The sequence below is a fragment of the Esox lucius genome, chromosome 2 (genome assembly GCF_011004845.1).
Source record: "Esox lucius isolate fEsoLuc1 chromosome 2, fEsoLuc1.pri, whole genome shotgun sequence".
Taxonomy (NCBI): Eukaryota; Metazoa; Chordata; class Actinopteri; order Esociformes; family Esocidae; genus Esox; species Esox lucius.
The window spans coordinates 17,539,838-18,079,095 of NC_047570.1; the positions used below are offsets into that span (position 1 = coordinate 17,539,838).

The 539,258-nt window shown below is 41.0% G+C and overlaps 37 protein-coding genes across 90 annotated transcripts; 21 read left to right on the forward strand and 16 right to left on the reverse strand.

Moving 5' to 3' along the window:
- Positions 1-13,854: 13,854 nt before the first annotated feature.
- On the forward strand, positions 13,855-29,650 carry znf280d (zinc finger protein 280D). 7 transcript variants are annotated; one of them, XR_002195604.3, is made up of 21 exons: positions 13,855-13,977; positions 14,543-14,715; positions 14,916-15,112; positions 15,252-15,351; positions 16,826-17,113; positions 17,224-17,289; positions 17,378-17,487; positions 17,671-17,870; positions 20,534-20,691; positions 21,204-21,304; positions 21,473-21,619; positions 24,259-24,393; positions 25,022-25,248; positions 25,810-25,950; positions 26,040-26,102; positions 26,248-26,366; positions 26,458-26,491; positions 27,382-27,410; positions 27,932-27,974; positions 28,064-28,110; positions 28,213-28,264. XR_002195604.3 is itself a non-coding variant. In XM_010880257.5 (20 exons), exons 2-20 carry the CDS (start codon positions 14,550-14,552, stop codon positions 28,904-28,906), a joined length of 3,036 nt encoding a protein of 1,011 aa, XP_010878559.2. In that variant the 5' UTR covers positions 13,857-13,977; positions 14,543-14,549; the 3' UTR covers positions 28,907-29,650. The 7 variants fall into 7 exon arrangements, 5 of the variants coding, with proteins under 5 accessions (XP_010878599.1, XP_010878559.2, XP_010878588.2 ...); XM_010880257.5 differs by lacking the exon at positions 27,382-27,410 and having other exon boundaries at positions 13,857-13,977; positions 28,213-29,650; XM_010880286.4 differs by lacking the exon at positions 27,382-27,410 and having other exon boundaries at positions 13,858-13,977; positions 16,826-17,101; positions 28,213-29,650.
- Positions 29,651-35,418: 5,768 nt separating this feature from the next.
- Positions 35,419-41,483, forward strand: mns1 (meiosis-specific nuclear structural 1). 2 transcript variants are annotated; one of them, XM_010880245.3, is made up of 10 exons: positions 35,419-35,580; positions 35,889-36,113; positions 36,202-36,329; positions 36,423-36,525; positions 37,489-37,718; positions 37,812-38,028; positions 40,499-40,606; positions 40,701-40,958; positions 41,123-41,248; positions 41,358-41,483. In XM_010880245.3, exons 1-10 carry the CDS (start codon positions 35,578-35,580, stop codon positions 41,466-41,468), a joined length of 1,509 nt encoding a protein of 502 aa, XP_010878547.2. In that variant the 5' UTR covers positions 35,419-35,577; the 3' UTR covers positions 41,469-41,483. The 2 variants fall into 2 exon arrangements, with proteins under 2 accessions (XP_010878547.2, XP_019907686.2); XM_020052127.2 differs by lacking the exon at positions 35,419-35,580 and adding an exon at positions 35,588-35,677.
- A 314-nt stretch (positions 41,484-41,797) lies between these two features.
- tex9 (testis expressed 9) lies at positions 41,798-52,070 on the reverse strand. The gene is made up of 12 exons (XM_010880231.5): positions 51,991-52,070; positions 51,152-51,276; positions 50,904-50,967; positions 50,717-50,790; positions 45,993-46,038; positions 45,729-45,802; positions 45,410-45,576; positions 45,108-45,190; positions 44,857-45,030; positions 42,581-42,715; positions 42,036-42,170; positions 41,798-41,940 (listed from the first exon to the last, which is right to left on the reverse strand). Exons 1-12 carry the CDS (start codon positions 52,012-52,014, stop codon positions 41,863-41,865), a joined length of 1,179 nt encoding a protein of 392 aa, XP_010878533.1. The 5' UTR covers positions 52,015-52,070; the 3' UTR covers positions 41,798-41,862.
- Positions 52,071-54,960: 2,890 nt separating this feature from the next.
- On the forward strand, positions 54,961-100,115 carry rfx7a (regulatory factor X7a). The gene is made up of 10 exons (XM_010880219.4): positions 54,961-55,466; positions 66,773-66,806; positions 79,459-79,541; positions 79,876-79,914; positions 80,060-80,182; positions 81,164-81,280; positions 84,646-84,730; positions 84,937-85,144; positions 86,306-86,604; positions 93,938-100,115. Exons 1-10 carry the CDS (start codon positions 55,333-55,335, stop codon positions 97,199-97,201), a joined length of 4,386 nt encoding a protein of 1,461 aa, XP_010878521.2. The 5' UTR covers positions 54,961-55,332; the 3' UTR covers positions 97,202-100,115.
- A 7,177-nt stretch (positions 100,116-107,292) lies between these two features.
- Positions 107,293-152,752, forward strand: nedd4a (NEDD4 E3 ubiquitin protein ligase a). 7 transcript variants are annotated; one of them, XM_029123701.2, is made up of 30 exons: positions 107,293-107,970; positions 117,552-117,625; positions 118,023-118,101; positions 118,629-118,667; positions 124,922-124,975; positions 127,045-128,337; positions 135,185-135,235; positions 135,661-135,722; positions 136,210-136,309; positions 137,596-137,759; positions 138,403-138,523; positions 141,128-141,286; positions 141,797-141,886; positions 142,102-142,221; positions 142,911-143,099; positions 143,312-143,389; positions 143,487-143,541; positions 143,628-143,686; positions 143,865-143,930; positions 144,491-144,720; positions 145,478-145,599; positions 147,309-147,379; positions 147,506-147,601; positions 147,701-147,774; positions 147,970-148,030; positions 148,128-148,187; positions 148,701-148,808; positions 149,205-149,301; positions 149,820-149,892; positions 150,708-152,752. In XM_029123701.2, the coding sequence occupies exons 1-30, from the start codon at positions 107,920-107,922 to the stop codon at positions 150,808-150,810; spliced, it is 3,999 nt and encodes a 1,332-aa protein (XP_028979534.2). In that variant the 5' UTR covers positions 107,293-107,919; the 3' UTR covers positions 150,811-152,752. The 7 variants fall into 7 exon arrangements, with proteins under 7 accessions (XP_028979534.2, XP_019910447.3, XP_010878510.1 ...); XM_020054888.3 differs by having other exon boundaries at positions 141,803-141,886; XM_010880208.5 differs by lacking the exon at positions 127,045-128,337 and having other exon boundaries at positions 107,314-107,970.
- A 3,757-nt stretch (positions 152,753-156,509) lies between these two features.
- Positions 156,510-197,423, forward strand: prtga (protogenin homolog a (Gallus gallus)). Of its 2 annotated transcripts, XM_010880178.5 has the most exons (19): positions 156,510-156,739; positions 158,552-158,854; positions 171,508-171,652; positions 171,931-172,064; positions 173,077-173,373; positions 173,479-173,638; positions 174,085-174,332; positions 176,797-176,961; positions 177,929-178,234; positions 181,406-181,594; positions 189,300-189,395; positions 189,496-189,682; positions 189,968-190,095; positions 190,835-191,005; positions 191,709-191,885; positions 192,227-192,350; positions 193,236-193,377; positions 193,474-193,587; positions 193,686-197,423. In XM_010880178.5, exons 1-19 carry the CDS (start codon positions 156,673-156,675, stop codon positions 194,097-194,099), a joined length of 3,567 nt encoding a protein of 1,188 aa, XP_010878480.4. In that variant the 5' UTR covers positions 156,510-156,672; the 3' UTR covers positions 194,100-197,423. The 2 variants fall into 2 exon arrangements, with proteins under 2 accessions (XP_010878480.4, XP_019907499.3); XM_020051940.3 differs by lacking the exons at positions 176,797-176,961; positions 177,929-178,234.
- Positions 197,424-200,164: 2,741 nt separating this feature from the next.
- Positions 200,165-205,637, forward strand: pygo1 (pygopus family PHD finger 1). The gene is made up of 3 exons (XM_010880166.4): positions 200,165-200,521; positions 201,812-201,894; positions 202,103-205,637. The coding sequence occupies exons 1-3, from the start codon at positions 200,473-200,475 to the stop codon at positions 203,309-203,311; spliced, it is 1,341 nt and encodes a 446-aa protein (XP_010878468.2). The 5' UTR covers positions 200,165-200,472; the 3' UTR covers positions 203,312-205,637.
- Positions 205,638-210,217: 4,580 nt separating this feature from the next.
- dnaaf4 (dynein axonemal assembly factor 4) lies at positions 210,218-216,095 on the forward strand. 2 transcript variants are annotated; one of them, XM_010880153.4, is made up of 9 exons: positions 210,219-211,633; positions 211,773-211,917; positions 212,079-212,212; positions 212,329-212,545; positions 212,635-212,780; positions 212,965-213,074; positions 213,170-213,323; positions 215,370-215,475; positions 215,866-216,095. In XM_010880153.4, the coding sequence occupies exons 1-9, from the start codon at positions 211,511-211,513 to the stop codon at positions 215,979-215,981; spliced, it is 1,251 nt and encodes a 416-aa protein (XP_010878455.2). In that variant the 5' UTR covers positions 210,219-211,510; the 3' UTR covers positions 215,982-216,095. The 2 variants fall into 2 exon arrangements, with proteins under 2 accessions (XP_019895855.2, XP_010878455.2); XM_020040296.3 differs by lacking the exon at positions 215,866-216,095 and having other exon boundaries at positions 210,218-211,633; positions 213,170-213,186; positions 215,370-215,462.
- Positions 216,096-220,973: 4,878 nt separating this feature from the next.
- Positions 220,974-231,306, forward strand: ccpg1 (cell cycle progression 1). 7 transcript variants are annotated; one of them, XM_010880096.3, is made up of 12 exons: positions 220,974-221,131; positions 222,936-223,038; positions 223,652-223,769; positions 224,046-224,131; positions 224,228-224,435; positions 224,633-224,728; positions 225,847-226,161; positions 226,317-226,349; positions 227,168-227,283; positions 228,039-228,164; positions 228,787-230,147; positions 230,241-231,306. In XM_010880096.3, exons 2-12 carry the CDS (start codon positions 222,979-222,981, stop codon positions 230,431-230,433), a joined length of 2,712 nt encoding a protein of 903 aa, XP_010878398.2. In that variant the 5' UTR covers positions 220,974-221,131; positions 222,936-222,978; the 3' UTR covers positions 230,434-231,306. The 7 variants fall into 7 exon arrangements, with proteins under 7 accessions (XP_010878398.2, XP_010878416.2, XP_010878432.2 ...); XM_010880114.3 differs by lacking the exon at positions 224,633-224,728 and having other exon boundaries at positions 224,228-224,462; XM_010880130.3 differs by lacking the exon at positions 228,039-228,164.
- A 510-nt stretch (positions 231,307-231,816) lies between these two features.
- On the reverse strand, positions 231,817-236,669 carry pigb (phosphatidylinositol glycan anchor biosynthesis, class B). 6 transcript variants are annotated; one of them, XM_010880084.2, is made up of 12 exons: positions 236,585-236,669; positions 235,746-235,875; positions 235,528-235,645; positions 235,309-235,413; positions 235,071-235,201; positions 234,769-234,915; positions 234,619-234,670; positions 234,275-234,486; positions 234,094-234,158; positions 233,177-233,396; positions 232,876-233,056; positions 231,817-232,581 (listed from the first exon to the last, which is right to left on the reverse strand). In XM_010880084.2, exons 2-12 carry the CDS (start codon positions 235,754-235,756, stop codon positions 232,468-232,470), a joined length of 1,356 nt encoding a protein of 451 aa, XP_010878386.1. In that variant the 5' UTR covers positions 235,757-235,875; positions 236,585-236,669; the 3' UTR covers positions 231,817-232,467. The 6 variants fall into 6 exon arrangements, with proteins under 6 accessions (XP_010878386.1, XP_010878368.1, XP_019910543.1 ...); XM_010880066.1 differs by lacking the exon at positions 236,585-236,669 and adding an exon at positions 236,558-236,582; XM_020054984.3 differs by lacking the exon at positions 236,585-236,669 and adding an exon at positions 236,008-236,512 and having other exon boundaries at positions 235,309-235,341.
- LOC109616747 (protein PIGBOS1) lies at positions 236,621-238,720 on the forward strand. Its single transcript, XM_020054990.2, has 2 exons — positions 236,621-236,753; positions 238,355-238,720. The coding sequence occupies exon 2, from the start codon at positions 238,404-238,406 to the stop codon at positions 238,653-238,655; it is 252 nt and encodes an 83-aa protein (XP_019910549.1). The 5' UTR covers positions 236,621-236,753; positions 238,355-238,403; the 3' UTR covers positions 238,656-238,720.
- A 1,944-nt stretch (positions 238,721-240,664) lies between these two features.
- Positions 240,665-255,393, forward strand: rab27a (RAB27A, member RAS oncogene family). 3 transcript variants are annotated; one of them, XM_010880036.3, is made up of 6 exons: positions 240,665-240,875; positions 250,647-250,819; positions 251,625-251,710; positions 251,820-251,923; positions 252,043-252,166; positions 254,247-255,393. In XM_010880036.3, the coding sequence occupies exons 2-6, from the start codon at positions 250,667-250,669 to the stop codon at positions 254,449-254,451; spliced, it is 672 nt and encodes a 223-aa protein (XP_010878338.1). In that variant the 5' UTR covers positions 240,665-240,875; positions 250,647-250,666; the 3' UTR covers positions 254,452-255,393. The 3 variants fall into 3 exon arrangements, with proteins under 3 accessions (XP_010878338.1, XP_019896122.1, XP_010878347.1); XM_020040563.2 differs by lacking the exon at positions 240,665-240,875 and adding an exon at positions 249,881-249,957; XM_010880045.5 differs by lacking the exon at positions 240,665-240,875 and adding an exon at positions 249,996-250,321.
- Positions 255,394-257,250: 1,857 nt separating this feature from the next.
- On the forward strand, positions 257,251-260,062 carry rsl24d1 (ribosomal L24 domain containing 1). Its single transcript, NM_001304204.1, is given in 6 exon segments — positions 257,251-257,403; positions 258,056-258,169; positions 258,267-258,339; positions 258,584-258,647; positions 259,182-259,267; positions 259,743-260,062. Coding segments are annotated over 6 exon segments (489 nt in total). The 5' UTR covers positions 257,251-257,322; the 3' UTR covers positions 259,814-260,062.
- Positions 260,063-261,343: 1,281 nt separating this feature from the next.
- cog4 (component of oligomeric golgi complex 4) lies at positions 261,344-273,588 on the forward strand. Of its 3 annotated transcripts, XM_010880014.4 has the most exons (19): positions 261,352-261,725; positions 263,327-263,409; positions 264,995-265,109; positions 265,833-266,007; positions 266,150-266,343; positions 266,432-266,537; positions 266,639-266,796; positions 266,885-266,943; positions 267,043-267,176; positions 269,236-269,354; positions 269,505-269,671; positions 269,778-269,943; positions 270,104-270,166; positions 270,239-270,352; positions 270,617-270,709; positions 271,043-271,126; positions 271,227-271,328; positions 271,876-272,004; positions 272,754-273,588. In XM_010880014.4, exons 1-19 carry the CDS (start codon positions 261,591-261,593, stop codon positions 272,886-272,888), a joined length of 2,331 nt encoding a protein of 776 aa, XP_010878316.1. In that variant the 5' UTR covers positions 261,352-261,590; the 3' UTR covers positions 272,889-273,588. The 3 variants fall into 3 exon arrangements, with proteins under 3 accessions (XP_019896105.2, XP_010878316.1, XP_019896111.2); XM_020040546.3 differs by lacking the exon at positions 272,754-273,588 and having other exon boundaries at positions 261,344-261,725; positions 271,876-272,738; XM_020040552.3 differs by lacking the exon at positions 272,754-273,588 and having other exon boundaries at positions 261,677-261,744; positions 271,876-272,738.
- A 460-nt stretch (positions 273,589-274,048) lies between these two features.
- On the reverse strand, positions 274,049-284,478 carry gnao1b (guanine nucleotide binding protein (G protein), alpha activating activity polypeptide O, b). Of its 2 annotated transcripts, XM_010880001.5 has the most exons (8): positions 284,023-284,470; positions 283,825-283,867; positions 281,789-281,930; positions 279,480-279,640; positions 277,636-277,764; positions 277,386-277,515; positions 277,147-277,300; positions 274,049-276,982 (listed from the first exon to the last, which is right to left on the reverse strand). In XM_010880001.5, the coding sequence occupies exons 1-8, from the start codon at positions 284,138-284,140 to the stop codon at positions 276,795-276,797; spliced, it is 1,065 nt and encodes a 354-aa protein (XP_010878303.1). In that variant the 5' UTR covers positions 284,141-284,470; the 3' UTR covers positions 274,049-276,794. The 2 variants fall into 2 exon arrangements, with proteins under 2 accessions (XP_010878303.1, XP_019907002.1); XM_020051443.3 differs by having other exon boundaries at positions 277,386-277,764; positions 284,023-284,478.
- A 1,031-nt stretch (positions 284,479-285,509) lies between these two features.
- On the reverse strand, positions 285,510-292,131 carry tradd (tnfrsf1a-associated via death domain). Of its 2 annotated transcripts, XM_010879978.5 has the most exons (7): positions 291,340-292,130; positions 290,480-290,564; positions 289,819-289,906; positions 289,129-289,279; positions 288,494-288,774; positions 286,782-286,929; positions 285,510-286,068 (listed from the first exon to the last, which is right to left on the reverse strand). In XM_010879978.5, exons 3-7 carry the CDS (start codon positions 289,837-289,839, stop codon positions 285,770-285,772), a joined length of 900 nt encoding a protein of 299 aa, XP_010878280.1. In that variant the 5' UTR covers positions 289,840-289,906; positions 290,480-290,564; positions 291,340-292,130; the 3' UTR covers positions 285,510-285,769. The 2 variants fall into 2 exon arrangements, with proteins under 2 accessions (XP_010878280.1, XP_010878289.1); XM_010879987.5 differs by lacking the exon at positions 290,480-290,564 and having other exon boundaries at positions 291,340-292,131.
- A 602-nt stretch (positions 292,132-292,733) lies between these two features.
- On the reverse strand, positions 292,734-299,938 carry ogfod1 (2-oxoglutarate and iron-dependent oxygenase domain containing 1). Of its 2 annotated transcripts, XM_010879965.5 has the most exons (13): positions 299,412-299,936; positions 298,936-299,081; positions 298,781-298,827; positions 298,421-298,521; positions 297,880-297,996; positions 297,386-297,477; positions 297,147-297,275; positions 295,372-295,485; positions 295,209-295,288; positions 294,907-295,130; positions 294,089-294,217; positions 293,351-293,409; positions 292,734-293,260 (listed from the first exon to the last, which is right to left on the reverse strand). In XM_010879965.5, exons 1-13 carry the CDS (start codon positions 299,569-299,571, stop codon positions 293,099-293,101), a joined length of 1,560 nt encoding a protein of 519 aa, XP_010878267.1. In that variant the 5' UTR covers positions 299,572-299,936; the 3' UTR covers positions 292,734-293,098. The 2 variants fall into 2 exon arrangements, with proteins under 2 accessions (XP_010878267.1, XP_019912211.1); XM_020056652.3 differs by lacking the exons at positions 292,734-293,260; positions 293,351-293,409 and adding an exon at positions 293,416-293,741 and having other exon boundaries at positions 299,412-299,938.
- Positions 299,939-302,055: 2,117 nt separating this feature from the next.
- On the reverse strand, positions 302,056-304,598 carry LOC105016251 (cleavage and polyadenylation specificity factor subunit 5). Its single transcript, NM_001304099.1, is given in 7 exon segments — positions 302,056-302,499; positions 302,623-302,737; positions 302,873-302,948; positions 303,051-303,140; positions 303,561-303,624; positions 303,721-303,921; positions 304,336-304,598. Coding segments are annotated over 7 exon segments (693 nt in total). The 5' UTR covers positions 304,461-304,598; the 3' UTR covers positions 302,056-302,477.
- A 4,717-nt stretch (positions 304,599-309,315) lies between these two features.
- LOC105016737 (leukotriene B4 receptor 1-like) lies at positions 309,316-310,188 on the forward strand. Its single transcript, XM_010880762.2, has one exon. It carries the CDS (start codon positions 309,316-309,318, stop codon positions 310,186-310,188), a length of 873 nt encoding a protein of 290 aa, XP_010879064.2.
- A 1,082-nt stretch (positions 310,189-311,270) lies between these two features.
- acd (ACD shelterin complex subunit and telomerase recruitment factor) lies at positions 311,271-316,141 on the reverse strand. Of its 4 annotated transcripts, none has more exons than XM_010879933.4 (14): positions 316,053-316,141; positions 315,439-315,563; positions 315,216-315,340; positions 314,919-315,009; positions 314,728-314,807; positions 314,592-314,636; positions 314,442-314,488; positions 313,499-313,680; positions 313,334-313,412; positions 312,998-313,162; positions 312,664-312,798; positions 312,015-312,538; positions 311,793-311,869; positions 311,271-311,471 (listed from the first exon to the last, which is right to left on the reverse strand). In XM_010879933.4, the coding sequence occupies exons 2-14, from the start codon at positions 315,550-315,552 to the stop codon at positions 311,363-311,365; spliced, it is 1,773 nt and encodes a 590-aa protein (XP_010878235.1). In that variant the 5' UTR covers positions 315,553-315,563; positions 316,053-316,141; the 3' UTR covers positions 311,271-311,362. The 4 variants fall into 4 exon arrangements, with proteins under 4 accessions (XP_010878235.1, XP_019908386.1, XP_034151815.1 ...); XM_020052827.2 differs by lacking the exon at positions 316,053-316,141 and adding an exon at positions 315,882-316,012; XM_034295924.1 differs by lacking the exon at positions 316,053-316,141 and adding an exon at positions 315,877-316,012.
- Positions 316,142-316,862: 721 nt separating this feature from the next.
- LOC105016224 (mucin-5AC) lies at positions 316,863-321,575 on the reverse strand. Of its 2 annotated transcripts, XM_010879913.5 has the most exons (8): positions 321,395-321,575; positions 320,533-320,636; positions 319,799-320,264; positions 319,597-319,692; positions 319,453-319,489; positions 319,303-319,374; positions 317,779-319,233; positions 316,863-317,501 (listed from the first exon to the last, which is right to left on the reverse strand). In XM_010879913.5, the coding sequence occupies exons 1-8, from the start codon at positions 321,491-321,493 to the stop codon at positions 317,161-317,163; spliced, it is 2,670 nt and encodes an 889-aa protein (XP_010878215.2). In that variant the 5' UTR covers positions 321,494-321,575; the 3' UTR covers positions 316,863-317,160. The 2 variants fall into 2 exon arrangements, with proteins under 2 accessions (XP_010878215.2, XP_010878223.2); XM_010879921.4 differs by lacking the exon at positions 319,303-319,374.
- A 585-nt stretch (positions 321,576-322,160) lies between these two features.
- Positions 322,161-335,974, reverse strand: LOC105016215 (transcriptional repressor CTCF-like). The gene is made up of 13 exons (XM_010879900.4): positions 335,745-335,974; positions 334,155-334,438; positions 333,857-334,048; positions 333,413-333,758; positions 333,141-333,311; positions 332,908-333,041; positions 332,682-332,802; positions 332,415-332,564; positions 331,842-332,002; positions 331,449-331,631; positions 325,748-325,880; positions 323,770-323,943; positions 322,161-323,174 (listed from the first exon to the last, which is right to left on the reverse strand). The coding sequence occupies exons 2-13, from the start codon at positions 334,428-334,430 to the stop codon at positions 322,897-322,899; spliced, it is 2,319 nt and encodes a 772-aa protein (XP_010878202.2). The 5' UTR covers positions 334,431-334,438; positions 335,745-335,974; the 3' UTR covers positions 322,161-322,896.
- A 1,932-nt stretch (positions 335,975-337,906) lies between these two features.
- Positions 337,907-350,510, reverse strand: LOC105016727 (rho family-interacting cell polarization regulator 1-like). 7 transcript variants are annotated; one of them, XM_034287609.1, is made up of 19 exons: positions 350,240-350,510; positions 348,907-349,001; positions 348,687-348,758; positions 347,598-347,661; positions 346,423-346,544; positions 346,236-346,314; positions 346,033-346,056; positions 345,859-345,912; positions 344,421-344,570; positions 344,052-344,115; positions 343,867-343,910; positions 343,661-343,786; positions 342,874-343,022; positions 342,584-342,689; positions 339,624-340,259; positions 339,237-339,532; positions 338,874-338,973; positions 338,629-338,767; positions 337,907-338,485 (listed from the first exon to the last, which is right to left on the reverse strand). In XM_034287609.1, the coding sequence occupies exons 5-19, from the start codon at positions 346,512-346,514 to the stop codon at positions 338,466-338,468; spliced, it is 2,079 nt and encodes a 692-aa protein (XP_034143500.1). In that variant the 5' UTR covers positions 346,515-346,544; positions 347,598-347,661; positions 348,687-348,758; positions 348,907-349,001; positions 350,240-350,510; the 3' UTR covers positions 337,907-338,465. The 7 variants fall into 7 exon arrangements, with proteins under 7 accessions (XP_034143500.1, XP_034143501.1, XP_034143480.1 ...); XM_034287610.1 differs by lacking the exon at positions 348,687-348,758; XM_034287589.1 differs by lacking the exon at positions 347,598-347,661.
- Positions 350,511-351,495: 985 nt separating this feature from the next.
- vrk3 (VRK serine/threonine kinase 3) lies at positions 351,496-358,052 on the reverse strand. 3 transcript variants are annotated; one of them, XM_010879880.4, is made up of 15 exons: positions 357,939-358,052; positions 357,111-357,340; positions 356,740-356,883; positions 356,488-356,625; positions 356,268-356,408; positions 355,474-355,529; positions 355,329-355,395; positions 354,698-354,782; positions 353,721-353,823; positions 353,526-353,618; positions 353,155-353,287; positions 352,930-353,050; positions 352,751-352,809; positions 352,258-352,394; positions 351,496-351,924 (listed from the first exon to the last, which is right to left on the reverse strand). In XM_010879880.4, the coding sequence occupies exons 2-15, from the start codon at positions 357,337-357,339 to the stop codon at positions 351,901-351,903; spliced, it is 1,530 nt and encodes a 509-aa protein (XP_010878182.1). In that variant the 5' UTR covers position 357,340; positions 357,939-358,052; the 3' UTR covers positions 351,496-351,900. The 3 variants fall into 3 exon arrangements, with proteins under 3 accessions (XP_010878182.1, XP_019909300.1, XP_019909303.1); XM_020053741.3 differs by lacking the exon at positions 351,496-351,924 and having other exon boundaries at positions 351,931-352,394; positions 356,488-356,622; XM_020053744.3 differs by lacking the exon at positions 351,496-351,924 and having other exon boundaries at positions 351,931-352,394.
- A 1,405-nt stretch (positions 358,053-359,457) lies between these two features.
- Positions 359,458-363,960, reverse strand: LOC105016192 (fibrinogen- and Ig-binding protein). The gene is made up of 3 exons (XM_010879860.4): positions 363,500-363,960; positions 360,260-360,718; positions 359,458-360,106 (listed from the first exon to the last, which is right to left on the reverse strand). The coding sequence occupies exons 1-3, from the start codon at positions 363,738-363,740 to the stop codon at positions 359,652-359,654; spliced, it is 1,155 nt and encodes a 384-aa protein (XP_010878162.1). The 5' UTR covers positions 363,741-363,960; the 3' UTR covers positions 359,458-359,651.
- A 2,787-nt stretch (positions 363,961-366,747) lies between these two features.
- On the reverse strand, positions 366,748-371,387 carry gfod2 (glucose-fructose oxidoreductase domain containing 2). 4 transcript variants are annotated; one of them, XM_010879806.4, is made up of 4 exons: positions 371,252-371,387; positions 371,027-371,160; positions 369,697-370,083; positions 366,748-368,728 (listed from the first exon to the last, which is right to left on the reverse strand). In XM_010879806.4, the coding sequence occupies exons 3-4, from the start codon at positions 369,947-369,949 to the stop codon at positions 367,815-367,817; spliced, it is 1,167 nt and encodes a 388-aa protein (XP_010878108.1). In that variant the 5' UTR covers positions 369,950-370,083; positions 371,027-371,160; positions 371,252-371,387; the 3' UTR covers positions 366,748-367,814. The 4 variants fall into 4 exon arrangements, with proteins under 4 accessions (XP_010878108.1, XP_010878116.1, XP_010878099.1 ...); XM_010879814.4 differs by lacking the exon at positions 371,027-371,160 and having other exon boundaries at positions 371,161-371,387; XM_010879797.4 differs by having other exon boundaries at positions 371,027-371,387.
- Positions 371,388-373,227: 1,840 nt separating this feature from the next.
- On the reverse strand, positions 373,228-388,083 carry cenpt (centromere protein T). The gene is made up of 14 exons (XM_010879833.4): positions 388,005-388,083; positions 386,982-387,085; positions 386,722-386,848; positions 386,475-386,631; positions 386,211-386,304; positions 385,512-385,651; positions 376,412-376,481; positions 376,167-376,318; positions 375,010-376,008; positions 374,447-374,782; positions 374,268-374,367; positions 374,012-374,176; positions 373,665-373,769; positions 373,228-373,557 (listed from the first exon to the last, which is right to left on the reverse strand). Exons 2-14 carry the CDS (start codon positions 387,068-387,070, stop codon positions 373,425-373,427), a joined length of 2,667 nt encoding a protein of 888 aa, XP_010878135.2. The 5' UTR covers positions 387,071-387,085; positions 388,005-388,083; the 3' UTR covers positions 373,228-373,424.
- On the forward strand, positions 387,344-389,405 carry thap11 (THAP domain containing 11). Its single transcript, XM_010879846.2, has one exon. It carries the CDS (start codon positions 387,853-387,855, stop codon positions 388,696-388,698), a length of 846 nt encoding a protein of 281 aa, XP_010878148.1. The 5' UTR covers positions 387,344-387,852; the 3' UTR covers positions 388,699-389,405.
- Positions 389,406-400,208: 10,803 nt separating this feature from the next.
- On the forward strand, positions 400,209-404,851 carry nrn1lb (neuritin 1-like b). Its single transcript, XM_010879786.3, has 3 exons — positions 400,209-400,530; positions 401,720-401,867; positions 402,786-404,851. Exons 1-3 carry the CDS (start codon positions 400,347-400,349, stop codon positions 403,093-403,095), a joined length of 642 nt encoding a protein of 213 aa, XP_010878088.1. The 5' UTR covers positions 400,209-400,346; the 3' UTR covers positions 403,096-404,851.
- A 40-nt stretch (positions 404,852-404,891) lies between these two features.
- On the reverse strand, positions 404,892-410,016 carry dnaaf1 (dynein axonemal assembly factor 1). The gene is made up of 12 exons (XM_034287366.1): positions 409,784-410,016; positions 409,591-409,687; positions 409,406-409,497; positions 407,405-407,626; positions 407,145-407,311; positions 406,860-406,981; positions 406,573-406,739; positions 406,391-406,489; positions 405,714-406,293; positions 405,519-405,642; positions 405,272-405,337; positions 404,892-405,158 (listed from the first exon to the last, which is right to left on the reverse strand). Exons 1-12 carry the CDS (start codon positions 409,899-409,901, stop codon positions 404,892-404,894), a joined length of 2,121 nt encoding a protein of 706 aa, XP_034143257.1. The 5' UTR covers positions 409,902-410,016.
- Positions 410,017-411,367: 1,351 nt separating this feature from the next.
- On the forward strand, positions 411,368-424,679 carry slc38a8b (solute carrier family 38 member 8b). Of its 3 annotated transcripts, XM_034287790.1 has the most exons (13): positions 411,368-411,566; positions 413,763-413,876; positions 414,066-414,152; positions 418,960-419,158; positions 421,232-421,273; positions 421,364-421,388; positions 421,523-421,627; positions 421,749-421,806; positions 422,564-422,678; positions 422,931-423,078; positions 423,571-423,773; positions 423,871-423,922; positions 424,211-424,679. In XM_034287790.1, exons 1-13 carry the CDS (start codon positions 411,459-411,461, stop codon positions 424,311-424,313), a joined length of 1,359 nt encoding a protein of 452 aa, XP_034143681.1. In that variant the 5' UTR covers positions 411,368-411,458; the 3' UTR covers positions 424,314-424,679. The 3 variants fall into 3 exon arrangements, with proteins under 3 accessions (XP_034143681.1, XP_019907738.2, XP_012993699.1); XM_020052179.2 differs by having other exon boundaries at positions 411,370-411,566; positions 421,232-421,388; XM_013138245.3 differs by lacking the exons at positions 411,368-411,566; positions 413,763-413,876; positions 414,066-414,152 and adding an exon at positions 414,180-417,527 and having other exon boundaries at positions 421,232-421,388; positions 424,211-424,676.
- Positions 424,680-432,951: 8,272 nt separating this feature from the next.
- Positions 432,952-439,816, forward strand: cmtr2 (cap methyltransferase 2). Of its 4 annotated transcripts, none has more exons than XM_020040487.3 (4): positions 432,952-433,269; positions 434,125-435,618; positions 437,067-438,148; positions 438,397-439,816. In XM_020040487.3, the coding sequence occupies exons 2-3, from the start codon at positions 434,371-434,373 to the stop codon at positions 438,102-438,104; spliced, it is 2,286 nt and encodes a 761-aa protein (XP_019896046.2). In that variant the 5' UTR covers positions 432,952-433,269; positions 434,125-434,370; the 3' UTR covers positions 438,105-438,148; positions 438,397-439,816. The 4 variants fall into 4 exon arrangements, with proteins under 4 accessions (XP_019896046.2, XP_019896045.2, XP_034143659.1 ...); XM_020040486.3 differs by having other exon boundaries at positions 434,125-434,203; positions 434,354-435,618; positions 437,067-439,816; XM_034287768.1 differs by having other exon boundaries at positions 437,067-439,816.
- A 22,978-nt stretch (positions 439,817-462,794) lies between these two features.
- LOC105016131 (calretinin) lies at positions 462,795-477,100 on the forward strand. The gene is made up of 11 exons (XM_010879748.3): positions 462,795-463,017; positions 470,985-471,061; positions 471,292-471,381; positions 471,568-471,648; positions 473,429-473,485; positions 473,655-473,732; positions 474,019-474,074; positions 474,228-474,267; positions 474,919-474,972; positions 475,928-475,999; positions 476,447-477,100. Exons 1-11 carry the CDS (start codon positions 462,924-462,926, stop codon positions 476,561-476,563), a joined length of 816 nt encoding a protein of 271 aa, XP_010878050.1. The 5' UTR covers positions 462,795-462,923; the 3' UTR covers positions 476,564-477,100.
- A 13,913-nt stretch (positions 477,101-491,013) lies between these two features.
- got2b (glutamic-oxaloacetic transaminase 2b, mitochondrial) lies at positions 491,014-497,229 on the forward strand. The gene is made up of 10 exons (XM_010879735.5): positions 491,014-491,166; positions 492,801-492,957; positions 494,315-494,443; positions 494,545-494,604; positions 494,818-494,979; positions 495,147-495,251; positions 495,413-495,563; positions 495,650-495,815; positions 495,946-496,096; positions 496,193-497,229. The coding sequence occupies exons 1-10, from the start codon at positions 491,084-491,086 to the stop codon at positions 496,313-496,315; spliced, it is 1,287 nt and encodes a 428-aa protein (XP_010878037.1). The 5' UTR covers positions 491,014-491,083; the 3' UTR covers positions 496,316-497,229.
- Positions 497,230-497,325: 96 nt separating this feature from the next.
- slc38a7 (solute carrier family 38 member 7) lies at positions 497,326-505,780 on the forward strand. The gene is made up of 12 exons (XM_010879722.3): positions 497,326-497,644; positions 499,455-499,917; positions 500,072-500,125; positions 500,251-500,395; positions 500,521-500,665; positions 501,025-501,123; positions 502,581-502,638; positions 502,757-502,871; positions 502,978-503,125; positions 503,779-503,978; positions 504,111-504,162; positions 504,249-505,780. Exons 2-12 carry the CDS (start codon positions 499,663-499,665, stop codon positions 504,364-504,366), a joined length of 1,389 nt encoding a protein of 462 aa, XP_010878024.1. The 5' UTR covers positions 497,326-497,644; positions 499,455-499,662; the 3' UTR covers positions 504,367-505,780.
- An 800-nt stretch (positions 505,781-506,580) lies between these two features.
- On the reverse strand, positions 506,581-515,544 carry si:ch211-122f10.4 (lysosomal protective protein). Its single transcript, XM_010879709.4, has 11 exons — positions 515,151-515,544; positions 514,633-514,744; positions 514,358-514,495; positions 513,609-513,767; positions 513,330-513,421; positions 512,571-512,655; positions 512,001-512,150; positions 511,144-511,286; positions 510,848-511,010; positions 510,133-510,222; positions 506,581-507,130 (listed from the first exon to the last, which is right to left on the reverse strand). The coding sequence occupies exons 1-11, from the start codon at positions 515,324-515,326 to the stop codon at positions 507,047-507,049; spliced, it is 1,392 nt and encodes a 463-aa protein (XP_010878011.1). The 5' UTR covers positions 515,327-515,544; the 3' UTR covers positions 506,581-507,046.
- Positions 515,545-521,746: 6,202 nt separating this feature from the next.
- Positions 521,747-531,708, forward strand: LOC105016098 (transcription factor E2F4). The gene is made up of 10 exons (XM_010879697.4): positions 521,747-522,011; positions 522,369-522,777; positions 524,858-524,967; positions 525,069-525,230; positions 525,701-525,809; positions 525,895-526,147; positions 527,543-527,668; positions 528,094-528,141; positions 528,224-528,268; positions 530,328-531,708. The coding sequence occupies exons 2-10, from the start codon at positions 522,640-522,642 to the stop codon at positions 530,441-530,443; spliced, it is 1,107 nt and encodes a 368-aa protein (XP_010877999.1). The 5' UTR covers positions 521,747-522,011; positions 522,369-522,639; the 3' UTR covers positions 530,444-531,708.
- The last annotated feature ends 7,550 nt before the right edge of the window (positions 531,709-539,258 follow it).

Genomic DNA, 539,258 nt, shown 5'->3' on the forward strand with positions numbered 1-539,258 from the left:
TACATATGAGTTCAACCCAGTCAGGTTGTCACAGTCAACACGTTGCGATCATCATAGACCAACGAGATTTGAAGTGTATATACATTTCTAAATGTTTTCGTCTGGGGGGGTGTGCGCAGTGATTAGACACACCCCCTCATTTATACAAAATGCACCCTTAGTCATGTCATCCTGTCGCTGGCCCTGTGCTTAAGATTATTAGTAAAAAGACAAAAAGCCTATTTACACTACAGTCTAGATGAACAAGACTTGTAGCAAGGTTATTTTCAGCTTTAAATTGTTTTATAATGTCAATGAAAAAACAAAGCTGTGCAATATTCGTTTAGAAACATACATTAGGACCCCCAATATTATCTGCTCCTATTGATAAGCTGTTGAAATTAAAGCAGCTGACATGAGAAGGTTGCAGTTAATTGCAAAAACGAATGTTACACCAACACAGCAACAGCAGTTAGTTAGCTAGCTTGTGGTGGAACATATTCAACGTTATGTGGGTTGCACTTGTTAGCAGAAACCCTAACAATATTCAATTTTGTTTAACATTTTGTTTAATTGGCTGGCTCAGCTACATTGTTATCTAACATGCTACCATTAATTACTGACAAACAAAAGAAATGCACCCCTTGTTAATCCACAAAACACATAGCCATGAAATGTAGTTTGGGTCTTTTTGTATTAAAATTGACATGTGAAATAACAGAATTTAATAAAAAAACAAATTGGGGAGTGAAATTTATGATAACTTGAATTAGCAACCAGCCTGAAAACAGTGACCTGAAACTGCAATAATTTCAGATATTCTTACATTTATTTGGTAATCCATATGAGTATAGTTACTTGTTGTTGAAATCAAACTTTTTATTTCAACAAAGTAGAAGAAGCTAGCTTGCCAACAATCTTGCCTTTTTGCCCAAAGCAACAGACACTTTAGCAGGGCAAGGCAATGTGTGCATCTTTTCTGCCTTTGTCAGGACTAAATGTTCCCATTGCATGTGTAAATAGAAAATATGTACATACTATGTACATTTTACTCAAATGTCATCCAGATACATGTTGTAGTGTGACATCATTGAGTTGTTTGGTGGCTACTGTTTTTCACCCAAAAAAAATCACCGAAGTCACAATCCTAAAACCAAGTTATCTGCTCGTCCACAATTGTACTAGTCTGAATAGACCCTAAACCAGTTGTAGAGATGGTTATGTTAAACTAGAAGTCAAAGGTCAAATATATTTTGACCTGAAACTACAGCAAACGTGTTTGATGGTTGACTGCAAATGTAAGTATTACAATTACATATGATTAAAGGGTATAAGTAAGACAACAAATGTATTTTATACCAATATTGTTATTTTATACTGATACATTTGCAAGATAGAGGAATTAAATGAAAGTGTGACAACACACAGAAATCTGAAATTGGTACAGTGCAATACTATTTTACAACCCTAGGGACACAAACCTTAAAACAATCCATATCAGACATGGTCTGCGTAAGTGAGCTTGATTGCCCACATTTCAGTGTTTGGCTTGTTGACTATTGTGGTTTTGAAAAAACATCCCCTTAGTCGCCACCCTCCAGCCATGTTCAGAACTCCTAGGCAGAAAAACCCACACAGACCGAAGGATGCTTCAGTGAGCTTGAATGCTGTCCTGTCAACAATTCTCACAGCAATCATTATGGTGTTTTTGCACAAACAAGTTTCCATTTTTTATTTAAGAGTAATATTCAGATTATTGTTTGATAAGAGGATTTGTTGAGACAGTTCAGCAGCTTGCTGCTAGCTTACCAAATTTTCTGGGAAACAGGATGGCATAAAAATACCAAAAAGTGACTGCAGAGGTCTGGAAAAAGGTATTGTAGGGAGAAAAATAAACATGTACCAGAGTTTAATGGGCATAGGGCATACCAGCTTATATAAGAAATAAGATTGAGAGGTTCTAATGTTTTGGGAAAGTATGGCTACCAATGGAATTGCCTCACTTGTCCTAGTTAATGTAACTGCTAAAGTAATGCTGAAGTGTACAGAGACAAATATTCTGCTCAGATCCAACCTAATGTCTTAAAACAAATTGGAAGGCAATTCATCAGGACAATGACCCCAAACTTACTAATAAAGATACCAATGAGTTTTTCAGGGACAAAAATTGTATTTTTTTTGACTGGCATTGAAATGTTTCCTAATAATTTAAGCTTACTTAAACCAAAGGACAACACTCGTGTCAAAATAGTTAATAACGATGTCCTAATTTTTCATTCAGTAAAAGGCTGAAATAATCATGATGTGTTGTATGGGAACTCTGTTTAAGGGTTAATTAAATCTGTAATTACCTAGCCTATTAATGTGTATGGACCGAAAATTTATGTGGTGGTGAATGGTTTAGTTGGTTGCAAATTCTGCACACGACATCATTACTTAGTTGTGTTATGTTAATACAAAATCAAGCAGTACGGTGGGAAGTATTATAGTTACACTTCTAAACTGCTTGTGTGTAGTTTAATCGATAGTGCATTGTGTGAAGCAGCGTTTAGCTACGTCTGATGGTTTGAGCAGACTCAGCAAACAGTTTTTTGTGGCAAATCTTTATTGAGAACAGCAGATATGTCGGAACTACTTTTTCATATGATCCGCGGAGACAATTTCAAAAAGGATTTTTTAAAAAAAGGATATGGAAAAAATCGGTAGGTTTGTCTACATACTGTACGTCAATTATCAAAACATAATTTGATTAGATTATAATTGGTGAAAAAGTAAGAATGTCGTACCAATTAGGCTGCAGGAATCGCTGTCGATAATGGGCTCAGAAACAAAACTTCAGCCAGGGCCAAAGTCGTCAAGAACAAAAGTTTGGTGTGTGAACAAAAGTATCAATTAAATGTTATACGTCATGCACTGTGTACTGTACCAGACTATTAAGTTTTTTTCCGACATCAAGACATCACTTAACGATTACAGAAAATATCGATTAGTATTAAACATTAGATATCTGTAGCCAGATGAACAGTGAAAAAAAGTATTGTCTACAATCCTTCAACTTCCCATTTTGTCATGCCAATGACAAAATGCCAATTTTCTTGCATTTAATTACCAGGATTTGTCTGCCACTTACAAACTACACTCCAGACTTTTAATGGATTGTTTTTAATATTCAATAAAATTACATAATACATTGAAATATCATGATTGAATAAACCTTCCCCGGAGTTAATATTTGTTGGAAGCAGATTTGGTAATTATTAGAGCAGTGAGACTGCGTCTCATTCTAGTTTCAAGCTTCCTAATCACGGCTACATCAACCACGACCCCTTTTCCGGAGTATTGATGCGCACGGGTGTTCTGTTGTAGGTGGTTGGTGTTGGCATATACTGCTAGGGGTGGGGCTTGGTAGTTGTGAAGTATTAATCAACTTGCCAAGTGTTTATTCTGTATACTAATTTACCTAGTTCTTCTTGATCTAGTTTTGTGAACACTTTTATTCTCTTTCCTTACGATATTTAACTTTTGCCTCGTTCTTTGGTTCTCTCGTGTTTTTGACCTTTTGTTTTAATACATTTGGCTCTCTGCGCGTGAATACTGTGTCTGGAGATTCGTGACAGTCTATTGGGACAGGTCTCTACCAACTGTGGCACATTTGGCGATAAGCTCTATACATGTTTGAAAAATCTATCTTGAATTAATAAAATGTGGATGTGCCAACATTACAACATTTCAAAAATTACACTTTCAATAGGCACAGTCCTTAAAGGAATTAAAATATATATATAATAAACCTACATTAACCTACATTATCAGAGTTGAAAATGACAAAAATGTCCAGTTCTGAAACATTTCTAGTGTCAGGTTTGCGAATAAGTTTGCTAATTAGCAACTTTGGATAATCTTCACATGATACATCTGTGTGGGAACTGAACATACACTCACCTAAAGGATTATTAGGAACACCATACTAATTCTGTGTTTGACCCCCTTTCGCCTTCAGAACTGCCTTAATTCTACGTGGCATTGATTCAACAAGGTGCTGAAAGCATTCTTTAGAAATGTTGGCCCATATTGATAGGATAGCATCTTGCAGTTGATGGAGATTTGTGGGATGCACATCCAGGGCACGAAGCTCCCGTTCCACCACATCCCAAAGATGCTCTATTGGGTTGAGATCTGGTGACTGTGGGGGCCATTTCAGTACAGTGAACTCATTGTCATGTTCAAGAAACCAATTTGAAATGATTCAAGCTTTGTGACATGGTGCATTATCCTGCTGGAAGTAGCCATCAGAGGATGGGTACATGGTGGTCATAAAGGGATGGACATGGTCAGAAACAATGCTCAGGTAGGCCGTGGCATTTAAACAATGCCCAATTGGCACTAAGGGGCCTAAGGTGTGCCAAGAAAACATCCCCCACACCATTACACCACCACCACCAGCCTGCACAGTGGTAACAAGGCATGATGGATCCATGTTCTCATTCTGTTTACGCCAAATTTGAGACTCATCAGACCAGGCAACATTCTTCCAGTCTTCAACTGTCCAATTTTGGTGAGCTTGTGCAAATTGTAGCCTCTTTTTCCTTTTTGTAGTGGAGATGAGTGGTACCTGGTGGGGTCTTCTGCTGTTGTAGCCCATCCACCTCAAGGTTGTGCGTGTTGTGGCTTCACAAATGCTTTGCTGCATACCTCGGTTGTAACGAGTGGTATTTCAGTCAAAGTTGCTCTTCTATCAGCTTGAATCAGTCGGCCCATTCTCCTCTGACCTCTAGCATCAACAAGGCATTTTCGCCCACAGGACTGCCGCATAATGGATGTTTTTCCCTTTTCACACCATTCTTTGTAAACCCTAGAAATGGTTGTGCGTGAAAATCCCAGTAACTGAGCAGATTGTGAAATACTCAGACCGGCCCGTCTGGCACCAACAATCATGCCACGCTCAAAATGTTTCCTAATAATCCTTTAGGTGAGTGTAGGTCATTCTGAACAGTGAAATTCTTGTGACATGGCACTCAACATCTATGCAGCAAGCAAAAATGATAGCAAAAATGTACATAACAATAAAAACTAGCAGCAATTCTAAAGAATGTAGAAATGGGAATATGGACAATATGAACAGATATCTTAAATATTATAAATATAATTGTAGTAGTGACTATAAATGGATACATTAAAATGTGTGCATTGAAAGTACATAGAAAGTGACCAGAGCAGAAACCACACATGATTGGGCATGCACTTATAATAATTCCCACAATTTCTTTCAGAATGTTATTTTTGTGCCAGTGATCTAATAACAACTAATAGCAACTCTACCAACTATTTATTTTTTCTTTAGCCACTGCAAAGCTCCTTTGACATAGTTTTTGAGATCATTGTCCTGCCGAATGGTGGATTTCCTCCTGAATTTTTCTTAGCATTTTTAGGGTTGTTTCCATGTATTTCCATGTATTTTGCTCAGTTCATTCCTCCTAAACTTTAACAAGATGCCCCTACTGCTGAAAACCATCTTCACAGCATGATGCTCCCACCACCATCCTTCACTGTAGAGACTGTGTGTGTTGTGGCATGGGCAGTGTTAGATTTGTGCATCACATAGTGTTTTGAGTTTTGGCCAATTAACTATCTAGGGCATATCTGATCAACAAAACCATTTCCCACATCAAAGCTTGTTCTCTCTCTTTTGGCATGGTTGACTGGTGCAACAAACACTAAACTCTCAACCACTGAACTCGTTCAAAATGATTGTTGGCCTATGTGTGGCTTCTCTCACTCTTCTCAACTCTACTTACTAAGCAGTGAGTTTTGAGAGATAGCCTTTTCTTGGCAGTGCTTGGTTGGTGTGATGCAGCTTTTACTTCCTGATTATTGATCCAACTGTGCTCACTGGGATATCTTAATACTTATATACAGCTATTATGAACCCGTTTCCTAAGCTATGCATTTGTATTACCTAACCTCTGTAGAATGCTCTTTGGACTTCTTCCTGCCAGAAAGAAGCCTTTACTGCGTCAATACTACAAAAAAGCCCAGTTACAAAATGCCCAACAACACCTTGACACGCCTCACAGCTTCTGGCACATTGTAATTTGGAGTGACGAGAGCAAAATAGAGCTTTATGGTCATAACCATAAGTGCTATGTTTGGAGAGGGGTCAACAAGACCTAGAGTCAACAAAATACTATCCCCACTGTGAAACGTAGTGGAGGCTAACTGATGTTTTGGGTGTGTGTGAGCTCTAAAGGCACAGGGAATCTAGTAAAAATTGATGGCAAGATGAATGCAGCATGTTTGCATTCTTCTGCACGAAAGCTACGCATGGGACACTCTTGGACTTTCTAGCACGACAATGACCCTAAGCACAAGGCCAAGTTGACCATCCATTGATTAAAGCAGAACCAGGTGAAGGTTCTGGAGTGGCCATCACCGTCTTCTGACCTTAATATCATCAAGCCACTCTGGGGAGATCTCAAATGTGCGGTTCATGCAAGACGACCAAAGACTTTGCATGACCTGGAGGTATTTTGCCAAGACGAATGGCCAGCTATACCACCTGCAAGAATGTGAATCCCATAAGAATTAAAAGACATGTGTTTTGCCTCCTCACTCATGTTTTCTTTACAAATGATACATACAGCTCTGGGAAAAAATAAGAGACCACTGCACCTTTTTCTTTCCTTTCCAAAAAAGTTGAAAAGGAAAGTTTTTAGTGAGGAACAGAAGTGTTCAATTTGCAGAGGTCTCTTAATTGTAACCCTTCTGTTCATCACTCAAAACCTTCCTTTTTGACTGAAAATTATTTTCTTTTTTTTTGGCGCTGTATATTACCAATTCTCCTAGGGTATGCAAACATTTGAGCACAACAGTACCTCCAGGCTATGTCAGAACTACCTTAGAAGAGAACAGTAGGCTTCAAATTATGGAATGGCCACCACAGTCTCTAGACTTAAACACCATTGAGCTGGTTTGGGATGAACTGGGCAGAAAGGTGAAAGCAAAGCAACCTACAACACATTGTGGAAACTTCTGCAACAGTGTTGGGAAGAACTTTCTGAACATTCAATTGTAGAAAGAATGTGATCAGTGTTTGGCTTTTAATGTCTGCAAAAGGTTGCTACTTTAATCAGTCAGAAATGTAGATCACATTTAGTTAAACAAAATGATTCAACGGTTTATTTTTTGTCTCTAATTGCTTATTTGTATTATGCTTTAAATTCAGAGTACATTTAGACATTAAACTGTGTGAATTTCAATTAAAGCTGGAATGACTGAGGTTCTAAAACGTTTGACCAGTAACTATAAGAAAAGCTTCTACTGAATTACTGAATATGAATTAAATTTGAAGAAACTGTGCAAGTTAAAGACAGAAAACATAGTTGTAGACCCAAACAGCTGTCTGCAACAGATCAAAAGTACGGAAAGGTCACTTCCTTGAGGGTCAGAAGAACATACAGTAAAGTGCTAGCTCTGCATCCGGCCAAGAAATCTGGCACCATGCTTCAACTTGAGAAGTCTTACAAGAAATAGCCATGTTTGATTGATTGGTAAAAACTATAACTTTCAGCACAATAAATACTTCAAACACTACAAAGACAATTAGACCTAATAGTAGCTGAAGTTTGCAGAAAACAATTTTGGATTGGTCAACTTGGAGCCCCATCCTCACCATAATTCAATGTCTGGATCACTTGGACAAGGAAAAAAATGAAGTTCAAAGAAGTCTTGTGGTAAATCCTACAAGACGCTTGGTAGAATTTACCACAGGAAAACTTGAAAATAAATTCCATCAATACACCAAATCAAATTGCTACTATTAGGATTTGCACATTGACTGCTGTTGTACACACTAGACCTACCCTCAAAGGCCTTGTTGTGAAACAAAGTACACAGCTGCTCTGTAGTTTGTTGCTACAAATGTATAGATGTACAGTGGGGAGAACAAGTATTTGAATTGTAATATGATTGGTTCAGTATATGTTAGTGACTATGTGATATGGTTGGTTCAGTATACAGTAGGGAGAACAAGTATTTGATACACTGCCGATTATGCAGGTTTTCCCATTTTTCATGTAGAAGTCAGTCATTCTTATCATAGGTACTCTTCAATGGTGAGTGACGGAATCTAAAACAAAAATCCAGAAAATCATATTGTATGATTTTTAAGTAATTAATTTGCATTTTATTGCATGACAACTTAACATTTGGTTCAGAAACCTTTGTTTGCAATTGCAGAGATCATACGTTTCCTGTAGTTCTTGACCAGGTTTGCACACACTGCAGCAGGGATTTTGGCCCACTCCTCCATGCAGACCTTCTCCAGATCCTTCAGGTTTTGGGGCTGTCGCTGGGCAATACGGACTTTCAGCTCCCTCCAAAGATTTTCTATTGGGTTTAGGTCTGGACCTTGAGATGCTTCTTACAGAGCCACTCCTTAGTTGCCCTGGCTGTGTGTTTCGGGTCATTGTCATGCTGGAAGACCCAGTCACGACCCATCTTCAACGCTCTTCCTGAGGGAAGGATCTTGCGATACATGGCCCCATCCATCCTCCCCTCAATACGATGCAGTCGTCCTGTCCCCTTTGCAGAAAAGCATCCCCAAAGAATGATGTTTCCACCTACATGCTTCACGGTTGGGATGGTGTTCTTTGGGTTGTACTCATCCTTCTTCCTCCAAACACAGCGAGTGGAGTTTAGACCAAAATGCTCTATTTTTGTTTCATCAGACCACATGACCTTCTCCCATTCCTCCTCTGGATCATCCAGATGGTCATTAGTAAACTTCATACGGGCCTGGACATGCGTTGGCTTGAGCAGGGGAACCTTGCGTGCGCTGCAGGATTTTAATCCATGACGGCATAGTGTGTTACTAATGGTTTTCTTTGAGGCTGTGGTCCCAGCTGTCTTCAGGTCATTGACCAGGTCCTGCCATGTAGTTCTGGGCAGATCCCTCACCATCCTCATGATCATTGATGCCCCACGAGGTGAGATCTTGCATGGAGCCCCAGGCCGAGGGAGATTGACCGGCATCTTGAACTTCTTCCATTTTCTAATAATTGCACCAACAGTTGTTGCCTTCTCACCAAGCTGCTTGCCTACTGTCCTGTAGCCCATCCCAGCCTTGTGCAGGTCTACAATTTTATCCCTGATGTCCTTACACAGCTCTCTGGTCTTGGCCATTGTGGAGAGGTTGGAGTCTGTTTGATTGAGTGTGTGGACAGGTGCAGTGTGTGGACAGGTCTTTTATACAGGTAATGAGTTCAAACAGGTGCAGTTAATACAGGTCATGAGTGGAGAACAGGAGGGCTTCTTAAAGAAAAACGAACAGGTCTGTGAGAGACGGAATTCTTACTGGTTGGTAGGTGATCAAATACTTATGTCATGCAATAAAATGCAAATTAAAAATCTAAAAAAAAATAAAAAAATCATATAATGTGATTTTCTGGATTTTTGTTTTAGATTCCGTCACTCACAGTTGAAGTGTACCTATGATAGGAATGACTGACTTCTACATGCTTTGTACTCAAATACTTGTTCTCCCCACTGTATGCTGCATTTTAATGCAGCCCGGTTTCAGAACTTTGTTTTTGCCCTATTGTAATCAGTTCTGGATGCAGATGTTATTGCTACAGTACACAGACCAGTGCAAAGACAACTCTGGATAGTGCAGGCCTACCATAAACCCCATGCACATAATAAATACACTTACAAATTTAGCATCAAAATGTATCATAAAGAGTTATTTTTTGTAATTTAAAGTATTACCTGTATTTCTGAAAAACTTGATCACTGACATTACCTTTTTGGGAGACCAATAGAAAACTATTAAAACAAATACCAAATGACATTACATTTGGGTGGTGATGTAACAGGTATTTTTGACAAGTGCATGTTTCTATTACACTGTTAAGTTGATAAAAATAGCTGGACGTAATGACGTCACCACCAAAACAAATTGTTGCGACAGCCTGATTTGTATGCCCTTGCACCTGTCTATTTCATGTCTACGTTTTAGGAGGTATTTTCCTTCAGTGGAAATGTAGCTATTGATGAGCATTCATTCTTTTTTCCGGCATATTTGGCTCCCGAATAGCTCTTTATTGAAAATACTTAAAGTAACACTCCAATCTCCTTTTCACCTCATTTAACACCTGATTCCTCTTTTTTCTGTAGCTCTTCTTTTGTTCCTCAAGCAAAAGCAGAGGCCAGTGACATCACAAATTCCCATCAGACCTTGAATTCCTTGAAGTTTGAAGATAAGAAACAATTCATGAAGTACAGTGGAAAGGTTATAGGCCACTTGAGAAAATTGGTTAAGGACATTTATCTGAGAAGTGTTTATCTGTTAATAAAAACAATATAACATTGTAGTTAACACAGTGTAACATTTAGACAAGAAAAGTAATATGTCTTGTGTTCTTCTGACAATACATTATTTTGTGTGGCATCTCTTAGAATGCAAATCTGAAGAAAAGTGCAAATCAAGAATGAAATGGAGTATGAAAATGTGTGCATGTATAGCATTATGTACATTCAATTTCACAATTTCCATTTTTATAAGAAAATGGTAATGTGTCTTTGGTTCACAGAAATATGGGAAAATCTGCATAAACAATGGACATAAATTGGGAAATAACCATATGTAATATAAAGAATAAGGCATAACATTTTAAAACAAAGTGCTTTGAAACACCAAAACTCATGGAAACTGATCTGCCACAAAGGAAATTTTACATTGCTGCTGAGTTTTGAAACACATTATCCCAAGAATCTCTGTGGTTTATTGTAATACCACTTAATAACTAGAAAAACAGAAAGTTAGTGTCAGACCCACACCTGGGCCTGGCTCAAGGTCAATCCTCGGCCCGTGAGGGAAGCCCACATAAGGGCCAGACCCATAGGTCTAACTCTAAGGGCTTTGGGTAGAGGATTCAACCTTTGCCCTGGGACAGCAAGTCCCACTGGTTCAGCAGATGCCAAAGAGGTCCGTTGAGCAGATGGACACACTCCGGAAACCACAGCTCCTTTGGCAAGCGTGAAGCCACAAAAAGGATAGATAGACTGGACTCAGAGTGGACTCTGCCCAGCGTGAGCTGGATAAGCTGTAAGTGGGAATCAGTACAGGAGAGTCCATAGTGTTTGGCACATGAACAGATCCACCCCAAGAGGAGCATTCACATGACAGTGCACGTTTCGTTTGTGAGGTGAAGTGATCAATGCAGTCTCTGCTGAATCTCACCCAGATCTGCACAATTACTGAAGGGAGAAGACACCACTCCAAAGAGAAAGGGCCCCACTCAAGAGATCTGTGCCAAGGTTGAGAAACACGTGAGTTAAACTGCAGGCAGTAACAGTTGATGATTGGTCCAAACCCATAATGAGCATGCCATCGCCAGAAAGGAAGAGAGCGTCTCACCATGTCAATCAACACACACCCCCATTATCCTGTTGCTGGTCCTGACCAATCACTCTGAAGCTGAAGGACAAAAAAATAATAACCAAATGGCAAACAAAGCGGTGTGCGCCTCCAATCAAAACCCCCACTGAGCTGCCATCACACAAAGTCCCCAACCCCTTAAGGAGGCGTCTGTGGTTACAAAGTTGCAATGTGATTCTCTGCCCAATGAAGTCCCCTGAAAAAACAGCTGGGGACTAATTCAAAGGGCCAGCGCCCTGATGGAGTAAGGCAACACTCCGAACCCCAGTGTAAGAGAAGTAAACCAGTGTGTGCTGCCACCTGCTGGCACGACTGTACTACAATCCGCCACCTAAAAGCCACCTAAAGCGTGCACTGATGACAAAAGCCAAATCTAGCCAAATCTCCAACCCCCTCCCTGGAGCCACAGAAGCCAACATAAAGCCGACAAAACAAGCCCAGCATAGGAGTCCATGACTTACTATAAACGCTGCAGAATAACAACAGCATGTTCTAAGCTTAACAGGGGATCATCGCAAGGTAGAGCTCACGTAAGCAAAGACAAGGCAAAAAAGGCAGTGGCACCAAGCCCTGATTCCAGTCAGTTATGGACTGCATGACACAACTATAACAATGCAGATGTATGCTGGGTACATGCTTGACCTACCAAATGAGAACAATATATTACACATCCTGCAAAAAAAATGTTTTTTAATAATACAATACACAAGTTAATTTGTACATATAAATGTATTTTTATATAACATATTCGGGATGGCCTACTATGGCCAACGTGTTAAACAGACTTGCATAACTCAATAAGACAAAGTAAGAAAATAAAGAGTGGCCAAGATAGGTTTACATATTAATTACCTTAAACATTTTATTCTCATTTTTATTCAGGAGAAGCTTGCTTTACAAAAGTAACACTGTCAGAAACTGACCATTACGTTTTTAAGCAGTTCAAAAAGGAGCCCTCACAAGTCATACAATTAGCCTATTCAATACATTATTCAACCTGCAGCTTACTGGGCCCTAGACAACCAAATTGCTTTCAGTTAGAAATGAAAATGTATTATGTAATAGCCAGCAACTTGAGCATCAAAATAAATAAAAACGAAGAAATGTTGTAAAATATCCTACTTAGAACCACACAACTAATTGGATACGGGCCTATTCACTTTCCTTTCCATTTGCGCATTCTACGGCACGCACAATACAGGAAACAACAACACAAGAAATACATGATCATTAAATATATCGTAGCAAAAAATATGACTCAGAATTAATAATGTATATATCAAAATGGCTGGTGAAGTAAGTAGCCTGCGTTATCAAATTAGCAATGATTGTAGCTGCATGTAGGGCAACTACTGAGCTAGCTAGTAAGGTAGGCGTGCAATGGCTATTATAGCTATAGTCCAGTCACAAATAATATTATTTTTAATACCGAATTTATGTTAAGCAATAAACAGTCTGTTTACACAGAGAATAATAACTACAAAGATAGCTGCTGGGTGACAACAGTGTAAACGAATTATATCGCTAACGTTTAACCAGAGACATTCATTGCTAACTCGCATCCACGCAGTAATGTTAACCCTCTACACCCCGCCATATCGGCCGTGAACCACCGTTCTATATTACTGCAGCTAACAGACATAATTTTTATTAGACTGTGAAGAATAAATAAACTGTGTTTTAGACAGGAAAATGACGTGTTTGGAACCACATTGAATGTTCATTATAATATTTTTGAGAAACCGACATAAATCGTCAAAAGAATATTCGAGCATTTAGATCGAAATGCTGAGCCATATCTGGCATTAGCCGCGATTGAAACTATTCATTGTTTTAAAAAATCATTTTCACATGAATATGAAACGAGTATTAAAATATGAATATTTAGAGAATGGATATCCTGCTTTCATCCTACTATTTATCGTAGATGCGCCTTTGGCCTTTTCTAAGGAGGTTTTGAGCGTGGTCGTATATTATTAAGTTTAGAAAATTTTTCATCAACAACAATGTGAGTAACAACTGTATTACTTCTATTATTATTCTTTATAGGTCAACGTTGGGGTGGCAAGACTCATCTCAAGGGTGGCAGGTATCGCCCCATGCCACCAATTTGGCCACGCCCCTGCTGTTCACGGCTGTTCGAAAGGGGGAAAATGCAATGTAACATGGGTAATAATGTTACTGATATGGAAACAATATTGCATTAATTTATTATGTAGGTGTTAGTATATCAGTTAGTGTGCAATCGGCTGCTGTAGTTTGTTCTCCAACACGACCAATATTAGACGTGAAATAAATATTTGGTTCAATCAGAGGGAAAAATATCAGAATTGAGCAGCCTTTGTAAATGCTGCTATAGAGGGTCATGTGTTTTTAACTTAAATAACGTTTTTTGAAAGAACAGAATTTAGGAGAAGTTAATCATCTCGCGTAAAACGAATCATCAAGCGCAATCCCCACATTTCCCAGCAGCCACCACGATATTCACAGGCGTTCCATGGAGGAAGGTCTTTCTCGTGTATACTAAGGTGTAATAACCTAATTAAACTTTCAATTGAACGGTAAGCAGACTCTGAACCTGACCAATGATATATTCACAATATTCGAATTGTTTTATAACGTTTTAAAATCCCAACCTTACTAACAATAAATTACAGAAAATGAATTTGGATACAGAGATGGATGTTCGTTGTGTTGTCGCGCCAGACGCCATGATTGGTTGCCCACATAATGGCTATAGCTAGCTAACGTTAACAGTTAGCTAGCTATTGGGCTAATGTAGAAGCAACTGTCGTTGTGGGTAGATGGCAAAGGTGTGCAACCGTTTCATTTCCAAAAGTTATTTTCGACAGAAAGTAAACATGCACACCGACATTAGCTAACTAAATGTTGTCAATAGTTGCGCGAATGCACGGCTGTGAAGCAACATTTCCTAGGTTTTCCTAGCTGCTGCTAGCTAGCTACTTAGGTACTACTACAGTCAATACACTAAAACCACAGATGGCAATAAAATTGTTGCTTGAAATGTCAGCATCATAGTTACGCGTATACCTTTTTACTTGCTACCTAAATAACAACTAACTATTGTTACTAGCGGTCGTTAACCGTTCTTTCATCCATTTTCAGCTTCACAATGTCTGAGCTTTTTATGGAATGTGAGGAAGAGGAGCTGGAGCCATGGCAGAAACAGACACCAGAAGTTAATTTGTTAGATGACGACAATCATGATGATGATGACGATGAACCTATATTTGTTGGGGAGCTCAGTACTCCAAAGGGCACCACTAACACCAGATCAAGTATGTTTGATTTTTGTCTGGATAGTGCTGTAATTCCTAAAGTCTCCCACACAGTTGGATGTTTTTTTTTAGTTTGCAAACAAGAAACATCCATGGGAGTTACCCCTTAAATGCTCTACAAAGTTGGTAAACATGAAACTTTATTGATTGCTTTGATTGAATTAACTTGTCTTATTTATGCATCTGCCCTGTCTTTGTAGCAAACAACCAAAGGAATATCAAGACCACGCCACTTCAAAGTAGTGGAGTTGGAAGATCAGAAGCCTCCAGGGTGACATTGACACAAAATTTCCCACAATCTCATCTCCCTAGGAGTCCAGTTCCCCAGAAAGGGTTGAACAATGTACCTCGAACTTTAACAGCAGTATCTCCACAGCCCATTATTATCAACAACCAGGTAGTTTATTTTGCTATGGCTACATCCCTAATTTTCTTATACATTATAAAGAACACATTGCTGTTAGGGTAAACGTTTTAACCTTCACTGGCAAATGCTGTTGTAGAAATGTAAAATACAGATTGCCTTTTTTCCTTAGGGTTACATCGTGACCTCACCACAGTTATCAGCCAACTCTGCTTTCATCACTACCCTTGGAAAACAGTATCCCCCTGGGACATCTTTCACTGTAGTTCCGGGTAAATATAGAAGTATTAATTCCCTACATCGGAGCATGCAGGCAAAAAGATATAAAGATAATACTTTTTAATTTCTATGCAAATATTTCTGTGGCAATTAATTTAGTTAGTCATGTAGATTTAATGAACACTGCGTGTCAAAAGTATTAAGATCTTCACATTTTTTGTGTTGTTAAGTCTTTTTGAAAGTCTTTTCATTTGTCTACATACTCCATATTGAGGGAATTCTACTAATTCCTCTAAATTAATTAAATAGTAGTTGCCTATGTTTTCAATCCCTTAGTTCAGGCATGCCTGGGTCAGTTCAGGAGTACTTTTTTTGTTTTAGCAGGTTTTCACACAGAGACCAAAAGTCTTCTGGACTTTTAACATAAGGGTTTCACTGTGATGAACAAGAGTTTTAGAGCATAGCCTTCAACAATTAAACATTCTATTGTGTAAAATTCTCAAGGTAATGTGAAATACTTCTACCCCCCCACTCATCACTACAGTCAAATATATTGTTGCTGAATGTGGATTGTAATCAAGTGAGTGATGTACAAGTTGAAGGTTTAGAAGTCAAAGGACGCCTGTTGACCCATGTGTAAATGCGTCTACGGACATTCACCAGAGAAGTACATTTACTTGTTGATTTGTTCTGGTCGCAAATGCGAGTAGAGAAGTGTATCTACATATTTGTATTTAAATTTAAGCCTAATTGAATTACTATTGCTGATCTGAACTAGACCATACAGATGAGCCCTGCATAAACGCATTGACATACACAAGATATTCTATGCATCTATCTACACTCACATCAAGTGAACTAGTGGTTCCTCAACTTCTTTGTTTACTGTACTACCAGCAGTATTTTCCCTGCTCTGAATACCCTGAATTATCCTCTCATGCATTTTATCAGTAAGGCATTGGTCTTAGGAGTCTTCTGAAGTAGCCCTTCTGGATAGGCCAATTACCAGCACTGATCCTAGTACCCCTGGTTGGGAACCACTGAAGTAAGTAATACACTATGAAAATCAGTCATGATTAGCAATAGTGTTAAAAACACTTTATAATAAACACTTAAATATAAACATTAAAGCAATTCTCCTCAAACTATTGCTGATGCAGGGCTCTACTGTACAGTGCTACAATTTCGATTACATATGCGACAAAAAATTTAGGTGCTTACATTTTGTAAAATGATAAAAGCTTTGTTCACATTGAAGGCCTTACTTCTTAAATGTACTTTGTTTGAAACACTACATTCTCAAAATCATTTTAGCTACCTAAGAAATCTTGATAACTTTTTCATATTTATTAACTTTTTGTTTTTACTTTAAAGTCTGGGAGTAGGTTATATATACTGATAACACATTTCCAAATAATCTGGCTTCAAACACTCAAAACAAATTAGTGAACATCGAGGGTCTGAATACAGCCACATCACACATCTATTACTGTTTTCTGTGTTTAATGTATTTTTCTGGTCTTACAGCTGGCCAGCAGCACATTCTGCAGCAGATGACCCCAGCCCCAGGCCAGCAACACATTCTGCAGCAGGTTTCTCCATCAGCTGGTCAGCAACACATTCTGCAGCAGGTTACTCCGGGAAAGCCCATTCCTGGGGTTATCCACAGGCCTCAAGTGCACATGATCAATAACAACGTAGTGACCTTGTCAAATGTGCAGGGCCCCGCTGCATTGTCTTCCCAGCCCAACCGTTCAACTTCTACCAATCTCCAGATTGTGTCCCCAGTCATTCAAACCAAAGGTAATAGCTGGGGTAAGCTGAAAGGTCTTACTTGTTGGCTCCAGAGATATTTGCTGACCCTCTGTGTGGCCTCATGATGATATGAATGCTGCATAAAATAAGAATGTATTCTCTCTCCTTAGACTACGGCAAACGAGGTTTATCTCAAGACCAAAACAGCACAGCTAAAAAAGCTAAACATGACATAGGTAATACATTTATTTTCAGTTGGATTCTCTGTTATTTGTTCTGTCATAGTTTTCTGTTAAATGTTTCATGTTCTTCATCATTTTGCAGGTTCACCACACGCCCAGGAGTTATTAGAAAATGGGACACATTTTTGTAAAAAATGTCCGAAGTGTAAATTTGATTTCTACCAGCAAATTGTTCTGAAAGATCATATGATTGTGAGTTTGCCTCTCATTATGAAATTAACTCCTTTAACTGTGGTTTTTATTTTACATTTGATTTACTCTTCACTGCTGTAAAAGTACATAGATCAACCAGATCTATATATAAAAACGGACATATAATATCGAGTTCTGCAACTTGTACATGATCAGTGTATTTTAATTTACATTACCTTCCAGAAATGCTGTCCTCAGCTGGTGGAGTGTGTCTTCCCAACAACCCCAAAGTCTACTTACCTTTTTGCAAGCAAGCGCATCATGCTTGTCACAGACTTCTACTATGGTAGATTTGAGGGAGAAAAACCAAAATCACAGCAGCAGAAGACCCCAACTACATTCAAGTGTCAGAGCTGTTTGAAAGTACTCAAGAATAACGTCAGGTAACTACACTTTGTATTGGCCATCATTCATGCAGCAGTCTCTGGTTTTTGCTTGGTGTGCAGCTCTGCTGTTTTATTTTCTGTGATGATGTATTGCTGAAAACGGTTATTTGGTCTGTCTACTTGATAATGGATGCATCATCCAGGCTTTGATCAATACATCACCCCACTGAGTATACTACAATGTGAGATACATTTGCCAACTTGGGATATCGCCAAGAACAACTAAAGTTTTCCACAAATGTATTGCAGTTGAAGCAAAAGCTGAAATGTGATACAAACTGAAGATAGCTCTTTAAAAGCCTGGGTAGATCAATCTCCGTTCTTATTACAATGACCTCCAGAATTATTGTCACCCTAGATAAATATATCATTGTTTTTCATCAGCTTGATCTAACACTCAAAATACCATATCAGTCTAAACTTTCAATTGAGTGAAAATTGTTCAAAGAAAAAAAATTGTCTCCAAGTTAAAGGTTTAACATTTTGAAGGTCATCTGAGTCTTTGGCAACTTCTAAGTGGTCATCCATGACATCTTGTTTCACTGGGGTATAAATATGCGGTGATGCACATGATAAAACATAGTCATCATAGTCATCCTTGGAAAGGGCCAAACAACACTCAAATGAAATTAGCCAAGATTGTTGGCCTTAACAAATTAGGCAATGGCTATAATAAGGTAACTTCACACCTGAAAATGTCCATCTCCACTACAATAATGAAATGTAAACTACTGGAGCAGTGAGGTCACCAAGTGTACAAAACTACAATTTGAAGCCCCCTTCATGCTATCAAGTTATTTTGAGGGTTTCTTGGGTTGCCAGACCCCAGGGGTCTCAATTATTAATCGTGCATAGAAACATTTGTACTTGCAAATTGAATTGAGAATGCTTATGCATAAATAGGGATTTTATCAAACAACTTAACTTCATTAAACATTTTCAGTGTTATTAGAATAATTCAGCAAGGGTTTTACGCCTGTCTATATTTTAACAAATTACTCTACATTGAATTATTACCAATGAACTGACTTCAAATTGCATAAAATACCATAGCCTGCATGAATTAACAATGAAAAAAACTATTAAATCAAAACAATGAATTGTTCTTACATTTTCAAGTCACACATTGAAAACGTATTTTCCTAATTAGTCTACATTTCAGAAGCCTTTCCTTTATTCCACCACTTTGCATTGTTCATACATTTACGCAAAGCATAAACCATGAGTATGCGCATTCTTAAGCAAATTGTCAAGCAAGTTCATATTGATAAATAATCTAGCACATGGATCTCACAAAGATTTGTGCATATTAATACTTGTTGAGACCACTGGAGTTTGATAAATGTCCTTGGAACTAGAGTTGGCTCCTGGTTCTATGGTCTCATGGGAATAAAACAAACAGCAGAGGTTGGTTTTAGCCTGAAAAGAGCCATGTTCATGCAGAAAAGAACCTGATACCCAGTGAGGTACAGTGGTTGATCTGGGATGTTTTGTGGCAGTTGTACTTTTAAAAGCATTGGGAAACATTTTAGGATACATGCAAACATGGTCTCCAAGTACCAAGAGATTGTCATCCAAAATGGGGCCGTTGGTGCTTCCATCAGGACAACAATCCAAATCCCCCTAAAATTGTTCACTAACCAAAGGATCAAGCTTTCGCAGTTGCCATCAGTCTTCTGACTGAAATCCCATTGAAAATGTGGGGTGAGCTTTTATGAAGTACACTAGGTAGGACCAGCTGGAGAGTTTGTGTATGAAGGAATGGTATCAAATCCAATTCCTTCTACTTCAAAAAACATTACGGGATGAATTTTCACACAGGTTTGATTCATTTTTGAGTGCAAGATAAAGCTGATGAACAAAAATGTTCACAGCCTTTTGTTCATATTTCCTGAGGATTCCAGTAGTTCTAGAGGCCACTGTATAATCCTCTGGTTTGCAGTGTGCTGTTATGATGCTTTGAAATGCTATTTGTTGATTGATGTCGAACTGCTATATGAAGATCCCTTTTTGCCCATGAAAAGCGATTAACGTTGCTGGGGGAGAGGAGATGTAAAGTGTTTTTGTCCATAATACAGCATTCTTCCCAAAATGAATGATGTTATAAACCCATTCCCCCACTTGGGACCAGCGATGAATAATTGGTGCCAGTTTAGGTGGTCTAAGAAAGACTCCTTTGATTAAATAACTTTGCTTCAGAATGCTGCAAGAAAAGCCTCTGTAAGCTCCTTTTAATGGGCTGACACGTTTGTAATGAACCCAATCTGGCAGCAGAGGTCATAGTTTGTCTGCATTAAATTCCCTGTTAGGGGAGCTGAGGTAGCAGAATGTGCTGACTGAAAAATTGGCCTTGCCTTGTCAGGGCAGTGGTGGCAGGTAGAGGAATTGAAGGTCTTTGCAGTCATGGTGCACCACATTAGGAAAAGCAAAAAGATGTGTGTTATTGGTGATATTAAAATGGCCATTATGCATGCTTAGAATGAAGGTAAAGGAAAATGGGCTCTAAATTCTTTCATTTTCCAGTACCATGGGGATCTGAAGTACAGCTTCAGTTAAAAGTAACAGCACTGTTTATATCTATTTTTGTATTGCTTTTATGTGGTTTCTGATGCTACATCGCTATGGATGTCCTATCCTGCTCCTTGCTTTGACTGCTGTAGGTTCATGAACCATATGAAGCACCACCTCGAGCTGGAGAAACAGAACAGCGAGAGCTGGGAAAGCCACACTACCTGCCAACACTGCTACCGGCAGTACTCCACCCCATTCCAGCTGCAGTGCCACGTGGAGAGTGCACACAGCATGGTTGAATCCTCAAGTAGGCTCACTGGTTGATGGCAACTAACCTGAATGGACCAATTCCTTTTACTATAAAGAGTATTCATTCACATTGTTTACAGTGGGATATGAAATGATTGACTCTTGGTTAAGATGAGCAAAAAATACTTATATAATACTATAAATATATGAAGTACTGGGTTCTATTGTATGTTAAACATTTTGGGGCCAATTACAGTATTTTATACAATTTAAAGATTTTAGCGTTATGATCACATTTTCTTTCAAAGGTAGGCTTAAAAATAGACAACCATGTTTGCAAGAGCTTATCTTGAAAGAATAATGTCAGAGTTTTTAGGCAATAGCTTAGTTTATCAGTGTTTGGAGACATCTGTGGAATGAATTGATTCCAGACATTGCTCATACTTAATTCTGCATTCGATCATTTCAATGAATCCTAATTAAGGGCAACAATTGTAGGCCATACTGTTTCTCCATATTCATAACTACACTGACCTTCTAGATCAGTAACTGTTTCTTGTCTGTTTGTAGCCAATTGCAAGATCTGTGAATTGGCCTTTGAGTCTGAGCAAGTGCTCCTGGAACACATGAAAGATAATCACAAGCCCGGTGAGATGCCCTATGTCTGCCAGGTAAAATATGAATCATATTTTACATCTGTGGTTAAGAGTGATTCACAGTTAGACATGTCCTGTCACTACAATCTGGATATAAACATTTAATAGCAGCAGTCATTTTTCAACTTAATTGAACTGCTCTCCTGAATGGTATTTTTATTATTCATTGTAATACTTTTACAGGTCTGCAACTACAGGTCGTCATTTTTTACTGATGTGGACATACACTTTCGTACCGTGCATGAAAACACAAAGGATCTCCTTTGTCCTTTCTGTCTTAAAGTTTTAAAAAGTGGCCATGTCTACATGCAGCACTATATGAAGCATCAGGTAAGAAGATTCATTACATTGTTCTATTGTGAAGTATAACAGATAACTTTCCAAGATCAAGAAGTATGTTTTTTGTTGTTGATGTGACCCATGTTCTGAATGACAGTGAACACGTTGTAGTGCCATGTCAGTTAACTGCTGGTTCAACTCCTGAAAGGTGACAGGCTGAGGTCTGGATGCTTTTAAGAAAACCTCCAATTAAAGATGCAGTCTGGGACTTTCATGATTAACTTCTTCCGTTTTGCGCTGGATGTGTTGTCTATAAGTATAATCAGTGTGATACCTCAGTTAACCATGACACATTTCTCTACATGTGTGGTGTAGAGTCAGGAGCTTGGACCTCTGCACCTAACTCTGGCACTGAGGTCAACTAAAATCAATCCAATATTCAATCTACTTATCTAGGTACTGTCCACAACTGCTTAAGTAGTGTATTGACTGATGGAAAACATGGGTGCCATTGTTAGTAACCAGGTTAAGCCAAATGAAGCCTAGAAGAAGAGTTAACCCTGCCCTTGGACCTCAATGAGAATGTTTACAGCTGTGACCCACAGTGGTCCTACTCTAAAAAGGATTGGTATGAAGTTAGCTAGCTGGCTAACTAATATGCACAACTACCTGAATGTCTGCAATAGAGTCCTACCTGCATATATTGTACACACAAAACAGGAAGGCTTTTTCATAAAACCTCAAGCAACATTTAGAAACGTCCAGGTTTTATATGATTTAGCCAGTGGTAACCAACAAAGCACCTAATGGAATTGTCTTGCGACAATATACTTTTCCAAGAACAGCTGTTTTCTGCCTACATACAGTGACCAGTTTATTAGATACTCCAGTGATGTTCACAGAATCTCTTCTGTAGACAGTAAGTCGAGGATGTTATGTAGAAGAGAACGGCATCAAGGCTTTCTGTTATTGTTTAAGTGAATGTTAAAATGTGCAAGACTAGTGACATAAAGGCTTTGAGCTTTGTCTGATCATCAGTGCCAGGTGTGCAGGGTCCAACGCAAACTTTTTTTCTCGTTAGGCCAGTTGGTCTGAAATCTACTGGCCCAGACTGTATTTTTACTGGCCCAAACTGAATTATTTATATATATATATATATATATATATATATATATATATATAGTATGTAAATATCATATCAGAATATTGATTTATACCACAGATTTGCATGTGATATGAGACAGGGCTGATACAACCAATTGCTGTTTACATAAATATGATGCAACGCATATTACTTGTTAATAAATGGTTATCAAAATATTACCTACTATAAATATCATTATCATCTTTTCATGAAGATGCTTGCTTATTTGATTTGGCATATAAGCTTGATAATAAAATAATTGATTTATGGTAACATAAATATGGCGCAATACAGTATGTGCACTATTTGGTTGGCCGGCTTCATGTGTGTCACTGCTAGCAATCACTTAGGCAGGCGTAGTTAACACAACACTTACTGTCAACAAGCCATGTTCATATGGTTTCTCTATCCATATTCACAGACTGTCATTTGGCCACAATACACGCGACATGCTGCATGGACTTAAGAGCAGGTTTTCTGTAGTTGTTCATTCCCCTAATAAATGACCCTGCTTTATGCGCTTTCGTCGGGAACGCACATCCCTTGCCATTATCGTTTTCGACCCATGGAACCTGTTCTTTTTTTATATCGCTTTTGCTTTGCCTCATACGATAACATTTGTGTCCTGCTGTAGAATTCACTATGAACTATGATTGGTCAAAACATTTGAGCCATCGAATACCTCTGGTCAAAATGACGACACCGGTACTGTACCACACCGAAGGGGGAGAAGAATGCAACAGATGCATTTTAATGCGAGAACAAATATGGAAGCAGGAAGAGTGACGTTTTAATACGATACTATAAATTTAAATGGGGAAATTGAGCACTGGCCCTAACTCTTTGTCTACTGGCTCGACGTTAGGTCTTACTGGCCCCGGGCCAGCAGGCCATCATTTAATGTTGAACACTGCTGGTGTATCATGTCTAGTATTTCAGAAATGGCTGCCCTTCTAGGCAGTGTCTACGGTTTAGAGAGAATGGTGCTAAAACAAAACTCTGTTCTATGGGTGAAAACAGCTTGTTGATAAGTGAGGTCAAAGGATAAGAGTTGGCCACAAACAGACAAATGCCACAGTAGAGTCCAGAACTGCGTCTTGGAGATGAACAACTTGTGGTTGACCGGCAGACAACCACAGAGTTCCAAACCAATCACCTAAAAAAATTAAATCCCCAACATTTAAATTCAATAGTGAATAAACAACAACTGGTCTGAAATTCTGGTTTGGTTTTCTTGAGTGACCTGTGCAAGCCCCAAACCTTAACCTAATACCGGATCTTGGGGATGAGATGAATGGGCTGTTCACAGCACAATACAATATGCAACGATTGTGTGATACCATTCCTTCAGCATGAACCAACATCTGTGGGAAACATTGCAGATACCTTGTATAGCCCTTGCTCCTAGGTTTCAGGCTTTTCTGCTGGCAAAGCTGTGTCTGACCCAGTACTAAAGGTGTTCTAGAACAAACCTAATGAACTGACCACTGAGTATCTATTCAGATGTTTTTTTAACTTGTGCTCTTTTCTGTTGTCAATTCACCAGAAAAAAGGGATTAATCGTTGTGGTAAATGCCGGCTGAATTTCCTGACCTACAAAGAGAGAGTGGATCATAAGACTCAGCACCATAAGACTTTCCGAAAACCCAAAGCCCTGGAAGGTCTTCCTCCTGGAACAAAGGTTTGTCTTTTTATCCTTTTGTGTAGGACTACATCTTGTTAAATTGGAAGGTGGGATATTATCAAAGTGTATAAATTAAACACAGGACACCAAGTGGAAAAGGCCAAAGCACATAGTTTACAATGGAAGAGGCCAAACTGGCCTGTTCTACCACGTTCAACTACCATACAAGTCACAGCCGAGTATATCAACCATATCATTAGTATACAGAAGGTAAGACGTCTTACTTATACAGACTAGACCTTCCCTGCTACAAGGCTTGTTATTTGTCGTTGATGTTTGTTCCCAGACAACTAATACCAGGAAGCCAGTAGACATTTGACTGTATATCAGCCAAGCCCACTACAGTATATCAACCTCACATGACCATAACTGTCCTAAGGGTCTAATACATGTCTCTGTCGCTAATTGCACATTAGCATTTATATTTCATCTGTATTGTGCATACAGCCCACTTCATGGGTGAGGCCATAAGCAGTTCATCACTTCTAGTCTAAAAATGGAACCTAAGTCTCAGTACCTCTTTACTAATTATCTACAACTCAATATCAGTGGGTACCACAAAATAACCCTAATTTACATGGATTGTAAAGTTGTTATTACAAATATTTATTTTTACATATTTCAGGTGACTATCCGGGCCTCTCTGTCAGGGCCTTCTCCTGCTTCTGCCCGTGCTACTGAGAAATCCAGTGTGAGTGTCATACCAGAGGTCCCAGGCATGACAGCAGCCAGTATAAAAGCTCAGAGCAGTAAATCTCTCACTCAGAGCTCCAGTGGAGGGAAAGGCAAAGTCACAGTCAGCAAGAAGCGACTTAAGCAGCAGAAGAACAACCATGCGCTGAAGAGCCTCAGGTGGGTCTATCAGTTTGTTACTTTCGTCATGATATGGACCAGACATTTTGCTAAAACTGTCACCCTGCTCCTTGGCCAGTATGGGGAAATCTTCACTTTGGGGTAGAAATCTACTCCAAGTGCCCCAGGGAGTTGAAGGGGACATTGCCCTACTTCTGATGGGATGTTAAACGGTTGTCCTGAATTTCTGTGGTGATTGAAGTGGCACTTCATAAGAGTAGTAGTGTAGTATTAACCCTGGTATCCTGGCCACATTTCCAATCTGTCTGGTTCTCATATCATTGTGGTCACTTAATCATCCCCAGCTTTCTAGTGGCTCATTCATTTCCTTCCCCATTCAAATGCTTTACTAATGCTTTACTATAGGTGCTAAATGTATGCAATCAATTACATCGGTCACGCTGCACAAGTTACTTAATGTTGGTTAGGAATTTCACTAATCAAGAAACTTTTATAAATAATCCATGTGAGAATATGCTTTCCTGTAGGTAATAGTACTTATATTACTTCTAATGTAGGGGTTATAATGATTAGCCCAGTTAATTTTCTCTACTTTTTTAGTGTTGGTGAAAGAAGACACACCTGCATTGAGTGCTACACTGAGGTTGATGACTTCTATAGTCACTATCCCATGGTTGCAATTTGTGGCGCATGCAAATATCGGACTAGTTGCAAAACGTCTTTTGGAAACCATATGATAAGGTAAAGCTCCTTGAATATCAGATTTGAAGATAAAGTTATGTATGCACTGTTGAGGTGTTTATTTTTAATATAAACCCTTTTTATGTCAGATTTCATAGTGCCATTTCAAAAGAGAGATTCCGGAAAATGCGGAAAATCCCAGTTGTACTAAGGTATGTGCTCTAAACAAATTTGGTCTCAAATCAAGCCTCGTGGCTATGTTTATAACCTTATTTATTATTGCACCAATTAGGAACTCTACATGTTTATTATTGCATTAGGTTTAGCATTAATGTACCAGTACCTACTGTCTTTCAGGAATTTAACTCTTGTCTGTCTGAACTGTGACTTCCTGGCGGATGCACATGGAAGTGACCTCATGAGCAAGCATTTGATTGACCGACCCCTCCACGTCTGTAAGGTCATACTAGAGAAAGGTATGAGGTTGAGCACTTTTTACACTACGAGATGTTTGAACTGCTTTTGGTTTACATAATTAATTATGCATGGCTGCATGTTACATTGCAGGAGAAGGTGGTGCTGTAGATGACGGCATACGAGGGTGAGTATCTACCCACTCAATGCTGGAGATGGAGATGGGGGGGGGGGGGCACTAGTAAAACTTGAGATTTCCTGACCTATGATTTTTGAAGATATTTCGAAATCATTTAGGTCATTTAGCGGTCTTAAAGTAGTGAGTTCATATATTTACTTTTAGTATTGTTCCCCAGTTGGTATCGATCCCAACAACCGCGGCGTTGTGTGACACAGGACCCTCCCAATCCAAGTGGAAGCTTTGGCATTATTACCAGTAAACAATTCCAGTTGAATGAGTGCCAGAAATATGATTGTGTTTCGAGTATGTTTATTATAAAGCAGTTGGAAAAGAGAGACAAATTCTTATTTTTTTACATTCAACAAAAACATGGACACCTTCATACAACTCCCTTTCCTATGGCTTGTCCTATAGTCAACATGACTGGTTATAATCAGTTACTATGTCATAGTCCTAGGATTCCTCAATGTATTTTATAGGTAAACTTGCTCCCAGCCCCTGGAATCTCTTTTCAAATGGCAAAATGAAACATGACAAAAACCTTTTCTATTAACAGTAAACATTCTCTGTTGTCTATTTAGTCCAAAATGTCATTCCTTTGTGCTCGCCACGAATTTCAATGAAAAATGTAGCCTCCAATTCCATGGCTTTTGGCACTTTTGAGGCAGACTATGGCTGGTGAACCTAATAATCTATTCTGTTCTAACATCAGCTGTTATCAAATTAAGCACCTTGGCAGCTACTAGAGCTATGAATTGTTTTTTAATAAGATTCCACAAATTATGGCCAGATTTTAAAGATGCATATATCTAGACTCAATTACGATTGTTGTAGTGAACATGTCGTAGTCAACCTCACAAAATTCATTCTCATGGATCATTTCTACTCCCTTGCAGCAAGGCTACATGGCTGTACACCCGCCGAGGTGAAATTTCCCACAATGCACCAGGATCACATCTTTTGCCATGGCAATACTTCTGTGAAAATGACGAGAAAAGGGAATAGTGGCAAATCAGTTCCATTACTTGCAAGTAGCTAACTTGACTTCTGTTGATTTCAATTACAAAAAAACTTATCTGAGCTAATTGGATGTGACCTCGTGAGTTTAATGGCAAATTTGTTGGAGTTAAGTAATTGAACTAACTCAATAGCAAGAATTTGCAATTTGTTGCATTCCTCTGAAAGTGAACTAAAAAACAATACAAATGAGATCAAGTATTAGGCTCCTCCTTCTATGGGCTATTTCACCTGAGATAATACACACAATTCAATGCTATTTGATAATTATTCCTGTTTTGTTAAAGTAATTATCTGGACAAGGTTTTTTTTGATTAATTGGAATTTTAATGCTATTGAGTTTCACATGTCATGAAGGTATTTAAAATAATGAAATGTGTCAAGAGGGTTCTACATTTAATGGCTTTGTGTTGTAATTTTATGTTTTAGAAACGAACAAGGAACGTCTGCTCTGATGCTCCCTGATAATCAGGTATACTTTTCTTGTTAATGGTTTACTTATTCTGTCATCTTTTGCATGACTGTGTATACTATTGTTAAATATGCATGTATTTTTAATAGGAAGTTGAAACTGCCAAGATGAGTGGAGCGTTTGACCAACTCCCCAGGTATTTTTATATATACATTTAAAATAAAAAGATTTTTAGACAAAATTATTTTTTCCATTACTGGAGTCATTTAAGTTCTTATAACCTCCCCATTTTCCCCAGATTAAAGGAGGCCTCTGATGTCTTGTGTATTAACCAAGCAGCTGAAAAAGAGGATGGGCTTGAGGTTATGCATGTTGATACCCAGAAGTCAGGAAGATGTGATGTTATTCTACTAGACAATGATGATTCAACTGTTAACCAGCTAGATGAGGCAGAAGTGCAGGGGCTTATGCAGATCTCTGTAGCAGATCAGGGCCAGGCTGTTACACAAGCTACAGAGCCAGAAACACCCATGGAAATTTCAGCTGAGGAGGACCAGTCTTTGCAATCAGAGCTTGTGGATAGAGAGACCATCATAGAAGGCTCAGTGGAGAAGGAGCAGCAGCGAGTAGAGCAGTCCTCACAATCGGGCCCCATGGAAACCTCAGTTAAGGGAGAGTTGAGGGAGGAGCAGCCAGTGACTAGTTCTAGGGCCTGTGAGATAGCTGGAGATGCAGTGTGTTTACGTGAGTCATTAGACAAACCAGCATCTGAGAGTTTGGATGACACTGAAGAGGTCAGCGCTTCCCTACAGCCCCTCCCGCCCATAAAGGTTATTGACCAAGAGGTGACTGATAATGTGGAGGCAAAGGAAAACACTCCGTCCACTCAAAGTCCACCTGAAGGCCCACATCACTCCCCAGACAACAGCTGCATTCCCAATAGTCCTGACACTGAAGGAAATGGGAGCCTTGGAGTCGAGGACAAAATGTAACTGGACCTCTTGCTTTGGCTGTAAAACAGAAAAACTCTTCTCATCTGAAATTAAGAATACTGCATATTACTGAAATGTATTTCTCGTCCCCATATTCTTTACATTGACTTTCCTTGACCAGATTGAGATGAGATGTGCTATATGTTTAAGATTTGGCATTTGAAAAACAAGCATTTCTTTTAACTGCAAGATTTTACTCTCGTCAAATTTGGTTGTAAGCTTTCAATGAAAGTTAAACTAGTACACAGTGTGAAGAATGTTTTTGATGTCTGGATTCTAAAGGATGTGCTTTCTGTTTAAGTCGTTTTATACTACAGTAATATGCACACATTACAGGGAGATGGGTTCAGATAAAGGCAATGCCTTTGTTGGTGTATTTTGGACCAGTTGTATACCCATGGGATTGATTTCTGTAGTGTCAAAAGATTAACAAAAAACTCTGAATGTTAATGCTTTCCTTGATCTATGAACCTGTACTCCCAAGTGTGCAAAATCATGGAAATATCTTCACTATCCTTCCACTAGTAGATAGGTGTTTTATTATTTTGGATATGTCCTCTACTTCCATTGAAGTGTTTGTCTCTTTAAATATATTGTAATCCATAATCACTTTCCCTTTAATCTTCTGTCTGTAGTTGGAGAGCAATACAATGGATTTGAATCATTGTTTCCATTGCAGTCTTGCTAACATGTAAATAAACTTTGGTAATACAGTACAAAATAGCTGATGTGCTGTTGAGACTTGATCCTTGGTATTTATTATGGTTGAGGTAGAAAGTCAGGTGGTGTGAAGCTCTTTACTGTCCAGCATCAATGAAAAGTATTGAGAAACATTAACTTCTCACTTATTTCACTAATAGTTTTCATTTACTATCCAGATCTGTGTTATATTGTCGACTGAGTGTTGAGTTCCTGCTAAAACTCATTGGCTTTTCTGGTTATCATTGTGCCATCTTGTGTATATTTTATTTTCAAAAATAGGAAAAAGAATTATGCAGTACAATACATCAGACAAGTTAAATGTTCATTAATGAAAGAATGTGTACATTTAGACCAGCAGGACTGCATTGACAGGCTGTTAAATTAACTTACATTAAAGGTGCTATGGGACTTTTCCCTCATGTGGAATATGAGTAAATTATAAAAGCATGATGCTTCTGTAATTCTCCCCTCAGCTCTGAGAAACTGCTTGCAAAATTGAAACATTTATAGTGCCTAGAATAATTTTGGGGTAAATTCCATGTAAACTTCAGTAAATTCAGTAAAGGAACCAGATTTCAATATTTCTAAATGGAAAAGCATTGAAAATATTACAAATGTATATCTACTTCCTGAATTGACTGGAATTTAAATGAAAATGTATTGGTTTTTAGGAGGATTTGACAAATCATGTTTACAAAACATCAGGATTAAAGTTAATCTATTATGACTTGTAACCCATTGCATTTAGGGATTCCCATTTAACCTGGCCCTTGAGGGTGCATAAATCTTAAGGAAGTAGGGTGACATAATTTGACGTGTACATCAAACGAACAAGCTCAATATTGGTTTCTATTTTTTTGACAGGTGACAAATGTGTTGCTATTGGCCAGTATGTGTAATACAGAATTAGTAGTGGAGCTACACTGTTAGAGAGTAACTCTATGTAATTATGAGTATAATTATTCTGTTTATCACAGCCTCTGTGACATCAATTCAACAGAAATATAACCTGATGTGTACATCAACAGCTTGAAATAGGTCATATTCACCATTTCCTCCTTGTGAGTGATCAATAGATTGTACTGTACCAGTATTAAAGGACCTTACATAAGGGTACAACACTATAGCAGTATGAGTAGCAAACCAAAGCTAAAACCTAGATGTTTCCTTTGTGAAAACCTCCAGGCTTTGCATGTCACTGTTAGAAATCTTCAATCAGTTTCTTAAAAGAAAACAAACAAGGATCAAAACTGAGAAGTGGGAGAAGAGACCAAATTCTGTCACATTATTTCAGCATCTCCTTTGAAGGCGAGGCATGGCATGTCTAAATACAATACATTTTTGCTGTCACCTCAGCCTAAATCGTTTGAAGAGTTACAGGTGACATCTCGGAGGGTGGCACAAAGGAACAGTTCTTTAAATACATTTCTATTTTTATTTATTTGCTAGTGTTCCAAATGTCAGCTAATGATGTTCAATGGGAACAACTTCATAGAATGGTTGTCAACTATCACTGACAGTGGGTGACAGTTTCAACCAAGGAGCATAAGACTTAGGAAGCTGAAACTCAAAGACGGTCTCCCTTTTTGACTTTGAAGCATATGTAAATCCAGTATATGCAAATAGGCCTGTGAGAGTTTTAGTTTTTTATGGGCCCTCCATCATTGTGAAAAGAATCCAGAAGGGAAAATGTGCTTTTGGATCACCTGAAATCAAGTAACTATAGTCCCATCATTTCTTCAGGCTTCAAGGGGATGTACCAATATAATATACTACTTGCAGACAGTATTCCTGATAATACAGATGTGGATTAATTTATGAAAAGGATAACTGATTACACTTTGCTCATAAGAAATCAAGTAACAATAGCAGTAAGGAATAATAGGGTATGCGAGGCACTGATGAAATTCACCATCACGGATAGACAGAGTTGGGGAATAACGGTTTACAAGTAATACATTACAAAAGAACAGTAACTGTAATCAGTTACGTTACCAACTAAAATATTGTAATCGGATTACAGATACTTTTGAAGAAGAAAAAACATTACTTTTGGATTACTTCAATTGAAAAATAAAAATAAATAATAATAAAAATAATAGGTGGGCGAAATAATTATGACAGGCTGCATGCTTGATTTTTTTAAAAACATACCAAAATAACAATTGAGCACCACAGTTGTGTGTGTGATCATTATGCGCAAAAATGATTGGTAAAAACAGTGTGTATCTATTAGCCAACCTATTTAAAGGTGATTTAGTTATACTTGACGCATCTTTCTCAGCACAATGATAGGCGATAGGCCTACCTCGTGTGATATATATATATAGTTCAAGTGTTATATATTATATAGTTCAAGTTTCAAGGTTTGTTTGTCAAATGCACCGAACAACACAGCCGAGAAGAGTTGCTCTGAAAAACTCAGACAGGAAATGTTTTAGAAGATTAGGCAACTATCTGTTAGATAGCTGTAACATGGGCTGCCTTCAAGATAAAACATTATATGGAATTAATCACGACATTTAAAGAGAAACGGTGTGTTGGGGAGCACTCTGCCAAAGGATGATGATATGCATTTGATGCAACCACCTCAACTCCTTCCATACCAGGTAGGCCTTGTGATTCTGCTTGCTTTGCAACTCAGAATATTGCATCCATTGGTTATCATTGGCTGCTGACAACATGGTTATTGGAAATTCAACACTACTGTTGTTTGCTCCTTGGGGTTTTAAGGTGTTTCTGTAAAAGCACTTTGTGACAACTGCTATTGTAAAAAGGCCTTTATAAATAAATGTGATTGATTGATATTGGATTAATTGGAACGACTGAATATCTGACAGACGTTTAGCGTGTAATGTAGAGATGTAGTTCCATCATATTGAAGTAGAAAGCAATGGTTTAGAAACCTTTTCCAAAGGCGCTGTACAAAACCCATAAGTTAAATTCAAATTCCGTTTTTGACCAGCTATATGTAAACTCTAACACTGACTGATCAACTGTTCAACTGGTTACAGGCTATTCCTATTTGTTTTCTAATGCATCTTAATATGAAACTAATGAGATTACGTTACTGATTTTGAGTAATCTAAAAGTTACGTTACTGATTACAAATGCGGACAGGTATCTGTAACGGATTACAAAGTAACCTACCCAACCCTGCGGATAGATAATATATTATTACCACATCAATAACATTGAATGCTACTTCCCATGTTGCTGTTAGTTTCCAGTGCTCTTTATAAATTGCTGCTAGTTTACAGTGTTATGTATATTATTGCTTTATTTTTTCTGCTATATTTTTTCTTTATATATTTTCCTTAATTCCTACTACGTAGATGTCGGGTGCCATGTCACAAGATTTTCATTGTGCAGGATGACGCTGTTATTCGGTGAATTTGACAAATAAACTTTGAAATTGAAACTGGTGTTCTTTCTCTTGATTTACTAGTTAATAAATTACACACTTTTGTTTTCCTTCCTTGAATTTACCCAGTTTTGACTTTGATAGGGAAAACATCTGCAATATCAATAAAAATGTACACAAACAGGACACACAGGAACTTACTGCATGGGTCTGTGTAAATTGTCACTGCTCCTGTGGTTGGTTTGACAAGGGTTACCTTGCCTTGTTGCACTCTAATGACTCCTTGAGGATGGTTGGTGAATTTGTATTCCAAGCATGCAGGTACTGGAGAGTACCCCTACTTGCACACTGCCCAATCGTTAGCGCTACAAAGAGGCACATAAGGCGTTAATTCCTCGTCTAAACTTACTAATTAAAGAAAACGAATTCAAAAATATAGAATGCAAAAAAAGAAATGTTAAAAAAATACAAAATCATACATAAAATAACATTAAAAATGTTTTACTTCTTTTGATCAACATCTTATTTTAACGTTTTTAATCTTTTTTCTTTTGAATATTTTTTGCACTCTTTTGATATGAGGGGGCGGGATGTGGGGGGAGTCGAATATACTTCTCCTTGATTGGTTGACTCGTTTTTCAGGGTACAAGTACACTTATTGAGCAACAGCCTAATATAGTAGTGGTAAGGCAGACACTGTCGTTCATCTATGTTTAAAATCAGTGTAATGGGTCATCTCACAGATTAGAGTGGTATATTAAGTATCGTGCAAATTAGTATTTGTCAAGAACTGCACATATATCTGGATAAATCTGACAAATTATGAAATTATTATTAGTTTAGTATGAGATCAAGTAGCCTGCTAGGGGCTTGGTCAGGTTAGAACATGCCTCTAGGCATTAGTATTCTGCCAGCAGCAATAACATAGCATCACAATCATATGGTAATGACAAAACCTTCAAAATAAAAGCACCCATTACCTTTGGTTGCAATTTAGTAGATTAGATTCAGCTTTATTGTCATTGAACAGTACGAGTATAGTACAACGAAATGCCATTAGCAACTAACCAGTGGTGCACATAGAAGAAAGTAGGAAATGTAAGTATTCAGTGTATGTTAGAAGTGGAAAATATAGATGAGCAATTAAAGCAAATACAATTAAAGCAAAATGGCAATTCTAAATGGGCAATGAAGGCAAATAGGGGAGGGCAGAAGATTTAAAAATGTATGAGTATTAAGTATATGTATGTGCAAGTGGGAATGAATAGTTATGCGATGAGGCAAATACAAGTACAAATGGCAATTCTGACTGTGCAATCGAGCAAGTTGGACGTGTAAGGTAGTCTGTGCAACTGAAATGTAGGAACAGCAGCAATGAGGTTCCTGAGGTAAGCATGCGCATGCAATATCCCAAAAAAAATCTGGGAAGACAAGCGGTTGACCAAGGTTGAGGTGTTGAGGGTCCAGAAGAGGCCCCTGGAGGACACCCAGGAATTTGGAGCTGGACACACTCCACCTCAATGCCATTGATGAGAACTGGGGCATGACTGCAACCTTTAGACTTCCTGTAATCCACAATAAGCTCCTTGGTCTTCGCAGTTAGGGCCAGGTTGTTGTCAGTGCACCATGCCGCCAGGCACTTAACCTCCTCCCAGTATGCTGACTCTTCATTGTCACTTCAATTTAGTATGTCTGTTTCTAGTAAATGCAAAAATAAATTAATTGAAAAATATATGTAGGTTGAAATATAAATATTTCTTGAGAAAAAAAAAATATAATGTACAGACCAGTTTGTTAACTATAACAAACAAAAAACAAAGACTACATGAAGAGGCACATGACATTCAATATCTATTTACAAAGGTGTGTAGAATCCAAATGTAGCGTTGTTTCATGGGGCAATAGTGTATAGCTTGCAGCACTTATCTACCCACTCCACTACTTTAAATGCCTTCAAAAAATTCACAAATTGCCCCCCAAAAAAAGTAAGATGTGAAGTGGTACTCACTAAGGTTTGTAGAATCCATGTCATATGCAAATTGCCGTAAAACAAAAAAATTGACTAAAAATGCAATTAGCATAGGTCACTTGGTATGTAGTGGTAATTCATTAGTGTCAGTGGAGTGAGTAGGTTAAATTAGGTTGCTAGCAATGTCATCCGCATGACACTATATATGGATTCTACATGCCTCAGGGAGTATTTCCGGAATCCTATAATCCAAATTATAAATGTTCTTATTTTAATTTTAATACACCTGTCTGTACATTGTATGTTTTTATGTTGTCCTAAATGTTTTATATTTATTTCTATTAATTATACTTGCCTTTTGCAACAATTCACTATATTTTTTAATGAATTTAACACATTGCAATGCATTGAAATTATTACTTTTGTTTTGAAGAAAAATGAGCAAGTGCTGCCAGCATAATATCCTGCTAGCAACAGACCAGTAATTAAGCATGCGCGTTTTGGCGCGATGTTACTAAGACAACTGGGGGCAAAACAAAAGGAGTCAAGTTACTCGCAGATGGGCTGTTTTCATAACATTTCTGCATGGTGTAACATACAAAACAACGATTGGATTTGCCACAACTCTATGAAATTATGGTAATTAGTTGGCTGTTACATTTTTTTAGTGGTTTGCAAGGAAATGTTGCTGTCTAGCTAATCGACGATGAGTGATACATTAAATGTACTGTACCTTGTAAGCAAAAGTGATTAGTCTACTGTAACGTTTCTATCTACGCTACATTATAGTTCGTTCGTTAGCGCATTAACTGTTATTTAGCGCATTAACTGTACTAAGCGAAGTATAACTAGCTAGATAGGCGTAACTGTAACGTAGTTTAAATATATTTTTTGACTTATGTCTTTTCTTGCTAATTATATGAATGTCTGGTTTGTGTTTTCTCTAGGCTGCAATGAGCCAGCGACACAACATGACCCACAAACAGCAGCAAAGATTGACAGCGGAATTTCGACGACAGGAAGAGCAACGGCAGGACCAGACAAAATGCATCCGTAAGGAGAGACAGATGCGAGCGGGTATAATGAGTGAGGAGAGAATTGAAAAAATGAGATACCAACGCAAAGTCAACGAAGAGCTTTATGAAAGACAAATTGAGGATGCTCTCATCAAGGTAGTTATGGACGCAAGTATTTAATGTGTCCGTGTAATATTTGTTTGGGAAACAAGCCCTTTAAATAATGATGTGCTTTTTCTAACAGGCAGAGGAGGATAGAATATACAAGGAAAAGCAACTAGAACAAGAGGAGAGAATGGCACAAGAACTAGCCCGCATCAACTTGGAAAAACTTAGAGATGAAAAAATGAGGCAATATATAAAAGAAAATAGGTAGGCCTTTGTCTTCACACAACTGGATTAGTGTTTAAACAAGAATATTTCAATAGTTGTTTCTTGTTGTTAATGTCTCCATTGTCACCTTAGTGCTGAACTTCGTGAGTTAGAGTTAAAGCTCAAGTCTGCATACCTGAACCGGGAGAGGGCAGCACAGATTGCTGAAAAGGAGTCTATGAGATATGAGACAGTGGTGAGTAAATTAATTTTCTCAGGGACATACTGTATCTGAGACTAAACTAATACATTTTCACTTAAGGAGACAATCAGGAGTTTGTGTTATTGTAGCACATTCTAATGAACAATTACTATAATCAAGCCTAATGAGGACAAGGAAAATATATGCCTGCCAGAGGCCTGCCACATCTCACCTTTAATTTTCATATTCAGTACAAGGTATCTGCAAATAATAAATGTTTTTGCTGCTGTTGCGCATGTTTGATAGGGTGAAACTAAGTTATCATATAGCATGCTTTCTGTAAGAAAAGATGAATAGAGAGATATACAAGTGTAAAGCAAATTAAAGATGAAACAATGATGTGTTCTGTTCAGCTGACTTAATCTGCTCATAGTGAGAATACATGCTGATACATGCACACTTTCTTGGTCTGTACAACTACTGTCATACAGACATTTTACAACACTTCTTTCCATATTATGACAGTCATGTTATATGACAATCAACAGTAAATGTATCTACTGAGGCTGGTCAGATAAGCAGATTGTTAGTACACCCCAAACTGGTTTGTTGTCAGCTTGTCAATCACATTAAAAGAGATGGGTTAGTTAACGTCGCTAATATTTCCTATCAGGTCACATCGGTATATATGACATTAGTTAAGGTGGTGTGCTTTGGGTATTTCACCGGTTATAATTTTAATATCACTTGGATATTGTGGGTTACAGTGTGTAAATTAAGCCAGAAAAATTCTGATTTCAGGCCTAAAGGCAACAAAAGTAGAACAATAAGAAAGGGGGTGGTGACTTTCTATATCCACTGTATATCTGACTTGGGAAGGCAGGACCTTCAACATGCTATAATTATTTGGCATGATTGTACAAAAGGTTCAGTAGATGGTGCTATAATAACAAGACACACAAGTCTGCTGAATAAGAGGGGACACTATGGTTATACCTTTTTTTCCTCTGGTATTAGCGGCAGGAGGCAGATATTGCTCGTAAGCTGAAAAGTGAGCATGAGCGGGCCTCCTTGGAGCAGGAGAAGCTGGATCAGAAGCGCTATGAAGAGGTTGTGCGTTACCAGCAAGAGCTGGAGCAACAGCTTGAGGAGAAAGAGCGCAAAAGACAGGATGCTTATGAGGAATTCCTCAAGGAGAAACTCATGGTTGATGAAATTGTCAGGAAAATCTATGAGGAAGATCAAATGTGAGTTTGAATGGTTGCAGACTTCACAAACACAATGTCTCAATTTTCTTAGATCAGCATCTAAATGCATCTAATGTTCATGTTTATTTCCAGGGAGCGGCAGTTGAGAATGGAGAAGATAACAGCCACTCAACGGTACATAGAGGAGTTTAAGAGCCAGCAGGCTGAATGGAGACGGATGGAGCGGGAGAAGATGGAGGCTGAGAACAGACGGATCTTGGAATTTGCCAGTTACCAGCAGCGTAAGGAGGAGGACAGAATGGCAAAAGTCAGAGAACGAGAACAGGCCAAAGAACATCTCCACCAGATGGTAAGAGGGAAATGACTCCTTTACCTTGCTAAACTCTTGGCTATATTCATAGTTAAAGTCCCTATGTAGTCTTTTTTGGTCACTTCATGCCTAAGAAAAAGGAACTCAAATCAATTTTCTTATTAGCATTACCCTGAGATACAGGGGGAGAACAAGTATTTGATACACTGACGATTTTGCAGGTTTTTGCAGTGTCTAATTTTTATCATAGGTACACTTCAACCGAATCTAGAACAAAAATCCAGAAAATCACATTGTATGATTTTTAAATAATTAATTAGCATTTATTGCATGACATAAGTATTGGATACATCAGAAAAGCAGAACTTAATATTTGGTACAGAAACCTTTGTTTGCAATTACAGAGATCATACGTTTCCTGTAGTTCTTGACCAGGTTTGCACACACTGCAGCAGGTATTTTGGCCCACTCATCCATACAGTGGGAAAATCGGCAGTGTATCAAATACTTGTTCTCCCCACTGTATCTTTGGACATTTAAATACTCTGTCTTCTTGTGTGGGTGTTATGAACCTAATTTGATAAATTAATGATAGACACCTAAGATGTTCTGAAGTCCTCCCCTTACTCTAAAGAAAACTAAATTATCTGTTTTTACATTTAAGGAACGAACCAGACACTTAACCACAGCAACTTTAACAACTGTGCTACAGTCATGTGAAAAAATTAGGACACCCTATGAAAATGTTTTTTAACATATTTAGACATATGGATATTTAATGTCAATTTTAACAATACTGAGAGATTCAAGTAATATAACTAAACAAGTAAAACTGAAGGAAATACTTTCTGTAAAATGTAATAAAATAAACATGCAATTTCTGGTGTGGAAAGAATTAGGACACCCCCACATTTTGTCCTACTTAAAATGGCTGAAATCCCACAGGTGTATCACATCAGGTGCACATGATTAGAACATTGTTACTTAGCATTTTGAAAGAGGCTTGCCCTATTTAAACCTCAGACATTCAGTTTGGTGTGCTCCTGACTGTTCATGTGAGAGTGAACACCACGGTGAGATCGAAAGACCTGTCTGAGGCCTTCAGAAAGAAGATTGTTGCAGCTTATGAGTCTGGTAAGGGATTTAAAAAGATCTCAAAAGAGTTTGAAATCAGACATTACACTGTCCAGAAAATATTGTACAAGTTTAGGACATTCAAAACAACTGCCAACATGCCCAGGTCTGACCGTCCAAGCAAGTTCACCCCGAGAGCAGACCGCAAGATGCTAAAAGAAGTCTCCAAAACCCCTATAATGTAATCACGGGACCTACAGCAGGCTCTGGCGACCGTTGATGTGAAAGTGCATGCCACAATCAGAAAGAGACAAGTTTAATCTTCACGGGAGGTGTGCAAGGAGGAAACCTTTACTCTCCAAGAGAAACACCAAGGCCAGACTGAAGTTTGCCAGAGAGTACGTAGACAAAGAACAGGACTTCTGGAATAATGTTCTTTGGACAGATGAGTCTAAAATTGAATTATTTGGACATGAACCAAATAGAGCTTTCCAGGAAAAGAACCTCATACCAACTGTGAAGCATGGAGGTGGAAGTGTCATGGTTTGGGGATGCTTTGCAGCAGGACCTAGCCAGCTCACAGTCATAGAATCCATCATGAATTCTACAGTGTATCAGAGGGTGCTTGAGCAACATGTGAGACCATCTGTAAGAAAATTAAAGCTGAAGTGGAACTGGACCCTGCAACATGACAATGACCCTAAACATACCAGTAAATCCACCAAGGACTGGGTGAAAACTAAGAAATGGATAGTCCTGGAATGCCCCAGATCTTAATCCCATTGAGATGCTGTGGGGTGACTTGAAACAGGCTGTACATGCAAGAAACCCCTCAAACATCACACAGGTTAACATTCTGCATTGAGGAGTGGGGCAAACTTTCCTCAGATCGATGTCAGAGACTGGTAGAGGGTTACAAGAAGCGTCTCACTGAAGTTATTTCAGCCAAAGGGGGTAACACTAGGTATTGGGGGTAGGGTGTCCTAACTTTTTCCTCAGTTAGAATATGCATTTATGTTGATGTCTTTTGTTTAATGAGTAAAACAATGTTATTTTTTGCTGTTCACCTGCAATTGGATCTCTTTCTTTTCCAGAGATGAATAAAACAAGATTAGACATCGATGTGTGAACATTTCTTAATGAATAACTGAATATTTAATGGTGTCCTAATTTTTTCACATGACTGTACATAGGACCCTGTGTATAGTCACCATGTATAATCAAGTGAACCTTATGACAGTTTTTATTTTAACTTTCAAACAGATCTTGATCAAAAAAGGCATTGTCATTATTTTCACAATGTCAGTGTCATTTTGACCTTATAGTGTAGAATGTTTTCAAATAAAATGTTCACTACAATTGGTTTTTAAGAATTATAGTTTTTTTGCATGAAGTGAGAAATGTCAATAGAATGTTGGATTCCTATTTCTTATAGCTCACTGAGAAGATTGAAATGGAGAGGCAGCAACGTGATGAGATGGAGCGTGTCCGTGAAGAGCTTTGTCTGGAGGAGCAAGCTGAGGCTGCAAGGCAGAAACAAATAGTAAGCGAGCAAATCATTGTTTCCTTCATTTCCCCCCTTTAGAAAGGATTAAATGCTGAGTTCTTACGTCATTGATTTAAATGGCCTTCAATAGGAACAGATGGAGCAGAGAATCAGACAGAGGTTGGAGTTGCAGCAAACCTGCCAAGAGCAACTGGCTTTCAAGGAACTGCGGAGGCAGGCTGAGAAGGATGAGGAGGATGTGTTCAGGAAGATGATGTTGGAGAAGTTTGCTGAAGATGACAGAATAGAGCAGATGAATGCCCAGAAACGTCGAATGAAGCAGCTTGAGCATAAGAGGGCTGTGGAGAAATTGCTGGAGGACAGAAGACAGCAGTACCTGGCTGACAAGGTAGAGAATATTTCTCTCTTCATAAATAAACTTATGCACTCCATTAATGTCAGTGTTATTGTACCTGAAGCTTTTCAGTTGTTTTCTTTTTCAATAATTTGTCTGCCTGAGGTAGTTTGTTGGTAAATTAGAGTTGTTGAAATGTTGATTTATTTTTTGCCAAGGAACGTGAGGCGGAAGATAGGGCAATTGAACGTGAGAGGGAGGCACTGCATCGACAGATCATTGAGGAAGAGAGACAAAGACTTCTAAAACTGCATGCCACAAAACTGCTGGGCTATCTACCTAAGGTGAGACAAATTAGGTTTTCTTGGATTTTGGTGAAGTTTTAAAATAATATTTTTCATGCTATGATCCCTCTCTGGAAAATGATAAGCTTTATTATTCTCAAATGTTAAGGGCATATTCAGAGAAGATGACCTTGAACACTTTGATGAGGACTTCAGAAGCAATTTCCAAAAGCGACAGTCTGACATTTTTGGCGAACAGGGCTTGGGAGATAACGAATGATACTTTTCTATACTACACCACTAGATGGCATTATATGGTAGATTCTTTGGTCTGTTTTGTGTAACACAGAATTCTAATGGTGATGATGTTTGTATTCATTTTTATAGCTGCAATTACAAACTAGCTTCATATCACAACATCATACATAAGATTATGTAGGTGCAGAAATTGTCTGTTTAAATAATGAAGCAATAAAAGTTTTATCACAATGTCTTTATTATGATAATGATGCCACAACACTGTTGTAAACTGTTATTGTAATGAAATGCAAAATGTTATACTGTAGTGCAAATATACAAAATATAAATCAACAACATCTACTGCCTACGTTTACACAGAATCAATGTTGTAGCAAACCATAGAACTTATATTACATACATTTTCTAGAATTGCTCTATGATTTCCCCCAATCAAGGGCTTTCATGAATTCCTCTTCCGTAAATGATAACATCTTGGCAGCTTCAAAATGCATCTGCCCAAATTGAAGGGAATATGTCAGTTGTTTAGGGAGAAATATCAGTAATGATATTGAATTTTAATAATTACATTTGTAAAAGCAGGACTTACCTTTTGCCTTTTCAGGATATCAATCAGTTTGAGTTGTTTTTTAAAACCCAGAATCAATTCTGCTTTTTGCTTTTCCAGCCTTTTGTTTTCAGCTTGTAAAGTTTCTATTGTTTTATGTTCTTGGTTTGCTGTATCCTTTTAGAAAAAGACAAAATAAGTTTTTTTGACCCAGGTTAAATAACGAGGAAGACAAAACACATTTGAAAACCCAAATCTGAATTATACTAACAGTATGGCACTATGTAGTTTTAACAACACACACAGACACTACTTTGGGGGGGTTATTTAATCATACCGGATTGCCTCAACTGTCAATTTTGTTTAGCTGTGATCATTTTTGAAACCAATTTATTAGCTATCATTTAACAGAGAGAGGTTCTATACAGTTGATAACAATGTACTTGTCTCATCAACTTTAGAAGGTTGTAGCTCAGCTTATAAATGTCAGAGGAAGAAAATCATAGGTTGGGACCCACAGGTCTTAGTGATGATTGATATAGTCGCTATATTTGTGGACAAATGCACTGATAAGTGGTTTCATTTACCTTGCTTATCTGCTTGATCTTGCTCAGCTGTGTCTTGGACCTCTCTACTTCCTCCAATGCTCTGTTCAGTCTTACCTCAACTGCACTGTGATTGGTTGCTGCCTGTTTTTGCACTCTCTTCAAACCCTCAATTTCCTTTGTTAAACAAAAACAGAGGAAATGTAATTCAGAAAAGCATTTCATGTAATATTATGCACACCAACAGTTTTTTTACACATTCAGAAACTATGCATTTATTTTGTGATGTTAAAGCCTCAAACTTTCCAGATTTCTATGAAAAACAACAAAACAGTGGTAAAACACATTATACCCCCCACAATTATCTTTAAGGCCCTTCAGTTGAGTAGTCAATTCAAGCACATATTCAACAAAGACCAGAGGTGTATCAAGGATAATGCAATACAACACAACACTGAGCACCACTTCTAGTTCCCAGCATGGTGGTGGCTGCATCATGTTATGCATATAGATAATACTGGTTTCCAACAGACACAAAGACATTCAGGACAATAACTTGAGAAGAGTGTAAGTAGCCAACATAAAGTTTTAACACATTTTTTTTGGTCAACCTGCCTGAAAGGGACAATGTAGAATTATAATAAACAAATATTCATATCTACAGTAAGTGGAACAATAGTATTTTATGACATTTACCTCTCTCCACAACCTACTCCACAAAATTATTTAAAAAAATGTAGCATGAACAATATTGAAAATAACCAATATTTCTTGGTTGTGTGTCTTCACACTCCAAAATAAACTGGTCGAAGCACCTTTAAAACTGCCATTTCAACACTAAATAATTGAGTTTCTTAGAACTTTCCACATCTGTACACTGTCTATAAATAATAATTTATGTATGGCAATTAAGAGAATGTCTCAGCTTTTTCAAATTTACACTAACCTAAATTTACATTTGCGCTGAGAAAGAAAAACTTGGAAACACAACACCTCTTAGAAGGGCAATCCAGCTTGTTACCAGCACTAGGGAATTCATCAGGGTGAAAGGAAATATGGAGTAAGTCAAAACAGAAAACTCTGAAAATGTTTTCTTTTCAGGACAATTAATAATTTTGCTAATTAGACAACCATGTTTCACTCCAAACCTGGTAAAGACAAAGACAATGGGCCTCATTCACCAAAATCTTTTTTTTTTTATTGGTTCTTAAGAAAGGTCATAAGAAAAGTCTACGTCAGATTCATGACGTGTTCTTAAACTGCAGAATTGTTCGCACCTATATTCTTATTTTGATGAACACCACTGTCCTCATTAATTGAAAGCATGTGCCAATTGTTCCTAATTAGCATAGGTAAACCCCCCGCCAATCCCCATAAAAGGGCATGAGACTACAGGGTTGTCTGCACACAGAAATCACACAAAAATTCAAACGAAAAGTCAAGAATGCCTAAATCTAAAGACAGTGGAGCAGCGGACTCCAAACAAAAAAAACAAAAAAATAATTCTGTAGTTCTGAAGTGGAGGTACTGGTGCAGGAGGAGAACAGCAAACCAGCTGTCATATTCAGTACTGGATATAAAATAACAAAAAAAGATGCATGGGATGCTATTGTTCAGTAAACGCTGTATCTGGAGAATGGTGCACAGCTGAAAAAAATGGTTTGATCTCAAAACACACAAGAATAATGCAAATTATTATTAAAAAATGATGAATTATGAAATGTTATTGTTCTGTAGAATTGAAGAAAGCCCAAAAAGTTATTATTTGTCACAAACATGTCAGCACTCAAAATGTGCGTAACTGTGCTCTTGAGTGTGTGTAGATTCTGTTCTTACCTACAAACAAATCCCAAATAAAAAAAACATTGGTGAATGTCAGAATCTTCTTGGAAACTGTGTAAGTAGATTTTAAGAAGGAATTTCTTCTTAAGTATGGTTGGTGAATGAGGCCCAATATTGATGAGGGATTTAACTGAATTCCAAAGATATCGGTCACCTGAGCTGGAACTCATCACGATCACCAGCTGCAGGAGAGGTTTGCCTTACTGTGCAAAGTTAATCATGTTAATGTGGCCGTAACAGGGATTCCCCTGCAGAAGGATTGATGTCATCCTTTATTAACAACCTTGCCTAAGTTGCAGTATATAATGCCCCTGTCTCCATTCAGAAATGAGACTTAACAGATTATCAAAACTACTAGTTATGCACTTCATTCCTAATAGTTATGGACTTTGGCGGTTACAATATGTGCTGTTACTAATATTACCAAAACACTGACTAGAAAGAGGATCAGTTTAATAATTGGCCTTGACACTTACCTTCTGTAAGGCAGTCACTTTTTGCTGGAGCCCATCACATTTTCTGTTTGATTGCTCTGTTAAAGTTTTGTGTTTTTCTATCTGCGTTTGCTGAACGTTTGTGGTCTTCTGTAGTCTGTCTCGATCCTCCTCCACCTGCTTTATTTTTGTGCTTAAAACACTGTTTGCATCATCCTAGAACAAAATGGATACTCAATGTTTCATGTTACTCAAATACACTTAACTTCCATCTCTTATATTTCTATGGTTACCTTCTTGCTGCATTCATTTGATAGCCTATTCAATTCCTCTTGCATTACACAAAGTTTTGCCTTGAGAAAACGGATCTGAGCATCTATAAAGTGGCATAGAAATTGCATTATATTATGCTACATAGAGTAAAGTTAATCAAATAATATTATTCTCAGACTATGCAAAAAGCCAGATGAAACAATTAACTTTCTGGTACTCATAAATCCTTAGTTTTCTGTAATGAATATTTTTGTAAAGATTCATAATATTACTCCAGATATTGTGAATGTGAGAAAGTGTAATAAAATTATTCAGAATTTACCTGATCCCATCTCATCCCCAACACTGGGCATAACGTCTTCCATAAGATTGTCATCAGTATCTCCATCATCCAGCTTCCCCTCAATATTACGTATTGTTTTAGCCAAGGAAAAATCCACCAAACCTTCAAGAACTGCTACATCATCAAGTGCAGATGCTTTTGTAGTTCTTAAATAAAATAAAACAAAACACAACCAACGTTAAAAAGTCATAATAAAGATGAGATTCCCTAAACTAAGATGAACATTGTAAGGGACACGTTTTTCATTGTTTCCAATATTTTTTTGTGTGACTGTTTGTGACATGGAGAACATTCTTACTGTAATTTTCTTTGGTTTCCGGGACGTCTGTTTTGAGACACAGATTTTGAAGTGACAAGTTTCTTTGTTACTTCCTGATCAATGGAAATAATATGGATAATTTAAATTACCTTTACCTTGATTCCTCACACCATGTCTCTTCAAAATCAGTTTTAAGAAGAATGTGTTGAGAGTGCTCATACGGTTAACTCAGTTTTAATAAGTGATCACCTTTGCATCTCTTATGCAATACATTTACATTTCAAATTGAATTGAATACTGCACCTTAGCAGTTGGTTTCCTGACTGAAGATTCCAGCATGTTCACATTTCTAAAGACAAATTAATTTGAAGTTCAGAATTACAGGTTAGTAGAAATAAAATTGTGTATCTTCTAAAAATATGAAATAGGCTGTTTGTAAAGGTGGATTCTAAGCAACATGTTTATAGACATTTTGTTCATTTCACATTTTGTTACAATACATCCTTATTCTAAACTTGGGAGAAAAAGTTATATCTTCACACAATACCACCTAATAACAAAGCAAATACAGGTTCAGAATTCTTTGCAAATGTATTAAAAAAATATTTACATAAATATTCATTGCAGATCCTTTACTATGACACTTAAAATGTATCTCAGGTGCATCCTGTTTCCATTGGTCCCCCTTGAGATGTTTCTACAACTTGATTGGAATCCACCAGTGGTCAAATTAATTGATTTGACATGTTTTGCAAAAGGCAACCACCTGTCTAAGGCCCCACATTTGACTGTGCAAGTCAGAGTAAAAACCAAGACATGAGGTTGAAGGAATTGTCCGTAGAGATCCAAGACAGGACTGTGCTTAGTCACAGATCTGGCGAAGGTTACCAAACATTTTTGCAAATTGAAGACCCATCACTCCTGGAGCTGACCACCTGGCCAAACTGAACAATCAGGGAAGAAGGGGACTCTGACAAAGCTCCAGAGTTCCTGTGTGGAGAAGGGAGAAACTTCCAAAAGAACAACCATCTCTGTAGCACACCGTCAATCAGGCCAGTATGGAAGAGGGACCAGACGGAAACCATTCCTCAGTAAAAGGCACATGACAGTCAACCTGGAGTTTGCCAAAAGGTACCTAAAGGACCAAAAACAAGATCCTCTGTTCTGATGAAACCAAAACTCTTTGACCTGAATGCCAGCTTCAGGTCTGGAGGATACCAGGCGTTGCTCATCACCTGGCCAATACCATCCCTGCGGTAGAAGCATGTTGGTGGCAGCATAAAGCTTTTGGGATGTTTTTCAGCGGCAGGGACTAGGAGAGTAGTCAGTATTGAGAGAAAGATGAATGGGACAATGTACAGATAGAGCCTTGATGACTCTCCAGAGCACCCAGGGCCTCAGAGTCAGGCTGAAGGTTCACCTTCAAACAGGACAACAGCCCTAAGCACAAAGCCAAGACAACATAGGAGTGGCTTCGGGACAAGTCTCTGAATTTCCTTGAGTGGCCCAGCCAGCCTGGACTTGAATCCAAACATCTCCGGAGAGAAATTAAAATAGCTGTGCAGCAATGTCCGACATACACTCACCTAAAGGATTATTAGGAACACCATACTAATACGGTGTTTGACCCCCTTTCGCCTTCAGAACTGCCTTAATTCTACATGGCATTGATTCAACAAGGTGCTGAAAGCATTCTTTAGAAATGTTGGCCCATATTGATAGGATAGCATCTTGCAGTTGATGGAGATTTGTGGGATGCACATCCAGGGCACGAAGCTCCCGTTCCACCACATCCCAAAGATGCTCTATTGGGTTGAGATCTGGTGACTGTGGGGGCCATTTCAGTACAGTGAACTCATTGTTCAAGAAACCAATTTGAAATGATTCAAGCTTTGTGACATGGTGCATTATCCTGCTGGAAGTAGCCATCAGAGGATGGGTACATGGTGGTCATAAAGGGATGGACATGGTCAGAAACAATGCTCAGGCAGGCCGTGGCATTTAAACGATGCCCAATTGGCACTAAGGGGCCTAAAGTGTGCCAAGAAAACATCCCCCACACCATTACACCACCACCACCAGCCTGCACAGTGGTAACAAGGCTTGAATCAGTCTGCCCATTCTCCTCTGACCTCTAGCATCAACAAGGCATTTTCGCCCACAGGACTGCCGCATACTGGATGTTTTTCCCTTTTCACACCATTCTTTGTATACCCTAGAAATGGTTGTGTGTGAAAATCCCAGTAACTGAGCAGATTGTGAAATACTCAGACCGGCCCGTCTGGCACCAACAACCATGCCACGCTCAAAATTGCTTAAATCACCTTTCTTTCCCATTCTGACATTGTTTGGAGTTCAGGAGATTGTCTTGAACAGGACCACACCCCTAAATGCATTGAAGCAACTGCCATGTGATTGGTTGATTAGATAATTGCATTAATGAGAAATTGAACAGGTGTTCCTAATAATCCTTTAGGTGAGTGTATAACCTGACAGAGCTTGTGAGGATCTGCACAGAAGAATGGGAGAAACTCCCCAAATACAGGTGTGCCAAGCTTGTAGCGATATACACAAACCCTTGAGGCTGTAATTGCTATCAAAGGTGGTTCAACAAAATACTGTGTGAAGGGGTGTGAAATTATTTAAATTTGATATTATAATTTTTTTTGTATAAGTCGCAAACAGTGTGGTTTTTGTCCGGGCCGTGGAACACTGGACCAGCTCTATACCCTCTACGGGGTGCTGGAGGGTTCATGCGAGTTTGCCCAACCAATCCACATGTGTTTTGTGGATTTGGAGAAGGCATTCGACTGTGTCCCTCGCGGCATCCTGTGGAGAGTGCTTCAGGAATATGGGGTCCTGGGTTCTTTGCTTATGGCTGTCAGGTCCCTGTACGACCGAAGCAGGAGCTTGGTCCGCATTGCCGGCAGTAAGTCTGACTTGTTCCCAGTGCATGTTGGACTCCGGCAGGGCTGCCCTTTGTCGCCGGTTCTGTTTTATTTTTATGGACAGAATTTCTAGGCGCAGCCAGGGGCCGGAGGGTGTCAGGTTTGGAGACCACATGATTTCGTCTCTGCTCTTTGCGGATGATGTTGTCGTGTTGGCCCCTTCAAACCAGGAACTTCAGCATGCACTGGGACGGTTTGCAGCCGAGTGTGAAGCGGTGGGGATGAGAATCAGTACCTCCAAATCCGAGGCCATGGTCCTCAGTCGGAAAAGGGTGGCTTGCCCACTTCAGGTTGGTGGAGAGTGCCTGCCTCAAGTAGAGGAGTATAAGTATCTAGGGGTCTTGTTCACGAGTGAAGGAAGGATGGACGGATCGGTGCAGCTTCTGCAGTAATGCGGTCGATGTATCGGTCTGTCGTGGTGAAGAAAGAGCTGAGCCGCAAGGCGAAGCTCTCGATTTACCGGTCAATCTACGTTCCTACTCTCATCTATGGTCATGAGCTTTGGGTCATGACCGAAAGGACAAAATCCCGGATACAGGCGGCCGAAATGAGCTTTCTCCGCAGGGTGGCTGGGCGATCCCTTAGAGATAGGGTGAAAAGCTTGGTCACCCGGGAGGAGCTCAGAGTAGAGCCGCTGCTCCTCCACATCAAGAGGGGTCAGCTGAGGGGGCTTGGGCATCTGTTTCGGATGCCTCCGGAACGCCTTCCTGGGAAGGTGTTCCGGGCCCGTCCCACGGAGAGGAGACCCCGGGGAAGACCTAGGAAACGCTGGAGGGACTATGTCTCCCGGCAGGCCTGGGAACGCCTCGGTGTCCCCCCGGAAGAGCTGGAGGAAGTGTCTATGGAGATGGAAGTCTGGGCATCTCTGCTTAGACTGCTGCTCCCGCGACCCGGCCCCGTATAAGCGGAACAAAATGATGATGATGCAAACATCTCTAAAACCTGTTTTTGCTTAATGACGTGACTTTTTCTTTTTGGTTTTATAAACACTTAAAATGTTGGTTTTTAACATAAAAAATTAAGGGAACCCTTAAATCCCACATCAGGTCTCAATGAACAAAATGTATTAAAGATCAAAATCTTTACTGTACATTGTGTAATTTGTTGAAAACAAAATGATGTAATGTTGGTCAATGGAAACCAAAATCACCAACCAGTTGAAGGCTGGATTTACAGGCTGTTCCAACTTGTGTGAATTTCATCTCGGTAACTCACAATGTGACTCTGTAGTGTGTATGGCCCCCATGTGGCTGTATGCACCCACAACAGCATGCTCCTGATGAAATGGTGGATGGGGTCCTGGGGGATCTCCTTACAGACCTGGATCAGGGCATTAGTGAGCTCTTGGACAGTCTGTGGCACTACTTGGCAATGTTGAATGATACATAACGACCCAGAGGTTCTCAACTGGATTCAGGTTTAGGGAACATGAGGGCCAGTCAATGGCATCAATACCTTCGTCATCCAGGAACTGCCTACACACTCTGGTCACATTAAGCTGGGCATTGTCCTGCACCAGGAGAAACCCATGGCCCACTGCACCTGTGTAAGGTCTGACGAGGGGTTGAATGATTTCATCCCAGTACCTAACAGCGGTCAGGGTACTGTTGGCTAGCACGTGGAGGTTTGTGCAACCCTCCAAGGATATGCCTCCCCAGACCATCACTGACCAACCGCCAAACCGGTTATGCTGGATGATGTTGCAAGCAGCATAACATTCACCACGGCGTCTCCTGACTCTTTCACATCTGTCACATGTGCTCAGTGTGAACCTGCTCTCATCTGTGAAGAGAATTGCAGAAGTGCCAATTCTGGCGTTCTCTGGCGAACACCAATCGATCTGCATGGTGCTTGGCTGTGAGCACCTGTTGTCACTTTCATCTGCACCAAAACAGGTGACATTGCTTCACAATCGCTTATGCTTCCTACCTGAACCGATTGATATCCATTAAGTTTAATTGACTTGGTGTTATACTGTGGAGATTACGCATTCCCTTAATTTTTTTGAGCAATGTATTATTATCAAGTCTACTAGACTGATAAATACTATATGTTTTGAACAAAGCAATATTTAATTACCTGAATTCCTCATACTCAGTGTCAACATCAACATTGGAAGAAAGAGGTTTTGACAAGAGTTCATTTTGGTCTCTCTAAAGAAGCAAAAAAAGATATAATAAGAACAATACGTTTGAATAAAACTAATATGACAAAGGTATGTTTTATGTTTTTCTTGAGTGTGTCAATAGCTAACGAAACCACTTACCATAACCTGTTCAGCTTGCATTACTAGTTCAGCAGTTTTTGCCTCCAGCTCTGCATTTAGACGTCTGGAATGGGAGAAATACACATTTCTTTGAGGTCATTACCATTGTAATTCTAGTCATTTAAGTAAAATAAACCAAGCATGCTACCCGAATTAAAATGGAATCTACTACTTGACAATGTCATCTGCTTTCAGAGGCCTTATTTTATACAATCAAACTTAACAGATGTTTGGACAAGGAACCTTACTTGTATTCTTCCTCTTTAGCAAGAAGGTCTATTGTGGATGATTTTTTTGAGGGGACAGAGGCTGAATGTCTCACAGATCTTTCTCCATGAGACCTTCCTGTCCTAGATGATAGGTGTCTTTTGGGCTAAATAACAAAGGTAGTAAATAACGTTAGATATTTTACAGAACTGTAGTTGTTTGTTATTGTAGCCAAAACAGCATAACTTAATCTAGAGGACAATTGTTTGCTTTAAGGTCAGTGTGTGTGAGAGAAATCTAGAGTTGTGTTTTGGCAAACACATCTAAGAAGACTAAAAGCAAAATCTAGAGTCATGCTTTGCCTTTGACACGCACACCTAATAATAAGACAGAGAAATCTAGAAAATATTTAAATAATAATTAAAAGAATGTCGAAAATTTTATATGACTCAAATATATACATCAGAATTCCATTACAAATAGTTATTTGAATTCTGAAGTAATGAGTTGGTTTGAGACGTTTCTGCATGCGTTACATATAATGTGTGTATAGATGGCAAGTGTTCTCTGTGTAACGACAGAAAATATTTAAAAACGGTTTGAAAGATTAACTGCAAGCAAAGATAATGAGTGGTGAATGTAAGGCCACGGGATGAACTTCGCTATTCAATACATTACAAACCGCAGCAAGGTTTAACGTTAGCTCGCTACTTTATTGTACTGGCTGCGGTACTGCATCGCTAGCTAGAGCTTTAACAGCAATATAGCCAGGACACATACAGTTGACTAATTACCAGTTCGTCTTATATTAATGTGTATTTTGAAGTGGAATTGGCAGTGTATACTGCTGTCTGTTAAATGAAAACATAAACAGCCTCACCTCGTTCATTCTTGTTTCAGCCATATTTGTTGCACTGAATCCAGCGGACTGCGTTACGGTTGCTTAGCAACCACTCGTGGCTGCATGTTTTTTTATGGAGACAAATTGAGCTCAAATGTGTTGACCGTAAGAAAATAAAAACGTAAGTGAAATATTTTTTGCAAATAAAATAGAAAAGCAAGGTTAACAAACATTTTTAATCGTATGAAAAAAACACACATTCAAATGTGGTAGAATATGCTTAACACAATACATTGATTTTCTCGTCCAATCTTTACATTTCTTTGTTCAAACACGTTTTTTTCACGTTCGCTTCTTGCGATTACAATTTCTTCCCACCTTCGTTCGAGTCATCCTTCTCTTAAAAACAAGTTTTAAGCATCTGCGTCTTGTGAGCAACATTAAAGAAACACTTTCGGGTCACGAAAATCTTTTCAAAATAAAAGAGACTAACGAATTACTTAAAAACTGAGATAAATTGAGTTTATTAATTGTTTGAGAGCGTGTTTGAGAACATGTACCTCTCAAAACATTGACAACAATTCAAATATGATCATATTTAAGAGTAATTTCGATAAAAAGTGTGTGTTAAAACACGTTCCAAGGGTAAAATTCAGACAATGCCAATGACAGAATATGGAATACATATTGCCTCATAACTAATAAACTATTGAACATTCCACAGAGAAAGCAGTGTAGGAAATGTCCAGGAGAATGTGTAGAGTAAGACAAACCTGTCTAATCATGGGGAACAGTGTGCTACATCTAGCAACACAATATTTCCACACCCTCTTTTTCCACAATGCAACTCAATGGATATGAAATACATATTGGCCTATAACAAAAATACTATTCTATACGCCGCAGTGAATGTATTGTAGGAAATGTTCAGGAGACTCTATAGAATGATTAGATGCAAAGAAATCCAGGGGCACTCTGTATTTGCAATTGTTGCTGGTGTTTTACTCCGCCCACCCCATTTCATATCCATTGAGTTGCATTGTGGCCAATGGGGTGGGCGGAGTAAAACACCAGCAACAATTGCAAATACAGAGTGCCCCTTGATTTCTTTGCATATAATTACTCTATCCACCTTCCTTGACATTTCCTACAATACATTCACCGCGGCGTATAGAACAGTTTTTTTTTTATAGGCCAATATATATTTCATATGCATTGAGTTACATTATGGCCAATGGGGTGGGTGGAGTAAAACACCAGCAACAATTGCAAATACAGAGTGCCCCTTGATTTCTTTGCATCTAATCATTCTATAGAGTCTCCTGAACATTTCCTACAATACATTCACTGCGGCGTATAGAACAGTTTTTTTTCTATAGGGCAATATATATTTCATATCCATTGAGTTACATTGTGGCCAATAGGATCTAGGATGGGTGGAGTAAAACGCCAGCAACAATTGCAAATGCACAGTGCCCCTTGATTTCTTTGCATATAATTATTCTACCCACTCTCCTGAACATTTCCTCAAGTACATTTTTACAATATACACTAAGCAAAGCGTCAAAATCGATACATTTAATATTATTAAAATCGCGTTTTACCGCGGACTCCTATTTTGAAGGCAAAATCCGAAAACCGGAAGTCTTGTTGCTACGGAATCTCTAATGTTGCCAGCATGACGCTAATGTTTTAAGCCCCGATTGGCATGGAGGCGGGCCTTTATCTGGGCATTGAATTATCGATATTAGCCTTTCCATGCACTGCTTTCCCAACGCAACCTGTGAAGAGAAGTTTTTGAATTGTGTAAGCTAGGCTAAATGTGTAAATTTAAACAAAATAATAAACTGTTATTTCTAAGTTGCACCGACGTCACTGTTGCCATGGTCACAGACATGGACGTTTTGATGGACGTTTGATGTGCTCTGGTGACTGGAGTTAGACAAGGGCTGATTACCATTTGCTCTAAGCCTATGTCCTTGAAAATATTACAGCAACACATCCAGTTAATGAGTTGAGTATAAACTTTTACCGCATTTGAATTTAGTTTTTTTGCCACCCCAATAACGGCAAGTTTTTTTTTACATTACGTATATATTTTTTTACAACTGAACATCGATAGTAATTATTTAGTTAAATAAACTATAGTACACACCATAGACAATTCTTAAACTTCTCTCCACAGATTGCAGTGGGAAAGCAGTGCATAGAAGGGCTAATATCGATCATTCAATGCCCAGAAAAAGCCCCGCCCCCACGCCAATAGAGGGTCAAAACTTGGTTTTAAGGAAAATGACTCGAAAGGCGGGAAGAAATTGTAATCGCAAGAAAAAGCGAACGTGAAAAAAACGTGTTTGAACGAAGACATTTTAAGATCAGACGCTGAAATCCATTTAATTTTGCATACACTTTTAACACGTTTAAATCCATTTTTTTCATACGATTGAATTTCATTTTTTCATACGATTAACTATTTTTGTTAACCTTGCTTTTATTATAATTTTTTAAATATTTCAGTTGCGTTCTTCTTTTCTTACGGGCAATACATTTTAGCTCAATTTGGCTCCATCGTATGTTTTTCTCCTCCGTGTACGGAACAATGCTATGTGGGTCTTCCAATCTTTAAAAAATACCTGCTATTGTAATTGTAGGAAAATTAGCACATTAATTTAGGTTGTTCGCTAAACATAAAATGCGTGGTAAGTATCCACACATGGGTCACTTTTGTCGTTGAAGACACATTTATAATTTATTGCACAAATGTACTATTAAATGAAATAGCAATTCCGTTGCAAACTCATTGCTGCTCAAACATACATTTTTAGAAAGCATTTCACTCTGAACAACAAAACAAGAAGCGAGTGTTTCATCGCCCAAAATTATATTAGATAAAATTCAGGTAGGTCCCTTCCTGATTCGGATTTTGTTTTATCGGATACGTTTCCCAACCGTTCGCCGCTTAATGTTTTTTTGGACGGAACTCGGTGGAACGACAAGACCCGTTTTTCATGTACTGCGCCTGCGCCACCAATGGCTCACAGCAGCAGGAGTAGAAGCATGAGCGTCACCACTACACACCACTAGTGTTCGCGGACACACGGGTCGCCCTCAAGTCTGCGATGGAATCCTGAGGGAGGCGTTTATTTTGTATTGCTCTGTACCTGTTTTTATGTATATATATTTCTGTGCACGGTGTTCCAAATGAACTGTCTAACCATGTATTTCCGGCGCTGATTCTACGGCTAGTAATTAGGCCAATTATATCTCACATCGAACGGGTGGGTCCGTAATATACAGTATGTGGAAAAAACAGCTTTCTCGAGGTCCAGGTTGAGGCCTGCATGTTAAAGAACCCGTCCTCCCACCCTGAATCTCACCGTGATGGCTGAGGATCATTCACACCCTGATCAGCACCAGAAGCTGGGCTCTGGAATAGGCACCTTACCATCTCTGGTTCATGGACTGCAAGGGACTGAGGCCAGTGCATTGCAGCTCAAAATCAAAAACTCCATCTGGTAAGGAGGACCGTCGTTAGCTAGCATTGTGCTACAAGATTCTTGCAGTAGCGTACATTAGTAGAGGAAGCTCTGTATGTTTTGGTGTGAAGCTAGCCCCAACTATTCAATTAGCTCTGACATTATAGCTACGAGTAGTAGATACACTAGTCGGTGTAGCCTATCCGTTCCTAATTCCCCGTGTCTGTATTAGTGTCTGGCGTTTACTATGTATATTCTGACAGTTTCGTGATTTTCCTTTTGCAAATATCTAATTGGGTGTAATATACAACATATTCATGAAAATGTTTTCCCCATTTTGTGCGTTTTGTTTATGTTATGGAATAGCGCGCGGCGTCTGTCGTTCGATATAGTAGCCATCAGGTTAACACTGCTTTTTCGTGGTTTGGGACAACTCCTGAATACTAATTTGGTTGTCATTTTCCAAAGTTACGATAGTGTTGACATTTCGGAAGTATGGTTTTGAGGTTGTTTTGACCAAATTAAAGGGTCAATGGGTTATTATAAACCCCGTGCTGCAAGAAACCTAACAAGTTGGTAGTTAAGCTAAAGGTAGAGACGTCCGACTTCATTTGTGGGTTTTTTCTGATTGGGAAGCAAAGGAGGTAACTTGAGCTTGATGGTATGGTAGAAGGGGCCACTTGCTCGCCCTGCCAAATGAGCTAGTGAGATGTTTTGGTATGGGGCACCCCCAGCGGGGCGGGGGCAATACGCAAAACTGAGCAGAATCGCCACGATGAGTAGTAGGCCTAAATCTTAATACATTTCCACGATCTTTGCTAGCAATACCTGTGCATTAATTCTAGTTTCCGCATTCTCATTATTACATTTCAGACGTTTAGAATATATAGCTTGTCTAAGGTGAACGTGAATGACCTCGACAATATACATAAATCTGAACTACAGTGTAGAACAGGGGCGGGCAATAATTGTCACTGGGGGCCACATTGAAAATGCCAGAGACCATTGCGGGCCAGATTACTTTTTTTAACCAACATGCTTAAAAGACACAGCATAGCTAACTCTGTTTACTTGCATATTACATGTATGCATATTTCTATTCCATGGAACATCATTTTCATAATCTACCTTAATTTACTTTAACAATGTTGTTTGTATTATGAACAACTGTTATTATGGCAGGCAAAGGCCTAAGGAATCAATTTTCAAGGTTATTACTCAATGGAATTCTTGCAACACATACTTGCCTTAAAATGTAACTTTCAATATAAGAGTAGGCTATATTACAAAAGGTATATTGTTAACAACAGTTATTAGGACAGCTATAAGTCTATCCCAGCCAACATTGGTATGTGGGCACCATATGGGTAGTAAATGGGTCCTATATGGGATTGTCCTCGGGTTTCATAATGGCCTCATGTTAATTGCACATATGGGTTTCATGCAACATTACACTGGGTGTTAGCTGGGTCCCAACTGGGCAACATACGCAAGACCCATCCCAGTCCCATCTTCAAGCTTTTTACATAACATGGACTGAAATCTGGGTTGCAGGTGGGTTAGTCCACGGGTTCCACAATGGCCCCATGTTAATTGCCCATATGGGTTTCATGCAGGATTACACTGGGTGTTAGTTGGGCCCCAAATGGGCAACATACGCAAGCTTTTATCACCTTAGAAGATTTTCACTCAATGCAAATGTTGGTATAATTGCGGTTATCTAACTTCTTCCAGTATATTTTTCGTACTACAGGCTTTTAACGACAGCTATTCTGGCAGCCCAGACCCAAGAAATCAACATTTAGGGCCACTCACTCATTATGAACAGGAGAGCCTCGTGTGGGTGTTGACAGGAGAGGTGAAGTCTGGAGTCTGTTCAAGCAGTGTGTTTTACTGCTACTACTCAGTCAGTGAGGCTGGATGTATGTTTGGACTTGTTGAATTTTAGCATCGATGACAGTTTTTTGTATTTTGCCGCATGCTTGCTCTGGAAGTGCCTCTGCAATTTGTACTCTTTAAAAACTGCGACGTTAGCTTTACATATTAATTAAGCAAGTTTCTTTACCTGCGACATCTGCAAATATATATATTTTTCTGGCCATTTTTTTAAATACCCTGTTTTCATTATCAACATTTCTTAGACAGGTTCATTTTCAGATATCGTTAGCCGCCTCGTGGCACTCGCCACGAGACGTTTAGTTTGAAATAAATAAATATGGAGCAGTAAATAAAGTAACGTAATCTGCAGAGCTCGTCAAGTATTGTATTATTTTTAAAGTTTTGGATGTATCACGGGCCGGATTGAATGACTCAACGGGCCGGATCTGGCCCGGGGGCCTTATCTTGCCCAGGTCTGGTGTAGAGCATGTTTAGACTAGAACAAATGCTTAATTTAAATAGCCTTTGTTGTGTTATTGAGGTTGTGGTACGTACACTTAGGCTACACCCCACGGCAAGCGAGGTCTAAAGATGATGTCTGGCTCAGAGTGTATTGGAGTGGAATGAGCAGTGATCAAGTATCAAGTCTGGTCCTGCGCCATATATCAATTTAATCAAAATGTTCCCCCTTTAATTAGCAGTTGATTTTGTTTATACATGAGCAGGACGAGACTTCCTATGTTATTGCTCTTTCCACTCCAGTACACACTGCTACAGACTTAGTATCTCCGTGTCGTTACACTACAGGAGTTGTATGTAGATAAACAAGACTTGCAGACAGATTTGCATCTGAAATATATTTTTTTAATTGTGTAAACAGGTGAACATTTTAATTGTCACAGGCTGCCTTCACATGGCTAGGTTGTTAACTTTCCTGACAGATACACTCCATGGCTACTGAGGTCTGAAGGGGCTTTAACACACAATCACCAACCTTGCCACCTCTATTAGTTGAATATTCGAATAACCAAAATGAAGTTAGTTTCTGAGTACTGTCTGTGTGTATTAATTTTGCCCCCCCAGTTTTTTTTTTTTTTACATTTGTTTTGCTTTAATCATATGTCCTATTATTTTATTGAATATTATTTATTCTCTGTCACAGTTTAATAAAGTTTAATACCTTATTTACAACTATTTATATGCAATCTATGAAAAAAGTAAAACATTTTACATTTGTGATTGTGTTTTGTTGTTATTATTAGGGATCAATCAATCAAATGTATTTATAAAGCCCTTTTTACATCAGCAGGATGCACCAATAATACTTTTAATTTTCGATACCAATTCCGAGTGCAGAATTATCTGCCATTACAGCCTAATTTTACATGACAGATTTGTATGGCATACAATTTTTTATTAACAACTTTGTCAATATTCATAATTGTGGGACATTTTAACAATATAAGATAATGTGAAAATATGTTAAAATGCACTTCAAGGTAAAGTAATTAGAGGAAATTCTATAGCAATGTAAAATGGGAAAGCGGATACGTACTGGACAAATAAGTCACCTCCGTGAAAACTAGGAATGTGAAAAACGGACAGTTTACCATTAAGTTTATACAGGCATTTTCTTTATTCGTATTTGGTTAAAATCATAAAATTCCATGTGTCACTGGCTGGGGTTAGCTGGCTGGGGTTAGCTGGCTGGGGTTAGCTGGCTGGGGTTAGCTGGCTGGAGACTGCAGAAATGATTGTGGTTGTTTTTGAGTTTAATAGGCATAGCCTGCATGTGTTCGGTCTGCCCATCAACTTACGATTTGTTCATGGCACATTGTTAGGACAATCTGTTTTGTGGCATTGGCTCATTACACAGACTGTTGCTGATACTCGTTCCTGTATTTTTGCCAAGTATTGAACACATTTCCAATTTCAGTATGAGATTGGTGCACTCGTAATGATTATAATGTATAGAAAACTTATGATGGAAGTTGCATACATTTTTATTAGCATCATAAGAAGCAGTATTTTTTTATTGATTTTATGCCAGGAATCACAAGTCCAGAAATTACAACATTGACATTGGCCAAATGTGTTAAATGAATTTAAGTGCATCTGTGCTTTCCATATTAGTATAACCTCTGTGCTATAAATACATTTTAAGTGACATGTAGTAATATTAAAATTCGGACTCAAACAGCTTTGCATGGTGAACAAAAATCACCAATTTACCAGCTGTACTAGTTTATGACGTAGCTGATATTGCCATTTGTTTTTAGCTCAAGGATTTTAATTGTCATGACTTGTCATGTTGATGAAGGAAATTTTGATATTTGTATACATACCTAGTAAGTAATTTAGGCCAATTAATACGATTTAACAAGGAAGGATGTAACATTGTTACATCCGCCCTAATGATTTGAGGTTTGTGAGCAATTTGTTATTTTTAAACAAAGCTTTTAGTTGACTTTAGTTTTTTTTTTTAGAGTGACTCCTTTCAGTTGTATGTTGACCTGTTTTCAATCATTTTACAGCAGGATTACACACTCACAGCTTTTCAGAACCAAAACATAAGCCACAAAGCCAGGCACCTTCTCTGCTCTTGAACTTGAGAATCTGTCGTTTCGTGACAGCTGCTCTTTGCAATAGTCTAGTCAATCCACCACGAGTCAGTCAGTAGAGCCAAACTTCCCATCACTAATCCACACCCCAGTAAAACTATTGTGGCCACAGTGAACAACCCTCCATGAGCAGATGTTTGGGATATCAATTCCCTACTTTGATAATTTCCGTAATTACATTGACATTTAGGCTAGTGAACATCAGAAATTGTAATGCAATTCCCTACACTTATTTTTTTTTAACCAGATAACTTCACACTCCTTCAAAAATATAATGCTAGTGTTTCGACATACCATGGAAGATGAAGATCACATTTTTACTATGTGATGTTACTTACAGCTTAGAGTCCTGAATGGTGCACATTACACTTGACTGGGTGAGTCTAGCTAAAGGGTAGAACAGCCTGAGTGATAGACGATACCTATGATCTACATTTGGAGAGCTGGCAAATATACAAATGCTGCCTCCAATGGAAAATATCTGTCCTTGGCTTGGTTCTGGTGGTGTTGGACAGCCCATTGGAAAGTTAGAATGACTATACAGTGCAAGTGTTACACTTACTTTTTTTTTGGGGACAAAGAAAGACTAAGTTTCTAGTATGAGTAGAAGTATGAGTGCAAGTTGTGAATTACAGCACACAGTCTATAATCAGAGTTCAGATTATTTGTGATGTTTCGTTTAATAGCTATAGTATTGTGCCTTGCGCAGCAATAATGTGCTCAGTGTAGCCTACCAAAGTGTTGCACTGAAACATTTATTCCAATCTGATACTACATGTGTGTACCTAATAAAGTGGCCTCTAAGTATTGTGAACAGTTGGGATGAAACCAAACAAAAACAAAGCGAGAAATGTGGAAAAATAAACTGGGCCAAACCAGGAACCAGTATCTTTTTCTGGGGGTTAGGGAGAGGAATTGGGTTCTAGCCATATGTCTACCTATTAACTAACTATTTTATCCTGTTGTGCCCCTATCTGATATCAGAGAAGCCATTCAGGTGGTCAGTTTCCTTTGAGTTGAAACTGTTTTAAAAATTTTCCTGTAGTTTGCTGTATCAGCTCCACACTCAATTTGGTGGCTGCTCTGATGATATGCCAGACTTCCGTTTAAAACGTTCCCCATCATCACTTTAACTTAAGCATATGAATGCAGAAAGGATCAACAGGGTTGTATGTCTACTTGTTGTGGGAGAGGAGAGAGGTCAGCGATGTCTCCCCCTCCCCCTATCTCTCCACATGGATATTTCAAAATAGCACAGCTTTGGTGCTCCAGCCCTGCCTCTGTGTCCGGCTACTGTCTGCGGTCTCTGGAGTTTATAGGCAAATGTCAGGCAATCCTCTTTCTCCCTAAAGCGGCCATATTGCAGGGGGCAGGCAGACAGACAGAAAAGGCTGCCCCTTCCAATTGACTGTTTACAATTGATAGGAGGGCCAGCTGGGGTGGTAAAGAGTAGGTGGGGAGAGTAAGCATAGCTGCGTTTTGAAATTGCACTCTTTCCATTCAAAAAGGATACACAGTCCATCATAATTAAACATTTTAGGCCTAGTGTTTATTATTCCTCAGATGTGTAGTATTTTATCAAGTCACATCACACTAAACTTATCTTTTTGCCGGACCGCGTAAGCGAAGCCAGCCAAGAAGACTGACCTGACTGAGTGAGCAACCGACCGACGGAGTGTGTGACTGACTGACTACCCCTTGTTACATAGCGTAGTGGTTAGAGAAGCGAATCTGCAAACTAAATGTCCCGTGTTCGAAATCTCCTCACGGTCACGACAAAGTAGGGTTAGGATTTGTGTCCGCTTCCGATAGACAAACATTTGCAGTATCTACATCACAATAAGCCTAAAATAAAACTTTATGGTTATATTGCGATTGTTTTTGGTGGATTTCGAAGTACGCATCCATGAATGCTTTTTGGGTAACGATAGACAAAAACCTGGCTGGCAACAACATTAAGTAGTTACATTATAGTAAGGCAAAAAAGAACGGTTATGCAGTGTTGCCATTCACAAATGTATGAAAAACAAATGTTTTTGTGCCATGAAATGAAAAGCTTTGGCATGGACACGTTCATCTTCAGTCTCGCAAGCAATTGCTCAATTCTTATGACTATTCCTAGGAAGTTAGTAGGTAATAGTAAGCCTATTACTAATAAGCTGTTAAAATGGCCGGTGGCAAAAGCAATACAGTTCATAGGTACTATTTGTGGTGGAGGTTAACTTAATAAGAAACCTTGTTCAATGGACACAATGAACACAATGCTCAATGGTGTCTAGTGACTGGTCAAACGTGTATCGCTGTGGCGTTGTGGTTATTGATTTGTTCATTAATCATTCTAAATCGTTCTGAGAGACGAGCTTAAAAAAAGGCGTCTGCCTGTGTTGGTTGATGTTCATTCCGTGGTTTTTGAACTGGGTACCTAAGCCAATTTCCAGAACATGCAAATGTTAGCCTACTTACAGATTTTATCTTTTCAAATAATTTATAATATTTGTTGTGAGCATCTCTGAAGCAGGTGCTTCCACATAGGTGTTGAGATAATATCCCACCAGCTTGTTGTGCTGTATAAAAATGCACGTCCAGTTTGCCTTTATTTCTGCCATCATGGCTAGAAGACGATATCTCTGTGACTTTGACATACGGGTTTTTGACATACACGTTCCGATTTGCGGTCAGTTACCAGATATTACCAGGCCTGTTAGGCAGGTTTCAACAGTGCAGTGTAATTACTAGTGCTGTCAAATGATTATGCAGTTAATCGTGATTAATTATTGTAATCTTCTGTAGCTAATCACAAATGTAGAATTTATGCTATTTGGCTGTAAATATATAAAAAGCTGTTAATGGTGTTCTATTTCAAAGCAACTATGGAAAAAAGACAATAGATTTTATGTTTCATTAATTTCCGTTTAGCAGTTTTACCTTTTTACAGTATTTTACAGGCACTATGCTGAAACAAATATCATTGGTTAGGGTTAGGCTTCTTGGAAGGGCTTCAAGTTAACTCCTTGGTTCATCAACCAATATTGCTGGTAATCATTTCTGTCAGCCAAGTGCAGAAACGGGGAAAAAGTGTGGGACGTGTGTAACGACGCATGCATGCCGGCGTGTGTGATTCACGGAGAAGGACGGGCACATGTGAACTGGAAAGGGCCCTATAGAGAGAAGGGGCATGTGCTCTGCACAGGTTAACCCTTACCTGTGCAAGTGCCTGCCTACTATTATAAAACACAACACTAACGCGTAAGCTGTGTAATGTCTCCTCAAGAATAAAAGTATTTTGAGCAACAAGTAACATAGCAAAGTCAAACACTGCACATACAGTATGTGTATGTACAGTGTTTCCGCTGCGCTCATTTTACCCCTTCGGAGTGTTGGATGGTCTTCAGCAGGGGGCAGAGAGAGACGCAGCAACAATGTGCACTGTGCTGTAGCCTTGTGGAGTGAAGTATTTAATTTCCAGCGCAAGATAATTGTCCCCACTGAAAATCTCCTGAGTGATCATTTTTGGGATATTGTTTTTTTCCCAGAGGCCCTCATGAATGCTGTGAATACTTGGTGTACCTGATTATGGTGATGGAATGCATCCAGATGTGTCAATACTATCCATATACCTCATAAGGATGACTGCTTTCATGGAAGCCATCATACCAAAAAGGAAAGTGGGGAACTGCCATGATTCGCACATCTGAAATTTGGCTAAGCAGAGGAGGAACCTATCCCCCTTTGCGATGACTGAGGGTGTTTCCTGACTGACTCCAGCTCCAGACAGAGAAAGCAGAGATCTCACCTGGTGTCGGAAGGCTTTACCCCTGGTTCACTATGTCCCATTGAGTGTCCAAGAGATTCCTGACAATGTCATGCTGCCTGCTCTCTTGAATCTTCCACTAGAGGCCAATCTTCCAAATATGTGAATACCCTCAGCCCCATGTACATCAAAGGGTGCCAGGCTAGGAAAAGACTTGAGGCAAGAGGGAGAGAACTGGACTCCAAAGCCACCTTGTACTAGAAGTTGATAAAATTGCAAAGTAAGGCTACTAATTACTATTTTTACGCTTTGTGTAACTTTACTTAATCTTGTCCAGATGTTAGTTTGTTTTCAGTGTCAGTATGAGTATGCTGCAACTTGTGATAGCGGAGTGACTGAGAGATATGTATTTTCTTTTAATCAAGCTAGGGCCCACTTACCATGGCAATGGTCTGTTTCTTAAAGCTTAGCTCTTATTAAGTAATGCTCTGTCAGGTCAGAGTATGGCCAGAACGTTGGATGTAATTCTTGCAAAACGTTTAAACTGGAGTAACATTCTGTGAGGAGTTGACAGGGAGAATCTAAATCCTGTTTAAATCCTCTCACAGCTCCCCATAATAACAATGGCTTACCCTAGGCTTTCTCTCTGTACCTGCCTGGTCTTACCTAGCAACAGCTTAATAAGAGGAACCTGGCAAACATGCTTATTATCAAGACTGAGGTATCCTGGGCTCACCTAGTAACAGTCCAATAAAACTTCTGGCTGTAGTGAATAACAGTCTTCTGATTCTGACCTGCCCTGAGTAACCTATTAACAGCAGCACAGTTGGACCTTCCCCTGCATCACACAGTAACATCCTGAACATTATTATTATTTTATTAACAAATCAGTGAATCCTAAGAAGGGTTATGTAGTAACTTTGAATGGTAACTGTAGCAGTTGAAAATACATACAGTTCCCCTGCTATAGGCAACGGTCTAAAGCAGGGGAATTCAAATCTTACTCTACGAGCTCCGGAGTCTGCTGGTTTTCTGTTCTACCTCATCATTAATTGCTCCAACCTGGTGTTCGAATTCTAAATCAGTCTCTGATTAGAGGGTTGCAATCAAAACATTGAGTGGAACTGGCTTTGAGGGCCAGTGTTGAGTTTGAAGGGTCTGAAGGTTAATCACAATAACTTTTGGGAATAAATTGTAACATATGTATTTGTTAGTCATTGTGTGTCTTATTTACCGCATACAGAGCGTGGTTTCAGCAGAATATCCATCAATAGCTTGTTTCATCGATAGAATGAGAGCTCAGCTTCTCAAACAGCTGGAATTGAACTTGCTTTTATAAGCCTATGTTCTGCACAACTACAAATGCTAAAGTCTTCCATTCTTGTAGCAGAGTCATAATGCACCCATAGAAATGTGGAGGAAATTATTATATCAAGATATATTTAATGCCTTTTAAACTAGCTGTTCTTTGCAGTTCAAATAGTTTTCACTTTCATTGTGCTGAAGCACAAGGCCAAATACAAGTATTTTTAGCAGCCCATCTTAGTTCTCTAATACTAGTATTCCTCCCTTTCCAGATTTTACATGGAAATGTTTCTCTGTTTCATGTGTAACTGTTAGCGTCTGGTACACTAGCTGGTGTTTTTCCTCAAATTGCATTTAGGCAAATGTTTAAAAAGTTTTTGGACTTATTAGTGTGTTGCATTCCAGCAGCAGGACTGGTATCTGCTCCTTTGTGTGAGGAAGAACAGGAGGAGCACTGCCTGAGCCCTACAAAATTTCCTCCAGCGGGCTACTGGTGTGCATGTTTCTGACCAAACTGTCAGAATCAGACTCCATGAGGGTTGCATGAGGGCCCGATGTCCTCTAGTGGGACCTGTGCTCACAGCCCAGCAGCACTGTGCAGCTCGATTGGCATTCGCCAGAGAACACCAGAATTGGCAGGTCCCCCACTGGCGCCCCGTTCTCGTCACAGATTAATGCAGGTTCACATTGAGCATGTGACAGACGTGAAAGAGTCAGAGACGCAGTGGTGAACGTTATGCTGCCTGCAACATCATCCAGCATGACCAGTTGGGCAGTGGGTCAGTGATGGTCTGGGGAGGCATATCCTTGGAGGGTCGCACAGACCTCCACGTGCTAGCCAACGGTATCCTGACTGCTGTTAAGTACCGGGATGAAATCCTCAGACCCATCGTCAGACCTTTGGCTGGTGCAGTGGGCCCTGGGTTCCTCCTGGGGCAGGACAATGCCCGGCCTCATGTGGCCAGAGTGTGTAGGCAATTCCTGGATGACGAAGGCATTGATGCCATTGACTGGCCCTCATGTTCCCTAGACCTGAATCAAAAAATATCTTCAAAATGAATAAATAAATACAATTTGCTTGCAAAATGTGCTTGCAAAGACCCAAATGATCTTTCATTATATTCTGGCAATATATCCAGGGTTTTTCTGACATGACACTCCAGAAGGCTGTGTAGTGGAAATTGGGTCAATTTAGGCTATGGTAGAAGACGTGTTGTTTTGAATGAGCAGACTTAGCAAGGAGCCAGAGGGGGTCTTTGACTGTGAGGAGCTGTAGCAGGCTGTCTGTGAACAAACGTTACAAACAGTCAGTGATTTTAATTTTCTCTAGTTGAGTAGACAACTGACTGCCTCAAAATGCTTATTTCTCTGTTGGTTGATTCGCAGCGGGATCTTAGACTAGGTTTTCATTGCTCTCTCCTTTTTTTGTTTCCAGCAGTATGACATTGCTGTTAGTTCAAGTCTAATCATACAATACTTTTATTTGTTTTTAGTCCTTCTATACCAGTTTGTACTGGATTAATGTCTCCTCTAACTGTCAAAGAATTGCTGAGGTGGATTTATTATTAATAGTTATCAAGTATGATAGAAGATTTATATGGTGTTCTTTTTTTGCATCACAACATGTGTTCCTGGAATATACTGGTTATGACCAGGGGGTAAGCGGATGGGGGGTAGTCTCATGCCTTACATTTCACCAAATTATTATTATTATTAAATCCGGTGGATTCATTGTGCTAATGTCACACTTGCGTTATACTGATTTGTCTTATGTCTCTGCTCTTTTTCAGCAAATCTGTACAATCAAAAGTGGACAATATTTTGGTGAGTAGTTGCCATTAAGCCTTAAATCGCAAAGTATGTTTGTTTTTTTCTTCACATTTGTTAATCACTACCCCCTATATTTGGTGTCTGAATGTCATCTCAATGCTTCTTCTCTTCTTCTCACTTCACCAGTGTCAAGAGTCAGTTTAATGATAAAGGGGAGCATTGAGATCTGCTCTCTCTGTAATATTTAACCAACTGGTTTCATGTTTTACTTATTTATAACACACTTGATGTCAGAGCTGAAAGTAGCCACATTATGAAATGGTTTTTTGACTGATGTGCTGCCCATAAAGTACTCCTCAGTTTCACTAATGATCTCACTCAGTTAGATTACAGCCACACAGTTGTAATCACATTTTATATGTCTAACCTTTGATTGTTTATTTGAAATGGAATGCACTTGGTACAGTTTCCTGAACTGAGAAAAATCTGTCATTTCATTAGGATTTCAGGTTGTTGAAAAGATTGTAAATGGAAATATGATATTCCTCTAATTATTTATGATCATATTATTGCTTGTATGTAAAAGTAGCCACTGGTGCACTAAACCATTTCATCATGCATAACAACAATGTGTATCTTTAAGTGATGCACCACAGATTGCCAAATCACCCAGTCGATGGTGAACATGGCTAGAACATATCCCTCCCTCTATATTGTTAGACAAAGTATTTTTTTTGTTTCAGACTTGAAACAAAAAACACCATCTTTACCAAGTTACGTTGTTAACTACTAAATTAATAGTGCAATTTTAAGTCATTTTACAACCATATAACTGTTTCACATGCTAATATTGGTTTTGTTTTACTGTGTTAGACACTAATATAAAATTGTTTAGTCAAATTCTCTGTTGTCTGATGTACAATCTGCCTTGCATGAACCATTCGGTGCACACTCAACATCTGACACTACATGTAGCATACAATAACCATTATCTGGACCATTTACATTGAGAATTCCTCTGAACTCTTTAAGCCGGTGTGACAACATGGTGTTTTCAGGAATTACTACAGAAGCCTGTTCTAAATGTTTGGAGAGGTGAATAATTTGTTAACAATGAGAAGAGAACAGAGGATCTTGGGCTATCTTCGTGTCTTTATCCCAAAACATGGGAGCCACCTACATTAATATGTAGCTGAATTCAAACCTTTTAGTTTCACTTTCCAAATTGATACAGAGAAGAGAAATCTGGTTTATCCATTCAGGTGAGGTGTTGGTAAAATTGAGGGAAATGAGTGTTGTACTCTGACCTTCTCTCTATTCTCAGTAAAAGGGGACCACAGACTCAGTGGATGAAACCCTGCGTTCTGTATTGTCAAGCGAAGGCTACCAATTCCCTGGAGCCCCAGAGTTTCTCTGTGTGTGTGGCAGGTGGCAGAGTCAGCAGTACATGTGTGACCCCCTGCAATCCTGTCAGCGGCACTGGATGTTTCTACTTTACACACCACTTTGCATCAGCTGCACTCATTAAACTTGAATGTCTTCAGTTGTTATCCACCAGGATCACCGATGTGATCGCAGTTGCCTTGTTGTTTTTCAGTTTCCGACAGACTTTTGTTTTATTTGTTACTTAAGGATCTCTAGAGGACAAGCAGTAGCATCTGATATTATGCTCACTGTCTGTCCTCACGTGTTAATTTTTAGTCCTTTTAATGTCTGAATTGTGTCGATCAGTAAAACACCTCAATAACGGTGCTCGTGTTGATACGTTTTTTACTGCCTCAGACAGTAGTTTATGCTTTCTAGAGAGACTGAAAAGTTTTGGGCAGTGGAGTGGAGTATTTTTGTAACCCAACTTTTTTGCCTCTGCTGAATGGCTGTTATATGTTGATAATCCTGTTAGTTTACCACAGTCAATGGAAAGCATTACTTTCAGGTTTTTGGGCTTATCTAAAATTCAGAATGGTTCTTTAGAGGTGCACCCAGTTTGTCGCCCTTTTGTGATTATTATTTTGCCAGAGAACTTGGGATTTGGTTAGAAGACTAAGAGATACAGTGGGGAGAACAAATATCTGATACACTGCCGATTTCGCAGGTTTTCCCAAGCATGTAGAAGTCTGTAATATTTTATCATAGGTACACTTCAACTGTGAGTGACGGAATCTAAAACAAAAATCCAGAAAATCACATTGTATGATTTTTAAGTAATTAATTAGCATTTTATTGCATGACATACGTATTTGATACATCAGAAAAGCAGAACTGGCTTGGGCAGCGGGACCTTGTGTGCCCTGTAGGATTTTAATCCATGACGGCGTAGTGTGTTACTAATGGTTTTCTTTGAGACTGTGGTCCCAGCTCTCTTCAGGTCATTGACCAGGTCCTGCCGTGTAGTTCTGGGCTGATCCCTCACCTTCCTCATGATCATTGAGGCCCCATGAGGTGAGATCTTGCATGGAGCCCCAGACCGAGTGAGATTGGCCGTCATCTTGAACTTCTTCCATTTTCCAATAATTGCGCCAACAGTTGTTGCCTTCTCACCAAGCTGCTTGCCTATTGTCCTGTAGCCCATCCCAGCCTTGTGCAGGTCTACAATTTTATCCCTGATGTCCTTACACAGCTCTCTGGTCTTGGCCATTGTGGAGAGGTTGGAGTCTGTTTGATTGTGTGGACAGGTGTCTTTTATACAGGTAACGAGTTCAAACAGGTGCAGTTAATACAGGTAATGAGTGGAGAACAGGAGGGCTTCTTAAAGAAAAACTAACAGGTTTGTGAGAGCCGGAATTCTTACTGGTTGGTAGGTGATCAAATACTTATGTCATGCAAAAAAATGCAAATTAATTATTTAAAAATCATACAATGTGATTTTCTGGATTTTTGTTTTAGATTTTGTTTCTCACAGTAGAAGTGCACCTATGACAAAAATTACAGACCTCTACATGCTTTGTAAGTATGAAAACTTGCAAAATCGGCAGTGTATCAAACACTTGTTCTCCCCACTGTAATTCAGTGGTCTTTGTGAGTTTGTTTGCATGGTGGTTGAGAAAATAGATAATATACAAGCTTGTTAATGGCCTTCGTGTGTCTCATTGTTTCGTTTTATTGGTTTCATTGCCTCAGAGCCGCATCACAACCATCAGTCTTTTCATGTCGGGCTCATTCTGCTAGACAGTATGAGGCTTGGTAACAAAGTTGACATTGATTTCATAGAGCTCAGGTTTGGTAGCCTAGTTAGTTTGTTCAACTGCCTTCATTTAAAGGCTTGACCACCATCCAGAAATTGGTTTTTTTGTCGTTGTTGATTTGAGAATACAACTAGTCTATAATTGTTGTGTGTTTTTGTTTGTGCCAAGGAGACAGATATATGATTAGGTATATAACCTTGGCCTTGTGAATGTGCAGAGGACGGCAGACTGTCTGTCCACACTGACTGATTTAGTATTGTCATCAGAGTGTAGACCCTTGCCCCCGACGAGTGTGGTTTGCTGCAGTTTGTAGTCTTCATACCCCAATTTCTGATGACATTGTGTATTTTTGTAATTCCACGCAACGGCCCACCTGAGTGTGACAAAATAAAATCTATAATTTCGAAATGAGGCCATGTTACTATTATCTTTAAGGTCGACAGTGTATTTTTGCAGACGTACTTCATACATGGCAATACATTCCTACATACCTAGAGCAGGTTTACAGCCTCTTGACATTGTCGCTTTTTCTGTCGGTTCACCAGAGTTTCAAGCATTTAAGTTAGGATTTAAATGTAAGTTAGTATTGACTGTCATTATAGGTCGGGGTTTCGTACAGTATTTGAAAAGCATTAACCCGTCCTTAGTTTCTGAGGTAGAGGGGCTTGTCTTGCAGGCAGCAGCAGGGCGCGCTGCCCTGTCCTTCGCCAGAGAAAGACCACCAGAAGTCTCCTTTGTCTGACAGTGAGGGGGTGTGTAACGTAGCCCTGTGGGTCTGTTTGCCCTCATCCATCTCCTTCCTCATCCTATGACTCTCATTCTAAAAAAGAGAGTCCAGTTGGCTCCGCGGTGGCTGTCTGAGCCATTTTTATTCACCCACCCCATTGCTAACGCTGCTCAGTGGCAGATAACTTTAGCCATTGGTGAGCTCCCGTTCCCCTAGCAACAAAGAGGCGAATAGAAAAGACAGATGGGGAACATGTCTATTCTTAGAAACCAATTGAAAAGGGATGGGGAGCTCCTGGGTGTGGGCATGTTGACAGTGTGTGTAGGTATGCTGTTTGTGTGTGCGTGTGTGCGCGTGTGTGCGCGTGTGTGTGCGTGTGTGTGCGTGTGTGTGCGTGTGCGCGCGCATGCTGTGGCTCTGCTCTGCACAGGCTGCCTGTCCACTCAGCTAGCGGAGGGCAGTCCAGGGGACAGGGTTAATAACAGCAGGGGATTTCAGTTGAGCTCACAGGCTGTCTGCCTCACACACAAACCGTTTCCCACAGACCTGCCATGGCTGTCTGGCACTGTGCACTCATGCCGTCAAAACACGCCCGTACCACCAATCTCTGTGTTGGTCCTGGTCCTCACTGTGCTCGGTGTCTGGCTTTTTCCATAACGGTGGTGTCAGAGATGTATGTCTGGGTTTATAGTTGTCCATTGCAGCCAGCAACGCCATGTGAAGCACTGGTATGGTGGTTTGATGTCTGCTACAGCAGACACCATGCACACAAAAGCTTGTTTACGTGGGCTTAACTGCCTGCTCTGCTAGTCCCCGGATTAGGTATTCCTCGGATTATTGCTACCTCAGATGACTTCCTCCATTGGCTGGAGGCCTTGAAATTCCATGGGACAGTCTATATCCCTTGTATATGATTGGGGCTGATCCCTCTCACCCTGGAAATTGACTATTCAGTGCTCTCCCGTCTGGCAGAAGGCTGAGGTTTAACAGGACCAAAACCTCTCGCCACAAGAACAGCTTCTTTCCAACTGCAGTAGGCCTCATAAACATGCCCCTGGAACCAAATCCCCCCCCCCCCCCCCCCCCCCCACACACACACACACACACACATACACACACACACAACCCTCAACTGGACAAATCTAGTACCCTTCCCAACACACACACACACACACACAACCCTCAACTGGACAAATCTAGTTCACCTCCCCACATACACACAACCCTCAACTTCTTGGCAATAAAATTCTTTCTGATTCTGATTTTACCAGAGGGTGTGTCAGTCAGTCAGTTTGTCTTCATATAGTGCAATAGGTGCACGTACAGTTTCATATACAGTTAACGCCAACCTATTCGTTAAGGTGAGCGGGTAAAATAGTGTGAAAAGGGTGAGAATTAGGTGTAAATTAGGTTAGAAATGGGTAGCTGTAGTACGTGCAACGAGAGTATAGTTTTTTTGTTTGGGTGCTGAAGTTCTACTGCACAGCTCATCAAGAATCCAGGATGTGATGAGTGGTCCCCCATCTCCCCCTGCAAAGCCCGCCCGCCCGCCCGCTCAGTGTTAGAGAGTTGTGCCTGGAGCCAAAATCTCTCGTCTACCGCCTTGTACTCCAGCAGAATTTAAATCACTTCTGCCCCGCCGTATCACCTTCTGTATTCCCTTTGAAGCATCGTGTTGGAGAAGCGTTCTCACTGTTTGTAGCTCTGGGCCCAGACATTTCCCCCGCAGTCCATGGTAGCACCATGACATATACATTGATATTTTAGCTTTTTATTTTTCTTGCCTACTTATGAGCCATTGCATTTCATAGCAGCTGAGTTGTGGGTGTGTGTTTGTGCCATTGGGTTGTGTCTATATAAGAGGGGAGGTTTTTGCAAGATACTGTGAGTAAGAGTGCAAGTGTGATCCAGTATTTGCTTGTTTGTTTACTGCGGTAGGTTGTACACATCTGCACCTTCTGTTGTTATAGTAGTCATATTGCACAACTCAGGTGGGGAATGGTGATTGGTGCTGACCGGTGTTTGTTAGGTCAGATCATGGTCACACCCACAAAGCCCCTCCCCAACATCTGTGACACCCAAGATTTGCATGTGCTAGACTGTCCTGCCTCAAAACCCTGCAAGCACTAACACCAGAATAATAAGGCCATCACCCTCCTTGGTTTTGGTGGGGACTATTGTTAATGTCCAAAGTCACTCAGTGTAATAGCTTCCAACCCTTTTCTCGTTTAATGTTTGCTAATGAGATCAATAACATGGTTGACATTTCATTGACTTATTAGTTTAAGGTAGTGTCCTTAACCCCAGGACTGCGCACTCCTGAACATTTCTTTGGTGATTTCTTAGCACTGCTATTTTACCTGTGACACCAGAAACTTTGTTTGTTCTGAAAGGAATCTTTTGATTCTGGGTCCAATATGGGCAAGTGGAAATGTAGCTGGCTTGTTGTGTGTCCTTTGCAGGCCAGAATTAATTGTTCAGGACATTGATTTTAGGTAATGCACTGTTTCTGTTGACAAAACATACCTGTTTCTTCTAGGGCTTAAATTTGCCAACATTAATGGGTCACTATCATTATTAGTGATCACAGAGAGTTAATCTACATTTTCTATCATTTTATTCTGTCATGAGCATCTGACCAGGAAATCTATTTGCTTTCAATATGTCCAACATTACTTGCAGTAGCCCTGCAATTGTACCCATTTAACTATGATTGTAACCAACCTATTTCTGTTTGGCACGTTAAGCAGTGTCCCACCTTCAGAGAAGGACAGGGCCGTAGAACATGAAAATACAATCGTAATGTCATTTTCATGAAGTTTGGAAAACTGTTAGAGCGTGGAAATTAAATTGCAAAGAGTGGCGCTGTTTCTCACATTTGAATTAACATTAAAATGTTATTAACCACCAAGCAGATGTGTATACCAGTACACAGAAATTCAAACGCAAATCACATTGCATTTACGTTGCATTTACATTTTCGTATTGGCTCAAATAATGCAGGCAAAAGTGGAAAATGTCAATACTATTGTGTGATTGCGTTTTCATTTTTCAGTTTGCATTAACATTTCAATTAAATTAACCACAAAGCAGGGCATGACTTTGAAAATGAAATGCCAAATGGCTTTATATGCTTCCATAAGGAACACGTGCACGCACACCAGCAAGGCCTGATGCCATTCTTTCCATTGCACTTTTAGAGTAGGCAAAATGCAGTGATAATTATTAATACTTTTACAGCATTTTTTAAATGTATATTTATTTGTATCTTAAAACATATGACAAAACATTATATATAATATTATATACACTCACCTGAAGGATTATCAGGAACACCTGTTCAATTTCTCATTAATGCAATTATCTAATCAACCAATCACATGGCAGTTGCTTCAATGCATTTAGGGGTGTGGACCTGGTCAAGACAATCTCCTGAACTCCAAACTGAATGTCAGAATGGGAAAGAAAGGTGATTTAAGCAATTTTGAGCGTGGCATGGTTGTTGGTGCCAGACGGGCCGGTCTTAATATTTCAAAATCTGCTCAGTTACTGGGATTTTCACACACAACCATTTCTAGGGTATACAAAGAATGGTGTGAAAAGGGAAAAACATCCAGTATGCGGCAGTCCTGTGGGCGAAAATGCCTTGTTGATGCTAGAGGTCAGAGGAGAATGGGCAGACTGATTCAAGCTGATAGAAGAGCAACTTTGACTGAAATAACCACTCGTTACAACCGAGGTATGCAGCAAAGCATTTGTGAAGCCACAACACGCACAACCTTGAGGCGGATGGGCTACAAGAAGACCCCACCGGGTACCACTCATCTCCACTACAAATAGGAAAAAGAGGCTACAATTTGCACGAGCTCACCAAAATTGGACAGTTGAAGACTGGAAGAATGTTGCCTGGTCTGATGAGTCTCGATTTATGTTGAGACATTCAGATGGTAGAGTCAGAATTTGGCGTAAACAGAATGAGAACATGGATCCATCATGCCTTGTTACCACTGTGCAGGCTGGTGGTGGTGGTGTAATGGTGTGGGGGATGTTTTCTTGGCACACCTTAGGCCCCTTAGTGCCAATTGGGCATCGTTTAAATGCCACGGCCTACCTGAGCATTGTTTCTGACCATGTCCATCCCTTTATGACCACCATGTACTCATCCTCTGATGGCTACTTCCAGCAGGATAATGCACCATGTCACAAAGCTTGAATCATTTCAAATTGGTTTCTTGAACAATGAGTTCACTGTACTGAAATGGCCCCCACAGTCACCAGATCTCAACCCAATAGAGCATCTTTGGGATGTGGTGGAACAGGAGCTTCGTGCCCTGGATGTGCATCCCACAAATCTCCATCAACTGCAAGATGCTATCCTATCAATATGGGCCAACATTTCTAAAGAATGCTTTCAGCACCTTGTTGAATCAATGCCATGTAGAATTAAGGCAGTTCTGAAGGCGAAAGGGGGTCAAACACAGTATTAGTATGCTGTTCCTAATAATCCTTTAGGTGATTGTAAATATAATTATTTAAATTCCGTGTTTGTCTGAATTCCATCCATGTTCTCCGCAACTTGGAAATTCTACGGCTCTACTGTTGCAGTTCTCCATCACCTATTATTTATCTTCATGTCCCTTAAAGGTCTTTTGTTAGGAGCTCTAAAGGCTGATACCAGTTAATTCAGTCAATCTATGAGCATCGGTATAGTTGAATTATACACCTTTTGGTAACATCACATCTTTGCTGTTTCCAATCACATTAACAGTAGGGCAATAGCAGATTGGTTAAAGCATGAAACACCCCGTCTTTCACAGCTAGTAGTAACATGACTTCTAGCTGATCTTCTGAGTTTTTACAATAGCCTGGAATAGCCGGGTTATTTTGCCTACTTCAAAACCTCCTAAATAGGATGTATTCTTGTAGGTTTTACAATATTGCTTCATGTATTGCTGAGAAAGGTTGCTAAGATTATTGGGTTATCACTGCAAAATGGTCGACTTTAATGCATCGCCCACTAAAGTCTAGTCTGTCTAGACATCAGTTACCAAACAGAAACATGTAGCCATGTTTTCGGCAGGACTGATACGAAGCTCCCTTTACGCTGCAAGCATTAAGTATGCTCGTCAGCACATTTTGCATTAACTCTGGAAGGACTCTAAGCAACACCCCCCCCCCCACACACACACACACAAAAGCCCTATTCCCTCTCCCCTGGATGGAAATGATGTTTGATCTCATTAAGAGATTTCCTCATGGCTTTTGACTTTGGATGAGCAGGGATGAGGATCCCCGTATGGATCTTTACCACCCTGTGGTGTTTACTGCACACACACATGGTTTAGAATCATCCCTAAACTGATAAGGTTGAGTGTTCTTGTAGAATTTGAAAGTGTTTTTTTTTATTATTAATTTTTTACACTCTACTACATCACTAGCACTGTGAACCAGGAATCCTTCAAAAAGATAAGGCGTTTTCTGTGAGCAGCTTCCACCCCTTCCCCTTGCTTCCTTGATTTTGTCATCTCTCCTTTACATCCCTTATCTAGTTTGCAAGCTCATCCATGTTTTTGTTTTCTTTCTCTCAGACGTGTGTCTCTACTTTGTAAAGTCATACTTAACCCTTTAGACCCCAATAGAATTCTAGAATGCTGCGGTAAATTACTGATAATTCTCAAAATAAACCGTATTATTTTCACACATTTCAAACAGATGTAGCACAAAAACTAAGAATAAAAAAATGACAGGTTAACTTTGTTTTGAAGAGCGCATAATCATCTTTAATTTGACACCACATCCATGCAACTTAAGAAAATAAATATTTTTCTTGCATTTTGTAAAAATCAACCTTTCCTACTCCTCTCTCTCTGTTAGCGCTACACCCGTTTGACACTACACAATTTCTTTAATAGCCTGATAGACTAACCAGATAGTGAAATAACTTCAGCAAGCAGGTCTGGTTGTTTCTATATGACGGACCGGTAGAAACAAGAACGATCATCTAAGTTTGCAAAACAAAACACTGCAACACTTTTTGGGCGAGATTGAGCAAGCTATCATTTGAGGTAGGCACAGGGGCGACTGGTCATTAAGGGCAGGTGGGGCACTGCTCCACCTGTGGTCAACAGAAAGAACTGCAACAAAATTACTTTTCTTTCTAGAAAATTACTTCCTATAACTTATTATCTTGGAATATAGCGTCTTCCTAAATTGCATATAATTTGTGTTAGTATTTTGTTTCATGTTCATTGGTCCGTGCCTTGCAGCTTCTGCCTGCGTTCTGCCGATTCGAGTTTGCAGTAGTAGGCCATAGGCTAAGCGTGAATGTGGGGCTAGCCCCTCTCTCTCAATGCAATGTACATTATACGTGTGAATATATTAATATGCATGCTCAGAATGTTAGTGTGATCAATTTAGATCACACATTTGATGCCAAGTGGGGCTAACAGCCGGTTGCCGCACTACAGTGTAATTTCGTATTTCTGACCTGATTGGCTCTCTGTCTGTCTGGCGCCAACATTAGTCGGCAAGAAGAGCGAGGAGGGTAGATTGTCTTAGCTAGCTTGTTAGCTTCACAAATGCCAGATAACGTGAGAAAATGAATAAAGTGGATTTCATACTTGAGCACCGGTTTGAAACCCTTAATTTGGAGGAGAAACTTGAAATAAAGCAACTTGGTGCCCATCAACCATGGGATATTGTCATCACTCAAACTGCTGGTAAAAGTAACCACGGTTTAACGTGGAGGGGTAAATGTCGCAGCCCAAGTTGACAGTGCATACAGGCGCTCCATTGAGCATCATAACAAACATGTGGAGGAAAACAGGTACGTTCTCAGTCGAATCATAACATGTATTAAACTGGTTGGAAAATGTGAAACCGCACTGCGGGGGCACAACGAGTCGACGGACTCCCTGAATCCTGGAATATTCAGATTCATTCGAGACTGTGTGAGGGCGATTCGAGACTTCAGAGGCACTATGATGCTCAGCCCATCTTCAAAGGGACATCTAGCACTGTACATAATTAACTGTTAGACTGTATGTATGAAGTGTACATGGAGGAGATAGCCAAACAAGTGGACGAGACATCATTTGTTGCCATACAGGCATATGAGACAACTGATGTCTCGTGTAAATCACACATGGTGGCTGTGTTGCGATACTTGTTGTCTGACAATACAGTGACAGAGAGGTTTTTGGAGTTTGTGGAAGTCAAAGATAAAATTGGACTCGGCCTCTCTAATAGTTATTTTCTTCATGACCATGCTTCTTTTTTTTATACACCAAACCAATCTCTGGTGATGGATCCGCTGTCCCTGTGGCAATGTACTTGGGTTCTCTTCCAGGCAGGTTCAGAGCAGTTGATATAAACTTCTTAATTATTGCCCTGGTGGTGGAAATGGTCATGTCGCCATCTTTTACAGCCATTGCCTAATTTATCAAGGTACAGCATTTTGTGTACAGCATTTTGTCTCCTTTCATTGTTTTTTTATACTAAATTGAAACAGTCACGGATGACCAACTATGAATTTCTAATAGGGCTGTCATTTATTAGTATTTTTGTATCAAGGATTATTTTGATTAATTTGATGCTTGAGTTATTTGGATAAAAATGACTATGTTGAATATGTTGGATAAAAATTATGTACACTGTTTATTTTAATTACTCCAGATGCTTCATCGAAGTGTTTTAGTTATTTGTATTGCTTTACATTTAATCTACGCAGTTAAATTACACTGTGCTTTCTGACTGAATTACAATTTGTTTTGGTATTTTCCTAATTAACACATCCTATACTTCCTATCTAGGGCAGTAGAAACACGTCGTTGTGAAACTTAAACAATTATAAAATCGCTTCTTGTTTGATAGCAGATGCAACCACCGCTTCCAATGAATACATTGACACTACCGTTAATAATAGTGTTAAAATAAAAATTTCTAGTACTTCAGCAGTCAGTCAGCCCCAATAGATTCAGCCTACTGAACATTCCCTACCCCCTTTGCTGGAGAATGCATGGTCATGGTTGCACATTTACTGTAGGCTGTACGCACCACTATCATTGCTAAGGGGAAACCGAACATCGGTTTGTCTAGTTCTGATTCTTCCTTTAACTTTCTGTTCTAATGTTGTAGCATGGATGAAGTTCTATTGTGAAACACAAGTTCTGTCTTGCAGTAGTGATGTCCAGGCAGGTTATCTTTACTTTTTAGACGGAAATGTTTCCAAACGTCAGGGTATCTACCTTTTACTTTTTTTGCTGGGACCATGAGAGAACATCTTCAACGGTCGCCACCCTTTTCTAATACACGCTTCGAGACTGTAAAGCCTAATCAAGGATTCTTTTGTAATTGAATTACTCGATGAATCATGACAGCCTTAGTTTCAAATGAGTCTAATGAACTTAAAATTCTTTCACTGATATTTTTTCATTACACTTGTTTTGTAAAAAATTGTTGGGGTGACAATAATTAACATAATTAAAAAGGAAAAAAATATTTGACATGTTTTACATGAATTATAATTATAAAAGTTGAAGTAGAAGGCAATTTATGTGTTTATGGAAAAGGCCTTGATGGATGCAGTAGTGAGAATAAAGTATTTCCTTTCAATTTAACTGAACTGTTTGGCCTGAAAGAGACATCATTGATGCATTTTAGTACTGGTTTCAGTGGAGCACAACTGAGATTGAAAAGTTCCCCATAGAGATGACAGAAGAAGGAAAAATAATTGTGCCCTTGAATTTTTGTGTTTACTATTCAGTCTCCTTTTCTTTTCTGTGCTTCTTTATTACAGCAAGATGTGGAGAAGTTTACAGACATTGAGAAACTCTACCTCTACCTCAAGTTGCCTTCTGGTCCCAGTAACAGTGAAAAAAGGTAATCAATCTTTCTTTTTTTTGTTCTGTGTCTGCATGCAGTTCCATGCTAAATGCAGATAATGTGTTCAATCTACCCTATTATCCATTAGCCTATTTGCATGGCGTGGATTGCCTGCGCCTGTATACTATCTCCAAGTATAGAGTTGGTCATTTTTAAGATGAATTTCTCCATATTGGCTGGCGGGAAGATTGGCAGTTAGGTTAACACACACACAAACACACACTCATAGGTCATTGATGTTGGTATTATACCTTGATTGAAAAGCAATGATCAATTCCATCTTGTTTTCCCACATCTAATTCTTGCCCCCCCCCTACACGATGCCCATCAGGACTGAGAGAGGGTCTGCCAGCCCTGGAGAACTCTCATGGTACATACACCTCTCTCACTTTAAAGCAAAGACACATGGGGGTGTTTGGTTGGGTTTAAAAAGGTGGGACGGGAAAGGTAGATTCAACAAAGTCAAGTTCTTAGTGACTGTACTGTAAATAACTTATTTCTCTGCTCTCTCTCAGTGATCAGAGCTCCATGTCATCAAGCCGCACTCAGCAGATGCACGCATTCAACTGGATCCGCAATCACCTAGAGGAACACCCAGAAACCTCTCTACCCAAACAAGAGGTCTATGACGAGTACAAGTGGGTATCTGACTCAGAAAAAGGCACTTGCATAGTTTGGGATCATTTTCAAATAACTAGCCCTTTTGCGATTTAATAAACTTTCTTTTAACCTATAAATAATCTGTAAGTAGAATCACTATCAGACCATTATTAGCCATGAAAATACAAGTTTAAAAGCAAGTTTTGATGACAATGGGAACATTCTGGCATATACAAATACTTTGGCTCGACAGCACCATTTTTACAACCAGTGTCTGGAAATCATGAAATGCTTCTTTTACAACAACCTAAAATCACGACATTATTTTCTGTAAAACGACACTAGCAATTTTTAAACATATTGATAGCACTGTGTTTAGCTATTTTAGGGAATAACTGACAGTTTTATTTCATAGTGAGTGGAAATAGATTAATTTACTGTGTTAACTGGGGTTGTTTTCAATTTCATGGGCAGTTTTTGACTTTAAAGAAGTTTCACAGGAACATGGTCAAAAATAAATAATGGCGTAATTTTATGACGTGAGATATCATGAGTACATTAATTTGGGCTTTAAGTGCTGTTACTAAACAAAAACATTCTGCCAAATGTAAAGTATCTACATCTTTACTGCTTGTCAAAGCACCAACAGAAATAGATGCAGAGACCATGGGGAAAGTTCAGAGCCGTGTTTTAAGGAAGGTACATGGAACTGACAGCATTGTAACATTATGAAAAACAGGCTTGCTATATGTAAATAATCATCTAACCTCAGTTTATTGAACTGAAAGCCATTTAGTGGGTGTTCTTATCCAGATCGACTTGAGTGCATACATTTTCTTACTGTTCTGTGGAAATTGAACCTTGAATCTTTACCGTTGCCAATTGAAATTTCGAACCAAGTTTGACTATTTTAAGTTTGTTTGGGTTTTGCTTACATTTTCAGTGCCTAATTTGTCTAAACTTACTTTGCGTCCAAAGTGTTTTAACAGTATTTTTCTCTGGCTGGCTGTCTATTTCAGGAGCTATTGTGACAATCTCTGCTACCACCCACTGAGTGCAGCGGACTTTGGAAAGATCATGAAAAATGTTTTTCCAAACATGAAGGCACGTCGACTTGGCATGAGAGGCAAATCAAAATATCCTTCAGTGGAATGGTTTGTAGTGAGCAATTTGGCATCTCTGGAACATCTGTTGTCTCATTCCATGAAGCCTCTATATATAGAACTGAAATTAAACCAAATAAAGCAGCCTCTGCTTGGAGAGCAGCAGAGTATGACAGAGACACTTAGGGGAATTACTGTGTTCTTGACCTTCAGGAAACAATTTGTGAAACAGGGTTGTCTTTTCCATGAGATCACGACTCTAGACTTGGCACAGCTACAGTCTCCAATGAGATTAGTGACTATGAAGTATAGTAACAAGTGAGGACATTCTTATTTTGTTGAGGTAGAGTTTGAAAAAAGAAAAAGTATAAAATACTTACATATGCATGCACTTTTTATTTTAAATGTGGCGCCTTTCTAAAATGGACCCTGTTTGTATATGCCGGTTGTAATAGCAACTGAAACTCAATATGAGCACCCAAGTAAAATCAGACTGAATGAAGTCAGAACGTCCTGAGCTGTGGCTTGCATAACAATCTATATCCCAGACTAGCTGTGGACAGTACAGACTGGCTGTGGATCTGGCTATTCTCTGACCTTCATTTGGTGCTGTGGAGCTGGAGGCTAATGACCAAGTGTAGATCATGTTCTGTATGTTTTTGGCTATCCCTTCCTTCACTTTTTATAAATAACTGCTCTTTTCTCTCTCTACTCATGAACATTATCAGCTATGTACTCCAAGTCTCTGCCTCATATTACTAACAGCAGAAATAAAAACTTGAAGCTATTTGAACTAATATTCCAGATAGTCCGAAAAGAAAGTCTACTGCTCCTTCCTCCCTGTACTATAAACACTTCCAGAGATTGAAGACAACAACAAACTTGTATCTCGCAACAGTAGGTTATTTCAAACGTGACTGCAACGCAAACAAGCAGTCTATTTACGCAGCATATCAAACAGATGTAAGAGACAGACAGGCAGTGCTACTAGCGATTAGTTATTTTCATGTCATGTTGCAGGCATTGACTAGGAAGAATGTCCGGCCAGGCCAAATTTGTCCACTGTCAAAGTCTGTCAGATACATACTGGCTGGCCAAAGGTGGAATTATAATGATAGTCTTTCAAAAATGTGTGGTTGCTTAATTGCATGATCATTGCAAACCTTAGGTGTGTTTGCAGGAGCCTGACACTTTGTGATGATAGTTTACCTTTTCAGCAGCTGGCAGCACAAATATAAAGCGTACCTTGTTTTGTCAATACAATGTGTGTTGACTGTGCTCTGCTTCTTCAAATACAAAATATTTTTCTTAGATTTTTTATAGATAATTATATATTGCAAATAATATTTTGTATGTGCCTATTAGTAGAGCCTTTCCTTTTAACAGTAAAAATAAATAACCTTTTATGTGGCACTAACACAACCTGTCAAGATGTTTTCATCAGATTGTCAAACAAATAATTTCAAAAGGAAGGCTACTGGTGCATGTCGGCTTTTAAAATCATTCCATCTTCTGAACATTATTGATCTTCTGCATAGCGATGCAACATGTTTGTTTGAATCAAGGAACATTGTCTAGTTCCTGAATGAGTTGTTTTTGGGGGAAAAAATCACTGTCTCGAGTGATAGTTTTTTTTCTTTCTAAATGTCTGGTGCGTTTTAGTCATGAATTTGACCTCCTGGCTGCAATTAATTCAACCACAGGATTAATGTGATCCACCGGCTCAGTGGACCAAAGACTGCTTATTTGGCAGCAGTGTAAAGAAAATGGCTGGGAGGATAGCTTAGTGGTTACTGTGGGGCCAGTAACCAAAATGTTGTTGGTTCGAATCCCCAAGATGGGAGGGGGAGAACTGTCTTTTGTGCCCTTGAACAAGAGATTTAATCCCAATTGCTTATGTAAATCCCACTGGTAAATGACAAATATGTTGTAGGCCACCTGATAAAACTGTTATCGGACATATCGGAGCAGTACGTGCTTATGTGTTTAAAAAAGACGTACACAATGAAAAATGTAAACTATGAAAGTAACACATGTAAACTAGATACTTTTAAGCAAAATGTTCTGTTTTAATCACAAACTAGGCCATCCATATGAAACCACTACCTGCCATTCAAGGCCTTTATTTATCCTTGCATAAATCATGTGTCCCATATTGGAACAAGTCTTCGATTTGCACAGGAAGATAACGTGCAAGTGTTTTGGACCTCCAGGATTGGAGTCAAATAGCCATGTGCTGGGACATTGCCAATCTTTATTGGCTAGTTTAGATCCTTCATGTTCCAAGATGTTAATGTAAACCTCTATCACTAGCTATCTACACTCAAAACTTAGGAGGAAGGAAAATAGTTGTATTTTCTATTTAAGAGTTCGGAAGCTCTTATACAACTATCTAGCATGCCATTTCAATGGCATGCATAATAAATGAAATGAAAGCAGGCTAATCATTTTGGCAGGCCCCAATTGTTATGGTGATGGCTTCTCTATAATAGAACTTTAAGTTGAATGGCCTTCTTGAATTGTGTCCAGTAATTCAATGAAAGAAAGAAGTAATGGCTGGTTTGTGTCACATCTTTTCATATCTAATGTTGTCATGCCAATGGACCGAGTAGATGTGTATTGAATACAGTCTGCTTAGTGGCTGGCTATTGCGATTTGTCTGACGATCAGATGGCACAAAGTGCCTACAGTGGGGAAAATGAAGGGACCTTTGTACTACATATGTAAAAAGTATAGATCTTAAACACATGCACAAAACGAGATCCACATGTGCAGAATCTTCCAGATCCATATTGCCGTTGGTACTAATAATGTAAAAGGCTTTAAAAAGTTTTGTGTAGCCATGGCCTTTAAATTGCTGTTTTCAAATAGGCTTCACTATATTTTGTATTCTGTGAGACAGAGGGAGGCTTCGTAACTGTACTAGAACTCTGACTTGCATGAGGCCAAATGTCTTGACGTATGCGGTAGGAAACACCTGCTGTCACCCTTTCACACCAGCATCTGATAAAAGGCTAGCGCCCACCACAAATCCACTGTGTCTTATCTTGGGCATTGGGGTCGGTTGCAACATGAAAGTTGTTGGGGAGAGAGAGAAGATACTGTGGGAGAGTGAGAGTTCTGAGGGGCTGAGGGATTAGTAGTGGAGTGACTTAGTGAGTGATGCTGGCTTGGTGACAGAAGTGTCAACCTTTTGGTGAGAAGTTTCTTCCTCAGATCAGGCGCAGTGACAGCTGGCCCCCTGCCCTAAGACACTTACTCATATCTTTTCCCGGTCTGTAAGTGCAAGAATGGTACCTCAAGCATGAATGCGCTGATCATTACAGACAGAAAAACAGTACATTTATAACTCTGAAAGATTTGACTGTTTAGCATTTTTTACCTTAACTCCTGCTCACATACTGCTATAGTGGGCTGAGAAAGAAGGCCTTTGTCCACATGCCATCTTTGCCCAATCTGGAATTACATAAAACAGAAGATGGGGTAAGTTGTCTGCTCATCTTCCCCTCCCAAGATATCCTCTTTCAATAGATACATTACTAAGCCAGAAAGGTTTGCCCTAACTGTTTTCCAGCTATAACACCAATTTCTTTAATCTGTTACTGGACATGTTTTGATCTGAAAGATATACACTTCTATATACCACTATAATCCATAACACCTTTTTCTGTGCCTATGTTGTCGTTCAGTGTGAGGTGCTGGAGCCCTCAGGTCAGCTGTGCACTGTGGAGGAGGAAGTGCGCTCTGCAGCCTGTGGTCTGGTTTGTGAGTGGGCCCAGAAGGTGCTGAGCCGCCAGTTTGATGCTGTAGAGGACCTTGCTCGCTTCCTGCTCAACAGTCACTACATTGGCACAAAATCTGTGGCAGCCCTAACTGTCATGACTGGAACGCCAGCAGGTATGAAATGTATAGATAGTCAATCCTCACTTGTCCCTTCCCTGCCTCATGTATGAAAAACAGAGAAAGGTCTCCATCTAGTGGCAGCTGACTGCAAATGTAGCGCTTTGAAATATTTGGTAGTTAAATTAATCTACATTTTTAAAGAAACAATTGGTCACCACTTTTTTTATTGCATTGTGAACATTGCAAAACCCTGTTGTTCTACTTAAGTCAACTTCAACTCATTTAATTTAAATAATAAAGACAATTTTCTTGTTGGAAGACATACAACCTTCAATGGAGACCCAGTTAGTGGAAACAGGGTTAGACTTTAGATTAGACTCAACTTAAAGGTTAAGACACCTGATAATAGGCAGTTTTAAATGAAGTTCAATACCACAGTACCAAACAAATGTATTTTTATAAAGCCATTTTTACATAAACAGTTATCACAAATTGGTCAAGGATACTCAACCCAAACCCCAAGTAGCAAGCAAGAATAAGAAATGGATGTACAGTGGGTAGGAACATTTGGATTAAGATGTCATTAAGTTTGCTAAATACCTTTATAATGAAATTCATGAAACACGGGTGTAATGAAGGTGACTTGGTGATTGACAAACAACAGTAGGTTTATAATGAGGGGTTTATTTTGGTGCTAACGTAGGATGTCTGTTATTGTGCAAAAAAATCTTTAATTTGGATTTTTACAGATAAAAAATCAGCTGCAATAAACTTACTGCAGCAAGAGAAAAACCCTTTTCAAAAACCCTTTTCTTTGCATCTTTCCTGGGTAGTGTGGCGGGAGAAAAAGGGGCTCACAACTCAATATAAACGAAGTGTATCAGCTACAAGTCCTGGTAAAGATACTGACTCCACTACCAGACCTCATTGATAATATTCTGAAAGAATAGGACAAATTGGCAATAGAAAGGTACAGGAAGCTCATTAATGGCTGAAAGAGGCATTTGTTGGCAGGTAGGCCAATAACTATATATTAAAAATAATAATTTTAACCAAGTAATTCGAAAAATATTTAAGAAAAGTGCAAGGGTCTCCGGTCAATTTGAAGCACATCCAGTCGGTCCCTAAAAAACATAGTTATGAAATATAGAAGCTAAAAGGACCATAGAAATCACTGGCTTCATTTACCTGCAATTTCATTCCTTCTCCCTTTAGGAGTTAAAACACTGCTGCCGTCCTCAGCATTTGTCCCCACAGCTGAATCCCACTCTTTCCAGCCCCAACTGAAAACCCTGCCCTCACCCTCCATCGATGCCAAGCAGCAGCTACAGCGAAAGATCCAAAAGAAGCAGCAAGAGCAAATGCTACATTCGCCCCCGCCAGGAGATGCTCAGGTCAGGCGTGCAGATGGGGGCACACCTGGGGTTGGCTCCATTACCTGTAGAAGTCCTGCCCTGCTCTCCCCACAGCCTACCATTGGCATTGTGGTAGCTGCGGTCCCGAGCCCAATCACGGTAAGCCAGGGTTATATTCTGCCTCTGCTGTACGTCTGTCTAAGATTTACTGGGAGAGGGATGATTTTAAATTGTAATCCCTTTAACAATTACAAATATTTTCACATTACCCCCCTTATCCGGTAAAAAGAAAAACATTGTTGCACGCCCTCCTCTCTCTTCAAATTGCCTCAGAAATTATGTTTATGGGCCCAAGAGTCGTGCTGTGGTGTAAGTGTCTTGGAGAGGAACGGCATCATTACTGCCAGGCCAACCCGATCGGGTTGAGGTGTAAGTGTCTTGGAGAGGAACGGCATCATTACTGCCAGGCCAACCCGATCGGGCTGTGGTGTAAGTGTCTTGGAGAGGAACGGCATCATTACTGCCTGGCCAACCCGATCGGGCTGTGGTGTAAGTGTCTTGGAGAGGAACGGCATCATTACTGCCAGGCCAACCCGATCGGGTTGTGGTGTAAGTGTCTTGGAGAGGAACGGCATCATTACTGCCAGGCCAACCCGATCGGGTTGTGGTGTAAGTGTCTTGGAGAGGAACGGCATCATTACTGCCAGGCCAACCCGATCGGGTTGTGGTGTAAGTGTCTTGGAGAGGAACGGCATCATTACTGCCAGGCCAACCCGATCGGGTTGTGGTGTAAGTGTCTTGGAGAGGAACGGCATCATTACTGCCAGGCCAACCCGATCGGGTTGTGGTGTAAGTGTCTTGGAGAGGAACGGCATCATTACTGCCAGGCCAACCCGATCGGGTTGTGGTGTAAGTGTCTTGGAGAGGAACGGCATCATTACTGCCAGGCCAACCCGATCGGGCATATCGTCAATGCCTGGGATTTGAATAGGGGATCACAAATTGCATCGGCGCTGCCTGGGTTGGATAGGTAGTGTTGGACAGGGCAGCCTTGTCATATTGTGCTCAAGCAACTTCTTGAGGTAGGTTGGGCACCGGCAAACATCAATAGTGATGGTACACTGGGGAATGTTACCCACAGGCATGTGTATCCCTGCAATAAGAAACCAAGCGGCTTGGTGAGATGTGCTTGGAGGAAACAAGCCTCACTCTTCGACCATTTGGCATTTGCTATGGAGTTGTTGTGGCAAGGCCATAATTGGCACTACACTATCTGTGACTGTCACTTCACAGGCTCCATCTTGCCACAAGATCTTGTTTTATCTTTTTATATTTTATGGTAGCTTGAGTTACCTAGGGTGGCAGCCAGATCTATGTTGTTATGGCTCTCTTTATTACCATTCACCTTCCAGCCTCTGTGGTGGACTTTAGGGACTTAGAATATACATTTCTTTTGTGGGATTGATTGGTGTGAGAGCTTTGTGTTTACTAACTCAAGTGACAGCTCAGTACCTTCAAACAAATCTCCCAAAGACCAATATTAATGCAGTCAGTCTGTCCTGTACTTTGAGTCAAAGGACACTGACATGAATGTTAACATCACCAAATTTACTGGACTGGTTGAACAGACACGCAATTTTTTCAAACCAGTGTTTGGTAAACACTGCGGAGGCCTTTCTTTTATTGCCTGCTCGTAGGTTGATATGTTGAGCTATTGACTATGTCTCATTTTAACTCATTGTTGGAAATGTAATTCAGAATTTCAGTGTGTGTACAGTTGTGCAAAAAATGTACATTCCCTTGGAGTATTGGTAATATATGCAGCATTTGTAAAGAAAACATTTCTATTTCATTTTATTTCTTATGGGATTCACTTTCAACTGTAGATCATAACAGAATGGCACAATCATAAAACAAACCATGGCAACAAAGAAAACATTTTTACTGACCCCAAAGGTCTGCATACCCTTAGCTCTTAATACTGTGTTGCCCCCTTGAACATCAATGACAATGAATTTTTGCAGATGTTATAGCTGCCCATTCGTCTTGGCAAAATGTCTCCAGGTCATGCAAAGTCTTTGGTCGTCTTGCATGAACCGGACGTTTGAGATCTCCCCAGAGTGGCTCAATGATATTAAGGTCAGGAGACTGTGATGGCCACTCCAGAGCCTTCACATTTTTCTGCTGTAACCACTGGAGGGTCAACTTGGCCTTGTGCTTAGGGTCATTGTCATGCTGGAAAGTCCAAGAGCGTCCCATGTGCAGCTTTCGTGCAGAAGAATGCAAATTATCTGCAAGTATTTTCTGATAACATGCTGCATTATCTTGCCATCAATTTTCATAAGATTCCCTGTGCCTGTAGAGCTCACACAGCCCCCAAAACATCAGTGAACCACCACCATGCTTCACAGTGGGGATGGTATTCTGTTCCCTATAGCCCTGGTTGACCCTCTCCAAACATAGTGCTTATGGTTGTGACCATAAAGCTCTATTTTGGTCTTGTCACTCCAAATTACAGTGTGCCAGAAGCTGTGAGGCGTGTCAAGGTGTTGTTGGGCATATTATAAGCAGGCTTTTTTGTGGCATTGGCGCAGTAAAGGCTTCTTTCTGGCAACTTGACCATGCAGCTCATTTTTGTTCAAGTATTGTCGTATTTTGGTCCTTGAGACAACCACATCGTCTTTTTCCAGAGCAGCCTGTATTTCTCCAGAGGTTACCTGTGGATTTTTCTTTGTATCCCAAACAATTCTTCTGGCTGTTTTGGCTGAAATCTTTCTTGGTCTACCTGACCTTGGCTTGGCATCAAGAGATCACTTAATTTTGGCAATTAAAGGTGGGAAATTCATCTTTAATTGCCATTTTCACCTGTGTGTGTCACATTGTGTGTCTGTAACAAGGCCAAACATTCAAGGGTATGTAAACTTTTGATCAGGGCCATTTGGGTGATTTCTGTTATCATTATTATTGAAAAAGGAGCCAAACAACTGTGATAATAAATGGCTTCATATGATCACTATCCTTAAATAATACCTTTTTGTATGATCAGTCATATTTTCAAAATCAATGCCAACATTTCACAATTTCTGCCAGGGTATGCAAACGTATGAACAACTGTACATGTATGGATGTTTTTTGCAAAGTATGTGAATAAAAACCCTTTATTTAAATTTAGTTATGGCCTATACTTTGAAGGTGCAGTGCAGTTTAAAGCCAGTGCTGTTAAATTTTGTATATATTTCCACACTGAAGTTTAAATAATAATGTGATACTGTTAAAGTTGTCAAAACAGTTTTAAAATAGTTTGGCTTGTCTGGTCATATCTAGACAGTACTGTTCACAAAACCTTAGGTACTTGGAAGCTGAACTAAGGCCATTTATTTGGGTAGAAAGTGATTTAATATATTATTTTTTACAAATAAACTATCCAAATGAAGGACTTTAGGTTTACTTTCTGGTGCCTAAGACATTTGCACAGTACTGTAAGTTAGATATTAGAATTCCAAACATCACAGCCAAAAAGTAAAAGTTGTCAGCAACATTGTTCCATACATTTTTAAATGCACCAGAGACTCACTGAACTCAAAGACAGGGACAGGGTGCAAGCTAATGGCACTTAGTAACAACAACTTTCACTGCAATGTTATTTCATTTTTATTCATTATCCTAATGACATCAAATATCTTCAATGTATTAACAACCAATGTAATAATGCTTATTATGTAAAAGACACGTTTAGAGGTTTTTCAGGTGATGAATGGCCCTATGTACTCTGATAACCTAGACCCTTGCCACTGTGCTTCAACACTATATTACATTTTATTTGTGGTTTTATGCTGGTTATCGGTATTGAGCAAGGCTGCTGACGTAAAAAAAGATATTGATTAACCTTTTACAATTCTAACCTGTATTTGAAAATACTGACACCTAGTGTAAAAGTGTGACATTGCAGACCAGAGGCAATTACACCACTGATTATGATTATAAACAACCATAATGTTTTCCTGGAAGTCAACAGAGCCTGATTGTACATGTATGTAGTTTGCTTACCACAAAGGTAGTTGATTTCTTTATTTGCATAGGTGACTAACTATTAACATGGATTGAAGTCGCTAAGCGTAGCTGGTTAAAGTTGCTATTATCAGCTACAGATAATGTAAGCATTCATTAGCTCTAGTCATCACCACATTGCATTTTCCAATAGTTATTGGTTGTTATTGGGGTTCATATCTTGGTGGGTGGTTAAGTTGATATAGTTTGGTCTGTAGATAATTGGATAGTGTCTGTCTACCAAAATATATTCAGGTTATAGTTAAGTAATGAATATGGGCTTAAAGTGCAGTCTCTCAGCTTTATTTTGAGGGTATTCATATCCAAATTGGAGGAAGGTTTAGGAATTACAGTTCTTTAATATCTCCAGCCCCCTCTTTTTCAAGGGACCAAAAGTAATTGGACAATTGACTCAAAAGCCATTTAATGGACAGGTGTGGGCTATTCCTTTGTTATTTCTTCATCAATTAAGCAGGAAAAAGGTCTGGAGTTGATTCCAGGTGTGGCATTCGCATTTGGAAGCTGTTGCTGTGAACCCACAACATGTGGTCAAAGGAGCACTCAATGCAAGTGAAACAGGCCATCCTTAGGCTGAAAAAAATTTAATCTGTACCAGAATGATGGGAAGAAAAAATTATGGAGAAGGCTTGGAACGGCTCATGATCCAAAGCATACCACATCATCTGTAAAACACAGTGGGGGCAGTGTGATGGCATGGGCATGCATGGCTTCCAATGGCATAAACAATGGTGTTTATTAATGATGTAACAGAAGACAGAAACAGCCGGATGAATATTGTCTGCTCAGATTCAGCCAAATTCAGCAAAGTTGATTGGACGGCGCTTCACTTTACAGATGGACGGTTGACCGAAAACATACAGTGAAAGCAACCCAGGATTTTTTTTAAGGAAAATAAGTAAATCACTTGATCTCAACCCAATCGAGCATGCATTTCACTTGCTGAACACTAAACCTAAGGCAGAAAGACCCACGAACAAACAACAACTGAAGACAGCTGCTGTAAAGGCAAACATTTTATTTATGATTGTGTTCATTTTTCAATTATATTTTAACCCCTGAAATAAGGAGACTATGTATGAAAATGGTTGCAATTCCTTGCAACTCGTTTCATACAATATTTTTGTTCAACCACTTGAATTAAAGCTGAAAGTCTGCACTTTAATTGCATCTCGGATGTTTCATTTCAGATCCATTGTGGTGGTGTACAGAGCCAACATTATGAAAGTTGTCAGTGTCCAAATATTTCTGGACCTAACTGATTTGATGTAAAGTTTACAGGCAATTTATTTTAATTTGGCTTCTCGCATAATGTCTTGGAGGCTGGGCAACGGCAAAACAAAAACAGCAAATGAAAGCTCCTTATGCATGCCAGCGTTACTGGCTGATTCACCCTGGATGCAGGACCAGAGTTTCTTTGTCTTGATCCTAAAGAGAATCCAAACTATGATACTTCAGGAATCTATAAGAGAACATCATAATCACAGTCAGAATTAATTGTGTCATTGTTCTGTAAGATGATCTGGAACCATCTGATGTAATAATGTATTTTTTTTAGAACACAGAAATGCTATTAACACTATTGGTTTCATATGTAAGCAAAATGGAAACCATGGGTTTAGTGTGATGTCCATGAATCAAGCATACACATCCTGTAACGTCAACGTGTCATCTTATCAACGGTCTGGGAATTCATAATGCACATTAAACGTTTCCCTTTTTTGTTGGCTGGGCTGTCTTACTGCTGTAAATTGATATATTATTCATTAACCTGCTGTAACACAAGTGATATTTCAGACTGCAACGGCATGGCTGTCAATCTCTATAGCGGCGCTGTCCTTTTGAGGCTGCTGACATCTGCCTTCGCTTGTAATGAGCCTATAATGACCAGAAACTCAAATTTCAATATTTGCTGGACTGCGTAAGCGGAGCGATTTAACCCTTTGTTAAATTGCATAGTGGTTAGAGACTAGGACTGCAGAACCACAGGTCCCGTGTTCAACTCCTGTCCCAGTCAAAACACGTGATGCCTTAGGATTTGTTCAGGACAGACAAACACTTCACTGGCTAAAACCTTCAGTAGCTATGTTATAGGAAGCCTAAAATAAAACAGTTCAGGGGGATATTTGGGTTTGTTCAGGATGGGCAAACACTTCGCTGGCTACACGATTCTCTCATCTTTTCACTTGATGAAAAACTCTGTCACCTATATTGAAAGATATTGTATCAATGTCATTCACAAATGGCTAATTAGCTGTGGTAAAAGAGAATTTGTTCAGGATAGACAAACTTCGTTGGCTACAACCTTCAGTAGCTATGTTATAGGAAGCCTAAGATAACTAGACTAATTGACTATTTCTGGTGTATTTTCGAATTTTGTATTAGGATTTGTTCAGGATAGGCAAAAGCCATACTGTTCAAAGATGCTATTTGTGGTGGAGGTAAACTTAATAAGAAACGTTACTCAGTTTAACACAATATTTAATGGTGTCTAGCGACATATTGAAACTCGGCGTGAGGTTAATGATGTGTGGCTCCATGGCGTAGTGGTTAAAGACAGTCTCTTACGTGGGAGACCTGGGTTCAAATCCAGGGAGGGTAACAATGATTGTCACTTTTTATTGCAGGCCGGCTAAACTAGGTTTGCCTGGTTTCTTGTTTTAGTATTGATGTAGAAATCCATGTTTCTGTCTATAGTCGCTAGTTATTCTTTATAAATCAAACTTTAGTTCTTGAAAATAACCAAACTGATGAAAAAATTGACAACCAGCTTCCCAACCCTGCTGCCAAGGTGACAGAAAATATTTTATGGTCGCTGTGCGTGCATGTTTTCCATCTGCACTGTTCAAGCTTTTTGTATGTGATACGTTTCTATTGTAAGTTCAAAAGTGTATTGTACATATTATGTAAATGTTATTTAAATTGAATAACCATCAAGATAACTAAGTATGAATAGGGCCTTGCTAAGTTTTAGCTGACAAAGTCTGACAGAAACAATGCCGTACTGAATGTTGCCATGTCTTCCACCAAATATTGCTTATGTGTGAAAACATAAGAACAAATTCCTATGTAATCCATTTTTATATTTAAAAAACAAAATGTGGGGTCTGTAGATTTTTATTAACCAGTGTATGTATGTAAAGCAAATGTAAAACGCAAGCATTCCCCAAGTAAAAAAACTAACAAATGTTGGATACCCCTTCCACATTTTAGACCGACTCCAGTAAATTTCAAACTGTAAACTCATGTTCTCACACTATATTTGTTGTGTTCCTGTTAGTAAAACTATAAACACAAGCACTAACCTTGAGTTTGAGAACTATATATCACGTGCAGATTTGCAACAGATGCTTCATACCATCATAATACAATCAATGTTACATACTTTTACATGATTAACTCGTCTTGTTTTGCTGTGTGTATGCAGGTACAGAGGAGCAGGCAACTCATGTCCCCCAGTCCTGTGGGAACATCAGAGGGAAAGGTTTTGCCTGTCAACTTTCAGGTGGTGACCCAGTCAATGCAACCTGTCAAGTGTCCCAAGACCCCTCAGAACATCCCAGCCAGCCCTGTGGGGGACCGGTCTGCCCGTCACCGCTATGCCCAGATCCTGCCAAAACCCTCGTCTACTAGTGCAATCACCCTGCGCTCTCCCCCTGCACTTCTCATCACCAACAGCCCCATCAAAACCGTGATGCAGCCCTCGGCCCATGTCAGTTCTCTCAACATGGTCAAGATGACCACCATATCCATGGCTCCCAATAGCAGCACTACCGCCAGCCTCACCAACACCACATTACGTCCTGCTCCGGCTGGCACGGGTAGCACTGTGGCCCTGGAGGAGAGCAAGCCCAGCCTACAAGCCAGGAGTGGCTCTGCAACGCCCACCCCATCCCCCGTGGCCAGGTCAGGCCGGGCTGCCACCACCCCTACCATCGACGTCAAGATGATGGAGGGTGATGCCATAAATGAGAGCCTGGCCCTGGGCGCTAGCAGACTCACTATGACTCAGGAAGCGCTAGGGGGCCAGAGGGCTCCAGGGGCAGTACCAAGGGCTGCAAGTGTGCCCACCCCTCACACCAAAGGCTCCCTGGGACTGGAGGCAATGGCTGGGACCAGATGCAATGGAATCTCCTCTTTGAGTAACAACACTGTGGCAGCTACATTTGGCAGCATTAGCAACACCAATAACGAAAGCACTTTGTACTCCATGGTCTCCAAACAGAATACCAGCATTTCTCTGTCACTCAGTGACAGCAGCACTGCCATTTCCACATCACCTATTGCCTCCAAGAGCTCCAGGAAGCGCTCCGCTGTTGGTGCAGAGTCGTACCCAATGCCTGTGAAGAGGGTTTTCATCTCCCAGCAACCTGTGGGAGGCTCTGATAGTTCCAGGCATGGGATTGGTGCAGGAGAGAAGAAACTCCCCAGGGCAGGAACCCCGGTCAGATCTGAAAGTGCACCATCTGTCAACAAAGTTACTGTGAAACTGAACTCCACTGTCCCAACTCGAATCCTGTCACTCTCTGATTCCCCCATAGGAAACGGTGGCTTCCAGACTGTTGTCAAACCACAGAGCACCGTGCAGAGAAGAGATGCTCCCAACTCCATTGAAACCAGCAGCATCAGTGACATTAATACCACGGCTGGTCTTGCTCTAATGCAACAGCAGCAGCATGCAGGCAACATGCAAGCCTCTTCCCTGCTGGAGCAGTCCGCTGTGAGTGACCTGAGGAACACAATGTGGGCCGGTCGCCAGTCGGAGGGAACTCAGCAGCAGCAGGACTACAACCAGCTGATAACAGACCGCAAGCAGGCATCCTCCCCGGTCATGGAGCCCCTGGCTGTGATGGGCCATGCCCCCGCCAACCAGCAGTCCATGCAGACAGACTTGGACTACTTCCAATTCAATGACGATGAAATGACCCAGGACAGCATCGTGGAGGAGCTTGTGCAGATGGAAGAGCAAATGAAGCTCAATAGCAGTCTGCAGGCCCTGGGAGCTGACATGCCACCTCAAGGCCATCAGTCTGTAATGCAGGGCAACATGATGTCCTCCAACCAGGTAATGACCCCTTACTACCACTCGGCACACAGCAGCACCACCCCCGTCCACACCCCCACCCCGACTCCCACCCCCACCTCTGACATGACTGGAGGTCAGGGGTTGACCCGGGAGAGCCCCTGCTCCCGCATGGACCCCACCACCCCAGTTGACAGTGCCCTGGGGAGCAGCCGACACACCCCTTTAGGCACTCCACACTCCAGTTGTAGCAGCAGTGTGCCCCCCAGCCCCGTGGAGTGCAGGAATCCCTTTGCTTTCACGCCTATTAACTCCAGCATGACAGGCTACCATGACAGCGGCATTGTCTCCAGCAGCCCTGTCAAGCCGATGCAGAGGCCCACGGCCACCCATCCAGACAAGGCCAAACTGGAGTGGATGAACAATGGCTACAACAACAGCGGGGGGAGCTCAAATAACGGCCTCAGCATCCTGCACGGCTATCAGGACCTTGTCGATGACCATTTCCGAAAGCCCCATGCCTTTGCCGTCCCTGGCCAGTCCTATCAGGCTCAGACCAGGCACCATGATGGACATTTCGGCTGTCTGACCCCTGTCTCTCCGCTGCAGCATCAGTTAGCCGGCGTGGTAAACCAGAACAGGCAGGAGGGCTTTGCTGTGCCCGCCCCCCTGGACAACAAGGCCACCAGCGCATCGTCAGCCAGTGGCACCTTCCGCTGTCGTAGTGTGAGCCCTGCCATGAGCCCTGCCGTGAGCCCTGCCATGCGCCAGCGGAACCTGAGTGGCAACCAGGGCCTACAGAACGTCCCCCGAACAGTGGTGTCCCCGTTCAATTCCCCCGTGACCCCCGAGATGATCAACATTTTCGCCAATGGCCGCGGGGACGTCGGCGTCAGCAGCATGGCACAGAGGAGCCAGTCGGTGCCTCTCAGCGTCATGATGCAGACAGAGGTGCTGCCCATGCAGGGCCAGAGCAACAGCAAAAAGATCACCAATGTGCTCCTTAGCAAGATGGACGGGGACAGTGACGATGCAGTGCGGGGCCTGGGCGTCAACAACTTGCCGTCCAATTACACGGCCCGCATGAACCTCACACAAATCCTGGAAACCACGCCCAGCTTCCCAAGTAGTGCCAACCACCAGGCTCGGGTTACCTCCAACGCAAATGCTTACGAGTTCCAGAAACCTGGTTACCTCATGAAGAACCCTAGGACCGAACAGATGATTCTCCCAGCAAGTGACGGCCAAGCACAATCAGCTCCTGGAGAGCAGCAGCAGCAGAGCCCGTCAATGCTGCTGGCCCAGAGCCTTCAGCAGCAGCAGCAACGACAACAGCAACTAGATTTCAGCACCACCGTTAAAGACCTCTTAACAAACGACAGCCTTAGTAATGGCAATCAGCTTGGGGGAGAGGTGTCAGAACTCAGCTCTGTGGGTTCTGATTTTCAACTGACCTCTGACCTTTCCAGTAGCATTAGTGACTTGAACACTTTGGACACAAACCTTCTCTTTGACCCCAGTCAGCAGCAAGGGCAATATGAAGATTCAACACTGGAGGAACTGAAGAATGATCCACTGTTCCAGCAGATTTGCAGTGAGACTGTGAATTCCAATGGATTTGATTGGCTGGAAAGCAAAGACCAGCCCACAGTTGGGTTAATGGGTTAATATAGACTTTTCTTTAATTCAGTGAGGGTGATATTTTGTAAATATTTTATATGTTTTTGTAATTATTCATATTAACATTGTATAGCACACTGCAACACTCTGGACATGAGTCCAGTCTAAGTGCCAGGCTGAACAGAAATTATCACATTACAAATATGCTGGTTTTCCCTCACAGGTTATCGCTGGTGCTGACATACATTTTTCCTTCCTTTAGACATCATAGTGTTTTGTTCAAGAGCATTTAAATCAAGACATTGGAAGAACAAAAATCTTTATCTTTAGATTATAATTTTGATTCAGGTTTTCCTTTTTAGTCAGGAGTTGTCAGACACATCATTTGGAACCGTGTCATCATTTGGAACTGCTTTAAAAAAAGTACTGTGTTTTCTGTGCAAGTAGGTTGAATTGGGTGTTTGCCCACCTAATATGCCCCTTTACATTTCAATGAAGAGTTAACATACTTAGGCTTCTTCAGCCATATCTGAATCGTGAGCGGGCATTTACAGTAGCATGCATTGTTTTTTCATTTCTTTTTCAAGTATCCATAAGGATTGCAGGCGCAAGACAAAAAATACCAAAATCTACCAAACTTTGGTTTAAAAGAAAATCAGTACATGCTAATATCTACTTAGCATGTAATTAGATTAATATGGATTTTTACGACAAGGAAAAAGGCAGCTGTTTGAAAAATATGTACAGTACTGTGCATTGGCCTTAGGCACCTGAAAGTCGAACTAAGGCCATTTGTTTAGGTAGTGTTCTAATTTATAAAAAAAGTATTTTTTACAAATAAACACTTACTATCCAAAAAAAAGACTTTCATGTGCCTAAGACTTTTTCACGGTACTGTATGACTGTACAGAGTATTATACAATCTAGAATTTTACAGCTGAAGTATTCTCTGTAAACTGTACTGAGAATATTGTCGGCTTTTATTTAGCAATGTTATGCAAACTTCACATAGATATTGTGTACTAAAATTTAAGATTATAAATTAAGTCCAGGAAATCAAGATTGAAGAAATTGATTAATGTATTTGGCTTTTTGCCTATTCACATTTCTGTCCCAATAGTTAATGCACTTTGAATACAGTGAGACTGTGAGAGCCCCTAGGAACACATTATATTTAACCCTAAACGCTGACATATTTTACTCTAAATGCTGACTACTTGAACTCCCAGTCCTTAGTGTCGAAAGGAAAAGGAATCCTTTGTTTGGTAGTATGTGTTAAGACTAAAAACAATCACAATAGAGACATGTTATAGAGCTACCTTGCACTTATATGTCTGCAGAACTAAAAGAAATGGGCTTCGAGCTTTAAAAAATGTTGAACGTTGAAGATGACATTTCTCACCTCAATCAGGCTTTTTAATACTTGACTGCTGGAATTGTTTTTACTTTGACAGTTCAGACTTATATATAACAAGTATATAACAATAATTAACAGATATACATAGATCTAAAGTCATAATTTGGCAATACGACCCATTATCTATGTTGGAGGTTGTACTGCAAGCTAGTGCTAACCAGGTCATGGCACTCTAACCGTGAGTAAATTAATTGCAGCCATTGCACGGACTATAGTTAACAATTGCGCATCTTTATATAGCTACTTTCAGACTGCAAGCAGCAACATTAAAATGGTATCCATGAGTTTCTTATCCTGTGGAAATGAGTAAAGGGCCTCATGGTGAAAATCACAAACCATCCATTTAAGTAAATAAAGGAATTCCTCCTTAAGACACCCCTACATCAAAATGAGTAGACTGGAGGAGATACTGTCCTGTTTGTCATGTAGAGTTGCTAAGGAAAATGGAACTACCCCTGGCCCAGTCTTCACAATTTGCTGTCTTGTAATAAAAGTGTATTTTTGTCCACTTAAACAACCTACTGCACATTTTCAGTGTGAAATAAATATTATAGAACATTTTCCAAATTAACAAGAACTATGACATGATCTACTGATTTCAAATGCCTTAACATCCCAAAGTTAAATCGTCATGGAAGTATCTTTGAACCTTTCATAATATTAATCAAAGTTTTATTCATAGGACCATTAATATGAATCAAAAGTCCTATAAACAGGGGTTCCTAACATACTACCATTAGCATGCGTTGCTAATTTGACTAAGATTGTGCCTTCATCTGCTGGACAATAGAAAGTTTGAAGCAATAGAACGAGGAAATAAGGCTGGTTAATGGCAAATGAGGAAGTGTTTATAAAACAATCCCTAATTTCTATGGGTAGATTTAAGATACTTTAAAACTTATATAACAATTATCAAAAATTCTGACTTCCACTGAGCAGATTGTAAATGGCATGGTGTGTGCTGTGCTTAATAAGCAATGGCTTTTTTCTCTGACCATTTGATCTGAATGAACCGTGCATTGAGTATGTGGACATCATTCCCATTGATGTTAATTATCCTACATAGTTTTTTTTCAAACATGATTAGCTATTTGACATTAAATACAAAACAAATATATTAAACAAATTGTCATTCTGGACAGATTATCTTTTGTGATGGTTAAAATTGGGGGGGGGGGCACTCAAGCCCTAGATGTATTTTCTGTTTTTCATGATTATTTAAACAGATTTAAATCAAGACAGAAATGAGACCAGGAAACCTAACCACTTCATGGAAAGCCATTCTGTTTAGCATAAAGATGTGCAATTTTCCAACAGGTTTTCACAAGACTGAGGAAGGGAAGCTTTTTCAAGGGGCTTTGCTGCTTTAATATTTATTTTGATTCAAACTAAATCTTTAGTCCCTGCCAGTGACAATCATAGCCACAACCTGATGCTTCCTCCACAGTACTTGAAAATACAAAGGGATTAATAATATTTAATTTAGTCCACATGACTGAGCTATATCACAAAGTGAAGACGGAAGTCTGTATGTAAAAAAAAAAATAGAATAATCACTCAGTCACCCATTCTGTTTGTAACAAGGTCATGAGGTAATGCAGCAAGTAAACACAGCAGAGAGAGTCACTTTTTAGGACAAAAAAAACCAAACATGTTGGGTTACATCAAATATCTAACAGAATTAAACCCTCTGTTCAAGTATTGTGGTGGCATCATCAGGGCCTTTTCTCAGCAGGGATAATGGAGTGTCGAAGTTAAAAATAATAAAAAAGGAGCTCTGTTTGTAAAAAGCTAAAGGGAACCATGCCTCAGGTTCTGAAACACTTTGGATAGAGTTGTAGAATGGCTTTTCTGGGGATGTTGAGTATTCCTGATTGAAGTCAGGGCTGAGACTCCACCAATTTGCTTAGACATCAGAGAAACTTCAAACATTGCAGTCCACTAAAGATTCTTAGATCTACAGTTCACAGCTGTATTGGTTGCTATATATATATAAGTAATTGTATACTTATATGCTTTTAGAGTGAATTTTAAAGCAACAAAAATGTGAAGACTCCAAGGGATTATGTTGAATTTCACAGTCCACTTTTACTGTTTGGGGAAAATGACTATACTTGTTCCAATTTATTTTTAAACTATGCATATTTTTTACTTATTAAATCAGCTACTACTATAAAAGTATTTTGCTGCAGGTTCATTTTAATCTATATTTTGTTTATCCCTTGCCTTTTTTCTTTTGTTTCCCTTTTTGTTTTCAATGCACATACATTTAGATCAAATTAGGTTTGGTAGTATTCATTCTATGGTAAATCTATCACTTTTTTTTAAGGTAAAGTGTTAGATTTTGGCAATTAAAATAGCTTTACAATCTTTCCACATTTCTGTGAAATATGACCTATAATGATTTACAATGTGAGTTAAATAGTTGTCCTTCCAAAAAGTAAAATTTTTGTCTTGATTATCTACATACTGGGCTGACCGCTATAGCAATGTACATACATTTTCCAAACGCAAAAACGCATGCTGGAAGGAGGCAGGATCAAGCAAGAACCTTCTAACCAATGAGGGCATTTTTGCCCAAAATGCCATGTCTATCCACTTATTCTCAGAATGCCATATGCATCAGTACATTCATTACAACCATAACATTACAAAAATTATTAGACCAAACAAGCCTCACAGAGTAAATTTGCAATTACATTTTGTGTTGACAAATGTACACTTGTGATATTGACCTGATCATTCTTAACATATCACCCTGTCTGTTTAAAAAATTATGTTGGTTATATAAAATACCTTATGATAACTGCATAATTTACCTTTTCTATAGTGAGAAATTTTATTCTAGCTCCAGGAGAACAGAAACTATTAAGTATCACTAATATAGAATTACATAAACATTTGTATGAATTCAAATGTTCTCACCCCTTGAATAATAATGTTGTTGACCTATTTCAACAGAAGATGTAAAAAGGCATTTAGTGGTAAGGTACGGGTAACTGTCATCTATTACAAGTTTAAAAGCTTATTGTAGAGGGTAGAGAAGAACAGTGTGTATGAAGGGAATAGCTAATTGTCAAGATCCTGTGGTTGTTATGGAGTTTTAATCTTTTGAACTGTATATCTATACCAAAGAAAAATATTATTGAAAAAGAAAATAATAAAACAAATCCACATATTTCCAATTTACTTGACACCAGTCAGAAAAATAGCATTGTATGTCATTTGGAATCTTCCCTTTTTTGTTGGGGACGGGAGGGTGATTTTATTTATTTTTTAACTGGTGAGTTAACTGTAGCACTGCAAAAAATTTAAATCACACTACTAGTCTGGTTTAAAAAAAACAATGTAGCAGGTCAAAATTGAGGTTAATTCAGCTGACTGTTGTGTTGCACTCATTTTGAAGCCTCAGTTTGTAAATATTAAATCTCAACTGGTAGAAATTAAAGACACTGTATTGTTATTCCCTAAACTGGTTCTGCGCACCCCCAGAAATACTGTATTGGATCAGGAGCCAGCTAAAATGAGTTTGTGTGTGTGTGTGGTCGCTGGCGCCATTTCCTTTACAGATAATGCTGTGGCTGTTTGTTTTCTGGTTGATGTTTTATTTTGTTCTTTGCTTCCTGAGATTTATAGTGGTCTGCTTTGGCAGAATTTTATTGCTAGTGAGGAAATAGCATGGGTATTAAAAAATGAAAGTATTATGATATATTACCAGATTGCATATCTTTCTCTGACTGATTTTGTGCTCAGAACATTGCAGTGGACAGTGTAATGCCATGGTTCAAATTTCAACAAGCTTTAAGGGTTCATAATATTGCACTAAACGTTTAATGAACCAAGGCTTTGGCACCTCTTTTAGGACAAATGTGTTGATTGAAGCCCACCAAATATCTTACGGAGGAGCTTAGCTAAGTGAAAACAATGTATAAGTGTGAATCAAAAATATAAGAAACCTAATTGTCTTGTGTAGCAATATACATTTATCTCAATGAGATAAGGCTTTTACTTCATTCTCATACATGAGAATATGAAACACAATTAAAATAACATTTTTAAAGGAAAGATCGTTCACCATGTCAATGAATGAAATGTGTGTAGAATTCTATTGCACAGATTATTTCTAACCACTTTGCTGTAATTGAAGACTGGTCCTGCTAAACAATAGAGAAAGGTATAGCGACTCACAAGTTACTTGCATTGTTTGATGTTTACTAATTTTAGATTCATATTTGTTCTTTATGTTCAGTTTCTGAATCTGTTCTGTTTATATAGATGTTTTTACTTTTTTTATGGGTCTGTGAAGAACAAGTTATTTTATTATTTCTCAAAAACAAAGCACTGATGTTGGTACTTAAAAGAAGAACAGACATGATTGTCTCCTTCGTTTAAGTGAGCAGGGACAGCTGAGTCTGTATCTTCCACAGATCTGGAAGAAAGTCCGTTTAACCCTCTTCTTCATTTAGGTCTGTAGAAATACCCCCTGCCGTGTTATGGTATTCTAGTGTACAGCAGACCGTACAGTAATTTCATAAAGTTGCTATAGCATTTCAGCAGTTTCTTTTTTAATTGAAAGTGCTCACCGATGTTGAGATTTTTTTAAGTGGTTTTAAAAACCAATAAACTTTTTTTTTTTTAAGTACTTCAATATCTTGGTTTCAGTCATTTTGTTTGCCTGCAATGAGTCTTGATCTTTACACCATCTCCCAAAAATGTATAGAAATTAAACACATTGTAAACGTTTTAAGTGGTCTCAGGACCTAATGGCTCGTGACAGAACCTAGATTCAACAATACAAGTTTAAGAAGACTTGAGATTCAACACGTAAAAGTTCGTAATTAAAGAAATTAATGGGAACACAGCGTTGTTAGATTCCTCATGTTTTACATAGAAAACATGACCAGTGGACAGGATGTTGAGTTAAACAGGCTTTGGGGGAAAAAACTTAAAAGGAACCAGGCAAGCCTAGTTCATAATTGTGGAAATCCCTCTTTCACTGCGCAAAGGCTTGTTATAGGTCTTCAACCCTCTCCTGGGGACCCCCCAGCAATTCCATCTATTATGTATCCCTGAGCTAGCACACCTGAATCAACTCATTAACAAGCCCTTACCTGTTGAATCAGGTGGGTTAGTTCAGGGCTAAAACTAAACCGTGAGATGGCTGGGTGGTCCCCAGGAGAGGGTTGAAGACCTATGCTATAGGCTATTACCCCAAAAAGCATGAACAGATGCATTCTTCGAAAATCCACCAGAAATAGTCGCAATGCAACCATAAATAGTTTATTTTAGGCGTACTATAACGTAGCTACTGAAGGTTGTAGCCAGCGAAGTCTATCCTGAACAAATCCTAATGCGTAATTTATGTCTGTGGCAGGGCTCGAACGCTGTTTTTTTTCCATTACTGAAATATTTAAAGACATTGCAGAGTAGTGTTTTCTGCTGGTCAGAAATAAACATTAGCGTATTTGACTTCAGCACAGAGGTTTCCCTATTGTGGGTAGTAAATTATTGTGGCGCCATGCATTCTATAGATGTGAGCTTTTGTGAACAAATTAGGTTAGAATGGTGTTATCGGTGTAATGCAGGATTTAGGCCACTGATGAAGCCTCCATCCCTTCCGTTCTTGGGCCTTGTGTATAAACTTTGCCTTGTCAGTTCCTCCAATTGAATATAGGTCTTCCTGTGTTGTGTTTTCTTTGTGGGCCTGTTTTGTGATTGGATTATTGTTTAGTGTGTACAAGCCAGCTCCACTTCGTTTTCTAGAGCTTGATGTTACTGTTGGTATCTGGCTAGTGTACTCCCTAAGGGCATTTTAAACAGTGATTGATACATGTTTGCAGTTTAAGTGTTTCTCAAAATAACCTGCTCTGGAATTTTCCAAATGAAATTTTAATCAGTATGGTTGAGGTTGGTGGCAGAGGCACCTTTGGCCGCAATTAATAAATTAATATACACTCACCTAAAGGATTATTAGGAACACCTGTTCAATTTCTCATTAATGCAATTATCTAATCAACCAATCACATGGCAGTTGCTTCAATGCTTATAGGGGTGTGGTCCTGGTCAAGACAATCTCCTGAACTCCAAACTGAATGTCAGAATGGGAAAGAAAGGTGATTTAAGAAATTTTGAGCGGGGCATGGTTGTTGGTGCCAGACGGGCCGGTCTGAGTATTTCACAATCTGCTCAGTTACTGGGATTTTCACACACAACCATTTCTAGGGTTTACAAAGAATGGTGTGAAAAGGGAAAAACATCCAGTATGCGGCAGTCCTGTGGGCGAAAATGCCTTGTTGATGCTAGAGGTCAGAGGAGAATGGGCCAACTGATTCAAGCTGATAGAAGAGCAACTTTGACTGAAATAACCACTCGTTACAACCGAGGTATGCAGCAAAGCATTTGTGAAGCCACAACACGCACAACCTTGAGGCGGATGGGCTACAACAGCAGATGACCCCACTGGGTACCACTCATCTCCACTACAAATAGGAAAAAGAGGCTACAATTTGCACAAGCTCACCAAAATTGGACAGTTGAAGACTGGAAGAATGTTGCCTGGTCTGATGAGTCTCGATTTCTGTTGAGACATTCAGATGGTAGAGTCAGAATTTGACGTAAACAGAATGAGAACATGGATCCATCATGCCTTGTTACCACTGTGCAGGCTGGTGGTGGTGGTGTAATAGTGTGGGGGATGTTTTCTTGGCACACTTTAGGCCCCCTAGTGCCAATTGGGCATTGTTTAAATGCCACGGCCTACCTGAGCATTGTTTCTGACCATGTCCATTCCTTTATGACCACCATGTACCCATCCTCTGATGGCTACTTCCAGCAGGATAATGCACCATGTCACAAAGCTTGAATAATTTAAAATTAATTGAATTAATTGAATAATTTAAAATTAATTTAATTTATTGAACATGACAATGAGTTAACTGTACTGAAATGGCCCCCACAGTCACCAGATCTCAACCCAATAGAGCATCTTTGGGATGTGGTGGAACGGGAGCTTCGTGCCCTGGATGTGCATCCCACAAATCTCCATCAACTGCAAGATGCTGTCCTATCAATATGGGCCAACATTTCTAAAGAATGCTTTCAGCACCTTGCTGAATCAATGCCACATAGAATTAAGGCAGTTCTGAAGGCGGAAGGGGGTCAAACACAGTATTAGTATGGTGTTCCTAATAATCCTTTAGGTGATTGTATGTATGCAGTTACTGCACAAGCCAACGAGTAATCTTTGTAGATGTTAATAGGTAACCCGCTACTGATATTTTGATATGAACATATATGGACCTACCACAATTGATTGGGGTTCTCCATTTTTTTTTTCTCGCTATGATGGAAGATTTGCTTTTTCACATAGTAGTTATTTCACAAAGTTCTATCAAATCGCTTGTGAAGACAACCTTCCCAGGCTTTATTAGCTCGACCCGCTCTCCATGATTGAGAGAATTGCGTGCAGAGACAGTCCAACAATTATTTCAAGCGATATGTGAAGTTACAAACATTTTAAATATTATTCATTATTCCACATTAAGTCAATGACACCACAACATGTGGCGTTATAGGAGGGGATTAAAATGTGCCTAAAGCATAGCAAACAGGCAAGGAAATACCCACTGTGCATTAGCTTTGTGGCCGTCTGTCCCGACTGGTCAAACCCCCCAAAACACTGAATCTGTTTGAGAGGTTAACTTGTCTAAAGCTAAAATTATATGGACTTTGGGAGACACACCTGTCATGTGGTAGAGATTGTATGATGTTCTGCATTACAAAAAATAGGACAAAGCAGTCTAATGGATAATTAAACGCAACAAGTTCAAGGTAAGACATACCTCAGATTTGCATTTTATGGTGAGATTTCATGGATTTGTTATACCGGTGGGTTCAGAACTTAAACATTTAGGAGGTGTTAGGTGTAGCCAAGGCTTTGACTCCACCTACTGGCAATGTTGCTACAATGTCATCTGACAGACCGAAAGCCAGACTTCTCAGTAATTTTGGGAAGGATCAGAATCAGAATCGGCTTTATTGGCCAGGTATGTGTAGACATACGAGGAATTTGTCTCTGGATTATACAGGCTCATTATGTGCTTACTCATAAAAAAAAAAACTTTAACAAAGAACACTCAACAAAAGTCACCGACTGCAATATACAGTACACATAAATACACATCATAAACCAAAACAATAACATAGGTAGATTGATGAGAATAGTGCAATAAGCATGGTATAAAGGGCGCTGGAAATATTTATTTTTGTACAGGTATTATTATTTACATAATGATGGTTACACTATATATCCAGTGTAATGGAGCAGAGGGCAAACGATGCTGGAATGAATAAGTAATTTTTGTGCAGGTGTAATGTACATCAGGTAGGTGGATATGATAAATACAGTATCTATATATACAGTATGAACTGCACTGAATTACAGGATGACAAAAAAAGTAGTAGACAGGTGGATGTTAGGGTCAGAGTTACTGGGTTGTTATACAGGGATTGTGCCTGGCACTAGTGTCTGAAGTTGACTGTTCATCAGAGTGATGGCCTGTGGGTAGAAACTGTTCCTGTGTCTGTTCGTTTTGGCGTACAGTGCTCGATAGCGCCTACCAGAGGGGTGGGGCTGGAACAGATTGTATCCAGGGTGTGATGGATCTGCAGTGATGTTAACTAATTGCTCGAATACTCCAATAAAGATTACTGAAACAACGAGCGGTTCTGAAATCAGTTAGTGCAGGTGTACGCTGAATATATATAGCACGAGAGTTGGAGCTCCCGGCAACTACCTACCTGCTGAGCTATTATCAGGCGTGATTGCAATTGCCATCACTAATGACAATCGCGCATGGGCGATGTGGCACATAGGATGGTTATATTAATAACGATTCATAACCAAATAATTTAGGTTGAATTTCTACGGAATTACGAAACTCGAAATGAGTTGCATTGAGACCAATTTCGTTTTTTCCAAGGGACTGAGTAGAACACTACATATTGGACCAGAATATGCACAGCCAAAGAGAAGTAATCACATTCGTCAACGGTGGTCATGAATCAAGATGTAAACAACCAAAACTCCGCACAACTACCGGATGTTAAATATACATCACCACGTTCATATAAAATTTAATTACTACGTAGGAGGATTCAGAGGAAGGAGAGGAGTCAGGATGGTGGGTGTGGACATCGAACCACGACACATGTTAACGCTTGGGTCAGCTATTGTTGTTAGTTCGTCAACTGCGAATTGTTGAAATAGCACCGTTGTTTTTCGGTTACGTTACATTTAGTTATTTTCTGTAATCGACCCACGTCTGTAGTTACGGTCCGTTGACTGAGGATGAGTATGGCCGCACCTCCCGATGTCCGCGGACTTCTTCAGACTGATGAGGTAAATATTTAGCTAACGGTAGCTAACTAATGTAGCTACCTAGTTAGCCATTTATCTGATCAACTATTTTGGTATATGCATTGATACTGCCGTTATATCCAAGTATTTTATCTTAACCGGATCAGTATAACATTTCTTTTGGTTTTTCCAAACAAGCTGCCAGAGTTTGACAGTTAAGTCCCAATACCACCATACTACATATTTGTTGAAAGCAGCGTAACCAGTTGGCTAGTTAGCCATCTGTGACAATTGATTGCCACTTAACGCTACGTGATTCGCCTTCTGTTGTCATCATATTACTGTTGATTGGTTAGTACACCGAATTTTGACAACCTGTAAGTAATTAATACTACCATATATTAATCGTTAGAAAACCATGACATTTGGTCATGACAATGCAAGCCTGCCATGTCGCTGAGCTGAAATTGCCCAACTGCAGTCATGTGAGTTATTCCGACATGCCGTGGTCATTAACTATTACGTCGGGTAACGGTTTGGCGTCTTCTGAACGTTTGACATCGACTAAATGAAATGGACCAAACCAAAAGTACTGCCATTTGGGGCGGCAAAGGTTTGAGAGTATAACATTTCCACACATGCCCCTGATGAATTCGATGTAATATACCCTATCCAAAACAATGTAATGTGTATACCTTACTGTATTTGTTACCTACACTGCTACAGTAAATGCTACCTCCCACTTCTATTCACTGGCATATAGCAATACATACATAAATCGGTGGTTGTAGTTGTTTCTTGCTGTAATGTATTTGATTGATGACGATGATTTGAACATATATATTTTGGTTCACATGTATATCAGCATACATTGGTTTTAATTCAACATGCAAATAGCAGCCTAATGTAGTACATTTTTCCTAGTCGGTAATGAGATTCACATGCATTTCCAGTTTAGGTGGAGTTCCATTAACCTCTTTAGCAGATCTATGGAACATTCTATAGACCTTATCTCTGTTTACCAAAACATGTTCAAGAGGATGTGCATTATGGTTGAATATAGTTACTGATATTTGTAAGGTTAAATCTCAATGCAGCTGTAATGACTGTTGTGTTCAGCACTCAGTGTAGCATCCTTGATTTGTGTCATGAATTGCGTAGTCCGTTTGGTTCACACAGTGCATTCCAAAAGTATTCAGATCCTTTTACTTTTTCCACATTTTGTTCCTTGTCAGTCGGAACAAAATGTGATATTTGATAAAAACAAATATCACATTTACGTAAGTATTCACAATCTTTGCTCTGACTTGAAAATGAGCTCAGGTGCATACGTTTTCATTGATCATCCTTGTGATGTTTCTACAACTTCATTGGAATTGACCTATGGTAAGGTCAATAGATTGTGCATTGGAAAAGCACAATCCTATCTATAAGGTCCCACAGTTGACAGTGCATGTCAAGCTAAAGTGTATTTCAGCGGCAGGGACTGGGAGATTTGTGAGCATTGAGGAAAAGCTGTGCGGAGAAAAGTGCTGACCGAACCTTCATGAGAACCTGCTCCAGAGCGACCAGGACCCCACACTGGGGCAAAGGTTCACCTTCAGACTTGTATGTTCAGCACATCCCAAAGATGCTCGATTGGATTGAGATCTTGGGAATTTGGAGGCCAAGTCAACACCTTGAACTCATTGTTCTGTTCCTCAAACTATTCCTGAACAATTTTTGGTTTATGGCAGGGCGCATTATCCTGCTGAAAGTGGCCAATGCTGCCAGTGAATACTGATGCCATGAAAGAGTGCACATGGTCTGCAACAATGCTTATGTAGGTGGTACGTGTCAACGTAACATCCACATGAATGGCAGGACCCACGGTATCCCAGCAGATCATTGCCCAAAGCATCACACTACCTCCGCCAGCTTGCCTCCTTCCCATAGTGTATCCTGGCACCATTTGTTCTCCAGGTAAGCTAAGCACACGCACCTGGCCATCCACGTGATGTTAAAGGAAAAGTGATTCATCAGACCAGGTCACCTTCTTCCATTGCTCCATGGTCCAGTTGTGATGCTCACGTGCCCATTGTAGGCACTTTCTGCTGTGGACAGGGGTCAGCATGGGCACCCTGACTGGTCTGTGACCACGCAACGTACTGCTATGCACTGTGTGTTCTGACAACTTTCAATCAGAACCGGACATACATTTTCAGCAATTTGAGCTACAGTAGCTCATATGTTGGATCAGACCACATGGGTCAGCCTTCACCCATGACCTTGTTGCCAGTTCACTGCTTTTCCTTCCTTGGACCACCTTTGATAGTTACTGACCACTGCAGACCGGGAACACCCCACAAGGGCTACAGTTTTGGAGATGCTCTGACCCAGTCATCTAGCAATCACAGTTTGTCCATTGTCAAAGTTGCTCAGATCCTTATGCTTGGCCATTTTTTCCCCTGCTTCTAACACATCAACTTTGAGGACCGAATGTTCACTTGCTGCCTAATATATCCCACCCACTGACGTGCTATGATAACGAGATTATCATTGTTATTCACTTCACTTGTCAGTGGTCTTTATGTTATGGCTGATTGGTGTAGATCACAGATCAAAATATTTGCTTTACATTGTGTCAACTGTGATTTTTGCATTGGAAAGCAAAATCACCAACCGATTTGAGGGCTGGATTCAAACTCACACCAAAAATCAAAGAAAATTGAAATCACAGGCTGTTCCAACTTGTGTAAATTTAATCACAGCAATTCATAATGTGACTCTGTAGTGTTTGTGGCCCCCATGTGCCTGTATGCACTCCCGACAATGTCTGGGCATACTCCTGATGAGATGGCTGATGGTGTCCTGGGCGATCTCCTTACAGACCTGGATCAGGGCATCAGTGAGCTCCTGGGTAGTCTGTGGCGCTGCTTGGCATTGTCAGATGCACCGATACATAACGTCCCAGAGGTTCTCAATTGGATTCAGATCTGGGGAACATGAGAGCTAATCAATGCCTTCATCATCCAGGAACTGCCTACACTCTAGCCACATGAGGCCGGCCTCATGATCTTTCACGAACTGCATTGTGGGATTGTTGAGATTGCGGATTGTTGACGTGCTGTACGCTGCCTGTTGTTACCTACCTGGCTACCTGCCAAACTTTTTTTGAATTTACTCTATATAAACGAATTGGTCAAAATTCTATTTTAAGAGTTTTACCAACGCAATATTTTTATCTGTTGACCTCTTACCCAACTTTACTACACCGGGACTCTTTTTGGACGAAGCAGAACTACTCAACCCTGAACACCTGAGGCTAATTACCATTAAAATGCCTTATAACTGTAATTGTTGTAGTTACAACACGGAGGAGAACTACCGTCTTCAGTTAAAGACAGCAGAGTTAGAGGCTCTGCCTCTGACGCAAATGTCAGGCAAGGATTATGTTAGTGTAGAAATAGAAAAAACTGCGTCAGTCACCAGGAAGAAACAATCATCTTGTCTGCCCCCCGGGACAGCTCCTGCAGCCGGGCAAGAACTTTCTCTTGGTCACTGGGAAGAAATGCCGTCGACCAGATAAACCTGAATTGTTGCTAAATCCAACTGAGACTTTGAACAGGTTTTCCCCACTGGAGTCGGAGTCAAGGCCCGAGCCGTCTTCGGAGGGGAATGATCAGCAGGCATTTTCTACCGGTGGCCTTGAAAAACTGAAAACTTTAGTCATCGACGATTCCACTACCCGCAGTATTAGACTAAAGAATCAGCCGGCGATCGTACACTGTTCATTACAACTGAAGTCTTCACTTCAGTTGTAATGAATACATGAACTACTTTGATGAAAAGATCATCAGCATTAGAAAACAAATAACTGACTCCTCCTTAAATAGTTATCAAAATCTCAGTTGTCCTAAAAATGTCCTGAACCTCCCTGACCAGGTGTCAATGGGGACACTTGAATTTCTTGATACCGTATCGCTCGACACATTTACTAAATTTGTAAAGATTTCTAAACCCACAAACTCTCAGCTAGACCCGATTCCAACAAAATTACTTAAGGAGCTATTTCCTGTGCTAGGTCAGCCAATGCTGAACATAATAAATTGCTCCCTTTCCTCCAGATGTGTACTAAACTCACTAAAAATAGCGGAAATTAAGCCTCTTCTAAAAAAATCTAATCTGGATCCCGACATATTAAACAATTATAAGCCAATATCGAACCTCCCATTCCTCTCAAAAATCTTAGAAAAATGTGTTTCCCAACAACTGAATGCCTTCCTAAAGACAAATAACATTTATGAAAATGTCCCATCATAGTACTGAGACTGCACTCGTGAAGGTAACAAATGACCTTCAAATGGCCTCGGACAAAGGTTCCGCATCCGTCCTGTTGCTTCTTGATCTTAGTGCTGCTTTTGACACTATTGATCACTCCCTTCTCTTAGAGACACTGGAAACCCAATATTGGGCTACGTGGACATGTTCTAGCCTGGTTTAAATCTTATTTATCTGAAAGATATCAGTTTGTTAGTGTGGATGGTATATCCTCTGACAAGTCAAAGTTATGCTTTGGTGTTCCTCAAGGCTCGGTTCTGGGCCCATTATTGTTCTCACTATATATGCTCCCTCTGGGCGATGTAATCCGAAATCATAATGTAAACTTTCACTGTTACGCTGATGACACACAGTTATATATTTCAATGAAGCATGGAGAAGCCCCTAAATTAGCTACTTTGGAAGAATGCGTTTCAGATATTAGGAAGTGGATGACTGAGAATGTCTTGCTCTTAAACTCAAGGAAAACAGAAATGCTTGTTTTAGGACCCAAGAAACAAATAGCGTTGTTTGCAGATCTCACTGTGAACCTCGACGGCTGCATGGTCGTATCCCAAAAAACTGTAAAAAACCTTGGCGTTACCCTTGACCCTGACCTCTCCTTTGAAGAACATATGAAATATGTCTCGAGTTGCTTTTTTTCTTCTTCGAAACATTGCAAAAATTAGAAACTTTCTATCAAAAACTGACGCAGAAAAATGTATCCATGCTTTTGTTACTTCTAGACTAGATTACTACAATGCTCTTCTCTCTGGTTATCTAGACAAACTAATAAATAAACTTCAATTAGTGCTGCACATGACTGCTAGAATCCTAACTAGAACCAAAAAATTTGAACACATTACTCCTGTCCTAGCGTCCTTACACTGGCTGCCTGTTAGGGTTAGGGCTGATTTAAAGGTTTTACTGTTAACCTGTAAATCAATACATGGACTTGCTCCTACTTGCCTTGCTGAAATGATCCAGCCATACATACCTACACGTAACCTACGTTCGCAAGATGCAGGCCTTTTAATTGTACCTAGAATTTCTAAACAAACAGCTGGCGGCAGGGCTTTTTCTCATAGAGCTCCACTACTGTGGAATGTTCTGCCAATTAAGGTTAGAAATGCAAACTCAGTGCAAACTTTCAAGTGTCTACTAAAAACTCATCTCTACAGCACTGTTTATGATTAGGTGTAGCCTGGCCTGGGGGCGTGAAGGTGACCAGTAGGCTTGATACTGTCCACCCTTGCTGTCTTGCCAGGTGGGCTCTCGTCGCCACTGGGATGCCCTCCCTCCAATGCCTTTCGGGGGAAGAGTCACTGGCTTGTTGTTGTCTCTCTGTTGCGCACTTGTGCAATTGGGCTGTACGCTGCTGGCAATACTCTGCCCTCTTTCAGGGGGGTTGCGGTTGGTGGGTGTCCCTTTGGTTGATGCCTGGCAATGTGGGTGGATTGATTTCCTGCCTGTTGGGCCCTGTCCGGGGCCTCCCCGGGTAGGGCCACAGTGTCGCCGGACCCCCCCCGTCTCAGTTCCGAGGTGTTACGCTGCTATATTATTGTGCTAGGGGATATGAGGAATGCACTTTCTAACTTTTCTCAGTCTCCTCCAGTTTTACATTTTAGGTGATGAGGTCCTGGTCCACACCTGCCGGAGTACCTGGTTTGGGGGGCCCGTTGCTGTCCTTGTCCACCTGGTCATACTTTTGACCTAGTCTAGAATCAAATAGACTCTGGATTTAGCCCAGAGAAATGTATTTATTATTCCAATTGGACTCTTAATATCTCACCCGGCACAGCCAGAAGAGGACTGGTCACCCCTCTGAGCCTGGATCCTCTCTAGGTTTCTTCCTAAAACTCGGCCTTCTTAGGGAGTTTTTCCTAGCCACTGAAATCCAACACTACTGTTGTTTGCTCCTTGGGGTTTAAGGCCGGGTGTCTCTGTAAAGCACTTTGCGACAACTGCTGTTGTAAAAAGGGCTTTATAAATAAATTTGATTGATTGTCCTGCACTAGCTTATGCTGGTCTGGCAATGGGTCTGAAGATTTCATCCCGGTACCTAACAGCAGTCGAGATACCATTGGTTAGCATGTGGAAGTCTGTGCGACCCTTTTTGTGGGGCAAATGGAAGATACATTTACTTGCTCCACCGGACAAGTTAAAAGTCATAAACAAAAGAATGCCGTGTGTCGGAAAAAATGCGCCAATGTGAAACAAATTAATTTCCCCCGATACCCAATCAGCATCCAACTCAGAACCTGCTCAGAGTTTAAAAATTAATTTTTACTTGCCTCAGAACAGTGGTGGAGAGAGGCTCCACAACCCAGCCAAGTTTCAGGGAAAGCCCCCAAAAGAACAACATATGTTAAGACTTGTAGGAGTCAAAGGAGAGAGAAAATGTGTGAACAGCTGGAGAGATGAATTTGACTGGGTGCATTACAAGGACAGAATAATATTCTGCGGCGTCTGCCGGGTCAACCCATCTTGGCTCACAAGTGACGTTAGCGTTAGCAGTTTTGTAGCTAGCTAGCGTTAGCAGATTTATACAGGTAGTCGTTGACTTACGACCTATGCGACTTACGTCTGCGATGACTGATGACCTTTGCGACTTACGTCCGCGCTGACTTTTGATGGTCTGTGACCGAAGTAAAAAGAAAATAAATTCATAATACTGTAAAGCAATATTTACTCTTATATTGTTGTATAAAACTTGAGAGTATGGTACTGTAACGAATCATGGAAATGGAGCCGAGCAAGCGTAGTAAGAGAACGCAAACATGGCTAAGGGGGACTTATATGCTAAGTTATTATTCCTCGGCTGACTTAAAACCAAATCGACTTCCCGGTCGTAAGTCGACGACTACCCGTGGCTTGATAGCTTGCGTTAGCAGCTCTGTGGCTAGCTAGCTGGCTTGGGTTAGCAGCTCTGTGGCTAGCTAGTGTAGTTAAATATCATCAGCTAAAGTGAACTGTGAAGTACGCATTTAAAATATTCTGAAGTTTTATGTAACAAATAATATTTTAAAAACACTACCTCCGTTATGACCGACTGCACACCGCAGTGCAAAGTAATACTTCCTAGTTTAGTCTGCAGATCCTTTTTTTTTTTTCTTCTCATTAGTAAATTGAATCATATGTTGAGACGGTTTAGATGCTTTCAACTGTTTGTCTGAATTCGGCTTTCACAAAAAACTAAATAAATTACAAATGTTTACCCGGACAAGTGACTTTTGTACATGGACAAGTTAAAGGTGAATTTAATTTTTGAGCTACATTTCTTATAGGCTAAAGATGGGAATAGGATGGAACCCTAGTTCTTTAACTAAGAGTAAATGCTACACCCAATCATGCTTTACAGCCAACACCAAAACGATGTTCATTGTGTATAATTAGATTTTATGCTATGCTACCTTGCGTTCGCTTTCCATTGTTCTCAGGTGATCTAAAGATCCATGGATCATTGTTTATTTAGTTAATCGTTCCTTATGGTGAACAAGATTCGAAGATCCTTGGATCATCGTTCCATCCGGTGAACGAGATTCGGAGATCCGTAAGAGCCATACTTCATCGTTCCTTTCAGTGAAAGAGATTCGAAGATCTGGGGACCATCGTTCCTTCCAGTGAATGAAATTCGAAGATCCGAAAGAGCCATGGATCACAGTTAATCGTTCCTTTCTGGTGAACGAGATTCGAAGATCCGAAGACCTTACTGAGATGAATCACGATTCACCAAAAAGATTTGTTCGCCAGAACGACCCATCACTTGAGCGTCAGACTTGCGACCACGGTCCTCAATATACGACCACACATTTTGTGACTTAATATTCCATACTGCTGTCATTCACACTGTGGTTTACATGCCACCAAGGTGTCTGTTGTTAATTTAGTTCGCTCAAACTCTGCAGAGTCATCCCCCACAGCCACACCCCTCACTGTTTCTCCCACTGTCGACTTGGAACTTTTTTTTCACTTGCGATGTCTACAGGGGCTAGACAAAATAACAGAAACACCTAACAAAATTATATTAGGGACAAAATAATGAGTATGGCCATCCTTTAACCTTCATTCATTGTGTAGTATATGAGTCAGATTTCACCTCACATTTCTCAAATTAGTATTGAAATTAGCCTACATTTAATTTTATATGTATTTCACACGGATACATGCGCACTCTACGGGCTTGTTTACGTTATTAGAGGGAAAATGAAACGCTAGTATGGCTTGGTCTTGGTTTACATACTTTCCATGGCGTTTGAATTTACAGGATGTTCAAGACGTACCACGCAGGATTGTGGCCGTCAATCGTGGGACACTAAATCAATATGCGTGTGCCCTGCACAGGATCTTCCAGAGGGGCTCGTTTGAAAATGTAGCGCACACTACCTCGGAAGATGGCGTCTCCAGCTATCGATATCTTCAAGTTTACACAACAAAACAATCTAGCTTCTTCAGTATGCCTCGGGAAATGTATCATATTGTAAATAAGCTTGTAGTTAACCTGTCCGTCATCAACAACTGATGTCACTACTGCTGATGGGCATGAGTCGTCCATGTGATGATTGTGAATACTGTGGATTGCATACAAACACGCTCGACCATTTTCACCACCCCCATTTCAAAACCTCTTCCCGCAGCCATGTACAGAACTAGACGCCATTATTAATCAACTCATAACTGAGCCTTTCTTAGTTGAAGTTTATAAATGCTAAATAGCCAAGCGAGCCAGCTATGTGTTATTTGCTTAAGTTACCATTTTCTGCACGTCCCAAACACTTTCAGAATCAAGTCTAAGCACTTAGTTGCGAGAATTTTTTCAGTTACTTTTTTTAATTTTGTAAATACAAGAAATATTCCCTCTCATCCAATGTTTTACTACATGTAGCTTTTCTGACTGGGTCACCACACCACTAGTGCGGCTTTGATTGACAAACGTAAATATGTGAAATAAACATTGTGTCCCAAAAATGTAATGTCAAAATATATGTAAAAATTCTAATTGAAAGTTAAGGCCTATTTATTTTTGATGTTCGATTGTTTTGCAAAATACACAAGTATTCGAACAATAACTTCGAAAATTTGAATAACTTCTTTAGGGACACACCCTTTTTGGCCTGTTAATTAATCCAAGTGGCTGGTAAATTAATCTGTGAACTGTTCTTTTAATGAACATCATCATGAGACTCCCACCACAACATGGCGAAATGTGATTTCCCTCTGAGACATTTAAAGTACTGGACATTAAAGAAGCTTACATAATTAACTGGATACATTGTTTGTAAACAAGCAACTAATGGTAATGTTATTTGTGCATTTCTTTCAAGGAGGAGGCTAGAATTCTGCGAGTGAAAGTCATAGCTGGAATTGGATTGGCCAAGAAAGATATCCTTGGAGCCAGGTCAGTCTTGTTTGTTATAGTAACACTTATAACAACCAGTGCCCTATGGGCTTGTTTATATGGGTGAGTTACATGACCTGTTCATTTTGTTGTCTGATGCATATTTACTGTAAAATGTGTATATTATACCTATCTTGTATATGATTGGGCTCTTTCCTGTTTGTCAATTAATATAGTTATTCATTAAGAGTCATTGAAAGGTAATGCGCTATTGCGCAAAAAAATGCCAACATGTCTGTTTCACACAGACAAAGTATATATAATTTTTTTTATGTTAACCTCTATTGGGTTCTGATTATATTCTTGGTTTCTACCTGTTGTCGGATTAAATGATGTGCTGTCCAGATGTTTTTTTTTTCTTATTTCGTTAAATAGATTCTGGTTTTATTTATCACAGTGATCCATATACAAGAGTTTCCCTTTATGACCCTGTCAATGGAGAACTAACAAGTCTTCAAACTAAAACCATTAAAAAGGTAAGTAACTGTTTTAGTTACCAAGCATTTATAAGCTAGTCGCTTTGTTTTGTAACTATGTATTTGAAGGTGGTTTACACTATTTTACTTCTTGATTTTTAGATAGTTTAGTGCCCTGAAAATAGTTTGTTGGCCAGGAGAAACTGTAATGGATCAGATCTTTTTAAACATTCATCACAAATGTCAGTTAACTTGTGCACCAGCTAGTTTTGGAAGTGTTGAAAGCCACAGAAACCGACTCCATGAGGATGTCTTGAGGGCCCAACATCCTCTAGTGGGTCCTGTGCTCACAGCCCAGCACCGTGCAGCTTGATTGGCATTCGCCAGGGAACACCAGAATTGGTGTTTATGCTAGCACTGGCTAAAGTTTAGAAAAAGTTTGATATGGCCGTTTAAAAAAATAAGCTGAAACACGGATTATAGATTATCTTGGCCCATATACAACTTTCAGGGTGAGAACAATCTACAGTAACATCAAGTTGTGATTGAAATTCTTCTTTAACATCCAAATACATTGTCATTTTCAGACATTGGACCCAAAGTGGAATGAGGAATTCTTTTTCAGGGTAAGTCAAATTCATGGTCAAAAGAACATTGTGAATGCTTGTAAATGTTGTTGGTTTTATCCTGGGCTTTGAGGAGATTTTAGACTTAACCCTTGGTTAACCTTTCTATTGGATCTGTTTTCGCTGCATGCTTCAGTAGCTATGAATTCTATAGATAATAACCTGGAGGTTTACTTGCTTGCCATAATAACCCAGTGATATGTTCCTTATTAGTGTATTGAAGAGGGAATCCAGACCAGTTAGGCTTAAGATGCTCCATGTCTGTGGATATGAACCGGTCTCTGTCAGTACCACATCCTTACTAAAAGCCACTGTGTTTGGCATTGTGATTGGTCATATTTGTGAGTATTGTTACTTTCTAGATTTATTTTGGTGATTGTTCGTAAAGATTATATAATAACAGACCAAGATTTTTTATGTTTTATCTTTTCTAAATACAGTGGGGAAAACAAGTATTTGATACACTGCCGATTCCGCAGGTAATTTTTATCATAGGTACACTTCAACTGTGAGAGACTTGAATCTAAAACAAAAATCCAGAAAATCACATTGTATGATTTTTAAATAATTAAAGTGCAATTTATTGCATGACAAGTATTTGGTCACATACCAACCAGTAAGAATTCCGGCTCTCACAGACCTGTTAGTTTTTCTTTAAGAAGCCCTCCTGTTCTCCACTCATTACCTGTATTAACTGCACCTGTTTGAACTCGTTACCTGTATAAAAGATACCTGTCCACACACTCAATCAAACAGACTCCAACCTCTCCACAATGGCCAAAACCAGAGAGCTGTGTAAGGACATCAGGGATAAAATTGTAGACCTGCACAATGCTGGGATGGGCTACTGCACAATAGGCAAGCAGCTTGGTGAGAAGGCAACAACTGTTGGCGCAAAAAATGGAAGAAGTTCAAGATGACGGTCAATCTCCCTCGGTCTGGGGCTCCATGCAAGATCTCACCTTGTGGGGCATCAATGATCATGAGGAAGGTGAGGGATCAGCCCAGTACTACACGGCAGGACCTGGTAAATGACCTGAAGAGAGCTGGGACCACAGTCTCAAAACCATTAGTAACACACTACGCCGTCATGGATTAAAATCCTGCAGCGCACACAATGTCCCCCTGCTCAAGCCAGCGCATGTCCAGGCCCGTCTGAAGTTTGCCGATGACCATCTGGATGATCCAAAGGAGGCATGCGAGAAGGTCATGTGGTCTGATGAGATAAAAATAGAGCTTTTTGGTCTAAACTCCACTCGCTGTGTTTAGAGGAAGAAGAATGTTGAGTACAACCCCAAGAACACCATCCCAACCGTGAAGAATGGAGGTGGAAACATCATTCTTTGGGGATGCTTTTCTGCAAAGGGGATAGGACGACTGCACCGTATTGAGGGGAGGATGGATGGGGCCATGTATCGCGAGATCTTGGCCAACAACCTCCTTCCCTCAGTAAGAGCATTGAAGATGGGTCGTGGCTGGGTCTTCCAGCATGACAATGACCCGAAACACACAGCCAGGGCAACTAAGGTGTGGCTCTGTAAGAAGCATCTCAAGAAAATCTTTGGAGGGAGCTGAAAGTCCGTATTGCCCAGCGACAGCTCCGAACCCTGAAGGATCTGGAGAGGGTCTGTATGGAGGAGTGGGCCAGAATCCCTGCTGCAGTGTGTTCAAACTTAGTCAAGAACTACAGGAAGCGTATGATCTCTGTAATTGCAAACAAAGGTTTCTGTACCAAATATTAAGTTCTGCTTTTCTGATGTATCAAATACTTATGTCATGCAATAAAATGCGAATTATTCCATCCATCCATTTTCTTCCGCTTATCCGGGGCCGGGTCGCGGGGGCAGCAGTCTAAGCAGGGATGCCCAGACTTCCCTCTCCCCAGACACTTCCTCTAGCTCTTCCGGGGGGACACCGAGGCGTTCCCAGGCCAGCCGGGAGACATAGTCCCTCCAGCGTGTCCTAGGTCTTCCCCGGGGTCTCCTCCCGGTGGGACGGGACCGGAACACCTTCCCAGGAAGGCGTTCCGGAGGCATCTGAAACAGATGCCCAAGCCACCTCAGCTGACCCCTCTCGATGTGGAGGAGCAGCGGCTCTACTCTGTGCTCCTCCCGGGTGACCGAGCTTCTCACCCTATCTCTAAGGGATCGCCCAGCCACCCTGCGGAGAAAGCTCATTTCGGCCACCTGTATCCGGGATCTTGTCCTTTCGGTCATGACCCAAAGCTCATGACCATAGGTGAGAGTAGGAACGTAGATTGACTGGTAAATCGATTGCTTCGCCTTGCGGCTCAGCTCTTTCTTCACCACGACAGACCGATACATCGACTGCATTACTGCAGAAGCTGCACCGATCCGTCTGTCAATCTCCCGTTCCATCCTTCCCTCACTCGTGAACAAGACCCCTAGATACTTAAACTCCTCCACTTGAGGCAGGCACTCTCCACCAACCTGAAGTGGACCATGGTCTCGGATTTGGAGGTGCTGATTTTCATCCCCACCACTTCACACTCTGCTGCAAACCGTCCCAGTGCATGCTGAAGGTCCTGGTTAGAAGGGGCCAACACAACAACATCATCTGCAAAGAGCAGAGATGAAATTGTGTGGTCCCCAAACCTGACACCCTCCGGCCCCTGGCTGCGCCTAGAAATTCTGTCCATAAAAATTAGGAACAGAACCGGCGACAAAGGGCAGCCCTGCCGGAGTCCAACATGCACTGGGAACAAGCCTGACTTACTGCCGGCAATGCGGACCAAGCTCCTGCTTCGGTTGTACAGGGACCTGACAGCCCTTAGCAAAGGACCCAGGACCCCATATTCCCGAAGCACCCTCCACAAGATGCCGCGAGGGACACAGTCGAATGCTTTCTCCAAATCCACAAAACACATGTGGATTGGTTGGGCAAACTCCCATAGAGGTAATCCGTAGAGGGTATAGAGCTGGTCCAGTGTTCCACGGCCCGGACGAAAACCACACTGTTCCTCCTGAATCCGAGGTTCTGCTATCGGCCGTATTCTCCTCTCCAGAACCCTGGCATAGACTTTCCCGGGGAGGCTGAGAAGTGTGATCCCCCTATAGTTGGAACACACCCTCCGGTCCCCCTTCTTAAAAAGAGGGACCACCACCCCGGTCTGCCATCCCAGAGGCATTTTTTAGATTCCGTCACTCACTCACACACAGCTGCAGAGTACCTATGATACAAATTACAGACTTTTACATACTTTGTAAGTGGGAAACACTGCTGATTTTGCAGGTTATCAAATACTTTTTCTCCCCACTGTATTTGATGTGGGTTTAGTCATTTAGGTTTACATAAAGTGGTTTTTATTAAATGATTTTCATAGAAATACCACTAAATTGGGTAGTGTAAGTTAACAGCAATGTTTATCATATATCAGGAAACCCCTTTTATAATCTGAGAAATCTCAGAGAAATCTGAGTTTTTATTCTTTTATTTTTTTTGCCTGGATGCCCTTTAATTCAATTGTACACCGGCGATTGACTTTTGTGCTTGGCTGAATTTCTTTTGAGTTTGCTAAATAAATCAAACACGCCTTATGAAGAGCAGGGAAGGCGCATCTAGCAAAATTGCTTGTATTTTTCTTTTGTAGTCTCAAAATGAGTGATTTCGGTAACATAAAATTCTGTTAGATAGTTAGATCGTACTAGTAAATAACTCATGTCAGCTCTACAGGCGGTCTAATGTCAAAGATGGTACTGCATTTTGCTTGGTTAAATAACAGCAGGGTGCCACTTCTTTGATGGGGAAACTGACTTCTGTCCCACTTTCAGTTTTCTTGTAGAGGGCAGCTGTTCCCCTTGAAGGACTTCTCTGTACATTCCTCTATTACACTTTAGAATGAGGTACCTTTTGTATTCAATTATCCGTTTTGGTGGGGATGTATTTTTAACCTTCTGCATGTTAGTGTCAGAAGTTGGTTCAGGTTGCATACATTGGCGTCATTTTTTCTACTTGACTATGGTAACCAGCCGTTTTTCAAATCACCCAACATTTTTCCTTGTTCTGATCAGACACATTATCCAACATTTAAATAAATGTTTCACTGTGTGCCACTTCCCAGCTATGTAAGTCCATTAGATGGCAAAGTGTGTAGCATCCCTTTGAACCTTATTGAACTGTAATGTTATTTGTTCAGGTAGTCCTGTGTTGAATTATTCTGAGCTTTTAGCATGGCTTTCAGTCATTTAGCCATAAATGTTTTGACTGGAGGCTTTCTGTTCTTATCCCTGTCAAGTTATCCCACACAGCTTCAGTTATGTTGATTTCGGCACTCTGGGGTGGCCAAATGTGTGTTCGATTTACACACGTTGTTCTTAATCGTCCTTGCAGTGTTCGGGTTGAAAGGAAATCTTTAACAATTTGTCAGAAATGTCTATTTCTTGTACTACTTATTCATTATACATCTACTTTGCTGCCTGTTGACTCTGCCACATGCTGAGAAAGTACTTCACGGGATTTCTTACTCTCCCTCAAGGAATTTACCTTTAAGTACTATATCTGATTCAGACCCCTTTTGGGGTCTTCCACAATGTTGCCCAGTCCGTTTTAAATGTCAAACATATATATTTTTCAATTACCTCTCAAATGACACTTGATGGAGTGCAAGAAATGTGCGATATTCTCGGTTACCCCCGAAAAAGCATTTGAAATGTATTCAGTTTAGTAATAAGTAGAACCTCCCTAGTTGCACCCTATTTGGTTTTCTCTACCCATGTGGAAGTGTCAATAAAGAGCTCACTTAGCAGGAAGGCCCATTTAGACGGAAACACATTCCACCTTCCAGGGTTGACCTGTGGGTGGTGGCTCTAGTTACAATGTCGCTGAGAGGTGGTGCCTTTCACTGTGTGCCCTTTCCAGCTATGTCAGCTGATTTTCTGATGTCTTTCAGTCATAGGTTATTTTCACTCTTTTTAAGCATTGTGGGGAACTATATGCAGGGTGCTTTTCAGTTTCAAATGGGATGGGTTTTTAAGTCTGGTGTCAGCAGATCAAACATCCTATTAGCTTTCATTAGACCAGTGACAGTGATGGGTTGAGTTGATAGCCTTATTTGGTACAAAACCAACTAGTTTTAACCACCTGAGACCCTGTGTCAGGATATGAGGACACAATGTTTTAGGCTTCCTGCACCATGTACTTCATTCTGCTTAACTTAAACATATTGTCCTTATTAGAGGACAGTTGTCTGCGCCATGCTTAGGTATTATACTTATCAGGTCCTACTAATCCCAAATAGCAAAGAGAAATGTATAATGCATACATTATCAAAGCTCAGTTCTTAGGAGGTTAAAGGTAATTGTTTTTGCTTTGTGTCACTCAACTGAAGAGAGTACAACAGGTCTATCTTTGCTCATGAGCGGAGCTTGATTTCAGTTTCATGGCCGATATTAGTCACTTGCCATTTGTGGTGCTGAGAACTGTGGTTCTGTGGAGTGGGCTTTCCTCCAAATTTAAATCAGAAGCTGGAAGCTTGCCTGAGTTTATCCAGCATAGACTCTTCTCATGTTTTACAGACACTTCAAATCATGGGCTAGCTTGCCCTTGCTAAAATCTGGTTGTGACTCAACACACAAACACTGACTATTTACAGTAGTTGTTACTTGGATGTTTTTGCTAGTACAAAAAGGCTGTATACTGTGTTTTCTTGTTTTGTCAGCTGTTGCACTGATAGCTGAGACTGTTCAGACATTATACAAGGGGCTGGTACTTCACTATCTTGTCAGCAAAGGCCTGCTCCATGAAGCGGCAAATGAGGCCTCAGGCCTCCCAACAACCCCAGTATGTGTCGTAATTGGTATTCCAGATAATCCAAACTTATTTTTATTCCTTAATGGTTCAGAATGTGCTGTTTCAGACTACCCATTCTATTTTGTAATGCTGGCTGTAAATCCACATGGTGGTTATGTCTTGCAATGTACAAGTCTGTTCATTAGCGTCAACTATCATCCACACAAGACTCCATAACCTTTGCTCAATTTTACTTTTTTGGCAACCCTCATGCACTGATGATGATGATGATGATGATGATGATGATGATGATGATGATGATGATGATTTAAAGAATCATCATGATTTAAATAAACTTTATATTGGAACCTAGAAACCAGTAGTAAACTGGATTGTGTGTTGTCACTAACAGTTTCTTCAGATGTTGATAAGCTAAAGGAGGGGTCGTAATTGATGTTCTCTGGAGATGTTCTCAACCCCATTGATTTAAGTCTCTTCTCTTTTAGGTTCATCCCAGAAAACATCGGCTGTTGTTTGAAGTGTTTGATGAGAATCGTCTGGTAGGTAATCCTAATATCCATTCAGTATTGTCAAGGACTTTTCTTTGCCATTGCCACCATGGCTGCTGATTCACTTATTTGGGGCCCTATAAAATCTTTTTTACATTTTTAATCTGACTCCTCTATTTAAACACTGGGCAGTACTGGTGCACTGGTCAGCAGACAATCTAAATGTCATGTAGACTGACAAAAAAAAGAGTTAGCCTATGCCATGGAATAAGTGAATCGGAGAGAACAAAGCCTTCTCTGTTGAATGTATGGGGAGGAAATAGCGTTGTTTAGATTAAAGCCTATGTTTAAGCCAGTTATGGGAAGTGTAGCATCCCTGTAGGTCTTTTAAAGAGTAAATGGTAGGCTATCCGGACAAATTAAATTTAAAAAAAAATTTTTTTCACTGAATGACAAAAATAGTTGATGGTCTCAAACAAGTTAACTAGCCACAACTTTGACCAATACATAGTTGACTGGCATGAGGAGACTGGAGTGCTGCTGTTCTTGAGAACCAATACCCAGGATGCCACAGAAGCCTGAATCCGACTTTCAGATAAACCATCGGCGATGTCCATAGAAGGTTTACACAGGTCTCATGTTGTGTGATAGTGTAGGCTATTATGATTAGTGCTTTAGGGTCTACATAGGTCCCCTGAAACCCGCCATGCCCATCCTAGGTTGTGTGAATAGTGGAAATAGGGCACGTGGTTTCAGAGTCTCAACTGGTGAGTCATATCCACATCCTGCCTGTGCCACTTTCATAGCATTACAGTATGGAACTGACCTGCTCCAGGCCAGGCTGGCAGTAATGCCCCAGAATAGCACTGGCCTCACACAATAGCTTTTGATGGATAGAGTGGAATGTCAACAGCAGCACAGGAATGAAGCAAGATACTTGCTGTTACATGAGGTGTAGAATGACAGGTGATGTACTTTTCAATGCAGTGTCGTACATGTAAGCTCTAGGAGCCTATTTTATGTGCCAAATTACGTGACACTTATCAATGTATTACATTTCCCTGTTATTCTCCTATTCTTTATTTGCATACAGTGCCATTAACAAATAACTACCCTACTAAAAGCTTCCCTACATTTTATCCTGGCTCTGGTGGTTTTGAGTATGGAAGCTATTAGGACACCCAGTTGTCTGTTTCATATAGTATTATAGTGAAACTCATTCCCCTTGATTTCCTGTAATTCTATGCCAGTGGGTAAAAATATTTGTGAAGGCACGGCTCAGGAGAAACACGAGACACGTAGCTCCTGTTGGGAGCCAGTAACTGCATACTCAAAACCAGTAACTCCTCAGTCAAGTGAATGGCCTGAAAGGGAAGTGAGCAGTTCTCCAGACAGAGCTCCACTCTGAGATGCCGAAGCAACTGATGTGTTCTCTTTTTGAGTGGCTTTTGGAAGAGGCAGGGAGGTGTGGGTCACAGCTGGTCTAGATTTCAGAAGGCGCAGTTGGGCTGAGGTCTGGCTGCCGTGGGAGTGCTGCCCTTTAAAGCCTCGTTTGGACTCTGACTGGGTAGATCAGTGCTCCTTAAAGAGACGGACCACTGGGGTGGTTTCAGTCTGAGGGGCTTATGTGTTTGGGCTATGCCTGCACGGAAGAGCGCCTGATCTCCCCTGACTAAAACACTCGCAGAGCAGCCCTGAGAGGAATTCAGGTTGTCACCGGAGCTATTTTGGCTATGTGCTGCCTCTAATGATTGTAATCACGGAGCAAAACAGGACACGGAGCAGTTGCCTTGCGTCGTTAATTTTTTTCCTTCCAAGCAGGTCTCCTGCCATGACATGCTCACTTTTGGAACCCAGGGATTAGAGAGTTAAGACCAATGGCTCGCCGGCTCCGCTTGCACTTTGCGTCAAGAAGAAGCAACACAGACCCTCTGTCAGAAAGCCTGAGCCACCATGGTGAGGAAGGTGGTCTCAGTGTTTCAGCGCGCAGCCCAGCAGAGACCCTGTCGCATAGTTCTGTCCACATGAAGGTGACTCCGGGGCAGCTGGCCCTGGCTTTGCCTCCCCTATCACCGGAGTATGGAAATTTACAGTGCTATTCATCTGTATTCATACCCAAGGTGAGCAGCGGCAGCAAAAAGAGTACTCTGCAGATCTCCCTGCAGACCCGCAGCAAGCTGAATGGAGAACTGGAGAACAGCACAGAGGAGAGCACAGACGGGGAGACAGCGGTCTGCGAGGTGGGAGCAGGCATTGGCTCGGACGGGGGCTCTTGTAGCAGCAGCACGGCCAGCGACGCAGGCTACTGCAGCAGCAGTAGCATCTTTGAGCCGGAGCTTCCAGATCAGCGCAAGGCAGTCCAGGATAGAAATATGGCTCGTAGGAAAGCCCGGGTCCCTCTAAGACGCTGCTCCTCCCTGGTTATATTTCCACGGAGCCCCTCTAGTACACCACCAGCTTCTCCGGTCAGCCCTGTGGCTCTACCTGCACTGCCTCCAGCCAGGGGCTCGTTCCAGACTTCTCCGGTCAGCCCTGTGGCTCTACCTGCACTGCCTCCAGCCAGGGGCTCGTTCCAGACTTCTCCGGTCAGCCCTGTGGCTCTACCTGCACTGCCTCCAGCCAAGGGCTCGTTCCAGACTTCTCACCAGCTCCAGTTGTTGCCCAGTGAAGCCCAGCAGGAGGACAGCACAGGTACCCCGATGGCGTCTGTTGCCACAGCTATGAACGGCCTGCGGCTCTATAAGAGTAGATGTCCGTTAGCAGAGCTCAAGGACACCAAGCCCATGGTACATTTTAACGTTCCATTACCGAGTAAATCTGAAGACAAAATGGAGAGTGATGAAACGGACAACTCCACTACTATGTTAAGTCAACCGTGTAGTGAGAAGTCTGACTGCCCTGCAGGTTTAGACCGACCAGGTCGCCACTCTAGTGTGCTCCTGCACTTTGCCCACCAGCGACCGATGTCTGGGAAGTCATCTACAAACAGAGCAACGGTTAATGTTGAATGTCCTAAATCACCAACCCAGCCCTCCCAGGCGGAGGATGAATGTGGTCCTCGTCGCGTCAAGCTGTTTCGCAGCACATCAGCTTGCTTGCTTCCCTCTGCTAGACTTTCAGAGAGGAACTACTTTGATGGTCAGGCAGGCAGTGGGAGTGAACAGGAAATGCCTGAGGAAAACCATTGTCATCAAGTCTTACAAAGGAGTTTTTCTCTGGAAGTCCCATACCATAATACTGGCATTTCATGTCATGTTTCCAACCAAACGCTAACTAAATCAAATGGTTTCTCCCCACATGTGCACATCCATGTGTCCCATGGCTCAGGGTCAAGGGTCTCTAGCTCTGTCATTGATGTAAACACTAACCACAAAGGTGATCACATACCAAAAAGCACTGGAAGAGATCCCACGGTAAGTGTTTTTCTTCACTGGGTGGGGGAAAATATGACAAGGGAATATAGAGCAGAGAAATGCTTTGGCAAAATGTAAAACCGGTATTTTATTGGTTAAATACTTGTGAAATGGAATGTTTCAGCTTTGTATTTCGTTATCCTATTGTGTTTTGTCTGTTTGTAACAATCAGATTAACATCCAACTTAAATAAATTTTAATTGTGGTGTTGAACAACAAGAAATTGAGTATTTATGTACTTGTTAGGTTACATATGTAACCTATCTGAAATTCTCCATTAGTTTCCATTTGAAAGCTTTTTAGTAAAGCAGTAAACCTACCCCCTGAGAGACAGCTGATCAGGGGCTACCTGTTTGTCTATGTAACTTGCAGCAATGTCCGTTTAATAATGCTACCATCCTTTATTTGTCAATGCTCATTCTGTGTCCAACATTTTGCTCTGTTTGCTGACAGTCAACCATTGGTCTCACTAAGATCAAGCAAGGGTTTAGTTCAACAACCGAGAAGACCGCTAAAGCTAAGTCTTGCAATTAACAAGCCAAATGTGGGCAAACATTCAAATGCATTAAGTTGTATCAAGCCTATAAAGTGTGACTAAATCTTCTGCTGTGCAGCATATAGATTTATTTTGGGAGCACCAGCGCAACAAAAACTAAAAAAAGTTAAACGAGAAATGAAATTACATAGATTATACTGGTCATGATTAGGCTTTGCTTTTGCTGGGATTCCTCTGAGGTTCTCTCCCAAATGTTTTCAGTTCCATGGTCCGTGAACACCCCGCCCTGGATGTCACTTGACTCACTTACATTCAACCTCCATGCAGAACATACTATCACTTCATGCACTTAACCAATTCTTCCAGGACAAGAAAACTGGCTGTTTTCAATTTTTCTTCTGGATATAAGTCCAGGTTTTCTCTACTCTAATTTTAGAGTACATCATTTTGTGTATCTTACAATCAGTTGCTGGCTGACTGGTGCGGTCGGATTTTGCAATCTGATGCTGTCAGTACCAACAAGTCCAGTACCTATGGAAGAGGCTCACCAAATAAACATATGAAACGTACTCCTCTTAGTAGACATGAGACAATTGGGTTGGTAGCTTTTAACTACATACTGCAGGTGTACAGATCAAATGCACACAACACTTCTTCCTAGCTAGCTGTCTTGTCATTGTAGCTAGTAGCATTTGACATTATAATTCACAATGTACTAGTTCCCAGGCAGCATTTGCCTGTGTAAGCTGTAAGAGAGTTACTACCGTGTATCTTATCTAGCTATCACGCTATTTGTACTAACAACTGAATTGTATGCTAGCCATTAAGGTAATGTTAGCTAGCAAATTGAAAATGTGGTGATGGCCCAGCCACTGTCTGTACATTATTTGAAGGTTTGAATTATCTTGTGTCTTGCGAAGTACTTATCTATTCATTGACACCTTTATTCAACAATTGTTTTTTTACAACAACAAACTGATTGGCTGGCTACCAGCAACACGGTACAAGCCAAACAAGAAACAAAGCGCTTGTGCTATTCTGACACCTCCTGGTTTGGAGTCTTGTAACTCCCAACAGTATTTTGCTGTTGATCATTGGTCTTATCTGAAGAAAAAATAATAATTAGTTCCAACACTAGGTACTCACAACAAACAGATTTTAGACAATGTTATTGGTCAGTTTTCTGCTTAAGTACACTGGTATATGCCTAAAATATAGGTAATCGCTAATTAGCTATCTACTAGGATAAATGGCGTTTGCTTAATGCACTAGTTCTGGCAAAGCAAATATATTAGAAGTACAGGTTGCTAACAGTGATGGTGTGGAACAGCATGTTGTATGTGCAAAAGTTTGTTCCTATTGGCTAAGTCATTTGAATATCATAATATACCACTCTGAAGACATGGGTGTCTAATATTATGGTGGTGTATTCAAAATACAGTAGGTCATCTTTGTGCACCTTTTGTCTCTTGAATTTTCTGGCCTAGCATCAGGTCTAAAAAGTAACACTGAACCCTTTTACAATGAGCAAATACTGTATAAAGTTTTAAAATGTTCTTTCAAATCAGGAGGTACTGTCAATTTAATTTAAATTGATTTAACATTCTATACTTCAATGTCTAAATATGTCTGTTTTAAAAGTTATTTGTGTCCCTTAGGAAACTGTCTGACACAAGTTCCCACACTGCCATGAACACTAATCATTGAACTGTAGAACAATGACATTTCTATGATTCCTTCCAAGTGCTCTAAATATAATCTCATATTTTGCACATATTGTGTACCCATACTAACAACCTGGTAAAATAACCCGTGTACAAACATTTGTAGGCACGTAAAGAAAAATAGAGAGCTTTTTACTGAATTTCTTTTTTCTTCAAATGTACAGCACTAGTGCTGTTAATGAACATTTAGAACCCAGGTTACATTACTGACCGCAATCCCTGTAAAAAGACAAGGAAAGCCTCTCATACAATGCCTGTCTTGTGGGTGTGTGTTTGTTCAAGAAGTTGGGTGTGCACATGTGATTTAGTAGAGTTTTTATTTTTCTGTTAACGCTTTAAGTAATCCGTTTTAAGTATTTACCCTCTGCTAAATTTAGCTGTGGGAAAAGCAACCCCCCCATACCCCCCCCCCCCCCCCCCCCCCCCCACTATAAATAAAACTTCTCCAAAATATTCCTGCTGACTCCAGATAGTCTGGCCCGCTGTAGCACTGCCTCGTCTTGTGGATTCACATTTAACGTGATACTAGAGCTCCGCTCGGTCAGGCCAGCCATCTGCAGGCCGGCCGGTTGCGTAATGTAGGCCGGGGGTGTTTGGGGAGAGAGCCTTTTGCAGTAAAAGTTCCCTTCCCCACGGGTCCCCATGCTAGGCCGTGTTTGTAAGGTATCAGGTGTCAGTCCTCCACCTCTCTATCACAGTCCCCTCGTCTCTCTCACTGAATTTAATACGTCGCCAAGTAAGACCAGCACCAGGCGTTTGCTGGAGTTGTTACCTTTATAACAGCTGAAATGTTATGTCATCTAATTTAGGGCTCCTGCATACCTCTTGCATAAGTCCAGCAGGTCGTAAAAGACGAGGAGAGATCCGTCTGTGCTGCAGGTTTATTTATTTTAATCTTGAAACTTCATCTAAATACGTTTTGAGACTCATTTTAATGGCATTATGCCACCGGACACCTTTGTTGACATTTTGTGACAGGTATATTATTTTATTAGTTCCAATCTGACAATAGCTGGCATCAACTGATGCTTTTTATTATTTTTCTTGCTTGTAAATTTCAAAGATTGTCATCTCTGGTGTATTAAAGCAAATGCTGGTGTGTGCGTGGCCTGTGAGTGGAGCGTGAAGAAAAGACAGACAAACACGTGCTGCCTGAGTTATGCCCTGGTCCTTTAGCCACACGGGGAGAGCTTTGTTGTTGCAATCACAGGCCGATCAGGGTGTTAAGCGCCATGTTCGTATGAGTCCTCATGCCTATTGAAGCATGATTTCTCTTGGTGGGTTGATGCTCTTTAGTGTCTGTGAATGACGTTAGTGTTTACAAGAGAGACGAGTTATATACCGAGAAATGAGAAGCTCAGGGTTTTGGGTGAACAAAGTGAAAACAAGACAGCAAGCACTTTGAAGAAAAGGTGAATGAGATGAATAAATCCACATCCAAATGTAAACATTGAATGTTACTAATAATATAACCATATGTCCCTAAGCCATTGAATTCCGTTCAGAAGTCATGCCTGGCCGTGTAATATGAATCCTATCAATGTCTTTACCAAGTTGACACAATTATTACCTGCTTTTCCTTTTAAGGAACTGTGTGCACAGATATAGTCCAGTAGCTTCTGGCTCATGTTTTCCAGGTCTGTGCGTGTAAACAGTAATTATCCTGGAGTGGATATTGGTATCAGGCTATAGTGTGTTTTTTTTTTTTTTTTTTTTTTAATTCTTTTTTGGAGCATACCAGAGCAAAGTTTTATACATTGCCATTTTATACCAACACTGTCTGTCAAAATATTGTATTTTGTTTACCCTGCACTCAAAAAAATCCAGCTTGTAATATGATCTGCATGGTTGAAGCCAATATTTAAGCGTGTGTGCATGACTACTTGTCTTGATGGATTTATCTTCTGTGGAGGCAGAGTAAATACCGACTGAGTAGATACTATGGAAACAGTGTTTAACAGTGGGATTGTCATTGTTCTTGTTTTCTCTGTTGAGAGGCACACAAAGTAATGTGTACAGTTTGTCTGGTTGACCCAGTTTTTACTGCATGGTGTGATTTTGGGAGCTACTTGCATGTTCTGTCACCATTTGAGTTGGTTTGTTTGCAGTCAAACTGGCCTCCATAGTGCAGATCATTTTTAATTTCAGTGACTGTACAGACCATTGACTATGTCTTTGTAGTTGAAAGACTTGGCCAAGGGGCTTATAGATGTAGGCTGATTGCAAAAAAAATTCAATCTACTGTTTTTGTTCCTACTTTAAGTGGATTTTTTATCTGAACCCTCCACAAAACAAATAACTCGGGCCTATATCTTCCCTGTAATGACAAATAACCTTATAATAACAAATAACTCTGGCCTGTACAGTGGGGAGAACAATTATTTGATACTCTGCCGATTTTGCAGGTTTTCCTACTTACAAAGCATGTAGAGGTCTAATTTTTATCATAGGTACACTTCTACTGTGAGAGACGGAATCTAAAACAAAAATCCAGAAAATCACATTGAATGATTTTATTTTTAATAATTAATTTGCATTTTAAGTATCAAGTATTTGATCACTTACCAACCAGTAAGAATTCCGGCCATCACAGACCTGTTAGTTTTCCTTTAAGAAACGTGTTCTCCACTCATTACCTGTATTAACTGCACATGTGAACTCGTTACCTGTATAAAAGACACCTGTCCACACAATCAAACAGACTCCAACCTCTTCACAATGGCCAAGACCAGAGAGCTGTGTAAGGACATCAGGGATAAAATTGTAGACCTGCACAAGGCTGGGATGAGCTACAGGACAATAGGCAAGCAGCTTGGTGAGAAGGCAACAACTGTTGGTGCAATTATTAGAAAATGGAAGAAGTTCAAAATGACGGTCAATCTCCCTCGGTCTGGGGCTCCATGCAAGATCTCACCTCGTGGGGCATCAGTGATCATGAGGAAGGTGAGGGATCAGCCCAGAACTACACGGCAGGACCTGGTCAATGACCTGAAGAGAGCTGGGACCACAGTCTCAAAGAAAACCATTAGTAACACACTACGCCGTCATGGATTAAAATCCTGCAGCGCACGCAAGGTCCCCCTGCTCAAGCCAGCGCATGTCCAGGCCCGTCTCAAGTTTTCCAATGACTATCTGGATGATCCAGAGGAGGAATGGGAGAAGGTCATGTGGTCTGATGAGACAGAAATAGAGCTTTTTGGTCTAAACGCCACTCGCTGTGTTTGGAGGAAGAAGGATGAGTACAACCCCTTTTCTGCAAAGGGGACAGGACGACTGCACCGTATTGAGGGGAGGATGGATGGGGCCATGTATTGCGAGATCTTGGCCAACAACCTCCTTCCCTCAGTAAGAGCATTGAAGATAGGTCGTGGCTGGGTTTTCCAGCATGACAATGACCCGAAACACACAGCCAGGGCAACTAAGGTGTGGCTCTGTAAGAAGCATCTCAAGAAAATCTTTGGAGGGAGCTGAAAGTCCGTATTGCCCAGCGACAGCTCCGAACCCTGAAAGATCTGGAGTAAGTCTGTATGGAGAAGTGGGCCAGAATCCCTGCTGCAGTGTGTGCAAACTTAGTCAAGAACTACAGGAAGCGTATGATCTCTGTAATTGCAAACAAAGGTTTCTGTACCAAATATTAAGTTCTGCTTTTCTGATGTATCAAATACATGTCATGCAATAAAATGCAAATTAATTACTTAAAAATCATACAATGTGGTTTTCTGGATTTTAGTTTTAGATTCTGTCACTCACAGACTTCTACGTGCTTTGTAAGTGGGAAAACCTGCATAATCAGCAGTGTATCAAATACTTGTTCTCCCCACTGTATCTACCCTGTAATGTGGAAGGTCTGTTCTTTCAGTAAACATACAGTATGACCTTGTCAAAAAGAATGTCCACCATACTAGGGCACTACTTTACTGTGGTTTGACTTGGCATGTATTCTTTTCACAATTGTATTGAGCAAAAGCTGTGTGCAATATGGATGCCTGTGTTAAAGAAAAAGGGTGACAAACTTTGCACAATGTTCCTAAGTAAACACTCTTACTCCGATACAACCCAGACTTCCTTATTACACACTCCACTCTCTGTCATTTTTCTATGGCTGTTTTGACCATAAAAAAAAAACTGTAATTAAACATGATGAATTCCTTGAGTCACCTTTGAGCTTAGAGATGCAGCATCAGATGCTGGGCCCTGTGTTCCTCAACCTGCCTTCCCCAAGGCCTCTTTGTCTTGGTCAGCCACGGAAAGGACTGGGAATGGAATGAGACAAGGAAGTGGAACAGAAAATATGGGGTCAAATAAACCTCTCTTCATTTGTGTAGTTCAGGACCCCACATTGACATATGAAGTCCTGTTATTCCCTGACTATACTATGGGGTGATGATCGCTGACCTATTTCGTGTTTATGATGTCCCCATTGTACCAGTAAATACATTTACAAGTAAGTCATCCATAAAAGAGCTGATAGAAGTGATTCTGTCATGGAACGCGATTGCAAATCTAGGCCGGTCTCTGTGTGAGTCAGCTAACATGCTTTACATTGTAACCACTCCCTTGTAAGATGGACTCATGCATGACTGCATATGTGACTGACTCACCATTAGTGTTTTATTTCCTCTCACAGACACGTGATGACTTCCTGGGGCAGGTGGATGTTCCTTTACATCAGATACCGGTGAGCCGTAGTACTGGGGACGTTTTGGTTTTTCCATTGCTTGCATAATGCACGTGAACACCTAAATTATCATGTCGTCAAGTGTAATAGTAGGCTACTCCATGCTAATTGGTGTACAGTGTTGTCCTTTTGTGGTTGATCTGTACTTTCTTTACCCATAAACACATAGCCTCACTCATGTAAACATAAACACCCTCATGTCAACATCTGTTCCTCCAGCATTGTCCGTTATTATTTAAATATAGTCCCTGTGTCTGGGTTCCTGCTTCCTTCCTAACATAGGCCTGTTGTACATCTGTTTATTGTAAAGGCTTGGTTTGCGTTTGTATTCTGTACAGGCACAGCATGCATGGGTGTTTTACAGAAAATATCGTTCAGACCCTTTCAAGTGTTAAAACCATTTTTTTTCTTTTGTTTTATTTCAGACAGAAAATCCTAACATTGAAAGGCCATACACATTTAAGGATTTTCTACTTCACCCGAGAAGGTTGGCATTATTTCATTATTAAAGGGCTTTTACCCTGTGGCTTAATTTCTTTATACTTTCTTTATAAGACATTTTCCTTTTTCATTTTAATATTTAGTTCCATTTCAGTGATTTTGCCTAACATTCTCTCAATATGTTTGAATGGAGTTCAACTAGCTACTGTACATACATATGTACATAGAGCATTGGGATAAATGGATAACCTCTAGTTAGCGCATCTGACCAGTAACTGAAATGTTACTAGATTTAATTCCAGAGCTTGCAAGGTAAAGTAATTCGATCGCTGCCCAAAGCAGATAACGCTAATTGCTCCTCAACCTTTGCAAACCATTAGTCATGCTTACCTGGTAGAATATTGGTGAAAAATATACTGGTATTGATTTTGGTTGGAGAATCACACTTGAGTCAGTCACAATGATATCAGTATGAAATGAATTGTACAACTTTAACACACCCAACATCAAGAGTCAATATTTTTTTGATGCAGTCACAAATCCAGGGTGAAGGGTCATCTACGTCTGAAGATGACATACCTTCCAAAAAACAATGCAGAAGAGGATGCTGCAGAACCAACTGAAGATATGGATGTAAGAACCCACGTGCTGGCCTCAATCCAGTTTAACTCTCTGATATTTACCCAGTCTCTGGCCTCAAGAAACTCTGACCCTCTGATATTGACCCCTCCCCTAGCCTCAAACCCAGACCTTCTGATATTGACCCCACCCCTGGCCTCAAACCCAGACCTTCTGATATTGACCCCTCCCCTGGCCTCAATAAACCCAGACCTTCTGATATTGACCCCACCCCTGGCCTCAATAGACCCAGACCTTCTGATATTGACCCCACCCCTGGCCTCAATAGACCCAGACCTTCTGATATTGACCCCACCCCTGGCCTCAATATACCCAGACCTTTTGATATTGACCCCTCCCCTGGCCTCAATAAACCCAGACCTTCTGATATTGACCCCTCCCCTGGCCTCAATAAACCCAGACCTTCCGATATTGACCCCTCCCCTGGCCTCAATAGACCCAGACCTTCTGATATTGACCCCACCCCTGGCCTCAATAAACCCAGACCTTTTGATATTGACCCCTCCCCTGGCCTCAATAAACCCAGACCTTCTGATATTGACCCCTCCCCTGGCCTCAATAAACCCAGACCTTCCGATATTGACCCCTCCCCTGGCCTCAATAAACCCAGACCTTCCGATATTGACCCCTCCCCTGGCCTCAATAAACCCAGACCTTCCGATATTGACCCCTCCCCTGGCCTCAATAAACCCAGACCTTCTGATATTGACCCCTCGCCTGGCCTCAATAAACCCAGTCCTTCAGATATTGACCCCTCCCCTGGCCTAAATGCACACTGACCCTGTAATATTGAATGTTCCCACACCATTCTCCCGCTACTCATTTGATTATACAGTGTCAAAGCAACGTGCCTTGGCTGTTGGTCAGCAGGCTTGTTAGAGTATGTACATGTAACAACATATTGGTGCTCAGAGCCAGGCGAAAAGACACCAGAAGTGTCAGGCCCGAGATGACAGATTACACCCATCTCCATCCTGATGTATTGTTGTTATTGATCAAACTTGCCAGTCATCATTCTTGAACATGCTTAATGGAAGCACTGGCTAGGAACACCATGTTCAAAAGGCCAATCTATATTTGTCACACCCTGGGTCTATGGCCTTTGTGGAATATGCTGACATCTTAGAATTATTTGAAGCCATGTTTCAGTAGAGTATGAGCCTCCATGCTTGCCACCAAGTTTTCTGACTAACAGCCAAGACTTTGTTTGACTTGAACAAACATATAGAGGATTGGAGCAATGCTGCCTGGGTTGTGTAACAGTTGTTTTTGTCGTGCAGCCCAGCTGGGAGTTTCTAGAGGGCCAGGACATGTCCGGTCCCAGGCACAACCACCTACTTCCTGCACTGCCCCCTGGCTGGGAGGAGAGGCAGGACAACCTGGGCAGGACCTACTATGTCAACCATGAGACCAGGACCACACAGTGGTACAGGCCCATAGTACAGTAAGTCTGGGGTTTTCCTCATGTTCTTATTTTGAAAGTGTGATCTTAGTGTACAGCAATTTTAACACTCTAGTGGTGTTGGAAGTTCAGGTTTGTCATTACACATTATCAATAGCGTTATTGGCAGTGAAATATGGAATCCCAGGAGTGACAAATGTCAGTTAAAGGCTATTTGATGAGTAAATTATTTAAACGGATAGTTAAATATAAAAAAGTGTTTAATCATTTCCTTTGCCTACTATAAGCCAACAAAATAAAAGCCAGCTTCCATATCATTTAATCGCCCTTTATATTTTTCAATACCTCATTTTTACCATTTTCTCAGACCCAGATCAGTTGTATAATTTACTCAACAATGCTAGCAAAGTTGGGCGCATGGTTGTGTAGCTAGCCCATCGAAGTGGAACGTTAACACTGGTGTAGCTATCGGTGGAGTAGACTGTGCGGCTGCACCAGGGCTCAGTGTGGGTGGGTGGTCCTGCTTGGCCTCCATGATAAGTCTGTTTTTCACATTGTTATTTTATGTTGTGTTTCTATGTTGTGGTGTTCTATCTCAGTCAGACGTCTGCTGTGAGATTATCCTACGCCAGGATCGGCGTTTATACCTCATAGTAACTATTTGTGAGTGTGTTTCCTTGTGTAGAGACAGCCAAGTGGAGGCAGAACAGAGGCAAACTACCCACATAGAGGCCCAGCACGCTTTCACTGCCCGTAGGCAGATCTCCGACCACGAGGACTCCAACGACAGGCGAGAGTCTCCTGAGGTAATTTCTTTAATTGCTCTCAAGTCACATGAGCACCCCATTGAAATTCCCAAGCTCCTAAAATAAAAACAACACGCTGTTCTTAAAATGCAAGGACCTTACCCTGTCTCAGACACATTTTCCCCAGTTACAATCCCAAATTAAAATTAAGGGATGCAGTGATCTGTTTCCATAGCCTAGAAGTGGTTTATTCCAGTGATGGGTTTACAACATTGAACCTTTTTCAACCAGAGAGCTTTTTGGATGGGTCTTCATGTGACTGGAGTGGGCCTCCCAAAAAATTAATTAGAAATTCACATTTAAACCAATTAATTGAATTTGTTATTCTCCTGAATTTACTACTGATCCCACCAGAAATTAGATTCTTATTAACAACACAAACTCTGGTGACTATTCTTTACTTTTGTTTGTAACTTTAGTTTTTCACCTGTTAACTAAAACTACCACAAACATTAGTAATCTACTGTCAAATTCTGAGCAACAATGTCTGAAATGGGCTCTGTAAAACATTTTTTATTGCAACTATTCTTCAGTCTTCAGTCAGTATTTAACACCACTGAGTTGTTTTTGTCATACCGCCAGAATTTAAAATTTACCAATCTGCACAGAATATCCCATAATGTCAATGTGAGGTTCTTATTTTAGGAAAGTCTAAGTGTAGTCAGAGTTAAACTACAGCCATGAAGGGATGCACCTGGTCAGCATCAATGTTCAGGTATGAAGTGGCATTCAGACATTGTTCAGTTGGTTCAAGGGACCTAGCCTGAGCCAGGAAAACAGTAAAACATGATGCCACCGTGCCTGTAACACTGACATCAGACAGGAGTCATTGGACTCCTACCGCAAGCTAGATCATGACTGTACCCTCAGCATGACGCAGCAGGAACCCGGAATCTGTCACACCAGGCTGTGTTTTTCCACTCCACAATTGTCCAGTGTTGGTGATTGTGTGGCCACTGGAGCCACTTGTTTTAGCTGATAGGAGAGGAACTTGTTGCGGTCATCTGCTGTAATAGCCAATCCTTGTCAAGGGCATTGAGATTCCATTTGCACACCATGGTTGGACTGTGCTATTATTATTATTATTATTATTACCGGGTCTGTTTGTGGCCAGCCTGCAATTCTATTTTGAGCTCTCCTATCAACTAAATGTTTTCACCCACAGGATGACTGTTGTCTGGATGTTTTTGGTTGCACCATTCTTAGTAAACACCAGTATTGTTGTGTGAAAAGCCCAGGAGGGTGGCTGTTTAGGAAACTCTAAATTGCTCACGTCACTTATTTAGCTTATGCTAACATTCAGCTGAACAGTAATTGAATGTCTCGATACTTTTCGGTCAACTTTATTCATCAAAATCTCCAATACCTTGACAGAGCTAACTCATTATTACATAAATACACATTCAGGTAGTTGAAGTATGCAAAGCTCTTGGACTTATCAAAGAAGCTGTAATTGATGACAATTATTTTTTTTCTATTATGTGCTGATTAATACCTATCAAATTTAGGTATGCTATTGTTTTAATTTTCATATAATAATTATACAATATATCATCCACTGTGAAATTTAAGTATTTGTCTGTACTGTACATCACAAAATATGACTTATTTTGATGGTTATACATTAATCTTCTGAAAGATTACCACTTGTAGTATACAGATACAACCTGATTTTATTTATTAATTTTATTTACATTTTTGATATTATTTTATTAATTTTACTGTCTTTAAAACACTGTCTGCAGAAACCTGCCTAGGTAAACATGACCCAGCTCTATGCCTGAACTTGTCCATGCCACTCTGTGGTTTACCGAAAAAGTGAACCGCATCATTATAACGATTTAACTTAATTTCCTGTTAAGAAAAGCTAACTCATCATTACATAAATACACATTCAGTTCACTTTGTATTTGGTTGGAATCGGTTCCCTCTCTGTTAGGATATTGATTTTCATTAGGCTTCACACACAGGTATCTTAATGAAATCCAAACTGGAACTAAAGATGGCTGCAGTACAGGCCTGTCAGTCTGTCCCCAAGGAAGATACCTTGTGTCGGGTGACATCAATGTGTTGCAGACTTTAGGCAGTTCATTGAATGCAAAGGATTTGTAACCAAGTATTAAATAAGATTGTTATTTAAGTGTTAATTTTTCTTTTGGTCCCCTAAAAAATTCCTACACAATTTAGAGGTTTAGGTAGACACACGTTTGTCATTGTGTCCTTTAAAATGCAATGTGCTGGAGTACAGAGTCAAAACAACAAAACCCTTGTCACTGTCCAAATCCTTATGGACTGCGCTGTACACCGATACATAAAAGGACCATATGTTACCGTGTGGTCTACTCCTAGCCACTCAGGATGTTGCTTGCTAGGCCAATGACTGCCAGTATATTCAAGAGTGCCAAGATCAGGGTGTGCAGAAAAATAAAGGTTGCGCCATTGAAATCATATCACATGTCAGTGTGTAAAAACTTCATTCTGTGCCAACACAAGCAGATGGGAAGTGTTTCTGTCGCTTATAGCCAGAGAACTCAATGACTTAACACGAAGTCCTCCCTCAGAACAGACTGTACACACGTTGTCTTGTTTCCTATGGGTCTCCAGAGCTGGGAGATCATAACAGAGGACGAGTCCACCTTGTACAACAGCCAACGCTCCCCTCCTCCACCCCACTCCCCCCTGGAGTTTCCCTCAATCTGTGAAGAGCTGAGTCGCCTTCAGGCTCCAGGGGCGGCGCCCGGCGCCCGCCGCACCTCCCTCCAGGTAACCTAGAAACAAGGCGGCACTTACCAAGATCAATTCAGTTCTACGAATAGAGAAGAATCTGACCTTCTACATTTTGCAAATTGATCTACGTGAAGCAGAAAAAAAGAAAAAAATTTGATCAATGGAAGTATAATTAACAGAAATTCAAACTGATGTCATTATGCTCCTGTTTATTTAGGCCCTATGTAGAAGTGCTGATACTCTGTTAAATTCATCCTCCTAAGAAGTGTTAAAATAATCTGTGGTTTGAAAATGTTAATGTTATAATATTATTAATACTTTGTTAAGATGATCTTGTAGGCTTTCAGTAATAATTCATGATTCACTGACATATTAGGAAAAATAAATGCCCCTACCTAGTTACTCACAGTTGCTTTGAATTAAATTAGGGTGTGGTTAATTAAAAATCATGGCTTGATTTAAGTTGCTGCTGGCACGTGTATGGGCAATGACCGGGATGTGTTTCTGATGGCACATGTATGGGCAATGACCGGGATTTTTCTTCAGCTGCAGGGCCACACCAGTCATTCAAGTAACTCCAGTCGCAGAGGGAGTGCCCAGACCCTGACAGCAGAGGAGCATCCTGTTCTTTCTGTGGTGTGTATTAAGTTCCTTGAATCCTCTCACACAGTACCGAGCAGACCAACACTCCTGGATAGCATGTCTTTTCATTGGTTTCCCAGAACATGAACTGTTTGATCGTGTATCTCTGGGATCCAGAATGATGTTGAAGTACTCTTCAGGGCCCTTGCGGTGTTGCTGTATGTGATGGCCAGCCGTTGTCAGATGGATATCTTTGTGTTGTTCCCCAGTTGTTGCCGACCTCGGCGGGGCTGCCTCCGGGCTGGGAGGAGAAGCAGGACAGTAAGGGCCGACCCTACTATGTCAACCACATCAGCAGGACCACCAGCTGGACACGGCCTCTCATCCAGGTAGGCTGTACAAACAGTGGGGTGAGAAATTGACACACTCGATTTAAGCATTAAGAAAACCCTGTATAAAATAAACAGTTCAAATCACAGTTGTACTGTTTGCTAGGGAATCCTTTTATACTAATGTGATCATTCAGAGGAAGATTTTGTGAAAGGTAAGGAGCCACGTGAGTTGGGAGGGATCTCAGACCCGTCTTCCTTACAAATACTGACAGGGTTTTAATGGAGTTTATGTTTACAGACAGAGATTTCAATTGCAAAACAAGTGTCACCAGGCTTTTGGCTGACCTGTTCTGGTACTGGGTAAAGTTCTTGGTGCTGTTGGCCTTGAAGGCCCCGGTGAACACATCTTGGCTCACTTCCATGGTTATTAAAGGAGAATTTGCTTCCTTTCTTTGTGCAACAGTTATCACAATTGTTAAAAGCTTTTCTACAGAAGTATAATAGAAAGCAACATTTACAAGATTGCATTTTGGGTAGCAAATATTATCTTGAACCCTTACAATATTATTTTTTTAATAAAAAACCCTTACAATTTAATTTTTTTAATAAAAAACATTTATCAAGCAAGATCACTCAGTGTCCAAAATGACTGTATAAAACCTTGTTACTGTGGATGATTATAATCCAGGCCATCCTTCCTCTTGAAGAAATCAGGTGTTAATGTGCATTTCTACTTCCTGATCCAGATAACATCTGAGGCAGCATACAGCGGTCCTTCAGTGTACCAGCCCCCCATGGTGTCTCCCAAGGGCTCCCCTCAGCACTCTCCCAACCCGCCAAGGGAGTGTGGCTTCATGCCCGCAGGCTGGGAGGTCCGCAGTGCCCCCAATGGAAGACCCTTTTTTATTGACCACAACACTAAGACCACTTCCTGGGTGAGTTTACCTGCGTGCCAACACTCTTAAAAGGACAGTGTCTTTTTTCTTTATTCATGACACATGGGCTTGAAATCCCAAGGCTTTCTTCTAGAGTTTAGTTCCGCTATTTCATGATTGACCAGAAAGACCAGTTATCCACTGGGCAATGCCTCCATTCTCACAACTGTTTCCTGGTTCTGACTCATTTCCTGATTGTCTGTCCTGAACAGGAAGACCCCAGATTGAAGATTCCTGTGCACATGAGGAGGAGACCTTCGCTAGACCCAACGGACCTTGGTCCAATGCCGGTAAGCTTTCCGGTTACATCATACAAAGCTTATTGTTTTAGAACGTCAATTAGCCACCCAATATGAAAGTAATTGTTTCAAACCATTCTTATCGTAGCCCGGCTGGGAGGAAAGAGTCCACAGTGATGGGAGGATATTCTACATAGATCACAGTACGTATGATGTGAAGTACAACCTGTCAATGACAAAAACACCTTGCCTTCCACCAATGCTGAATAGAGGTTATGTATTTTCACAGACACCAAGACCACACAATGGGAAGACCCCAGACTGCAGAACTCCGCCATCACTGGACCAGTAATTTCAGATAATTTATCTATTTTAAAATAATTATGTAGAGAGTTAAAATATCAGGAAACAATTTCTGTCCCTTTCTCTTTTTGGAGTCAGTTTAACCAGGTTTTCCATAAAACTGCATGATTGATCATATAGCCATCCTGTATTTCTGCTGCTAATGCTGGATTTCCTGTTCTAGGCTGTGCCTTACTCCAGAGACTATAAACAGAAATATGAGTACTTCCGGAAGAAGCTGAAGAAACCGGTAAGCATTGTTTTTCACGAGACCGCAATCGTTGTAATTACTGCCCTTAGCTGTTTAAGTTTTCTAATTACAGCTAACCTAACCAATAGGCCAAATATACAGTACATCCTCAGTAAAAACCTTAGTGGTAAATCAGTTGTAGTTGGCGGTAAATCCAGGTACACAGTGGTTACACAGTGGTCACCCTTTGAGCAGCTTGAAGTTAGAGCGGTGATTATGCTTTCTGTCCTCAGCGGGGTATTATGAACATGTTAGATATCCGCCTCTCCCTGTACCAATGTGCACAAAGACTCATCGGCTGATGGCCATGTCCGCTTGGGGATTCAAACCAGCAGCCTTTTTGTTAGTGTCCTCAGTGGTGCTGCAGGTTTGCTCTGGTCGCTTGTGTCATTGCTTGGATCTACTCCAAGGGAGAGTTGGAACTCTGGTTAGGCTTTTGTTCATGTCCCCATAATCCTCACCAGTCTTTCTGATGGCTACCCTGGAACTGTCTGCTCAAGAGGATATTGATAGATCACCTTGACCCGTTACTTTTGGTAACGCTATGTGTTGTTCCTCAGGCTGACATTCCTAACCGCTTTGAGATGAAGCTCAGGCGGAACGCTGTGTTGGAGGACTCCTACAGACGCATCCTGTCCGTCAAGAGAGCTGACTTCCTGAAGGCGCGGCTGTGGGTGGAGTTCGAGGGCGAGAAAGGCCTGGATTATGGGGGTGTGGCCAGGGAGTGGTTCTTCCTCATCTCCAAGGAGATGTTCAACCCCTATTATGGGCTATTCGAGTATTCTGCCACGTGAGTTCCTATTTGAATGTGTTAGAATATTATAATGATTTGGTGCATTTCTAAAGCACTTAATGTTATTGAGGAATAATCTGAAAGTGCATAAAAATTTTAATAAGCAAATTATAATATTAAATAAATAAATAAAAGAACAATCAGATCAAAATTGCAATAACATATATGCAATAATGATGCTATGGTAAACTATAATAATAATACATAGATAATGATGTACAGTATAATTTGATTAAAGCGAAGGGCAGGCCAGCTTATAGAGGTGTGTCTTAAGGCCTGTTTTAAAAGCCATGACTGTATGTGCAGCCCTGACCCTGAGGCTGTCAGGAAGGGACTTCCAGAGGTCAGGTCCAATGTAAGAAAAGGCACAGTCATGTTTTTCTGGGCCGGATTCTTGATTCATTGAGCTGCTCCTGGACCATCAAGGGCATAGAGATTCATAGGGGGAGAGCAGATCAGATAAGTCGGAAGGACCGATGTCATTGATGGCTTTAAAGACTAAAAGGATCATTTAAGTGAATTCTTTGAGGGAGAGGAAGGCCAGTGAAGGTCAGCCAGGAGAGGTGTGATGTGAGGGGATTTATTTGATTGTCTCAGGATCCTTGTAGCACTGTTTTGGATGAGCTGTATTTTATGGATTGAATTTACTGGCAGAATATGGCTCGAGAGGCCTTTGGGTACAGGAGCCTTTGGATACCGGGGGCTTTGGATACAGAGGCCAGTGTTGTTTAGTGTTTCCTCTGGTCTGTTTCAGGGATAACTACACTCTACAGATCAACCCCAACTCCGGTCTTTGCAACGAGGACCACCTGTCCTACTTTAAGTTCATTGGTCGTGTGGCGGGTATGGCTGTCTACCACGGGAAGTTACTGGACGGTGAGTCACACTGCTGCTAATTCCAGTCATGAACTTCGGTGAAAGATTGTTAATTTGTCAAATAATTGTGTGACATGAGTGCATGTACAGTACCAGTCAAAGGTTTGGACACCTACTCATTCAAGGGAATTTCTTTGGTTTTTCTATTTTCCATACATCAATACTATGAAATAACACATGGAAGCATGTAGTAAATTCTTCAAAGTAGCCACCCTTTTCTTGTTGACAGCTTTGCACACCCTAGCCCAGAGATTTTCTCAGAGCCTTCTTTCCATTTGCACAGTATTAGTCAAAAGTTTACACTTTATTTTCCACATTGTAGAATAACAATGAAGTAACATATTGAATCAAACCAAAAAAGTGTTAAACACATTTAACTACATTTTATATAGTATATTCTTCAATGTAGCCACCCTACTTTGACTGCCAACCCTCTTGGCATTCTCTCAACCTGCCTCATGAAGTAGTCGCCTAGAATACATTTCAATTTACAGGTGTGCCTTGTCAAAATTTGAATTTGTGGAATTTCTTTCCTTGTAAATGCATTTGAGGCAAGGTAGGGTGTGTTTATAGAAGACCATCATTGTCTGTACTGTAGTAGTCCATATTATGTAAAGAACAGCTGAAAAAAGCAAAGAGAAACAATGGTCCATCAATACGTTAAGACATGAAGGTCAGTCAATCTGGAAATGTTCAAGAACTTTGAAAGTTTCTTCAAGTGCAGTCGCTAAAAACATCTACCGCCGATGACACTGACTCTCATGAGGACCGCCACAGCAAAGGAAGACCCAGGGTTACTTCTGCTGCACAGGAAAAGTTCATTCATTACCAACCTCAGAAATTGGCAATTAACTGCACATCAGAATGCAGGCAAAATAAATGCTTAACATAGTTAATAACAGACACATCTCAACATCAACTGTTCAGAGCGGACTGCATGAATTAGGCCTTTACGTTTGTATTGCTGAGATACCACAACTGAACAACACCAATAAGAAGACATTTGCTTAGGCCAAGGAACACAAGAAATGGACATAAGTCTGATGAATCCAAATTTGCGATTTTTGGTTCCAACCGCCTTGTCTTTGTGATCTGTGCATGTGTGATTCCCACCGCAGCATGGAGGAGGAGGTGTGATTGTGTGGGGGCGCTTTCCTGATGACACCGTCTGTGACTTATTTGGAATTCAGGGCACACTCAATGAGCATTGCTACCACAGCATTTTACAGCAAAACGTCATCCCATTTGGTTTGCACTTGGTGGGACTATCATTTGTTTTCAACAGGACACTGACCCAAAACAAGAATCAGGAAGGAAAGTGACGGTGCTGTCAGATGAACTGACCCCTCAACCCAATTGAAATGGTTTGGCATGAGCCAACAAAAAGTGCTTAGCATATGTGGGAACTCCTTTCGAGACTGTTAGAAAAGCATTCCAGGTGACTACCCCATGAAGCTGTTTGAGAGAATACCAAGAGTGTGCAAAGCTGTTGTCAAAGTAGGGTGGCTACATTTGAAGAATCTATTATATTAAATGTATCTTGATTTAACAATTATAATTTTTTTGGTTGCTACATGATTCCATATGCATTATATCATTGTTTTGATGACTTTGTTATTATTCTGTATGTGCAAACCGTAAGCTCTGAGGACAGTTTAGTGTTAGGTCATTGAATTGAATATATCCAAACAACGTATATTCTTTTATAGCCTTTTTCATCAGGCCTTTCTACAAGATGATGCTGCAGAAACCTATTACTCTACAGGACATGGAGTCTGTGGTAGGTGCCTAATACTACCTTGGCTACTCACATCATCAGAGAGTAGTGACGCATGATAGATCTCACGCCCTAAAATGAAAGCATTTCACACTCAGAAGTAACCCTTTTCATGTCTTATTAATTCAGGACAGTGAGTACTTTAACTCCCTGAAGTGGATCTTGGAGAATGATCCGACTGACCTGGATCTGAGATTTACTATAGACGAGGAGCTCTTTGGACAGGTGGGACTTGCTTCTCAATTTTGTCTTTTGTTCTGTCTTCTTGGTTAAGTGGTTGTCTAGTGTCAGTACTGCTCTTATATCACAGTTTTTTCCTTTTAGACACACCAGCATGATCTGAAGCCGGAAGGAGCTGAAATAGTTGTCACCGACAACAACAAGAAGGAATACATCCAGTAAGCACCAGAGCCCTCTACTGGTAGAAACAGGACTGACATGTTGTTAGTTCACTGGTCACCTGTAGGTGGCCCCTAAGTCACATGTATAGGATTTGTAAATGGCCAGTGAAAAAGTTTAATTTCTCTGTGTTTGGAAATAATGAGAAGATATTAAGGAATAATCCCATAGAAAATACACATGCCTTTTTTCAGTCTTGTTATGCAGTGGAGATTTGTGAACAGGATACAAAAGCAGATGACTGCATTCAAGGAGGTAAACACCAGATTTTAATGTTCTGATTGTTTTGCTCACATTATTAATATATATTTTTTTATGTTTACATATTGCTTGTTGCTCTCTACTGTTGTAGGGATTCTATGAGTTGATACCCCAGGATCTCATCAAGATCTTCGATGAGAATGAGCTGGAGGTAGGTGTCTTTCATATCACATGTTCATTTGCCTCCACAATTATTGTAACACTTAAAGAAAAATTTAATATAATGTATAAAATGAACAAGACCGTTAATGAGCCAGGCTTTTGCCCAATGTTTATTGTAGTCACATGGTGACTTACAAAGTCAAGGTTCAGAAACCTTAAGATGCATCCTGACCCAAGTGTAAACAGACATAGACATTCACCATAGGCGCTAATGAGCTAGGCAAATGGCGCCAAACAGAGAGATGGCTAACTAGGTAGCGAGCTTTCTACTTAAGGTAGATGGATGGACAGTGTGTATATCCAGGAGTGTCTGACAAATTCAGCTTGATTTTCAGGTATATGTAAGCCCTTGGATTTTCTATATTGTCTATCTTTAGTTACATTTTGTTTAGTGCTTTATCACAGTTTTTCTAGGACTGGCAACTCTACAAAAGTGTGTTTGTGTGTGTGTGTCAAGCATTATTTCCAAAGCATTAAGGGATGTTCTGTCTGTTCTCCTTAGCTTCTGATGTGCGGCCTGGGAGACGTGGATGTGAATGACTGGAGGGAGAACACCAACTACAAGAATGGTTACTGTTCGAACCAGCCTGTGATCCTGTGGTTTTGGAAGGTAAGACAACTTCGCCCCCCTGGCCACAGGCCTATGGACCCTACAATGTCCTTGTTAAGGAGGCACAACATAACAGAGACCATTACATTCTGTTGTGTGATAACGGTTTTAAAATATTATCCAGTTTAGATATGGAAACAAAAGTTAAATATCTGTTGTTAGCGTTGAAAATAAACTGAGCACTTTGAGTAGTGTTTTTTTCAAGTGGTTGACACATTTTAAAGAAAAACACTTGAATTTTGCTCTGTTTGATCGTTAAAGCCATTTGCCCCTTCATCCAAGCTAAGACTCGCCGAAATCCCTTGGATATTGTTTCCGTATCGGTGAAACTTTTTGTGTTTTTGAGGAATTTCTTGATATCCAAAACAAGTACTTGAGGATTTTTTTCGTTCTCAGACTGTTCTGTTGATGGATGCGGAGAAGCGTATCCGACTGTTGCAGTTTGTGACTGGCACCTCCCGGGTCCCAATGAATGGATTTGCAGAGCTCTACGGTGAGTCATTCTGGTCAACTGCTCTGTGTAAAGACTCATTTGAATAATATAGGGTACTGTGTTGTTTTAAATCACAGTCATACACTAAGGCAGTCCCTGACTTAAGAACATCTTGGCCAACCAAGAGTAGACTATTCTTTTTTTTGAAAGAAATATTTTCGCATGTGATTCTCCATATAAAGATATACCCTACATTGCAGAAAGGTTTTAAAAGTCAGAGCTTTAAAAAAAACAACGCTGTAATAGTGCTCTAGAATGCAGAGGTGCAATGTGAAACTACTTTTCTTTACCGTGTCATTATAAAGTTATGGAGTTGTTTCTGTCTTGATTAAGTGATGCTGGTGGGGCTGTGGTTTTGTTAGCGGTTTTATGGTTTGGATAGCAATATGTTTATTTACTTCAAAAGCCAACGTTAATCTCCACTTCACCCATTCACCATTATGAACTTTGAAACCATAATTCTGAGTTGTGACCAGAGGTGTTTCTTTACGTTCTTGTTTTCTGCGATGGAATCTCAGGGTCCAATGGGCCACAGCTGTTTACCATTGAGCAGTGGGGAACGCGAGACAAACTACCTCGAGCCCACACATGGTGAGTACCCTACCACACAACCGCTGGGCTAAGGCTGCAGATCTGTTGCCACACCAGGCATCCTGGGCCAGATTTCAACAACAGGCTCAGAGTCTTAGAGGCCTCTTGCTATAATGGGGCAACAGGTATTACTTGGCCAATTGTAATCAACGTTGTTGTTATAATTTCAAAGGACCAATTAGGCTTCAGGTAGGCGTGACACAGTGGCAGTAATATCCCACAGCATGCAGTTCTTAACTATGTGTTATGACATTTGTGTGGAAGAAAAGTGTATCAAGCTTCCAAAAAGCTTTCTGCCCTTTTTTTGTGAGGTGGATGTAGGAGAGGGAGGGTGTAGCTTCTCCTGACCAATATAAATTCTGCATTTTATAAGGCACTTTTGTATGCAACTAATGTGAATTATTTTCTTTCACTCAGTGCAGATATATTATGGACAATGCTAAAACTCTACATATTGCCCTTTTAAAATAACAAGTAGAATGGATAGCACAGCTATAGCTTCAGCTCTTCACTGGTTTAAGTTTAACTTAAGCATTATGGAGTTGACTAGTGACAATGACATTAGTATTCTTTTCATTCACAAAATCTGGGCAGAGTTTTTACTACAGTTATTTAAAGAAGGTTTGTGTGTTGCTCTTTCTTAAAATTGGAAGCATCGATTTGAATGGGAATAGCTGACTTCCTCCCCCAAGCATTGCATGAGTGTTTGAAAACAGGATGCATAACTAGCATTTTAGTCCTACCCGATTAGAGCAGCGAATGTTCTTTTGTGCTGTTTTCTTTTTTGACGGAGTCGTTGTACTTTTTACCTTCAGCTTCAACCGGCTGGACCTCCCTCCCTATGAGTCGTTTGAGGAGCTGAGGGAGAAGCTTCACATTGCCATAGAGAATGCCCAAGGCTTTGATGGAGTGGATTAGGCCGCGACACACTTTACTCCAACTACGCAGGCGCTGCATCATCCTCGCACATTTCTCTGTACTTGTGTGGCTTAAATTGTGGAGCGGACCTTAGCTGGCTTTATGTGGCATGTGTACTAGCCTTTAGGGGAGTGGCTCACAGTGTAGATGTTAAATGGTAGTCATTGCCAGTGTTATGAGGGCGATTACCTTGTGTGCTGTACTTCTGTTTGATGCTAACAGAACACATTCTGGTCCAGACCCGCTAATGGGCCGAGAGGAGCAAAGCTTTTGGTGCTCCTTTCTCCTGCACAGTTGGATGAGTGGAAATCATTGCTTAAAGCACACTTGGTGTCTTAAGTTTACAAAAAACTTTTTGTTGAATAAATATTTGTATTCTTTACCAGACCTGTATACAATATATCAAATGTACTATAGCATATAGATATAATTTATCTATGATAAACATTCTAACATTTGGAAGTTTAATATGAACTTCGATATACACTGAGGAAATGACAATGAATAAACCATTTATAGCTTATTGAGGAAATCATATAACTGACTTACATTAGGAACATGTTGCTCTTTCTTGCACATACACACACTCTTGCAAAATGTTTCCTCTGCTATTTCTTATCCAGTGTTAGATGTATTATTTTCTATTCCTCTAATCATTATGGCGTGTTAAATAGCAGTACAGTATTCTGTTTTTAAGAGTACCTTGTTTTTTTTTTATATTGATCTTTGTTATAACTCTGACACAATATCAGGAAATGTATACGATCAGTTCAAAGTCCTGTGAATGTCTTTCGATTTGCCTCTGATTTTCTTGAGGGAATTCACTGTACATATGAAATAATTTATTTTATGAAAGGTTGAAAACATTTGTTTACACTCTGGTATGTTTACAGATTGCCCATGATGGAAAATTGTTTTTCTTTTCTCAATTATTTTTTTAATTTTATACTTATGCATTTATAAGATTGCATACATTGAGTATTATGCTAAAATTCTCAGCTTTTAAGTGCACATTTGAAATTGAGTAAATGTTTACATGTAAACATTGCAACAACAAAAAAAAGCACATTCTTTCCTTTCAGTGGTAATTTAGACTGTTAAGTGACAATGCCTTCATTTGTAATGCATTATAGAATTTGATCATCCAAATCTTAGGATGTCCTCATCCTTGAATAGTTATTGTTAATCATCCATAACTGTATTATTAATCATTTTATTTATATAATATTATATCAAGTCAGTGCTGTTATTCTGACTACTGTATGTTCATTTTATATCAACAATGTAATGAAATAAAACTTATGTACCTTGTTAAAACATTTTGATGTTTTAATCGCATGCCAAGTAAATGGCAGTATATTTACAAAAACTAATAAATGGAAATGCCACCTCCAATTTGTTTTTCTTTTCATATAAATTGTTTGATATTTAACATCCAGAGGAAAAAGTTTATGCAGTGCCTTCAATGAGGACGGAGTTAGCCTATTTCATTACTTTAATTAGTGTGTTCGGGAGCAGTATAATGCTGTGTTATTCCTGTTGGTTGTCTCAATTTGAAATAATATTAAGTAATGTATATTTCCATTTCAGTCCTGTGAATGTCTTATTTCTGATTTTACAGATTGTCAATGATGGGGATTATTTTTTATATATATTTTTATTTTAGTATTATGTCAGAATACCCTACCATTAACTTTATTTGCATTGAGTCAATGTTTACATAACGTACCAAAACATTGCAACAACACGAAAGCATGTAATTTGACTGCTTATTGCAATGTCTATATTTGTAATGTATCATATGATTGGATCATTAATGTATGTTTACTGCTTTGGGTGGATGGCCAAGAGCTTAATGCATCTTTACATCCTTACAATGTAATTTCATAAGATGCCAACCTGTCATCCAAATTTCCACCCATGAATAAATGAAATCCTACTTGAGAAAATATAGATGCCTTTAGAATAATGTCTATTTTATTGCCTACAATTTGTCTTAACTGTCACCAATCCTGTTTGTAACTTTTATGGACAGGATATCGAGGCGTAGTCGGGGTGGGGAGGGGTTGCAGTTCGGTGGGCTGGGGATCTCATCGCTGCTTTTTGCAGATGATGTGGTCCTGATGGCATCATCGGTCTGTGACCTTCAGCACTCACTGGATCGGTTCGCAGCCGAATGCGAAGCGGTTGGGAGGAGGATTAGCACCTCTAAATCTGAGGCCATGGTTCTCAGCAGGAAACCGATGGAGGGTGAGAAGCTCAGCCATCCGTGAGGAACTCTGTGTAGAGCCGCTGCTCCTTTCCATCGAAAGGAGCCAGCTGAGGTGGTTCGGGCATCTGGTAAGGATGCCCCCAGGACGTCTCCCTAGGGAGGTGTTCCAGGCACGTCCAGCTGGGAGGAGACCTCAGGGTAGGCCCAGGACTAGGTGGAGAGATTATATTTCGACACTGGCCTGGGAACGCCTCGGGATCCCCCAGTCAGAGCTGGTAAATGTTGCTCGGGAAAGGGAAGTTTGGGGTCCCCTGCTGGAGCTGCTGCCCCCGCGACCCGATACCGGATAAGCGGATGAAGATGAGATGAGACAATTTGTCTTAACTGTAATGTCACCAAAATAAATGTAGTGTTGATGAAGTCCACGTCTTGCAGCGGTTCTGGACAGGTTCTGACCAACATTTCTGAGAAAGAACACATCAGTATACACTGCCTGAAAGGCCTGAGCTGCATTCAGTACATTTTTACTGTCTGGAACCTTCAATTACAGGGTAATGGTGCTGTACTGAACAGTCAGTTTAAAAACACGTTTTGGTTGTGCTCTGAAAACACTGTCAGCATGGTCACAGTTTTTTAAGTTCTTCAGTAATTTTTTATGTGGACCACAATGAAACTCAGTGAACTTTGTGTCTATATCCTTGATAGTTTGAGGTATGTGTGTCTCTTGGTGTAAAATTTTTCATGTGTTTTTGATTGTCAATTCAAAACATGATAACGAACCTTTGTTGAAATAGGTCTTTCGTACCAAATTGTTCCGGACTGTATGAAATGTTAACGAGAATTCAACACACCTCAGATTCTCATGGTTAGTTTCATTTCCACATCTTAGCACAGCCATAACCCTTGCTACCATCTTGTGGTCAACCCAAACCAAAATCTGTGTTTATCAAATTTGTGTCCTACTTTTCTCGAGTCTGTAAGGTGTGGAGCGCAACACTGCCCAGCTCTCCCTTTGACTCTAGTTTTAACCTTCCCAAACCAATGCATCTACTGTCTGTAATGCTGATTCCTTCCAGTAAGTGGCGCTGAAACATTTCATACATACATACATACATATTCTTAGCTCATCACAATAAAGTTGATCCAAAGCATCCCAGAAGTGTCATGTTTTGTGTCATCATCTGGCTATTTGATTTGCTGCTCCTTACAATCTTTCAAGCAGGATTTATGCATCTAATATCCAAAAATGTGTTGCATGTTAAAAAGGTTTCAGCTAATGGGACATCTTTGGCCATAGTGCAAGATTGAAAATAGCACCTGGCTCGGTTTTGAACTTCACTATCAAACATTTTATAATTATGCAACTTGATTACACAAACGAAGGGCTTATTTACATTACGAGAGAGAGAATAAAACGCTAGCTAGACTTATTTTAGGGCTTATTTACATTACATTTTCCAAGACATTTTGAAGAAGGCCCGAGACACTAGATCATTTTGTTGTATGGACTTGCAGATATAAATAGCTAGAGATACCATCTTGTTGTTGGCAATGTGTTGTATTTTACCATTTATGCTGTGAATCATGGAAGACGATCTGAAACATTTACAACATGAACTATCTGGCTTGTAATTGACTTACAAGTTACACAAATGATTAACTAAACGATAATGTGTCATACTATGCCACACAAGGTAGGCTGCAGTTACAATCGACTGTTTACCCAACAAATAGGGTGTCCTACCTGATTACAAACCAGACCACTGTGATTTGTGTTAAGCACTTCTGCAATGATTATTTGTCATGAAAGGCCCATTCATTTGACCAGTGTTCTCCCCACAACCTCCTTCCAAAATGCCTCCCAGGTTGAAGCGTCAGGTAATAGGTCACACACAATTCAGGCCAGCCTTTGGACAGTGCTGGGGTCAGTGGGCGTGGGTCTACATGGGAGCAGGATGACACTGGGTTTGTCCAATACAAGAAGGCTCTGGTGCTAAATTTGCCTTTTAAACATTCATAACCTGATGACTTTTACTCCATTGATCTGGCCCCAAAATGTAATCTCCATGCACGTCTCCATCTGTTAGCATTGATCTGACCACCTTGCATCATAGCTTTAAGATTCACTGGTAACGACATATTTGTTACTCGTAATTAAATCCACCCTCTACCTCAGCTTTTCAACTTTGGTAATTCCAATTGTCAATTTGTGTTTTAAATACATAAATTCTTCAGGACACTCATTACTTCAGTAGATCTTCACCCTGCAATATTAAGTAGGAGGATCATAGCATGTCCACACTGTTTATTGAGACCAACAAACAACTTTAGGTTAAGTGATTTTAAAGTTATTACACAGTTAGATGACACCATACTAAGTTAATATATGTAAAAGGATAATAACTCCTTGCCCTTGGCATTTTACTTGTGTTGAGGGTTTCCTGAAATAGACATTTAATTTTTAATGTCAGTGTCTTGGATCACCACTTTCACACCTTTGATTTTATACATTGTTGTATACATTGTACAAGTTCACACATTCATCCTGGTAGTTTTTTTGGATACATTTTGGCTTGGGGGGGGGGTGGGCCGTACAGCTGGGACTCACCCTGCTACCGAATGGGTCCGGGGCAGGGGAGGAAGGTCAAACTCACTTAACAATAAGAGATGGACACTGGATCAATATGTGCGTTTACGCAGCAGCTGTCCTCCTATCAGTGTTTCCTGATAATTGCTGAGCCCAGTTCACAGCGTTAGATAGTGCCTCATTTCCATAAATAGCTGTATTCCCCTCCAGACTGCACATTAGTTGTGCAGTTGTCTTGTTTGACATGCAATGACTTTTACCAGCCCACATGTATATTGAATCAGACCTTTTAATGTATTTACCCATCTGTCTTAGAAAATGGTCCGTAAGAACGGAACATCTGTATTTGTCAATAGTATATAATTTTGCAAGTATACACAGTGTGTCATCCCTATTAAAGTCTGTAAAATATTCCTTCAGTTTGATTTCTAGACCTGCACCGTCTACTGTTGGTCATGCTGTTGTTTATGTTAATGCTCTTGACTGCATCATACTGGTGTTACAGTCGTGTCCTTCAGAGCCATTAAAAATAAATGCATGGTGTAAATAGTAAGGCATTGGCAACTGATAGCCTGTACGACCAAAAGAGATGTTAAAAGCTTTTAAATCGACCCTGATAAAACGTCAAAGTGTAGTTTAAATCCAAGTTTCCAAAAATAGATTTATTTGATATATTTATGCGCACAGATAACGACAAATTATTTTAATTAAATCTAGGCTATGGCTGGATGAATTATACAGCAATGTGATGTCTACATACACTGTAGTTGTATTAACGTTTTTTTTGTAATTCCAGTAACATGTGACCAAAACATAGCCTACTTACAGGACTCAAAAATAAAAGTGTGCATTGATTACTGAAGGCGGAGGAACTTTCCCATACATTCACCCCACGAATAACTCAACCATAGAACGCCGCAATGGGTGGGGGATGTCTGTTCTACCCTGAAAAAAAGTAATCCCTGCTGCGATCAGAAACGCAGTTACTCTCCTCTTGGATTAGCACGCAGTTCTACTGGAGGTAGGAGATAAAATAGTTAGTATGCAAGAACAATTTGAATAAATGGAGTCTTTTGAAAGGAAATTGTATCAGCGCTTGCTGTTTTTTGCGGTTTTTCTTCCAATCTCAGGTAAGACATTTTTTGGTTTTAATTTTTAGAATTATAGTGAATGCATGGAAATCACCAAACTGGACTGATGTGTCCATACTCCTATCCCAGTAAGTTTTGCAGTTCATAATGAAAAGGAAAACATTTCAGAAGTTAGTTGAAGTGTTCTGTTCAAACACGTTTTCGAAATGTAATCATTTAAATGTTGGCTACAGGCAACGATTTATTAGCTAAGTGGACCCACAACCACTGACCAGATTTTACGGGGTAACGAAATGACCACGCTGACCCCTGCTTCGAATATTGAGTAAAGAACCTATAACTATCAATGTATGGTGGACTTTTGGTTTGTGCCTCGAATCACCATGCGACAACCAGATTTTGTTATTGAAATAGTAAACAGTGCAGCGCAACCCACTAGTCAGATAGCCTGCACGTGGATTTGTCTATATTACCAGCCCTGGTTTAAGATACTGTTGATTAGCCAAACCGCGAAAACATTGTTTAGGCTACTATTCCCTACTCATATTAGATTAATTCAGTGAATACAATTTCCTTATAATACGTGTGGAAATTGTTACATTATTTTAATTTGGCTACTGATTTTCTAAAAATTTTCTGCTATTTATTTCAATTATACCAATGAAAATTATTTTTGAAATATTTATTTTTATCATTTACTAACATTTGTAAAATTCTTTGGTTAGTTTCTAAATTCACAACATGTTCCCAACATGTTCAGCACCAGTAAATTCAGAGATTTTAAGCGTATGCGGTCTAATGTTTAATGAAATGTTAATGACCTGTTTGCATAAAAAAAGGCATATAAAAGGCCTGTGTCATCCACTATACTGCGAATATCCTTATCTCAGCACGTTTCACAATAACTTAGGAATTTCCTTAACATGAAACTATTATATGGGAACCATTTACATGTCCATTAATACAGGGTAATTATTTGTGTAAATTAGGACTTCAATGGCCTGAAGCAAATCTCTATAGCATGCCTCACACTGCTGGCTTGCCTCTGAAACCATGTCAGGTTGCTGGGCTGCTTGAAGTGTCTTTGAAGGACCAGAAGGAGGCAGATTTTCCTCTGGTCTAAGGATATTCCAATGCCCCAGGGCAGTTATTGCAGACATTGCATTGCATTTTTATAGTGCCATTACTCACTTGGTAGCCTGGCTGTGTTCACTAACTATTCCCTCAAACAATCATGGCCTCCTAATCCCCAGTTGTTGCTGTGAATGAAAATGTATTCTCTGTCAATTAGAATGGTAAAGTTAAGGTAAAATTAATAATGTTAAATGGCATTACTACAATGACCCTTGACTTGGCCATATTAATAGTTGTTTTCGTCTTCATCCGTTGAATAATGGAGTGTAGTGGGAGTACTATTTGCTAGACTAATGTAGCCATCACATTTGATTTAGAAAATTATAAAGACTTTTTCTTCCTGTCTGGATTATTACTTTTTACAGCTGGGAGTCTTATCCTTGAAAAGGGAACATCTTATGAACAGCATGCTGGGAGCGCAGTAACGGAATTGGCTTTATGAGCCAGATGAGTAATTGGATTAAATTGAAGCAGAAAGAAACCTGAAAACTCAAATATGATTACCTTACCTCACTAAACTTAGTCCTTTTGAATGGGTTCATTATTCATGAAGCCTCTACGGACTGTAATGTGAAAATGACTAAAGTTTAACTTAACCCTACATATGTATTATGTATGGAGTAGATGTAGGTCCTGGTCTAATACTGCTGACAATTTCATTGCGTTGCTTCCTCTCCCCCTCCAGCCAGACTGACTCCTTTTTCCCTATTTCCACAGGTATTTTTTGTTTTAGTGAACTATTTTTTATCAAAGAGCCCCATGATGTTACCGTCATGCGGAAGGATGTTGTTATATTGGACTGTCAGGCGCACGGAGAGTCGCCAATTGGAATCAGGTGGCTTAAAAATGGACTAAAAGTTGCAGAGAACGAGCGCTTCTACATTCTCTCCAATGGTTCACTTTATATTTCGGAGGTGGAGAGCAGAAGAGGAGACAAATCAGATGAAGGGTTTTACCAATGCCTTGCTCAGAACAAATATGGAGCCATCCGGAGCCAGAAAGCCCATCTTACAATCGCAAGTAAGTGTCTTATTGCTGTCACATGGTATCATGGAGAGATTTTTCCAGGCAAAAACCACCTAAATTGGGCATCCTGATGTGTTATTGTGGGGAATTGGTTATGGTGCATCGTTGGGAATTTGACATCATTGGTCTGGTATATGAACTGGTTATGGTACATCATTAGTCTGGTACATGACTGGTTGTGGTACATCATTAGTCTGGTACATGAACTGGTTATGGTACATCATTAGTCTGGTACATGAACTGGTTATGGTACATCATTAGTCTGGTACATGACTGGTTATGGTACATCATTAGTCTGGTACATGACTGGTTATGGTACATCATTAGTCTGGTACATGACTGGTTGTGGTACATCATTAGTCTGGTACATGACTGGTTGTGGTACATCATTAGTCTGGTACATGAACTGGTTATGGTACATCATTAGTCTGGTACATGACTGGTTATGGTACATCATTAGTCTGGTACATGACTGGTTATGGTACATCATTAGTCTGGTACGTGAACTGGTTATGGTACATCATTAGTCTGGTACATGAACTGGTTATGGTACATCATTAGTCTGGTACATGACTGGTTATGGTACATCATTAGTCTGGTACATGACTGGTTGTGGTACATCATTAGTCTGGTACATGACTGGTTATGGTACATCATTAGTCTGGTACATGAACTGGTTATGGTACATCTTTAGTCTGGTACATGACTGGTTATGGTACATCATTAGTCTGGTACATGACTGGTTATGGTACATCATTAGTCTGGTACATGACTGGTTATGGTACATCATTAGTCTGGTACATGACTGGTTGTGGTACATCATTGGTCATTGTTGAATGTGGTCATGGTAGCGTCCAAGACACTGTATGACGTTTATTTGATTTCTCACGGTACATGGTCACTTATGATAAGTAGTAGTAAAGTGACACGAGGAGGTTATGTTATATTAGTGAAGTGACCTGAGGAAGTTATGTTATATTAGTGTAGTGACCTGAGGATGTTATGTTATATTAGTGTAGTGACCTGAGGAAGTTATGTTATATTAGTGAATTGTCCTGAGGAGGTTATGTTATATTAGTGAATTGTCCTGAGGAGGTTATGTTATGTTAGTGAAGTGACCTGAGTAAGTTATGTTATAGTGGTGAAGTGACCTGAGGAGGTTATGTTACAGTAGTGAATTGTCCTGAGGAGGTTATGTTATATTAGTGAATTGTCCTGAGGAGGTTATGTGATAGTAGTAATGTAACTTGACAAGGTTATTTTATGCAGTGATTTGACCTGAGGAGGTTATGTTATAGTAGTGATGTGACCTGAGGAGGTTATGTTATAGGAGTGATGTGACCTGAGGAGGTTATGTTATAGGAGTGATGTGACCTGAGGAGGTTATGTTATAGTTGTTGTAGTGAAGTGATACGTAAACAGATGAACTAAACACTATGCCCATCTAAAAAGCTTTCATTTGATGAACAGATAAAACATCTGGATGCACAGTTGTGTTTTCATCTTGAAAGCATGCAAGTAATATCAACGTTTGATGGGAGTAGTACAAGCACCAAACTATTAGCAAAGCTCTTCACTTCTTAACAGGCATCAAATCGACACAACATTTCATGTAAAGTTACTTTTTTTCTCTTGAAAACATTATTAAATGGATTGACGAATGCAACATGTACATTTTAGTAGTTTGCTAAACTGTTTGACGCTAACCTAGTAATTGAGGAATAGATAGAGACTTAACACTCTAAAAGGCATAAAAGTGACATTTCCAACATCTTCGACCAGGGGAACTAGGCCATTCTTCCATCACCAGCAGGGTGCTGTCATTTTCAATGTCTGCTGAGCTGAGGCATCTAATCTCTGGCAGGCTGGATGATCCTCTTTCTCCGCCAGTGTAATGCCCAATGTTGCATTTAGGCATTCAAGTTCCCTAATCCACCTCATAGCGGAGAGAGGGAAAGGCCTGGGACACTACAGCGGTGGCCTTGGGGGGAAGTGGGATAAAGCCTTCAAAGTTAGAGGCCTGTAACCCAAAAAGATACCCTGAGTGGAGGAGAATATGTCCATTGGTGTGCAAATGAGGGAGCTGCAGGTGTTAAAGGTTAGGAGCTGTCCAGGATGCCTGATAACCCGGTGCTAAACAGCAGATGACCCCCATTCACGGGTCCGGGCTTTCATGTCGTTGCTCCACAATCACTGGGAATTGTTCTTTTTGGAATGCTTTTCCCCATTGGTTTTAAAGGGCCAGTGGATCAGCGCTAGGCCGAGCTGCTCCTTAGGGACTCTGTTCCCGGGTGTCACCACCCCCAGGCCATGTTTCTTGCTGTGCTGCTTTTGCACAAAAGAATGTGCCTTCTTTTCCCTCCCTTGCATTCCCTTTCACGGGGAAACCTGAGCTTTGCGTAGCACTCAAGACAGGAAATGCCCACTCCACACACACGTCCAAGAATATTGTAATTGTCACTAATTGTACATATAAAGGTTACCCACTCAGGAAAGACATGTTTGTTTCACATTTGGTTTTCAACCAATGTGAATTCAAAGTGAAAGAACCAAAATATATCAGCATGTCATTAGATTTAGATTTAAAAAATATGAAATCCCCCTTTGTTAATTACTTTCCTATTAAGTAATTTTTTCCAGTCTATTCAGCATTGGCACATTTTAGCTGAAGTTGAATAAAAACAAAAGTGATTCTACCAATTCTACACCAGTGGGCAGGACTTTTATTTATTTATGAAATTGTAAAAATGATTCACCACTGGGAAGTCTTTTTTCTGGAAGAGCCAACCGGTTAGATTACTACTCTTTAGAAACACATTCGCTGTCTGATCTTTCAGAGGTACTCTGGTAGGTTATAAGAGACAAGAATGCTGGTTCAGTTCCTCATTTACAAATAAGTATTTTAGCAGATACTTACACCCACCAACTTGTCAATGCAGTGCCTATATAGTTAATAAGCATAGTTAATAAGCCTTGATTTGCAAGAGTTTCACGAAAACAGTGACTGCCTTCATAGCAACTGAAAGTTCTGTGATCCTCTCACAGAGGTTTAAAGGACGCTGCGTGTGTGTGTGTTTATTAATTGAGTGGGTTTGCTGTTTTATGTTATGAACTTAAGAGGTGATAAAGGCAGGCAGGGGAGTTTACAGGCTTGTTTTAAAGGGACACTTAGACCTGCTTGACGATCTGTCTAGAAGCTCATAAAATGTGCACGTACCTGAGAAATGCTGAGTGGTTGAAAAAGGGGGTTGCCGAGAATCACACACACAGACCGATACACACAAACAGACACACAGACCGATACACACAAACAGACAGACACACACAGACCGATACACACAAACAGACAGACACACACAGACCGATACACACAAACAGACACACAGACCGATACACACAAACAGACACACATACAGACACACAAACTGATACAAACAAACGGACACACAAACCGATAGACAGACACACACAAACCCATATAAACAAACAGACACACACAAACCCATACACACAAACAGACACACACAAACAGACACACACAAACCGACACACACAAACAGACACACACAGACCGAAACAGACACACACAGAACGATACACACAGACGATACACACACAAACAGACACACACAGACCGATACACACACAAACAGACACACACAGACACACACAGACCGAGACACACAAACCGACACACACAAACCGACACACACAGACCGATACACACAAACAGACACACACAAACCGATACACACAAACAGACACACAGACCGATACACACAAACAGACACACAAACAGACACACAAACTGATACAAACAAACGGACACACAAACCGATAGACAGACACACACAAACCCATATAAACAAACAGACACACACAAACCCATACACACAAACAGACACACACAAACCGACACACAAACCGACACACACAATCCGATACACACAAACAGACACACACAAACCGATACACACAAACAGACACACACAAACCGATACACACAAACAGACACACACAAACAGACACACACAGACCGACACACACAAATGTGATTTGCTGTTCCCTCATCCCTCAGCCTTGCCATGAGTGTCAAAAAGGCTGAACTTTATTGTATGGTCAGCCAGTGGGGCAGAGGGTAGTGGGCTCCTCGCAATTGTTTTCTGCCCTGCTACTCTGAAGAATTAATGAAAAGCTTTTCACTCTAGCCCTCTTTGTCCACTTTGCCCCCAACTGCCCCCTTGAAGAAAATGACTTATTCGGGGGTATTTGTTTGTCCAGAGATCAATGGTTAGCACAGCTGAGCCTAGTGAGTGCTTGAAGGGGTAATTCTAACAATAAAAGAAGTCACTGCAGAAATTGTGAGTCTTAATCTTCTGTTTTAAGTTAAGAAAGTGACTGGATAAATGAGTATCCCACATTTGCCCTATTTGTTTTGACTAAGAGTACAAAGTTGTTATTTAGCTTTATTTGTGTCAGTGTGTCTATGAAGTGATACTGGGCTAAGCACCACTGTGGCTCAGTGCGTTTTCCATGTGCTGCGTACTTCAACAGAAAGATTGATAGTACAAAATGTGGAGACCTTTAGTACCTTCTGCCCTCTTCTCACCTCTGCCCCTATTATGTCCCTCAGTGTCGGTCATCCTGCCAAGTCCTCACTTACCCTGGCCTGTTGAAAGACCCCGGCATTTGTTGTTTTAGGTTATAAATGTGGGGAGACTACCCTTAACACCCTCCTAGGATATTGGTATTTTCCGATCTGTTTTCTACCCTTTGAAAATCCCTGTGTGCTCAGCGCAGATGCTCACAGATGCGCTATTACTTGATACAGTGTTGAGATGGAGAGAGTGGTTGATGTTGGCCATTACAGGCAGGCGATTGGTCGTTTGAGTTGTGGTTAATGTTCATGGCCTTGAGTCAAAATGATTGGAGGCGCTGGTGTCCTGATGAACGGCCATGTGACTTAGCAGCTAAACCACAACATGACTGCTGTCAGTAGGAATCCTCAGATTGACGGGATTTTCCAGAGATGTGATCATGTGCAGGATACCTGCACGTGTCCTTAACTTGGTTTTCCAGAGGTTCACAGGATGTTATGCAGTCGGTTTTTAGTTTTATGTCAGCTTTGTTGCAAGTAGCATCAAGCTCATCATCTTGCACTTCAACCACACTTTGTCGTAACTGACATTTGTCATAACTGATTTGTTCTGTAGCGCAATGAAGTGCATGCTTTCTAGAGTGGGGGTGGGGGAACATATCTATATATTTGTGTGTGTGTGTTTATTTTCTAAAGTTGGAGTAAAACAAGCTTATTTTGGGCGGTATGATGGGGTCTGAGGGGTTCTGATGGGTTGAAATAGGCTCCTGATTTGTAAGTCCAAAACTTCATGCAGAAACAAAGTTGCTATATTAAAACGTTTGAAACCATTCCTCTGGAAAAGAGATTAGACACAATGAAAGCGTTGTCTCTGCTGGGTGAAGGACTGATGTTGAATGATTAGAGAACTTTGCCACCAGATAAGAGATGGGAGGGGGCACGTGCCCTTCTCCTCACCCCACAGAGGTCACCGTGCTCATGAGAAATGTGCTTTGTTTGGCCATGGCCAGTGAGCCAATGAGCAGTGGGCTGCCGTGCAGGCTCTGCGGAGCTGCCTCCAGCAGTCTGCTGCCTAGCCTAGCCCCAGTCCACCCGGCCAGTGATTGATTTGTGGTGCTTTTCAGCGTTGCATTCTTCCCCTCCGTTGTCAGGCAGAACATTCTTCTTCAGGAACGTGATATTTATTAAAGGATTAAAGGGGGAAAGACTAATGTAGCGGGGTCATTGCCCATTACAAAAAACCTGGTCACTCAACATTCTATAGGGTTCTGTCCATTTGCTACATTCAAGTAATTCCAAAGATGTCCCTCTATGAAGAACACAAGAAAATGATCCATTTACCAACAATCTCGTTTTGTTTCCCCTCCCAGTGAAGGTTAAGGGGGAGACAACTAACCTGAGCTATTCTCGTTACTGGTGTGAAATACCAAGAAGTCAGTCCGGTGTGGGATGACATTCCTATGTCCAGAAACCCAAGCACTACACGAGTCCCACTTAGAAAGCCCTGGTGTTCCTCTTTAAGGCCAGGCCCAGTGTAGGCATTGTAATAACCTTTTAAATCATCACTCTGAGTGTTAATGTTATGACCATCATTTCTAAATATATGTTAAATAATGGATGTATCTGTGCCTCCTTTGACCCATGAACTGCTGACACTGATCTTCTGGATCGTATTTACATACGCAGGCCGGATCGGCTTATTTGAATAGTTTCTTTACAGTTTGGAAGTGTAATAACGTCTTGTTTTTGACAGCAGTGGGTTTATAGTATTTGTAACCTCAGTCCTTAGATTTTTACCACTGCTTGCTTCCTAAATGGTTTCCTCTCAATCCCAGCATGAAGCCATTTGTGTAATTTGCATATGAAGTAATGAAAGGCGCTGTGCTCCCCACCCGTTGCCCATGCCCTGCTGAACCTTTCTCCGCTTAGTTGTGTCCTCAGACCAGATTTGCACTTTAAATTAATCATTTGAATTAGTAACGGATAAAACGTGTGGTAATTGGCTGATTGTGTGATAATTGGCTGAAATGAAATCACATGCTGAATGCCTTGTTGTGTTTCGGCTCTAGCTGAGCCATCTGACAGCTCTGATGTCATTGAATGACTGTGGGATCAGTACAACTTTCACTGTGACACCCTTGAGGTTGAGGCCAATCAGCTTCGTTAAAATGTCAGATAAATTCACATCAACTGTTTGCTTCTTCCTCTTTCCTGCTGTCCAAGAAAGCATCCTTTCTCATGCAATGTGACCCCAGGTTACTGGCGTAGGCTGTGTGGTACACACGTCCCAGTCACATCTGCACAGCGCCATCTGGCTGTGTGCGCAGCAACAGTTCACCATTCATCTTCTGCCACCGTGTCTTGTCAAGCAATCGTACCAAGTGCCTCTGAAACGCCATGCCGCAAGGCAAACGGAGCGTTCCATTCGCCATGAATGGAGTATTTACATGGTACACCAGCACCAATGACAGTACTGTAGGTAGGATCAGGGACTGGTGAGGCCAAATACCATGACATGTTAGGTGTGACCAAGGCAATCGTCTTCACAACCCAAGTGCTGGATCACAACAAATTGAATGATGCTACAATTGAGCAACTTCTTCGCTGGTTTACTACCATTTCTGATACCACACTGCAGAGTAGTGCCGAAATTGGTTTGTAGCACAGCACACGATACGCTCAGCACACTGCCCCGCACAGCCTAGTCCGACAGAGAAGGCATGACACAGCCTAGTCCGACAGAGAAGGCATGACACAGCCTAGTCCGACAGAGAAGGCATGACACAGCCAGACATGTTAGTCAACCTGTCACTTACGGGGGAGGAATCAATACTCCCATATATTTTCATTGATGTCTGTAGATTCTTCTTGAGGACATCCTGCCTGCCAACTCTGAGCTCCTCTGGCCTGAGTAACAGGTCTGAGAACAACAAAGTCAGCCCATGACCATAGGGAAATAAGGTGCACATATACTCCCATTATGCACACTATAAACATTTACTTTATGGTTTAGTTTAACTGTTCTGATCTTTTTTGCTCTTTAGTTTTTTCATTTTGTAAATTATTTGGCCACATTTTGTATATTTCCATAACAACACCTTTCCTCACAAAACCTGTGAAACATTCTTCCTACTTATTTTTTTATGTTTTCAACCAACTAGTTTGTGGTTTTAGTGTGATCCTTCAAACTATAGTAATAAAAAGGTGCATACAATTGCTTTGAATATTGGATTCACATTTAATAAAGAGCATGTCCTCTGGGTGTGGGGGTTGGGTTTATATAGCCCCCCCTGTACTGTGGCAGGATGTTTAGATGGAGTGACCACGAAGAAGGGGGACAGTTGGCCCCTGAGGTTTCAGGATACCATTGTCCAGATTTGACCTGTGCACTGACCTGTTGTTTTCTGAGCCACTGGCTTCAGCAGCCCTGCCTGCCTCTGGGAAACAGAAAGAATGGCCAGCTGGGAGGCATAACAGGCCTGATTCTATAGTTTGCAGACTGTGATGCGTTTTTCTGTTGCAGACTTGGTTCTGATTCTTAGTGTATGGGTGCAAAATAGAAGACTGAGTTTGGAGTTTTGATAATGAAACACTTATCACTGAGTTTTGTGTTTGGTATTTCATTTACTGTCAATCACCACTCTTCATGAGCAGTAGTTAACACACTTTGTCTGCACCAGCCTCCTCCAAGATCTCCTGTTATGCAAACACGTTATTCTACAGGAATGGCAGCAGAGAGGGCTGAAGAGAAAAAGCAATTCATAGTTGTAGGTAGGCTGAGTCTTCTCAGTTTTAAAGGGCTCTGTGTGATTAATTGGCAGTTTACTGAGAGCCAGCAGGCGCGCGTTAGCATCCCAGCAGTGCCAGGCTGGCCTTGCAGGGCTCTGCCTGGATGGGCTGTATGCAGGACAAGATTTGTGGAGGTTGGAGGTCAGAGGTGGGGTCAGTGCAAGGGGCAGATGGTCAAATCCTCTTTTTTGCTGTTTGGCACAGGCATTCTCTCCCCTCATTAGAAACAAGCTGGGCAAAACAGTAAACAATCCATTCAACCGCTTTTATGCTGGCAGGGGTGAGGTGCTGATATATTATCCACGCGGTTGAATAAAAATAAATACATTGTGAGACGTAGAAAATACTGCAGCCTGTCAGACCCTGTGCTATACTGTTTATAGCCACCACCAACTGGAGGCTAGGGGTCAGTCTCTGTGTCTGTGTGTGTTCACCATTCCTGCTGTACAGTGCACTCACTTGCTATTATATAAAAAAAGAGAACTGAGCTTGTTGTTCAGTAACTGGGCATCCAGAGCTCCAGAACAAAATCTATCATTTACATTTTCTGGCAATGCGGAGCCCACATTTGACTCTTAACTTTTGTTAAAGGAAATCTGGACGTTGACTGGAAAGAAAAGATGGTGCATTTAATTGGCACATAAAGGTTGAAGGTATTGGCCTTTGTTCATTTCCCTTATTATTTCAATTAGCAGTATTAGGGACTGCTTCTGGCCAATATGGTCACTCAAAGGAGATGGTCAGTCATATAATTTGAGCAGTGACCATTGTTCGACATGCCCTTTAATTTTTTTTTATTTTGAATCCAGGCTTAGCAGTTCATCAATAATCAATGAGGACCTCTCTGTTTGTCAATCCGGTATCTTTTAACAATTCAGATCTGAGGATCTGAGAGGATCTCCCTTTTATGCCCTGGGCCACAGGGGCAGATGCCTTCATTTGGACTACTGCTGTTGTGCAACACTTAGGAATGTGTTTGATGTTGATTAGATGCTCCTTGGTGTGTTTCTGAGGGATGGGGCCCTGCATCCGGTCAGGTCCAATGCCTGCCTCCCTGCACGTCTCTCCACATCAGAGATTCCTCTGCAGAGGGCTTGGTGCGTAAGAGGCCTAACAGCTTAGAACTAATTCAATTAAAAATACCCAAAGCTAAGTGGCCAGGGGCTTAGAGAAAGGTTCAGTCCCCTTGTCTTCCAACTAACTTTACACAAAGAAATTGACCTTTAGAGCAACTGGTGGCAGGCAACCCATTAGAGACGTTAGCCAATTTGGAAGTATAATGTAATACTAAAAGTTAAGTGCTATGCAAATTATTGTTCAAGGCAAAGTGGTGTAGCTCTTTAAACTGGTGAGGGTACAAAATGGAGGCTATACATCCCCAGTTAATTGGATTCATTATATCTCTGTTCATGAGCTCTGCACTGGCTATTGGAAGGAGAAACAGGAGGTATTTTCCTTGAAATGTCGGAGGCTCAGCTGCGTTCAGCAGGGACAAAATTTCCCCTGCTGCCTTTGGTAGAGGACAGAGAGCTGCTGCTAGTGTGCTTGTCATCTGTCACAGGGAGCCCAGTCTGGCAGTTACAGCTCTCCCACTGTTCAGCACCTGGCAACCTTGGTTATGTCCAGATATCCATGATGGCTCTTATAGAAGCCAGGACGCAATCCAATGTGTTTATGAATGGGTGGAGACTCCCTTTATGCAAGGTTTCTCAAGATTACTGTCGAGATGTACGTTGCTTTTAAGAAATACTCTGAGAAAGGTTTGTTCAGGATACAGCTAAGCACATCTTGAATGATTAACGTTAATATTCAATTATTCAGGCAATGACTGAAGTTGCAGGAAGATGTTGATTTGCGTCCTATCTGATGTCACTGGCAACAGCTGTTCACTCAGAAACGGGGAACCTTGCACCTTGTGAGGATTTGTTTGCCGTTAAATTTGAGCCTTGTAATCTTTGCATGCCTCCTCTCATGTGTTCTTCATCTGTTAGCCCCCCCCCCCTTTTCACCCCTGGCAACCATGCTGTGTTTGACGTGCGTTCAGGGATTTTAGTGTACAGAATGTAGGATGGTTGTGTTTGTGTTAAAGCCTGGACCTATTGCACGAACGGTTGTCGTGATGATCAGAATACATAATATTTATATACACTTTTCTATTTACATTTGCAACAGGAATGCAGACAACGCTCAGCATAGGTGGAAAGAATCTACACACATCGCCTTGCCCTGTCAGAAATGTTCTGGGCCAGGTAGTCAGCTAGCTTGATTGTTGAGTTTGTTATCGAGTTGGTTATTTCATGAACAAAGCTGGATTTCAGTAGAACAAAAAAAGAAAAATTTAATTGAGAGAGCCCAGGAGATATACCCTGATGGTCCTCTCCTCCTCCCCACTCGCAAACTACTCCTTCGTCTGTGAGTGTTGATGGCTCCTTGCCCCTCGAGCGTCGGATGTGTGCATAGAGGTTAAAGGGCACCACAGCCTGTTTGTTTACCCATGAGTTATTTGGTGCACATTGCATTCTGAAAACATGCAGCTGTTTTGAATGTTAAAACACATTGCACATTCACCTTTGAATAATATAGGTTTCTTTATGCCAAAGAAACTGTAAGTCAGGTCACTAACTGATTTTTTATACCCCTGCCCATTGAGAGAAATGCTATAAAATCTGACTTAAAAAATATAAACTTCACCTGCATCAAAAATGAGGTGTGCATTTTTTATGGCAATTAAGGGCGGGAACAAGCATGATCTGAGAAGAACTCAACTCCAGGAGGTTTAGTGTCACTTTTCTGATAGTGATATACTCGTGATAGTGAGATAATGAACATCATGTTTCTTTAGATGTGGATTTGTTGAAAAGGCCTTAGAATTTTTGTTGTCAGTATAGCTGCAGACTAGCCCTAGCTAGTTAGAAAAACTGTCTGTAAGGCAATAGATCTAAAACAGTTGCCCTAAACACTGCAAAAGGAGGTGTTGATTGGTGGGGAGGTCTGGCAATATGATTGGTAGTGGGGAGGTCTGGCAACATGATTGGTGGTGGGGAAGTCTGGCAACATGATTGGTGGTGGAGAGGTCTGGCAACATGATTGGTGGGGTGGTCTGGCAACATCCTGCTTGAATTCGGTTTCCTTGAAACTGACAGGTTGTCAGCAACCATCTTAACTGTAGGGAAATTGAAACTATTAAATAGATTACTGTATGCATAGTGTTTTAGAGGAAGTGTGAGTTATTTTATTAAAGTTTGAACTTAGCATTTGCTAGTATTTGGTGGTTGTCATAAGATGGTCAACAGAAAATTGACTTGGTTTGCATGGTACATTTGACTGTATCTCTGCTAATGTTTGTAGATATGTGTATTAGAGAAGCGAATCAATGACATTAGCAAAGCTTTCTTCTGCTCCCTGACTTCCTCAGGGATTAATGACTTGACCTACTGTACATGTAATTCTAGCTAGTAGCCATGCTGGTTTGTTCAGGTTAGTGCGGGCCTCTGGGGTCCCTCAAATATTCCATATCTAGTACCTTTATAACACTTCATCGGAGGGAGACCTGGAGTTTAAGCATTATCAAAAACAAGGTGATAGTTTAGTTAGAGGAAATATTGATTTCAATGGTGGACTAAACTACTCATATAAAGCCCTATCTTGGGGCTTTACAGCATTTTAGCTGATTACTAATAGGAAAGGGTTTGTTGTCTAGACATGGTAGCTCCTTGGCATTCAGATTCATGGACAATGATGTAAATAAAGTGAACCACAGTCAGGGCACAGATACTTTCTGTCCACAGACCTTCCCATTTTCAACACAAATGTAAAGAATGAGCTTGAGATATTGAAGTGAGATGTTTTTTGCTGAGTGTGGTCTTTAGTTAGGTGATAACCTAAAAGTGAAGTAATTTATATTGATAACAAATGTATGGTAGCTCAATATATTACCTTATTTCCATAACTGTAATTGATTTACATTTTAACTGAATAGTGCCCTTAGGTGCAAAGATAAAGAGGCTTACTTTGACTGATAGAAATACATTTAACCTTTACCACTAAGATGGGAAGTCAAGCCAGGGAAGTTATTGGGCCAGGAACATCAATAATTGGGATTATTGGTATTATAGATCTAAATAAAATACGCTGAAATACAATACTAAAGTAACATAACTGCAGCATTTTTACATTGCTAGTGTTCATCTGTTTACCAGCATGCACATTACAGAACATTGTGTAGGCTACATTATCTTACCATTTATTTTTTGTCCTATAGGTATCTCCCCTTTTACAAATCAGCCAAAGTCCATTGTAGTGACTGAAGGATCAGTTGCCCGCTTCGCCTGCAAAGTCACTGCTAGCCCTCCTCCCATCATCACCTGGGAGTTTAATCGGGTCACATTACCCCTGGCAACTGAAAGGTATGTATTCACAGGATTTCATTTTCATGCCATGTCATTAACTTTACCTTTAGAGGGTGTGTTAGAGTATTGTTGTATGTTACTTAGTATTGTAGTCTATAACCTAGTATTGTAGTCTATAACCTAGTATTGTAGTCTATAACCTAGTATTGTAGTCTATAACCTAGTATTGTAGTCTATTACTTCCCAGTTAACTGACAGAAGGATATTATAGCTGTGTATTCATCCACATCCACTGTGAAGTCTGTTTTGTTGATTATCTTTCTGTTATCTCTCAGAATCACAGTCTTGCCGACCGGCGTTATGCAGATTCATGGGGTGGAAAAGGGGGATGCTGGGAATTATCGTTGTGTGGCTACCAACATCGCAAACCGTCGCCGGAGTACAGAGGCAACCCTCACTGTCACTCCAGGTGGGAGACTTGTCACTGTTTTTGGATCTTAGCATAATCTATTAACAAGCAGTTATTCCTTTATCTTCTAATATGTATTTTCAGCTTGCAATGCTTTGTAGGCTGTGGGGAACGGCATTTTGTTCCTCAGATCGGTAGGTTGGATTCAAACTCAGCCTGCAGTGGTGTATCATACAGTTGTGCTCAAACGTTTGCATACCCTCGGAGAATTGGTAATATTTGAACCATTTGTAAAGAAAACATGAGTAAGCAGGCAAAACACGTCTTTTATTTTTAATGTGATTCACATTCAACTGTAGGTCTTAACAGAATGGCACAATCATAAAACAAAACATGGCAACAAAGAAAAAACTGACCCCTGTTCAAAAGTCTGCATACCCTTAGTTCTTAATACTGTTTTTGCCCCCTTTATCATCAAGTAATGATGTAACTATCAGTAATAGTTGTCTGTGAGGCCCCAAATTCTTGCAGGTGGTATAGCTGCCCATTCATCTTGGCAAAATGCCTCCAGGTCATGAAATGTCTTTGGTCGTCTTGCATGAACGCACATTTGCGATCTCCCCAGAGGGGCTTGATGTTATTAAGGTCAGGAAACTGTGATGGCCACTCCAGAACCTTCACCTTGTTCTGCTGTAACCACTGGAGGGTCAACTTGGCCTTGTGCTTAGGGTCATTGTCATGCTGGAAAGTCCAAGATCGTCCCATGCGCAGCTTTTGTGCAGAAGAATGCAAATTGTCTGTCAGTACTTTCTGATAACATGCTGCATTCATCTTGCCATCCATTTTTTCATATGATCACTATCCTTAAACAAAGGACATTGTTTTTGCATGATCAGTCATATTTTCTAAATCAATGCCAAAATATCACAATTTCTGCCAGGGTATGCAAACGTATGAGCACAACCGTATGTGTGTCCCAGAGGCAGGTGGTAAGACCACAGGACCATTCTAGGCCAGTTCTTTTTTATTTTGAGTGGTGAGCATTCTGGTAAAACCCAGTCTCCTCTCATAGTTCCAAGCCCTAGACTGCTCCAAAGGCCTCGTATCATCGCCGGGCCCCAAAATGCCACCGTGTCTCTACACCAGAATGCAATTCTAGAATGCATGGCTACGGGAAATCCCCGTCCCCTCATCTCCTGGAGCCGAGCCGACAGCAAGTCCATCGACGTGTTCAACACCAAGGTTCTGGGCAACGGCAACCTCATTATCTCCGACATCAAACCCCAACATGGAGGAGTCTATGTGTGCAGAGCCACTACCCCTGGCACACGCAACTACTCCATAGCCACAGCCAACATCACGGTGCTAGGTGAACTCCTGTTATTTGTCTGTTTACAGTTGCTCAAATTGTCAGTTCTTATTACAGAGGTCCTTTTTTGTATTTGTTTAATTTGTGGTGTTTGCCCGTCCGCAGCACCTCCGTCCTTGGTGGAGTGGCCAGAGAGCCTGACCCGTCCTCGCGCAGGCACTGCGCGCTTTGTGTGCCAGGCCGAAGGAGTTCCACTGCCTCACGTCACCTGGATGAAGAACGGAGAGAAGGTCCACTCCAACGGACGCATCAAGATGTACAACAGGTCTGAGCGTTAACATCGGATCAGATGCAGCTAATAACTCTGGTCCTGCCCATGTTGTCACCCCATTGATGTAGAAATCCCTGTCTACTCAACCCACCCAGCTGTATGTGCTGCTGTGTGTTCAATGAAAGAGAAACCATCATTCCTTTAACCCTCAGACAGTTGTGTAGTCTTTATTTGTTTGCTGGAAACTCAGTCCCAATTAAAAATTGATCAACCCTTCCTCACAGTAGAAAGGAAGCTGAATAATTTACAAATGCTCTAATGGTGTTTCCGTTGATATCCCGCTAATGTGCTCACTCTGCTTGTACCACTGCGTTGGCTTTTTCACGGTTTCGGACTTGACAGGGAATGATGGAGCAGGTGAACGACGGGTTAGGTATTGGCAGGGCAAACTGGGAGAAGAGAAGTCTAATATGGCCATCTGTTTATTTCTTATCCCTTAGTAAACTGGTAATCAACCAGATCATCCCTGAGGATGATGCCATCTACCAGTGCCAGGCGGAGAATGAGAAGGGCTCTGTCCTGTCCATGGCCCGTCTCATCGTGGTGATGTCAGAGGACCGGCCCAGTGCACCCAGGAACATCAGAGCCGACACAGTATCCAGCTCTGCCATCCTGCTGGCTTGGGAGAGGCCCATGTACAACTCAGACAAAGTCATTGCCTACTCTGTACACTACATGAAGGCTGAAGGTAAAAGCTGATGGCCGACTTGAGAAGCCTTTTCTCAGTGCTGTACTGTCATAAACAGAAACAGCTTTCTGACGTTGGCCGGAATAATGTATTTGTGTATCTGATATTAATGACATTGGTAGCCCCAGGTGTTAACCCTGTTTAGAGTGCTGAATGCTCCTCCTTCCCCCATGTTCCCAAAATGGAATGAGGGAGATTGACCATCTGTTGTTGATTGGTTGCTGGGCGAGTTCAAGGAAAATAGTGATTACCCCAATGAAGAAAGAACAGTAGTTTTCTCTGTACAAATGGGACTGGTCTTCCATGGAACATCTCTATCTTTGTGGATGGATTGTAAAGGTGCAGAACCTCCTATGAGACGCAGCATTGACAGGAACTTTTCATTTAGGGATGAATCGGTTACCGGTTTCATGATAAACCACAGTAAAATTCCTGCTGGTAAATTTTTATTATCATTAAAACCATGATTGATTACCGTGGTTTGAAAACCTACGATAAATACTGTACTGTCCAGCATCAAGTGAAGTTAGCAACAGTGACTTGCAACAGTGGTGGAAGCCAGTGTCAGTGCTCGGGGGATTTTCAACCTTCTAAGAGGACCAAAGTTTGGTCGTATTTTGGGTTTTTCAAGAGGGTTGAGGGAAACTTAATCAAAGATGGTCACCCTGTCTGCAGAACATGCAAAACAAATTCGCTTCAAAAAACACTTAACATCTCTTCAGTCATTGTGACCACCACCCACTAATTTATAGCAAATGCAAGGTAAGTTAAACCAGACAAAGTTTTAATTTCATGTAAAAAAAGATGCATTCATACAAGATGTTAGGCCAGCAGCTCCTTTATGAAGGAGAGAACGGACATACAATCAGTGCTGTTCATTTGATTTGTTTACATATTTTGTGTTGTTACTTTAATGTCAACACCTGCACATTGGATTTTTTTTTTACATATGGTTGTATTGTTCTTACAAGCACAATGCGTTACTTGTGTTGCTCTTATAGGCACATTGGATTTGCTTTCTTAAGGTGGTGTTCATTAAAACCTTCATTAGGGGAACTTTTAACCACGTGGTGCCTTCTTTAATGTTATTATTTTAATGTTTATTCACACAAAAAGTACAATGTGCTGCTAATTTTATTTGATGTTTTTGGTTTTCAATATAGAACTTAGTGAAATTATTTCAGTGTGTGTATCAGTACTTTAACATTACTAGCACATTTGAACAATACCACAATAATGCTGGTAACAGTGATAATTTTGGTCACTATAACCGTGATATTTAATGTTTATACTGTTGAATCTCTAATTGTAATACAAGGGCTACACTGTATTAACTAAATCCTAGTCATTGACTGCTGGACCTTTAGCTTTCCTGGGAACCTGTATTGTTGATGAAGAGGCACCAAGAGTCACATTTAAACAATGTAACAATTCAGCACAAATTTTAACCAGTTCATTCAGGCACTGTTGTTCATCACTGGCTATTCAATTCATTGAATAGGCCAAATGTACAAAATCCATGCAGCAAAAGAAACACCTGCTGGGCTATGTAAGGAATTAGGAAGTTAACGGAAGCAAGTTAGAAAACCTTTTCTCCTTGAATAACTGCCGTCTGTCAAGGATTTGGTGCACTTTATTAAGATTACGTGACACATTCTGACCAGTCCCAGAGAATGGTTGGCCTTTGAGATTGACAGGATTGGCTGAGCTGGAGCATTCTGTACCTGAGGTCACAGACATCGTACAGGCACTAAATGGAGGTTCAATGAAAGGAGGAACTAATTAGTCTACATGTTGGAGTGTAAATCCAACAGAGTATATTCTGTCAAGGCTGTGGGAGAGTATGAGCTGGGCCAGGGGGGAAGGGTTAGTGGGTCTTTTCAGGGAGGTTTACTGGGCCATACAGGCCTCTAGACAAGGCTTTTTCTGTTTACCCTTAAGGATCTTGTTTACCAAGTCAGAAATCAGGCCGGAGTTTCAGTACTTCCTGGCTACATGAAAGTCTTTTGTGGTGTCCTCTTAATGCTGTTAATTAAACTGTTATCAGGCACAGCCAGTGTGAAAATGGAATGTTGGAATTGGGCTTGAGCAATGTGAATGAAAAAGTCTACAAAGGGGGGAGGAACCATTTTGATTGAGTTGACACTTTTATAAATTGTCCATAGTGATTAGACCAGAATCCCACTTCTAAAGACAGACACAATGTTGTAAGAATCAGGGCCCTCAGACAAGGAGCTTATTAAAGCCAAAGGGATTATGTCCTAATTGCTTTGTATAATTAGGGAAAAAGCTGAATGATGGTTAAAGAAAGTCAAATGTCTTTTTGTATGTGGTCCCCTTTGGAACACTAAAGAGTTCAAACTGAAAGACCAATCTGAACTGCTTTCCTGTACCTGCATCTTACAAAAGCTCATACTTCGTAGGTCCTTTTTAACGGCTTCCCCTCCTGCTTCCCTCACACCAGGCTTGAACAACGAGGAATACCAGGTTGTCATTGGCAACGACACAACCCGGTACATTATTGACGACCTGGAGGCAGCGCGGAACTACACTTTCTACATTGTGGCCTACATGCCCATGGGAGCCAGCCGCATGTCAGACCATGTCTTCCAGCACACCCTGGAGGATGGTGAGGCTTTGGAAACATGCAGTCCTCCACCCTGGCTTTTAGCCGACTGAACCCACTGAACCAGAGGGAATGGGCAATAATAGCTGTCATCAAAATATCTCTCACGTTGAGCCCAATGACCGAAACAAGACCCAAGGAAGATAATTCTCTAATGTCTAATCCATAGCAAGAGTAACCCCAAATATCTATGAAATTGAACGTTTTCTGACGTTAGAAAATGTAAATTAACACTTAATTCCAGAGCTAGCCACTTCATAGAAATGAGAAGCTAAATGGTTAATAACAGAAAAAAAGCATTGTTACAAGTAATTCTGTCATTATATGGGACATGGCATACAATTAGTCACAAGAACCATACCAAAATGTGTATTCAGTTAAACGTTTTGAAGATGGTATTAGCTGAGGTTTTCCTCCAGCTCAACGCTTTTGCTTGTTTTTGTTATAAAACATGGGTCACAAAGTAAAACAGTTTGGGAACCCTGTACTAGCGGAATGTAGGATTGGAATAAAGAGGGATCAGATGATGGACCAGGCTGATATTTACAGATCAGGAATGCGCCGCTATAATCAAACTGACCTGCAAGGGGCCTTCTTAGTTCACATCGCCCCATGAAATGTTTTTCTCTGTGTAACTGTAATCACCCCTTATTTTTTTGTTTACATTTCTCATATATTCCACAGAAAATAACCACCCTATTGTCATTGACCAAGTAAACATGTCACATGGTTGTATAGTAGTACAAATCTACTGTAGTGTTTACATTTGCGGGATTAGTTGTATTGGGCTTATATTTCCAGTACGACTAAGTTTACCTTGAGGTGATTCTTGTCTCTTGATTTGTTCGGTAATATATCCTTGGCTCACTCCCCAGCCCACACAAAACAACCGTACATTTAGACAGTCCCACAGTGACGAACCGGCCGCTGGCTGTAGAAGCCGATACCTGACTGCCCTGTCCCTCCACAGTGCCTCTGCGTGCCCCAGAACTCAGCCTCACCAGCCGCAGCCCCACAGACATCCAGATGTCCTGGCAGCCCCTGGCAGCCAAGCTGAGCCGCGGCCGGGTCTCGGCCTACCGTCTGTCCTACCGAACTAGTGCCGACCAGGCCATCACCCAGCTGGAGCTGGCCGGAGAGAAGACTCAGCATCTCCTACAGGGCTTGCATCCCGACACCATCTACCTGGTCCGCATCGCTGCCGCCACCGGTGTGGGCTGGGGAGAACCGTCCGCCTGGACGTCGCACCGCACCCCAAAGGCGTCTAGCGCCAAAGGTACACACACTGACCCGCCGTGGGGCCGTGAGTGGCTCCCCCCTCGGTGTTTCCGGCATCCACGTGATCAGCTCGGGTTGTGTTAAACTATGTGTCTCCCGTGAAGTGCCAGTCTTATGACTTGGACTCTGATCGATTTCATCTGTAAATAAGTAATATCTACCCACAAAGTCAAAATAGGTTTTGGGAGTTTCTCTGAATAAGGAAGCCAGAATGTATTTGATTCATTTCAACCTAAGATTAGTAACAGAATAAAACAAAAATAGGCATGTTGCGTTATTCGCCTGTCATGCCCAGGAGAAAACATGGTGGCTTAACAGGGAGAGCATACCTATCTCAACACGGAATCAGTTAGGAGAAAAGACTGGATAATCTCTAACCGATTCTTCTTCCCAGTCCTCTGCTGAGTGTGTGTTCGCTAAGAGAAGAACTTGCTCTAATCATTTCGTTAAGTCATTGTCATTGCGTTTGTTACTCTGTGACCTTTGGCCTGCACTGTCAGTAACATTGGAATGGCTTCAGTCATGGGTCATAAACAGAGGGACCCTGGCCTCCGGGTGAGAGGAAGAATAGGGCTGTATAGACCTCCATCTGAGCTTCAGGAGTGGGGGGAAGGGACTTCTGTCCTATCCCAATTTTGCACTCTCCCTCTCTCCATGCCTCTTTCTCTCCTCTTTTTCTCTACCCCTCTTTCCCTCTCTCTCTCCCTTTTTCTCTCACTCATTTTGCCTCTCCCTCTACCTGCCCTCTCTGTCTGCCCCTCTCTCTCTCTGTCCCTTTCACTCTCTCTGTCTCCCTCTCTCTCTTGTTGGTTACCTTTCTCTTGTTCTGTCCCTTTTTACTCACTGTCTCTCTCCCTGTCCCTTTCACTCTCTCTCTGTCTCCCTCTCTCTCTCGTTGGTTACCTTTCTCTTGTTCTGTCCCTTTTTACTCACTGTCTCTCTCCATATTGAAACAAACAGGATATTTTGTAAGAATTCTCCCAGGTCCTTGTTGGCTAAATAAGTATGTCAGTCGACCTGTCTTGTCTCTGCAAGCGTGTGTTTGTAGTTCCTGGTCCCAGGCTGATGTGCCTCACTGTGTCTGTGTGTGTCAGGCTAGCCTGGGGAATGGTACGGATGAGCCTCTGATAGAGGCCTGTTATTTCCATCAGATAAAGTCCAGCTGGGTGGAGGGCATTCCAAGCTACAGTCAGCTTGTTGTCTTACAATAGTTTTTGGTCACATTATTTGCTCCTATTTATACACAAAAGTTAACTAAAATGTTAATAATATAATAATTGTGGGGTACTGGACAAATTGGTTCCTGGTCCTTGTTGAAGATCATTGATAGTGGTAGCAACATTGGTCAACATGGGTTAAAAGTCAGAACACAGTTGGTAGTTAAAGGTATGACAGTTACGGCTGCATAATAGACAGTTATAGACAGTTACGGCTGCATAATAGACAGTTATAGACAGTTACGGCTGTTAATGACAGTTAATAAAATACAATACCCAACTATTTACATAAAAAATACATCAAATATTAAATCAATTATAGCACATACACTGCTGAATACTGCTACTCTTTGGTGGGACCTTCAGTATTCTGTTGAATGTATAATAAATTATAATAAAAATGTATACATACTTTACAGATACATATAGTCATAATTAAAATAAAATTGGCAAGTGGAAAAAAGAGAGTCGTACATGTGACTTGTGCTGGGTTTTGGTACCACTACAACACGCCTCTGCACATACATTGGCTTTAGGGTGGTGCTGGGTTTTGGTACCACTACAACACGCCTCTGCACATACATTGGCTTTAGGGTGGTGCTGGGTTTTGGTACCACTACAGCACACCTCTGCACATACATTGGCTTTAGGGTGGTGCTGGGTTTTGGTACCACTACAACACGCCTCTGCACATACATTGGCTTTAGGGTGGTGCTGGGTTTTGGTACCACCACAACACGCCTCTGCACATACATTGGCTTTAGGGTGGTGCTGGGTTTTGGTACCACCACAACACGCCTCTGTACATACATTGGCTTTAGGGTGGTGCTGGGTTTTGGTACCACTACAGCACACCTCTGCACATACATTGGCTGTAGGGTTCTGTCTATGCAACCAGTTCTGAGGGAAAGCCCCAAAAGGGTAATATAATCAAACTCTCGAAATCTCCCATTATCTTTTACCATGGTTTGCTCACAAATTCAAAATTTAAACAATGCCAAAATGTTTTGTACCCTACAAAATGAGCACCCACCTGTTGGGAACATCAACACACAGTTCTGGTGTTAACCAACACATTTATTTCTCAGTAAAGGAAAGATGAAAAATGGACCATGATGGAGTCACCCTGAAGGTTCTATTTTGTGACAGTCAAGTTACTTCACCTTATCATCTGTCCTTGGGTCTTTATGTGATTAGCAGTCTAAACCGCTGCCACCACATATTCATGTTCGCATTAATAAACACGTGGGTCAAAATGTTTTTGTATCATTAACGAATACTTAATATAGCCTCATGATTTTAATGACATTGTTTCACAGTCCAGTAGAAAAGGTGGTTTGCATAGGTTATCTTACCAATATTATAAAGCAATTGAAAGAGCAATTAGTTGACACGCTTCTTTTTATTTATTAATTAACTGCCTTGCCTAGACACGGAATTGGAGAGTTGTTACATCGTTGTTTCTGGAATTCAATCGTGCAACCTTTTGGTTAGTGATCAGATGCTTTCATTTCCAGGTGACGCATAATAGATTATAAAAAATGGATTGGTTAATCATACATTTATTGTCTACTTCTGAAATACAGTCAGATCATGGTCATGATAGGTGCATTTTCAGGTGGGCATGGTTTGAGTCCTGTTGATAGCTGCAAGGCTCTGCAGTAAATCAGAATAACTAATGCAATGATGTGGCGTGGCTGCTGTGCTGAGGCCTGAGAGACTGATCGGCTCGTTGTGTGGTTGGTTGTGAGTAGGTGTCATATTCCCCCTTGATGATGACAAACTGCGGAAACAATATGAATAAAATGGAAAATTCATCTAGGCTGAGCTTTGTAAATATGCAGTTCACATGACATGTAAAAAGACAACAACATTTTGTAACCTGACGTCTTCAGACCTGTACTCATCATTCAGATGGTTATGACTCTAATCACAGGTCTGTCTCCCCTTAGTGCCTCTGGCCCCCGAGCTGCAGTTGGAGCCTCTGAATTGCACCACCATCACAGTGCGCTGGCAGCTGGCACCAGGAAATTCAGCCAGCGTCCAGGGCTACAGGCTGTTCTACCACGAGGAGAGCCAGGCAGAGAGTTCCCCCATCCAGTTACGTACCCAGGACAGCCGGCACACCATTGGAGGCCTGGGTGAGTAGACCCTACCAGGGATCTCGTTGTTTCTATTGCTTGGTTAAGAATATGATCCAGTCGATACATGCTTACACTGTTATTATTACTGGTATTGACAATTATTAGATCTGGTCGCTATCATCTGCCAGTGGGATTCCATATTGAACCATTCACAGTGTGTTCTCATCGATTTTATATTTTTTGGAGAGGTCAAAGAGAGCCCATTAATATGGGAAGCAACAAATTTGAAAACAAACAGCAGGAACACCTATTGACAGCCAGGCTCATGAGTGATTCACTGGTCGAGTATTTTCATGTGAGTTGTACGGGGTTCTTTCACATCCAAAAGTCCAGAAAGAACCTAACCCCCTGTGACCTTTCACCCCTAGCCTGGTTTCCAATGCATGATCCCCTTAACTGCTTTAGAAATATCCGCTAGCTGAGACTGAGGAAAGGCATATGCTGGTTCTCTGGCCTCCGGGTCAAATACATTTGACCATGTTGGAGAGTGTGGGAGAAAAGGGTGTCCCACACCACCGCAGTGGACAACTGACCATCTGTGGCCAGAGGAGGTCAGCCAGGTGGCCAGCAGCTGAATTTTAAATCAGGAAGTTCTGACGCTTGGCCCAGATTAGAAAACATAAGAGGGTGGGGCCATGTCCCCTTTCCCTTTCTGTTATCATGCTACAGTACAGTGTTGTCAAATGGTCTTACTGTGAGGGGGCAATAAAGATGACTACAGGAACTTCCCCCGTTTTGGCACCAGCCATTGTTAAGAATATCACAGTGCAAAAGTAGTGAGTAGATTATAAAGTGTTGTACTTAATGGATATTTGTTGTTTGGATCGGAAAATCCCTCTGCTTTATGATGCATTTTTATAGATAAAGCTTGAGGTAAAAAACATTGTACTGAAGAGAGAAAGTATGGCTTTTTTGTAAATTTTTGTATAATAAACACCATGGACTACTTGTAGTAATATAATATACTATAGTGATAGATTTCACCAAAGCACAAAAAATATATAAAATTACTTTCTCATTTAAATAGCTTAATGACCTCCATTGTAATTGTTTCATAGGAGAGCTGGCTGAGGTGTATTCCAGGGCTGTCTTTAGAGAAGGGGGAAGCTGTAATTGTTAAGCAGATTTATAATGTGTTTTATGACTGCTCTGAGCAGAGCCGTTGGTGGCGCATTCACATCAAAGACTTTCATTTAGGCTTTGGGGCCACAAAAGAGACTTTGTTGGCCCACAGCAAACCAGATCTGCCTCTTTAATACTGGTGACAGTTTTTTAAATCAGTATTTTTTTATAAAAATACAAAACTGGAATTTATTACATTTATTAGAAAATTTGGTAGAGTTGTATACGTCACATTTATCTTCTCAATGTGCAGTTTAATTTGTCATATTACTGTCGGTAAAAGGTAAAGTTGATATCAGCAGTTTTACGCTGATTTAAGTTTGTGCAGAGTTAAACAGACACAATTACTAGCAGAATTTATGTTAGTATGGATACACTTTTTTGTGACATACGTAATCCAGAAGAATAACATTAAGGTATTTTTCCTTTTTTGGAAGGCAGTTTGGGGGAAACTACTTGAAAACATAGTTTAGTTGTCCAAAGGTGGCCTAAGCCACTGACTCTGGTATGTTTGCCCATAATTGAGTAGTCTCTGTCTTGATTTGACCTCCCAGGGGTAGAACAGCTCTGGAAAGGCCGATGCCTATTGATTTTGTTCACTATGGTTTAAATTACATGTTGTGACTTATGTCCCTCCATAAACTGTCCTGATGAGCAGAAGTGGCTCCTTTAAATTTGGTTTGAAAACAATTGGATGAGACAGTCACAAAACAAGCATCAAAACTGTGCCCTAAATCAGCTGGTTTTCTTACTGCCCTTTAATAATTTTTTGTGCTGTTGAATGGATAACTGTTTTACACAGTAGGAAACACTCAGTACTCTCTCCTTAACATGCATGATACTCTTAAAATCACAACCTATAACAGAACAAATATAGAAATATTGTTGGGTTATAAATATGTAGAAGAGACTAGCTCTGCTCTGGCTATTATTGAATTATCACTTAAGGCATTACCATATGACAGAAATGGCTCTCTGAGTGAGGAATGTGAAAGGTTATAGCTCAGTGTTTAAATGGCATGATGTTGAAATGGTCGTCCCATTGATGTTTATTCTTCCCGTGGCGTAGTCTGGGTAAAGATACCTCCCGTACCTATGGGCACCATAACTGTGCCTGTAGTTGTGGATTTATCTTATAGTTGCCATTATACTTGTTGGAGTGGTCTTTTGTTTGCTAAAACATTAACTACTGCATGCTGGGTATCAGATAAATGATAGATGGATACAAGTTGATCATTAACATCAGTGAACTAAATTGCAGGATTTAAACATATTTTAAACTCAGGCCATAATTTAGGAAAATAGGTAATTGTGTGAATGTTAACAGAAGTATTTTGTGCTTTTCTGTGTGTGTCTGTCTGTGTCTGTCTGTGTGTGTGTGTGTGTGTGTGTCAGAGGATGATATATTCTCCCCCTATGATATATGCTGCTGTGTAGGTCAGTGTGTTAGTTGACATTTATGGCCCTAGCTCAGACCCTGCTTGCTGTGGCCTCTGGGCCATTCTCAAGGCAGAACAAAGCCTTGGGGGCCTGCAGGATCTGCAGAATGGTTGTAAAAAGTCAGGTGACCACAAACAGCTCAAGAATTCTGCTCAAATACAAACTGTCATCATAATTTATAGGGGGAGCAAAGACTGGCAAACTAGGTATCAAATAAACCATGTTAACCTTTTTGTACTTTGGAAATTGCAGTTGGACTTAAGAGGTAAACATGTTTTTATTTCCCCTGGCAAAGTTTTACATAACAGTTTTGCTGTGATCTTAGTTTTTGTGAGAACTAAGAAGAAAAATGTTGCCTTGAATCCACACACAGGGTCATTATTGGCCATGATTATGGAGCAACTGAAGCATCTCTTATCTTTGTTGGGGATTTGGTGGTGAATGGGCCAGGACTAATGCACATCTTCCTTTGACCAGCGTTCATTGTTAGTACTGGATGATGTCTCCAGGGGTGACTACAGAAGGGAGGTTTGTGTGGATGACTCGTCTCCAAATATGGAGATTTCTGTTAACCCTAACTCTTTGCATTTATTACAGTCTACTACATTTCCCTGAAGTCAATTTCCATATTTTCTGCTGAACCTATTATAGAAAAATACTTTAGAATCATAATATATATATTTTTTATGTTACTTGTAGGTGAAAGAGCTTGTCATGTTTAATTAATGTGTTCAAGACATTGTCTATGATATGGCCCAATAAAGAGTTCTGCTCTTCCTTTTTACCCATTCCTCCTATTGGCACTATTTTGCCATCCCTTATCACTCATTGCTTTTTTGTGGGACACTTGGTGTTTTTCACTCCTTTCTGCTCAGATCCTCTGCTTGACCCTCCCCCCTCAGGGCAGTGTCCGTAACCCCCTTCTTTGGCAGGATTTAGCTTGCCCAGATTCCATGCCAAAGGTCATGGCCCAGATGTCACAGCCTACCCCCTCCACTGCATAATTACGGCAGGGCCATTGTGCTGTGGGGCTGGGCAGGGGTGGGGTGAGAGCCTGACCGCTCCTCTTCATAGATGGACACTGGGGCCAAACAAAAGCCCCTGGGATTGTCCACAGCCTGCAGGCTGACCGCGGACACCACAGTGGGTGTGGGTCATGAGACATTAGGACATTAATATATTAGTGGACACCTTTGTCTTCACCTCTGTCTAGGGAATGTGGAGATATAGAAACCTCCCAAATTAGATGAACTAAAAGTGTGCTGTAAAAAATTAATCTTGTTAGAAATGGAGGGAGAGAAGAATTGAATTATTTCCTTTGACTTAATTTGAAACCACGGTATCTAATCTTGATAGGATACCTGAGAGGGAACCACACAGCTTCAAAGACACTCTTAAGTTGTTTTTCTCCCCTCCTGCGAGTCACTTCTTTATCTTTACCCATTAAGTCGAAGGGCACAGAGAAGGGGGGGATCTTAAGGGAGGAAAAAAACAGCTCAACTCGTATTCCACACACATGACCTCAGATTCCTTCTGAGTTTTATCTAGGCCTGACCTGCTGGCCTGGGTCTGGCTCCATTGAAACTCCTCAGGGCTAGGGGTCTCAAACCCTACCCCTCAGATTCTCCCCTACCTTTCACAGCACTGACTCCACCCCATTGGGCACTCCGATCTGTTTTAGCATTTGGAGCCTGACTAATAGTAAACATAATGAGACATTTAACAAAGGGATTGGATTTTTTGACAAGGACTGTAATTTGTTTGACTCTTTTTACTCTTTCTTTTATGTCTATAGAGCCTGCTGAACCGATATTTTCACACACCTGTAATAAATATGTCCTTCTACACAGAGGTAGGCAACCATGTTCCTGGATTGCTGTAGAAAGTTTATGATTTTTTTCCCAACTAGGCATCATTCCTGACCAACTGAGCTAATTGATCACTTCAGCAATAGCTAAATTTAACACAGCTTACTCTTCCAGGCTGGTTAAATCGAAAAGTGCTTGAGGTTCTCCAGCACCAGGATTGTCTACCGCTGCTATAGACATTTGGCAGATTATCAGCATGGATTATAGTGGGCATGTCCCAACATACATAATCTTACTGACTCTCTTTCATGTTTCTCTGTTGAGACATGACCGCTGCTGTTAACTGAAGAAGAGGTTTGGTCTGTTTGTACTCACGCTTGTGTTTCACGACACATTTGTGCTGGAGTGTCACCTAGTGGTCATGTTCTGCACTACGTTTTTGTTCCGTGGTGATCATAGTTATCCAGTTAATAGCTGCACTCGCTTGATTTTCTCAGTGTAGTTTCATAGTTCTGCATAGCACTATCCAGCCTACTGCACTGACACTTCAATCCACGACTCTTCATCAGTTTACCCTTTCTCCGCCAAATCAGCCGTGGTTAAATGATGTCATCCCACAGCCCTAGAAGCAGACCTGTGTTGTGCTGTAAGTTTGCATACAAGCCCACAAAGCAGCTCAGTTTCCAGCTCAGTTATGATATGTTTTGTGCAGTTTCCACACAGGATCGCTGAAATAAGATCAAGGATGCAATGTTTCAAAAAAGGTTTATTGATGATCATAAAATAATATTTTCTTCTGATTCCTCTGTGAATTGTGTGAGTAATGGTGGGTGACATGCTTGTATTTCCTGGGAGGCAGTAAGTCATTAGTATGATAGATGTCCAGCTATTTCAGGAAGGTCCTTAAGGTTGCAGCAAGAGATTCCTGTAATGGCCTCTGGAATTATATCATAATACTCTATCCGGGTCACCCAAAACAGTCATCTTTTATCTTTTTTATGGACTGAATTATATAATTGTTATGCATTATTATGATTAAATATTATTAGGATTAAAGTATGACCTTTTCATTGAATATGTCACACACAGTATTATGGTTCTTTCAAGATGTCATGATGTGGTAGTTTATCTAAAAAACTAAACAGGCAATCCCATCCGATATGAAGTGAAAAATGTTGATATAGTGTTTGACATGAACTTTTATAAGTAGTCTTTCAGGGACCGAGAGACTTGCCAGCCTTTGTACCTGGACCGTAGTGGCCTGGACCGTAGTGGCCTGTGGCCATGTGACTGGCCGCTCTGTCTTTCACTGGGGGCATTGTCCTGTGATTTAACCCCCTTGTCCTGGAGCTGAAAAGGACTGGTCAGCAGCGCTGGATAGATGGCAGGGGAAGGGCTCCTCTGTTCTCCCCGAAATGGCCCAGTGACAGAGTGATGGATATCAGAGTGTCTCTATTGTGTTTCCTGAGCAGGGCAGAACCCAACCAATGGACTGGGCTAACAGCACTCAACATCTGTTACAGGCCTTGAATTCTCCCTGGCCGATGTAGCCAAAACCCCACTCTCCCTGATCCCACGGCCATGGTCCTTCTTATCCAGCACCCTCATAGTCTCTAATGCACCCAAATGGAAAGAGACCCTGTATGTCAGATTGGTATACTGGTGTATCTCAGGAGACACTTTATTAGGTACAACAGCTTGTTAAACGCAAATAGCAGGGAATCTTGAGGCCTCATCTCAACACTTAAAGCAGGCAGACATGTGCAAGAGGTTGTTTTTGTTTAGTTTTTGACCTAACATTAGAATGGGAGTTTTCAAAGTGTGACTCGTGCCTTCCCAGGGGGATGCCATAGAGCTGCGCGAAAGTAATTGGAAAGCCGTAATCTATATATTTTTTTTTATGTTTTATGACAATTGAAACTGTAATGCCCAAGGCTGTCTATTTTTCTTATTTAGCAGGACTGATGATCAAAACATTTAACTATAGCCTAGTATGTTATTATGCATAGCTTCAATATATGGACCTTAGCAGTCATATGGACAAAAATGTATCAGGAGGCAGGCAGGCAGGCATGGGTAGATGCTAGATTTATTTACACAGTTGATGATGATTGTTATAAATGCAGCCTACATTACCTAAATATTAAAAAAGTCACACCCTCTGTATATAAAACATTCGCTTCAAAAGACAATGCCTCCAATAAAGTGAAAACTAGAGGATTCCATCACCTCAGAAAATTTTGATATCCTGATTTTCATGCGCTACAGACTATAGAGTTTAAAGAATGATACGACGAAGAAAAAACATCCAGTGAGTGGCAGTTCTGTTTGCGACACCTCGTCAATGGGAGAGGTCAGGAGAATGGACAGTTTTAGTTGACTAAAATGCCACAAACACTAAAAGAACCACTCGTTACAACAGTGGTGTGCACAAGGGCATCTCTTAATGCATTAACCTTAAAGATGATGGGCCAACACAGCAGAAGACCAAGCTGGGTTCCACTCCTGTCAGTTAAGAACGGGAAGATGAGGCTAAAGTGGGCATTTGATCACCAAAGCTGGACAATTGAAGATCGGGAACAACATTGTCTCCATTTCTGCTGGAACATCCAGATAGTAGGGTCAGGGTTTTACACAGCGTAAATCCTTGGATCCATCTTGCATTGTGTCAATGCTTTAGGCCGCTGCTGGTGGTGTAATGGGGTGAGCAACGTTTTCTACGCACACTAGGCCCTTGATACCAGTTCATAATTAGAATGACATATGATGAACAACGACGCTAAGGCCTTTACGGCCACAGTCTACCTGTTTTCAAATGGGTACTTCCAGCAGGACAATGCATCATGTCTAAAAGCATGCCTCATCTCAAGCTGGTTCCACAAACATGACTGAGACTTGAGTTTACTCCAATGGCCTGTACAGTCGCCAGATCTCAATCCAATAGGGCACCTTTTGGGATGAGGTGGGAAAGGAGGTTTGCAGCATGAATGTGTGGCTGACAAAATGTGCCAAGATTGATCAAATTACGTTTAACAATGCATGGGAGGTACTAACTGAAACCTATAGGGGCTAAATAGTGAGAAGGCTGAAGAGAGTAGCTCATCTTTAAGTTAGGATGTTACACAGAGGAGGTAATTTGACACCAATGCTATTGTAGGACACAGAGGACACATTGGTGGGGGGTGAGTAGTTTGTTGTTGGGGTCTGAGGGCATCTGGTTGGTTAATGATCATTGTCTTGACCACCTCCACTTTTCCGGCAGAAAAGTCTGTGTTGACCATGTTCCGTTAAGACCATATTTAAATGCTGTCATTCTGTTTTCATTCATTTAGACCCCAGGAAGAAGTACCACGTAAAGCTCCTGGCGTTCAATTTCATGGGAGACGGCTACCAGGCGGACCAAACAATCAGCACCCCTGGATGTGTCTGTAGGTTCTTCACACAGTACAAGCCGCCATTGTATTGTAGATGATTATATATGAATATCTCATCCAAACCTGTATTGTTCTTTTTCCACTTGTATATTAGCGCTTCGTGATCGGCTGGTGCCCCCCCCACCCCCACCCCACCACGTGTTCGTCAGGGCCAACAGCTCGTCTGCCGTGCTCCTTCACTGGGGGCGTCCAGCCTTCATCTCCAGTCAGATGGTCAACTACACCATCCGATGTAACCCAGTGGGCCTTCAGAATGCCTCCCTTGTGCTCTACCTGCAGACGTAAGTCCCCTAGCAGCTGGACAGAAGTTCCCTGAAATAGGGGGACTATGTACTGTATGAAAAGTGATGCCATTTGTAAATGGTAAGGCTTATATGTACAGAAATACCCTAAAATAAAAGCTTAGAATACTTTTACCATGGAGTACCAGAGCCAGTAAGAGAGAAATAGACGCAGCCCTGCAGGCATTTGGATTCAAGCATTTATCAGGTCTATGGCCAAAGTACTGGATCTGATTAATAATGTCCTTATAAATAAATTTGATTCATTGTGGTTCTCTTTTACAGTACTGAGCAGAACATTTTAGTCCAAGACCTTGAGCCCAACACCAGGTATGAGTTTGCTGTCCGCTTGCACCTCGACCAGCTTTCCAGTCCCTGGAGCCCAGTGGTCTACCAGAGCACTCTGCCAGAAGGTGAGCACCAACATAGGTCTGGCTACAAAAGTTCATGCTCCCGCTAAGCACTATTTCGTGGTTACATCGTTCATTTCTTCTCCACAGTGAGCCTGGATCTGATCTCCCCAATTATTTCTAGAATGTGAACACTTTTCTGATTAGTCCAAAAAATGTATGACTTGGGCTAAAGCAAGATATGAGTAAATCGTCATTTGTTTTGATACTCTCATTGGTTAGAAGTGATCACACCTCTGATAACTGTTTTGTACAACCACTCTCATTTTCATGTCACCACATATTATTTTAAAGGGAGAATTAAGTCCAAAGACAGGCACAGACACATTTGTCTTAGATGTAGTGACTTTAAAACAGCAGCAAAGCTTCAGTTTGGATTGTCAGGCAACACCAACTAGGCTTTATATTGCGTGCCCTTTTAAACTTTCATTTTGGGCTCCTAAGGGATTTCATAGCCTACTTAGTAGAGTAAGAATATAAATACTTACTTGAATTATTGTGCCTGTCTTAGGACTTGGAATTTTCCCAGGACCCTTACAGTCATGTTTCCATGAGGCTATGTATTCCATGAAACAGTCCAAAGTGGAGTGCAGCAATGTGGCTGAGCCTTCACAATGAGCTCTACTTTCTCCTTTTAAAAGGGGTTCTGTTTTTAAAGGTTTTAGTGATGTATTGTGGTAGTTGAACATCTTTCGTCAGGGATTTAGTCTCAGGGTAAAACTGTCATTTTCTTCTTCCCCAGCACCTACTATGCCTCCGTCAGGTGTGAAAGTGACAATGATTGAGGATGACACTGCGTTGGTGTCTTGGAAACATCCAGATGAGCCCAACTTGGCAGTGACACGTTACACCATCCTCTACGCTTCCAGAAAGGCCTGGGTAGCTGGGGAGTGGCAGGTGCTGCAGAAAGAAGGTGAGCAAAAGTCAGAGGAAAATGAGAGGGGCTACCGGCTAAACTGTGCTGCAGAGACAGAGCACAGTACAGCTCACTGGAAATCAATATTTTCATCCACAATTTATTCCTGTAGCTGTCATTTGGTTATTGTGATCTTTGGTTGGTTGTTAGATACATATTTACATATACACAAATACATATTTGGTACCCCAAAGGCCTCCCATGTGGTACTAAGTAATACTGGCCAGCTGCAAGTGTCCAGCTCCTGGATAAAGAACACAGACTCTGGATAGCATGGATGTAATTGAGAGCAGATGATTCCAGGAAATGTGAGGCATCTGATCTTTCCTTCTAAGCCACTGCTGAGGGGTCAAAAGGGAAGCTGTTCACAAAGACCCCCCCCCCCCCCCCCCCCCACTGTTGTAAATCAACCCTGTCACCCAAACGTTACTGCTGGGACCACTGGGTGGTGGGTGGTACTGAGTGGGCCGGGGGGGGGTATAGATAGAGCCCCTGACCTCTGATCTTACTTCCCTGACAAGCTGGTCACAAATAGCCCATCATATGCCCCAGGTTTTATTTATTTTTACTGTGCTATAAACCCCTTTTCTTCATGGGTCAGTAGAAGACTGCCTCGAGTTCTTGATTTGATTTGTTCTGAGACAACTATAAGTAGCTATATTTAGGAACAAGTCACTAATCAGTAATTTGTCATTGGTAGGGAGCATCACCATGGCTCTATTAGATAACCTGCAGCCTGGGAACATCTACCTGGTCAAGGTTTCCGCTTCCAATCAGATGGGAGATGGTCCGTTTTCACATGCAGTGGAACTGGTTGTACAGAATGATGGCTCCTCCTCTGGTCACAACCCCAGGCGCTCCCATGGCTCAGCTACAGGTCAGTGAAGAACTGCATCGCCAAGCCCAGAGGACTGGTGCCTTTTGACTTCCTTGTGAAGGGAGTCTCTTGTGACTTCCATCTTTATTGACAGATTTTGTCCATACTGCAGCCTTTTTATGGTCGACTTTCATGATAAGATGTGCATGTACAGTGCCACATACTTAAAATACAATAGTTTTGTCTGCACTGTTGATTTCCTGCTAAATTATTTACACTTCATAAAGATCTGTGAATCATTGATTTTGATAGACAGTGTTGAAATGAAGTAACCGGATAGGAATGTACTGTATCACTAGTCTCCATTGTTTGACTCATCACACATGACAACTGTTTTGCAGTATTCTCTGGTGGCTTCTACCACCTGGACCAGAAGTCGATGACAGGGATCATTGTGGGGGTTTGCATTGCACTGATCTGCATCATCATCTGTGCCTTCATCCTCGTCTGCAGGGGCAGACACAGGTAACCCTTTTGCCCCTGTCAGTCCTCATTTCAACCTGGAATACCGAAGTGTTAAAAATGTAAAGGTAATTTCAGACTGAAACCTCAAATGTAGCATGCAGTGAATGCAGTCTCTACCAACGCAGGAGTAATAAGATCTCTTTCATACCTAGTCCATGCCGTAAATTATATGCATGTTTTCTTTATATATGAAAGTTACCCGAAAGGCATGGTGGCATCAATAATAACTGACCTAGTGATCACTACCAAAAATACATGAAAGGAGCAGTAAGTCATAGACTGCATTGTTTACCCACGATGCTCAAACTTTGAGGTTCTTATGCAGGTAACTCAATTGGGTGAACCAGTCACAACGTTTTACAGAAAGTCTTCACATCCAGCTTGCTGGCTGACATTTTTGGATGTAAAAACTGGGAAGTCCACTTTAACATTGTTAGTAGTATGGACTGACAGAAATGTTCCTCGCAACTAATCTATAACTCAACATCTGCTGACGCTGTCTGTAAAGTGACTGCTTTGGAAATCAGTGCTATAACTATGATGAGCTGGCTTTGTGATAACTCATGAATTTTCTCTAGCAGACATAAAGCTTCATTTACTGTTTTTTTGTCTAATTATTTATCGTGATATTGTTAAACTTGCTCATCAAACAATTTCAACATTATTTACAGCTTTCTAGTTTTAGATTTTGGTTATCAAATAAGGTCAGGCTACATCTTGAATTGATCATAGCACACCCACATTCTCCTAGCCTCTTGCCTAACGTGATCCCCGTCAAATATGCGTGCCACAAACAAATGGGAGAAGTATAAATATGTATATGTATAAATGGTGACCATAAAAAAAACACTATTTTTACATAAATATTGTATGATTGTTTGAAAGGAAATCATCAGCTTCTAAAGCCATCAGGCAGGGGGCAGCTCAGGCCCTGTCAGCTGCAGCCCAGCTGGGCTCTGAGGGCCAGATTGAACATCCTGATGTCATGGTGCCAATGGTGAGATCAGACCACTTCATTGATGCCAAGGTAAGGATAGGGCTAGGTTACAACCCAACTCTCTAACACTTCTTCTTGCATTCTGTCCACTAAAGCACATGGACAATAACCAGTGTTAATTTCCAGGGTGGAACAAATCTGATCATCAATAGTCTAGGACCAGTGTATCCAAGCACTGAGAAGAAAAATAAGTGGTTTTCCTTCAGAAGCAAGGACAAACCGAATGAACAAAGCAGCCAAGTAAGAAAGATAACAAACCAAAGTAATACAGTATGAATTCAATAGAGCATAATAGATGTATGATTCAATGTTCATTCTATGTTTTTTCATTTACTCAGATCCAGAGAATAAGCCATGGGATCTGCTCGTACCAGCCAGGGGTAACAGTGCTGTTCTACAAGGATGAGTCTCCGTCGTCACCCAACCAGCCCTCCTCCCTGCAGGCCCTGTTTGGCCCTGGCGGTGACCCAGAGGGGTCCTCCAGCAGCGAGGGAAGCCATGAGACAGGCGACTCGGGACGCTACTCTCACGACGAGACAGAGATGACAAACCTGTCCTCCGGCCAAAGCAGCCGTCCCGTGTCTCTGAGGGCGGAGGGGGGCGGGGGGTCGACCTGCTGCCCTGCCCAACAGGGGGAGGGGGCAGGGGAGCAGTATCACCTAAACCTTGAAATGGGAGACTACACGGAGAAACCACGTCACCATCACCGCTATCTGGCCTCAGAAAATGCCCTGTCTGTGCTTTCACTCTAGATGTCTGTGCCCCCCCCCAATCAATCCCCCAATCCTAAACCCACCACTGTTCTAAAAGACAATGAGCAGGAAACCAAAAATCCAGAAGGCCTTTGGAAGAACTGGGCTCCAATTTGAGCTCTGGTCATTTCTATAAAATTATTTTCTTCAAGTGAATGTGTACCATTTATTCTAAATGTTTGTATGTGTTTAAAAGAAATTCTCACCCACCATGAATGTTTCAAAAGATTGTAAAAAAAATGGGAAATGTTACTTTCTGACATTATTTAAGAGAGTTTATCACTGGAGCAAGGGGGAGAGTGAGCCCTTCTTTTGCTGTTTATCTACCTCAGTTTACCTCTTGGTAAACTCCAACTATATATGTATTTAAAAATAACAACAACGTATACTTAAGCTATGAAAGGGGCTTCTTCCCTTACATAACAACTGTTTCTTCCCAATTGCAATAGTTTGTTTTTGCTAGGTAAGAGTCATCCAATATTTGTTTTCCTCCTTGTTTGTCCTGAAGTACAAGATTGTAAGGGTACTGCAGATCTGGCTTAAAGCTTTGTTATTGTCTTTTATCACAAGTTAAGAGGATTATTTCTCAAGATTCTTTTCAAGAAACTTTGAGTCTTTGGCTATGGTAGATTGAGGGATAGTAATATATAGTACAGAATTTGTTGAAATTCAATAGTGAGCCAGTATTTTCAAACAATGTATGTTATGTCAGCTTATCCATTATAAAAAGGCATAAGGATTATGAATGTCTAGTATTACCTGCTTTGTTTGTCGGTGTGCAGTTACCCTTACAAATCCTGTTTTATACTACCTCTTTTTAAGCATTATTGTTTTGTGTTTTTATTCTCCTAAACTCAGGGAACAAGGTTTAGTACATTTGAAAAGCCATGTGTTGTGTGCCATGGTTGACTGACAGGGTATCTTCTTAGTGCTGAACTGCTCATTGTAGATGGTAGTTGCCATAGATCTGTTATGAATGTTTCTCTAAAATATTGTGCCAGTTAAGACTCAAAGTTGTGATGCCCTCCTCACAGGTGGAAAAACCTTCTTGGTATGATTTCAGATGGAATGATTTGTCTGTAGTATGGCAGGCCATCTTTTCTTGATTCATTTCTTTATTGTTCTTCTGAGAAAAATTATACCAGAAATGTTTGTGCTTATATGTTTCAATAGAGCAGACGCTTTATAAATGGCCTTAATGTGGAAAGAGACCCTCAGATGTCAGAGACCAGCAGAAAGTCTCCTATACCAAAGCTAAAACCATATGAGGTCTAACTCTTTCACATGATGGGGATGGGAAAAATGCAAAGAACGATTGTTGAATGCTAACATTGTTAAATCAGCGCTATGGGAGTGAAGAATGAAAACGAAACATAATGTTGGCTGATATGTACTAATGAATACAAAATATAGTTACTTTTGTTCTTGAAGTAGTTGATGCTTTACCATAGAGTAGAAAATGAAGTTTAGCACTTGTCTGTCGGATTAGTTTTTATTTTATTTTATCACAAGCAAATATGCAGCGGTGACTGATGCTATCATACAAAAGAATTGTTTGCTCCCTCTGTTTTTGATCTCTCAGCTGGTCCCTGGGAACCGGATCATGATGAGTTTCTTATGTATCAGTCCAAAGATCAGCTGAAATGCTGCTTCTGAGACAAAGCCTTGCACATGTGTGCCCTGTTCTGTGACCAGATTAGTGAAGTTGTGGATTATCTCTCACAAAGTGCCCCAAGGATTTTGGGCCCTTTATGGTGGTTAAAGTGAGAATTATAATCAATACTATGCACATTAACTAAATAATCTTATCGTTGGTTTCCTTTAGAGCTTTGCTGTTGCAACTGGATAGGTAAATTTTAGGGGATACTTGTAAACAAAGATATATACAGTATATTATATTGATTCACGTCCCGCATTGCAATAGTATTTTCAATCCAAGGATTCCTGAATATTTGCATGAAGTGTTACACAATCAATTTTCCTTCCTTTTGAATAGCAAACAATGTATACCAAAGAATTCAGGTCACCGTTGCACATTGGCAAGAGATCCAGTAACTTTAGACCCATATCGTTGCATGACATTTTGTTCCATGCATAGATATGTATGGTTCCAAAAGCGTTATTCCCATTTAGGTTTAGACTTCCTATAAAATGGGTTCCTCTAGACCACAGATCAAGAGAAAAGTGGTACACTGTTTTTTTTTTTTTTATAACATTATTTTTTTATATTTGAAGCAAAAATAAATTGACAGATTTCTCTACATTCTTTTTTACTTTTTCCTCTCAGGAAGAGACATGTAAATGATCATTATTTCAATAGGGTCTTGTATACCCCAATTTTGAGAGTACAAGCTGAATTTTGGTTTTACCTAGATGCCTAATATGTATTAATGTTTGAGAAGAATTTGAATACCCCCTTAAACTGTTGTAGACAAGCATTTATCAGAAAATCTGTGTTAAACTGTCATGTCCATATTTTATATGTAATATTTTAGCTGTTTTGCTTTTTATTTTCAAGTGTAGTTTCCTGCATTGTTATATTTTCCAGTGACTGCAACCAACTGTGATAACAACTCAAAGTTGGAATAGACAAGCTATTGTAAAGCAGTTGCTACCAGAAATGTTGTTGTATTTCATGCCATTCTAGTCTTTTTCAGAAAGAGTTCTGCCTTCTCACATTGGTTGTGAATGTCCATTAGGTTAAAACCATTGTCTACCTCAGGTTCCTCTTCCAACAGTTATTAGAGGGGTGATAGATCGAAGCCACTATGGATGCTTGTCAGATTTATGCAGGAGATGGAAGAGTGAGCGATGCTAATCCAGTCCAATTTTTCTAGTTTCAAGAGTTTTCACCTTTTGTTAAAATGTAGTTATTTTCTGAACATGTAAATATAAAAGGGATGAAGTAGAGGGTGCAGTGTTAATGTTGATTCTTGAGTCCTTGTTTCTGCAGCCACATTTTTCTGTAATGGTTGTGCTGCTGGCTTTAGTTGCAATGATGTAGCGCTGTGGTTCATTAAAAGTTTAACTCAGGGGAACCCACAGCTGCTTCAGTTGTAGTAAGAGCAAGCACAGGCCTTTGAAATTGAATGTACGTTTTTGTATTTTTTTCACCCATGTTATTTTCCCTTTTTTCTGTTTGCTCATTGTCTTTGATCATAAATACTAACTGCTTTTCTTTTAGGTTTTCAGTTAAGACTGGGAGCTTACTGCAACCTTGTTCATGCCAAAAATGTTACACTTGTTACAAATTATTTAACAATAAATAACAATGAGAACAGTTGATTCCCAGTTTAAATAAAAAATAAACCAAAGTCATACACATGGGTGTGTCCTTGTTAATGCTCTTATATGGTACTTACTTTAGAATAAATGAATACATTCCTGTATTATAATGTGTTCTGATAACCTCCTTTGTAACTCACATTGTCCATATGTCATGACAGTGCACATTGCTATTCATTATTAAAGGGGAACATTGTGGTCTTTACAATTACAGACTGTGGCAAGAACAAAACATTAGACTATACACGTACCAGGAGTCCATTTGTGAAGTCCATTCCTTTGTACCATACTGACCTTTTTTAATCTAACACAACTAAATATTGGGGACAAATATTGAAAGGCCAACAGCAACGAGAACCAACTCTTCACTCTCGTCAAAACTGAGTTCACAATTAGCTTTGTCAAAAATTCTAGCTTGCCAAATAGGATGGTAACACATCAGTACCAACCAAGCTGCACGTGGAATCGCCCAATCACAATACTGCCATTTACGTTTTGCCTAAAATAAAGGTCCACCATCGGAAGACGTGAAATCTATTATAAACAGTAGAGTTAAGCAACATTTAGACTAGACAATGCTTAACTGGTTTAGGACATTGTCTAAAAATGCATGATTTAATACAACAGCTACTATTTTACTCAACGTGTTAGTGTGGTATGATTACACTTCATGTTCGTTTGCGCGTCTTCCGATGACCTTTAATTTGAAGGTACAATGCAAATTCCACTATTGTGGGTAATCCTTATTGTGGCTGCCTTTCTCACTGTTGTGACTGAACAAAAAGCCCTATACAGATTTCCTATTTATATGCGTTTTGTTGTGTTTTTTGCTACATATGGTCTAATCGATTTGGGTTAAATAATTATTAAAGTTAGCTGTTAACATTTCTCAGAGCTTAACAGGTGCTTAGTTCCATAGTTCCCAGTTTGGACTAGTATGCACACTTTGCTCGGGAATGTTTCTTTGAACTTCTACCATGCTGAGATAGGCGACCAGACAATGTTCAGGCTAATTGCGAATGCATTCTCTTCCATGATGACGTCGAACATTACCACTCTTCCTGGCTGTTGTACAACTTGCGACCAGCGGTGGTAAGTAGTACTCGAGTAAAATACTACACAACGGTTTAATTGTAATGCTAGCCAGGCAAGCTATAACTAGTACCATTCTTCCACATCCCTCGTCTTCCCGGATTTTACTGGCATCTGTAGCTATAAGTTAATTTTAAGGGGCCTTGGCCGCCAAACGCTAAAATATATGGCTGAATATAACTAGGTGAGTGTCTCTAACCTAAACGTACTGTATAAGTAGAGTAGCAAAGCTTGATTCGTTGCCCTCTCTAATAGAACGACTATCCATGATTTGTTTTGATTGGGGTGTGTAGGCAAAATTAATGTTTTGACACGTGGGTGTGTCCTTGCCACACCAGGAGAAACCTACATTAAGCCACACCTCCAAGACAAATTCCATAATGAACAAGCACTTCCACACTGCAGAATCAGGCGGCAGGCAATATATGCAATTATGAAGCATTATTCTAGTCAATCCAATCATTTGTCTTTGTGTTATGTAAAACTTTTCTATAAATTCTCACAAACAAATTATCGTGAGTATGGATTTTAACAATAGTATGACACATGTATATAAAGTGAATGTTTAGGCCCTTTTCAGAACCATACATAAGTCCCTATAATGTGTTAACCATACAGGATAAAGACAACATATGCTCAATATGCTCCTTATACTATTAGTGTGCTCTGAATTAAAGACTATGTCTAGATTCTGAATGACATATTCACATACAGATATTTATGATAGAAAATATTATTGAAACTATTTGCGCACATTTGAAAATGGTGCTTCTGTATTTTTTTAATGATTGCTTAAAACATTACCCAAAAACAAACAAAAACAATTATTTACATGACGTATTGAAGCTATTAAGCCTATCAATCCTATATTTTGAAATAGTTTCTAAGTGTCTGTATTCCAGAACTGTGGATATAAAATATTGTCTTGCTAATCAGTCTTGCAAATTGCTTCAAATTCTTTTTTTGTTTGCTCTGTCTTTAACTACATTTTACCAAACACAACTCCGTACAGAGTAATGAGAGTAAAGGAAAGTAGCATATGAGAAAAATAACTCCGTACAGAGTAATGAGATTAAAGTAATGAGAGTAAATGAAAGTGACATGACAAAAACATGACTCCGTACAGACATGAGAGTAAAGGAAAGTGGCATATGAAAAAAACACGACTCCCTACAGAGTAATGAGAGTAAAGTAATGAGAGTAAAGGAAAGTGGCATATGATAAAAACATTGGTGAAAATTGTCCCTAAAAAAAGCACCTTAGAATGTCTCAAACACTCTCAGGTGGCATGATATAAGTTTTATTTTCAACATTCTGTGGCTACTGCTTTTTATTCTCATCAATTGTAATTTAGACAAGCATGCCATTACCATGAAAACCAAATCTATTCTGAATCCATCTTCAACAGCTCTCACAAAAAGTCCGCTATGACTTTAAAATTAATATTCTGTCTGTTAGAGATCAAGAGGGAAAATAAATTATCCAGGTTTTAGACGAATACGAATGGTTAGGCCTAAGTCTGAAATACACATTAAACAGGACACACTGCCTAAATATGTAGGCAACATTTATTAGCTTCAGTCCAGTTGCATCATTAGCCTTCACCAAAGTGACTGTTTCAGGCTCAGCGGCATGTATGACGGAGCAACAGCGTAGACACACTCGCATGCCAGTGTGGAGGGGTTTCTGTGCTGTCAAATTTAGGTTCCGTTTGTCAAAATAAAATATTAACCATGAACCGAAAGTGTGAGCCATTTGCCACGTGGATAAATAAGTTACAATTATAAAATGTATCGAGTAATTTCAATTCGTGACATAGGAAGTCATAATACGAAATGTATCTGCTCCTCCCAAACTTTACAAACGATTGAAGCTTTCCTCGTCACAGATAGCTGTGATTGCTTCTGGGAGGAAAGGGCGGTCGAATACCTTTTCAGGACTACATGGACGTAATGTAATTTACTTTGCACGTTTAAGTTATGTCAGGAGATTTGTAATGTCAACAGAACAGGATAAAGATACCTTCTCTCTCAAAAGCAACCGAGGTAATGCGCGTTTTCGATATTTTCTCTTCTGGCGCATGGTACGTTCCTCTCTGTGGGGGCACGATACGCTGTACTCAAGTCTCGACCATAATTACGACGTTAAAAGGAACTTGTCGGCCTACCTCGAGGCCTTTGAAGTATTGAATGAAACTAAAAAATAAATAGACTGCGCTGGCATTTTCATGTTAAAAATATCGTCAAAAAATAGAGGGTACTATCCTTAAGTGGAAAACGTATTCCACCAAAACTTCATTTTCTGAATGTTTTTTTTTTCTTTCAAATTTGGTACTGACGAACTTTTACTATGTAGCCATGCTGAAGTTTTCAGCAATCGCAATGAATGATAGGCTACTTTAGAAACTGCGTTACGTCTTACAGTGCTGCTGTTAAAATCTGACATTTAGTTAACCGACTGTCTGAAACGGAATTCTACTTTCTGTGGGACCGTATGCTGTAGTACATACGGCCACATATTCATAAAGGCTACACAAGACAAACTATGATGTGGAGCAGATTATAATGCATCCTCAGTTGCACAGTATGGAACACCTAGCATTGTACGAATGGAGAAGATTTGGGTGGTTAGAATAACGCTGATCAAGTAAAAAAAGTCAGATTATTCGCAGAGATGTTTAAGCTACTGGTGAGTAAAATGTGATTCTGGTTGCGATATACTACCGTGTAAACTCCACTCCAAAAGTGAATGAGCAGTCATATTTGTCATATGCTTCATTATAACAACAGGTGCAGGCCAATAGTGAAATTCTTATGTGCCCTTTCCCAAAAATGCAGACAGAAGTAAATAAAATAAAAACACAAGGAATATGTACACATGATACAGATTACAATAACAAGGAATATATTTAAAAGGATAACAAAGTTGCATTTAAGAAAAAGTGTGAATACAGATTCAGTGTGTGGTGTAAGGGCTCATGTAGGTTTATGTAAAATTAACCAACAGTTGTTAGATAATGAACAATCCATTAAAAAACAACAACACTGAATTAACCATTGGTACTGATTAATTATAAAATCTCAGTTTTTGTGACATCAGAGCTGCAGTCGGTGCACTCTTTTTTTTAGCTACACTTTAGCTGAGTGTCTGCAAAAATAGAAATGACACTTAGTTAGATTACCATCACTCTGCTTGCACCTGTACTTCAGAAGAATGAGAACATTTAACAATTTCTGTGCAGTTTATAGATTGACATGCCAAGTATGTTTTTTATACAATGTCTGTCAGTGAAAAGTTTATTTGTTGATAAAAAGAAGTGTGGTTTTCTTTCTCAGGTGGAGATGGGCTTGATTGTCTAGGAGGCACAGGTGTTCTGTTGGGTAGCCCAGACAAGAAAAAGCGCAAGTCAAACACACAGGTAAAATACCCTCAAAAATCTTGTGGTTGCTAATGTGGTCCAACCACATTCAGTCAAACAACACCATTTGAAGCCAAAACATATGTGTTTTCCACTTAATCATCAGGCCTTTGAGAGGTTATCTGAATTGCTGTTAATAGTAAGGCATATTATGCTGCTTGCATACTTCTGTATCAACTACCAACTACCTTAATCATTGCCTTTTAAGGTGTGTCCCCAGGCTCCCTCCTCCCTCGCTCCACTATCTCTGTATGCTCCACCACCAAACCCAAGTGCTGACCACCTAGTCGCTGCCAATCCTTTTGATGACAACTACAACACACCATCTTTCAAGCCTCTGTCCTCTGGAAACTCATATTTTATCCGCCCTCACTTCCCTGGCTTTAATAGCTATGGCCCTCCCAGGATGGCCCCCCTCATGTCCAATAGGAGGCACTCTTCATACGGGGGTCCCTACCCGATGCGAAACCAGCTCCACTCTTTTGCCCAGAACCAAATCGGCATGGGGTTAAATCGACCTCCCAGCTTTAATTATGAGCACCATGGAAATCCCAATTATGGTAACCAGCCACCAGTCAACAGTATCAGAAATATGCCACATCTACCCAATCAGCGTTTTCGACCAGGTCTTGGAGACAACTTGAGTCAGGGGCCTCTGCCAAATGTGAACCCAAGTACTTCTGATAGGGTCCTGACCTATGGACCGGAGGTCAACCCAGTTGGGAACCCACCAGCCCGACCCAGCAAGGACACTAGCCTGGGTTCTACTCAGCAGCAGCTTAACAAAAACGTTACTCGCTCCAGTACACCCATGTCTAAACAGGATTTGTGTGAGGTGGTTTCAAACAAAAGTACTCAGAACACATCTCCATGCAAACAAAGCCATGGCTCAGAGGATATCATATGTCAGGTGAACTCTGTTGACCTAAAATCGAAGAATAGACCCTCCCTAGTGTGTCAGAGTAGAAGGCAGCCTAACACCACAGACAAATTAAATGGTATCATCCACCCCAATAACGATGCCCTTAAGAAGTCCCCACAATCAGGTGTGCATGTAGACCCAGCCCCCCAGGAGCTGAACAGAAGCAGTGGAAGTGGTGGTTTGGCCAGCAGTAAGACTTCGGTGCAACCCAGCAAGCATATCCACTCATCTACGGAGCCTGTGTTTCCATGCGGAATATGCCTGAATGAAGTGAATGATGACCAGGAAGCTATCCTGTGTGAGGCCTCATGTCAAAAATGGTTCCACAGGGTTTGTACTGGAATGACTGAGACAGCTTACAATCTGTTGACAGCAGAGGTGTGGGCAGTGTGGGGGTGTGATGTCTGCATGGAGGAGAAGGGGGCACAGCTCCTTAGAACAAAGGAGCTAATAGAGCAGCCAGCAGGGCAGCCAGCTACAGTTAATAGCAAGTGATTATAGTCATGAAAATGGGCAGTTGTGAAATTCCGTCTTATACTGGTCATTGCTTTTAGTGTGCTTCATTTGTAGGCAATGTTTGCCTTTTAAGAAGGCTTATTTTTTACCATACCATGGTTTTTTGTGTTTGGCATGTAGTAACATTTGAAAAGCAGTTCCTAGCCCATGGTTAGGCCTATGCAGAAGCCTGACTTACGTTCTCTCTAATGTCATATATATATTCCTTTTTCTGGGCCCTTTTCAGGTATCTTTTGTCTTTTAAATATAGCCATGTTGACTACAAAAATGTAATTCTCTTTACAAGATCCTTACTGTAAGTTATTACATCAGTACCACATTAAGCATTCTTGAAAGTTAACTGATTATCAGATGTTAATGTTTTACCAAAAGTTTATCCAAGTCTCAGGAGTAGGGTATCCTATAAATCAGGTTTGAGGAGTTAGCAAGGTAACTTCGATCAATTCTGAGTCCTACTGGGAATAACCGGTCACACAAAAGTGTCTTCAAGCTAACTGTGTTTGCCCAGAAAGAAATAGCTGAGCAGGGAATTGGGGACCAATGAAATCTGAGTTCCTCGTTCTCTCAAGTATCATAAAATGTAACTATCTGTCCCATTCCAATTACTTTATACAAGTGTTTTATTGAACAAGATGGAGAAAGGGATGCATATGCATTGATAAGCGTATCAAATTCAACAGTAGTATTATTGCTCAAGTAAAAAAATTACCTAAAATCCGAGCTGCTCGGCAGGAATCTCATGATCTGTGCAGATTCAACCCAAAGTCTCAAAAAAGTCTGTTTTGTGTGAAACAGACATTATGACCAAAGATTACCTATTTAAACATTGTAGTTTCTCACTCATTGATGCCACATTGAGTGTTCTTAGGAAAACCTTTTTTGGGTTCAGTTACCTATTTAAAGCTTGCAAATATCAAGCTCGCTTCGTAGGATACCCCGCTTTATGGGGCTCCAAGGCCTTCCACCCGATATTACATTTTACAGTTGGTTAACGTGTTTTATTAAACTGTTTATATTAAGTATATTTTGAGCCTTAAGGACATTCATCAAACATTATTCAAATGTAAGTAAAAATTAAGTAAAAACTATTATAAGAAATGTATGAAATAACTTTATGTGTGCACTTAATTTAAAAGTTTATTATTTTGTATTTGCAAAGGCGTGCTGCATAAACGTAAATTCAATTATTTGCAAAATTATAAAGTGTAGCTCTCATTTTAGCTACTGGTGAAATTTAAATGTTTAAGTACAATGAATGTGTTTCAAAATAGTCTGTATTCTCATATAGATTTTTGTTATTGTTTGGCAATGTTTTGTGATTCAACAATTTTTTAAAATATCAAATAAATCTGTCAACCCTACTTAATGGGAGATCATAACTGAAGTGGTCTGAATGTGCTTCTGGAATAGGATATCCTAACTAAGATGTTCTTTTGCACGTGACACTACACAATGGAAAATATTTGTGAGAAGAAATCTACTTAACTATATTTTAAATGCAACATGCAACAATTTTAAAGATTCTACTCAGTTACCCTGGTTGTACCCTGCCTGGTACAATTGAAACTGGGATTTATCTGGGATGGCAATTGAAACTGGGATTTAAGATAAAGTGGCTGTCAAAGTTGGTTACAACACTTAACTACATTCAAGTCGGACAACAAGCACACAGATTGTTTTGGCAGTTCAAAACCATGAACTCAGACGATCCCACAGGTGAAGAAGCCAGATGTGGAGGCACATTTTTTAGCACATCTATTTATATTTTTAGGCAACCTTTTATATTACCCAGCAGAAAGTGCACCCTAGTCTAAGTATTTGGACAGTGGCACATTTTGTGGTTTTGCATCTTCAGTTCCTGTTTGTTTTTTAGCCGTTTTTGTCTTCAGTTTTGTCTTCAGCAAGTGAAATGCTTGCTCAGTTTGATTCAGGTGATATTTTTAATAATACACCAATCACAGCAAATGCATTGTGAAACTTTGAAAAGGCTATCAAAATAGCCTTACTGTTTCAAAATGGCAATACAATTTTGACTAAATTCAAGACACACTGATTGGCTCTTGTCATGTTTGCACACATAAAAACACAAGTACATGAACAAATGACAGAGTCAATGTCATAGAGCTATTCTAGCCCATGTTTTAGTCTTGGATTCATCAACACACAACATTTAAATGTGCGCACTATAATAGGCACATCCTGAGATAGGGCTACATCTATTATAAGTCGTTTGGATAACATACACACATTAGTTCTCTAAATTTGATCCTTTGCAACAAAAATATAACCCTACAGTGTATTGGAATGTATTCAGACCTCTTCATTTACTCCACAATTTGTTGTGTTATAGACTTAATTTTTTATTGCTAAATATATTTTTTATTAATATATTTTTTGCAGTCAATCTTCACCTGAAACCCCATAATGACAAATTATGATTTTAGAAATATGTGCCAATTTAAAATGAAAACTGACATTTCTCATCTACATAAGGATTCAGAGGCTTTGCCATGACTCTCCAAATTAAGATCATATGCATCCTATGTCTTTTGAATATCCTTCAGATGTCTCTAGAACATGATTGCAGTCCATCTGCAGTCCACCAAATTCATTTGGTCAGGTCTTCAATCTGTTTGTCTATCCCAGACCACCGCAAAAATAACTTGCTAGGCTTTTCATTTTCACTGTGCCCCTCCTGCAGTTCATCTAACACTGGAACATAGTTTTGAATGAATAACCATTCATCACCATATACAGTGGGGAGAACAGGTATTTGATACACTGCCGATTCTGCAGGTTTTCCCACTTACAAAGCATGTAGAAGTCTGTAATTTTTATCATAGGTACTCTTCAACTGTGAGTGACGGAATCTAAAACAAAAATCCAGAAAATCACATTGTATGATTTTTAAGTAATTAGCAGAATTCAATATTTGGTTCAGAAACCTTTGTTTGCGATAACAAAGACCAGGTTTGCACACACTGCAGCAGTGATTTTGGCCCACTCCTCCGTACAGATCTTCAGGTTTCGGGCTGTCGCTGGGCAATACAGACTCCCTCCAAAGATTTTCTATTGGATTCAGGTCTGGAGAATAGTTAGGCCACTCCAGGACATTGAGATGCTTCTTATGGAGCCACTCCTTAGTTGCCCTGGCTGTGTGTTTCAGGTCGTTGTCATGCTGGAAGACCCAGCCACGACCCATCTTCAATGCTCTTACTGAGGGAAGGAGGTTGTTGGCCAAGATCTCGCAATACATGGCCCCATCCATCCTCCACTCAATACGGTGCAGTCGTCCTGTCCCCTTTGCAGAAAAGCACCTCCATGCTTCACGGTTGGTATGATGTTCTTGGGGTTGTACTCATCCTTCTTCTTCCTCCAAACACGGCGAGTGGAGTTTAGACCAAAAAGCTCTATTTTTGTCTCATCAGACCACATGACCTTCTCCCATTCCTCCTCTGGATCATCCAGATGGTCATTGGCAAACTTCAGACGGGCCTGAACATGCACTGGCTTGAGCAGGGGGACATTGCGTGCGCTGCAGTATTTTAATCCATGACGGCGTAGTGTGTTACTAATGGTTTTCTTTGAGACTTTTGTCCCAGCTCTCTTCAGGTCATTGACCAGGTCCTGTTGTGTAGTTCTGGGCTGATCCCTCACCTTCCTCATGATCATTGATGCCCCACGAGGTGAGATCTTGCATGGAGCCCCAGACCGAGGGAGATTGACCGTCATCTTGAACTTCTTCCATTTTCCAATAATTGCACAGTTGTGGCCTTCTCACCAAGCTGCTTGCCTATTGTCCTGTAGCCCATCCCAGCCTTGTGCAGGTCTACAATTGTATCCCTGATGTCCTTACACAGCTCTCTGGTCTTGGCCATTGTGGAGAGGTTAGAGTCTGATGATTGAGTGTGTGGACAGGTGTCTTTTATACAGGTAACGAGTTCAAACAGGTGCAAGTTAATACAGGTAATGAGTGGAGAACAGCAGGGCTTCTTAAAGAACAACTAACAGGTCTGTGAGAGCCGGAATTCTTACTGGTTGGTAGGTGATCAAATACTTATGTCATGCAATAAAATGCTAATTAATTATTTAAAAGTCATACAATGTGATTTTCTGGATTTTAGATTCCGTCTCTCACAGTTGAAGTGTACCTATGATAAAAATTACAGACCTATACATGCTTTGAAAGTAGGAAAACCTGCGAAATCGGCAGTGTATCAAACACTTGTTCTCCCCACTGTACCATTGTCCATTTACATACAGAAAGTTCATCCCTTCTGGCTGAAAATCCTGGATATACCCAATTGCCATGAGCAGGCCATCCTCTCACTAATGGAAAGAGTCAAAGGGAAAGCGGACTTAAGCCTTTATATGTTTTGGTTGTCAGACTTCTTTGATTCTTTAATTTCCATTTGAATGGTAAGCTTGTGCTAGATCTATCTTGGGGAAATATTATTCACCTGATAGGGAAGCAAATACTAATATCCTCAATACGAAGCAGTGGATACTGGACAGTGTGGATTATGAGGTTGATTGGAACTTTAAAGTACCCTCAGTTGCATACATTTCCAGTTTTCTACTCATTCCACTACCTTAGACAGGACCTCTGAATCATCTAGGTTCCACAACTCTGCCACCACCCAAGGACAGATTGTGCATGACGCAGGACCGCCCTTTTGGAATTCTGGAGTATTCTCAATCCTGGCCTTCATTCCTTTCAGTGTTCCTATTCCCTTTTAAAAAGTTTTCTTGTGAGTAGTTTCTTAGCAATGGTGCTGCTGCTTTGTGATGATACAGTGCCAGTTTTGCAGACAGAGATGCCTAGTCCTGAACAAAAAAATTTACATTATTGGAGATTTCCACTGAGCTTGATTTTTTTTTATTTCAGGAATTGTCCTTGAAACCAGTCCTCAATAATAATAGTCTGCCAATCCAAATAAATGTTCCTCAGCCACTCATGACCAAGTATTGCTGGTCCACCCTTGTTTATAGCATGTATGTCTTACTACAGTGTTTTGCCTTTGTATGTGAAATTTATTTTGCCTAAAGGAGAAATAACGGAAACTTCTGGTGGAGTCCATGATTCTGCTGTCTGCTTCTGTAATAATATGCAGTTTAAGGCATGACAATGCATACTTTTTTTGTTGTGCCTTGGTCAAGGTCCAAAAGATTTGTTTTTAGTGACCCGTACAGTCAGTTTCCTTTTTGGACAGGAGTAAACAAAATAAATCTGGGCTCATATTTTTAACTGTCCCACATTATATTTCTGAGGGTTACCAGCCTACCTGTTACATGTGATGATGATGGTGACGGCAAACTTGTCCTCAATTAAACATATGCTTATTTTAGTAATTTCTTTGTGTTTTAAGCACATAGTGTAATCTATACAAGACAGTAAAAGCCTTAGTATTTAGCCTTAGTGTTTGACCATCAAAATGGCTGCAGCATCTGTTAAATGTCAATAATATTAACAACCCAATCGAATGAGGGAGGTGCAATCCATGAATGCCATGTTATCATTGCAGTGTGATGTTTCTGATAAGTGTAGAGCATGCCTCATTTTGGCCATGTAGGCAGTTCTTCAAATAACAAATATACTAAAGATCAAAATAATCACTGTACATGGTGTAATTTGTTGAGAACAAAATTATGTTACAACGGTCAATGGAAACAAAAATCACCAACTGATTGAGGGCTGGATTCAAACTCCATCCATCCATCCATCATCTTCCGCTTATCCGGGGCCGGGTCGCGGGGGCAGCAGTCTAAGCAGGGATGCCCAGACTTCCCTCTCCCCAGACACTTCCTCTAGCTCTTCTGACCCAAAGCTCATGACCATAGGTGAGAGTAGGAACGTAGATTGACTGGTAAATCGAGAGCTTCGCCTTGCGGCTCAGCTCTTTCTTCACCACGACAGACCGATACATAGACTGCATTACTGCAAAAGCTGCACCGATCCGTCTGTCAATCTCCCGTTCCATCCTTCCCTCACTCGTGAACAAGACCCCTAAATACTTAAACTCCTCCACTTGAGGCAGGCACTCTCCACCAACCTGAAGTGGGCAAGCCACCCTTTTCCGACTGAGGACCATGGCCTCGGATTTGGAGTTGCTGATTTTCATCCCCACCGCTTCACACTCGGCTGCAAACCGTCCCAGTGCATGCTGAAGGTCCTGGTTAGAAGGAGCCAACACGACAACATCATCTGCAAAGAGTAGAGATGAAATTGTGTGGTCCCCAAACCTGACAACCTCCGGCCCCTGGCTGCGCCTAGAAATTCAAACTCATACGAGAAAATCAAAGCAAACAATTGAAATCACAGGCTGTTCCTACTTGGCCCCCATGTAACTTTATGCACTCCTGACAAGGTCTGGGCATGCTCCTGATGAGACAACAGATGGTGTCTCCTCCCTGACCTGGTTCAGGGCATCAGTGAGCTCCTGGATAGTCTGTGGCATTACTTGGTGGCGTCGGATGCACCTATACATAACGTCCCAGAGGTTCTCAATTGGATTCAGGTCTGGGGAACGTGAGGACCAGTCAATGGCATCAATGCCTTCATCATCCAGGAATTGCCTACACACTCTGGCCACATGAGGCCGGGCATTGGCCTGCACCAGGAGGAACCCAGGGTCCACTGCACCAGTGTAGGGTCTGATGATGGGTCTGAGGATTTCATCCCGGTACCTAACATCAGTCAATTTACTGTTGGTTGAGGTCTGTGCAACCGTCCAAGGATATGCCTCCCCAGACCATCACTGACCCACCGCCAAACCGGTCATGCTGGATGATGTTGCAAGCAGCATAACGTTCACTATGAATCTGCTCTTATCTGTGAAGAGAACTGGGCGCCAATGGCAGACCTGCCAATTCTGGTGTTCACTGGCAAATGCTAATGGAGCTGCACGGTGCTGGGCTGTGAGCACAGGTCCCACTAGAGAACGTTGGGTAACTATGTTCATACTACCATTAGACCTTAAGTGTTTTTGTTACTCTCTGGATATATTTCTTCTACACCACAGACCAATGTTTATTTGTTAGTAAAACTATGTAAAAATCATAGTATGCCTAGTCTTTATTTCCTTCATTTAAAGTCACCAAAAGTAAGCATGTTTACAATTTTACTCCAGAAGTATGCAGTGTCAGTAGTACAAAGACTGTGGTTTAATAGGCTAACAATAATGAACAGTAGTAAAAAAAAGATTCACAATGCTTTTAGTGAAATTGTAATGTGAATAAGAAATGTGTAACTGAATTACAAACTGTTTCACATACGGTGGCTCTCAAAAATTATTCCCCCTTTTGGACATTTTGTGTTACAAAATAGATTTAATCGAGAGATTGTGCAACTGATCAACACAAAGACCATAATTTCAAAGTGAAACATAAAATCAGAAAACTGTTCTAAATTAATTACAAATATAAAACAAAATAATTAGACATGCTGAAATATGGATCGACTGTATTCTTAAATCAGTGTAGATGAACATGTCTGCAATGCAATTTATTCTGCTGTGCACTGTAGTAGCTGGCACAAGAGTCGACTGTAAAGTTGACAGGCAGCTGTCTTCAAGAAAATGCAAAATATAAAATTATTATCCACATCTACCTCATGTTTAAAATATTTAACTTAATATTTACTGCAATGTTTAGCACCATCCATTTTGTTTTTGTTAAGAATAGCTGAGTTGTTGGGATGTGTAGATTGCGAACAAATTGTACATTTACAATGCTGCTATTTACTGACTAGAGGCATGACTTCTTTAGTGACTTGAACTGAGTTTTATAACGGTATATATTGCCTACATTGTATGTGAGTGTGGGAAAATATGTAATGTTGCATTGAGATAATTTTTTTATATATATACCTGATCATATATGCTTTGCAAATGAATACAATTATTTGATTATTGATTGGTATTGATTGACAATACTTACGGTAGTAGAAATTCTGACCAAAAGAAAATAACATTGACAAGGCTCGAGTCCGCTATCCTTCTCTGTGGTGTTTTCTTTAAGGATCGATGCCTCTATCCTTCTCTGTTATTTTGTTTTGGTTCTTGCTTAGCAACCGCTCATGTTGTAGGAGGCTGTGGTAGCTAGCTACAGTAGCTAAAATCACAAGACGCAGTGACTGCAATTTACCCACAGCGGAGATAACGAGCTAAATTATTTGAAATGCCGTTAATGGTCACAGATTACACATGGACACAGACAGAATGGATTGTTTACATACATGTACCGTTAAAGGGGGTTAAAGCTGGGGAAGTAGACATCTTTTGCACAGATGACTATCTGAAGGTAAACTATTTTTTAAACATTCTAGCTAAGGTTATGAGTAGTTACAACTAGCTAGCAAACTTTAGCTACTAAATATTGTTGCTCTGTAACTTTAGTCGATGGGCAATTATTAAGTTTGCTTTGGTTTTCCTCCATTTAGGTCCATTTCCACCCATTTATATTTGAAGCCTTTCTTTCTGAACCAATAGATGATGACAAAAGTACAGCAAAAATTGGTAATGGGATTGCAGTTTTTACATTGCAGAAAAAGGAGGAGGGGCTATGGGAGCACCTTGTGATTGATTGTAAGTCATTAGCTAACATCAGTGATTAGTTACAAAGTATGTGAAGTAGTCAAACTGTTTTTGTTTTTTTACAACCTCTTTTAGTTATTACATTTTACCCTGATATATGCAATTCCACAAATAATGTCTTATAATTACATTCTTGTTTGTATGCCTCTCAGGTGACAAAGAAACATTCAGAAGGATAAGGGAAAGGGCACTTGAGAAAGCCTGTGAAAAGCTTGCTGCTGAGGCAAAAGCCAAAGCTACAAAAACTCAAGAAGAAAGAAAGTATGCACTGGAGATTATGATGAAAGTGAGCTTCATTTCCCTTTATATTTTCTGTGGAATGTGCCCTATGAATATATAGCATACATACAATATATTTTATACTAGTACAATACCTAATTTTCAGTTCTCTAACATATTCAGCTTGAGGAGGAAGAGAGAGCCAGGATCCAGAAAATGAAAGATGATGAACGTGAGAAAGCAACAGCAGAGTTGGAAGAATGGAAATTGAAGCAGAGGCAAATAGCAGCGAACAAAACTCAACTAAAGATACAAAGTCAGAGAATCGTGACTGACAAAGAAATAATATTGGAAAAGACACATGCACCCAAATTATCAGATGGATGCAAGGACGAGCACGGTAAATATAACGGTTTCAGTCAATGGTACATTTTGCCGTCATTGGTGAGGCATTGTAACATGTAAATATTCTGCTTGTTTCTTACATAGATCAGAAAAACTGTGGTGGGTCAAGTGGTAAGGAAAAACAAGATTGTTTGCCATCTCCAAGATTGACAGGCAACATTCAAGTCAAGTTCACACCACGAATATTTCCCACCGCTCTACGAGAGTCAAGAGTACCAGAGGAGGAAGAGGTATAACACTACATTTTCTTGACCCCTTTTTAAATATTACTATATTATTTAATCAGTGAATCTTTCGTTAATTATTGATTGTTTTGATCACAAGATATGTAACGGTTACATTTCCATTGAGTCAGCGTCATGTTGTCATTTAATCAAGCCAACCTAATAAGGTGCATGTTTTCTGTTGGAGCAGTGGCTTCAGAAGCAGGCAAAGGCCAGAAGGGCATTAAATGCAGACCTGGGAGAGCTGAAGAACCTCACAGAAGAAGAGAGGAACCCTCACTGGTTAAAGGATAAAGGAGAGTAAGTAGGCTATTCTTGTCAAAATCAGTGCTCAATAAATTAGAGTAGTAAATTAGAGTAGTGTTATTGTTAAATGTCTTCCCTTTGTTTTTCAGCAAATTGTTTGCCACCGGTAATTACCTGTCTGCGATCAATGCTTACAACCTTGCCATCAAGCTTAACAGAGAGATTCCTGCCTTATATTCAAACCGTGCTGCTTGTCACTTGAAACTAAGGAATCTTTATAAAGCCATTGAGGATTCATCGCAGGTTAAGATTCATCTTCCTTGTTTTTGTTTTGGGAGGCCGGGTATTTTATTGTCTTAATGACAGTATAGTATGAAGTAGGGGCAAGGGAAACAGGTACAGTGGGGAGAACAAGTATTTGATACATTGCCGATTTTGCAGGTTTTCATACTTACAAAGCATGTAGAGGTCTGTTATTTTTTATCATAGGTACACTTGTGAGAGACGGAATCTAAAACACAAATCCAGAAAATCACATTGTTGATCTTTAAATAATTAAAGTGCAATTTATTGCATGACATAAGTATTTGATCACCTACCAACCAGTAAGCCCTCCTGTTCTCCACTCATTAACTTGCACCTGTTTGAACTCGTTACCTGTATAAAAGACACCTGTCCACACACTCAATCAAGCAGATTTCAACCTCTCCACAATGGCCAAGACCAGATAGCTGTGTAAGGACATCAGGGATTAAATTGTAGACCTGCACAAGGCTGGGATGTGCTACAGGACAATAGGCAAGCAGCTTGGTGAGAAGGCAACAACTGTTGGCACAATTATTAGAAAATGGAAGAAGTTCAAGAGGACGGTCAATCTCCCTCGGTCTGGGGCTCCATGCAAGATCTCACCTCGTGGGGAATCAGCCCAGAACTACACTGCAGGACCTGGTCAATGTCCTGCAGAGAGCTGGGACAACAGTCTCAAAGAAAACCATTAGTAACACACTACGCCGTCATGAATTAAAATCCTGCAGCGCACGCAAGGTCCCCCTGCTCAAGCCAGCGCATGTCTAGGCTGGCTGAAGACCATCTGGATGATCCACAGGAGGAATGGGAGAAGGTAATGTGGTCTGATGAGACAAAAATAGAGCTTTTTGGTCTGAACTCCACTCGCCGTGTTTGGAGGAAGAAGGATGAGTACAACCCCAAGAACACCATCCCAACCGTGAAGCATGGAGGTGTTAACATCATTCTTTGGGGATGCTTTTCTGCAAAGGGGACAGGACGACTGCACCGTATTGAGGGGAGGATGGATGGGGCCATGTATCACGAGATCTTGGCCAACAACCTCATTCCCTCAGTAAGAGCATTGAAGATGGGTCTTGGCTGGGTCTTCCAGCATGACAACGACCCGAAACACACAGCCAGGGCAACTAAGGAGTGTCTCCGTAAGAAGCATCTCAATGTCCTTGAGTCTCCAGACCTGAATCCAATAGAAAATCTTTGGAGGGAGCTGAAAGTCTGTATTGCTCAGCGACAGCCCCGAAACCTGAAGGAACTGGAGAAGGTCTTTATGGAGGAGTGGTTCAAAATCCCTGCTGCAGTGTGTGCAAAACCGGTCAAGAACTACAGGAAACGTATGATATTTGTAATTGCAAACAAAGGTTTCTGTACCAAATATTAAGTTCTGCTTTTCTGATGTATCAAATACTTATGTCATGTAATAAAATGCAAATTAATTACTTAATCATACAATGTAATTTTCTGGATTGTTTTTTTTTTTATTCCGTCACTCACAGTTGAAGGGTACCTATGATAAAAATTACAGACTTATACATGCTTTGTAAGTGGGAAAACCTGCAAAATCGGCTGGTTATCAAATACTTGTTCTCCCCACTGTATGTAGATGGAGACCAAGAGGATAGGTTCATTGTGTTAGATTTTCTGGGACATTGAACAAAACTTGAGGCGCTGGATAATTTTCTTGTGTACATTTGCAGATCTCAATAACTTGAGATCCCACCTTTCCGAGCTAGCATGCGCCACATTTTCGATAGAACCTTGTTGTAGTCTTGCTTGTGTGAATTCTGTCAGGACTGTATCAACTTTTGGTGGAGTGTGCATACATTTTGCTCGATTTTCCTAAGATTGACAGATCCTGTGGGTGTAAATACAAATGCTCTGGAGATTATTATGAAGACCAAGATTAGTCTATTGAGCATTATATTCTTTTGTAATTTAAACAAGCTCTTCGACCGCTACACTAGACTCTGCCATGCATGTGTAACGGTTTAATTTTATAGATACCTTTTGAATTGGACTGTACAATTCTTCCTCATTTTTCTTCAGGCACTTGATCTGTTGACACCACCTGTGGCTGGCAATGCAGGTGCCAGGGCAAGAGCCCATGTAAGACGAGGCACAGCTTTTTGTGAACTGGAACTCTATATTGAAGGTTTGTACAAAAACAATAGCATTTTCCAAGCCTCTTTCCTTTTGACCTTTTTATTTTCATTAAAGATCTCACTGACATTCGTTCTATGATAATTGACATACAAAAAAATGTGAACTAATTCCAACAAATGGTTACATTTATGTGAACTCTAGTAGTATGATTATTCATTGCAACCCAATGCTTTTTTGTGTGCATTCGCCTGTGTAGCACTGACCCCTGTTGCCTACAAAGTAAATTTAGTTTGCCCATCACAAAATGAAGAATGTTTTGACGTAACATCATGCAGTTGATATCACAGGGCTACGTAGTAGGAACAGCTGGTGGTTTAGACTGTGCTCTACCATGGCCAGTGGAGTCAGAAAACTTTTTCATATGAAAATATGTTTGTAGGTCTTCAAGATTACCAGGCTGCTTTGAAGATTGATCCTCAAAATAAAACTCTACAAGCAGACACACACAAAATCAGACAAATAATCCAAAATGGTGCACTCTGTCATTCAGATTAATAAAAAATGAATATTATTTTAGCAGTAAGGAACACTAATAAATTGTATTGTCTTTGTTCAGTGCAGTTTGTGTTTATTTTACTGTGATACAATAAAATGAAGAGTCAAATATAACTTATGTGTTTCTGTAAAAAGACAAATGACAACACAAATGCAAGTGAAAATATATTTTCCTTTGTGTGTATGTACAATCTAAGCATATTCTTTAAATGTACAGATTTTGATTGTGTGTTTTGAGACACCAGTCATTGTTCATCGTCCAACAGATCAACAAGACAATTCTAATGTAGTACATTCATGAAATCATAAAGTGTGTTGCAAATTAGGGCAGTCATACACCCTGTTTCGATCAAGACTTGTATTGAAGGAATTGTCACGGAACATTCCACAGTTTCCAAGATCTTCTGTGAATCTTTGTGATAGTGGATGGTAGGTGCATGGTGATGATTCAAATGTTGGAGGGTGAACCCCATAGTCACTTGAGGTGGTCTTGTAGAACAGGCTCTGAGGCTTCACCCATGTCACACGAGAATTGTCTTTAGCCACAGGGGCCACCATCATACATGAGAAAACAGGATTTCCAGGGTTTACACACAGGGCTCTGCTTTGTTCTTGCTGTTGAGGATCCGACATTATATTTCAGGCAACAGTTTCCCTACGGTCAGATGATAACAAATAATCTTATAACAATAATTTAAAACATTATTTCAAACAGTCCAATATTCGAATGTTTTTAAACTACTAAACGTACCTGAAAGTAGCTGGTTGTTTGGGAGTGACTGATTCAGTGACGGATTCAGTTTTTTGTTTACCCTAGCTACCTCTCTTGACAACGGATTGGGCGTGACAGTACATTTGCTAGAACGTTCATCCTCCTTGCGTCGCAGCTTTTTATTCAAACGGTTGTGTATTTACCTTACAATAAATGTAGCGTTTAAATAAAACCAACTTACACAAGTACAAATACATATACTGATCGGTCGATTTGTAATGATGGAGGTGGCATGTGCGTTTAAACGTTTACTTTTTTTTACTTTGAAATTAGTTGGTGGATTGCAACCAAATGCACCGTGCATACACCGCCCCCTATTGACTGGGCGTGTGAGACTAATCAAGGCTTCTTTAGGCTACACTTAAAACACCTTATAAATGCAATTCAACAGACGGAACATGTTTAGCTATTCAAAATTCCCTACAATGATTCAGATACTTGAAGATCCCAAAACTCTGAATCTTTTATGATATCCAGCTTATTTGAACTTTGTTGTTTAGGCTGTACAATTCACCACCAGCGCTACAAATGTCACCTACTCGCCAACATGTTCAATTCACTCTGGTTTCTGAACATCCATATGTCCCGTTGAGTCTTGGTTTCTTGCTTATGGCAGATCAAAAGGTGAAAGCATTGGACCTGTGACATGGCTGAGGTTGGGAAGGTTTAACACCACATAGGCTGTGTGTTTTGGATAAGTTGCATGGAGCTCTACCTAAACAACCTCTGGGCTGAGACACGGATGCAAATATCTGGGCTTCAAACCTGGACAATTAACTCAGTTATGGCCAGCACATTACTCAGGCACTGAAAAGGCCTCACCACCGATGACCTACTCAAAATCTACAGCACTCTAATCCAACTTTACCTGAAATATGCTAGTATTTAGCATGTGAGCTGCTCAAAGAAGCAACAGGCTGCAGTGGATAGGGTACAGAAAAGGGCATGTAAAAAGGGCATTGTTCTCACTATATATGCTCCCTCTGGGCGATGTAATCCAAAATCACAATGTAAACTTTCACTGTTACGCTGATGACACACAGTTATATATTTCAATGAAGCATGGAGAAGCCCCTAAATTAGCTACTTTGGAAGCATGCGTTTCAGATATTAGGAAGTGGATGACAGAGAATTTCTTGCTCTTAAACTCAAGGAAAACAGAAATGCTCATTTTAGGACCCAAGAAACAAAGAGCGTTGTTAGCAGATCTCACTGTGAACCTCGACGGCTGCATGGTCGTATCCCAAAAAACTGTAAAAAACCTTGGCGTTACCCTTGACCCTGACCTCTCCTTTGAAGAACATATAAAATATGTCTCAAGAGTTGTTTATTTTCATCTTTGAAACATTGCAAAAATTTGAAACTTTCTATCAAAAACTGAATGCAGAAAAATTAATCCATGCTTTCATTACTTCTAGATTAGATTACTGCAATGCTCTTCTCTCTGGTTATCCAGACAAATTAATAAATAAACTTCAATTAGTGCTGCACATGACTGCTAGAATCCTAACTAGAACCAAAAAATGTGAACACATTACTCCTGTACTAGCCTCTTTACACTGGCTGCCTGTTAGGATTAGGGCTGATTTTAAGGTTTTACTCTTAACCTATAAATCAATACATGGACTTGCTCCTACTTACCTTGCTGAAATGATCCAGCCATACATACCTACACGTAACCTACGTTCGCAAGATGCAGGCCTTTTAATTGTACCTAGAATTTCTAAACAAACAGCTGGCGGCAGGGCTTTTTCTCATAGAGCTCCACTACTGTGGAATGATCTGCCAATTAAGGTTAGAAATGCAAACTCAGTGCAAACTTTCAAGTGTCTACTAAAGACTCATCTCTACAGCACTGTTTATGATTAGGTGTAGCCTGGCCTGGGGGCGTGAAGGTGACCAGTAGGCTTGATACTGTCCACCCTTGCTGTCTTTCCAGGTGGGCTCTCGTCGCCACTGGGATGCCCTCCCTCCAATGCCTTTCGGGGGAAGAGTCACTGGCTTGTTGTTGACTCTCCGTTGCGCACTTGTGCAATTAGGCTGTATGCTGCTGGCAATACTTGGCCCTCATTCAGGGGGGTTGCGGTTGGTGGGTGTCCCTTTGGTTGATGCCTGGCAATGTGGGTGGATTGATTTCCTGCCTGTTGGGCCCTGTCCGGGGCCTCCCCCGGGTAGGGCCACAGTGTCGCCGGACCCCCCCGTCTCAGTTCCAAGGTGTTACGCTGCTATATTATTGTGCTAGGGGATATGAGGAATGCACTTTCTAACTTTTCTCAGTCTCCTCCAGTTTTACATTTTAGGAGGAGATGAGGTCCTGGTCCACACCTGAGGAGTACCTGGTTTGGGGGGCCCGTTGCTGTCCCTGTCCTTCTGGCCATACTTTTGACCTAGTCTAGAATCAAATAGACTCTGGATTTAGCCCAGAGAAATGTATTTATTATTCCAATTGGACTCTTAATATCTCACCCGGCACAGCCAGAAGAGGACTGGTCACCCCTCTGAGCCTGGGTCCTCTCTAGATTTCTTCCTAAAATTCGGCCTTCCTAGGGAGTTTTTCCTAGCCACTGAAATCCAACACTACAGTTGTTTGCTCCTTGGGTTTTAAGGCTGGCGCAATTTCTAATAATTGCGCCAACAGTTATTGCCTTCTCACCAAGCTGCTTGCCTATTGTCCTGTAGCTCATCCCAGCCTTGTGCAGGTCTACAATTTTATCCCTGATGTCCTTACACAGCTCTCTGGTCTTGGCCATTGTGGAAAGGTTGGAGTCTGTTTGATTGAGTGTGTGGACAGGTGTCTTTTATACAGGTAACAAGTTCAAACAGGTGCAGTTAATACAGTTAACGAGTGGAGAACAGGAAGGCTTCTTAAAGAAAAACTAACAGGTCTGTGAAAGCCGGAATTCTTACTGGTTGGTAGGTGATCAAATACTTATGTCATGCAATAAAATGCGAATTAATTATTTAAAAATCATACAATGTGATTTTCTGGCTTTTTGTTTTAGATTCCATCTCTCACAGTTGAAGTGTACCTATGATAAAAATTACAGACCTCTACATGCTTTGTAAGTAGGAAAACCTGCAAAATCGGCAGTGTATCAAATACTTGTTCTCCCCAGTGTAGAACATGTTCCGAAAACATTGTAATACGTTTTAATTAGTTCTGATAATATTATTAAATGTTACTGTAAATTGATTGTTATATATACGTATAGTTTAAAGCAGCTGACATATCTCTGCACTAGCCTATACAAGACAGGCTCTGGTGTGTCTGTGTGTTTGTGTGTGTCTACTGACACACTACTTGCCTACTGTATGAGACAGTATATCCACACATACACTAGTTCATACAGTGTCATTAATTTAGTGTGGTATTATGAAGTGCATTATGGAAACAAGGATAGTTTATGGAAACAATGATAGTAGACAGGAAGGAGGGCATAATAAGCCTGTAATGAATAAACAATTGCAATGAGGAAATGTGTTTTGGAAGGAAGGAAGGAAAAAAAGGGGAAGGAAAGAAAGATTGGAAGATAAGAAAGAGAGATAATGACAGGACACCACCTGACAATGTTAAAGGTCGTGAGGCAGGTGAAGTTGTAGTTGCTATGCCAGCATTATTGTTTTGATTGACAGGCATGATTTGCCAGATTCTCTAGGCATGATTTTCTTCATTTTGAGTTCTTTAATGAAGTTTAATTTGGTTTGAATTTGAAATCAATATTCACAATGATTTAGTTGTGTTCTTATCTGTTGACAATCCAGTGTGACAACTTATCCTACATAGTGTGACAACTTATGGGGCACATTGAAGTGCAAATTGTCAAATTTTCAGAAATGCACACTCTCTATTTAACGGTCTACAACTCCATACTGAAATAAGATATGAGGAGGTAATGAATACTAAATATATGCCCAAGACTTTCTTCTCATCATCTCATCTTCCTTCTTTCATTTGGAATTATATTTATAGCATTGTGATGTATTGTGTCCTGTAAATGTTACATAATGTGAAAAGAGTGACAACATACCCCGCTCTCCCCTATTTTTATTAAAGTTGTATTTTTGAGAATGAGAATGTTAAAATTTTGTTTCGTTGCAATTCCTATGACAGTGTTTTTTATATATTAGATTTTTGTATGGTTGATTGGATTTTTTGCATCCAGTAGAGGGCGTCAATATAACAATTGGAATGTAAATTGCTCTAAAACTCCACCAAAGAAGAAGACAATTATCTGGGGTTCTGGTTTCAGGCGTTTCTTTGAACATTAGCTACGTTAGGTTGTTTTTGTTGACACGGAAACGGCGCGATTGTGACAGTAATATCAATAACCGTTTGGATAAAATTATTTTCTTCGTTGGATAAGGATAAACTTACTGGGTAATGATATTATCGTCTGATGTTTTGCAAGTCATACTTGTTTGTTGACGTTTTTTTTAACCTACCGAGTATCATGAGGTCCGATTGACAGCCAACTATTATTGTTTCGCTATATTATCTTTCTTTAGTACATGCCAGTTAACATTCGCAGTTAGCTAATGTTAGCTAACAAGTACTGGATCTATTTAAGTTTCCTGCTGCTTTACGCGGAAAGACACCTTGGTGTTCGCATGTCCCCCTGACATTTCTTGTAACAGACTTATGCAGAAGCGCATACTGTCTCTGTACATTTTAAATTGGTGGTAAAGTAGTAAGTTAGCTACTGTTCAGTACTATGTAACGACGTGTCGTTACCTAGGCAAAGATACATATTCACGCATCCATTGGATTGGTTAAATAGTCTAATCCAGTGCTTTTTAACTCCTTTACTGCAAGGCCGAATTTGCTGATTTTGTATTTATGAGCTCGGATGTAATGGCTAAGTAGTCCAAAAATAAATGCATATATTTGCCTTAATTAACGTTATTATTCTCTCCACAAAGAACGGAGCAGCAGAGTTTGGATATATTATCACAAATACGTTTTTAAATGCAATAAAGTATATGTTACTATGTTGATCTTAAAGAAAACAATACGTTTTTCAAAATCGTGACAGTGTTTGTTGCCATTTCAGTGTTTGGTGACGTCGGAGTTTAACATGTGACTGTCGGATTTTTCCGGTCTGAGAAATATGGCAATTATTTACTTTAGCTATGACAAAACAAACAGGCATAATTCAAATATAAATACAATGATTACAATAAACAGACTAAAGCAAACCTGTACATATTCAACATTTTAATAAAATCAACCGGTTTAAATACACAGGGTGGTTTAGGTATGAATCAAATTACATGTTTTATACAGTATTATTGTAGATTTAATACATTTTAAGACTGTATATATAACTTTACCATTTTATATGGTACGTAAAAGATGTAGCATATACTTTTCTTTTAGAAAAGTACGTGGCGCTTACTCGGCCAATGGATTGTCTCATTGTGTCAGTGAACATTTCGTTTTTGTTTAGCTACATTTTCGAGCTACCTACAGTTAGCCAGAAACATACACTGCTTTGTGCGTCACCATAATTTGAAATGATTGGCCTAAATATTTGCCAGATTAAGTTTCATGGTTTTATCCTTGTTGTGACTGTTAAGCATGATACAAATGACATGTGACTCGGTTAAAAACATCTACTGAAATTTAAAGAGTGTAGTTTACTTGGGATGATGCAAGAAGGGCAGGACTGACGGACTGCATGTACCCTACTGTGGGCCGTGGTGACATTAAGCCCTCTACTGTATACACCTAATCAAACATGATTGTTCACCTCTTTCTCCCCCAGTCACAAACAAGCAACAGTTTGTTCAATATTACAATTTGATTATTAGAAGTTTTCTTTAGGAGAATTCAATGCTGACGCTATACTGTACTTTTTCAGTAATTGTACTCAACATACAATTAGCCCTTCTTTCAAGATAGCCCTTCTTTCTCCGCAACCACTGGACTCGGGTGTTTGACGATTACTCAATTGACCTGTGAGATTGTATCACCATTTTGGCATGTTCTGCTTCAGAAAGATTAGACCTATACTAAGAAACAAGTTCCCTACCAATCGTAATGTAGGTTTACTCTTGTGTTTTAGCACTATGAGCAATGGTTTCATGACGAATGATATGATCATTTGTCATCGTATCATTGTCCTCATATGAAATATGATTTGTCTTTTAAGTATTAACATTTTCCCTAATTTCACCGACAGGTTTTGTTAGTGTGCTCCATTGCCTGTGGCTGCTGGTGGAGCAATGTCAGAGAGCTCCAGTGACACGGAGTCCTCCTGTGGATGGACCATCATAAGTAATGAGGCAAGTCAAATCTTTCCTGACCCTATCTGCACCCCCCTTTCTCATCAGCCTGATGCCTCGAGCTCCTCAGGTAACCATTGTTGGACCAGTGGTCATGTACTAGGTGCCAGAGGCCTTGGAATACCTGTAATCAAGTTTCAAGGTTTATTTGTCAAATGCTCCGAACAACACAGCGTCATCCTGCACAATGAAATTCTAATGACATGGCACCTGACTACTATGTAGTTGACAGTTAAGAAGAAGCGTATCTAAGCAAAAATATAGCTAGACAGCAAATAATAATAAAATAAAGCAACACTATATATAACACTGTACACTACCAGCAGTTTATGAAAGAGTACTGAAAAACTAGCAGTAATCTGGGTAGTATTATTGATATAGCAGTAATCTGGTTAGTATTATTGATATAGCTGTAATCTGGGTAGTATTATTGATATAGCAGTAATCTGGGTAGTATTATTGCTCATTTAGATATGGAAAGTGTGGCAGTAATATACTTAAGTGTGAACTAGCAGCAATTGCTAGAGTTATTGAATAGTATGGATACATATGAGTGCAATAATGCATGCTAGGCTAAAATGTGGATGTCTAATGTAATTGGCTTGTTTTGTAGGGTTCAGATATTGAGACCCTGGGGCCAGAGACTGGCCTAGAATGTGGGGCTGACCTCCCAGAGAGTACCCAAGTGCTGGAGCCAGGGCTGGTACATGACCAACCCACCCCTCTCCCTGGTAGGAGGAGTTCTCCTAAGCTCAGTTGTTTCAGGCTGTTCAATCAGTTTGGTTCATGTGCTTAGGGCTATTACAATTCAGTATTAAAACAAATCTCTTGACAATATGCATAAGTGTTGTTACATAGCCATATCAGCAAAACACTGCAGGATTTGTTTTAACCATCTTTAAGGGAAATCATTTATATCAGTATTGACATGTTGTGTGCTCACTTTAGATGTTGTATACTAAATGTATTAAATGTATTACTTTAAATGTCCTCTGAATGTGTTTCAGAGGAGTGCATTGAAGAGAGGGGTGAGTCATCTCCTGATACCATCCTGAAAAAAGAAGCCTTAGATGAGACGTTGTCTGCTTTAGAGGTGAGTGATGGAAACAACCTTTCAGCTGCGAATCTGTGTGATTCCGTATGTCATTGCTTTTCTAGTCCCTGTGCCAATCATGTGTGTCCTCTGCAGGTAAGCGGAGAGGTGGCGGGGGACGAGCATGTGACTCTGTGCTCCTCCAGCGACCACTCTGACATTGTGACTCTGGGGGACGTGAGGGAGGCTGAGCTGGGCCCTTGGGATGAGCAGACAGTGGTGGAGGAAGAGGCAGCGACCAGTGAGGATCTCTACCTGGGAACCTCCTCCAGCAGCCAGTACACCTTCAGCACTGCAGAAACTGGTAGGGCTCTAACCCAGCACGCTGTAGGTGATATTTCTATACATTTCATTAGATACATTTGAGTCTACCTTAAAATCTGTGTGACCATGCCAGGCTTGACGATCTAGTGATGAATCGGGGTAAGACTGGAGTAGAGGATAGTTCATGACAATAGAAGAAAACAATAAAGCACTCGTTCCTGTCCTTTTCCCCTAAAGCCAGGTTGATGATGGGCTGCTGGGAATTTCCACAGAGTCTGTGGGATTTGGGCTGTCATCTGAAAGGGCAGCTGTCTGGCAACCGTTCTCTCTCAGGTGGTCTTAGTTGAACTGGCGTGAAAGTGGCAGTGTGCCGCTTGTCTTGCTCAATACTTTTGCAGGCCTAACCCCGATGAGCTGTTGTCAAAGGGAATTGTGTAAACATGTTATGCTTATCTTGAAGGGTGTTGTAACTGCCACTAAATGTGTGAAACAAAATGCTTGCCTGGTATTTCAGAATGGTGTGTGTTGTGTTTGTTTAGGCATCCAGCCATTGTCCCAGTGGTTTGTCGAGTCATTGGTTTGACTTATTAGCCTCGCCAGTACACTATTTTTCTCTTACAAAATGCATTATCTAATTGTTCTCCTGTCTTATTTTCAGGTTTGATCATATAACCTAGATTAAAACCTGATACTGAGGCATGTTTACATGTTGCTGCTATTACCAGAGTGATGTCTTTATCAGCATTAACTATCAGTATTTCTTAGTTTAAGGAAAGCTTAAGGCTAATAATATTCACTGCAATATGGGATGTTTTTTTCCCCCCAGGTTTAGTATTTCCTGTTGATATAGAAGACTGAAACATAATCCTTGTTGTTTGGGTTTAATATGCACCAAGGACATTATGGACATTGCCATAAAAAAAATTAACATTGTGTAGTGTTTAATTATAATTGAGCAGGCATGATAGTGCCAAGGGCAGTATTTTGCAACTATATCCAAAAGAGCAATGACAAATATTTCCAGGAGCCCCAGGGCACTAGCTATTACCACAAATATAGGCTTATGTTTTGTTGCAGTTTGCCTTCATCAGAGCCTTAAGTACTTAAGTTACTTTGATGCGCTAATAGAGGAGTGTCCTGCTCAGCATCCTGTCAGTGATGTACTGGACAGGTTAAGCTAACAGGAGTATCATCACACAGGACTAGTTCATATTTTTCTTTCAGAAATTTTGGTCCAAATCATTCTAAGCAGTCAATCCAAAAAGCGTCTTTGTACAATGTTCAGACATTTTGGTCCAAAAAGCTGGGCAGAAGCACTTTTGGGTGCACATTTTTCCATTATGCTGTTAATCATGTTTTCTGCATGAGCATTTTTACAAGCATGTCAAGCTTAATGTTCACTTTGTAGTTATGGTTCATTGCACTGATGTGTGCATGCATGTGTGTTGCAGTCTTCCCTTCAGAGCAGCCCGTGGTTGCAAACACAAGCAGCAGTGAGGATGAGGCAGGGGAGCAGGTCACCTCTGTGGTGCGGAGGCGCAGGGTGAGGAGGTGCACCACAAGTTCCGTAGCTGAGCCTGAAGAGGAGGTGCCAGAGATTGGTAGTGACAAAGAAGAAACTCCAGGAAAGGGGGCACATAAGGTGGAGTTACAGCAGAAACCTGCCGTTGCCCCCCCAACTCAGAGCCATGTCAGCGGCACCCTCAATAAATGTATCCTACTGGCCCTCGTCATTGCCATCAGTATGGGCTTTGGTCATTTCTACGGTGAGCATCCTGGGAAAATATTGGTAATAATGAAGTATTTAAATGAACAATGATCAATTTCAGTGTTTCCTCATTGTGAGTGTGGATTAATAATTGTTAATAGGAATTTACGAGGAGATGTTTTTGTATTTAACTTTTTGGTTTTTTTGTTCTAGGGAAAGGTACACTATGGAGTAGATGTTTTGAGGGTAATTGTCAAACTTAACTTACTTGGGTGGTTAAGTCTTGTAAATGTTCTAGGTCATCGCCGCATAGTAGTTTTGAATGGCATAAACTAAACCCTTGTGGGTTTAGTGGAGATATGCACACGCATGGCAGGTAGCAATATGTAGATGGAATATCACAGTGACAGGCTAAACATCCTGTTAAGATAGCATAACAAGGCTGACACTGTTTCTGTTAACCTCGTGACTCCATCCTCATCATCTTTCATGAGTAGAAACAAATCATTTAGTCACAGTATGTGGGTTGTAGTAAAAAAAAAAAGCCTTCCATTTTCTAATGGTCTTGAGAGATATATTAAAAACGTACTGGAGGTGCAATGCATGTGGTGAGTGGATTATAGTCCAGATACTCATGATGAGTTTCTTGTTGAATTTTAGTCGTTTTATTTTGTGTTTGCATGTTGTAGATCTACTATATTTCTGGTGCTATCCTTGTTAAGGTGAGATAAGAGTGGGTTCCCAAATTTCTAAGAATTCAAACACCTGTTGCCATTAAATGTAAATAATGCACACAATAACTAATTGTGGTGTTTGTGAACATTTTGCCAATGCTGATAAATGTCACAATAGTTTTGAATTATGGGGGGAAAAAATTGTCTGCATGGAAAGGTTTAGAAATGTTTATCCTAGACTGAACCCTTTTTATTACACCTAACACCACATGGGCATTTCCCACAACATTTTCCACTTGTGTTGATATTCCTTTATGGGTTATCATCTGTTGAATCATGCCTCTGCTCATGGAAAATTAAGGCAAAGTTTAATATTTAATTCTAACACAGGCACTGTACAGGTTCAGGAGAGGCAGAAGATTGTGGAGAAGATCAGAGTGAACGAGCTTGGTGATTCCAAAGAGCTACAACATCATTGTCAGAAAGGACCAAGTGTAATCACCAAGGTCTGTAAAGCATTGTATAAAATCTTAGGGATGTCCTTCTCAAATAAATTAGCAGAATAAATCAACGTTTATTTTATTTGTCTTAGGGCTGTGTCTTCCCCATTTTCTACATCTTTGGTGAACTTTGTTTCAGCTGTAGAATTATTATTTTGACTTAACACAAATGGTAAGGCACCAGTTGTACCAATGTTACATTTGGAACTATCAGTATCATATTTTTGGAAGAACATTTTAAATTATTTATCTCCAAATGTGGCAGGGGTATTCAGTCGATAAATGTCACTCTTTATAAAAAGCTAATTTCTACAATATATTTTTCCACCCAGAGAAGGTTTTAATGGCAAAATAATGTAGCTAGAGTACAGTATTACACTTCCCCACCAACCACACAGAAGGGATATTTTAAGACACAATAAAGATTGTCTCAGTGGTCAAACACTATCTTTGATACAACATTTCCCTCTGTAGTTTTTGATATAATACAGTAGATGTTTCTTCAGGTAAGTACGACTTACGAAATTGTATGCACCCTGTACTTCCAGTATCCTATTTGGTTTATATTTATTTTGGGGATTTCACATTTCACATCTCCGTATCATCTTAGTATTCAGCCAAGAATTCTGACTTGTTTTCAGGCTTTTTGCTACTTTGACCCTTGTTTGCCACTTACTCCTGTTGAGGTAATTGAGGCATAACAGTGTATTCTCTTAGCACTGGTTTTGCTCACCTTGGTGATGCTTTTTCCACACATTTAGGATGTGGTTGAAAGTCTGAGAGAAGACCTAGAGGACAAGCGTGACATGGTGCTGTCCCTCACTGGGATTATGGATAAACTTACAAAAGAGAACCAGGATCTCAGATCCAAACAGGCACAGCTTCAGGTAACATGCAAGTCCAATGTACGGTTCAAATATGAGTAGTGTTGAGTCTTTCTCTCACTATAAATTGATGGTTGGTTAATACTTTAACATTAAATCAAATGCTGGAACAAAATTCACCATTCATTTAATTAGTTTTTTGTGTTTAAGGGGAAGAATGTTTTCATAAACCATGTTTCCATCCACAGTTTCTCTGCAAGTTGTGTAAGAATAAAGATCAGCTGGGCTGAAAACAGGGTGTTGTCAAATTATGTCAAGACAATGTTTGTTTTTTGTTTGACTGTCTGTAAAATGAATTATGTGATAGAAATGCCCTGAAAATGTTCAAATATTAATGGAATAACCATTGTAAACTCGGAGTCCCATGATTCTCTGTGGTCATCACATTGTTATTCATCAAGTAGAAACATGTCCGCTAGTAAAAATTGCACATTTGTTTCCATGTAGATTTCGGAACACTTAAATCTGTTGCTAATTTGATAGAAACCTTGCTATTGTCAGTATTAACAATCATGTTCAGTATCAATGAAAGACTAACTCTTCCCCTTGTTATTCATCTCAAGTAATTGTTTTGCCAATAGTAATTTGTGGATGTGTAACACATTCTTCATTCTTGTTTTGAAAGGCCCAGAAAGAAGACTTGGTTGTGCAGCTGAAACAAACTGGCGAGGAAAGGATTAAGATTGAGTCTCAGCAAAAACAACTGACTGTGGAAAACCAACAGCTGAAGAGCTCCCTGGAGCACGAGGAGGAGTCCTTGTCCACTCTGCAGGAGGAGCTGAGGAACCTGCGCTCCCAGATCAGAGACTTAGAAGAGAGGGGGTCTGGGGCTGATTCTATCCTGTCTGAGAACCAGAGGCTGAAGGACCACCTGGAGGAGGAGAAGCAGCATCTCCGCAGCTTCTTGAGCCAGAGGGAAGCCCTGATGTCTGAGGCACAGATGTTGAGGAGGGAGCTGGACAATGAACGGAGGGTGACTGACCAACTGAGGGATAAGTTAGAGCAGCTGAGTAGCCACAACATCCGGGCAGGAGGAGAGGCCGACCCGGAGACGGTAGCACTGCAATCACGGCTCATGGAGCTGGAGAAGAAATTGAACTTCGAACAGCAGCGCTCTGACCTGTGGGAGAGGCTCTATGTAGAAACCAAAGAGGAAAGGGCAAAGGGTGACAAGCAGACCAAAGTCAAGAAGTCAAAGGGCGGTGTGATTGGGAAAGTTAAAGACACTTTTGATGCTGTGAAGAACTCCACCAAGGAGTTTGTACACCATCACAAAGAACAGATCAAGAAAGCGAAAGAGGCTGTGAAAGAGAATCTGAGGAAGTTCTCAGATTCTGTGAAGTCCACCTTCCGCCACTTCAAGGACTCTGCTTCCCGTATGATGAATCGCCGGCATCATGATCGGAGGTTTCATGAAAGGAAGGAAGCCACGACTGAGCAGCAGGAGTATCATGGAGACCATGGAAACAAGCACTCAGATGACGAACCATGGCAGCACAATACCCATAGGCCCATGCACCAGCACCCTCATAAATCCACTGACAACTATTTCCAGGCCAACCGTAACACCCGGAAGTCAGGGGATAAAGTTGAGGACCCAAACATCCACAACCAACAAAGAGGAATGCCCAAAGGTTGCTCAGGGGTTTTCGACTGTGCCTACCAAGAATCCATGAGCCTCTTTAACAAAGCCATGGACCCCATAAGAGCAGATGAGTTCAACCAGCTGCTCCGCAGCTATCTCCAGGAGGAGGTTGGCCACTTCCACCACTGGGCAGAGCTTGAGAACTTCATTAAGAATTTCTTCCACAATGGCGTTTTCATCCATGATCAGATGCTGTTCACAGACTTTGTTAGTGGTGTGGAGGATTACTTAGAGGACATGGATGAGTACCATGGTCACAACCATTATGTTTTTGAGGATCTTGATGATTATGTATACAGGCACTTCTTTGGAGATACCTACTCCAAACGTTATGGGCCAAGGTAAGGAAGGCAGGATCTTTTGAATGTTATGTAAACATAGAGGGCTAAAGGTGTTACAATATTCTGAATTCATTTCTGTTTGCCAAATCACAGTAGACCATTCGAGGGATCAGACACGGATACTAAAGAAGAAAGACAGGCTAAGCAGCAGCAGCACAAGCAACAGAGGGCCCGGTCTCGGCCACAAAGGGAGAGGAAGTGGAGCAGATCTGAAAGGAACACAGACCAACACATGGCTGATGTGAAAATAGAGTTGGGACCTATGCCCTTTGATCCCAAATATTAAGAATAATATTACCTAATTCATCTGTTTTATAAAGGCTGATATTGTAGTTGCAATATCTATGTAGGATGTTTGGTGGAAAGCCTGCTTATATTTTTTTGTGACACTTTGCACAATGTTCTTTTCGGCTGCCTGAATGTTCCCTTGCTTCATGTGCTGTTTCTTAGGTCAAAATGGAAATGATGGTGCATCTGACTGCATCTAATCTCATCGCACAAAGAAAATAATTGCCATAAATTATCTTTAAATATTAATAACTAGAGCAATTTCACATGGGAATACGAGTAGCCTAGATGTTACAGTTGTTAAATCTGTGGTACACTCATTGTCACCAGGTCAGCCATAACGTAATGTTCATTTATATTTCTTACTGATGGAATTTGTACAAAATGTTTTCTTAATGTAAAAAATTGTAATTGGGCTGGATCCATATTCCATATATATGTGTGTGTGTATATATATATGGAAATAAATATTTTGTCAGTGACATTTAGCATTATGCCTTCAAAGACACTTCAATTTCGATCATAAAAACAATTGGGAAGATGGTGAAAACAATTACTGACATTGATACTGTTGTGGTGCGCAGTAAAACTTGAAGTCACAATACCACTGAGAAATAATGAATTTCTTCACATGGTATAGCATATTGCAAGGTGATTCCACAGTGTATTTGTCATTTGCTGCTATGTTAGATTTCTTTACAATGTTGAGATTAAAATGCAACTGTGTTAGTTTGCTTTAAGTGAAGTAGTTAAATTGTTCAGTAACATTCCAACTATAGCTTGTTTGATTGCAGCTGATTATTTCCTTTCAATTACAGACTTGCTGTTGAAAATTGATTCAACCTCACAATAAAAACAAAGTGAAAATCGACTTCTTTTTCTACCCTTATATAATGGTATAGTAAGTTGTCTGGCTAGGTCTTCTGATAGTTTAATTGTTCTAAAGATCGTTCTAGGCCTTCCCATGCACCATGCCGACCGCCATAATCTAGATTTTTGCTTTGACTGACGCTACCTGACGAATGGCTTGGAAGCCCCATGGGTGTTGCAAGTCAGCTGGCGTTTCCCATGGGAGAGTTTCTGGTCCCCTCGCATTCAAGCGTTCAACCTTGGGTTAGCTTACAGAAGCTGTGAATGACCACCCCTTACACACTGCCCCATGTGACTTCCAGGTTGGAGAAGTGTGGAAAAAGCAGAATGGCCTGGCCTGATCTTCAACTTACCTGAATGCATTAGGGGTTTTACAATGAGACAGGCTGTACATGAACTGGATGTATGAGAAAATATGCCTTTTTTTGGTATTCATTTAAAAATGTGTTTGTTTATAATACAGATCCCTTTAGTTACTTCCCAATGGTCAAAATTGTTCTGCTCAGTGAACTCAGAGTAAAATTGTTAATCCAGCAAGACACAAACATACATTAAATTGAGTAAAACAAATTATTACTTTTCAGAAATAAAAAGAATAACCAAATGAAATAACTTAGACTAACAAAGCTGAACTGCATGATCACAATCACAGCAGGCAAAATAGAGTAATAGCATAGTACATTTGGCTATGTTAGAAGACAAACACAGCATTGAATTCTGAATGATTTGGAGTTTTAACATCCATGCAGCATCATTTAGTATTTCTGTTTGATCAGTTTCACTTCATGGGGGGATACAATCCAATGTGCACTTTAGCCCAAAGTAAAAAATAGTTTTGAACAGACATTGTTTTCAACGGTTGTGTAATCTTCCTACCTGTATGTTTTGCTTAGTGATGGACACAGAAATAAAATATTTCAATTAATGAGAGTGGCCACAGGTCTTAGTTTGGCAACCCTTTAAGCCTAAACTTGCAATTTTGCAGCACTTTAAGTTCTGGCTTAGGATGTTTGTTTCTCAAAGAAATACAACAATCAGTACATCTCACAGGAAACGCTAGGCCTCACAGTGTTTAAACATATCACAGTGTTATCTTTCAGATGCATTACAGAACATCTCTAGTTTTTACAAATGTACTTCCATTCTTGTCAGTATTATGTGTTCAGTGTCTTTGGTAAACTAGGATACTTTTCCCAACTCGTCCTTCAGGAAAGTGAGTGTGGAATATCTCTGTGCTTCTCACAAATGTATTCCCATCCAAAAATGCAGCAATCTCCTGAGGACAGAAAAAACTTAAACATGTCTTCCCCCATGAAAGGCACTTTCTAAAAGTCCTTTGGCTATTCAGTGTACATTTGGAAATGTCAGACTTCTATAACAAAACATAATTCAACCAGATTTTATCAAAAGCAAGCCAATGGGGCCCAAGATTGCATGATATATGCCCCTACAAAGATACGCACGCACGTATGGATGAAGCCAATCTATAATACCAACTGTAACCGTAGCAGTTGCCATCGTAGCATGTCATAATTATTTGGCAAAAATGACTAAATGCAGCGCGTCTTACCTGCTCCAGAACATCAAAGAACACCAGGTGTGTTGGCAGCATTGACTTGTAAGGAAATGAAGTCATCAACCACTGATGAGGATCAGCAAAGAACCTCTCAGCTTCATCTACATAGCTCTCGTCTCCTGTGAGATCTGGTGGACATTCTAGAAAACGCATCTTCATGGGACAGTGGATGTGGCTAGAAAAATAACGTAAATGTATTATTTACCACACCTCCTCATAGTAAAGCCTCTCAAAGCTATCACTCATACAAAAGGAAAACATTAGTAAGCCAAAACCAACACGAGAAATAGACTACCTGTAGAAAGGTGTGGAGTGACACGGCATTAAAAAGAGAACTTCAGGCAGTGTAGGGGTTGAGGGATTAGTGTGGTCACACAGGTTCTGGAGGTGACCCATGACATCCAGAGGGCCCCGCTGGTGAAGCAGGCCGGTGTACAGAGCTGGGATAAGGTTGGAGACCAATAGGGCACATGCTGCCGGCCGTCTCCAGGTTTTCAAATTCGCCAAAGCTATCCCTGCAATGAACATGAAACCAATTTTATATATAAAATGCAAAAGTTTGCATACCCTGGCAGAAAGTGTGAAATTTTGGCACTGATTTTGAAAATATGTTTCATGTATTAAAAAAATAAAAACTGTCTTTTATTTAAGGATAGTGATCATATAACGCCATTTATTATAACAGTTGCTTGGCTCCTTTATAAATCATATTGATAAGAGAAATTACCCAAATGGCCCTGATCAAAAGTTGACATACCCTTGAATGTTTGACCTGGTTACGGACACACAAGGTGACACACACAGGTGAAATTGGCAATTAAAGAAAGATTTCAGCCAAACCTGCCAGAAGAATTTTTCACAGTCACCTGACTTTAATATCATCAAGCCCTTCTGGGGAGTTCTCAAACATGCGGTTCATGCAAGACGACCAAAGACTTTGCCAAGAAGAATTGGCAGCTATACCACCTGCAAGAATTCGGGGCCTCAGACAACTATTACAAAAGACACGCTGTCATTGAAGCTAAAGGGGGCAATACACAGTATTAAGAACTAAGGGTATGTAGACTTTTTTTTGCCTGCTCACTCATGTTTTCTTTACAAATGGTACATATATTACCAATATGCAAACTTTTGAGCACAACTCTATGAATCAAAGTTCTTAGTTTGGTTACTTGAAACCTTTGGTATCTTTCAAGAAATGTTAGCACTTACCACAAAATACCATGCAGAAAGGCAAAACAGGATAGATGAATCTGAACTCCTTGTGCGCAAGCAAACTGAACAAGAAAAACATACAAGATTGCTGAAAAGTACCACTGTAATGAAACTTAAATAGTGTTTGAGCTTAAAGGGCATTTCAGACACAGTTACAACTTTGACAAAAATACCATACCTGTAAACCATTACTGTCCAGACAACTGTTACTAGGAGTATTCTGTATCTTTTTGAAGCCAGTGTGCATCCATAAATGAAAAAAGGAAGATGAGGGCCAATGACAACCACAAAGCCCTGAGTGAAGTACCAGTGCCATGGATGAGAGCCATAGAACTCAGCCAGATTGTGCAAAACATTAAACTTCAGGAAGTTGTACTGCACCAATGTCCACTGTTAAAAAAATGTGTAAGGCAATTTTAATAAACCTTTCAAATGTGGTAAAATATTAATATGATATTATGGACATTACATATTGTGATTTATAATTAGCCTTGATTGATTTGTGATTTTTTTAGTTCCTACCTTTCCATAAAACATGCAGTCAATCAAAGTTGAAATCCCAATAGCCAAAGTCCTATAGATGAAGGACAGACACACACAATAATTAAAGAACACCAAATGAAATCCTTTGCTGCCGTGGAATAACAGTATTCCTTCAATCAAAGCACTCACCCAATTGGTAGACAATGGTGAGTAATGAGTTTCAGCTTTTTATCCTTATCTTCCTGCCAGAAGTGGTACACCAAAAGAGGAAGCCACACAATCAAGGCTGTTGGACGAAAAATTACTGCCAAGGCTACCAGGGTCAAGTATTTGGTGCTGGAAAAGAAATTTAGCAACATTATAGAGAATTATAGTTATTAGAACTAATACTGTTTAGAAGAGTAGCCAAAAAAATCTCAAGGGTGAATGCGTACAGACGCACAGTCTCAAGTGTTTGAGCTGTGGTCGAGTTGTGTAGCAGTGTGTCCAACCTGCTGTGTGTTTTAGAGCCAGGCAGAGGATAATAACAGAGAGCCAGCGTGGTGAGGGTGGTCTCCATGGTGTTGCTCAGGGTCCTGGTGCAGCAGTACCACGTGAACCAGGAGCAGAGCTGGCACAGGTACTAGCGATAAAAGAGAGCAAGAGCCTTCATCAAATGGTTTTAGCCCAAAAAAAACGAATTGGAACAAGTGGAAAGGTTATGGGGCACTAAGTGCAGGTTGTTTTTACCGTCCATTTGGCAGTGTCCGGATTCTCCAGTGACTGGATGAGAGAGTAGAGTTTAATGTCAGCCAACGCAGCAAGCAGTGCCTGCAAAACTCGAGGTAGCCATATCTGCAGAATCCAAAAGTTATGCCATACAGGTTTTGAAATATGGGTCACGTCCAGTGCATTATGCATTGGCAATGTAAGTCGCCACAAAAGAAGCAGATGTACATAATGACTTACCAAGAGTTGAACTGCATCATAGGTGAAAAAATGCAATATCTTATATAAAACTGCAAAAACTAGAGGGTAGGAAAACCCTCTTATACCTGCTGTCCACTCCCATGTCTGATAGCCATAGGTAACGATCATTAAGGATTTAGCAGAACATTATTGTCCACAATAGGTCATCGCAAGGTTAATACAGAAAGCCTTATGAAATGTATCAATTTCAAGGATATTTAAAAACCATACGATGAGCAACTTCAAGGGACTGCCAGTATTCATCTGGGACAAAACTGGTTTGGACCAGGAAGCAGTTGATGAGACGTAGTACCACAGTGAACACAGTGACGCCAATCCCCAACACGCCTGAGAAGAAAAACATGTAATATCAATACCAGTTAGGAAATATTGGATGTGCTTATATAAATTAATTAAATGTTTCACCTTTTACCAACTTCAATTGAAATGTATGTAGCTTGCTCAGCTAGCTTTTCATACCATGAGTACATGTTTCTTCTTTACTATAAAGTTGGGATTTTCGTTTCCTCAGTTTAACAGGCTCTGCCTTTCTACCAATATTCAGACGTGCACGGATTTTTTCCATTACCTAAATACACAATGTAATTTAAAAAAAACATTCGAACTACATTTTCGTACAAGAATAATTGACCACTTTAGATCCGTGTTTGTGCTCTTAGCTATGATGACGTCAAGGACACGTCCCTGGGCTAAGATGTTGCCGAGACCTGACAGATCTTGTAGCGCCTAGACAGGAATATTAAGCATAAGCTCACCACACCATTTGCTATTGCATTTTCCACGTCGATGTTAAATTCAATGACGGTGCACGCAAACACTGGTTGATGCATGAGAGGTAAGCGCAGGGGAACGCGACCCAAATGTGTCGTAGCTAAGTAAATACAATTGTGTTTAGCAAGATAACATTTTCGTGATTCTCAAAATTTGGGAGATGTTCAGTAATACACCTTATAATGACACGTTTAAAACTTCTTGAAAGTAAAATCTAATTAATTCTGTGAATTTTTACTGTGATGCATGATGCGTTGTCTCAAACCGTATTTCAGTTGTTGATTTTGTCTTGTCCCCTTTCGTTAGCCGTAGACGAATGACGACCTTCGTTCAGAGACCGGAAAGGAAACCGGTAGCTTTTTTTCTAAAATCAAATGTTGTTGCTTGCAGGTCATCGTAAATTGAGAATCCCTTGACGTTTTAATAAGATTGCGGTGAGTTATGTTTAAATAATGATGAAAGAAGATGCGATGTTTTTGTCACTGTCTCATGACTAACCACTTTTGTTACTAGTTAGACGTGCCTTACCTTCCTATGCCACAGAAAGTTCCGAATTAACCAGAGATTCTAGCACGTAGTTTAGTATTGGCCGTGTACCTTTTGATCATTGGACAATTTTGAATTTTTAATAAATGTATTGATTCCACTTGCTGCTTTTCAACCTGTTCTTCTGGATCTGCTATTGAAGCAGCTGTCAAATTACACCTTCTCTCTCACTGAATCCTCTCTGTGAATGAATTTGTCACTTGACAAATGAAGGGGTGTGTGTGTGTGTGTGTGTGTGTGTGTGTGTGTGTGTGTGTGTGTGTGTGTGTGTGTGTGTGTGTGTGTGTGTGTGTGTGTGTGTGTGTGTGTGTGTGTGTGTGTGTGTGTGTGTGTGTGTGTGTGTGTGTGTGTGTGTGTGTGTGTGTGTGTGTGTGTGTGTGTGAATAACTGAATAATCCAAACAAGGCCAGCTTCAAGACAGATCACTCAACTGAAACAAACTTTTCCTCTGTACGCATCTCCATGTTGCTCTCTTTGACACTGTAAACCCTCAGTTCCCTTTCTCCAATGTCTCAGAGCTAGGTGCCTTCCAACCCCCTAAAGCCGAGCTTGTGCCCTCAAACCCCTGAAGCCGAGCTTGTGCCCTCAAACCCCTGAAGCCGAGCTTGTGCCCTCGAACCCCTAAAGCCGAGCTTGTGCCTTCAAACCGTCCTAAATTAGTCTTTGACGGATCTAAAGTGGCCACAGACAAACTTGGGAAGGTGCTCTACCTTCCTAAGTTCTCTGCACACTCCACTAGCTTCCAGTTGAAGATTGTGTGCACTACATTGACTATTAGACCATGGGGCTTCTTTATGTAGCAGCTAGGGGTATAGCCTCTCCCTACATTCAGAATGGGCCTCATGATCAATCCTAACCCAAGCAAGCCATTAGGTCTCATCCAGTCTCGTGACACAAGATCAGCTTCTGCTCAGCCCAGTCAAAGCTCTTCTCTCTTTGAGCACCCTAATGGTGGAACCAGCACAGTTGGTCACCTCGGTTCTACCCCAGTTTTCCGTAAATAAGCATTGTAAAAACAAGATAGGGTTGTTTATAATACTGACACACACTCTGTAAAGGTGTTTAGAAATGTTACCTTTTTATTATTCTACACAACCCTATGTAAGTTAAGGGTCTCAATTTTCCAAATTTGGAACACTAGAAATGCATGTTAACTTCCAGACTCTTGATAAAGCTTTCCCTGTAAAGTAGTTACTATCATATATGATTGTGAATGAATGGTCTACAAATAATCTGTCAACACACAGTTACTGTCATAATGATGACATTCTACATTATCATACAGAAATGTTTTTATAAATACATTTATGTATGAAGCAGCATGATAGTGTAATTTCTTTATTTGAATCTCAAATGCATGAAAGGACATTCTTCATCTTTTTGTAACATGAAAGCTTTTTTGAGGCCTGCAACAAATTTGTATAATAATTGTGTGACTGGATGAATGGCAAAGCTTTTACTTGACTGCTTTTTTTCCATGTTCTTCCAGAATCAATGATGGAAGTGTAGGTTGTCTGGACTCCTGATCCAGAGAAAACATGTTTCGACAAAGAATACCCTTTACACAGATAGCCCTTGCTACTGTGCTAGGAGTTACCGGGGGTGTTTATATATATAGACCCATGTTTGAGTCCCAGCGCAATAACTCTGTTCCAGAGACTTTGAGTCATTTGGAAGACTTTGGAACATCTGAGAGCCAAGGACAGTCTGGAGACTGCAACAGTGTGCCCGAGAGCCAAGGACAGTCTGAAGGGGGCAACAATGTACCGCAGAATCCTGGAGGTCAATGAAACTGTGTTGTAGGGCATAGGACTGTCGGCAAACCTTAAAGGGGTTAATAAACAATTTAATTTCATTGGTGGTTTGTTGTAAAGTTGATGTGAATGGATTAATGTCAAATGAATGCTTTGTTCTCAAATCCAGTCTTGGTTTAGCAGTGGTGTAAATTTGTCTGTGTTCACCAGTTTAGGAAAGTTGATAATTATGATCTGGTAGTGGGAGTTCATTAGGGGCAGATTGTTATTTATAGGGGTCAGTGCACCAACCTTCCCAAAGTAAACATTTCCAATTGACCCTCAACTTATACCTAAAAAAGTTGCAATGCCCTCGGTCTCTAAATAAAAATAGCAGCCCTATTAAATATGAAAATATTTGTATTTATCATTGCTTTGTAAGTGGACAATGTTATAAAAACAAATTGTTCATTTAGTGCAGTGGTTTTAAAAAACATACTTTGTGACCCAAATGACACAACAAAGGGGTGTTCTCAAATTGTACAGTATTCCTATTATTATTAGTGGTAGTATTAACAAAATAACTTTATTCTTACATTAGCCCCAAATATTAATTAAGGACTACTAAAGAGAGATTTTAATGTGACAGATGCGAGAGAACAGAGCACATATTAGGTGCAGAATTCAGAATATTTCTGTCCATGGTCTTTATATTTGTACAAATGGAATATCATAAGCATAAGCATGGTTAATATCATAAGCATATCCCCAAAATCATATTCTCAAGAATAGCTTTCCAAAACATTAAGTAGGCTATTTTGGCATGGCATCCACTTAAGCCTTTCCAGTAGGATAAGTAGACCACACATAACTATTTAGGAAAGCCTCACTGTAAGTAGGTCGAAAAGCCGGTCAAAAAGTCTGCAAATTTCTCCTGGCTGAAACTTCAGTCAAAAAGTCAGCCATAACTACCTACATGGGCAACAATAAGTTTAATAATTCAAACTTCTCCAAATGAATTTGGGCGACAAAATTAGGTCAATTACTGGACCACTCAAGTCTAGACACATTTTATCGTGGGGAAGAAGACTCATGCTTTGCAAACGGATATCTACAGTTGCAAATGTGGTGGTTCACTTGTTTTGATTTTACATGGCAAGGTGGCTTTTTTGGCAGTCACAATTAAATTAAACATTTCCATGTGGGAAATGTCCATCTATCTTCAGTTACAAATATTAAGGTAGAAGTTCTACATAGAAGTTTACCAGTGCCTCTAGCCAACATACGCTGCTTACATAGTACACATGACGCACATTTTGTTTCACACATAGCAATCACAAAGTAAAACCTTAAAGCGGCAGGGTGTAGAATCCTGCCTCTAAATAATAACACTATTTGTCCCACCGTATTCCCAAACCGAACGAGACCAGTACAATAGCCTACAAGCTGGTTTAGTTTGGTACTGTGTCTAAAGCGAGTACAAGGACTTCTCAAGTCAGTGCAAATTGAAAGATTGACCGGCGAGAAAGTTTAAATGGGGAATCAATTTAGACTAATTAGATAGTGATTCCCTTTTACCTGGTCATTTAGCTCTTAGTAAGGAACTTTCAAAACTGGTGAACATATCTGAGTATTTCTATATTTCAAGCAATATTGTCTACAAATATACCTTATCACTACACCACGGCTTGAACTTAGCTAAAACAACCACTTGGTGTCCCCATTGCGGACTTATTGCAGATTTATTACAGTAAAGTACCTGAGGACCACAGGTAATCGATGCAGGCAGGGAATTATATTCTACATGCCCTCCTATGTAGTAAGGAACGTTATCCAACAGCACATCATATATATATATATATATATATATATATATATATATATATTACAAACCTAGTTCAAATGTACTGCATTTCATTTCCGGTAGTTTAAACGCCATTTCAACCAATTTACCAGAATGTAGGCCTATAGCTTTTTCTCGAGCCACAACATTAACCATTTTTAGTTCCTCCTGTGCAAGGGACTGTCGTTTTCCGAACTCCCACAGAGATCTTTTACGGGTTGGCGAAAGAGGGAGGGGCAGTCTCACTTCAACTGAACGGGAAGTGATGTGATGTTACATTGTTAAGAGGGTTGATACAACAAATGGAACAAACGGACTATTTAAAAGTATAGCAAACTTAATTGGGTAAAGTTTATAAATAAATTACCCAATTGTCGTAGCTTTTGATTAGACGCGTCTACACCAAAAAACAATAAAGTGACAGCCATAGACAGGTAAGTTGAATTTGTGGAATCCAGTTAACGGTAAAAATGTGTCTCGGCATATGGAGGTGTTTAGCCGAGTTGTTTCGACAGCAGCACTGCAATGTTCTCAGTATGTAACACAATTAGTTTGCTGACCACCTGCATTTTAACAATTAAGTTCTGAAAAGGGACGCTGCAGTTAAACGAAGTTATTTCCTCAACTACGCGAATTAGCCAGGCGTGCTGAAAGTGCATTTTGTTCATGTTGGTGCTTTTAGATCATGCGTATGCCCCAGTTCTTTAGTAGTTTTGGATTTGAACTTGATGATGAACACGTAAAACAGAGGATGTGTTCACTTGATTACGCTAGTGTAGGAATGTTACACATTTCTTGGGATGTTGAATTTTAAGCCTTATGGCATAAGACTTTATTAAAATTTTCAGTTGAATGTCCTTGTGGTGGATTACATAGCCTTTTCTAACGGCCCTATGAATCGGTTTTATCATTACCTTTAAAATGTTTATTTGATCATCAATTTGAATAAGCAATAACCAGTGATAAAGACGTAACTACAAAAAAATATTTTGGTATATTGCCATCAGTGTTCAATGCAGCAAATTGTTTTTTGTATGTTTGTGAACCACTCTTTGCTCAAAAGACAGAACTATAATCCATGTATTGGCTAATTATTTCTTCATGAGTGACATTGCTACTTTGCAAGTAGTATGTTCACTGATGTTATGCGCATCAGTTCCAGTATTTTAGATATACTGGAAGCAGTTCTGTGTTCGAAAGCAGGTCGTCGATGACAGGTCATAAGTGTTTCTCAACCCTGTTCCTGGGCGCCCCCCTGCTTTGTCATACCTGATTCAAATGATCAGGTCATTATCAAGTCCTTCATGAACTCCATCAGGTATGTTAGGGCAGGGAGAGAGAAAACATGCAGGGCAGTGGGGCACCCAGGAACAGAAACATCATCCATGCCGCTGGATCCCGGCTCAAACCCGTCCTGTACTCACTCTGTACCAACAGCTCATGTTTGTCCACCTGTTTCAACTAAAGTATGATTCAGTAGAAGTTGCTTAGCTATCGTCATGATGTGAAAATAATGTCTGAAAAGGACATTTGTGACATACTTGATTTTTAAAGGTAATCTAGCATCTCTAGTCTTGTTTGATATGTCTTGGAAAATGGCCATGATCTCGCATGAGATGTGAATAAGTTCTTTGGCAGCAAAGTCAGTCCACCTCTGACTGTATGTGCTTATTGCCTTGGGCATAGGGAAAGAGGGGGAAAAACATGTGAGGACCTTTTATGCTATATGCAGTGCTGTCTCTAGCCTTTTGGGGGCCCTAAGTAAAATGTTATTTGGGGTCCCCTCTCCCGTAGTGGTCAGGGGCCCTAAGCAACCGCTTGCGTCGCTTATGCCTAGAGTCGGTCCTGGCTATATGGGTTGTAATCATAGTTAGCTAGACTAACCAGCTGGCTCATGTTTAGGGTTGGCTACCGGCTTGAAACTATTATTAGAAATTATACAGTAATGTATTTCTTTGTTGTTGTTGCTAGCCACTGCTGAGATTAAATTGTGTAGTTCGGTAACTAACAAGGCAACCTCTGCAACAAGGTTGGATGAGGGATTGCTAGGTTATTCACTGAATTACCTTCATGTTTATGGTTACTTTTGGATGGGTGAGAAATCTCTCTTTCTCCCAAAAAGTTTTGCGAATCAAAATCCCTTATTTATGGATGCATATATATACTGTAAGACGACAAGAGGGCTTAATCAGAATGTTTTAGTTTGGGAACTTGGCATGCCGGAGTCTGGTTTGGAGGTCTATGCTCTCGACTCTGGAACACATATGCCCCATGGCGACAGGCATTTGAGCACCTGCTTGGCCGACTGTCTGTGCCCTTCCTCCCTGTCTTGCTGTACATGCCTGTCTCCCTGGACATGTTTCCTTAGCCACTCCTTCCTACTGTCCTGTCAAGAAAAATAATCAAATACCTCAAAAATGTATAAAATAACTCATATTGTCAGCTTGATTTTCCAAGATTCAACATGTAAGGTCTTGCAATGTGACTAATTTAGTCAGTCAGATAATGTGGCTCTAACGTAGCTAGCCAAGCACGTAGCTAGCCAAACAGTGCGCTAACTAGTCATTTTGCTGCACATGCTTACAGGGCGCGATAATAACAATTTAAATGGTTTCACTGTACAGGTCCAGTTTACACTTGTAACACATCCAGCCACAAAGTTTACCTGACCACTTCCAGAGGTGGTCAGGAAGATCTTGTCAAAATGTCTTTTAATCATCCGCGTCTGTGGGCACAGTCAAAATATGTACACAGTATAGTCTAAGAACGTTTGTAGGTAGGCACCTGGGGTAAATGGGGCGAGAGAGAGATGGTGATCATGACCACAACTGTATCCCATTTTCTCTGTAGCTTTTTTTTTTTTATAACGTATAGCATTTGGATGAGCAGACCGAAGAGATGAGTAGAAGAGATGAGTGAAGATTAGTAAAACATTTTTATATAATTGCTGTTGAAGTTTTTATTTAAAATTTTCCATGAATTTAGCCTACATTAAAAAAAAAAAATGCTCTCTAAAGCTCCCTTAGCACTGTTAAATCTCATTAAAAGAATACACTCAGTGGCCCACAAATACATTCTCTTTAAGAATAAAGACCAACAATCACATGAGGACCAGTTGAGCTGAGGGTTATAAGATGAGCGTGTTGAGTTGTTTAAGTACTGTAATGTTTGTACTTACTAATGAATTACTCTGTTTTCATCTTTTGGGTGACACTTTATTTTGAAGGTACCCAAAAGGGTGTCTATAGATGCTCTACAAATTAACTACTGACTATCAGTATCATTCTAACTAATGATCTACTTACCTTAACCATTATGATAATCTTAACCTTTACCCTTAACCTTCTTCTAAACCTAACCCTAAACTCAGCTAGCAGTTACTTATCAACATGTAGGTTGCTGAACATTTGTTGATAGTAGTGCCATCTGTAGTACATCTGCAGATGGAAATTGGGACTCTCAAAATGAACTGTGTGTGTATTGACATTTCCACTATAAACCTTATGATTTGTGAATAGGTCTGTCCACTTCTAGAAATATCTTCATACCCAGAAGGTTACTATATAGTACGTCCAGCACTGAACATGATGAAACCTGAAACTGTTTCAAACACATATTGGCAAGTCATTCTGTCAAGACCTATTTGAAAAGTCCTGTAGCGCCTTGGTGTTGAAACGCCCTTCTTCGTATTGTGCAACTCAGTTGGCATTCGTTCAAGTAATTTGCATATCCGCCTCCTTCAGGAGTTTGCCATTAGAGTTGGTATAACTGCCCAGGGTGGGTACTTCTGCGCTAATGCTCTGAGAATCTTGACTGAAAGGCTTTTTGAGTGCCCTTTCCTCTTGTGAAATAAGTACTGCTCGAAAAGAGGGGAATTGCATAAATCCTTATTTTTAAAATATGATATTTAATTAATATTTTTAATATGGTATTTTTTTATTTTAACATTTTTATTAAGTTCTGGTTTGAAAGTAAACATGCAATTAACTATTTTAACATGTCCTCTGTAACCGGTTTAAAACACTTAAGAAATTAAAGAAATATTTGGAGAACTACATTACGTAAAGGTGCATGCAATGCCTGCTCTGGAACTAACCACTTTCAGGGCTACCCATACAAATAAAAGATTGCAGTATTTTTCAGTACTGTGTTTAAGATATCCCAGTAACTGACTACAACTATTGCGCTTTTACTGGCATTTCAAAACTGCAGTATTTTTTTTGTAATATTTTTCTGTTAAGTCTTAGCTAATTCAACACATCCTGAGTGACTGAGACAGAGTTGAGGGCCAATTAAATCACCCCCCCCCCCCCCCACAGAAAAATGTCATCATATCCTTCAATAAAGAAAGAGGACTAGTAAAATGTTTTATTAGTACAGTTTTGTTAATCATTTAAATATAAAAAATCCTTTAATAAATTTTTGTAATGATTTGAGATGCAGTTAAAAGTTAACGTTAGTTCAGTTTGGCCTTTGCCATTGTCATGCTTAACAAGCAGCAGCACCATAACTAAATGTTGTTGGGAACAGCTAGACTTTCAATCACAGACTTGATGCTAGTCAGCATTGGGTCACAAAATGACCTCTAGCTTCAAATGCAGGTGTATTTTACTCAAGATTTGCCCATCAATGATTACATTAACAATTTGTAATAAAGGAAAGTTGGCATTGCCGTATCATGTTGCCTGTAAAATTGTCAAGAATGCACCAGCAGAATGGTTTGCAGTGGATGCCTGGGTGGAAATGAGGAAGTGGGATCTTCATGATGCTTAAACGTTGTTGACCTGTCACTTTGGAATATGTTGGCATAATGCAGCTGTTCTCACCAGATATCAGTGAGATATCTGGTTCATGCATACCTTGATCTGTTTTGTTTCTCAAATGGATATCAGTACAGACACTTCAGATGTTTTACATAGGCAAGATATATTTTTAATAAGTAATTTCCAAATCCAGAATAATGGAATCAAGAATGAGAATTTTAACGGTCAGGAAAAGTTGATCTTTTTATACACCTTATAATGTGTTCAGGGTGAAAAGAACTGAGCAGCCCGCCACCCTTTTATTAGCTATTGAAAACACTATAATGGGAAAACGGGAAGGAGATTGATCAACATTACAAAAGAGAATTGTGGTTTCTATGGTCCAGCATTGCCTCCACTCTAACACCTGTTATTATATTGACTAATTTTTTTTAATGTTGTCAGTTGAAGTCGTTTTGGAATATGTTTCCCCATGTCTAAAGTATAAATTACATTTAAAAAAACATTGTGCCAGAAAGCATGTCTGTGTATTTAATCGTGCCAGTTTTGACTAAAATGAGTAGTTGCTTCTTTTTGACAGACTTCATTGTTAATTTCCTTGGTTGTTTTCTGATTGGTTAGAGGGGCGGCCCAGTGCCACACCTTTCAAATGTGCTCTAAATTGGACCATGAACAACTTCTTTGTGTTCAAATTGTAGAGAGTTATGGTTAGGGTTGGAATCCTTCGTGGATGGGTTATCCAGAACCAGTGTTGAATCACTTTTTTTGGATCTCATAAAGCAGACTGAAGGTTAAATGAGGTAGGTTGGGTTTATGATATTCTCAAGATGGGAAAGTAGACGAAAACCCAAGGAATCATGAAGACTATTGCCAAGTCCATAGACTTGGATGTATTTGAGTTTGTAACTTACCAACCTATCTAAACTTTAATTTGTTGTATAGAGCAGTGGTTTTAAAACTTTTGGACTTCTTTCTAATATATACAGTTGGCAGTTTGCTACCTTTCTGATTGTTTAAATGTTTAACACTATGTTTTCAGATATTGATCCAAAACCTAACATTAAATAAAGGGAACCGAGAGTGGGGGGAAAAAAGGTTTACTTAATTTATTAAATGAATACAGGTATTCAACATCCAGTGCCCCTTTATGAAATGTGATTGACTAAGTATGATGCAGTGACTCCAACCAAATGCTTCCTTTAGTTGTTGATAAGTCTGTCACATTACTGCATAGGAAATAAACAACACTATGTGTAGGTCCTGCTGCAACTCAATTTGGCATACAGTAGTTAACATTGACTGGTCATTTTTACGTTTCAGCCATTTGGATAATCTTGCTGTTTGAGTTTCTGCTTGATTTTATGAATGGATGACCCGACATTCTCCTGTAGAATTCACTGGTAGCAAGCACGTTTATTTATATAGCACAATTCATATATAGAAGCAATTCAATGTACTTTACAAAGAAAAAGAGAAATATATAAAAATGCAATAGAGTAAAAACAAATACTAGAATAACAACAATAAAACATCATAGACAGGCAGCATAATTCATGGTTCCTTCCGTGATGACAAGCCTTCCAGACCCTGAGACAGCAACGCACCCTCAAAACATCACACAACCAGATGGAATGGCATATCGCTGAGCATGTTCTGGTGGCCATGCTGGTTGTGTGTGCCTTGAATTCTAAATAAATCCCAGACAGTGTCACCTGCAAAGCACCACTACACCATCCCGCCCCTCTGATGGGAACCAAAGTTGCATAGATCATCTGTTCACTAACTGCATCTCACGGACACAGCGGTTGGAACAAAGAATCGGTCCTTTGGTCTGATGAGACCAAATGTGAGATTTTCACTGGTCTAATGTCAATTTCTCGTGTTCCTTGGTCTAAACAAGTCTCTTATTAGTGGTGTTCTTCATTAGTGATTCCTTTGCAGCAATTTTACCATGAAGGGCCGATTCACGCAATCTTCTCTGAACAGTTGTTGTTGAGTTGTCTGTTAATTGAACTCTGTGAAGCATTTTTTGGGGCCACAAAATGAGGTGCAGTTAATTGCTGATTTCTGAGGTTGGTATTTAATGAACTTATCTTCTGCAGCAGAAGTAACTTTGGTTCTTCCTTTGCTGTGGCAGTCCTCATGAGAACAAGTTTCATCATAGTGCTTGATGGTTTTTGCAACAGCAGTTGAAGAAACTTTCGAAGTTCTTGACATTTTCCGGACTGACTGACCTTCGTGTCTCAAGTAATAATGAGGTTTTAGTTTATTTTTTATTTGAGCTGTTTCTGCCATAAAAGGTCAAGAACAGTACATATATAATGATGTTCTTTTATATGTACTGTTTCCCAAAATGTACTGTTAACAAGGTAAAGCTCTTAATTGAAATACATTCAAGGTGACTGCCTCATGGAGCTGGTTGAGAGAATGCAAAAGGTGGTCAAAGCTGTCAACAAGGCAAAGGGTGGCTACTTTGAATAATCTACAATGTGTAATGTATTTTTTTATTTGTTATACACTTTTTCTATTGCTACATGATTGCATATTTATTATTTGATCATTTGGATGTCTTCACTATTATTCTACAATGTGGAAAATAGTGAAATAGTAAAGAAAGATCCTTGAATGAGTAGATTTGTCCAGACTTTTGAGAGGTACTGTATGTGAAGCTGTGCTACTAAGGGATCTGAGAAATGAATGCCTTGTGCCATCATAGCATTTGCATGTATGTAAACTGTTGACTGTGCTTTTCGTTTGACAAGATCAGTTAATTAGTTTGTGCAGGTAGAGTACTTTAGTGCTTTTTGTGCAGTGAAGCCTAATAAATCTGTCTGTGAAACCCTTTAGTATGTAGGCCAGGCCATTCCTTTCTGTTTTTCGCTGGTGAACAGCTCCAAGAGGATTGAGGGTTGTGTGACTGATTTAGTCACAGTTTATTCATCACAGAATGTGATGTTGCTTCAGACTTCTAAGGAGCTTATTTCTCTGGATGAGGATATTCATGTTGGTTACAGTGAAAGAATGTGGGGCATGTCTGAATGTCTTTTTAATGCTTTGGTCATATGATGTACTTTATGCTTTCAAAGAATTACCAACGGATGGAAATCTGCGTTTTCTTGTCTGAGCTCATCTCACCTACCACACTCTTTCAGTGGCCTAAACTTTTGAATGATTATATTAACACTCTAGTGTTAAAAAAGTTTTAGTGCCATGCTTTACTAATCTTTTTAATCTATCAAAAACAATTGAATTAATTTTGATTTGTTTCCACAAACTATTTATGGAATAAATCGTACCAGTGAAAACACCAGTTGCCAACAACAGTGAATAATATTTTTGCTACATTTTCAGGACTTTAGAATACTTTTTCAAATATCTCAGGTCCATGGAGCAACGCAATGCTTGGTCTTATTTGCCAAATTACACCCAATTAATCTTGAGTTTAAATTTTACCCAAATAGGATACTGTCCACTGTACCAGGCAAACCGAAAAAGGATTCTTTGTTGAATGTGAATGAATAGAAGTCATCAGTTTCCTTTAAATGCGTGTGTTTCCTGTGTAACTGCATCAGCAAACTTAAACTATGACAATTGGAAAAGAGCTGCTGGCTACAGTCTAAATGGCAGAAAAACATCTGCATGTCTTCAGCATAAATGCATTTTTTGTACTTTACCTGTTTTGCAGGTGCTCTAATTCTGCTTGCTGAAAGAAAATTTTTTGTAATTTAATTACATGTTGACATCTGATGTAATTACCTTTCAAATTAGGGCCTCCTGTAATTTTTGTAGACTGCAGGGTTTTTCTCTTCTGGCTCTACATTTCCGAACATTGGGATCTGAAATCAAACAATGATTATGTAAAATGATGCTTAAATAAGACCTGAGAATCTATATTTGTGCACACATTGGTTTTACCATTTTGTTGATAACAACACTTCATACATAGACCACCTATTTCAAGGCACCAAAAGTTTTCTTGCCAAGTAATTTTCACAACAAACTAGGATTTTGTTCTGGTCCGTTGATGTAGCAGTTTATACTAAAGAAATAACATGTAAGAATAGGGGACTGAACATCATAACAGTAGACTGAGCACTAATACTGTGACGGTTTGGCTTCCTGACACTAGGGTGCCGGTGGCAATAAATGATCTGAACAGAGACGTATTCAGGGGATTTGTTCTCAGTTTATTTTCCGTAATTGATATTTTCTCTCTTCAGCCCATTACAAAAATTAATGCAGTTCCAGCACACCGCCGGTTAAGAAATCAAATGAATATACATTAAAATAATGATGGCTCTCCTAGATTTTTCCTGTACTCGCAGGATTAATCGAGGAAAGGCCAGTCCAGCACTCCTTCCTGTATCAGCAGGTCACCCCAAAATGAAAACCCACCGCAATCGCTAACAGCCACACCTAAATATAGGGCACAAGGTGATTAGTGGGTACAGCTGTGAATGGGTGGGCGGTGCTACAGGTACCTGATAGTTTTGACAAAATACTTTAAATAATGAATACACTGGTTTACATTTGCAGTGTCACGAGTGTAGGTGGAGAAGGAGACGGTCGCAGGAGTTTGATGAAGAAATGAATTGATTACTCAAGTTCAAATGCCGTATTATGAACAAACTGAGCATAGCGTTATTGTTTATTTTGTTTTTCGACCAGAAAAATATCGCCTTTTCATTTTTCCTCTTTGCCTTTTCCGCAGATGAATTGCAGTAAAATACCGCAAAGCAACTACTCAGAATAAGTGCGCAACTAGACAGACGCCCCTCGTGAGAAAACGCTGAGAACGCGCTGCACCTGTGCTTATGACACACCCGTAATTTATGCGGGTGTGGCGATCCTCAACAATTTACGAATTGACAGCTTTCAGCATAATTTATAGCCTGAAACGGCTAATTAACAAATCGTGATTCTCCTTTACAAAATCAGCGCAGTTTCGGAAGGAAAACTTTAGCCTCTCAGCCCAGAGCCGTTCTCTAGTCTAGAAGATTAAGCTATGAGATCAGAAGAATAACTGCTCGGTTGAGAACCGCTGGTTTATTTATCGTCTCACTGGTCAATTTAATACCTGTTGGCTTATCAAGATTGCAGCCACCGAAATTATAAATGTAACACACATGATCAGAACATGCATAACTCCTTACAAACCCAGTGTCCCTATAGTTTTGGTACACTGAAGTAATACGAAAAGTCATGCCATTTCTTTAAACTATTATGTATACATACCCTCAACAAAAAGCTGTGCGTCTATGCCACTATTATGTCATTTTAAATACAATGTATGGAGAATAAAACCAAAACAATACATGCTTCATTGTCCCAGTATTTACAGAAGGCACTGTTGGTACTCAAAATAGTATTTGATAATTAGGCCTCTGGATATGTGCACTGTAAATTGTTTTCCTTTGTTTGTTTACTTTGTCTGATTTTCAGGTCTGAAATATCCACTCAATATGTCTGATGGGGACTATGATTACCTCATCAAATTCCTGGCCCTTGGTGACTCTGGAGTGGGGAAAACCAGCTTCCTCTACCAGTACACAGATGGAAATTTTAACTCCAAATTTATTACTACTGTAGGCATTGATTTCAGAGAAAAAAGAGTGGTAAGTTGATTGCCTTTGTTAACGATGTCAGATTGTTTTTACCGGTTTTGAAAAGAGTTCCAAAAGGTTGTTGAACAATTTTACATGTTACTTGTTCCTTGGTTGTTTTTTTACAATCAAGTATGTTTGCTCGGTTACTTTTTGTCTGCCTTGAGGGAAGGGCTGTGTTGATGTAATCTTGGGCAAATAGGCCTTGATGTGCGTGTGCATACGTGCCTGCATTCACAGTCCTGCTCCACAATGGCAACACTCTCACCAGAAGGCCATTAATTCAATTATTCATACCCAGTTGCTCCCTTACAATGTGTAAAGACTAATTAGTGTGCTGGTGTTTGAAAGAATATGCATATGAAATGGCTAATCATTCCTTTACTTTTGGATGTTTCTGTTGTGCAGTGTTACTGTTGACCATGGAACGTAATCAGGAGCTTAAAAATATTAGTGTTCATAGTAAAGAATATAAGGAAACATTAAAGCCTACATATATAGTCATTTTTCTTGGGTGTTGCAGTAATACAGAAGAAAGGAATCCGAGGAACTCCCAGAGCAGGAAGGGATGACTAATGGCACCTTCCTAGAGAATAAACACTTCAAACCACTTAACCAAACACCAGGGTCATTGAGGGATAGTCACTCATGCCGTTTATATTGTGGATTTTATCATGGCAAGACTTTTCCATTTAAATGTTTGGGTTCCTTTAGGATTGCAAGATTTAAGATGTGGAAAAAATAATACAAAGATTTTTTGTTAGAGCTTCATAGCAAAACAACCTTTGTATTGGCATAATAATTGTCTGCCTGACAGGTCTACAAATCCAATGGTCCAGATGGGGCAACAGGCCGAGGACAGAGGATTCACGTTCAACTGTGGGACACCGCCGGTCAGGAGAGGTAAGGGTCATATCCAACTGACACTTTCTCTAGACCTGACCCGTTCTTTGTAAAGAGTCCTTTGAAAGCTGCCAATAACTTGCCAATTTTTTTTTCCATGTCGTGTCAGGTTTAGGAGTTTAACAACAGCTTTCTTCCGAGACGCGATGGGCTTCCTACTTCTATTTGACCTCACAAATGAGCAGAGTTTCCTCAATGTCAGAAACTGGATGAGTAAGTGCTCTGCGGTTGTCGAAATGCATAATCACTTGTTTAATTTGTTGGCTTTGAAAAATAATTGTGCAACTACCAATATATTTTAATAACAACTGGTGGGCTGTATGTTTTTTCAGGCCAATTACAGATGCATGCTTATTGTGAGAATCCCGATATTGTACTCTGTGGAAATAAGAGTGATCTGCAGGAGCAGAGGGCAGTCAGTGAAGACGAGGCCCGTCAGCTGGCAGAGAAGTATGGGTATGTATCCCTTACCTGTACCGAACCCTCCCTGAAACATTTGCCAAGAAGGCAGTGGCTGATATGTTTGCTCAAGCAATACTTAATGTTAGGCTAGGTTGGTCCTTCTGAAAAGGCTAATATTTACACTGTGTCCTGCTTGTGGCCTGAAGTTATACATTTAGTGAATCCAAAGGGATTAGAATTTGACCCCACATGTTTAGCAAAAGCCAACAAATACACTGTTAAGAGGTTAAGCCATGATTTAAGACATTGTATGTATCTTAGTAAAAATACATGGACAAAAAATGGCCTCTGTACCTCAGTTGGTATAGTGCGGTGCTTGCAATACTAGAGGTTGTGTGTTTGATTCACACGGGGGACCAGGTCGGTAACATATACACTCACGAGGCCATCAGCTAAATGACTGAAAAGTGAAAGGTATTAAAGTGACAACATGAAAGTCAATGTATTTGCAATAGTTTCATAGTTATTATTACCAACGTTTCAAGTAACTTTGGATATTGATTACCACAACATTTATTTTGTACACTATACGGCCTAAAGTAAACTACTGTTCAAACGTTTGGTGTTACTTAGAAATTACCTTGTTTTCAAAGAAAAATCTTTTTTTTGTTCCATTAAAATAACATAAAATCTATCAAAAATACTGTGTAGACATTGTTAATGTTGTAAATCACTATTGTGGCTGGAAACGGCAGATTTGTTATGGAATATTTACATAGGTGTACGGAGTCCCATTATAAGCAATCATCACTCCTGTATTCCAATGGCACGTTGTTTAAGAATCAAAGTTTATTGTTTTTAAAGGCTAATTACTCATTTGAAAACCCTTTTGAAATTATGTTAGCACAGCTGGAAACTATTGTGCTGATTAAAGAAGCAATAACGCTGGCCTTTAGTTGAGTATCTGGAGCATCAGCAATTGTGGGTTAGATTACAGGCTCAAAATGGCCAGAAACAAATAACTTTCTTCTGAACCTCGTCAGTCTATTCTTGTTCTGAGAAGTGAAGGATATTCAATGTGAGAAATTGCAAAGAAACTGAAGATCTCATACAAGGCTGTGTACTACTCCCTTCACAGAACAGCGCAAACTGGCTGTAACCAGAATAGAAAGAGGAGTGGGAGGCCCCGGTGCACAACTGAGCAAGAGGACAAATACATTAGAGTGTCTAATTTGAGAAACGGATGCCTCACAGGTCCTCAACTGGCAGCTTCATTAAACAGTACCCACAAAACCCTAGTCTGAACGTCAACCCTGAAGAGGCGACTCTGGGATGCTAGCCTTCTAGGCAGAGTTGCAAAGAAAAAGCCATATCTCAGACTGGCCAATAAAAAGAAAAGATTAAGATGGGCAAAAAATCACTGATTTTTGGACAGAGGATGATTGAAGAAAAGTGTTATGGACAGACAAATCTAAGTTTGACGTGTTTAGGATCACAAAGAAGAACATTAGTACAGGTTAAAAGGGATCTTGAAGAAGGAAGGGTATCACTCCATTTTGCAATGCCATACGATATGGACAGCCCTTGATTGGAGTGGCACTTTTCAATTAGAAGTCATTATTTCTAACCTTGTCAATTACATCTGTGATAATCCCAATCTCAAAAACCACCCAATTAGGACACTAGATTTATTCCTATAAAATAACCCACAATTCTGGTAGTTAATTGTAAAGTATTGGTTTCCAGCTAAATACCCTCCCTTTACAATAGTAGTTACGGCAATCTGAATCTCCTTTCTTAACAAATAGGTGTGCAGCCACTCTGCCAGAACATTTTGTTTGCTCTGGAAAGGTCACATCATATTGTATTGTCATGGTTAACTAGATGTGACTCCTATCTCAGACCCATGAGACCACCTGTGTGAATTAAAGTGGTTTTAGGAAGAGCTGTGTTCCTCTATTTTTATGAAAGCTACATCTTCTACTGCTGTAGACAAATTCAAAAACATTTGTTTACAATTTTTAGAGTAAAGGTTTCAATTATATTCAAAGTTAGTCTATTTGTAGGTAGTTTTCCTCATTAAGAAAGTTATCAGTCAATGTTGATGGTATGGGTTGCTCTCCTTCCTTTACAGAATTCCATACTTTGAGACAAGTGCAGCCAATGGACAGTTTGTTAGCCAGGCTGTGGATGTCCTGCTGGATCTCATCATGAAGAGGATGGAGCGCTGTGTTGACAAGTCCTGGATCCCTGATGGGACCGTTCGATCTAACGGACACAGTGGTCACTCTGACATCACGGAGACCAAGAGCTCAGAGAAGGGCAAATGCGCATGTTAGGTCCTACATAAAGATAATTCTATTTTTGTAGGAAAAGGTTGTATGTATGATTAAAGGCATGTCTCATCTGTAAATCCATGCTTTTAACCCCTGCCAAATATACTGAAGCAATATTCTGTTGTGTTAACTTCATAATGACATTTGGGGGGACTATTCATACAAATGTCCATACATGTGCCTCCTAAATGACTTAATTTCATATAACTGTGTATTTTAGATTTTAGGATGTATGTATATTGTAATTTATTTGTTGTATTATTTGAGAACACCGCCCTCTGTTAAAATAACTGTGTTTCTGGATTTCTATGAAAGGTAACCTATAATTACATGACTGATATAGTTTTTTTTACTCCAAATTTCTTTAAGAATGCTAATATAACATTTGAATTGTGTGGGTGTATACTGGTCATTAAAAATATTATTGAAAGTAGGCTGCTGATTGGCCAGCGGATCCTCTTTATGCTCTATGAGTAAAGGGCAAGACATTTTGAAATGAAACATAAGTATTTTTACCCAGTTTATGCATTGGTCATACATTTTAGTGTAGAATAATTCAATATGATTTGAGTTATAGATAATAAAAAAATTGACTTGACAGTTACTATTAAAAGGAAATCCATGCTGGTTACAATGAAGCATTTTACACAACTTGTTCAGGCTTTTTGTCACATTTCACTTCATTTTATTACTCTACAATTTCTTGAGCATATGCAATATGTGGTGAATATAGTGATTTGTTGTATATAGGCCTGCTATGTAGTAGCAGAGTAGTTTGGTGTCTATATTTTCGCAATGTCAGGATCTTGGGTCTCTTATCAGGATTTTTTGAGGTTCTACTTCTCATACACTGTCTTTAATCTGCTGTATCAAAACACTGTTTCCATTCCCAACCCATGCCAAATATTGTGCCAATTTTTTTTTAAAGTAAATACATTTTATTTATTTAAATCTGAAATGTCTCTGTTGTCATGGTTGCTATCAGTTAGTACAGTTCAGTATCAGTGCAGATGGTCTTATGGATACATTTTAAGAAGCTACAGTAGGTGGAATAACACAACTCATTAAGCTGTTTTGCCAATAACATTATACTAAGTTATTGGCAAAATACAGAAATTAAGACAAAATGAAGACTATACAAATAAACATTTGAAGCTGCAATCGGCATTGGGTGGGGTTCAGTAATACCCTGCTCATGGCCTCGTTACACCACATTTGTGCTGATACACATGACCTGTATTGTTAAATGCACCAATTTGCAAGAGTCTAGGTCACATTGTTTGGTGTAACAAATACAAAAGTTCCACCAGTTTCACTGCTGTAATCTTTCACTACATTCTCGAATGATGGGGCAGCAAGAAGCCTCAGTGGTGTTAAGTTTTAGTCAAAATATTTTACATAATGCAAATATCTTGAGAAATACATTTCTGAAACACACAAAACCGCTATTAATGTCTGTAGTTACGCATACTAACGCTAGGGGCATGTAGTAGCGAAAGACCAAAGGGAAATGTAGCCAGAGATTTTATTGAGGAGATAAGAACCATGAAGTGCTTTTAATGTTGGATCATATAGCGCTCTGCTCTGGCTCCACCAGCAAGCTAAAACCCAATATTCATCCTTGTCTTTACGCATTTGTAACATAATATTTTTCAGCATTCCAACAGCTTAGCGGTTGAATTTCCACTGTGCTCGAAACGACGAAGATAAAAGTTAAAACATGAACAACTGTATAAATAAAACACAAATAGCACATAAATATTTACATAATTTACCCATTGTTAAATGTACCCATTATTGTCCAAAAACTGGTCAATCACCCAATCCTTTTCTGCTGTAATATCTGACTCCCCACAATAGCGTGTACTCAGAAGATATTTAGCTCCGAACATAAGGAATGTCATGATGTCAAAGTTAAACGATATTACAGAGAAAAAGTTACCTAAAATCCATGAAATTAGTTGTAATATTATGCTTCATAACGGGTTTTGTATAAAATATTGAATCGCGATTTATTTGACAAATATTGCAATTACGGTTGATTTGAAATTTTCAAACATGAGTGTGAACAGCGTAATCTCACTTAAAATAGAAATCATAGCCTAGCTATAGTGTGCTATTAAACTGAAAAAAAAAATAAAACGTTTAACTACTAATATAATACAATGGCGTTTGCTATGTTTGTGTCGTTGCCGTAGCTATAGGCAACATTTCTCAACTCTTGGGGTATATTTTCTCCCAAATTAAATATATATGTAGGCACTGACATTGAGGAAGAACCTTTTAATAACCACGGTGCCAATTGCTGAAGCATACGTCTTCGACAGCAGTTGCTGTGTTAACTCAAACTAACATGAAAATCAAGCATTTAAACAAAATTAATTGAAGTAATCAACCAAAACCCAACAGCACCTGCAAGAAAAACTATTACGGACGTACAATCGTTCCCGTTGACTCACATGAAGCGAATCTCATTCACAATTCTGGAGCTGAAAATCGCGTAAATTGGCGGCTTGGAAATTGCACGTCAGTACCAAAATCTCGATAATAATTTGCTTAATCGTGCAGCCTTACATCATAAATATGTAATACATGTTGACGTTTTTTTCCATGGCACCCAATTGACTCCCATTCACTTCTTGACGGAGTGCACTACTATTATTACACAGACACAGAGGGCACCGCGCAGCACATTGACAACGTACGTATGCTGCTAAAGGAAATACGTTAATAGGACATTCAGATCTCCCCTAAGAATCTCTGGCATAGATGTCTTTAACGGAAGTACAATTTCGTAACTTCCTTTTAGTCTTGCCACTCCTTGCGTTCCGGCACGGATAACACATGGGCAATAAGTAATCAAGATATCTAACAATGCGTATTGAAAAATGTTACTTTTGCTCGGGGCCTGTGTATCCAGGGCACGGTACAATGTTTGTGCGGAACGATTGCAAGGTGTGTTTTTCTTGGTTAATCCTGCTTTCTTGTTTATAGCGTTCATGCTAAAATGCTAGCTAGCTGTTATCGTTTGTCCCTACATAACTAGGTACATAATCTAGATGCGTAGCTTGTTTTGTCAGCTGGGAAGTTAGTTAACGCCATTTTTCTTACCTAATATTTACTATGTCTCACCATTCACAGTTTAATGGGTTTATTCTGTTTTATTTTTCATTTACCAATGGTGTCTCAAATTCAACAGTGAAAAAATACATAGAATTTGCTAGTTCTGTAGTGGTGATTATCTGTACCGCTGAAGGGTCTCTATGTTTAGCCAGACCATTTGTAAAACAATCAAAGACATGTTTTTAAAATTCCAATGCGCAATCTTTTGAGGAAAACCTTTTATTTAGCTTTTAACTTTTTCCTTGCATAATCTGCTCAAATGAGTGCTTTAACTCAAGTATGTTTTATGTTTAGACCCAGTTGCAACTTGTAGCAGTTACACTAAGATCCACCCCATTGTCCTCTCTTCACATTAATGCCTAATCAGGGTTCCTTATTTTTTGCGTTTTTAATATACACTGTTCTTGTTGATACCTACCATATTTTCTATTTTTGACTGTAACATGGGTTATAAAGTCGTGACAATTTATAAACGTCTTTTCAGACATTCAGGTTCTGTAAATCTAAATGCCTGAAAAACTTCAAAAAGAAACGTAACCCGAGAAAGACCCGGTGGACCAAGGCTTTCAGGAAAGCCTCTGGCAAGGAGTTGACCGTGGTGAGTTTGCACTTCCACCAACACAAGTTGAGAAATGTTACGGAATACGGATAAGCGACTTCCCCTTAAGTCTCTTACGGAATGCTTTTCCTGACAGGATAACTCATTGGAGTTCGAGAAACGCAGAAATATTGCTGTCAAATACAAGAGGGAATTGTGGAGCAAGACAGGTATGTTCCTTGACACAGCGGAAGTTCACGGGTGTGTTTAATAGTGCAAATCATAAAGTTCAGGTAGATGCAAGTCTGTTTTGTTCCTAGTGAATAGACTCCTATTTTCACTTTATTCTTTGAATTGGTTCCATATTCTTCAAGTCCCTTAAAAACAAGTCTTTAAAACAGTCACTTGTAGCTAATTGTTAAAGTTGAATAGTCTTGTTTTGTTCATCTGTTTCAATGTTTTTGTCCCTTTTAGTTGAGGCAATGATGAAGGTGGAAGGAATAAAACGGAAACGACAGGCACAGTTCATCCTCAACAGGTGAACTTTCGCCGCAAAAACTAGTGATGTATTCGTTGTTCTTGCAAAAACATTTGTGGTTGCAGAATGTTTAGCTACCAAAAGCATTTACTCTTAAGGCTGAACTTATTTACGACCCGTCCTCTTAACACGTTGTTTCTCTGTGGGTCAAATCTTGGACCATGCTTCCTAAAACACCCCATCACACTGTTTGCCTGAAGAGTGTAGTGTACTTAAGAACCAAACAGAAACATAACACAAATGTATCAAATAGAGGCTCTTGTTTTTTTTGCAACATGTTTTTGCTTTGGAGTAAAAGTTCTGCCACCAAATGTTTTGCAGTGGATTCAGAGTGAATAATTTACCTATGGCTTAATATGCAGTTGTCCACAAAATATTTCATTCTGTTAAATTTGGTTGAGTCAGTATGGCACTCTTTTAATTAGATAATGCTTCACAATTTCAGTATGAGTTGGGGAGGTTGTAAATAGGTTAACAGAGCATGATAGGCCTATGTGGATGGGTTGAGATTTGTTTTATTCCTTTTTCTACCAGACTGAAGAAGGGCAAGCAGTTACAAAAGGCGGAAGACATAAGCGAAGTGAAGAAAAACATTCACCTCATCAAAGCCCCACATGCCGGTGAGTTATCTTGGGGGTTCCACAGAGGGTGGCCAGATTGGCTCTGTGTGGTCTGGTGTGGAAAAGTGACATCTTGGACTGGCATGTTTGTGACTGTACTGGACCTTTAAGTGGGGAAAGTACTGGTGGTGCCAGTTGATTGGTAACCTAGCTACTATCTGAAAGTGTTCTGAATACCTTGAACATCCAACATACATATTCCATACAGCAAAAGAACAGTGCAATTTTAAAACATCTTAACTTTGAGGTTATAGAAATTGTGCTTTATCAATTTACCTTGTTTAAGATAAATATTTTTTTATGCATTTTATTTAGGCCCAGTGCAGACGTGTATATGTATTTTCTTTTCTGTTCCAACTATGAAAGAACATTACAAAAACTGCTTCTTGCTGTAAAAAATTTTTACAATTAGGTTACAGCTTTCAGCTACTGATGTTGAAGTGTGATTGATTTTTAATCTGTTTTCCATATATAGACAAAGCCAAGGTTATGGAGGAGAAGATGGTGCAGAAGTTACAAGAAGATGTGGAAATGGGTGACAATTAGCAAGTCCTTTTTGGGGCTCTGTTGAAATAGAGACCCACAAAATTAAACAGTTGGCTCTATCAATTACATCCATAGAGACTTTCCTGAATAAAACACTGTATGAAGATATCTGGACAACCGCTTTGGACGAAACAAGGAGTTGAAGCACTGCAACCCAGGGAAGTTGTGCTGTGCTAACAACATGAAACACTTAATCACAGTCTTCCTGGAGGGTGCTCTCAAATGTTGGATTTAATAAAGTATTGACCTGACAGGTTTTCTTATTCGTCCCAAAATGTTACATATCCCTCCCTAAACAGGTTATTTTGGTGGAGACTTCCTGACACAGTATGCAAGATTTGTCAACATTTGAGAGAGTGTGTGTGTGTGTGTGTGTGTGTGTGTGTGTGTGTGTGTGTGTGTGTGTGTGTGTGTGTGTGTGTGTGTGTGTGTGTGTGTGTGTGTGTGTGTGTGTGTGTGTGTGTGTGTGTGTGTGTGTGTGTGTGTGTGTGTGTGTGTGTGTGTGTGTGTGTGTGTGTGTGTGTGTGTGTGTGTGTGTGTGTGTGTGTGTGTGTGTGTGTGTGTGTGTGTGTGTGTGTGTGTGTGTGTGTGTGTGTGTGTGTGTGTGTGTGTGTGTGTGTGTGTGTGTGTGTGTGTGTGTGTGTGTGTGTGTGTGTGTGTGTGTGTGTGTGTGTGTCTTAACACATCACACAACCAACATCTTTGGGGCCTAGCTCCTACCCATTCAGGACATCTATCCGTAGTAATATGGAACTACACACACCCCAGGTACGTTTAATCCCGTTCGGTCGGTGTAGAGATGTGAAACTTGAAATGTTATGTGCTTCTAGGATACAGGCCATGATGAAAGTATACCACAGTCTTACACCGTTTTTGAACATTTCGGACTATAAGACAAGCTGAACACCTCTGAATTGGGAAACAATTCTGCGTTTCTTAAAGCTGGCAATGTCGGTTTGACGTACTGTCTGGTTTAGCCTCAACACTTCGTGAAGACGTATCAAAAAGGACGAAGATGGGTTTTCTTTTGGAAATGCACGATCCACGGAGCACATGACTACTTGTTGCCGGATCTCCGGCATGGAGTGGACAATTATTTTAGTTACCAGAAAAAGAATGAGTCCGATGATTCATTGATGGCAATAAATCGACCCAGTTCTGTCGTGAGGAGTAACACAGCAACAGGATTTTTTTTTTGAAAGTGTAAGACATAGTTGGAGATAAGGATCATAGTTGTCAACTTAAGGGAGGGACGTAGCGTATATGTAATTATAACACAAATAGATAAAAACTGCAAGTAATACTAGTCTTATTTCTTATATCTTTATATCGTCTTATTTCAAATAGTAATTATCGTGTGAAAGAAACCCCTGTTCTCAGCAAATGTAAAGGATATTGTAAGGATACAATAATCATTTCTTAAATACCATCAGCAAGTGTATTGTTTTAACACCTAGGCTATATTTATAAATTCAATATTTTCCAATAATTTACAAATATTTATTTTAAAAAGGTGATAGTATACATAATGCCAAATTTTATGGCTTTGAAGGAAACAGTGATACGTATACATATGATACTCATTTTCAAGGGACAAGGGAATTCTTGACACAAAATAACTCAAAATATGCCGCGCGGCCCGTTGACAAAGCACGGGTAACGCCAGCACCAATAGGCGTTATTTAACTATCCCATAGCTGTTTTCAATCTCAAAAGTATCATGGGTGTGAGTGAGCGAACACGGAAGTGACACGTTTTCTGTTTATATGCGGTTAAGATGGCGGAGAATAGCCCCATAGCAGTTAAGCGATGCGACTCTGCATGTGTGTCTGCCGTGAGTATGGAGGCTATCTCAGCTCTAACGGAGCTGGAGGATCTGGAGCGGGTCTACCAGCAGCTCTGCACCGAGGAGGTGAGACTACACACAGCTGGCAAGTTGTAGAATGGATTTAAAGACTGCCATAGCCTGTTGTTAGCATGTAGCTAAACCAAAACACCCTTCAGTTTCTTTAAACTGGGGGGGTAGTTGCTTGCCCCTAATATCAGTGTTGGTGTATGTCAACACCTACACCTAGGTATATGGCTGGACGGTTCACTTTCATTCAATACCCATATCACTCACCTTCGGTCAATCCAGAATTACTTTCTGTGAAAGCCCCATAAACTTGACACATCACATCTGCAGACATGGGGCGAATTTGAGGTGTGAAACCGTTTTTCTTTGCTGCACTCACAACATTTTGTTTTGCTTGTTGAAATAATAGCCACTAGGTTCTTTCATAGTGTGCTTTCATAGATGGAGCTCTAGAGACTCCATCAGAAAAGTCTGGTGTCTGCAAAGGAGTGCCTGTCCTCATACGCGTTAATCTGACTGATTTTCTTTGCATGGGTCTATAACTCTCCTCAACCCCTTCGGAGTTGCTGCATGTTGTTTCATGTGACATAAGATGTTGTATCAAAGTGTACTTGTAAACTGCCCAAATGGGCAAAATGTCTTGTGGAACAATCCATCAAACTTGGCTTTCGTTAGTCTATAGGACAGTTGTAAATAATCCTGCTTTAATAGGTCATGGCTTAGTCTACCAGCAAGTCATCTACACCACACCACCGCTTGGGTGCACCGGGAACCAATTTCTACATTATGGTGTTGTGGGACAGCTAAACTGTCTAGATATAGCACTGAATATACTGCTCCGTATGGAGCTATGTTTTGCAGTCTTTTCACTTGTTCAAAGTAGAAGATGACTTGCGTTTATCAGTGAGGTCGCTCACGGACAGCTATATGGTCTTTCCCATTAAGGGTGACTTCAAAAGGTTGGTGTGCCAGGATTGTTTGAGCTATGCTCATTATCCTGGGGTCAACATAAGCCAGTGACCTGAAGGTGAAAATACTTGGTAACAACTTGTGCTGCCTTGGGGTTCTTCTGAATCTTGTTTCTGATGCAGTAATCTTTTCATGTGACAATACCAATGCATTATGGGCCGAAATGGCTCCTGAATGTTAAAATGAATGATAATGAAAACATTTTAAAGAAATAATGTTGGCAAATAATCTCTCAAACATAAGCTTTTTCTGAAATTCTGAAACCTCACCATATAAACCTCACAAAAAGCCCCACACACTTTATCCCTAGGTTTTAATAAATAGTGGGTGTTAACAGTTATTCTGAATGACATTTTAGCGCTTCTGTGCTCAGTAGCTCTTTACATTTCAGTTACTGTGAATAAAGTGAATGACTGAACGGGAGTAAAGTCATATCATTTATAATTTAAATGACACCAACTTGCCATGCCATTGACACATAGACAAGATGGCGACTTAATGGTGCAAAAAATAGCATTTTCTCAATTCCAACTAAACCTCTAACTGGACATTTAAATGGAGATAAAACTTTTATGATGATTCCTTATATGGTCACCCTGTAACAGGGAATGGGGCATTACACTATTATTGTCTCATTATCCTGTTTCATGCTATAGTGGTGTCATTGTGTATTTCTTCATGTACCACAGAAAGAGGTGGAGACCGAGCTGGAGAAGCTGGTTGGGCAGCAGGGGAACATTGACATCAAGATGCTTGCTCTTCAAAGAATGGGGTCAGTGTGTGATGTGTGTGCATTTCAGAGGCAAAAACAAATGTCACTGTGACCCAGTAGTTACACCAAGACTATTTGAAATGTATGTGCATTTGTATTTACATCACAAGTAACACGTTAATGCATAGTCATTGCAACGTGAGTAGTCTCAATAGAAATGATTAGAACATGATGGAGAAAAAAAAGTAAAAAATATTGTATACAAATAAATGTTGACACATTAGACAGAGAAAAATATGTGCACCCTTCCTTTTAATATATCCTGAAAACATTTCTCAGTGATTTTATTCATTTCATATCATTAGAGATTTGAGAGGAGTAAGTTAGATTAGATTAAAATGTATTGTCATTGAACAAGTACAAGTGCATTACAACGAAATGCAGTTAGCATCTAACCAGAAGTGCAAATAGAAGAGGGCAGAAAATGTACAAGTATTAAGTATGGTGTGTGTTACGTGGGGTAAATAGTTGTGCAGGTACAAATGCATTCTAAATATGCAGTCGCAGCCAATTGAAGGAGTAAGGTGGCATGTGCAACCAGGATGCAGGGATAGCAGCAGTGAGGTTCCTGAGGTAGACACCTGTAACAACTGAAAACCACCTCATCAGACTCTGCTAGGCAGTGTCAGAGTCCAGTAGTACAAATGGAGTAGTGCAACAAGGTCCCTGAGAGGCGGGGGTATGGTTAGTGCTGGGTCACAGAGTTCAGCAGGGTTACAGTAGATCGGGAAGAAACTGTTCCTGAACCTGCTGGTGCGAGAATGAAGAGACCTTTACTGCCTGCCTGATGGTAGGAGGGCAAACAGTTTGTGTCATGAATGTGGAGGGTCCCTGATGATGCTGCATGCCCTGCGCTGACACCGCTTGTGCTGGAGGTCTACAATGGCTGGGGACTGGGCACCAGTGATATGCTAGGTAGTTTTTCCCATCCATTTCAGGGCCTTCCGGTCGCTGCTAAATCACACTGTAGCGCAGTTAGTCATCAATTGTGCAGCGGTAAAAGTTTACAAGGATCTTGGAGGACAGATAGGCCTTCTTCAGCCTCCTGAAAAAATACAGGCTCTGCTTCACCCTTTATAAACAGAGCTGAGGTGTTTAGGGTCCATGAGAGGTCCCGGAAGACGTGGACACCCAGGAATTTGAAACTGGACACATGCTCCACCTCGGTGCCATTCATGAGAAATGGGGTGTGACTGCAGCCTTTACACTTCCTGTAATCCTCAATGAGCTCCTTGGTTGGAACTGTGTACAGGAACACAGTCATGGGTGAAGAGGGGGTACAGGAGGGGGATCAGCACACAGCCTTGTGGAACACCAGTGTTCAGGATCAGGGTGGAGGAGGTGAAGTTGTCTATTCTGACAGACTGGAGTCTGTTTAGGAAGTCCCAAGTCCAGTTGCAGAGAGAGGGGCTGATCTCCAGGTCATGGAGTTTGTTGACCAGCCTAGAGGAGATGACCGTGTTGAATGCAGAGCTAAAGTCTATGAATGGCATTCTGACAAAGGTGTTAGTTTTGTCCAAGTTACCCACTGAGAGAAAAACACTGTCTAATCAAATATCTGCACTTCTATCGCATTGTTCCCCAGGCCAAACCTGCAGCTGATAGGAGGAGATGCCAGTCAGCTGTCTGGGATGATCACCTTCACCTGCAGCCTGGCAGAGAATGTCAGTAGCAAAGTCCGCCAGCTAGACCTGGCAAAGGTACGGTCTCAACGCATCTACTGTTAAACCTACAGCCACTTGAGAAACATGTACTGTGAAGGAACTGAGAAATGTAAATTCTGTCTTTATTTACATATTGTATAATTATTTCCCTCATTGTCCTTTCCTAGCCTTTACTCTGTGTCTGGTCATGTTATTTTGTCAGAATGTTTATGTTACAAATGTTTATCTCTAGTCTGACTACAGAACCTAGTGTCATGCCTATGCTGAATCCATGAGTAGATCACTCTTTTTTACAATATGGTGTCAGGAGGCATAGATTGGAATATGTCCCTAGATGATGGGGGGTCTATTCTGCAGGACTAGTCTTGGTATCTTTATGTTAGTAAACCAACCCCCACAACTTAATTTGGGGATATAAACCAGAGCAGGGTTTGGGGAAGCTCTCTTGCATTTCCTGAACTCTGCAAGCTTCTCTGCTCCTGCAAACGCCTCATATCTCTGGAGTACTTTAATCTTTGATATGAGTGCTGTAATTGTAATACTCTCTTTATATATTAAATGTATTTGTTACATTAATTCATTGACTATTTGGAATTAATCTAAAATGGGTCAAAATCCAGTTCCTTCAACTGCCAGTTCCACGTTACAATGTAGCGTAGGAGAGGGTGGAGGATGATCCTGTCTGTTCCAGCCCAGGACCACATTGGTTTGCTGAATGCTACTGGCTCCAGTCTTTCTTAATAATGAATGTGTTTACAGACCCGACTTTATAAGGTTATCCAGCGGGCTGATGACATCCTGGACCTGAAGTTCTGCACCGACGGTGTTCAGACGGCGTTGCGCAACGAGGACTATGAACAGGCTGCCGCTCACATCCACCGCTACCTGTCTCTCGACCAATCAGTCATTGAGCTTAGCCGACAGGGAGAAGAGAGTAAGGCTGCCACGAGGTTCCAACCCACCTCATAACACTCAGTTCCTCACCTTATGACACCATGAGTTGCCGTAACACTCTATAAACAGATCCCCATGAGTTGACTCCTCCAGACACTAATGTGATGTTGCTTTTTGCTCAGGCAGCGCTGTGGATGCTAGCCTGGCCATGCTTCAAGAGTCGGAGCAGCGATTGAAGGTGCTGGTTGCTGAGCGATTGGATGAGGCTGTGTCTAAAGGTGATCTGGCACAGGTGGAAAGATTCTTTAAAATCTTTCCATTACTCGGTCTTCATGAGCAAGGTCTAGCTCGCTTTGGACACTACCTCTGCAGCCAGGTAAGTGGGCTTTCCTGACAATACCATTCCCCGGCGCATATACTCTTGTTCATTTGTTTACCGTCACAGTGGCCTTCTCCCCTTTCAGCTGGCCTCTAAAGCAGAGGAGAACCTGCTCCTGGCTGTGGGAGGTGATCTGGGAGAAAGGAGAGCTGCTCTGGTCTTTGCTGACACCCTTACTCTGCTTTTGGAGGGTGAGATACTGATGGTGGTTGTATCCTGAAACACGAGGCTTTGCAAGTATTCCTTTGTAAGGAAAATCAAATTAGTGTTAACTATTTTGCATGTGTTTCAGGGATAGCTCGTGTTGTGGAGACGCACCAGCCTATTGTAGAGACGTACTATGGTCCAGGCTACCTTTACACTCTCATCACTCACCTTCAGAAGGAGTGTGACCGACAAGCCCAGAAAGTTGTTGACAAGTTCATCCAACAGAGGGACTACCGCAACAAGGTTATCCATATACATTGCATAAAATGTGTTCATCTTCCAGAAAAAGACTGTGTCAATACATTTTTATTCATGGAATGTTTGTGTGCAGTTTCAGATCATCCAGAGCAGCATGATGAAGAGCATACCCACTGAAAGGATTGAGCCCCGGTCAGTGTGACAGTTCAGCCTACTGTCGGTCTTCCAAAATCCTGAATGTCATCTTTTCTTGTAAAAGAACATGGATGTGTACAATGTGCGTGTGTGTAGGGAGCTGGATCCTGTACTATTGGAAGTCACTCTGATGAATGCCAGGTCGGAGCTCTACTTGCGGTTCCTACGGCGTCGCATGATGGCAGACTTTGAGGTTGGGGATGCTGTGGCGCTACCTGTCATTGCTCAAGGTAAGGTGACTGCCATTGAATTCTAAAATCACTATTTTTCATGCTTCATAGGAAACATCAGATCTGTTTGGCTGTTTTATCTCTCAATGCCCTAAAAAGGCCTTTGATAGACAAGAATGGTCATATCTTGAGGCTGTTGGAACATAGGAGGCTTGGCTCCATTCAAAGGACCTGAGGGAATTAGGGAGAACCCTTTCATTGGAACAGAATATGGAAAAATATGACTTTGGCATCCTGTAATCTGAGCCATCAATTTATTCATTTCTAGTTTGCAAACATTTTGTATTCAGCAACAAATAATGTTACCATAAAATTAGCTACAACTCCCGACTGTTGTGTGCTCCTTAAATCCGGTAGGAATGTTCCTTCATATGCTCCCGGGGAGTTACAAAATTTAGGTCAAAGAGCTTACTAATGATGGCCCCTAAATCTCCCGGTCAGTCATAGATCACTACCAGCTAGCAGTGTCACAAAAATGAGGTTGGCACTTAGATTTTGGCAGTTACCCAACTGTCTCCCGGTTCACCAGTGGGCAGTTATTTTTAGATAGTGGTGGGAAACAGGTTGTCTGTGTGGTTGGAGTTGGAGGCCAACGTCTTATTTGTTTTCCTTTAGATTACAAAGTTAACAGTGCTTTTATTACATCTTCGTGTGTTTGACTATATTGATTAAAGTGTATTCATAACATAAAAGAAGTGGATTCATGTAAATATGAACAGTGGATTGCTTTAAGAAATTATTTGTACATTTAGTGATATTAGAGTGTGATTTGTGATTGTCTAACACAAAATATGATTTACTGTCAAAGTAAAATAACTGTTGGCACATTTTAAAATGAAATGAAAAATGAATTACTAGAATATGGTCACTGCATAAATAGGGATTTACTTGTGTGGGTATATATATAAAAATGTCAATTACCAAGCCATTTTCGATGACCAAAACCACACAGTGCTATCCATTTGCATTGCCCTCAGCAGAATGGACTTAATGACACTGACATGGATGTGCCAAAACACGCATCCTATTCCCAACAAGACAGGGAATAGTTATACACTTTATAAATACACTTTTTGATAATAAACTTTTTGGCCTAAATGCACAGCCTTCGTTTTAGGACCAAAATAGTCTATTACTGAGTAACTGTCTCCATGGTGATTGGCAGTGACTGGGGAGTTTTCCGATAAAAGGAAACGGGATGCAGATAACCACAGTCAAAAAAGGAAAACATGCTTCAGCCTGCTTTACATCAGACATTGGGAATGGAGCTTACTTCTCAGTAGGACAATAGCCAACAACAAAAGGCTGAATCTACACAGTTATTCCCATGTTATATTTTTGATTAAAACCTGTTTTATAATCTGTCTCAATACATTGCGGCCTAGCCATGATCCCAAACACCTTGACCAGGGCCTGAATAATGTTGGAAAGAATAACTGGTAGATATATCACAATCCTACTGTGTAAAGCTTTTGGAGACTTACTCAAGAAGACTCAATTTAATTGCTGCCTTAAGTGTTCCCAACATATACGAACTTAGAGCAGTATATTTATGTAAGCCAAGTACATTGTTCTTCTTATTTTGTATTTCCAATTTTTTTATTAAAAATTTATTCTGAAATATATTGTTTAGAGTGTTGACAAAAAAACATAAATTTCCATTAACCTTAAGGTATGGTTCTCTATCAGAGCGTTCTCTACTAAAGTCCCTCAGTTGTATAAAAGCTTACCCTGTGAGGTGAGTGGGGCAGAAGCCAGTGAGGTTATCTTTTTGTGACTTGTAAGGAGCTCCTATTAGAGCCTGGCTTTTGACAGGTGATTATAATACACACCCTCTGTGCTCTTAGGTTATTTTGTCAATATTCAGAATTGTCTGGTTTGCCTTTTTTGTTTTATTTTTCTAAATGCACTTTAAATACTCAACATTAATTTTAATATGCTAACATCATATAATACCTCAAGCAACCTCAAGCAACAACAGGTGAATAATTGTGATTGCTCTAAAATAAGATGAGACGCCACAGTTCTTTTTGTTAGTTTTTTTTCTTTCCTACTACAGAGCACAAGCATAATGTGGACAAATTGTTGAAACACTGCATGCTGAGCCAGCTAATGCAGGAGCTCATTGGCTACTACATTCCAATGGAGGAATACTACATGAGAGAAACTGTCAGCAAGGTAGGCCACCACTGCTAACCCCACGTCATTCCTAACCCTGGCCGTTCCTAACCTTGCATCATTCCTAATAATAATATTAATAAGAATAATTATAGTAGTAATAATGCTAATAATATTCCTGTGAAATGAATGATCTTTGCCCCTCATTAGGCCGTGACCATGGATACGTATGAGAAGGGTCAACTGACCTCCAGCATGGTGGATGACTGCTTCTACATTGTGAAGAAGTGCGTCAGTAGAGCCCTGTCCAGCTCCAGCATTGACTGTCTGTGTGCCATGATCAACCACTCGACCTCAGTGCTGGAGTCTGACTTCAGGTAGACAGCAACACACGGACACTCTTTTTAAACACCCATTTCTTACCGTCTCTCCCAGTTTTCCACCCTCCATTATTCTTCCCCCTCTCTACCCCGTCTGTCTTAGGGAGGTTTTGTATAACAAGCTGAGGCAGGGCTTCCCAGCAACCACACTGCAGGACATCCAGCGTGGGGTGAGCAGTGCAGTGAGCCTGATGCAGAGCAGCCTTCAGCAGGGCAAGTTCAACAACCTGGGCATCGACAGTGCAGACGTTGCTAAGGCAGCTTTCCTGGTGAGGGACTTCTGCAGAGGCGCGGCATTGATAGCGTAGAATTTACAGGGCCAACACACACACACACACAAACATGACTGAACCCAAAGTCCATACAGAGGCGACATTCCAGCTGAGACAGACCGACTGACTCTCTAACACCTGTCTTTGCCTCTGGCAGGTGACTCTGAACAATGTGGAGGTGTGTAGTGAGAACCTCACCACACTGAAGAGGAACCTGGAGGTGAGAGTTTGTCTGCTGAATGCTATTTATATATGTACAACGTAGATGATTATACTTTCACCTCTTTCTCAGAGCGATTGCGCCAAGTTGTTCACTCAAGGCGCAGGATCAGGAGAGCAAGCTAAGATTGACAGCTGTCTGTCAGACCTCGTCAACACATCCAGCAAGTTTAAGGATCTGCTTCAGGTTGGAGGACTAATGGGGGTTTTACTTCCTGCCTTCAGGGATCTGCCCTGAAGGCAGAAATTGTGATTAGTTGACTGTGTTGAACTAACATTCTATTGTTGACATTGTGAATGAAATAATAATAATAGTGGTACTAGCAACAGCATTCATTTGGAAGTCACAGTGATGTACATACAACATGTATAGACTGTACTGTAAAACTAGAGGACCTCAACAGTGTTTTTAATCCATACGGAGAAGAGCTGATTGGGTTGTGACCCTCAGGAGGGCCTGATGGAGCTGAACACCACAGCTATAAAGCCTCAAGTTAAACCCTGGATCAGCAGCTTCCTGTCTATCTCACACAACATAGAGGAGGTATGTTGTTTTTCTGCTTGTGGGGATCAGATAAACTTAACCTCCGTAACCTTTCTGCCTGCAGTTAACCTAGTCCTAACACCTAACCTGAAAGGCCTAAACCTAAAAGTATCCCCGATTGTAACCCAATCCCTGATTGTACATTTGACCTTAAACCTGTCATCCAAGCCATAAATGGCCTTCTTCCTATTGGGGTCACTGGTTTGTCAGGATTTACATGTTTTTTGGAGACTTCTGGTCTGCATGTGTATTGTTAGACCTGGATCACACACTCACACGGACAGACGGTAGGACACGCCCCTCCACCCACTATGTGACTGTGTCTCTGTGCAGGAGGAGTTTAATGAATATGAGGCCAACGACCCCTGGGTCCAGCAGCTCATCGTCAACCTGGAGCAACTCATGGCAGAGTTCAAGGTTACAATAGTCCTGCCTCAGGAATACACGTAACATTAGCAGTTTACAATCACTCACTTCTATAATCTGTCTCTCTCTGTGCTTCCCTTGTTTTTTTCAGACGGGCCTGTCACCAGTTATATACGACACACTGACGAGCCTGATGACCAGTTTGGTGTCCATGGAGATGGAGAAGACTGTTCTGAAGTGCAACTTCAGCAGGGTAGGACATGCCCGGCTTGGCCACAGGGTGGCGTCAAACATTCTGCAGGGTAGGACATGCCCGGCTTGGCCACAGGGTGGCGTCACACCTTCTGCAGGGTAGGACATGCCCGGCTTGGCCACAGGGTGGCGTCAAACATTCTGCAGGGTAGGACATGCCCGGCTTGGCCACAGGGTGGCGTCACACCTTCTGCAGGGTAGGACATGCCCGGGCTTGGCCACAGGGTGGCGTCACACCTTCTGCACGCTCATCTGTGACGTAATGGGAAGAGGCCCCTTAATGTTTTATTTTTGATTCCAAAAGGATGGTAGATTACATTTTTCCCCCTTGGCATCTGCCTCTTTTAAGCAGTATGTGTGCTCTAATTTGGTGCTACTACAATTAAGCATTTTCTTTCATGTCACGTATCGCATTTCTATTTTGGGGATGTTCTCAGTTTGATCCTTTGATCCTTTTTATGTTGTCTATGTTTGAATATTTCATGACCTGTCTGGATACCTCCTCCTGTGTCATGCTGTTGATTTGAACTGTGTTGTCTGTCCGTTAGCTGGGAGGGCTGCAGTTCGATAAGGAACTGCGTTCCCTGGTGGCCTACCTCACTACTGTTACCACCTGGACTATTAGAGACAAGTTTTCCCGCCTCACTCAAATGGCCACCATCCTGAACCTGGAGAGGGTAATTTGCAGTGTTCACACACACACACACCCCCACACACACACAGTCAATCACTCACAAACGTTTATATTTCTGCCTAAATGTTTATATTTCAATCTTGTCCTTAACCGTAAGCCTAATCTTTACCCTAACCATAAACTCAGTAACCTAACATTTATGTCTAAAATGTATCCATTCCTGAAACCAGTGTTTATTTCAACAAAAATAGTGACAAAAATATTTGTTAAATCCTTGTTTTTCTGTGTCTGACAAGAAGATGACTAACTAAATAGATCCAGAAAAGACAATACCCAAATATTTTTCCATTTTGTTTAACAAAAAAGAGACTACTCAATTATCTTTGTGACGAAAGTCTTCTAAAACTACCATAATTGAATAGGAGGTTTTCAAAAGCATGAATGGGCATTAGCCCATTTAATGTTGCAATGCTTTTATTGGTGGAAAACAAATGTCATGCCCAGGTCAGTCCAAATATACCTCTCTGACTGTTCTTTAATCTGGATTGACTGGGTTCAGTAGTGCTACTCTTCTGGCACAAATTACAGGTAGAAAAGTAATACGAACATTAAAAGATACCGGAAAGCGCATCAGGTATAGACTGTGGTATGGTGCCTGGAGAAGTATTTATACTAATTTGTGAACAATCTAAAGTTTTTTTTTTTATATTCTGTGCTCCTCATTTCTTACATTTCCATACATGTCAATCAAACTGCTTGAACAATAACACGTGATAACACATGTGTTTCTAGGTAACAGAGATCCTTGATTACTGGGGCCCAAACTCTGGACCGTTAACCTGGCGTCTGACCCCAGCGGAGGTCCGACAGGTTCTGGCGCTCCGCATCGACTTTCGCAGCGAAGACATTAAGAGGCTCCGCCTCTAACCATAGACAGTGCTGGTACACATGTTACCTGGGACTTTGCTTATGCTGAAGAGGATTGTGCAGGTGTATCCCCTGAATGGTATGTCAGGTATCACTGATATGTCCGTATACCTCTGACCATGGCTCGCCTCAGAGTACGAGGAAGAACAGGTTATTAACCAAAGATAAAGGACCAGACTCCCAAAGGGTTCCAGGTAGGACTGAGATTAGGCCAATATGGTCTTTGATCTGTAGTTAATGCCGCTTCCTCCCTTTAGGGCCTCATACAGCCAAGAGTAATTGTGATGGAACTATGGGATTGTCGAACAGTGGGATTATGGATTTTAGACTTTTTGCTTGGATTAATAAATATCATCTGACATTAAATGTAAAATATTAAAGTGATCTCTCATATATATATATATTGTTTTGTCATTAATTGATATTGAAATATCTGCCATTTAACCTTAAATGGAATCCATCATTCCATTTGAATGACCGAAAAGCTGTATTCCTTCTGGCGGACAGCGTAGACCTGTGTTCTGACACTGAAATGACCCAGTAATGAACAAAGAATCCATTCAACTGACAGAACCAGGTCAGACGGTTGATCCAGACTCATCATTCTATGTATATGTATGTGTATGTATATATTCTACAAGTCTAATCAAAAGATTGCAGTGTTGCTTGGAAAATAAATTTCTGTTCACCTGGAACTGAACAATGTTGTTTTGTCTATGTCGACATGGCAAAGTCTTAGGGCTAGATTCAATCCCATCATCAGCTATGCACATTACTTAAAGGCAATTTTTCCTCTTTCATTCATGGTAAACACTGAAGAAGTTGGCTCAGTTGGAAATTACCTTTAAATGTCAGTTGCATTATAACATGGATCCTCCACAGTCTGGATTGAATCTGGGCCTTATACTCTCATGAGGCATATAAGACCTGTTATCAGTCCGAAATCGACCCCTGGACACAAGATCTGAAAGGATTCGACATCTGGGCAGTATGGAGGACATTCCACAGATCCAACCAGGGGACTCAATGGAGATATTGTCATATTGCATGTGTCCAATGATTTCAGAAGAATGAGAATATGAGAAGGACTTAGGGGTTGATTTTGAACTAAGCTCTGGGAGATAGACAAACATGGAAAAGATACCCAATGGCTGCAGGAATAGTTAGGAAAAGTGTGGCTTTAATGTAAACACAACATTCGATTGGCTCAGCACAAACATTCCACATGAGAGAGCAACCAATAAACTACGGAGGAGGAGGAGGAGGAGGGGGGTGCAGCACAAAAACATTCACAGTAAAAAAAAAGAAATCTGGTATAATCATATATATACAGTAGGGTGTTTAAGGTGAGAATGGAACGGGGGACTGAGAGATGAGGAATGACATGTGGAGTATAGAAGGATGAAGGGATGGGATGCATCTTCAGGTGAATGAGTGGAGAGCAGTACTTTTCCTCTGTGAAGAGAGAGAGCGTGACAGCCGGGGTTTCACTGTGGCCTGCTCAGAATTCAGAGGTCAGGGGGCGGGGTTTAGGGCTAACCCATAGAGATGATAAGAGCATGTGCACCATTGAAGCTTCTTTTTGAGTATTCGGCAAAACCGTTCAGGCCTTGTTGAAATTTGGGCAACCTATCGGCTGATGCCTCCTGGTGACTTGTTTGTGTTGTTATCCAATAGCCATTGCACACTTAGTCATCAGGAGGGATTAGCCAATGACCAACAGGATCATTAGTAGGGATAAGCCAATGAAGTTGGAGGTCCCATCCACTTTACTAAATTAAAATAACGAATGCCTTCAATGGCGATGCCTATGCTAGAATGTTTTTTTCCTCCCAGTTATATCCCCTAACCTTCTATATGGGCTAGCCCTAATACCCCACAGAGAGACTGCTGCTAAATTCCAACTCTACCCCTAGCCACTCCCACGTAGACACTCCAGTAGATCCACAACGATTAGATAGATATAAGCAATGTGGCAAAAATACCACCCACTCTATGTAAGGAGAATGTGCCGCAATTACCATATTGTTTAAACCAATCAAATCCTTTCAAATCTACAGGAATGCCTAGAGTATGGAGTAGGAATGGATTGGAATTCAGCATGCTTGGCTCACAAGGGTTATCCAGAGCTAAGCACTGTGTGGTTTATCTAATCTACAAATTACCTCAACTTCCAAATAACTGAGCATTCACATATTAATATTGTATTACATAAAGAACACCTAGCTCCTAGGAAGACCCTTTTGAACAAGCAGAGACTGGTCAGCGGTCTGTGGCTGTGTCCCTTTGGTTTCAAACTGCTTCCTCCCATGAAACTACAAATCTGTAAGGACTGGTGAGTGACAACAACATGGCGGAAACCTATCCAGTCCTTTCATCCCAGTGATAAGTGATAAGTGGTGATGAGAGGAGACTAGGAGACAAGCATACAGCACTGACCAGGTGACTTATGAGTGTGCAAGTCTAAAATAGGCACCTATTGCCCATATCTTACTTGTTTGTGAAGTAGTAGTACATTACAGAGGGAATAACGTGACGTTTGAGACGGTCCATCAGAGCAGCTCTAGACACACTGAGACTGAGACAGGACATAATATTTCCCCAGTCTGACAGGACAGGAAATAAATATGTGGCACGGGATTCTAAGGTAGGAGGAAGTAAGGAGGGCATGAGGTTAAAATAAAATCAATAAATCGTTCGATGATAATAAAAGCGTGTGTCCCTTCAATGACATTATATTGTAAAGATAGTGTGAAAGTGACCAATGATCTCTAATTGTATACCCCTGTCTGTCATGCTCAGAAGGTTGGCACTGATATGACACTTTCTAGACACAAATAAATCATTGGCTGTCAGGCATTTCATCACACTGCAGGAAGCCAATGGCAAAGCCTGCCAGACAACCCCCCCCCACCCACCCCCCACAGATGTTTGAAAGAGAGATTAATAAAACAGAGCAGAAATAGCTCGTGTAGAACAGCCCTGCATGAGTCCCTAAGAGAGAGGGGTTATATCCAAAACTGGACAGAATCCCCCTACAAGTCCCAGCCACCAGTACAACACCTCCCCTATAACATCACAACACCTCCGCAAACGGAGCACCAAGGGGTACGTTGAGTGGGGCTTTAAGGAATAGTTAATCCAAATGACAAAATAACATTAATATCCTTACCCTGTAAGCAGTCTATGGACAAGGTATGACAGAAATTCATGATATGGTTTTTGTATTTGTAGCGCAATCACTTTTGGGGGATTTTGACCTAATGCACATATTTTTTTTTTTTAAGTTAAATTGGTACCAGGACTTATATTTTATTATTTTTGCCCCTAATGCTAAAATGTTAGTGCCAGGAAAACATAACCAATACAGCTATTGCTGTCAAACCGTGTCCATGAACTGGTTATAGGGTAAGGAAACCAATGCAATTTGGTAATTTGGGTGAACTATTCCATTCTTCTTCTGGATGTTATAGATATGCTATGTATAGAATAGAAACATTATCAATTGAAATAGACAACACTCGGCTTTATCCATTACCTTTCTATCAGAGTTGTTGCGAAAAATGGCACAAAAACATTACATACCCCTTGGGATACCCCGTTTCTGATTAACATCTTACAGTTGTTCATACAATCAACAACAAAACATGAAACACATTCAGTAGGAAACACATGTTGATAACAAATAAATCAAAGAGTGGTGGTGGTATTCTGAAAAAAAAAAAAAAAGGAAAAGAGGAACAGAACATGGCAAAGAATCCTGCGTGGTGTCTGGCGGCAGCTCTTTGGGTCCCTTTGGACGATGTGTAGATTTACATAATTATGCATTTTAATATCATCAAAATTATCATCATTATTATTAACCATGTCATACCCTCCTATGCAACCTCTGTGCAGGGCCGGACCTCAGTATAAGCCACACCCCCTCAGGTTGTTGGCGATGATGATGTCAGTGACTGCGTCAAACACTACCTGGATGTTTCCTGTGTCAGTGGCACAGGTCAGGTGACAGTAGATTTCCTTGTTAGGCGAACGGCTCTTACTCTCAAATTGCACCTGGATGTATGCAGTGGCATCATCGTAAGTGTTAGCACCTATAGGGAGAGCGGTGAGGAAAAGTGGGTGAGGTGACCGAGGTCAAAGAGGGGTGAGGGAGGTAGATGGAGGTTAGACACAGTACCAGAGAGCAGAGAGATGTACTGCCACCTGTAGGGTTCATCTGTCTGAGGTTGTGTGCATTTCACAAGGGAGATCTTACCTGTATATTCAGGGAAACAGATGCTCAGTGGTGACTTCTTGATCTTCTCAGCAAACAGATCCTTTTTGTTGAGGAAAAGGATGATAGAGGTGTCGATGAAAAACTTGTTGTTACAGATGGAGTCGAAGAGCATGAGGGACTCATGCATGCGATTCTGCCGAAAAAGACAACAGATGAAATGTAAGTTTGACAGTTTTTTTTTTTCTTTGTGATTATTAGGAAGAGTGTGAAATACTCACAGTTGTTTCGTCCTCATGCAGCACCTGATCATAGCCACTTAGGGCCACACAGAAGATTATGGCTGTCACATCCTCAAAGCAGTGGATCCACTTCTTTCTCTCTGACCGCTGACCGCCAACATCAAACAGCCTGAACAAAAAAATAAGAATGTTATATAAACACGCCATATAACATACCCGTAATCTGGAGCAATCGGGTATACTGGACTGATGTGTATGTGTAACTCCATTTGTATCTGATGGATCAAACCTGAAGTGCAGGTTTTTGAAGGTGAAGTGAGTCTCCACAATGCCAGTGGTCTTGACTCGGGTTCTGAGGATGTCCTGCTCTGTGGGTGTGTAGTCAGAAGCACCAATACGGTCCAGACTGTCCAGGTAGCTTATGAGATAAAAGAAAAGAAGAGGAATAAGGAGGGAGGGAGGGATAAAAAATTGAAGAAATAGAGATTCAGAGTATTGCTTTGAATCCTGAATGTCGATTGGTTGATAGCAGTGGTATATGACACTGTATACCATGGGTATGATGAGGCATCTCGGGGGTTAGTGGTATATTGCCAATATACTGTACCACGGCTAAGTGCTGTGTCCAGGCACTCAGCGATGCGTCTTGCCTAAGAAAAGCTCTTAGCAAAGGTATAGTGGCCATTTAGCACAACCCCTCGTGTCTTATTGCTTAAATATAGAGCTACAAAATTACATGGACAAGACTAACCAAATCCAGTCAGTACAAATATGAATCTCTGCACCTCGGCTTCTGAATTCCAACTCTACCCCTAGCCCCTCCCACCTGGACACTGGAGTAGATTTAAAATGATTAAATAGATATAAGCAATGTGGCAAAAATACCACCCAATAACAACAAATATGGAAATCTGCACTGAAAAGAATAATGACAAATATCAACCTTTGCACTGTAAGGAAAAACCAGTGTGGTCATTACAAATGCTACCCATTGCACTGTAAAGTATGTATAAACCAATAACCATTGCAGTCACTGAAAATATGAACTTCTGCACTGTAAATACTAACCAATGCAGTCACTGCAAATATGAACCTCTCTGCTGTAAAGACTGCAAATATGAACCTTTGCACTGTAAAGACTAATGCAGTAACTAAAAATATTAACCTCTTTGCTGTAAAGGTGAACCAATACTGTCGTTACAAATATTTAAATATGCAACTTAAAGTCAAACGTACCAAAAACATACCAATGCAATCACTGCAAATATAAACTTCCTGACTGTCAAGACTGATGAATGCAGTCACTACAAACAAGCCACTACACTGTAAATACTAACTAATGCAGTCATTACAAGAATGTAACTTTGCACTGTAAAGACTAACCAATGGAGTCAATACAAAGATTAATATTTGCACCTTAAAATTTTAATAATGGAGTCATTGCAAATATTAACACTTGCACAGTAAAGACCAACTAATGCAGTTATTACAGTTATTAACCATTTCAATGTCAATAGTAACCAATGCAATGCAAAAATATTAACATTTGCAATGTAAGGACTAATTAATGGAGTCACTACAAAGATTAACATTTGCAGTTGTTACGAATATTAACCTTCACTCTCAAGACAGTGACAATGCAGTCACTGCAAACACACCACTACATTGTAAACACAAACCAAGGCAGTTAGTGCAAATTTGAACCTCCGCAATGTAAAGACTAACCAATGGCGTCACTGCAAATATGAACTTCTGCACTGTAAAGACTAGCAAATGCAGAAATATGTAACTCTGCGTTGTAAAGACTAACAAATAAAAATAAAATCCTAAATGTTGTCCTCTGCACTATAAAGAACAATCAAAGCAGTAACTACAAATATATATCTCAATAATATCAAGACGGACCATATGACCTGTTGCATTCTACAAGGTTAAACGTGTCAACTTATCCCAAAACTTATAGTTTTATAGTAAAACTTATGGTAGAACTTATAGTCAACTTATAGTAAAAATTCTACATGAATGATTTATTATGTAACTTTCTCTCAAATATCTCACTGATGTCAATTTTTTTATTTTGCTCAATTTCAAGTGTAATGCATTCCAACATCATTGGTCTCAGAGTATACTCACTAGGCAGCAGAATCATTGAGCTGGTATTCCCTGGCCCTGTTGAAACACTCCTGGGTCCCGGCATCAGCCCAGAGACGCTTCATAGCTGTCAGCAACTCTGCAGAGTAGGGCTCTGTGTCCTCCATACGAGTGACCACATCACACACCAGCTTAGCATCCGCCTGGACACACACATATAGAAGAATATGATGTACAAAAGATGGAAAAAGGCATGGATCACCACACACATACAGGAGCACACACCCCACCTCCTCATACACACACATACAGGAGCACACATGCCACCTCCTCATACACACACATACATGAGCACACACTCCACCTCCTCATACACACACATACAGGAGCACACATCCCACCTCCTCATGCACACACATACAGGAGCACACACCCCACCTCCTCATACACACACATACATGAGCACACACCCCACCTCCTCATACACACACATACATGAGCACACACCCCACCTCCTTATACACATACAGGAGCACACACCCCACCTCCTCATACACACACATACAGGAGCACACACCCAACCTCCTCATTCACACACATACAGGAGCACACACCCCACCTCCTCATACACACACAAAAAAAGTTGGGACGGGGTACTGTGTTTACCATTGTGGGGCATCACCTTTTAATTGCTGTGGTTTTGAAAGTGAAATGTTTTCCCATTCTTGCTTGATATAGGATTTCAGCTGCTCAACAGTTTGGGGTCTCCCTTGTTGTATTTTTCATTTCATAATGCCCCAAATGTTTTCAATGGGTGACAGGTCTGGACTGCAGGCAGGCCAGTTTAGCACCCGGACTCTTTTACTACTAAACTATGCAGCAGTGATACATGCAGAATGTGGTTTGGCATTGTCTTGTTGAAATAAGCAAGGCCATCCATGAAAAAGATATAATCTGGATGGCAGCATAAGTTGCTCCAAAACCTCTATATATTGTTCAGCATTAATGGTGCCTTCACAGATGTACAAGTCACCCATGCCATGTGCACTAATGCTCCCCCATACCGTCATGGGTGCTGGCTTTTGAACTGTGCAGTCATAAGAAGCCGGATGGTCCCTCTCCTCTTTAGTCCGGAGGACACAGCATCCAATTGTTCTACTTTGCCTCAGTCCATCTTAAATAAGCTTGGGCCGCAGAGGCGGTTCTGTTTATATATGGATTCTTCTTTTCATGGTAGAGTTTTAACTTGCATTTGTGGATGCAGTGATGTACTGTGTTCACAGACAATGGTTTTCGGAGTGTTCCTGAGCCCATGCAGTGATTTCCACAACAGAATCATGTCTGTTTTTAATGCAGTGCCGCCTGAGGGCCCGAAGATAACAGCCATCCATTATTGGCTTTCGGCCTTGTTCCTTGCGTACAGAGATTTCTGTGGATTCTCTGAATCTTTTAATGATATTATGCACCATAGATGATGACATCCCCAAACTCTTTGCAATTTTACGTTGAGAAACGTCATTTCTTGAATTATTGCACTATTTGCCCGTGCAGTCTTTCTCACAGAGTGGTGAACCCCTCCCCATCCTCACTTCTGACAGACCCATCCTCTCTGGAATGATCCTTTAATAACCAAATCATGTTACTGACCCGTTGCCAATTGACCTAATTAGTTGTGTAATAATCCATGAGATTTTGTTTTTTCCAGTCTTTTGTTGCCTGAGTCCCAACTTTTTGGAAACGGAGTTGTATACATTTCTCCCTAAACCTAACCCTAATCACAATTTCCCTGCCGAAAAACCTTGGGGGAAACTATTTGTCAGATTTGTCTATCTTTTTGGGGACATCAGTTCCCACATGTACACAGATGTGGATCTCTCTCACACTCACACATGTTACCTTATCTATATTGACTATGCATGGGGACACCAAAGTGGATTGCCCATAGAAGAAAATGCTGACCTAATCCTAACCCTTATCCTAACCTTAATATCAACTAAACCTTAACCTCAATAACTTAATATTTATGTTTAAACTTACCCTAGACCTAATGCCTAACCCTAACATGTAAACGTCCCCATTAGACACTTGACCACAGTTTGGGGAAATATTTGTCCCTGCTATACAGTTAAGTCAGAAACACACACACAGAATCCAGCATGCCCAAACAACAAAACATGGACATATATCAATAAGGCATAGTATGAAGTGAAATTACTGGAAGTGTGACACTATGCTCTACTGGAATCCTCATTAAAGGGTACTTTGCCATGCACTCTGAAGCACGGTTTGGAACGGGCTATTGGTTGGACATTGGGGATGAACCCTATGCTGTCCGGGGACCATGTACCCACCTTCCTGTCCTTGTCAGCATACTCCACGCCCAAAGAGTCCATAGCTCGGAGGATGGCAGCCAAGCTCTGAATGGTGTTGCTGTAGACCACAGGCTTATACTGCTTCACATCATCCCCAGAAAAGCCATCCTCATGGATAATCCTGCACACATAAACAGACATCAGAACACACACTCACATCAACACACACACAATAAAACACACACACACACACGGACGTACTGTACGTAGGCTAAGTGTACATGCATGAGTGCACACACACAAACATTCACACTTCAGTGAACCCACATTTCAGCAGACTCTTTAGTGTATGTGCATGTGTGTGACCCAGAACAGGGTTGTCTTTGAACTGTCAAACAGCGCCTACTCCTTAGCACACACACCCAAATACACACAACACATCCCTGGTTGCCACCCCATGCTCTATTATATTCTCACTAGAGCACACACACCAGCCACTATACGCACTCTCAGTTTCAGATTTGTAATTACAAGGTGAGATGGTCTGTACATTACAGCCATCCTTGGCAACACTGATGTGAAATATTAAAGATCAGATTACAAATCCGTTGCACCACCAACAACCAGCATGACTGAAAAGAGTCAACTGTACAGAGACCTAGTCTGGAAAACACTCAGTAGTTAAAAACCACCCACTTAAAAAGGTGCAGAAGCCATATATCTGAGAATGTAATTTTTTACATTTTAAGGTGATTCACACATAATTTTCAATGATCTTTTCTTATATATTCATTAATTCACTTCACTTGAAGGGGCATAGACTTCCTCATTATGTGCCTTCCTTAAATGTTTATACCAGCACATTAATATGAACAAGTTCCATTACACCATTATTTCAACATTGTTCACCATTATTAATTGTTAACCTCACCATACACATACAGACACACACTCATTTCTGCAGAAGAAAATACTATTCTAATATGGTTCCGAGTATACCATAAGGTTTATTGTGTCAATAAAATTTCTGCAGATTAACAGAGCGATCGATGTAAGCACACACACAGATCATTATCTATATGCATACACACAACAAAACTATACAAATACACATACGCAAAGGCACATGAATACACACAGAAGGTGCAGCGACTATCTCAGCTCCAGGTTGTCCCTGTCCCATCCTGGGGTTATATAATACAACCAATGGAACCATATGCAGTTCACAACAGAAGAGGCTGCTGGGAGATGCTTTTGGGTAACTGTCTGTACCGCTAGGGAGAACCCCCAGCAGGATTAAATATAGAGGGAGTGCTGGAATAGAAGGAAACAGAGTGTAGTGGAGCAGTGTGCGGTGGAAAAAGTAGGGTTGGTCTGTGTATGACTGTGTGTCGGGGTACAGTTAAAACATTGAAACCTCACAACTGGACATTTTGGGGAGATGTCTGCATAGCAACAGACGTTTTATTATGTGAATGAAAATATTATGAAATATGCACTTCTGGATGGGCCCCAGATAAAGGGGTTCAATTTAAAGAAGAAATCTAGTAACAGGCTTTAGAAAAAGAACAGTGATTTAGATGAGAGAGTGGTTTAGATTAGAAAGGGAAAGGTTTAGATGAGGTTTTAGATGCCATATTTTGAGAGTAAATCCGCTTTATAGGCAAAGTACTCTGGGCGATATCAGGCACTTAAAGCCATTAAGATTAAAGCAGAGGTATTCGCTAATGGAGCTGTAGTGTAGTGACCTCACTAAAACACACACACAGATAGGGTTCACACAAACACACACACTGTCATAAACCACCACGTATTACCCATCCCTTTCTTTCGATAGACGTGAAAAACCCCTGGGTAAATTTCAGCACCATTTCAGTGGACAGCACCCATGCGGCCCGCAGTTGGCAGTGAGCACCGCCTCCGATTACTGTCTACAGGAGGAGCTCGAGTCACCGACAGAGGTACGGCCTATGAGGAAACATGGCGGAGCTAGCAATCCAGCCTCACTATGGGCAGGGGAGGCGCGATATCAGGCCTCATTAACACGAATATATATTTTAAAAAACACCACTTACTTCATTTGTTTGACGATGGTGCTTTTGCCCGATTCTCCTCCCCCTAAAGGGAATAGAGAGCAAAGTATGATTCGATTGTCTTTAGGGTGACTTGACATCAGGACCACGGAGAGCACTGGCCGCCCCGGCCCGGCTCTCTGCAATCCACATTCCCCGAATAGTGCAGAACGGGCAGTCCCGTTATAAACCGTGTCTTACCAAGCAGTAGCAGCTTCACGTCCTTTGCGGCAGTGACTCCATCATCCTTTAGGTTTTTCTCGATGGCTTTGCTCCGGTCCAGAGCCGCGCGCTCCTCGGCGCTGAGTGTACATCCCATAGCTGGAGCCGAATGAACAATCCCTTCTCCTCTATTCCGCCCTGTCCCTCGCCGACTCAATCTGTGTGTTTGTCTCTCTCCCTCTCGTTCAGTCAGCTACAGCATGAGGCCCGGATTGAGGGCAAATGAAGCCGGGGTCCGAACAGGTTTTTTCCGTGCCTGTATACAGATTGCGCTCCGTCCCTCTTGGAGCGGGGGGTGGGGTCGTTGTGCTCGAGCCTGGGGACTGGGGGGTCTCTATAGGGCGGCGCTGATGACAGCGAACGCGAGCGATCTCATCGTTCAATTTCTTCACAATAGCGAACGGAGAGAGGAGGGGAAGGCTGTGTGCGCGAGACTCACCTAGCGCAGACAATCTCGTTGACGTCAGAACCAAGGCTGGCGCTAATCGTCCGATGTGACCACATTCAAACCAGGATGTTAGAGGCAAATGTTGCTTTCGCGGAATTGTTTAGCCAAATCTGTAATGTGTGTTTATTACATAAAACGCACGGTCAACACAATACTGGAATTGGGTTAGGCCTACTCGCCTTTCGTGTATTAATAGGACTTGGTAAACAGCCCAGAACCTTTATGTCACGTCAACTGCAATAGTCAAGCACAGAACACAAAATATCATTGCTTACATTTTATTAACTCTTAATCTAACAACTGCTGTCTGTGTGTGAAAATATAAGTAAGCGGTGTGTATATTAAAGCTTCTTATCCGCACACACGACATCTGGATACACGGTTAAGTGAAGTGGTACAAGGGAGGGATTTTACATTTACAATGGACTACACTGACACCAAGAGCTAGAGTTAAACCAACATCCTTTTTGGAAAATTCATTCTGAAACAACCATTGCAGATTAAACCAGGAGCCTAAATCAGCTAAACCCCACGTTTCACATATTCAGCCATGTGTAGATGGATTAGATATTCACTTTCCCATGAGGGGTATGAGGATCTTCATGTTTCCCAAAAATTCAGAGTTTTTCTCCATAACCTAGCCTTAAACATAATCTAGGATTTTGCAAAGTGAATGTTTTTGCAAGTAAAAGTCATAGGTCATTTATTTTATAAATCCAACACTTTATTTTGATTTCACACAGTCACCATTTGATCATTCAATTACCAGTAATTCAATAGTGAACTACTTTCAGTAACAACTAATAATTATAGGAAGAATAATCAAATACATGGGTCTGGGTTTAAAGCAGAAGGAGGAAAGACAGTGATTTCAGTATGCTTCCCAACTGTATACAACAATTGCTTAATATAGGAGAACTGATTTTATAACAAAAAGGGGGAAACATTTCTCTAAAAGAAACTCAAGAAACAAAGTTCAAAGTATACACACATTAGCAATCATTCACACTGACCAGGGTTGGGGTCAATTCAGTTTTAGTTATTTAATTCAGAAAGTGATTTGAAATAGAAATTCACACAACAAAATGTAATGCGGTTTGACACATACCTTTAGATTTTCAGCCTATTCATGTATAATTATAAATAGGCTCAGTTTCTCAATTGCATAATTGGAATTTCAGTTTACCTGTGGAATCTAATTCCAATAGACTTTCATTCCAATGGAACCCAACTCTGAGAGATACACACAGACCAACACAGCTTAGGACAGTGTAAGTGTCACTCCTGGGGCTGGATGTCCAGAATGTTTTCTGCCAGGCTGGTGAGTTTGGTATCCTCCAGTGCCCTGACCAGCCGGCCCAGCCGTGCTGCCCTCCCCTCCGCCTGGATGAAGCGGCTCAGCAGCTGATAGGCCTGCTCGTACAACCCCTCCCTCTCATACTCGTAGGCCAGGTTGTCTATGGCCGGCCCTTTCAGCGCACGGCAGTTTTTACCTAAAGCCCGCCCCACTTTCCTCCAGTCCCGCCCAACACCATTGGAGAACCGCTGTAGGTCCCCCGCTGCCAGCATGCGGTCCTCTGATAGGCAAGGAGAAAAAGGGGGGGCTATTAGAGACATTTACCTTGTGTCTATATATGCATTTATAAACTTGGTGCTTTGAATTCTGAATGCTGATTGGCTGATAGCCATGATATTTGAACACGTATCCCACGGGTATGACATCACATCACTTTTCACTGCAGTAATTACCTTGGTAACTAGGTCATAAAAGCAAACAGGCATTTCGGGGGTTTGTGATATACTACCAATATACCACAGCTAAGCGGTGTCCAGGCACTCCGCAATGCATCGTGCCTAAGAAGAGCTATTAGCTGTGGTATACTTGCCCTCTTGTGCCTTAATGCTTACATATGCTTTGCTTGGTGTGTGTGTATGGTATACATGCTGCTACCAGGCCTCTCTTCCAGTACCTCTAGGTGTAGAAATGACCCATAATGTTTGTGTCCTTTACACCAAAGATTGGGCCGTTATAACAGCTATAACGGTCCACTTCCTCTAAGGACCACTCAGATTAAAACTAGCACTCGAGCTGACTAAAAGTGTCAACAAACTATTTGAGGCACAGGTCAATAACCTCCTATAGACTAGTGGTGGTCTACTGACCAAGAAGTGACAAATGATGTTCTATGCCAGAGCATAAAAGTAGAGGACCCTGGAAACGTGTAGCCCCAGCTCCCTCTAAGGCCCCACTTATGATAAGAAGCAGCCGTGGCATTCAGAATGAACTCACCGAACACCTTCTTCTGAAACAGGAAACAGTTGCTGGGCAGTGGGGTTTCTTCCTGTGTGAGGGTGGGTGGCTGGGGGACGTGACCCAGGGCCTGGCTCTGCAGCTGCTGCTCCAGCTCAGCAATCTCATCATCACGTAGACGGCCGGGCTGGCAGAAAGAGGAATCATCATTAACAAAACTGTGTTCAGAGTCGTATGTCACACAGCTGAGTGCCTGTCAGGTAAATCCACTCCATATAGACTCACCAGTCAGGTAAATCCACTCCCTATAGATTCACCAGTCAGGTAAATCCACTCCATATAGATTCACCAGTCATGTAAAAAAAAAAATCTAATATATTCACCAGCCAGGTAAATAAATACCCCTATATATTCACCAGCCAGGTAAATAAATACCCTATAAATTCACCAGCCAGGTAAATAAATACCCATAGATCCACCACACTATAGACTGGTAATTTGTTTAATATGAATTAGCAGTAACAACTCCATATGGTGTACTATTTATTACTTTTGACTGGTGTACTGTAGTATATATAGTGAACAGAACTCCAAAATAGATTTGGTCATTGAAGGACTTGAAAAGATAGAATGACTATGAGATTAATGTGCAGACCATCAGCTTTAATTTTCGGGGTATTTATATCCATACTGAACAATTAAGAATTAAGCACATTTTGTCCGTGGGTACCAAATGTTTTAGGACAGATCAAAATTATGTACAATGTTGTTCATGCATATTAATTGGCAACGCATGCTTTAAAACCAGACACTGAATGATCATCCCAGGTGATGTTCTGCCTGGCCTGTACTCCAAACATCTTCCATTTTTGCTTTTTTCAGGACCTTAATGCCTTCAGTCTTATTTAAAATCCTGCTCAATTGGATTCAGATCAGGTAACTGACATGGCCAAGAACTTTCCAGAACACCATACAATGAGTTTTGAGGCATTTAGTTCATGTCATTTTTTGTCTCACCTATCCACAATAAGTTTCCAGAACACTTTAGGGTCCTTTTACTGCAGATATTTATTGGCCATCCTGTTTTTTAAGCTAACTAGTATTTTGCAGCTTGCAGTCCAGCCTCTGTTGCTGGTTCTGTCTTCTGAAGGTCCAATGGGGCAAACGTCCTTCCACTGGGAGTGTTTCTGATCTGTTGGACAGTTTTGTCTTCATTATGGTGAGCATCCTTTTTTCATCCACTGTAGATGACTTCCTTGGTTATTGTTTGCCACTGCCTAACTCACTAGTGCTTTCTTTATAACATACCAGGTCATTTAGGCATGCCTTAAGTTTCGGTTGTCTTCAGTGAGTTTTTTGTGATTTACCTGCCCATTAATGGCCAGTTTAATACTTCTTTGGTCCTTGTGTTGGCAGATATAAGGTATGTATACAAACATAAAGCCCAGGATGGAGACTAGGCATTGTGTGCATGCTCTATCAACATAAACAGACATCTGCCCAATAAAAAACGGCTGTTCAAATAGAAACAACTACAAATTATCCAAATACTTTTGCTATTACTAACTATTGGCAGGGATTTGTACCAAATGTGCTGTTATTTCTAAACGATTCATCCAATATGGATGACAAAACCCTTAAATTAAAACTGACACTCTACACAATGACCTCAAAGTTGTAGCATAATTTAAAATCCAAAGTGCTGGAAAACAGAGCCAAAAAAAGTCTCTGTTCAAATATTTCTGTATTACCTGTGACTGGTGGATATGCTTCAAACAGAGGTCAAGGTCGTCCAGACAGAAGTCCAAAGTGTACATCCCGGCTTTGAGCTGAATTTCCATAGCAACGTCTTGTGAGCCAGGGAGGAGGCGGGAGGCGTGCTGGGAGAGGGACTGTAGTACAGCACCAGAGACATAGCTCTCCAGGAACCTGCGGCATGCTGCCACATCCACAAACTTTACCTCCACACCCAACAGAGGGTCTGCATCATGGACCTTCAGGATCTCATACCCCTCCAGCCCCCCGGACGAATCTGGAACACAGATCAAGTCAGGTCAAAGGTCCACAAGCATAAGTGTTATTTCTTACTGACAGCCACTGTCCTGACCAAGGTGGTGGTATGAGGCTGTACATATTATGGGCTGCATGATCGGTGTAACCTCTACCTGAGTCTTCCTACATCGTTCTTGTCCATCGGGAGCAGTTTCTCCATAAGGTTCGAATTCTATTCATCCCCTTAGCAAGTCACACGGCAAAACACAAGCCCTTCTTTGCCTGGCATGACCACCAAGCTAAGCCCTTCTTTCTATCAATAATACATGTGCCTCAGCCACACTCAGCGTGTTCCCCGCACCAGCTGGAGACCGGGCGGCCTGATGTGGCTCACCTGTGAGTGTCAGCTTGACGACTTTGAAGACCATGAACTTGCCCTGCTGGTCTTTGTAGAGAGAGAGCAGGTTCACAGTGGGACAGGAGTTCAGGAACAGGACCGCGCATCCTGTCCACGGGCCATCTTCTACATTCCGTGTCATCATTTTCTAAAATATCCCAAGGAACAACATTCCATACAAGATTAGAGTGTATAATACCTCTCCTCTCTATACCAAAAGGACAACTAATGACATCCTCCGAATGTCAGGAGGTTGAGTCATTGTGTCAATAACACATTCCATGTTTGCAGGGGACAACTACAACTAAGCATTATGTTGAAGCACAGGCGCTCCACTTATAGCTATATTCTTATACACACAGTACACACATTGACAATCCTTATTTGACATCACCACACGCATGCGCACTCAGAAAAATAGACAACACAGTAACACACTTCCCCTATAAATAGTTAATGTGAATGCTCTCTGTGCCGTCTCCTCTCTTTGTGCCCGTTTCCCTCTCCCCCTTGTCTCCGTCTCCCCCCCCCATCTCTCTCTCTCCCCCTCTCCCCCCCATCTCGCTTCCCCCATCTTTCTCGCTCTCCCCACCCCCACCCCCCCGTCTCCCTCTCTCTCCCCTGTCTCCCTCTCATCTCTCCCTCTCTCCCTCCCAACCTCTTTTCTGTCAACAGAACATACAATACCTTTTCATCCATTACGTCCATTGTCTGGGCATTCCCGTCATCTGAACTCAGCTGTCACAAGCTTCTGTCAGAGATATTTTCTTCAAGCCTACAGAGACAGAACATGGATATTATCCAGAGTTTAAATGATAATACACAGAAATTAAATTCCTTATGTTATTAAAGTCAGGATCCAGATCCAGCCACAAGTAAAATACAAGTACACTACCATAATCTAATCCCTCACTTTATATTATCTCCCTCCAATATCCTTGAAGGGGATATTCAACCATTTTTAAATGCGCCCTTATCTTACATATTCCTGTGTTAGCAGGTGAGCCCACAAAGTGTTTATTTATTATGTTACAGAGAAAACTGGAAAACAAAGAGAAGATGGCCCCTGCAATGGAAGCCTACAATGCATTATGAGAATGTGTCTAAGCCTTGCACATTGCCATAAATACACATCTGAATAATGACGTGTATAAAAATGAAAAAATGAAAATGCAGCTTATAATAATGGGATTTTGTTTCTCCAAAACTCAGTATAGATACATTATCCACAATGACATTCCAATGTAATTTAAGTTGGTTTGTGTTTTAGATAGTTTCATATTGCATTGTTTTCCATGGGAATTGATAACTAAGAAGAATCTTATAGTTAACACACACACAAACACACCTGAGCTTGACCTAGCTCTGGATTGACTTCTTTCCATGAGACTTGGGTCTGGTTTAGGGTCAAGTATATGCTTGATTTACTAGACCTGGAGGAGGGATACATAAAGGGTATAGAGCATCTAAAATGGATTATGCCTATATCCCCGTATCATACTAATACATATAACAATGTAGCATGTCATAACTCAGGAATGTATTACAGTTCTACAAAGTACTTCAACGGAAAGCGTGCTTGATTAATTCAATAACCAGATGTATCCCATCAGGAAATGTATAAGGATTAAGTCATCAACAGTACAGCTCATAATATCAAATGTAATATCCACCGCTGCAGTATCAATAGTAACCATCCAACTGACTGCCAACTACCAAAAGACTCACTGGACAGCTAGATTGGGTCAATTCAGTTCGTGATTATCTTGTGATTGGGATCGGTTAATAGGAGTTAAGACAAGCAGCATCAAGTCATGCAGTTTATTGAAAACGCATTACAGCACGCTTCTCGTGAGTCACATGACATTAATTTAATTACAGTATCTTCTAGGCACGCGTACGTTACTTTGTGTTTTTTATAAAAAACTGAAAGTTCTTTAAAATAAAAAGTTCCACCAAACACCGCGAGACACCTCAACTGCTAGGTCTATCAATTATATTAATGAATCAAATCATTCGAGTTGAAACAAAACTTTAGTTCTCGAGGAATCAACAAGATAAAGGAAGCAAAGCAACGTGACAAATTTTCTTTCATTATGGATTTATTTTAGATAAGCATTTGCTAACTGTCATTTGTTGCACAGTGTTATTTTGAATAGGATATAATTTATTTTGAGGTTTCAAGTAAATCATGAAATCATAACTTACCTTACAAGACAACTTTGGTAAAACAGCAACGCGGAACACAAATACAATAAACATTTCCTAACAGACTATTGGCTCAAGTAAAACTTCGCCGCACTGCAATTGGTAAGATAGAACATGCTGCTTTCCCATTGGTTAAATGCAGTCATATTCACGAAAAGGAAGTAGTTCCGTTTTTTTGTTCGTTGACTTTTATGGGTATGCATTTTGTCCGACTGACTGTTTATAATTCCTCCCTTCCATTCCTCACTTTCAAGTAATAACTGCACGCGCTATCATTACTGTCATCCACAATGTCAAATACGTGATTATTTAGGTAAGGGACTTTTTAAAGATTATGTCTGTCTTTGGAAATATCTTTTACAGACTATAACTACGGCAACTACTTAGGGACAAAAATGGTGGCGATGGAAGGGCATGAAAACGTCACATACTCGAGAATAAGATCCAGAACAAATATGAATACAATGCCCACATGGTTTGAAATTCAACCGTTTGTCTTACCTAGATTTTACGGGAAATTGCCTGACTTGCGTAGACCTAGAGCCACTTCTATAAGCAGACAGGTGAAGTAAACCAAAATCAGACTTTAGCCCACTATTGCTCTGTGAATCTTTGCCACTGCATACAAGTTTGCTGAGTTAAAATATAATGATCGATTATTAGCCAAGTTACTTAGATTTTCACGATGAGCGCCCGAGAGGATGAGCAGGATGGCCTGCTTTGTGTTGATGGACAAGACTTCCACACAAAACAAGGATGGCAGTGAGCATGTGTAAGAATTGTTTACAAATTATGAATCGAATTAAATTGGTAATTTGTGCATAAGACTGTTTTATCATTAGGGTAAAAGGATTTTCAAAGAATTCTAAAATATAATTTTGAAAATGTATATTATTGCCAGGGTTTTTCAGATAACCAGGATACTAGGTGTTTGTTTTTTTTATCGGATGTGTTATTTCAAGTATGAGTTATCAGAGACAATTTCCTCATCTTCACTGCGATTTCGCTTTCACTGATCAAAGCCGCGATTGCTAACACCTCCAAACTATGTGACATCCTTATTACGCGGCTGTAGGTACACAAATCGACCGCAAATTCGATTTCGTTTGAAGCGAAGTTATCCTCTTTCACCGCATTCCTCATATGACGTAACGGGCGAAACCCGGTGAATAAATGGAACTCCACCATGACCTTTTAACGGTCATCTACAAGTCACCTTTTTGATTACTGTGTTTATGTTATTGTATTTATTCTAGCAATATGGATGCCATTTCAATTGTTAATAAAACATTTAATGGTTCATCGATCTTTGGTTGACATTTCAGTCAGATTGCAACCATTACTTTAATATTTTCATTATGTACCCAAACTTTATCAGACAGCTAGCTGTTGTATTCACTTGATATACGGTTTTATTTAAAAGTGAACAAATTAACAGTGAAGTGAGTGTTAAGTTTTATAACCAATACTAGTAGTTTACTTCCCTGACTGATTCATTTTTACAGTAACAGCATGAATAGTAAGATAGATTGAATTGCACACACACAAACTAACAGTAAAAACAAGATACCACAAAATCTGGAAATTCTGTCATCACGCCCAAGCTTTATCTGAGTCTCTGTGGCTGCTGTCCAAAAGCAGGTTACCATAGTAACATAGTGTCCCTGCCTGTTCATTTCAATGTATAACAAATTACATCACAGGGCTTTCATGAAGATAGACCACCCCTCCCAGAGATGCTATATTCCAAAAACACAACTCATTCATAATACACAAATGAAAAGTCAAAAAATGTTTGCATACAAGCATCCCCAATAGGTAGGGTGGAGCTTCTGTGATTTATATGTTTGACAAATTTGAGAGTCTCCTTGTCCCTGTAGACAAGAGCCAGGGAGTTCTCCTCTGGATACACCGTCAGGAGCTGGGGAGAGGACAACACTTGACAATGACAACCATGACAATCACAGGAATCTAGTTGATCAGTTGACATTTGAAATGTGACTTCACTCACCTCCTCATCCTCTTCATTAGCCACATAAGATGTGAAGCCACCAAAATCAGGCTGCCAGTCTGACAAAAAAAAGGAAAGACTTTCCCCTATAATTTCCCCCAGAGTGATGCATTCGATTTAACTTATTGGAAGCCATAAAGTACTAGACAAAACATATTCACAAACCTATTTTGTTATGTACTCTAACTATTGAAAAAGAGTACAGCAAGCAACCAACATGAGTAATGGCAATACAGACTATGAAAATGGTCTTATAATTCAAATAGGTTTCTTACCATTATAGATGAAAAAAATAAACAAGGCGATATGGATTATTACAAGACAACTCAAGTAACCAACCATTTATCTAAGCAAGAATCATAGAGGTGGGCAGGCAATATAGGCCCCAAGTCTAAGATACAGAAAGAATGATAGAGACAGAAAGAGGGGAAAAGCAAAAAGGGAGTATAGTTACCACACCCAGCACAGGAACCAAGAAAGATATCAGTGATCCTGTCTTGCTTTCATTACCATCTAGGAACTATTTGAATTCAAACTGGGTTGTCTGAACAATCAAGCAACTAGCCAATCAGATATTGTACCTATGTATTACAGAGGTGATAGAATGAAGGATGGACCAGCCTGTGCTACCACAAATTAAATCCTTGGTTATTGCGGATATCAACAATAGTCCCTCAAACAATATTCCTAAACTATATTGTGTGTCTGTGTGTTCAAGTATGTGTGTGACTGACTGACCAGAACAACCCAGGGGCAACAGCAGGTCCAGGGCATACTCTGCTCTTGATGCGTCTCCATCATGAAGGAGTGTGTATCCCCCGTGAGTCCAGCGACGCAGTTCTCCAACACACACTGGTGTGCTTGGGACTTGAACAAACAGACAGAAGTCAATACATACAGTACAGTTTAAAAGTATTCAGACCCCTTTCTATTTCTTTACATATTGTGTTATAGACTTCATTTATTATTAATTTATTTGCCATCAATCTTCACACAGTACCCCAAATTGACAAGGCAAAATTGTTTTGAAATTTGTTCCAATTAATTGAGAAAAAAAATATATATTAATAATCTATATAAGTAGTAGTTGTGCAGAAAGACAAGTTTTCACCCCAGTCTGAGGTCCTCTGTATCATGTTTTCTTCAAGGACCTCTGTATTTTACTATGTTCTTCTTTCCCTTAATCCTGACCAGTCTTTTTTGCCAGATGTAGTGCTTGGCATTCAGGTCTAATACTTTGAATTTGGTCTCATCAGAAAAAATCATCATATGCCGTGTACTCAAGAGCTTCCGTCTACCCACTCTACAGTAAAGGCCTGGTTGTCCTTCTCAATTTGGCAAAGGGTCTGAATACTTATGTACAGGAGATACTTATGTTTTTCAATAAAAAAAAAATTGATAAAAAAATTATGGATTACTGTGAAGATGGACATGGCAAAAAAAAAGTAATCAACAATAAATTAAGAACAACAAAATGTGGGAAAGTGAAGGGGTCTGAATACTTTCCAAAGACAAGACATTGTAGTCACAAACCCAACAAACGTATGCATGCATACCTTTGGTATTTTTACTAGCCAATTTTTCCGTAGGTGACCCTGTGGTTTCTCTCGCCTGTGCCTCGTCCACCTCCTCCTCACAGTCTTCTTCGCTCGGGCTGAGGTAGTGTAGCCTCAGGCCAGTGAAGTTGGACAGAAGAAGGAAAAACGCCTCTGAGCGCAGAAGCTCCCAGCATGCACTCACACACTCAGGGGAGGATTCTAGGAGAGCCGTTTCATAGCACCTGTAATGTACACACAGATAATAAGGACACCACCAATAGATGACACTTTGGTGACACACAATTACTTGACAAAAATACCTTTTATTGGGAGGACCACACTTGGTCCACTTGTTCTCAGCCAATCGCAGTGCTTCATTCAGCTCTTTAAACTTCTCTTCCTGTAGGGAAAATTCACTGTGAATCAGGACTGGGGCAGCAGGAAAGAGAGAATTTGAATGGTATTGTAATATAATGTGTTTACTTTGAGGAAATTCTTGAGCTGGATCTCAGAGCTATCCTCAAATTCTTCCTGTACTTGTGCTTGGTATTCGGCATCCAGATACAGTGGATTCAGCCACTCTAGCAACAGTGTCTCCTGCGGACACATAGCGGGAGGTCAGAATAACAGTAAAACATTGAAGTGTTAGAAATGATCCTGCCTAGGGGAAGGTGCATTAAATACTGAAAACAAGTTTTGAGTGAGGGACACAAGCGTTCAATTTGCAGTGGTCTCTTAATTTTAACCCTTCTGTTCCTCACTCAAAACCTTCCTTTTACAGTTTTTTGGAAAGGAAAGAAAAAGGTGCAGTGGTCTCTTAATTTTTTCCAGAGATGTACATACACTGAGTGCTCCAGAAACTAAAATATATGGAAGAAAATAGAGCATCGCACAAAGCACGGAGTGCAGCAAGGTTAAATCTGGATTTGGCATTTATTTGATGGCAACAGCTGAAGTTTGAAAATATTATGAACAGTAATGCAGAGTTGGCTACATTTCTCCTGGACAAATAAGGTTACATGATTACAACCTTATTTAGCTAGTTAGTCAAGTAAAGCTCTGTTTAAGGTACTGCTAGATGAGGACGGAGAAACAATTCTTCGACAGAGAAAATCATTCAATGTTCTTGTTTCTTTTATTTCTAGGAGCACAGATATGTATTAGGACGGTTTCTCCAAAGTTATTGGTTGAGACAATAAGGTAACATCAGCTAGATAAATTGTGTCCAAGCAGACACTCCTTGATTCCATTACCAGCTGGAAAATGTGTTACAATCTAGCTAATATTGATGGTATTGTCTGCAAAAGATAACGAAAAACTAACATGCATTGTTGGTTGTTTGACCAAACTTAATGCATAAGCGACTACTACTCGCATGAAGCAATTACATTGCATTTTAACTACATTTAGCCTTGTGCAAACTAGTCAAAACGTGCATAATATTGTTTCCCCATCAGTGCTCTTACTGTCATGTAACTAGTGCTAGCTAGCTAGCATGATTATGCTTTCACATTTATTTGATGGCTAGCTGGCAAACTTTGAAATATGGCAATGCATCAAATGCAAGAGATAGCCCAGATTGTTTTATTTGGTTTAGCATTTTCCACCCCTGTGTTTCGTAGTTTTGAAAAAGGGCCTATCAACTTTGACCCCATCTAAAGCGAATGCCTATGTTTATTGAACCAGCATCGACGACTGGGAGGTGACACTGCTTCTGTGTGCTTGTACTTAGTACCGATACTATCAGATTCCGATGGAGTAATAGAACTGATATTCAAATCACTGCCAATAGGTTGCGCAAACTTGCATAGTGCACCTCTAAATAATGAAACAAGTTAAACAAATTCCATGTTGGAAATGTATTTTATAAAGAGATTGAGAATCTGAAAGAGTGCCAGTCATTAAGAATATAATTGTATTTTCATCTTTACATTGTAGGGGGTAGATAATCATAAACATTGCAACTATACTTCATCACTTACTTTTGTATATACATATACACACACAGACAATTTGTTTCTACAGATTTTTCTGATCGTTTTAGGGATTATTAAATCAGGTTTTTAATGTGACCCCTCCATATAACCACCCTAGGCAGTAGAGGTGTTAGGTTCAGCGTTGTTTTCACCCAGATAACTGGATACATACATCCACATTGTAATGTAATAATTGAAAAAGGGGGTTGAAAATGTTGTTAAGGCACTGTAAATCCTTGCTCTATGACTAAGTTCAATCTTTCTGCACATGTACAGACTTACATCTCTTGGAAGGTGGGGACTCCTTAGTAATGGGGGCTCAATGTGACGAGGGGGCCGCTCCAAAGACGGTCCATGAAACCATCCACTCAGTGAGAGGCGACACTTATCCTCTGACAACACCTCTGCAACCTGGACAAACATACAGGAAGTCATCTTTCGATTGCACTAATGGTATTGTACCTGGACCGGTGAGCGGTGTGAAGTGTTTGGTGATTACCTAGAGCTGTATGAAGAATTACCTGGTGGAAGGAGGTTGGTGAAACCTCAAAGAGAACCAGAGTGTTCCAGCTGGGCACCAGAGACTTCACCACATTATCGGGCTGAAAGTTGCCTACAAAGGACAGACTAATTATTTAACTCACTTTAACCTCATCCCCAGGTTATTGCACTCAGTGCATACGAGCCTGGAACACCTTTCATTTAAAGTTGGCCTTGTGGGAATTTTAAGTCATGTTTTTGTCATCAATTTTATAATTAATTTATCTACTGAAATATCAATGTTTTTTTAGTTAAATCCAACAGCCATACTGGGGGAATATAAAAAGCAGCATACAAGATACATACAGGAAAGGTGTACTGGAAGACTGGTTGTTTAAATTTGATAACTGAACCACTGGCTATTGAGCGGCCAAATTTCTGGTGTTTTTCCTTGTAGGCTATGAAGGCCATAACTGAAGCAAGGGTCCACCAGACCTGCAAATCTGGGAACAAGATTACCCTCACCTATACTTACCATCTGTGCTGAAGAGATCCAGGGTTCCTCCATCACTGATCTCCCATGAAGGGACAAGGTAGAGAATGAAAGCAACACGCCTCCCCTCCAACTCATCATCATGACACAACAGAACATCTACAGAGAGATAAAAAGACAAGACCAAGGTGAATACAGAGTCTGTAACAGAGAGATTAGGACTGGGCACCCTTCAGAGTACACAACCTATTTAGGTTTTGACCCTACTGGGAAGTGTTTCTAGCCACTGCACATCAATTTCTTGTTGTTTGCTCTTTGGGGATTTAGGTGGGGTCTCTATAAGCACACTGACAACTGCTAAAATGAAAAGGGCTTTATTAAAAAAATAAAAATGACTAGCTCAGATGTCAGACATCATAGGGTATAGTTAGTCATGTAGTTACATATCATGGGGGATGAGTGGCTCTCTGGTCAGATTTAATGGGAAGAACAGCTAGTTCAATGGGCTGCTCTGTTCATACATAGCTTGCTAATATCAGAGTACTGAAAATATTTTTATGAAAGGGAGAGGACAGTGGCTCACCGGTATATTGGTACTTGGCACAGGAAATGTCCACTGTGGGCTCCAGGTCTACCCCCAACACTTCCCCCATCCAGGTTCGGAACTGCCCAAATATCGCTGCCCTGATAACACAGAGTTTAACAATCATACTGACTGCATGTACACGTAAAGGGGCTCACACTGCTTAGCAAGAACCACTTCCCTTTCACTGAGAGCGCAACAAATCTCAGAAGCTCTGCCATGCAAACATGCCCCCCCCCCCACAAAAAAAATGCAGTTGCTGAGATACATCCAAGTGGAGAGACCTCAGTCTCTTACATCCTCCTTCAGCCATCCTGCACCACTTTTGCCCTGAGAGACAAACACACACACACACATTACCTCAACCCTGTGATGTGAGTCTCTTTTCTCTTTTTTAGGTCATCTGACTGTAAGAGAAATTTTAAATCAGTGTCGTAAGTCCAACTGTCCAAAGGCAAGAAGCAACCCGTTTCTAATATTTAGTGTACGGGTTTGTTAACATTGGCTTGCATTACCTGTTTAAATTTGTACAGATCATTGGATTTCTCATGGAAGTTAAGTTCTAGAAGCTCTCTCTTAAGGTTCTCTGTAAAACTATCACTCTGGATGAAGTTCCTGATGATGCAGTGAGGAAAGGGGTAGCAGTTCAGCTCCAGACCCCCTACAGAGTAATAAGAGAGAGACACTCAACCAGTGGTCATCTAAAATACATGTGATGCATCATTATTGAAGAATGCATATTCTGAGACGTATGTTGAAGTGCACAGAAGCAGGTACAACAAAAACAATTGGCACTTTGTATTGCTGCCATATGGAGACCGTGGGACTAAAATAAATTATCACCGCAAAGCGCAGTAATAAGATATCGAGGAAACTATTTGTCAACTAACTATTTGACATCACAATCATCATTGAGTATAGTAATTTAGAGAGACTAGACTGTGACAAGACTAGCCAAACATGTGCTTGGATAAGTAACAGCACTACAGACCGTGAGAGTACGACGCTTGCTGCGACCATGCTTCCTTCACGCCCCTCTTCACATCTTCGTCTTCGATTAGTGGAGAAAGCTTTGCTATCTCTTCACGCTTGTTTCTCTTTTTTATTTTCTTTACATTCTCACTATCACCTAGCTGCCGTTTACAACTCATTTCAACAGAATTAAGGAGTCGCGCTTAAAATGCGTCATAAAAGTACAGCAGAACATTGGGTCCGGGTTATAGGATCCTCATGACCGACATGAAGGCTGCATGAAATGTAAATAATAATCGAAATAATAAGGATGACCGTGTGCATCTGTGCTGTTAGTATATACTCATGCAGACTAAACGTTGTTGTCATGTAGGCAAAACTTGGTCATGGGTATTTAAAAGATTCATGGCTAGAAGGGACACAGCCCATGTCAAAGTGACGTCATACTCTCACTGAACTCCGCGCCAGCTAGATAACTAGACAGAAAGTTATTAAAATACTCTTACACGTTCCCGTTCAAAGTTGGCCGTAGATGAACAGAAAAAGACGCAATTGTAATATTCACTAATGTCCGTGGTAGAAAAACCGGGTAGGCTACAAAGGCACCCCTATATGGACATGTGAATGTGACGCGTCATAACGATTTATTTTCATTTTATGTGTATTTTGCAAACTAGCTTGCTTTTAGTTACAACACTTGAGTTCAATGACATGGAAGAGATCATCATAAATAGTAATGCATAAACAGCTAGAGTGCCACTTAAGTAGTTTGCAACAATATCTACAATAGATGCTAAATAATTATATATACAGCTCTGGGAAAAATTAAGAGACCACTGCACCTTTTTTTTCTTTTCCAGGAACGGAAGAGACCACTGCAGATTGAGCGCTACTGTTCCTCACTCAAATCTTTCCTTTTCACATTTTTTGGAAAGGAAAGAAAAGGTGCAGTGGTCTATGTATATCTTTTCCTGAGCTGTAAAGTTGATAACTTGCTACAAAAACGGGTGTAGAGTACTTGACCAATGTTATACCCTTCCAGGGTATATTGCGACTTAGTTATCAGACGGGTCTGTAGGTTTTTGTGGGGTATGTGTGTGATTTATCTTAATATGTAAATTGATCCTAATTAGAAACGTGCTGAGTACTTTTACTTTTTAGACCTCTGTGCACAACACTCAAGCAAAGTTACAACAGATTGGCTCAAAAGAACAAACGGAGGGTTAAGGATTGGTCCACTCAAGCAGCTTGGTGAGAAGCAACAACTGTTGGCGCAATTATTAGAAAATGTAAGAAGTTCAAGATGACGGTCAATCTCCCTCGGTCTGGGGCTCCATGCAAGATCTCACCTCGTGGGGCATCAATGATCATGAGGAAGGTGAGGGATCAGCCCAGAACTACACTGCAGGACCTGGTCAATGACCTGAAGAGAGCTGGGACCACAGTCTCAAAGAAAACCATTAGTAACACACTACGCCGTCATGGATTAAAATCCTGCAGCGCACGCAAGGTCCCCCTGCTCAAGCCAGCGCATGTCTAGGCCCATCTGAAGTTTGCCAATGACCATCTGGATGATCCAGAGTAGGAATGGGAGAAGGTCATGTGGTCTGATGAGACAAAAATAGAGCTTTTTGGTATAAAATCCACTCGCTGTGTTTAGAGGAAGAAGGATGAGTACAACCCCAAGAACACCATCCCAAAATCGGCAGTGTATCAAATACTTTTTCTCCCCATTGTATAACTGCCAATGTTGTTTATGGGATGCTTCTCGGGAATATCATAATTCGCATCTATTAACAAGATTGCTTTTTTTTTTCTAGCTATCCCACAGCTTGAGGAAGTGCTGCATACTTAAGGTTTACAATAAATAACAGTGACATATCCATAAAAAGTGAATGTATAACCATAAGAAAAATCATGTTATATAATTAAATGACATTAAGTCATATTAGTGAAGTGCTGAGGTAAATATGCTCAGGTAAATCAACATGCAAAGACCCACCTGCCCATCCACAATTTAGTTGAGTTGTCCATCAATTAACAGGGCACCGGTGCATATCAGTCAGTCAAGCTGATCTTGTGGTTTAATATTAGTTTACTGGAGTAATCGCTGTAAAAAATATATATATAAAAAACCTGTACATTTTCTCCCTCTGCAGAACCAGATTTAATGTTAGGAGTTAAAGGAGTAACTATCGGTTAGAAGTGGGTGTGGTGGGGGTTTCGACCAGCATGATTCTAGCACATTGCCCTCTTAAATCAATGTTAGTAAACACAGAAAATGCTCTATTAAATGTGCACATTACCCAACCCCAGATGTCGGTGCTTTCAATACATCTTAAATCTCTGAAAACTGTTATCGAAGGCTGAAACGAGTTTCCCAGTGCAAACTAATATTAGATTCAATCAAAAAGTTTGTCATCTGTGGCCTGGCATGGCTCTTACAACAGTAACATGAACATGTGTTCACTCACTGGGACCACATATATGTTAATGCATGTACACATGACTAGACGTTTTTAAATGGCATATTCTCACACACACACACACACACACACACACACACACACACACAACTCCATGCAAATAAAGTAGTAACCATTTTTAAATGTACTGTAACCCAAAAATAGCCAAGCACGGAACACACTTGTAAAAAACAACATCTTGAAAATAGTAATTTATTTTTAAGAAAAATAATAGCAAGACAGTAATACAGGTTAAAACACAACAGAAAACTCCATGCTGTTGTTTCTTTAATCAAAAAAATGTATTCTGCCAAAGAGCATAAAATCAACATTAAACATCATGTACAAAATAACAAATGTTTCAGATCCAAAACAAAAACCTAATGTCAGACAGTATTTTTTTCATTCATCATTGTAAACAGCCCTTTTACAGTCCGTTCGCCTGAGGTGGTGTTTTCCTTTTTTTCTTTTTTTTTTCTCCTTTTTTTTTTTTACTAAGTATCAGTTTCTTGGATTCCCGCTCATGCCACATTGTTTCACTTCCCCTCCATGTCTCCATTTCAACATACCATGACTGCACTCACAGAGACAGTCACCCACTGTATCCATGTTCACAACATTCAGTTGTAAATAAAGTTGAACCTACAGGAAAGATACCTTTTTGAGTAATGTGTATGAATATAGTCACACCCCAGCCTTTATATATACAGTCCTATACAGCCTTTGAATACACATTCATATTAAATACAGGCACAATCACTTTACCTGCTTAGTAGCTGCGGTAGGCTGGATATGATTGGCCCATAACCGGGGGCGTTGTCATAGAGCTCAAATAGAGGGGCTGCGACCAGTTTGTAGTTTTTTGGGACTGCAAACAGAGCTAAGAGACCAACACAATTAACAACGGGAATCAGACACATAACCAAATATAATGAAAGAATATTTACAGCAATATTTTGACTATTAAACCCAACACATCTGAATTGTGCCCATGGCCTAACCAAAGGGAACTGACCTTTTTCCTGCAGTTGAACCAGAAATAGCTTTTTATGCTCCTTGGGCTTAGTAATGTGGGCTGGAATGTAGGGATACTGCAGCAAAACAGAGACACATATTCAGCACACAGGTTCACTGTAGGTTTAACATCAGCTCTATATTATTTTCAGTGTAACTGGTGAGTTCTCTGTGCTCACTTGTGGGGGCTCAAAGTTTGGGCGCCACCAGTTTCCAATGCAGTCATCAATCACCCAGTCTTGCTTAACCCCGTCTTGTCGGCCTAAAATCTGACAAAGACAGATTAGTATAGCTTCATTTTTGGTTTTCATTTCAACATAGGAAACATGTTGTGCATATCCGAGCAGTTTGGAGTTACAGATCCAATCCAGGTCTGATTGGTTGATAGTTTATTTTTTTTGACAGCACATGATGGGTAGGACTACAGAAAAACAGATTATTTCATTAGAGAATATCAAACAAGGTCTAATTTTACCACTAAACACAGATTTTTCATTCTTTATAACTGTTCTGAATTAATCAAAGGGCCATTCTAAATTAATAAACATCCTGGATACAGCTTAATGAACAGGCCTACAACATAGCATCATAGCGTTCTTAGCAGATTTTAGGATAGATGTCAATTCATGCCACGACTCCAACACTGGCTGGCCTCTTTTGAGATTGTGCGCGTTTTGTGTGTATTGTACCTCTGTCATCAGGCGCTTCAGTCCATCCACCTCATCCTCTCCTGAGCTAAGCTCCCCACCTGGCCTGTAGGAGACAAGTAGACAACCCATCACACAAAATGTGCACGTGCAGAGACAGACAGACACTCCCTGACAGGCTTTGGCGAGGGGCAGGGCTTACAGTTTGAAGAAGGTGGTCCCCAGCTGGAGCAGCAATACATGGGGCAACCTGTGCTCGTGGACAATCAGCACTCCCTCCACCGTCCTACGCATTCCCATTTTGTCAAACTCTTCGCGCATCCTCTGGAACCGTGCTGCCACTGAACTATCCTTTTCATAGAGTGGCTCCTTGGTACCGAATGTATAGTTGGTGAGAGGATATCTGAAAACACAGTGCAATTAATTACATTGGTAAAACCTCCACATTCCATAGCATGCCTCTAACAACATCCACCCATACCATCCAATCACTGACCCGAAAGGACATACAGATAAGCTGTTTGATGCCAATGCTTCTGCAGAACGGTAGGTGAATTATGACACATAGTCATTGTTATTAACAAACTGGACTGTCACGATGTAAATAGAATTTAAAAGTTAGGTCAAATTTCAAATACAACCTGCAAGAAATGTCTGTAGAAAAGCCAGCTGCAAAGCTTGCAGCACATTACATTTCATTAACAGTAAATGGAATACAGGTAGGTCTCCTGGTAATATTTCCATAACCACGGTATATTTACACACATAATCAGAGAACATAAGCTAATAATTTCCAACCATTATCCCTTCTACTCACAAGTTGATAGTTCTCTCAAGGGTGAGAGGTTTCGCCGTCGCGCTCATGTATTTGTTTCCCCCGAACTGATTGACACCGCGCGGCCAGCCGGCAGATGAGCGGTTCGGAGTCGGCAAACCTGACATAGATGCAATATCGCGGTACCAAATCTAGCTTCAAAAACCTTAAGTCAGAAATTTAACAAAAATCATACAGTATATAATTACAATAATAACAAAGAAGAATGGAAGGAAGTAACCATGCGTAAATCGTCTTCTTCTTCTGCCTTTCCATTTCCTGTTCCGTATTTGAACAACAGTATATGTTCTTGTATACTCCGATATACCACCACCTACTGTACTGGAATATAATAACCATTTCTAAAGTGGAGACCCGTACGTCCTACTACATCATATACAGGTGCTGGTCATAAAATTAGAATATCATCAAAAAGTTATTTTAAAGTGATTCAGTAATTCCATTCAAAAAGTGAAACTTGTATATTATATTCATTCATTACACACAGAATGATATATTTCAAATGTTTATTTCTTTTAATTGTGATGATTATAACTGACAACTAATGAAAATCCCAAATTCAGTATCTCAGAAAATTTGAATATTACTTAAGGCCAATACAAAACATTTTAGAAATGTTTTTTAGAAATGTTGGCCAACTGAAAACTATGAACATGAAAAGTATGAGCATGTACAGCACTCAATACTTAGTTGGGGCTCCTTTTGCCCGAATTACTGCTGCAATGCAGTGTTGCATGGAGTCGATCAGTCTGTGGCACTGCTCAGGTGTTATGAGAGCCCAGGTTGCTCTGATAGTGGCCTTCAGCTCTTCTGCATTGTTGGGTCTGGCGTATCGCATCTTCCTCTTCACCATACCCCATAGATTTTCTATAGGGTTAAGGTCAGGCGAGTTTGCTGGCCAATTAAGAACAGGGACACCATGGTCCTTAAACCGGGTACTGGTAGCTTTGGCACTGTGTGCAGGTGCCAAGTCCTGTTTGAAAATGAAATCTGCATCTCCATAAAGTTGGTCAGCAGCAGGAAGCATGAAGTGCTCAAAAACTTTCTGGTAGACAGCTATGTTGACCTTGGACCTCAGAAAACACAGTGGACCAACACCAGCAGATGACATGGCACCCCAAACCATCACTGACTGTGGAAACTTTACACTGGACTTCAAGCAACGTGGATTATGTGTCTCTTTTCTCTTCCTCCAGACTCTGGGACCTTGATTTCCAAAGGAAATGCAAAATTGACTTTCATCAGAGAACATAACTCAGCAGCAGTCCAGTCCTTTTTGTCTTTAGCCCAGGCAAGACGCTTCTGACGCTGTGTCTTGTTCAAGAGTGGCTTGACACCAAGGAATGCAACAGCTGAAACCCATGTCTTGCATACGTCTGTGCGTGGTGGTTCTTGAAACACTGACTCCAGCTGCAGTCCACTCTTTGTGAATCTCCCCCACATTTTTTAATGGATTTTGTTTCACAATCCTCTCCAGGGTGTGGTTATCCCTATTGCTTGTACACTTTTTTCTACCACATTTTTTCCTTCCCTTTGCCTCTCTATTAATGTGCTTGGACACAGAGCTCTGTGAACAGCCAGCCTCTTTAGCTATGACCTTTTGTGTCTTGCCCTCCTTGTGCAAGGTGTCAATGGTCGTCTTTTGGACAGCTGTCAAGTCAGCAGTCTTCCCCATGATTGTGTTGCCTCTAATTAGCTCTCTTCTTTTTTAAGTGAAAATAATGTGTTGGACAACTTTCAGTCAGGTTTCAGAGTATTTCAGGTTTCAGAGTATTTCAGGTTTCAGGTTTTCGGTGATTCTTGAAATTGTGCTATTTTACTCTTGCTTGACCTTAGTGCTGCTTTCGATACTGTTGACCATGTCATCCTCCTGGATCGCCTCCAGCAAGAGGTTGGTATCCAGGGTGATGCTGTACACTGGTTCAATTCTTATTTGAAAGATAGAACCTTTTCTGTTAATATTGGAAATATTTCCTCCTTTTTGGCAGCGATCACATACGGAGTAACTCAAGGTCCGATCCTGGGGCCGTTTTTATTCTCTTTGGATATGCTCCTTTTGGGATCCATACTCAGTAAAAATAAGTTTTACGGAGTATAAGTTTTACGGTAAGCTGTACTTACCGTTAAACCCAGGTGATACCAACACATTGAAGTTCCAATGGTCTGCCTTGAAGATATTAATTGCTGGATGGCTAAAAACTAATACTATTTGGCACACCCAAATCAACTGAGGAACTATTTAAAAATGTGGGGCCCTTGTCCACAAAGGTGCACCCCCTTGCAAGAAATGTGTTTTTATTTTTTTTATTCAGCTTTTAAATTTGACAAACAAATGAATTCTGTTGTCAAAGGTAGCTTTTTTCATCTGAGGACTATTGCAAAAGTGAAATCCTTCCTCTCTTTTCAGGACTTGGAGATTGTACATGCACTTATATTGTCTCAAATTGATTAATGCAATTATTTGTACTCTGGAATTTGTCACACATCATTATCACACTTGCAGCTTGTCCAGAATGCGTCTGCTAGATTGTTGACTGGTACCAGGAAGAGGGACCATACCTCCCTGATACTGGCCTCTCTTCGCTGGTTACCAGTCAAATATAGAATTTATTTTAAGGTGCTGTTACATGTTTTTAAGGCATAACATGGATTGGCTCCATTGTATATTTCAGATCTTTTTACGCTGTATCACTCTTCCAGGCCCTTTAGATCATCAAATCAGTTCCTTTTAGCCATTGCAGTCTGAAAACAAAAGGTGATGGTGCCTTTTGGTGACTTGACTACACAAACATTTTATATACACTGCTCTAAAAGATTAGGGGAAAAAGTATTGGATCCCCTGCTGATTTTGTTCATGTGCCTATAATTTTAATGGTAGGTTTATTTGAACAGTGAGAGACAGAATAACAACAAAAAAATCCAGAAAAACACATGTCATTAAGGTTTCGAGGCTGATGTTTGGCAACTCGAACCTTCAGCTCCCTCCATAGATTTTTTATGGGATTAAGGTCTGGAGACTGGCTAGGTCACTCCTGAACGTTAATATGCTTCTTCTTGAACCAGTCCTTTGTTGCCTTGGCCGTGTGTTTTGGGTCATTGTCATGCTGGAATACCCATCCACGACCCATTTTCAATGCCCTGACTGAGGGAAGAAGGTTCTCACCCAAGATTTGAGGTACATGGCCCCATCCATCGTCTCTTTGATGCAGTGAAGTTGTCCTGTCCCCTTAGCAGAAAAACTCCCCCAAAGCATAATGTTTCCACCTCCATGTTCAGTCCTTCACGGCGTAGTGTGTTACCAAATGTTTTCCAGGTGAATTTGGTACCAGCTGCCTTGAAATCATTGAAAAGATCCTCCCGTGTAGTTCTGGGCTGATTCCTCACCATTCTCATGATCATTGCAACTCCACGAGGTGAGATCTTGCATGGAGCCCCAGACCAAGGGAGAATTGACAGTTATTTTGTGTTTCTTCCATTTGCGAATAATCGCACCAACTGTTGTCACCTTCTCACCAAGCTGCTTGCCGATGGTCTTGTAGCCCATTCCAGCCTTGTGTAGGTCTACAATCATGTCCCTGACATCCTTGGACAGCTCTTTGGTCTTGGCCATGGTGGAGAGTTTGGAATCTGATTGATTGATTGCTTCTGTGGACAGGTGTCTTTTATGGAGGTAACAAAATGACATTACAACGGTCAATGGAAACCAAAATCACCAACCGATTGAGGGCTGGATTCAAACTCACACTGAAAATCAAAGTTAGCAATTGAAATCCAACTTGCTTGATTTTCATCACAGCAACTCAATGTGACTCAGTAGTGTGTATGGCCCTCACATGCCTGTATGCACTCCTGACAATGTCTGGGCATGCTCCTGTTGAGATGGCGGATGGTGTCCTGGGGGATCTCATCCCAGACCTGGGTCAGGGCATCAGTGAGCTCCTGGACAGTCTGTGGTGCTACTTATTGGCGTCGGATGCACCGATACATAACATCCCAGAGGTTCCCAATTGGATTCAGGTCTGGGGAACCTGAGGGCCAGTCAATGGCATCAATGTCTTCATCATCCAGGAACACACTCTGGCCACATAAGGCTGGGCAATGCACCAGGAGGAACCCATGGCCCCCTGCACCAGAGTAAGGTCTGACAATGGGTCTGAGGATTTCATCCCGGTACATAACAGCAGTCAGGGTACCATTGGCTTGTAACTAGAGTAGAACCAGTCAGGACGGATAAGGAGAGAGCAATTGTCTGTGGCCGGCACCTGCAAAACCATTGCCTTTTTGGAGGTTGTCTTGTTGTTGCTTTTCCAGTGCACCTGTTTTCACTTTCATTTGCAACAAAGTAGGTGACATTAAATCACAATTGCTTATGCATCCTAACTGGACAGATTGATATCCCTGAAGTTTAACTGGTGTTATACTGTGATGATTACCTGTTCCCTTAATTTTTCTGAGCAAACATTTGGGGTCACTTAGAAATGTCCTTGTTTTCAGAAAAGTCCAACATATAATACTGCACTGTGGTTTGAGATAGTCATAAATGAAATAGATGGTCATAATTTAAATAAATTAAATTTTTTAATACAATGATCAAACACCCGAAAAAGTGCTTCAAAGTGGTTGATTTAAGATGCAATTACATTTGGTGAACCGGGTCGGCTGGTGTTTTCCTCTAACTCTCAGGTGGTCAGGAGATTATAGTGCTGGTTGGCTGTTAGGTGTACACAACAAGACAGAGCTGTAAACACTGTGTATATTCAAAACAGGCAATCGATCCAGGCACACACAGGTTGTCTTTGTTCGCAGCTAACTTCACTACCGTCTGTAACGGAAAAACCCCGGAGAACAACTCGGAGCTCGATGTGTCTCATTCAGCCCAGCAAGACAGAGGTAGTGAAAGATCTCTGTTGAGTTTTCAGACAGCATTCCCTGTGGATTTGAAGCATCAGGACAGCTGGCTCAATGCAGTCCTACCCCTACTATCACATCACTCGCGTGATGCCCAGTGTGATCATGGTCTTCTGTTTCATGGTGGGAATCCCTGGGAATTTAATGGTTATGATCGTTCTATGCCGGAGGTTTGAGGGTGGGAACTTCACCATGCTGCTGATGCTGCATCTGGCCCTGTGTGACCTGATGGCTTTGCTGTGCCTTCCTCTGGCTGTCAATAACCTACTGAATTCCTGGGCTCTGGAGGCTGCCACCTGCAAGCTGCTCTTCTTCCTGATCCATTGCAGTCTTAACAGTAGTGTGTTTACCATCACCCTGTTGAGTGTGCAGCGCTACATCCAGGTGCTGTACCCCCATAGCTGGGCACGTCTGGGCCGTATGGGGGAAAAGGCGCTTCTAGTGTCCCTGTGGGGACTGGCGGGGACCATAGCCTCTCCCACCTTGTCTGTTCGTGACATGAAGAGAAACACATTCGATGGCAATATGTACTGCGTTTCACATTACCTGAGCTCTGGACAGGAAATTACCACCCTACTCATCCAAACGCTATTTGGATTTGGATTTCCCAGTTGCATCCTGGCGACTTCATACTTCTACCTCCACAGGAGGGTGAGCCAGGCAGCCCTGTTCAGGCAGCGCAGGCTGACCAAGCTGGTCACTTACATTGTGGTGTCCTTCTTCTGCTTCTGGACGCCGCTGCACATCTTCAACCTGCTGGCCCTGGGGAACATGGTCATGAAAAGCGACGAGGTGAAGGACGTTTGTCAAACAGCCTGGGACATTATTTTGGCCTTCACTCTAATCAACAGCTGCCTCAACCCTTTCCTCTACGCCTTCGCCTCTTCAGCCATACCCAGGACAAGCCCCCAGCCCAACAACATATGATGCTGGCTTCCTTTAGGTAAATATTCACTAACGCTGAAGACCTTAATTATAACATATGATTTTGTCCAAAGCCCCTCACAGTGCTGTGTGTACATTTGGTGACGGTGGAATCTGCAGGGAATAATCGGGACAACCTTTGGTGTTGTGTCCTGCTCTACTGAGACACAACCAGTTTGGACCAGAATTCTGTGAATGTCACAATTCGTGCATATATTTTGTCCGACACTTCCCCGAGAGAACCTCTGTTGTGTGTTTTATTATAGCGGCCAGGTGAGTGTTTACATAGAGTAAAGAGCATGTGTTATTCAACAGTCAAATTTGGGACAGAGCATCTCTGAGGAACAGAATACAATTTTACTGTTGACAAATGAAAATATGATATGGGTGTTGTGCCATGGAGGCCACAGGTCATGTTAAATGTTTGTCACTCCCGCTGCCATTCAACATCATAAAGGCTTAGACATAGATGTGAGGTCATACCTGTAATAGCAACAAACCCCAGTATTTTGTTATGCTAAACATACATGAATCTGCCTCTCTGTAACTATGTGACAATTCATGCTTTATATTCCAGTGTCTCTACTTTGACCTATTCATTAAATCGTTGTTGTAAGGGCAACAGTGACTTTCTTCAACTGTCCTAGAATGCGAACAGTGCAGCTGTTTTTAAAGTGTAGTGCTTTCAACAGCAAGGCTGTGGGTTAGACAAAGTATGAAAATGTATGCAGTACTGTAAGTTACTCTGAATGAGTGCTACATTTTCTAAAACCAATTAAATCTTTCTGAGAAATCCCTGAAGATGGCGTATTTTCCTCTCACAGTAAAGAGACCTGTTCTGTGTTCTTATGCAAATGACACTCAATTATCAACCAATTACTCCAGGAAAAAGTATATCAAAAAACTAAATATAAACAAAAATTCATAAGGAATTACATGTTTAAGACAATTCAAGCCTTACAAGATTTCCCCCCCAGACATCGGTCTTGTCTGATACAGTGTTTGTCAATAAAGCATCTGGAAGCCAACCTGACCTTTCTTCATTATAGACCTCCCTTAATACCTTCAGTGACAAGAACACACAATTAACTTAAAAATGTATCTTTATTTACCATGTTATATAAACATAACATAGCTGCCTATGTACACCCTAACTGGGAACAAGAGGCCAATAACATTAACACCTGGGGTGAGACTGGCAGAGTAGCTGGGTATCCTTGACAACGTCTGACTGCATGGGATGGACCAGATACTGTACAGCCCAGTGCAACATACCATCAGGGATCCTGCGGGATTCCGACACAGTTACACACACAGTTACACACACACACGCAGTTACACACACAGTTTAAAAAAAAAAAAACACACACACAGTTACAAACACACACACACAGTTACAAACACACACACAGTTACAAACACACACACACACACAGTTACAAACACAAACACACACACACACACACAGTTACAAACACAAACACACACACACACACAGTTACAAACACACACACACACAGTTACAAACACACACACACAGTTACAAACACACACAGTTACAAACACATACAGTTACACACGCACAAAAAATAACACAGAGTACTAACTTGAAATGGCTTAAATCCTTTGAAATGCGGCCACACAGCTTATAAGAATATGAGAACGGAGTGCCATCAGCGTGAACCTGAGAAAGCAAGACAAAAGGGTTCCATGACTAACTCCCAGGAAATCTATTGAAAATGAACTTCCACAGGCTCAGACTCCACTCAGTGGTGACCTTATTAAGTGTTCACTATCACATGTCCCTGTTGAAAACGGATCACCCTTACATTGGAGGGCCTGGCGGGGGCAGCTGCTGCAACTTCCATTTGTTTGCAACAGCTTCCCTCTCCAATCCTGGGAGTTTTAAGCAACCAGGAGGGCGGGCTGAGGCTCGTCAGCATGTCCTCCTCCGCCCAGGTCGTAGCATCCTCGGGGGTCCTCACACAACTCTTCATCTTAGCTTTCTTGCACCTTTTCTCAGCAACATCCCCGTCTTGCTCCACCTCCATGGGGTTTCCCCGCAAAGTGGTTGGGAGGTGACGTGTTGTGGTTGACCTGCTGCGGTGTTGCTCCATGCCAGGCTTTGTAGAGAGATTCACAATGGAAGAGGAGGAGCCACTGGAGGAGGGCAGGCTAAGGGAGGGGCCTGGCTTCTGGTAAGGAGGAAGGGACTGCTCATCTGACCTTTGGGTGACCCCCGACACCTGGGTGCTCGTGGCCAGGGGAAACTGTGTGTGCATGACTGGTGGAGGAGTAGGGTGTAGCAGAGACTGGCTCTCCGAGAAGGGGGTGGGTTCTGTGTTGACGGACTCTGTCAGGTAACCAACGAGAAAACATAAGCCAGAGGATCTTTAGAATGACGCAATGCGCATGGTGTGTGTGTGTGTGTCTGTGTGTAAAAGTTGAATGATTAAATGGTTGACGTGAAGGACATACCATCAGATGCGGAGGAGGTCCGGAGCAGCTCAGCAGCTGGAGCAAACATGTCCCAAGGGCTGGCAACAGCTCCGCCTGCTCCACCTGTCCCCCCTGACAACAACACGTCCCTGACCAGACCCTCCTCTAGAGAATCTGAAACACACAAGGAAGATTTGCAAACACAAACTGACACTCAGGCACTATTATGGTAAAAGATGCATGGCATGGTAAGAAGGTATTTATAATTTAAAGCATGAACTAGTTAACAAAGATAACCAGTCGAACAAAGATAACCAGTCGAACAAAGATAACCAGTCGAACAAAGATAACCAGTCGAACAAAGATAACAAACCAGGAAGTGTACGCTCATGGGCAGGAAATGTTCTCTCAGGAGACACAGGCCTGTCTGACTGCCTGACGTCAAGAGCAACGACTGGGCCATCTGTCCCTGACAGCGATGGGTGCGACAGTCTGTCTTCAGAAGAAGGGACCAACCCACTCTGCGTCTTACTGTCATCTAAATAAAACAAAGACTTCAGTAGACAGAACAAGTGAGGATCATTTTAAAGTATGTGTAAGTACAACATCATTAATTTGAATAAGAAGAAACAAGAATCCCCTACCTTTCCCACTGTCTGTACCTAATGAAACACAGAAATGCCCCAAAAAGACTGTATGTGTGTAGTACCTGAGGATGTATGTAGTGTCTGACTCAGTTCGTCTGGGATGTTTAGATGAGACACAGGAACATTGAAAGTCTCCTCCCCCTAGGAAAAAGAAATACAACCTTCTGGTAGAGTTCCAGAGTCTTATGGTATTGCTGTGCTGAATAGTAATATGTGAAGAAACACACCTTATAACGGATCCTATCTACAGCCCATCTGTTGCCAGTGAATGTGTGCATGGGGGCTGTGGAGGAGGAAGGCTGTGGTGATGGGGGCTTTATTGGTGTCCTCAGGAGTTCCATCACTTCCTCCAACAGAGACTGGCGCCAGTCTTGCTGCCATTCCCCCAGCAGATCTGACAGGTTGAACTCTGGGAGAAAGGAAACACTGTCATACACAGAGACCTGAAAGACATATTTAAACTACTTTTGAGGATTTTGTATTTCACCTGTATGATTAACAGTTCTAATATGTCATTTCTCTGGATGAATATTTTATGTATCAGCTATACACATTATATATTATGGTAATTTATCAGTTGATGAAATGGCACTCAACGATTAGATGATGTGTCTTTGGTAAGAGCTCATTTCAATATACATTTCTGTCATGCTTTGCAATAGATTTTTATTTCCTTATATGTTTATGTTCATACAGTTAAATTTTTCTAATTTATTATCAAGGGCACCTTTTAAAAATGTTTACCGTTACTAAGAATGTTGTTCAGGTTAAAGCAGTTAGTTTCAAATTGATTTAATTTGACTTACAATATTTAGCAAAATAATTTTGATACCTTCAGTACCAGTCAAAAGTTTGGACTCACTCATTCCAGGGTATTTCTTAAGTGTTACTATTTTCTACATTGTAGAATAACAGTGAAGACAGCAAAACTATGAAATAACACATATGGAATAATGTAGTCATCAGATAACTTTTAAACAATTCAAAACACATTCACATTTTAGATTCTTCAAAGTAGCCACCCTTAGCTTTGATAACAGCATTGCATACTCTTTGCATTCTCTCAAACAGCTTCATAAAGTAGTCACCCGAAATAAGGTGTGTGTGTGGGGGGGGGGGGGTCAAACCTATACAATTCAGCAAGTGTGCAGAGTTTAAATAGTGCAGTACCAGACTGCGTGACTTGTGAATGGACAGAATTCTGTGCCAGCAGAGACCTGGGAATAAAAGAAAGCAAAATAAATAAACATGATCAAAAGCTAAAATGCATCAATCCATGTACTGATGCTTTACTTACAAATGTACACATCCAGAGCTCACCTCCATGTTGTACAGATCTTTTCCCTGACTGAGTTGAGCGATGTGCTGAAAATAAATGTCAGTAGGAAAGTCAATTTATCTGATGTGTGTGTGCGGGAGTCTCTAAGTCTAATGGTCAGCAGGTTGCTTCTCTCACCAGCAAGGGGTATTGTCTTTGGCAGCCCCAGCTGATGTTGTGATCAGCTCTCCTACCATTAAGTAAAACTGACTCTTGGTCTGAGAAGATAAAGACATAGATTTACAGCAAGATTATTAGAGAAAGATTATATACTGAATACACAATGTACAAAAGCTAATAACTGAATCTCTAAGATAATTCACACGCACCTGTTCTGGGGCCATGTTGAAAATCAGGGTGTATGAATACACATACACTGTACAGTTATTGAGACTGGAGAAGCACTCACGGTCTTCTTGCCTACCAGGGGGTTCAGTGAGGAAAAAAGTAGTTTCAGAGGCTGCCTCAGGGAAACAGAAAAATCATCTTCTGTATAGATATGCATTTTCAAAATGACTTTTTTGTATGATTTTGTATGATAGACTTGTACTGGGCTTAACAAGAAATGGTTCATACATATATTTGACTACGATCTTAATGGCTGTTTTTCCTAAATGTTTACTCACTCCTGAAGAGTCCGCCATGCATCCTGGGTCAGTATAGCAGGAATATGCACCAGACCATCAGAGAGAAAAAGCAACATTTTCAATCCGTCAGGCTGCCAATCTTGCGACTCTGACATCTGCCTGACCTATAAAGATACAGAAAGATGTGGGCAAACTAATCTCCCAAATTAAATGCAGGTTCAGTCAGACGCATGTACTAATTAGGAGAATAACACCACCTTACCCCTACAACATGGGCTTTCATCTGGGAGCGCTTCTTCTCTTCCTTTGGCTCAGTGCTGTAGCTCAAGATGATCTGTTCTATCCAGGGCTCTAACTTAGTCCTACTCCGAGGCATGGCCACACACCCTGAAACATCGGCGACAGGTATACATGCACAAAAGTTGACAGTTGTCATTAGTTCCTTATTTAATAGTATTTTAGTATGCTAGTTTACAACTAGCTAGTAAGCCTATTTGTTACTGCAGAACACTAGTGTGATGATCATAATGATTAGCTAGCAACAGTACAGTATACAGCACTGCCTTGAAAAAAGGGATGTAATGTAATTTACTTTGCCACACAAACACACAATTCATATCGTGTTAAAAAGTAACTACGAGACATTATAATTAGGCCTGAAGTCTATTCTGAAAAATTAAAAACAATTGAACTTCGCTACCGAACTGTAGTTTTTGTCGTGAGAAGCAACGACGTTCAATTCGTGACAGCAAAGTTAGTTAGCTATGCCTAACAGTTACACGCAGCTAGCTTGGTCCACTAGCATATGTCATGATGTTTCTCATTCAAACGAACTAATTTCGGAATAGAGAACATTTTATTTTAACAGCAACTCACCTCGTGATAATTAAAAACATTAACTTTTGTAGCTGATTTGAATGTAGACGGCGCTCCAATTGTGTTACTTTATTTATGTTCCGTTAGTGAACTCTTCCATCACAAATTGGTTCCCACTGAAGTCGCACTAATAATAATAATTTTCATATTTAATATGATTCATTCATTACACACACGTTCAGTTTCATTTCCCTTCAAGAGCCTTCATCTTATATGCCTGAACTTCAAGAATAATTTAATTTAAATAAGATATCAGATGGTTTCTCAATCTGAAAGAAGTCCATGGCTCTAGAGAATCTGTAGTCTGTGATTCACTTTTCTTTTAATTTAAGCAATCGGTAAAGTCAGCTGTCTTTTGTAAAGGTAGCGCGAAACGGACAAGAAATTACAGTTAAACTTGGCCCATATATTACTTTTAAGGCAAGCGACCATCAATTTGGGAAAAAAAGTGAAATTCCAATCCAGCCCCTTCATATCAGTAACATAAAAGGGAAGAAGATTAAGAAATAATCCTTAGGATAATTGGGTAAAATTCCCTACTGTAATTGTCTCACTTTACCAGCCCTTGTGTCCTTGATAGATGACAGCGAGATATAGTTATTCTCATGCACATTGCCCTTCTCAATACAGTACCTTTTGGACCCTCAAGGTGAGTTGTTAAGGGTATAAATGGGAATGGCGTAGGAATTAACTGCAAACCATGGTAACAACCGTGTTGCTACCATGAAGAAACTCAGATCTTTGTCATATATTTTTGGTCTAGGTATAGTTATGGACTATTGCACAGAAGTTAAAAGATGAACTGAAACATTATGTAAACATCATGACAGATGGAATATTCCTTTTAATAATCATAATTGTCTCATTTCCATCTATTGTAAACATATTTCACCACAGTTGTATTACATAATCATACGTGCAACGCAAATGTAAACATGGTAAAAAAAAAGCACTGTTTTGGGTCAGTCCATTAGTGTAACACAGAGGGGGTCTCAGATCTTTGGTCCGATGTTCCACCCTCCATGGTGTGCTGCTGTGACATGGTCCCTGTACTCAGTCCCAAGGACTCTACCCACTTTTTTTTATACTGTGATATCCCCTGCCTTAATCACAGTAGTTGGTCCCTTGTCTTGCTCTCTGCCGCCTCCTCAGTTTCAAACTCTTTTTCATCGCAGTCATTGATCATTCCTTCCCTCTCTTCATACTCCTGCTTTTCATAAAGCACTTCTCCCTCATTGTATTTTATCCCTTCTTCTCCTTGCCCCATGCACCCACTAACATTCTTCAGGCCATCTTCCCTCTCCTCTTCCCTACCCTCTTTCATGGTTTCTCCTATGTAATTTTCTACTGCTTTCTGTTCTTCTTTCTGTGCGGACTTCCTGCCATCTTGGTTTCCTTCTTTCTTCTCAGTCTCCATGTTCCTCTTCATCTTCTCAGCGTCTTGTTTGTCTGTGGGTGAAGAAAGGGAAGGATACAATGTTTTGGTTTTTAAAAGATATTTTTGGGAGGTATTTTAACGCATTATTGATTTTGTTATGAAATGACGAAGGGGACACAGTTCTGTGGGAGAGACAGGTTGGAATGGAATCCTAGACTCCAGAGGCAAGAGGGGTTATTTGTGTCCAGGCTGGGAGCTTTATCGTTAGACCACAGGCTCTGCCCCAGACACATTATTATCAAAATGTTAAACAATATTATTATTGAAAACTCCCTCACATAAACTTACTTGTACCCTTGGTAATGGACAGCTGTCCCATTGCAGAATCAAGGCATCTCTCCTCGGGTGATGGTTGTATAACATTAGTTGGCATGGGACAGGTAAAGTGATTTGGGCTAGGACTGGAAGAGTTAGTGGGCCCGTGAGTAGAAAGGTTTGTGGGGTTGGGGATATTACTGGAGTTAAGGGAGTTAATGGGGTTGGGGAAAACAGAAATAGTGGTGTTGGTGGTGTGTGAAAAGTGGATGGGGGTGCTGGTAGTAAAGTTAACGGATATGAGGGTACTGATGGGGACAGACGAGTTAGTGTCAGGGATGACAATAGATTGGCTCGTAGATGTGCTGGAGGCGGGACTGTAGTCAGTGGGGGCGGAGGTAGTGGTCAGGCTAGTAGAGTTAGCAGGGATTAGACTAGTGGTGTTTGTAGTGATATGAGTAGAAGAGACTGTGGGGGAGGGGATGTCAGTGGAGTTAGGGGCAGTGGGGGAGTGGGTAGTACAGAGAATGGGGATCAGACTTGTAAGGACAGTAGTAGTGTGAGTTGCACAGTTAGTGGAAGCTGAGCTGGTAGAGTTGGTGCGACTGGAGGTAGAAGTGGAGTTGACCGAGTCAGCTACTGTTTGGATTGTGTTGGAGTCAGTAGAGTGGACGGGGATGTGAGAAGGTATGGAAGCACCATTGAAATCATTAACAGTAGTAGAGTTTGTAATAGTAGTAGCAGAAGGTGGAGGTGTGGGTGAGGGTGGGGTAACTGAGCTAGTAACTGGGGTTGTGGCGGGCGGTGTAGACATGTTGCTGGCCACAGATGTTGTGGTGTTAGAAGTATTCAGAGTTGAAGTACAGTCAGTGGAGGTTGGGGCAGTGGTATCAACATGCATTTTAGCAGGTGTTGGGGCAGTAATGCTTGTTATGGGGATGGGGGCAACTACCCCTACCGTGTCAACAGGACTACTTAGGGTGGGGCTGAATGTGGGGATTGTTACAGGGGCAATGTCATCAGGAGGGGTGAAGGTTGTGATAGTCACAGGGGCAGATGAAGTTGTGAGGGAGGAAATGGTAGTTAAACTGGGCATAGAACTGGTGGGGTTGTGGTCCGTGGTATTGACAGTGGGAGGCACAGATGTTACAGAGGTAATGATCTCAGTGAGGGGTGTAGAAGCAGGGGGAAAAGATTGAGTGGGCTCTGGGACAGGTCTGGCGATTCCAGGCTCAGCAGGGGCAGGTTTAGAGCTGGTAAGGGTATCTATCGCGATTGAGGTGGGTGTAGGTGAAGGGGGTAGAGTGGGGTGTGTAGGGGAAGACGCTTCTCCTTCCTGTATTTGGGCTAGGTCATTTTCAGGGGTGAGGCGACCAGAGATTGTGGGAGGTGGGGTTGGGCCTCGCTTTATGATTGGTTTAGGGGGCAGAGCCGGTTTCCCAGCGGACTCATGTGCAGACACACTCTGTCGGACGGGACGCCTTGTATCTAAAGAGAAAGAATATTAGCATAAGATTCACAAAATTCCTTGCTAATATCTGTGTGTGTATGTGTTACCTGATGAGGTGGACATGGTCCGGGGTTTCATGAATGTAGGGGGGGGCTCCGCTTTATTATCAATGATAGTGCCTGAAAGCAAGATTAATGTAAACAAATGGACACAACCAACAGCAAACACACAAAGTATTGTATGGTAAAGGGACTCACCCTCTGATTCAGCTTTTTTCATTTCTCCCTCCTGGTTCTGTAAAATTAAATAAGCTGTTATTATTTAATTATTATTTATTATTATACCTCTTAGACACACAATTACATACACACAGATAAATGTGCACACACACACACACACACCTGTGTCTCTCCTGGCTGAGCTTTGGACACGCCGATTCGTTGTAGCATGAGTTGGAGACGCTGTTCAAAGCCGTGAGGGCCATCAGAAGAGTGTTTCTAGAATCAACCAGAACCAAGGAGAAGCATTCGGTGCCGATAAGAACCGATCGGAATGATCAAAATCCAACCAAAAATGAAAGATTGAAGATGTTAAAAACCGTACCTTCCCTTGTGCTGTGTTTTTGGTGACTCCGGCATTGGCTGCAGACCCAGAGAGCAGGATGAGTGACTGTGACTTGCCCTCTCTGAGGGCACGATGGGGCGGAGCTTCACCTCTCATTGGAGTGGGAACACCAGAAGGAAGGGTCGCTGCTTCTACTGAATCTCCAGTCACCGTGCTGTCATCAGTGCTCTCTTTCTCCTTCTCTTTTTCATTCTCCTTCACTTTATCTTTTTCAGCTCTGGCAGCTTCCCTGAGAGGCCTGATCAGGTCGGCGATGGTAGTTTTCTTAGCCCGCCCCTCTTGGCTTCCCTCTGACTTCACACCCCGCCGCTTTCTGAGGGTGAAGAACTCACCCAGCTTCCTCCTTAGGGTCCTGGAAGGGGCAGGGCAAGGTGCAGTACAGGCAGGTGCCACATCCACTTCCTGTTCAATAACTGGAGGTTCATCATCCTCATTCTGTGGTTTCCTAGAGGGGGTATTGTCAATCATAAGGCCCTGAGTTTTGACCTGACCATGATGAACTGGAACTTGAAGCTAGTGTTCAGTATATTTATGTTACTGTATTACTTTGGTATTACTTGCATTTCCTTATTGTATGTTTCTATGAATAACAGCATCTCATTAGTGATAAAAGTTGTGGACAAAAACGATTTAAAGAAATTTACACTGAGCTGGTAAAGACAGTGTAATACTGAAGAGAGAGATAGACAAAAATGAGATGGTAAGATACTCACAGGGTGTCAACTGGAAAGACTCGCTTAGTGAAGAACTCTTCAACTCCCTCATCCACTCGCCCCATGTGATCAGGAACCTCATTTTCACTGTTAACCTCCGGGTCCTGTGTAACACAGACGCTAAATGTTAACGATGGATTTCACAGTTTTACAACTTAATTGCAGAGTTTACCCTGAAAGGTGTCTGTGGGCCTATTTTCAAGGTGAGGAGCCATCTAACATGATGTTATAAAACGGGAAAATGTCCCTTTATGGTATCTGTGGTGTTTGAGAATGAATGTGAGTGAATGCAATTGCACTACCCTCACACAAGGTGGTCTATTTACTCTACAGTACATAACACCATAGACATTTGTCCCCTAGATACACATTAGCACCATGACTGACACAGAAAATCCCTAAGACACTATGATGTCATGTCCTACTGTGGTAAGCCTGCTCATGTGATTGATTAGCTTTGGTTTCGTCGATTCAGTGAAACCAGCATCCCATGTGTTAACTCTAATCGTGACTGATACAGCACCATGGAAGTGAGGCTAAGGCAGAGAACGTTGATTTATAAATCTGTTTTTCAAACACACATACACACACAAAAGCAGTTGTAGAGTAAGCATCAGAAAACACTAGAAATGAGCCACATTTATAATCACAGTCCTGTACACACATGCATATACGTGCCCCCCCCCCAAAGCAGCTGGTTTCTGTTGCGATTGAAGACACCAGGCATATTCCCTCCATCTCTCCCTCCCTCCACCCCACCCCTTCCCCCTGCCTCTCCCCACAGTACTGTAAATCTCCCCTTCTCCCTTCTTTTTCCATCTTCCACTAAACATCCCCCCCTTTTGCATCCGTCTTTCTCTACCTGTGGTCTGCTGGGGCGGATGTGTTGGTTGAGTCGGTGTGGTCTAGGCCGGCTGCGGGTGTAGTGCCTCAACGCTGGCCCGCCCAATGGAAGCTCCATAAGGGGAGACACGGCACTCTGTTGCCGTGGTGCTCCGTTGCCGTGGCACCGTTGCTAAGAGCACCAGCAGCAGTATTCACAGTCTCTACCAAGATGGGAGGGGCTGAGCTGGCTAGACTGACAGTTCTGACAACAGGGGGCCTCGCCTTTCTCCTCCCCCTCCCTCAGAGAGAGCGTGAGAAAGGCAGAATGGAGAATAGAGCTTGTGTTGAGAGAGCAGTGCAGGTACACAGCAGTTGAGTATGTTCATTTAGAAGGTTCATCACTGAAATAACCAAAAGGCAGGACGGGAACACAATGTACTGATAAAATTATCAATTTATTTTTCATGGATGGGTAGTGGAAAATGCAGGGAATCATTGGTGATCTAGGCAATGGTGTGTATGCATGTATTATTTACACACCTCTACTGAAGAAATGGGACTTACATTATTTTAATGACACATTCAATATCAGAGAACAGCTCTCCAAAAACAACCTAAGAAACATTATGTTCTGTAGTTTCTCCACGCCAAACAGGTTTCTATAGAGACTATGTGGGCATAAATCCTGCTGTCAGTGTCAGAAACAAAAATAGGTCAGATTACATTCGATTTAAATTTTACATGCCATACTAAACTCTAATCAAGGCTGTAATGGAAGCAATTTCACTCACGAGTCATGACACTTCAGTAGGTTGATCTTTTTTATTTAATCGCTGTACAGTCATACATTCTCCCACCCCTCCCATTACACATCCAGTCATTTCATTTCCATGGTACAAAAAGGGAAAAAAGCATCAACCCAAAAAAACATATCCATTCTAAAAGCTTTAACAATAGCAAGGTGTTTTGTTTCATGTGAAAACAATCACATTTTTAAAAAGCAGAATATTTTGGTCACCCCCCAACCTTTGACCCCTAACTGCTATGGGTGAGAGCACGACTACATTGTTTTAAGACAAACAACAGACAAGTGAAAATGTAAAGAGATCAAATGTGGGGCCTATAGAACAAGATTGAAAGCAGAATGAAAGCACATGATTTGATACAATACATGATCATAATCTGATCCACATCTGCTCTCCTTACATATCTTCCAGTGACAGTCTGCATAATGTTATCAAGATTCTATATACACACACAATTCAACATGAGGGTATCAGGGGTCTTGCAATGGGATGCAGACAGATCACAAGAGGAAAATAAGCTCTTAAAAAAATAGAATGGGCTGAAGGTAACTTCAGACATGTCCCAGGTATCATAATCAACATCAGACAGACCTATGTTTACAACCTGTGTGTGTGGTATTATGTCTGTGGCTATGTGAGTGCAGGTATGTGTATCTGAGAGAGGGTATAATGGGGTGTGTGTATACAGACAGGAGACAATGTTTTGTCAGATGCAGACCAGGGCCAGGCCTCATCACCGGTCCATCATGCTGAGAATCATTTCAGGAGTGAGGTCACCATTGGGTGGAGCCTCTGTGACAGACAGGGCCACTTCCTGCACCACCTGATCAGCCTGGACTGACTCCGCCACCTGATTCGCTGGCTCTCGTTCAGCCGGCTCCGCCTCTACTGTTGGCTCCTCCTCAACAGCTTCTTCCTCCTGTTTCGCCTGCTCGGCTTCCATCTCTTTCTTAACAATGATGTCATCTACCTCGCCTGTAGCCTCATCCTCCACACGGATAATTGCTGCGGCTAGGGGAAGAAAAACCCTTTAACACATCTGTCCAGCTCAATTCAGCCCTGAGAGTCCCATGAGGTACACATAAGTGATCTGCACGTGATTGAAAATGCAAACACCAAAGTTTTTACTGCATGAAAAGTGATTCCTTAACAAAAGGCAAGCATATCGTCCTCAACAAACAATGTTTTCAGCAAATTGAGATATTGCATGTGACTAACTAATGAATTTCACTAATTAGTATATTCTCAGTAAGGACGAGCTACACAACCTGGGATGGATTCTCGTGTCGACAAAGTGAAGATCAAGAGAAGTTAGCAAGGACAGCAGTACAGTGTCCTTTTCATATATTAAAATACACTTGAAGTAGCCTGCTTGCTGGCTCATACATTGGTTCTACTTCTAGTACCCTCACTAACTACCTCCCCCATTGTAACTTAAACACAGAGGGAAAATTGTGCTTAACGGGCACTGGCAAATTATACTTCATACCTATGGTGTACTTATTTAAAAGTGTGCAGACACATCATGTTTGATGGACCCAAAGCCCACGTTGTGGACAATTATTCCAACAGGGTATCCGTTTGTGTGCGTGTGTGTATGGCTCACGTGGGGCAGGCTTGGGCTTGGGAGGTCGTCCACGTTTCCTTTTGGCTGGTGGGCCCACAGGGGCAGGAAGAGGAACAACAGGTGGTGCCTGTTCCACCTCAATCTCAGCAAGCTCCTCCTCTTCTTCCTCCTCCTCCTCCTCATCCTCCTCCTCGATGTCATCCAATTCAGGCTCTGTGGGAGAGAGAAAGCAGAACCTGTTTTAATGCTGCCCCCTCAAAATACACAGAATACCCATTACATCATCTTGTTGCACATACAGTAAACGTGAATGTTTAAAAAAATACGTTGAAATTGATGTTACCATTAGTAATTTAGACTTTGACTGAACATGCTTATAGATCAATAGTTACATTTGGATTCTTGTAAGATATCATCATCATGTAATTAACACATGTGCAAAGCCTGGTTGATGCAAAATATCACGGTACAGGTGTTCTTTAAGCAGCTGGTTACTGCTGTAGTGAACCTCAGGTTTAAAGGCAATTGTGTTAAAAACAGACATTTTATTGGAAAATTCTAAAAATATATAAGATCCCAGTATTCTACTCAAAATGTGGCACTTCTATTTGCCCTTGTAGTCCATGAGCAACAGTAGGTAGCCAATTGATATCAGAACATCACTCACTACTGGGTCAGTAATACACCCACAATCTGAGCTGGAACCATTAGCTACTTTATTGTTTGAAACGTGAACAACATTATACTTCATGATCAGGCTTATATGAAGCCTTCCACAAATACCCTTAATTACAGCATTTCTCTATTGCCATGTTAGTTTCCAAATACATTTGTTGTCCAGAAGTCAAAGGCAAAATCCTTGTCATATTAACAAACGATTCTACTCTAGTCATCTTTAGATTCCCTATTTTTTAACTGTCAAATATGGATCCACTCACATTGGGGCACAGTATATACAGGTTTTCCAACTGATTGCATTTTGACAAATGTTTGAAAATGTAATTACTGGAGTTCAATAGCTTTTTGGCTGAGACAAAAGGCTGAATGTATAAACTAGGCTCCAAATGAAAAATATACGTTCCTTGGCACATTAACAGTTTTTCTTTTTGTTAGTCAAGGCATTCTAGTGTTTGTTTACTGGTTAATGAAGGTAGTCAAGTCTGCAGCAACATGAAATTTGTACAATGCCTGGAACAGGCACTTAAAGCACGAGTGTTTCCTCACATCAACTGTGCAGACATGAGATCAAAGTAAAATGAAAGTCAAGGAAGACAACAGCTGGCTGAATACCGCCCCTCTAATTTTTTTAGACATGACTGAGCCCTCATGTGACAGAGACGAAAGCTGACTGCAAAGGCAAACGCAAAGCCAAGAATCAAGCCTGAACAAACCACTATGTCACAGCTGGCCAAATGTTAGACCAGAAACACCTTTAAAGCCAACCCTTTTGGTGCCCCTGAAATAGAGGGACTCTACCTCCCTTTACGGTCAAACATAGGTACACAAATACCCCCCCCAAAAATCTGATTCTATAATTTAAACAAATAGTAATTGCTAGATTTTAAACACATTTTTGGAGTGTTGCACTAAAAGAAAATTACTACAGGGTGTGTTGCTAGGCCACATAAAATGCATTGACGTGCACTGGCGTAGCTATGGGGGGTGCGGTTGCACCGGGGCCCGTGGAGGGTGGAGGGCCATTTACAGCAATGACCCAGAAGAAATTAGGGAGAACATTCTTGCTAAGGGCCAGAATGACAGATTTCCCCACCTTGTCGCCACAGGGATTAGACCCAGTGACCTTTTGTTCACTGGCTTAACACTGTTGACCACTAGTCTACCCTGCTGCCCCATTCTGCCAACAAGACTATACTCAAAACAGAATTTAAAGTGTAAAATTAAACTACTCAATATAGACAATAACCTTATTAAAACCGTTCCAAAAAGTTTGTCTTGTAGCGTAAACTGAGAACATGATATTTCTGACTTATTAAATTGAAATGTGACTTAGACGTACCAGTGTCGTCATCATCATCCCGTCTGGAGCGCATCTTCCTCTTCCGGCCACGACGACCTTTCTTGGGCGGGGTTCCGTTCTCGTCACCAGGGTTATCGCCGTTACAGTTCTCTGCATGGCGCAGCATGGTATTCTGAGGAGCAGACAGTGATAAGAGCACTAAGCAGAACCCAGTCAACCTGGTGGGAAGAAAGGCCCCTATCCTCCCCAACCTGGTGGGAAGCTAGGCCCCTATCCTCCCCAACCTGGTGGGAAGCAAGGCCCCTATCCTCCCCAACCTGGTGGGAAGCAAGGCCCCTATCCTCCCCAACCTGGTGGGAAGCAAGGCCCCTATCCTCCCCAACCTGGTGGGAAGCTAGGCCCCTATCCTCCCCAACCTGGTGGGAAGCTAGGCCCCTATCCTCCCCAACCTGGTGGGAAGCTAGGCCCCTATCCTCCCCAACCTGGTGGGAAGCTAGGCCCCTATCCTCCCCAACCTGGTGGGAAGCTAGGCCCCTATCCTCCCCAACCTGGTGGGAAGCTAGGCCCCTATCCTCCCCAACCTGGTGGGAAGCTAGGCCCCTATCCTCCCCAACCTGGTGGGAAGCTAGGCCCCTATCCTCCCCAACCTGGTGGGAAGCAAGGCCCCTATCCTCCCCAACCTGGTGAGCGAGGGAGTGTGCACCCCATATCTTGTTGGGGAGGATATGGGTTTGGATGTGAATGTTTCCTTTGGTGCAGCGTTTCACAAAGTTTGTCACAACATGGTTGAGGGTTAACGACATACAAAGACAGTACATGTCTGAAGATACACTATATGGTTGAAAATGTGTGGACTCCTAACCATCACACCTATATTAATTTGTTGGACATCCCATTCCAAAACCATGGGTGTTAATATGGAGGGGTGCCCACATACTTTTGGCCATATTGTGTAGATGTAACATTGCACTGCTTTCAATAATATGGGATATGGGAATATGTAGAAAAGGGTGACCAGTCGGCAATGAGCACTCAGCTCTCTAAAGTGATAGCACGTGACACTGACAAGCCAAGCCCAGGGGTTAAAGCAAGCAATAAATCTATTAAGAATCTTCATTGACTGCCAAGTCCCCCTAACCTCCCATTTCATGCACAAACAGAATAACTGGCCATATTCAAACCTGGGAAAAGTTGTGCATAGGACAGTTCTGGTGTTGTCATTTTATTAAGTCAGTGAGGAAATCACCAGGCGAGTCAGAGATGGATGTAGGGATTTGAAACCATGTCTACAAAAGGGCCTCTAGTGTCACTTGTACTAGGGAGTGTTACCAATATACCAGGACTCTGCACATCACTTGGAATCCAACGGATTCCAAAAAGCGATCGGCTGTGTTTATATCAAGAAACCATGTTTTTAAATCAACACCACTAGCAAGCCATCCAGACAACACCCAAACCTTCACAGGGCATGTCCCTTTCATAGGGATTCTAGCCAAACAAAAAAAGAATGCATGGTCTTTGAAACATTTAGCATACTGCTTTAGCTTCCCCCCCCCCTCTTCAAATAGACCCAAATGATGTACTAATTTGCAGTTTCCGATGTAGCAGGTACAAAAGCGGCACTGTGATAACTTTTACAGGTAGGAGCTACAGAGTTTGCCTGTGTGCTATCCGCTGATCAAACACACGCACCAGACAGGACAAGCAACATGCTGAACATTTGCCAGGCATCATGTTAGATTTTTCTTTTTAAGCCAGTAGTGGCTGAACAGGGTAGGGATCCTTTCGGTGATGAGTTGATTAGATCAGGCAGCTGGAACCAGGCATTGTCTGATACACGTGAGACATGAGAATTGTTTCCAGAGCTACACTGTCATTGCCACAGCTAGGATGGTGTCAATGAAGCTTGCGCAACGAGCACTTTACTTCCACAGCAAACACATTGTTTCAGTTGGGCAGGGTAGTGGAACAGCATCGCAGCTTTCTGGAGTTGAAATCGTCACTCACGCATGTGCGAATATTTAGGAATATTATGTCACTTCTCTGAAATCCCAAACTAGCAAAATCATACAACCTACCTGTACGCACTTTGGAGGTCAGTGTTGTTGTTGCTACCTGGGTAGGTCTTCTTTCTTCCTCATGAATATCTTAAAAGATTCCCCAGAATATGTAATGTTTCTTTATCGCTTAATTACTGAATGCAGAACAGGTTTCCATTTTGACTGCTCAACCATATATGTATATACATTAGTTATTTTGCACTGTGTGCTTGTTTTCCATCCCAGTACCCCAGCTCCCTGTGGTTTTTACAGACATTCCCACCCTACTGCTAAAACCTGTGTTCCTTGCAAGCACAATCCATGTGGAATTCCTGGTATACAGGAATTACTTTGTGCTTCATCGACTTAAGCCCCAAAGGAGATACGGATTACTCCAGAAAAACGTACTGCTCCAGCTGCACTTTCTTTGTCTGACTACACATTTTTCTCCTGGAATATCTGGTTGAGTGGTGGGAGAACAAGTATAGTATTTTTTCCAAAATGGAGATATTCTGTCATCCATTTTATTCACCTGTACATGTCCTTTGTTGAATTCTATCCTGGCAATATCACATAATTGAAGCTCTACAATGTTGTCATCGATCACACACCAGGTGCCCTAGGAGACTATTAATGATCTTGACATTCCAAAGGTGGAACCAGCTCCCCCTTTGTAGCAAGGATAACAGAGTAGCCAACCACTGGGCAAATCCTTGTGATATCCCACATTTTTAATTAAGTCCCTAAAATAACTCCACTGCATTCAGATATGCTGTAGGATTCTGCTGGCTCTGGATCTCTAGCTGTGTTTATTAACCATGGTTCTGTGGACACAAAAAGGTGCCCATATTTGCTCTAGCTCAACAGAACTAATTCCACTATTAAACGAGATAAGTGAAATCTGGTGAATAGCGCTGTTGCAAATGGGCATACCTGTTCCAAAAACAGGTATAAGGAACGCTGAATAAAAATAAAAAGGACCGGACAATACTATGGAATATTTTTCAAAACTTGGGTGTCGATACAATGTATTGCAATTAAATATTACCACCTTGTTTCCAAAAAAGTTAAGATGCTGCGAAAAACAGAATTGTGAAAATAATTTCGCTAAAATGTATTTAAAATATCACAAAGACAACATATCAAAATGTTGAAACTGAGGAAAGTGTATTTTTCCATATAAAATAAATCTCATTCTGAATTTGATGCCAGCAACACATTTGGGGCATGTTTATCACTGTGTTGCATCACCTCTTTTAACAACACTCTGTAAGCGTTTGGGAACTGAGGAGACCAATTGCTGTAGTTTTGAAAGTGAAATGTAGCTCATTCTTGCTTAATATAGGATTTCAGCTGCTCAACAGTTCAGTTTCTCTTTCATAATGCGCCAAATGTTTTCAATGGGTGACAGGTCTGGACTGCAGGCAGGCCAGTTTAGCACCCGGACTCTTTTACTACAGAGCAATGCGGTTGTAATACGCGCAAAATGTGGTTTGGCATCATCCTGAAATAAGGCCTTCCCCGAAAAATACATCTAGTTGGCAGGATATGTTGCTCCAAAACCTGTATATATTGTTCAGCATTAATAGTGCCTTCACAGATACAAGTCACCCATGCCATGTGCAGTAATGCACCCCCATACCATCATGGATGCTGGCTTTTGAACTGTGTGTTGATAACAAGCAGGACAGTCTCGGAGGACACAACATCCATAATTGCCAAAAAATACATTTCTAATTTTGATTTGTCAGGCCACAGGACAGTTTTCCACTTTACCTCAGTCCATCTTAAATGAGCTCCGGCCCAGAGAACGCAGCAGCGGTTCCGGATCTTGTTTATATCTGGGTTCTTCTTTGCCTGGTAGAATTGTAACTTGCATTTGTGGATGCAGCAACATAATGTTTTTCAGAAGTGCTCCTGAGGCCATGCGGTGCAGAATCATTGTTTTAAATGCAGTGCCCCGGAGGCCCCGAAGATCACGGCCAACCAATATTGGATTTCGGCCCTGTCCCTTGCATACACAGATTTCTCCAGATTATCTGAATCTTTTAATGATAGTGTACTGTAGATGAGATCCCCCAAACTCTTTGCCATTTAATTGAGAAACATTATTCTTAAATTGTTGCACTATTTGCCTGCAGTCTTTCACAAAGTGAACACCTCCCCATCTGAAATCTCATCCTCTTTGGGATGCACTTTCTATTCCCAATCATGTTACTGAGTTTGCCAATTAACCTAATTAGTTGAGGTGTTCCACCAGGATTTTTCTTTTGCATTACACAACTTTTCCAGTCTTTTGTTGACCCTGTCCCAGCTTTTTTTAAAGGTGTTGCTGTCATCAGGTTCAAAGCGGGCATATACACTCACCTAAAGGATTATTAGGAACACCATACTAATACTGTGTTTGACCCCCTTTTGCCTTCAGAACTGCCTTAATTCTACGTGGCATTGATTCAACAAGGTGCTGAAAGCATTCTTCAGAAATGTTGGCCCATATTGATAGGACAGCATCTTGCAGTTGATGGAAATTTGTGGGATGCACATCCAGGGCACGAAGCCCCCGTTCCATCACATCCCAAAGATGCTCTATTGTCTGACTCTACCATCTGAATGTCTCAACAGAAATCGAGACTCATCAGACCAGGCAACATTCTTCCAGTCTTCAACTGTCCAATTTTGGTGGTCGTGCAAATTGTAGCCTCTTTTTCCTATTTGTAGTGGAGATGAGTGGTACCCGGTGGGGTCTTCTGCTGTTGTAGCCCATCCGCCTCAAGGTTGTGCGTGTTGTGGCTTCAAAAATGCTTTGCTGCATACCTCAGTTGTAACGAGTGGTTATTTCAGTCAAAGTTGCTCTTCTATCAGCTTGAATCAGTCGGCCCATTCTCCTCTGACCTCTAGCATCAACAAGGCATTTTCGCCCACAGGACTGCTGCATACTGGATGTCTTTCCCTTTTCACACCATTCTTTGTAAACCCTAGAAATGGTTGTGCGTGAAAATCCCAGTAACTGAGCAGATTGTGAAATACTCAGACCGGCCCGTCTGGCACCAACAACCATGCCACGCTCAAAATTGCTTAAATCACCTTTCTTTCCCATTCTGACATTCAGTTTGGAGTTCAGGAGATTGTCTTGACCAGGACCACACCCCTAAATGCATTGAAGCAACTGCCATGTGATTGGTTGAATAGATAATTGCATTAATGAGAAATTGAACAGGTGTTCCTAATAATCCTTTAGGTGAGTGTATTTACAAAGATAACATTTAAAATTGTATTTTTATTTCCTATGGAATATAGGGTTTAAACGTTTTGCACATCATTGCATTCTGCTGTTATTAACTTTTTATACAGTGTCACAACCTTTTTGGAAACGGGATAGTAATATCTAGTCAATAGTGGATTTATTCAATTCTACATATTTTCATGACTGATAAAAACAATGTGCTGAAAACAAATAGATTACAGATTTAAAAAGAGAGAGCACAAATGTATTTATATTGTCCCTATGGCACAATATATTCTTGAAGGCAATACCACCAAATGTGAAATCACTACAAACATTTATGAAAATGTATTGTTGTATTACATTTGCGAAGTCTGGTCGCAAAGTTAGACCCACTCTGTTTTGGTTGATAAAAATTACGTTTGAGAACCACTGCTTTAGCCTGCATGTGAGTGCAGATGTGTTGTCGTCTCCTTACCCTGCGAGTGAAGGTTTTTGAACACTTGCTGCAGACAAAGGCGGTGGGTATGAAGTTGGGGTCATGATAGCGTTTGAAATGCATGTCAAGAAGCTGCTTCTGCCGGAATGTTTTCTCACACTGGCTGCAGGCATACGGCTTCTCCCCTGTGTGGGTGCGTCTGTGCATTATCATGTGACGCTCCTAGGGGTCAGAGGTTAAACATGGAGTCAGTAACACACTGGGGCAGTCCACGGCTGAATTCCAAACAGGTCCATGAGAAGCACCTCCACACCCTCAAGTGGCCTTCTCCTATGACCTATTGATTTAGACAAATATCTGATGGGGATCCACACATTACTTTCAAGATTTATCAGTGAGGTTAAGGATTCAGCCACTTGTCTGTTCACATACCTGCCTGCAGCAGTAGTCACACTGGTCACACTTGAAGCGTTTCTCATTCTTGTGGGACTTCTGGTGCTGGATGAGTGCGTAACGCTCATGGAACACAGCGTCACAGTAGCGACACTTCCTGCCTGTCTCGATGAAAGAGTGCTGCTTCCGCAAGTGCACACCTGAAATGGGGAGGTGGAAGGAAGAGAAAATCCCAAAACACAGACCGATCCAATCAGTTACAAGACAGTATTTCAATAAAAAGAAATATGAACTAAGAATGTATACAGTCAATGGCAGGTCAACCACCAAGCAGAGCCAAAGGTTTGCTCTGTGGGTCAATCTCTCAGAGAGAGGTGGGGGCAGCACACCTTTTAGTTCTCTATTACGCAATATCTTTCAAGAAAATCATATAGCCTGTAATTCACCTCCTTCTCTCTGGTTTGATTAAAATTACAAACACTTCGGGCCTTGCACGTGTAGTTAGGCTGTACATGCTGAAGACTTGAAACATTTAAAAGTTAAATACTGCATATCTACTTTGACGTTGTGGATTATCCCTCCACCATCACAGGGATCAGGACAGTTGCTTACCCAGGTCACTCTTTCGTGCGATGACTGTATCACAGTGGGGGCAGTGGAACTTGGCCACATTCTCAGTGTGTTTCTGCAGGATATGCATCTTCATGGTGCCACTCTGCGTGAAGCGAGCGTGGCAGATGTAGCACTCATATGGCTTTTCACCTGCCGGACAAAAACGGACAGGGATTATTAGGTTGTGAGGCAGATATAGCATCCAACAACAGAACCAAAAACTTAAATATTTTGGGCTTATGGCTGTGAGACCGGGGAACGTATTACCAGAGTGTGTCCTCATGTGTCTCTTCAGCTTGTAGGTGTCTCGGCTGGCGTAGCTACACAAACTGCACTGGAAGGGCCTCTCTCCTGTATGGGAGCGGATATGTCTCTTCAGCTTACTCACCTGGACCCAAGACAGAGAGAATTGTTTAAACAACCTACCAGGTAATGCCTGACAAAGGTGTTCACAGCTAGATAACATTTCAGAAGATCAGAGATGCATCCTGACCTCCACACTGGCATAGTCGCACATGGAACACTTGAACGGTTTCTCGTGTGTGTGTTTGTAACGACGATGACGCACAAGCTCTCCACTGGTCACAAAGGCCATGTCACAGTCCTGGCATTTATGAGGACGAGTGCCTAAGAATGAGGACGAGGGAGGGGCCAGGATTAACATCATATCCAATCAAAAAGGACTAATTTTACATAAACAGCGTGCAACGGAGTGTCAGTCAGTACCTGTGTGTGTGTTCAGGTGGTTCCTCAACAGCGTGACCGTTCTGAAGGCCCTCCCACACAGGTGACATTTGTGCGGCCTCTCGTCTGTGTGGCTCTTCATGTGGCGGTCCAGGTTAGAGCGACGGGGGCAGGTGTAACTACACAGCTCACACTGGAAGGTCTTCTTCACACCTAACGATAGACGGGGGAGAATGTCAAACACAATAACACCTACAATGTCCTTCAAACACCAAGAGAGAGGTGACCACACCCCCAGTTCGTGCCGCTCTCACCTTTCTTTTTGATCTTGGTGGGTTTGGGTGGCTTCATGTTGCCCACCACCTTCTCTGCGTTGACCTCCGAGAGCATTCCCTCCTGCTGCTCCTCCTCAAAATCATACACAGACACGTCCATGTCCCGCTCCCCCTCCCCGTAACGCAGGCGGCTTTTCTTGCCCTTCTTCCCCTTGCGGAGGCCGGCAGGGGGCTGGTAATCTGGGTCTTTGGACCAGGCCTGGTCCTCTGCTTGGGGTTCAGCGGCCTCCTCCTCACCCTGGGTAACCTGGAGCTCATCCTGGGCTGCCTGCAGCTCCTCCTGCTCAACTGTCTCCACCTCTCCATTGGCCCCTACCTTCACCACCTGCACCAGACCAAAACAATTAGCCAGGAAGTGGTATTGTATATTGGGTGTAGACCCTCAGATACTCAGCGTTTATTAGTAGTCGAGTGGGCTCTGACCTGGAAACCCTCTGGCAGGGGCAGGGTATGGCAGATCACTGGCTCCGCCTCTGTGTTGCCTGCCGACACGTCAACAAAGCTTCCCTGGAGCCCCTCCACGGTGGATGTAGTGACAGGGACCTGCACCAGCTGCAGCTGTCCCAGCCCCAGTGCTGCACTCGTCTGTTCCATGCTGCCTTCCACGTTCACCACCTAAAACAACGACCGGCGAGGTCAGTCAGTTCTCTTGGCAATGTGTGCCAACAAGCGCGGTTTATAGTGGCCTATCTGCAGAACCTGTAAACATAATCACTCCAACCTGCAAGGTGATGATCTGTCCCTCGTCTCCTCCAGTGACCGTCACAGTGCCGCCCCCTTCAAGGACCTCAGTCTTCATCTGCAGCAGGGCAGGGTCAAGGGTAGAGTCCAGGGTGTCCATCACCATCATTTCAACATTCCCTGTCACTTCCTCTTGGGGGGCCTCACCCCCCTCCATCATAGCAACCTCAGCATTTTGTAGCAGCTCAACACCCTCCTCAGTGTCCTGAAGACCCTCGACCTGAGCGGTCTCCATGGAAACAACTTCAGCATCCATAGAACCACCTAACAAGAAAAGAAGAGTTTAAGAAATTATACTTAAGACATTTTTCTAGGAACCATAAACAACAACTGATGTGTAACAGACAAATATAAATACTAACATCACAGTTGATGGCAACTTTAGAAGTTCTGGTTCAAGAAGAGTCTGCAGATTTGTATGAATGCAAGTCAATTAATGTGTAATATAATGATTATTTTGCCTTTCATAGCAAAGTACAAAATAACACTTTTAGATGTAGTTCATTTAATAAAAAAATATTTAACACCATTTGATTTGATCTTCAATCGCACTTCTCTCTCTCACCAATAGGCTACAATTACATTTGTATAAAAATGCACTAAAACACAGTGAAGCACACAAGAAACTCACTGGTGAAAATACAATAAATACTTCAACCTCAAATGTGAGTGTAGATGGGAAGCTAGTGGCGTGCCCTGGTAAAGCCGGTGTTTTTGTAACGTTACCGTGCAGGTTATAGAGGGAGCTCGAGCTCTCTCCACACCACAAGTTTAAATCGAAAGGCGGCTGTAGGTGAACCAGTCAGGCGGGAGGGGACGTGGAGTCAAGCTGGAATGAAACTACGCTCTAATGTTTGTAAGATATCGATTCTAGAAATAACTATTTATGTAGATTCAGAATTGGACTCTTGCACACTTATTTGGTCTACATATCAATATGACACCACAGTCCCGCTTTTCGTGTTGAGGGCGAAACATTACTAAGTTACCAAACACTCTTCGATAAATAGTAAAATGACGTTCATCCGTACGAGAAAGGGTTACACAATGCTGATAGTAAAACCATGGGATTGTTGTAGAGCGTCGTGTTAAATAATTACTAGACCAGATAGGAAGTACACAAACGACTACAGGATATTTTTCGATTCGGTATTTTCAAGGTATGGCGCCGTACAACCTCGATACAAAGTATACACTGACATTGATACAAAGTATAAACTCGAAATGTTGAGCGGTCGTCTGACTTGGAGACGCGCGTTCTCTTCTCAAAAGAGGAAACAAAGGGCACGAGAAGATGGACGCCTGGCCTAAACAAGACCCTAATCAGCAAAGCATTTATAAAGCCATCCATGCCTTAATACGAAGTTATATCAGTCCAAAAACACTAATAATTGGAACAGAATCTCAAACTTCTGTGTTATACATGTTTTTAGTAAATTTTTGATAACGATAGAGGGAGACAAACACCCCCCGCCAGTTGCCTGGACCGCGAGCCCCACCGTGACACCTAGAGGCCGACGACAGCTCCTACAAAAATCCCCCCCTTCATGGGAGAAAAGTCACGTTTTACCTGCTCCTCGGTCTTCCTTTACCCGTTAAATTTGGTTGAGAGCTCAGTGCTTGTTAGGTCTTCCTCTGCTGACTGTAGGGAAACGTGCCCTTGCACCCCAGCGCTTTTAATCCTCTCCCGCTTGGACAGAGTTGGCCCTACACAAAATGGTGGCCTGGAGCGGGCGAATGTGCATGCGCAGGCAAGAGCCTGACGGGAGAAGTGGGAGGGAGAACCGCAGCAGTTGTGTGGCTGTCACGTCTGGGCGCCAGTTTTGAATTCAACTGTCTATGGGCGTGGTGTCTCAGCAGCAGGGGCTTTTCTTTTATACACACAAAATGTTTTGTGCAAGGTTTCGTTAACTATAGCTTTTATAGAAAACGTTCAGACAGATCCATTGCCGTTTTGTTCTGTTTGACGAAAAGGCGAGTGACCTACCTGAATGGGTCCATAAAACGTTTGATGAAAAAGTGATTTAGGGCGAATTAATGAATTCACGCCAACAAATGTATGACATGTAACTGTCAGCTGAGAGTCGAATGAGGACGAAAAGATTCGGTTTATTCAATAGATTACTCTTATGGGTCTAATATCTTCAGATATACATGACTTGTTCATTGTAATAGTTATTGTTTTATAATTTTAACATTAAAACTATTGAAGAAAATGCACAGTTAATTAATTCATACCCTAGCTTTCTAAAGGGATTACTTGACAATTAACATTACGCAACATATCCGCATGAACGCTATTGGTCGACCGTCTGCTGGGCGGATGCGTTATTTAGTCCTCCATTCATTGGTTAATGCGATTCATATCACGTGGTTTCCATAACAATTTAGCAACTACAGGTAGCAGCGTCCGCATGATTAAGATGTCTTGTCTTGATTCCAGGCCTTGTATTGGAGTCTGTTACTTGCTGTTACTGGCGGCTGTCAAAATGAGTATGAAAGCGAAGGGAGACATTATGAAGCAGAAAAAAGTGGTAACGAGTTTGTGCATGTATGGCCGTCACTGGAACTGGCTAATGTCTTCATGAATGATGTAACGCATGATGGCAACAGAAGAATGATAACAGAAGTGAGAAAGAAACACCTGTCCAAATGAAGTATAAGCAAATTACTGCCACAACACCAAGGGTGTTTTTCATGACTAGAAATGTCAAGTTATTTCACACAAAGATTATGCAGCCAAATCCTGATATTGATATTAACATAATATTAATCTTTCCGAATAACTTGGGTGCCCTGTAATGTATATGTTTAGTCATTTCTAAATGGTGAACCCAATATTTACACCAACACCTGTTAAAAGCTGAGAATCTATGAGCACATAGTAATTGTTTGATTTCATATCAAAACTCAGAATACAGTCAATATTTTAAGAAATAGTTGACTGTCCCAGTCATTAATAGGGGCACTGTATTATTTATTTTTACTATTATCTAACCAGGCAAGGTTGATTAACAACCAATTCTTATTTAAGTGACAACCTAGGGGTAATGTTAAGGGAGAGGAGGAGTAATTAGGGTTAACTGTCTTGTTCAGCAACAGAACGACTTGGCATCTGGGTGGTAGGGGAATTAAAACCAGGGACATTTGGACACTAGTCAGGTGCCCTAACCACTAGGTCACCATACTGCCGCCCCAAAAGTATTCCATGAAAAATGACTACCATGCAGATCCAGGATAATGGAATACTTTTTAACATGTTCATGTGCCCAAACATTTTCAGAGATTCTAGTTCATCCATTGATTTAGACAACACAAACTGGCCACAGCTATGCCCACAAGGACACTGTTTTTCAAAAGAATACTTTACATACCTTGATAACATTGAGACCTGTCATGTTATTTTATTTGTGGGAATACTTTCACCCCCCGATTCGTCTTGTAAATTATTTTGTTTGATACATTGTAATTTATTTAAATGCTTGTAGGATGCCGCTCACCAATCCATACTATATTCCTCAGTAGATGAATACATTATTGAGGAAAAGGGTATGACCTCCTTTCCATCATGAAACTGTTGAAACATTGTACTGTTTAGAGGTGGCATTGACATCTAGTAGTCACTGAACTGCTGATATATTGGATGCATGTGAGGCCAAAATATCTTGTCATCCTCATTTGATTAAGTACGCTAAAAGCATGCTCATAAAAATATAATTCACTGCAATGTAATAGATTTTTCAACAGTTTTATCATCAATTGTTGACCATTTGAGAGCAGGCAAAATCTTTGCTCAACATTACATTTTCTTTATATGAAACAGTAAATAATTGTATTTTTATAGTGCACAATCTGTAAACCATCCTGAAAATAAACAATGTATCAAAACTCTTCTTTATACTATATCCATATTTCTCCTTGTTTTGTGATAAAAGTACATTTTCTTCATGTCTACATGGTTGATAATTCCACTTCCCTGTAACTTGAGGCACTTTCTGATTGAAGAGACTATTAGTGGGTTTCTGAGACAACAATAGTTATGTATATTGTCAGTCAAGAGTAGTGGCAGTCAAATATATTTCTGTTTATTTGCACAATCTCCACCTCCATGGCAGAAATTGCTTGTCTGGTCTGGATGAGGAGCAGAGCTCTTCATAGTGGTGAAATGTTGTGGATCTCTTCGGGAGCAAAATTAGGATGGGATCTGATGGTCTGGGAAAGGGGCGTCTCCATTATGTTACAGAAGGGTGGTGGCCATACTGTTGGGTGTGGAGTGGCAGGGTTCCTCAACTCAGGATGCCTCTTTGCCTGCTTGAAGCATAATTACAACTTATTTTGCACCAATGGCACACCTTCATAATCAGTGCAAACAAATCATACTTTTCAAAACACACACACACACACACTTTCTCAATCACTCTCAATTTAGCCATTTTCCATTTGTTGACTCTCACCATGACCATCTGCCACAGGGAGGCCCGTCTCTGTATTCTGCTCCACATCGTTTTCTTCCACTTCCTCTTTTTTCCTTTCATCCTCTTCCACCTCGCCCTTTGTCTCACTGGAGAACTGGAACTGTTCACTACTCTCATCCTAAATGTTACATAGAAAGTTGACATTCACTCATCTACAGTGAACTATCCTGAAGTCTAAGGAACTATTTAGAATAAATGGACACACCCATGATTATATTTATTACCTCAGAGCTGCATTCAGCATCTAAAGGAGGACAGTCCTCATTCCGGAAGCCTTCAGGGGCCTCAACAATGATTTCTACAACATCGTCCTCAAAGTCATCTCTGTTGAAGAAAACAGAAAGGTGAACACTACAGACCACAATCTGACACACACACTACACTTACACTGTTCAAGATGTAATACTGAGGAATGGTTTAGAAGTTTGAATTGCACTTTAAAGAAATCTGAAATCAGAGCATGTAATAATAACAGGATGAAACTTCACCCAGGGCTATACAATCAAAGTAAAACCACCATAGATTCAACAAAATCAATGTATCATTGATGAGTTAATTTAGGGCCTGATAGTTAAGGGAGCACTGACCTCTCAGCTAACCCCTTTATCTCGTATTCTCCATCTTGTTTCTGTTCCTCCTCCTCCTTTTCGTCCTCTTCCTGTTCCTCCTCCTGTTCTTCCTCCCCAGATTCCTCTCCCACAGGTTCCTCCTCTCCCTGCTCCTCCTCTCCCTGCTCCTCCTCACCCTGCTCCTCCTCACCCTGCTCCTCCTCACCCTGCTCCTCCTCATCATCATCAAGGTCAGCGCAGTTGAGAAAATCAAAGCTCTCTAGGGCAGTCTCAACGTCCTGAGTAAAGCTGGAGGACCGACTGCGAGAACAACCCTGTGGAGGAAAAGTGCTTAGTACACACATCCTCCAATAACATGTGTGCCCACCTGTAATACATACATGAGAAACAAGCAAACACACTCACTGCTTCTTCTGGAATTCCTAGCTCATGTAGCTGGGTAGATGAGAGTGTCCGACTGTGTTCCGCGGAGTACGTCCCGATCAGTTCACTGTCTGCAGACAGAAGCACTGCCTCCGACGTGAGCTTGTCGGCCTCAAGTGTTGAGGCTGAAGGAGTGTCACCCTGATCCACTGGGATCGACCCACATGACTCTGGGCCCCCAGATGCATTTAAGTCCAGAGCTTCAGGCCTGTCCTGCTTAGTGCAGGGTAGGGATTCTGGTGTTTCAGAGGATTCAAATGGTTGGTCAGACAACCTGACAGTCGCTGCACAGTCTTTGGCTCTCTCACTGATATTGGTGAGGGATCGAGAACATTTCAAATGGCCATTGGGCAGAGCACATATCTCAGAGTCTGTCTCACTAAATCCCTCTGCAGCATCTGCCTCCTCTTCCTCCTGATTGGATGACAAGGATGGGGTGGAGACGCTTGATTGACGGGGACTGAAGGGGATCTGGATAGTAGGTGTGGCCTGTAGGCTGTGACTGGCCATCAACCTGTGTGCGTGTCCCATGGCAGGGCTGGAAGAATCATCTGATGATTCAGAGGAGTTTGACCAAACTGTTCCATTCTCCAACTCTCCTTGTCTCCTCAGTAGGGACTAAAGAAAAAAAGAGATAAGAGGGATGGGGCAGGACAGAAGAACCAAACATGTCATCAATAATAGACAGGGCCATCTTGCAAAACATTGCCACATTTATCTGACTAATGTTCACACTAAAATTATAATTATTTATCACTGAACAGAATAATTGAAAAAACGTTTTCATGTCATGGTTTTTGCCGGACGGCGTAAGCAGAGCTGGCTAATAAGAGCGAATGTCATTGACTGACCGACCTTTGTTAAATAGCGTAGTGGTTAGAGAAGCGGACTTGTGAACTATAGATCCCGAGTTCGTATCTCCTCACAGGCGAAGCGAAGTACCCCTTATGAATTATTCCGTATAGACAAAAACTTTGGTGGCTCAAACCTTCAGTGACTACATTATAGTAAGCCTGAAATGAAACAGTTTACGGTTATAGTGCAACTGTTTCTGCTGGATTTTCAAAGTATGCATCCATGCATGCATTTTGGGTCAGGATAGACAAATACATTTGCTGACTACAACATAGGCTACAGTAGTTACATTACAGTGAGCCTTAACTAAAACTGTATACGGTTATATTGTAACCATTTCTGGCATGCAAAAGTTCATCTTCAGTCTCGCTAGCAATTGCTCAATTCTTATGATTATTCCTAAGAAGTTAGTAGATACCAGTAAACTTATTACTGGCTAATAAGATGTTCAAACGGCCAGTGGCAAAAGTTAACAGTTCATAGACACTATTTGTGGTGGAGGTAAACTTAATAAGAAATTAATTTCAGTTTAACACAATGCTCAATAGTGTTTAGCGACTGGTGAAATGCGTAATGCCGTGGCGTTATGGTTAAAGACAGTGCCTCTTACGTGGAAGGCTCAAGTTCAAATCTATTGTGAACAACAACATTTATTTATTTTATTTCCACGATTCTCTTGTCATTTCACTTGATGAATGATCAATGTCATTCACGAATGAAAGAAAAAAGTATGTTGTTTTGCCAAGAAAGAAAAAAAATACATTTTTGCTTGCTAGCAATTGCTCAATTCCTATGACTATTCCAGCAAGTTAGTAGATACTGGTAAAGCATATTACTGGCTAATAAGCTGTTCAAACGGCCAGTGGCAAAAGCTAACAGTTCATAGACGCTATTTGTAGTGGAGGTATAGTTAGAAACATTAGTCAGTTTAACTGTATCAATATCATTCCCGAATTTCCAATGAGCTGTTAAAACGGCCAGTGGAAAAAGAGGATTTGTTCATAGTCACAAGAGGCTATACGGACACCTGTCAGATGCAGAGCTCTGTGGTGTAGTGGTTAGTGATGCAACCTTAATGTGGGTGCCCCGACTTCTCAAGAGGGCAGTACTTTCTATTGCGGTCCGGCTGAACTAGACTTGCCTGGTTTCTTGTTCATATATCCAACTTTATTAATTGACCTGCCTTAAAACAGAATTCATTCAATTCCATAAGAACTTTACCCTGAATACATACTGTAAATACAAACATGATTTTCCATATTTTTCAAAGTCAGGATAACGTAATCTAACGGCACCACAATACAGAACATGGCAAGGTATAGTCTACAGGGAACAAGAGAGATTTACACATTTACCACATACAGTCATCTGAAAACCCACAATGACTATAAACCACCACACACACCACCAAAGCACCATACTTCAACACCAGATAACCACATGACTAACTCTGTGCAGTCACACACCAACTGTGAGTGGACACAGACGGGTGGAGACAGACGTTCTGCCAAGGTGTCACGGATTACTTCCAGTGGTGACCAGCGTTGGACCAGTCTGGCCTTCCTTCGAGGAGAAATGCTCTTTGGCGTGTTGAGGAAGAGGAGGGAGAAATTGGACCACTACTCAACAACTATTAAACAACTAAAAGGACCACAGCTACGTGCATACTAACTTCTGCTCTCATGCACTCCGCGGCACGCTCATTCAATCCACAACCTGCTCGACACTCTTCACTTAACCCACTCCAAACCTCACACACTCTTGTCTTGCCCCTACACAGGTCACTGATACACTCACATGCTCTTCTACAACGACCACACACACTACTGCTACCCACACAAACGCAGCAGCCAGGGAGCTGCTGAAACAGAACAAAATGTAACTCATAATATTTATAACAGTATTGACTAGTAGTAAATTGTTATAATAAATGAAACAATGAAAATCTAAATGTATTTTGTTTTCCAGCAAGTAAGTATGTATGTATGTATGTATGTATGTATGTATGTGGAGGTAACTTGCTCTAAATATGACATGTATGTATGTGGAGGTCAAGTTGGGGAGTGAGGCAGGGAGATGGAACTCACATAAAATACCTGCTCCCTCATGGAAGGAGTGTCTGGAGGACTCTGATTGGACAAGAACCGCTTGGAGACAGTACTAGACGAGGTCTGGTCATCTTTATCAAATGGACTGAGAGAGGCAGATGAAGAGAGAGCAAGAGAGTCCCTCACACAGAGAAAGAGAGAGAGAATGTTTTAGGGGCAGGGAGATAAGGCAAGATATGTACATTAAAGATTTACTGGAGAGAGATGAGACAGGGACGAAGTGGTGGAAATGGGGATGATGGTGAAATGTTGATTGATTTGAGACTCACCTCCAGGTGACCTCTAGGTTCAGCTTGACTGTCCCTAGGTCGTTGATATCCACAGCAACTGTCTGAGGAAGCGGAGAGAACAGGTCGAGTGTCTCACAGGACACGCTGCCAACCACCACGTGATTGGCCAGGCTCTTCAGCTCAGTCACCTTGGCAACCATGTCAGACAAATGACCAGTCAGTTGATTGGTGGTAGTAAGTTATGTTTTTTGGGGCCACTGACGTGTTGCACCAAAGATAAACATAAAGGAGGTTAAAGACCTAAATGGGGGATAATTATGAGTAGGCACAATTATAAGTAGGCACATTTTTGTAGGAAGAAACTTTGCTATCAAATTTACTTTAGACAGATCATAATGTTATCATCATTAACTAGCAAATAGTCAGAAATAACTAGTGATTCTAACGTTACCTCGCTCAAATTCAGAGGACCTAAAAGCAATCGGGTGACATCTTAATTTAAATATAATTTGTGTTCTCAAGCCTCATTAATGCATTTTAAATCATTTCTTCATCGCCATCCACTGCTGATGTATTGAGTAGAATGCTCAGTTAAGCATCAGCCTGAAAACCAGCGTGTCAAAATGTACAGCCCGTAAACTGTATTTTTGCCTTAGTTTGTGTACAATGGTAAAACTGTGATAATACCACTGCAGTACATGTGTAGATAGAAACATGTAAATATGAACACATTTACCCAGAGTAACCATGAATTCTAATTGTTTGACAACATTTTAATTTTTTCACTTACATTTTTTCGTTTCGTTTTATCCAAGGGCTTTCTTACCTTGATTGACAGGAGCTCGGTGATGAGAGGTAGGAAGACATTGTCCTCACTGTCCCACACCTGCTTACTGCTGACCTCCACACGACCTTTCATCCTCCAGCGCTGACGGCCATACCGCATCAGGACCTAAAGGCCAACGCTACCATTAGTGGCTTCTGTGTTAATATGGTATATGTGTAGTTGAGTCCATTTTGTTTCATTCTCACCTCATATTGGTCTCCTGCACACAACCTTGCATAGCCAACCAGACCTGCAACACATGAGACATAGACTACAGTTACAAGCACACAGGCAGAACATTAGATAGCGAGAGAGAGAGAACAGATGGGAGTGAGGGCCAGAACAAATTGGGGGGAGAAGGGGGGGAGTGGAGGGTGTTAAAATGACTCACCTTTCATCTTTATGTGAAACTCTCCCATCTGGTTCTCCAGTTCACTCTCCAGGGAACACATGTGCTGCAGACAGAGAGAGCAAGAAACAGAGTGAGAAGGAACGAGAGTCAGAGAGAGAGAACGATAGAGAGCGAGAGACAGAGAAAGAGAGAGTGAGAAAGAGTTAGAGCAAGTAAAATAGTGAGAGAGAACTAAACACTAAGCTACAAACTATTAAGTTACTTATTCCAAAAATGACATAACCTCCATTTACACTGTATTCACATACATAACTCCTACTCCTACATGTGGAGAGGCTCTATGAAAAATAAATTCGGATTGCTTGTTGACACGTCACCCCAGTGTACGCATACGTTCCAGACCATTACCTCGGTGTATTCTCGATAACCCCTGTTGGCTTCACTCAGGCTTTCCCGTGCCTCCTTGCTCCCTGAGGCAGAGTTAAATGCTGTCACCATCTTACTGGCCCCATCCCTCAGCCGTCGCTGCATACGGTACGCATCATACAGCTCTTCTACCTGGAACAGCAACATCACAGCAGGGCATGAACATTACAGTACAGCAGGCATGGAACTGAATCAGTCATCATATAGACTTGAGGAAAAGGAGATGGCTACACCAGACAAAACAAAACAAGAGTTTATCTGATTTATAGCACCGTGACAAACGCCTACAGTACTGTGGATTATGTCATAGGCCACCTAAGAGAAAGTTTTAAAGATGTTTACCTGTGCTGTGTTTGTTTGGATGTAAAAACACTATATACACATTAGAATTATATAAGATTATAAAGAAATAAACTGTAGTACAAAAAAATAGAAACACATTTCTTGTGTTCTCCAAAAACTAATCTTTTGAGACTGCTTGAAGAAATGTCAGATATTTAAAGAAACTGGACAAGTTAAATAAAGAAAATGCGGAGGAAGAGGAAGAAACCAAAATGCTAACTGCATCTGATAAACAGGACTTAAAGCACAGTGAAGAGCTTGCCTAACATCTGGTAAAGTCATCTGGCATCAAGTACCCCCTTCGACCATGAGAAGACGTCTTACAAACAATAACCATCTTTTGACTTTCTTTCAGCATGATAATGACTCAAAAACACTTTAGAAGACAATTACATCCTCCTTGTAACGGAGGTGTGCAGACGGCTCAGTCATAGTATTCCAAACATTTTAGACATAGAACACCGCTGCAGTAAAGTGTTGATAGCGGCAAAGGAAACAGGCGGTGCATTAGAAACATTCAGTTTGAGAAAAGAGAAGTCTGCTCCGGGATAAAATGCTCGTTGTTTCCCGACAATGATAAAAGTTACAGATTGATGTGCCATTTTCAACAACAAAAAAAGGTTAGGGCACCAAAACAGGATTTATTTCAGCTAAATATATTGGTATGCCATGGTGTTAATGAAATGTCACGGAATGTCCAGAGAGGTGTTCAGGTTAGCAGTTAAAACCCTGTTAGTTTACTTTTCATATGTACACCAATGCCGTAACCCAAGTATTTCTGAAAGGGTATAAAATTGGCCACATCAAAGCCACAACCTAGAAAGAAACCGAAGCTGTGTATGATCACTCGAACAGGGAAAATAATAAAAAGCAGCCATTACAAAAGCAGCCTACCAAAGCACACTGCTTCAATTCAGTATTCTAAAGTTTTTATTACTTTTATCATTAGATTTTTACTTGAATGTTATATAGTGTTTTTTCTAACAAAAAAAACTTGAATTACTCAGATAAATGGCTTCAAACTATTTACTCAGATGGCCTAAAATGCTTTAGATAACTCACACATCTATCCACCTACCTTGCTGAGATGGAACTCCAAGCGCCGCATAAATCTCTCTATAGCCTTTACTTGCTGATAACACAAAAAACTAGTTATTCAGAGTCTGATTATCATCAAAAGTACATATTGATTCATTTATTAACCAAGTTATTAACTAATACAGTTGGAGGAACTGGTCTGATTAAAACCCACCTTATCCAGCTCATACAGGGACCCCTACAGAGATAAAGGGAGGTATAGCAGTTAACCACACAATGTCACTACATATCATGACAAATTAAATCTCCACCTGGTGGGATGGTGTGAGTGGCAGTGGTCAGATGTGGTGATGGTGGACAGTAGTTGTAGACAGTAGTAGGTCCAAATAATTTGATTGGTGGTGTGTGTTTTCTCACCAGACGACCGTTCTTCCTGCTCTCTCTGATCTGCTGCCCAAGGCTGTCCAACTCCAGCTGGTGGACCTGCAGGTATGACCTGAGAAAACAGCATTGTGATGGACTTCCCTGTTTCACCGTGAACCATTTCCTGGTCTTGCTGTGGACCAGACTGTCACAACAGTAAGTAAAACGTGTGTGTACTCACTGCAGGCCTCTTCTTAAAGCGGAGTACACCTCATCCAGCCGCTCTGGCTGGGGTATTTTAGGGGTTGGATTCTTGGTTGAACCAGTAAACATTGTGCTTCCTTTAGAGGATGGTGCTGCGAACTAAACACAGAGAGGTAAAGACAATTTGTTACAGACATGTGCTGAAGAGACAATGCTTACTTGTTACTCCACAGGGGATGAAGAGGACTCAAGGGTAGTAAACAGACACACAGGTAAACACAGACACTACAGCCAACCAGGGATTTGGCTCAATAAGCAAGATGAGGTCACAGCTCACAGACTCTTGCTGGGTGTAAGCCTTAAATGTGTTACAGTAGATTGGACCTCTTATAGGCTATGTGTAAGCTGTACATGTGATACAGCAGAATGGACCATAGACTGGTGTCAGCCATGTGTTAGAGCAGAATGGACCATAGAGTGGTGTCAGCCGTGTGTTACAGCAGAATGGACCATAGACTGGTGTTAGCCATGTGATACAGCAGAATGGACCATAGACTGGTGTCAGCCGTGTGTTACGGCAGAATGGACCATAGACTGGTGTCAGCCATGTGTTAGAGCAGAATGGACCATAGACTGGTGTCAGCCGTGTGTTACAGCAGAATGGACCATAGACTGGTGTCAGCCGTGTGTTACAGCAGAATGGACCATAGACTGGTGTTAGCCATGTGATACAGCAGAATGGACCATAGACTGGTGTCAGACGTGTTTTACGGCAGAATGGACCATAGACTGGTGTCAGCCATGTGATACAGCAGAATGGTCTGGAGAGTCGAGGTGTGTGAAGGTGTGTCTTACATGTGACACACCTTCACACACCTCGAGTTAAGGTGGACCCCCCTACTGCATGCTGGGAGGACTTCACACAGTGGGGTGGTTAATACAGACCAGAGGAGATGTCCTCTAAAGGAACAGGAGGGAAGGTATTACAAGTTGAATCTCACACTGCAACATGCTCCACCCCACCTTATGGCCAATTTTAAAAGGTATTTAATACAGAAGCATTCTTTACTAATCTGGTTTCCTTCAAGAACAGTGATCAGAAAGGAGTAGCTGAGTGATACTGTAGAAAACAAAGGGAGTTTTGGAGAAGGTGTGAAAGGGCTAGCCAGTTAGCAGTGCACACTCAGCATTTCAATCTGTGAAATCACTCACTCTGAAATAGTAATTTCCCTTGTCACAGTTTTTCGGGGGTGATGGTAACTTGCTTCGTAGCTGACTGTGAACAATAATGTCTGTTCAGAGGGTTCACTGGTTTGCGCCAAGGTGTGGGTAAGGAGATTGTTGGAAGCAATATTGCTTCATTACCAAAATGACTGTGAGTCTAAGCTTGCTGTTCCCATAAACTTTCCGTCTGCACTCTAGTTAGTATAGTCTTGAGAGGCCGTACCTCCAAATGTCTTAACATAATGGCCTGTTTTAAGTTGCTAGTTAGTTAGCAACTTTCATCAAACTACATGCAGAGACATTAAAACAATATCCATGAGTTCAATTATGTGTGTAAAAGTGCCAAAATATTAAGTATCCATTTAAAAACCATATGTTATAAATATTGAAAATAAATGACAATGTACATCTTTGGGTTAACTGGCAACGATAAATGTAAGGAAACACTGTGCGTCTGTATTGTAAACATCTCTACAACCACAAGAACCAACACTGCTTTGCTTCCTCTCTCTCCTTTCCTTCCCTGTCCCCCACACCCCCTTCCCCTCTGCATCTAATCCTGAATACAGGAAGTCTCATGGCTAACTCTGACAGGAAATTCAACAGAGGGGTTTGGGCCGGGAATATAAAACCATCTGTGTGTGCATGAGAGTACATGTGAGTGTGAAACTGCCCCTCTCCCTCCTGCTAAAACATTCCTGACATGTCTTAGATTGCATGTGTATGCACTGTTTAATACACATTACAAATTATCCCAAAATGGTCTGGGTGAAGTAGTCTTGAAAAATAGATACAATATTAAAAAACAAGACACCAGCCTCATGCAATCCCCATCAACAGAGCCAAAAACAGTGGAATAGGATTTACAGCAACCCACAAGGTAGGTCCCTGGATAACACTAAGACAGTGACACCAATGGATGAAATGTGAAAAACATATATTACATAGGCCTGCAAAAAACTAAACTAAATTAAAAAAGCTTCAGTGAATGAGGTGAGACTAAAAATGCACTCTACTGCAGTGTACATAAATGGCATGGCAGCTAAGCCGTACTTTTTAACAATCATGTTAGCCTACCATTTGGAATCCTAAACAATGTTATTTCCTCATACTCCTCCCTGCATCTTCATGGTTGGGTGAGAGCAAAGACTAACAGATCAAAAGAGAAAAACACTAAAATAAACAAATCAGTGTACAATAACAATATACATGTTATATGCTTCTACCTTGACAATGGAACTCTGAAATTTATTATTTTCTGCCATCCTCACAGTTAATAAGACAGTGAAATCCTTACATCACAACGAAGTGTCCAATCTAATCCTTAATCCAAGCCAGACGCTGAGAGGATTAGTTTGGGTTTGTCAAGGTTAGGTTTTGGTATGGACAGATCTGAGGAACAAAAGTGGTCCAAAGACAAATTATTCTGTAGATTTTAAGGGTTATTAGTAGATTTCATGGGTTATTCATTTGTTGTTGTAGCAAATCACATCAACCAACTCAATCACAGGTAAAGTGCCTCCTCCACAGGTGTGGGGAGTAGATTGCAGTACTGTATATATTACTTGTGATTTTTGTGTTCTATTCGGGTAGCCATTTTTCTCACTATTGTTAGTGTATAGCTGATGGGATCATTAGCCATTATTAATCCTCTCCACAGGCACTCTCACACAAAGAACAGATTGTAAGAATTACCCCACGAGTCTGACTTTCCATAGAGCTGTTCCCACACACTCAGCAGGCCAGCGCGTGCTAGATACTACTCCACTGCAACCCACAGATTTACAAGTCACCCATCCCTTTTATTTTTTGGATAATAGCAATAACGTAGTTAGCAAATACATCAATTATTTCAAAATCATCAGTGTGGAAGATGCATTGCATTCCTGTGAATGTGGAGGCTTGTCATAAATGATTTCAATATCCATTACACCAGCAGGCCATGCTGTTTGGACAATGGTAGTACAATTCAGTGAAGGGTCGGGACTGATCCATCTCTCTCTTAAATAAACTCTTTAAAACAGATTCGAAAGGACGACCACGAGGAAAGAATACCCATACAAGGATTGACAAACACCAAGTGGTGAGAAAAAATAACGTTAGTATTCTGGATTAAAGATTACGGGATTAACGTCAAAAACAGACATACGTGGACGATACCTGATCGTACAAATAACTCAATCGTAGCTAATAACGCGCAGTTTAGGATACTACAATGAGTTAGATCTGGGCTTTAAAGTTTGCACACTGGTAAACTCAAGACCCTTAACTAGAGCCAGTAGTTGTGGTTGTTTGCTCTTGTCAGCAAAAAAAAAAAAGCCTATTTCTGGTCACTAAAGGCACAACATGCAGTCAATTTTCAACCCTACATCCCTTTGCACTCCTTGACGACCTACAGTACTCAATTATTTCAAACCATACCTCCGTCCAATAAATGATTTCACGCTACTAACTTACACTAAGCAAACACTGACGTTTATTAACAAAATGTCTTATTGTGCGCAGCCTGGATCACACTGTCCCGTTCCTTTGCCACATAGCGGATGGTTTGAACAAGTCCAAATAAATGGAAGTGGATGCCGAGATCCCCCCCCCCAAAAAAAAGAACAGAAAAGGGAAACGATTCTTACAAGTTGCTGTTGTTACGTTGCCTACATGTCCATGTCCAAATGATGTTTCATTCGCCGTTATTCCGACCGGTGCATTCGATTCTAATGTTTCGATGCTTGATCTTGGAATTAAAGAGGTGTCCAATTTCAGCATGGGCGATGTCCTGCTGTTCTGACTCCGACTCCCAACTCCTTTTTCCGATTGAGTCACTGTCACTCTCTCCCTCTACTCCCTCCACAACGCCACGGGGTTAAAATCCCTCCCCTAGCAAGGGGTGTGGCGGTCGGACTTTAACGGAAGAAGCTGGACTGGTATCCCGTTATATCTCGATAATGTTAAGGAGAGGTTTTCATAAACATCGATGTTCCACCATTTCCTTGAAGTATTTACGATCCATCAAACACGGTCATCTGCGTTTTAGAGACCACTTGAATGCATTTCTTTCTCTTGCTCTCAATTCAATATTCAGTTTTATTGGCTTGGGATACATTTTTATTTCCAGAGCAAGTACAAAAACGTAATAAAAAAGTCACGGTCTATCACACACTGCTCGTAAAGACGATGATTTTGATATTGCGTTGCTCCTGCCCTATTCATCGTTTGTAACAAATGCAGATAATTTCTCATCCCTCATCCATTCTAATCTCCCTCCGGTTATTCATTCTAGTTTTTGTTTATTATTTACTTTGTTGCCGTCCACAACATGGCCTACACCAATGAAATCCACCTGATTCTCTCCTCTCATCCCCTCTCACAATGTAACATGAGACAATCAATATTGGTTTAGTCAATAAAACCTCTAGTGCAGACAAACAGCGTAAGACTTGTGTGCAGGGACAGGGTGAGAGAGGTCTCCATTTATGCATTGGTATATTTCTCCATGCTCTGAATTATTAAACAAGATTCTGATTAATATACCCCAGAGCAAAAACTAAGACTGCAAAGTTTCTGTGCTGTTTCCATGACAACACAGTATGTGGCCTCTTATATGGGGCCAAATATAGAACTGGGGTGGCATATTGGTAGAGGGCGGGCAGGCACGGACACACACACCACTCGTTGTGTCGTATACCTCAACCGTATTCGTGACATGAAAAACAAGTTCCTGTCAGAAGGGGGTCAAACGATCTAGGTACATGAGCAGGGAACTGGGTTGGATCTGGGTCATGATGATGTTCACTCAGATTCGTGTTCTGGGGGAACAGAAATATTTTCAAAATCTGTCTGTACAGTAACATAAAACCGATCAAAGGAAATCAACAATTTGCCACATCAATACAGGTGAATTAAAACTCTTTAATGATAAACATTAATTCTGTGAAGAAAACACTAGAAAAACTAAAATGTGTATCAATGAGCTATAAAACTTGAAGTATAACAAACAGTGTGGCTATTAGTACACCCAGTCTTGAGCACACTGATCGCAGGGTCTTTGTTATGTAATGCATCATCTACGGCCTACTCACGGTCAGCCTGCCACCTAGTGCTGATAATAACATGAGTAACCTGGATGTAGCCTTGAGTGTATGCACCTCCACTGAACATAATAACACACACTTCACAAAGTTCATCCAAACATTATACACAGCAGGACTCAAAATACATACAATCAAGAACAGGTTTTTTTTTTTTAACATTCTCATGTGGCTAAAAATCACGGTGGTTCATCTCTTGCAAATGATCATCTCTTGCTGAGAGCATTCACCTGAAGAGAAATACAGAGAGACACAATCAAACTGGGGGAGGCAACAGGTGTTGGGGTGTGAGTTGTGTAGATGAGCCTTTACCATTAGTAGTGTAAGGACCAGTGGTCTAACCAGTCAGGTGTCTGGTCAATCCTGCCCATCTTGTTTGTCTGTGTGTGTGTCCATTAGGTGCCAATATGAGGTCTGTCCAGACAGAAGTGTGTGTGTGCGTGTGAAAGTCTGTAGTGTAAAGTGAAAAGGAAAACAGATATAGGACTCTATGGTGTTAGGGGGTGAGGCAGGTTGCAGGTCTGGAGGGGTGTGTGGGTACAGTGTGTAGGGGGCGTTCTGACCTGCAGGTCCAAAGGTTTCTCCAGTGAACCTCCAAGCTTCTGCAGAGCAGCCATAAGGCCTGCCCTCAGAGCCTCATAGTCTGGCTGGTCAGAGTACTGCAGAGCCATCACCTGGCACAAGTAAGACTGCAGCGCGCCTGATAGTACACACACAGTATATTAACTCACACACACACACACACACACACACACACACACACACACACACACACACACACACACACACACACACACACACACACACACACACACACACACACACACACACACACACACACACACACACACACACACACACACACACACACACACACACACACACACACACACACACACACACACACACACACACACACACACACACACACACACACACACACACACACACACACACACACACACACACACACACACACACACACACACACACACACACACACACACACACACAATCACCAAGCATTAAAACCAAACACTAGGAAAGGGAACTTACCAGATACTTTCTTCTGTCCGAAGCAGTGACTCATGAGCCCTGGAATGTCCTTCACGAACCTGGGTCATTACAATGAAGGGTCAAGACAGGACAGTCACTCATACAAGACTGCAGCCATTTACAAACACACAATAAGATATCATCATGTCATCATTGTTGCCATAGTGAGGACATCTCACCTCTCCTTCTCCGCGGAGACGCGGCCCGGTGTCTGTGTGAGGGAGGACCAGGGCAGTGTTCCCGTGTGCCAGCGCAGCAGACAGTAAGCCAAAGCCTGCAGGTCACTGCGGCGCGATGGACCTTCGCATGCAATCACACAGGAGGATTTAGGCTTGGTTAGGGGTGTACCTCTTGCACAGCCTCGGAAGGTCTGGGGATGACCTACACGCCATAGTGTGACTCACCGGCTCCTTTGTGAGACTCCAGGCTAATAAACTCTATGGCTCCTTCGTGTGGCGTTCGACTGCCTTCGCGGTACTCCACGTGCCGGCCACCAGGGCAGTAGCGAAAGGCATGGCCATACCCTGCAAGGTACACCTGCACACATGCATGCAGGAGGAAGAGCAGGGTAAAGGTCAAGCAGCCATACAAAAGTAGACAACTTCCTAAAAAGCCACGCCCAGACCAGAGACACACGCCCAGACCAGAGACACACGCCCAGACCAGAGACACACGCCCAGACCAGAGACACACGCCCAGACCAGAGACACACGCCCAGACCAGAGACACACGCCCAGACTAGAGACACACGCCCAGACTAGAGACACATTCTGACCTGTGTTTGTTGTGCTGTGCTGATGTAGATGTTTTCAGCATGGATGTCTGCGTGAACGTACTCATTTTTATGAATGAACTCCAACACGTCCAACTACCAATAAATGGAGAAACAAAGTGCACATCAAATCAATGAACAATTGTCAATTTCCAGTGACATTAATACCTCTTCATAAGAGCATGAGAAAACACTCACTATCCTGCAGGCCAGTTGAAGCACGGCTTTCTCAGACAGGATTACATCCCCCTCGTCCATGAAAGACTGCAGAGTTTGGCCCATGTTGGGGAAAATCAGAAACCTGAAACAAGAACAGAACACACACACTATGGTTCACTGTCAAAACAAACACACTGACCCCCCCCCCCCCCAACGTATACAGACGCAAACACACTGACCCCCCCCCCCCAACGTATACAGACGCAAACACACTGACCCCCCCCCCCCCAACGTATACACATGCAAACACACTGACCCCCCCCCCACGTATACACACTGACCCCCCCCCCCCCCAACGTATACACACGCAAACACACTGACCCCCCCCCCCCCCCAACGTATACACACGCAAACACACTGACCCCCCCCCCCCCAACGTATACACACGCAAACACACTGACCCCCCCCCCCCCAACGTATACACACGCAAACACACTGACCCCCCCCCCCCCCCCAATGTATACACACGCAAACACACTGACCCCCCCCCCCCAATGTATACACACGCAAACACACTGACCCCCCCCCCAACGTATACACACGCAAACACACTGACCCCCCCCCCCCAACGTATACACACGCAAACACACTGACCCCCCCCCCCCCCAACGTATACACACGCAAACACACTGACCCCCCCCCCCCCAACGTATACACACGCAAACACACTGACCCCCCCCCCCCCAACGTATACACACGCAAACACACTGACCCCCCCCCCCAACATATACACACTGACCCCCCCCCCCCCCCCCAACGTATACACACGCAAACACACTGACCCCCCCCCCCCCCAAATATACACGCAAACACACTGACCCCCCCCCCCCCCCCCCCCAACGTATACACACGCAAACACACTGACCCCCCCCCCCCTAAATATACACGCAAACACACTGACCCCCCCCTAACATATACACACACACCCACACACCTAAATAAACATGTACACACACCTGTAGGAGTCTGCATGAAGACCAAATCCAGCACAGGCAGGAACCCCTAGGAAGTCCAGCTTGGCTTGCTTTACCCACTTGTCCACTAGAGGGAGACAAAATAAGAGAAGCCAAGGCTCATTATAGAAAACAACATAATGGTTTAATTGAGGCCACTGACAAAAATTAACTCCATCTTGGTTTGAATCTGATAAAGTTAATTACAGAAATACATTTAAAACAAATGTTTGCCAACTAATGTCTGTGGTAAACACAGGCTTAAGAAATATCACACATTTCTTTCTGTAACATGCCTGCAACATAATAGGAGAAATCTATCAATCTGAAAAGATTGTTGACAGGCAAGTAGTGATCTCCATAATGACATGCAAAACAAATGTAGTTAGTTTGCGACTTGTTAGCAACACTTATTATGCACAAAAACTTCATACGTTTTTTAGGTGCAAGGCTTCATAATTTATCAAAATAGTCTGATATCTCATTAAACAAATGACCTCCTAAGCCTATGTAATATGTAGAGTACTTTCATGGGTAAACAGCAAAGGCAATACCTAGAACTTTAATCAGAGGTCATTTTAGAGCTGTATTCAATCGGAGGTCTGGCCAGGTTTAAGGCAAATCTTAGACTCACCTGATGAGGGCTTGGCAGCTCTCTGTAGGAAGTTCTGCTCATTAAAGATCTTCCCATCTTTAGCCCCCTATAAAAAGACATTCCAGTTAACAAAACAGAACACTAGGAACATAACACATTAGCCATTATTTACAATTACACTCACTAGTTTAAGGATGTATTTGTAGTCACTGGTCTTGGCACTTAGCTCTTTCTGCTGGACTGGAGAGAGATTTAAGAGGGGAGAAATGATCAGTGTCTGATATAACAGCTATGGGTGTAACAGCACACATATCTGTACCAATCCACTCAACAGCGGACCTCTGTTCCATCCACACTATAAACGTGCATACATAAACAAAACCATTTAAATAGCATGCATTGTATGCACCCTGAATACTTTTACTTTTCAGAGTTTAAAAAACAAAAACATTGTAAAACACATGTTAGGCCATGTATGCTAACACTGTCAAGCCAGTCACCTGAACCATGAACACAATAAGAGGGGGCAGGACTGAGCGTGTAGAACTGTGGCCACAAACCTACTCAATGAGAACTGCTTATCCATCTCTAAACACCCCATACATGTTGACACATTCATGCCAACATCACCTCAGGTGTGCAGTACAACTACATCAATGAGGCATGATCACAGTACCCGGAGTTCCAGCTGATGGTGTAATACGGCAATATATGCATATTACACTACACTAGTGTTGTATATAATAAATGATTAAGTGACAAAAATATGTATTTAGTACAAAGTGTTGGTGGTATATTCTTGATAGTGATCTTATTTTGGTTATTTCTGGGTTAGTTTGGAAAGTTTCCCAAATAATCCCAAATGTACAATAGATACTGTTGGCATGTCAGGTTTATAAGTGCTAGACTAGAGCTTGCACCTGGAAACCCTGAAGGTTCACTGGACCAGAACTGAAGTGCACTTCAGAGTGAACTCACCCCCATAGAACAACTCAGCTTCGCTTTGACTCAACAGGCTCACCAGCCTCCACTTCCTGCCTGTTGTGTCACAAAGCTCCTCCCCTTCCTGCAGAGGCTCCACAGCACACACCCGCTTAACCTTCTTCGCCTTCCCCTTTACTACGAACATACAAGGTAGGAGTAAATAAAGACTTATGACAACAGGCTTTTGGGGGTATTGTTTTAAAGTTGGACTCACCTGTGGAGGGGGACCTGGGAAGAGGAGAGGGGATAGGACAGGCCAACTCCACAGATGGTACCTCATTTATCTGTTCCACTTTTGGGGTGACAGCACGTCGTTTACGTGGAGACATCACCGATTTGGGGCTTTGATCTGCTAAAAGGTAGAACATGTTTCACATTTACTAAATGAAACCAAGATTTCATGTGCCACAACAACAAATGTAAATGAACCACTGATGATTGTCATACAGGGCCTCTGCCCCCTCACCTGCAGCCCGTTTTGGGGAAGCCGTGACAGGGGGAGAGGCTACACTACTAGGAGTCTCCTCATTCCGGGCCGTGGGGGCAGATTTACGTGTCCTACGCAGTGGGCCGCGGGCCGACACAGGGCTGGTGGTCGAGCAGATCAGGCCTGAGGGGGAAAAATATGTAGTAATAAAAATAATAATAATAATAATAATAATATTTAATTTAAATAACACTTATTACAAATATGACAAGGTTGGACTCATCTCTAAACAAAAACCTAACCCAAACATTCACAGGCAACACTTGTAAGCTGAGGAACAAAAAACAAACATCTCTCACTGATAGATTCCTTAAACCCCAAAGAAATATCCCCACAACTTGAGCACATACCTCCTGAATCTCCAACAGTCAGGTGTGCTGTGCCTGTAGCTGGGGTACTAATGCTGGGTGTAGTGGTGAGGACGCCATCAGTGACTATCAGCTGAGAAACTTCAGAGGACGTAGCTTCCACCGCCGCAGTGAGATCCGCAGCACATGGAAGCTTATCACCACAAGAGGGGCAGAACCTGTAGCCAGGCTGCAGCTTCGTGCCACACTGGGGACAGAAATGGAGGAGCATCCTGGAAACGCAAGACAGGCAAAATCATGCCGTTATAACACCATCTGAACCAAGCTACTAGCAACTTGAGTTACTTACGAGACCTTCTGACAATGGTCTGGTGAATTTGCATGTTTAAAACCTGTCAATTATCTACCATAACATACCTGATTTTAATTAAACTAACAAGGTTAGTTAATAGGCTAGCAACAAATGAATAGTTAATGATAGATTACAGTATGCAGAATGATGAGCACCCTGAACAACCTCTACTATTCTCTGTGGTTTGGTAAGTAGCAGTCTAGTTCCTTCTTTAGATTTGTATGATCTACCTATAAAAAAAACATAACCCTGGTGCCTCTCGTGCCGCGCAAATCATGATGACAAAAATAAAAAGGTACGCAATTAGTTGAACAAGTTAGTTACCTATCGCCAACGTAAGCAAAACTTGCTATATTGGTAGCGAATAGTTAGCTAGCTAATTCAATTAGGCTGGCTAGCTAATACAGTCAACTACTTGGGTAGCCAGCTTTATCTTGTTCTGCTCTATTTTTAACTATTTTTTGTTATAAACGGGACAAACATTTGACTAAAGACCATTCACATTTAGTACAACAGACCTGGGAGCCCGGTAGAACGCAAACCAGCACGGAATTACAATAACATACTGCCGGTGAAAGTGAAGTCTTTGTCGTAAAAATACTATCACGTGATAATTTCCGCTGTCGCACGGACGTTTCACAGTGGTCACGCCAATTGGTTGAAGTTGTATTTATATTGCTAACTTACCACGTCTAAGCGCTAGTCGTGGTATATTGGCCATATTCCACACCCCCTCATGCCTTATTGCTTAAATATACCACAGTAATCAGCCATTCAGTATTCAAAACTATCCGGTTTATAATAGCTATTGCAATGAGGCCAGGGGTTTCCGGCATATTGCCATTATACCACTGTTGTGCACTGTGTCCAGGCACTCCACCATGCATCATGGTGAAAGACTAGCTCCTAGTTATTGTGCATTGATCATATATCACAGAGGCTCGTGCCTTTTGCTTAAAAAAATTTAGTTATGGTTTGAATGTTTACCTTTATCCCAGTATCAACCAGTCTGATATGTTATTCTGGCCAGTGAACAACTTTATATGACTATGTCTATCTTTGTGATCTCAAAGGATTCCCAGAAGAACTGTGAATATAGGAAATAGCAGTTGAGAGCTGGCAATATTTCATTCACGTGACTTAACCAGAGGGAGTGCTTGCAAGCACACCAAACGCACACAGTAGTTTGTGATGCCTTGGAACACTGAGACTAGCGAAGCATAAACCAAATGACTGTGAAGGCCTCTCAGAAGTAAATGTGAAAATCCACTATGAAAGACAATTCCTAACTAAGAATGTTGGGTGACAGTACATATCTGTAGTAATCCCCTTATAAAGCATTTATATTGCCTTTAATTTGAATGACCCATCAGTCCTACATATACCTAGCATTTACATATCATTTTTGTATCCCCTTATCTTAGAATAACACTATATATACTACGACTGACCAGTGAAACTTTCATAGAAATAAAATAAAAGTACACATCTCCTTGTTTGAGCAGAAGACTCACAGTTTGTGTTATTTTTTTGCATTAACTTCTGCTTATTTTCATTAAGGGTGCCAATACTTCCTGAAAAGACTGTGCTTGCAGTCACTGTTTCCCAGGTCAGAATCAGTCACCTTTATTAAAAGAGAAGTGTTTTGGCCCTCCAGTTGTTGACCCATGCACCTGCTGTGGCAACCAGGTCAGGGGAGATCTTTACTAATCAGTGACCTTAATCATGTACAAGGGAGCAGCAAAAACCAGGAGACACTACACTGTTGAACAAATTTGTCATCACTCACTACACTAACAATTCCACACCATACTGACAGAACAAGTTTATTTTCATATAAACAGTTACAAAAGTATTTACATCACTAAACCCCTCCCAAGTGCATTCACCCACCATCTTCTGTTAGAGAGTGGTTTGAGTTAAGAGCAGGGGTGTCCAAACCATTCCACGGATGGCCATGTGTCTGCAGGTTTTTGGTTTTTCCTATAGCTTGGTTCCCAGTTCACACCAAAGAAACCAGGTGAGGGTAGAAACTAACCAATTAGTAACCTAATTAGTCAATCAAGTACAAGGTGAGAGCGAAAACCTGCAGACACTCGGCCCTCCGTGGAACTGTTTGGACACCCCTGGTTAAGAGTCTGAATGCGCCGTGATGAGTTGGGCTCATATGGAAGGGTTGGGTCAACCTCTGAACATTACAGTACCATCCTGATGGCTTACTGAAACAACCCTTAACCAAGAACCTCTTCCCTCATCGTCACCTCCTGTTCCTGTACCACATCCCCCTGGAACAACCCAGTGGTTTGGTCCACTGTCTGCACCAGACTACTCTCTTGGCCAGACTGTCTTCGTAAGCACTCCAGTTCCTCCCTCTCCCTGCGCATCCTTTCCTTCTCTATCTGCAGCTCCACTCTCTCTCTCTGGAGATCTTCTCTCTCCCTCTGCAGGGAGCGGGCCTCCTGCTCCTGACTTCTCCTCAGGGTCTCCAGGCCCTCCTTCTCTGCAGATGCCTCTCTGGCGCTGGCCCGACGTAGTGTCTCCAAGAGCTCTCTTTGCTGCTCCAGGGCCCGCGCCTCCTGCTGCTGAGCCCTTCTCAAGGCCTCTGTCAGCTCCCGCTCCCGCTCCAACACACGCACCTCCCCCTCACAAGCTCCCATCACATCAAATACATCAACTGAGGGAGAGACTGAGAGCACGCAAGAGAGAAGACAGAAAAGACAGTGTAAATTCATGAGCCCATGATCTACATTGTATATTTCTAAATGAACACAAATCAACAGTTTTGGGGGAAAATACCTGTCTGCAACAGTAACACAGTGATTAAATCAACCACATTTACCTGGGCTTTGTTTCAGTGCAGCCCCTCCAAATCTCCTTGCGAGGCTGGCGTGTTTGGGGCCTGAGTCACCATCTTTGCGAGATGTGATCTGGCCCGCGCGGGGCTTCTGTTTCTTGATGTGACCCTCCAGACGAGCAAAGGCCTCTGGATGCCTCTTGGAGAGGTGGCGCAGTAGGTTGCTGGTGCTGCTCTGGTGCTGGATCTTCTCCATGCAGATGAGACACAGGGCACGGTTCTGATCCTCTAAACGCTCGTAGTGCGTCCACACGGAGCTCCACTTTCGGCCAGATGGTGTGGCCCCGGCAATGACATGGCTCTCCTCAGACCCGGCCCCAGTATCAGCAACCACAGCATGATCCCCTGCTGCCTTCAGTATGCCATTAATTGCGCTTGCGATGTCAGCGTCACTCACAGAAGCTGTCTGCTCTGGGGGCTGCTCCTCTTCCAGAGCTACCTCCACTGAAACACAAAAAATATTAAAACAGTTATTTTACTCCACTACAGGCTGTAACAAACCCCATTTACCTAAAAGGCGTTGCTAGCTTATTTTAAAACTAAACTTGCGACGAGTTTATTAGGTACACCACTGCATTCACAAATATGTATTGCTTCTACAGACTGAATAACATGGCTATAGTTTTTTATATCAAGCAGACAGTCTATTTGTTACATTACAATGGGCAAAACAACTGACCTAAGCAACAATCGTCCTCAGTACCACGGCTCAAGTGTCGCAGAAACAGTTTAGAGAGTGGTGCAACATACAAAAATAATCCAGTCAGCAGCAGTATAAAAACAGCTGGTTGAGGAGAGGTGTAGGGAGGACACGAATTGTATTATCTAATAAAAGGGTCAACAACAGGCAAAACAATTATAGTGAAACAGTGGTGCAGAACTCATTGATCTTTGTCCAATGTTACTCCAACCGCCGACAACTGAGGAAAAACACTGCCTGGTTTGGCAAATCCTAGTTCCTGCTAAGCCAATGACACAATCAGGATGTGGCATAAGCAGCATGAACATACAGACCTACGCTGTCTATTGACTCACATCCTGATTGTCATCAGCTTAACAGAAACCGGTATTTGTGAAACCAGGATGTATTTTTACACTTCTTAGTGGTGTAATGTTGCACTGAATGTTTTCCTGATAAACATTAGGATCCTTCATTCTATTCAAGATACCTATGAAAGCTATTGTATCGACACTATTGCTGACCAAGAGCATCCCTTCATGACTAGTTTACATAACATGGAATTACAACATAAATGTCAGGCCTTGTCAACCTTTTCCAAAACTGGCCAGACTAGCTAGTTACCTTGGCTTAACAAGATTGGTAAAGAGCACAATCAAAAACGATCCATGTTTTTTTTATATTGGATATTTTCTGTTTATTGAATAAAAACTGTCTAGAAGCAGCCCGTCTTCTCTAATGTCATATCCAACTGTATCTACAGCTGTGACATAGAAACAACTCCCAGTGAATTCAGAAGAGTTGAAGATAATGACATGCCTTCTTCATAGACATCAAAACCATGCAGCCATTTTACACTCTGCTGCCAACCAGTACATTATGTGGGTCAAAGCACAAGGGAATGCTCACTCACCAGTCAACCTCAGTTTGGTTTGCAGGCACCCTAGACATGTTAGGTTTGCTGCCCCCCCCCCCAAGAAAAGCTTCTGTGAGCTTGTTTACCTCTACTTTGAGCAGATAAGTTATGCTACAGTGTTTTTTTGTTTTTGTTGTACTTCTAAATTAATGAAAAAATGCTTTAATACAAATAGCATGACTTTTATAGGTGGCGTTCAATGGTAGAAAGTGATAGAGCAAGAGTTGAACTAAATTACCGGACGAGTTATAGTGCAAAACATTAACAACATGGCAGCCTAAAAATAAAAAACACCTGCACCTGGCCACTTAGAAGATTAATCTGAAGAAGAATTGAACATGGAGATAACTTCATGTACCAAAGTGGAAACCTGAGTCAGGCCTTAGACAAAACCAGGGGTGACAATGTATTTCCAATTAAGCCAAGTTTGAGGGAGCTTCTTCTATCCAGGCATTGAGATCAGTGGTACTTATGCCCTTTGTTGACAACTCAGCCAGGTGGAGAAAAAAAAGAGGTGGTGTTAGTATTGACCAATTTGGTCATACCTGGACCAAAACATTCAAGAACAGGAGCAGCTGACTTTTCCCATTTACAGAACCACCTTAATCAACAAATCGGTTGGTTTTTAATCTACATTTGTATTAATCATCTGTTACATACATTTTTATGCATGAACTTGGTTTAAGTTTGTGATTCACTTTACCCACATTACGGTTTTTAGTTTGCCCTGGTGGTCCTGGCGGGTGTCGCCTTGTGTGTGATGATACTCAAATTGACAAGAGGGTAAACACTCTACTCTAAGGGAACTTGGAAAATGTAAGCAGAGGAGCAACTAACTGGATATAGAGAATCAGAATATCATCTGGTTAAACGGTCTGCAATAACATTAGGTAAGCTTCCATATTAAGCTTTGCCCCTTAACACGTGGATATGAAGTCAATGAATACATTATCATAATCAGAGATGGTTAGCAAAACAAGTCAGATCAGGTATATCCCACTCCCTTATATATACACCGTTATGATGAGCAGCAGTAAATGCACTGTCGCTGTTCATAAACTACTAATTGCATTCTGAATAATAAATGTCTACGAGGCCGAAATGGTCATTACATGAACAGTACAAAAAAGTCAAGGAAGATTCAGATCATATTGTTTAGAATTGTAAATACGCCTAAGTAAGGGCGCAAGGCCAGTGGCTGATTTATATAATTTTTTACGACTAAACTAAATGGTGAGTTTCAAAACTATGGAAACATTTGCAATAGTATAAAATGGCACATTTTATACAATTTGCAATATACCCACCCACCCACATTTCTCTGCCTCAAATCCCCTTCCCGCTTGGGACTTCCGCCACTGCATCAATAAACCAGGCCCTGAACATAGCCCTCTCTAGTACAAATTTAGGCTAACAAACTTCAGTAAGCTAGCTAACGTCTGGGCTAACACAATGCAAATATCTTCCGCGGAACATAGCTACCTAGCTAACTATTTAGCTAGGCAGTTAGATCGTGTGCATGAAGCGTCGTTTATGACGAATGTAAGTCGGAGCTACAGTTTACTTTGCAGAACGTTGTATACTATATTATTCAAATAACTATACGTTCTTCATAATATTAAAATCATACCATCACAATATTCGCCATTGCTAATCATCATTGGTTGAATTTTCTCGTCCGCTGCCCCAGACCGCCTATCTTTTGATGCTGCGCTGCTGTACTCGTTAAGGTGTTTGGTACGCAAATGCCTTAGCATGTTCGTAGTGTGACCGCAATGAAGAACTGTCTCCAAACAAAGCAGGCAAGTCACTTTCTTCTCGTCTACGGCTCTGAAAAAAGACCAAACGACACTTCGCTTTCTAGGCGCCATCTTGTCTCTGGCTCTAGTCTTTCTTCTGCTTCTCCTCCTTCTGCTGCTTCCTCTTCGGTGGGGTTAAAGGGATGTTGGCATCTAGTGTTAATGGTGCATTGCCGCCCCCTATGCACTGGAGTTTGTTTTCTTCGTCTTCCATGGAGTTTTTTGCGACAGTTGGTGCATTACCGCCACCTACTGTGCTGGAGTGCAGACCAGCGATCAATACAATTACCCTCAATAAGAACTGCTCGCTTGCAGGGTTGATATCGCCCACAGCATAGGCGCCGATACCGTGGGTGCTCCGGGGCTCGAGCACCCACGTGTGCCAGACCGCCAGTCCGCCAGTAGGCTACATTCATTTAAAATTAAACTTGCCGTTATATGTGATATGTAAAGCGTCTGTCACACTGTGATTGGTTATGTCGATGTTAGTGACAGCGACATAACCAGTCGCCTGCTCCGGGTGCTCCCTATCCACCAATCACAGCGTTTCTCAGATGAAAAAATGCCACTATCAAAAACTCGTAGCAGAAATTAGGGACAAACTCCCAGAAACTATATGTGTAGTTTTTTTTTAATCGATATTTAGATAATAGCGCAAAACATTAATTTCCCACGAACTGATCGCGGTTAGGCCTACGTGTCAGTTAAACTTTTCAGCTCCAATCCTGTATTTGTGATAATTGGTAAATTTTGAAAGATCTACTTTACGGCTTTATGTGTATATATATATATATATATATATATATATATTTTATATATATATATATATATATATATAAAATATATATATATATATATATAAAATATATATATATATATATAAAATATATATATATAAAATATATATATATAAAATATATATATATATATATATATATATATATATATATATAAAAATGGCGTGCGCCTATGAGCACCCACGGAGGAAAACATAAATCGGCGCCTATGCCCCACAGTTCAATACAAACTGTAGGCGCGTCTGACACTTTTCTTATTATTATTTGTATTATTATTTTGTATATTTACATATGTTAATACAGGGAATTCAGAAAGTATTCAGACCCCTTTACTCTTTTCACATTGTTACAGCCTTAATCAAAAATTGATTAAATCGTTTTTTCCCCTTATTAATCTACACACAATACCACATAAAAACATGTTTGACATTTACTGAAATGTTATAAATCAGGGGTTCTCAAATCCAAGCATGGGGACCCAGACTACTGCTTGTTTTCTATTCTACCTGATAGTTAAGTGCATTCAGCTGGTTTCCCAGGTCTAAAGTAATCAATATTAAGAGGGCTATAATGAAAACCACCAATACTTTGGGTCCTGAGGCCTGGAGTTAAGAGCCACTGTTATAAATGCATATAATTCCCCTTCAACATAAATCTTTGTGTTTTTATGCTGAAGGACACATGCCCTCATACATAACTTTTAGAATGTACTTTTCCACTATTCTACACTAAATAAGAAATTATATTAGCTCCAGCTTTAATACATTCATTACCCAACAGTCCTTTTCTCATCATATTTCCACTTATTCAAATATGAGCCAGAACCCAAAGGAAAGTGACAAAACCCCCTGTGAGCCCCAATCGGAACAAAATTAAACATCTGTACCATATCTTGTTGATTTTTTCAGAGCAAAAAAACATAACTCATCACACCACAACTCCAGACCACTTCCAGTCAATGCAAATTCATATGGAGAAGAATCATGTAAATCTAATAAAACATTTTATAACAGAAGATGAAGTCATACCATGTTCTTGAAGGAAATATACCACAATCATTGAGTCAGTTGTGTGTCACATTTAACAAACCATATAAAATCTTCTGCCATAAAAACCTTTCTTCATTTACATGATTATTTTCTATATGAGACAATAAAATACCCATCATTTCTGTAGTAAAAATAGCCAGGTGGTTAAACACCCTCTAACCCATTAGATTATCCAGCTTTGACCACAATCTTCTACTAAATAATCAATTTCATCATGACCTACCTACTCTTGGGTCTTTAGCTACATCTTTAGACATGCAGGAATATCTTTATAAACCATCCTTTTATGACAGCTCAAAGTTCCAACCAATTGGACCAAGCTTCTGAAACCATACCTATTCAAAGAACATATAACCCAGTCATAGATTTCCCCTTGTGAATCATGTGGTGGCTTTTGATTTCACACAGCAAATAGAAATGTTGACCCATTTTAGTGGAGATAATCTCAGTTGTATCTCAGAACATTTATGTTTCTACAGAGTTGGATGACAAACTTTCTCAAGATCTTTCCATAAATTTGGCCTTAATTATTTTGGATGTCTGGTAAGCTTTGGTGCCTAATGCTGGAATGTCACATAACAGGAAGGAAGGGGTAAAGTATGAGAAAACAACAGGGGTAGTTTTGTAGCCAACTAGTTGCAAAGCGACAAATCAACTGGGAAAACACAAGCTATATAGCATTGCTCTGAAAGATGCAGTAGAATTGGCATTATTGAGGCAAAAACGGTACCTGAGAATTGTGTACTGTCATGTATATGCTGATGTGTCCTCTGTCATCGAAACCACTCTTTTTCAAACAGAATTACATGGAAATGTATATTATGGACAGAGAAAAACACATGGGCTAAAATGGAAGTTTCATTTTGAGAAATAAGTGTGCATTCTTCCGCAACACAGAACATAGCTTTTTTTCTTTGCAACCAGCAAATTGACAAGCTATGTGAACTAAAAGTTTAGCCCAGAATGTTTGAAATCGATCAGAGGGATCATGCAACTTTGGCCATTTTAAAGAGTGGATACAGCCAATGGTCAGAGAATGTGAAACTCTTTTTCCCCAGAGTCTGTAACTTATGTAAGTTGAGGTTATTTTAACCCCAACAGTATTACCCTAAACTCTTGCACTAGACGTTGACTCTTCCTTTGACTCTACCAGCAAAAGATACTTAAGAGAAATATTTTATGACTGACTATGAGTTATTTTGGTCATAATTTGAATAAACATACAAACACAAATTACCGTAAGATATTTATTTACTTGGGAAGTAACATGAGTGAGCAGTATGTTTTCACAGCCTCAATCATCTCCTCTGAAAACTAAAACCACAGGTATTTGTGTGTAACAGTGATAACACCTAGTAATACTTAAACGAATAAAACTTAAATGCTAAATATAAATATCCAAACTTATTACAGCTTATAAGACATTTCCATTCGCTGAACACATATCCCTTAAATAAAAACATTTTCTTAGTAAAAAAAGAAAAGAATAAATACAGTTTTTCCACAGTATGGAAATACAAATTCTATTCACAGGCTTACCAGACACAGCACAGCGTGTTTGGTAGCATTTTGTCAGTGCAGGAAATGCTGATATGAACAATGAGATCAGGAATTCTTAGAATCTTATTGTTAAAGAAAAGGATAGATTGAAACACCCTTAACTATCTTACTAGAAAATATTCTGTGGTGAAGACAGCCTGACGATATGCATTCTCCTAAAAATAATTTACATTCAGGAAGTTAGTCACTTTTTAAAATAACCAAGTAGGTTTAAATGGGTATGACCCATGTATGAGATTATCCTTAGTTTAATATGACATGTATGTAAACAATGCTAAATCAGCAGAAGTAGTGAAGCACAATGAGAAATGATAGCATGAATACACAACACTTTCTTCAAGACAATCAATGATTTCACAGGAATGTGTGGCTGATGTTGACTAGGTTTGGATTTCAGGCACACCCACTAATGCACAGTGATGTAGTGGTTAGAAAAAAAGCTGGGTAAATGGACTGCGGAAAAAGTTATACCATAATTCAATCCATTCTGCAATCAAACATGGGTAGGTTGGGCAAAAAAAGTATTCTGATGACAAGCAGTATACAGTAGTAACCCTCCAGCAGTAAGTGGCCTCACCTGTTGGCCTGGCTTTAACTTTTTGTATGGGAGGATGCTGTGGCTTTGAGTGTGCAGAGAGCAGGCTGTCAGACAAACTAATGCTGGGAGGGGGGTGTTTAGGACAAGCCACAGTTAAAGTTGTGTAGGTCATTCACATTAATGTGTGCATATAAAACAGTACTCAAACCTTGTTCCTCTGCAGTGCCTCACACAGGTTTTGGTTGGGATCTGGTTCCTGAGTCATGACCTCCACACTTTCCCACTCTCCACTGCGACTCGACCGTTTCACCGCCTCCACCACCGTCTGCACGTACAGCCCGTCCTCAAACGTCGCCGCCATGGCAATGGGCCCCGGCACCCACGACCGACGCTCCTTCTGTGCCTGGAAGGCATGTTTCAATGCTGTTACCATGGACCCAAGCCCCCGCAAGTGTGGCAAGGGGAGGCCCGTGACCTCTGGCCCTGCCCCTCCAGTGTCCCCTAGCAGCAGCTCCTCCCGGTCCCCTCCGTTCCGCTGCCCATAAAGCTCTGTCCCTCTGGCAATGAGCCTCCCTTCAGACCCGACAACCATCACCTCGTGGACGAAGGCCCCTGGCATGTTGAAGTTCAGAGTCACGGTGCAGCATACTGACCCGGTCCTGGCCGTGCTGCCAGAACCAGTTCCTCCCATCAGCATCTGGAAGAAACAGAAGTCGTCGCTGGTGACGCGGCGGATCCCGCGGATCGCTCCGTTCTGCCGGACGAACGTCCGGAGAAGGCCGTGGACCTTCTGAGCCCGTGTTCCTACCAGGTGGCTGAGTAGGTCCACAAGGGCGGAGCCAACCGTGTGGAGCCCGCCCCCTCCCATCAGCTCCTCGCAGGTCCAGCCGTAAGATTGGTCGAGCAGACTGGGGCCATAGACACGGGCGTCGCACACCTGTAGCTCACCCACATATCCCTCCGTCAGCAGCTTCCGCATTGCTACAAACGCGGGGAGGAAGCGCAGGGCATTGCCCACGATGCTCAGCAACTGGGGGTAGTACCGTGCCGCAGTCACCATCTTAAATGCGTCCACAGCTGTAGCAGCCTTTTCACAGACCACATTTTTACCGATCCCTCCAGGACAGAACGAGAGAAAAACATGTCAGAAACACTGATTTCACAAAAACAGAAAACACCTAAACCACCATGCATGTATGTAAGTTATGGCAATCCCTAATATGTTTGTGTTTTAATGAGTGAACAAATGTCTGAGGCATAACCTCAGAGCCCCACCCAATAGAGCGAGTCCACCACTGGCTGGAGCGGGGAGGTGCGCGCCAGTAGCTGGAGACACAGTCAGGAAACTGGGACTAAAACAGGAAGCTGAGGTCAACACTCTGGAATTCCACCAGATAAGACTGTTGACCTCACCTCCTATGACATCATAGGCTATCAGTACCTAAAAATACACCTTCACAATACAGTAAAAACTTCTAGTCAACTAATATCAAATGATCAGTATGCAGCAGGAGACCAAGAGAGCTGAACCAGATATTCAAATGGGAGTTAGCGAGACAGTGAAAAGGGCAGAGCCTCAGCATTTGAGAGAGAACTACGGGAATAAGGGAGTTAAGACTGTATGAGTCCAGACAGATTACAAAAGGAATGCACCCAGTAGAAGGTGGGTGGGGCAGGACAACAGAAGGCCTGCAATGCAAGATAAACCTACTAAGGCTTAAATAAAGCTAGCCAGCTTCACCTTCCAGCTCAGGCTTCATCTGTACTACAATAGTAAATATTGCTTGTCCACCTGCTGACAACTCAAGCAGGCTTTGGACTGAGTGTGCATGTTGCAAATGGCTAGTTGGAATGCCAAACTCTCCATGGAGGCAAAGCTAAAACATAACTGTATGACAGAATCAGTGCCAAAAGAACACACATTTGATTAGAAAAATATATCAGTCATCTCCAATCGTACAATCTCTGTGAGAGAAAGTTTGACAATTCAGTGGTCCTCAATTCATGGCCATACTAACAACTCAAATACTAAGGAATCTAACTGTGTGTGTGTATGTATATATGTACAGTACGAGTTGTCTTACCTAGGGCTTTGACTGCAATCTGTCGTGTGAGTGGGGGTGGGATGTAGATGCAGACAAGGTCAACATCAGGGTGCAGTAAAACATCATCAGATTGGCTAGTGTGAAATGGAATGCCAAGCTCCTGCGCCAGGGAGCGAGCCTCCTCCTCGCTCCTCCCGCAGAGTGCGCGAACCTCAAACCCTTCCCCACGCAGCAACGGAACCAGCACCCGTGCTGTACTCCCTGTGCCAAACACACCAACACCAGGCAACATGGCTGCCACTTCTCTCCACTGTATGTCTGGTCTGAACCACAGCCGGCCTCACACACATGCAAGCATCCCAACGCAGTCCTCTCCCTCCACTCTTCTCTTCTCTCACAGGCAGAGCTTCTGGTGTATGAGGTTACCTGGCAACAAAGATTTATTTTGTTGTTATTACTACATACCCAACTGAGACCCTACCATAAGTACTTCTTGTTATATGTATTACATGGTCTATAAAGTTGTTTCATAATCAATAATGTCCATACTATCAAGTTAAATTCCCATAATGGACAGTAATATAGAACACGTGCCCTCCTGCACGTCCCCCTTTCAGGCGTGTGTCCGTTCTCGGGTGGTTGAGTGTAATGAATATACATATTACCACAGCATGATCCAAAACTACTACGAACAAAGAGAATGCGAATAGGAACTGGTGGTAATGCCAATGTAAGAGATTACAACTGGGGTTACTTTCGAGGGTGCGCGATAGATCATCAAATAAATAAAAAAAAAAGGAACATAATAAATTAAATAGTTATTTCAGTGAATATTTCGGAATTTATAGCGATGTATGTATATATATCCGCTACTGACCATAGGCCAGCTGGCGACCGAGACGTGACCTCATTTGCATGCCAAATAGAGAATGCACCTGCTGAACAAAAGCCCTGAATGTGATCATCAGGTCTATCTGACATAAATCAACCAAAAACATTGACTCGTATTTTTCTAATGTGTCGTCGATAAGCCATGTTTATAACGAGCTAGCTAGAAAAAAGGGGGATGTTTCTTTACTTGTCCTTGTAAACAATTCTACATACATACATGTTTTAGGCTGTGGATAAATAGCTAGTTTAAACTTCACGGAACAAGAAAGACTATTACCGAGCTTGTGAGAAAAGCATAAGTGAACGTAACTCAGGTTAAACAGATAACGTTAGCCATCACTAGTTAGCCACTGAGTAGTAGTGTATTAAAGACAGAAACCAAGCCAGGAATCCCGAGAACGGATTGGTTTAAAACAAATGACCGCTTGAAAACCAATTTTCTCTACATGGTATTGCCTATTGGGACACGGTACTATACCTTCGTTTAGCACGAAGACTTGCTCGACCGAGGGCAAATGTAGGAGGCTATATGTCCCCGAGTGATGATGTCTCCCCGCGGGTCAGAGTTTCTCTTGGTAACCTTTCCTTGGATTGTGGTGAGACTTCACTAACCTTCAAATCAAGGGTTCATAGCATCAAAAGCAAGATTCAGTTTATTCACACATATGTTATCTTCGGTCTACTTTCAGAGTTCAGTACGTACATCCGTATTCGCCCAGGATCCGTCTCTCGGGGAGAAGTTGTGATGCGTCGGCGCAGATTTGTCCGAGGTACGAAATTCCAGTCACGCCCTTCCGAGGGGCTAGTATGTTTTGCATTGTCCGGTTTTCCGGTGGGTGGAGATTACTATTAACCTATTTAAATCCTGTTGTATACAGTCCACTAATAAAATAATGCAGATACTAATTTAGCTTGGTGTAACTGCTTGAAATTTGTTGTCAACAAGTGCCTAGACAGACCAGTAAACTAGAGGAATGAAAAATGAACATGGATTTTGAGTGAATGTTTTTCACATTCCTTCATGTTTAATTGCTTCATTGTTTGGTATGATGTAGAGAAGACAACTTCCCAGGACTTGCTACTGGTTGTCAGAGACCTTAACGGAACATGAATCTTGAAAGATAAATAGCAATGGTGAAAGACTGGAAGCATTGTTTTACAACCAGGTGTTAGATGGCAGCCTGTTTCACCAGAAGAACATCCACAAGCTGTTGAATGACCATCTTGTGACTGCCCACATTAAAGATTAATTTTGAAAGGAAAGATTTGATGTTAGCACAAGTGACTAAATCTTCTAGAAGACCTTGATATTGCAATTTTGGAAAATATTTTAATTCCTTACAAACAACAAAATAATGGAGAAGACGGCTTGAGTAGTACAGTTCCAAGGTATTACGCTGCTATATTATTGTGCTGGGGGATATGAGGGATGTACTACTAACTTTTCTCAGTTTCCTCCAGTTTTAAATTTTAGAAGATGAGGTCCTGGTCCACACCTGCGGATTACCTGGTTTGGGGGGCCCGTTGCTGTCCCTGTCCTTGTCCACCTGGTCATACTTCTGACCTAGTCTAAATTCAAATAGACTTTGGATTTAGTCCAGAGAAATGTATTTATTATTCCAATTGGACTCTTAATATCTCACCCGGCACAGCCAGAAGAGGACTGGTCACCCCTCTGAGCCTGGGTCCTCTCTAGGTTTCTTCCTAAAATTCGACCTTAGGGAGTTTTTCCTAGCCACTGAAATTCAACACTACTGTTGTTTGCTCCTTGGGGTTTAAGGCCGGGAGTCTCTGTAAAGCACTTTGTGACAACTGCTGTTGTAAAAAGGGCTTTATAAATAAATTTGATTGAAAATTTGATTGATAAACAGGGAATAATAGTACAGGCAAAAGATGGTTATAACTTACAGCGATATCAACAAATCACAATACAGAAGACAATGAATGGATGAACTCAGAGAAATGGGAACTAGCTGAGAAAAGGGAACAAAGAATACAACAGATGGTTTTAGTCAGTTTGTACATGCAGCCTAAATGAATAAACAACTGTGCCCTGTAGTTTTTTGCAGACAGGCTCCTACAAGATTTCATAAACAAGTCTTCTCTACAATTGTGACTCCGCCATGTAAGCAAATAGTAGCTTTTGAACACATGATCTAATAGAAATGTTGGACAGAGGGCCCATTGAAACTTCTTGCAGTGGGGTACTCCATCCCAGACAGCTGTGATGTTGGACTCCAGAAGGCAATAGGAATAGGCCCAACACAACAGAAAACCCATGTAACAGGAATGAGTTTCCTCCCACTTCATCACACAGCAAGACAATGACCCTAAACATGTTGACTTTGCAACAAGGTCTTTTTTCTGGGCCAAAAAGTGGAAAGTTCTTGACTGTCTGTCTCCAGATCAAACTCCTAATGCACATGATTTTTCATTTGCTGAAAATGGGACAAAGCCAAAAGACCTAAAAAAATATATATATATATCATAGTTGGAGGCAGTACAGGTCTGGCAGAACTTCAACAAGATACCAAGCATCTGGGCGATTCAATGGGTCTGGGACTTCTGACTTATACTGGAGTGAATAGACATACCCACACCAAATCTCTGGGTTACAAACCTAGTCTTCTTTCCCATTCTAAGACCAATACATATACACAGCACAAAGCTTGACCAGACTTCTGATTAACTCAAATACATTTTATTACAGTGATATTCTCTAATAACTTTAAATGTGGCTTCATGTCTTGTTTTTCTTTTAAACAGGTTTTGAGCTGGCTGACAAAACCATGAACAGCCATTAATAGACAGAAACAAATATACAACATTAGCCCTCAACAGCAGGGTTTGGGCTCATAAATCTCTTCTTGGGCAAATCATTTTCTCCTCGGTTTGGGAATGACGTAGTTACCACTTGTTGCTACAGGAATGAGGAGCTTTCGGGATTCCATTGGGAGATATTTCTCTATCAGCACATTGACAGGCATGCTGTCAGTAACAAACCCCTGTCTGGAAGATAGGGGGAGAGAAAAAAAAGGTCAAGAAAGACACAAAGCCTAGAGCATAAAGTACATACCGGACACTTCTACGCTTGATGAAACCAGATACACACAAACCTCCGCATCAGCAGTTCCACATCCTCCACCTCAATGGTCTTTCTGTTAGCGTGAGCAGCATACACCTCCAAGTCATCAGCAAGACGGTCAAAGTAGCGCTCCATTCTGATGAATCAATATATACATAACTTCACCCACCAATTTATTCTATTTGAGTAAGCCCTCCATTCAGTCACTAATACATACATAAATGAATTTAACAACCACAATCAAAGAGAGGTCACAATCTCAAGTGTTCAAGTCTGAAAACTGACTAGGTTTGTCAACACATTTTTAAACTAAATGTTCACAGTAACATACATATTGTTGCCCTGAACCTTTTCTTAAAAACAAGTGTAGTTTCTTACATCTCCTTTAGGACTGGGTAGACATCTGAGGACACCTTGGTCTTTGCGAAGTGCTTGAACACACTGGTGACATAGCTCTTAGGGAGACCCAGATCCTTCTTGGTTCCAGACGTCTTTCCCCTCACCGCTGCAGGCTTCCTCATGGCAGCCGCACCGACCGGAACACTGGAGCCCCAAGACACAACAGATGAGGTGACAAGCTGGCACACAGCAGTACTACAACTGAAATGACTGCATGTTTTTGCATGTGACTTGCCTTGGCTGGAGGCCTTTAAAAACAGTTGGTGTATTCTGGGGGTCAACGGACAAAGCATTCCTCTTCTCTCTGACAAATGCAGGGGTCTTCATGGACAACTCTGTAGGAAAGAGTGGTTACCCTTCACAACACGTGCACATTCATGCAACGACTCCTAAAAACGACTATGTGCATACAACCTTCGCTCTGGTTACTATCCTCCTCTTCCACATCTTCCCAGTCCTCCTCGTGGTCCGCTGGGCTCCGGGCAGTGATTGGATGCGTGGGTAAATAGCTGCTTTCAGGGGCCTTGTTCTCAGGTTCGCCAGTCATCTCTAAGGAAGGCACAGCGTTCTCCTCTTCATTGCTAGGGCTGTTCCCTGTTCTGATAGAACCTTCCATCTCATCTTCCTGGGGAAATGGAGGGGTGCTGCCAATGTACTCTGTTTGGGGATGGATGCTCTTGCTAGCAACCACCTCAGGGCTGCTGTGCCAATCATCAGCACTGTCCCCTCCGGACCTTCTGCCTGCCGACCCTTCAAACACACAACATTTAAAGAAAACCCTTAAGCAAAGACATGTTTTTTTTTACCAACCATTTACCATTTTAACCCTTTAATGCTTACATTCCCATTTATTATATTTCAAAATGTAAATTGTCTTGTTGGCATTGCATCAATTGAACCAAGGAGATACTTTCCAAACAGGGCGTAGGATAGTTATCATATTTTATAACGCATCATTCACCACTAGCCAGACTCACCAGTCTCTGAAGGATGGAGCCCTGTTCCCAAACTCTTGTAGCCCCGCCCTTCTGCAATCCCTCCAGTTACTCGGACTCCACCCTCTGATTGATAGTCTCTCCGACTGAAACGCACTTCATTAGATGCTGAACTGCGTAATTTCCATTCAGCTACCTCTTCTTCTTCTGTCTGAGGATCAGCAACCTCTTCTGTCTGAGGATCAGCAACCTCTTCCTCTTCTGTGTGAGGATCAGCTACCTCTTCCTCTTCTGTGTGAGGATCAGCTACCTCTTCCTCTTCTGTGTGAGGATCAGCTACCTCTTCCTCTTCTGTCTGAGGATCAGCTACCTCTTCTTCTTCTGTCTGAGGATCAGCTACCTCTTCTTCTTCTGTCTGAGGATCAGCTACCACTTCTTCTTCTGTCTGAGGATCAGCTACCACTTCTTCTGTCTGAGGATCAGCTACCTCTTCTTCTTCTGTCTGAGGATCAGCTACCTCTTCTCCTTCTGTCTGATTATCAGCTACCTCTTCGTCTTCTGTCTGAGGATCAGCTACCTCTTCTTCTGTCTGAGGATCAACTACATCTTCTTCTGTCTGAAGATCAGCTACCTCTTCTTCTGTCTGAGGATCAGCTCCCTCTTCTTCTGTTTGAGATTCAGCTACCTCTTCTGTTTGAGATTTAAAGTCTTCCTGTCTCACAGAGTCTTCTCTCTGCCCAGCATCGGTCATCAACGCCTCTCCATCTTTGTCATCCAATTCCATCTCATCATCTTTTTGTCCTCGAACCTCGTCATCCTTCATGCCTCCCATTTCTGGCTTGATAGGTGCTGCTGCAATGGTGTCTTTGTCCTTTGTAGTGAAGGTTGATTTAGTTTCAACAGGCTGGGCGTAAAGAGCTGTTTTGTTGGTGATTATGTCAAAGGTGATGTCAGGGTCAACGATGTCACTCAGTCCCAACATTAACCCCTGGGACTGAACTGTCTCACTGAGGCCGCGCTGATCTTCCCTATCACTCAACTCTGTATGTGTGAGAAACAGAACATTTTACACGTTCTACTCTTTACACAGTCTTGGTCTTGAAAAAAAAAAATAGTCTCAAACATATTGTTCCTGAACAAAAGACAGGCAGATATAAGAGGGAAGAAATGAGATATGATAAAATGCAGAAGGGACTGACCAGTATCTCCACTCATTGCCACCTGTTGATTTTGCAACGCCTCATCAAACTCCTCAATTGTAATTTTTTTCCGATTTGGTGCATTCCTTTTAAATGCCCTTTTCTCAGTCTGTGGATCCACAAAGGGTGTTTTCAGAGAGAAGGTGACAGAGCTATAAAACATGAGAACATTCCGTGTTACATTTTGATATTCAACAAAGAAATTCAATGACAATTGAAGTGTTTCCTGTTTGCAGGCTCTTTACCTTGGAGAGGCAGAGGACAGCAATGACAGGTCTTCTGTTGCACTGCTACCTTCACCACCACCACCACCATCTCAGGAAACAAGGAATACACAAACAAAGAATCCAAAAAACATAAGCACTAGAAAATGAATACAACCATCAGCTGTTCTCTGTTGCCAGCATACTGGCCACACACAGAACAACTCGTCACCACAGCCTCATACAGTAGCAGCCTCTTGAAACTCCTTTATCTCCAAACCTCCAATTCTCACAAAGAAATGTTTTCTGTGATGCTACGAATAAGTAGTACTTTCCCAAAGTACCGGAACTTTGGGGGGTGGGGCTTGCAGAGGAGGCAAACGGCGAGGAGACGCAGCCCGGGTTAATTGCATTGAGCAATCGTACAGAAGGTTTTTGTTTCACAGTTTTATAATAAATATCAGGAGACATTTCAAATATGCATTATTTTGTGGAAACCGCAAAAGTTGCTACCTTGGTCGGGAATTAATGCCAAAACTATGTATTTACATGCAGGCTATTCTGGGGCGCATCATCTGTTGCATGGTAATGTCAATCATCCATCTAATGTTAGGATATTGTTTCAAGTGTTTTTGTTTTTAAATAGTAAAACCGTAGACTTTTTTTTAAGTGCTTTACTCCTGTCTCCAGCAATTCATTATTTGTGTAAAATAATTTCATATTACGCTAACATGAAATTAAAAAAGCTTCCAGCTCTGCCAACTGTGATTACCCAGATATTGCCTTCTGAAGCATTTCTAGATGTCTAGGCCTTATTGAGTGTTTATGCCGAGGACCAAAATCCAGCCAGAATTGGAAACCGTGATCTGCAATAAGCTTTACACAAAAATATCCTGCAAGTTAAGTGAGCTGAACATTATTCACACTGGGAAACTTAAAGAATGTAGTTATTTATACCAATGTTTTACCAATTTGTATTTTGCACCTACATTTTTGGAGATAAATAAACAGTTGTGGAAACAAATGTGTGTATAATGGCTGTTTGTGTACATCTGAAAACAGAAGAACTCACCAACACAGCCTCACTTATTGCTGAAATATTTATTAAATCACAACAGATAAGGAACAACAAATGTTTATGCGCGTTGGCGTGAATCCGTCTCAGTCCTCTCACGGTCAATCTCCGCAATAGCACATCAAATTCAATAAATCACGATCAACAGCAGCACAACTTGAATCTCATCCATGGTTACTGTGCTGTAGCAGTGCAGCTTTGTTTGGTGTGTGTGCATACAGTTGTGCTCAATAGTTTGCATACCCTTAGAGAATTGGTAATATATGTACCATTTGCATAGAAAGCATGAGTGAGCAGGCAAAACATGACTTATTTCTTGTGGGATTCACATTCAACTGTAGGTCATAACAGAATGGAACAATCATAAAACAAAACATGGCAAAAAAGATTTTTTTTACTGACCCCTGTTCAAAAGTTTGCATGCCCTTAGTTCTTAATACTGTGTATTGCTCCCTTTAGCATCAATGACAGCGTGCAGTCTTTTGTAATAATTGTCTATGAGGCCCCAAATTCTTGCAGGTGGTATAGCTGCCCATTTGTCTTGGCAAAATGCCTCCATGTCAGGCAAAGTCTTTGGTCGTCTTGCATGAAATGCACATTTGAGATCTCCCCAGAGGGGCTCAATGATATTATGGTCAGGAAACTGTGATGGCCACCTTTTTCTGCTGTAACCACTGGAGGGTCAACTTGGCCTAGTGCTTAGGGTCATTGTCGTGCTGGAAAGGCCAAGACCGTCCCATTTTCAGATTCCCTGTGCCTTTAGAGCTCACACCCCCCCCAAAACATCAGTGAGCCACCACCATGCTTCACAGTGGGGATGGTATTCTGTTCACATTTTGGTCAAATCAGTGTGCCAGAAGCTGTGAGATGTGTCCTACATTGTGGGATTGTTGACGTGCTGTACTCTGCCTGCTGTTACCTACCTGCCAAACTTTTTCGAATTTACTCTATATAAACTAATTGGTCAAAATTCTATTTTAAGAGTTTTACCAACGCAATATTTATCTGTTGACCTCTTACCCAACTTTACTACACCGGGACTCTTTTTGGACATAATTAACGGAACTACTCACCCCTGAACACCTGAGGCTAAGTATCATTAAAATGCCTTATCATTGTAATTGTTGTAGTAACAACACGGAGGAGAACGTACGTCTTCAGTTAAAGATAGCAGAGTTAGAGGCTCGGCTTCTGACACAAATGTCAGGCAAGGATTATGCTAGTGTAGAAATAGAAAAAACTGCGTCAGTGCCACCAGGTAGAAACGATAGTTTTGTTAACCCCCCGGCACAGCTCCTGCAGCCGGGCAATAACTTTCTCTTGGTCACTGGGAAGAAATGCCGTCGACCAGTTAAACCTGAATCGTGGCTAAATCCAACAGACTTTGAACAGGTTGTCCCCACTGGAGTCGAAGTCAAAGCCTGAGCCATCTTTGGAGGGGAATGATCGGCAGGCATGTTCTGCCGGTGGCCTTGAAAAACTAAAAACTTTAGTCATCGGCGATTCCATTACACGCAGTATTAGACTAAAGAATCAGCCGGCAATCGTACATTGTTTACAGGGGGGCAGAGCCACCGACGTAGCCGCAAATCTGGGGTTGGTGCTAGCGAAGTCTAAAACTGGCAAGTACAGAGATATTGTTATTCACGTTGGCACCAACAACATTAGGATGAAACAGTCAGAGGTTACAAAGCAGAACATAGCATCAGCGTGTAAACTAGCTAGAAAGATGTGTCGCATCGAGTAATTGTCTCTGGCCCCCTCCCAGCTAGGGGTGGTGACGAACTCTACAGCAGACTTGCGCAACTCAATCGCTGGTTGAAAACGGCGTTCTGCCCGTCGCAGGACGTAGAGTTTGTAGATAACTGGCTTTCTTTTTGGGACTCTCCCAGAAATAGGGCCAGGCCTGATCTGCTGAGGAGCGACGGACTCCATCCTAGCTGGAGTGGTGCTCTTCTTTTATCTAGGAACATTGACAGAAGTCTCACCCCTATAGCCTTAAAATGAGATAGGGTGCAGGTCAGGCCACAGGCTGTTAGCCAGCCTGCTAGCATAGTGGAGTCTGTCGATAGCATAGCCAGAGTAGTTAGTACAGCTTTACCTATTGCCACTGTGACTCATTCCAGGCTGAGAAAAGTTAAACAAGGTAGTGGTAACAAAAACAACCTTATTAAGATAAAGCCTTCCTCCGCATCTGTCACAAATAAAAATGATTGTATAATTTCGCATCTCAAAATGGGACTCCTAAATGTTAGATCCCTTGAATTAATCTCTGATCATAAACTAGATGTTATTGGTTTATGTGAAACGTGGCTAAAGCCTAATGAATTCATAGCCTTAAATGAGGCCTCTCCTCCTGGTTATACTAGTGATCATATCCCTCGTGCGTCCCGAAAAGGAGGTGGCGTTGCTAATATTTATGACAGTAAATATAAATTTACTCTCAAACATATCACTGAGTTCTTTTGAAGTTTTACTCATGAAAGTTAACCAGGCCGATAAATCGTTCTACATAGCTACTATTTATAGGCCCCCCGGCCATACACAATGTTCCTCATTGAGTTTCCAGAATTCTTGTCTAACCTTGTAGTCATGGCAGATAATATTCTAATTTTTGGCGATTTCAATATTCATATGGAAAAGTCCAATGATCCTCCTCAAAAAGCCTTTGAAGCCATAATTGACTCAATGGGTTTCATCCAACATGTCTCAGGTCCAACACATTGCCACAATCACACCTTAGATTTAGTCCTGTCACGAGAAATAGATATTGTAGATCTAATAATTTACCTCCAAAATCCTGGATTATCGGATCACTGTCTTATTACATTTACCGTTAAAACAAGAAATCCATTTGCCCCCTAAACAATGAGTTTCAAAAGCCGTACTATAAATTCTCGGACTACAAATAAATTCCTTGATATTCTTACAAGTTCGCTCATTAACAACAGAGTAAATAAATCTGTAAACGATCAAATCGAGGATCTAAACGCAATACTGCTAAATACAGTAGACACAGTTGCACCACTAAAAACAAAAGAAATACGCAACAAGAAACTTGCTCCCAGGTACACAGACAATACTAGAGCACTTAAGCAAGCCTCCAGAAAATTGGAGCGAAAGTGGCGCTCCACCAAGTTAAAAGTATTTAGACTAGCCTGGATAGACAGTACACTACAATACCGAAAATCACTCACGTCTGCTCGATCAGTTTATTTCTCCAACCTGACTGAGGCGAACAAAAACAATCAAAAATGTCTCTTTGATACAGTGCAAAGTTAACAAAAAAGCAAAGCTTAGCAAATGAAGTGGGTCTTCATTTTAGTTGTTATGAATACATGAACTACTTTGATGAAAAGATCGTCACCATTAGAAAACAAATAACTGACTCCTCCTTAAAAAGTTATGGTCCTCAGAATCTCAGTTGTCCTAAAAATGTCCTAAACCTCCCTGACCAGGTGTCAATGGGGACACTTGAATCTTTTGATACCGTATCGCTCGACACATTTACTAAATGTGTAATGAGTTCTAAACCCACAAACTGTCAGCTAGACCCGATTCCAACAAAATTACTTAAGGAGCTATTTCCTGTGCTAGGTCAGCCAATGCTGAACATAAATTGCTCCCTTTCCTCCGGATGCGTACCAAACTCACTAAAAATAGCGGATATTAAGCCTCTTCTAAAAAAAATCTAATTTGGATTCCCGACATATTAAACAATTATAGGCCAACCTCCCGTTCCTCTCAAATATTTTAGAAAAATGTGTTTCCCAACAACTGAATGCCTTCCTAAAGACAAATAACATTCATGAAAGACTCCAGTCCGGTTTCAGATCCCATCATAGTACTGAGACTACACTCCTGAAGGTAACAAATGACCTTCTAATGGCCTCAGACAAAGGTTCCGCATCTGTCCTGTTGCTTCTTGATCTTAGTGCTGCTTTTGACACTATTGATCACTCCCTTCTCTTAGAGAGACTGGAAACCCACATTGGGCTACGTGGACATGTTCTAGCCTGGTTTAAATCGTGTTTATCTGAAAGATATCAGTTTGTTAGTGTGGTTGGCATATCCTCTGACAAGTCAAAAGTATGCTTTGGTGTTCTTCAAGGCTCGGTTCTGGGCCCATTATTGTTCTCACTATATATATGCTCCCTCTGGGCAATATAATCCGAAATCCCAATATTAACTTTCACTGTTATGCTGATGACACAGTTATATATTTCAATGAAGCATGGAGAAGCCCCTAAATTAGCTACTTAGGAAGCATGCATTTCAGATATTAGGAAGTGGATCACAGAGAATTTCTTGCTCTTAAACTCAAAGAAAACAGAAATGCTCGTTTTAGGACCCAAAAAACAAAGAGCGTTGTTAGCAGATCTCACTGTGAACCTCGACGGCTGTATGGTCGTATCCCAAAAAACTGTGAGAAACCTCAGCGTTACCCTTGACTCTGACCTCTCCTTTGAAGAACATATAAAATATGTCTCAAGAGTTGCTTATTTTCATCTTCGAAACATTGCAAAAATGTGAAACTTTCTATCAAAAATGGATGCAGAAAAATGAATCCATGCTCTCGTTACTTCTAGACTAGATTACTTTCAAGTGTCGACTAAAAACTCATCTCTACAGCACTGTTTATAATTAGGTGTAGCCTGGCCCGGGGGCGTGAAGGTGACCAGTAGGCTTGATACTGTCCACCCTTGCTGTCTTGCCGGGTGGGCTCTCGTCGCCACCGGGATGCCCTCCCTCCAATTCCTTTCGGGGGAAGAGTCACTGGCTTGTTGTTGACTCTCTGTTGCGCACTTGTGCAATTGGGCTGTACGCTGCTAGCAATACTCTGCCCTCATTCAGGGGTGTTGCGGTTGGTGGGTGTCCCTTTGGTTGATGCCTGGCAATGTGGGTGGATTGATTTCCTGCCTGTTGGGCCCTGTCCGGGGCCTCCCCCAGGTAGGGCCACAGTGTCACCTGACCCCCCCGTCTCAGTTCCGAGGTGTTACGCTGCTATATAATTGTGCTGGGGGATCTGAGGAATGCACTACTAACTTTTTTCCCAGTCTCCTCCAGTTTTAAATTTTATGAGGAGATGAGGTCCTGGTCCACACCTGCGGATTACCTGGTTTGGGGGGCCTGTTGCTGTCCCTGTCCCTGTCCACCTGGTCATACTTCTGACCTAGTCTAAAATCAAATAGACTCTGGATTTAGCCCAGAGTTTTTATTATTCCAATTGGACTCTTAATATCTCACCCGGCACAGCCAGAAGATGACTGGTCACCCCTCTGAGCCTGGGTCCTCTCTAGGTTTCTGCCTAAAATTCGACCTTCTTAGGGAGTTTTTCCTAGCCACTGAAATTCAACAGTACTGTTGTTTGCTCCTTGGGGTTTAAGGCCGGGTGTCTCTGTAAAGCACTTTGTGACAACTGCTGTGGTAAAAAGGGCTTTATAAATAAATTTGATTGAAAATAAATTTGATTGAGTGTCACAGTGTTGTTGGGCTTATTGTAATCTGGCTTTTTTGTGGCACTGGCGCAGTAAAGGCTTCTTTCTGGCATCTCGACCATGCATCTCATTTTTGTTCAAGTATCATTGTATTGTGCTCCTAGAAACAACCACACCGTCTTTTTCCAGAGCAGCCTATATTTCTTCTGAGGTTACCTGTGGGTTTTTCAAACAATTCTTCTGGCAGTTTTGGCCAAAATCTTTCTTGGTCTACCTGACCTAGGCTTGATATCAAAAGATCCCTGAATTTCCCACTTCTTAATAAGTGATTGAACAGTACTGACTGGCATTTGCAAGGCTTTGGATATATTTTTATATCCTTTTCCATCTTTATAAGGTTCCATTACCTCGTTACGCAGGTCTTTTGACAGTTATTTTCTGCTCCCCATGGCTCAGTATCTAGCCTGCTCAGTGCATCCACATGAGAGCTAACAAACTCATTGACTATTTATACACAGACACTAATTGCAATTTAAAAAGCCACAGGTGTGTGAAATTCACCTTTAATTGCCATTTTCATCTGTGTGTGTCACCTTGTGTGTAACAAGGCCAAACATTCAAGGGTATGTAAACTTCTGATCAGAGCCATTTGGGTGATTTCTGTTATCATTATGTTTTAAAAAGGAGCCAAACAACTATGTGATAATAAATTGCTTCATATGATCACTATCCTTAAATAAAAGTCAATGTTTGCATGATCAGTCATATTTTCAAAATCAATGCCAGAATTTCACAATGTCTGCCAGGGTATGCAACTGTAAGTCAGTGTAAGAACATAAGTCAGCGGACTAATTTGCACACATTAATAAGCTCAAGGAACCTTTTAATTCCTTGAAAAGTAGTTCTGGAGGTCTTATTGTTGCTGCCGAATCACTAATGTTGCCTGCATGACGCTAATCCATTGTAACCATTTGGGCTGTGCGATACCACTAAATTTATGTTCGATCTGATACCAAGTAACACAGGGCCAGAATTGCTGATAACGATACTTTTTGTTATTAAAAGCGGCTAATGTATATTCGTGTAGGGGACAGCAGTGTGTCATGATCTATGAAGTGAATGTATCATCAATAGGCTAAATCTGAATAAATTTTCATGACCAATAAATGATTCCCAATCATAGTAAGGTCCAGTGGCGTCGTTAGCCCTGGGCGTCCGGGGCTATAGCTTTGGATCTTTTATGAATTGCCCCAGATCTCAAATGGAACAAAAAATAATAATAATTAAAAAATACCCCCTGATCTATTCATCTATAAATCAAATTGGACATTATGACAATGTAGACGTGTAGGCCGCTAGCGTGTACATTTTCCGCATGTACATTCAAAACCCTGTACTCTCTGTCCCGGGCGGGGCGGGAGGGTGGGCTAAGCCCCGAATGTCTTGTGATCCTAGCCACACCTCAGGTAAGGTCAGTGGTATAATTTTTACCTGCCATCTGTGGGGCTTTGTAAAAAAGTGCTACACAAAGGAACTAAGCCACTTTTTTGCTTTCTACTGTTACTTAATCACAGGGATGTTAAAACACATGACCATTTTCAAAGGCAAATAACAAAAATATATTTATTATTGTAATCGGAATTAGCATATTTCAGGTTTTAGTTCCACTAAAATACGTTTGAATGGGCTGAAAATATTATTTGAATGTGGTCTACAATCCCCTGAAGGCCAGACTAGAAGGACGTCCTGCTCATGTAGTCTCCACCTCTTATGGGTCACCTCTGCATCCTGATGTGGCATTCATCAATTGCACCAATGGCATCACTGAGGCCACAGAGGCGGTGGAACTCCGTAGCCGATGCTGCTTTCTTACAAGCATCTGTCCAGGAGATGAAGATTGGTTCCGTTGTGCAAAGGATGTTGAGCAGTTCTATGATGACTGTGACACGTCAAACTTGTCTGACATCTCCCTAAAGCTGTTCTGGTTGACCATGTATCACAGGCCAGTTACTTTCCTCTGACCTCACTAGCTAGTATGATACTTGGAAAGTGCACGGACGTTGTTGCTCTGCTCTGATGCTTGTGCGATTGTAAACTGTGCGCGATGGAAAATGCGCTAAACTTTCTGTTTTTCTGTTGCGGTGCACCACAACTTAGCAGCTTCGCTCTCCGCTGCATCAGATTATAATAAGAAGGAAACACTGGGTACAGACAATTACCCACCAGTGTGGTGGAGAGCCTTCTGAGATTTACTCGCCAAACGTAAAATCTACCCGCTTAGCTGGTGTCAATTTCAGACCGTGTATGTGCATAATCCAAACACTATCATACATCAATTAGAATGATAATAGAAACACTATCATACCTCAATTAGAATGATAATAGAAACACTATCATACCTCAATTAGAATGATAATAGAAACACTATCATACCTTAATAACCTATGAAATTCCTCATTTAAATACGAATGGTTTCGATGACACGAGGCACATATCCACACAAAAGTTACATTGTAACCAATCCTTACAGACCCATTTTGACTTGACAGCGGCATCCTTACAACCAGGGGCCAAAACTCCCTGAATTAAACCTTAACAGTATGCCCGGTCACTTACTCCGAGGCCTTACCTTCACCAGATTCAAGTAGCCTGTTAAATGCATTTACGTTGAGGCTCCGACGTGGTCGCTTCCGTCTTAGTCCCTTCGCAGTACTGCCCAGGTTTACTGTGGTGGTCATGTCAGGGAGATCCAATTCAGACAGCCCTGTACTAGGAGACAGAAAAAAAGGTTATGGTTTTCAGAGGTCTAAGGACAGGCTGAACCAATACCAGCTTGTGAAAAACTGGGTTGAGCAAATTTAGTCCTGGGCTAAAAGCCCCAAAAGGCAGGGTTAACCCAAAGATACACTAAAATTCACCCAAGTTATATTTTGACCTACACTCCCCTTACACGATTATAGTGAACTGTGGAGGCAGTAATGCTTATCCATGAAGTTGCTGAATAACTTGAGTTTAAATAGAACAGTGCAATTGCACTGGAATGCATGATTGTTCCACATGGAACCTGCCACTTAAATGGCCTCATGATTAAAGAGAGATGTGTCTTGCATAGAATGCGCAAGAAAACTAAGTAGATGAACTACTATAACGTTGTCTGGTTCATCCATGAATTTCTTGTTTTATTTACATCAGATGTGTAATGTAGAGTGCTGTATCCTTTAAAGTGTGCATCAGGAGAAATACTGTTTTCATGGTCCATATTTTCTGGCGTGGAGGCAATGTGTGACTGGACAGCATATGTGAGGACAGTGTTTCTCAGTCAGCATACCTTGAGCTATTGCTGAGAAGACTGGAATTTGCATAGGGTTGCTCTGGTTCCATCCTGACTGGCCGGTCTTGAATAAGCAGGGATGTCGAAGGTTCTTACCGATTAGAGAGAAACAATGAAGACAAAGATCACTAAGAACAGTAGGTCATAATGAGCATGTAACACACAACAGCGTTACATGCTCACCTGACACACAGCGTTACATGCTCACCTGACACACAGCGTTACATGCTCACCTGACACACAGCCTCTTTCCACACTCACCTGTCTGCAAGATCCCCCTGAGTAGGTGTCTAGGTGTAATGTCATCGTCACAGAGAATTGAGGTTGTGGCTGGTGCAGGAGAGTTCATCTTTCTGACTCCCTCTGATATAGTCCGCCTCTTAGTGGGTGGCATTTGCAGGGAAGTCCTGTAAGTGCTCTATAAGAAAAAAATGCTTATACATTTAACACATACCTTGTTTGGAAACAGTCCCTCTCCCATAGAGACACGTATAGACAGTGACCTAACCTCACGGAGCTTCTTTTTCATACTCTGTTTGATGGCCTCCTGTGGTGTAAGGACCACAACTTTACACCCCAGTCTGGCACTGCGTCTGATTTTGGACCCTGACGAGTGGAGTGCAGCCTGGGAGGCACTACAAAAAGGACATCACACACATGGTTGGTAATCGAAAAACGTAAGCCGACAGTAAGCCAAAGCAGTTTTAGTTGATATGCTGGCCTAACATTACCTACGTGGATGACTTATTAATTGACTTAACTCTGTACCTGTTGGTCTCTGGTGAAACGGAGTGCTCCGTATTAAGGACATGTTTCAGGAGAATGCGAGCGGACACGTCCTCATTGACATAATCCATGGCATACCACTGAGTCTGTCGAAACATTAGACATATACTTATTAAATATAGAAAAAATAACGGACATGCTGTCTGACAGCTTTAACTGTGCCAACTACTGTAGTTAATTTGCTAGAAAATGCATGCAGCTAACTACTGTACTTAGCTAGTAGAATTGCGGGATAACTGTCGCATCGGAAAGTAGCAAGCTACCCTTACTAACAAAAGACGGCTGACGGTGATATAGCTAGCTAGTTATCTATTACAGAGAAACAATCAAGAATTTACCAAGTCGCAAGCTTCGAGCAGCCTTATTTGTTGTTTTTTTAAAGAAAAGTTCTGATGTTTTTTGAGAGCTCGCTGGATATTGTTTACGTGATTGGCTCCCGCCTTTAAAATTCAAGTGAACACCCGCGAGATTAGAGTTTAGGGAATAAGAAAATATAGTTGGATCCCCATTTTGGGATTTGTAGTTTATTAATGTTCTTAGTTGTTATTCGCACTTGTTTGGACACCAGTTGTACTGCATGCATATAATCCGACAGTAATTAACTTCGTACCTATTATTCATAAATAACTCTAATATATTAACTGTGCGCAACACTAAACAAAATATATATCTGTGAGGTGCTGCCTGAGCAGCTACATAGGACACAAAACAGGAAGTTGTAAGCATTGTGGGACGTGTAGTTCCGCTTCAAGGCCGATCAGCTTGATAACAGCGCGACGAAAAACGAAACAAAAATAAATTAGATACAACTTCAATAAAATAACGCATTTATCAGATATTTGTTGAAGTAAACATGCCTGGTTTCACCTGCTGTGTCCCTGGCTGCTACAACAACTCGCATCGGGACAGAGAGCTGCGGTTCTACACATTTCCAAAGGATACCACGCAAAGAGAGATTTGGCTCAAGAACATCTCCCGGGCCGGGGTGAGTGGCTGTTTTAGTACCTTCCAACCAACTACGGGACACCGCGTCTGTAGCGTACACTTTTCCGGTGGAAGAAAGACATACACAATTCGAGTACCGACGCTCTTCCCGTTGAGAGGAGTGAATGAACGCAAGAGTCGAAGGGGCAGGAACAGGAAAGCGTCTGTGGCTAGTCATGCTCCAGGCAGCACCATTGTCATCACCAACGTTGTTTCGGCAGCCCACGATGCCGCTGAGACCGCTCAGAGCGATGCAGGCACGGACACACCAACTACGGATGGGCCTCTCGTGGTACAGATCGGCCCTGACGGTGAATATCTCGGTGCTGTAAATCCACCCGCTTTGAGTGAGGGGTCCTGTTTGACTGCAGTTGTCTCCAGCTCCACTGACCTGGCCGGGGGCGACGATCCCCCTGCAGACGCCGCGGCTACTGTACAACAGCAGACCGTGCAGTACTACAGTGTTGTCAGCAGCCCTCCAGACCACGCATACTCGCTGACCACCGGGACCACCTCGGCCGAGTTGTTGCGAAAATTGAACGAGCAGAGGGACATCATTGCACTTATGGAAGTAAAGATGAAGGAGATGAAAGGAACCATCCGCCAGCTGCGAGTGAACGAGGCCAAGTTACAGGAGGAGGTGCGAGAGCGGGACCGTTTACTGTCTGCAGGAGCAGCGGTGGCCGCGGTGCCTGTGGTCAGGAAGAAAATATAACAGTTTTCACCCAAAGGATGGATAGCTCATGACCGACTCGACTTAAAGACTCAAACGTGAGATCACACCAAGGGAGTAATGGTGAACACTGCAAACCATCTTTTGTACAAAAGCGATGACAATTTATTTCCAATAGAGGAGATAGATACTTTTCATCTGCTAATGCTATTACTGGCTAGTTAGCTGATAGGAATAATCCCATAGTTGCCTATAAAACATTGGGGGAGGGGGGGGGGCATTTAATTATTAGGTCTTTGTTTTGTTGTAAGGTTTGTATTTGTTTGTTTGTCAGTGTCTGCAGCTGAATTCTCTTTGCAGTATATTGAAAACCAGCTTTTTTGCTCTGAGGTTCTCCGTGAAAGCCAAGTTGTGCTGCAACTGTACCCTGGAGGAGATCGGTGTTGGGCATCATGGGATGATGTGTGTTTTTTAGGCGCCTATGTCCTTCAGATGCCTTCTTGGGCAATGAGATTAATGTCGCCATCTGATTTTAAGAACTTTACTGCATCAGAGGGTAACTGTGACTTCACATTTTAACCTTCTCTCCCAATCGGTTTGATATCTGCAGATAGTTGCCACCCACACTTGGAGGTTATGTTAACCTCTGACTGTTGAACTTAGACCTTACAGCAATGACCGTCGTGATGAATGACTGTTCTGAAACTTAAATCATATCAATTTGAAGTAAATTTCATTTTGAAATAATAGATCCTGTGTTTTCTTTTTGTTGACAATGATGAGTGTCATCAGTTTTTCTGCGGTATAGTTCAGTCTGAATATTGACATTGGTGCAGTGAAATGGATTATGTCACTACATTAATGTAATTTCTATTCCACTTTCTTAGGGAGGTCCACAATTTAACACTAAGCAATACCTGGGCCTTTTATCAATGAAATTAAACCTCCATCCTCTGTGACCCTGAAATGGATAAGTGTTAGAGGGGTTGAGGATTCTGTCAACTCATTTGTAGGCAAGTGGAAGTGTGTCCATCTCTTCTTAATAGCTGCTTTAATTCTCACCATTAATCCTGGTTCAACCTGTGTTTAACCAGTTTGGGTGACTTAAAGATGCAGTCTGGAACTTGGAGTTCTGGAAACAGGTTTTAATTGAGCCGGCTCCTAGTACTAAGATATTCTATTGGATGATACATTTCAAGAAATGTCCCACACACACTTGTTAAAGAGGTTGGTGGGTGTCCCTTTGGTTGATGCCTGGCAATGTGGGTGGATTGATTTCCTGCCTGTTGGGCCCTGTCCGGGGCCTCCCCCGTTTTAAACTTTAGGAGGACTTGAGGTCCTGGTCCACACCTGCGGAGTACCTGGTTTGGGGGACCCGTTGCTGTCCTGTCCTTGTCCATCTGGTCATACTTCTGACCTAGTCTAAATATAAATAGACTCTGGATTTAGCCCACATGCATTTATTAATTATTCCAATTGGACTCTTAATATCTCACCCAGCACAGCCAGAAGAGGACTGGTCACCCCTCTTAGCCTTGGTCCTCTCTAGGTTTCTTCCTAAAATTCGGCCTTCTTAGGGAGTTTTTCCTAGCCACTGAAATTCAACACTACTATTGTTTGCTCCTTGAGGTTTAAGGCCGGGTGTTTCTGTAAAAGCACTTTGTGACAACTACTGTTGTAAAAAGGGCTTTATAAATATATTTGATTGATTGATTGATTGATTTAAGGTGTGCTTCGCTGTTTTCCTTTCTGATATCACATACAGATGGGTGACAAAGTAAAAGAAAAACCTAATTACATGAGTGGAGGAACATAACGAATGCAGATGACTCCATGCTGAGAATGTCAACACAGGACCTGATCAGACTGTGTCTGCAAGAACAGTCTGTCCAGAACTACACAGAGTGATATTATAGTAGGGTTGCAGCACATAAACCCCTCATAACAACGTTTTTTTCTTTTGTTGGCCATCTGTACATTCCAGAGTGTTGCTAGTTCCATATGCTACTGTGCGGCATTGGCCTGGCGTATCATGGCATAATATATTTGTAGAATCACTATCATACCTAAGCAATGAAATTCCAAATGGGAAAGCAAGTGGTTTTGATGACATGGGGCACATCAGCCCCATGTCAGGGACCTGTTTTGGCTTGACACTTTTACAAACTGTGGCCAATAATCCCGGAATGCATCTTTATTCAATTCAATTGCATAATATTCTGGCTTTAGATCTGGGTCTCGTACATGTTTAAATTCGAATCATGTAAGTTTTCTTTTTAAACGTAAGGGCAAGCTGTGTGAACACTAGCACTCTTACATAAGAATATTAAGGCATTACTTTTTAAATAGTGAATCGACAGAAAGCTAACCTAAAGTCAATTAAATAAAAGTTCCTACACAGTCTTCTACTCTGTGACCCTAAATTGATAAATGGTAGAGGGGTCATGGGTCATTAAAGCAACCCCTTTGGTTTTAAAAGCTATAATTGTTTTTGTGTTTCATTGTTTAATGGGCCATATGTAAGATTCTTTACTGTACTACTATCATAAATGCGAGCATAAATGAACCTGAAGAAGTCTTCAGTTAATGTTTTAAGTTCATGTTTTAAGTGCTTTTTAGATATTTCCAATTTAAACTTTCTTGCCAGTCTTCTGATTTTATTTTCAGAAGAAAGTGAATACCGGAATTGCTGAACTAAACAGCCTGTAGGTGGCAGTATTATACAGCTTGAACAAAGCCACTGGATGTTCTCTTCCCTATTGGGTTGCTCTAGTGCCATTCACTTTTGACTGATTAGGATCCATCCATATCCTTATCTGTATCTTTCTACACAGTCAGCAATAGAAGTACTGATGTGTACTTAAAAGGGTACAAATGTTTGTCGCTGGGGGGTACCTTTTTGAGAGACAATTGTGTACCCTTTAGTGCCAGTCCATTTTTGTACCTTATCAAATTGTACCAGTAAATAACCTACTCACTGCAGGGTCCAATGCAGGCCCTACCCTTGGGGATGAAATGGTACTCATTTGTTTTTTCTTTTGTTTTAATTCACTCTGTACCAATTCTGTTAATCTAAAGGTGCTCTTCTGTCCCCATAAAGACAGAAATTGTACCTTTGAGGGAACATTCTTCAGAGTGTACCTATATCTACAGAACTGTTCTTGTTTTGTACCTCTATTTTAGAGTGTGTACATCACCCTTAGCTGACCAGGGTTCCCTGTTTTACCTTAACTCTTTCTGTTATATGGCACCTTTTGCATTCTCTCTGTGTTAGTGCACATTGGTAAAAGGTAACTTTAAAACTATTTGATGTTGCCTTTCTGTTATTTTGTTATAGATAATTATTATTACATTGTTTTTCTCTTGGACAAAGAATCCTTCAAATTAATTGGGTATACAAATTTGATTTGAGAGAGATTGCTTCTGTCAAAAATGCTGTTACACTTGTTTTAATAGTGAGGACTTTTATAAGACAAAAATATATGTTAAAAATGTTAAAATGTTTTATCTTACCCTTAAAACTAACTTTAACCCTAACATCAAACCTAACCTAAGCATAAAAAGTCATTTATAATAATGAGGACCATCAAAATACCCTCACTAATCATGATTTAACATGGTTTCCTATACTTGTTAGGACATCCGGTCTTCACAAGTGTAGTAAGACACACATGATATGACAGCTCATATAGGTTGTTCAGAGTAGGTAACCTCGGTTTCTGGTTGTTAGAGAGCAGAGCTGGACTGGCCATCTGGCATTTCTGGAAAATGCCAGATGAAAGCAATACATTTTGCCCTTTTTGCCTATGTACTGTACTTTGCATTGTTAGTTATTTGAGAGTGAGAGCATCTAGATCTATGTTCTACTATTCAAACAAAACATAGCCTTGAATAAGCATATCTATGTTATAGTTCCAGAGAGATAAAAATGAGGATAGATAGGTACAGTAGATAGATGGATAGAGTGATGTTCCTGATCCTAATCTGGATTTATTCTCTACTCACAGTCCCAGTAGAGTTATGTCATGGCTTAATCTAGGACTGTCAATCAAACCTACACAACTCTCTCTTTCTCTTTATTTCACACCCCCTTTCATTATACACAGCATGTGCATTGCGTAGCTTCTTGTTTCTAATCAGTTCACCCTCTCTCTCTTAATGCACCTTTTATATAGGCTGAAATTAATCAAAAGGACCTAAATGTGTATATGGCTTGTAAGTAACCTTATCACATGAAAGGGTATTACAATATTTAAATAACTGTCCAGTTCCTCCAAATTTGGATGAATTTAAGTTGCATAATATCAAAGTGAATCCATTTAAACACAACACTGAGTTGAAAGTCAAAGCACATAGTTTAGTAGGAAAGAGCCCGGCGGGAACCCATCATCACGCGTACAGAAATACTGACAATGAATAAATATCACACCCGAGTGTATAATCTGTGTCTAATCATTCTACACAGCAATATATTTCTCATCGTTAGTACAGGAAAAATACAAAGCAATCTCCTAGTACAGACCAGAACCTCCCTGTTACATGGCTGGCGCCCTGTTCTCTTCCTTCAGTTCTCTTTCTCCCAAGCAACTAATACCCGGAGGCCAGTACCACTGAAGATCAGCCATGTATACACATTATATGAACTTCACCTGACAAGTCCTATTAATCAGTACTAATTCATACATAACTTTGTTGTCTCTGATAATACATCATCTTCTACATTTTATGTGTATTGTGCATGCATGTAATATTCATGATTCACATCATAGGAAAACCCTAATTTGAGAAGTTCAAAATGGGTTTTTATCACTTCCAAAAAAGTAAATATGTCAAAAAGCAGTTACACAGTATGAGAACTGAGGTTCTGTTTTGTTCCATTTAGTTTTTGCTTTTGTTCTTGAATGTAGCTTGTCCTTCAGTCATTATTGTGTACACCTGTGTCTCGTTAGCTCCCTATTTAGTCTGACCAGTTCTGTTCAGCCCTTGTGTGTCTTGCCTACCATTGTGTGTTTCTCCCTGCCTGCCTTGGTCCCATTCCTGATGTTTTTTTGTTGTTGTTGATGTTTTACGTTATTAAACCCATCATTGTCTTATAGCTCCGCGCATACTGTCCTGTCCTCAAAACTAGTATGGGTGTACCCCAATAACAGAATGGGGTTGGTATACAATATGTACAATACTATGCAAATGTCTTAGGTCACCTGAGAAAATACTTTAAAGCCATTTGTCTGAGCAAATAGTATTCATTAGACACAATATGACATTTAAGTAAACACAAATAAACATAAATACAAATAAAAGAAACAGAAATTCCTGTGTTTTCAAAAAACAGTCAGTATTTTATATGGCATCCCTCAAAATGTAAAGCTAGTCCTATGGTAAATTCTTCAAAGCTTCTTGCAGGATTTGACATAACTCTTTTTTCAACTTAGTTTTTTTGTTCTTTTCCCTGCCCAAGTGATCCCAATCAGGTTCAGTTATGTTTAGGTATTGGCTATAAGGTGGCCAATGAAATACTGTAAACAGGGTTGGGTAGGTTACTTTTTAAGTGACCTGTCCACATTTGTAATCAGTACATTTTAGATTAGATTACTTTTATATTAAGAGGCATTAGAAAACTAATAGCCAAGATATTGTGATGGAAATTCCAATGTATTGACACTCGGAGTAATAGAAAGACAGACATTTCTCAAATGCACCTTAGTTCAAAATTTCCATAACATTATCCTACACCAGCAATTTGGCTACATAGCAGGCCAAAAATTGAATTTGCATTTTAACATTTGAGTTTGGTACAGAGCCTTTGGAAAGGGTTTCTAAACCATTGCTTTCTACTTAAGTATGGTTGGGCTACATCTCTACATTTCACGCTAAAGGTCTGTCAGATATTCAGTCATTCCAATTAATCCAATAACCCTCGATCTTCCAGAATCTGGCTGTTTATATGAACATATACCAAAATCGAAGGATATATTTTAGCCTTTTCTGTTATTTGCTTTATTCATGTTTTAATTGCTTCAAAATATTGTTGGAAAGTAAATGGAATACATTTCTCAAAAAGGTTATTCACATTATTGTATATAAAAATCATGATAACCGCATAGGCTAAATCTGCAGTAGTCTGATGTTTTGCTCCACAACCACCAACACTATCAACACGTTGCAGAAACCCCAGGCATGCGTACCCACGTTTGCAATCCTGAACACCCGCACACAAATAAGTTTCACCCGCCCAAACGTAATATGATTATTAGGACCACCAGCAATTGATTTTCAAATCGCAAATTAATTGTGACTATACACCTGCACTCTTAGCTGCAAAGCAAGCAGAATCACATGGCCTACCTGTATGGAAGGAGTTGAGATGTTTGCGTCAAATGCAAATCATCATCCTTCCCCAGAGTGCTTCCCAACACACCTTTTCCCTTAAATATCGTGATTAATTCCATATAATGTTTTATCTTGAAGGCAGCCCCATGTTACAGCTATTTATCAAATAGTTGCCTATTCTTCAAAAACATTTCCAGTCTGAGTTTTTCAGTGCAACTCTTCTTGGCTGTATTGTTCAATGCATTTGACAAACAAACCTTGAAACTTGAACTATATAATATACACTCACCTAAAGGATTATTAGGAACACCTGTTCAATTTCTCATTAATGCAATTATCTAATCAACCAATCACATGGCAGTTGCTTCAATGCATTTAGGGGTGTGGTCCTGGTCATGACAATCTCCTGAACTTCAAAGTGAATGTCAGAATGGGAAAGAAAGGTGATTTAAGCAATTTTGAGCGTGGCATGGTTGTTGGTGCCAGACGGGCCGGTCTGAGTATTTCACAATCTGTTCAGTTACTGGGATTTTCACGCACAACCATTTCTAGGGTTTACAGAGAATGGTGTGAAAAGGGAAAAACATCCAGTAAGCGGCAGTCTTGTGGGCGAAAATGCCTTGTTGATGCTAGAGGTCAGAGGAGAATGGGCCGACTGATTCAAGCTGATAGAAGAGCAACTTTGACTGAAATAACCACTCGTTATAACCGAGGTATGCAGCAAAGCATTTGTGAAGCCACAACACGCACAACCTTGAGGCGGATGGGCTACAACAGCAGAAGACCCCACCGGGTACCACTCATCTCCACTAAAAATAGGAAAAAGAGGCTACAATCTGCACGAGCTCACCAAAATTGGACAGTTGAAGACTGGAAGAATGTTGCCTGGTCTGATGAGTCTCGATTTCTGTTGAGACATTCAGATGGTAGAATCAGAATTTGGCGTAAACAGAATGAGAACATGGATCCATCATGCCTTGTTACCACTGTGCAGGCTGGTGGTGGTGTAATGGTGTGGGGGATGTTTTCTTGGCACACTTTAGGCCCCTTAGTGCCAATTGGGCATTGTTTAAATGCCACGGCCTACCTGAGCATTGTTTCTGACCATGTCCATCCCTTTATGACCACCATGTACCCATCTTCTGATGGCTACTTCCAGCAGGATAATGCACCATGTCACAAAGCTCGAATCATTTCAAATTGGTTTCTTGAACATGACAATGAGTTCCCTGTACTGAAATGGCCCCCACAGTCACCAGATCTCAACCAAATAGAGCATCTTTGGGATGTGGTGGAATGGGAGCTTTGTGCCCTGGATGTGCATCCCACAAATCCCACAAGATGCTATCCTATCAATATGGGCCAACATTTCTAAAGAATGCTTTCAGCACCGTGTTGAATCAATGCCATGTAGAATTAAGGCAATTCTGAAGGCGAAAGGGGGTCAAACACAGTATTAGTATGGTGTTCCTAATATTCCTTTAGGTGAGTGTATAGCACGAGGTAGGCCTATCATTGTTCTGAGAAAGATGCGTTGAGTAGATAACTAAATCACCTTTAAAAGATTGGGTTAATATTATCGTAGATACACTGTTTTATAAATTAAACTAGCACTTTATCAGTGACTAAACTGGTTATGCGCGTCCACGCTTGCGTGCATGATGATTGCACACTGAGGCACTCAATTGTTAATTTGGTACAAATAACGATGTTTTTAAAATAAATAAATCAAGCATGCAACATGTCATAATTATTTTGTGCACCTATTCTTTTTCAATTGAAGTAATCCAAAAGTAAGTAGTTTATTTCAAAAGTATCTGTAATCCGATTACAATATTTTAGTTGGTTTTTAGTTGGTTACTGTTTTTTTGTAGTCTTTGTAATCTGTTACTTCCCAACTCTGACTGTGAAAGTTCCTACTGCAGATTTCTACTCCACATAGGTCTTAATTGTCTTTGCGGAGTGGGATCATTATGATGCTAAAGTTTTTGCCAATCAGTCAGAGATGTCAATTTCTTGTACTATTCCTCACAGTCAAAGCGTTGTACTATCAATTGGCTCTGCCAGATGCTTAGCAAACACTGGATTTCATTCTGTCCCTCAAGGAAGTGAACTTAATTTACTGTTCTTCAGATTCAAAAAGAATTCTATCCATAAAACAAGATATCAATTACCATTTGGACATCACAGAAATTTAGACTTTTTATTCTATTACATTTATTTGTATTGATTTTGATGTTACCACATAGTAATTAATTTAGCACATAAACACTACCCATAAAAATAGCTTTGAACCAGGCATGTCCAAACTAATTTGGACACCCCTGGTCTAAGAGGTTTGCAAAGTACTGTATTTGTGAATAGGCCGCTGTTGGCTCATGAAACGATGAAACTTTAAACTTGATTGGCTCATCCTTTTCTGATGTCACCCTATGGAGCATTTTCAGATAATCTTTTTCAGATCTTCATTTTCAGATCATGTTAGACTTTGATTTTGAGAAAAAAAAATCTAATGACAAGAGAGACCGTCAAAAACATTTCCCGGACTGAAGGCCAAATGTAGAAAAGACAGATATGCACTTACAATGTGTCTAGGACATACTGCTGTCCCACTAGCTCATGTTTAAGCAGCTCCAAACTCAAATTTCAAACATTACATTACTTTCCTGGTTTGTTATCAGGAGGCAGCGGTCATTGCAGCAGTTATTCTAGTGGTTATGGCATCGAACTAGTAACCAAAAGGTTGCCAGATTGAATCCCAAGCTGGCAAGTGGAAATTTTTTCATTTTGTTCCTGAACATAGCAGTTACCCAAGTTGTTTGAATCACTTTGGATGAGACAGACTGCTGTGCCTATAATGTGCATGTAAAATGTTATCCTTGAAAATGAGCCACCTTTGTATATCTAGCTGCATATTAACATGGCATATTTGAATTGATGAAACAGAAGAGTGGGCAGAGTTGCTTCAACATCAGCGTGTGAGGCAATAGTGCACCCCAGGTGCATTTCAGGGCACCTTTTACCTGCCGGCACATCAAACATGGCAGTCAGTGCTTTAAAAAGGCTTGTTACAGTGCCACTTATGGACCAATCAGTACCATTCTTTCAGGACAAATTACAAATTGGCCTGTACTTATGACCTGGCAAATTACAAAACATTTTACCTTATACTTTTTGAGTTATGAAGGCACTCTAAGGAAAATAATACTAAGGAATTATCCTTCATTGGAAACCCTACATTTTTGTTATTTTCAAATACAATCTCTATTTTTGTCTGTAGTTGTGGAGAATTTGCAGTGTACACATACATTTTTAGAATTACCTTCTGGCATCCTTGACCATCTGCTTAGAAACATTTTAGCTTGTGAGTATAGTTTCCTACTCATTCTTTAAAGTCTGGCACACATTTAATGTCAATATTTGCATCATAAAAAATATAAAACAATCCTGAAATGTATCTCTATCAAACACCTGGTAAAGCTCTCAGTGGTCATGGCGTGATTTGTGTAATTGTCCACACTTCAGATATTACACTTGCTTTGTTCCACATTTATTCCTTTGGTTATGTTAGCCTTGACAAGCCTGTTTATCCTTGTTAGTACATGTTGGTTTGGTTAGCCCATGTGGGTTTAGTTAGCCCCTATTGTTTTGGGTAGACCATGTGGGTCTCAGCTTCATGTCATGCTGAGACCCTTATTTTGTAATCAGATGGACAGGGATATTGTGTGGTAGAACCAGGATGGGATTGCATGTCTAAAGTAAGAAAAAATAATTCCTAATCTCAATCCCGTTTTCTGGTAGTCATTCTGATTGTTAAACTGATGGTACAACACGTGCGGTCGCACACCCTCACACACACTCACATACACACACAGAGGGGCAAAGCAGGTATCTCCAGAGGCAGGCAGTCAGATTATTCAGAAGTTAATGGTTGTATTAAGCTGCAGATTACTGCTGAGATGATGTTGTTCCTGTGTGTGACTGTATCAGTCTACAGATGTGAAACAGGATTTATCTACTAATGCACCCAGCGCCTGCCATCTGGGGGGCAGGGAGTGTGGTCCTGGAGGCATGCCCTGGGGAAGGGGTTGTATGATAACACTGTAAAATAGAATAGAAAGTCTCAACAAAGAATGACTGGCTTCGGACTGGGGGACGGGACGAAGATGACTTCATGTTCTATTTCATGTAGGAATTGTGCCCCTCCCCCCCGGGGGCTGCTATTCCCAAAGGATCGGGTGATTTGGGGCTCGTCCCTCCCAGGTGGGCTGGATCCTCTAATCCTCATTGGGATCATTCATCCGTCTGCTTCTCACTAAACATCAGATAATTTAACCCAGAACAGTCCAATTCATCTGCCTATAAAAAAGACATTGTCACAGACAGGCAGAAACTGTTAACGGAATAATTTATTGAAAAGCCTACCTTCACACACCAGAAATGTATGGGTCTGTGTTTGTTTTCCGAGGCTTTTCCATGTCTTGTTTCCCTAGGTTATGAATGCATTTTCTATGAAAGATATGTTTTATTGTTTAATTTAACCTCCTAAGACCTGAGCTTTGATAATGTATGCATTTGTTTATTTATTTTGGCTATTTGGGATTAGTAGGACCTGATAAGTATAATATCTAAGCATTGTCTTTGAAGAGGAAGTACTTTTTGAAAACAATGATGAAGATGAACATGGCAACAAATAAGGGCACAACTGCTAATGACATATGCAGTCAAAGTGTTTTATTCATATACTGTACATCATAGTGTACACTGCATTTGTAAGTACCAGTGAGGTATTCAAAGATCAATAAGTAATGCATGTTACATGCACCAGCACAGCAGAATGAAGTACATGGTGCAGGAAGCCTGACACCCAGTGTCCTCATATGTGGACACAGGGTCTCAGGAGGTTAAGCCTTTCTTCACATTTCTCAAATAATGAAAAATAGGTTGCAGAAGTAATGTCCTTAAGTATCAGGTAAAAAGATACTTAGGCTCCAGGAAACTATTTCTATGATGCCGTCCCACTTTTGACACTACCGGGTTCTGTAAAGGGTCACTAAAGTGACGAGGTTGACAAAATATTTGCAATGAACATGTTTGTTACATGGTGTCACCTCCCTTATGTCCTAATACTAAGGGTGGAAAGGAAACAGCTCTAATCTGGTGCGCCACGTTGTGACGTTTCCCCTGGTCTGTTGCCCCAAAGCTCTGCACAGCTTGTCATCTGCCCCTCCCTTACACACACACAGCCCCTGGATGTAGCGCGTCTGCCCCTGGTTCTGTTAATCCAATGAGTAGGCACTATGCTCTGCATCGATGCTCTTCGTCTGTTCTCTGCTCTACTCTGGTGATCCAACAAATGAATGACGGGACACCTCACACTGAGAAGACACCAACATTCACTGTGGGATTATAACACTCGTGTGGACATCAGATCAGAGCCATTCACTTTGTGCTGGGGCTCCACTGGACTCTGTCTGGCCCGGTTGAGTATGAGGTCTCATACCCGCATCGTGACTTTCCTTCTACCTGTTGTTCTTTATCTAAGTAAGTGGGTGTGTGTGTGTGTATGTTTAAAAGCACCCTGTGTCTTACTTTTGTCTAACTGGTTAATTTGTAAGGTTTTATTCAGAATTTTTTATTTGAAAGAAAGCGAAGGGATTATAGGGCATTATTTGGAAGACTAGTAAAGGAAGTTGGTCTGTACCGGACTGTGGTGGAATGGGAAGAAAGGCATTTTTCTCTGAATCTGTTCAAAAATGGAGAGAGGTTTTACAAAGCACTCATCCTAATGAAATACATGCTGTTCTCTGTTTTCGAGCAGTACTGTGTTTGTTAGTGTGTGTGAGTGCGCAGTGAGTCCAGAGAATCAGATGAATGTGTAGCAGGATAGTGTTCTATTTAAAGCTTGCTTGCATTCACCCCAAGAGATTGTGATTGTTTGTTTGTATGTTGGCCAATTTGTATGTACATGTGGTTTATGCCTGCAAAGAGGGGATAATCCTTTCAGAATTATTAAACATACACATGATATAACTCTAACATATAACTTTGTAATATATCAGGCGGGCTGATGAGTATCTAGCTCCAGTGCTAAAACCTCAGATTTAAATAAATGTAACTATTTAATCTACTTGACAGAGTCTGTAACATTAAGGTATTTTATTTTAGATTAAGCTTATTCAGGGCACCCTAAATACATTTTTGATTGCATACATTCAGTATCTATAGTATCTTACACATTTGTTAATAGTGGGAAAAGTGTGGATGAATGAGCCAATTGGAAGCAAAGGAAGATTAGGTTGCCATGAAAATATAAAGGCCAGATTGGACCCCAGGCTTAAAACACCTACTCTTATACTAAGTGCCATGGGATTTTTAGAAGCCGTAAAGACTCACCCATTTAACGTCCAATCAAAAAGACAGCAATATCTTCGTCCCGCCCTTGGGCATTGGAATTCGATCTTTATACTCTACATGCCTTCTCATACCAGCCATTCCATTTATTTGATGTTTTCTAAAGCTTGCACCCCTACATCAACTTGTCTACTAATTATTCCCAGAAGAGGTGTGAGAACCACTGCTTTAGAGTTTCCCTATGTGCGCTTGAAAACCACTTCCAGCAGTATCTGGTAAGGACCAACCAGAAATGATCCTGCTTAGCTTCCCGAGACAAGCAAACAGTTGGAGGTCATGTAAAATTCTAGTACTGACATGTCATTCCCCCCTCCTTTAGGTCTGACCCCAGTGTGTTTGGCTGCTGCACTCTCTGGCTCCTGTGGTGTCATCTACAAGAGCTTTGCTCAGTGTCTCCTTACCCTGGGTGACAGTCTGGGCGACACACAGAAAGAGCAGAGCTCACAGGACATTGACGCAGTTTGTAGGCGAGTCTCTTACTTTTATTTGAGGCCTAATAATAATCACTTAAGCTCTTGTTTCTCTCCTCTCATCTCCCATGTCACAGGAACCCCACTGGGGTGCAATGAATGTTGTTTCAACATGCTTTGTCAATGTTTTGTGATGTGTAATATACTTGCACTGTATTTGTTGTATTTGTTGAAAGTAATCATTGTAAACTGTTATTTTGAAGGTATTTTCAACAGCAGGATTATACAATTATGATAACAAATTTTTGACACAGACAAACCTAAAACATGTTTAGGGTTTACATCTCCATATCAATGTTATAGAATAGTATTACATAAAGTAAATGCATAATATAAATGCATTCGATTTACCATTGCCCTATTACTGAAAAGAAGGTAGGTCTTCAAATGTTGAAATTTGGTTAAACGTAATAAAATGATAGGCTTCAATACAGTACATATTCACAATTGCGTTAATAATCGGTGTATTATCAATTAACTTTGGATCACTTGCATTTATTTTAAACTATTTATTTTAAACTATCCAACTATTGTTTGTCTTTTTCAGTGGGTGAATAACAGTGCAAATCTTTTTTGGTCTCCCCCAAATATTACAAAAATGTCCATGTTTAAATAATATGGCATGTCCAGAGCTTAAATATATTTCTATACAGTAGTTAAGAACAATAATAAGATAAAACAAAGACCTCCTTTGTAAACACTGCAATGCGGCTTTGATTGAATTCTGCTATCAACTCGTGAAAATTAGGCCAACTAATTTGTTCAGGTTTCTATCACCTAAGTACAAACCCATCCACCCAGTCACACTCCCTGATACGGACTGCATTCAGACACCTGCAAAGTCCTTACAGTCGTCCTTTTCACATTCTTTCTAAAAACACTCTCCTTCATGTTGTCAAATGGGGCCCTTTGCAGGTCATGGGACGCGTTCCATGTGTGTGCCAACACGGCACTTGCCAGTTGTCCTGGAGACGCAGCTGCTGTCTGGGAGTCGCTGAGGCAGGAGTCCAGGAAGACCCAGTTTTCTGGAAACCTCTATGACATGTGTGCCCGCCGCACCACACAGGCGTCCAGCGCTGGGCCCGCGCCTCCCTCCCAGAGCCTGCCGGCATCAGACCAGACCAATCAGGAAACTCTGAAAGGGCACACAGACCCTGTTGGACCTACCCACACCATGCCTCTGCTCTCAGCTAGCGTCGGTCTACTGCTCCTGCTGAGGACGTAGTCCTGTCCTCCACGGACTCAGACTGTTATTGGCACGCTGTCAGCCTCGTCCTTTTACCTGACCGAGCTTACGTTAAAACACACATGTCAAACCTTTCACTCCGACAAAGTCGCAAACGAGCACAAAACCTCTTACCTTGACCTGCCTCCCCTCCCTCCGACACACGCACTCCTAAGGGTTATTGACGGCATCAGCACGCATATATGTTCTGTGTATATAATGTCAAATAACAAACTCTACTTTTCTGTTGGGTTTTGTGTATATTGTTAATCAGAGTGAAGTACTGACGTCCTTGATAGTGCTTTAATATGCATTTTGTGTGAACTCTATTTTTATACGTAACAGGTGCAGACGTCAACGTTTTTATATGAGCTGCTGTGCATTGTTTTCATTAGTTCACCTGGAAAATTGATTTTAGTCACCCACAAACGGACTTAATCCTCACGACCAAAACATTGAAGCATTGCCTGTGTGGGCTTGGAATAGCCACCACTGTGTGCCTGTAGATCATTTTGTAATGTTTTATAAATGATGTCCGTAAATGTATTTCCTTTAGGTAAATGTTTGTTTGCATAGTCTAATGTGAGGTGGTTTTAAAGGGTATGTGCTTTAATTACATTTTAATGTGAAATCTGACAGCTATTTCTGACCAGACTGTCTAAGTGAGGCATTCATCTTAATACTTCCAACAGTAACTACGGTCTAATATGTAACACGTGTAATGTGTGTGCGAGGGTCCTGTAAGTGTGTTTGTGTGTAATCCCTTCTTAAACCCTTTCAGAACAACAAGAGGGTTGTGAGCAAATAAATCTCATCTGTCTTTGTTCCAGCCTAGCATTCCCTGATGCACAGCCCGACAAGCACACACACACATCAGATCCTAATGAGAGTAGCAGAGAGGGGAGATTGAGATAGTGAATTAAAAGGTAAACATGTCATCAACAGAAACACATATTTAGAGAACATTACATAATCCCAGTTGTGCATATATGTGGATATGATCAGAAAGATGAGGACACAGGATGATGATTCTGGGCTTGGTTAATCTTCTGATTGGAACCTTAACTATAAAATCTACTATTCCCTAGTTTAGCCTCCCTGTGACCTGTACTTGACCAGCGCACAGGACAATGTATTCTTTGAGGTAGCCTGGAAATCTCACTTTAAGTGTTCATGTGTTTTTGGATCATGAAATCAGTAACAATGCTACCGCTAAAACACATAGACGATTAGATTGAAATGTACCATTAAATATAGAAAACTTTGACAATAACTGCTCTTCAGGTTGACATTTCTGCATTATTATAATCAGTGTTCTATACATTTTTATCATGTAAGAGGTTCACATTTTGTATAACAAGAGGTTCACATTTTGTACCTAAGTGCCACCTAGTGGTTCATTTTAAATATTTAAATAAATGCTTAAATAAATTCATACTGCATTCAAAATATTTTATTTAGTGAGTCCTGGCTTTAATCTGCCTGGGATTATACTGAAATGGAATTAGAATGCAGTTCATGAACATTTAACAGAACATTTCAAATTAGAACACTGGGACTGAGAGCAATGAATATAAAGCATAACAGAACAGCTAAGAACAATCAACAAAATAAAATGTAAAAGTATTTGTTCAGAGGGTGAAACCTGTTAGATCTAAACCTGTGGTTGTAGTACAACGCTTTGTCCTATATATTGTAACTGTATTGTAACTTCAGCAAAACAGGCCCAATTCCCAGAATAAAAAACTAAAACTCACTGTTGTGTTGCTGTCACATTGGCAAGGCCTTCTATAGAGTTAGTCTAGCTCCTCAATAAGACCATGTGGCTTGATTGCTTCAGGGCTTTGCCTATGCCTGGGTTGTTCCTGAGATATTGATATTAGCTCTGGGGCATAGGTGGGCAATTTGTTTGAAATTGTGTTATAGACACTGAACAGTGAATCTGAGCATTGATTTGAAGTGTGCATAGTCTCTGAGGCCAAGACTATCCCATTCTGATGACTGATTAGTTCTTCGTTGTTGTCGTCCCCTGATATGACCTCAATCTTGGGCCGGAGTACTCGCTGGAATTACAGGTGGTAAATTCAGAGAGAGTTGACCCAAACTGAGCGGTTTACATCCATATGCTATTGATAATGTGTGAGAATGAGTATGTGTGTGTGTGTTTGATATGTACCTCTGAGGAGAAGAGGCAGATCCTTTCTGGATCTTCTAAGTCTATATCCTCCAAATCAGGGAGATCCTGTGTAGAGTCAGGTAGTCATTGGACCATTCTATTGCATTTGATAAGATGCTGAACAGAGAGGAACTAGACAACGACGCCAACATGTTATAAGCGTAATAACCACGCTATAATAGTGATAGTAACTGGTAATGCTTGGCTGTAGTACAGTATTGGTTTTAATATTGTCAGGTTTACTTACATCAATATAAAGCTGTGGGTGCGACCCCAGGTGGATGGTGTCTATTTCCTCTTTCTCCTCCAGCTCTGTCACCAGCGGTCCAGGGCCATGCTCCATGATCGCCTCAGCTTTCTGACCCTGAGACCTGCGGTTTACTGACCACTCCATATTGGACTTCTTTCTATCTGTTTGATCTCCCTGTTGTTTCTCTCTAGCTGGCTGATCTCTCTGTAGTTGTTCTCTAGCTGGCTGATCTCCCTGTAGTTGTTCTCTAGCTGGCTGATCTCCCTGTAGTTGTTCTCTAGCTGGCTGATCTTGCTGTAGTTGTTCTCTAGCTGGCTGATCTCTCTGTAGTTGTTCTCTAGCTGGCTGATCTCCCTGTAGTTGTTCTCTAGCTGGCTGATCTCCCTGTAGTTGTTGTCTATCCAGCTGATCTCCCTGTAGTTGCTCTCTATCCAGCTGATCTCCCTGTAGTTGCTCTCTATCCAGCTGATCTCCCTGTAGTTGCTCTCTATCCAGCTGATCTCCCTGTAGTTGCTCTCTATACGGGTGATCTCCCTGATGTTGCCCTCGCTCTGGCTGATCTCCTTGTTTTTGCCCTCGCTCTGGCTGATCTCCTTGTTGTTGCCCTTGCTCTGGCTGATCTCCTTGTTGTTGCCCTCGCTCTGGCTGATCTCCTTGTTGTTGCCCTCGCTCTGGCTGATCTCCTTGTTGTTGCCCTCGCTCTGGCTGATCTCCTTGTTGTTGCCCTCGCTCTGGCTGATCTCCTTGTTGTTGCCCTCGCTCTGGCTGATCTCTGTATAGCTGTTCCTTCTGTGGCTGTTTATTCCCTAACTCCTCCTTTTCTGCCTCTTCCTTTGATGTCTGTAGAAACTCTTCACAGGCTTCCAAACTGTCCTCCCCAAATGTCTGGATCTTCTCCTTCTGGCTTGAGCTCTGGTTCTCTTCACTTGGGCTCTCTACTTCGGGAGTGGTAGGCGTCTCACACTCACCTGGAGAAGGTCCGCACACACCCTCATCAAACCTTTGCAGCGTGTATGTGTACTAGTGCTCAGGTGTGCCTGTGTTTGCGTACCTCTTTCTTGCTGCTCTCTAAGTCGCCGTCTCTCTCTGGGTTGGTCTCTGATAGTTGCTATGGCGTCCAGACAGTCCTGGATCTTCTTCCTTTCCCTTGTCTTCCATAATTCCCTCTCCCTGAGCTCTGCCTTCGGACCTCCTGCTCCCCATGCCTCCGCACATGCCCTTCACATAACACATTGCAGACATACAGCAACCAAAGACCAACCGCACAATCACAGAGCCCACACAATGACAGTCCTATGGCTGACAAGTTGGCAATGACATACAGGTAGGGTGACTGACCTGTCCTTTGGGAACACAGGTCGGTCATCCAAGTATGTGAGCTGTTTCAGACGTATGATCAAAGTCTTCCTGTAGGATGGGATTTTCTTCACAACTTCATTCCCCATCAGGTTCAACACACGCTGAGGACAGGGGAATAACATATATATGCTTGTTTTTTTTGGGGCAATTTTTCTTTAGTCGCCATGTGAAATAAAGACGAGAATATATCTATTAGCATACAATGCTAATAGAGATATCTCTATCAGCAATATATATGAGCCTGTACTGAGCACATCGACTCACCAAATCAGGCATTTTCTCCAGGACAGTCAGGATTTCTGGATCATCCAGCAGGTTGTGGGACATGTCCAGAACACTGATGGAAAAGCATTGACTCAGATGCTCAATGTCTCCCACTGTCTGCAGTTTATTATGGGCTATCTGAAGAGTACCCAGATCAGGCAGGCAGCCTAGGAAAAAACACATAAATCAGATAGATGGAGACACACAGACACATACACACACCCAGCAAGACCAGATTAGTACAGTTAAGACAGGCTCACCAATGTTTTCAATGGTACGTATATAGTTGTTGCAGACATTGAGGGTGCAGAGTTTGCTGAGTGGTTCAAGATTCTCCAACTTGTGTATGAGATTCTGATGAAGGAACAGGCAGCGTAGATCTGTTTGGGCCTGTAGGTTCTGGATGCGCTGCAACCCATTGCATTCCAGCCAGAGACACTTCAGCCCTGTGTACTCCTCCAGATTCTCTATGGTAGAGAAGCCTTAAACAGAGAAAACACAAGACACAAAATAATACCATCAGAATACTACAAAAAAGTTTCCAAAAAAGTTGGGACGCTGCTTAAAATGCTAATAAAAACAGAATGCAATAATGTGCAAATCATCTAAACTTTATATTTAATTGTAATTTGCACAACGACAACATATCAAATGTTGAACCAGAGAAATGTGATTGTTTTTGGAAAAATATATGCTCATTTTTCATTTGTTGCCTGTAACATGTTTCAAATAAGTTAGGACAGGGGCATGTTCATTACAGTGTTGCATTACCTCTTCTTTTAACAACTTCTTTTAACTCTGTTCCAAAATGTAAGCATTTCGGAACAGAAAAGAACAATTTTTGTTGTTTTGGAAGTGAAATGTTATCCCATTCTTGCTTGATAAAGGATTTCAACTGCTCAACAGTTTGGGGTCTCCTTTGTTGTATTTTTGATTTCATAATGCGCCAAATGTTTTCAATAGGTGACAGGTCTGGACTGCAGGCAGGCCAGTTTAGCACCCACACTCTTACTACAGAGCCATGCTGTTATAATATGTGCAGAATGTGGTTTGGCATTGTCTTGCTGAAATAAGAAAGGCCTTCCCTGAAAAAGACATTGTCTGGATGGCAGCATATGTTACTCCAAAACCTGTACATATTGTACAGCATTAATGGTGCTTTCACAGATGTGCAAGTCACCCATGCCATGTGCACTAATGCAATCCCATACCATCATGAATGTTGGCTATTGAACTGTGCGCTGACAACAAGCCGGATGGTCCCTTTCCTTTTTAGCCCAGGAGGGCATGGCGTCCATGATTAGCAATTTTTTTTTCACATTTTGATTTGTCACACCACAGTACAGTTTTCCAATTTGCCTCAGTCCATCTTTAATGAGCTTGGGCCCAGAGAATGCGGTGGTGTTTCTGGATCTTTTTTATATATGCTTTCTTTTTCGCATGGTAGAGTTTTAACTAGATGCAGCAACAAACTGTGTTCACAGGCAATGGTTTTCATAAATGTTCCTGAGCCCATGCAGTGATTTCTGCTACAGAATCGTGTCTGTTTTTAATGCAGTGCTGCCTGAGGGTCCAAAGTTCCCGGTCATCCAATACTGGTTTTCTGCCTTGGCCCTTGCGTACAGAGATATCTCCAGATTCGCAGAATCTTTTAATGATATTATGTGCCGTAGATAATGAGATCCCCAAACGCTTTGCAATTTAACACTGAGAAACGTTATTCTAAAATTGTTGCACTATTTGCCTGTGCAATATTTCACAGAGTGGTGAAACCCTCCCCATCTTTACTTCTGAAAGACTCATCCTCTCTAGGATGCTGTTATTATACCCAATCATGTTATTGACCTTTTGCTAATTAGCCTAATTAGTTGTGAGATGTTCCACCAGGTTTTTTTACACAACTTTCCAGTCTTTTATTGCACCTGTCACAGCTTTTTTCAAACATGTTGCTGGCATCAAATTCAAAACAGGCATATATTTTTCAAGGAACAATAAACATTTTCACTTTCAACATTTGATATGTTATCCTTGTAATTTGTTCTATTGAATACAGGGTTTAAATGATTTGCACATGTTTGCATTCTCTCTTTGTTTCCTTTTTACAAAGACAGAAAAAAAGAGTCTGGGTTGTAGAAGAACTGTAACAGCATAGTTGTATTTTACTTTTATTTAGACTACATTTAGATGAACTATGCTTTTAATTATTTCGCTATGCACACATATATCTAACAGTAAATAATACACAACAATTCCACACTTACCTTTGTAGTGCAGATACAGCGTGTCATTCAGTCGAGGTGTCGCATAGAGTTTATTTTGCTTGCAGTGCTCCTTCAGAACTTGTTTTGTCATTCTGAGGAACATAAAAGCATAAGTTAGCAAGTAATTTAGACGTCAGGAAGGCATAGAGATAGCATTCAAGCCCTAGTTTCAATTATGAGATCACCTTGGACCCGAGTCCTTAACTTTCTCTTGTTGTTTGACTTGTATGAGTTTGTCAACTTCAGGCGGCTGGGAATTACGATTCGCCGTGGGGGCATTTTCTGCAGGCAACAGACATGTGAATTGTATGGGCCAGATTTAACATGTTGTTACAAGCTGTATGTTGACTATAAATTAATTATTTTCAGTTAACTAACCCCTGGTAGAAGTTGCGGAGATCGCCTCTCCAGTTTGAAATGTCACCCGGTTGGACTCCTTGTTACTCTCATCTTCCACCTTCACCTCAGCGGGATCCAGGGGTTTAGGATCATGCATCGTCGGTAGCTGGATTGGTAATTACAATGTGAAGTATTTGTTGATTTTGTTTTTGTTCATGTAGATATTCCGTTGAAATGTGTCAGATTTCCTATCACGTATTCTTCGGAAACGACTTGTGTTTCCATAGTAACGGAGAAACACCAAACCACCGTGACGTTTCACGGTGGCCACGCCCTCTATTGTGCTACTGATGTCCTTTTGTCTTTTAAAATCTGTCATTGGCTCTAATTCAAAATCATAAAACTGATCGTTACCAACCTACTACACACGTCTTACGAAATATGTTTTCGTGTTTAAGGTGTGCTATTTGTACCCTAATTTTCATTAACACAGACTGGCAGAAAGGTACACAGCTATAGCGCATGAAGCATTCACTCTGAGGTTTACATGTGACAACATCAATACGTTATAACTACACTGCTCAAAAAAAATGAAGGGAACACTTAGATCACACATCGGGTGTCGGTGAACGAAACATATTAAAGACCAAAATCTTTACTTTACATGTGTGCAATTCGTTGAAAACAAAGGGATGTAACAACAGTCAATGGAAACCAAAATCAAAAACAGATTGAGGGCTGGATTCAAACTCACACCGAAAATCAAAGTCAACAGCACAGGCTCTTCCAACTTGCGTGAATTTCATCACAGTAACTCATAATGTGACTCAGTAGTGTGTATGCAATCCTGACCACATCTGGGCATGCTCTTGTTGAGACGTGGGATGGTGTCCTGGGGGATCTCCCATACCTGAATCAGGGCATCAGTGAGCTCCTAGACAGTCAATGGTGCTACTTGGTGGCGTCGGATGCACTGATACATAACATCCCAGGGGTTCTCAATTGGATTTAGGTCTGTGGAACGTGAGGGCCAGTCAATGGCATCAATGCCTTCGTCATCCAGGAACTGCCTACACACTCTGGCCACATGAGGCCGGACATTGTCCTGCACCAGGAGGAACCCAGGGTCCTCGGCACCAGCGTAAGGTCTGACGATGGGCCTGAGGATACCTGTGCAACCTGAATGGGCTGCAGTTACCGCCTCATGCTACCAGTAAGGACACTTTCAAAATGCAAAACTAGAGAAGAACCAGTCAGGAAGGATAAGGAGAGAGCAATTGTCTGTGGCCACCATCTGCAAAACCATCAGTTTTTGGGGGTTGTCTAGCTGTTGACTCTCCAGTGGAGCTGTTCACTTTCATTTGCACCAAAACAGGTGACATTGATTCACCACCGTTTATGCTTCCTAACTGGACAGATTGATATACCTGAAGTTTAATTTACTTTGTGTTATACTGTGATGATTACGTATTCCCTTAATTTTTTTTAAGCAGCCTATATTATTCACTACATCTGGACGAAAACTTTACTGTGTTTAAACTTGATATAACGTTTTTGCAAAGCAAACACACAAGCGCACCTTTGTGACAGAATCAACTGGAACGTGTTAATATTTTTAGACAATCGACGTCATAGTGCGAGAGTCCACTTCAAAAGTAAAATGTGTCTAAACGTCTAAAGACAATACAATACGTGTTGTACTTAGTGCCGTGACATGAGTGAAAGAGAAAGGAAAAATACGACCAAATGGCCGCGTCATTTCACTCAGACGGAGCTGGACAGCGTGTCGCGGTCCTCCTATTTCCAGCGCATATTAGTGGAGGTAAATCAAATTATTTCTTATCAAACCTATAGGTATCGCTACCAAACATTAAACATTGAATTATTCATCATACCAGAACCTCTGTGACCCATTAAGCCATGACTTTCTGTTCATTTCTGGAACATGATTTTAAGTATAACTAATTACATTGCCAATGTGGCGTTGCAATATAATTTAAATGGTTGTCTGTGTGTTATAAATGCGAACAAGTAATTACATAACACCAGCAAGACATGTAGTTCTAACCTAGGATGTTGTAAATAGGTCTACCAAAAAAGTGGGATTTCCAATCCAAGTTTTTTTAGCCACCACATTATGTTTTTATTGTCAAAGTATTTTTTTTTACACGTCAGGTATAAGGACTGCTTAATCAAAGCAAATGTATCCAGGTCTAAAAAAATATATTATAAGACATGTTGATAAATTGTATAAAGACATGTAGGCCGACATTGTTTTGCAAAAGCCCTAATTTTTTGTGCTGTTGGATACAATGGTTCACTTTGCCCCACCATGAGTTAAGTTTCTGGTGTATCGAATATCATTTCAGTGTAAAACTGCATTCCTAACAATTTATTTCTTATTTTAATTACTGTAGAAAAGCTATCATGCCACAAGACATTTGTACATCTGTGGCTTGTATCAGTCATTGCATAATGTCATAGATGCCATTAGCTAAAACATTTCTTACATATTAACATTTGTTGGAAATATATAATATAAATATATAAAATATAAGAAATATATAATATTTCAACATACAAACACATTTTACTTAAAAGATAGGTTACCCTGACTGCTTTTACAATATTTGGATCAAGGGATTATCAATGTTAGCCTTCAGAAAAACATAAGTATATGGGGTATTTGTTAAATTATACTTTTAAAGGAACTATTAGAGCAGTATGGACTAGAAGTCTATTTTGTGTGAGAGTGTAGCTTAGAAATGTTCTGTTGAATATTAAGAACGTTAAACACCTGGAACAGTGCACATTAACTGCTCTGTGTGCTAGTGGGATTTCTGACATGTATCTCTAGTAACTCTCCAACGACAGATCAAAACCTTGTTATTAAGCATTTGCAGGCAAACAACAAAATTCAGTTTGACTCCTATGTGAAGAGTAGCCTAAGAAGAGAGTAAAATATTTCATATTGGCAGCCAGAAAAAATTTATTAAACAAATGTGTTGATATTTTGTGTTTTTTTTTTTTATAATTAGGGGTGGGCGGCATCTTAACCTGTTTCCCAATATATTATCCACAAATATAGGATTTCCCACATTTGATGCATGTGCTTTGCAAGGCTAAAGAGTAGGGTGGCAGCACAGAGAAAATCGTTTTAGCTTTCTCTGGGTTTTCTGCCCTGCTCTATCAAAATGTGCTGATTATCTATCTGGGTTATCTATCTTGTCTGTTCAATATCATAATTAGCTGCAAAGTGGGCGATAGGGGCCAGCAATTTCTTTGTTTTTTTATTATTATTTTAAATGTTGAGCACATAAAATCAAGCTCATCAGCTCAAATGGGGAACTAATTTTCAAGGACCTAGCTCCACCTTGTAAGGCAAAATCCACCCAATAGTTGAAAATACTGAACGCATGCCATCATCTTTTCTGGTTCATCCTTCATTTTATAGGTGTTATGTTCTGATAAGAACCTAGAAGAACTTCGCAATAAGCTCTTCCCGACATCACACCAAGGTCTCACTCACCTGGTGTTTATTCATACTATTACATAAATAAGAGGCAGTTCTGTATTGTGAGTCGTTATGTTTTCCACTGCTCAGCTGGTGGGGTCTATTTCAAAGAGCTCTTCTCTCAACATATCCGTCATTATGAATAACATACACGCACAGCCTAAATAATTGCACAACTTTGTAATATTCTCATATGAGAAGCAGACGAAAACAAGGGAAACTGTCTTCATGTCTGCTTCTCAGCCAAAAGGTGGTCGACAGCGTGAAATACAAAAGACTGTGAAAGGGGAAGATTTTTATTTCAGGCCTGAGAGGGATGAACAACTCACAGCTGCCCTACCGTGTGAGGGGGTACATCTGTTGCTGGGCTTGCCTTTAATCACTGACTGTCTGGTTAGGTTATAAGATTCTACTTCCTGTCGCATACAGGTCCCGACAGTATAGGAATGCTGCCTCCAATGATGCCATCAGACTACAACCCACAGTACAGTTTTGTTTTCACAGCATGAAGATAAAGGAAGGGTTTACGATGAAGTGTTCCACCAGAGGGAAGGATATGAGCCCAAAGTGTCACGCGATGACAAGGCTGTGAACCTTACACTGAATACCAGTAAGGAGGTACGTTTTTACAAAGCTTCTTAGGTCCAAAATCTTTCCGATGAAGATGTCTCCATTTTTGCCAGTCCACAGAAATCTCACTGCCATGGTCACAGTTTGGGAACCCCTATACAGTATGTAGTATATACACTAACCAGCTGACATTGTATCAGCTCATTATTAAGTTAAGCTTTTCTTGTGCTTTACCAGGAACGGTGTAGACAGGTGCCTGTCCTCTCATCATCTATGTATGGCTGGCGTGTGGACAAGCCCCTTGAAGCTCCCTACAAGAAGAATGTACGTATGCAGATGATTAACAAGGGCTTCTTCCGGTCCCATGGGACCTGTATCCCTCTGGAGACTGAAATGGGAGAGTTGAATGAAAAATGCAAACCTGAATAATAGATGAGTGAAACCTTATACACTGTTTGAACCTAATTTCTATTGTAAGCATGTAGGGAATAAGCTGTAAATATAGACTTAGGAATTGTAATATCACAATAGACATTCAACTTCTTATAATATTCTTGGTCATACATGATTCGAGTTGGTCATACATGATTCGAGGAATTATTCCATATTGGTTTTCAATTTTTATGAAAAATATATACCAACTTTCTATATTATGCAGTCAATCTACAGCTGTACACTAGCCGAAAGCATTTGATTATCCACTCTATAGGCAAACTATTCCTGCATTCTTTGATCAAATGAGGGTAGACCTTACTAGAAATTACTTCTTCAGATATTTGCAGATAAAAGATGACCACGTTGACCTATGTTGGACAGGTCCTTCAAAATATGCCCAACGTCAAGCAAACTTATACCCCTAAATGACACATTTTAATCAGTTAACCAGCCCTCCACAATATGTTTCAAAGCTGAAAGGAAGGAGGCACTGCTATTCTACTGAATGTAAGTATTAACGTTTATTAAAACATTTTTGCTTCCGCATTGGCACGAAAACTTGATACAGTTCCAGCACAATTGTCTTCACACAAGCAAAACTCTGGAGTGGGGTTCTACTTTGGAAGTTAGCGCTTGGAGCTATCGATGTCTGCAAGTTTACAAAACTAAATAATCTAGAACTTGAGTCTTCTTCAATATGTCTCAGAAAATGTTGTGTAATGTAAACAAGCCCTCAATGGTAAGTCGCTGGGAATGTGTTTGTGAGTACCAACTCCAGTTCCTGTTCCGCCTCCACTCGGAGCCTTGAACCATTGTTATTTGCTAAAATTAAAATGACAAAAACTTTATTTTGTAAAGTCCCATCCACAATGCCAACTTTGAATTGAAGGTAATCATAGCTCATATATGCTGTGCACAACAACCTGGGTGAAGAGATCACATGCCAAATTGCAAATGTTAATGCTCCCGGGATCCAAAAATACTTGTGTGAATAAGCGCCGATGCTGTAGGGTGCGTATAAAAAATATGTTTTCGCTGCAGCTGTATGACATGCCACCAGTGGTAGATAATGTGGCCAACTTTTTCTAATGTAATACTTTAAGTGGGATAGCATCCTACCAAACAAATTACACAACTGGATGTCAGTGAAATCTATTTTTGATTGAAATGCCTTTCCTCAGGCTAGCTGGAGTAATGCAGCTGTCCGCCGAATGTGAGGGAAGCTACAAACGTTAGTGCAGCCAATATCAGGGTGACTGTTAACCAACCAGCCAGGAAATAGACCTTAGAAAACCTCTCTACATGTGTTCCTGCCACCTGGGACCCTTAAATCCCAGTGCTGCTATTGTTCAGCGTCCCATTGTGACACAGCTAAACAGCAGCGGAGAGGCCATCTTCCTTGGTGACACACAGCCCAGATGCACTCCTCCTTCCATTTCCCAACCAATGCAGCACTGATATGCATCCTCTGCCTATTTGAATGTGTTGAGTTTGAGATAGTTTGAGACAATTCAGAAAAGTAGGAAAACCAACGATATTCTAAAAACAATGCTGCACATCCACGGGCATGTTTTGGACTATAACAGATGTTTAATAAGACTCACTTCATTTGGATATAATGATGGAGCTAGTAAATGGATCCAGATGTTAGAAAGGTAAAAAAAAGAGGCACCAGATTGCATTGGGGTTGGAGTGTTGGGCTAGTTACCAAAAGGTAAAAGCTATTGTTGTGCCCCTGAACAGGTCACATATGAAAATTCTTATTGCTTGTGTAAAGTGCTCTGGATGAGACATAAGCTATTATTTACTATAACAGCTTATGTCATGTATACCAATATTGTTCATTCATAGTGTGAATAGAAAGAAAACATAGGATGTTGTGGGCCCTCTGGAAAGTCCTAAAATATGCCCATGACTGCAGTGATGAAAGGGGACAAAGTATGTATGAGAAAGTTGCTCATAGTTGAAGTCACCTGTAACCTGTAGGCTAACTTCGAAACACTCAGTTATTTTTTTCCAGGATTCATTTAAAAACTTACATTGATCAAATTGAAATGGGCTGATAGTCTTCACTGCAGGTCTTCTGACCCATCAAAAAAGGTTTAGTAGGCCTAACTTAGCAGGTATTGTTATCCAGAACACCTTCTCTACTTAGGTATTTGATGATGATCTACCTTTAATAAAAACAAATGGGCATTATACTCTTTGTCCCATTAATTTCTGTGGGCGAATTAGGTAACATTGTATGCAGCTGTTTAAAAATGTTTGATTTAAATGTTTGTTTTTCCCCCTCTATGCGAGGAACTGATTTTGTTCCTCCCTATCAACAACGTAGTTAAGTAAATATTTTTTCCCGAGTTCAACTTAGAAAACTGTCATCCATGTTTCGTGACATTATATACTCTCAACTAGTTTGAAAAATCGCTTTCTTAACCGCAATACCTGGGGGGGAAGACTGACTAACCACATGCCTTTGTTGAATGTTGATGAAAAACGTGTTCATGTCGAGATCTAACGAGTTTCAATGCTCAACTTTTCCGTAAGCCTACATCGTTCTGCTACTAAATATTAGCAAATAGCTAGCAACATTAGCCGCGGTAGGACTTATAGTGGACTCTAAGCATAACTTGACACATTGTTGACAAACCACTGGAGAGAACATTTTCTTAGGTGTCCGGGTGTGACTGACACACGCATGCACCCGCATAGCAACGTTCACAGCTTCGTGTTGTATTTCTCGTCTCATATTGAAATATGTTGGCTATTTAAATTGAATCCACCTCGGTGTACTACTGTGATACACGTGGATGCATCGTGGACAGCATGTCTATCACCAAGGGCAGCCCTACATATATAGCAGAATTGTATGACAGACGACCTCCTCTGTGAAGCCATTACGCGAAGGACTCGATGGGACTGGAAAGTTAAGAGACCTAATTCCCCAACACTCAATAGCAACTTGAGCCTGAATAAGACCAGCATTGGCGGCACTGAAACTTTGAGATTACTGGTAAGATCTGCCACCCCGTATTGAACTGCCAAAACGGACAAGTACGGTGACTTGAGTCGCCAAGCATGGAAGAACTTGCCCGTGAGAGTATCAGTCTTTTGGCAAGGTCTGCGTCGCACGCGGATCCCCCCCGGCTCGGTTCGTTTGGTGCCATTTTCATCATGCTCAAATCTGCCCTCGGCGCAGGACTTCTCAACTTCCCGTGGGCGTTTGAGAAGGCGGGAGGAGTGAATACAGCCATCAGTGTGGAACTGGTGAGTGTTAACAATAAAACAACAAGGGCAATTGGACACACTTTATTGTTTTTAAAAGAAGAAAGCAATAAAATATGTATTTTTTTACCCACTCAATCTAGATAGGCAATGTGCCTTAACATGGGGACGGGGTCCATTCAATCAAACATGGACTTATGTCTGTAAGATACAGCACCCGTGCATGTCTTGAACCGGGTTAAAGTTAGTTTAATCTTGTTTTTGGGTGTTCGCGCGCGCGCGCCTGCAGACACAACGGTAGGCCTACTTTGTTGAATTTCCTCTCCTTGGTGTGAATTAGACGCCTCATTTTGCAGGCTAACTCTAATGAAAGGCTCATGGGTCAGGAGCCAGGCAGGCCCGTGTGGACACATCAGAAGTTAACAAAATTAAATCCTGTTTGTGCCTTTCCTGCTGAACAAAACCTGATTAACAGCAATTTAATCAAAGCTTTGGGTCGGCGTGCTTGTACATTTTGGATTTTATGTTTGTATTGATTAAGGAAATACATCTTTACCCCCAAGAAGGGCATAGCATGAAAACGAGTTTGAAAATAGTTTTTACCGAATGTTTGGGAAATGGTTGTTCATTATAAATGAAGTTTGAAAGTAAATAAAAGACACCCAAAACAAGGTTCATACAAAATCCTGGTTATTTATTTACTATGACAATTTAAACCATAGACACTGACTCGAATTTGTAAATAAATTACTTTACTCTGCTATTCCAGGTTCATTATAAATGTAACATTTTAATTTCAACAAATCACATAGTGTAGTCAAATGACAAGAATTAAAAATACCAAAAACAATGCCTTTAAAACTCCCAATATTTGAACTCCCAATGACTACTGGTAGGATCGCCAATAAAATCCCCCTCTTCATGCTTTTATTGTTTTAGTTGTTTTTAGGTTATTTTTCAAACGGTCAGTTTGACATAGACATTTTAAGTTAAGACAAATCAACAGCATTATTTGATAGTGTTGACAACCAAACACATATCCTGTTTGTCAGGAAATTATTAATTGATGTTGAAATCATGTCTCCATCTCCATCAACAGAGATTAAATAAAACAAACTTTAGATGCTCTTCAAGTTTGCTTTCATTTCCAATCAGAAAACACATTATTTTTAAAATGTTAACATTCATTTGTATTAACACCCAAACACAATTCAGTATCAGTACTGGATATTTGTATTTTGTACTGTATGAGGATACCCATCAGCCACAGCCAAGGCAACGAGTCTTCCTAAGGCTCAAGCACAAGACACCTGTATCACAACCAGAAATCTCAGTAGTACAATACGACTGAATGAAAGTAATGAGTAAAGTGATGACATGTTCAGATGAATCTGTTATCAGCGTGCTACTCCGTTGACACACCTTTTCAAGATCTGTTCTGGAAACTCTGCTTCATTACATGCTCCACCCCCAGGTGGCACTAGTGTTCCTGATGAGCGGACTGATAATCCTGGGTTATGCCTCGTCCGTCAGCAGACAGAACACCTATCAGGACGTTGTGCGGGAAGTGTGCGGCGGGGCCATTGGCAAGCTGTGTGAGGTCTGCTTCTGCTTCAACCTCTTCATGATCTCTGTGGCCTTCCTAGTAGTGGTGCAGGACCAGCTGGACAAACGTCAGTAAAACTGTCCTGCCAACATCACCCCTTTGGTCATAAATATATGGTTATTAATATTGTTAGTAATTCAAAATACATTTCACCCGGATTTAGGGCTCTAAATGCACAGTTGCATCACTGGAGGATGAGTAATATTAGATTTATTAATAATTACTCATACAATTATGTGTATGTGTATATATATATATATATACATACAGCTCCGGAATCAATTAAGAGACCACTGCACCTTTTTCTTTCCTTTCAAAAAAAGTCGAAAAGGAATGTTTTGAGTGAGGAACAGAAGGGTTAAAATGAAGAGACCACTGTAAATATAACTTTTTTGGAAAGGAAAGAAAAATATCTCTTAATTGATTCCGGAGATGTATGTATGCATACATATATGCACACACACACACACACATACATACATACATACATACATACATACATACATACATGTTTTATATATATATATACCGATCAGCCACAACATTATGACCACCTACCTAATACGGTGTAGGTCCCAATTTTGCTGCCAAAACAGCCCTGACCCGTCGAGGCATGGACTCCACTAAACCTCCGAAAGTGTGCTGTGATATCTGGCACCAAGACGTTAGATGGAGATCCTTTAGGTCCTGTAAGTTGCAAGGTGGGGCCTCCTTGGATTGGAGTTGTTTGTCTAGCACCTCCCACAGATGCTCAATTGGATTGAGATCTGGAGAATTTGGAGGCCAAGTCAACAGCTTTAATACGTTGTGTTCCTCAAACCATTCCCTAACCATTTTTGCTTTGTGGCAGGGCGCATTATCCTGCTGAAAGAGGCCAATGCCATCAGGGAATACCGTTGCCATGGAAGCGTGTACATGGTATGCAACAATGCTTAGATAGGTGGTTCGTGTCAAAGTAACATCCACATGAATGGCAGGACCCAAGGTTTCCCAGCAGAACATTGCACAAAGGATCACACTGCCTCCACCGGCTTGCCTTCTCCCCATAGTGCATCCTGGTGCCATGTGTTCTCCAGGTAAGCGACGCACACAGACCCGGCCATCCACGTGATGTAAAAAAAAAGCGTGATTCATCAGACGAGGCCACCTGCTTCCATTGCTCCGTGGTCCAGTTTTGATGCTCACGTGGCCATTGTAGGTGCTTTCGGCAGTGGACAGGGGTCAGCATGTTCACCCTGACTGGTCTGCGGCTACACAGCCCCATACACAACAAACTGCGATGCACTGTGTGCTGACACCTCTCTATCAGTACTAGCATTCACTTTTTTCATTACTTTGAGCTACAGTTGCTCATCTGTTGGATCAGAGGTGTGGCTAGGATCACAAGACATTCGGGGCTTAGCCCACCCTCCTGCCCCGCCCGGGACAGAGAGTACAGGGTTTTGAATGTACATGTGGAAAAGTTTGATGTACACGCTAGCGGGCTACACGTCTACATTGTCATAATGTCCAATCGTAATTATAGATAAATAGATCAGGGGGTATTTTTTTATTATTATTATTTTTGTTCCATAAAAGATCCTGGGGTATAGCCACGGACGCCCAGGGCTAACGACGCCACTGGGCCAGCCTTTGCTCCCACATGCATCAATGAGCCTTGGCTGCCCATGACCCTGTCACCGGTTCACCGCTTCTCCCGGTTCACCACTGCAGACCAGGGACACCCCACAAGGGCTGCAGTTTTGGAGATGCTCTGACCCAGTTGTCTAGCCATCACAATTTTTGCTCAGATCCTTATGCTTGCCCATTTTTCCTGCTTCTAACACATCAACTTTGAGGCCAGAATGTTGACATGCTGCCTAATATATCCCACCCACTGACAGGTTCCATGATGACGAGATTATCATTGTTATTCACTTCACCTGTCAGTGCTCATAATGTTATGGCTGATCGGAGTGTGTTGTGTGTGCGTGTATCGTTTTTTCGGGATATATATAAACACCATCATTCCACTATTAGGTGTTATGGATATGGACATTACAATGAAACATTATTTTAATCAAATGTGTATCACCTTTAAAGTGTTTTAAGTATTTTCCGTGAAGTGTCTCCAGCCAGTTGTTTCCGGTGTGTGTTCCAGTGTGTGTGTCTCTGTATGAGGCGGTGACTGGCTCCATTGAGGGTGAGATGCCGTACAATTGGTACACAGACAAACGCTTCCACCTCTTCATCATGTGCCTCATCTTCATCCTCCCTCTCTCCATTCCTAAAGAGATTGGAATCCAGAAATACACCAGGTGGGTTTGTTGGAGCCAGGGTTTACTATTGTGTTTGTATTGTGCCAGTACGTGATTGGGATACGTCCAGATTTTTCAAAGTTCCCGTTTCCTCTCATCACTGTTTCTCATCACTGTCTTTTTTTATTACTCAGTGTGATTGGCACTCTGGCCGCTACATATCTGTGTGTGGCTGTCATTATCAAATACTACATGATGGATGAACATTTGGCTGTCATCACCCCAGTGCACAGTGATGGGTCAGTGTGTGTATATGTCGGTTTACACCTCTGTGGTTGTGTGTGTTTCTTTGGCAAGTATGAGTGTATGCACATTTTGTGTGTAATAATGAATTATTTATCTGCCTTGTATATTTTCTAGAATAGATTCACTGGCATCAATGTTCAGTGTGGTTCCCACCATCTGTTTTGGCTTCCAGGTACAGGACAAGCTTTTAATGCTTTGGGGGCAGTTAGTATCTCTCTGGTGATGCATGTTGCTGTGTCTGTGAGCTGTGTGTGTGTGTGTGTGTGTCAGGGTTTCCGTTGGTCGGCAATAGTTTGCTTTTGGCTGATGAAATCAATGAAGGGAAATGTAGTTTATAGGTTTATTTCTTGTCGGGCAAGCCCGAATGTGCCATTGTTAAGCACACCAGCTCTTTTTTTATGTACTAAACCGTTAATTTGGGCAAGCCTAATGTTTTGGCTAGGTCACTGATCAGTTTACTCCGATTTTTCTGCCGTTTTTATGGCCAGCTTGCGAGAAAAGGTATGATCATGAAATGCAGGGATTAGAATGATAGGGGTAATAATGCTCAGGAATAGCCAACATACTGCTACAATACAAATATAAAACCTGTTTCCAGACAGGAGTGTTGTTGAAACAAATAACCGAAGAGGCAAGATACAGTAGTTGAGGTAAAAACATCATTCCATTTTACTACAACTTTCCAGGCAAAGTTAAATGCGATTCTGTGCCACTCTGAGTCCCATTGGCGGACCGCCTATTGGGGAACATTCAAATCTTTGCCGGAAATGTGAATCTTTGCTAGACATTAGAATCTTCGAATATCCGGCAAATGAACATGCTGGTGAGAATATCCAGCGCCACACGTCCCACGGAAACCCTGCTGTGCGTGTATGTGTTTGGCTGCCGCTGCTCTGATTGAATAGTATGTTTATGAATGTGTGTTGCAGTGCCATGAGGCATGTATAGCCATCTACAGCAGCATGGAGAACAAGAAGCTCTCCCACTGGGTCATGATCTCTGTGATCTCCATGCTCTTCTGCCTGCTCATTTACACCCTCACAGGTGAGCTGACCCTCAAACTCGGTCATTTCACTTTAATCACAGTTACCACTGATCAGAATGTTTATATTGGTAAAGACGGTTGGGTGGTTGTAGGGTTGAGCACCAAATACCTGGATGAACTGAACGATTTAAGAGCATGACAAGGGTGCTGGGGAGTTTTTTTTAAAAGGACCTGATGTTTTTTGTGCATTGCTCCTTTAAATACATGGCTATTGGTCAGAAATTCAGTCACATTCCTGTCTCTGTTTTCAGGCATCTTTGGCTTCCTGACGTTTGGGCACACAGTGGCGGCTGATATTCTGATGTCATATCCTGGGACTGATGTCGTCATGATCATTTCCAGGCTTCTGTTTGGGATCTCAATCATCACCATCTATCCTATTATTCTTCTACTGGGAAGGTAGGCCCTCACCTGGACTGGATTTCTGTCACAATCTGAGTCTGAGGACATCCAGAGGTTGTGCTTGTCTGTCACAATCTGTGTCTGAGGACATCCAGAGGTTATGCTTGTCTGTCACAATCTGAGTCTGAGGACATCCAGAGGTTGTGTTTGTCTGTCACAATCTGAGTCTGAGGACATCCAGAGGTTGTGTTTGTCTGTCACAATCTGAGTCTGAGGACATCCAGAGGTTGTGTTTGTAATGATGTAACTGATTCTGAGGACATCCAGAGGTTGTGTTTGTTATGATGTAACTGATTCTGAGGACATCCAGAGGTTGTGTTTGTTATGATGTAACTGAGTCTGAGGACATGCAGAGGTTGTGTTTGTTATGATGTAACTGATTCTGAGGACATCCAGAGGTTGTGTTTGTTATGATGTAACTGATTCTGAGGACATCCAGATGTTGTGTTTGTTATGATGTAACTGATTCTGAGGACATCCACTTCACAGGTCTGTCATATTGGACCTGATATTGCGCTTTCGTCGTCGCCGGCGGGGTGGGGTCACAAACGCGTTTGAGAATCGATGCCGTGTGATTTTGACTGTCATGTGGATCACAGTGACCCTACTCATCGCCATGTTCGTCCCTGACATGAGTGAGGTCATCAGCGTTATCGGAGGAATCAGTGCCTTCTTCATCTTTATCTTCCCTGGTATGAAAGAGTGTATAGTAAAGGTTGTGTGTGTGTGTAACAAGCATTCCTATGTTGATCCTGTGCTTGTGTAAACATGTTTTAATGCATTTTGCAGGACTTTGCCTTGTATTCATAATGCAATCAGAGCCTTTGTCCCATAAAGTCAGGTGAGTGGATTAGTTCAAAGTTAGGAGGTCATCTGAAATGAATTACAAACTCCCCAGGAAAACACAAGCTGATTTTCTGATTCAATTTCTATAATATTGTAACTATCCAATGTAGCTGAATAAACTCATGGTTTTCTCCTCTGTGTCTCTTGCCTTATCTCCCATATCTCTCGCTTTTCTCTCTGTCTCTTTCTCACCCCCCATATCTCCCTGCCTTTCTCTCTGTGCCCCCCCCCCCATATCTCCCTGCCTTTTTCTCTTTCTCTTTCTGTCTTTCTTTGGTTCTAGGGTTGTATGCTCTGTGTGGGGAGTGATTACTGTAATCGTTGGAGCCTTCATCTTTGGACAGAGCACTACCATTGCTGTAATGGAGCTTTTCCACAAATTCTGACCACCTTAATCACAGCACTATCATCTTGGACAGCGTCAATATAATTCCAACAACGTCATCATGGTAGTTCCCAGGCCTGTTCGTGGCTCATCCTAGTTTAAAAGTTGATGTTAACGGGAGTGTGAAGTGTATAATATAATGTTAGCTTTACTCAAGATACAGTATGGAGCTACGGTCCTTGTTTTGTTTTCAGAAATTGTTTTAAAGGTGTGCTTACATTGTACTGTAACCGCTAAAGCTCAAAAGGAATGTGTCTATATTTGCATGGGGAAAATTATCTAAATATTTATTCATGCATGGACATATGTTTGTTCTTGAATAATTATTAGTGGTCTAAATGAAACAATTTTAAATCACAAACTGGAGTCATCGCACCTTATTACAATATGCAGCTATAATGCTGTTCATATACAGTATCTGTGTGTCATGTTGCATTGCTGTGTCAGAGGGCAGTGTTGTTTAGGGAAAGCATGAACACAAAGACTGATTTAGTTCCTCCACAATGAGCTACGAGATATATAGACTGCACCTGGGTAAGACAAAACGTTTTGAAAAACATCACTTTCCATATCTAGCGTGTTTCTTTTCTTTGCTCTGCATCTCCTTTTTTTCACTGACTACCAGCTTCTCCCTCCTCACTGACCTCTAAATTAGATTACCAGCTTCTCCCTCCTCACTGGCCTCCTCTATCAACCTCGTCTCAGGACACTACATAGACAATTTTATAAAAATTTTAGACAGGAGATTTCGTAAGATATATTACGTTCAGTAAAATAACGTTAGAGTTGGAATGGAGAAAAAAAGTGAATAAAAAAAATAAATAAGTGACCTGCTTCACTGCTCCAGTGAAGAACCTGTCAATAGTAAGGGTGAGTGGTGTTGTCACAACATAAATATGTTTGAAGTGATTTTCTTTGTAATCATAACCCTAACCTTAACCCCAGTGCTGTGATACCTAACTTTAACCCTAACCTGAACCCCAGAGCTGTGCGACCTAACCAAACCTTAACCTAACCTTTTTTGTTTCCTAACCGTAGGCCAAAACTTAACCTTAACCCTAACCCCAGTGCTATGATGCCTTACATTAACCTCATTTTAATGATAAAATGCTTTTATAACATATTCTAGCGACCTTGGTGTTACTCATCCTAAAGCAGTATATCCAGTGTGGGTCAGTGTGTAGAGTGACTAACTTCTCACCCAAATGTCAACAGTTCGAAACACAGGTTAAACATTTTGTGAAAAATTCGTCTTTCATAGCGTTCATAAATATCATACATTTGTCTGGCATTCGTATGAGACGAATCTAAAACAAAAATCCAGAAAATCACATTGTATGATTTTTAAATAATTAATTTGCATTTTATTGCATGACAGAAATATTTGATACATCAGAAAAGCAGAACTCAATATTTGGTACAGAAACCTTTGTTTGCAATTACACAGATCATACGTTTCCTGTAGTTCTTGACCAGGTTTGCACACACTGCAGCAGGGATTTTGGCCCCCTCCATACAGAGCTTCTCCAGATCCTTCAGGTTTCGAGGCTGTCGCTGGGCAATACAGACTTTCAGCTCCCTCCAAAGATTTTCTATTGGGTTCAGGTCTGGAGACTGGCTAGGCCACTCCAGGACCTTGAGATGCTTCTTACGGAGCCACTCCTTAGTTGCCCTGGCTGTGTGTTTCGGGTCGTTGTCTTGCTGGAAGACCCAGCCACGACCCATCTTCAATGCTCTTACTGAGAGAAGGAGGTTGTTGGCCAAGATCTCGCGATACATGGCCCCATCCATCCTCCCCTCAATACGGTGCAGTTGTCCTGTCCCCTTTGCAGAAAAGCATCCCCAAAGAATGATGTTTCCACCTCCATGCTTCACGGTTGGGATGGTGTTCTTGGGGTTGTACTCATCCTTCTTCTTCCTCCAAACACGGCGAGTGGAGTTTAGACCAAAAAGCTCTATTTTTGTCTCATCAGACCACATGACCTTCTCCCATTCCCCCTCTGGATCATCCAGATGGTAATTGGCAAACTTCAGACGTGCCTGGACATGCGCTGGCTGGAGCAGGGGGACCTTGCGTGCGCTGCAGTATTTTAATCCATGACGGCGTAGTGTGTACCTAATGGTTGTCTTTGAGACTGTGGTCCCAGCTCTCTTCAGGTCATTGACCAGGTCCTGCCGTGTAGTTCTGGGCTGATCCCCCACCTTCCTCATGATCACTGATGCCCCACGAGGTGAGATCTTGCATGGAGCCCCAGAACGAGGGAGATTGACCGTCATCTTGAACTTCTTCCATTTTCTAATAATTGCGCCAACAGTTGTTGCCTTCTCACCAAGCTGCTTGCCTATTGTCCTGTAGCCCATCCCAGCCTTGTGCAGGTCTACAATTTTATCTCTGATGTCTTTACACAGCTCTCTGGTCTTGGCCATTGTGGAGAGGTTGGAGTCTGTTTGATTGAGTGTGTGGACAGGTGTCTTTTATACAGGTAACGAGTTCAAACAGGTGCAGTTAATACAGGTAATGATTGGAGAACAGGAGGGCTTCTTAAAGAAAAACTAACAGGTCTGTGAGAGCCGGAATTCTTACTGGTTGGTAGGTGATCAAATACTTATATCATGCAATAAAATGCAAATGTATTATTTAAAAATCATACAATGGTATGTTCAAGTGTACCTAAGATAAAATGTACCGACCTCTACATGCTTAGTAAGTATTTGCAAAATCGACAGTGTATCAATTACTTGTTCTCCCCACTGTATGTTACAGGTCTCATAGGAACCAACTAAAAAGATGCGTATGTTTGGTGTTCTTAGGCTCCTCCTCTTCTATACCTTTTCTGACGGCCTGTTCTTCAGTCTCACCACACACAAACACACGTAGACGAAACTGCACATGCATACACACAAACCAGGACAAACACCCACACTGCTGACAGTTTGTTCCTTGACCTTGTCTCTGTGGTAACAACCAGGCTCCGATCAGGCAGGGGTCAAGATGTCAGCGTACAGTGGGCTCATGATTGGAGAGATAAAGGCTTGTCAGTTTTATAATGGTGATCATAACCTGCCTAGTCCTCCTCCAGGGAAGCAGTATTTATTATACCATACACACATGCTCACAACAGTAACAGCACATGCCCTTGGCAAATTTAATTCCTTAAATTCAATGAATTGGCCCTATTACAAGACATCTGAGTCATTAGGGGATATTATTATGTAAATTAAACAGGAAGACATCAGAACAGACCGTCATTTAATCAATCTGATGGTGGCAGCACAAGATAACGCACAGCTCTGGCAGTTTGCAAGCTGATGATGGAATTTTCTAATGAGCAGGCTACTGTGGATCAAATGGAGGGGGAGAAGATTAGTTTGTACAACATTTAAATGTCATTAAAATGAAAATCAATGTTTAAGCATTTTTCCCACTATCTTTACTGGCAGAGAGAATCTTTGATGGAAACACTGCATAGATTATCACACTTAAACACATTTCATGGCTTCATTCATGCATAATTTGCTGCTTTGTACTTTTGCTGTCAGACTGTATGAGAATATTTGGAACGTGTGTGTAAGTTGTGGTTTAGTGATTTGATTTTTGTACCATTCATATACTCAGTTATTGTGTTGCTAGGAGCTGACATATTTGATGTTTGCGCTGGGGACCAAGCACAAGCATGCTACCCTAACCTGCACCATACCGCCAAAGTTATCTAAACACATCAGCCTGAAAGTTATGTTCAATTACAATTGTCAATTCAGCTTTCCATCCTGTTATGCTTCATTCTACCCTATTAGGTTGGTATTTTCAAATAATAATTTAATAAAAGTATCAAATTTTCTAAATAGTTTTGTTTTAACTTGAAGAGATTGAATAGTTCAGCTAAATAGAAATGTTGCCAAATTCTATTGTTATTCATATTAGGAGACATTTTATATAAATAAAGTGCTGGCTCTGAAAATAGCACACACTAATTAAAAAGAAAAATGCTTGGATGAAGAAGGAAAAAAAGATTTGATAGAATGGGACATTTGGTGTCTTTGAAAATGTAAATCTAGATGAATTCGTACAATGTTAATACTTTCAGATATGTGTATGTCCCTAACAGGGTGGAAATATCCCATGGTCTCATGTTCATTTGTCTACATTTATTAGAATTAAAGTGCCTAGTTTGACCATTATGTTTTTCTGACAGTCAAACATGACCTTTTTCTGAAAGCATATAAGAACATTTCTAAATAGGAAATTTAGCGAATATTTGGAGGTCCAAATGGCACCGCATATTAGGATAGACCCGAATGCTAAAGCTGTAATCTGCAGCAGGCATTGCAATTACGGTCTCATTTCTACTCCGTCCATCATTGATAATGAGAAGGATTTCTGTCCCTGTGGGAAGCTCATCAGTTTCTCTATGAGTTATGGAATAACTGGAAGCTGGGAGAAAGGACCGTAAACAGAGTAGATCATCTACATGATGTGCATTCTGCAGATACTTCTAACAATTCCATTCGTAGGCTTTACCCTAAACTTAACACTTAAGCTAAAACATTTCCAGGTTTACCACAGTTCAGAGACACACACCCTCCAAGTCCCGATTTTTGCCATTCCAGTGTTATGTAAGTTAACAGTATGGCCACCTAATGGGGATGGATGACACACACCAATGAGCCCAGCTGGGTTCAAACTACAGAGCAGCGCGGTGCGGACATCACACACAACATGTGTGTACTTGAACGACACAAAAACATCTCAGTGTTCTCCACTCTATCTCCCCTTTCTCCATTCTTCTCTTCCTCTGCAGCTCTCTCTCCCAGGATGTCATTCACTAACTGAGATGACAGGATACTTTCATCTTTGTTCTTCCTAATCAGATATAATCGGATGTTCAGAAATATCAAGAGGAAAGAAAACTGGCAAGCAGAATGAATGTGTCCTCTCTGCTACTACATTCACATGCAGTTGTATGAGGCCCTCAAGAGACCCTCCTACTCTGTTCCCTGCATTCAGCAGCAGTGTCTCTGTTGTCATATTTTACAGCTCCAACATGCTGCTCCCCCTTAACACACTGTTAGCGCGCACACACACACATACAATGACAGTGAAATGATGAAGAGAGATCTTTATAACTGATATAACTACTGAAATCCATTGTTTAGATGTAGTGGAACATCTCCAGAGAGTGAAACATAGCAAGGTACGAAAACAAGAAAATGGATGAGAGAGGCAGACAATTAGCTGTTGGCAGATCTACTTTGGCAATGGAGAGACTGCATACAGATTATTTCCTTTTCTAATATTGTCTGAAGAGGAACATGGCATCCTCTTTTGACCCAACTGACACTTATCAGCGTTACAGCAGTATTAATGGAAACTGGGTAAAACAGTGCAGGTGTCCTATCAAAGCATTCTGGGTAAACGCACACTGTTCTCAGATTTTCTAAAATTGTATGTATGTGTAAATAATTACAATTAATTCTGTTTGATTTTTTAATTAAATGCACTTATACTCAAAACCAATGATTGTATAGTTCATTGGTTGTATTTTGGGAATATTTGTAAAAATAATATATATATACAGGTGTATCTAAAAAAACTAGAATATTGTGGAAAAGTTCTCGTTTTATTCCGTAATTCAAATAAAAGAATGTACACCTTCATATATTCTAGATTCATTCCACGTAAACTGATGTATTTCAAGCCTCTTTTTGTTTCAGTCTTGACGATTATGTTTTACAGTTCATGGAAATCAAAAATCAAGTATCTTACAATAATCTAATAAAAAATGTATAATACAGATTTTTTTTTAATTAAAAAACACAATAGCTACAACAGAATGGCTCAATCCTATCAAAATGTGGAGGGACTTGAAGTGGGCCGTATATGCAAGAATGCCCTCAATGAAACTGAAGCACTACTGAAGCACCACTAAATAAGAGTGGATACTGAAGCTAGGGGTGAACATAATTTTCGACCCGTTTTATTTAAGCTCCCAGTTCACATAGGTAAGTGAAATTGCCCTAATGAGGACTCTGTTACCTTAGCATTGACCTCCACCAGTGAAGCATTACAGTTGCTCTCACATGTTCTGGACAAAAACCTTAGTACAAGAATCATTGTACTATCTATATCAAGCTATAGATATGATGCAAAATTAGACCAAAGAGCATTCTACAGACGTTAGAGATGAAGTAATATATGCATAGATGAGAAAAAAGGAACAAAATAATATCCAAGTGTTTGGAATTCCCAGTGAGTACAGTTGGATCAACAATTAGGAAGTGGACAGTGCATCACAACACCCAAGCACTGTGAAAAAAGTCTCCTTCAAAATTCAGCGCTCAAAAAAGGAGGTATGAGAGGCCACTGAGAGGCCAACAGTATAATATGATATACAGATATCAACGGCAGGGACTGGAGTAATGATGCACCAGTCAACCATAAGATGACCTCTGCACTGCACCAGTCTGTATTGGAGAGTGGCAAGAAAGAAGCCATTACTTAAAAAGTGTACATGAGTGAGACCCAGCTGCAATTCCATGAGACTAAGATAGAGCTTTCTGGCCAAAATTCAAAGCATTGTATGTGTGGCACTAATCAAACACTGACCATGCCTCTGTAAACACCATCCTACAGTGAAGTATGGTGGTGGCAGTGTCATGCTGAGGGGATGCTTCTCATCAGCAAGTAATCTGCATCTTCTTAAAACTAAAGGTAGAATCGAAGGAGCAAAATACAAAGAAATTCTGCACGGAATCTGCTTCAGTCCACTGAAAAGCAAAAGGTGAATGTCCCAGTCAAAGTCCTGATCTCATTCCCATTAAGAATCTGTGGTGCTATTTGAAAATTGCAATCCACAAGCGTTGTCCAACCAACCTGAACAACCTGAAGAATATCTATCAAGAAGAATGAGCCTATTTAACACAGACCCAAACTGTGCAAAGCTCACTACATACCTACCAAAAGAGTTATAGCTGTTATTGCAGCAGATTATGTCTCTACCAAACATGAATATGTCTGGGTTAAATACTAAGCAAGCATACTTCTTGTATGTGTTTATACAAATGTGTTTTTTCTTACAAATATTTACCAAAATGAAACCAAATTAAAGTTTGAATTGTCACAAACTATAATTTTTGTGTTGAACAGGTTAAAGGTCAATGGTGAAACATCTTAACTCCACAATTCTGGGATAATTATCAGTTTCCTGCTTGGAATTCCAATTTGGAGAGAAGTTCAAAGGACACTAGGAACTGGGAGTCTCCAATAACTGAAATAGTCATTTGAATGCTATCTCATAACTGTAGTCACGTTGTGCATCTTTGGTAGTGGGTACGAGCTTCCTTAGTAATTACACAGATGCTGCCAAGATTTGTATGAAACCCTCTTGTTTTATTTGTGGCTGCTGTGAAGTATCAGCTGTGAAGCCAACAGAGGGAGCATGTTGAGCTGAGTCCATAGAGAATTATAGAAGCCCCTAGCGGCCAAATGGCCAGTTTTGCATGAGCTTCCAAAATAGTGTTGAATGAGTTTTTGAGATGGGTTTGGTTTTGGTTTTGTTATAAAAAAGAATCCCTTTTTTGGTTACGATTCAAGTATTTCTTTACAATTCAAGTTACAAAACAAGTACTGTTTTCATTTCTGCCCGTATGATGTTCACAGGGCACTTTATTTGACTCTATCCTCCTTTCCTCCCTGACCACCTGTAACAGCACAAAATAAAACAATTATTAAGAGCCCCATAATTGCAGTGAATACCCATTACTGCAGTGCTTGCCGCTCAATGATAATTCATTTACATTCCTTTAATAAAATATGTCACATTTGTATATTCTTTTTTAAATCATCGCTTTAAATTTAGCCCACATCCCATCTCTGCTAATATTAGTAGACCGATATCTTCCAGCAAAACAACCATGCAAAGTGCCCTTTCAGTCAGTCACTTTGGTAAGACAAATACTTGCGTGCACATCTCCGCCACACCTGAACACATTATAGTGAGGATAAGAGAGGGAAGTAATTTTTTTGCAGGTCAGATTTTAACCCATGTTGCTGTACCGGAGGCACCAACTTAAACCGCTGAACCAATCACCTTTCAAGGTCAATCAGGGCTTAAGCCTGGTAAAAACCCCACAGATTTTTATTATCACAATAAAAGCCATCATTGAAAATGATAAGGCAATATTGTTAACAATCCAGTCTGTAAAAAAGAACGGACAAGTACAACATTGGAACGGACATTAAACATAAAATGTACAGACTAGACTGATAACTCTATCGCCTTATATATTTCAATGATGGCTTTTATTTTGAAAAAGAAAACCAGAGTTAGTACTGCTAGCATAACATCCTGCTGCAAGAAGAACGGTGATGAACCCTCGAATGGCCATCACTACCAACAAGACAAACAGAATTGTTCTAGCCCATCATAACACTTTCCATTTGCTACTTGCTAAATAACTGCACTACACTACACCTAAAGTTGTGCGAATTTATAAAAAATACCAAATTTTAATACCTTATGTACATAGGTATTCAGACCTTTTATTCTGTTCCTTTTACAAGTGTCTTTGACAGCAATCTCAGCTTTGAGTCTTCTTGGGTATGCTTCTACTAGCTTTGCACACCTAGATTTGGGCATCGTTTCTCCCATTCTACTTTTTTCTCTCATTCTCAAGCTCTGTCATATTGGATATGGAATAAATTAATGGTGAAATTTTAAGAAAACAGTATACAAAATGTGCCGCTAGTCATTATCGGGATAATGACGCTTCGAAATCTTCTGTATATACTTTCCTCCCGACGTCCCCTAACATTCTTTTTAAAAAGGAAGCTTTCTCTATCATTCTCTATGGCAGTGAGGTTGTTGTTACTAGCTAACTATAAGAGTGGAGTTTTCATGTTTTTGTGGAAGATATTTAGCTTAATGACCAACGGAAATATTTTAAGTTAAGAACAAAAGGTAACGACCAAAAGCGCTAACGTGTTTGTTATATACGCGTTTGTACTGTAAGCAAACAATGTGTTATTAATTTGGAGATACGTGAGAAAAGGAAATAGCATGACTAGCTTAGGTGGCTAGGCCTAAAAGCATCCCCGTAATTTCCTGCTTAATAGTAACCTCAGAAGCTGCATCTACTTTGTGCAGTTGGTTAATGCGTGGGCAATTTTTTTTGTGTACTCATTTAGTATAAGACAAGTAGCATCATTCAGTAATGTGAGCACAAGTGTGAGACCCGTGTGTATTGTTAATACATTTTATGTATTAGTCTTATGTAGAATATTCTGAAAAACGTAATTTTTTGCACTTCTTTGACTTTCAACTTAATAATTGTATTCTTATTTACCCTAAGTTCAGGGACAGAATGGCATCTTTTGTTTACTGTTTGGATGCTCGAACCTCTTAATTTGCTCTTTAAAAAAATGTATGTCTTAGAAAAACAAATCATACCTGTAAAATGTTTTAACAATATTCTACTTATGTCGAAACTACTGAATGAGCCTAAAAACGTGCTATGGTTTAATCAAAATAAAGTGTTTGTTTTCACAGACAGACTAAGCCTAGACTAGGACTAAAAAGCAAGCTCAATGGAGTTTTCTTTTAAACTGATTATTTTAGTCCTAGACTTGGCATAATCAGGATCTGTGAAACCAGCCCTATAATTAATAAAAACTTGCAATAGCTTAGTGGTTAGAGCATCTGAGTAGTAAAAAGAGAATTAACCTCTAATTAAGCTGTTCTTTGACAGCACATAAAATATATTAAAATTGAACTTGGAACTCTAAAATCTCTGACCTATGATGTTTGCACTTTCAGGATAATTGTGTGCGGTGGGGAGCTCTGAAGAAAAAACGATTCTGTCATCCAAATTAGAAACACAGGCATCATCCTTGAGGTCTTCCTTTCCAACATTAAAGTCACAGATGTCATAATTTGACCTGTTTTTTTCCAAGTTCCAAGTTGTTTTGAATTTGGCATTAGCCTACATGTAATTGGCTAATGTAGGCTAAAGACATATAAACCCAACCTATTGTGTTTGATGTAGGTCAACTGGTGGAGAGGATGAGTTGGGGCCGGGGAGTGAGAAAGAAAGCCAGCAGGCAGCAACTCCCCAATGTTGAGGCCTTTGACCCAAAAATTATTGCAGAGGTCAGGGCGCTCTTCGGTAAAGTCAAGGCATATGTCAAACCAGGCAATGAGGAATGGTGTATCCCTGACCCCAATGAGGTTCTGAAACACCCAGCCCAGGAACACATCCGCCTGCAGACCTTGAAGAAGTCTCTGAACAAGGTGAAGAACCGGCTAAGTGATAAGGATCTGGAGGTTTGGCACCAGCATACCAATTCCACCAACCGTGCGGGGAAAGTCATTGCCACTGTGCGAGCTATTGCCGATGCTGAGATCTGTACTCAGGCCTGGTGTAAATTTTATGAAATACTGGGCACATTCAACCTCCTGCCCAAAGATGCACTGAGGTCCGGTGAGCTAAACACTGTTCACCTATGTGAGGCTCCAGGTGCCTTCATTGCCGCTCTGAACCACTACCTCAAAACCAGCGAGCACACGCGCTACTGCGACTGGAGTTGGGTCGCCAACACTCTCAACCCCTACCACGAGGCCAGCGGAGGGGGCACTGCCATCACAGACGACCGCCTCATATCCAGCACACTGCCCTGGTGGTTCTTTGGATCGGACGACACAGGAGACCTCATGAGTCAGAAGCACCTGCTGGAACTGCATCGTTTTGTGGGTAACATGCGCAGGGTTGACGTGGTGACGGCGGACGGGAGCTTCGACTGCCAGGGGAACCCGGACGAGCAGGAGGCCCTGGTGGCGTCGCTGCACTACTGCGAGGCTGTGGCTGCGCTCGTTCTCCTGGGCCCAGGAGGATCCTTGGTGCTGAAGATGTTCACTCTGTACGAGCACTCCTCTGTCTGCCTTCTCTACCTGTTAAACTGCTGCTTCCGCTCCGTCAGTGTCTTCAAACCGGCCACCAGCAAAGCTGGGAACTCTGAGGTGTACGTTGTCTGTCTGCACTATGACGACAAGGAGGCCGCAAGGCCCCTACTGTCCAAGCTGCTGCGTCATTACGGGCCGGACCTGGCTGCCCGAGAGGCCCTGTTCCCCAGCCAGCTCCTCCCGCAGTCATTCCTGGAGCAACATGAGCAGGTGTGCGTCTACTTCCATGCCTTGCAGGTGGACACGATTGAGGAGAACCTGAGGTTATTTGAGGGACTGAGCGAGGAGCAGAGGAAAAGGCTGGAATGCCTCAGGGACTGTACTGCTCAGGAGTACTTGCAGCGCTTTCAGGTAAAAGTGCCCAAAGGTTTGTGTGTGAAGTTCGTTTAAGCAATAAGGCACAAGGCTGGGGACAGCACTATCAATAGGTATATTGGCACTATACTACAAACACCAAAGGTGCCTTATTGCTTTTATGAACCGGTTTCTAACACAATTAGTACAGTCGTAAGTGATGTGACGTTATACCCATATACGCTCTCATATCCTACAGCTTTCAGTCTAGCAGGATTTTAACCACCTGGTTTATTATACATTTTAGAGCCTGATGTTAAATTAGTTAACTTTTTGGAGAAATTAATACATATGCATTTTTACGATTTTTCTATTCTCTTAAATATTAGGAATAAACAACAGATCTGTTAATAAAATAAACTGTTAATAACTAAGCAAAGTCTGTCATTAAATGTAATCATCAAAAAATATGAATAGATTTTTTTGAAGCATTAGGTTTATTTGATCATATAGATGTTTCCTAATACTTGGATCATTAAGAAGGCATTGATGTGTAGCACATTGTATCTTAGGAACTTTAAGAATAAAAAATAATAAAAAATCTCTTTTTTGAAGAGTTATCCCACCTGAAATGGGATAATCCCATTTTAAAAGCAGGAACAAACTTTGAATCCCAAACCACCCCCTTAGCTCTAAACAGTTGATCAGAGGGCTCTCCTTTGTCACCTGTAGCCAATGAAACTCTTGATAGTGACTACCAAAGTTTGGCGAGTGGATCAATACATACAAATTCAGCAAACACTAATGCAGTGATGCAATTTTATTCCAGTTTAAAATAATAAAAGCCCCATTTGCTTTTAAAATGAAATCAAGGGCTGCACATTTGTTATTGTATGTCAGAAAACAGAGTTTAAAATAAAAATGAGTCAAGGCACTGGTTTTGCAAATGGTACCAAAAGAACCCCAAGAACACAGTGGCCTCCATTGTGACATGGTAAACAGTTTGTAATCACCCAGGTTATTCCTGGAGCTGACTGTCCAGCCAAACAGAGCAATCTGGGAAGAAAGGCCTCGGTTAGGGAGATGACCAAAAACCTGTCCAAGAGCTCCAGAGTTCCTGTGACTGCCTCATCTACCTTTGACTGAGGAGGGGCTTCTGTCTGACCACTGTATCATAAAGGCCTGATCGATGGAGTGCTGAAGAGATGGTTGTCCTTGAAGATTTTGTTATATATCAGTATATACAAATAAATTATTAACCGATGTGCAGAATAATTCTCCCAATTATGCAATTTTTACTTTTTGTATTTATTAGGATGCATAAGCATTAAGTCCATCAAAGTGCTGACAAATCGGATCTGATTAAAAAGATGATAAAAATGACAATTCTAAGGGTCTATTTTGTTGGTCTATTTTGACTTGTTCAGTACAAATTGAAAGTTCTCCATGTAGTTTCTCAAGCTAGTTTCCTGTCAAAACTAAGCTTCTCCCTGTTTGGTGTGCAGGTGAGATTCCTGCCCCGGTCCCACTGGCTGTCCTGTAACAGCGTGACCCCAGCGTGCTGCAGTGTGAAGGTTGGCAAGCCACCGGGCCAAAGCAAACAGACGGGCTCCTTCAACCAGCGGAGGGAGCTGCTGGCACTGGGCTGGCGGGAGCGAGTGGGGAAGGGCTGCTACGCTGCCTGGGTGGAGGAGCACTGCTCCAAAGATAGCGGGGCAGGCTGGGTGCTGCCAGGCCCGCTGGCCGGATGTGACATTAACTCCTGGTTCGTGGTAGTGGGGGCGGCACTCAGTGCTGTCAGGAACTCCTCGTTCTGTGACGGAGGTCTGCTGAACCACCTGAATGAGGCTCTGGAGCAGACTGCCCTGGAGTCGGGCACGGACAGCTCCGCGGCCTGGACCGGGGCCCCTTCCTGTAGCTCCTGCTCGCTGGTTTGTACGGCCTCCATCCTGACAGAGGTGGCGGCCCTCTGCACCGGTGAGGGAGACAGGAAGTGCTTAGTCTTTGGCAGGACTTTGTGGTGTGGGGAGCGAGTTGAGGGTTTGACGCTGGAGTTTTGTTCAGAAACCTTGTTCCAGCCTCCTGTCCGCACCCCCCTGCACGACGGGGAACCACAGTATCAGAGGAACCTCGTGCACTGCGTCCTGGACTCCCTGAACCGGATGGGCCCTGGGGATGCACTGCTCCTGCCGCTCCTCTCTGCCTTTACCCGCGTCACCGCGGCAATTGTCCTTTGCCTCCACCTGTCCTTTCGCTCCGTCACATTCAGGGTTCCTGCTCCGCAGGGGGTATTGCTGATGTGTGTGGGGTTCTGTCCAGAGGCTGCCACTCGCATTTTGGCCCCCCTCGGTGACCTGCAGGAGCGTATGGACTGCCTGAATAGCGGGGAGGAGGGCTCTGGCAGCCAGCCCCCTGCTGGCAAGAGACAGATCCTGCAGTTTGTGCCAATGGAGGAGCTGCTTAAAGAAGGGCTGATAAAGTTCCTGTGGACCATGAACTCCACCATCGCTCGCCAACAGCTGCACCTGCTCATGCAGGCTTAAGTATCAGCAAGCCTCTTGCCAACATCAGAAACGGTTTATTTAAGGTTATGTTTAAGCTTTGTTGAGTTACACGTAGATGCACTTGATCAGTAAATTAGCTTGCGCATGTTGTCCTATGCTGTCCTTAAGAGGCAAAAAGTATTATGTCCTATAACAAATAATTAATCTGCTTTTTGAAAATAGATGTTATTCTCAACAAATGAATTGCATATCTTAAAGTCGCAGCTGATGTGATCTTTTTCCTCACCTTTTGAGAATGTCTCTTTTGTTCTGTTCACATTCATTCTCGCAGGGATGTTTGATTTCCGCGGTTAAGAGGCAGAGACGGGCTACAACTCAAAACGTGGGTTAAAGGAAAAACGTGAAGGGGGAGGTTCATAAAGGAGGAGAAGCGACTAGATGATAAATGCATCTGGAGAAAGTGATACGCACATGTGCTGAAGCTTTTGGATCTTTACAAAGAGGGATACATATTCTCTTTCACTGTATCTCAAATTTGCCACCAGATGACTACATTTCAAACCTTCAAAAGCAAGGTTTACTTCTGTACCCCTTGCCTGGTCTGTGGAAAGTGTTGACTGTAAATATACTAGATGACATTATTGACTAGGATACTAACATAATGATTCTGCATAGGACAAATCACAAGTTTTGCTCTTTCTACTCACATTCTATACATCATGGGCTTTTAGGATTTTTTTTTAAAGGACTCTTACAATATGTAAATGTAATGTTTATTTCACGCAAAAAGAGCTGTATGGACTGGTCAAATAGCAGTGCATAACTATAATTACCATTATTGCTTCCTAGGAGCCACACAACCCTAAGACAAATGTCACTGTTTATTAACAATGGGTTTGAGTCATTTATGGAATGAAAACACTTACCTGCTGGTGTTGAAGTCAATGATACTTTTGGGATGTATTTGGCTTTGATGATCAGATCCTGAATTCTAAAGCAGATTCTGATCAAGTGTTTGAACCCTTCCAACTGCCAAGACAATCTAATTGGGTGACAGATCATGTAATGGACAGTATGACCGCTGCCTGCTCAGGATAGCATGAGGTGATCAGATGTAGTGGAAACAGCTAACATGTAGCCTTTGATAAGATTCAGCTAGATCTTTGTTTGGAATTGGCTGAGGCCTAAACTTAACTTCGGTACTTTTTGTAATGTTTGCCAGTATGGCTTCTAGGTGTTTCAGGTATATTTTCCCCTAGCCTGGTCAGAAAACAAGCACTAATATGTTATTTCTCTAGCCCCTACAGCATTATCACTTTTGACAGATCTGAACAGGTGCAAGTGTTGGACATTTTCCCTATCCCAAAACCTATCCCGTCCCTTCAGATCTGCCCTCAAGGGATGAGGCTGCAGGCTTTTCTTTTCGGACCTTGACATATTGTATTTTTTATATATTTTTATTGTTCTCAAACTTAATGCCTAACTGACCTTCATTTGTTCAAATTAGGGCATTGTTTGGTCAACTTCCCTAATTTTCTGATGTAATGCCTTTTCAACAGCACAATGAGTCATGGATTTCCAATTTAAGTTACTTAAAGTAAAAATACTTCATTATTACTGCTGGGCGGGCAGTACTTGTGTTGTGTTAAAGAGCTGATGAATAGGCATAGAGAAATGTAATTACTCGCAAAGTCATAGAGCTAGGAAAGAGCCTGACCATCCAACATATAAACATTCTCCTTTCAACCTCATCTTTTGCATCTTTGTTTTAATTTGTCTTTTATAAAAACATTTATAAAACAATTTTATTTGTATTTTTTTGCTACAACAGGAAGCTCCTCAGGTATTTTTGTTCTTCAAGAATGAATTAGTTTATAGTTTATAATAGCTTATGTCCAAAAAAAATATGTAGAAAACGTATTCCAGTATGAAAGGAACAGTTTTTTGTGAAAAAATGTTTTGATAAGGCCATTTATGCCTGAAATACACATTAATTTTCAACATTTTTTTTTTAACAAAACTTATTCAAATCTACATAGGTCACCATTATCATCTGTCAAATAAAAAATGAAAAGGATGCCTTTGTGAAACCAATAATTTTGGTGAATGGTCTTGTTTCCACACAATACTGCTTATTCAATACAATACATTTAAAGGGGGAAAGGTTGTGATTAAAAGCCGACCTTCATGGGTCTACAGATTATTAAAGTTGGCATATTTAATGGGTTGTTTACCACTCTTAAAATTAAATAACAGCAAAGATTGTAAACCACCACGCTGTTTAAATAGCATATCGGGGGAAATGAAACCAAGGGGCACTTTTCTGATGATTGCATTGTTTAATCCAATTTATTAAAAAAAAATCGTATTCATAATATGGAAGTCTAATGCATTTAAACCACCTTCCGAATAAGCTCCAGTGATAATTTTACTTTTAATATACTCAAATTAATTGTTCCAGATTTATCTGAATAATAGTGAATCAGTAGTTGGATGTCTGATTGGATCAGTGTATAAAATGCTGGGTATGCTAATCTTAACATTCCCTTAACTTCAGAAAACTCTTTAAAGAAAAAAACATATCTCTGCAAACAGCAGTTGAAAATGTTATTTATTTAGGGATTTTCTTTCAATGAGCGAAGTTTAGAGAAATAGGGCAAACTTGTCTAATTCTTCTACTAACATCAAAATGTGGTACCCTTAGATAAGGAGACATTACTATTTGTGTTTCTATATAGAGTTTGAATAAAATGTTGGTAATTGTGTCAACATCCCCAAAAATCAAAAGCCTCGTAGATGAAGGGATGTTCAACCGTAACAAAGTCTTTGTAGAAATCTAGACAAAATGTAATTGCCTCTTCATTAATAAAGAAAATGTGTCTGCCCTTCATAAATACAGTTTGAGTAGCAGAGATTCATTCTGACAGGGCTTAAGTGTGTTAGTATAAAGTGAGGCAAGCATTTTCTAATCTGAATTTCGCCAAGTTACTTGATGCCGGTTATCCAGAAAAAGAGAGTCCTTATTGGGTTTAAGAATTAAAATGATGAGGCCTTGTTTCATGGAAGAGGTTAGGTCTCCATTTGAAGCACATTTCTTAAAAACCTCAAAGATTAGAGTTTTATATCCTCCCAAGAAGTACTATAAAATTCATAAGGGAAATAATCTGGCCCGGGAGATTTTTTCAACAGAGATTTCTTAATGACAAAATCCAGTTCCTCTAGGGGTATAGGATTATCACATATGTCCCTGCTTTTCTCACCAACTATTTTTCACTAAAGGTCTAACTGTGTCGAAGAGAAGATTAGATGAGTCAGGATCAAAATATGGTCAGTACTGTTTCTGATAAAAACTGGAGACTTGGTGTCCACTGATGTTTTTACATCTGATGTTTTATGTAAACTTTTTATGTTTATCTTTATTATTTCTAGGATCTTCTTTCCTTGATTAGAATGCACTTACTACTAAGCTCTGTTGTTGTTTCACCTCGTGTTTTAAAACATCCACACTAAGTTTCTCTGGATAACAGTGTCTGCTATATGACAAAACATTTTAACATTTAAATGTAGAAAGAGAAGGGGAAAATGTATAATTCGGTCTAAATCCAGTTGAGGAGTTTTTTGTTTTTTCCCCCTTTGTATTGCTGCAACCCACGACACGGTAACACCTTTCTAGGCCATGGAGGAGGCAATTACCTTTATATATACCTTGGTATTTGGTTAGATAAGAATCTGTCTCTTAATACGCACATTACTCACACAGTTAAAAAGCTGAAAAGATTAAAATGGGTTTATTCTACAGAAAAAAATTATTTCTGTCTTCTCAGCATAGTAATGAAATTGTACAAGCCACTTTTATGTCAGTGCCAGATCATGGTGATAATGCCTTGCAGATGGACCTTAAATTAGAAGGTTTGATGTCCGTAAGGAAGTTCAAATGTCTGGTAAACTGTATGGTTTTTTGACTGTTTACTGAAGGCTTTTCGTAATATGTCTGCTTTCCCCACAAAAACATCTCTTCCAGTATCCTCTTATATGTTCTGCAGCTAATTCAGAAGGACAACTGTGCATTGATGTCTTCAGTTATTGTTTGTTTGTAGGTCTTTCTGCTTTATGTTTTGCCTTCAGCAAATGAAATGCATCCTCGATCGTGTTGAGATCAGGTGATTGACTCGGCCATTGTAGAATATTCCACTTCTTTGCCTTAAAAAACTCCTGGGTTGCTTTCTCAGTATGTTTTGTTCATTTTCCATCTGTAAATTTAAGTGCAGTCCAATCAACTTCGCTGAATTTGTCTGAATCTGAATCAGACAATATATTCCTTTACACTTCAGAATTCATCCGGCGTCTTCTGTCTTATGTCACATCATCAATAAACACTAGGTGACTCAGTGCCTTTGGAAGCCATGCATGCCCATGCCATCACACTGCCTCCACCGTCTTTTACAGAGTGATGTGGCAGATGAGCCGTTCCAAGCCTTCTCCATACTTTTATCTTCCCACTATTCTGTTACAGGTTGATCTTAGTTTCAGCTGTTCCAGAACTGGGCTGGCTTTTTTCTATCCTTGAGGCTTATGAATATTTTGCACCTTGTGGTGAACCCTCTGTATTTGCGCTCATGGAGAGTATCCTATGATCATCAACCACTGTTGTCTTCCTTGGACGTCCAGGCCTTTGTGGTCCAGAACTCACCAGCGTGGTCTTTTTGTCTCAGAATGTACCAAACTGTGTATTTGGCCAATCCTAATGTTCCTGCTATCTCTCTGATGGATATTTTTTTGCAGCCTAAGGATGGCCTGTTTCACTTGCATTGAGAGCTCATTTGACCGCATGTTGTGGGTTCACAGCAACAGATTCCAATAACGAATGCCACACCTGGAGTCAACTCTTGACCTTTGACCTGCTTAATTGATAAATAACGAAGCAATAGCCCACACCTGTCTGTGAAACAGCTTTTGAGTAAATTGTCCAATTAGTTCTGGTCCCTTGAAAATAGGTGGCTACATATTAAGGAGCTGTAATTCCTAAAGCCTTCCTCAAATTTGAATATGAATACCCTCAAATTAAACCCAGGAGACTGCACTTTAAGCCCATAGTCATTATTTAACAGTAACTTGAAAAAATAGCAAAACTTGTGTCAGTGTCCACATATTTCTGGACCTAACTGTAACTACTAACTCGACCATGTTTCTATTCAATAGTTGATTTGTAATTTTTAACTATCTGGCAATCACTGTCCTTTTGATGAGGCTTTCAAAAAGCGTCTTTGCAAGTCTTTGCAGTTATATCGTTTCTTAAAATGAAACACTTGACTGAGAGACTTTACAGATGTTTTATGTATCAGGGACTGAGGAAGAGAGTTAACAAAGGGATGAAGATTATGAAACGGCTTCTTATGTCCACTGTATTTGTGAAAGCCTAGATAAGTTCGTTAGCAGAAGGTGTCAGGAAAAGCCTGGCATCTTCTTCAACGAAAGCCTTTACTTCCTGAAGAGGATTTTCAAAGGTTTACCAAAGCGAGTGTGGAAACCCCCAGGGGTTACCATAATGAACACGAGCTGCTGAAATCAGGGTGAAGAACGACCCTAGGAAACTATCGTTGTTTCTCTTTGTTTTTTTAATAACTATCCATAAGTACAAAAAATAACACAGCCAGAACTCTGAGCCTCATTTCAGTTTGTGTAGTACCATCTTAATATCACTGTTCTATATAGGTGGATAATATTAAATGAAAAAATCTGTACTAAACTAGGTCAAGTTTCTGAGGCGAAAGGGCGAGAATATCTATGATGAGCTGCTTATGTGATGATAATATGATATTTCCGGATGTTCTGCAATGTGCTGATTAAGACATCCTCGTTTGTGTTCTTCTGTCTGGGTTTAAGGCAGCAGTCAGGAGGTAAAGTGTACATCAACACATTTATTTTCCCTCGTTGGCTTGGGTATTGAACTAACAATCTCACCGGGCTAATGCTCTAACCTGCAAAGATGATCTGAGGCTAATCTCTTTTGTTCTAATTCTAGTGACTGCTGATGAACACCTACAGTAGTTCTCGTTCTGCCTCACTTACAGACTTCGATAATTGCAGGTCTCTTTATGGCATCTGTGAGGGCAGCACCATTGGGGCTATCTCCATTTTTCCATTTATACTGATTCCTCCTAATGACTCAGTGGGAGGAATTCATATGACTCTAAGCCAGTAATCAGGAAGTATCAGCCGAGAAAGAAGTCCAACTCAGTTGACTGTTTCAAAATGGTGGAAGCCATCAGTGGCAATGTACATGCTAAAAAAGTTACTTTTAAGTTCAGACCTCTATCCATCTCTATGATCTCACCATTCCTCTCTTTCATGCATTGTCTCTCTGCCTTCGACCTTCATGGCTTTCCTCCCCCACTCTTCCAATACAAACTCATGTCCGTTGATATCCATAGCTATTGAGTGAAGTGCTTCAGTGACTGTTGGCGATCTAATGAATCGTTTTAATAGAATCATTGAACGACTCTAAAGTAGAATGCCCTGCAGAGAGTGCCAATGCTTTCGCTTCGATTAACCAGATCCCCTCACCATCTGTGTGTGAGGCGAGAGCCGGTGAGGGAGGGGGTCTGGAGTGGATGGAGAGTCGACAGCTTTATGTAATATCTGAACAGCTAGCATCCCCCCAGCAGCATTCACACCCCGGCAACTACTAATGAAGGACTTATCACCAGATGTCTGGATGAACACTGAAGAGGGAGTCAGTCTTTCTGCAGGTTCAGTTAGATCATAGAGGGGGTGTGTGTGCCTGCAAGTATATACGTATGTTTGTGGGTGTGAGTGCAATTTTGGATGTATGTGAGTGTGGGTGTGTTTCTGTGTGTGAGTGAGTGTAGATGTGTGTTTGGGGGTGCATAGGTACGAGAGAGTGTTGAGGCAAGAGCAGATGAGATTACTGAACAGAGAGCAGTATCTGTCTTTTTATTGATACCTTTTTTTATTGAAAGGTGGTTCATTTATTTACAGGGACACACATAATCATATCAGTTCCCCTATTGTAGGTTAAATGTCCTATTGACCTTCCATGGTTCTAATCCTGTTAACAACATTGTTATAGATTAGCATTATAAAGAGGATTGTTTGGAAATCCACAACACACACACAATCTTAGCCAGTCAGTCAATGCTGATTTATTTACTGTAAGCACTGAAGCCTGGTATAAGGTCATTACCCACACATTGCCTCTGCTCAATAAATTACAATTTGAATTACACACACACACATACACTCATACACACAAACACTCACAAACACACATGTTCACACAAACTCACACACCCACACATACACGTGTTTTTATTCCTGAGACCTAACCCTGACCCCAAAATCCATGTTCCCTACTCCTTAGTCATAAACTTAACCCCACATTCGTATTCAAGGGAACATAAATAATATCCAATTGATTATGTTTTGTCTGTGTGAGATCAGTGATCCACGTCCAGAGGCGTAATTACAGACAGCCCGGGTGCACTTGGGCCCGAGGGGTTGGGGGGCCCGTAGAGTGTGTGGGCCCTCCAACAATGGGTTGGGCAGAGAACAGGCCTCGATGTACTCAGATTGCCCCTTCAGAAATAAGCATATATTCCAAAGAGAGTTAATATTAGATTTAACATTTTCATGAATTTTCTTCATATACTGATATGCAATGATGATCGCTGGGTAATATGTACAGTGGGGAGAACAAGTTTTTGATACACTGCCGATTTTGCAGGTTTTCCTACTTACAACGCATGTAGAGGTCTGTAATTTTTTATCATAGTTACACATGAACTGTGAGAGACGGAATCTAAAACAAAAATCCAGAAAATCACATTGTATGATTTTTAAATAATTAATTAGCATTTTATTGCATGAAATAAGTATTTAATCACCTACCAAGCAGTAAAAATTATTTTCACAGACCTGTTCGTTTTTCTTTAAGAAGCCCTCCTGTTCTCCACTCATTACCTGTATTAACTGCACCTGTTTGAACTCGTTACCTGTATAAAAGACACCTGTCCACACACTCAATCAAACAGACTCCAACCTCTCCACAATGGCCAAGACCAGAGAGCTGTGTAAAGACATCAGGAATAGAATTGTAGACCTGCACAAGGCTGGGATGGGCTACAGGACAATAGGCAAGCAGCTTGGTGAGAGGGCAACAACTGTTGGCGCAATTATTAGAAAATGGAAGAAGTTCAAGATGACGGTCAATCTCCCTCGATCTGGGGCTCCATGCAAGATCTCACCTCGTGGGGCATCAATGATCATGAGGAAGGTAGGGGATCAGCCCAGAACTACATGGCAGGACCTGGTAAATGACCTGAAGAGAGCTGGGACCACAGTTTCAAAGAAAACCATTAGTAACACACTACGCCGTCATGGATTAAAATACTGCAGCGCACGCAAGGTCCCCCTGCTCAAGCCAGCGCATGTCCAGGCCCGTCTGAAGTTTGCCAATGACCATCTGGATGATCCAGAGGAGGAATGGGAGAAGGTCATGTGGTCTGATGAGACAAAAATAGAGCTTTTTGGTCTAAACTCCACTCGCCGTGTTTGGAGGAAGAAGAAGGATGAGTACAACCCCAAGAACACCATCCCAACCGTGAAGCATGGAGGTGGAAACTTCATTCTTTGGGGATGCTTTTCTGCAAAGGGGACAGGACGACTGCACCGTATTGAGGGGAGGATGGATGGGGCCTTGTATCGTGAGATCTTGGCCAACAACCTCCTTCCCTCAGTAAGAGCATTGAAGATGGGTCGTGGCTGGGTCTTCCAGCATGACAACGACCCGAAACACACAGCCAGGGCAACTAAGGAGTGGCTCCGTAAGAAGCATCTCAAGATCCTGGTGTGGCCTAGCCAGTCTCCAGACCTGAACCCAATAGAAAATCTTTGGAGGGAGCTGAAAGTCCGTATTGCCTAGCGACAGCCTCGAAACCTGAAGGGTCTGTATGGAGGAGTGGGCCAAAATCCCTGTTGCAGTGTGTGCAAACCTGGTCAAGATGTACAGGAAAGATATGATCTCTGTAATTGCAAACAAAGGTTTCTGTACCAAATATTGAGTTCTGCTTTTCTGATGTATCAAATATTTCTGTCATGCAATAAAATGCAAATTAATTATTTAAAAATCATACAATGTGATTTCCTGGTTTTTTGTTTTAGTTTCCGTCACTCACAGTTGAAGAGTACCTATGATAAAAATTACAGACTTCTACATGCTTTGTAAGTGGGAAACACTGCCGATTTTGCAGGTTATCAAATACTTGTTCTCCCCACTGTATGTTATCTAATGTCAAGTGACTTGACTGCTAGGCTAGCAGCAACGCAACAGTGCTTTTTCAAGAGGATTTGTTGTATCTGATGGGCTGCCACGCCCCTATTTAACAGGTTGTGAGTCATGTCATGTCACCGCCCAGGGTATGGTTAAATGTGTGTGTGTTTTTCTTTGCCTGTTTGTTACCGCATGTCAAAGCCCTAGCCATGGTTCTGATTTACATTGTTGGTAAAATATATATATGGCAAATGGTGTGTGTGCATGCGTGCGTGCATGTGCGTGCGCGCTTGTGTGTGCGTGCGCGTGCATGCGTGAGCTTCATAACTATTAGCTAGCGTGCACTAGGACCCGTTATTATAGCGTGCACTAGGACCCGTTATTATAGCGTGCACTTGGACCCCTTATTATAGCGTGCACTGGGACCCGTTATTATAGCGTGCACTGGGACCCGTTATCATAGCGTGCACTAGGACCCGTTATTATAGTGTGCACTAGGACCCGTTTTTATAGCGTGCACTAGGACCCGTTATTATAGCGTGCACTAGGACCCGTTATTATAGCGTGCACTAGGACCCGTTATTATAGCGTGCACTAGGACCCGTTATTATAGCGTGCACTAGGACCCGTTATTATAGCGTGCACTGGGACCCGTTATTATAGCGTGCACTGGGACCCGTTATTATAGCTTGCACTAGGACCTGTTATTATAGCGTGCACTGGGGCCCATCGTAACTACCTCACGCCAGTGTCCACGTCTGTGTAATAAGGACTGATATGAACAGATGTTACAGAGAGAATGAAAGTGGTTGTATGTGAGACAGATGGTAATGCATTCAGATGTTTTACTCTCCTTGATGGGAACCCAAACATTAACCCAATATACAACTCAGTTTGTCCTGACCATAACCTTTAACATATCTATAACCCTGACCCTGACCATAACCTTTAACATATCTAAAACCCTAACCATAACCCTGACCATAACCTTTAACATATCTATAACCCTGACCCTGACCTTAACCTTTAACATATCTATAACCCTGACCCTGACTTTAACCTTTAATATATCTATAACTCTGACCCAGACCCTAACCTTTAACATATCTATAAACCTTAACCTGACCATAACCTTTAACATATCTATAACCCTGACCCTGACCTTAACCTTTAACATATCTATTACTCAGACCCAGACCTTAACCTTTAACATATCTATAACCCTAACCCTGACCATAACCTTTAACATATCTATAACCCTGACCCAGACCTTAACCTTTAACATATCTATAAACCTTACCCTAAAACTGATCCTAACTGTTAACATACTTTTGGTCATATAGTGTATGTGGACACCCTACCAATTATTGAGTTGAGGTGTTTCAGTCACACCCATTGCTCACAGGTGCATAAAATCCAGCACATAGCTATGAAATCTCCATAGACAAACATTGACAGCACAGTGGGTCGTACTGAAGAGTTCAGTGACTTTAAATGTGGCACTGTCATAGCATGCCACCTTTGCCACAAGTCAGTTTGTGAAATGTCTGTTCTACTAGATCTCCCCTGGTCAACTGTAAGTGCTATAATTGTGGAGTGGAAGCGTCTAGGAGCCACAACAGCCCAGGCACTGGGTGCTGAAGCATGCAACGTGTAAAAATCACCGCCCCTGGACTCTGGAGCACTGGAAATGTGTTCTCTGCAGTGATGAATCATACTTCACTATCTGGACAAATGTGGATGTGGCGGGTGCCAGGAAAACACTACCTACCGGAATGCATAGTCCCTACTGTTTGGTGTAGGTGGGTTGATGGTCTGGGTTTGTGCTTCATGGTTTGGGCTAACCCCATTAGTTCTAGTGAAGTGTATTCCTAATGCTACTGGATACAAAGATATTTTAGACAATTGGGTGCTTCCAACTTTGTGGCAACAGTTTGCATTTGTAAAGTTTGGGGAAGGCCCTTTCCTGTTCCAGCATGACTGTGCGCCTGGACACAAAGCAGAGTCCATAAAGACAAGGTTCAATGAGGTTGCTGGGGAGAAACGAGTGGCCTACACACAGCACTGACCTCAACCCATTGTACACATTTGGGATGAATTGGAAAGGGATTGCATGATCAGTGCCTGACCTCAAATTCCCACAGAGACACTTGGTGGAAACCTTCACAGAAGAGTGGCGCTGTTATGGCAGTAGAGGGGGGGCACCTCCATATTAAAGCCCATGGTTTTGGAATGTGATGTCCAACACGTTATAGGTGTGATGTTTGGGTATCCACATACTTTAGGTGTGTATTTGGTAAAAATTTTCATCATGGTTATTGGCAAAATGTCAGGGATTACACACACACATACATACATGATGGTGTTTGAACCCTGACTGCTACCGACTGAATGGATGACCCCTCCCACAGCCTCATTCTCTAATTAATGGATGATGTACATTGGTTGCCAGCCACATCTCAATCTGTAGAAAGCCTCTTCTGCAGTATAGCCCCCCATCAATCCAAGAGTAAACCCAAGTAAAGATCAGGGATGTAATTACTTAACTGTAGAGAGAAATGCATAGGGGAAGTGTGTGGAGTGCAAAAACAGTCCTCTTGCCATTTACTGAGTTCATTTAAGTCTCCAATGATTTCCTCAGTGAATTTTACATTTCTAATTACATTAACATAATCTAAACACGAATGCCGAAAATGGTCAACGTGACAGGATTTTGAAATGATAAGAGTACCAGTTTGTTTGGGGTTTTGAGGTATTGGAATTGAGTGTGTTGCTGTGGGATTGGTGAGGTTCTGAGTTTTGAAAATGAGGGACTATGGGGATGACAGCTCCACTCAGTGGCTGGTTTCTCCTGAGACCAATCACAAGACTGGAGAGGCATCGAGATGTAGATACTTAATAGAACTACCAAAGAGAAGCACAGTGAAAAGGTTTTTTCAGATTCAGCAACAACAGAAAAGAACAGACACCCTCCCCCAGGTGCAGTTGACAGCAAACCCTCCCTGTCCTTATTCTTTGTTAGTCTACTGTCTCGCCCCAGAGACAGGACATCGTCACATTCTCTTAAGGTGGAGAGTTATTTTTTCTATAAATCCCCGACCATTTCAGTTAAAATGTTCATAGTTAGTTACTTAATCCACATGTGGAGTCAAGCGAACAGGACTGTGTTGTTCACATGCTGGGCAACACACATAGATAAATTATTGTTTGTATATTCTAATGTTGCAATGTGGGCTATAGTGTTTTTACAAAAACATTTACTTATATATGCACATGTACACGGAATGTGTTTTTGATTGGGTTTATATGCACCATAACAGTAGAAACCTTATTTCATGGAAGAAATTGTTATTTCACTGTAATTTGTAAAGTTCACAAAGTAATTAAATTACATTTCTAAATGATCCATGTTATGACCATCTTAACATCTTTCCATGTGTTAGCCTATTAGAAATACAAATGAAGCCCTTATTAAAGAAAGAAAAGAGACAAAAGGAGGCTAAGATAGGGAGGAAAGAAACAGAGCAAAGGAAGAGTGAATGTAAGAGGGAGAGACAGTGACAGAGAGAGACTGAAGAAAGTGTGTGTGAAGAGGTTTCTGACACCCAGTTGTGATAGTTTAAGTCTGAGTCCTTTCTGTTTTCTCCCCAGGAACCGGCTGTAGTCAGTGGAAGAGAACAGTAAGAGGGATTTGAACCATAATGTTTTCCACAACAGACATGTATAAATAGGGATAAATATAGAATAAAACAGGGTCATCAGGATTGGATTAATTAAAAGACCTGTGCTGGGTGGTTGGGGGGTATTAAGCAGTGTAAATTGGGAAGACATTCCTGTGTGTGGGAGTAGGTTCCTCTATTATGTCATTGATTAACGAAGGAGTTCTGTCCATCCTCATAAAGTCTCTATGGTAATAAATAAAGGGGGTGACTGTGCATTCACAAATCTCTTTGGATTGCAGGTGCTTTCAATCAATAAACAACCACAACAAATTAACCTCTGTCAGCTAGTCTGAATTAGAATCAATCAATCTTTGGTGTTACTTCAAAATACTGCATTTACTGGGTAACCGCTGATTTTATGGATTGAGTTTGTCAATCATGTTGATTGTTTAGCTTTACTGCTGACTCCAGCTGGTCTGTGTTTTGTCTCGTTAATAAACATTAAACATTCTTTATCAATGCTGCATCTCTTCATGTATTTACATTCTGTCGTTTGCCTGATGGAAGAAATGGGGCCTAAGTCAGTTCATGTTTCATAATGATTTGAATTAAGAGTTTACTGATTCAATTAACATTTCCGCCTAATCTGTGCTGACTTGACAAGTGGATCTAGAAATACTGCCTTTATTGGGCCTATATGAATTATTTTGAAGAATACACCATGCCCCCAAAATTAACAGGTAATGCTTTAAGGCCTACAGAGAGTTGTTTGTTTATTATTTCATTAGGATGCTCATTAAGACAGAACAAATACAAGGCTTAACTTAAATTTCAAATCGAAATAGATGTAAAAATGTCCTGAGCTGACAAAATAAAACAACTGAAAGCTTAATCCTAAGCCTACATTCTGTCAGATCTATCAATTTAGCTAAATACTTGAATACATGAAAGAAAGGAAGCTACTTATCATCTCAGTTAATAAACTGATTAAAAAATATATATAATTGTCAGTCAGGCAGTCTGGCACTACACTGTATAATGTAACTGTACATTTCCTTGAATTTGTCCTTGACTGTGAAAATATGTGGCATATCAAATGGGGTAAATTTGTGTTAGTTGACACTGTAGGCCAATTTAACACGTTTCTTACACAAATAGAATCCATCCATTGTTTTTACTTGTGGCTAAGAGAGACTGGCATGTACAATACTGATATTAGGCCTCTGATTGTAGTGAAGAACAAGTCATGCCGGCATGTTCTGGACCAGATGCAGCTTCACGAGGTCCTTCTTGGCAGCACCTGACTGTGTGTCTGGGTATAATAAAACTAACTGGAACTGTTTGTTTAGGAATGCAGTGATTAATCTAGCTTGGTTGCTGACTTGTATAATCTTGAATCACCAGCAGAGACAGACACAGATCTTCTCCTTAAAGCAGTGTGGGAGTTTTCCTAACCCTGCCAACAGATCATTGAATCAATTAGTAGTTCACCCATCAGGGGATTAATTGGCTCAGCAAAATGAACAAGGGGGGAATTATATATTCTTTAAATTTCTTTGTGACCATCAGGTGATGTCTTGGTACACAGAAATGCTCCTGCATTGTTTCCATTAATATTTTTTTGTAACCCACTGTAAAAGAGACACACACGAATGTTATTGTAACATTACAGTGTGTATAGAACATGAATATCTTAAATTCTGCTTATATGGGAACAGTGTTCAGGATAAGCTCTTCTATACATTAAAGTGTCTGCAAACTGGACATCAAATCATAGGATTGTTCACGTGATATGTTATTTTGAAGGATCATCTTAATCAGGTAGCAGGGCACAGGAGCAGAGGTGGTGGACCGAGGACTAAACAAGCTTAATAATGACAGGCTAAAGACAAGGAATGGACAAGAAACACAGGGAACTGGAAACTAAATGCATGTAGGAACATGATCAGGGCAAAACAAGACACAGGCAACAGGACTAAACTAGACATAGAGGAAATCAATAAACACAGGGGACTCAAACAGAATATAGAAACACACTAACTACATATAAAAATACAATTAACATAGAAATGTGACACCCGGCACAGCACTAGCCTTGTGGAATACATGTGGAATCAGACTCTGCTGTATAGTAGATCTTGTGGCTGAGGTAGTTAGTGAGAGTCATTCTGACAAATCCAATGGCTGCCTGTTGGAAGTGTGTAAAACTGTAGGAGGAGAAATAGTTGCCACGATCCCAACTCCTTGCATACATTTTTTTTGCATGCTTGCCATGGCTTTCTACAAACATAACCCATTTCTGTCCGACTCGTGGGTTTTTTGGGCAGCTGAATAAAGATACATTGCTATAGGCTCTATGCCAAATGTGACAATGCTGGTAAGACAGATCTCAACTAAATTTACAGCATGATGCACAAAGAGATCATTTGCCTCATGAGGGGAAATCAATGAGGAAAACAATTTCTACAGTTGATCCTGTTTGAAGAAGGCGGAAATGCTTGGAGTTATATGTGTCATAGCATGATTTTTGTAGCTCTTATTGTAACCTATGGTTGGAACTATTGAGGGCCTCTGTCCATTATTTTGACAGAGGTGTGTTATACCAAAGACCACATCATGTAATGAAGGTGTCAGAGATGCACTCAAGGAAAATCTTCAGACACCTAAATCATGTTCTAAAATCAACATGAGATTTATCAGCGATACCTGCACAGAAAGCAACCCCTTGTGGTTGCCCATCAAGTCAGCCACAGCTACAAACCCCCAAAGAAAAAAAACTTTCTTGGATTTTTAACAGCTCTGAAAGTGATCAGTATTCCTAATGTCCTCTGACATTTTGTATAAGGCAGGTTTAGAACGTATTACATTTAATCTCATAGAATCATTTACTGAAATAGCATATTTTTAAGGGAAGACATTATGTTAACCACACTAAAGGAAACAGTTTCTGGGAAACCATTCCCTTTATCAAGTAAAATCTATCAATAGTGTTGATGAGGATACAATACTAAAAAACAATACAAATACGAAAAAACAGCACATAGACGTTTACCTAATTTTACTTGCTGTCTTGGAGGTCAATTGGTTTACATAATAGAGCGAGAGGAGCTTGCATTTCAATCAGCTTTGCCACTACATCCCTCTTAGTCAAATATCCCTGCCATTGTGCCTAAAATGGGCCCTTTGGATGTTTTTATTCGTGACACATATGAAATATTTCCACCACTCCCATCTATGCCCAAGCGGGTTGATATAAGACAATTCAATTAACAGTTTAAAAATGTCAGAGCTCTGATAGGTCAAAACTGCAAATGGCTGACACTAGTGCTGCCTAAACAGCAGATGAAAATATAACCCAAAATGCTGCAGCACAACCACGGACACGAGAATGTCCCAAGACGTGTGCTTTGTTAAAATACAGCCCTGACACTAAGTCATGACAGTGAATAGTTATGTGAAGAGAGAGACGGCAATCAAACAGGGAGGGACATGTCAGTTTCTTCAGCCTGAGACCCGAAATCTTTAGGGCTGGCCTCATACCAGTGTAGCCACTCCCACTGCTCCCATTGCTCATCTGATTACGCAGTATCTCTGAAGCTGCTCCATTATGCTGATGAGAAAGCTTCAGAGTGATTCCCAGTAAAGCATTAGAGACACACAGCAGGCTCCAGGGCTTGGAAAGTTGGGAGCACCTGTGCTACCAACGAAAATTTCGATTTCAGTCCCACCCATAAAATACATTAACATTTATATTTTTCTCAATCGTTTTGGCTTGTATTGTTTTGTCTTAACATTCTCCAAACTGTAACTGCAATCGTCACAACTGCCAAATTAAATGGCCGTCAGTATGATTTATTTTCTCCTGAGCTTTAGAGGACACTAGTTTATCAATTCAATCAATCAAATGTATTTTGTATATCCCATTATGTATCAGCAGTTGTCACAAAAGGCTTTTACAGATAACCAGCCTGAAACCCAAAAGAGTAAGCAACAGGAGTTAATGCACAGTGTCTAGGAATTAGTAGAAGGGCTGAGGGAAGCTGCCTCTTCAGTTATGGAAATAAGCTTATAATTAACTTTACTGTGGCAACTCTAATTTTGTATCTTTAATTGTGTCTTCCTTCAGTTTTGCATTCTGAGTGTTTTGCTGGTGTCTCTGGTAACCTAGGCCTGGGACCAGAAACACATGTTAAGGTGTTGTGTTAGATGAATGGTTGGTTGATTGAGCTGATTAAGTCCATGACGATCAAGAAAGATATTTCTCACAGTTTTCTTATTGATTAACAAAGGCAAAGTCAGATTTTTTTTCCTACCAGACATTCTGCGCATGTGGGTGGACGTGTATGGGAGATAGTTCAGAAATGCTGAGGAGAAACGTTTTGAACAAGGAATCGGAATTCTAACTAATACCGAGCAGAATGTTTTCTAGTCAACATCTATGTATTGGAGAACTATACCCACTCTGATTCACAGACAGAGCTGCAATTGATCACCCATGTGAAGAATGTATTGGGCAAATCTCAGAAGGCATGCTTTGAAAGTTATTAATTACTCATGAGATGGTAAGGTATACAAACCCACATGGTATTTGTGTAGCCCATTATATGCTACGCTGGGAAAAACTGAAATGCCTACAAATGTACTTGCATTCCTATTTTATGTTACAGATGGAGTTGTTACTGAGTTGCCACTGTTCTTTTCTCCCTGAGTCTTTCAAAATTCCTGTTCAAACGTATTGTCTCATTGCAGTGACTCCTGCCAGGCTTATGAGAGTTGACAGAGTGAAACATCCATTTATGGCCTCAAACCGACTAACAACTAATAATAAGGCTACACTGTAAAAGTGAGAACAATAGAACTGTGCTACTACTGTCTTGTGGGTGAAAATAAATTAGTTGCAGGTTTCTGGCCTAATTCAAAATTGCACTGCGGCATTGCTATTTTGTGCCAATACATTTCAGTGCGACTGCTGAAAGTCTGTCAGTGAAGCAGTGTTGCTGAGGGAGTGAGCTGTAGGGAGGTATGGGAGGACCAGGGGAGTGTACGTCTTTGTGGGTGAGGGAGTGAGCTGTAGGGAGGTACGGGAGGACCGGGGGAGTGTACGTCTTTGTGGGTGAGGGAGTGAGCTGTAGGGAGGTACGGGAGGACCGGGGGAGTGTACGTCTTTGTGGGTGAGGGAGTGAGCTGTAGGGAGGTACGGGAGGACCGGGGGAGTGTACGTCTTTGTGGGTGAGGGAGTGAGCTGTAGGGAGGTACGGGAGGACCGGGGGAGTGTACGTCTTTGTGGGTGAGGGAGTGAGCTGTAAGGAGGTACGGGAGGACTGGGGGAGTGTACGTCTTTGTGGGTGAGGGAGTGAGCTGTAGGGAGGTATGGGAGGTCCGGGGGAGTGTCCGTCTTTGTGGGTGAGGGAGTGAGCTGTAAGGAGGTACGGGAGGACTGGGGGAGTGTACGTCTTTGTGGGTGAGGGAGTGAGCTGTAGGGAGGTATGGGAGGTCCGGGGGAGTGTCCGTCTTTGTGGGTGAGGGAGTGAGCTGTAGGGATGTACGGGAGGACCGGGGGAGTGTACGTCTTTGTGGGTGAGGGAGTGAGCTGTAGGGAGGTACGGGAGGACCGGGGGAGTGTACGTCTTTGTGGGTGAGGGAGTGAGCTGTAGGGAGGTACGGGAGGACCGGGGGAGTGTACGTCTTTGTGGGTGAGGGAGTGAGCTGTAGGGAGGTACGGGAGGACCGGGGGAGTGTACGTCTTTTTGGGTGAGGGAGTGAGCTGTAGGGAGGTACGGGAGGACCGGGGGAGTGTACGTCTTTGTGGGTGAGGGAGTGAGCTGTAAGGAGGTACGGGAGGACCGGGGGAGTGTACGTCTTTGTGGGTGAGGGAGTGAGCTGTAGGGAGGTATGGGAGGACCGGGGGAGTATAAGTCTTTGTGGGTGAGGGAGTGAGTTGCAGACACAACACACAGTATGATGTGCACTCTCCACTTTCCACTGGTAGAATATGTATTCAGCAGTCATGATGGTAACCCATCACTCCTGTCAGACCAGAGCAAAAACTCTTAAATGTAGCAGCCTACCAGGATGGAAACAAGATCATTTTTCAGTCTGATTTGTTGGCTACAACAGCAACAGTAACAGTCAAGCCTGGTAAGCGGTCTGCCTTTCTGGCCAGGGTAAAGAAAGCACAAGCCTATGTGTATTTTTTGGCTGTTTGTTTGTGTGAAAATGTAAATGGGATTCAATTTGGTTATTTAAACTTTGGCTGACTAGTTCACCTGGAAATGTTCAATCCAAAATGATGAATCAACAAATACAAGAGCAGATATACATTTTGTATTTGGTCGCCATTTGCATTGGGCTAAACTACAGTGCAATTCATACATAGACTAACTAAAACAGGAAACCCCTCTGCAGCACCTCTTTAAAACATCAGTCATATGAACAAGTACAAGAGCATTTTGGGTGAGATTTGAATTTTTTGTGGTCATTGGGCTGAAAATGTTAGATACACCTGGCAATCCTGAACACAGTTAAATCATGTTCCCATGTGCCACACAGACATTTTAAGCAACACATGGGAAAACATGACCCGAATGTAAAAGCAAGTGAATTCATGTTGAATACTAGACTATTAGAACTGCATGCTGATCTGGAGCTTTGCGGAAATGATTTTGTTCAGCCCCAAAAATATGAGTCAATTTTCCCGGTTTAATATTACATTGGACATAACAGTATGGGATTTTGGCCGATACTTGTCTTCTGTTAGAGCTGCTGTTGTCGGTGCTACTGTGGTGAAGTTAGTTTATTGTGCAAAAAGCTCTGGCCCAATTTGGTTCAATACATCAGTGTCATAGACTATAAACCCATATACCAGATGGTCCACAAGGGCATTGTGTAGATGTGGACACTCAGGCTCCTCCCTTGTACAAAGGGCAGATGCCTTTTAGACCGTAATGTTAATTCCTGCATTCTATTGGACAGCATATAGGTTGGAGCAGACTAGAACTTGCATTTTTTTTTGCTTAATTTGCTTTAGGCCACTGTCGACTTCTATGCTATAGCCAGTCCTACAGATGTCTTCCTTGAACCTGTCACACTTTACTCAGTATACACAGAGATACAGGAAGAGGTCTCCTCTTAGTTGTAAGTGAAGCTGACGTAATGGTTTCCCACAAATTTAGGCTAGACAGCTGCATACCTCAGGGACAAAGGTCATGTCTCAAGGATTGATTGTGGATTAATCACGCGGCTCACACTCTATAATGATTTCTTGTGTTAAAGAGTTCATCCAGTGAATTGGATTGATCTAATTTTATTAATTGCTCAAGCCATTCCACATTCCACAATATTATCTAAATATGCAATCCTCACAATTTACTATTTACAGACATAATACTGACCATATGTTAGTTACAGAGAGACCAAAGAGTGCCAGTAGAAGATTAGTTTTGATCAGTCATACAAAATTGCTGAAAAAATAGGTGTGTGTTTTTGTGTGTGTGTGTGTGTGCTGCAAAATGATGTGGTAATGCAGAGGCTGATAGCTGATCTGGGAGCCACCTTCACAGAGCTTTGGCCCTAACCCTTCATTTTTCACTCTCATTTTCTCACTTGCTCTCTATCTCACTTCCAGTTTCAATTCAAAGGGCTTTAATTGTCATGGAAGCTTTGCCAATTGCTTTCCTTTAGGTGGTTGTGAAATGAATCATCTCTTTTCTGTATTTCGATCAATAAAGTGTATAGTCCCCATTCAGTTCTGCATGCATTATTTGAACACTTCAGCAAAACTGTAAATAGAGTCTTCATTTGATGTTTATCCATATCAATAATTACAAACAGGGCAAGTGGACCCCAGACCTCCCAATTGTATGTTCTTTTGATGGCGTAGAAAGACGGCGTTGAATCTTAGGTCATTTACATTTTTCAATTGCATTTTCAACTCTACAGAATTTTTGCATGTGTCAAGCCCTCCACATCCGCCTCCTCCCAGTCCGGGCCGGGCGCTTCCTCTCTCCTGTCTGTCTGTGTATGTTTGGGCGCTGGATCCGGGCCCATGTAATCCAGTTCCTGCTTTCCTCCACTACTCCGCAAGTCTCCACACCTGCGATTCATTCCCTCATCAGCTTGCCATCAAATGCCCTGGTTTCTGTCCGCCCGGCGCTAGATCGTTGTTACTGACGGCGCTAGATTCGGCAGTAAGGTTCACGGCCACGCCAAACCATAGTTTGAGTAAACCTGTTGCAGTTGTTCCTCCCTACTAACCTTGTTTCCCCTCTGTTCCAAGGTCCACCTTACCCGGGCTTCAAACCTGTCCACCTGCTCTGCCTACCCACTGTCTGCCTCACCCTGCCTACCTGCCCAGCCCTCACCCCTCAGGCCCTGCCTCAGTCCTTCCACTCCTGCCTCCATTGAAACACCCCTTGAGTTTCACTGCTTGTGTCTGGTGTGGTGGGCCCACTCGCGGCTGCCCCCCGTAACAGTTTTTATACCTGCGTTCTAGACTAAAGCTCACATATACAATATGAAGTTTTATCAGAAAGGAGCTTCAACCGTAAAAGCTTCCACCACTCTGTGAAGTGACCCATCCCATATGCAGCCTAATGATCTGAATGTTGCTATTGCTAAAATTCAAGTAATTATTCAATCCACAAATTTTAGACCCGCAAAAGTCTGGTTTAAACAAAGTGCTGATACAAAAAGGGTTGCAAAATGTGACCATTTGAAATCTACTCTGAATCTATTTAAAATATATAACATATTGTATATGATTTAAAATGCTATTTTTGATCATTTGTTCTCAGTATTAAATTGGAAATAATTGGGTACTTTTAACACACTGAAGCATAGTTATCAGTATTTTAATAGTGCTTAACTATTTTGATACTATCTAGTTTACTAAAGAAAAACACAAGTGGTTCCAAAATAAAACACTTAAAATATACAGCTTTTTTGTCTTGGCAGTCCCCACAAAGACAGAAAAACAAATGTGTTACTGTGTGCCATTAATATAATGCATATTGATAAAAAACACAGCAGCCTAATAATCTTGAGCAAAGCGTTATAAGGTTATTTCTTCATGGATTAACTCTATCTGAGATGTCTGCATAATTTTTTTTTCATTAACTTTATAGTGGAAAAGTTCCAACTTACGTTTTCACTGTTCTAACATTAAAAGACATAAAGGGCACACACAAAGCATAATCACAGTTACATTTCATGAAAGCAGACGTTGGGCGATTACTAGAATTTAAAGTGATAGCAGTGATTGGTAATTCAGTTTTCTTGCATTCACCCAAAAAAGTAGGGAGGGATGGTAGGGAGGGAGGGATGGATGGAGGAGGGATGGAGGGAGGGATGGAGGAGGGATGGTAGGGAGGGAGGGATGGATGGAGGAGGGATGGAGGGAGGGATGGAGGAGGGATGTAGGGAGGGAGGATGGATGGAGGAGGGATGGAGGGAGGGATGGAGGAGGGATGGTAGGGAGGGAGGATGGATGGAGGAGGAATGGAGGAGGGATGGAGGAGGGATGGTAGGGAGGGAGGGATGGATGGATGGAGGAGGGATGGAGGGATGGATGGAGGAGGGATGGAGGAGGGATAGACGCAGGGATGAGGGAGGGATGAGGGAAGGATGGAGGGAGGGTGGAATGAATAAAGGGAGGGATGGATGGAGGAGGGAGGGATGGCGGGACAGAGGGAGGGACAGAGAAGGTTAAGGAGAGATTGAAGAAGAATAAAAAGGGAGGGAACTACAGTATTCTTGTAACAAAAGTCATGTGATGACCAGGGCAGATATACACTACACTTTTGTAGGAGTAAAATGACTCTCTTTCAAAATGACCCCCATGGTTTAGAGGGTCACACACACACACACACACACACACATATATATACATATACAATCTAATCTCATTGCTCATAGCTCTACCCCAGTAAATGGAGTTGGTTTTGTAATCCATTTCAGAAATTAAATCAAAATGGTCTGAAAAGCCTCTTAAACACCTGCACAACTCCTTCATGCCCCTCCCTTCGCCGATATCCCTCGTTGTGTTAAAATGTTCACATTATCTTCCATTAATATATATTACATTCTAGACATTTAATCTTCACTCGGATTTGCATTTAAATTCACAGGATACATATGATGTATTTTCCTACATTACACAGATGAAATAACAACTTTCAAACTATCCTTTTGCGGCTGCAATGGTAATACATTGACCTTGTGATCATGTCTCTTTCAAAGGCTCTGATGATTGGATGTTTATTTAGGATTCAGTGATAAGGGTCACTGTACAGCATTTGTGTTTAGGAGATTGGGTATGTGTGTTTTGTTGTATGTGCACATTTGTTTGTGTTTAGAGAAGCCTTTTTTACTTTACAGCTTTCCATTAGAAATCACTCTTAACTAATACATCTTAACTAATGCATTTTACTCCCTATTCTGATAAACCCCGCCATTATTCACTCCATCTCCTCCTCGCACGATGAAGACGGGGAGCTCAGAGCAGAGGAAACCTGTCTATAAATACACTGTCTGGAAATATTATTCACACTGTATGTACATGTCAGGATGGGCGTCCATACAAATATCTGTCTCTCTAACACTCATTTAACACACTCACACACACTCGCTCACACACACACACACACACAAAACACGCATGTACACAATCATTCTGTCTGTCTCTCTCATTCTCTCTCACGCACTAGTCATCCCCCTTCCCCTCCCTAACAGTTACATCTTCTGGTGAAAATAACTGGCTTGGAAAAACTCTGCGTTTCCATCAGGGGAGAGCACGGCCTCCCCCATCCTCCCTACACACTCTTTCCCTTCCCCCCACTCTCTCTTGCTCTCTTCATTTCTGTCTAATCACAACACAACAGTGCCAGGTGGAGATGAAACGCTTGTCTCCCAACCTAACTCTTCCTCTAACTCCCTCTCCCCCTACTTTCTCTCTTGCTCTCTCTCACACACACAACATGAATGAGGGAATCCACCACAGCAAAGAAAGAAGAGGGTTTATAATACTTAAGTGGTAGAGCGATTCAGCACAATATAATACAATACAGTATAATGGATTTGAATTTAGTTCAATACATAAAAATACAGTACAATATGGTACAATACAGTAAAATATAGTACAATATGGTACAATACAGTATAATACAGTACAATATAGAGTACTGCAATACAGCATATTAGAATATTATACAACACCGTGGAATATTATACAGTACATTATAGAAACTTATAGAGTCAATTGTTAACTGCAATAATACAATGTGTAGATACAGAATATCTACACATATATATATATATATATATATGTATACACACATATATATGAACTATCAACTGTTCATATCTACAGAAAGATCACTTCTCTCTCTCTCTCTCACACACACACACACACACACACACATACACACACACACACAAACACACACACACACAAACACATACACACACAAGCACACAGTTGGGTTCATCCTGTCATTTTGAATTGTGTTCTGGCCTGTTTGATGGATGTGATGGAGTCCTTTTATGTTCATTAACTGCTCATAGGAGAAAGTGTATAGAGCCTCTATCCATATGGTTATATTTCCCTAACGTCAATAAACAAAGAGAGCTTCCTGAGTTATCCTGACTTTAGAGCAGAGTGCCACTGATCATCCCTCATGCCCCTGAGTGTTGTGGCAGAGACCAATATATTGCAGAGACGCTGCGCCCCCAATCTGTTAGCGTAAGAAGTTCATGCGCCGTGGGGGAGTTTAAAAGCCGCTGCTGAGCGCGAACGCATGACAGTTAAGTGCGGCTCCGGATCAGACTAGGACAAAGTTAACTCCGGATTTCAACGCGCTTCAGGAAGAAGAAAAAAGCAGCAGAAGGAAAAAAAACAGCATAGACTGAACTATGGCGACCCAAGCACATCAGCCACCTCATCTCCACCTGGCAGAGCTCTCAGCGGCGCAGTTCCTTGACATCTGGAAACATTTCGACGCAGACGGTCAGTAGTACTTCAGCCAGGGGTTCAAACTTGGGCAGGACTGGTCACCACATAGGAGGGCTGGTTGTCCAATTTAAAATATTTGGGAAATTGTTAAATTAATCGCTTGGTGTGTGCTGGGACAGAACAAGTTTGCAGATGTGAATGATTAGGGCATGAAATCTTGAGTGCTTTACTGAGAGTCTTACTCCAACTGCGTCTTGGTGGAATTTTGAGTTTTGTTATGGTATTTAGGGGCTGTGATCTGATGTCAGTCAGAGAGTGCTCTGTAACAATTCTGCGATGCGCATCTGGAAAGGGCGCATCTGGAAAGGCTATTTTACTTTACACTTGTTTATTATTATTATTTTTAATAAATTAAGTATTAAAATGGTATATAAGATGCGTTTGTGTGGTTTATATGGATTTGCAGCAGAAATGTAATAATTAAATTTAGGCAAGCTAAAAAAGCATTTCCAAATAAATCAGTTTGCGCGTTTTTCATCCACTGACATTAAGCTACATTAGATTTCAGTCTACGCATAGAACGAGAGTGCCAGGTATACTTTCTTATTATCTTATTTCAGTTTGTCAATTATGCACATGACATATGAACCGCGTTGCGCTATGGAACAGAAAAGCGCGCATTGGACCACATCTGTGACACTATTTTCTGTGCTGAAAACTATTCTAAAAGCGCATGCGCGGCTGGGCCCTTGGTCTGCAGTTAGTCACGCCCTAAACCGCCCTGATCTGGTGCAAGAAGTGCGTGCAGCCCACCCCCCCATTCCACATTACCATGGAACATCCGACAGACACTACAACAGAAACCTATGAGGTTACTAGTCAAGTCATATTACTACTAATTATTTATTAAATCTGTGGAGTGCTATTCATAATAGAAGAATGAAAAAAAAGATACAATTAAAATTATACAAAACATACATAATGTACATACATAAATAATAATACAGTAGGTACACTTTGATTAAAGGGAATGGTGGGCTTGCTATAAAAAGATGTGTTAAGGTCTCTTAAAAAAGGCCACAACAGTCTAAACAGCCCTGAGGCTGTGTGGAAGGGAGTTCCAAAGATGTGGTGAATGGGAGGAAAAAGCACCGTCCCTCGTTGTTTGGAGCTGGGTTCTTGGTTCATTGAGAAATTTGCCATAGCTGGACCGTAGGGGGTGTGGAGGTACATAAGAGGAGAGTAAATCTGATACAGTAGGTAGGCGGGTTTGATGCCATGGAGGGCTTTGTAGACTAAAAGGATAATTTTAAAGGCAATGCTCTGTGGGACAGGAAGCCAATTGAAGTCAGCCAGGAGAGGAGTGATGTGAGCAGGCTTATTTGCTTGTCTCAGGATCCTTGCAGCAATGTTTAGAATGAGCTGTAATTTATGAACTGTGTTTGCTGGCGGGGCCCCAAGTAGCGCATTCCCATAATCAATTCTGGAGAAAACAAATGAATGGAATAAGGTTCTCAGCATCAAAAAGGGTAATAGAGGGTCTTAGGCTGGAGATGAAAAGATGCGTTTTTACAGACATGACTAATGTGGGCATTAAAGGAGAGTTCATTTCACTCCCAGGTTGGTGTAGACATAGGGAGAGGGGACTGATGGGGCCGTCGATAGCAGGGCAGACGCCGTAAGAGCTGATGATCTACTGTGGGGAGCCTGTCAGCATAGTCTCTGTCTAACTGCTATTGAGCTGGAGGACGTTGTTCTGCATCCAACGCCTTACCTCATCCAGATGGATAGAAACGGCTAGGCCTAAGCAATGAGGCACCAGAGGGTGTGGTACAGTGTATGGCCAATATACCACGACTACTAAATGTTCCAAAAGTGAATTGTGTTCATTCAGCAATCCTTTGGTCAAAGCACTGTCCAATATGTTCATGGTAATGTACATCCAATTATTTGTATTCATCCCTTACTTATTTCTACGGACTGTATATATGCTAGATTTGGCTAGTTGTCTCCATCACAGGATACACCTCTCTCCTCTTGCCATCTTCTTCCCACGCTTCTACACCCTTCCCTCTCCATCTCAATTCCTTCCCGTTCCCCAGCCGGACCTGCTAATCTGCCTGTCGATACGGAGCTCTGGTGAAGATGACACACTGTTCATTCATTGGAGAGACACAGGTCCGGTAGCCTGGCAGTGGTCAAAACCTGCCAGACACACACACACACACACACACATATATATATATATTATTCACAGCTACCAAACAGTTACTCAGTAACGTTAACAGTAACATCTCCACTCTATACAATTAATAATGTAGCTTGTTTAATGTAAAACAGTCGGGTGAGGTGAGTGTCACTGCGTGCCCTGAGTTGGCCTCTGCCACACAACACTCAAGGGTGGTCGTGAATGGTTATTAACATTGCTTATGACTGCTATATCAGTGTATATAATGGCTACATCACTTTGTGACTGATTAGGATGTAAGTGCATTGGATGGTACAGCACGGTGATCTCTTTCTTTGATCCATCCGTCCATCTACTCCATCCTGCTGTTGGCGTGGCATATCACATTCAGTAGTACTGACGCCTGGCAGCAAACCGCTGCGCTAGGTCGCTTTAGAGTTGAGTACCGAGGGTTTCACTGAACACCTGTCTGTCAAAGTGTGTAGAGTGTATAAAGGCAACCAGTCGTACATATGTCCACCCTGAAGTCTACGCACGTTCTTATGCCTGCAGCCCTCAGGCGTTAAACAGTCACACCTGAAATTGTGCTGAGCCGCTGAAGTGCTCCGTTGCCCCAGCAGAGAGTTGAAGCCCCACACTGGGTCTACAAATGGCCAGACGCATTAACCCTGGGTCCCAGTGACCCTGTGCACAGTGCTGGGGAGAGTTATAGCCGGTTACCGGCCAGTAACATAATTGGCACCCAAAGTGTAAAGTCCCTAGTAAGCAGTGGGCTGGAATGGACCGGGAAGTAGAGCCAGGCATGAGGAATGAGTCCAATTACACACACGCATACACACACGGACAGACAAATACATCTGTACTCCCACCAAAACTACATTTTTTGGGGGGTGGGGGTGGAGGTGCAGTGTCTGATTATTAATACATGAGAGAACATTGTTTGTTAATACATGACAGAGCACCGTGCGGCATGAATACATTCATGCATTTAAGGCTTTTCAAGGACGTGGCATGCGACCAGTGATGGGAACATGGCACGCAGTTAGGGTCCAGTGTACTGACAGTAAGGGTACAGTGTTCTGACAGTTAGGGTCCAGTGTACTGACAGTAAGGGTACAGTGTTCTGACAGTAAGGGTACAGTGTTCTGACAGTTAGGGTCCAGTGTACTGACAGAAAGGGTCCAGTGTACTGACAGTAAGGGTACAGTGTTCTGACAGTAAGGGTACAGTGTTCTGACAGTTAGGGTCCAGTGTACTGACAGTAAGGGTCCAGTGTACTGACAGTAAGGGTACAGTGTTCTGACAGTTAGGGTCCAGTGTACTGACAGTAAGGGTCCAGTGTTCTGACAGTTAGGGTCCAGTGTACTGACAGTAAGGGTCCAGTGTACTGACAGAAGGGTCCAGAGTACTGACAGTAAGTGTCCAAAGTACTGACAGAAACCACACTGCAGGAAGTTAGAGGCAGATTTTTCTGGATGCTTTTGTTTGCATTGTGGGTTGTGTAGAAGGTGCCCATGTGTGGACGGGGGATTGGCCTTGAAATGTCGTTTAACTGGTGGATTATTTTCACTCTTCACACCGGTTACAGTCATGTGAATAAAATAAGTCTACCCTTTGGAAAGTTGTCTTTTTAATTTGACATATTTGTACAACAGCTGGTGTTGCCTCCTTTGGCTGAGATAACTTTATGTAGCCGTTTCAACTAGAAGATTTGTTGCCCACTCTTCCATACAGAACTGCTTCAGCTGTCTCATGTTTGAGGGTTTTCTTGCATGCACGGCCCGCTTCATGTTCCCCCAAAGCATTTGATAGGATTGAAATCTGGGCTTTGACTTGACAGTTCTATAACCCTTTCTGTTCTTGACAGTTCTATAAAGCCATTCTGTTGTCGCTTCACTTGGATGTTCAGCTTCCGATTTTTTTGCGGATGGCCTCACATTCTCCTCAAGGATGCTCTGGTACAATGTGGAATTCATGGTAGACTCAGTGATGGTAAGTTGACCAGGACCTGAGGCAGCATACGTGGCCCTACACCATAATACCTCTGCCTCCATGCTTTACAGTTAGTATGAGGTTCTTCTCTCCACCTTTGACTTTATCCAGAGCACATCGTTCCAGTACTTTTGTCTATACCCAGGTGTCGTCTGGCAAAAGTTAGTCATGTCATGATATTATTTTTTAATATTATCTTGACCTTTGTCCAGTCTGTTTCTATCAGCTTACTCACATACTTCGACAATAACATTAGCAGGAGATGCCTGTCAATAGCTTTATTTTACCTGTTGGTTTTCGGGACCTCTAAGTGCACCTTTTGGGCTGAATTTGTCAGGACGACCTATGTAGATTGCCAGTGGTCTATAACTTTGTAAATCTTTAGATGGACAGTGGAATGATTTACAATGAAATACTTGGAAACATCTTTGTAACCCCTCCCAGACTCATGGGGATCAATAATCTAAAGCCCTTGGATAGCCCTTTGACCTTGGCATGATGTGTTATTACACAGCCCTATGGGTAAGAGCAAACCAGACCAGGTTTCTATTCTTTATAGAAGAATGGACCCTCCCAAGTTGCTCTCTTATATTTTCCTAATATTGGCTCCTGTTTTTCTGCACTTGATTCTAACTGTAACCATTTTATGTGATAGTAAAAGTAGGGGTGTACTAGCTTTTTCTCAATAAGGAAAATGCATTTCTGTTTATATTCATTGCAGAAAAGGTTTCAGTTAGTTTTTTGTGTGATTTGCTTATTGGGTCATCTTCATCAATGATTCTGGTTGGAATTAAGTTCAAATATCCATGTGTCCAAATATGTAACAAAAATAACAACATCCCAAGCATTGGACTTACTTTTTAATATGAGTGTATTTCGCCCAGGAAGGAGACAAGATCAGTGTCTAATGTCCTGGAAAATGTATGCACATGAGCATTATACATTAAATCCTCATATTGGGAGAGGAATTAGGATTATCTGTGATGGCGTGCAGATATCTAGTACTCTGTGTCTAGTGAACCTTCTTCACAAGTTTAACGAGCTCAGACCCCCACAGTATGAAATATGTTTTGTTGTGCTTCAATGGAGTGATGACATGTAGATACAGAGAGTGGACAGCCTCAGAGTCCCCTCCATCTAATGGCCTACTTTGTTTACTAACTCAAAGCTTTGTGTTTCTACACTGATTTGCTTATATTTCAAAGCCAAGCTGAGGCACAGATGGTGATTTACCTGTCAAATACAACACGCAAATGAGTGATTGGACAAGTGGATGGGGCGATGCAAACCATACTAGAAAATCACTGTAGTATTACATTATGCATAGCCAGCGGTTGCCAGGTCTGTCATGTAATGTATGTGAATTGTGAAGTCACAACAGAAGGTCCTAATAAGCATTGACCCCACTGTCGACCCAGTAGGGCACAATTCCCTTCCACTGTGATAATGTTTCTGATGCTCTCTGAGCTGCCGAGGATTCCTGTTTTAAAAATCATACGTGGCAGCATTACCAGAGAGTTCTCACACCTCCCTTCATAAAGGCCATTCTGATCTGCCTGTAGAATCTGGATGCAGAAAGTGCTTTGGTCATTTGACTAATGCAGAACCTCCTAATACTTTAGGCTGGGAGCTTGCCCAAATCGTCAACACAATTCCATCACCACCTCCTAACACTGAGCAGGATCTTAGAGTTGTTCTGTTGGAATATTCGTGGTTCTTAACCCCCACCTCCTTCTCCCTCAGTCTTCCTCTTGTATATTATTGTAGCTTTTTACACTTATCCTTCAGGCACGTAGTTGTGCAAGTTTGTGTGTCTTTGTGCGGCGTGTGTTTGCGTGTGATGTGTGCTTCTCCCATGCGTACTAGATAGGCCCTCTGTTTGTTTCTCTCATCTCCACAGGCCATCTAATCTATGTGATCGACCACGACAATTAGGAGCATGTTATGTTCTCAGTCAGCCTTACATCTACAGCCTGTGTGATGCCCCTAACACAGACACACATTCCACACATATACACACACATACTGTACACACACACCAATCAAGGTATATAAAACCCCTCTCAAAGACTCTCCTGTCTGTGTGGTCATATATCACTTTACCCAAACGTCAGGCACCATCCCCTTTAAACTGCAACTACTTTCTGCCACAGATTTGCACGCATGGTTTTAGTAGGCTAATTGGATGAATCATGCCCCAAGCTGTAATTATTTTCATTTTAACATAAAATAGATTGTTAAATAGAGCTACAAAGCTAGATAACAAGATTATCCAGTCAAACAGAGTACAGAAGGCTTTGCACACATTTGGATGGCCCAGGAAATTTAGACCAGGGAATGATATGTTAGTCGATGTACGGCAGAATTGCTACTTAAAGGAATTACTTTTCTTCATTAACTGACACAATGGCATTTTGATTATATTCCAGTTAAAAAAGGAAGGCCTTTGGATATGAAAAATAAAAAATAAAGCACAGTAGCTTATTCTGTTATTCAGGAAACCACATAAAATATCTTATGTTGCAATGAGTAGATAATATGAGGGACAGGTTTCTGTGTAGCACATTTGGAAAATGTTTACAAAATGGGAATAAGTGTCCTGAACAGAATTCTAAGTACTAGGTGTAACAGTACTTATAAGTGGTGTCAAACTATTAGTACAATGTCTGGATAGTGACAATACTACCATGAAAAACAACACCTTTTCTGGCATTTTATACTGATTTTATTTATTTCTGTGCAAAATGGATGTCACTTTTTTCATCCCACAATAGTTTGCTACTTGACTCTTAAGTCAAGATTAAATGTATGTAGAAGTGATAGTCGATACATTTACTTTAAATTTTAAAAATAGGAATTTTGAACTTCTAGATTTCAACTCTGTTGTAGGGTATTATTTCAACAAAAAGACATGAAGGGGTGTGGTATATGACCAATATACCATGACTGAGAGCTGTTCTTAGGCATGACTTATCGCAGAAGCCTTGTTGCTCCTCTAAACTGGTTACCAATGCAATTGGAGCATTAACATTGAATCTGATGTGGTCTAATCTGCCAATCAGCATTAAGGTTTCAAACCACCCGCTTTATAAGACTGAATAAGTCAAACAAATCCCCTGCCTATAAAACCCATCCTTCTCTCCTCTCCATCTCATCCCCCCCAGTAGATACTGGTCCTGCTTGTTTTCCTGTGATATATTCCTAGTAAATTCAGGGGAGCTCAGCAGAGTGCATTGGATATAGAGTGAACTACATGTCCTTCTGCTGACCTGCTGTGGAAGCTGGGTTGGCCAGATGGACAGTGTTGCCTGATTGTAGCATTATATCATAACATCCTACATTACACTAATCTAACTTTACTTTTTGGAATACTTGTCAACTCATTGTTCTGGATGCCTTGAGAAATGATTTTGAGGGTTTCACCAATGGTCCATATTGAAGCCTGTTCAGTATGCTGACAATCCAATATGGAACTTTTTGGGGGAACCCCTATAAATTCAAACCCAAGCTAAGATTATCTACAAAGTGTTTGAGTAACCATTTGAATACATTTCTGGGATTACTTTTTGAGTTGATGTAAGTGTTCATACTATAATTTCCCATTGTTGTGATCCTATACATCTTGTCCCCTCACCTCCTTCTCTACTGTGTTGGATACAGGCCAAAGTCCCTACTTTTTTACTTTCTTTTTCTTGGATTTGCAAAAGAAATCAAGAAGAGTGAAAGGAGATGATGTCAGGAACCTATTAAACAATTATGGTTTTCACAGATTAAAATGGAAATGTTATCTCCTTCTCACTGATGACAGGACTGCCCTCTAACACTCTGGTATGTTCTACAGGGAATGGCTACATTGAGGGGAAGGAGCTCGAGAACTTCTTCCGGGAGCTAGAGACAGCGCGGAGAGGAGCAGGCGTGGTGAGGGGGTGTACATACTGTAATAACACTTTTGTTTATGTGACTGACTGACTCACAATATAGAGCAATGTACGGTACATCTACTTGACTTTCATCACCCACTGTCACATCATAGATTATCATCGAGGATTGTTGGGTAAAAAGTCTCAATCTGAATTTATCATGTGTTTAAGTTGTGTGTATGTTGTGTGTTTGTATGTATGTTGTATGTGTGTGTGCGTCCTTCCAAGGATCCGACACAGGTGGCGTTTAGAGAAAAGATGAAGGAGTTCATGGCGAAATTTGACAAGAATGCAGATGGACGAATCGAGATGTCAGAAGTAAGAACATAGTGTGTGGTTACTTTGGCCATTTTCCTTTATCTGGGTAGAAAACCCCATACCTGCATACATATATGTACTTTATACAACCCTGCCCCTTGTTGTTGCTGCATGTCCATGTTGTCAAAAACACTTTGATGTTGAGTTAGCAACTAAGTTTCTGTTCTCTCTCTCCCACTTTCTCAGTTAGCTCAGATTCTTCCCACAGAGGAGAATTTCCTGCTTTGTTTTAGAAATTTTGTGGGATCTAGTGCAGAATTCATGGCGGTAAGTGTGTGGTGTGTGTGTGTGTGTAGACACTGTACCATATTGTACAGTACCTACCAATAGAGAAGATTCCTGGGGCTCTGAAAGCCAGCAAGGCCTCTCCTCCCTTAAGATAACCTGCCTTTTCTGTCCTGCCCAATGCATTTGTCAAGTATCCAAGCTCATTAACGAAGAGTTTCAATAATCTTAATCGCCAATGCCAAACATCAAGTTCTGAAAACACTGGACTAACCCTACTTATTGCTTTCAATTAATTATATAATAAAACCTTCAACTTTCCAAAATCTCAAATGGTTGAATGCTGTCCATGGTGCTGAATCTGCTGGTCTATTGACTGTTTTCAGGTCACCATTGACCAAATCAATAGAGAAACAGGGTATTAGTAGATGTAGTTACAATTTGCTTTTAAATATCAAGAACGTTTGCTCAGTCAATTTGTCATGGGCGAGTGGATGTCAGCATAGCGGTTACCTTAACTGTATTGATGCTGTATCGATGCTGATCCATAGAGTGGTCTGCAGTTGTCCATTGTATCTTGTTCATTGTATTCAGTGTTTTATTGTATCCATTTGAGTCAGTTAGCATCCACTCACACAATTAAAATAAAAACCCCTATGTTCTTTATAAATCACCTCGTGTTCACCAACACAGTGTTTGCCCCTAGTGGTCAGGGATGGGATTACCCAGATTGTCCCATGGTGCACTGGTCCATCAGGTGTGAGGGAATGAAACTTCTACAACCTCTTTATTCATCAAAGCGCAGACTTTTGTTGCCACTGCCAGCTATTGTATCAGTAATGGTGGATGTGTAAACAGCAACAGTATTTGGGATACACACTTAAGCTCATAATGCTTCCATCTGCTCTGGGATTTACCAATGTGTTTGGTTTGTTAAAATATAGCTCCTGCTATTGCTGCTCTGTCTCATGCTATTGCTGCTCTGTCTCATGCTATTGCTGCTCTGTCTCATGCTATTGCTGCTCTGTCTCATGCTATTGCTACTCTGTCTCATGCTATTGCTGCTCTGTCTCATGCTATTGCTACTCTGTCTCATGCTATTGCTGCTCTGTCACATGCTATTGCTACTCTGTTATTGCTACTTTGTCCCATTCATAATGACGAACACGTTCAACCTACATCCCTTGACAGAGTCGATCCTAAGAGAACTGAAAAACATCAGGGACATGTGATAAGGGGTTTTATATCTCCAAATAACTAGAGGGAGAAAGGGGGAAAGAGATCTATTTAATTGTTCTCTGCTTGTAGAGTCATGCATAGCATAGGACGGCGGGGGATTGAGGGAGGGAGCTGAGCAGTGGTCCGGTCTGCTGGCTACCTCATGTTAAAAGGGGAGGGGGAGGGGTAGGAGTTATTCTCAGACTGACATACATTATAGATGGGTTGCAGCCTTACTGCAGGAAACAGTGTGTGTGTGTGTGTGTGTGGGTGGGGGGGGGGGGTATGGGGGTATGGGGGGTGATGTGGTTTGGCCATCCATCTTTGATAAGGATCTGCTCTAGAGACGGGACAGCTGGTAGATTCAAACTCGAATGATATACTTTCCTGTCTCATCCTCTTCTATAGCAGTCTGGTCATGACTGACGATTATAGCATCAAAACCTTTTCACTTGTTGTTAATCTAAAAAGGGTTTTAGGGTTTTAGAGGTCTTTATCTGCGTTGGGTAGACCCATTTCGACAGTCTCAGGATGTTTGTGCATAAGTGTGGTATGTTATTCTGTTCATTATGGTTTTTTCATGTTCACTATTTTCTCTGTGCAGGCATGGAGACGGTATGACACCGATCGCAGTGGATACATAGAAGCCAACGAACTCAAGGTAAACAAAAGGGGCCAGGGGTTCAAAACGTTCATATCCTTGACTAACCAGTTTTAAGGTGCTTGTTGTCAGTGAGGGGATCCTGGAGCCAGTGATCCAACAGTCCTGCGGGCCATTGTTCCTAGGTGAGCCAGTTAGCAGCGCGGTAATGAGAATCTCTCCTCCTCAGGGTTTCCTGTCAGATCTTCTGGAGAAGGCCAACAGACATTATGATGACAAGAAGCTCAACGAGTACACACACACCATCGTGAGTGTCACATGCACACCAGTCACTACACACTAGTGTTACACGCAGACCATCCTGAGTCACATAACACACTAGTCACTACATACTAGTGAACATCATGACCATCGTGAGTGTCACTCAGACCATCGTGGATGTTACACCCAAGTGCTCCAGACACACATGATCGTGTTGCATGAGAAAATATATAATTCTGTATATACACCAACATGGCGTGGTTGGAATGGTCTTCACACAGCTCAATACACAGTTCAATAATGTTAGACCAATCATGTTCCTCTGTCAACAGCTGAGGATGTTTGATCTGAATGGAGATGGGAAGCTGGGGCTGTCTGAGATGGCCAGGTGAGAGAGTATTTGTGTGTGTGTGTGTGTGTTTGTGTGTGTTAGTTTGCATGTGTGTTTCAGGGAAAGACTTTCTGTGTGGTACTTTAATCCAAGTCCAAGTAAAGAAATTGATTACGTACCAATTGCCTTTGATCTTTTATTATATTTAAGGCTTCTACCGGTTCAGGAAAACTTCTTGCTCAAGTTCCAGGTGAGACCACACCCACACATGCATACACAATACACAATACTTTGAGAATTGGACAACATAAAGAATTGTCTCAGAGTGTTGACTGTAACTCAGAGGTAAAGGTCATATGTGGAGCCAAAGTTTGGACAGCTTAATTAAGTTCCCTGTAAGAGGATTAAACTGTTTATCTTTGGAGACGTTTTCTGGGTCCATAGCAAGCTAGACTGTCGCAATAACACCCTTGAAAGTCAATGCAACAGTCATGCATTGAACCCCCCCCCCCCCCAACCGCACACTGACAAGAAGAAGAACTGATTGTGGGAGAATTATTGCACATTCAGTTAGTTTATTATCTTTACCTCAATATATGTGGTTTATTCATTGTCCAGAGATTTAGAAGTAAGTTACACCTCGGATCTACATTTCTATCAATACATTGTCATTGGTTTAATACATGCATATTGTATAGATTTGATGCTTCGTGTTTGCTGGTGGAAATCAGCAATTCTCCTTTTGGGATTAAGCTTTCTGATCAGGCTTAACCCAACCCCCGTCATCATAATCTATGTAGCATAATAATTCTGGAGGAAGGGCTTTGACCACACTTTCTAGAAATTTTAATATACATATATATATGTTTTTCCGTTACATTTTGTCTTTCCCTCTCTTCAGGGATGCAAGCTCTCGGCTGAGCAGTTCAATGTCATTTTCACATTCTATGACAAGGTAAATTGGTACATCACAAATCTGTAGCGCAGATATTTATCAAAAATGTACTGTATCTAACCCCCAAATCCCAAATGTAATGTCTAAAGTTTATCCTGACAAATATATTTCTTTCTTTTTGGCACTTTTTGAGTGATGTTTTCTCTTACTCACAAACTAATGGTTTTGTGCTCATTTGGACATAAACATTCTGTTACATAAACATTTTTCCTAGCAATGAACGCAGAAGAGAAGCATAAAATAATCAGTGCTAAAATAAAATATTTAATATATATTTTATGAGTATAGTCAAATCAAGAGTTTTATCTTACTGTCATTTAATTAATTATGTATTAATATGTGCTACATCAATTTGTATTTTAGACTATTCATTGTGCTGAGTTGTTTCATTTACATTTTGGCCTCTGAGAATATTAGCTCAGAACAAATTTGTTCCATGGCCAAGCCTAGTTTCTGACCCTTGCTCTAGGGTATATGTATGAGTGTGTGCTTGTTCTCCATGTCACATAAACCACAGGCTCTATGCAAATTCTCACCTGCACAGGTAAATACCCAAGAGACACACAAGTGTCTGTGTCAATGATTGTTTTAGGGTTTCCTTGGTACCCATAAAATAAACAGTAGAGTAGTTATACTACATGTGCCTAATACTAAAGAGTTTTACAACATGTGCCTAATACTAAAGAGTTTTACTACAGGTGCCTGATACTAAAGAGTTTTATTACAGGTGCCTCATACTAAAGAGTTATACTACATGTGCCTGATACTAAAGAGTTATACTACATGTGCCTGATACTAAAGAGTTATACTACATGTGCCTGATACTAAAGAGTTATACTACATGTGCCTGATACTAAAGAGTTATACAACAGGTGCCTGGTACTAATGCCTTTGTTATGACTAGCATCCAGGAGTACGTTTACTGCAGACTGTTCACAGTGTTTTGCTTCACTAGGATGGGAACGGCTACATCGATGAGCATGAGCTGGATGCCCTGTTGAAGGACCTCCATGATAAGAACAAAATGGTGAAGAGCAGAGATAAATTTTTTCATAAACCTTTTATTAATCATTTAAAACAAGGGAAATCAAGCTGAGACCATGGTATCTTGCAGTTGAGCCCTGTATTACAGCAATTTTAAAGTATGTATATATTGAGAGAGAGAACTGAGAAAATCAACAAAAAAACTAACAAACAATGTATGATATAAAATACTACATCTCGTGGGTTTACGATATTGTAATGACTGGCAGAATGCATTGCTCTTTTGCAAAGGTTTTACTCTTCTGGATTTGTAAATCATAACTTACCTGAGGTTTAAACATTATGTTTGTGGCTCCAGTTCCTACAATGGGGAGTGTGGGTCATATGGCTTACACAGGATGCGTCTCACCATTTCAGCTGTATAACCACTGTTAATGACATCACTGATTGAGGCACTAGCTCATTGGTCTGTTTCTCGGCTTCCTTACAGGAGTTGGACTCCACTGGTCTGGTGGGCTACAAGAAGAGCATCATGGCTCTGTCCGACGGAGGGAAGCTCTATCGTACTGAGCTGGAGATCGTCCTCTGCCGCGACGCCATACTGTGATCTTTCACCTCTGACACCTGACACCCTGCCCCCATCCTGATATAATCAGGTGCATGTACACCCCCCCCCCAACTCCACTCCCATCTCTACAGGGCGAATGGCACCAAGCAAGAACATCAGCCCGATTGCCCCACTCTATTTACTAGCTGCCCGTACTTTGCCCTGCCTCCTCCCCTTCATTGTAGCGTGACACTTCCTGATGGTCATCAGTGTCATCGGTGTCTGCAGCTTGTTTTTGTAAACTTTACATGCAATTCTAGAGTGAGTTAATGATAAATGTAGCAGGAATATACTACTTGTCCATTTATTTGAATACATATACATTTTGCCTGAATGCCCATTGTACTGTACTTCCAGTCTACTTTTTGTTTTTGCACGGTTTTGGTCTGTCAATCTATTGCTTTTTTTACCTCCAGTCTCAATGCCCCTACCTTACTTTTTGCTTCAGTCTGTTCTTTATTTCTGAATTGGGTTTAAGGCTTGTACTGTTTTACTGAAAATAATTATGAGGGTATAAATAAACATTGTTGATGATCACTAATTTCTTTCTCTGACAAACCAGCAGGTCTCAGTCTGCTGAATGTCTATATTAGCGTATGCAGCGTCTCTATAAACGCATTATGTCTCCTTAAATGTTTTCCTATAAAGACTCTGTCTTGCCAAGACAAGGAGAGCTATTGTTCTGGGCCAGCATAATAAGTTCCCTGTGTAGATAACAATCCACATCCAAGTGTGTAGACCAGGCGTGTTATCTCCCAGAGTGCTTCACTCTCACACGGCAACCTGATGGGGAGGGAAGGGTCCTAATACATTTTTCATAAATGAAAACATCCAGAGGATCTCGTCTGTCTCTGTGGCACGCTAGGCAGACTGAAGGAGAGGTGGGACCAGGTGGAGGGCGAATAAGAAGCCCTTCTCCAGTAACTTCGGCTGGTAAAACCGGTCTACCATAACAGCCCAACAAACTTAGAGAACTCAAGTGAATGGAAATTGTCAGTGTTCACTTACTGTGCTGCTACAAGGACAACTCCAAATATATTTCTGCTTCACCAACTCAGCTGGAGCCTTTATGCTCACACGCCCAAATTAGCAAACAGGTCAGTTAAGGACATACCTGTCCATAGAAATATGTAATATGATGTATAGAGCCATTGAGAGAATGACAAATATGACGCAAATTTCTTTTTTCCCCCTAAATGACCTAAACTTCATAATACATGAATCACGTTTTATCTTTATGTGGTAATATACTTTTTCTACCTGGTTCATTTTATGCAGTCTGAAAACTCTTGGTTCACTGTATAGAGTCTGAACTCCCCTGGTTCACTGTATAGAGTCTGAACACCCCTGATTCATTATACAGAATCTGAACACGCCTGGTTCACTGTATAGATTCTGAACACCCCTGGTTCACTGTATAGAGTCTCAACACCCCTGGTATATTGTATGGAGCTTGAACACCCCTGGTTCAGTACCAAATGAAACAGTCTGACTTCCATCAATTAATCATCAGCGCTTTCATCTTTAATTGAACTCACTCTCTTTTTTTATAGCACAAAAAACATCAAACCACACTCACTCATACTGCACACACACACACACACACACACACTTCTTTGAGGCCACTGTTGACAACTGTACAGGAGAAATAGAGTTAAGTCCGCTCTGATTCCCAGCCAAAAAATGGTCCCTAACTTAGAAAGAAAGAGAGGGAAGCGAGAGATGTGTGTGTGTGGGAGTGGGGTTATCTACTTTCCCCTGAATATTGCTTGCAGCCAAACGAGAGATGCATGCGGCCAGAAACTAAATTAGAAGCAAACAAACAGATGTAAGTAACAGAAAACATCAGGAGCTCCTCTCTAAAAGCACACAATATCAAGTGTGTTTTAGGAAATGTATTCTGCTGAGTCAGAGGATGAGGAAGGCTCACAGCACTGGCACACAAAAACATTTAAGAATTTTAGGCACATAAAGCAGACAATTGTTTGGGCCGATAAAGTATTTTTGGTCCAAGACACACACAGACACATCCAAGGGCATGCACATATGCGCACATGCACGTCCAGTACATATAGGGACACATCTCCACGGATACACACACCTACCAAGAGTGATTGGGCAGCTCTGTGGTGGCTGGATAAGATAACCAGGAACTGTCTCAGACAATGCAGGACATGGCCAGAACAGGGAGGGGAACAGATGCAAGCAAATCTCCTGCTCAGCCCAGTCCCACTGTGTTAATCCCTGCTTTCCACGATGGTGGCAAAAGAAAGACAGTGGTCCATTGTTTTTGTGCCTAATCCACTCATATGGCAGATACGTTTATCTCCATTACTCCTGGAAAAGAGGGTGACTAAGATGTACACACATTACTTTTCACCACTGTCAGTACAAGTTGTCCTTCATTACTTTTCACCACTGTCAGTACAAGTTGTCCTTCATTACTTTTCACCACTGTCAATACTAGTTGTCCTTCATTACTTTTCACCACTGTCAATACAAGTTGTCCTTCATTACTTTTCACCACTGTCAGTACAAGTTGTCCTTCATTACTTTTCACCACTGTCAGTACAAGTTGTCCTTCATTACTTTTCACCACTGTCAGTACAAGTTGTCCTTCATTACTTTTCACCACTGTCAATACTTTTTGTCCTTCATTACTTTTCACCACTGTCAGTACAAGTTGTCCTTCATTACTTTTCACCACTGTCAATACAAGTTTTCCTTCATTACTTTTCACCACTGTCAGTACAAGTTGTCCTTCATTACTTTTCACCACTGTCAGTACAAGTTATCCTTCATTACTTTTCACCACTGTCAGTAGTTGTACTTCATTACTGTTCACCACTGTCAGTAGTTGTACTTCATTAATTTTCGCCACTGTCAGTACCAGGAGTCCTGTATTTCTTGTTCCTCCATTGTACTGTAAGTTGATTATGACCAAGAATGGCACTTGGGACGAGTCTGGGTGAGTGCCAATGAGGCCACTTTTAACCCCAAGCACCCTATGGTACACTGACTCTGAGACATCTGGTCTTGGTTTAGGTTTTCTTTTAGACAGTTTTAGACAGTATTCTTGCAAATAATTTTCTAACTGACCAAGGATATAACAAGGATGTGGCACGCTAGGCAGACTAACAAGACTAACAAGGATATACCTCTCTGATAGTGACAGGCTTGGCGGATAGCTACTAAACAACTAAACAAAGCTAGTGATCTAAAAAGATTTCTAGAAGGTTCCTATACTAAATAACTGCCATTCAAAAGATCATGATTAAACAATAAGGCACCAGATGTGTCGTGACAATATACCACAAACCTCCAAGATGCCTCATCACTTTTTACTGATCTAATTGCAGTTTATAACAGCATTAAGGGATCCAGGGTTGTGGTATATTTTTATATCATGACTAAGTGAGGTGTCCAGACACAATGTAATGCGTCGTGCCTAAGAACAGCCCTGAGCCATGATGTATTGCTCACATACCATTCAATGTTATGCCATATTGGTTAGACAAACCCTCAATGTTCAGGCATTCAGCACTCACAGTTTGAAACACTAGGTTGAAAAATAGACAAATTTTTTTGCCTTGCCATTAATAATTACCCTTAGTTAACAGCAGCATCTAAATCCCTGCAATCAATTGGCTCTTGCATTGCTGTCAACTGAGTTATCAATTAAATATTTTGTAGGCATAAAATGCTGTACGTGGTTAAAACATTAGGCAAATGAGGAAATTCAGCATGCCCTGGAGGACCGTCAGAAATTGTTAAAGATGCACATCTATGAAAATAATTCTAGACCATTCTAGACTTTTTGCAAAACAGCAAAACAAGTGGAATATAATTCAAAGATTAATATTGTGTTGTAGCTTTATATCCTAAAAAATATATGACAGTCTGAGCCTGCTGGACCCCTGTCACCGCTTTGTTCTACTGAGATCATGTCACGTCCTGATGTGTTTCACCTGTTGTCTTGTCCCCGCCCCCTCGCCAGGTGTTCCCGGTTAATCATTAGTCCTGTGTACTTAACCCCTGTTCTCTGTCTTGTACAGTCGTTTCCAGCGTTCTATGTTTCATATTACTCACTCTGTCAGCCATTCTCTTCCCCGGTTGCAACCCTTGCCTGTTTTCAGGCATGACAAAAGGATAACCTTTGTAATACACAGTGGATATAAAAAGTCGACACACCCCTGTGAAAATGCCAGGTTTTCGGGATGTTTAAGAATGAGACAAAAATAAATCATGTCAGCACTTTTTCCACTTTTAATGTGACCTATAATGTGAACAATTCAATTTTCGAGGGGGAAAAATGAAAAATAAAAACCTTGTTTTGATAAACAGCTGTGGGATGAGGCAGATAGGAAAATGGAACCAATTTCAAAGAAATAGACTAACAAGATTGATAGTCTATGAGATATGTACATTTTAGACAAGGTTTAAACTATGATAATATATTGAACTTACATTATAGGCTCATGGATTTCCATGAGGTATTAACACATTATATTGTTCAAGAATAGAATTAATGGTGGATTTTTTAAATTACCATTACAAATATTGCCAGACCCCAGACAATATCTTAAACCTTTAGCTCTTACAATATATCAACATTACTATTAAACTGAAGAAGATTCAACTTCTCATTCATTCACTCATGCGTTTTCATTGCAGGGACTTGATGAACATAATGTTGTGTACTAAGTGCCACAACAGTGAAATCTGTAGAGTTAAATTGCAGACACTGTGAAGACACAACTGTAAATGACAGAACAGTATGTGTGTATACCCTCTGATAAAGCCTGAGTTGTGGTCTTCAATCTCTAGGCCACAAGCTTAATCTTAAGTAAATAGCCTCGCGCACAACAACTGGCTAGCCATGCTGAAGAATTAGCTACAATATTTTCACACGAACGCAGCTATGACTGACATCTAAAACACTTTAAAATGGCACTGAGAAAGTTAGATAGCTACATGAGACAGAGAGAGAGAAAAATCATTATTTCTCTGCTCTGCTTGCTTTAGCACAACTCAAACAAAGTATCACAACTGATGATGAATTATCTACCAGTATATTGCTGCTCCGCTTTCTCCTGTCAGACTAAACACACATACTCATCAGGGCGGAGACTCCGTCACCAGGATGATAGGACATAGACAAGCTCTGAGTGGGCTGAGTTGGAACTGCCCAAACACAAACATACCCAAACACATCCAAACAGACGGACACACCCACACACCCAATTACACACACCAACAAATCCAAACATGCCCACACACACAAACACACACTCTCACACACCCAAACACACTGAAACATCCAAACACATCGACACTCCCAAATTCACCAACACACCTAGTCCTCCTTCAATTCTTCTTCTTTCCACTGTTTTGTCAACAAAATCTCCCCCGAGAAACTGTCACAGCACATTTATTGTTGTTACATGCATAAACACACCATGCAAAAATGTGCTCACATACTTAATTCTAATGTTTACAGGGCAGTGAATTTGTCCATAAATATGGATCACGCAGGGAAAATTGGCCATGCATACAAACGTACACACACACACAGACATACAAACGTCTATCTATCTACCTACATTACAGTAATATGCTGTATGATCATATAATATACACCCCAATACACAAGCAAAGAGGTTTGTTACCAGTTTTCCAGGGTTAAGGCTTGATATTAGACAGCAGTCAGCTATGTGCCATTTGGCTCATACCTGACCATGACTGAAGCTGTATAATCTGTTATTGGATCTTGACTCCAACCGGATCATTAAGAGCTATCAGCCAATACAGGGCAATGAAACTGAATGTCCCACCCAAATCGTTACACTCAATTGGTGGAAGCCTCAACAGCAACGTCCATGTCAAATAACACTTTATTGGCCACTTTAGGCCTCTGGCTATTTGATTAGTATGACATGTAAGAGCACACTGACCCATATGGTCAATTCTGAGCAGGGAACCATTTCTCTTAAAAACGTTATTGATCAGGGTATTTCTTTGTGTGGATGACAACAATTCTGAAAAAACAGAACATTTATAGGGCATGTTGTAAAGAGCCCCAAACGCCAGTCAAAACATGAAATGCTTTACTCTGTTCATTTATTGTTCCACATGTAATCTCTGAAACACAGAGGTAATCTCATGTCATTTGGTCAGCTGATTCTGCCCACGAGAGATTGTTCTGTGTGTGTACTTTGCTGATACAACTTTCCCTCTGACAAAGAAAATAACTGATCACAGATGAGTGTCTCTCATACACATATACACACTTAGTAATTTTTGTGCCAGGGAACACTGTTGTCAGATGCCAGCTGGAGAATGTTTCATGGACTTCCAAGCTCTGCCTGGTTCCTCTGCTCATCCCTAGGGAACAGGATGAAGTTGAATCCTAACATGGAGAGACTGTCATTGAGTAGAGACTTAAATAGTAAATAGCCTATAGTGAAAATAAAGCTATGAATGCCGTTTGCATTGGACAGTGAATGGGATCAGAAATTATTCAATGTGAGGGGCTGCTCCAGTTGATCGATATCATGAATTGATTCAGGATCATATTCGCTCCGATATTCATTAGCTACAGGGCAGCCTAAGTAGATTGTTGGAAATAATGTGAAATAACTATGCCCACTCCTACAACATATAATCATAGCTGCACTCAGACGCAAAAACAGATAAACAGAACATTTATCAACAATGGTGGTGTCAATAAATACATACAGGTGCTGGTCATAAAATTAGAATATCATCAAAAAGTTTTATTTATTTCAGTAATTCCATTCAAAAAGTGAAACTTTTTTTTATATTCATTCATTACACACAGACTGATATATTTCAAATGTTTATTTATTTTAATTGTGATGATTATAACTGACAACTAGTGAAAATCCCAAATTCAGTATCTCCGAAAATGTGAATATTACTTAAGACAAATACAAAAAATATTTTTTTTAAATGTTGGCCAACTGAAAAGTATGAACATGAAAAGTATGAGCATGTACAGCACTCAATACTTAGTTGGGGCTCCTTTTGCCTGAATTACTGCAGCAATGCGGCGTGGCATGGAGTCGATCAGTCTGTGGCACTGCTCAGGTGTTATGAGAGCCCAGGTTGCTCTGATAGTGGCCTTCAACTCTTCTGCATTGTTGGGTCTGGCGTATCGCATCTTCCTCTTCACAATACCCCATAGATTTTCTATAGGGTAAAGGTCAGGTGAGTTTGCTGGCCAATTAAGAACAGGGATACCGTGGTCCTTAAACCAGGTACTGGTAGCTTTGGCACTGTGTGCAGGTGCCAAGTCCTGTTGGAAAATGAAATCTCCATAAAGTTGGTCAGCAGCAGGAAGCATGAAGTGCTCTAAAACTTCCTGGTAAATGGCTGCATTGACCTTGGACCTCAGAAAACACAGTGGACCAACACCAGCAGATGACATGGCACCCCAAACCATCACTGACTGTGGAAACTTTACACTGGACTTCAAACAACGTGGATTCTGTGCCTCTCCTGTCTTCATAACTCAGCAGCAGTCCAGTCCCTTTTGTCCTTAGCCCAGGTGAGACTCTTCTGACGCTGTGTCTTGTTCAAGAGTGGCTTGACACAAAGGAATCCAACAGCTGAAACCCATGTCTTGCATACGTCTGTGCTTGATGGTTCTTGAAGCACTGACTCCAGCTGCAATCCACTCTTTGTGAATCTCCCACACATTTTTAATGGGTTTTGTTTCACAATCCTCTCAAGGGTGCGGTTATCCCTATTGCATGTACACTTTTTTCAAACACATCTTTTCCTTCCCTTTGCCTCTCTATTAATGTGCTTGGACACAGAGCTCTGTGAACAGCCAGCCTCTTTAGCTATGACCTTTTGTGTCTTGCCCTACTTGTGCAAGGTGTCAATGGTCGTCTTTTGGACAGCTGTCAAGTCAGTAGTCTTCCCCATGATTACTTGCCTACAGAACTAGACTGAGAGACCATTTAATGGCCTTTGCAGGTGTTTTGGGTTAATTAGCTGATTAGAGTGTCTTCAATATTGAACCTTTTCACAATATTCAAATTTTTTGAGTTACTGAATTTGGGGTTTTCATTAGTTGTCAGTTATAATCATCAGAATGAAAAGAAATAAACACTTGAAATATATCAGTCTGTGTGGAATGAATGTATACATTATACAAGTTTCACTTTCTGAATGGAATTACGGAAAGAAATCAACTTTTTGATGATATTCTAATTTGATGACCAGCACCTGTACATGCACACTTACCCTGCAGCCTGCCTCTGTTGTCCAAGTCAAGTGATGACTACTGTATATCAAAATACAGAGATTACAGAGAATATGTTACTTAATGCCAAAGCTAATCACTGAATATCATTTAGACTTTGTCAGGGACACAGGGCAGGTTGTAGTAAGGAGAGTAAATTAAGCCGTCAGGCTTAAAATATCATAGCTAATGTTCATTTAGTGAAAGAATGCAACAACAAAATACCCTCTGCCTGTCAATCACGCTCTCTCGCTCATTATGGCTGAGTTTCTCATATAGCGTATCTGTATAATTATTGTCATTTAAGGTAATGAATTGGGCCTATTTTAGGAAAAGAATGACATGTGTCCCTAGAGGATGCGATAATTTGTGTGCAAAAGGCTGTCACGCCCGTTCCCCCCAGTCCCTCCAACGTTGCGTCGTTGTTAGTTGAGTGGCACTGTTGCCATAACGACCACTGTTCACCAACCGAACCGCGGGATGAGCGCGCACGAACCACTCGCCCTGCCTGCCCATCTGCGAACAGTTAGGTGAGACCAAGAAGACGCAAGTTACCAAGCTCAATTGTAGGATATGGGTTTGATGGTTTAATACTGTGCGTGCATCTAAGGAACCACAAGCAGTTCAACTTGACAAACAAGTCCACAACCAGTTCAGTTGCAGTGAAGCGTGATTGAGTGTGAGTGTGGAAGTGGAGGAATAAAAGTCTTAAACAATAAACCTTCCGTCTCTTTTTTACCGGACGCCCGGTAGAGGACAAGAACCTTCAGAATCAGCTTCAGCGAATAGCAGGTGAGAGCATTCTCAGCCAACCACTCAGACAGGGGAGGGCTCACCAGCCAACAGTTTTTACAATTTGGCTTCATTGGTTGACAACAGAAAAGGAGCGATGTGAAGAGATCTTGCTGTATTCCGGTAATTAAAGTAATAACACACATTTTGTGAGCAGGCACTAAAGCATTAGGTCTCTCCCTTACACATGTGATGAAGGTTATTGTTAAGTCAAGGTCATTTGTTAAAATAATATTTTAGGTGTGCCAAGACCACTGCTGCCAATGCCATTAGAGTCACTGCCACTTCTCCCCATGCTTCCTGCTAGGTGGTCTTCATATTGGACCACAGACAACGGACAGAGACCACGATAACTGCTGTTGTCAGTCTACTGGCCAATGACAAAGAAGAAATCACAAATGTAAATTTGATGCAATTTTTCTCACATGCATCCTAAAATCCATTTATTTTAATCTATCAAACCTAAAAACAATACAGGACATTCAATGATACAGTGGGTGTTTTTTTTCCTCCTGAACAAAAAACTAAAACATCAACAATCAATCATTTAAAAAAAAAAAAAAGATAAAAAAGACAGACCCCATGAGAAATTACTTGTTGTTGGTGCTTAAGTAATCATTTCAGAACCTTTGATAGAGCCAGGATAACAATCAGTAATGTGTTCAGAACCTCTGATACTGCCAGGATAACCAACAGTAATGTGTTCAGAACCTCTGATACAGCCAGGATAACCAACAGTAATGTGTTCAGAACCTCTGATACAGCCAGGATAATAAACAGTAGTGTGTTCAGAACCTCTGATGCTGCCAGGATAACCAACAGTAATGTGTTCAGAACCTCTGATACAGCCAGGATAATAAACAGTAGTGTGTTCAGAATCTCTGATGCTGCCAGGATAACCAACAGTAGTGTGTTCAGAACCTCTGATAAAGCCAGGATAACCAACAGTAATGTGTTCAGAACCTCTGATACAGCCAGGATAATAAACAGTATTGTGTTCAGAACCTCTGATACAGCCAGGATAACCAACAGTAATGTGTTCAGAACCTCTGATACAGCCAGGATAATAAACAGAAATGTGTTCAGAACCTCTGATACTGCCAGGATAACCAACAGCAATGTGTTCAGAACCTCTGATAATGCCAGGATAACCAACATTAAGTTGTGTGTTCAGTACCTCTGATACTGCCAGGTTAACCAACTGTAATGTGTTCAGAACCTCTGATACTGCCAGGAAAACCAACAGTAATGTGTTCAGAACCTCTGATACTGCCAGGGAAACCAACAGTAATGTGTTCAGAACCTCTGATAATGCCAGGATAACCAACATTAAGTAGTGTGTTTAGAACCAACAGTGGGTCTGGGTCAAAGAGAAGTCATAGAGTACATCACAGTGTTTGTGCAGGTTGGATTAAAGCAGATTTTATTTTGATCAGAAAAACCTTATTGTTCATTCAGTGTGGAGATTTGTCTTTATTAAACATTTAACAACCTTAGAAGCAAAAAAGTACAAAAGGGGTACAGTGTAACTGTATTCTCACATTTGATATGTGTAACATCATTGGTCTACAAGCATTGTCAAAATCAAGAGTTCCTAGTTTGAATATTATCATTATCATCAACATTATCATGAAGGACACCTAGTTATATACATGATTCAGTAATACATTATGATCCAATGAAACATCATGGCCCAATACTTAATGATCCAAGAAGACCATTATCAACATGAGCAGATTATCATCACAATATATTTCCATCATTCCAGTATGACAAACACAGGTCAATTCCGATTAAGCGTTCAATATGCTAATGGCACTTGGAAGTTACTACTTAGAAATATTGGAAGCCCTCTGCATTCTGAACTGCCTCCCCAAGGGGAGATATTTTCAACTCTGGAAATAGTGGGGTCATAATTTAATTGCTGGTTACGGCCTGTGCCATGCCGGTCATTCCGTTTCACACCGTTTTGCCTGTGAGACAGCAGATGTAGCTGCTTTAATTTACCTTACAAAATAAAAACACTGCACTGTCTTAAACATATTCTCAGTGCACACAGTTACTTATCTAAGTTTGTAGAATGGCCAAATAACTCTACAGGCTGACCACCAAGTATAACAGCAGGAGTAGAGAGATGTTGCTTTTATTGAAGTTGATGATCTCCTTTGTTTTACAAAAGTACTGTGTCCTCAGCAGTTTGACATTTGTCACATAAGGGATTGGTGTAGTTGAATAGTGTAGTCAGGTTATGATCTGCAATTATATAAGACAATGTCTGCAAGTTGATTGATGTGCTCCATTCAGGGAAATGTCAGTGAATAGTTCTTCCTCCCTTTTTGACAATTCTTATGAATCTACAATTTTGCTATTCTTCCCAATTCTTTTGTCAAACTTAACATTTGGGACAGCCAGTCCTCCTTGCATGTTGGATTTACAGAGTTTTTTTTTACCTGTCTGGTGTGTTTCATAATCCCAGACTAATGGGATGATGACTGGAGCCACATGCTTCTAAAATGATTGAGGTATGAATATAAGGATATTCTAGGAAACGTGGGAGAACAACAATTTAAATTACATTAACTCATCCGAGCAGGGATATTGGAAATGTTCTGACTAGTATGCTTACTTTATTAGGTCATTACTGGACTGCTAGATTGGGGGTTCAGTTGCGTAGAGTATAAAAGAATCCACATATAGTGTATAGAGCATAAAATAATCCACATTTAGGGTGTATTACGTAGTGTTTATAACTGTATTGCTACATGAGACCTCATGACAAACCTCATTGGAGGCTTGATATCCACAGTGACAAGCTGCAGAAGAAGTGTACAATGCTGTCTCCTCCCCCACTGAAGATGCATCTATTTTAGGAACCTGTCCCCAATGTTACATTTCTGTAGGACCACAAACAGGTGAGGCAATTTTACTTGATCAAAAGAGATTTAAGAGCTAGGTCCATACAAGGTAACCTGGGAGAGAACGTCAGAGAGACGTCTGAGATTGAAAAACAACTTGCTGTTGGGGATTAATCCAGTCTAATCCACATGCGCTTGTTTTTTTCAGCCTGCCAGACATATATATTTTGATCTGTTCAGGCACCATGATGGCCTATATCTCTTAACCTCTTCCTGATCCCCAATTCAAATGAATACGTGTTTTAACTGCTCATCCAGAGTAGTTGGCAATGACGCTTCATCATTGGATAAGTGTATATGTTCTAAACATAGGGTGAAAGAATAAAATGTGTTTTAAAAAATCGCAGGGGAAACCATTCGGACGGGTAGGTTTTCCACTCTTTCCAGTTTGAAATGTCAGTCTCCAAGACATTTTTAAATTCCACCAAATCCATTTTGGAAATCTAAATCCTTTTGGTTCAAGGGGACTATTAGACTCCAAATGTTTCTGAATGTTTAATGAATTAGGGTCTGTTGTAGATGTATACAGGGATTCATAAAACTGATTAAATCTGATGTCTCTGGAGAACAGGGTAGTTTCCTAGTCACAGATTTGACCTCATAAATCACTTTCATCACGAGCAGCTGTCTGGCCAGTAGTTTGTGTGGTTTGTCCCCACACTCAAATATTTTTGTTCGGTATGGAGAAACAATTCAGCCGCTAGCGCAGCTGAAAATGCACATTTCGAGAGACCATCATCTCCCACAAGCTCGGGGGGGGGGGGGGGGGGGGGGGGGCGTCACGAACATCACTAAGATAGCAGAATACATTGTATGCACTTGCGTCATCTGAAAATAAATTCTAATAATTTCAGTCAGTCTGCTCCTGTTTTACACATGAATGGTTGATCCAATCCTAACCTCCTACAGTGGTGTTGAGTGGACCACAAAGACAAAGTTGTGGCTGATCAGAGAGCCTCAATCATAATGATGCTGAGTATGATGATTAGAAGAGTTGAACAGTCCAGTGTTATAGATTCTGGCCATAATCTGACACAAACCCACATGCTTTTTAACCATCACAAGACAGATATTGGAGTGAGAGCTTAATTGGAGAGTTAAAAGTGCACCTCTCACTCTTATATTATTGTGTCTTAAACGCCCCCTGGTCCTTTTCTCCAGTGGGTTGGCTCAAGCTGAGGTATATTCAGATGTCCTTTTGAGGTCAGTCAAAGGTCAGTCTTTGCATTCAGCCAAAGCAATAGCCGTCTTGAATTCCCTGGTAGAGACGTCAGATAAGGCCTTCTCGCCCGTAGTTGGCTTATCGATTTATCTAGTTGGAAATCTCCACACAAAAAGATCCAAAATGACTTCAAAAGAGGAGGGAGAAAAAAAGGAGGAGTTAAGTCACTTTAGTCATAACCCTAGTAGTACGAGAGCCACACAATAGTATGACCGACCCAGCACACCACTTCACAGATGTCAGCCAAACAGAGGTGGGTGTTCCTGGGATGCCGCTCTGATCCAGGCTGGATGCTGAAGGAGATCTTTGACCAGAAGCAGCCATGGTGTGGCCAGGCAAAGTCCTGCTACCTCACTGAACGCTTCTCCATTCATTTCTTTCCACTCACCTGAGAGGTAAAGTACTTCCACAGCTTTAAAAGACAAATTCCAGATGTACACAGCAGAAGGCCTCGACAATTGAAGAATGAGATTTGAAGGTTTTACTGCCATTGCTTTTCAACAGGATTTAGAGATTCAAAGACGGGTGAGGCAATAAGGAAGGAGCAAACAGTCAAGAGAAAATCCTCAGATCAGCCCCATCCCTCTGGCCATCTGTCACCAGCCGCTAAAACAAGGCCCCAACAGTGATCACATGCATACAGGCTTATTGAAAGTGGAACTATTGAATATTCAGTGGAACTTGGCATTTTCTCTTAATTTTGATACTTATTGACCTACTTTTGCATGTCATTAAATATGTCTTCATCTGAAGAGAAACTCAGTTGATCACAATTGGCACCCCCCTCTCCTGTAAAAGTATTTGCTCTGACGGAATAAACGTGATTCTAATTATTAAACTAATAGGAGATAAAAAATTAAAAAAGCAACAAACTGATTGATTGTTACTAAAACAATAGTCTTCTATTTATTGTTTTAAGTACAGTTAACGTCTGAGGGAATAACTTTTTATTCGAAAAAAATTAAGTAAAGCATTATCATATTATTCTTGTTTTAATACATAATAAATGTACGCAAATGCGTCAATTAAGGTAGCCAAAATCGCGCAAACACTCGATTTTGCTTCTCGTCTTGATATGACCGCAACCTAGTCAAAGCCAGTACTTAAAGCGTGTTAAGAACGTATGTTTAGAAAGAGTGCTTGCAAAAATACGTGGTTCCATAGGATCATTACGCCACTAGCTGGAGATGTAGATTACTACACGCACTAACTTCGGTACCTGATATAACGTGAGCGCGTGCGCGCCCTGCTTGTCCCTCCCCCTTTTCTATATCCTGATACTTTTTTTCGGTCACTAAACCTCTGCTACCAGCTAAGTTATGGCACTGTTGAAATCCAAAAAGGTGATCTCTAGTATCGGGACATTCTCGACATCCCTGGGAGCTGTATCCACTAGGAACAGGTAATACCACTCGGCACTGTCACATCTGATATGCAGTTGACAATTAATTAACTGGCCAGTACACTATTAGCTGGCTGTGTTAGCTACTCCCCTCTGACAACTTCTCTGGCTACATCAGGGGCTCCCAAAACTAGATCACAAAGATCTCTATTTCTTATTCTAGTAACTTAATAAAACTAGCTACCTGTCTACTTGATATTTAAACTACATTTGAATAGCTAGCAACTTGTAAATTGCCTCTTGCTATGGTATATGCTTGCCATGTGACCGACCGCTGAACTCCACTCACTCATTTTATCCGCTCTCAACCGTGACCGAATTGTTCCATGTATTTTTCAACTCTCGTGTGTGCGTGTGTAAACTTGAAACACATTGATAGTCACAACCTTTGACAAAATAATTACTGCCTTGGATACTGATCTTGATTGGAGTCGTTTGTTTCAGGTTCAACAGCTAAAGTGATGTTCATTAATTTCCAGTGAAAGGTCAATTACTTTTAGGTAGCAGAGGCATTTAGCCTTTGAGATTCGACGAATGAGTGATTCCATTGGTTATCGAGGACATACCCCTGATCGATGATTGGCCAAGAAATGTCATGGATTCTGTCGACGTGAATCGTTTGTATTCGCGGGCAAACTGCTCATATTAGCGTGGTTACTCGGGTCAAATTTCTGAAAAACCGACGGTCACTACCGGGCGTTTCTTACGTTTTTTAAACCTGCTCTTAGCGGAAAACCACGTGTAGAGCAATCAGTCGTGGTTATATATTCTCCCAAATATTTAGTTTTTTTTAGGGCAGTTATCCATCAATCGAATGTTTTTATAAAGCCATTTTTTACGCCAGCAAGTTGTCACAAAGTGTTTATAGAGGTAGCCTGTCTAAAACCCCAAAGAGAACCGGAGTCTGACTCTGAATGGTACACATTATCTTTCAGGGCCATGTCAATATTTTGTTGGTTCAGATGACCAGAAGGACAGTAAATAAAGGTGCACTGTGTCCAAAGTCTTTAGGCAAAATCCAGATCAGGCGTACCAGCAGGTGGACAAGGACAGGGAGGGCCAGGTGGGCAGTGTGTTGCTCATTTGGTAGAGCATGGCACTTTTTTGAGTTCAGTTCCCACTGAAGACTAGGAAATGTAGGCACTCACTACTGTAAGTTTCTCTGGATAAGGGTGTCAGCTACATGACTAAAATGTAAACTGAAGCTGGCTAGCTCTTTGAATAGGTAATAGGTATGTTTTTTTCTGTACTGTTAGCATAACAACAATCAAAAATGACCTGTAGACATTTGCAGTTAATGCTTTAAGTTAATGTTTCAAATATTTTTCTATAAAATTAATCTGAGAGACATATTTCCCAATTTAAACTCTCGCCGGTCCGTCTATCAGATTGCATTGACTTATGTCATGTCCTTATACTCACAGTCATCTCCTTCCAACCCTGGAATACTGTAGTTAGAATTAAAATGATAATTAGGAAGTCTGGTTTCTTGGAGAAAAATACTCCAATAAAATACAGAATATCATCCATTGGTGTCCACAGTGACACAAACAAATTGTATAAACAATATATATATTTTTCTTCATAAAAAAATCAGTCTATGATTGGAATGCCTCTTCTCCCCTGTGTTGCAGCTCCTGGTGGGCTGGGGTGCAGATGGGCCCCCCTGACCCCATCCTGGGGGTGACCGAGGCCTTCAAGAGGGACACTAACCCCAAAAAGATGAACTTAGGGGTGGGGGCCTACAGGGATGACCAGGGAAAACCCTTTGTGCTTGATTGTGTCCGTAAGGTAGGATCACGGGACACCCAGTGTAAATGGTGCACCACAGTTTACCTAGAGCTGGACAATAACAGACACTAGGTAACGCCCCTGCTTCAACAGCCATGGTTCTTTTATTTTGGCTCACTCAGAGGGAAAGTGAGCTGCTACAATGCCTTGTATTGTGTCTCAGGTCTAAGGTCAGAGTTAGCGGTTGATCCAGGTTTTATCCTGCTATTAGCTTTTTTGTATAATAGCCAGATATGTTTAAACACACAGGAGCATGAAGGTAATTTTAGTGTTTTTGAAAGCCAGTTTAAGTTGAGTTAGGCTTTATGCTTTCTTATTGAACAGGCAGTGCAATTTAGGCCATCTCCATTTTAAATAGTTTCACATTGTTTTTTTCCTGCTTATCTGCATTTCTGGAATCGTGGACCAATTTGTGTCATTTAGTTTTAGAGCCCCAACTTTAAATAAAATATGAATGTAATTATTTGGGGATATCCAGACCCGTACATATTCTAGGCTTTCTGAATGTTAAGCTATCAGAAAGTTGTTTTGGCAAACCTTCATTGATGACCAACACGTTTTTCAACTCTAGTCTTCATTTGAATATGTGCATCTTGTGTAAAACTGTCGGTAGACTACTCTTCTTTCGTCCACGGATTGTCAAGTTTTTCAAAAGGGATGATGTTTTCTATCTTCCTGTTTATAGTCTATACAGTTTATACATATTTTCTTTGTCCTTGTACCATTTTAAGGGTTCTAATTGCCCTGTATTTGTAAATGCATAATGCTTTTTTAAGTAGATTTCCTCAGATTAGCATAATTAGATGAGATGTTTGAATTGGAAAAAATCTTTTTTAAAGTGGAAAATATTTTGTTAGGATCCTCTGGCTTGGCATAGCAATTATTAATTATCCATGTCCCACTCTGGAAGAATAAGGACTTTGTATCTGGCCAGCGTATTTAGATTCTGATCCTCCAGATAGTGAGATTAATTTGGTAATTCAATCAGACCTTTGCCCAAGTGGGAACCCCTAGTAGTGTGATGAAAGGATTGGCATTGGTGTATGTACTGTATAAGGCATTGGTGTATGTACTGTATAAGGCATTGGTATATGTACTGTATAAGGCATTGGTAAGTTAAGGTGCAGTCTGCAGCAGATAAATGTGCTCATAATATACAATTTCCCTACAGTCATTCTGGGCTTTGCACATACTGCTCTGCTGAACCCTAGTTGCATGTTGTGCTATTAGCTTATGTTGGCTGGGGATGGGGGTTGTTTAAGTCAGTGGCTGCTGACAATGTAATTATGAAATATCTTCTTTCTTTGACCCTCACACACTCACGATGTTCTGCTCTCTGGTTTTCCAATTCCTGTAGGCTGAGGCATTGATTTCTTCCAAGCAGTTGGATAAGGAGTATCTGGCCATTGGTGGTCTGGGGGACTTCACCAAGTCCTGTGCTCAGCTGGCCCTGGGGGCTGACAGCGAGGTCCTCAAGAGTGGCAGAGTAAGTGTGTGGGTGTGTGGGTGTGTGGGTGTGTGGGTGTGTGGGTGTGTGGGTGTGACATGAGGTGATAGACATTAACAGCATTTCTCTCGCTCCTTCAGAACATCACTGTCCAGACCATATCAGGCACTGGCTCTCTGCGCATCGGAGCCAATTTCCTGGTAAAGCCCCTGGCCTTTTTAGCCAGAAAAGGAAGATAATGAATAAATCTTCAATACCAGTTCTGTTTTGACCATCGCCCCCCTGGAACACTTTGTCCCAGACTTTATGTACATTCAGTGCGCCTGTGTACATTCCAAGTGCTTGTGTTTTATAATCATGTATTTCTTCAGGATGTGTGTAGGGTCAGTCAGTGAACGGTGCATTTCCTCCAGTCTCGTTTCCACAGTGCGTCCCGGGACGTGTATCTGCCCACCCCCTCCTGGGGCAACCACACACCCATCTTCAGAGATGCCGGCATGCAGCTGAAAGCCTATCGCTACTATGACCCCTCCACCTGCGGCTTTGACTTCAAGGGCACGCTCGACGACATCTCGGTAAGCGAGAAGGAGAGGTGTCTTTGTTTATTTCCACATTAACATGGAGGACCACAACTTGTGTGTTTTCATATTGTTGAGTGTTGACTTGGGTCTGTTTAGTAATAAGGATCTGATGGGGGGAGGGAGATTGGGTAACACAATGGTCTTCACTCTGAACCCTACAGAAAATGCCAGAGAGGAGTGTGATCTTACTGCATGCCTGCGCTCATAACCCCACCGGGGTAGACCCCAAGCCTGAGCAGTGGAAAGAGATCGCAGACCTGGTGAAGGTGATTATGTGCTCCGCATGGACATGAAATACCTTCACGGTCATCGCTGTGAAGGCCCCAAGTCTGTCCCTGTTGGACTTTCACTGCCTAGAGCTTTGAGGTTTTCCATACCCGTGGTGCAAATGATAACACTGAATATCTCCATCCTTGTTGTGGCTCAGAAAAGGGACCTGTTGGTGTTCTTTGACATGGCCTATCAGGGCTTTGCCAGCGGTGATATTGACCGTGATGCCTGGGCCGTTCGTCACTTCATTGAGCAAGGCCACAACATTGTCCTGTCTCAGTCCTTTGCCAAGAATATGGGCCTCTACGGTCAGTGTCACTACACAGAACTACACTGTGTGGGTTTGGGTGTGTTAGTAATGGTGTGGATTCGTGTGTCTGTGTGTGTCTCACAGGTGAGCGAGTGGGAGGCTTAACTCTGGTGTGTAAGGATGCAGAGGAAGCTAAGAGGGTGGAGTCCCAGTTGAAGATTCTGATCCGGCCCATCTATTCCAATCCTCCAATGAATGGAGCCAGAATTGCTGCCACTATTCTCAACACCACAGAACTTTACAATATATGGTAAGTGTACACAGGGTTGGACCTTTTTTTCTGGTACTGGCATTTCATATGCTCCTAATCTTTCAGTAAAAGTTCTGTTGGGTAAATTTGTTTTCTACACTTCCATTCTGTTCCTGACTAACCCCCCCAGGCTGGAGGAGGTCCACTGCATGGCCAACCGCATCATTAAGATGAGGGAGCAGTTGGCGGCCAACCTGAAGAGTGAGGGCTCCACCCACAACTGGGAGCATGTGACTGACCAGATTGGCATGTTCTGTTTCACAGGCCTCAAGCCTGATCAGGTACACACACAGTAACTGTACCTACTGTACATTATTAAATGAAGTGTCTGGGTGATGAGCCTTTGTGTTCACTTCAGGTGTTTGTGTCTCCCCCAGGTTGAGCGTCTGACCAAAGAGTTTTCAGTGTACATGACTAAGGATGGTAGAATTTCCATGGCAGGCGTCACATCCGGCAATGTGGGATATCTGGCCCATGGAATTCACGCCGTCACCAAGTAAAAGGAGCATGCTGGGAGAAATGGGCCAGGTGGAAAACCAAAGGAACCACAAACTAAAAAGTTTTTTTTCATTTCAATCGCCCTTTGGGGCACTCAAGTTTTCTGTAAAATGTTGTTGAATGCATTTCATCAAGTTCAACTCAACTGTCTTAATGTTAGGGTTGATTTTTAGTTCCCCCCCCCCCCCCCATCCCATTGATCTGCCTTACATTTGACTGATGAGCTTAATCACTGTATGTTAGTATCTTAATGATTAAATGGTTTAGCTACATTAAAATACAGTAGATTACTCTCGTTTTAATCTCTTCTGTCTGCCTGCTGTGGGCAGAAGTGCTGTCAGTTTCATGTGAAGTTTGTCTTTTCATGTATCTTTACAAAATGAAAGTAACATTTCCTCAGCAGCAGTATTTGACAGATGGTGAACACACTGTTGGTCACAAGATTCTGGCACTACTTTTATATTGGTATTTTAAATGGCTTAAGAAATGGCCACTAATGTAGAATAATTCAGTCTGCTAATGACCATGTGACTCTTTGCATTGTCACATGCAAGCTTCCATATTCAGTGTTGTCGCTTTCTGTAAGCATTTAGTTAAATGTACATGACATTTTGCTGCAATAAGAGCAGGGTCTTTGGGTTTTGTAACTCTTGATGACGGAGCACCCCTTAATTCCCCTGACACCAAAATAAGGTTTTAAAAGGACAAAAACTATCCTTTTTTTTTCTCATGAGAAAAGGCATTTCAACAGTGTGTTCAGGTCCCTGGGCAATACCAGTTCCACTCCATCCCAACCAGGAGCTAAGTCCATGTCCATATGAACATTTGTATAGACTTTGTTTTTCTGTGTGTATCAGCTTTTAACAAGGTGACAAACTCCTGTTGCTCATGGTGAATAAACTGCTCTCAGATTCTGTGTGTTAGCCCAAGTGTCTTTGAACAAACAACATACATGTATAAATACAAACTGGGTTTATTTTGTAGTTTTGATATGGAAATTGAAAAGCCACATGTTAGAAACTTAACTGATTTAGTCAATTGTGTAGGATGTGATTTGTGTACATCTGTTTTTATTAGACAAAGTACCTTACATATCCACTAAATTAAATTATCAACCCTGCCTATATAAAAATCTCCACACCTTCTGATATTATTTTGCAACTACGTTAACCACGATGCACTTTTTTTTATGATGTCACTGGAATCGTCACATGATTACGACTGGAGTTGTCACATGATTGTGTGATTTGTTTTAATGTAGTTGCTACATCAGCAACAATTTCAGTGCAGACACTGCCGGATAACCCAGACTTCGGAGAGACAGCCGGGAGGTAGACTTTGCATTCGAGCATATTTTATTTATTTTCAACTGAATTGTTTATAGAAAATATTGATGTAATGGTTTGATTTCTGAAGGTGTTGCAGCCAGCTAGCAACAGCTGACGTTGATGCGGTGTTTAGTTGTGCAATCGGCTAAATTTACCTATCAGCTTCATTTGTCGTGATTTTTCTAGGCCTGTAACTAGTTCTGAGTATGTATTTTTTGTTTGATCTTATACTGATTCAACATGTACTATTAGTAAAGGTATCGAATTTCGGAGGGATGCTTTTGTTGTTCTTTAGTACTGAGTTGGAACACAAGTCTCCAAGCCCTGTTCAGGATCAACAGTGAAGAACACGGCGCCAGTGTCCACTGTATAAGGGCTAGGCCATATAGTTACTTTACTAGATACATATTTACTTAACAAAGACGTCTTACTCGTGTCAGTCACATGAAAACACGAGGATTGTCTCTCTTCAGCGCATGGTTAAGAATGTACAAGGAGACGCGGAGAAAAATGCCTGAAGACTATTGGGCATGGACTGTGTTATTGACAAACATGTTTGCTGAGCCACCAACTGTGGCTCAGTCACCCAAGCTACAAGTTGTTACTGTTCATATATTATGTCATTTCACATAAACTGGTGTCGCATTGAATGTAGCCTATATGTCAGATTAGCTGTTTCTATGGCCTGTTGTAAAAAGTGGTTCTGCATGATGAAACACTGCTACCGGGAACTCCGGGCTGTCAGTGTTTACACAGACAGCCCATTTTACTGATGTCTGATCAGATCAGTTCTGAATAATATCTGATGAGATTAATCAAACAATCAATTAAGTGAAAAAAGAAAATTAATTGGGCTGAACTTACTGAATGCAGTTCCTCTTTTTAGCTTGTTCTAGAGAGCCGCAAGAAAATCACAATATGAAAGGTTTAAACCCCCACAACTCGAACAGCGCTGGCCATTTGCGCCACCCTCTATGGGACCACTGGGCTAATCTGTGAGCAGGATGTAAACCCTGGTCTTGAATTGGTACCACTAACTGCTAGACTAACATAGTGCCACTCAAGGGCCCCATCTGTCTTTCAGGCTACTTGAGAAGGCACTGGCCCGTCTTGTAACAGTGACCATAAGACCTAAGGTTTAGGTCTTGGTCTCAATTGGATTCGTAGTACTAGAAGATCTATTAATACATTTATAGGTACCAAAGTTACCTGCCAAGCTAATTGTAATGGTGACCCCTCCATAAAGCACATTAAAAAAAGATCTATATTCTTTTGTCCTCTCGTTGGTGTAATCATTGGAAAAAAACAGGTTGTCATGAGCAGATTCATATGAACAGAATAATGGGAGGTACTATAAGCTACTTAGACAGGGGTTTAAATACTTTTGCAAAACATCCTATGTAAAAATAGTTATAGCTACATTTCTTTAATCAAGTGAATATGCAGTCTATACATTTTAATAACATTTTCCATTTAAGGTAAAACGTTTAAAAATTATCTAGACCATCTGTCTAGTAACTCTCCTAATAAAGAATGATTAAATAATCTGGTTTGTTGAAATTTAACTTAGTTTTGCATACAAGTTTATTTACTCTCCTGTAACATTTGAATACATTTATTGATAACCTGCAGGAACAATCCCATCTGTGCCTCTAAATCCCTGCATGTTTTATTTTTATCCTCTGGCAAAAAAAAAATATATGTTCACACATCCTCAATTTAAATGTGCTTGTGAATGATCCTTTCTCGGTTTCCAGGTCACAGAGTGTGGGACAGACTTTGAAAGGCCTGTGTGTTATTTGTCTTGTTGCAGGTCGAAGAGAGGGTTGACTGATGTTTCACACTACATCAACTCTAAAGATGAACTGACAAGCAATCATTTGTTTTCTAAAAGTCACAAGCCACGGGAACCCATCACCTGACCCCTAACCTGCGACCCCAGTCTGAACACACTTCAGTTTTGGATAGTGTTGGGTGAATTGGAGGTCTTTTGAAGTGGTGTGTCAGTGGCGTGGTCTCCCATGGCTATTAACAGTTCAGTTGGGGACTGGGTTGAGGCTGGGAGTGAAGATGCGGGCGAAAGGGCGTGGCTACTGCAGAGTCCCAGTGTGGAGTCCGTCCGACCGTCTGGGTCAGACCGGGAGGGAAGGGGCGGGGTGTCGGCCATGGCTGCTGTCTTCATCGTGGTGAATGCCGCGCTTGGGGCAGGACTGCTCAACTTTCCTGCCGCTTTCAACATGGCCGGTGGTGTGACGGCAGGGGTGGTGCTACAGATGGTGAGCACTACACACACACACACACACACACACACAAAATCACCACAAGATTCAAAAGCTTGCACATTGTGGTACTCCAGGAGCGGAAGTAAAAGTTGCTGCACTAAGCACACGCCAGAATGTAGTTGATCTGCATGTGTTTTCTGTCTTCCAGTTCATGCTGATTTTCATTATCAGCGGTCTGGTGATCCTGGCATACTGCTCCCAGGTCAGTTGATAACAACATCCCCTCTCAACCTCCTACCTAAGGATACACATAGACAATTAAGGACCGTCTTATCTGTTCTGAGGCACTCGTCTAACCCACTTCCTGGTGCCTTCTGTTTTTTCTAGGTCAGTAATGAGGGCACCTATCAGGAGGTGGTACGGGCCTCGTGTGGGAAGGTCACAGGGGTCATCTGTGAGGTGGCCATTGCGGTCTATACTTTTGGTACCTGCATCGCCTTCTTCATAGTCATTGGAGACCAGCTAGATCGCTGTGAGTTTATTTTTTCACTTGGATATTGACTGCACACAAACTTTGTTGAGTAAGACTTGAGTGTTAGTTTTGCTCTGGAGCCTTTTCTCTCACTTCCTGTACTCACAACCCCTTTCTCTCTGCAGTGATAGCTGCAATAACGCATTTGCCAGACGGTGCGGTTGGTGGTCACTGGTATCTAGACCGTAAGTTCACGATTTGTGTCATCGGCATCCTGGTCATCCTCCCTCTGTCCATCCCCAAAGAGATTGGCTTCCAGAAATACGCCAGGTATGCCTCCTTGTCCCCAACAAGTACATGTGACTGAAGTCGGACCTATTATAATAATAATTAGCCAGGTGTTAGTATTTGTCCTGCTTCACACGTGTGTTATATGTGGATGTGTGAATTAGAAAACGTGGTGTTTGCATCACCCAGAGACACGGTTGGGATATGAGCCAGTGTTGACAAGTACCCCAGAGTGATTCAGGTTAACTAAAAATGTGCTGAATGACCCCTTGCTGGACTGGGGATTTGGTCTGGCAGTGTTTCCTTTACTGGCCCACTGCTTTTTACCACTAGGATGACACCATTTTGTCAGCGGGCTGCATCAGAACTGGCCAGACTGTGATTGTGTCTTCTGTTTGTAGTGCGCTGAGTGTTATTGGCACCTGGTATGTGACCATAGTCATTGTCCTGAAATACGTCTGGCCTGATAAGGAGATGACCCCCGGTTATATTCCCACCAGGTAAGCTCACTAAGCAACATATTCCCTGAACTATAGTTTCTGCTATTCTCACCCATTCACACCTGCTCAGATCCCATTTAGCGTGGCACTAGGCAAAATACACAGGTACACTATGCTACACTGTAACACCAACTGCTTTAAAAACAATGTACATCATTCAGAACAAAATGTCAGGTTACTTCCAAAAGTTCTCACGTACTCACAAATATCTAAATGTTTCCTTCATGAACAGATACCGATATTGAGATCAAATGGGCACCATGCAGATTAATGCTGAACAGATGTCAATGATAACATACATTTTTGGTTCTGTTTGACCCTCTGTAGATCACTGAATGTGATCTTGCAGAAATTGATTTAGCTTTGATGTAACTGGATTGCTCTTGCTGGAGTGGACTGTACCATACAAGAAAGCTATAGGTGCTGGTCATAAAATTAGAATATCATCAAAAAGTTCATTTCAGTAATTCAGTAATTCCCTTCAAAAAGTGAAACTTGAATATTATATTCATCCATGTTGCTTGAAGTCCAGAGTAAAGTTTCCACAGTCAGTGATGGTTTGGGGTGCCATGTCATCTGCTGGTGTTGGTCCACTGTGTTTTCTGAAGTCCAAGGTCAATGCAGCCGTTTACCAGGAAGTTTTAGAGCACTTCATGCTTCCTGCTGCTGACCAACTTTATGGAGATGCAGATTTCATTTTCCAAAAGGACTTGGCACCTGCACACAGTGCCAAAGCTACCAGTACCTGGTTTAAGTACTATGGTATCCCTGTTCTTAATTGGCCAGCAAACTCGCCTGACCTTTACCCTATAGAAAATCTGTGGGGTATTGTGAAGAGGAAGATGCGATACGCCAGACCCAACAATGCAGAAGAGCTGAAGGCCACTATCAGAGCAACCTGGGCTCTCATAACACCTGAGCAGTGCCACAGACTGATCGACTCCATGCCACGCCGCATTGCTGCAGTAATTCAGGCAAAAGGAGCCCCAACTAAGTATTGAGTGCTGTACATGCTCATACTTTTCATGTTCATACTTTTCAGTTGGCCAACATTTCAAAAAAATATATATTCGTAATATTCAAATTTCCGGAGATACTGATTTTTGGATTTTCATTAGTTGTCAGTTATAATCATCACAATTAAAATAAATAAACATTTGAAATATATCAGTATGTGTGTAATTAATTAATAAAATAAGTTTCACTTTTTGAATGGAATTACTGAAATAAATCAACTTTTTGATGATATTCAAATGTTATGACCAGCACCGGTATAACAGCGACTGCGTAGAGAATTAACCACACATGCCCCAAAGTTTCTGGAACAGTGCAACTCCAGATATTTTGGTCTGGCGACATAATGATCCTGAAAGTATTGCCTTCATTAAAGCACCGTTCAGAATCAACCAGCCGTCCCTGTCGGAGTTCGAGTTAATCACCCAGTGTGTCTGTTACAGCCCGTCCTCCTGGAGTGCAGTGTTGAACGCCATGCCCACCATATGCTTCGGTTTCCAGGTACATGTCTGTCCGTACGTGTGGGTGTGGCCATTTTCTATTTCATTGAAATGTACTGACATCACCTGCAGCCTCACCCAATCTCTCTCGCTCCCTCTTTCTCGTTTGCATCTTTTAGTGTCATGTAAGCAGTGTTCCTGTGTTTAACACCATGCGCAGCAGTGAGATCAGGTCATGGGGAGTTGTGGTCACCGTCGGCATGATCATCTGCCTCTTTGTCTACACTGGTACCGGTGAGTGTTGGTCCGCAGTCTGCTGTGAATGCACACGGTTTGTTTGGTGGGGCGTTGCCGCGTTGCAGTGTGATTAACATTGTGTTAATGCTGGACACTCCCTCAGGTGTCTGTGGCTTCCTGACGTTCGGGGCTAATGTCAGTCAGGACATTCTGATGTCTTATCCGCCTAATGACATTGCCGTGGCGATCGCAAGGGCCTTCATTGTGGTCTGTGTGGTCACCTCCTATCCCATTCTGCACTTTTGTGGCAGGTAAGACCCCTAGAGTTATTTTGTGTGACGCACATGCCCATCTATAGTCTTGATTAAATCCTACAGCGAATTAGTCTTTTCCTGGTTCGCTCAATGAAATTAGTGTCTTTTCCATCACTATTATAGCTTCTGAAATTATTATTAAGAGATAAGTGGGGCTCCCGAGTGGCGCAGTTGTCTAATTCAGTGCGTGACAGTTCAGCTGTTGCATTGCTGACAGCAGTTCAAACCCTGGCTGCCACATACCGACCAAGCCTCGGTCCTGCAGGGGGCATTGTAAGTTGGTTCACCACAGTCTGTGGATGTATTAGATTACTAACAGGACTGCCGTGTCTTGTCACAAACCAGAGATTTATTGGTAGGTCAGGCAACAGAAAGCTCAAAAATAGCAGTTAGGCCTGTGAATACTTACTGCATGAGCAGTGTGATAAGAAACAAAATGGCCTGGTGAGATGTCCATTCGACATGTTTGATCTTTGGCAAAAGATATAAACAATTAATTAGGTACGTATATGGCATGTAGGTATGTATATGGACCATGAGGAAATCTAAGAAAGCAATATACTTTCACTGCATTATGCGGCTAATCTAAGTGGTTCTAGATCAGAGCGTCTTCTAAATAACTAAAATGGGAGTGCATTCTGTTTGTTCAGGGCGGTGCTGGAGGGGCTATGGCTGCGTTTCCAAGGTGAGCAGGTGGAGGTTTGTGTGAGGCGTGAGGGGAGACGTAGGTTGTTGCAGACCCTGGTGTGGTTCACACTCACACTCATCCTTGCACTCTTCATCCCCGACATTGGCCGGGTCATCTCCCTTATTGGAGGACTGGCAGCCTGCTTCATCTTCGTCTTTCCAGGTGTGTGTTTGATTCATTACTATTGAACCTTTTCACAATATTATTTTACAGACGAAGTGCACATTTAACTACAGCACCAGGGCAGCTTATCATAAACTTGACACCTTTGTACCATGTCTGCCTTCACTGCAGGTCTGTGTCTGATTCAGGCCAAGCTCTCAGAAACAGAGGTCCGAACTACTAGGTAAGACTCGACTCCCTACCTGAATGTAAATGAGCATATTCATTTCTTTGCGATTCTGCCTGAACTCTGAGCACCTCTCTCCATAGCTGGTATGCCATCGTGGTCTATGGTGTTGTCATGGTTACCATTGGTGCGTTCATCTTTGGCCAGACCACTACCAACTCCATCTATCAGGATGTGATCCATCATCTGAACAGACAGTAGGATTCTGAGGTGGAGGAGTCTTGGATGGGTGAACAGGACCAGTGCTACAGGCCAATGCTGCTATTCAGAAAATGTTTCACTGACCAGGATGAGAAGGATCCGACACATGCAAATACAATCCCTCCTGCGACCTCTCGCCTCCTGCATGCTGTACGTCTGACCTCCTGTTGAGGAAACCTCTCCATAGCACTTCTGGAATGGAAAGGTTTTGACCGGAGCGCCAAGTGTGACCACTGACTAGGAGGCTGACATGCTTCCATCTGATTTTAGATTTATTTTTTTTTCTGTAATGGACAGTGTTCTCTGTGGGGTTTTTTCCACTTTGTGGGCTGCAGTACTAAATCCATTTGGACATTTTTAGCCCTTCCCTCGGTCTGTCCTTGTTATCCCAGCATGCTCTACAGTACTTCACCCCAGGTGGCGTACAATCCCCCAAATTACTTTGCAGTGGGAGAGGGCACCTGTTTCCAATGAGTGTCTTCACCGATGAGTACTGAAAATATCAAGTGTTTTTAAGAATGTGTCCAAACATTCCCTGACATTTTTATATGGATATTACAGACATTAGACAGGTGTGAAGAGGTATCCTGAGTTAGTTTTTAAACCTGTGTAGTGTGGCAAGTATTTTAAAGTTGTAATATATTTTATATTTCAGTCATGTCTTAGTCTATTGTGGTTAAATAATTGTATCAAGTCTGTCTTTAAATAGACATACACTAATGTGCTTTACTGAGAGAGATTAGATTTTACACACCTAAGGGACAAAAAGCAATCATGTTCAAAGGGATTGTTCCTCAGGGCAGAGATGACTGTTCAACAATTACTTGAATGATATTGGAAATGCTTGAAATTGAATCAAACTTTATGGCTTTGTCTTACAATTTGTTTAGCATAATTGATGCCAAGGGAAGTATGATACATTTGTGTAAATAAGTATGCTTTCTGATCTGAAGCAGTTTAGTCATCTGATAATCTTATCTTGAATTGTCCTGGTAGGAATTAAGCTCTAATTGATTATAGTCATTGAATTCAAATGGTCAGTTTTGTTTTAACCTTTAACCCTGGGAGAACACAGTCGATTGTTGACTAGTGACCGGTGTATGCTGATCGTTGTCTACCTGATTGTCTTCAAGCAACTAAAATGATGTAAATCTTCTGGGATTAGAGAACATCTTTCGTCCTACATATCTACATTATTTACTACATGCAATGAAACAAATGTCACAAAAGGTTGGGTGGTGTAGTTGGACCAACATGTTTATCAAAGCTGATGTTGAGGGGAATTGCACTGACACTACATGAACTACACAGAAACAGAATTATATGGAACAGTGGTATACAATGTTCTTATTTGATTAGGTGATAAACTAACTGGCCAGTCACAAAATAAAACCCATCACTGACAGTCCACATATCCAACTCTCTGCATGGTTTAATTAGTTTTTCTATCCTATGTTGAAAAATACATATGCATGGTTTTATTCAAGAAATGTGTGATGTTCACAACAGGTGTGTGGTACTTTAGTAGACTACAATACTTTTCTGCTTAGTATTTAATATTCTGGGTGATGTTCAACCCTGAATAATGCTGTTGTCTGTTGGGAATAAGCGATAGGCTCTTTCGATATTCCGTCCAAATGAGAGCATTTGCTCTCTCATTTGATTTGCATACGGATGTGATGGATATTGAACGGCTTTTGCCAAACTTATATGGGTTCCGATATTCCATAATGAACTCGTCAGCTAATACCCAGCCGAAATGTCTGGATTCCATTTTCTTTCTCTCATTATGCATTGTTTAATGTGCTATTTTTTGTCAATATTTGATATTTGTTAGTCTCACTAGTACACACCAAAGAAACAACTTGTGATGAATGAAACAAAACAGTACAAGCAGAAATAAATGACAATCTGTGGATAGATGGGCATGACTCATAATATATGCAGATTAGCAACCACCAGGCAACAGCAGATTTAAAAACATTGTATAGGCTGGTATAGAGAAGTGAAAGGTGTACAACATTCAGCTCCCATTTGTTCATGGGTATTTTCAGACTATATTTACTGAGTAATTGACAAACATCTGAATGTATTTTTAATATGTTATTTAAGTAAAATGGGAAACTTTTTTGTTTTAAATTCTATGGCCAAAGGCAAATAAATGCAAGACAGGACAACATTACCACAATGTAAAAATACAAACATAATACAAAGGAAATAAAAAACATTTTATGAGATGCATTAATTAGAAAGGCAATGAATCTTATACTTTTCAGCAGTTGGATATCAACAGCATTTTAGCTCTCCAAGTGGCAACAACTTAAAACACAATGTTAAAAAAATAGAAAACAGGCAAATTACAGTGAAATGGGTTACACAGCATCACTAATACAAACATTGTTTAGGTGTTTTAAATGTTTAAATATTTCTGTAAGGCTATTAAATGTGGTTTATTTCAAGAACATTGTCTGATTACAATCTTGCAGACTTGCTATGTTACAGATAGTGGCTTTGATTTAATGAACTAAATTGACATGCAACACTATCATTTGATCAATAATTCAAACAAAAAATAACTTTGGACAGATCCCATTTCATGGTGAACATTCCCTGAGAATGAAGGGCAGTCATCCTTGCCCACTAACAGGTCCCGACACTGGAAGCAGCCCCAGGAGCATGCTCAGTAGGGTTTGTTGGACAAGAAGGACTGGAACATTTGTAAGGCAGGGCCTGGAGCCCACTGAGGCACCATGTGACCAGCGCCCTGAAATAGAGGATCACAGGTTTAGAACACAGGGCTTATGCCCATTGAGCAGTAAAGAAAATAATAAATGGACATAACCGGTTTGCGTACTGTCATTACGATTGCCATTACTTAGCCCTTAAAAATCATTAAAATAAAGAAAATTATTATATTTGAACTTATTTAGGCAAGGATATCTGAGCTAAATTCCAACTATAGTTATTGATGAAGTTAACCCAATTTAACAAATCACACAAAAAAATGTACGCAATTAAAATCAACCGAAATGCAATTTCATAGTAATTACACCCAACTTCAATAGCTGGTGTTGCCAGTAACCGAATGTAACCATTTCCTGATTCTGTCTCATACATAGACCTGTAAGCCCCAAAACATAATGCCACCATCTCCATGCTTTAGTTGGCATGAGGTTCTTCTGTTCAAAGGCAGTTTCCTTTTCACCAAACACAGCATCTGGCATTACAGCAAGATTTGGAAAAACCCTTGAGAAACCACAGGAGTAGTGGAACTTATTGGAAAAGTAGTGGAAATAATTTGAGAAAATAGGATAAAACAATGATAAAAGGATTACCATGGCCACTGCAATGGATGGATGGATCTTTTTGTTGAGGATCACAATGAGGAATTAATTTTTTGAAGATATTGCGTTTTTATCTTTGATAGTTTGAGGTATGTGCATCTGTTGCCTGGTATAAAATTTTTCATGTATTGCTGATTGTCAAATAAAATCTTATGGATAATGACAGCTAAATATTTTTTTACATACATTTTTCAATGTGCCACTGAATGATGCCATTACAAAAAATAAACCACCACCAAAGAACAGACACAAATATGGAGAGTGGAATTTAAAGTTACAGTTAAATAATGAATATGGGCTTAAAGTGCAGTCTTTCAGCTTTAATTTGAGGGTTTTCACATCCAAAATGGAGGAATGGTTTAGGAATAATACAGCTCTTTAATATGTAGCCCCCTCTATCAAGGGACCAAAAGTAATTGGACAATTGACTCAAAAGCTGTTTCATGGACAGGTGTGGACTATTCCTTCATTATTTCTTCATCAATTAAGCAGGAAAAAAGGTCTGGAGTTGATTCCAGGTGTAGCATTTGCATTTGGAAGCTGTTGCTGTGAACCCACAACATGTGGTCACAGGAGTTCTCAATGCAAGTAAAACAGGCCATAAAAAACATCAGAGAGATAGCACTTTAAGAGTGGCCAAATCAATGGTTTGGTACATTCTTGAGAAATAAATAACACACTGGTGAGCTCTGCAACACAAAAAGGCCTGGACGTCCACAGAAGACAAAAGTGGTGGATGATGGAAGGATCCTTTCCATGGTAAAAAAAAACCCTTCACAACATCCAGCCAAGTGAAGAAAATTCTCCAGGAGGTAGGCATATCATTATCCAAGTCTACCATAAAGAGATGACTTCATGACAGCAAATACAGAGGGTTCACCACAAGGTGCAAACCATTCAAAAACCTCAAGAATAGAAAGACCAGATTAGACAAAAAGCATCTAAAAAAGCCAGCCCAGTTCTGGAACAGCATTCTGAAGTATATATGGATATATTGTCTGCTCAGATTCAGCCAAATTCAGCAACGTTGATTGGACAGTGCCTCACTATACAGATGGACAATGACCCAAAACATACTGCAAAAACAACCCAGGGTTTTTTAAGGCAAAGAAGTGGAATGTTCTTCAATGGCCGAGTCAATCATCTGATCTCAACCTGATTGAGCGTGCATTTCACTTGCTGAAGACAAAACTTAAGGCAGAAAGACCCACAAACAGCAACTGAAGGCAGCTGCAGTAAAGGCCTGGCAAAGCATTACAAAGGAGAAAACCCAGCATTTGTTGATGTCCATGCGTTCCAGATTTCAAGCAGTCATTGCCTGCAAAGGAATCTCAACAAAGTATTAAAAATGAACATTTTATTTATGACTGTGTTAATTTGATTGTGTACATTTGAGCCCCTGAAATAAGGGGACTGTGTACGAAAATGGCTGCAATTCCTAAAAGTTTCATACAATATTTTTGTTCAACACCTTGAATTAAAACTGAAAGTCTGCACTTTAATTACATATCGGTTGCTTAATTTCAAATCCATGTTGGTGGTAAAAATTGTGTCAGTGTCCAAATATTTCCGGACCGAACTGTACATCAGCCAGAATTTTAATCTGAACTATTAGGAGTTCGGATGATTTTATAACGTACCTAAATTTGGTGGCAGGGTTTTCTCTCTGTCTCCCTAGTGTATCCTTCCTATTGTTCTGTCACTAAATAGATATGGTTTTCACCATTGTCCTAATAATTAGTATGCATGTAGACAGAGAACATTGTCTACAGAGAGATCAGCTGATAACCTAGAGGCCATGAAATAGACCTATAACGGTCGTAAGTGAACCATGTAAGGGTGAACCATTTTACATTTCCCAAACTCACTTCACTTGCCCTAAAGAGGATGGCTCTCTAGCATATGCAGAGATCAAATGGTCACTCCATAACACAGACTAAGGTCCAGCAAATTATGTCCTGACAATTGATATACACACACAGACCAACTTTTTCGCCCTTTAAAACAAAAGACCTCACGTGTTTGATAATTCATGATCTGATCCTAGCTATTAGTTGACAAAAAGTTCCAAAGATGTTGGAGAAAGCAAGACATCCAGCTCTGATTTTAATTTAAACAGGGTTGGGCGGCCATCTTTGACAGTACCTCCAACAATGCAGGGGATGGCAGCATGTTGCAGTTGCTATTAAGCAACTGCAGGGACTTAAGGGTGACTTAAAACATCTGCATGACATTTGATCACAGTCTTTCTCACATTCAAGCAGTCAACATAGGTGCTAGTCGAACCATTTTCTATCACCATAGTGACACTGTAACCAGCAATTGTTACCAACTAGGCAAAAGGAATTTACTCAAATGTGCCCAATACATCTTGTGTGTTAATAACTGAACAATTACAATTTCGGAATAAAGTAGTGCTTACCTTAATAGTCAGGAAGGTGATATTTCCATACTGCTCATAGAAGCCGGCAATCTGGTTATCAGATATCCACGTCTGGTACTTAGTGGTGGCCTGTGGAGAAAAGGTAACAGCATTCATAATGAAAACCTTGTTACAGAAACATTATTTGTAACCAGCAAACCAGCATCCACATGATCCAAATACCTGTCGTGAAGATCCTCAAGGTTTCCTCATTTTCAATACCATTCCTATTGCATACTGGAGTATCTGGGATCATTGAATGTCTGCACAAGAGCTGCCATCTCTTTCCAAACATTAAGTACTAGTGAATTCAATACTGGACACTAACAAGCTAACAAGCGCCAACATTTAAATTAAAATACATCCAGGAAACACAACCCAGCTAAAAGTTATACCATCAGATCTACTCAAATATGATTCAGTAAGGGATTAATTGTCACTGAACTAACCAAAAACCTTGATCTTGGATGCTAGCCATCTGTAGCTAGTAGATTTGCAAAAAATCTAATAGCAGAACATTGTATTTGGTACATCTTAGTTAACTTGTAATTAACTAAGATGTAGTTGAATTTCAAGTCCAACTTCACTGTTGTTGGTGAACATTGTTTTGATCTTAGAATAATGTGAGTAGCTCAATTTGTTTTGAATAAAAGCAAATATACATTCTCTCAAAAGGCATTCAAAATAGCACAGACTGGGGATAAGGTACACTTACTGTCTGGTTGAGCTGCTCCACAAACCACTTGTCTCCTAGGAAGTTGCAGGCCATGTCAGTGTCTCCATTATAGACCAATGCACGGACCCCAATAGACAGCAGCTTCAAGTACACATCCTTTACAGATGGGTATAGGTTGGTATATTGTTCTCCCACAACGTCACTACATGGGCAGATTTTATTTTTTAGATGTTATGAGTGTTGTTTCGTTGGCAGTTCACCATTTTCAATCTCAAGTTCCATTCTTGAATCTGGACTTGGTAAATTAGGAATGTGTAGCTACTGGTGCAGTTTACCTGCAGATGTCCCAGGGTGGGAGTGTATCAGGGATGTGTAAGGCTTTCCTCACGTCACCCCGGTTGAGCCAGTTAATCTGAGCTGTACTGTTAATGCATGGAGGAACTTCACCCACAGGAGCTCGACCAGCCGAAGACTTCACCTAATGTACGTAGAGAAACACATCAATAGCTTTAATAAACATACACCTGCCATTTTCTATTTTCATTTAACACTTATCTCACCAGTTGACTGAGAACATTCTCATTTGTACTAATGACCTGGGCAACAGTTACAGGCGGAGGAGAGGGGATGAATGAGCCAACTTGAACTCAGGTAGCCACAGAAGGTATAAGGACCAAATCAGAAAAGTAGCCTGGATACCCTAGTTAACACCCCTACTCTTATAATAAGTGAAATGGGATCTTTAGTGACCACGAGTCGGAAACTTGTTTAATGTCCAAACAACGGCACCCTAGAATTAGGATTGGATCTGTACACCAGAGGGAAGAGTGACCCCTACTGGCCAACCATTATAATTTCTAGCAGAATTTGTTCACCTATCAAGGGACCCACCAGGACTAACCCAGCCTGCATACTGTAGCTGTAGAGGGAAGCCAGTGGTGCTCATGCTTCCAAACAACTTAAGAATAACCTCAACTGTGGGCTAAGGAGGTCCAGTTGGTGCAGCTACCAGGCCATTGCTCCTTCAGTAGAATAACTCTCCTCTATCTTTCCTAACTTCCCTGTCAAATAAGGTACAAACATGCCTATACAGGTAGTTAAAAAATAATAATAATTAAAATAAAAGCATTACCTGAACCAGTCTGAAAACAAGGCAATCAAAATCAAACAGCATGAGAGACCAAACCTCTACCTGGTAGGTGTTCCAGTACTTCCTGTAGTTTCTTAAGAGGTGGCTCATGCTCCTCTCATAAGCTCTGGCCCTGACTCCACCTTCACAGTCCAGGTAAAGTGCATACTCATTCAGCCCAGACTCATACACGATACTGAAGGCCTGGCCCACCTTTGATGGCAAGGGTTGAGAGGGATGAAACACTTACAACATGTTCAGAGCGACAGTAGTGATACATACATTTTCATACTTGCCCTCAGTGTAAATCGAACACACAGCTCTGGCATTGCAAGTGCCATCCCCTACCAACTCAGCTACATGGGGCCCAACAAAGGCACAAGTAAATGACTCAAAGTTCCACTTCTGCATATATAGAAGCCCAGTTAATGTCATGTATGTATTTCAGTGTAATGTGGTCCTGTATAACTCCATTGGTAGGGCAGGGCACTTGAAACACTAGGATTGTGGATTTGATTCCCTGGACCGTCCATATATAAAAACCTAGCATGCATTACTATATGTCGTATACTTGTCATTAATTCATTACATTTACAAAATGTCTTATATGATTGTCAATGTGTCCAGATTTACCAATCTCTTGCAGTCCTCCTTGCTGTTATTGAAGAAGTTACAGATTCCGTTATTGCAGCAGTTCGTGTTCAGGTCTGTCCATAATCTGCAAGAGGATAGTTTACCTTTAAACATACTGCAACGTCTTGAATATAAGTTTGCCTGCTGCATCTGTTACATATATTGTGGGCCCATAGACGCACTAAAGAGGTCAGTGAAAGCAGGCCGGCCCTCTTTGAAGTCATGTAGATTTATGCACTTCATTCTTTTTTGTTTTCAAAGCACTCCGGCATAAATGATCACCATACGTTACTTCTCTGCTGACATACAGAAGTACAAACTATCAAACACGGTCTCAGGGATGGTTAACTCTATCGATACTTGCAATCTGCATGGAGTTAAGTAGACACGCTTTGAATTTTTCTACAAGTTACATTTGGAATAAACTCAAAAGGATGACAGAGGGATATTTCCATGAAGAATGTGTTTGTATCTTATGAATTGTGTATTCATGTTTTTATTTTTGGGGGGTACACCCAATATTGTTTAATAATTGTGTTGGTGCAGGGCTCATCCTGAAGAAACGTTTGGTCTCAGCATGACCTCCCCTGCCTAAAAAAAATGCAACTCAACCGAAGCAATGGATAATGTCATGGAAACAATGGGCCATTTTTGCATGTCTATTTCACCTTGTGTTAAGGAAAACATTCAATTGGATGGTTGAATGGATTTCAACCCCAATAAAAGTTAATGCAATCAACACCAATCTAAATCGCTTACTGTTCTCCAAATAGGCCGTGATAGTAGCCAAAGTAGATCAGAGACTGGTCATTCAGGGCGTAGCTACTCAGGCCATTACCCACTGCAAAGCCCTGAAAAAACATTAAAACAAGTTCCTCATAAAGGTCAGCTACATACTGGATTCATGACCTGCCACTCATATATTATCATTGACAGGTGCATGGATAGGAATTAATTCCATCATATTGCGGCTTTCAATTACTTTGCTCAGTCTTTAGACAAGTTGATAGTAAGAGGGAAGTGTGAGAATCAACTCACCTTGAAGTTAATTTTTGCTGTCCCTGTGGCCACACGCTGGCTGAGTGTCGGGGCATAGATCCCACCATAACTCTCACCGATAATGAAGAACTCATTTTGTGTGAAGTTTGGAAACTTGGTAAAGAAACTCTGCAGAGCTAGGTAGTTGTCATCTGCCACCTAATTATGAAGGGGAAACAAATCCTTTACTAATGCTTCAGTGCTTAAAATAGGGAACTGCAATATCTCGGATCAGCTGTCAGTAGAGAAAATGCTAGAAAGTTCAGAAATAAATACATCATGTTTCACCTCTGACAGGAACTAAATAGGTGTTCAATTCCTTTTACCCAAATTTTTCTCACCTCACAATTTTGTGATCCGTGTCTGTAATGTCCTAGCCTTGTTGCGGCAGCTCCACAGCGGATGTGGGACGGTCATGGAACGACACACACTTGTCCCAAGTGCATCTCACATCTCACATTCCAATTCTTATCACACTGCTTGTTGAAGCATTTAGCTGGCATACACATGCTAAGGTAGCTCATTCCACCACTATACAATCACAACTGAGTTCGCGGGCACTTGACCTTAAGTCTCTAGAGCATGATGTGATATGGCAGTTCTGTTAGCACCGCCCTATTCTGGACCTCTGGGCGCTGTCCATATACCACAAGGAGGATCCAAAACCCTGAACACTGACACAGTTGTACTGCAAAGCAGAGACTTAGATCACTGAGCCAATCATTTCTGAATGCAGCCTGTGAGCTCACCTGGTCATCATCTGTTTTGTACTTCTGGTCATCAGAGTAGGAGTACCCCACACCTGCAGGAGACTCTAGGTACAGAACGTTGGCGATCCTGTTCCAGCTAAACTTATTCTCGTACAGAGTTTCCCCATCATCGTTCACCTGAGGGAGACCAAATAAATTTGTTATTCTTTGCAACACAAAACCACTGCAAATAATGATGTTACACTGGGACACAACTACATACTGAAATCACAGCGCCTACTGATTAGGGTAACTACTGAGCTGGGAGAACTCACATGGAAGGGGCCGTTCTCTGATAGAAGGCCGTCCAGAGAGCTGCAGCCTGGACCTCCATTCAGCCACAGCACAACAGGGTCTGTCAGTGGGTCCCTCTGTGATGTCACAAACCTAAGAGAGGAGGAAGACGGAAGGAAGGAAGGCTTGGCTGAGGAAAGGAACACACTAAACACAAGCTCAATGCATTTTGTGTACTCAGCACTAACAACGGTTTCTGCAGATTTTTTCAATGTGTATGTGTGACCTGCACAACCCAATAATAAACAGTGATCACATGTTATTCTGGAAATCATTAACTTCTTGAAGATAGAGTGAGGTTTTAAAAACCTCTAAAACCTCACAAGTTTTAGTCTACAGCACAATTTTCAGGACGCTGGAAGAAGCAATACAGGAAAGAAAGGTGACTGAAATTGTAGCAAAATGATGTTGTGCATGGAGCTGGAGTTTCCTAACTCACACTACACACGGAAACCCTATCATTTTTTAAGGCAAGACTAAAACATATCGTATTACTCACCAGTAATGGAGAAACTTTCCAGGGCTGGCTTTCAGATGGCCAGACCATTGCCTGAAGTTTGGTTTAAAACCCATTCCCGGTAGTTCTGTGACCTCGTCAGGAGCGTAGTCAGCCCACGTAAGACCCATAATAGCAAGGAAACACAACACCAAACTAACAAAATACATGTTACCCATGTCCAGGCGTTCAGACAAGAACGGAACTTGCCTAAGTAATGTAATGTAATTCGTCTAGAGTGTTGGTCTTACATGTATGACTACAGGTCCTACGTACATAATTTTTTCTGCATCTCCAACCAGTATCTTTATTGAATCATTACAGGTCATATGACAGCTTTTTGTCAGATGACTACAACCTGTGATCTCTGTCGATCTCGGTAGAGCTGCTTTGACTTCTTGTTTTTCTACGTAATTTGAGTCATACCCAGAAAACCTAGCGGTCAAACACGGAAATGTTTGCGTTTGTTTTGCTATCATACATTTTTGTCATACGGGATTTCCTAACTTGTTTTTCAAATAACAGATGTGCTTTGAGTAGGTTTACTAATTAACACTTGGGTAAAACTGTTTCAGACCGACTTTCAATAATACATTCATGCAACTGTGCAACTGTATCAACTCCAAAACCATGAAATGCTATTTAGCAGCTAATGTTGCTTTCAAATAGATCTATAAATACTTTACACGTGACTTACTGTGGGCATAATCAAATCAAGACCCGTGTTAACATTAAGGCAAATGTAACAATTCCTGAATATCTTGTTATTTACATGTTGGAAGGGTATTGGCAATATTGGTAAAAATGTAAAATTCTGAAAGCTGTCTTGGATATGTTTTTTTTTGTTTGTTTTATGAAACCTATTACTCTAGCTATAGGTTTCATAATGGTAGTAAAATGTTGGCAGTAATAACCTGAAAATTGCCTTGTTTTGTGAAACTACACTGATATATTAAATGTTTCCACTTTTAAAATGGTGCCTTTTCAGGTCTTCAATAGTTTGCATCGCTGAGTTTGGTAAAGAGCATTGGCAACTAGAAGAGAATATCTAATGAAATTACAGCTTTTTGTATTAGATTTTTGAAGAGACACCAGAAATTACACTGAGTTCCGTTAGGAAACATAAAGCCAGTCGGCAGGGCCTTTTCTCATAGAGCACCACTACTGTTAGAAATGCAAACTCAGTGCAAACTTTCAAGTGTCTACTAAAAACTCATCTCTACAGCACAGGTTTAAAATTAGGTGTAGCCTGGCCCGGGGGCGTGAAGGTGACCAGTAGGCTTGATACTGTCCACCCTTGCTGTCTTGCCAGGTGGGCTCTCGTCTCACTGGTATGCCCTCCCTCCAATGCCTTTCGGGGGAAGAGTCACTGGCTTGTTGTTGACTCTCTGTTGCGCACTTGTGCAATTGGGCTATACGCTGCTGACAATACTCGGCCCTCATTCAGGGGATTTGCGGTTGGTGGGTGTCCCTTTGGTTGATGCCTGGCAATGTGGGTGGATTGATTTCCTGCCTGTTGGGCCCTGTCCGGGGGCCAGAGTGACGCCGGAACCCCCGTTTCAGTTCCAAGGTGTTATGCTGCTATGTTATTGTGCTGGGGGATATGAGGAATGTACTTTCTAACTTTTCTTAGTCTCCTCCAGTTTTAAATTTTAGGAGGAGATGAGGTCCTGGTCCACACCTGCGGAGTCCCCGGTTTGGGGTGCCCGTTGCTGTCCTTGTCCACCTGGTCATACTTCTGACCTAGTCTAAAATCAAATAGACTCTGGATTTAGCTCATGTATTAATTATTCCAATTGGACTCTTAATATCTCACCCGGCACAGCCAGAAGAGGACTGGTCACCCCTCTGAGCCTGGGTCCTCTCTAGGTTTCTTTCTAAAATTCTGCCTTCTTAGGGACTTTTTCCTAGCCACTGAAATTCAACACTACTGTTGTTTCCTCTTTGGGGTTTAAGGCCGGGTGTCTCTGTAAAGCACTTTGTGACAACTGCTGTTGTAAAAAGGGCTTTATAAATACATTTGATTGATTGATCCATAGTAGGTTTGGATATTTTCTCGAATTTCTGGGGAAAAAACAAAATCCTATTGGTTTAGAGAGGGGATATTTTTTGGTGGATATTTTTTGGGATAACTTTCATTTACACAGTATGAAACAGTGGGGTATAGGCTGATCGAAGAACAGTAGAAAGAAAGGTTCTGCATGATCACCCAGATCATCACCATTTGTTATATATATATCTCTGTATTTTTTGATAGACTTCCCATTTTTTCTAAGTAACAGTTAAAACGCTTCTGAGCCTGCCAGTATCAGGCTTTCCCATGGCCGCAAAATACAGTTATTATCAGACTGAGAACGTCAGTAACAAAACCCTTTGTAAAAATGTTTATAAAAAACCATGTGACCTAGAAACAAGTTATTTAGATATTATGAACAAATGCAGTCTAGACAAACAATTATGGTATGGAGGAATTTCTCCTGCTTCACGATATCAGCATCAATCACGGGACTCCTTCGACTTTCCTCTGTATTTACCTTCTTAAAAAACTGACAACCAAATATACTACAAACACATAACCACCTGTTACACACAGTGGATTCTTAGTAATACATGAGGGTTTAGATTGTATCTGTAATGCACAAGTTTCTGAGAAGCCATTTGGAGGTAGACAAGTCCTTTGGTGTGTCAGTGCAGCTGTGAAATTACTGAAAAACTTATAAGATATATACATATTTATACAAACCCGATTCCAAAAAAGTTGGGACACTGTACAAATTGTGAGTAAAAAAGAAATGGAATAATTTACAAATCTCATAAACTCATATTTAATTCACAATAGAATATAGATAACATATCGAATGTTGAAAGTGAAACATTTTGTATTGTCATGCCAAATATTGGCTCATTTTGGATTTCATGAGAGCTACACATTCCAAAAAAGTTGGGACAGGTAGCAATAAGAGGCCGAAAAAGTTAAATGTACAGATAAGGAACAGCTGGAGGACCAATTTGCAACTTATTATGTCAATTGGCAACATGATTGGGTATAAAAAGAGCCTCTCAGAGTGGCAGTGTCTCTCAGAAGTCAAGATGGGCAGAGGATCACCAATTCCCCCAATGCTGCGGCAAAAAATAGTGGAGCAATATCAGAAAGGAGTTTCTCAGAGAAAAATTGCAAAGAGTTTGAAGTTATCATCATCTACAGTGCATAATATCATCCAAAGATTCAGAGAATCTGGAACAATCTCTGTGCGTAAGGGTCAAGGCCGGAAAACCATACTGGATGCCTGTGATCTTCAGGCCCTCAGACGGCACTGCATCACATACAGGAATGATACTGTAATGGAAATCACAACATGGGCTCAGGAATACTTCCAGAAAACATTGTCGGTGAACACAATCCATCGTGCCATTCGCTGTTGCCGGCTAAAACTCTATAGGTCAAAAAAGAAGCCGTATCTAAACAGGATCCAGAAGCGCAGGCGTTTTCTCTGGGCCAAGGATCATTTAAAATGGACTGTGGCAAAGTGGAAAAGTGTTCTGTGGTCAGACGAATCAAAATGTAAAGTTCATTTTGGAAAACTGGGACGCCATGTCATCCGGACTAAAGAGGACAAGGACAACCCAAGTTGTTATCAGCGCTCAGATCAGAAGCCTGCATCTCTGAAGTTATGGGGTTGCATGAGTGCGTGTGGCATGGGCAGCCTACACATCTGGAAAGGCACCATCAATGCTGACAGTTATATCCAAGTTCTAGAACAACATATGTTCCCATCCAGACGTCGTCTCTTTCAGGGAAGACCTTGCATTTTCCAACATGACAATGCCAGACCACATACTGCATCAATTACAATGTCATGGCTGCAAAGAAGGATCCGGGTACTGAAATGGCCAGCCTGCAGTCCAGATCTTTCACCCATAGAAAACATTTGGCGCATCATAAAGAGGAAGGTGCGACAAAGAATACCTAAGACAGTTGAGCAACTAGAAACCTGTATTAGACAAGAATGGGACATTCTTGTCTAATATTCCTATTCATAAACTTGAGCAACTTGTCTCCTCAGTCCCCAGACGTTGGCAGTCTTTTATATAAAGAAGAGGGGTTGCCACACAGTGTTAAACATGGCCTTGTCCCAACTTTTTTGAGATGTGTTGATGCCATGAAATTTAAAATCAACTTATTTTTCCCTTAAAGTGATAAATTTTCTCAGTTTAAACATTTGATATGTAATCTATGTTGTAATCTGAATAAAATATTGAAATTTGAAACTTTCACATCATTGCATTCTGTTTTTATTCACAATTGTACAATAAGTGTCCCAACTTTTTTGGAATCGAGTTTGTATGTATATATATATATATTTTACACCTTTCAGATATAGGAAAAATACATAATTATACATGGGTCCTCATAATTCATATTTTGTATAGGTGTTTTGTCCTGTACATGTACTGTACACATGCTTTATTAAATAGGTTTCTAAGAGGCAAAGTGCATTTATTTGTTTAATACAATATGATCTTCAATTTCCTTGCAATTTGGGTCAATGTTCACAAATCTCACTAAAATATATTGGAGTTTACTGACCTATTGTTAATCCTACTTACAGTTGTTGTCACACCTGTCACTGGAATAAATGTTTGCTTGGTTAAAATCAATGTGATATTTTGCAAAAAGTTTTTTTACTCCAGTTGTCCTTTAAGTCAAGGTCAGAATATGCGTATGGCCTATCTGTATACACGCCTTAAGAACCATTTCGGAGTACTCCACCCCAAATGTGCTGGCTGACACTGGTGTTATCCCATGAAAGCATCCAGAGAGAGTAAAAAGAGGGCCTTATGTAGGCTATGATAACTGGTATGTTGTGTTATTTTGTCTTGGGTTATTAGTCACCCTTCATCAATTCCTACAAGATCATAGAGATCAAGTTCATACTCTGAAATTTTTATTTAGGCTCCTTTTTTGTATGGAAGAGGCCCTCTCATTGTGCAGTTGTCTCTATAGGACAGGGATGTGAGGTGGGAAATTGGAAAGTGGAAAAGGTTGGGGGGGGGATTGGGTTGGTTGCACTGTCCAGATATTCCCACTGGTCCTTCCTCCTCTGTCCCAGGGGCCGTTAGCTCTTTGTCTGTCAAACAATACCCCCCCCCCCCCCCCCCCCGATGCTGGATAGGCACATTGGCCTGGCCTTTCATGTCGTTCATTGTGCATTTATAGCATATGGCTGTCCAAGGCCCCCAAAAGCCCCCCATTTGCAAGCGCTTGCACACACACCCACACACACACACACACACACACAGAAAACACACAACCAATGCATTGCACTTTCTCCAGTGTGAGCCTTAAACCAGGGTATAACTCACATGCACTCTTGGGATCCTGTTCTATATTATGTCAGTAATGAGTGCAAAGGTCATATGCAGTATGTCACTTTGGATAAAAAAATAATCTGCTTAGTGGCATGTAGTAAACTATTTCATTTTATCGTCCTTGCATCTTGAAGCATAGACCCTTTAGGTTTCCAGGCTGAATACATGTGAGGGGTACGCTGCCCCTTTCTCTGTCCCCATGATGAGTCTCCTGGGAAGGCTTTGTTGGTTTTTAACCATGGTAGACAGAAGTAGGTCAGGCTGTCATTTTGATAGACAGACTCTCCCTCTTGACCCCTCCCCACCCTGTACCCCTCTGCGCTTCCCCATCACACCTATAGTATCTGACCCACTGGTAGGATGCAGAGGTATGGCACAAGCATGCATGCAGAAATGCACACATGCATGCACATACACACTTATATTTTTAATTTGAATCTACAAATTACATTGCAATCTGAAGTCTGAAGTCTGAAGTAGAAGAACACAACAAACACAGACACAAACAATGCTACAGATGAATAAGCAAAAACAGGGTTGATACACAGTGGCTGGGAAAAACTCCATAAAATGCAGAAACTTGAACATTTCAAGAGCACAAATTGTAATAATTAATAAATGCACGTGGATCTGTGTCCAGAGGGTCTATAAAACATAAATAAAGTCAGCAGCATGACTACATGGACAAGGACAGGGGCAATAGGGGGTGAGGTGGAGGGGTTGGTCAGCAGAGTGGCAGCAGAAATCGTCAGGTATCATCAGCTACTTGACCTGCAACACAACCAGGGGATTTTGGACAGGGACAGCAACAATTGTTGCTTAAGTCTTTCAGGCTTGGTAGTGCTGAAGTATGGTCCAAAGCCTCATGTCCTCCTAAGTTTAAACAGAGCAGGACACAAGGAAAATAGAGACTGCAAACCTTAGATTTACAAAGGATTTACAAATGAGAAGAACTGACCCTACTCCCCCGACACAATAATAGAGCAGCCTTGGGGCTGAGACAAGGGGATCCAGTGTCACTGTGGCCGTATCCGAGGGTAACCCCAGACAGGGCCCAACAGGCAGAGAAGTCACTTTATTAGTTCTGAACGCAAAACACTAGGTCAATCTACAGTTTCATTGATGTGCAGTGCTATCACACTTTACGTAGCAGGGTTTTAAAAAACACTTTTTGAGTGACGCTCCCTTAGCCCTAACGTGATTTCATTGGCTATTATGAAGATCTGAGGCGTCGCTCCTCGCTTTGTCGCTGTACGCGAAACCGAGACATTCATGAACAGGAAGAGAAACGCGTCGTTGCTGTTGGATGACAGATGCTGGAGGGAGATTTTAAACTGACTTTCGAAAATGTTAGTGGTAATCTATTGCTTGCTTCGTACAATGCACCGATACAACTAAATGTGAATAGCATTCCAATGTTGGAATGTTGCCTTGAGGACGACCCACAATTCTCAGGAAGCTCGTGACAGGATATATACATCTGCTGCTAATCGTGTAAGTGTCAGATACCATTGTTTTAGTATTATGCATCCCATGTAACTTTTTTACTTTACATTTAACGCGTTAACGTTCATATGAAATCAGCAGCGTATTTAAAATGAGCAAGACAGCAATTTAGCTGCAGTGTAATCGACGTAGCATATGGGTGGTTAGGAAAACTTTTAAACGAATCCAATTATTTTTGCAACATTCCTGCACGTAATCTCACTGTTAACCTGTTATTTTAAACGTGTAAACAGTCTGACTATCTATAGATAAAGTGAAGTACTCTGAATCCCCAACAGAATGCGTAGACTGTGATAGCTTGTATGTATAATAATTTTTTGACTTTCCGTGATGTCGTATTTGCAGACGTTCCCTACGCTTCAAACCACTCCAGCCTTCAGCCCGCCTCCAACGGCTCCAACACTGTACCGCATTGCTGAGTGGTTGTTGACTGTGTTCTGCCTCACTGAGACACGAACAGAACTAACCAGTCGGCACTCTGCACAGGCTTCCCAGTATTGCCACCGTTCCAGCGGTTGCACCGGACCAGAACGGTTGGGGGCATCGGCCCAATGCAGAGAAACATATTGTAAAACTTCCATTCAGTAACTGATCTATCTCCCGATTGAGACTGGTTATGGAGTTGACCCGAACCGAGCTGGAAAGTTCCGATGCCCCGCAGTCTCTGAGACACGAGCGGAGCCTTGGGCTACTCACCACGAAGTTTGTTACTTTGCTACAGGAAGCAAAGGACGGGGTGCTTGACCTCAAAGTAGTGAGTGATGATACTACATGTTGACTGTCTGACAAGGAAAATTATTCGTTTGTGTATATCTTTAGTATATGAACCCACAATAAATCCATATTCCTACCCCTAAACCTAACATTTATGCCTCAACCTAACCTAGCCCTAACCCCTTATGCTTAAACCTAAAGGTAACCCCAATTCTAACCATATGCCCAATTGTATCTGACTTTATTCAAACTAGGAACATGCCACAAAAACGATTTGTAAGGTTTTTCAAATTTTCCTCACATTTACCCAAGTGCCTGGATCACACAAATATTGACCTGATAATATGCATGCATTGGGCACAAAAATATGCATGCATTGGGCACATGCGATGAAAGTTAAAATGGTTAATTAGACATTGTTAATCTCTTGTATGCATGCAACGGTCACACTGATCACACAAGGTATGATTTCCTAATTAATCCTTGTTTGTTATCACTTCAGAGGTGTGTATTTTGGATTCAGGGTGTTTTTTTAACAGATGATGTAGGAACTGCATGTATTCTGGCCATTATAGAATAGGTGACTAAGACTTCTAACATGCAACCTAATGTAATATTGCAATGTAATAACTATTGCAATACTGCAATGTAATACTGCAACATAAAATAACTAATGTAATCCTGCAACATAATAACTAATGTGATACTACAATGTTATAACTAACATAATATTGCCAAACATGTAAACAAAATACACTTTTAGCCATAATGCAAAGCCTTATGTTTGTGACAAATCCAACACAACATATTGCTGAGGGACAGCATCCTTATTTTAAAGCATGACGGTAGCTATGTCCAGGTTATGGGTATTTTTGACTTGGGAGTCTCTGGTAAAATCTCTGTGAGGCAAATAAGCACAAGCCAAATCCAAGAGGAAACATGCGTCAGTCTGCTTTTTACCAGTCACCTTTGAGCAGAACAATAACTCACAACACAGGGTCAAATAAGCATTGAAGTGCTGACCAAGAATACGGGGAATGTTATGGCCACTTCAATACTTGACAAAAATCTGTTAAAAAATCTATGGCAATACATGATTGCCACCTAGCCATGATCCGAAACACTTATATAGCCTGAAGAATTCTATTACAGAATAATTTGTAAACATTGCAAAATCCAGATGTGCTAAGCTTTTAGAAGAAATTATACCCTGAAATTGCTCCCAGTGGTGTTTCCGACATGTTTTCACTCTGGGGGAATACAAAATCTAATCATTGTACATTAGTTATGTTATTTTTTTACTGAAGCATTTTTTTTTCTACAGGCATTAAGTTATTTGTGGAGATTGTTAACAACATCACTATTTATTTAAATCAGACTTTGTAACACAACAACAGTTGTTACAGTTTGAGTAAGGTGAATACTAACTAAATTCCCCAAATTCTGAAGAGCTTTTATGAACATTGCAAATGAGAAAAAGAAAATCTTGATCAAGACATCTGTAATATTTGAATGTCTATTATTTCCTTATTATTACCAAGAGTTGTGAGATCCCTACCTGCCAGTTGTCCTTCCTAAAGTACTATAATGGAAATATTGGAACTGTTGCATTGTCTAGGTTAATGTCAGTGAGTTTCCATGGTTCAGGGTGTGTAACTGTTGCATTATGGTTTGTGTCAGTGTGTTTGAGGGATAAAACGGAGCGTGTAAAAGAGGGACAAGCCGTGATTCATTGCTCAGTGAGTGGCTTAGTCACGGTCCATCTTATTCTCTTCATTGTTTAGACCCCCCTCAGATTTGCTGGTAGGGTTGTGTCTCCCATTATTGGCTCAACAGGGCTATGACCCATGTAGGGATTGGTTAAAAGGACCCTTTCTCTCAGGCTCGGACCTCTGTGATTTGTTGTTACATCTGCGCTGGATGATGCATCCCTCGTACGAGAATAGCCTCTGTAGGGAGATTTGGCCGCGTTTAATAAGTTGTCTGTGTCTGTCCGGTTCTCTCTGTGACCTTGCATAATTTGCTGGGTTGGTGAACCTGGACATGGATTTAATAAGGAATCCATTAAGTTAAAGGGAGACCACTTAGAGTTGTAATATTGTTTTTTACTGCTGTTCCAGGCAGCAGACACCCTCGCCGTCAGACAGAAAAGGCGCATCTATGACATCACCAATGTGCTGGAGGGCATTGGCCTGATCGAGAAGAAGTCCAAGAACAGTATTCAGTGGAAGTGAGTGCGTGCGTGGGTGCGTGCGTGCACACATTTGCACGCTTATTGTTGTATGTTTACACGTAGTACGTACTTACATTTCTGTACACTCTCTGTCTAAGGGGAGTTGGGCCTGGTTGTAACACCAGGGAGATTGGTGACAGGCTGATTGAACTGAAGTCAGAGCTGGAAGACCTGGAGATGAGGGAGTGTGTTCTGGACCAGCAGAGGGTATGGGTCCAGCAGAGCATCAAGAACGTGACTGAAGACTCACACAACCTCCCATATCCTTATCACTCAGTCTTATCTACACCCACCCATGATTACCCCCCCACCTCCAACTCAACCAATTTATGGATCCAGTCAATACATTTCAAGAGCAATGTTCAGAAAACATTTCAGTCATGTCTTTGCAATGTCCTAGTAGGGATGTTCACTTACCTCTAAAAAATGTGGTATCCTTAGTAAAGATGATCAAAAAAGCAGTTTAAAATAAACAGCACAGATAATAACCTATTATATATTTTGTGTAAATAATATGGGTAAACAATAGTGTTCATTGCTACAATTGTGTAGAGAAAATTTAGCTAAATGATATATACTTCTTATTTAGACATTTTTGCTTTTGATTGAACCATAACAATTCAAGTTTTTGGTTGTTCTTTGCCATGAGTGCCTAGGATTTTCAAAAGTAATTGCCAGTTTAAAGCCTGTTATAATATAAATTGTGTGTTGGACCTTAACTATGATCCACTCTAGCCTACGTTAAGCATGAAGATATCTGTGGCTGCTTCAAAGATGACACCCTCTTAGCGGTGCGAGCTCCCTCTGGTACGCAGCTGGATGTGCCCATACCTGAAGCTGTGAGTGTCTATTTGTATCTGTCTCATCCTCCTCTGTTTCAGTCTGGTATTCAGGAATAGTGAGCATTTGTGTCTCCACTCTCAGGTCCAGAATGATCAGAGGAAGTATCAGATCCATTTGAAGAGCACTATTGGGCCTATTGATGTGCTGCTTATCAACCAGGATCCAGTTAACCGCGCCCCCATGGTGTTGCCAGTCCCGCCCCCTGACAACATGCTGCAGAACACCAAGGACGCTTCAGCATCTGCAGACACAACCAGCGCTACTGACGCAACCACCCACGCAGCATTCAAGACCACCAGGAAGCTTAAATCAAACACAGCAGCTAAACCCTCAGGTGACCTCCTAATGGTTCATTATTATTTTTATTATCAACTGATCAAGTCAGTGTTATGGAACTGTCCCACCTCGTTGTCACTATAGCGCTTTTAGAACATTTCCTAATCTGTGTCATTAAATTGCTCTGTGATCATGTCATCTGTGGCACAACCTACTTTCCCCCTAAGAAATATACTTAAAAAAAAGAATACATGTTTGTACACACATATATAATATTTGAGCAAAATTCCAAACCTATTTATTGATAAAGGAAACCTAAATGAACAAATCACACACATTCATTAAACATTTAGACAAATTTATCCAATGAACAGAAATGCACTTTGCCTTATGCGGAAAATATTTAAACATCCCTATATTTACCATCATATACAATGTCTAAAAAGGTTCACCAAAATGGGTGCAAATTATTAGAAAATCATTAGTGAGTAATGTGGGAGGATGTGGTCTACTATAAGGATTCAAAACTTGGTCTGGTTTGGTCATATCCATATGGGTTTGTGGTAACATGCCAAGATCAAAAGACCTTATCCGAAGCCCTCAGAATAAAGATTATTGGTGCCCATGAGTCTAGGAGGGGTGACAAAGTCATTTCCTAACTAATTTGAACAGATCATCTACAAGTATAAAAAAATTAATATTACTGACATTCTACGTAGGACAGATCGTCTCACCAAATTCAGCCCATGAGCTGACTGAACTGACCGAAAGATGCTCATAGAGGTCTCTTAAGAATTCCTGGGTACGATCAAGGGATATACAGGCCTCTCTTGCCACAGTCAATGTCAAAGTGCATCAGTCAACTGTCATGAAGGAAGAAGCCTTTGCCCTCAAAAAAGAATAACAAGACACAACTGACTTTTGCCAGACAAAACCTGGGACTACCTGGAACAAAACTACTTGGAACAATGTGCTCTGGACACATGAGTAAAAGGTGGAGCTGTTTCGCTGCAGTGCCAGATGCCATGTTTAGCAAAGAAGAAACAGTGCCTTTGAACACAGGAACCATAAAGCATGGAGGGGGTGGCATTATGTTTTAGGGCTGCTTTGTTGCCAGGAACAGGCCAACTTGCCATCATTAAATCCTGAGTTCCATTTTGTAGCAGAGAATCCTTAATGTGAGACCATCTGTCAAAAGCTGAAGCTGAACCAAATATGGATCTTGCAACAGGAAAATGATTCAAAACATGCACGCAAAGTTACAACAGAATGGCTCAAAAAGAAGAAATTGAGGGTTATAACAGGGCAGAGTTAAAGCACATATCTCAATCCAATCAACATTTTCACATGACTGTAGATCTTACATTATGTCTTCTTTGTCCCGATATAGCTCTTATCATGTCCTGCTCTGTGTCATTATTTCGTTTTTACATGGCCTCTACCTCTTACACAGGTACATCCAGCACAGAAATACCTAGTCAGAAAACCCCATCATTGGACAACCAGTCCCTTCAGTCTTCTGCTTCATTGGACAACAACTCAACGGTCTGTGGACCAATCAAATCACATTCATCTGACCGTAAGTTATTTTATATTTTCATTTTAATTTCAAAAATGATTATTTTTGAGAATATAGCAGCGGCAGCCATATGGTGGAGGGAGATAATAAAACCAGCTGGGATATCTTGACGTTGGGCTGGGACCCCAACTGTCTAACACACATACACCCACACACAGTTTATCTGCCCAATCACACATTTCCGACCGCCTTTTTTTTTCTATCACATTGTTACTATGCCCAATGCACTGTAACACAGGAAGCATCTGTATGGCATCAAACAATACACAATGCCTGCTGCTGTTCAAGCTGTTGTATTTTCTATTGTTTAATAAATGTACACAGGAAAACACTGTATAGCAGGGTGGTAAGGAATATCTTCTAAATAGAACCTGTGAAGTAATTGTATGGTGTTCATCTGTGCTCTTATGTTTTATGCTTTTCAGCACTGGATTTCCCCAAATACTTCTCTGACATATTTGACCCCACAAAAGGTGTGTGTGTGTGTGTGTGTCATTTCTTAAATTGCATTATACAGTAATTCAGAGAATAACCTACACCCACCCTTCTCTCTAGAAATTGTGAGTGCTGATCTACTAGAGGAACTTATGGCTTCAGAAGGTATGAATCTCTAACTGAATATTATACAAGTCCCCAACAGAAAGAACATGCAAATAAAAGGCCTCCATTTACATGTTGCTTTTAAAGGCTTTCATATTTTTTAATTATAATTTTGTGTTGTTTGGGCATGTATAAGAATGTCTTTCCTGATACCTTGTTAGTTTCAATCAACTACAATACACTTGCAAACAACTTTTGTTTTTTCTCAGTGACAGTTGTTTCCAAATATTATCTTATATGCAATATCTAAGCAATAACAAAACAACATTGTAAGCATACAGTGGGGAGAACAAGTATTTGATACACTGCCGATTTTGCAGGTTTTCCCACTTACAAAGCACGTAGAAGTCTGTAATTTTTTATCGTAGGTACACTTCTACTGTGAGTGACGGAATCTTAAACAAAAATCCAGAAAATCACATTGTATGATTTTTAAGTAATTAATTAGCATTTTATTGCATGACATAAGTATTTGATACATCAGAAAAGCAGAACTTAATATTTGGTACAGAAATCTTTGTTTGCAAATACAGAGATTGTACGTTTCCTGTAGTTCTTGACCAGGTTTGCACACACTGCAGCAGGGATTTTGGCCCACTCCTCCATACAGACCTTCTCCAGATCCTTCAGGTTTCGGGGCTGTCGCTGGGCAATACGGACTTTCAGCTCCCTCCAAAGATTTCTATTGGGTTCAGGTCTGGAGACTGGCTAGGCCACTCCAGGACCTTGAGATGCTTCTTACAGAGCCATTCCTTAGTTGCCCTGGCTGTGTGTTTCGGGTCGTTGTCATGCTGGAAAACCCAGCCACGACCCATCTTCAATGCTCTTACTGAGGGAAGGAGGTTGTTGGCAAAGATCTCGCGATACATGGCCCCATCCATCCTCCCCTCAATACGGTGCAGTCGTCCTGTCCCTTTTGCAGAAAAGCATCCCCAAAGAATGATGTTAATACCTCCATGCTTCACGGTTGGGATGGTGTTCTTGGGGTTGTACTCATCCTTCTTGCTCCAAACACGGTGAGTGGAGTTTAGACCATAAAGCTCTATTTTTGTCTCATCAGACCACATGATCTTCTCCCATTCCTCCTCTGGATCATCCAGATGGTCATTGGCAAACTTTAGACTGGCCTGGACATGCGCTGGCTTGAGCAGGGGGACCTTGCGTGCGCTGCAGAATTTTAATCCATGACGGCTTAGTGTGTTACTGATGGTTTTCTTTGAGACTGTGGTCCCAGCTCTCTTCAGGTCATTGACCAGGTCCTGCAGTGTAGTTCTGGGCTGATCCCTCACCTTCCGCATGATCATTGATGCCCCACGAGGGGAGATCTTGCATGGAGCCCCAGACCGAGGGAGATTGGCCGTCATCTTGAACTTCTTCCATTTTCTAATAATTGTGCCTACAGTTGTTGCCTTCTCACCAAGCTGCTTGCCTATTGTCCTGTAGCTCATCCCAGCCTTGTGCAGGTCTACAATTTTATCCCTGATCCCTTACACAGCTCTCTGGTCTTGGCCATTGTGGAGAGGTTGAAGTCTGTTTGATTGAGTGTGTGGACAGATGTCTTTTATACAGGTAACGAGTTCAAACAGTTGCAGTTAATACAGGTAATGAGTGGAGAACAGGAGGGCTTCTTAAAGAAAAACTAACAGGTCTGTGAGAGCCAGAATTCTTACTGGTTGGATGACTTATGTCATGCAATAAAATGCAAATGAATTATAAAAAAAATCATACAATGTGATGTATGCGTGCGTGCGTACATAACACACGTACGTAACGCTCCGGAAGAAATTAAGAGATCACTGCACCTTTTCTTTCCTTTCCAAAAAAGTCAAAAAGGAAGGTTTTGAGTGAGGAACAGAAGGGTTAAAATTAAGATACCATTACCAATTGAACGCTTCTGTTCCTCACTCAAAACTTTCCTTTTCAACTTTTTTGGAAAGGAAAGAACAAGGTGCAGTGGTCTATAAAAAAAATCTATGTGGCACACACATAAGTTTGCTTATATATTTAATCAACCTGCCTTTGACCAGATTATTCTCATAAGTTTACCTCTCTCTGTCAGTGTTCTCTCCTCTCCTCCGCCTCTCTCCGCCCCCAGGGGACCATGACTACATCTATAACCTGGATGAGAGTGAGGGACTATGTGACCTCTTCGATGTTCCCATCCTCAACCTTTGACATATCAACCCTGACATCAAGCTCACATTAAAATCATTTTCAAAGAGAATAACAAGAATATATATGTATTTACCAATACTAACACAGAGATGAATTGTTCTAATTTTGGAGTTTTGTAATATAATCTGAATTGATAAAGAGTTTAAATAATTTTTATATTCTTTATATTTTGTTGTGTTCTGTTTATTGACAGCTGAACTGCAAGTGTTAAGAGTTTAGCGCTTCCTAGAGCACTGCTCTCTCTCTTGGCTGCAGATTTGAAAGATTTATATCTTTAATGAGTTCATGGAATATATTTTTATCTTTGTTACTGAAGTGGCAGGTGATGTGTTTGTAAAAATGCTACATTTTAGTAGAGATCATTTGAATGAGTGAATTACAGATGTTTAATATGATGCTCAAGATCAAGCACCACACCGAAGAATGCACTTGTGCACATCTGAAACTGTTGCATTAAAAGTTATATAAATACCTTTAAAATGTAGAAAAAGAAAGTAGAAGCTATAATCTCTTAACTATTTGATCCTTTCAATGTCCATTATTTGCCAAGGGTAGGAAAATACCAGTTGTATCCTCTGTCCTCATCATTTCCTTCTCAAAATCTATTGGATGAGAATGCCAAAGGTCCCTCTGGTCTTCCTTCCATGGGTTTTTGAGGAGAGGTGGTTTCAAGGAGTATACAATTGAGACCTTTCCTAATATAGCTGAGTTACATGAGACTAGCCAAACCCCACATTGGAAAGACCAAAAATCCAGTTAAAGACGGTACCAATCCTTAACTATTAATACCTTCTGATGTCTTCTACGTTTTCCTCAGTGTGTGTGTACTGTGTAGGCATTTGTTATTATGAGAGCAGTGCACCTAAATAACAGTGAATTTAAAAAAATGGTATCAAGGAAAGTACATCAATATTTTGTCTGTCCCCTTTCATTTTTTCATCAGGGGCCAGTTTCAGCTATGATGTCTTTGTCATTGAGAATTGTATTGAGAATGTTGTCATGCCAACCCTTATATATTTGTATTATTTGTTTTTTATGCATTAAATAATGTTCATTTTGTACAAACTGATGAACTGTCTTAAGAATCACCTGTGCATCATGTCCACATATCCCCACGTTAGCTATGCCCTGGTGTGTGCAGGTCTGCATGTAGCAGCACTTACTAAATTCTGTAGTTGTTTCACCTAGCTTTTTTATAAATGTTTGGATAAAAGCATCTGCTAAATGACTACACTGTAAATGCACCTCTTTGTGTTTTAACTCATGTTTTATACCTCTTGTATTTTTGAAAATCGAGACAATCTAGAGTATTCAATTATTTATGTAATTATTTTTTGTAATTAATAATTTATGAATTATTGTATATTACATATACACTGATGAGTCAAAACATTATGAACTCTTGCCTAATATGCTGTTGGTCCTCCATGTGCCGCCAAAACAGCGCCAACCCGCTGAGGCATGGACTCTATAAGACCCATGAAGGTGACCTGTGGTATCTGGCACCAAGACATTAAAGCAGGTCCTTCAAGTCCTGTAAGTTGTGAGGTGGAGCCACTGTGGATCAGACTTGTTGGTCCAGCACAACCCACAGATGCTCTATTGGATTCATCTGGGGAATTGGGAGGCCTGGGCAACAGCTTTAACTCTTCATTATTTTCCTCAAAACATTCCCGAATAATGTGTGCAGTATGGCAAGGCGCATTATCCTCAGGGAATACCATTGCCATGAAGGGGTGTCGCTGGTCTGCAATGATGTTTAAGCAGGTGGCACATGTCACCTGTCACCTTGACATCCACATGAATGCCTGGGCCCAGGGTTTCCCAGCAGAACATTGCCCAGACCATCAAACTTCCTCCACTGGCTTGTCTTCCCAAGGTGCATCCTGGTGCCATCACATTCCCAGATGAAAGGTGCACACTCAGACCACTGTTGGTAGGTACATCACATCCCCAGATAAATGTCCCTTCTTGGACCACTGTTGGTAGGTAGGTACTCACCACTGTTGACTGGTAGCATCCCACAAGCCTTGATGTTTCAGAGATGCTCTGACCCAGTTGTATGGCCATAACAATTTAACCCTTTGTCGCTCTTGACTTTACTCTTGCCCGTTTCTCCTGCATCCATCATGTTGATATACAAACCCGATTGTGACTGTACAATTTTGAATAAAAACAGAATGCAATGATGTGGAAGTTTCAAATTCCAATATTTTATTCAGAATACAAGGAACTATTGATAAAAATATTTTATCCAGAGGAACTGGCCGTCCCTCCAAAATTGATGAAAAGACGAGAAGAAAACTGGTCAGGGAGGCTTCCAAGAGGCCTCCAGCAGCATTAAAGGAACTGCAAACATTTCTGGCAAGTACTGGCTGTGTGCTACATGTGACAACAATCTCCCATATTTTTCATATGAATGGGCTATGGGGTAGGATGGCAAGACGGAAACCTTTTCTTACAAAGAAAAACATCCATACCAAGCTGAAGCAAAAACAAACATCAAGTCCCCCAAAAGCATGTGGGAAAATGTGTTATGGTCTGATGAAACCAAGGTTGAACTTTTAGCCATAATTCTAAAAGTTATGTTTGGTGCAAAAACAACACTGCACATCACCCAAAGTGACATCATACCCGCAGTGAAGCATGGTGGTAGCAGCATATGCTTTGGGGCTGTTTTTCTTCAGCTGGAACCAGGGCCTTATTCAGGGTGGATGGAATTATGAACAGTTCCAAATACCAGGCAATTTTGGCACAAAACCTTCAGGCGTCCATTAGAAAGCTGAAGAGGGAGTTCACTTTTTTTGCACAACAACGACCCAAAGCACACATCGAAATCCACAAAAGCATGGCTTCACTAGAAGAAGATTAACGTTTTGGAATGGACCAGCCAGAGCCCAGACCTGAATCTGTGGGGTGATCTGAAGAGGGCTGTGCACAGGAGATGTCCTCACAATGGCCCTCATTTATCAAAAGTGCGTACACCAAATGTCCAGCGTACACCTGGCGTACACCCAAAACCACGGTGACTTTGAGATTTATCAATATGGACGTTGGCGTACGGCACTCTCAAATCCTACGCCAGCTCAGCAGGTGGTGTACGCACGTTTTGAGTTAGTGCGGAAATGCGCAGAAAAAAAAATCCTAACGCACTGACAAACTAAAAGATATGATATATTATGACCCACTGTAAAAAAACAACAACATAATAATTACAAACTTCAGTGTTTATTTTTGTGAAACATGGACTTCAATGTTTAATTTGTGTGACTTTACCAAAGCATTTGATTTATATGTATTCCTTCAGATGTGAGCCTGTGCGCTTTACATGACGTTTCAGGAATAGGCCCGGCAGTTGCACACGGACTGGGTTCAGTAATAAAAGGCTTTTAATGACCAAAATATAATTCAGACTGACAAAATAATAAAAATCTTTTAAATAATAATAGAAATAATAATAATAACGACATTCTTCTTCTAAATAACAATAAACGTAATTAATAATAAATATCATAAAATAATAAGACGAATATTACAAATTGTCATGCAATTATTAATGTGAATGAATGGTACTCCACATCACATCATCATCTTTTATTCCGCTTTTTAAACTGCCAAATGAAACAATTTTATTTCTTTCTACCTCCCTGGTGATCGTCTCAATCTCCACGTCAGAGAAGTTTCTCTTTTTTGCCGTCTTCCGTGTGTCCATGGCGTAAAATGAGGGTGTGGGGGAAGCGGAGACTTGAATATATAGGGGCGTGTTATTCTAATGACGATTGTTTTCAGCCGTGGCATTTATCAAGGGCAGGTATTGCGTACACCTGGATTTTAAAGGTACGCACAGCTTCATAAATCAGAGAGGAGTGTAAGCTAAATCTTACGCCAACATATACGCCCGTTTCTATGCAAGAATGATAAATGAGGGCCAATCTGACATATTTGGAGCGCTTTTGCAAAGAAGAGAAGGGCAAATATTGTCACGTCAAGATGTGCCATGCTAATAGACTCCTACCCAAAAAGTGAGTGTTGTAATAAAATCAAAAGGTGCTTGAACAAAGTATTAGTTTAAGGGTGTGCACACTTATGCAACCAGGTTATTGTGAGTTTAAAAAATATATATTGGTCCCCCTCAGAGATTTCAGTTTGTTTTTCAATTGAATTGTTCACGTTATAGGTCATATTAAAGGTGGAAAACGTTTTATCTTTGTCTCATCTTTTACACCACAAGAACCTGGCATTTTAAGGGGTGTGTATACTTTTTATATCCAACTGTGTGTATATATATATATATATATATATATATATATATATATATATATATATATATATATATATATATATATATATATATATATATACATACAGTATCTCACATAAGTTAGTACACCCCTCACATTTTTTTAAATATTTGAGTATATCTTTTCATGTGACAACACTGAAGAAATCCCCCTTTACTACAATGTAAAGTAGTGAGTTTACATTTTGTATAACAGTGTCAATTTGCTCAAAATAACTCAATAAACAGCAATGAATGTCTAAACCGCTGGCAACAAAATTTAGTACACCCCTGAGTGAAAATGTCCAAATTCAGCCCAATTAGCCATTTTCCCTACCTGGTGTTATGTGACTCGTTAGTGTCACACTCCCTCATACTGGTCCCTGGATGTTCAACATGGCACCTCATGACAAATAACTATCTGAGAATCTGAAAAAAATTATTGTTGCTCTACATAAAGATGGCCTAGGCTATAAGAAGATTGCCAAGACCCTGAAACTGAGCTGCAGCACAGTAGCCAAGACCATGTAGCGGTTTAACAGGACAGGTTCCACTCAGAACAGGCCTCGCCATGGTCGACCAAAGAAGTTGAGTGCATGTGCTCAGCGTCATATCCAGAGGTTGTCTTTCAGAAATAGACATATGAGTGCTGCCAGCATTGCTGCAGAGGTTGAAGGGGTGGAGGGTCAGCCTGTCAGTGCTCAGACCATATGCCGCACACTGATTCAAATTGGTCTGCAGGCTGTCGTCCCAGAAGGAAGCCTCTTCAAAAGATGATGCACAAGAAAGACCGCAAACAGTTTGCTGAAGACAAGTAGACTAAGGACATGGATTACTGGAACCATGTCCTGAGACCAAGATAAACTTATTTGGTTCAGATGGTGTCAAGCATGTGTGGCGGCAACCAGGTGAGGAGTACAAAGACAAGTGTGTCTTGTCTACAGTCAAACATTGTGGTGGGAGTGTCATGGTCTGAGGCTGCATGAGATCTGCCAGCACTGGGGAGCTACAGATCACTGAGGGAAACATGATTGCCAACATGTACTGTGACATACTGAAGCAGAGCATGATCCCCTCCTGTCTGAGACTGGGCTGCAGGGCAGTATTCCAACATGATAATGACCCCAAACACACCTCCAAGATGACCACTGCCTTGCAAAGAAGCTGAAGGTAAAGGTGATGGACTGGCCAAGCATGTCTCCAGACCTAAACCCTATTGAGCATCTGTGGGGCATCCTCAAATGGAAGGTGGAGGAGTGCAAGGTCTCTAACATCCACCAGCTCCGTGATGTTGTCATGGAGGAGTGGAAGAGGACTCCAGTGGCAACCTGTGAAGCTCTGGTGAACTCCATGCCCAAGAGGGTTAAGGCAGTGCTGGAAAATGATGGTGAAAATATATACACTCACCTAAAGGATTATTAGGAACACCTGTTCAATTTCTCATTAATGCAATTATTTAATCAACCAATCACATGGCAGTTGTTTCAATGCATTTAGGGGTGTGGTCCTGGTCAAGACAATCTCCTGAACTCCAAACTGAATGTCAGAATGGGAAAGAAAGGTGATTTAAGTAATTTTGAGCATGGATTGGTTGTTGGTGCCAGACAGGTATTTCACAATCTGCTCAGTTACTGGGATTTTCACGCACAACCATTTCTAGGGTTTACAAAGAATGGTGTGAAAAGGGAAAAACATCCAGTATGCGGCAGTCCTGTGGGTGAAAATGCCTTGTTGATGCTAGAGGTCAGAGGAGAATGGGCCGACTGATTCAAGCTGATAGAAGAGCAACTTTGACTGAAATAACCACTCGTTACAACCGAGGTATGCAGCAAAGCATTTGTGAAGCCACAACACGCACAACCTTGAGGCGGATGGGCTACAACAGCAGAAGACCCCACCGGGTACCACTCATCTCCACTACAAATAGGAAAAAGAGCCTACAATTTGCACAAGCTCACCAAAATTGGACAGTTGAAGACTGGAAGAATGTTGCCTGGTCTGATGAGTCTCGATTTCTTTTGAGACATTCAGATGATAGAATCAGAATTTGGCATAAACCGAATGAGACACCGAGAAGTATTGTTATTTTGGATGTTTACCAAAATACATTTAAGTTACAGTTAAATAATGAATATGGGCATAAAGTACAGTCTCTCAGCTTTAATTTGAGGGTATTCACATCCAAATTGGAGGAAGGGTTTAGGAATTACAGCTCTTTAATATGTAGCCCTCTCTTTTTCTAGGGACCGAAAGTATTTGGACAATTGGTTCAAAAGCTGTTTTATGTACAGGTGTGGGCTATTCCTTCATTATTTCTTCATCAATTAATTGATTCCAGGTGTGGCATTTGCATTTGGAAGCTGTTGTGTGAACCGACAACATGCGATCAAAGGAACTCTCAATGCATGTGAAACAGGCCATCCTTATGCTACAAAAAAAATCCATCAGAGAGATAGCAGGAACAGTAGGAGTGGCCCAATCAACAGTTTGGTACATTCTGAGAAAAGACTGCGCTGGTGAGCTCTGCAACACAAAAAGACCTGGACGTCCAAGGAAGACAACAGTGGTTGATGATCATAGGATACTTTCCATGGTGATGGCATGAGCATGCATGGCTTCCAATGGCACTGGATCACTAGTGTTTATCCATGATGTGACAGAAGACAGAAGCAGCCGGATGAATTCTGAAGCATATAGGGATATATTGTCTGCTCAGATTCAGCCAAATTCAGTGAAACTGATTGGATGGTGCTTCACCTCACAGATGGACAAAACATACTGTGAAAGTAACCCAGGACTTTTTTAAGGCAAAGAAGTGGAATATTCTGCAATGGCCATCATCAATCACCTGATCTCAACCTGATCTCAACCAGAAAGAAGCCTTTACTGCCCCAATGCCACAAAAAAGCCAGGATACAATATGCCCGACAACAGCTTGACACGCCTCACAGCTTCTGGCACAATGTAATTTGGAGTGACGAGACCAAAATAGAGCATTATTCAGTCAACAATTTTCAGCGTTATCATAGCCTCTTCGCTTGTGACTTAATTACCAGGCAGCAGCAGTGCCAGCACAGAACAGTAGTATACTAAGTCTGAGTGATAAAATCTCAATTAAATGTCAGCTAACGTTGTCAACTTTGACATTACAGTCAGCTATAATTGGCAAAACTTGAATTCTGGTTAATGTAAGTTTGCCCAAGAACGTGTGTACAGTTTTCATTATGAAGGATATACTGTGCTTAAAGGAAGGATTAAATGTCATAATGATCTTTATTGTGCTCCGGGTCTGTTCCCAACGGTTCCTATGAAAAAGCACTTTAAACCTTCATTATAACTCCCAGATCTGATGACAGGATTGCTGAAAGCTGTTTAGTGGAATCCATAATAACTTTGTTAGACCAGTGATTTTTTTCAAGAGGGAAGTAACATAGAAACATCATAGATATACTCTTCGTGTATACATAGATACTGAATCTATTTATATGTATGCCCTCTTCAAGTATTCAAACAGGCCTTTGTCTCTGCAGCACACTGTTTTAAAGCTATTCCCAAAGCTCTGTGTGTTCTGCAGGGACACGGATAGATAAAGAGGCTGGGGCTATCTGGTTTCTCATTGAATATTCCTTTAGCTAACCAAACCCCACAGTGCTGACTGACTGCTGTTCCCTATGGCATCAATAATACAAGAGGAAGTTATTGTTCCGCCACAAGCTAGTGACACCGAGTTAAAAGGCCGGGGGAGTGGGTAGAGGGTCCTTTCACATGCCTCGCTCGGGTTTCGGGGCCAGCAGACAGCCGTCTGACACCTGGGAGCCTGCCTCTGAAGCCCAGTACAGGGCCTGATTGTGTGGCAGCAGTGACCGGAGGATTGACGCGTCTGCCCTGTGACAGGCCACAGAAAGGCACTGGCTGGGCTCTCTAGGTAAACCTACACCCCAACAGACCCACACAGGATGAGCCTCGGCTGAGAGACAGAAATGGAGAATTAGTCTGTGTAGACAGGTGACAGCTAGAGAATAGGAGCTTTAGCCAGATTGTGATTAATAACATCCAGATTTTGACCCTGTTTGAGTAGCCACCTTTCAGCCCTGACCTTGGGATGATTCCAAAATATAATTGAGATCAGTATATTAGACACGAATAACCACGGGAATGGTAAACCTGGTGCAGCAAATGCTGTGATCTAAGGGACCGCCTTTATTAGGTAGTCGTGGAAGACGTGTCATTCTTGATGAACATGCATCCTTTGAGCCATAGAGAGACAGCTCCTTACCATAGTCCTGTCCTTACCATAGTCCTGTCCTTACCATAGTCCTGTCCTTACCATAGTCCTGTCCTTACCATAGTCCTGTCCTTACCATAGCTGGTGTCGTCCGTTGCGCTGAAGTCACATTAGAGAACAATCAGCTGGCACATGATGGGGGGATGCCACTGAAATATAAGGCTAAGTTGCGGTCCTCCTAATGCATCCAACTGGATCTCAAGTGCACGAAAAACAAGATGAATATAGAGAGGGAGAGTAGGGGTGGGAGG

What these genes read in the sequence shown, in the direction of transcription:
- znf280d (XM_010880257.5), top strand. Translation starts at nt 14,550, where the DNA reads ATGTCTGAGCTTTTTATGGAATGTGAGGAAGAGGAGCTGGAGCCATGG. An exon ending in AACCAAAGGTAATAGCTGGG is followed by an intron (nt 17,114 to 17,223) that starts GTAAGCTGAAAG and finishes CTCTCTCCTTAG; the next exon opens with ACTACGGCAAACGAGGTTTA. An exon ending in GCGTTTGACCAACTCCCCAG is followed by an intron (nt 28,111 to 28,212) that starts GTATTTTTATAT and finishes CATTTTCCCCAG; the next exon opens with ATTAAAGGAGGCCTCTGATG.
- mns1 (XM_020052127.2), top strand. Translation starts at nt 35,648, where the DNA reads ATGAGTGATACATTAAATGTACTGTACCTT. An exon ending in CATTAAATGTACTGTACCTT is followed by an intron (nt 35,678 to 35,888) that starts GTAAGCAAAAGT and finishes TGTTTTCTCTAG; the next exon opens with GCTGCAATGAGCCAGCGACA. An exon ending in TTGAGGATGCTCTCATCAAG is followed by an intron (nt 36,114 to 36,201) that starts GTAGTTATGGAC and finishes TTTTTCTAACAG; the next exon opens with GCAGAGGAGGATAGAATATA.
- tex9 (XM_010880231.5), bottom strand. Translation starts at nt 52,014, where the DNA reads ATGGCTGAAACAAGAATGAACGAG. An exon ending in CTGAAACAAGAATGAACGAG is followed by an intron (nt 51,277 to 51,990) that starts GTGAGGCTGTTT and finishes TTTGTTATTTAG; the next exon opens with CCCAAAAGACACCTATCATC. An exon ending in GCTAAAGAGGAAGAATACAA is followed by an intron (nt 50,968 to 51,151) that starts GTAAGGTTCCTT and finishes CTCCCATTCCAG; the next exon opens with ACGTCTAAATGCAGAGCTGG.
- rfx7a (XM_010880219.4), top strand. Translation starts at nt 55,333, where the DNA reads ATGGCTGAGGATCATTCACACCCTGATCAGCACCAGAAGCTGGGCTCT. An exon ending in AGCCCTGGAGAACTCTCATG is followed by an intron (nt 79,915 to 80,059) that starts GTACATACACCT and finishes GCTCTCTCTCAG; the next exon opens with TGATCAGAGCTCCATGTCAT. An exon ending in TACATAAAACAGAAGATGGG is followed by an intron (nt 84,731 to 84,936) that starts GTAAGTTGTCTG and finishes GTTGTCGTTCAG; the next exon opens with TGTGAGGTGCTGGAGCCCTC.
- nedd4a (XM_029123701.2), top strand. Translation starts at nt 107,920, where the DNA reads ATGAGTATGGCCGCACCTCCCGATGTCCGCGGACTTCTTCAGACTGAT. An exon ending in AACCAACTGAAGATATGGAT is followed by an intron (nt 136,310 to 137,595) that starts GTAAGAACCCAC and finishes TTTGTCGTGCAG; the next exon opens with CCCAGCTGGGAGTTTCTAGA. An exon ending in TCGATGAGAATGAGCTGGAG is followed by an intron (nt 148,188 to 148,700) that starts GTAGGTGTCTTT and finishes TGTTCTCCTTAG; the next exon opens with CTTCTGATGTGCGGCCTGGG.
- prtga (XM_010880178.5), top strand. Translation starts at nt 156,673, where the DNA reads ATGGAGTCTTTTGAAAGGAAATTGTATCAGCGCTTGCTGTTTTTTGCG. An exon ending in GGTTTTTCTTCCAATCTCAG is followed by an intron (nt 156,740 to 158,551) that starts GTAAGACATTTT and finishes CTATTTCCACAG; the next exon opens with GTATTTTTTGTTTTAGTGAA. An exon ending in CGCATCAAGATGTACAACAG is followed by an intron (nt 173,639 to 174,084) that starts GTCTGAGCGTTA and finishes CTTATCCCTTAG; the next exon opens with TAAACTGGTAATCAACCAGA.
- pygo1 (XM_010880166.4), top strand. Translation starts at nt 200,473, where the DNA reads ATGTCAACAGAACAGGATAAAGATACCTTCTCTCTCAAAAGCAACCGA. An exon ending in CTCTCTCAAAAGCAACCGAG is followed by an intron (nt 200,522 to 201,811) that starts GTAATGCGCGTT and finishes TTTCTTTCTCAG; the next exon opens with GTGGAGATGGGCTTGATTGT. An exon ending in AGCGCAAGTCAAACACACAG is followed by an intron (nt 201,895 to 202,102) that starts GTAAAATACCCT and finishes TTGCCTTTTAAG; the next exon opens with GTGTGTCCCCAGGCTCCCTC.
- dnaaf4 (XM_010880153.4), top strand. Translation starts at nt 211,511, where the DNA reads ATGCCGTTAATGGTCACAGATTACACATGGACACAGACAGAATGGATT. An exon ending in CACTGGAGATTATGATGAAA is followed by an intron (nt 212,213 to 212,328) that starts GTGAGCTTCATT and finishes TAACATATTCAG; the next exon opens with CTTGAGGAGGAAGAGAGAGC. An exon ending in TGGATGCAAGGACGAGCACG is followed by an intron (nt 212,546 to 212,634) that starts GTAAATATAACG and finishes TTTCTTACATAG; the next exon opens with ATCAGAAAAACTGTGGTGGG.
- ccpg1 (XM_010880096.3), top strand. Translation starts at nt 222,979, where the DNA reads ATGTCAGAGAGCTCCAGTGACACGGAGTCCTCCTGTGGATGGACCATC. An exon ending in GGACCATCATAAGTAATGAG is followed by an intron (nt 223,039 to 223,651) that starts GCAAGTCAAATC and finishes CTTGTTTTGTAG; the next exon opens with GGTTCAGATATTGAGACCCT. An exon ending in TGGCAACCGTTCTCTCTCAG is followed by an intron (nt 224,729 to 225,846) that starts GTGGTCTTAGTT and finishes TGTGTGTTGCAG; the next exon opens with TCTTCCCTTCAGAGCAGCCC.
- pigb (XM_020054977.3), bottom strand. Translation starts at nt 236,113, where the DNA reads ATGGAAAAAATCCGTGCACGTCTGAATATTGGTAGAAAGGCAGAGCCT. An exon ending in ACTGCATGTTTTATGGAAAG is followed by an intron (nt 234,487 to 234,618) that starts GTAGGAACTAAA and finishes TTTTTTTAACAG; the next exon opens with TGGACATTGGTGCAGTACAA. An exon ending in TTTCTGCATGGTATTTTGTG is followed by an intron (nt 233,397 to 234,093) that starts GTAAGTGCTAAC and finishes TGTTCATTGCAG; the next exon opens with GGATAGCTTTGGCGAATTTG.
- LOC109616747 (XM_020054990.2), top strand. Translation starts at nt 238,404, where the DNA reads ATGTTTCGACAAAGAATACCCTTTACACAGATAGCCCTTGCTACTGTG.
- rab27a (XM_010880036.3), top strand. Translation starts at nt 250,667, where the DNA reads ATGTCTGATGGGGACTATGATTACCTCATCAAATTCCTGGCCCTTGGT. An exon ending in ATTTCAGAGAAAAAAGAGTG is followed by an intron (nt 250,820 to 251,624) that starts GTAAGTTGATTG and finishes TCTGCCTGACAG; the next exon opens with GTCTACAAATCCAATGGTCC. An exon ending in CAATGTCAGAAACTGGATGA is followed by an intron (nt 251,924 to 252,042) that starts GTAAGTGCTCTG and finishes ATGTTTTTTCAG; the next exon opens with GCCAATTACAGATGCATGCT.
- cog4 (XM_020040546.3), top strand. Translation starts at nt 261,591, where the DNA reads ATGGCGGAGAATAGCCCCATAGCAGTTAAGCGATGCGACTCTGCATGT. An exon ending in AGAGGGACTACCGCAACAAG is followed by an intron (nt 266,797 to 266,884) that starts GTTATCCATATA and finishes GTTTGTGTGCAG; the next exon opens with TTTCAGATCATCCAGAGCAG. An exon ending in TCTCACACAACATAGAGGAG is followed by an intron (nt 270,710 to 271,042) that starts GTATGTTGTTTT and finishes GTCTCTGTGCAG; the next exon opens with GAGGAGTTTAATGAATATGA.
- gnao1b (XM_020051443.3), bottom strand. Translation starts at nt 284,140, where the DNA reads ATGGGATGTACACTCAGCGCCGAGGAGCGCGCGGCTCTGGACCGGAGC. An exon ending in CGTGAAGCTGCTACTGCTTG is followed by an intron (nt 283,868 to 284,022) that starts GTAAGACACGGT and finishes TATTCCCTTTAG; the next exon opens with GGGGAGGAGAATCGGGCAAA. An exon ending in CTCAATGATTCTGCTGCCTA is followed by an intron (nt 277,765 to 279,479) that starts GTGAGTATACTC and finishes TTATCTCATAAG; the next exon opens with CTACCTGGACAGTCTGGACC.
- tradd (XM_010879987.5), bottom strand. Translation starts at nt 289,839, where the DNA reads ATGGACGTAATGGATGAAAAG. An exon ending in TGGACGTAATGGATGAAAAG is followed by an intron (nt 289,280 to 289,818) that starts GTATTGTATGTT and finishes GGGATATTTTAG; the next exon opens with AAAATGATGACACGGAATGT. An exon ending in AGCATATCCACCAGTCACAG is followed by an intron (nt 286,930 to 288,493) that starts GTAATACAGAAA and finishes TCTTTCTGCCAG; the next exon opens with CCCGGCCGTCTACGTGATGA.
- ogfod1 (XM_010879965.5), bottom strand. Translation starts at nt 299,571, where the DNA reads ATGAGTTGTAAACGGCAGCTAGGTGATAGTGAGAATGTAAAGAAAATA. An exon ending in GCAAGCGTCGTACTCTCACG is followed by an intron (nt 299,082 to 299,411) that starts GTCTGTAGTGCT and finishes ATTACTCTGTAG; the next exon opens with GGGGTCTGGAGCTGAACTGC. An exon ending in TGCCAAGTACCAATATACCG is followed by an intron (nt 297,997 to 298,420) that starts GTGAGCCACTGT and finishes ATCTCTCTGTAG; the next exon opens with ATGTTCTGTTGTGTCATGAT.
- LOC105016737 (XM_010880762.2), top strand. Translation starts at nt 309,316, where the DNA reads ATGCAGTCCTACCCCTACTATCACATCACTCGCGTGATGCCCAGTGTG.
- acd (XM_010879933.4), bottom strand. Translation starts at nt 315,552, where the DNA reads ATGCCTCGGAGTAGGACTAAGTTAGAGCCCTGGATAGAACAGATCATC. An exon ending in GCATGGCGGACTCTTCAGGA is followed by an intron (nt 315,010 to 315,215) that starts GTGAGTAAACAT and finishes ACCCCCTGGTAG; the next exon opens with GCAAGAAGACCGTGAGTGCT. An exon ending in TAGATAGGATCCGTTATAAG is followed by an intron (nt 313,413 to 313,498) that starts GTGTGTTTCTTC and finishes TCTTTTTCCTAG; the next exon opens with GGGGAGGAGACTTTCAATGT.
- LOC105016224 (XM_010879913.5), bottom strand. Translation starts at nt 321,493, where the DNA reads ATGGAGCTTCCATTGGGCGGGCCAGCGTTGAGGCACTACACCCGCAGC. An exon ending in CTCAGCCAGGAGAGACACAG is followed by an intron (nt 319,490 to 319,596) that starts GTGTGTGTGTGT and finishes TTAATTTTACAG; the next exon opens with AACCAGGAGGGAGAAATGAA. An exon ending in GACCATGTCCACCTCATCAG is followed by an intron (nt 319,234 to 319,302) that starts GTAACACATACA and finishes CTTTCTCTTTAG; the next exon opens with ATACAAGGCGTCCCGTCCGA.
- LOC105016215 (XM_010879900.4), bottom strand. Translation starts at nt 334,430, where the DNA reads ATGGATGCTGAAGTTGTTTCCATGGAGACCGCTCAGGTCGAGGGTCTT. An exon ending in GACAGATCATCACCTTGCAG is followed by an intron (nt 334,049 to 334,154) that starts GTTGGAGTGATT and finishes TCGTTGTTTTAG; the next exon opens with GTGGTGAACGTGGAAGGCAG. An exon ending in ACACATGAGGACACACTCTG is followed by an intron (nt 332,565 to 332,681) that starts GTAATACGTTCC and finishes TTTGTCCGGCAG; the next exon opens with GTGAAAAGCCATATGAGTGC.
- LOC105016727 (XM_034287589.1), bottom strand. An exon ending in CCCTGTATGAGCTGGATAAG is followed by an intron (nt 345,913 to 346,032) that starts GTGGGTTTTAAT and finishes TTGTGTTATCAG; the next exon opens with CAAGTAAAGGCTATAGAGAG. An exon ending in TAGGAATTCCAGAAGAAGCA is followed by an intron (nt 339,533 to 339,623) that starts GTGAGTGTGTTT and finishes TTTCCTCCACAG; the next exon opens with GGTTGTTCTCGCAGTCGGTC.
- vrk3 (XM_020053744.3), bottom strand. Translation starts at nt 357,339, where the DNA reads ATGCTCCTCCATTTCTGTCCCCAGTGTGGCACGAAGCTGCAGCCTGGC. An exon ending in TCCCAGGTCCCCCTCCACAG is followed by an intron (nt 356,409 to 356,487) that starts GTGAGTCCAACT and finishes GTATGTTCGTAG; the next exon opens with TAAAGGGGAAGGCGAAGAAG. An exon ending in ACAAATACATCCTTAAACTA is followed by an intron (nt 355,396 to 355,473) that starts GTGAGTGTAATT and finishes GTCTTTTTATAG; the next exon opens with GGGGCTAAAGATGGGAAGAT.
- LOC105016192 (XM_010879860.4), bottom strand. Translation starts at nt 363,740, where the DNA reads ATGGCGCCTAGAAAGCGAAGTGTCGTTTGGTCTTTTTTCAGAGCCGTA. An exon ending in CAATGGCGAATATTGTGATG is followed by an intron (nt 360,719 to 363,499) that starts GTATGATTTTAA and finishes TTTGTGTTTCAG; the next exon opens with TGGAGGTAGCTCTGGAAGAG. An exon ending in TGCACTGAAACAAAGCCCAG is followed by an intron (nt 360,107 to 360,259) that starts GTAAATGTGGTT and finishes GCGTGCTCTCAG; the next exon opens with TCTCTCCCTCAGTTGATGTA.
- gfod2 (XM_010879806.4), bottom strand. Translation starts at nt 369,949, where the DNA reads ATGTTGCCTGGTGTTGGTGTGTTTGGCACAGGGAGTACAGCACGGGTG. An exon ending in GATTGCAGTCAAAGCCCTAG is followed by an intron (nt 368,729 to 369,696) that starts GTAAGACAACTC and finishes TCTGTCCTGGAG; the next exon opens with GGATCGGTAAAAATGTGGTC.
- cenpt (XM_010879833.4), bottom strand. Translation starts at nt 387,070, where the DNA reads ATGGATTATGTCAATGAGGACGTGTCCGCTCGCATTCTCCTGAAACAT. An exon ending in GGATAGTAACCAGAGCGAAG is followed by an intron (nt 374,368 to 374,446) that starts GTTGTATGCACA and finishes TCTTTCCTACAG; the next exon opens with AGTTGTCCATGAAGACCCCT. An exon ending in GTGGAACTGCTGATGCGGAG is followed by an intron (nt 373,558 to 373,664) that starts GTTTGTGTGTAT and finishes CCTATCTTCCAG; the next exon opens with ACAGGGGTTTGTTACTGACA.
- thap11 (XM_010879846.2), top strand. Translation starts at nt 387,853, where the DNA reads ATGCCTGGTTTCACCTGCTGTGTCCCTGGCTGCTACAACAACTCGCAT.
- nrn1lb (XM_010879786.3), top strand. Translation starts at nt 400,347, where the DNA reads ATGACGGGACACCTCACACTGAGAAGACACCAACATTCACTGTGGGAT. An exon ending in ACCTGTTGTTCTTTATCTAA is followed by an intron (nt 400,531 to 401,719) that starts GTAAGTGGGTGT and finishes CCCCTCCTTTAG; the next exon opens with GTCTGACCCCAGTGTGTTTG. An exon ending in GACATTGACGCAGTTTGTAG is followed by an intron (nt 401,868 to 402,785) that starts GCGAGTCTCTTA and finishes GGCCCTTTGCAG; the next exon opens with GTCATGGGACGCGTTCCATG.
- dnaaf1 (XM_034287366.1), bottom strand. Translation starts at nt 409,901, where the DNA reads ATGCATGATCCTAAACCCCTGGATCCCGCTGAGGTGAAGGTGGAAGAT. An exon ending in CCTGTGTTCCCAAAGGACAG is followed by an intron (nt 406,740 to 406,859) that starts GTCAGTCACCCT and finishes TGTTATGTGAAG; the next exon opens with GGCATGTGCGGAGGCATGGG. An exon ending in TAGAGAGCAGCAAGAAAGAG is followed by an intron (nt 406,490 to 406,572) that starts GTACGCAAACAC and finishes GACCTTCTCCAG; the next exon opens with GTGAGTGTGAGACGCCTACC.
- slc38a8b (XM_020052179.2), top strand. Translation starts at nt 411,459, where the DNA reads ATGAGTGAAAGAGAAAGGAAAAATACGACCAAATGGCCGCGTCATTTC. An exon ending in CACTGAATACCAGTAAGGAG is followed by an intron (nt 413,877 to 414,065) that starts GTACGTTTTTAC and finishes GTGCTTTACCAG; the next exon opens with GAACGGTGTAGACAGGTGCC. An exon ending in GGAATCCAGAAATACACCAG is followed by an intron (nt 421,389 to 421,522) that starts GTGGGTTTGTTG and finishes TTTATTACTCAG; the next exon opens with TGTGATTGGCACTCTGGCCG.
- cmtr2 (XM_034287768.1), top strand. Translation starts at nt 434,371, where the DNA reads ATGAGTTGGGGCCGGGGAGTGAGAAAGAAAGCCAGCAGGCAGCAACTC. An exon ending in AGTACTTGCAGCGCTTTCAG is followed by an intron (nt 435,619 to 437,066) that starts GTAAAAGTGCCC and finishes TTTGGTGTGCAG; the next exon opens with GTGAGATTCCTGCCCCGGTC.
- LOC105016131 (XM_010879748.3), top strand. Translation starts at nt 462,924, where the DNA reads ATGGCGACCCAAGCACATCAGCCACCTCATCTCCACCTGGCAGAGCTC. An exon ending in CTAGTGCAGAATTCATGGCG is followed by an intron (nt 471,649 to 473,428) that starts GTAAGTGTGTGG and finishes TTCTCTGTGCAG; the next exon opens with GCATGGAGACGGTATGACAC. An exon ending in ACTTCTTGCTCAAGTTCCAG is followed by an intron (nt 474,268 to 474,918) that starts GTGAGACCACAC and finishes CCCTCTCTTCAG; the next exon opens with GGATGCAAGCTCTCGGCTGA.
- got2b (XM_010879735.5), top strand. Translation starts at nt 491,084, where the DNA reads ATGGCACTGTTGAAATCCAAAAAGGTGATCTCTAGTATCGGGACATTC. An exon ending in AGGTCCTCAAGAGTGGCAGA is followed by an intron (nt 494,444 to 494,544) that starts GTAAGTGTGTGG and finishes TCGCTCCTTCAG; the next exon opens with AACATCACTGTCCAGACCAT. An exon ending in GCACGCTCGACGACATCTCG is followed by an intron (nt 494,980 to 495,146) that starts GTAAGCGAGAAG and finishes TGAACCCTACAG; the next exon opens with AAAATGCCAGAGAGGAGTGT.
- slc38a7 (XM_010879722.3), top strand. Translation starts at nt 499,663, where the DNA reads ATGGCTATTAACAGTTCAGTTGGGGACTGGGTTGAGGCTGGGAGTGAA. An exon ending in TCCTGGCATACTGCTCCCAG is followed by an intron (nt 500,126 to 500,250) that starts GTCAGTTGATAA and finishes TGTTTTTTCTAG; the next exon opens with GTCAGTAATGAGGGCACCTA. An exon ending in CTTTGTCTACACTGGTACCG is followed by an intron (nt 502,872 to 502,977) that starts GTGAGTGTTGGT and finishes ACACTCCCTCAG; the next exon opens with GTGTCTGTGGCTTCCTGACG.
- si:ch211-122f10.4 (XM_010879709.4), bottom strand. Translation starts at nt 515,326, where the DNA reads ATGGGTAACATGTATTTTGTTAGTTTGGTGTTGTGTTTCCTTGCTATT. An exon ending in CAGCAAAAATTAACTTCAAG is followed by an intron (nt 513,422 to 513,608) that starts GTGAGTTGATTC and finishes ATGTTTTTTCAG; the next exon opens with GGCTTTGCAGTGGGTAATGG. An exon ending in TCACCTTCCTGACTATTAAG is followed by an intron (nt 507,131 to 510,132) that starts GTAAGCACTACT and finishes CCTCTATTTCAG; the next exon opens with GGCGCTGGTCACATGGTGCC.
- LOC105016098 (XM_010879697.4), top strand. Translation starts at nt 522,640, where the DNA reads ATGGAGTTGACCCGAACCGAGCTGGAAAGTTCCGATGCCCCGCAGTCT. An exon ending in AAGAACAGTATTCAGTGGAA is followed by an intron (nt 524,968 to 525,068) that starts GTGAGTGCGTGC and finishes TCTCTGTCTAAG; the next exon opens with GGGAGTTGGGCCTGGTTGTA. An exon ending in ATGTGCCCATACCTGAAGCT is followed by an intron (nt 525,810 to 525,894) that starts GTGAGTGTCTAT and finishes CTCCACTCTCAG; the next exon opens with GTCCAGAATGATCAGAGGAA.